Here is a 576,677-nt window from a genome sequence, read left to right on the forward strand (position 1 = left end):
AAAATTTAACTTGGATAAAGTAGTCTGACGGGTAGATGCCTTCATGTGGGTCTGGTAAAGCTACGCTTTGACGACGGTCTTCTACAAACGAACAATGATAGCTCAGTAGATATCGGATTTTTATGCAGATAAAATTCATGAAATATGCATGCAACTATGCTGTTAAATGTGTTAAAATATGCACTAATAAAGCAATAAAAGAGTATTTCCAAACATGCACCAATATTGTGACAGTTTTGTGCGTTAAATATGAGGGGGTGCTGATAAAGATTGAGCCTTACTAAGAAGAAATTGAGCTAGGAAGCTGAAACTCATACACTATTCCACATATTCCCCTAATAGGTCAATGCATTTGCGACATCTGTCCTGCAACGTTTTAAGTCCTTGTAAATAGAAGTCTTTTGTCTGCTGCTGTAACCACTCATCTGTAGCAACAGTTGCCGCTTAAACACACTGAAAACGGTGAGCTTTGAGATGTTTTTTGAGATTCGGGAGCAGATGATAATCGGATGGAGCTAGGTTAGGCGAATAAGGCGATGCAACATTTTAAAACCAAGGGTGGCTAATGTGTCCTATGTTTCAGATGCCGTGTGAGTGGAGGCATTGTCATGCGAAAGCAGAACACCTTTGGAGATCTTACCACGACGTTTGTCCTTGATAGTTTTGCGTAACTTCAAGAGACCACAGTAATACGCTGCATTACTGCATTAATTGTTGCACCCACTGGAAGATAGTACACCAGCAAAAGTTCGTCCTTATCCCAAAAGATTGTTGCCATCTGTTTCTTTGCAGACATCTCACACAGCACTTCTTTGGGTAGGGAGAAGAACTATGCCTCCATTCCTTAGACTGTTCTTTATAATGTTTACTCCATAGGATGGTGATCCAGATAGAGCAAGCATTATATTTGATAGTCGTAAATAGGACGTTTGCTCGAGCGTTGACGATGAAACAAGTTATCCGAAGAAAGCTCCTTTCAACGCCAGCCGCACATAAGCAAAAATTCTACGTACAACTTTTAGAGACACAAAAATTCAGCATCGTAATTTCGGAAAATTAACAAATTACACAAATAAATAAAAAGTAAATTTTGCACCATGTACTCAATAGACAGCCACGAGGCATGGGAGATGACATGCACAATCGCAGAAAATACTCGTCAATCGATTTGAGAATTTTAATTATATTGATACTTACATAACTTGACATGAAGAAATAACTATTAAAAAAGGTAATAGTAATGGATGTGTCCTGAAATGTGAAATATAACTCGATTTGACTAAATGTAAAAAATGATTACATAATGTCTTGTTGCAGCAGGGTAAAATGTGCTGTTAGCTGTCCATCCTGTTTGCGCCAAGTAAATGTCTCCCGCTAAATCTCTTCAGCTCTCGCTGTTCGCGTGGGTTCACGCGTTAAATGACGTAAGAGCAGACAGAGCTGTGATTGGCTGAAGAAGTGTTGATCAAGGTCACTCCGCCCACATACATCCGATGAGTGGGAACACACATACACATACACATAAAACGTCGTCTGCTAGTATATGCTAGTCCCTTTAAATTAAAAAGAGAATTAAGCTGCTTGAACTGCATACAGCCAAAATAATGAATAACTGAGTTTATCACAAATGGCACCCGAACAGTTGATAGGTAAAGTTCTGATGAGATACGTTTATCCTAAGAACCCTGGCAACACTTATAGTTTGTGTCTGCGTATGACGTGGACACACTGTAAGTTGTTGAAGCACTCTTCACTCGGGCCATAGTTCACATTAACGCTTGGTTAACACTGTACTCACTAAAATAAAATGTTTATTCAGTCCACAAATATGTAATATATCAATAAATGCATAAAAATATTTATTATAGTCTTATTAGTCCAAATGTAAGTTCACTCAATACTTAAATAAATTGGATATTTAACACATACACTAAAATATTGTAAATAATGTGAATAAAATGAGAAAACACTTCAAACAATGAATTAATTTCAACCTTTAAAACACTTTCACCTTTGCAATTAATTGAACATAAAAAAAAAATGAATATTGAAATAAATATAGATATATTTTCCAGTTCGAATAACAACACTTTACTGTTCATTTATAACACACTGTTTATACTTTTACTATCTGCACACGTCACACTGTCTATGTTGTACACTATTCACAATCTACACCATGCTCCAGAACAATGCCCAGTCCATAGGCCATCCTCTTCGTTCATTCTCTTCGACTGAATGAACACTCGGCGATTAAATCTTCTGCTCCTATCCTCTTCCCATTGGATAGGGCTAGGTCCATCGGCGGAAGTTCTAGAAGATCTCTGCATGCCATAGTCCCTTTTAGCGCAGGACTAATTTTCGAAATTCGGCGCTAATATGAAGATGCATGAAATATTGTAACTTATTGCGTATAAACTTATTAACGTATAATTTGCATCTTCCTTTCTTTCCCCCCTTTTTTTTTGACTTAAAATGTGCTGCATTTGCTACTGCTGCATTCGTATTAAGTGGAAGTGAATAGAATGTGTGTTCTTCTTATTGTTTGGACCTACGTGTGTTCTTCCTTGTGTTGTATTCTTCGTGTATGGATATCAAGTGTATGTTTTTACGTGTTACATGTAATTACTATAATAAGGTTAAAATAACATAATTATGGTTAAAAGGAAGTTGACGTGGGATGGGTTAACAAAAGAAATGTAAGTATTTCTTCTTTCATTCATTCATTTTTTTTTTCAAATCACTTCACGAGTACAAACTACGACAAGCACGCCCCAATCCTCAACGCCTTCGTGCAACTTCATCAAATAAGTACATGGTACATGATAAATTAATACTAAAATATACCTATATAGGACATGATGCTGAATAAAATATATATAGATACTATAATAAGCCTATAGATATAACCTTAATGATGACTGTTACATGAATACTATAATGAAGAGTGAAATAAACCAATATAAGCTCGAATGATGGAGAATTATATTGGGGCAATGTCAGATGTCTACAGATGCCAACCTGTATCCATCTTAGGGATGGTCTGACGACTAAAGGAAGAAGAGCCAACCCACAAAAACCATATAAACCTACCCACTGTAAGTACGACCACGAAGACACACAGAGATGTGGTTACAAAAACAAGTTATACTAAGGAAACCCCATAGAGTTTTATAGAAGACAAAAAGAAAACGATGCACATGAAATTCATGGCGAAATGTGGTCGTAGGTCTTACGGTAAAACTTCAATGTTGTTCCAATAACAACAAAAGGAATACTGTAATAAACGTGTATATTACTCTAATATCTCCTAACATATCTCTAAATTCAAACTGACTTCTTCGAAGTACTAATGGTAATATTTCTCTAATAAATTCAACAACTTTCGCTCATCTAAATAACCATGTTGTATATACCACAAAACATTTTCGTCAACGAAACTAGAATGTACTCTCACTTCTTGATCTTTATTATTGATGTTACACAATTGATCTTCTTTACTTTCCTCTTCTTCTTCGTTCATGTAATCTCCGTTGGCTTCCTTTTCGGCTCTCTCTAAGATGTCACTGAACTGCTCTTCATCCACATGCTTCTTCAGAATTTCTAGCCATTTTTTCCTAGTAGCTGGTGTTGGTCTCCACAGCTTCATTCTAGAAACATTCTGAAATCCGATATATTTACCACTTTGCGGATCCAATACTTCAAACACATTTTCATCAACTTGTTTCCACAGTAAGTAAGGTCCACGGTACACTTCACACAGTTTGGCTATACGTTTGTCTACCAAGCTACTAATATTATACTGACGTAAGAAAACTAAGTCACCTTCACACAAAGTTCTTCGAGCTCTCTGATGAACGTTCAACTTTTCGTTTCGTTGCTGAATGATTTTCTTTCGCCGTAAATCAGCCATTATTAATTTTCCATTCCAATCTATACCTTCTTGCTCATCAATTGTTTCGTTGTTTTTCACAATTCCAAAATGTGACAATGTAAATTCTTCTGGCTTGATGTTAAGATGTAATTCTGCAGGCGCTATTCCCAAACTGGCACTAATAGTATAGTTCAACAATAAACAAGCTTGCACAATATATTCTGGCCATGAAGAATGAGAATCGCGGCACAACACACGCAAAATTCTCTCTAAATCAGCATGGAATCTTTCGATGACATTTCCTTGTGCGTGATAAGGCGTAGTATAATGTATTTTGATGTTATATGCTTCCATAGCTTGTACGAATTCCTTACCAATAAACTGTGGTCCATTATCTACTAAGATGTTCATAAAAATACCAAGATGAAGCATGTATGACTCAGTAAGACATTTTGCGACACTTGCACTTGTTGCACGACGAAGTGGATATGCTACTAAATAACGTGAGTATACATCACACACTGTTAACAGGTAAGTTTCGCCATGTTTACCTCGAGGTAGAGGACCAACTAAATCTGCTGAGACCAAATAACGTATGTTTTTCGCTGGCACTGATTGCATTAAACATTTCACTGGGTGATGGTCTACCTTCGTCCTCATGCAGACCTCACAATCAAGAATGTACGATTTAATGTCACTACGCATGGTTTTCCAGTAAAACATACGGGAAATGATATTAAACACTTTCATAAATCCAAAATGACCGTAATGATCATGGTAGCCAATCAAAATATTTTTCACTAAACATGAAGGTACACACAATTTTAATCTGTCTGGGAAGTGAAAATCTCTCACCATCAAAATACCATTTTCCAAAGTGTAATTTTGTTTCCAATTTCGAGCACTACTACGAAAAGAATTCTTATTTGCACTGCTTTCACTTTCACTTATATTACCTTGTAAGTAACTAATAATAGGACGGTACTCGTCACATTCCCATTGTAATTTCGCAATTGTAGACGGATCTAAATCGAACACTTCTGATTGAACAGCCTGTATAGGGTTCACATTCACCATTAAATCTTCCTGTGTTGGTAACATACGAGATAAACAATCACTTAGTGTGTTAGTCTTGCCTTTGATGAATTCTATTTCATAATCGTAAGATTGAAGTTCAAGAGACCACCTCATCAGTCTTGCATTCCAATTACGCATACGTTTTAACTGCACTAAGCTTTTATGATCTGTTCGTATGTATATTTTCGCTCCTTTGAGCCAAACATGCCACTTACGAATACACCACACAAATGCAAGACACTCAAGCTCAATTATGGCATAGTTCTGTTCGTGTTTATTAAGAGTACGGCTTGCATATTCTAATACACACTTCTCACCGTCAATAATTTGATAACACACACAAGCCAACCCGAGTTTGCTTGCATCACTTTCGAGATAAAACGGCTTATCGAACTGTGGATGGTGTAACTTCACATCTTTCACTAATTCAGCCTTTAATAATTCAAATGCCTTTTGATGTTCTTCTTCCCACTTCCATTTCTTTTCCTTCTCTAAAAGTTCATAAAGGGGTTTAGCGATAACAGCATGACCTTTGATTGTTCGCGAATGCCACTGCACAGCACCAAGAAATGAGCGTAACATTTTTAAATTTTTGGGCACTGGTAACTTCTCGAGTGCTTCAGCTGATTTCGGATCCTTTCGTATGCCTTCTGAAGATACGTAATAGCCTAAATAGTTAATTTCACTTACACCAAAAATGCATTTCGATAAATTTAGCGTCATGTTCGCATCACTTAACAAACTAAGCACTTCATCTAACTGCTGTAAGAATTCTGGTACGCTTGTACAACCAAGAGCTACATCGTCCATATACCTGATTAATTTCTCTTGTAGCGGTAACGGGAACACTTTATTCAAGCACAATTGCAGTACAGACGATCCATTTTTCACACCAAACACCATGCGTGTGTACTCATATAACGTTCCTTCAAACAAGAAGGCTAAGTATGGCATAGAATCTTCTGTAATTCCACATTGTTGATACGAACTAGTAAAATCAAGAGTACCTAGCACACGTTTTCCACTAAATTTAGCAAAGAGGTCGGACAACTTTTCTACACGCAGAGCTGGATTCTTAATGTGCACATTCAATGCTCTACAATCTGTTACTATTCTCAACGCTCCACTCTTTTTCAATACTACGTGCAACGGTAATAGATGACATGATGAACTAGGTCTAATTACACCCCACTTTAACAATTTTCGGATCTCTTCACGCACTCCCTCCTTATATTTGTGCGGAATATCATAAGGACGAGGAGCAACAATGGGTTCATTTGTATCCACTTCTAATCGGTACTGAAATTTATTACACAGGCCAGGAAAATGGGCGAACACTCTTCTATGTTTCATTAACAACTGAAATAATTCTTCTTTCTCGTTTTCACTAAACAGCGTAGCGCGTGTAACTGCATCCCTTATTTCATCTACTGTGAAATATAGATCCGGTGGGAAGTCCTCCACTAAGTCACTAGCTTCACTTTGCTCTAAAGGCTCGGCGCACCCACTGCGGAACACATTCACCGTTCTCGCATAAAAATCATTAAGGTCCCTTATCTCGGACAACACAACAATAGGGGCTACCTTGCACTTAATTTCCCTTACATTAGCTACAATGACATTTTCACTATTTCTCTGTATTAAAGGCACTTCACCACTAATTCCTTGAAATTCAACACGCAAGTTACTTCGCTTAAAATCGATGACACTGTTTAATTTCTCGAGAAAGTTTGCACCGAGTATTACGTCTTCGTGCAGTTCTGGTAACACAAGAAACTCAACTGGCACTTCCACATTTTCAATTCGTACCGGTAGAATAACCCTTCCTTTCACGTTCTTTTTCTTTCTTCCCAGAAAATCGCACAAAACGATATGCTCTCCTTTTTGCAAATGCACGTTTGCTACACACTTTGTTACTTCTCGAAAAATATTGTACCGTAATAGGCATAGTTCTGATCCACTATCTAACAGACAGATTTTGGGTTGATCGTTTAACAAAATTTTTACTCTCATCGTATTATGACCTAATTCACATTTGATCACTTCTTCTTCATTATCATTGCTTATATCATCTTCTGCTTGTAAATCTTCCTCGTTGCACATATGTGGAAAAGTAATCCTGTTTACACTACTGAAATCCCTCCCCTTTTCAGCGACCAAGTGGGAGGGCGCTACTAGTTTAAAGGCACAGAACTCTGCGGGTAAACACCACTTTGTTGGTATGGAAATTGACGTTGCTGATTGTTACCGTTATTTACACCAGGACCTCTATTAAATGTTGGAAACCAATTATTATTTTGATTCGGACTACCTTGAGAAGTCGACGCACCACTTTGATTTTCGTTTGCCCTTGCACCTTGCGTTTTATTTCGATTTTCATTTGGACTCGTGTTTTGTCGGCCATTACCTTGCGACTGATTATCACCGTTCGAATTATTATTTCTGTTAAAATTACCTCGCCGTCCACGTCTATGAAATTTCCTTTTCCATCCCTGTTTGAAATTCGGACGCGCACTATTATCACTGCTCACTTCACTACCGTGTTCTACTTTCACATTGTTCACGCTAACACCTGTACCACCTTGCTGTTTCTGCTTATTACGCTGATTATCGTACATATTAGTAATTCCTGACAATCCTTCAATGGACTGCACACTCGCAAGGAACTGATTTATATTATCAGGCATAGAGCCCATCATAGCTAACTGGTACCGCTTGGGCAGGATGATGTGTGACAACGTAATGGTTGGATTTTCGTATTCTTCCAGAGCTTGAATTTGACTAAAACGCTCTGTCACAAAATCAACAACACTACTTTACCGTTTTGGGTCAAACGGAATAGAACGCAAGTTACGCAGACGTGTGGCTTTCACTAAAGGACTCTCAAATGCATTCTGAAACTCTATCACAAATTCTTGAAATGTTTGACACTTCTTGCCGTGTAAATCGTACCACTTAAGTGCACTATCTTTAAGAATCAATGGCATAATCGTCAAATATTCACTTTGAGGCACTCCGGCGAACGACATTTCTCTACCGAAATTTTCCAAAAATGCACTTGCACTTTCCTTCATCATATCACCTGAAAATGTGGAGAGTTGTTTAATATCTGCTAATCGCAGCGAACAACGCCTTGCATTCACTTCACTATTTCTTGCACGCTTAATACGCGGACTTTCCCTTTCGGTTTTGATTCTCGGCACGGTTCTCCTTATTACATCACTTTCCTCCTCTGTATCAGACACCGTTTGAGACTCACTGCTCGATTTCCTCTCGCACTTCACACTGTGCACGGAACCTGTGTTTCTTTGTGATATATTACTTCCAGTATCATGGCGCTCATTTGCTAATTCTATACGCTGCACACGCGCTGAATACGTTCCACATCTTGCTTGGTTTGTTCACTTAATTCACTGGCGCGGAGACACGTTTCAAAACATTGCTGGTTAAATTTACCCTGCTCGTGGCACACTTGAATACACTCTCGCACTGCTATACCGTATTCACTTTGTTTGGTCTCGCACTTCTGAATTCTACTTTCACGGTACTTGTCGAGACTTTCGACCAAACGCAACCTTTTTTCATAATCATCCACTCTATTGTGACATTCATTTAATTGACGTTGTTGGTCGTTTACTTGGCGCGTAGTTTCTTCAACTGTGCCCCGTATATCATGCACTGCATCGGCTAATTCATGTACGCTTCTACGTATATCTTCGCTCGTATTAAAACACTTTAATTCCACTGCTTCAATTCGTTCTATCAATTCATGTCGCACTGCACTAATACACTTATTCACATTGTTAATTTCACCTGACAAATCATCTTTACATTGGGATATGTTTTCACGACACTCGCTACGTAATTCATTGATATCGTCTTGCATTTTCTGTTGGTTTACATTTATCGCCTCAACGCTTTCACTCACACGCTTTTGATTATCACTCAATTCATTTTGACTTTCATTCAACTTATTCTGATTTTCTTTAATTTCGTTAATTGACGCACTCAGTTCCCTTTGCATAGCGATGATAACTGTTCTAAGATCACCCTCAGCCATGATGTTGCAAATATAACAAACTCGCTAACACAAATAATTGACTAATTTCTGCAAAAATCTAAGAATGCAAATAATAAAAATATTCTAATTTAGACAGGACTTAGGCTTCAATATAGAAGGATGAATGCACTGGACAAGGATACAATGACACGAATTTCATGTACTATTAACTCTCTGAGATGGCGGCAAAATTACGCAGCAAATTTTGAACATCAAGAATACCTAGGCCTATGCTCATAAACACAAAAACTGAACATTTATACAAAAAGAAAGGTTTCTGCTTCGACACATTTATCCCGGCACCATTTTATAATGTTTACTCCATAGGATGGTGATCCAGATAGAGCAAGCATTATATTTGATAGTCGTAAATAGGACGTTTGCTCGAGCGTTGACGATGAAACAAGTTATCCGAAGAAAGCTCCTTTCAACGCCAGCCGCACATAAGCAAAAATTCTACGTACAACTTTTAGAGACACAAAAATTCAGCATCGTAATTTCGGAAAATTAACAAATTACACAAATAAATAAAAAGTAAATTTTGCACCATGTACTCAATAGACAGCCACGAGGCATGGGAGATGACATGCACAATCGCAGAAAATACTCGTCAATCGATTTGAGAATTTTAATTATATTGATACTTACATAACTTGACATGAAGAAATAACTATTAAAAAAGGTAATAGTAATGGATGTGTCCTGAAATGTGAAATATAACTCGATTTGACTAAATGTAAAAAATGATTACATAATGTCTTGTTGCAGCAGGGTAAAATGTGCTGTTAGCTGTCCATCCTGTTTGCGCCAAGTAAGTGTCTCCCGCTAAATCTCTTCAGCTCTCGCTGTTCGCGTGGGTGTCACGCGTTAAATGACGTAAGAGCAGACAGAGCTGTGATTGGCTGAAGAAGTGTTGATCAAGGTCACTCCGCCCACATGCATCCGATGAGTGGGAACACACACACACATACACATAAAACGTCGTCTGCTAGTATATGCTAGTCCCTTTAAATTAAAAAGAGAATTAAACTGCTTGAACTGCATACAGCCAAAATAATGAATAACTGAGTTTATCACATCTTTAGTCTCGGGATCACAACAATAGATCCACGTCTCATTACCAGTTACGAGTTTCTCCAAAAACCAACCTCACTTCTTGCAAAATGATCCAAAACTGTCCGCGAAGTTCCCACTTTCCTGCTTTTGTTCTTTCGTCAGAAGTTTGCTGCAACCTTTCTCATATCCAGATCATTATGAATAATGGTACCAACTCTTTCACGTGATATGCCCAAACATGTAGCAATCTTTTGGCTGATATTCGACGATCTTCCATTATGTCCTGGATGGCTTACACATTTTCGGGAACAGACACAGAAACATGCCTGCCACTCGGTTTCGCACTTTCAACATGAACATGGCCAGTTCTGAAGTTTGACAGTTGCATATAACGGCCCACGATTCTCCAAAGTTTGTTTCATTTCATCGTAGGTCTGCGTCGCGCCTTTCCCGTGAAGGAAGAGAAACTTCATGATGATCCTATGTTCCTCTGGACTGAAGCTTGCTGGAGATGCAGCCATGTTCACTTCTGAAATGAAAAAGAAAAGAATGGTAATATCATAGAACATTGCATTTTGCAACACAGTCTATACAGATCCTGCCCTATATACCTTGCTAATTTCAGTTTCGTAGCTCAATTTTTTTCTTGGTAAGGCTAAATCTTTATCGGCACCCCCTCGTATAACATCGAAAGTGTACTTTTTTTAAGGATTTAGGCCTACTCCTTCCGGTAGTTAGGCTTACAAGGCTTACAGTATATCACAATATGCTGCTCTTTTTTTTTTTTTTTTTTTTTTGTGTGTGTGTGTGTGTGTGTGTGTGTGTGTGTGTGTGTGTGTGTGTGTGTGTAGGAGCAAGTTTAGTGTGTATTTTTCTGAAAAGTTGAAATTCAACACTTGACGGTATTTCCTCATGACATCAATAGTTTTGTAGTAGGGATGGCCAAAATATTCCAGAATCGGAAATTTCCCTTTCCGAGTTTCGGAAAAATTCCGGAATTGGCCATCCCTATTTTGTAATTAGTTTGTGGCAATGACATCCTGGTTTTTATTTATTTATTTATTTTTATACACAGAACACCCTAATTTATCAGAAACTGGCTGGAGTTCGTGCTGAACTTCATCAACTAGAGTTAAACATTTACTGAGCACATTCCTCGCGTCTGTTCGTTTCTGAATTGGTGTCGACACGATATTACAATGTCTTCATCGTTATCAATTTCTCTGAACGTCTTGCGAATTGTAAGCATCTTTACTCTGCTGATCGGCTGCTAACATTATTGGTCCTCCATAAACTAGGCATTCTTCCATCCTCCAATGCAAAAAAGCCATTTTGTTGCATAGAAATTTAAAAGCATTGAAAATACAAACTGAAATTGGATTTATTGCAAGCTCTAAGCTTCTATCTGAAATAAAAAGTTAAAGATTTTGCTGAATATATTCTTAAGTACTAATATATGCTCTAACCTTTAAAATATGCATTTATATGTACTATAAAACTTCAAATTTGAGTTGTATTATTGTTGTTAGAAATCCCTACCAAGTTTAACAGATGTATAAGCAAAGAAAATATGCATTTCCATAAAAATCCGATGTCTATAGATCAGGAACTGAAAACTAGCGGACATTCTACATCCACTAATGCATCAGTGCAAGGGGCCGCGGTGGCTCAGTGGTAGAGCGTTCACCTCTGGTGCTAGGGGTCCCGGGTTCGATCCCAACCCCCCGCCAAGTGAACTTTGTGGTGGACAAACACCGTGTGCGTGGGTTTTCTCGGGGTTCTCCCGTTTCCTCCCACTTTCTTCATTCCACCATTTCATTCATTACTCATCATCACCGTCTCCTTTAGCCTAACCGGCATAATCGTGGGACGTAAAACTCAAAGATTTCATTTCATTTTCATCAGTGCAAGTAAAAAATAACTGCTATATTATTTACTCGAGCTTCGTCCAACATTTTGTTCTCGAGCTATGACATTTTTATTTATCGTTCCGACCAGTTTTCAACGGGATATATATCTACGAATAACTACAAGTACGGGTTTACTTCACTGTTCCTTTTATTTGATTATTACTAGTGAGACTGATATGATTCATAAAGTCGGGCTCACGTATCCCAGTGGAAATCTCATGACTTCCAGTGAGTCAAAGGTATGACAGTCTAAGAATAAGATGAAAGTAATATTGACATGCCTTTCAATCACCATGGTATGGTTTAACACGAGTACACTCTAAAGTTGGATCAATCATTCAAGAGTACTATCCATTTGTTCTTAGTTTTTGCAACTTTGGAAGACAGTGTTGGCAGATCCACTACGATCGTGCTTACGCCCATGACGCTTTTTTGTGATCAAATAGGTCTCAGCGTCCTTATCTACTTAATATAACTTCACACAATTTCTGGAGTTTCTTCAAGATAACGTTTGCCACTGAAAGGTACCCCTTTTTAAAGCAGAGATCATATAATTACAAAAAGGCGACCACTACATGAAAAATACCAGAACGGTTTTGACTAGATAAATCGTTAGAACAAACCAAAAGGTTTCTTGAAAGAAAAATAGAAGTTCATAAGTAATATAAAATATATAATTTTTTACCCCGCAGAGATCTGATACTTTTTAATCAAATTTGGAAACTATATCCTTAAAAGGAAAGAAATACATGGCATTGGATCTGGCAAACAGGGTATCCAGAGAATTTTTATTGTCCGTGGGTTTTCTCGAGTTTCTCCCGTTTCCTCTCACTTTCTTCATTCCACCATTTCATACATGATCACCATCACAGTCTCCTTTAGCCTACACGGCATAACCTGGGATGTAAAAATTATATTTCATTTCATTTTCTTATTGTTCGTAGTAAGCCAATTCAGCATTGTAGAAAATTCCTTTGACGAACACCCACTCATTGCAGTAAAAATGAGGTGAACTTGGAGCTTTCAGTAACACATCACAAATTTAGTACGCTACTCTTCCTAATGTGTAAGTTACATCACAGGTCACGCTCATTTTGGCTTGACCTTCCTCATTTTGCAGTCTTTTTATTTGACACTCGTTTGCATATTCCAGACTGAAGAACAATTGTCTGGAAGTCGTATTTTACCAAAGGAATAACAAACAGATAATCTTTTTACGAATAATCTCTATGCTAACGGAATGGTTTGTTACATAAAAGTGCACTAAATAAACTAATCATTAATTCTGCTTTTAAAAAATTTATTTTAGCTTTAAATAGTGCATCATCACACAAAATATCTTTTGACAATAACAATAACAAAATATATAACTAACAATGTAACTGGCTCTTAAACGAGAAATAAAATTAACAAAAATCCCACAAATTCACTAAAAGCTCTGGTAACTATCACTTAAAAACTAATACAAAGTTCTCGCCATGATAACAGATCAACATTGTGTATAACTAAACACATGAGACTCCATTTATTTTTAAAGCATCTATAATCAGACTTTTTACGAGGCAATACAATGGAATGAAATATCAATATTTTTGATGTAATCCGTTACACAAACAACGCTTACATTAAAATTGTGTAAACATATATGTTTCCATTGGGCTGGTAGTTATGAAGTATCAAACTAAAGTGGGAGTTTTAGAACAGCGCGTCACTATCGTACAGTACTACGCGTTTCACATTTACAACAACATTCTGAAAACATTTCTCATACTTTTGTTTTTTTACAAATCAGAAATTAAGTTCGTCACGGAAAAAAGTCAATAAACCAGAATATTGCGAAACAAGAAAAGTCACTATTATGTTCTAATCTATTAACCCGTGGCATGTTTCTGTAATCACCATGAATTCTGCTATGAACTATGTCGGGTGTATAAAAAATTCGGAGGCATAGGCGAACTCTATTATGTGTAAAGGTATGAAAAAAGAGATAAGTTATTGGAGATAACATGATTTTCAATTTAAAGTTGTGGATTTTTTTTTTTTTCAATTGCACTGTTCTGTTCGTGCTCCACACTGGTAAGGTGCCCTGTGTTAATGAAAAAGCAACATTTCCAATTCAGCAAGGTATTCAAACGGAGTATAAGGGCACACACAAATGACAGGGAACGTGCACACTGTTATGTGAGGGAACCTAGAACATCTCGAATTTATTTCCCAACAATGATGCATTGTTGGTATGGTGTGGACCCAACGGATAGGCCTGCTAAATTGATAACGATGCTTTTAATTTAGCCTTACCAGTGTGAAACCCAAACAGCTAGACGATTGAATATACATATATATATATATATATATATAAATAATATAGGGTGTCATATCGGTCAAAACAACAACGATTGGGAGGTGATTCCTGACACCAAGATAAGACAAAAAGTATAGACCAACCTGGATGCACAAATGCTTCCTTTTGGAGTTATAGGCTGCCGAAAACATGAAAAATTGAAATTTAAAGGTTCATAGCTCCAATACTATTGGACTTAACGTAGTTGGGTAAAGACTTAGGAACTAATATGTGCCCTATCCAAATATCCATGCTTCAGAATCCTGCGGTAACTCCGCAACAGTTTTTATAGACGTAGTTGGTGAGTACGTAAAGTCATACGTCGGTAGCCAAACTCCCTCTGCAAAAATTGCTACGTGAGTACCTTAGCATTCCAAAACATGTATTTTTTGGATAGTGCACATATTAGTTCCTAAGTGAAGTCTTTACCCGACTTGGTCCCATAGTTTTGGAGCTATGAACCTTTAAAGTTCAATTTTTCATGTTTTCGGCAGCTTATAACTCCGAAAGAAAGCATCATTTGTGCACCCAGGTTGGTCTATACTTTTTGTCTTATCTTGGTGTTAGGAATCACGTCTCAAACATTGTCGGTGTTGTTTTGAAACATTCGGTATATATATATATATATATATATATAATTTCAGATTGAAAACCATCCATTTCCAACAACCCTCCATTTCCAGTATCTCATAATTAAGTTGCCCTAGGCTTTTGATACACATTGTATATTGCGGACAGAATGTACACAACAAATCTTCAGGTCGTCCCCGTATGTCTGAGGACGCTGAAGAGCAAGTGAGACTAAGCTTTGTGAACAGTCCTACAAAATCAACCCAGCGTGCTTCTCGACAGCTGCGCGCCCCACGCATGACAGTTTGGCGTGTGTTGAGAAAACAGTTCCATCTCAAACCATACAAATTACAAATGGTGCAAGAATTAAAAGACACTGATAGAATTGTTCGTACGGAATTATTTTGGCAAGAAATCACTTCAGATGGGATGTGTACCCTATCACCAAGGAAGCCACATTGAACCTCTTTAGCTATAAGGTTAAAAAAAAAAAAAATGACGTATTTTTCTACAAAATGACACCAAAACCATGTCTGTAAGGTAAATCAATATGAGTTTTTAAAGTTATAAAGTCCATTTTGATACACTCTGTATTTATATAAAGAAAGAGCTACAGTTTCTGGCAGAATTTAACAAGATAAAAACTAGTGTTTTCCAATGAATAATAATAATATATATATAAAAAAAATAAAAACTACACTGTCATATGTTTTTCGGTTTAGGGCTTAATGTTCCTCTTTACCTTGACAAGGTTTTGATGAACATAAATGTATTACATTCGTTTGAACATGTATAGCGGTACCACATACGTTCATGTCTGAGTTTTAATCATAATCATGTTTGAATTATTTGTCGCCGAATCAAATGATACGCGGTGTTCGTTGGCTGTACAAAAAGATTACATCGTTTGTAAATTTTGAGGAACAGCACCTGAATTGACCGATTTATTCCATAGTAGTGTACACAATGAACAATACTAGATCTAATCCAAACTGATTAATTTTGTTTTTGTTATTCCATTGGAATGTGCGAAACATCGAATGAAAAGGAAAAGAAATGTAGCCTAGTTAATAATAGTAATTTACATATATACGTACTTATACAAATTGATATGGAACATTGGACAACACAAAAAAAGTCTGACCGCTGAACTGACAGGACCTCGGATCGAGATCTCTTTCCAAGTGGATGTTCTACTAATTCATCGAAAAAATAAAGCATAAAAGCACATGAAACTGGCCAGATCGCTAGAAATTCAATTGCTAGAGCATATACTTTGCAAGCAAAAGGTCGAAGTGAACATACCTATTAGTTCTGCAATCAGAATTTTCCATGCCATTCCAACTTTATTAACATACATTTTGATTAAAGCGATACGTTCACTCGGTGAACTTACAACCAGGTAATAAGGCAAGTACAGTCATATTAGATAAAGCTATACTTTAAACAGACACTTACGTATTTTCCCCCATCTTTTGAATACATGGATTGAATATACACATGAACTCATAAAAGAGAAGAAACTAAAAATTAGGTGATTCATTTATAAAAATCAGTCACTCTTAATAAAGTTTTACAAATAACTTTTTCTTTTTTTTTTTTTTTTTTAGGCACATACAAAATGTGCTTTCAGTAACGTATAACAAGCAGCTATTCTACTACTATAAATATATGACAAGTATGTTTTACCTCTTAATTCATGTTCCCTAGGGATAATGTTTTATGATATAATGTACATAAATATCAGACAAATGCGTAAGAGCACTCTGAAACTTTCAGCAATTTACTCACATATTTAATGTTTTAGAAAAAAGAAAGCTTTTAATATATGCTCTAAGTCAATACAGGCTGGTCAGCTTCTTAACGTTCTTCAAATGATTTTTAAAATTACTTTCTTTTCACACAAAACCAGGAGTGAGAACCGAACAATATTAGTATAACACTAAAATGACTCACCGCTGAGTTGGCTGGAACTCAAACTCCAATCTTTTGCTTGTCGCGCAAATGTAGATTAGACTGAGATCTTAGAATAAGCAAGAAACAAGCTTTGCATTGCTGGTATAGAATCGAGTTCCCGTGAACCAAACGATCGGATATTTCTGATAATCAAATAGTATTTCCCGTATTAAAAAGTTATTGCGTCAGTATACTTAGAAAGCACTACTAGCAGTCTACAGTTTAACAAATCCAAATTATTTTCTATTTAAAATACACAAAAGTACTTAAATCGCCCTAAATACGAGGGAGGATCAGAAACTAAGATTACAAGGCCAACATTTCTGGAGTTTCGTCTGTTATAGAGGAATGTGGAGTGTGTGGTAATTTTAATACATGGAGTTGAAAACTGTGCAAGAGTTTCAGCCACCCGCCACTACGGCGCTAGTTGTAGGTAAACACACATGGCAACTCGTTTGGAAAACTTGTCTAGTGAAGAAGTCTGCTCAGTTATCCGATTTCTGTGGGCACACAGTGACCGCTGACCACTATTGTGAGACCTTATCATGATTGCGCGAAGCAATCAGGAGGAAACGGCTAGGACTTCTCACCGATGGTGTCGTCTTCACAACAACGCGCGCCCGCATACATCCCAGAAGACCCCCCCCCCCGTGCTGTTGAAGTACTTTCGTGAAGACATCGACCACCCTTTATACAGCCTGGACCTCGCTCCACGCGACTTCCTCCTGTTCCCGTACTTGAAGGAGCACCTAAGAGGCCATCGCTTCGCTTTAGACAAGGTGAAACACTTCATTGACGCAAGGTCAGGATTTTTACCACGAGGAAATCTTCAAACTCCGAAAAGTATCTCAACCAACATGGAGACTATGTCGAAAAATAACCTAATGGATGTTCTATCTGTTGGCTGGATTGGTTCTATGAAATAATATATACACGTTTCACTGCAGACTTTGTAACCTTATTTTCTGATTAGTTCTTATATTTGTAAAATGGTAAAATCCCTTCTAAATCGAAACTGTACAAAGTTCGGTATTAATTCCGTAAGATTGTCATTAAGTGGTTTATGTTGATGGTGTTTTTGCAGTGAAAGGGCTGGTATAATTGAACTCTCAACTTTTAAATATAAATCTTGCTGAAAAAGATTTAAACCTAAATTCTACTTTCTACCATAAGAAGAAGAAAAAATAAAACTTTCTTTCGAAGAGACAAATGGAAATTTATTGGTATGATTTTCGAAAAGTTTTAATTTGAAAGTGAAACGCCAATCATACCAGCAAAATCAAATTTCACCAATTTCCAATGATATGAACTATACAAGGACATGGGTAATTTCTCATTCTTTTCTTTGCGATTTCCTTTTAAGGTTTGGAAATTGCTTTTAAGTAGCTCACGCTCCTAATTCTACTGTGAATTCAAAAAGCACTCTTTCACAGTAAGAATGCAGCTGTTTCCCTAGAATAACTTTTTTTTTTTTTTCATTCTCTTATTTCTTCGAAACAGCAAATAAGAACTTTGCTTGAGGTGAACAATACAGATCGCAAACAGAGACTCAACGAAAGGAGCACAGTTAAGGTAGTATAGTCATCAGGAAAAGTGAATACTGACTATATAAATCCTTCCCTGAAAAACATCGAATGCGCCGATTTGAGATTGGTTTGCTGTAAAATTGAACAGATCGTCTTTAAGCTATAAATATATGAATTTAAAAATTAAATACAAGGTGCTCAAGGTGTTGCAATATGCATACACAACCTACGAACACAGCCACTCTTCTATACGGTGTACAAAGAAAGAAAATAAATAACAATAAACGCTGATGCCCCTTTCAGCGTTGTCAAAATTAAGGTAAGAATTTCAAGTTAGTGACAGTAGCATAAAAATAATATTGTGTTATCGGATATTTTTGCCCTCAATTCTTACTTATTAATACTGCTGATAGAAGCATGAACGAAACTTTATTGATGTTTATTGGATATATTTGCCCTGAATTCTTACATATTGATCTTAATACTGCTGATAGAAGCATGGACGAAACTTCATTGCTGTATTATCAGATATTTTTGCCCTAAATTCTTACCTATTAATACCAATGAAAGAAGCATTAACGAAACTTTATTGCTGTTTATTGGATATTTTTGCCCTCAGTTCTTACCTATTAATACTGCTGATAGAAGCATGAACAAAACTTTATTTTGAATTATCAGACATTTTTGCCCTCAATTCTTACCTATTAATCCTAATACTGCTGATAAAGGCATGAATGAAACTTTATTGTTGTTTATCGGATATTCATCCCTATGCCTTTAATTCTTCCCTATTAATTTTAATACTGCTGATAGAAGCATGAACGAAATCACGTATCTTGTTAAATCACGTATCTTTAGTACACAGAACAGATAAGTAGGTTTAATGGTGTTCGTTTGTGCATGTACTCAAATAGCGTCTGAAAAATTTCAGTTATGAAAGAAATTATACAGGTAAGTATTCATTTTTGCTGGTGACTAGAACTTTGGCAATATCTTTTTACTTTTTAGTTCCTGGATTCATACAGGGAAGTAATTTTCCGTTGGAAAGACTGTCAATTTAATAAATCTCCTCCACACGATTACTTAATGGCTTTTGCCTTGTGGAAGCGCATGTAGATCATATATAAATTTAAAATTTATAAGTCTTATATTCGACTTTTGGAAAGCTCTTCTCCATATAAAGCAATGAAAAAATAAATAAATAAATAATATCGCTGCTATTTAAGAAACATCTCGTCTCCTAAAAATAAGCATCTAGGTTTTTACTCTTCGTGGACATAAGCAGAGAAAAGTACCTCCTGATACTTTGTACACTTGTAGTAAAGAAAAGAAAGATACTGTTCATGCTATGAACAAAGTGCGGCAGGTTCTGAATACCAGTTCTGAAACCTTGTGATCACTTTCTCCCATGTCTCCTCATCCTTTCTGTATTCCTCTCCTTTTTCGTATTCCGGTCTAAACACTCTGCTCACTTTGCGCAGGCTGTACAGTTCATCGGTCGACCTCCATATTCCTACAACAAACAAAATAAAACTAGTACTTGACGAGAATTTAGATTTCCGTAATATATTGCTAAAAGCTCACTGATAATAAGTTTGTCAATTAACTGCCACTACTACAAACAAAAATGTGGTAACTCATTACAGACGCTAGTCGGAGCTTCCATCTGAATTGATTTTGAGTTTAACGTCCCGTTCAACAGCAAGGCTATATAGGACGTAGACCTACCTGATTAACGTGGAACCCGAACCACATGAGTTCCCGCCGGGAATCGAACCCGGGTCTCCCATGCCCCATTTGAATTTGCAGACAGTAGTCTTCCAGCTATTGTGCAGCAAAATAAATGTGTTGTAGTGGGCAAATACCGCCCCCCACAAGAAGCTTTTAAGACGAGTACGTCATGTTTATTTCCCATTCAAACTTCAGTATTTATCATACTACAACCATATGGAAAAAAATGAAATGAAATTTTTGAGTTTTACGTTCCGCGGATATGCCAGCTAGGCTAAAGGAGACGATGATGATGAGCAATGAATGAAACGGTGGAATGAAGAAAGTGGAAGGAAACGGAAGAACCCCGAGGAAACCTACGCACACTGTGTTTGTTTACCACAAAGTTCACTTGGCGGGAGCAGGGTTTGAACCCAGGACATCATGCACCAGAGGTAAACGCTCTACCACTGAGCCACTGCGGTCCCCAACCATATGGGAATAATGGCTCTGTGGTAGGTCGGCTACTGCTAGTATTACAATAAACGTTATGCACAGCAGCCTTCTGTACAAAGTAGTAGAAAAATGATCGATCTGGAACATATTCGCTCAATTCAGGAGCCCATGGGAAATCAAACACCTTGAACCATCCACCCACGACCTCCATTTTAGGGATGTATTTGTTCCCTTTTATGAGCACTTTTTAGGGGTTACTCGTTCTCTTTTATGAGTACATTTTAAGGGGTGGACTCGTTCCCTTTTATGATCACTTTTTCCACCCCTTATTTTACCATAGCAGATAATACATTAGACTACGTAACATAGCAGGGATGTATTCGTTTCCTTTTATGATCACTTTTTCAACCCCTATTTGAACATAGCAGATAATACATAAGACTACGTAACATAGCAGGGATGTATTCGTTCCAACCCTTATTTTAACATAGCAGAAATTACATAAGACTACGAACACCCCGAACCGTCCAGCCATGGTCTTTTACGACCTCCAGTTTAGGGGATGTACTCGTTTCCTTTTATGAGCATTTTTTAGGGATGTATTCGTTCTCTATTTTAACATAACAGAAATAGCAGACAATGAGCACAATATAGCAAGGACTACCAACATAGTAAGGGGGTGTACTCGTTTCCAACCCTTTAATTAACATAGCAGAAATTACATAAGACTATGTAACATAGCAGGGGTGTACTCGTTCCAACCCCTATTTTAACATAACAGAAATAGCAGACAATGAGCACATTATAGCAAAGATTACAATCGAATACCCTGAACCGTCCATCCACGGTCTACAGATAGTAATTTTAGGGGGTGTATTCATTCTCTTTGATGACCACTTTTAACTTTTGTAAAACCAGTAGATTTAGAAACATGTTGATTCTTTGTAAATAGTGGTAACGAAATCATTTTACCGAGTACAGATGTGAATGCTATAATTGAAAAACTATTTAATAAAATTTTAGTTGAACAAGAAAACAGAGCAATTAAGAAATCAAGGTGGTCTCTATGTTCTCAACTTAACCATCTCTTAGAAATTAAAATCAGTAAATACAATCCATTGGCGGCATCATCTTATATAAAATTGCCTCAATGGATTTTATCTAAAAAGAAATGTGTTTTAAATATTCAAAATTACGATAATAGATGTTTTATGTATTGCATTCTAGCTGCACTGCATCCTGCAAAAGATAATCTACTGCGTGTAAATAATTACATACAATATATTACTTTATTACAGTTATTTGAAAAAAAAACGAATATAAAATTCCCGTTGAAGTAGCAAACATAAACAAATTTGAAAATATGTATAATTCCGTATTTACTAAGGAACAAATTTCTATTAACCTATATGGCATTGATTATGATAATGAAACAATTTTTCCGTTACCTATAAGCGAAAACACATCCGCAGGTAAACATATTGATTTATTGTATTGTAAAGAAAATTTTAATAGTCATTATTGTCTTATAAAAAATCTCAATACCTTATTGAAAAGTCATAAAGAAGAAACTTATATAAAATTGCCTCAATGGATTTCATCTAAAAAATGTGTTATAAATATTCAAAATAACGATAATAGATGTTTTATGTATTGTACTCTAGCTGCATTGCATCCTGTAAACAATAATCCACATCGTGTAAATAATTACATACAATATATTAATACTTTATTACCGTTATTTGAAAAAAAACGAATATAAAATTCCCCGTTGAAGTAGCAAACAAACAAATTTGAAAATATGTATAATTCCGTATTTACTAAGGAACAAATTTTTATTAATATATATGGTATTAATTATGATAATGAAACAATTTTTCCGTTACGTATAAGCGAAAACACATCTGTAGGTAAACATATTGATTTATTGTATTTAAACTCTCATTATTGTTTAATTACAAATTTAAATGGTTTAGTTAGACATCAATTAGGTACTCATCAATCATTTTTTTGTAGACGATGTTTAGTATCTTTTTATAACAAATCAAAATTAGATGAACATGAGAAATTATGTAAAGATTACACTCCAACCAAAATTAACATGCCGAAACAAGGAGATGTTTTAAAATTTCGTAAACTAAAATTATTATTACAAAATGATGTCATAATTGTTGCAGATTTCGAAAGTTTACTGAAACCGATAAATAAACAAATTGGATCCAATACGAAACAAATTCAGGAACATATACCGTGCAGCTTTAGTTATATTGTGTGTTGGAGTAACCAATATATAAAATCAGACCTAGTTATTTATCGTGGTGAAAATGTATCGATTAATTTTATGTCTGCTATGGAGAAGGAAGTAAAAAAATAATAAATATATTAGATTAACAAAAACCAATAATACCATTAACTAACTCTCAGCTACAGGAGTATAATCTATCTACTAAATGCTCTGTTTGCGATAGTAATTATATGAGTGAAAATAGAAAAGTGAAACACCATAATATTTAACTGGAAAATATATTGCCACGGTGTGTAATAACTGAAATTTGCAAATTAAACGACAGAGTAATTTTATTCCTGTATTCTTTCATAACTTATCTGCATATGATGCACACTTATTCGTAAAAGAACTAGGTTGCACACCTGGCAATATATCTGTAATTGCTGAAAGCACTGGAAGTACATCACATTCTCCAAACATTTTAATTTTAACGGTAGACCTATTGAGTTACGTTTTGTGTACTTATATAAATTTCTTCCATACAGTCTCGAAAATTTGATGTCAGTCGTAAAATGGAGGTCGTAAAAGACCGTGGGTGGACGGTTCAAGGTGTTCGATTTCCCATGGGCTCCTGAATTGAGCGAATATGTTCCACATCGATCATTTTTCTACTACTGTACAATATAGATCATCTACGAAATCGCATTCGAAGAGAGAGTCAGTGAAACCCTAAAACACATGCTAAAGAAAATGCGGGATATCGCGGCTTGTGAGAATCCATTACTACAGTGTCAAGGACAAGTGATTACATGACATGATGATGACATTTGGTCCACTCAACACAGAATAGTGCAATCCATTAAAAATTGGGGCTCAAAACTGTTCACAACGTCAGTATGTAGCGTTAACATCACAGCATATTATGGAGGAAAAAGAGCACGGGCGTCACCTACTTTGTGACCGCCGGATATTTGTTATGACAATGGACGAGGCAAGGATCTACCAAAGTGATCGTGGATAAGTTCCATCCATCGCCTACAGATGTTTATGAAAAAAGACCGATGTAACTTCGTACATCATTGCAAAGGAAGTTTATCGAAAGGTTTTATGGCTGTTAATTGCTTCTGCTATAAACAGAAGTTCAGATTCGCAAGGTAGACAAAAACGAAAATCAATGCTGCTCATTACCAGTAAGATGTTCTACTCCCAGTTTACATAGATGAAATACAAGCATTGTATGGCGATGGTATCTGTCGTGTAGCACTTAGAGACCTGCACGGGCGGAATTTTTCGGCCCGAGCCCAATCCAGCCCGAACGTATCTAGGCCCAGCCCAGCCCGGGCCCGAAAAGTTTTGGAGATTTTCGGCCCGAGCCCGGCCCGCCCCGATACGTTTTTCAAAATTCTTGGCCCAAGCCCGGCCCGGGCCCGATAAATTTTAAAAGCTTTTGGCCCAACCCCGGCCTGATAATTTAAAAAAAAATAGCTCGAGCCCGAATCTTTCTCAAAATTTAGTACTAAATTTGACCTAACCCTCAGAAACATTTTCTAAACTTTGGTTCACAACCTGACGCTTGCCTTCCGAATGATACCATTGCCTCCTAGAACTTTGCCTGTCATCAAGAGAACAAAAACTCTATTCCTTGTAACAAAAATCTAACTTAATTGATTTTTAGCATAAAGTGAAGATGGCAATATTGTTTAGCGACAGGCAATATTCTTTTTATATTTTGAGTTCAGTGAAGGTCAAGGTCAGAGCTCAATTTACCGCATAATGCCTGCAATCCTCTATAGTGAAAGGGAGCCGCTAAGCAACACAAACTGTAAATAGCTATTGCATTCTTTGTAACATTTTTCACGGACACACTTCTTCAACGTTTGGCTTTATTCCAATTATCGTTTAACGAAAGTCAATAATTATTAAAGAATTGCAATTGATCGGCCCCAGCCCGGGCCGTCCTGAAGAGAAATCAGTGTCGGCCAGCCCAAGCCCGGTCCGGCCCAAAGAAATAACAGTGTCGGCCCGTCCAAGCCCGGCCCGGCCCAAAGAAATAACAGAGTCGGCCCGGGCCGGGCTGGCCCGGCCCGTGCAGGTCTCTAGTAGCACTACATCAGGATTTTCAATCGATACATTATAGCTGCAACTGGTATCCATGCTACTCCGCTTAATGATATTCCTCTTTAAAAGTCCTGACGCATCCGATGTATAACTGTGCTTTTAGACTCCTCAAACGACACCTTTCATCACCTTACGCATGGTAAACGGTCTCTGAAAAGTGTGTAAGCAGGAGTAGGATAATATATCCCTGATACAGTTGCAATGAGATTTGCTCCAGTGGAAACTGTAATGTGCAATGGTCTATATCCGTAGCCATCATATCAAGCATCATTGATGATGGCGAGATGGAATATTTTAGGTAAGCAACAATTTATTTTCGAATGGAAGCGGAACAAGCTCTGTAACATTTTATCTTCTTGTATGTTTATGTGCTCTATTGTTCTAACATGTTTAAAATGCTCGCTTATATGTACATGGATTCAGAAATCATTTTCCTGATATATGAATGAAAAAAAAAAAAAAAAAACGAAAAAAAAAAACCCTCGGAGCTATGAAATGACATATTTAGTTTAACATGCTCAATCATGCCCTGCAGACTAAAGGTGACGGACATTTGCAAGTAAAAGACTCTTCAAGAACTGGTCGAATCAAGAAAATAGGAAGAAAGAGCAGAACTCTTGAGACAATACACACAGATACGACATTATCCGCGGAATACGTATTATCTACTGCAAAGGGGGCACAGTAGCTCAGTGCTTACCTCTGGTGCGTGAGGTCCCTAGTTCAATCCCGGCCAAGTAAGTTTGTGGTGGTCAACATTGTGTACGTGGGTTTTCTCGGGGTATCCCGTTTCCTTCTAGTTTCTCATTCCACCAATTCTTCCATCATCATTCACCTGCGTTAATTATCGTCTCCCTTAGCCTAAAGGACACAATCGTGGGACGTTAAACTGAAATATTTCATTTTTATGCACCACAATATATGTACAGTACATAGACATAAAATACGTCGGAATCTGAACATATTAATTTTTAGGAAGCTTTTCGGTAAAATAATATTGTGTGTTACATTTCCGTCCATTCTAACCACATAACTAAACTAAAATCCTGGCAGAACAGGGACCTAGGCCTACCAGCCGGCAACTGTAACTCATGCGTGAGGGTGATTTGTGGTGAGCACATCGGTTCCCCCGCCATTAATGCCGACTTTCTCGACCTGAACTTGCTACTTCTTTCCTTCAAATAGCTCCCCAATTGTCCTCACAACTCTGAGTGGAACCGCAATGCCAACACCATCTGATAACTATGAACGATTATACGTTTTTCCTCGGACCAACGCCTCCACTGCTTGACTTTGCTGATCTCAAAGAAGCAGTGTTCGAGTGCGCATAGGGCGTTGGCGCTAACCACATAACTCTTACCTGAATACTAACAAGTCGTCGTTTTATGTATTAAACGTACGTTTGTAATACAACCATACACACCTGCACTAAGTCCCGCCAAAAATGCTGTCCCTAACGACGACATTTCGCAAGAGTTGGGTCTCTCCACCTCCCTTTCCGTAAGAGATGCTATCATCTGGACAACGAAGTTGTTTCTAGATACACCACCATCCACACTGAAAATAAATAATAAAACAATAAAAAGCAAAATTTATCGCATTAAATTCCTTGTACGCTCAAGAATTTCAGTAATTACTTTGTGAATGTAATTGAATCGGTGAGTGGAGAAAGAGAGCATTCTACGACATTTTAGTTTTGGAAAACAAAGAAACAAAACCTCTTATGCTTATACAAAAATATTTGTAGCATATGTTATGATCTTTCATTTCCCAAAATACTAAAAACGTTACGAGGTTGGACATGCAGTTGTACAAAAATTGGCTATTTCATTTTATTTCCCTTTATTTTTGTAGTAGTCTCCTTTTTCCATTCACTTCATTCAAGTGTTGTGAAAACTTTTAGTCCTCATATTATGATAGTTATTACAATGAAGACAAGTGAAATACGCCTAAGCTTTTTTTTTTTTTTTTTTTTTTGGTCTAAGACTATCAAGAATGTTAGTTGCTATTGAAACAGTATTTATTTTTTGGTGGATAGAAAAATTATCTGAAAGAAAAAGAAAAAATGTTTATCAATACGACCTTCTTCTGTTGTAATTATTCCCAATATATATATTTATAGCTTTGTGTGTAACTTAGGAACCAAATGCCTGTACATCATAATATTTCACAATTGTGTGTAACAGAGCAAGGCGTACAACCATGCCAAATTTGATCCCGATCGGAAGAGTTCGATGTATGACTTAATGTTCTCGGAAATATGACTCAAAATTTGACCACTCATAACTAAGAAACCGAATGTCTACACAACAAAATATTTCACATGCTTTTATAGCAAGACAGGGTCTACCACCACACCAAGTTTGATCTCGATCGGATGAGTTCAATGCATAACTTAATGTTTTTTTTTTCTTTTTTTTTTCGATTCCATTGAAAATCACTCAACTTTTGACCACAGTCAATAAAACGGGACAAGACAATAAAAGTTCCAGGGTAGCAAATCTTGTTCTTCCACTCGTTCGAAAAAAAAAATATCTCAATGACGGAAAACGATTTAATCAGTATGACCTCCTTTGACTTACTAATAATTTCGTCAAATTTTCGAATCTTCTCAGCATTCTTGATCTAATTAACTTTATGGACTATGGAACCCGGAGGTTCAATGCCGCGTTCACAAAAGCTCTCCATTGACTTCTGTCCTTAGCGAACTGGATCCAGTTTCTACTTTGTATTTCTTTTTCTGCGAGATCCATCTTAATATTGTCCTCTCATCTGCGCCTGGGTTTGCCAATAGTCATTTTTCGATTGGACTTCCAGTTAGAACTTTGAAAGTGTTTCTACTTTCTTCCACTCTGGCTACATGACCTGCCTGCCTGAGCTTTCTAGATTTGATGACCCTAACTATGTTTGGTAAACCATATAAATTATGTAGTTCCTTGTTATGAAGTCTCCGCCTTCACCATTTCCGTTTCTCTTGCGTCCGAATATTCATCTCAGGATTTTATTCTCCAATACTTTCAGTCTGCGTTTGTCTCTCACAGTAAGCGACGTTTCGCTACTATACAGCATAACAGGCATGATTATCGTTTTATATATTATATGCTTCAAATTCCTCGACAGAATTTGCGCCGACAAAAGATTTTCCCCTGCTTTCTGTCAACATTTAATTTTTTCGTGGATAGTTTTTTTCTGTTAATGCTGATCCTAGATATTTGAAAGTATCCTTGTCAAAAGTATTACTTGATATTTCGACACACACATAATTTGCAGTATTATGATCCTGGCGAACTTACACATATTTAGTTTTCTCTGCATTTACTTCCAAACTCATGTCCCTGCAAGCGTGTGATAAGACCTCTGCATTTCTTTCTATTGTTCTCCTATCATCCCGAATTATATTTACTCATCATCAGCATACGCCATAACTTGGTGATTACCATTCAGCTCTAGGCCCTGATTGCCATCTTTGATTTTCCTTTAGCGTACTCCAGGACAAAACTGAATAATAATGGTGATAACGCATCTCCTTGTTTCAGGCCATTCTCCACCTGAAAGCTCGCGGACAGGAATTTTCCTACTCGGACTTCACTTTGGGACTCATTTAAATACATCTTAATTAATCTAACTAGCTTTTTCGATATTCTTGATCTAAGCAACATACAATTAATTAAAATGTAAAGCAACCTTAAGAAAACAAGAACGGAACCGAGAATCGAACTCGAGCCCCTGTTTACCATGCTGATACATGAACCACTACTCTACCTAACCCTAAAGAGGAACGCCAAACTTTAAAAGACAAACGAACGTCTCAACTGCATTGTGACCTTTCAGGACATGTTCTCTGTGTTCATGCGATGTTCAAAGTCACAACGCTAGTTACTGATTAATGATACTAACATTTCTTTACTACTCAGTATTTCTAACAACACAGACATATTATTATGAAAATGAAGCAAATATATTTCATTACTAATGGAATGTAAGGAACATATTTTTAAATTATATCAAAATTACTAACCTTAAAGTATTCCTATGGTAACCAAAATTCCTCAAATGATTACTTTAAGATTTATAATTTTGATATAATTTTAAAATCTTTTAAGTTCTACGTCCCATTGTTATGCCGACTAGATTAAAGGAGACAGTGATGATGAGAAATGAATGAAATTGTGGAATAAAGAAAGTGGAAGGAAACGGGAGAACACCGAGAAAACTCACGCACACGGTGTTTGTCCATCACAAAGCTCATTTGCGCGAGCTGGGATCAAACCAAGAACCTCATGCACTAGAGGTGAAGAATCTACCACTGAGCCACCGCGGCCCCGTTTGATATAATTTAAATACACTTCAATTATAATACAGGGTTATTCAAAGAAACGAGAAATTTTGAAAGTTGTGTTGTCAACAGTGGGCGTTTGGTAACACTGAATAACGTACGCCAGCGTGTCAACGACATCCTGCCATTTAGTTATCATGAATGCTTGGAGTGGTGCGCAACGTCCTTTTAGAATCAAAGCGTTTTACAAGAACAATCAAAGTAGGGGGGGGGGGGACGTAGAGAATTCCGCGGTCATTTTAATTTGGGAAGCCACGATCGTGTTCCATCAGCACATGTAATTAAAACACGCATACTTAATTTCGAGAAAACTGGTTCGGTAATGAAAAAGAAACCTCCAGGCTGTGTGCGAACCGTTCGTACACCAGATAACATCTAAGCTGTTCGACTTGCTGTTATAAGAAGTCCACGTCGGTCAATGCGGCGTCGCTCAGCACCATTACATGTGCATAGTTCAAGTGTTCGGAGAATATTAGTACAGGACTTGCAATGCCATCCATACAAGTTGCAGATCGTCAAGGAACTGAAACCCAACGATCATGGTATGCAACGACAATTTTGTGAATTAATGCTTCAAAAGATAAACGAGGACGAGAAGTTTATTAACAAACTGCGGATGTCAGACAAAGCCCATTTCCACCTCAGTGGATTTATTAACAAACAAAATTTTAGATATTGGGCACAAGACAATCCTATGTAGCTACACCAGCGTCCATTGCACAGGAACAAAGTTACTGTGTGGCGTGCTACGTCATATACGGTGTGATGGGCTCTTATTTTTTCAAGACGAGAATGGCCATGCAAAATGTTCCTTAGTCGACCTGCTACAATGGAATAGTTGAAAGCCAATATCCTAGAAGCAATTGCCGAAATTCCAGTTGTGACGTTACCTCAAACCATGAACAATGTAACGAAGACTGCAGGAATGTTTGCGTAGAGGAACTCACCTGCAACATGTTAACATACAAAAATAAAGTGTACTGTATGTATTCTAAAATCGCATTATTTTTACTATTAAATGAGAGAAATAATTTTAAAAAAATCGTTTTCATGAAATTATTTAATTTTCAAAATTTCTCTCTTTTTTTTAAATCACTCTTTATCTTTTAATTTGCACACGATCTTTAATTTGGTATAATGTAAATACATTTTAATTATATGCTCTATAATTTCTAAACGAGCTTTTTATTTATTACGTCTAATATTTTTATACAAGGATGGTAAAACATAATCTGTACATTAGCACAGGCAAGGAAATTACAACTTTAGGAATTAAATTTAAAATACTTTCAGTTCACTGGTAAAAACTGAATATACATATACACTCTGAATACAGAATTTTGAATGAAGCCGTTATCAACATTTTTCAGCATATACAGTAGATCTTAGTGTGATCAACTATCGGAGCGACAAGTCAGAAAATGATCAAAAAATGACATAAGTTTTGTTATCCTCGTATAGATCGTAAGTGTGTAATTTTGCTTGCCTGTACAAATGTAGTCTTGTTTAAAAAATTCCGGCCATCCACCTCTTTGGAAAGCCGTTACAGGCAGTTCGAACTGAACCAAACAAATATGGACTTTCGATTTTCTTTGGTCAATTGTTTTTTTTTTTTTTTTTTTTTTAAGAGAGAGAGAGAGAGAGAGAGAGAGAGAAAGTATTAGAATTTCTTACGCACGGATGCCAGAATATAGTCTCCTAAAGCAAGATGGGTGGCCAAAATTTTTTGAACAAGACAATACATGAATATACAGTACTTGTTCTTGGGCAATTAGCCAGGTGAATTCTACGTCGTCCAACGTCTCGAGAATTAACAATATTGTTCACGTCAAGGTAAGGTAGAGACCAGAAAAGCTTTATTATATAGGTGCTGGCAGGAAGGGGCGGAATTTGATTGGTCAATGACGACGTCCAATCAGCGTCAGTCTATTTCTTCAATTGTGATTGACTGAGTTGGTTGGCTAGTCCTGATTTATTGTTTTGTATACGTTTTCTTCCAATGAGGTGAAGCCATGGTTGGCTGAGTTGAAGACGGTATCCCGTTGAGGTTGCTGCCTTCTTCTCGAAACGTTGGACGACGTAGAATCCACCTGGCTGATTGTCCGACAACAATTATATTCATCACGACTCAATTAGGAAAGCTTTAGTTCTTAAGACAATACATATCTTGTGTCATTTTTCTATAGATTTAATGCACTGTTAACGATACTGTTTCGGCGTTCCCTAATGCTCTCCTCAGTAGATCAGGATGCAGATTTGCTGAGAAGGGTGTCATGGAATACCAAAACAGTACATTTACAAATTACTATAAACGTGTGTCAAATCATAGCCTTAAACAATCTAATATTTCTAATACCTAAAATCAAACAATCATAGTTACGTAACATTTTTTCCACTACAGTTTACGTGTTACAGCATCATCCTTCAAGTATTACTTTCTTTAACATAAATTTGAAGAAGGGCTTACCGAATAAGGGAAATAGGACAATTGGTTTCCTTTTGCACGATGCGATAGAGCTGCCATACCCTGAAGGCAATGCTTTCGAGGATTGCACGAACGAGATGAGCTGGTGTAGACGATGGCTTCAACCCAAGAAATCCAGACGCCGCTTGAAAATCATTTATTGGAGCCTAATCAAAAGAATCAAGCATTAATTAGATTTGTATTTGTACATGTGCATCAAACTAAACTATAAACACCTTTGCTATGTGGAACATAAATGTACTATGTACGATTTCTTACAATAATTAAAATGAATTTGATTATATATATATATATATATATATATATATATATATATATATATATATATCGGGTGTTCCAAAAATGGGCCCATGGACCACAGAGCACTATTCTACAGGTCAAAATAAAGCAAAAATGTTAAATGACGGAATGGCCTCCGGGGCCTCCTTCAGCCGCTATGGGGAATCAAAATTTCACAATGTGGCAACATCGTGTATTAACTTGGAACCATATTAATATTACTCTACAAATGCATGAAACAGTTTAATCGATTGTTAAGGTATTAAGTGGTACTTTTGTCAACATCTGTTGACTTTGACTTTCATCTTGCAAGAATCGATGTATTTATTTGATGGATTGGTAGATCTAATCTATGGTTCTTTATCTGCGACGTTGCTACATAGTGTAATTCGCGTCTCCAGACAAGGACCCGAAAGGTAACCAAATATATATATTTTTTGGTTTATTTTGACTTGTAGAATAGTGCTCTGTGGTCCGTGGGCGTCATTTTTAGAACACCCGATATATGTATGTATTTATATGTATATATATGTATTTACTACAGGGCTAGCATAAGTGATTAATCGTTTTGAACAAACTATATTTTCAAAGTATTACAAGTAAGATAATGGATTAGTGCTGCCACACAATACAAACTTGTTGAGATACATTATCTTTCCGATCAGGTGTGGCAGTCTGGTAGTACGAGATTAATACCTGTCAAAAATGGAGGGAAAGCAAGTAAAAAGACGTTGAGTATTCGTCTGGACGTGTGTCGTACCACGAAAGGGGCACATATTGGTGAACATTGGTAGAAGGTGTATAAACTTGTGACTTTGTGGTTCTTTTCATATATCTTTCATGTGTGTACCTGTAATACTTTGAAAATCTAGCCTGTTCAAAACGAATTGATCACTTATGCGAACCTGTATTTCTGTCCTGGCCTTAAATGCTTGTATGCATGAACCCAATCCGAAATAATTAAGTGGATTTTTTTCGAATCGAATTTAACTTCATTATTATATTAAAAAAAAAAAAAAAAAGTTTTAAACTACTTGCCTTCTGGAATGAATTCGAAGGATTATACTTTATACAACTTTATACAACAAGGATTATACTTTATGATTTCTCTATACGGTGGGGAGCGCGGTGGCTCAGTGGTAGAGCGTTCACCTCCGGTATTTGGGGTCCCTGGTTCAATCCCAGCTCGCGTCGTATGGACTTTGTGGTGGACAAACACCGTGCTCGTGGGTTTTCTCGGGGTTCTCCCGTTTCCTCCCACTTTCTTTATTCCACCATTTCATCCATCTCTCATCATCACTGTCTCCTTTAGCCTAACCGGCATAACCGTGGAACGTAAAACTTAAAGATTTCATTTCATTTTCTCTATACGGTACCGAACATACCATATCTATAATAATGAGAAAGAGTTTTCTGCTATATTATTATTACCTATTTATTATTTTAGCAGGTACACTCTCATGGGAAGCAGTTCTAATCTTTTCAAAACTAAAGTTCAAACTACATGGTAGGGCACGTTGATCTTTCCAATTTCACGAAGACATTGATCGGGGTAGGGAGAAAGTAGAAAAAAATGAAATCTTTCAGTTTAACGTCCCATAATTATGCCTGTTAGGCTAAGGGAGAGGTGATTAAGGCAAATGAATGATGATGGAAGAATTGGTGGAATGAGAACATGGGAGGAAACGGGACTACACCGAGAAAATCCACAGACACGATGTTGTCCACCACAAATTTCTTCGTTTTGAATCGAAACTTGTAACTGTTTTGTTTTTCATTCTCTGTTTCAAGAAAATTATTCTAACAAGGAGAGAAACCAGTTTAGAATTTTAGTTTTGAATGATCCATCATGTGGAGGTGTAACTTCTCAAGTATTTAAATATATGACGCCTCACATATGTGCACTACGCAACCAGTAACGAGAGAAGAAACTCCGTCCTCGTTTTGTCAACGAAGCGCATTACAAAGGTGGTAGTATTTTGGATGTGTGAGAGATGCGAGCCTACAACTTTCTTATTTTTATTAAAATAGCCCTCACAGGCATTATATTACGGGTATTAGTTAAAAAATATATACAAGAAATCTGGAAATCTCTACATAAGCACCGAGCAATGGATAATAATCTACAATACTGGTATACATTTCCTCGTATCTGCAGGTAATTTTGAATTCAATTTCAACTTACTGTGTGTTTCTCTGTGAAATATGATGCCCATCCGATGTTTATGAAAATTTTGAAATGAGAAATTACCACACTCATTGTGAACCTTCAAGTTGTGTGAAAGACTTTTCGATTCACCAATTAGTTTATGCAAAGGGTGATTCCTTAAATCTGGAAACAACTCTCATATTGTAACTCGCTTACATGCCAGAATTGGTCTCTCGTCCCGAGTTCGATTCCAGGAGGGGTTAACTGGTTCGGAGCCCACGTTAAACTGTGTATATAATATTCTTATATACGTTTCCTTATATAGTCTGGATACGAAAAAAGGGCATAAAAAGTCAAATTGCGACAAAGTTTGGAGCCTTAACCATTAGACCACGACCACTTCATCATCAAGGCGTTGTCATTGATGACTTTATATGTAATTCCAGTCTTCCACTTCTAACTACTTCCAATTTTTTACGTCGATGTCATGTTTATTTTATGCTATTGTCCCTATCTTTACTATGCATAATTTGTATTCACAACTTCTGTTCCTCTTAAACGTGTGATTTATACTTTCATTGCTTCTCCCTACCAAAGTACAGATTTGACTGATTTATCATATTCTCCACACCAGCAGGCACAGGGATGTCAGACTCATAAACAGGCGTACATTTATATGCTTGACAGATAGCACCTTTGCCAGGATGGGTTCAAATAAATGTAGTTTCTGCTATGTTGATTTCATACCGGCAGAATGGAAATATGTATAGGGAGTCATTCAGTAAAGTATAAGCCATTGCTTTCGAGTATCCTTCGCCACTTGCTAGCCAAATGTTCATTGCCATACCAGCATCATTCTAGTGGTTTTGATTGGAGGAACTCGTGGATTCCAGCTTCCATTTTTTTAAACTGATTGAGCGGCCGCCTTGTAGAAAGCAGACCACTGAAAGAAACAGGAGGCAATCAGAGGGAACAAGACTTGATTCTATACTATGAAACAGGAAGAAGTTTCAATTTCTCCACTTTAGATAGTTTCTGTTGCACCTTCCTAGATCAGTGACAAGGAGAGTTATTGCTTTGGAGCAGGGTGTGCTTTCAACTCAGTAAACCCGAGTGCTTCTGCTTATACTACAGAACTCGGTACACGTGGGTTGTTCGGCAAAGAGACTAGCATCTATAGCACGCTCATCCGGAGTGGGTACCTAATACAGTGGTCTATCACAGTTCAACATTCCCTTCGTATCAAGCCTCCTGTCCTGGTTAGGGCCATTGGGTTTTGTTGTCTGTCGATTGTATTTAGATTCATTTTTCATTGTCAGTTACGACTCCTCTCCAAAACCACAGATATTGGGTATTTTCTACGGGTGTCCAACAAATGACACTTACCTGTTGGGCTCGTTGCTCAATAAACTCATGAATAACTGATTTTGATTATCTATTAACAAACCCCAACAGACGGAGATGGCGAACCATACTGGTTTGTGACGCCTGTACCTCAGCTGCTGTCACGTGGACATCCCTGGTTTCCCTTGTTACGACATCCACGACAGCCTCATCAATGGGTACATTTGAACGTCCAGTATGTGATTTTTCGTACAGATAGTCTTCCGGTTTTTCAACCGCTGGGACCACCGTTCTACTATACCTTCTGCTTCCACGGAACATATGCATGTGCGGCTGCCACGAAAGTATATCCTTTTTTCCAGTAACGTCTCAGAAGATCACGAGTTACAGTTGTTTGACCCATGATAACTCAAACTGACGGATTTCGTACTGGGCATACGGAACCTCCAGGGCTTCACGCGATACTTACGACATTAGTTTTATAAGGCAATGTCATTGCGCTCCATTGCGCCCTGTTTCGATGAGGTCGGCAAAGAACGATTAACGATATTTATTTCGATTCAACACGATAGAATCTGTCACGTTTTCATTATTTTCTGGTAATTTGTTATATACATATATGTATCTTAAATTATATTTTAAATTGCTTGGTTCATTGATTGATTAAACTTTTCAGTTTCTTTCCACCACAAGTTATATCAGACAGGATCAATCTAAAAGGATACTCTAAAAGTAAAAGGTTGTACTTGAATCTTTATGAATACAGATTGAAGGATTTCCTTCATAGTTTACACGTATAAGCTTATGCTTCTTTTTATGAATACGGGCTATTGATCCTCGTACTTCACATCGAAGTAAAAGGGTATTCATAACATCTACCTTTTACTTTAATTAAAAAGCATATCCTTCAAAAAATATGAGTGTAGTCAGCAGCAAACTCACTGTTACAGTTAAATGTTTTGGAGTGTGATGGCGGATGTTGTTCACCTAAGAGATGTTAAGCATTACAAACCCCGGTTACCTACACTTCTACACTTGTTCGTGATTTTAAACAACTATACCGTTTTGAAGAAGACAACTTACTTTGGCTTACAGATAGATTTATTGGTGAAAATCCAGAAACTCGAGGAGGTGCGCTGTCCTCCGTACATAAAATGAAAATATGTTTACGCTATCTCACTGATCTCGACTATCAAACAGGAATCGGAGAGGAGCTTAATATTAGAGTCAGGCTACGGTATCTCGGACTGTAAATGAAGTGGTTGACAACATCATTGCGAAAGCACATGAGTGGATAAAGTTCCCTTCTACCAACAGTGAAATAATGCAGGCTAAACAGTTATGGCAAAGCAAATTTAGGTTTCCCACAGCAATTGGTGTAGTGACTGTACCCACGTAGGAATACTGAAACCAAAATTCCATGGAGATGAGTACATACAGCGGAAAGGTAAATCTAGTCTGAATGTACAAGCAACCTGTGACACCAGAGAAATGTTCACGAGTGTTGATGCTAGCTGGCCTGGATTTGTGTATGATTCAAGAATATAGAAAAAAAAAAAATTCGCAGGTTAGATTACTATTAAGAAACAAAGCGAAAGATTGGTGATAATGGGTATGGGATGGAACCATGCTTCATGACTCCATTTACAAATTCTGCTCCTGGTGTTGAACTGAAATATAACAAACTTTTGAAAAAAGAGAAAGTAATAATCGAACAATGATTTGGTCAAGTGAAACGCTGATTTCCGATCTTACAATACGTTTGTCGTGCAAAGTTGGAAAATGTTCCAAAAATAATTATTGCGTGTTTTGTACTCCATAATATTGCAAAAATTTTAGGCGATCCGAATTTCGAACCAGATGAGGAAGTACCAGAAGATGATGAGCATCATCATCAACTCGATGATCATGATGAACTTGCTCTTCGTCGTCAAGGACAAGAAATAAGAAGGAACTTGAGTATTATTGTAAATAACCTGTAATGTTTACTTTGGTATAACTAATCACACGTGCACATGAAATTTAATTTTACAAGTAGTAAATTAGTTAACAGCAATTTATTTTAATCAGTTACTATACTGCAATTGATACTACTTGTCCTTTCTGACAGCTCCCTGCACGCATGTAGTGCTCAATGCTGTGTTGCCAGCTTTTGCGTCGGGTATTTAAACACGAAATTATTCACTGCAAGTAAATCTCAGTTTTAAAAAATGAAATGACACAAAAAAGAAAGCTTTCAATAATCATCAGGTCCATTACTTAAGTAGACATTCCACTAAAACAATGTGTATTTGTTTATATTCAAATTGGCAACGTGGGGAAAGGGTCGAATATTTACCATTACAGAGCGAGAGAAATAAGCCACTATAATTGGCTGAACGTGCTGTTGCAATAGAAAAAGTTCTTCTTGCCTGATTGTTATGACCATGCAGGAAGGAAAAAAAAAACAGAGGAAAGCAACTGTCAGAAGGAACAAGTTGTATCAAATAGACTGTATAGTTTGTAAGGAAGATTCCTTGCTGTATCATTTTCAGTTTTTTCGTCGTATTTTTTAATAAGTGAGCAATTTGTTTATCTAGATGTTCAATTGTTTTGACATCATTTACTTTAAACAATGAAGGATATCTTTGCAAGTATAAGGTAATCATTGTGAATATGGAAAAAAGGATATGTTTATGGCTCTACCTTATAGTCTAGTGCAAACCTTTTACCTCAACCTTATACTTGGAATGATATCCTTTAACTTTATGAATACGGCCTAATGAATGAAATGGTGAAATGAAGAAAGTGGGAGGAAACGGAAGAACCCCAAGAAAACCCACGCACACGGTGTTTGTCCACCACAAAGTTCACTTGGTGCGAGCTGGGATCGAACCTGGGACCCCAAGCACCAGAGATGAACGCTCTACCACTGAGCCACTGCGGCGCACACTAATAACCAGTGATGGCCATTTTGCACTGAGCTCATACTCACTTCTTTCAATTGGGGTCGCGTTGACTTCTCTCAACAGGGCACGCGCTCACTCGAACTCGGGCCCAGTTCCCTCAGTTGGGCTCGCGCTCACTTGCGCTAGGGCTAACTTCGCTTAATTGGGTTAGCACTCTTTTGGGCTCGCGCTGACTTATTCCATTGGGGCTTGGGCTCACTCGGGCTCGCGCTCAATTATTGAGCCCGATTCCGGTTGAGCGTGAGTGCCAAGCTCGCGAGTTTGGACACCTATGCTAACAACGGTCAAGCTCAGATGAATCATCCTCAGTGTAATCACCTCACACACCTTACATGTTATAACCACAGACATTTCCATTATTTTGATAACCATCAGTATATATTACACAATAATGATACTAAACTATGTGAAAAGTATCCTCGCAGTACACTTTTGCTAAGTGAGGTTTTGTTAGGGACTGCTGCATTTTTTTATAGTTGTCAAAACTTGTTTATTTACTTCAGCTGTGCAATGTTCCTAAGTTAGTGGGAAAAGATTATTTTTCATCCTTCACAATATGATTTGTGGACAATATAATAATAATAATAAAACCGGTAGGATTTATGATGGCTATGCAAGATCGAGTGTTACCAACTACTTTAAACATATACTGAAGCAAGAAATACCGGATGAAAAGTGCAGAAAATGCGGAGACACATACGAAACAGTTGAACACATCAGTGGCTCATGCCGTATAATGGCTCTCACAGACTATTAAAAAAACACAATGTTGCAAAAAGCATTCACCAGTTTTGGCACATAACATGGAACTAATCACCGATATCAAGCCATACTACAAATACCAGCCAGTCCAGTACTTGAAAATCATAAATAAAAACTCTATTGGGATCGAGAAATCAGAACAGATGTAACGGTATCTGCAAACAGGTCCGACATCATTATTATCAATAAAATGGACCAAGAAATAACCCTCAAAGATATAGCAGTACTATTGACTCTAACGTATGTTCAACATTCAATACGAAAATAAATAAATATAAAGATCTGGCTGACGAAATCTAAAAGTTATGGAAATGGAGGAAAGTTACAGTACGACCAATCATTATCTCAACTACAGGAATTGTCCCTAAAAGTACTTTGACACAACTTGAACAGATAAAAGCAAAACATCTAACAAATATACAGAAATCAATACTACTAGACGCTTGTTATATGGTCAGGAAGTTCCTTGGAGAAGAAGAGCTGAGTTGAGTTGATTTTAAGTTTAACGTCCCTTTTAGCAGCGAGGCTCTATATGAGATGGGACCTACTGATTAACGTGGAATCCGAATCATACGAGCTCCGGCCGGGAATCGAATCCGGGTCTTCAACGCCAAAGACGTGTACGCTAACCGCTTAGCTACGAAGGATCTCTTTGGAGAAGAAGAACTCGTCAAATAATCTGCACCAGACTACTAAGCTGAAACCGGTTTAAAGGAGGTGGTGATACTACTACTACTATTACAGCAATTATGATAGTGATAATAATAATAATAATAATAATAATAATAATAATAATAATAATAATAATAATAATAATAATAATAATAATAATAATAATAATAATACTTGAAAATAATAGTACTTACTTGAAGGCCACTGAAAGCAGGAACAAAATATAATCCCCCTGAGCTGGATACGGATTCTGCCATTGCAGAAGATTCCGAGGCTTCTGTAAAAAGTCCTGAAACATAACACATCCACGGTACTCAATAAACGTATTGAAAATGTATGAAAAATAGAAAAACTTTCAAGGTATGCACTGATAGCAAGTGAGGGAAAATAACTGAAATAATAATAATAATAACATAAAGTTATAGACATTTGAATACTTATTTAATTGACAATAGATAGGATAGAACTGCAAACCTATTCACATTTTCTACGAAGAAGATTTAAAACCAGTTGAGAATGCTCGAAGAGCATTTCCAGAGAGAACTTAAAAAGAATTATTTTTTCAATACTAATACCAGTAATTGATTCAATAATTATTTCGTCATTAGTTATTGACTCAATAATTCAATAATATTGATTCAATAACTAATGACGCAATAATTATTTAGTCAATAACTCATAGCGTATAATTATTGATTCAATAACTAATGACGCAATAATTATTTAGTCAATAAGTCCTAGCGTATAATTATTGATTCAATAACTAATGACGCAATAATTATTTAGTCAATAACTAATAGCGCATAATTTTTGATTCAATAACTAATGACGCAATAATTATTTAGTCAATAACTCATAGCGCATAATTTTTGATTTAATAACTAATGACGCAATAATTATTTAGTCAATAACTGATAGCGCATAATTATTGATTCAGTAACTAATGACGCAATAATTATTTAGTCAATAACTCATGGCGCATAATTATTGAATCAATAACTGGTAGTAAAGAGAGTGTCAAGTTAGCTAAGAGGACTTCGCTAGGAAGTCGGGCAGATTAACGGCAAGGATTTACCAGGAGTCAAGCTCGAAGCTCTGGGCCTTAAGATATTGCGGACTCCGTCTAGATTGTACGACCTTGAGGGGTCCAAGAGCAGGGAGAATGTCCAACTGGGTCAGTCGGCGATTGTGTACTCTCACCATGTGCACGACATTTAAGAATGACTCCTTGGGCACAAGATGCCGATAGAGCCCGAAACAGCAGTTTATAAAGGGCTCGGAAAGGTTTGCCCTCGAAACAAATCTAGGTGAACGGGTGCGAAAGTTGTACCAGACCCTTAACGTTAAAGGTTGGACATGCGTGGTAACCAAAAAAATTTCTGAGAAGAAACGAAATAGTTGTTACCATCCTCAAAAGAAAGTTGATTGGTCTGCACACGGCACAAGGGCCAAAGTCAAGTTGAGAAAAATTCATCCTGGTGCAACCAAAGACGCTGGGAATATCTGGGGAACGGTCGCCAGTTAGCCAGTGGCTACCAGTTACTATTTGGTACCAAAATGTTCACCTTCCTCTTAGGTATTGATCAACGCCAGTAGGATCTCTTTATGACTTACGATTCCCGAGATATGGCTCCTTAAATCTCCCGAAATATGAACTTTTTTGGCCAATATCTCGGGAACGGTAAGTGACGCGAAAAATTCCAACACTTTTTCAGATAGTTTCTGATGCTCTACCGAATGGAGGGCTTAACATTGAAAGGGCGCAAATAACAGACACACAGACATAGCGAAGTTAGTAACGAATTTTTTAAAGTTCGTTGAAAATGACCATAGCTACAGATATTTGAGGGTAAAATTTCAAGAACACTAATGATACCGTAAAAGATTAATAAAGGCAACTCTCCATTCTATTGGGAGCGGAAGAGTGTCTGTAAAATCGAGAGTCCATTAAATTCTGAATTGTATTATGAACATTGTATTCAAAAATAAAATATTACACTTGGAATTGTGCTTTATAAACTATCTATTAAAATGCTACAATAGCAATTAAAAGCGCCGGAGCTCCAACCTATAGCTTTAGCTTTCAAATCTTTCATTTACGGTTATGTGTGATTTCACGTTTAACAGAGACAAACATTTTAAGTATTTGTACCTTAAATAGTCTAAATTAGTTAACTATATGTTCTTCATAAAGTTTATGATATAAAATTATTGTTCAAAACCTTTGTATTTTAATAAGCCTTTTCCAAAATCAATGCATGTGAATTGTGATTCCATCTTCCGAGTTTTTTTAAAGTATATGTTGAGGACGTTTATAAGTTTGTGGTCAATCCTTTCGACAATGAGTTCTCGGAAACTACAGGCTCTAGAAAGATGACGTTTCCACTGATCGATTGCAAATTTTGCGTAGATTGTCCAGTTCTAATTGAGTATTTAAAAAAAAAAAAAAACATGACAATTATTTCTTTATTATATTTTTTTAGGGTACGCTGGAAGCGTTGAAATTAAAAAAAAAAAAAAAATTAAAGCATCATATCCTATGCGTTATACATTCCTACACCATATTGTTGTATATGTCTCAGGCGTTTGTTCCATGGCCAAATAATAATGAAAAAGGAAGGATAAACATTTCTCGAGTCTAAGATAAATCTATTTTTTGTGTGTTTTGCCCAATGAACACCATATATAACTGACATTATAATTAATTGTATATGTAATGTATTTGCTTATTACATACTGCATGCAAGAAGAAAGAAAACACTGGTCATACATGAATTAGAAACTCCAACCGGAAGTAGGCTCAAATATTGCAAACGATGCGAAATATTGAGAAAAAATAATCGAAAATATCTCCCGTTTATGATACCCTTTGCCTTTTATATATATATATATAAATCAAGACGTCTTTTATTTGTGTCTGTAAAGGAACATGTACAGATGTGAGGAATGAGAAGGAGATTTATGCTCATATGCGAATGATGCGCTGTGTAGAGAGCGCAGGTTCAGCTAGTGTAAATGTAAAATGTTTAATATACATACGTATTAGTAACATAAAACTGCCTTACAACTGTGTGTTAGAAGGATGGAACAAGCCATCACTTACGGAACTGTTGTTCTCTGTACCATCTACCGCAATATTATAATAGTATCCGTTGCCGCGTTTTTCAAATATCTCGTCAAAGTTACCGCATTTACTGTTGTTACATAACAAATTTGCAATGTCGTTGAACCAAGGACCGTGATGCAAAAGAATAGTAATTTAGCCTATTTAATAACTTGTCAGGAAGTGCTTACAGACGATGTTGCAGCAGACGGAGGTAGAAACTCTATTCACAGCGACATAGATTTCCGCTTTTCTGGATTCTTTCATGAGGAGAATAATACCACAGAGAAAGAAAGGAAATATTTCTCAAAATAAACTAAACAAACTAAACACACTTCCTTACAAGGCTGTCTATAATCTTTATTATAAATTAACTAGAAATGTTACAGTTTCGGAAGTATATCACTCCCTTCTTCAGACTACTACTCCAACTGAAATCATAAATAACATTACATCATTTGCTATCTCTACCAATCAGGAATCACTTTTCATTAAAATTCAATATATATGTCCATTGTTGTGACAATTTTAAATTCTTAACAGACATAATATGTTGTTAACAAATCTTTATATTTCTTTTAACACATATTAACTAACATAAATATTAATTAACTACCTAAATATTGAAATTTTCTACCTGAATATTGAATACTAATTAACTACCTGAATATTGAAAAAAAAATAAATAAATAAATTTAACCCTATATTGTCCTTATATTCCACCGTTCTTCTTTCTTCTTTTTTCAAAATGTCTTCCCACTCTTCATTAATACTCAAACCACTATTCCAGTTGATAGCTTTATCGTAAACTTCTTTTATCCTCTTCGCTTCTTTCCACTTTCTAACCAATTGTCTCCCTTCATATTCCAATATTTTCGCCCCTTCCCACTTTACTTCGTGGCGTGTTTCATCGATGTGCTTGTAAATGGCATTAGTATCTCTCTTCAATCTTACATCATCTTTATGTTGTTTTAACCTTTCTTGCATTCTCTTCTTGGTTTCCCCTACATATACCTTATCACACACCCCACACGGTACTTCATATATCACTCCTTTTTTACATAATTCCGCTGACGTTCTCATCTTCTTTTTCTTGGTGATATCGATTATCTTCATTCCTCCTTTCCTGTACGTCTTAATACCTTCTCTCTTAAGAATTCTTCTTATCTTCTCTGATATCACCCCTGCACTTTCAATACCATGCCATATTTTCTTCTTGTCCTCTTCTTTATCTTCTTCTTTCTCATTTTTCTTCCTTCTCTTCCTGCTCTTTTTCTTGTCCTTTTCACTGTAACCATTCTCTTTCAGCTATTCCCATAGTCTTTCTATATCTTTGTCCTTTTGATCTTCCTTCATATTTATAATTCTGATCCTCTCTTCCATATTCCTAATGAAATTCAGTTTTGTTCCTTCATCAACATCACTTTTTTTTTATTGCAGTAAACTCCTGCATGATCAGGCCGTATGCATGAAATTCGAACCTCTGGCATTTGGGATTAACTCCCAAGCAAGCTTGTGTGATTGTACTTTCAGGCCTCTAGGTCACAGTTAATTTTGTACTAAGCCTGATGACGGAAGAGTGTGTACTACATTCTGATCAAATTTTAGGCATCTCGGGTTAATTATTTGACCAGGACACAGTGATAAGTATTGTTCCGTTTTAAATGCTTTGATGCTTCTGTCTGATGCTTAAAGTTGCATCAAGGTCTTTTCACGAGACAAGATCTACCACGGTAATTCGCGCATCACCACCTACCTCTAACTATTGGCTCTTTAAGATGCGTGACTTCTCTAGCAAGGAGTCGAGGACTTCTCTTTTTGCGATTAGAATCCAGAAATAGATCGGAAATCAAATAGTATGACAGCCACTGCCCCTGCCCTCGCAGTGAGTGTGCTTCAAGATTCTGGACGCGCTATCAACCTTTTCCCTGTGACATAGGTACGACACTAGTATGTGGACTTAGTTGAATTTGGGCACGATGAGGCTATGTACTTGAAATTTGGAGATAGAATTTAGCTTCCATGTCATTTGGCTTGGAAGTTAAACTTCGTCTCTGGTGCGAGCAGTGAAATCTTAACTCAGAATTTTTGCCAGCGTTTTTCAACGGAATTAATTCAATTTTTCTCTTTTTTCGCGAAATAATAATTTCTGACGACCATCAGTAGAGCTTCATCTGGGCCTCTCGAGTTACCTTTCTTGGCAAAAGCCGCGTCTGTTCCTGATTATGGGCAATCAATTTTCAGCATGAAGTATTTTTCTTTATTTTACTAAAAAGTCGCTTAACTTCAAATTTATTCTGGATTTGATACAATTTCTCATACTTTGACATTTTTCACGTACCATTTGTGATTTTCTTCTAGTTTTCATAATTTTAACCGGACTTCTCAGATTATGTTCAGTTGGTACTTAGAATATTTTGATGCCCCTTCCAAGGAATTATTTCAAAACTAGATGCCCCTTTTAATGATTTTTTTAAGAAATGAGAGAAATTCTCTCGTCACTTCCCTCCAATTCATCCAACATCCAGCAGGAAGATACCGGTTACTATTATGAATTTTACCAGCTTTTATGAACACAACTGACTGAAATTTAGCATTAGTGGAGAGCTACCTTTATCAGTGGCGAACAGTGACGATAAATATAAATATGATATTTATTCTCATTGACATTTTCAACAATTTATTTATTTGTTCAATTCTCTCTCCAGGCAAATCCTAACAAAGTAATATGCTTTTTTTATTATTTTATTTTATTTTATTTTATTTTTTTTTTTAGATGGACGGTCCTTGTACCACACTCCTTCCATTATATTATTAAACCTAATTGAAACACTTTGGGACTTTGCACGTTATGTATTGACTATTAATCAACTTCGATGAGTATCGGTTAATGACATGGGAGCACATAGTTTTCTTTCGTTTTGTTAATTAATAAGTTGTTACGAAAATTAAGTCGCCTCGTATGGCTGAAATCACTGAATCTTTGGATAATATTAAGAGTAATTTCGAGTTCTAATTTCCGAACTGAGATATGCTGCAGAGTTTGAAACATGACGGAGACGAAGATCTTGTCGCTTTACATCTGACTACGTGATATTATTAAGAAAATACCGATCTCGCTCTATTATTTTAGCACTGGCGTCGTAGCTTTCTGAATCTCGGGCGGGGGGGGGGGGGGGGAGTTGGAGGTCGGAGGAATCAAAATCAAAATCCTTTTTCCGACAAAAGTTATATATACAAAGTAGTATAGTTTCTTTAAACATATTTGATTGAAATCTGAGGAGAAGCGCCCTCCCCCCCTAACGATGCCCGTGATTCCAGTGACGGATCATATCTAACAGATATCGCAGGTTCGCCCCTCTTTGACCTGGAATTTCCCATTTACATTGGTTGCCTAACGATTAGTACCTTAGATCCTGTCAGAGTAGGGACTAAGGGTTCTAGATTATCTCAAATCATCATCTATTTCAACTCTCCATTAGGGTCAATCCATACGAAGTGGTCCAGACCAGGTTGCTCGACCATCTCCGAAAATTATAAAAATTTGAGTGGAACGAACCTTGTATATGAGAAGGTCAATAACAATATTCACGTTGTCGTATGTACAAGTGTTCCTGAATGGCGTCCATCTTTGTTGTACTGGAGTGCCAATTTTTGCATTTGCAAGCGTTTACGAAAACTACAGTTGCTCAGGACGTACGAATCAGTCATTATATAGAATAGATAGATGTAACGCAGTCTCGTGAACATATTAACTTCCGTAAGTGGGATAAGATTTCAATGACACTTTGCTGATACATTGAGTGTCTTAATACCGCGGTCCAGTTAGACGATGAGTGTAAGCGGGAGCTAACCCCCCTTACCATATAGACATGGCAATGATCATGGAGCTAGAAAGACGGAACAAACGCCACTCGCAAGCTCTTGTACAACTAAACATAAACAAAAACGGGCCTCACTGCTGCACCATGCGTAGTTTTTGAGATCTAGCATGAAACATATCCAAACATTTAAATTTTTCCGGGCTACGACTATCGTCACACACGTGCTTTCTTCGCGTTTTTACCATATGTCCTCATTTTTTTCTTCATGCAATACCATTCCTAATTTGTTTGCAACAGTTTATTCACATACAGAATTACTTTGTGGCCTAAGCAGCAATTTTTAGCACTTTGCTCTCCTGAGATATTACGCCCCAAACATGACATCAAAATCACAAACTTCAAGTTTCGGACCCCCATAAATCTACGGTGCCAGTAGTATCATAGCTGTGGATATTTCTGCAGATTCTTTACATGCAACAGTATTCAGCACAAAACTTATGAACTCCCCACTTTATGCCATTCCAAATTACAGCCCCTTTAAAAGTGTAATTTTCTGTACTTTTCTGGTGATTCCATGTATTGGTTTGCAACCCTGCATATTTATTTAGAAGCAAGAGTATATATTCCCCGTGTACCTCAGTCCCTCCTGTAAACATTCGTTTTTGTTTGGTGTTCGTCTGATTCGTACGTCCTGAGCAACTGTAGTTTTCGTAAACACTTGCAAATGCAAAAATTGGTACACTACAGACAACAAAGATGGCCGCCATTTAGGAACACTTGTACATACGACAACGTGAATAGTGTTGTTGACCTTCTCATACACAAGGTACACCACACTCAAATTTCTATAATTTTTGGAGATGGTCGTGCAACCATTTTCACCATCTTTGGACCACTTCAGATGGATTGACCTATTAGGAAACTAGTGGGGTTGTGCATTTCTCTTTCTTACCCGTCCTATAAAGGCGCTAGTCTCTTTGTCTAGATTAAGGATTGGAGTGAGGCGTCGAAGCTCTTGTCTGGATGAAGACTCAGCTTCATTTATGAGAATTACTACGCTCATTTTCTAATATTCTCACACCTTGTTAGAGATCCTGGGTCATCTTAGCTCCAATGATCACGATTCCTAACAGTATATTAGTTAAATTCTGTCCATTGGTTCGAGATCCGTTAAATTAGGATTTTTGGTAAGTGTTCTCTTTGAGCGAACTTAGGGCGTAAAGCAGTAACAAGGAAATATGAAGTAAGTAATAATACAAAATTTTTGCCTGATTGATTTGTAACTTAAATTAATAAATTGAATGAACAAATATGTTCAACTTTTTCTGATGACTTACCTATTGATTTCGCCCAATCTATGACTGTTCCGGTGTCACTCGCACACCCTTCAGCCACATAAACCAAATCATCATCTCTCTTCCAAGCAATCACTGGGTACAAGCCTATAAAAGAAATAAAAAACTGAATTCTGGAAAAGCATTTCTGAAACAATAAATGCACCACACTTGGATTTGTAGGCATTAAATATTGATCACTTAAGTGGTCTTATATTGCCGTTTCTATTCTAAATATTAGAATACAATATTTTAACAACTCTATGCATAAATACGATGTTCATTGAAACATACCATACCGCAGAAGTAAAATTACAGTCCTAGGTAACAGGTTCACACATGTCGTAAATACTGAAAATATGACTCCATTAATTTACTCAATGCCCGCAAGTTATTTGTAATCTTGCTTTAATCGCATTGCTTACAAAATCTTCGAGCACAGTAATTTTTAGGAAGCTGTCAGAAATTAACCAGCAGTGATACGAGAAAATAAATTAATTTTAAAAAATGGGTTCTTATATTTCCCCATGGTCACTATATATTATATAGGTAGCCCCGCATAACGCTCTCGACTTCGGTGCGTGCGGTACTGGGTTTGATTTCCTGTGAGACCACTCGGTCGAAAAAGTGTAAAAAGCATTTTCAGGCAAGCCATCCTGAATGAGGTTTTCCTCATTCACACTAGGCAAATGCCGGGACCTGACATATAGGTCCCAGGCCGCATCCGTTTCCCCGGATAGTGTGCTCGCCGAAGGACATCATCCCTCAAACGGAACGGGCTAACATGGCCATAGATGCCGAAAGCCCAGAATTCTAAATCCGAAAACTAAATATTATACATTATATCCTAAAACTATTATATTTCCCATAATTAGAAGCTTTGCTTTGTTATAGTTAAATATAAACTAATTATTTGCTGAGCCAACTAATTAAATATAAACTAATATCGTATAATAGGTATATACGATTGTACAGTTATCCTGTATCACATAGTGTCTGATGAAGCCAAAGAGTTAGTTGGCGAAACTGTCACACGTGTTGAATTTTAATGAAAATATATAGTTTTGCTCAGCAAATAATTAGTTTATATTTAGCCTAAAACTATATATTACATCGAAATTTGATATGATGATGTGGTGAACAATTTTATTTGAGTAGGATGATTTGGTTGAGTTGAGTTGATTTTGAGGTTAACGTCCCGTTCGGCAGCGAGGCTACATGAGACGTGGACCTTATTAATGTGGAATCCGAAACACACGAGTTCCCGCCGGGAATCAAACCCGGGTTTCCCACGCCAAAGTCGTGTACGCTAACCGCTTAGCCACGAAGGAGCTCCGAGGATGATTTACTGTGGAATGACGTTGGTCAAAGTATTACTGTTATTCCTAGAATAACAAAAGGATAAACAACGTGCTGTCATTGAATTCCTGACAAACGAAGGATCCAGTCTGCCCGACACCCACACAAGGCTGCAGGATGCTTCCGGAGATAATACCACTGACGAGAGAAATGTAAATAGATGGATGAACAACTCCAAAAAAAGTTGAAAGCAAGAAACTTTAAAGAAAGGCCGCTTAACAACTGCAACCAATGACAAATGTTCAACGGGTGAATGAACTGATTGAGGACAGACAAGTGACAATCTGAGAGCTTTCTGCACAAGCAGAGAGTTCTCATAATGAAATAGAAAGAAGATAGAAGACTTAGGTTATCGAAAAGTGTATGGAAAGTAGTGCTGCGACAGCTGATATCTAATAGGGAGAAAACAGCTCTAATTTGCCCTCATCTGTTGCAAACGTTTGCAAGCAATAAAGACTTTATTTATTTATTTATTTTTGACTTCCAAACTATGCTAAGTACAGGAAGTTAAAACAGCTGTCGACTGGCCAAAACGATAAGAAATAACACGACGCGGTTCTTCGGAATCGATTCACTATCCCAAGAATAGGTCCCACCTTCCTTATTAATCCTCTATTCAAGCCAAAAGTAGTGAAGATCAATCGTTTCTGGTTTCACCGTTGACCACCATAGAATAAAAACGGCAGGAGATAGCAAGAAACGGTCTTTGGAATCGATTCAGCGTCAGAAGAATAGATCTGATCTTTACCTATATCTCTACTACAAGTAGAAGAATAGACCTTATCTTTATTCATATCTCTACTAGAACTAGAAGAATAGATCTCATCTTTATCCGTACATCTACTAGAACTAGAAGAATAGATCTCATCTTTATCCGTACATCTACTAGAACTAGAAGAATAGATTTCATCTTTACCCAATCTCTACTAGAACTGGAAGTTGTCGACGTTCACTAATACTTCGGTTTCAATATTGATATCCGTACAACAAACACAGTAAGAGAGCTAGAAATGTTTCTATGATATAGATTCACCATCTCAAGAGTAAGTTTAGTCTCAACTTTTTTTCTTTGATCCAAACCGGAAGTGGTAAAAACCTACGATGTACGGTTTCAACAGTGGTCACTATATGAAAAAATTGGTAACAGATAGCGAGAAGCACTTTTTTTTGGGGGGTATGAATTCAGTAACACAAAAAAAGTTCCACCTCCCACTTTATTTCTCTATTGCTAACGGGAGTGGCAGAAATCTAGTACCACTTCCGGATTGAATATTGACTTCTATGTCAATCGCTGTGAATTTGCAAGGCACAGCGAAAAACTGTTTTTGTTATGGATGTCCAGGGTTCGTACTAATCTGGTGAAATCTGATTTCTCCCAAATTCCCTGACTTTTATGACAAGTGTTGGATGATGTTGACACATAAATAAGGAATAAATAACGTTGAATATTTATATATGAGTACATTGTTCTATAGAGAGAAATGGTAATAAATTGCTCTTACGTACATTCCACTTATGTCCCATAAAAATTGAGCAACGCCCATACTGTGCTCATTAATACCTATCCATAAACGTCTGACAATCAATTACTTTGAAGATACGATACTTCTTACACATTCATTTAATCATGACAAGGCTTTTTTAAAATACCCATATCCAGTTTCAATAAAGATATGCTACTTATCCAACACTGCAGTTTCCGACACTGAAACATATACTACATGTGAGACATCTTATACAGCCATTAATAAAGTGATATGGCTATACTAAAATATCCACATTTTGTTTCAATTAAGATCTGTGACGTGTGCAGTATTGCTATTTTGTTTTTAATGTTATCAATTCCCTTTAATGTAATCTCCCTTTGCTTTACGTCTGTTTCTACTATCATACGCCTTTTCTCATTCTCTAATTTCTTCATTATTTGGAGAAGTTGCTGCTTCTCTATTTTTCTCTTCTCAGCAGTGTTTAATTTTTCTTTTTTCTAGATATTTTATAAAATTTCCTTCATGTTCCCTGATTTCCTGCTTTTTACCTAAGCTTCCTTGACCTGCACCATTTTCACTAAGTTTTTCATGACTTCGCTGTTTTTCCTGACCAGTAAAAACTCTGATGTGGCTTCTTGCTATGAACTTCTTTAGAATTCTTCATCCATCTGTTTACATTTCTGTCGTCAGTGGTATGATCTCCGTAAACATCTTGCAGCCCTGTGTGAGTGTCGGGCAAACTGCATCCTTCGTATGTCACGAATTCAATGATGGCCCGTTGTTTATCCTATTCTTCTTCTTCTTCTTCTTCTTCTTCTTCTTCTTATTATTATTATTATTATTATTATTATTAATTAGTATTAATAGTAATAATAATAATAATAATAATAATAATAATAATAATAATAATAATAATAATAATAATAATAATAATAATAATAATAAACTATAAATAATTCCCAAAACTTTAAAATAACAAAGAAAAAAGTGCCCGTCTGTCATGTTTATTTGAATCGTTTTCTTCAATCACAAATTAGGATAAAAGTTCCTTGAAAATACGTATTTCCACGCTATATTCCGTTTAGTATTTTTACAAGTATACTTTCCACTACACATATGGATCTATTCTCTACAACAGGGAAACAATTATATCTAAAAGGATGCACAAGCTTACTTTATGAGTATATTGGTTATATTGAGTATTAGCGTTCCTTTCAGCAGTGAGACTATGAGTCGTGGACCCACATGAGCTTCCGCCGGGAATCGAAACCAGGTTTCCCGCACTAGTATATATAAAATAGTGAACATTGTAGTGTACAATGCCTCTAGTAAATTTTGAAAATTTGACTGAAGCCAGCACTGGTCAAAATAAATATATATCGTATGAATTATAATACGAAATTTGAAACACAACAAATATTTATTAACAAGTAAAAGAATGATTTTTTTCTTTCTACACGTTAAATAACATGACAACTCTGTTCTTTCTTTTCAACAACAGGTAATACGAAGTAAATGTAGTTCAACAATAGTATTATATATATATATATATATATATATATATATATATATATATATATATATATATATATTCTTCTTTATAATTCTCTTTACCATAAATATTTTTTAATACCCAATATTATAAAACAACACTTAAACTTGAATATGATACGTCAGTACAAATGATTACTGAGCGAGGACCTCATGGAAAGTTAACGTTAGCAAAATAATTTGGAGATTAACAAGACGAAATATGAGAAAAAATGAGGCCTTTTAATGCCGAAATGGTATCGTATAACTTCCTTTCCCATTTACATATATATTTCAAAAAGAATATAGTTACTACATGGTAGATTTTGACCTAATTCGGACGAAGTAAATTTCATAACCCTACGTCTTACCTGCGAAGTCCAAAGTGATTGGAAATCGGTACGGCACGGTTAAGTTCTGGCTCTAGTACCGCAATTGCCCACCAGATGGCAGCACACTTTAGATGCAGGCTAGTATGCAACAGATTCTCTCTCTCTCTCTCTCTCTCTCTCTCTCTCTGCAGAGTTTTCTCATCATGCTCTTACAAATATTCCTTATGTATAGAAATACATAGAAATACATTTATTGGGACTATTACGTTACAACATACAGAAAGCAACGGATATATGTGTTACTATCAGCAAGAAGCCTTCCCGATTCAAATCACGTCACTACATTTATGGATACAAATAGTGATGCACGGCTGTGGAACGAGTTATGGACCGTATCATCGTTGGAAAATCTCTGTCTCTATGTTTTTTTGTGGTTTTCCTGAGCATGCTCCAAAGTAATTACACACAGCTTTTACTAAAGTCTTTTAGCTCCCTAAACACTGTACAACAGGCTATCTATACCTATATGCATTCCTCATATAACAACATATCAGCTTCACTAACATTATTTTAATCAATGGGTAAGTTTTGCTGGTGGATATAAGCAATTACCTTCACCATATCAAAACAGTATATCAACATTGTACCCAACTCCCAGGTAACATACAACGGCATCTAGCTGCAGAAACGCAATGCTCTGTCTTTTTACAATGATGTTATTACAACATATCAGTTTTATTTGAATAATCATTACACAACAGATAGAGCGTAAACAGCACGTATTGATCTGTCAAAACAAATTTTGTGTTCGTCTACTTCTAATATAGTTTCCAGTTGATATTTGTAATATATTTCTTCCGGTATTATTTTGTTTCATTCATACACGGTGTATTTCTTGATGCATGATTTTCACCACTTCGTTGTGTCCTTTTTTGTACTCAGTTTTGTCATCATTGCGCACGCACTGAGGATGATGATGATTATATTATTATTATTATTATTATTATTATTATTATTATTATTATTATTATTATTATTATTACTACTACTACTACTACTACTCCTACTCCTCCTCCTCCTCTATAGACATGTTCTCTTACGTATGAGTTTTACCTTATCGTAATCATGCTATTACCTATATCTGAAATAAACGAGAGATTTATTCATCAACTGCGCATCCGAACGATTATTATTTCAGCAGCTAGGGGGCAGCAGATTGACTGTTTGAAATAATAAGTGTTTGGAAGTACTGGGAACACAGTTGTGCGTAAGTATTCCTTTTATTAACATAAATATATACCGGTTGTGTACAGTTATGTATTACCTATATAGAGATTTCACTTCCGTCTTATTACATGCAGCGTTCGAATAGAAATAACAAAGATGTTAGTAGTAAAACAAACAAAGAAACAAAATTGTAATAAAAAGAATAAAATCTTATTGAAAACTTCATACTTGCAAGTGACACGTGCGGTTTTCTTCCAGTGTTTATGTTGACGAACGTTCCTGTTCCCAAGGTCACTTTGACATCGCCTTTCTTGAAGCAACAGGATCCAAACATAGACGCTCCTTGGTCTCCTACCTAAGGCAAACAATAAGATTACATTAGAAAAAGAATTAATAGAATTAGAAATAGGGAACCTATTGTAATTCACATACTTTCTATTTTCTTTCCTATAAATATACTTAACTCTCTCAGAAGTTGAAAGTGTTATGTACTCAGGTAAGAGCAATAACCTGCAGAGGTCAATTTTAAATGAATTCAACTTTGTATATATATATATATATATATATATATATATATATATATATATATATATATACAACCAGGATCGTCTTCTACAAACTGCTATATTGGCAACATAATATAGGGTGAGTCAAAAGTCAGATTATATAGGAACTTTTCCTTTTCTCGTTTCAGATCACTGTGTACAGCTCACAGATGACGAGAAGAACCCTAAAACAGGGGAAGCGGGGAAAGGTCAACGACACGGTCAAGTCCATTTTCGGTTTTTGAGGTGTGGTCTATACTTAGATGTCGTCTGCTACTCCGGGTAAGTTATCTATGTGCTATTCCGTGGTGTCATTTGAAACTCCCGTGCGAAAAGTGGACGAGCCCATACCTACGTCACACTACTTCTGCTAGGGTTCTTCTCGTCATCTGTGAGCTGTACAATTGTGTGAGTGAAAGAAGATGCTTACGCGATGTCAAAGAATGAGAAACGTTTTTCCTGGCTGAAACTGCCAGCCAGTACACGTGCAACAAAGGAATTTCACCGCAGCCACTAAGATAAGTGACCGATCACGCACGACACACTGGAAAAATTAGTCCAGTAATTTAAGGAGACTAGTAGCGCACACATCAAACCGCATAATGGTAGACAGAAGACTGTTACAGATGAAGAGGCATTAAGCAATGCGTTACCAGTTGTATGCAGGAGTCCAACGAAGAGCACCCTACGTCTGTCAATGGAACATAGTATAAGACAATCGAGTGTGTGCTGCATTTTGCTCAAAAGGAAGTGGCATCTAAACAGAATCCAAATGTTAAAATAACTGAATAACAATGACATCGTATTGCATTTCTACCTTTGAAGTCATTTAAAGGCGGCGATTTACTTAGTTAAAATTCTGGATATCCGGAATCTGAAGCAATGCACTGTGTAATGTACAGACATGATTATGTCGACATTCTGTCAAATAGTTTGGAAAATTGGAAACATCTCAGAGTGGGGTATTTCGACCCAAAAAGTTCGCGAAAATTCGAAATAAAAATTCTAACTGACAATAAATTAAACCATTTACCCTTATCATGTGACAGCCATCCATTTTAATTCATATCAGCAAGAGGCTATCTTAGAAGTGGTTACTCAATCTTGTATACACTGAACGGTTTGCACTTGCTGCTTGCCAAATAATGACTCTATTTTAAATCTACTAATTGTTGCGGAGAGTAGTAACATGCATACTCTGGGAGACACAAAGACCAGGGTACGTGTTACATTTTAAAGTTAGAATCAAGTATTTAAAATTAATATTTATATATTTTTCTATTAAATTGAACATGTCTAATAAACACACAATCGTGTTTACCCACAGTGTCAGTATGTGTCAAAAATAAATTATTGCTTCAAACTACACTATAGATCTTAAGCAAACTATTAGCGAAGAAGTACTTTACGCATCTGATGGCCCTATTAAAAAAAAGTAAATACAGGAATATTACTGTGGAATTTATTTTCTTTACAGAAGTCGAAAAAAAAAGTTATGAAAACTTGCAGAAGAGAACTTTATGATTATCTGTTGAGAAATGTCTTGAAAGTTCTCTTGAGAAGAAGCTAAATCATACGAAAAATTGTCTTTCGAAAATCACCCATTGTCCAGTGGGGAAATTAAATGACCTAACCGTGAATTGAAATATATATTTAAAATCGAGTTCAAACTACGAAATCTTGTAAAGAAGAACGATTTCTCAAGGAGAACAAAAATAGGCTAGCTGGTTATGTAATATTTACGATGTGGCCAAAAAATAAAGCGGGTCTATTACCTAAGGAATTTGAAGAGTGCAGTGAAAGAAGTAAAAGACGAAAAACAAAAGATCCACATGAACAGACACCTGAGACAATTGTGGCACATGCTGCACAAATGAGTTTAAGTGCTGCCGGGGAAAGCGATGCATCTGTTGTAATTAAAGAACAGTTAAAATCTCCTGCTAATTATGGTGAGTGCTAAAAGTGCGTAATGCGCGTACAGACACTTTGTTCACAATCTTAGACAGAAAGACAAGAAAACCAAGATACTTTCAAAATTAGATTATCTATCTATTTTTCTATTTTCATACAAAGATGAGCCTTTCTGAGTGAACATCAAACTTGTTCTATAAACTTCCAACATAGAAGTGTAAAACCAGATCTAATTCTGAGGAGCAGTTGTAAAAAGAGACAAGAAAAGCGTATTCAACAAAAGTTTAACAATAAGAAGGAAATGTCGCTATTAGTTGATATACAAAAAACTGGCTTTAGAGGACACAAATAACGGCAATAAATCTCATCAGTTTTGCTCCGATCCTGAGGTAGCTGCAAGAATGAGTTGATATCGATCTTATAAATCGATTTAAAATTCTATTAGAGGTGATATCAAGTAGACATAGAATAGATATAGAACTTTCCACCTTCTGCGAAGAAACTAAAGGACTATATTAAATTTTATGATTGACAGCAATGACACCTATTGTACATAAAATTTTGGATCATGGTGCAGCAATTAGTAAACATGCATTATTACCAATTGTCAACTTTCTGAGGAAGCGGTTGTAGCTTATAACAAATACTTTCAAAAGTACCGTGCGACAAAGTTCTCACGAATTTCTTGTAAAATAGATCTATTAAACAGGTTGTTGCTTAGGTCAGATCCGCTGATTTCACGTCAGCGCCAACAGTCTTTATTAAAAAGAGAAAAGAAGTCTTAAAATTCGTTTTGCTGACGGACATGAGCTACCCGCAAGAGCTAGAAAAAGCAATTTGGGCGCCTCAATAGGAGTAACTTCTAAATTCAGATGATGATTGCTATACAACTGTAAGTAATAAATCGTACATTCTAGAATAATTTGTTTCTGACTGTTTTCATTGGAGAACATGTATTCAATTTGTGTATTCTCAAACAACATTGGCATAAAAATAGAAAACAGAATCAATTTGTGTATTCTTTGTTCTGTGGTGGAAGGTTGGCAGTTCATATTGCTGTTTTCTATTTTTATGCCAATGTTGTTTGTATTTCTCAATTACCGCCTTTCATTTTCTACTCAGTCACCCTTATCTAAATTCAACTTCGGATTTCTTAAGCAAATGAACAAATTTTCAAACACAAGTTTCATTTTTGGTCCAAAATAGAATTCCTGAGCAATCAATGTTCTGTTCTGTTTCGACAGTTCCAAAAGCGGGTATTCTCTTTAGACATTTCTAAGTTCTTTATTTTACTCCCATTTTAAGTTTTATTTATTTAATTATTTTTTTGCCATACCTGTATAAACCTCCCGGCAACTCCACTTTATTGCATAAATATCTGATTTTTTGCTGGGGTCGGTGTAGTAATTCTTGAATTGAGTAATGATTTGTTCTAAAGTTTTGGAGGCTTCAATGTGGTACAAAACTCATATTGTGTAAAGATCTTATTTAGTGCAGTTGTCAATTTAAGGAATATGGACAGTGGAACAAACAATGTCAGTTGTTGCGGTTTTTGGACTCTCGAAACATATAATACTTTTAACCTGATTATACCAACTTAATAAAATGGGTTTTAAATACCCATTCATACTACCTAACTTCAACAAGTAATCAATATCCTATAACTCGGATGCCAACAAGATACGTAAGTTGTACAGCACACAGAAAATAGAGTTCTTCCAAATGGTGAATTTGTAGATCTGTAACATATTTGTTGTGTGTTTGCAGTGGACTTATGATGGGGGATACGGACAAAATCTTGCGGCCGAAACATCGCCGCCCAAAATCTCGCCGGGATAAAACCTCGCCGCCCAAAAACCTTGCAGGCCAAAATCTCGCTTGGCTAAAACCTTGCGGAATGAAACCTTTCCTTAAAATTTACCCAATGAGTTTCTGAATATGCAATTCATATTACAAATAATAATAATAATAATAATAATAATAATAATAATAATAATAATAATAATAATAATAATAATAATAATAATAATAATAATAATAATAATATACAAAATAGTGTGCGTGGCCTTTCTCGGGGTATTCCCGTTTCCTCTCACTTTCTTCATTCCATCATTTCCTTCATCCTGATCATCTACGTCTCCTTTAACCTATAAGACATAATCGAGGGACGTAAAAACTCAGATATTATTTCATACTTTTATAAATATTATTCGATTTTGTTAGAATTTCCTAAGGTCACCGTCAAAGTGAAATAGAAACCATCACAGGCTCAAACCCCACTTATGTTGAAAATTTGATCGAGACCGATTGGGTGGTTCAAGAGTTATTAAGTCACAAACGCAGCCACTTTCATTTTTATGTATTTCTATATGTCTTCCCTTACCCTCCCCCTTCTCGTCAAAGTGAAATGATAAAAACCATCCCAGGCTCTAACCTGATCTGTGTAGCAAAATAGATCGAAATTGGTCTCGTGGTTCAAGAGTTATTACGCTTCATTTATTTTATATATATATATCTCCCCCTCCACTTCATTATGTGGTCAAAGTGAAATTAACTTGGCACGACATCAGCAAAAGAAAATGGACATGAGATTTGGAACATGGAATATTAGAAGTCTTTATAGGGCAGGCGCGTTAAAATCTGTAACGAGTGAGTTAGAGAAATACAGGATGGACTTAGTAGGAGTTCAGGAAGTTAGGTGGGAAGGAAATGGATCTGAGAATTCCGGAAATTTTACGTTCTTTTACGGGGAAGGAAATAAAAATCACCAGTTAGGAACAGGGTTTTTCGTTCACAAACGAATATTACCAGCAATTAAACGGGTTGAATTTGTTACTGACAGACTTTCTTTTATTACTCTTAAGGGACGGTGGTGTGATATTATTGTTTTAAATGTACATGCTCCAACTGAAGATAAGGGTGACGATATAAAAGATAGTTTTTACGAAGAAGTGGAACGGATATTTGACCAACTCCCGCGATACCATATGAAGATTCTATTAGGGGATTTCAATGCGAAGGTAGGACGAGAGGATATTTTCAAACCGATCATAGGAAACGAAAGTTTGCATAAGGAAAGTAATGACAACGGTGTTAGACTCGTGAACTTTGCAACATCCAAAAATCTAATCGTGAAGAGTACAAAATTCCCACATCGCGACGTTCATAAATACACTTGGACATCACCAGACGGAAAAACACATAATCAAATTGATCACGTTTTAGTAGATAGAAGAAGACAATCTAGCATAATTGACGTCCGGTCGTTTAGAGGGGCTGATTTTGACACTGATCACTACCTGGTAGCAGCGATAATACGGGAGAGATTATCGTTGAATAAAGGTAATACTCAATGTCCGAAAACGGAGAGATTTAATTTAAAGAAATTAGAAGAGAGCCAGGTAAGAGAGGAATACCAGCAGTGGCGGCATAAGTCAAAGTGGGGCCCGGGGCCAGTGAAGTAGACCGGGGAGGCCCTTTTCGAACAATGGTGATTTATATACTTCTATTTTTGACATTCATTTACATAATCATTTTTTTCTGTTTACTCCTCCCTCCTTCCCGTTGGTGTGTGTGTTTAGATCATTTTAATTTGATATATTAAACAAATGGGGTGACATTCAGAATCCCTGTTTTTTTTAATACTTAGAACCGCCTTCAGGCTGGTAACTAAAAATAAAACTGGACCAGGACTATCATTGCATATTGTTTTCTTTTTTATTCATTTCTAAACAAAGGACACGGTAGAAAAAGGATTAGGGATACAAGTGTAACGGAAACTACAACCCACGAAAGAAATAACATAATCGTAAAAACAAACAAAACTTAACAATCAAGAATCCAGAATTTATCCTACACCTATACTATCCTAGTATCAATGCGTACTGTAATTAGATGGAATAGTAGAACTAATGCTCCTAATAATACATTTAGGGACAAATTTACCTACAAAATGTAACAATGAGCTGATATTGCAAAAATTGCAAATAATAATTTAACCGATGCGATTTCTAAATGTAAGTACTATGTTTTCTAGAATTCTTTGTTCAGTTCTCGCCTTTCGTGTTTCTCTTGTGAAATTTCTCATATGAGTCAGTTTATTCATAGTTTCTCTCTGTCTGAATTTATGCTAGATGGGTTTTATTTGATTAGATTTTTCTTCTACAATTAGCCCCATTCACTTTAACATTAGGTTCCTCTCCACAGTGATCACACATAATACTTAAATACTTTTCTTTTTACCGAATTATTTCAGGTAAATAATTGCTAGAATAGATTTCGCTCCTGCGTGTCTTCTTCATTTATCTTTCACTAGGGTTTTCTCCAGTGATAATGTACGATCTATTTAGTCCCACTACTTTTGCCGAAGTATCAATGAATAGTTAAGCACTAGAATATTTATCTCCTGCTTGTCTATTTTATTATTGTTTCCAGATTTCAAACTTGTTTTATGTTTATATTATTTTGTATTTAATAGTTCAGTCATGTTCATATTCTATTGTATTTAATAGTTCAGTCATGTTCATATTCTATCACTTATAACTATTTCCATTACCTCTTACTAACATAGTATTAGAATATATTATAACAAAATATCCTGAATGTATTGAATAATTGGGGATATATTATAGATTAAATATGTAAGCACAGAATTCTACTACGGGCTATACCATCCTAGTTTTCATTACCAGCTATCACCAGTCAATTGACAGATCTTAACGGCTTTTTATTACTCTTTTGGTACTTTTGTATTTTTATTGCCTTTACTTGAAACATGAAACTACTTTCGACAGTAGTTCCACTACCATATTAGCCTGTGTTTCACCAACATTCAGAATGATACCTTCCTTGCTTTGGTAGCAGCGAAAGTCTCACCTATATTATCAAAATCCAGAGTGGATGCTAGTTCATTTTCGATAGGAAGAATGTCCAGATTCGTGAATCTTTCTTGATTCATTGTAGAACGCAAGTATGATTTTTATCAATTTCATTTTGCTGAAAGACCTTTCACACGATGCGACAGATACGTGCAGTGTTATCAAAATCTGAAGAGCGGTTGGCAAACTTTAGTAAATTTCAAGCTCCATTGAAGGTACATATTTCAGGATGCCTTGCGGGGAAAAGTCAAGCTGTTCTTTAGCTTTCTGAGCACACCTTAGTGAACGGATTATATCCTTACAATCCTGAAATAATTCTAAGCCATCCAGGTCATTCGGGTAGAACAAAGCCAAATCAGAGGAACATGCTTTTTGCCTGTCCTCGCTCTCATCATCCAGCTGCTGCACAAAGTTGGCCATAAAACACAGGAATCCAAATCTGTCGTTCAGGTCATGCATCTGAGTAAAATGATCATACACTTGTTGTTTCATCTCGTCTAGAATTTCATTGATAGAGCGCTTCACTTTGGCCTGTGCAGTCAGGGGTTCATTCGTTGTCTCTCCAGGCATGCATTTCTTTCTCCTGTGTGTATCCACAGTTATGTTCCATGCCCTGCAACTTCCTTCAGCTGCAGATATGATTTCCTTACCCAGCTCAAGTCTCCAGGTATCAATGGTGTCAACCAGGCTCCATAACTGAATGAGACTTTGGTTGAAATTCAGATCCTGAAATTAAAGGAATTTTTGGATCCGATCAATATATAAGGAATCTGCAGACCAGAAATATAGTAAAGCGATGAATGAAGTTAAATGACTGGATGCTTGCAAGAAGAAGACCACCACCTCCTCTAGTATCAAGTGTTTCAGTCAAAATGTCACGCAGATCTTCCAACAGATCAAGTACTTCATCCAATTGACTAGAAAGTGCCTTTAAAGCTTCTGCTTTTGAACTCCATCTACTGTCAGTTTTACGTTTCAGACCAATCTTTACGTGATTTTGCAGCACATTCCATCGGTGAGTAGATTTAAGAAGAATACCAAAAACGTTCCATTGCTCCAAAGTGTTTGCCAGAACGTTAACGTGCAGCATGTAAGCCATAAGGTTCAATGAATTATTGTTACAAGGAACGAAAATGGCCCAAAGACTTATATCCCGTATCAAAGTTTGAACTCCAGAATATTGCCCAGTCATTGTAGGCTGATTTTATCACAAGATAGGCCTTTGCAATCTTAATATCAAGCCTATCACGTTGAAGTTTCTTTAGTATTTCAGCAGAAATACCTTCCCGAACTTGAACAGAATCACGTTGTATGTCAACAAATCGAATGATTTGTGACAACTGTTTCACATGAGAACAATCAGGAGTTGAATTAAATATAATGCTGAAGTATTTTGAATATTTGAACACTTGTTTCCTTATTGAACATTTTCTTCATTCTAAATTGTGGGCTGAAATGTAAATTCATACGCAAAAACAAAAAAATAAATAAATAAATAAATAAATAAAAATAAAAAGAATAAAATAAAATAAAAATAAAAAATAAAAATAAAAAAAATAAATTTAAAAAAATGGGGAAACCAGCTAAGCAAAAGGGTTTCGTTCGCTGAAAATTCGACTTCTAAAGGACAAAAGAAAAAGACAGAAGAAAAACAACTGAATCTGCGACTATAGTGTCTGCACCAAAGAGCTTTCAGTTAGCAACAGAATGCTAGTACCCTATTAAAGCATTACGTTCGTCCCTTCTTTCTATCCTCCTGAACTGATATGTGAATAAATAAATAAATAAATAAATAAATAGTGATGTTTTAGGAAGCAGGCTAGTAGATGGGGCCCTATTACTTGCATCATAAGACCTTAGAATGTAAACAACACAATATACTTTGACGTTTTTTAAATTATATTTTAATCTACACAGCTTTTTCGTTTATTTTTCTCTGAGGTTATTGAACAAAGTGAAACTTTTATTTTATTTATATTTTAATCCACATACATTTTTCCTTTAAATTTCTTTGGGGCCCCAAGAGATTAAAACTTTTATTATATTTATTTTTCACCTACATTTATTATTCACCACTTTTTTCTTTGATTTTCACCAATATTCAGAGCTTTTTCCTTTACATTTCTTTGGGAGCCTCCAAGATACTGAAACTTCTATTTTATTTATTTTTAATCTACGTTCAGTTTTTTTCTTTAAATTTCTTTCGGGTCTCCAAGAGAGTGAGGCCCGAAGCTTATAGTTTGTATAGCTTATACGGAAATCCGGCACTGATTAGCTTTATTAAACAGATATTTCTGTTGCTTCATCCGTCCTTTGGTGTAATATTGATTGACAATTAATTGCGTTTCCTTTTAGGGAAGGCGTGGATTATGAATCTTGACAACCCTTGTACGGCTAACAAAGTTCCTTATTAATTATTTTTTACCTATCGTCGGGGCCCCCAGAAAGCGGGGCCCGGGGCGAGTGCACCGCTCGCCCCGCCCTTACGCCGCCACTGAATACCAGATTGAAGTTTCGAATAGATTCTCGGTTTTAGAAGACTCGGAGTGCACTAGTGTTGAGGATACTTGGATTGAAATTAGAGATAGCATTAAAAGTTCAGCAATAGAAAAACTGGGACACGCGGAAATACGTAGGAACAAACCATGGTTCGACCAAGAATGCATTAAACTAGTAGAGAAGAGAAAACAGGCAAAATTACGGTGGCTACAAAATCCGAATGAAATAACTACACAAAATTTCGCAGATATCAGGCGGGAAACTTCCAAAACTTTTAGAACAAAGAAACGGGATTTTTTGAAAGCTAAAATTAAGGAACTTGAAGATAATAGTAAAAATAAAAATATTCGGGACATGTATAAGGGGATCAGCGAATTTAAGAAAGGCTATCAACCTCGTGCTTATATATTAAAGAAATCTGACGGAACAGTTCTCACTGATACGGATAGCCTCTTAAATAGATGGAAAGATTTCTTTGACGATTTGCTGAACACGCAGCCAAAAACTAATGTGCGTGGAGAAAAGGAGATACACACCGCAGAACCGTATATTCCAGAACCCAATCGAATAGAAGTGGAAGCCGCTATAAAGAAATTAAAGAAACACAAATCTCCGGGTGTAGATGAAATTCCGGCTGAGTTAATTTTAGCTGGAGGCGAAAAATTGTGGAACAAGATACACAAACTCATTCTCCTTATCTGGAACAAGGAAGAATTGCCACAAGAGTGGAAAGAGTCAATCATTGTTCCAATTCACAAGAAAGGCGACAAAACTGACTGTAATAATTATCGAGACATTTCTCTTCTGTCAACATCCTATAAAATCCTTTCAAATATTCTGTTAGCAAGATTGACCCCATACGCAGATGAAATTATTGGAGATTATCAGTGCGGATTTAGACGAAATCGATCAACTATCGACCAAATATTTACCATTCGCCAAATACTCGAAAAGAAGTGGGAATACAATACCCCGGTACATCAACTATTTATTGATTTTAGAAAGGCTTACGACTCGGTTAGGAGAGAAACATTATACAACGTTCTTACAAAGCTTGGAATACCGAGAAAGCTAATTAGATTAATTAAGATATGTTTAAGTGAATCCCAAAGTAAAGTCCGGGTAGGAAAATTTTTGTCCACGAGCTTCCACGTCGAAAATGGCCTGAAACAAGGAGATGCGTTGTCGCCATTATTATTTAACTTTGTGCTGGAATACGCCATAAGGAAAATCAAAGATAGCAACCAGGGCCTAGAGTTGAACGGCATTCACCAGGTTATGGCATATGCTGATGATGTAAATTTAATAGGGGATGATAGGAGAACAGTAGAATTAAATGCAGAGATATTATTAAACGCTTGCAGGGACATGGGTGCGTCGGGACCGTAATACGGCAAATTGTGGAGGCGTTAAAATATTAAATAATACTTTTGATAAAGTGGATACTTTCAAATATTTAGGATCAATATTAACAGACGAAAATCATATTCACGAAGAAATTAAATGTCGACTAAAAGCAGGGAATTCGTGTTACTATTCGGTTCAAAATCTCTTGTCGTCGCGAATTCTGTCGAGGAATTTGAAGCTTAAAATATATAAAACGATAATCATGCCTGTTGTTCTGTATGGTTGCGAAACATGGTCGCTTACTCTGAGGGAAGAACATAGACTGAAAGTATTTGAGAACAGGATCCTGAGAAGAATATTCGGACCCAAGAGGAACGAGAATGGGGAATGGCGGAAGCTTCATAACGAGGAACTACATAGTTTATACGGTTTACCCAACATTGTTAGGGTCGTCAAGTCTAGGAGGCTTAGGTGGGCAGGTCATGTAGCTAGAATGGAAGAAAGTAGAAACGCTTTCAAAGCCTTGACTGGTAGACCCATAGGAAAACGACCATTAGGAAGACCTAGGCGCAGATGGGAGGATAATATTAAGATGGATCTCGCAGAGATAGGAATACAAAGTAGAAACTGGATCCAATTAGCTAAGGATAGAAGTCAGTGGAGAGCTTTTGCGAACGCGGCACTGAACCTCCGGGTTCCATAGGCCATAGAGTTAGTTAGTTAGTTAGTTAGTGAAATTACAAAAGACATCCCAGGCCCGAACCTCATCTATGTTGAAACTTTCATCGAGATCGGTCGGGTGGCTCAAGAGGTATGATGTCACATAGTCATTTTCATTTTTATATAGGATAGATTTTCAAAGCACGCGTTAGAATATTTTCTTCTCATTATTTTAATACAATTATGTGTTATTAAAAATATATACATATAGCAATATATAGATCATTCTACATCGAAGAAATCGTCGTGACGACGTTTTACACTGACGACATTTCTTCCCAGGCGAGATTACGTCCCGCGTAGCTTAGACCAGGCGAGATTCTGTGTTCCGAGATCAGGATCTCCGGCGAGGTTTTGTCCAGGCGAGATTTTGGGTCGCGAGGTTTTGGCCCGGCGAAATTTTGGTCTGCGAGGTTTCGGCCCGGCTGGGCGGCGAAGTTTTGGCCAGGCGGGGTTTTGGTCCGCGAGGTTCCGGCAGCGAGATTTTGTACCCAAACCTTATGATGGATGCTGGTAACGAACGTATTGCTGTCTATTGATGTTTATGTACGTAAGTTTGCTACTTTTCTCATGTTATACGATGAATTTTAAATTACTGTAGATCCGGTTTAATTTGCTTAATAAACAATCTAATTCTAAACTTTTATTGTAGAGAAAAAGAACATCGTCAACATATCTCTAATACCACACTGCACCTAGTATCTGTTCCTTAACAATCTTACTTTCAAAGATATAGAGGATCAAGTTCGCTAAGAAAGGAGATAAAGGATTACTCATGGCTAAACGTGCTATTTGGTGCAAAATATTCTCTTGGAAGGAAAAAATGTTCCAGCTCGAGTATTTCACTTATTTCAGATGTATTAGCAAGCCATTTTAATAAGGTTAGCGTTCACTAAATTAATGATTTGCTGTTTTATTTCAAAATTGTTTTTCACGCAATTTTCACGCTGATTTTCCACGGCACGGCACTGGGCTATGACCGATATACTCCAGATTGACAACTACATTAAATAAGATCTTTATACAATATGGGTTTCATACTTCGTGAAAACCCCTAAAAATTTTGAAATAAATCACTCAATTTAATTCGAGGTACTACATCGACCCAAACGAAAAATCAGAGGTTTATGCGTCAAAATACAGTTTGCCAGGACGACTATACAGGTATGACAAAACGAAACCTCAGAACACGGTTTAAAGAACATATTAGAAACGCCAAAGCAGAATACTCGCTTTTGGGACTGTCGAAATATTTGAAAGAAACACAATACAATGATAATTCAAGAATTTTATTTGGAACCAGAAATGAAACAGAAACTTTTGTACGAAAATTTATTTATTTGCTTAAAGAATCCAAAGTTGGACTTAGAAAAGGAGTGGGTGAGTAGGGAAGGGAAAAAGTAATTCAGAAATACAAACAACATTAGCGTACCAATAAAGACCCCAATATGACTTGCTACCTTTTACCACAAAACAAAAGAATATACGAACTGAGTCCGCCATGTTACACTGCGTTACTCCACCATCTGATGAGTGAACGGCAGCTTATGCAAGATTACTTTTTCGCACTGCTCGGTTCTGGTGAGTCCGTTCCTTTTACTTTCTTGATGTTTTTATTATTCTTTCTTGTGTTTTTAATATCCGTGATCAAGGCTCCGGAGGGAGAGCCGAAACCCAGGAACGGCAAGGTATTTCAAGAAATCATAATTACCTGTACGTAAAATGATTGTAAGAATTCCTGGGCAAGCCTATATATTGTCTGAACAATTGAACAATTTATTATCCTATACTAACACTCAAATGCCAAGTTATAACAATCAAAATATTTAAAACACGTATAGTAAACTATTATAAAACATTGCCAGTGTAAATAACTAACTAACTGAGTGGACTACGGAAACCGGATGTTCAATACTGCATCAATTTCTACTTTGTACTCCTATTTCTGCGAGATTCATCTTAATATTATTCTCACATCTGCGCCTAGCCCTTCTTAATGGTGATGTTTGATTAGATTTTCAGTTGAAATTTAAAAAAGGTTTCTACTTTCTTGAATTCTGGCTACATGACCTACCCACCTGAGCTTCCTAGACTTAACGATTTTAATAATGTTAGGAAAACGATATAAATTATGCAGTTTCTCGTTATAAAGTTTCCGAAAATTCCCCATTTCCATCTTCTTGGATCCGAATATTCGCCTCAGTATTTTACTCTCAAATACTTTCGGTATGCGTTCTTTCCTCAAATTAAGCGACCACGTTTCGCAACCATACATTACAACAGACATAATTATAGTTCTATATATTTCAAGCTTCAAATTCATCGACGGAATTAGCGAAAACAAAAAGAGTCTGGATTCAACACGAATTCTCTGCTTTCAGTCGACATTTTATTTTTTCGTGGATATAATTTTGGTTTGTTAATGTTGATTCTAGATATTTGAAAATATCGACTTTGTATTATTTGATATTTAACGTATTCATAATTTGCAAACTCACGATAACTGCGAGTTTCCATGTATTTAGTTTTCTGTACATTTATTTCTAAACCTATGTCCCTATAGGCATTTAATAAAACTTCTGCATATCTTCCTATTTTTTAGTGCAAATACATAAATAAATAATTTTGACCATTCTTTAGACCGAAACACGCCCACTGTGAGTCGCTTACACACATGCATTGATGTTGACAGTATACACTTGAACATATTCTACAAATCCCTGTGTACCGTGAGTTTTGATCAGCCTGTATTTTATGTGCCTATCAGATGATGCCATAATTAATTTATTAATTCACAGTAGCCGCGGTTCGGCACTACGCGTCGCGACGCAAAAAATGTAAAAATCGATAACTTAAAACTAAAATCTTACGAACTAAATAAAAATGTATGCAAAAATAAATTTCGAAAAGTTTCTTTATAAACTACATTCTTATTTTTTTATTTTTTTTTCTCGAATCTTCTGTGAATAGTATCTTCAGGTTCTTCTTCATATGGCTTTGAAAGCGCAACATACAACAGATCGTGTCCTACCAGATAAAATAGAAACTTTTCGATCAGCGGTAATCACTCTTAAAACCCGAGTTGCTGTTTTTTCTTTCTTTCCTCAATCAGTCACAATTAAAAAAAAAAAAATAATAATAATAATAATAATAAATACATTAACGTACACCAAAGCTTAACTTGATACTTGTAATCATGCGTCAATTTAGTTCTCTAAGTAGATAACAGTACAGACGGTCGAAACCTGAACTTTTTAAAAATAAAACACTGTAATTAAATCTTGATGTTAATTATTTGAATAAACGATAGAGCAATAATTTTTATATCATTTATTTATTTACTAACATCAATTACCCGCTTCGTTGGGTTAAATTAAGAAAATATAGTAATATGTTCCGTTAGTCAGTCACTTTTACTATTACTAAAGCGCTCTCTTGATGTCGGACTTTCCGATCATTTTTATTTCTTCCTCCTCTTCCTTCCCATGCTGCGTGGCTGAATTTGGATGTAAACGGGATCGGAAGTGTCACTGTTCAACTCAGTGACCCCGAAAACTATAGATTCGACACTAATATCGGTAATTTTCGATCATTTTTAAATATCTCCCCCTCTCCCCCAACCTAAGTTGCACCGTCAGTGATATGATAAAATTCGTGCCAGGTCCGAACCTCATCTATGTTGAAAATTTGATCGAGATTGGTCGTGTAGTTAAAAAGGTTAGGAGTCACAAACATAGTTCACTTTCAATTTTGTAATATAGATTGAAGTTAACCAATGAGCAACACAAGGAATAAAAATGACAAATTAGAATTACATAGTGCAATGTACATAGCAAAGTAGTCCCTTTGAATAAAGCTTGTAGTATTTTAACCAATCTGGATGGGCGTACTGCAGCGGTTGAATTGTTAAAGAATGCAGTAGTGTTGTTAAGACAAGAATCTGTAATATTAAGGTGTCTACATATTAATACAAAAACCACAAACTGTATGAACCCCGCTGGCAGAACTTTCTTTGTCTTTCTGCGATGAACTTTTCTAAGTCAAAAATTTTCTACAGGAATTCTGCCAAAAAATTTTTGCAAAAGAAATACTTGCGACTGTTAAAAAATACGCTTTACGCGACGTAAAAAACAGTTCAAACTATATTTATGCGAGTCGTCTGTGCATTTAAGACATCTACACATAGCAGGCATGTTTTTACATTTTTCTGCTGGCTATATTTTCTTCCTCTGACAATTTTTCTGCACAGGTGCTGCAAATTTTCTGCGATCACATCGCAGATCGCGGCATGTTCTGCTATGAACTGAAGAAAAGTAATTTACGTCGTGCCTTTGCGCTTGTTACTTTAATTAAATATTTCTTTACTGTCTGGGTACATCTACAGCACCATTCTTATTACCAGTTTATACAACTTCACAGTTAAGAATAATAGCAATCTTATCAAAGAACCTAAACAGGATCTCAACAGGTGTTTTCAGAAGCTTGTTCATATTGCTTTAAAAGTTGAATCTGGGCACACTACGCTCACTTTGGATTGCAATGATAGTTTGAAAATTATTTCGAAACTCCATACCTGATACCAACAAAAAGAAGAATTTTAGCTTGTTTCAAGAAACCTCATTGAAAAACTACACAAGGCAAAATAAGTGTTCAACCACGTAATTTCTAAAATTTACAAAGTTTGCGGAGTGTTAAATCTGCCAGCGAAATTAAGTATTTACAACAACCAAATAGTAAGTTCAGGGACAATCACATAGATCAAAATATTTAAGACATATTGTGGAATCCCACACAAATATTAATTTTAATAATAGTTTTTTTCACAAGAAAAAAGGTAATTGACTGCAAATATAGGGACAATTATTCAAGAGCAATCGAAAATCGATATATATATATATATATATATATATATATATATATATATATATATATAATTGAAAGCCTTTACTTTAGGGATAACCCTCCTAAAGATGGTAAAGAAATATTCAATGGTAAAGTACCAAACACTGGAGTATAATGTGAAACATGTGCGTACATATATACGTGGATGTGATTTAAATATACAGGGTACGGCAAAAAGACCTCCTGCATTTGGAGAGGGCGCTGTGTTAGTTGTGGTGGGGATATGGAGGCGCAGGGGGTATCGATCGATAGCAGTGTACGTGCCATTTCCAGTAGTTGCCAATGGCGTTGCGCGGTGAGCATCATGCATTTATTGTGGAGGAATATATTCGTAATGTTAGTTCTGTGATCGCTACTCAGCGGACATTTCGCATTCGGTTCGCACTTGACCGACATGATTCTGTTTCAGATAGAAAAAAGTATTCAAGTTTGGGTATCAAACTTTAGAGCAACAGGTTCTGCACCGAGAAAAAATCGTCTGGCCGATCACGGACTGTAACAACGCCGGAAAATGTGGCACGTGTGAGAGCGTCGATCCAGCACTCTAAAAAGCGTTCAGCACTTAAGTGGGTCGGCTAGGCGATTTTTTTTTTCTCTAAAGTTTGATAATCAAACTTGAACAGCTTTTCTATCCGGAACAGAATCGTGGCCAAATCCGAACTGAATGCCAAATGCCAGCTGAGTAGTAATCACAGAACCACCATTACGAATATACTCCTCCACAACAAACGCACGATCCTCACCGCGCCACGCCATTCCGACTACTAAAAATGGCACGTATATCGCTATTGATCGACACCCATCTGCCGCCACACCCTGCCACAACTCATACAGCGCCCTCTCCAAACACCGGAGGTCTTTTTGTCCACTCTGTACTTAAATTAAGCTTCAGTTCATATACGTATAAGTAGATGTATGAACTAAAGCTTAATTTAAATGTATGCGACTCGGGCCTAAGTTAAACTGTAGTTCTACCGGTGTGAAAACGAAATAAATATATATAACGAAATTTGCATTAGACATACTAATTTAATCCTACTTCACTTAAAACACTTTAAAATATATATATATGTATACATATAAGGGGCAAATTCATTAATTTTCTGACTACTCACAACACAAAATATGGGAATGGCACTACCGAAGACTTCGGGCAGGCAGCTCCCAAAGTTGCTGCAAGTGTCCACAACTTTTGGTAACAACGACGATGGAATGCCAAACATGTTGAGCACCCAATATCCCCATGACAACACAAAAGGATCGAAAAATCCAGTAGCACTAGCGTTCGAATAATCTGTCGCGTGGACTTTTCCTCCGGTGAGTTTGTACACCAACCAAGTGTCTATCGTTCCAAACATAGCTTTTCCTTGCTTTGCGCGCGTCTGCAATAATGGAATATTTTTCAACGCCCATACTAACCGCAGCGTAACCTGCAACAGAAAATATTCGTCAGAACAAAGAAACAAACAAACTAACAAATAAAAGGCTTACAGTGACAATGACAGTTCCATTATATACCAATGAGTAGACAAGTTAATACACTTATTCATATTTAAAGGATACAATAGAAAATAATGATTCTTTTTATTCCTTACTGGCAACAGTGGTAACAAACTGGCAATAATGGTAAACAACTGCATCATTGTATACCTATATTAGCACACATACGTCGTATAAATGTGTTTTACATGTTATTATGTTTTTAGTATTCCAAATAATATTTTAATGTGTATTAGGTGAAAAAGACATGCAGTTTTGCTTTCGTAAGTGCTATTTTTAGCTGAAGGTCTTTGGAGAAAGTATTAAAATTTTTGTTCTGTATTCGGAGGTTTTGTGAAAGTGACAATTATGGGCAAAACCAAAGACCTGTCTTCACGTAAAATTGCATTAACTGAGTGTCTTGTGAAAGAAAAACGTTACACACAGAAAGAAATAGCTAGAAAACTGCCTATTTCTGTCCAATAAGTTGGACCTTGAAGCTCGGTGAGTCATACACGCAAAACAGCTTAGGTAAATATGGGCATAAACCGAAAATCAGCCCTCGTGTTCAGAGGAAACTACTACAGATGGCCAAATCTAATAGAAGAGCTACTATCAAGGACTAGTCAAATCAGTTAAAGGCGTACTGAAGTGAAATATCTCCATCCACAGTAAGAAGATGATTAGTGCAGCGGGCTTGCCAGCGCGAAGGCTCTGCAGAAGGCGAAGTTAACCCCAGCAATGGCAAAGAAGAGGTTGGCATGGGGAAAGGAAATGAAAAATAGATTCAAGGATGACTGGAGCAAGGTAAGGTACCAAGCATTACACATTTATCTTGAGTATTTTGTCAATTTGGGCATCTTTGGAGTGTTGTGGTACACTTAAATAATTTTTAACTCTATTGTACAAGGGTTTACGGGAGCAGTTCTATGAATATGATGTTTGGTGTATGATATTATGATAAAATTTAAAATAAATATACTGATATACATTATACTATTTCCAGGTATGTTTCTCTGATGAATCAATATTTTCCATAAGTGAGGAAAGTAGCCAATATGTTCGCAGGACGTCAGATGAAACATTTTCTCAAACCGTGTTTCCCAAACACCCAACGTCAGTCATGGTCTGGAGCTGTACGTCAGTATGTGGTCCTAGTAGACTGTATCTCGTGAAAGAAATGATGAATCAAAAACTATGTTAAAAGGTGCTAGAGACCAGACTTATCCCACAAAAGAAGGAATGTTTTTCAGATAGGAACTTTGTTTTCATGCTTGATGGGGCTCCATGCTCTCAAGCAAGGACTGTAAGGAATGTTTTTCGGATAGGAACTTTGTTCTCATGCTTGATGGGGCTCCATGCTCTCAAGCAAGGACTGTAAGAAATGTTTTTCGGATAGGAACTTTGTTTTCATGCTTGATGGGGCTCCATGCTCTCAAGCAAGGACTGTAAGGAATGTTTTTCGGATAGGAACTTTGTTTTCATGCTTGATGGGGCTCCATGCTCTCAAGCAAGGACTGTAAGGAATGTTTTTCGGATAGGAACTTTTGTTTTCATGCTTGATGGGGCTCCATGCTCTCAAGCAAGGACTGTAAGGAATGTTTTTCGGATAGGAACTTTGTTTTCATGCTTGATGGGGCTCCATGCCCTAAAGCAAGGACTGTAACTAATTTCCTGAGGGAAAATGGTATTCAGATTCTGCCATGGGCAGGACTTAAACCCTATCGAAAACTTGTAGACTATTTGTAAGAAGAAAGTGAAGAGAGAAACGATAACCTTCAAGATTGATCTCATCGCAGCACTTATCAGAATATGGCATCGCGATGAGGAAGTGAAAAGTAATTGTGTAAAGTTAATGAAAAGTATGTCAAAGCGTATAGAAATGGTAATAAAATCGAAAGGCATGCATACAAAATACTAACAAGTTGTGAAAGAACGCAACAATACAGGATTTATTTAAAATTGTATTTAAGGTTCTTCCTTTTCCAAACTTTAGTCTAATAATTTGCACAGGTTTGTAGAATCTTCATCGTATAATTTCACCTCTGTAAGTTTCCGTAATTTGTAATCTTGTGTGAGGCTGCGGTGACTCAGTGATAGAGCGTTCAACTCTGGTGCTTGGGGTCCCGGGTTCAAACCCTGCTTCCTGCCAAGTGAACTTTGTGGTGGACAAACACCGTGTGCGTGGATTTTCTCGGGGTTCTCCCGTTTCCTCCCACTTTCTTCATTCCACCATTTCATTCATCTATTATTATCACCGTCTCCTTTAGCCTAACCGGCATAATCGTGGGACGTAAAACTAAAAAAATCATTTTCATTATTTTGTAATCTTGTGTTAATATATCTATATATATATATATATATATATATATATATATATATATATATATATTAAAAACCAGTTACGCAAAGTAACCTAGCAAAATATAGTCTTATTCACATAAGCTGAGTCACCTATCTCTAAAAGATTATATTTTCGCAACTGCAAGTATTAATTTTAATATCTTGACTTGAATAAGATCTCAATTAGACAAAGATGATTTATGATTACAATGTATAGATAAAATTACAGGATTTTTTTAAAGATATACGGATGGGTAGGAGTTTTGAACAATGCTGCACATACGAATAAAAAACAAATAAATGTAACAATTAAGTATCTAATTTTAAAACTTAGTTAATATTCGTATCTTTCATATTTAATTAACCTAAAACTATACTATATTCATACCTCATCCTAGTATCTAGGCTCAAAAGAAAGTAGCAGCACGTGACGACAAAATATTTAGCCTATCATTTGGAAAGATACGATACTTATTCATATAAAATTAATTATTAGTATGAGCTTACCTGAACATTCATTAACTTAAATACACTGGCTGCCAGAAACCTCTTCTGATGACTTAGCATGTATAGGAACTTGGACGTATACCTAAAGGCCTGAAACAAAACGGAAATAATGATTCATGAGTCAACAATTTTAACAGAAGCACAATATCAGTAGGGTGGCCCGGAAATGTTTTTTTTTTTTTTCGACTATCGATAATGAATAATGCAGAGAAGGTGCCATTGGTGGCACTAAGTTCACACAAAAGAATTTGAGATTTTTATGTGAACCTGAGTTGCCGAAAATGCCTTGAACTTTCACTAAAACGTTCATTTCTGATTTTTTTCAAAACAATGCGTTATTTTATTCTATTCTTATTTTTTGGCAGTTTGTATATGTATAATCATGTTTAGTGTTGCAAATGCCTACATAAGCTCCGAATAAGTGTTACTGAGGTGGTATTTGCCTTCTAAGGTAGCTGATTTTTTATCGCTTCATCGCGCAGAAATAGGCAAAAGTTTCGATCTCCCACCGGTTTTATTTGTATGTTCCTTGCAATTACTTACCTCTTTTGTTCTACTTGATGCACAGATGTGTCATATTTTTGGGTGACGTCCTGTAGCACGCCTTATATACAAGTCCAGAAGTGGAGGAGAATGCGGCACGGAATGGAGCGGTGTTGCTGGATAAAACTCTTGAGACGGGGTGTTTTCTCTGCACTCATTCACTTTGACTGCGACATTTGCTTAGAAGGAAATTACTTGAGTGCGAGGCTGGGATAGCAAGAAATCGTCGGTGGCACATGAAACCCCAGCCCACCAAACAATTGCAAACAAAATATTAGCTGGTAATTGTTACAACAACGGGAATCAAAGAACTTATCTTGAAAACAGGCGAATTTTGGGCAATTTTAGGAGGACGTAACGGACACCGAGAACTGGAAGGAATGTGGCCTTTTGGAAATGAGTACACAAGACGAAAGTAAGTAACACATATTTCACGAAAAAAAAAATGTACATCGAGTGGGGGCGGGATCACAAGCGCCCGACGTTCGCCGCGCTGGACGAAGAGCAGGAATGGCAACGACACAGTAGAGGTTGACGGAGTACCTGGGAACCTAACCTAAACCTAGGAACACCGGTTAACAGTTATAGCAGTGCTACTTGACTCTGACTTCGGCGTATACGTGTTAGTAGGTGAGAATAGTAAATGAGTTCGCACGAGAGGCAGTCGAATAGGAGTGGAAATTACGGACACGAGGAGACGTGAACAGGCACTGACTACAATGACAAATGCAACAATCTAGTTGTGACATATTGTGTATACAATAAGATATCAATGGAAATTCTGAACAAGGCAAACATTGCATTGTAACTACAACAGTTGCCACAGTTGACATTTCGCGTTCCAGAGCGGAGAGAGTATCAGATAGGAAGAACGAAGTGACAAATCACATTCTATTATTTTTGCAGGACGATGCTGTGGATTGTGCAATAGTATATACTCTGAATTGTGATGACAGCATAGAGGCGGATGTACATGAAGACGAGAAAGTGTACATTAGTGACAGTGATATCGGGTGGTAGGAGGAATCATCATCGACAACGTCAGATACCACATCTCCTCTCCACAAAGAAAATGGCGCACAAGAGTAGCAAGACAGTGATAGCACGAGTAACGACCATCAATGATGTGACCCATTCCTACACTATAAGCTTGGATGAGATATTAGCAAGCAAATCATTTACTGTTCTGTATGAAGTTGGAGTTCTCTCCTGCCAACCATTCGGCCCCGTGTTGAAATACTCACATGTACAGTAGAGACTGTGTACGTTACAGCCGGCACGAGTGGTAAAATGTCATTACAGTAACTGCGGCTGTAAAGGGGACTACAACCTACGCCCAGATTACACAGATTAGGGCTAAGGTGCCCTGCAGTACCGGAACCAATGACTCTTGCAATCGTTCCATTTAGGAGTGAGACAAATCTCTCCTCCCCGACACATTTAACTCATTTCACTTTCACGAAAAAGAAAGATAATGCCAGCGTAGGATTAACTTCCATCCTCAATTCGTCTCACTCGTGGTTAAATGGTTAGGATACGCATCTTCGGCGCACGAGATCCGGATTCTATTCCCGGCGGGAGCTCATATGGTTCGGACTCGCGTGTCATATAGCACCGATGCTGAAAAAGACGCTCAATCCTAATCTTAAAAAAAAAAAAAAAAAAAAAAAAAACTATATCCCACGGGGCACCGAGCTAAGTTGGAGGAATCGAGGTAGTGGGCGACTTGTTGTGGGTGGTAGTCTCACCACCGGAACTCTCTAGCTGACGTACAAACAGCTACCCGAGTGACTTCACACTACAGACTGGCAACACTGGTATCCAGTCAATGAGCCTACCAACTAAAGCGCACCAGAAGCGACTCGTCCACTTGGAATTCGGCGCTGCACGAAGCAAGTAATGAGCTACCAAAGTGAAGAAAGAAGGACAAGCACGCGCTTCACTGCTTGATATAACTATAACTATCTTTGTTTTGAAAGAACAGTGGACGAATATTTAATCTATCTTTATACTGTAATATACTTAGCACTGTATAAATACATAGTCTCCGAAAAAAAATACTGTATTTTAAAATTCAATAGTTTTGAGTCATTCACTTAGTTTATTATCGCATGCCGTTAGTTGTTAGCTTTCCTTGTAGGTGATTTATCTGTGTTTCTGAGCAAGTTACGACGAAGCGCATTTTCACTTGTTGTGAGGGTTTGTTAGTTCCGGAATCAGTTAATTATGTTATTTTATGATCCTTTTAATTAAGTGAGCCAGTGCCTACACTACATATCCATAGCTGTGTATCTGCTTCGCACATAAAATTCTTTCCGAAGAAGGATAATGGATACGTCCATTAGCACGATAAACCGAGATCCATCTCGCAGTTATATAAAGGTAACCAAGAAAGTTCTGTCGCTTTTTCACCTATCACCTTCGAACATCGATATGTCACTTAAGACGTCCCTGGAAGATCAAAAATAGTCCCCATCAGCATCGACGATCTTCTTCCAACGTCCTGGAAGGCCATGGATTCCATCGCGGTACAACTTGGTGGGCCGCGAAGCGACGGTATGAAGTGAACTTTGCACCTCTACTAGGGATTTGAACTGGGTCCTCTAAGGTGATTGTCCAAGGAATGGAACAGGTGATAATCGGACAGCGCAATGTTCGAGGAGTATGGAAGATGCAATAGTTTCCCATCCAAGATGTAGAATGGTGACTCAGGTCATCCTAGCCACGTGGGACTTAGCATTGTCCTGTAACAGAAAGATCCCTTTGCGATTCAGAAGTGTTGGCTCCAGAGTTTTTAGATTTTCTTGAACACGGCTCAACTACTGACAGGGGCCGCGGTGGCTCAGTGGTAGAGCGTTCACCTATGGTGCATGGGGTCCCGAGCTCGATCCCAGCTCCCGCCAAGTAAACTTTGTGGTGGACAAACACCGTGTGCGTGGGTTTCCTGGTGTTCTCCCAGTTTCTTCATTCCACCATTTTCTTCATTTCTCATCATCACCGTCTCCTTTAGCCTAGCCGGCATAACCGTTGGACGTAAAATTTAAAGATTTCATTTCATTTTCAACTACTGACAGTACACAGTTGCATTGACGCTCTGACCAGGTAGTAGCAGTTCCCGATGCACGATACGGCGATCAGTCCACCAAACACACAGGAGGACCTTCTTCTAATGCAGTGCTGGTTTCGGCTGTTTTGGAACTGGTCCAAGGAATGCTAACCAATGATCACCGCACGGTGGAGTTTCGTATAGGACCCACTTCTCATCACATGTCAACACTCTGTCCAGAAATGGCTCCTTCCTCAGATGACACAGCAAAGAAACACAGGTGTCTGCTAGCGTTGCATTCTGGTCCAGAGTCAAATCATGTGGGAACCATCGACCCAACTTATAGTGCTTCCCAAGTTGATGGAAGTGCTGCCGAATGGTTTCTCTACTCACACTGAATTGTGTCTCAGTTCCTCATATGTCTGGCCACTGTTCGTCTCAACTGCTGCCCGGAGATCTTCGTTTTGTACATGTGTTGGACTTTTGGCATATGGTGCGTCTTCGAATGTTTCGTCACTGTCTTTAAACTTGATAAGCCACCGTATTGTCATGATGACCCTCCACAAATGACTTCAAAATCTGAATTGTCGGCAAACAAGGTTATGTTGAGTGTTTGGTGGGATTGGAAGGGAATTGTCCATTATGACCTGCTGTAACCTGACGAAACCATCAATTCGGTCCTGTACTGTGCACAACTCGACCGTTTGAGAAGCAATCCAGAAAAAGCGACCAGAATTGGCCAACAGAAAGGGAGTCGTGTTCCACCATGACAATGCGCGGCCACACACATCTTTGACGACTCGGAACAAATTGACGGAACTTGGTTGGGAAGTTTTGATACATCCACCGCATAGTTCAGACCTTGCACTGTCTACCATTTGTTTCAGTCTCTACAAAACTCTCTTGATGGTAAAAAAATTGGTCGACCGAAGCGCCGCTGAATATCACTTGGCCACGTTTTTCGACGATAAACCACAGAAGTTCTACAACGATGGAATTATGAAGCTACCCGAAAAATGGCAAAAGGTCATAGGTAATAATGGTCTATATGTACTTGATCAAAATTGATTTTCATTAAAGAATTTTTTGTTTAAAAATGTGCCATGGCTATATATATATATATATACTGAGAGAGAGAGACGTTGTTAAACTTACGGGAATTAGATTTCTGGGCTTTCAACATCTAAGGGCATATTATCCCGTCATGCATGAGGGATGACGTCTCTCGGCGATCACATTATCCGAGAAAAGGGAAGGAAGAAAGGATTGAGGAGGGAAGGAAGCGGCCTGGAACCTAAATATTAGGTACCATCCCGGCATTTACCTGGTGTGACTGAGGAAAACCCATGAAAACCTCACTCAGGATGGCTGGCCTGAAAAAGCTTTTCACACTTTTTCGACCGAGTGCCCCACTGGGAATCGGACCCGGGATCGCTCGCAAGGCTAAGCTATTAAACTTGTTAACAAAACACAACTGAAATTTTTATTCCAATAAATCATTACTATGGTTCATTAATATTTACTCTAACCAAATCATCACTTACTTGTGATTTACTCCAATCAATTATTATACGGTACTTATTGGTTCCTTCAAGTTTAACGCCCCTTTTCAGTACTGAGGCTATATAAGTCGTGGACCTATTAAGGTGAAATCCGAATCATTGTAATGCATTCACAGGGTGTCTACTCAAATTCCAAAATGAAATTTCGTGACCTTTTCTTTCTCAAACTATAAGATTTAGTAACATTCTGAAGAGGGTATTTGGGTGCGAATTGGGCCAAATTTTCATGCATGCGATAGAAATGTGCTTTGCTTGCGATTTGGTAGGGTCTAAAGCCGCAAATAGGCATTTCTGGTGGCGAATTTTGACATTTCATAGAACAAAAGTTTCCAGTCTATACCATATTTCTCTAGATTTAAAAAAAACCGTGACCTAAAAGCTAAATTTCGTTTTTTTTTTTTTTCATGACCGTTTTCTGATTTCGCGACTTTTTCATGATTTTTGTGACCGGTAGACACCCTGATTCACATTTCCTTAATGCTCTTCCACCGGGAATCGATCGATCACCACTATAACCAACGCCGAGGGCTATCGACTTATCGAAGCAAAATTTTCAACTGTTTTGTTGTTAACGAAGCTTAATAGTGGTTTTTCCTAAGAATGTACTAATGATGATGAGGTAAATTAATAATAGATGTGCTTAAGTGGGGTTCTTCAGTTCATTTAGTAAACAACAATACTCATATTTGCACTTGAAAAACTTTTTGATTGTAAGGAATAGTCATCTATGAAACAATACAAACAAACATAACTGAGTTATACGAGGTGTATTCAAAAAGACAGAAATTTTTAAATAGCAGGCGAATAGTTGTAGGTGGCGTGCTCCGGCTACCGTGCGGTACACATAGCGGTATATCTTGGTAAAAGATTGCTTTTTGCTAGGTTCCGATCTATGGGTTAGTTGTCGAGTAACAACACATTGAGTGACTACGTGGATAAGATGCTCGTTGGATTAGTGAAAAGCAACAATGAAGGATTGGACGAGCAGAGCTTCTGTGTGAAATTTTGAATAAAATTGGGAAAAGCTTTCCTCTTAATCAAGCATAGGATGACTGCATGAACCGAACGCACTGCTATGATTGATTGATTTAAGCGTTTTACGGAGGGCAGAAGTTCAGTTGCCGAAGGTGCAAGGGCTGGACGACACTCCACATCACTAGATTATCAAACATCTGAGATTGTGTGCGCTGTAATTAGTGAAAATTGTCATTTAACAGTTTGCACGGCTGCTGAAGACGTTAGTTAAGTACAGAATCTTGCCATCAAATTCCGAGTTAAAAATGTGCAAATTGTCTGAGTGAAAAACATTGCACATTCTCCGAACTTGGCCCAACAGGCCTTTTTCTACTTCCCAAACTTCAAACCACTTTCAAAGGACACCGTTCTCAGTCCACAGAGGAAATTCAGGAAAATGTGATGACAGTACTGCACGCCTGCAGATGTTCGAAAATTGAAAGAAACAACATCAACGGTATACTAACAGTAGAGGGGAGTACTTTGAAATAGACATATTGTTTGTATAATGAGCAATAAAACAAGAACAGCAAAAGTCCGGTCTTTTTTTGAACACACCTCGTATATCGAAAATACACTCATAAAAATAATTACTTACTTTCATAAAAAATGAATCATTCCAACCGTTGACGAGATCGTTCGCTCTCAAATCCTTCCACGTTATGAAGTTATGAAATGGCTTCTTTGTATCTCGGTCCCACGTAATGAAACTCGATCTTTGAGTACAAATTCCAAGACAAGTGATTTGTGCCGCAGACAGGTTTCCATCTACAAAATGAATGTCAAAAAAAGGCTTACGAATTTCGCGACTGTGAAATTGAAACGCATTATAAAAACACCAAAAGGATATACAATGTTTTAAATTACTTCATATGCAATAAGTGCCAGTAGTTCGAAAACAATGGTTCCTCAAAATAAAATGAAATTAAATTTCTAGTTTTACGTCCACGATTATGCCTTTTGCGTACAGGTTTACTTTTGGCGCACCACTAGAAAGAAATTATAATTCTTACACTAATTTCCTTTATATTGTCCCCTAAAAGGTTTCCACTGGGCGACATGAAAATATCTCACTTGGCATAGAAAAAATTCAAGGGGGCCACCAGAAGTTATTGTTGAAAAATTACAATTATTTTGCGATTTGCGTACAACTACAGCTCCCGAATGTGTAGTATAAAAACTACAGTGCAAAAACACAAAACAACCTGTGCTAGGTGTGCACTAAAAAGCACGAATGCTATCTAACCGGATCAGGGTGGGAAGAAGATGGTAAGCCCGCGCGGTAGCGCGTACGAAGGGAGCAGGTGCGTCAGCGATGATGGGTATGCGCGCAAATTAGGGTACTGGAAAGAAGTGGGTTTTGGCAATGATACATGTTTCAATAGCACTTGTCACAGTTTCATACTAGTAACACTTCACCTGTAAACAGAAGATACAGGTTCATACACTGTGTAGAAATATGACACCGGTGGAGATTAGCATCTAATACAGAAATTTTTCATATGCACTCACTTATTTTATCTGTCGTAAAGCACTTGTACTGATTCTACACTAGTAACCTTACACTTGTAAACCTAAAACACAGCTGTATTTGTATTTATTTCTCTTGCCTGCAGAAATTTGTTCCTTACAAACATGTCTTTTCATGCAAAGTATTGAATTTTAACTGAAAATCTTCCAAAATGTGGTGTGCCAAAACTACACTTGCACCCCTTTTTTGGCCAATGATGAATGATTAATGAACAGTAATGAAAAACTCATGGAGTGAGAATGTGGGAGGAAACGACGAGACTCCGAGGAGATCCACGATCATAAGGTTGTCCACAACAAATATGGTTCCTCAAAATCTTTGAAATCTTTCAGGTTTACGTCCCATAGTTGTGACGCTAAAGGAGACGATGATCAGAATAAATGAAATGGTGAAGGTTGGAAGAAAATTGAAATATCTATCCATTCATCCATCCATCAATGGATAGTGAACACAGTGATTCAAGCAAGTGAATGCTGATGAAATAATTGGTGGAATGAGAAATTGGAAGGAAATATGAGTACTCTGAGAAAACCCACAGACACGTCCACCACAAACTTACTTGACCGGGGATCGAACAAGGAGGGGCGCGGTAATTTTGGCACCAGTAGTTTTGACACGGTTTTTTTGGCACCAAGAAACGAAGCAAACGGACATTTTGGCACCATTTATAATAGAAGTACAGAAAATGTGAGAAAATATTCTGAATGTAATAGATATTTAAATTCTCATGTTATTAACTAGGACTGTTCCAGCGCGACGAATCAAACCAGTGACGAATGTACAGTCAGCGACAAAATTTCTTTCTCTTCTGTAAAATTTATTTGCCTATAACTTTGGAATTGATGGACTGATTTGAGAAGTTTTCTGTAATTTATGGAAAACTGTATCTTCTTTGAGTTGCTGAAGACTGCACTATGTTCACTGCACTGGGTTTGTATTTTACTTTCAAGTGCAAAGAGTAACAGCTGATTCGAACCATGGAAATTGAAGTACAGAGAGAAAAAAAAAAAATAGAAAATATTCTGGATATAACAGATATTTACGTTCACATGTTAATGACTAGAACTGTATCAGCACGAATAATGAAACCAGCGACGAATGTACCAGTAAAAGATAATATTGGCAGCTTCATCAGATATTCAAAATTTTGTCGCTGACTGTACATTCGTCACTGGTTTGATTCGTCGCGCTGGAGCAGAGTATTTTCTCACATTTTCTGTACTTCTATTATAAATGGTGTCAAAATTACCGTGTCAAAACTACTGGTGCCAAAATTTCCGCCTTTCGAACAAGGAACCCTCACGCACCAGAGTTGAATGGTCTACTACTGAGCCTTTTTGTAATTCAAGTGTATCATAAATAGGGCCTAAATATATACGCCTACATGGTATTAGTTCTCTATTTGCCTCCTTTGATCAGTTAAGAACTGCAATAATTCTCTACTCGCCAAAAATATCTAAACCAACCCCGGTAATCACAAACGGGTTGCACACGTATGTGCCCATATTTTTATTAGTTTATTGCTCATGCTTTGACATGGAGGTGATAAAACGTATTGCGTGAGCTCGTGATCAATAACTTTCCTGTAGGCCCTAATTCTGTGTAGAAGCTAGCCCTATTCTATAAAAATTAATGCTTTAAATTTTAAGTTTATTTTCAGATTTGAGGAAAATGGGCCTTTTTCCAATATTTATTACAGTACATTTGATGTGAATGTAGTTGTAATTATGCTACCATTCTTCAACCATGTGTGAAATCCTGAGAGTTTAGGAGGAACCAGGCCTGTAGCCAGCCCAAAAATGTAGGGAGGGGGCTCGGCTGAAATTAGGGGGGGCCCGATGCAACCATATTTTAGTTCATTTGCCAGTCTACCGTGAAAATTTTGCCCATGGTTATGCCGGTTAGGCTAAAGGAGACGGTGATGATGAGTAATGAATGAAATGGTGGAATGAAGAAAGTGGGAGGAAACGGGAGAACCCCGAGAAAACCAACGCACACGGTGTTTGCCCACCACAAATATAAATAATGACTTCACAAAACTATGAAGATAGAATATAAATAATGTATGACACAACCATACTCTTATTTGAGCAAAATGATAATAACCTCAATAGCATTACAGGAATCGTTATAGAAATCTGACGCATGTCATATACTCTTTAGTTAACAGATGTAACCTTAAGATTATGGAGAAAAATATTCCAGCAATTGAATTCTTTTCTTTGCTTACGAAGCATCATCCTCTCAAAAAAAGGGGGACACGCGGAAATACATAGGAACAAACCATGGTTCGGCCAGGAATGCATTAAACTAGCAGAGAAGAGAAAACAGACAAAATTACGCTGGCTACAAAATCCTAATGAAATAACTACACAACATTTCGTAGACATCAGGCAGGAAACTTCCAAACTTTTAGAACTAAGAAACGCGATTTTTTGAAAGCTAAAATTAAGGAACTTGAAGATAATACTTGTAGTAAGAATAAAAAACATTCAGGACATATATAAGGGATCAACGAATTTAAGAAAGACTATCAATCTCATTCTTATATATTAAAGAGAACTGACGGAACAGTTCTCACTGATACAGACAGCATTTTAAATAGATAGAAAGATTTCTTTGGCGGTTTGCTTAACACGCAGCAAAAAATTAAGGTGCGTGGAGAAAGGGAGATACACACCGCAGAACCCTATATTCCAGAACCCAACCGAATATAAGTAGAAATCGCTATAAAGAAATGAAAGAAACACAAATCTCTGGGTGTAGACTAGGGATGCACGCGAGATGAGACGAGACGAGAAATGGAAAAGTCTCGTCTCGTCTCGCAGCCTCAAATGTTGGTCTCGTCTCGCAAATGTGAAGTCTCGTCTCGCGTCTCGCATAAAATTTTGAGTCTCGTCTCGCGCGAGACTTTCTCGCATGGTCTCGCAATCTCGCATATATTCTGGTCAAAATTTTGCAATGTGTTATTCTATGGCTGTTAATGAATGATGATGTGATATTCTGTTCGAAGGCAGGTATTTGACCTAAAAGTCCCTTGGCAAGCTGAATCCTTGGTGGTTTGCCATTGCTTTCCATGGGATGAATGTTCATAACATTCTAAGGAGACGGAACCTAAAGTTCAACATGGTATCCGAACTTGTGTCCCCTCCGCTTCAAATTAAAAGAAAAGTTGTGCTGGAATTTGATTCCTGGACCATTAATTTTCGTCAAATTAACCCTTTCCGGTACCCGGCTTTTTGGGCTATTTTTTAGACTTTCAGTCAAGCAGCTACTGCATCGTCACTATTTATCCTAGGATCATGGTTCATACCTCTTTCTCTTCAGAATGAAGCTGGCTTTCAAATGGTACCACTTGCATGATCATACCATATACCAGAAGCGGGAAAAATGATGTCAAAGGAACAATTACGGATAGAATTTTTTTCTCGCACTTTGGGCCCCTCTGGAGCGGCCCTGTGTGAACGTGCCCATCTAAAAAATCTGATAAATAGTACTTGGTATACTAAATGTGTGTGCCAAACTTCAAGTTTCTATCTTGAATAGTATGGGCGGAAGAAATTTTATCAGGAATTCCCACCATGCCCCAAATTACCGTAATACACCATGATCTCAGGTAAAAAATTTCCTGAGACATCCCTAATTACCCTAGGGTCATGTTTCGCCCATCATTCTCTTCAGCTTAGAACTGCCTTTCAGGCGGTATGACTCACATGTCTCCATCATGTATCTAAGGCGGGAAAATCCCAAAAAAGGGATTTTTTGGGTCTAAATATAATTTTTTTCAACTTTTAGCCCCTCTGGAGCCCCCTGTTTTAACACAGAGATATGAAAAATCTGATAAATACTACTAGGTGGGCTGAATGTTTATGCACAATTCCAATTTTCCAGGTGCAAAAGTAAGCCCGCCAATATATATATATATATATATATATATATATATATATATATATATATATATATATATATATACCGACAATGTCCCATATTCCCGTATACAGAGGGAAATTTTTAAACATTCCCTGAGACATCCCTAATTACCCTAGGATCATTGTTTGCACATCATTCTCTTCAGAATAGAACTGCCTTTCAGGCGGTACCATTCACTTGTCTCCATCATGTATCTAAGGCGAGAAAATCCTGTAAAAAGGGATTTTTTGGTAAAAATTTCCCTTTTTCAACGTTTAGCCCCTTTGTACCCCCATGTTTTAACACAGAAGTACGAAAAGAAATCTCGTAAATACTCCTCGGTGGACTGAATGTTTGTGCACAATTTCAATCTTCTAGGTGCAAAAATAAGCCCGCAAAAAATAATACCGAAAATGTCCAAAATTCCCTTATACAGAAGTATATTTTCATAAAAATTCCCTGACACTTCCCTAATTACCCTAGGGTCATGTGTCGCACATCATTCTCTTCAGAATAGAACTGCCTTTCAGGCGGTACCATTCACTTATCTCCATCATGTATCTAAGGCGAGAAAATCCTGTGAAAGGTATTTTTTGGTAAAAATTTCCCTTTTTCAACGTTTAGCCCCTTTGTACCCCCATGTTTTAACACAGAAGTACGAAAAGAAATCTCGTAAATACTCCTCGGTGGACTGAATGTTTGTGCACAATTTCAATCTTCTAGGTGCAAAAATAAGCCCGCAAAAAATAATACCGAAAATGTCCAAAATTCCCTTATACAGAAGTATATTTTCATAAAAATTCCCTGACACTTCCCTAATTACCCTAGGGTCATGTGTCGCACATCATTCTCTTCAGAATAGAACTGCCTTTCAGGCGGTACCATTCACTTATCTCCATCATGTATCTAAGGCGAGAAAATCCTGTGAAAGGTATTTTTTGGTAAAAATTTCCCTTTTTCAACGTTTAGCCCCTTTGTACCCCCATGTTTTAACACAGAAGTACGAAAAGAAATCTCGTAAATACTCCTCGGTGGACTGAATGTTTGTGCAAAATTTCAATCTTCTACGTGTAAAAATAAGCCCGCCAAAAAATAATGAGCATAGACCGGCCCCGCAATATTAAAAGAAAATATATATTTTAGAATTATGACGTCATCACCTCCTATGTCTCGACGCAGGAAGGTGTGAAACCATACGTAAGGTCTTCTACAATGCCTCTGGACATGAAAAAAAAAAAAAAAAAACGGACGAAAAAGCTCAAATAGGAGAGTTATAACGCAATGTACCATGAAACATCCCGTATGGTACAGATTGTACCATGGGATCCCCAAAGGGTTAATAGGATAATTTACAGCAAAACCAGCATAAATTGTTGCTAGATCCAACATTGTTTTCCAGCTTAGTGGTCTCCAGCAATATTTGGCTCTTCTAAAATATCGTCGCCACTATCAGTATTTATATGTTTTGGTCGTTTCCTTGAAGGGTGATTTTCCATTATAAAGATGTTTTTATACCGCCAAAAGCGCTTGTAGACAACAAAAGAACTCCTCACAACACAATACGACCCAATTCTTTTGGTTCGTTCGCGCTTGTAGCAATGTTGCATTATCGCATTTTATCAACTTTCGCTTTCAACTTATATAGTGTTGCCAGATCTAGAAAATAAAATTACTGACAGATATAGGGCCATTCCTACCATCTCGCATCAAACCTATAGGGCCATCCTACCAAACCAGTGTTTGAATTAAACTTCCAAACTAGAGGGGGATGTTTTTGATAAATATATAGAAAGAAAATACTTATTCCATGTAAAAAATATCATGTTATTTCTGCGAGACGGACCCGGGATAAACTTTGACGAGAGGGGATTTCCCCACCATCCCCCAACATAAATCGCTAGTAGTAATGTGAAAAAGACAGAAACAACAGAAATATCACATTTTGCAGCAATAGGGAGTCTTATTCGCTTTTCAGACCAAAAAACAGAAGTTCATGTATTCGTGCGCGCCCGCGTGTATGTGTTTGTGTCGCAAAATAAAGTCCTAAATCGATGTTGTAATAAATTTCCAATTTACAAAGCTTTTCTTTTTTAATGATGTTTAGAAACTAAAGAAGGATTTAATACTGAAAATCAACCTTGAATAATAATAAATCTCATAAAATGTCTATTGCCCCAATCACTTTTTTGTTCCTGGAGGCATTAACGCTCAACTTAGAAAATTCAATAAATATAAAATCACTAAATATATAATTACATGTAATTCATAAATGTTGCGAGACTGCGAGAAGTCTCGCGAGACTTCTCGTGCGAGACTTAACTGAGTCTCGTCTCGCGTCTCGTCTCGCATGGTTTAGTCTCGTCTCGCGTCTCGCATAAAATTTTCAGTCTCGTCTTCGTCGTCAGACGAGACTTCTCGGGTCTCGCGTGTATCCCTAGTGTAGACGAAACTCCGGCTGAGTTAATTTTAGCTGGAGGCGAGAAATTGTGGAACAAGATACAAAACTCATCCTCCTTATCTGGAACAAGGAAGAATTGCCATAAGAGTGTAAAGAATCAATCATTGTTCCAATCCACAAGAAAGGCGACAAAACTGACTGTAATAATTATCGAGGTATCTCTCTTCTGTCAGCATCCTATAAAAACCTTTCAAACATTCTATTAGTAAGATTGACCCCATAGGCAGATTAAATTATTGGGGATTATCAGTGCGGATTTAGACGAAATCGATCAACCATCGATCAGATATTTACCATTAGCCAAATACTCGAAAAGAAGTGGGAATACAATACCCCGGTTCATCAACTATTTATTGATTTTAGAAAGGCTTACGACTCGGTTAGGAGAGAAACATTGTACAACGTTCTTACAGAATTTGGAATACCGGAAAAGCTAATTAGGTTAATGAAGGCATGTTTAAATGAATCCCAAAGTAAAGTCCGGACAGGAAAATTTTTGTCCACGAGCTTTCACGTCGAGAATGGCCCGAAACAAGAAGATGCGTTGTCGTCATTATTATTCAACTTTGTCCTGGAATACGCTATAAGGAAAATCAAAGATAGCAACCAGGGCCTAGAGTTGAACGCTGTTCACCAGGTTATGGCGTACGCTGATGATGTAAATTTAATAGGGGATGATAGGAGAACAATAGAAAGAAATGCAGAGGTCTTATTAGACGCTTCAGGGACATGGGTTTAGAAGTAAATGCAGAGAAAACTAAATTCATGGAAGTGCGTCGGGACTGTAATACGGCAAATTAAGAAAGCGTTAAAATATTAAATAATACTTTTGATAAAGTGGATACTTTCAAATATCTAGGATCAATATTAACAAACGAAAATCATTAGCACGAAGAAATTAAATGTTGAATAAAAACAGGAATTTGTGTTATTATTCAGTTCAAAATCTCTTGTCGTCGCGAATTTTGTCGAGGAATTTGAAGCTTAAAATATATAAAACGGTAATTATGCCTGTTGTTCTGTATGGTTTCGAAACATGGTCGCTTACTCTGAGGGAAGAACATAGACTGAAAGTATTTGAGAACAAGATCCTGAGACGAATATTCGGACACAAGAGGAACGGGAATGGGGAACATAATTTATACGGATTACCAAACATTGTTAAGGTCATCAAGTCTAGGAGGCTTAGGTGGGTAGATCATGTAGCTAGAATCAGGGGTGGACTGGTTATGTAAAAAGGGCGCGGTCACATACTCTGGGAGGGCGCCGTCCATCTGAGGCTTTCGCTTGTATAGAATGCCCTCTCCTAATAAAAGAAAGTGCCGGGGGCTTCCCTCGGAAAATTAGTACACAAGAAACAACAAAAGATTAACTAGCTATTGCAGTTAATCACGATAGAATTATACAAATTCAATATTTTCATAAACAAACAAAGAGACTTTGAGTACTAAATACGAGGCGTGTTTTTTAAGTAAGGTCCGTTTTGTTGTAGACAGTAGTAGTTCGCACGCATACCCAACTAGCGTGTGTGTCGTGTACCGGCATGCCTCGGGAACAACTGTGCTCAGTTTCAACTCTGTAGCTGACCTGTACGGTTGTGTTCTGTGCTTTCACAATGTTTAAGACTATCAAGTCGCCCGCCGCGCGTGAGGCTCGCTTAGTGATACGGTTTTCGTCAGCAAGTAACCTGTCTGCTGCAGAAATTCATCGACAGATTTGCGAAGTGTACGGTGATACTGTTATGAGTGCAAGCAAAGTGCGTAAGTGGGTACGAGAATTCAAAAATGGCCGTGACAACGTCCATGATGAGGACCGCTCCGGTCGCCCTTCTTCGATTACAGACGATTTGGTGGCTTCAGTTGAAGCGAGGGTTCGTGAGAACAGGCGGTTCACAATAACAGGTCTCTCAAACGAATTTCCTGACGTGTCGGGATCAATGCTTTACAAAATTGTTTCTGAACACCTAAAGTTTAGGAAACTGTGCTCCCGTTGGGTCCCGAAACTTCTAAAGAGGACCACAAAAACCAAAGATTTGAGAGTGCCATGAAGTTCTTGACTCGTTATCATGAAGAAGGTGACGGCTTCTTGAGTCAGATCGTAACTGGAGACGAAACATGGGTTTCGCATATCACTTCCGAATAGAAGAAAAAGAGCATGGAATGGAGACACACACACTCGCCTGTAAAGATGAAGGTCAAACAGACTGTCCCAGCGCAAAATCATGGAGTCGGTGTTTTGGAATAGGCATGGTGTTTTGTTGGTCGACTTCATGCAACGAGGAACCACTATCAATGCAGAAGCATACTGCCAAATCCTGTGAAAGCTACGCAGAGCGATTCAAAACAAACAACGCGGCATGCTGATCAAGGGCATTGTTCTTCTCCATGACAATGCAAGACCTCACACTGCAGGTCAGACCTGCGATTTGTTGGACACTTTTGGCTGGGAAGTTTTAGACCACTCACTCTATAGTCCTGATCTTGCGCCGAGCGATTACCATCTGTTTCTCCACCTCAAACAACACCTCAGTGGCAACCGTTACAATGATGACGACGATGTGAAAACGGCAGTGAACTCTTGGTTATCGGAGCAGGCGGCAAGTTTTTATGAAGAGGGTATTTTGAAATTGGTTGAGAGGTATGATAAGTGCTCGAACAAACTTGGCAACTATGTCGAAAAATAGAGTAAAGTATGTACTTTCTTAAAATACATTTACTTTTTTTAAATAACCTTTCGTTGTGTACTTATGTTCAAACGGCCTTACTTAAAAAACACGCCTCGTATATGAGGCCTATATAAATCTGCACACTTTAACTGAGACTACAAAAATCACACCAGTTGTTTAAATTCTTCGGCTACATTTGTTAACAGCCTAATTATAACTGAAGATTTGAGTTAAGTTTGGGGCTTATGCTATTTTTCATACTTCTGTCCTTTTAAAGCTATGTTCATCATAACATTAACTTATTTTTCATCTATTTTTAAAACCGTTAATAAAAAGTATACATGAAACATTTACTACAAATTAACAAAAGTAAGTTTAGAATTATATACCTACCTAGCGAAAAAAGTAATTGAAAAACAAAACTGGAAAATGAAAGTAAAGTCACTGCTTTATGCTTGAAGGAGCCTTCGCATCTCCTTGCTTTTCTCACACATTTTGTCAATAATATTGTTGTCTATTTTGGTCAAAATGTCTCTTTCTGAGTTCATCAAGAACAATGAGTCCAGATGTTCATATGTAAGTCTTGAACGGAGTCTTGTTTTTATGTAACGCCACTAGCGCCTCTAACGGCGGGAGTGGGAGGGAGAGACATGTAAAAATGATCCTAAATGACCGAGATTAGAGTCAATTCAATATATTTCGAAGTCGCTGAGATCATTAATTTTACCACCAAAGCCTAAAACAGAAAGGGCAAGGCCGTAGGCCGAGTAAAGACGGGATCTGGGGGCGGAGAAGTGGGTGTGGGAGGGTTGATATATAAAAATCATCCAAAATGACCGATATTAGAGTCAAATCTATAAATTTCAGGGTCCATAAGATCATTATAATGACATTCCCAAAGCCAAAAACAGAAAGAACGAGGCCGCAGGCCGAACAAATACTGGGATTTGGGGCGGAGCGTGGGGTTGGTAAGGGTGATATGTAAAAATCGTCCAAAATGTCCGATATTAGAGTCAAATCTATATATTTAGGGGTAAATCTAATATCATTAATAGCATTCCCACGCCGAAAACAGAAAGAGCGAGGCCGCAGGCCGAGCAAATACCGGGGTCTGGGGTGGAGCCCTAGCTGGCCAAAGGCTAGCGAATTTATAAAATAATTATGTAGCTTCGTTTTTTTTAAAAAAAAATGTGTTCAGAGAGGAAACTGTGCGCCTTCCCGAGGCTAAGACGGGTCTTAGCCCCTCCCGAGGGGGGCGCAAAAGCACTGATGCGAGGAGGGCGCAGCGGCCATCTGGCCGGTATTTGATTATGGCCAGTCCACCCCTGGCTAGAATGGAAGAAAGTAGAAACGCTTTCAAAGTCTTGACTGGAAGACCAATCGGAAAATGACCATTAGAAAGACCAAGGCGCAGATAGGACAATATTAAGAGTGATCTCGCAGAAATAGACATACAAAGTAGAAACTGGATCCACTTGGCTAAGGATAGAAGTCAGTGGAGAGCTTTTGTGAACGCGGCATTGAACATCCGGGTTCCATAAGCCATAGAATTAGTTAGTTTACGAAGCATGAGTAGATGCCTAGGCTGATAATACAAATAGATGAAATGTGCATTTACTGGAAAGATGGGTTCTACTGACATTAGATAGTGTATATACTCTTCGTATGCTAGGGCCTAGGCGAGAGGAGGAGATAAGATTTCACATCAGGTTACTTCACACACAATCGCACACCTTCATTTTCATTAAAAATGGAAAAGCCAAGAGAAACCAATTTCATCTCACTTTCCTTTGTGGCAGTCGGACACAAATCATCACACTTTTCTGCAAAAATCACTTTTCAATCCGGATTATTGAAAGAGCCTCCAGTTCCAATGTTGAGGGGACATCTCCCCGGAATTTGTGCCCGTACCTACAGCTGAGACAACTTTCCAGCATGAGGAGAAAGGCATATCCTCCTCTGGCATTTATTGCAATTTGTACCCAAGTAGCGGAAGTGGAATTAATACATATTGATGAGACTAATAAATGCACTACAGCACGAAGTTCAGTTTGAGATACTACAGAATACAACTCTTTGTAAAAAAAAAAAAAAAAAAAAAAAAAAATCATCTTAAATTCCTTTGTGGCAGTCGGGCACAAATCATCATACTTATCCTAAAAAGCACTTTTCACGTCAGATTATTGGGGGGAGACATGTCCCCCTCGTCCCCCCGGGATTTACGCCAGTGGTAGTTACCATATATTTGATATGAAATTAATAGGTGAGCTCAATGCTGTAGGCAAGTGGGTTTTAGAGGGTTGTAATAATATTGACATTGATTACCTCTGAAATTATTCAAGAACATTTTAGCAGTAATTCGTTACGCGTTTACAACATCAGATTCCCTATGGTGTAACATCCGGATTAGGGAAAGCATTTAATGGGTTTTATGAAGTTCGGAGTCGCCACTGAAATGAAAACGAAAGGAAATCTTTAAGTTTTACGTCTCACAATTATGTCCAGCGGCGCAAATCTGTCTTCAACATTGGGGGAGCGGGGATAAGAGCTGTGTTCAAAATATTTATGAAGTTGAAAAACAATGCTGTGGAATATCAAGGGAGCAGAGTTGTTTTCAACATTGTAAGACGGGCAGATTTGAGGCTTATTCTTGGGGAATATCAATTTCATTTCACTTTCCTTTGTGGCAAACGGACACAAATCATCACATTTCTCCCCCAAAAAACACATTTCAAATCGAATTATTAGGGAGGACAGTCCCTCCAGATCCAAGATTGGAGGGAACATGTCCACTTCATGCTCCCGGGATTTGCGCCAGTTGTTATGCCGGCTAGGCTAAAGGACACGGTGATGAAGTGTGCATGAAATTGTGGAATGAAATGAATGAAATTGTGGAATGAAGAAAGTGCGAGGAAACAGGAGAACCCCGAGAAAATCCACGCACACAGTGTTTGTCTACCACAAAGCTTAGGCCCTACTTGGCGCGAGCTGAGTTCAAACCAAGGACCCTATGCATCAGAGGTTGAACGCTCTACTATTGAGCCATCGAAAGTATCTTAAGTATTTTAATTTGATCTGAAACCTGCAAGGCAAAAAGAGGAATTTTTAACCAAGAAAAAATTATTATAACTGAATATTTCACGAATTTAATTTGGAATAGTATAGATTCTACTCGTACAGCACAAAGTAAAAACAAAATAATAATAATAATAATAATAATAATAATAATAATAATAATAATAATAATAATAATAATAATCAAAAGAGAATTGTACACTAATAGAGAAGAAAATATCTAACACTACAAATACACTAATTCTAATACAAATACACTACAAATACAAAAAATATAAATTAATATGATCTACTTTCTTTTATTGTTTTTTCAGTATTCATAGGGCATTTTGATAGCCTATTTGTCCAGGCCCGTATGTGAGGAGGAAATAAATGCTGAGGGGATAGAAGAAAAAGACACCAAACATGAAAAAAAATAGATCTTTGAGTTTTGCGCCGTGTGGGGTAAAGGAGACACCGATGATGAGAAATGAATAAAATGGTGGAATGAAGATAGTGGAAGAAAACGCGAGAATCCCGAGAAGACCCACGCACACGGTGTGTGTTTACCACAAAGTTCACTTGGTGCAAGCTGGGATCGAACCAGACACCCCACGCTCCAGAGGTGAACACTCTACCACTGAGCCACCGCAACCCCAAAAGGCATCAAGAAAGACCACCAAACTGTTTATGTAAGTATTTATTAATGATGCCGGTAACAGAGGAACTGAAAATGACAAATACAATTATGAAAGGAAAGCGTAGAACCACATACTCCTATTCTTGTATAAGAGTAAAACGCAAAATGTAAGATGGAATTGAAACTGACAGAATATGAACTCTATTCTGAATATTCCCTTGCGTCTTTTATCATGTTTGGCCCCCTCGCAAATTGAATATCATTTGATATTGCAACGAGCAATTCTCTTGTGACTACGCCACTGATCCCAGCAGGGCCTAAAATTCAACGAAATCACAGCTCCACACTGGTAAAAATTTTATATAGTATAGAAAAGCTAGTTTAGTCAGCATTTGTTTTGACATATAATCAGTGTTCTGTCCAGTACATCATGTTTACCTGCGACTAAAAATATTATTATTATTATTATTATTATTATTATTATTATTATTATTATTATTATTATTATTATTATTATTATTATTATTAGAGAGGAAACACCTTGGCATATTTCTTCCTCGTTGGCAGCAACACGGTCGCATTACTAGGTGAAAGTCAGATGGTGCGAGGGTGTTTCCTCTAGACGTTTCTCCCATTGTGCGCTTGTTTCAATGGAGGCACAACCAACCCCTGTTTCTATGTCAAATTTTGCAGATGACCCCCGTTGGAGATATTCACGATACGCCACTGGTGTCGCTGCTATTTTTATTGCATTCTACACACACGATTTGGCAGTTCAATTGCTTGTTTGACGGTTCTATGTGCATTATTAGCTGAGATAAAGCCCTGCTACGGGTAGTCAGATACAAGTCTGCAACAACGCTTCTAGCGGCTAAATGGGAAAGGATATGACAAAGTTTGTCCTGTAAAAGTTGCCTTACATTTAATGTCCTTTCGAACGATTCCAACAGTTATACCACTTTCCATATAATAATAAATAGACCTAATGTCCAACACCCAGCAAAATGGAAAATTGAATACCCTATGCTGCTTGTAGGCACAAAGTACCGGTAAATCAACTAGTTGAGAACCATGTGTCAGCAGGAGCGTCATTTACGTAGAGCAGGAGGGGGCAATTGCCCCCCAAGCGTTTGAGGAATACATATACTTTCATCAGTTGTTTACTAATATACTAGTACAAAACGTAAGTCTTATGTCAGTGGTGCTCTTGCCCCCCCTCACCAAACGAAGTCTGAAATGACGCCCCTGTGTGTCAGGTGTCGTGTCTGCAGGCATAAAGACGAACTAAAGGAACATTGGCTTACCTTTTGTTTCTTTATTTCCTTCCTCTGTTCCATTTTCGTTATTGTTTCTAAAGTAATGAAATTACTTTACCAAAGACAACGTCACCAAACAGCGACCACTGTTCTATAGACAAAAGAATTAACCCCGGCCGGCTAGCGAGATTTTTTCCCATGAAACTTACGAACGGATAATATTTACTGGGTTATGATTGGTTGTTGAGAGTCTACGGTACTTCGGCTAAATTTTTGGCGTTTATTGATGTGTTATCTCTGGTAGTAGACCTACATATTTCTATAACGGATTCAAAGGATCGTGTAATATTTATCCACAAAACACATTTCATTATATTGGAAAAGAGTAATGTCCTATTGAAACAACAGATAGTTGCATATTTTAAAACTATATCAATGCAACCGAAAACGTTTGAAAACTAAACATAGTTAAAAAGTTCCTTCACCTCAAAATTGGCAATGTTTTTTTCCTGCCATCTAGGAGATATCTATTCGTATTAATTCTGGCTTAATGTCATATACTGGCAGTCATATGGAATTGAGTAACCCATTGCATAATGAACGTATTGAATTAGTAAGACTTAGTTTGACACACTAAACGCATTTAAATACATAATCCGAGAAAAGTAAGGTACTCAAATTAATACCACTCCACACTTTAAGAATTACAGTTCCACAAAGTGTGGAGTACTCCACTCAATTTTAGGGCCTGGATCCCAGACAACATATTGATCTTTTTAAGTACTGAGCACTGCAATATATTCGTGCTCTCCAAAAAAAAAATAAGTAACCACCGACCACGGGGTCGGTAGTACAACTAGGGTGTTCAAAAAGTCTTGCTGTAAAAACAAAAAGTTTCCTTTTGATGCCATGATAGGAAAGCGACGAACACACTGCACGAACTTATGGTTAATACACTTACAAGACATTTGAGACCATCTATACACAACGTATTAAGTGCTAGTGCTTTAAATTTTACGGTTATTTTAATATTTAACAGAAAAGATTACATTTTCCAATATTTACAACGGATACATTTTATGTGAATGGTGACAAATTTATGCTGCCATCTATTGAGCATAACTTTTACTACAACAGTCGCAAGATAAAATATCCTTACTAAGGATGTGAAATCCTAGGACAATCGAGGAAGAATTCTTCTCCACTAAATATTACTCAAAATTTCTCCCATTAATAACTTACAGTGGGTGAATATGGTGCCATTATTGTCGGAAGTCTGCAAAGATGACATTAATTCGTGCGTTATTAACATGTATTTCATATGAAATTAAAGGTGCACTCAGTGTGGTACAGAAAGGGATTTTCGGAAATGAATTAAAATGAAATCTTTAGTTTTACGTCACACGTTTATGCCGGTTTGGCTAAAGGAGACGGTGATGATGAGAAATGAATGAAATGGTGGAATGAAGGAAGTGGGAGGAAACTGGAGAACTCCGAAAAAAATGAAATGAAATCTTTGAGTTTTACGCCCCACGGTTATGCCGGTTAGGCTAAAGGAGACGGTGATAATGAGAAATGAGTGAAATGGTGGAATGAAGAAAGTGGGAGGAAACGGGAGAACCCCGAGAAAACCCACGCACACGGTGTTTGTCCACCACAAAGTTCACTTGGCGGGGGCTGGGATCGAACCCGGGACCCCAAGCACCAGAGGTGAACGCTCTACCACTGAGCCACCGCGGCCCCCTGGAGAACTCCGAGAAAATCCACGAGCACGGTGTTTGTCTACCACAAAATCCACACGACGCGACCTGGGATCGAACCAGGGACCCCAAACACCGGAGGTGAACGCACTACCACTGAGCCACCGCGCCCCCCAACGGGTTTTCGGAGTTAACAGCTTTGAGCAAGATAAGTAAAAATGATAAACTTATATCCTCTCTCTCTCTCTCTCTCTATATATATATATATATATATATATATATATATATATATATATATAGTGGCGGATCCAGGACACGATGAAGGGGGGAGGGCTAAACCATAGTTTGCAGCTTTATCCAGTGTAAAGTAGGATTGAAGCCCATTTTATCCAATGTATACCTGGGCGTCAAGGGGAGGGTTATTCATTGTATCATGATTGAAATATTAGTGATTTCTTTTGAAGTCATCACAACAGTGTTTGGTCCAAATCATTTAAAATTATTCATAGTCTATATCTTTATACATGAAAGAAGTCCTGAGTGACTGACCAACCCGCAGAAGGTTAAAACTTGAAATTTTGACCGTACATAGGAACTGTGATGTTAAGTACCAGTAAGGAAGAATTTCTGGAAATTCGGCGAGGAAGGGAGAAATGGGAGTGCGTTTTTTCTTCTCTTCTGGCGAATATATCAAAAAATGGTGAAATACGTGTCGTTTTTTTTTTTTTATGGAAAGTTGATACACCAAATTTCATGTCTCTACCCTTCCGTGATTCGGAGACAGGGCGCAGCCACGAGGAGGCATCGGGATCCGGACCCCCCAAAACTTCCTATGGAGTCTCTGGCATGTAAAACTTGGGACGGACATCAAAGAAAGTTATTTAAAGGGTAGTACTTAGCCCAACCTGTTTATTATCTTCGATTTCATTTGTCACCTTTCTGCTAACCTTCACGGGCTCCCTATAAGGTATATCAAGAACTGTTATAATCGTTTCACAGCCTGAATATTATATTCCAAATAAATATAATTATTATTTATACGTTATTCTATCGTTAGTAAATAAATTAAATTAGAATAAAATATGGAATATTTTGTACTTCAAAATATTGGGGGACGCATCTCTCTCGTCGCCCCCCCCCCCCCGCCAGAGACGCCCATGCATTTGTACACTTTCTCAATGAAAGATATGCTACATGTTTAACAGGAAAAGCATTGACGCAGTATGAAAATTTGATCTTACACTTCATCTGTACTCTTTTTCTTACAAAAACAGCCTAGTTGTATCATCTTTTCGGTTGCAGAATAATACCCGTTCCATGCTACATAGAAGTAGTGAATTGTAGTATTGGTTCCCGTTCAACCGTGGACATCTTCCAACAAAAATTTCTGAGTGTGCGCCTGTTTGCAGTATGGCTGTTTTCTTCTTTCTGTATACAAAGGAAATCGTCTTGAGTGAGTGAATGACTGATTAAGCCTAGGCCAAACCGCTTAAGATAGAAAATAAAAATTTTGACAGTGTTAGACAAGAATGCATCCCTAAAAGACTGAGACGTTCTTTTAGGAATAGTAGTCCTTCACAAGCCACTGTCTACCGCTGGTTTGCAGAGTTCAGGAGGGGACGGTTCTCTCAAGGGGACGATTGATGAAGATCGTTCTGCTCCGCCCAAAATAGCAACTACAGATGTTAAGAGAAGATCCTAGATGCGCATATGCCCAGATCCCGCACTCTCTCAACATTGGATTGGCAGCAGTTATAGATAGGGACGTGAAGTTTTCGTTTTATTTTATTCCTGAAATCGGTGTTATTTTTCGCGATTTAATACAAACAAATAAGGGTTATTCGCTTTATTCTGTAATGGTTTTGAAAAGAAAGTATATTGTAAACATACAGAAAGTGGTCTGTGAAAGCTAATTAAAGTAAAATGTAATTTTAAAATTAAACGAATAGTTTTAAATTTTGATATCATAATTTAAAAGAATAAATTATATTTTTGGACCTACCATCTGAGAAAAAAATGCCTCGATATCCCTCCTAAACTTGGGTTTATCTAATGTATGATTTGAATACATATATCGATTAAAACCACACTGCAATATTTCTTATTTTCTTCACTTCAAAAAAAAAAAAAAAAAAAAAAAAAAATCACAATATACGTAAAACGCAATTCATAGCATAGTGTTTCTTAACATTTTCTTCACTTCAGAAAAATCACAAAATACTTATTTAAGGCGCAATTTATATCATTATCAACACACACTTTCACTTAAGGTGATTCAATCGCTGCCCCACAAATAGCATTGGTAGGAAAGCGGAAAAAAATCAGCCCGTGAACTTATTAACTACATTGTGTAGATCCTTGAAATTTTGTACAAATATTTTCCTTGCACTTTAAGTTGTAAAGTCAGGATTTTTCGAAATACGACCTTCAAAGGAGATAAAGGATTTCTTCAGCTTTTGTTAGATATCCGATGTGTTAGGTGTAGAACCTTCAAATTTTGTTTAAGTGTCCTGCTTTCACCATACACTTTATATAAGATACTCCTTTGCGAAATACGGTCCCTAAGGCGGAATAACGGGCCTTCAATTATTTTTCACCATTGGCCAGATATAAGAAAATATTAGATATAGCGTTTTGAAATTTGTATATATATCTTTACACTCTGTCTGTAGATAAGGCAACATTTTGCAAAATGCACTCCTCGGGGGATACGGAGGCTTCAATGATTGTTCGCTAGATCTCCGAAACTATTAAGTGTGAAATCTTGAAATTTTGTATACATGTTTTTCTTACATTCTAAGCTGTAAATAAGACTTTTTTTTTTTTTTTTTTTTTGTGGCCACATTGGGTAAAGGGAAACTTGATTTTTTTTTCTTTTCAGTTGTTCAGATCTCAGGAACTATTAGGTGTAGAACTCAGAAATTTGGTATATGAATATTTCCCATGCACTCTGGGAAATAAGGAAGGTTTACAGGTCAGAAGGGGGTCTTGAACATTTTCTCGACTTTTGCTAGATCTTCGAAACTCTTGGGCACAAGAACTTGAAATTTTGTACAAATGTTTTCCTTGAATCTTGGCCGAGAGTGATGTAGAGTGTAACGAAATGGCTCTCTTACAGGGAAGAGGGACTTAAATCTTTTCTTCAACTTCTATCAACTCTTTGGAACTCTTGGGCCAGTAGCGTAACGCAAGAATGTTGCCCCCCGCAGGATTATTTTTGGCCCCTCTTTCCATGCCCATAAACTTCCCACCATATTATGTCCCTGTAGAAGACAATGGTTAATAAATCCACGGAATATAATAAAATTACAATTAAAGTTAATACTCGCCGAAAAAGGCAAAAATTATTTTTCCTGAACCTTCGAGTGTTAAGATGATTTTTTAAACTGATGTTGCTAGAATGGATGAATTGTCACCCAGAGCATATTTTCCTTTTCTAAAGTAAATAATGTTCAGGGAAATGGATATTCCGTATTCAGCTCACTTTTTGTAACCTACAGTTCTTGACATTTGCTTCGCGGTGGGCCCCCAAACCCTGAAGGCCTCCCCGCACTGCAGGCCCTGCGTGCCCCTCAGTTATGCCACTCGGCGTAGAACTTGAAATGCACAAATTGGCTAATTGAATCTGCGGCTGAGAATAGGATAGAGTTTAACAAAGAGTACGCTTAAAGTGGGGATGCAGGCAGGCCCGTGCTGGCCCACCGGGACGTGTCCTGGTGCGCCCTCCGAAGCTTCACAGTATAAATAAAGCTACAAGTTTTTAGTAATAAATTCTTCCAGTTTTATTGGTAAAGAACCCGTGAAAGGCGCAGTGCGCCCTTTACATTAGACGCCCTTGCAAGACCATATCAAAGATGGACGATTTTATTCACTCTTCTGTATACTACAGTCCTATGCATACGGTTACTATTGGTAAAGAGCCCGGGAAAGATACAGTGCACCCTTTGCATAAGGCGCCCTACGAAACATCACATTATAGATAAGTGGTTTTAGTTGTTCTGTATACCAGGTTTGTATAATAAACTCAAATAGTGGCTGTTAATAAAGAACCTCTGAAGGGTACAAGGCGCCCTGCGCATTATCACATAGACATATATATATATATATATATATATATATATATATATATATATATATATATATATATATATATATATATTTTAATTTATTCTTCTGGATACCAGTTTTGTGTTATATAAATTCATACAGTTGTTACTGGTGGAGATCAGGTAAAGAGTATAATCACTTACAAAAATAACTATAAAATTATGTAACTATAAAGCGAAACAATGTGATACATCTAGAATAGTTCGGATAGTCAAACGTACGATGCATTCGTGAAATACTACATTGACACTAGTCTCTTATTTACGATTTTTACGGCATCGAGACTTTCACAGTCCATATATGCATATTGATTGTTTCTGTGTGATTGAAAGCAGTGTTTGGATAATCAGCACCTATTGTATTTCTATATTAATTTCTGTGAAATGTGGTCTTCCTGTCACCACAGCATGGCGAGTCCTTAGGTTGTGGATCGAGGAGAAGGCCTCTAGATATAGAGGTTAGCTGCGAAGATACTGAATAAGCAGTCGCGGACAGACGACAAGGAGTGATCCTCCAGCTTGGGGATTTGGTATGTTGCGAGCAACCTCATCCTGCAAAAAAAGACGTTCAGATACGGTATATTCGCAGAATTGTCGGATTAGAAATGATAACTTGGCATGAACTCAGCAAAGTAAAATCGACATGAGATTTGGAACATGGAATATAAGAAGTCTCTATAGGGCAGCGGCGTTAAATTTTGTAAGGAATGAGTTTAGAAATAGACGATGGACCTAGTGGGATATCAGGAATTTAGATGAGAAGGAAATGGATGAGTCAAGTCGGGAAATTTTACGTTCTTTTAAGGGGAACGAATTAAACATTACCAACTAGGAACAGGGTTATCCGTTCACAAACGAATAATATTAGCAATTACATGGATTGAACTTGTTAATGATAGATTTTCTTTTAGTTCTCTTAAGGGTCGGTGGTGTAATATTTTGTTTTAAATGCACATGCCCCAACATAAAATAAGGATGAAGATAAAAAAAAGGGCAGTTTTTTACGAAAGAATAGAACGCGTATTTGATCATCTCCCGCAATAACATGAAAATTCTGTTAGATGGTTTCAATTCGAAAGTAGGACGAGAGGGTATTTTCAAACCGATTATAGGGAATAAATGTCTGCATAAGAAAGGTTGTGACAGCGGCATTAGACTCGTGAACTTTGCAACATCCAGACCTTATCGTGAAAATTGCAAAATTCCCACATCGCGACATTCATAAATATACTTGGATTTCATCAGATGGAAAAGCACATAATCAAACTGATCACGTTTTAGTACACAGAAGAAAACAGTCTAGCACAACTAATGTTCGATCGTTCAGAGGAGCTGATTGTTATACTGATTACGACCTTGTAGCAGCTATACTAAGAGAGAGAAACTACCGTTGAATAAAGGAAATATTCAATATTTGAAAACGGAGCGGTTTAATTTAAAGAAATTTGAGGAGAGTCAGGCAAGAGGGGAGCCAGATTAAAGTGTCAAATAGATTCTCGATTTTAGAAGGTTCGGAGTGCAATAGTGGTCAGGTGGTTGAAATTAGAGATAACATTAAAATTTCAGCAAAAGAAAAATTGGGGCACGCAGAGATACGTAGGAACAAACCTTGATTCAACCAGGAATGCACTAACGTAGCAGAGAAGAGAAAATAAAAGAAACAGCGTTGGTTAAAAAAAAATGGAACGAAATAACTACATAAAATTTCATTGTCGTCTGGCGGAAAACTTCCAATATTTTTAGAACAAAGGAACGCAATTTTTGAAAGCTAAAACTAATTAACTTGAAGATAATAATAAAAACAAAAACAGTCGGGACATGTATAAGTGGATCAACGAATTTAAGAAAGCATATCAACCTCGTGCTTATATATTAAAGAAAGCCACGGTACAGTTCTCACTGATAAGGACAGCATAGATGGAAAGATTTCTTTGACTATTTGCTTAACATATAGCCAAAAACTTATGTTCGTGGAGAAAGGGAAATACACACAGCATAACCATATATTCCAGAACCTAACCACACTGAAACAGAAATCACTAGTAGAAAACTAAAGAAACACACCTCTCCGGGTGTAGACGAAATTCTGGCTGACTTAATTTTAGGTGGAGGGGGAAAATTGTACAGCAATATACACAAACTCATTCTCCTTATCTGGAACAAGGAGGATTTACCACAAGAGTGAAAAGAATCAATCACTGTTTCAGTTCAGAAGAAAAGCAACAAAACTGATTGTTATAATTATTGAGGCATTTCTCTTCCGTCAACATCTAATAAATCCTCTTAAACATTCTATTAGAAAGATTGCCTCCATACGCAGATGAAATTATTGGAGATTATCAGAGCGGATTTAGGTAAAATCAATCAACTATCGACCAGATATTTACCATTCGACTAATACTTGAAAAGAAATGGGAATACAATATCCTGACACATCAGTTATTGATTTTAGACTCGGGTAGGAGGGAAGCATTGAACAACATCCTTACACAATTTGGAATGCAGAAAAAGTTAGATTAATTAAGATACTTTTAAATGAATCTCAAAGTAAGCTTCGAATAGAGAAATTCTCGTTCACGAGCTTTCACGTTGAGTATGGCCTAAAACAAGGAGACGCGTTGTCGCCATTATTATTTAACTTTGTTTTGAGAACACTATAAGGAAAATCAAAGACAGCAATCAGATCCTAGAGCTGAATTGTATTTACCAGGTTGTGGCGTATGCTGATTATGTAAATTTAATAGGGGATGATAGAACAATAAATGGGAATGCAGAAATCTTAATTAACGCTTGATATGGGCTTAGAAATAAATGCAGAGAAAACTAAATACATGGAAGTTTGTCGGGATCGTAAAAGTGGATACTTTCAAATATCTAGAATCATTATTAACAGACCGAAACCATAATCACTAATAAATTTGACGTCAACTGAAAGCAGGGATTTCGTGTTATTATTAAGTTAAAAATCTTATGTTGTCGCGAATTCTGTTGAGGAATTTGCAGCTTAAAATATAAAACGATAATAATGCCTGTTGTGCTGCAAGGTTGCGAAACATGGTCACTGACTCTGGGGGAATTCGCAGCTGAAAGTATTTGAAAACAAGATTCGGACTCCAAGAGGAACAGGTTGAGTGGAGTTGATTTTGAGTTTAACTTCCCGTTCAGCAGCGAGGCTATATGAGACCTGGACCTATTGATTAACGGGGAATCCGAACCACATGATACAAGAGGAACGGGAATGAGGAATGGCGGAAACTTCATAACGAGGAAGTGCATAATTTATACGTTTACCAAACATTGTTAGGGTCATCAAGTCTTGTACCGGTAGGCTCAAATGGGCAGGTCAAGTAGCTAGAATGGAAGATATTAGAAACACTTTCAAAGTTCTAACTGGAAATGCAAATAGGAAAACGAGCATTAGGAAGACAGAGACGCAGATGGAAGGACAACACTAAAATGGTTCTCGCAGAGATTGGAATAGGCCTATACCTAGGTAAAGTAGAAACTGAGTCCAGTTGGCTGAGGACAGAAATCAATGGAAAGCTTTTGTAAACGCGCCACTCAACCTCCAGTGTCCATCTATATATATAAAAGAGAACGTACAAATCCTTTGTTAGCTCATCACGCTAATACGGCTGAACCAATTTCTTTTATTTTTGGGGGGTTATTAGGATTTGGACCCTAGATGGTTTTTATCATATCACTTTAATTTTTAATTACCAGTGTCTTGAGATAATTGACCATTCAAGTGTCCATAACGTACAAATCCTTTGTTAGCTCATCATAGCTAAAACTAACCGTATTTATATGCAACCCACATGACCGTGTCACTCGGCGGGTTAACATAAATGACAGGCGATATAATGTTAACATTTACTCCAATCTTCTATGGTTTTTATCATATCACTTGAAAGCGAAAAAGTAAAAATTATCTAAGTAACAAAGTTTATTGCGTTCCAGGGTGACCCCAGCGAAGCGGGGTGAACGCTGCTAGTAGGCAATAAAGCTACATTAAGTTGTTGATATATTTAGCTTCTTTTTATTTGACAGAGATGTTGTTACAGAAACTAAAAAGTTTTTCTCTAGTAAACGCGATTTCGATTAGAGGTTTTCACAAATTAGCTATTTGTTAATACTAAAACAAATTTGGTGGTGATTTCGATATAAAATGGCACCCATAATTTCTTTCAAAGTCTGTACATAAGATATATATATATATATATTTTCCCGTTTGTATGGGCGCCCTTTTAGTAGACTTGTCCACCGCCCTCATTAGTATCCCAGCACGGGCCTGGATGCAAGTTTGGAATGTTTTCCGCTGTTCACTAGATCTCCAAAACAATTGGGCGTGCGTAATTCAAATTTTGTAAAATAATTTAAATCAGACTCTAGAACACGGATAAGATACAACTTTCTAAAATTCGAGGGGGCCTAAAAGAGGGATAAATCTATTCTTGACGTAGGAAGTTGAAATTTTCTAAGACGGAGTTTTGAGTAATTATACTTCGAGGCGTAGCCTACATAGCTTTATTAAAAAGATTCACATTATTATTACGAATTTCTTTTGAAACGTTCAGTATACAGCAATGATATTTGTATACGATTATATGTAGGTGGCATACACAATATGAATATATCATACAAGACAATTTGGCTAATTATTATCGACAGTGAAAAAAAAAAAAAAACATAAGGGATATAAATTTTCAGTAACAATTTTCACGACACAGAGAAAGTCTTCGGATGTAAGAAAGCGATTTTACAAAGCAACTTTGACACACTAGGCGCCTTTAACTATATATTTCATGATGACGGAAATTGACTAAAAATATGCCTAACGGTTTCTGTGGATTTAGTGAATCCACTATTTCCAGATGCGAGAAAATGACTTGACTCGGGTCTTGACGCAGTGAGAAGTTATTGAGTGAGCACTAGTGAGCATAATTTCAGCAAAATTAAACTTGCATTAACCAGTATTTAAAACATGAAAAATGTTGTATATAGGTTTCAAATATTTTCCATAAATCTTATTCTTCCTTGGGAAGAACGGGCATTCTGCTGGCTATACAATAGAAATGTAACAACGTCAGTTGCGGTTCTAGAGAAAAAACTCAGAGAGGGGGGGGGATAGCTCTCAACGTTGCATGTTATATGCTGCCCTACTGTCCACAGTGGTGCTATTCTAATCTTTCAACAACCGATTCTCTCTCTCTCTGTCTCTCTCGCTATATATAATATTGGGCATGACAAGCAATCGACCGAGATATCGATGAAAAGCTACTTTATTTTGTACACATTGTTTGGAATATACATATCTTGTCCTCCAGAGTGGATTTCTTCTAGGTGATTGCACAAACTTTTTGATACCCTCTCGAAGGTACAACGCTATTCCTATAGATTATTTAACTATCCAATTCAATAATGAAATCAGGATTCGATATTTATTACTATAACATTACATTCCTTTTAAAAAAAGGAAAAATCATTATTTGTTTTGATATATTCCATTCATTCTTAATTTATAATTCATTTCACATTTAATTGTCTTTATATCGTATTACTTCATATTCCATTATCATCACGTAGCAGTAAATACCCACTTTCACCTTGAAAATATATCTAGAGCATCCTCTCTTATCGTTGTTAACAAACTTAATCCTGGGTCGATATGCGTGTGAGCGCGGCACTCATTTGCAGGGAAACTCGTTCAGTTCTCATATATTACTAACAGCAGCATTGTGAAATTATTTCTAGCTGTCATTTGTACTCTATATGATCAGGGGATGTAGCTACCGTGGTGGCGCAACCTGGTCAGTGTAAGTTCAAGTACTGTCAAAGAGTAACATGTCGTGAATATGAGCTTGGAGCTCAGAGGTATCTCAACGGCGAGTCAGTGAAGTTTAATGTGTGTCATTTTCAACGGGTTTAAGTACTGTGCTTAAACTAAGATTACTACATATAATTGCACCTTAGTGAGTAATTATTCTGTTTTATTCTTCAGTGGCGTATTTACGATTTTGTTTCGGGGGAGATTTGCTAACTTTCGACGGAGGGAGGGGCTTTGAATGGAAATGTGATAATTCTGCAAGATATTTCATTTACTTTACTATAGTAAGTAATATTTCAAGGGGGTCTTAAGCCTGGAAGTCTCCCCCTTAAATACGCTACTGCTAACAGCAAAGAATTTCTTAGCATTATTTACATATTCACTGTATTTAACTACAGAAAAGTCTAATTTTTTATACAGACAAAACCATTTGGTCAATATAACGCAAGTAATATTTTCTATATTAAAACTATTTGTGTTGGTAACATTTAAAAACTATGTTTTTAAATATGAATCAGAGTACAATTAAAGCCGAAAACAATTATTTGGCTTTACCAAACAAAAATGTTGGACTACCGTACGTTCCGGTGACTAATTTGTTTGAGGGAATATGAGCTGCTAAGTTAATATAAAAATATTTGAAAAATTTAGTGACTCTTTGAGATTTTAAGTATATGGTAACATCATTTTTCATAATTAAAACATTATAGAAAAAAGTAATATAGTTAAAATACGTTTTTCTTGCATTATTAGTGGTTTTCATATGTTTCTGTAAATACCACGGTTGACAGAAGCTAATAACAATACCAAAACCTAAAGAAAAACAGGTGTGAGCGCGGCGTATATTTATTTATTTATTTATTTATTTATTCACTAAGTTTCATAGAGAATAAGGCCAATTGGCTGAAACTGATCAATATAAAAAAGATAACATCATAGAAAGAAAAAAAACAAACAAAAAGAGAATAAAAAATAACTAACAAAACAAGTACAAAAAAGAAGGTTCACATCTTAATATACGATATTCTTTTCAGTTGAGTTTTGAAGTTTCGTTCAGAAGTAAAAATGTTAAGATCTGTAGAAACAGAGTTGTAATTGTGCGTTAGTCTGTAAAACAAGGAGCGCTTGACAATTGATAATCTGGGTGTTTCATAAGCTAGCAAATTAAGAGAGCAAGTTCGCCGCGGAGGTACCCGAAAGTTAATCTGCGATAGTAAGAACTCAGTCAATTTTACCATTAATAATTTTATATACAAGCAGATCAGCTTGTAGATAAAGCAAATCAGCAGCGCGGAGTCGTTTCTCAGGTGCACACTCATGTCCAAAATGATTGTCGCATATCTATAACTGTCTTATTGTAAGAATATAATTTGATAATGATTTTGCAAGGTGCTTTTAATACTGATACTGTGTGTATAATCGAAAAATGTATATTTGTGGTAAATTTCATAGGAAATGAATTATAAATACGAAAATTAGAGTGAGTAAAACAAAATGTTGCTAAATGGTCAAAAAAGTTTTATTTTCGTTTTATTGTTCTTATTTGTTGCTCTTTTGACATGAAATTTGCCACATACATGTCTTTGCTGATTATACACATACTAACATTATAAGAAATACCGGGCGAATTCGTAATCAAATTATATTCTTACAACAACATATTTATAGATATGCGACAATAATTTTGAACATGAGTGTACATAGTTTCATTAGAAACATTAACTCCTGTCTTGAGTGATCACGTAACTCAGGAATTCTAAATCTAACTATGGCAAGAAAGAAGTTTAGGACCGAGTCAATGCGAGATAGATTAGTAGTTACAGCCATATTCCATACAGGTGAACAATATTCAATGATCGGAAAGATGGAAGTCTTATAAAACATCGTAAGGACAGGGAGACCTTGCATTTCAGGAAATCTAAAAAGTAGACCAAGTAGTTTCATAGCATTGGATGAAGTTGATATGATGTGATTCGCAAAGGAGAGTTTTTCATCAAAGATAACGCCTAGATCTTTTTGAGAAGAAACACGTTTGATGGGTGCGTTGCTGACATTATATATGTGACGTCAACTCAGGGAATTCATTGGGCTGTTCCTGGTATTCGTTGTTCGCTTATTTTTAGGATAATGAAGCGTAAACAATAAGTAGAATAATATCAACTAAGGTTGTTGGTCATCTTTCGTTTGATATTCGAAATTGGTCAATATAAACTTACGCGATTACTGCACTGTGAACTATGATTACATTTTAAGTAGCGGAAGTAAAGAACTCTCGAGGATGTCACATTTAGTTTCACATATACAGTAGCAAACATAATTCTCACCAAAACGTAAATTGAAATTTAATTATTTGTTTTGTTTCCAAATGTACAGGATTACTTTTAAACTCAGAGAAAATATCTCTAGATATCACATATTTCATATTTAAAAGAAACACATTTTTCATGAAGCCACTGACACAAACACTTTGTAAACGATGTAACACATTACCTGATTCTGGTGCAACTACAGATAAATGTTACCTTAGTTTGTATTCTCTACTATAAAATTAACTAATTTTGTCGATTTAATTTCATCAGTCTATCTTGGTTTAAATTGATTTTATACTTGTCGTATTAATCCTTTTTTGGCCCTGTTGCTTACAAGCAATATTGCTTTCTATTGAATTATACAGGGTTCCCACTTTAATTGAAGAATGAAATTCACGGTTTTCACGGTCCAAAATTTTTAAATTTCGCGGAGAGGGAAGGGATGCCCCAAGGCCCGGCGCGGCGTAGTAATGATCGATACTATACAGTTCAATAATTGCCACCTACATATACAAACGAAAAAAAAAAACTTTTTTAAATTCTACTCTTCTTTTAATCATGAGTATTAACTTATTATATCCTGTTCTGTAAGATATCTAATCAGAAATACATTAAGAATGCGATTTCAAATTATTATTAGAGCATGCACTTAATTTGTTTAAAAAAAAATGTTGAACTGAGCGCCTCTTCATGAACTTGTAAAAGCCTTTTTAATGTAGTTCAATATAATCTTCGATGGGTTGTGTATAACAAATCTTTGTACGATAGTAAAAATACCCCCACTACTACTACTACACATCCACAATCTATTTACTTTCAATTCTTTTGTACTTTTTGCATTGTGTTGCAAAACATGTTCACTCGAGAAAAATTTGAGGTATTGTAGTTTTACAAGATCTGCCTTTATGCCTGAAATCCACTTTTTGGCAACCAGTTGTTCTGAGCATTTTGTAAAATGTTTTTCACATGCGTTGTTTCAATGACATTAGGGTCTAAGCATGATAGCTTTAGATAGTGGATACTTGATTGGTGATTTTTCGATAATTTTTTTTTTGGCAATGGTAAGCACTGCATTTCTTGCATCTGTCTTCAAGTTAAACTTCTCTAAATCTGATGTTGTTGTACATGTTCTAAGAGCACCTTTGGTAGCAAAATCCAAACCGAAGCGTTTGATCGAGTTAAGATTACTGGATGATAAATCTACTTTGTCAGTTCGATTCTTTACACTCTCCAGATAGCTCTTTATTACCTCTTTCTCGACAACAGTCAAGAGTAATGAACTAATCTCAGTTTTATAACAAAGTAGATTTATCATCCAGCAATCTTGGAAGAAAGAAGCCATTGGCGAATCGTTCTGAAATTCTTTTAGAAATGGTTCAAACAAACCACACATTGATGCAAAGAATGCAAAACTGTCTGACAAGAGCTTATCCTTCGGTTTCTCCTTTACCACTACAAACTGTTGCATGCTGGCTCTTTTTTTTTTAATTTTTTTTTCACATGCGTTGTTTCAATGACATTAGGGTCTAGGCATGATGGCTTTAGATAGTGGATACTTGATTGGTGATTTTTCGATAATTTTTTGGGCTATGGTAAGCACACCATTACCATAATTTCTGACGCAAGACAATATTGACATCGCTCTTTCAGCCACACTAGCATTCTCCAACCATCTGACGGAACAGAACTTCAATGGAAAAGTGTCAAATGTGCTATGGTGCGTAAGGTCTGCTCTGCAAGCTGGCGAATTATTAAACAGATTGTACAGTGCCCTGAGAAAACCTACTACGTCCCATTTTGTTGTGTTCATAACCGTTTCAAAGGCATCGTGTAGTGTGAGGAGAACAAAACTGTTAATGTGTAGCAAAGTAGGGCTATGAACAGTTATGACGCATCTCAAAGTTCGTGCTGAAGATCGTTTAATAATATTATCTTTACGTTAGGTCCATCCATAGAAATTTGCATGATTTTATTCATAATTTCAGGAGAAATACCGTCTTTAATGCCTTGAAGAAGATCTGAGGCTTTGAAATGTCCTTAAAAACATTGATATGTAGTACTTAGTTTTAATTTGATTCTTGACTGAATCTACCAATGTATATGTAGATACATTTCTTGCCGTGGACTCACTTTTTTTAAGAATTCGTCAAAGCAGAGGACTATATGAGAACTTTCCTTCAGTTTTCTTTCAAACTGTCTGTCAAAGTACGGCGCCAAACCGATTACTACTACATACCCTAGTTTGGTATAGTCTAATCTAAGTTTTGATGTTATATTACTACCTGCGAATTGAATTTTAAAACTTTTTGCACGACGTGCTGCAACTGCAAAACAAGTATGATTAACAACAATTTGTAAATACAAATAATTCTGATCTTGTTACAGATTCCGAAAGCTAACAGCTAGGCTCACAACAGAGTAAATATTTCGGAAAGTTATGATCCGATTTTGATTTTTTTAATGCAGCTTATGAAATACAAATCAAACATATATGAACCAGAATGCCTTTCTAAAATACCGAAATTATCAACTTTGATCACGAACAACCGTTATAAGTGTGATTTTATTTCAATGTATAATACACAAAATTAAAGTACAGTTCCTGCGGAATAAAATGGTGCCTTCTAAATTGAAATATTCTTATTGGTTTTCCAGATACAGACTAAAGTAGAAAACCAGGCGCGCATGGGATAGCCGCCATTTTTGACCGCCATTTTGAGGATGAAACTCACATGGGATATTTTGGGACTTTCAAAGTTTCATTCCATTTGACACAAAGAGCAAATTGTAAAAAAATCAGTTTTTTTAAAATATTTTTTTTCAGCTCATCGAACTATTTTTTTACTGGGCCATGGTGGAAAGACTACAAGGTGGTTGCATGCGCATGTCGCCTGGAGCGTTGTCGTGGCTGTGACGTCATCTGGTTTGCAAGACGCAACGGGAAAAGGCGCGGCTTTAAATGACAAGTGGAAATTCTTTGTTGTTTGTTCTTTTAAATGATATCGAGAATGCCTAACTGTGCAATGTACGGGTGTAGTAATTATTACAGAAAAACTAAGGGAACTAATATAAAATACTTTAGATTTCCTGAAAAAGAGGGGGAATGTCTCCAGAAATGAATTTTAGCCTGCAGGCGACAGGACAAAATAAACCTAAAATATGGTAAGTTTTACATAAAAGTAATAAATAAACGCAATGTTAAATGAAATTATAAAAAAACAATTTCATTATGTAGTTTCTTTTTAGTATTAATAGTATGTAATAATAGTATATAGGGCTACAGTAGCTTGTGTTGATTCTCCATACAAAAATCCAATAGTACGATTTAAAAAGACGAACTTTGAGGCAAGACCCGGATTCGAAATCATGAGGGAGGGGGACCGACAGAGGTGATCATTTCTATCATCATTTCCTTCTACATAAGATATTGAGACAAAATTTTTCTCCACAGAGGCAGGCATGTAACTCGAGAAGGGAGGCACGATTATCTAGGGGGCTTACCTCCTCGAGCTACGCAAATGGAGAGCATTGAACGCGTTAAAGTAGTTCAGGTCCCATTTCATTCTGGAAGTCTGCATTCTCTGTAGCCTCGGTGCTAAAACGGGACGTTGCACTTCAAATTAACTAACGAATGGAAGGTTCGTCATAACGATTAACGGTTACAAAGATATATAACAATGTATTATATCAAGAGAATAAAGTATCCACCTACCATGTCAGGGCGACATTGTCGGGACATTTTTACACTCAGATTTTGAAATTTTTGTTCATTTTAATCATAACTTTGGATAATTACATATACATATTTAGGGGCCCCCTCCAGAATTACAAAATTAAGAATGACTACAGTAAATTTAAAAATATGGTAGATTCTCAACCAATCAAGGAAGCACGGTGGCTCAGTGGCAGAAGGCTCACCTCTGGTGCAAGGGATACTGGTCCGCTTCTCGGTCAAGTGAGTTTGTGGTGCACAACATCGTGTCCGTGAGTTCCTCGGGGTACTCCCGCATTCTCATTCCACCAAATTCCACATAATCATTCACTTGCATTTACCTTTTGTCTTCTTTAGTACACGGGACAGAAAAGAGAAAACTTATCAAGAAAATTGAGAAAATTATGTAAGTTTATGGTTTATATGTTTTCTAGTCTAGCTGTAACATCCCTACACCGTCTTCATCTACTCCTAATGCTTTGTTTCTTGCTTGAAATAGTCAAGTTGCAATTTCTTTGTTTGAGGTGCTTTGTATATACATATTTATTTCTATATATTTTTGGAACACAATAGTATATGTAACGTTTTATTTCGTACAAATGTTTAACAATACAGTTTGTTATGGCGTAAGTTTGACACTAATATTCAGAGAACTGTCAGATTCACCTAACCTTTTGTTTAAATACAAATTCTATAAATAAGCGATCAGCGATTTCAAATAAGATGATTTTTTTTTATAAATCAAAAATAAAAACGATGTTTAAAATATTAAATACAAAAAGTCCCTGCTCAATAAAGTTTTTAACCTCCCCTGAGATTCTGACGAAAATTACGTGGGAGTAACTCTTTAAAAAACTCTTTAAAAAAAACTGCCCAAGCATAACGAAAATATACGTACGTGCATTTATGTTTATGGAAACCATGAATTCTCACTTGAGATATTCTCAAAATTTATATGGGGTCATCAGTAAAGAATTCTCTTTCAAGCAAAATAATAATAATAGTCAAATCAAAACCGATCAATGTGTTACGAAAATATACTTGAGCATACATAAATATATAATAATGAAACGCATTAACGACACACTGTGTTATAGATTATTCAGGCCTATACATACTCGAGTATATTACTTCAGATGTTTAAAAAAGAAAAGAGAGAAATAAAGAAAAAGCAGAAAATGTAGTGAGTAATATTGGCTTGTTCAAGCTTCAAAGTTGTTTAATATGAACCGATATTGCTGTTTCCTTTGCTATTGTAAATATCTTCCTTTGAATTCACTTAGCTTAAGCATTGATTACATTACGTTTATATAATTATTGTTTGTACTAAAATTTTTACTTCATTGAAGATCACTATAAATAGTAGAGAAGTTTGCGTGTAAGATAATAGCGAGCAAGTGCTTGCTAAAAGTCCATCTGACTCGCTGGTCACGTCTGCGACCAAGATGACGTCATGCGCCAGAGCGATAAGAATGTAGCACTGCATTGCATCCACCTTGTAGTCTTTCCACTATGTACTGGGCTATATGAAAAACAATACGAAAAAAACTTTATTTTCTTGATTTTTTTATTTAATTTACAAATTTCCCAATTTTTAAGATTTGGACACCAAATTCACGGCTTATACACGTTTTTTTCACGGTTTGAGAATTCACGGCTTATTCCCGGTTTTCACGGTTGAGTGGGGACTCTGTTATACGCACGAATGATAACTACAATGATCGTTTAACTGGTGTTATTGCTTTCATACAATATCCATATACGTGATTTCCAGATCACCTGTAGAGATAGTTCTAATCTTCATCAACAGAGGACGCTCTATTTTCCGAGTTACGAAAAAGTTTATATTACTTTGTAATTTCTTGGTCTGCTTGAAGATATTTCAACAGAACTGGTGCTAATTACTAATTCTAAAAAATAGTCCTAGTTATAATTAGCCATATTACGGGTAATGTTACTTACTAGTAGTACTAGTTAGCTATTTTCGGGCAAAGCTGCTTATAAATATCCTGTATTTTGTATCCAAAATAAAAAAAATACTTTAAAAATTACGACCTTATGGTCAGGAAGACGAGTTTCAACCATAAAAACAAACGAAACATTTTAAGATTTCTCAATGTTTGTCAATTAAAAGGTTAATGTTGATAAAATAATGTAGTGGAGAGTTATTATCTTACACAATGACTCTTCCTGTGCGAAATACTGGAGTTCTAGTCTGTGCTATGGACATCTTTCTGTATTGCTTTCTGTTGAAGAGCATGCATTAGAGGCAAAAGGAGGAGAAAATGGAATTTTGCTTGGGTAATTTTATGATCAAATATACTGTTGTGATATTTTTCCTACATTCTACACGCATATTTTTTAAGTAAAACGAAACCTAAAATGAACTAGTACATACAGTTATATGAGCTGACGGACTGCACCACGAAGTAATTACTTTTGCTCTTCCTGTGTTGGTAATCTTGTGCTCTCTACATACGTGGACCATCTATCACCCATTATGCTAGTTTTTCATTTTACCTTCTATTCTGTCATTTTTGGGTCAAAAGATCCAATATATTTCAAGAAAAAAAAAATTGAATGTCTTATATCTGGAGAACTACATACAGTGTAGCCGAACCTAAATTATTAGTTAACTCAGTATGATGTGCTTATTTCGTAGAAAATGGGAAAACTCAATTTAGGGGCTGTTTAAAAATTTTGTGGCCACTGATCCAAAAACTACAGCCAAGATCGCAATCTTTTTATCCATTTTTCCCTAAAGTTCTTGTTTATGACTGTTATCTGCACGTTCATTTTAAATTATTTGGTCTAGGAATTAATTCGTGCGGGTGGACAAGAGATGGCGCAACGAACGGAGCGTCCCACAGTTCCGTGTATCCACACATGTGTTGCAAACCCCTGTCATCGCGTATCGTTCGTAGTATAGGGCAGTGGATTAAAGCGTCAACAACACCAGTTTGTAGTTAAGTGAACATGGCGCAATTTGTGCCTGATAAAGTGTTTTTGCGGGGTGTCCTGCTGCATTACTTTAACATGCAGAAAAGTGCGACTGAAAGTCATCGTATTTTGGTGGAAGTGTATGGTGACCATGCTCTAGCTGAGCGAACGTGTCAGAAGTGGTTTGCACGGTTTAGAAGTGGTGATTTCGGCTTGGCAGACCAAGAGCGAGCTGGACAGCCAAAAAAATTTCAAGACGAAGAATTGACAGCATTGCTCGAGCAGGATTCGTGTCAAACGCAGGAATAACTTGCAGCAGCATTAGGCGTTGATCAAACAACAGTCTCCAAACGCTTGAAAGCCATGGGAATGATTCAAAAGATGTCACATTGGGTTCCACATGAATTGAAAGACAGAGACGTTGAAAGACGAAAAACCATTTGCGAATTGCTGCTTCAACGACAGAGCAGAAAGGGGTTTCTGCATCGAATTATTACGGGTGATGAGAAGTGGATCCATTACGAGAACCCTAAACGAAAAAAGGCCTGGGTGAAACCAGGTGAACCAGGTCCATCACAACCAAAACGAGATATTCACTGTGCAAAGGTTATGCTGTGCATATGGTGGGATATGAAAGGTGTGGTGTACTATGAGCTGCTGCAACCGGGTGAAACTATGAATGGAGAACGTTATCGACGACAATTAATGAGTTTGAAGCAAGCTCTGGCCAGAACACGACCAGAATGGGAGAACAGACATGATAAACTTATTGTTCAACATGATAACGCTCGCCCACATGTCGCAAAACCGGTCAAAACCTATTTAGAAAATGTCGGATGGGAAGTTTTACCCCACCCGCCGTATTCACCAGACGTTGCTCCTTCGGACTACTACTTGTTCGATTGCATGAACAACGATTTGATTGGACAGCGGTTTACTTCTTCAGAAGATATCGAAACATGGGTCTCTGACTGGATCGCTTCCAAGGATGAGGACTTCTTTCGCCACGGAATCCGTACATTGCCTGACAGATGGGCGAAAGTGGTGGCTAGCGATGGACAATATTTTTCTTAAGGTATTTATGTATTTTGTGTTTGTACTACAGCTTCAATGTGTGCGTACCAACCGCACGAATTAATTCCTAGACCAAATATTTTGGTGGTAACGTCCAAATGTCCTGCTTCTCCTATATACTCTTTATGAAAGAAGCTACAGAAAATGCATGCCCTTATGTGTAGACCTGTGGGAATTGGAAAGGAAATACGCTTAATGCTTCGACTTTAAACTCTGGAATGCCATCTAGATTTTAGTAAACAGGAGTATGTAAGATTTCACATTAATGTAAATTGTTATTGACTCGTTGCAGGGGCGCACCCACGGGTGAGGGAGAAAGGGTGCACAGAGTCCGGACGCCCCAGAACTTCCTAACATACTTTTGTACACTTTCTCAACAAAACTACACTTATTCAACAGGGAAATGATTAATGTAGCATGAAAATTTGATTTTTCACTTCATTTGTATTCTTTCTCTTATAAGAGGACACGGTAGTTCAGTGGCAGAGCGTTCGCCTCTGGTGCGTGGGGTCCCTGCTCGCGCCAAGTGAGCTTTGTGGTAAACAAACACTGTCGTGTTTTTTTTTTAGTTTCCTCCGTTTCTTCCACTTTATTCATTCTATCATTTCATTCATTTCTCTCACCACCGTCTCCTTTAGCCTAGCCAGCATAACCATGGTCGTAAAACTGAAAGATTTCATTTCATTCCATTTTTCCTTCTCTTATAAAAACAATCTTAGTTCTATATTTTTTTCCTCTGAAAATATACCTGAAAGTATTTTACAAGTACTTATCATCTTTTTGGGTACAGAATAATACCTGTCCAGTACTACACACACGTAGTGGCGCTTGTAGTATTGGACCCTCTTCCCAAAGGTTGGACTTTTCCCAACCAAAATGTATTTATTTATTTTATTTATTTGTAATAGGTTTCAGATACAGCACTAGGCCATTTTACATTGAAACATTTTAACATTTTGATAACATAAAAACTGAATAACAATTTGAGGTAAGATGGTACAGCACAACAGCAACATTACGAAAATAGCTTATTTATAGAGAATCTGGAAGTATACTCATTTGAAAAATACGTCCACAGTTTCTGGTAACTGATTATAACTGCTGACAATTCGGTTTAAAAGGAGCTCGAGTGTAAAAGACATCACTGGACTGTGTTGTTCTAGCGGGTACGCGAAAATTGATCTCATTTAACTGTTCACATGATATATGATCATTTACAATTTTATGCAAAAATATTAGGTCAGAAATTTTGTTTCTCACTAGGGGAGGTTTAATATTGAGGGATTTTAAAAAGTCATTTTTTGTAAGTATTCGGAGGTGAGGTACTCGGTAGGATGATATGGCTAAACAGAAAGTAGTTACGGAATTTATTTAAGCTACTCAAACAAGCGAAGGAATAAGCTCTGAATTTCTATACCTTTTTGTGCTATTCAAATAAACGAAGGAACGAAGAAGGATAATTTTATATCCTTTCGTACTAATCAAATAAACGAAGGAATAAATTGTGTGACCTATCCACTTTTATAGCAAGTAGAAAAAGCCCCTTTTAGTTTTGTACCAACCACGAAAAAAAAGGGAAGGCCCATTATAACAAGCTCGGTATTTTTATATCATTTTGTATTACTCTAATAAATTTAAGTGGTCTATTTCATTTTTGTAACAATCAGAAGAAAAGTAAAGATGATACATTTTAACTAGCTCAGAATTTTATACCTTTGTGAAGGATTAAAATAAACGAGTGGTTCATTTAGTTGTGGTGCTACATTTTGTATATTTTTGTGCCATCCAGAGAACAATTTAAATTGCCTCTCCCGTCACTAAGTAAGGCTCATAGTTATATGAGTATTGACGTGTGTTTAGCGAATTAGGTTGACAAAATACTAACGTGGACGCTAAAGTCCAAAGTTTTCCGGTCACTAACTAAATATTTGAACGTGAGATTTAACAAACCAGAGTTGCGCCATAATTCAATTATAACTTAATTCAGTAGAACAGACTCCATAGCAATTAGCGTACTAAAGAAAACTGATGAAGGACGACAAATCATGACAATAATAAAAAAGAAGAAACAGCATGCATGACCATTTTTGATCATAGTGCTGATAGAGGAAAAGGCAGAAGGAAAGCCAGAAGAAGAAGAGATCATATCAAAGTAAGAATTAACTCATCAAGGAAAAGGAAAGTTTTCAAAGTTCCATGTTCCATACCATCTATAAAGAGTGCTGAATTATTCATTCTGTTGCTGCAGATATTTAAGCAACGTTACGAATGCGTTACCTAACATTTGCATTGCTAGTATAGTGAGGGTCCTAAGGTAGTGCCTATTGCTCAACGATTCAATTATATTTGATTAATGGAATTATTTTTTAAACTTTCTTTCCTCGTCTAAGGTAAATTATATGAAACTTATTAAGTCCAAAAAGACAAATATATATTTTTGCATTTATGTATTTTATTATAATGGAATATAAGTTTATGGAGTCTATATGGAAAATAATAGAACATACATCATGATGTTATATTAACGAATTGTTTCTTGGAAAAGATTTATTTTGTATTGCCTTGAAACATATTATTAAACAGGGAAGTCGAATAAAATATTATTTGATTGTAATATAAGACGGAGAATGCATAGAAAGGTTTTATTGTAGGTATATAAATAGATGTATCACACTTGAAAATTTTTTTTATTTGATTTGTTTTTGCTGAAGAGCAGAAAAAAATGACTAGCATGGAGATTGTTTATGTTTCACCTAGAGAAAAAGAAATTCGGCGTGAAAACGAAAAACATATACTGTTAATTCACCAGTCTGAACCCGATTTGCCAGATGAATTACGTGATAAAGTGAGAATCATATATCCATCAAAAGAAATAGAAGAAGTGTATTATTTTAGACGCTATAATACATATAATGATGAAATACTCACGGAAAGTGATTATGACAGTGTTTCAAATATTAACTGTTTAGAAGTGGAAGCTAATGAGTGCGAGTGTACTAGTGAAAGTATTAGTGATACATGTGTTATACAATTATTTAATGAGTACACACCAAATTCAGTATTATTATTATGTGAAGCATGTTTTGAACACAATGAAAATGAAAAAGATCATAACTGTTTGCTGCAGCATGATTACGAATTATTACCAAAGGTGTGGACGATCTTAATTAAACGTGAAATGAGAGAGAAAATCTATAAACTTTATTTAAGGAAGCATTTTAAAGGTTGTAATATTAAGAACACTTATACTTTGGAGAAAAAATTTAATCTGGTATATGACTACATTACAGAGTGTGATTGTTATATCAAAGAAATAGTAGAAACGTTTTTAGAGAAAGATAACCAATTATTTAATTCTGTAAATGAACACTGAGACACTGTAGCATATCCATTTGATTGTGTATGAATAGACGAACATATTAGGGCTAAATACTTTGATGTAAGTTGAGAAATTACAAAGGGTTACAGAGAATTGAACTGTTAACTATATTATTTTATAAATGGATCAATTTGTAGTATTGTAATATTAAGAATTTAATAGATTACAAACATTGGACTAACACATGTAAATAATAGTTAGAGCTAAAATACTGAATTACTGGCAAATGAGAGTAATGTGTTGTTTTCTATAAAAGAAAATAAACTGATCTGGATGACACAAAAATATACAAAATGTAGCACCACAACTAAATGAACCACTCGTTTATTTTAATCCTTCACAAAGGTATAAAATTCTGAGCTAGTTAAAATGTATCATCTTTACTTTTCTTCTGATTGCTACAAAAATGAAATAGACCACCCAAATTTATTAGAGTAATACAAAATGGTATAAAAATACCGAGCTTGTTATAATGGGCCTTCTTCCCTTTTTTCGTGGTTGGTTCAAAACTAAAAGGGGCTTTTTCTGCTTGCTATTATTATATTCCCAAAATCATTAAACGATGAAAAGTTTAAAATTATTAAACACTCATATACTTCGTGATTTCTCCTTGTAAAAATTCTATTAAAGATCAAGATTAACAATACGATACAACCACGAAAAACAACACGTCCTACGCAAACGGATTTTTCAGTGGCATCAAAATATAAAAACCTTCAAAGTGATAATATCAAGCTTATTCAAGGTGATGGTGTCAAAACATATAAGTTAAAATCTTTCAAGGTGTCTATTTTGAAAGAAATTAAAAAAACACATTTTCCAGCATAAACAGTGCCTTGCTAAAACTAACAGTTTTTTGTGATACTATAAAACCAGGCATTTTAAAACAATTATCATCATTCGACCTACACCTGCTAAGAGTGTGGTATGGTATATTCATTCTGCATTCAGATGAACCATCCAGGACTGACAGCGGTGATGGAAGGCCTGTGTTTGTGAGTATATGCTTTGCGCTGATGAACTTTTGAATGACATAAATGTCGTGAAGGGAGGACTACGTGACATTAAAAATACACGAGAGTATCAGGGATTTCTCCTTGATAGACCCCAACCATTGTACTACTTATATTTCATATCATGATTTTGTAAATATTGTTTGTATCTATATCGTTTGCATTTATGGTGACGGTTTTAATAAATACCACAAATGTATGACACTTGTCATTTTATTAGCATTCTGATTACTTAACGTGACAATTGATTGTTGCTATATTCAGTAACATATTAGTATCATATTATGGCTCCCCCAGAGGAATCTCTCTCGTGTGGTTCTTAGTGTTTGTATTCCTCTTTTCACACATATAAGGCACTTTTGGCTTTGTTAACTCCATTGTGGTCATTTCATTTCTCACATTCTCTTGTCATGCCCACGACTCGCAGTCAGGCTTCTTTCATTCCCTTAAACACACCTTAAGTTCAAAATTCAAACAATATGGCAGGCATTTCTTCCATCATTCCCGATATATACAGTGCGTCCAAGGAACAAAGCGCGGATTTATTTTTACAAAATTTCTTGAAGATCGCACTGGTCAATAACTGGGATGACTCAAAATGCATGAAGATTTTCGAAAAGTCCCTTTCTGGACCCGCTCAACATTGGTTCTCCACCCAAAATCTCTCTACCCTTTCCTGGTCAACCGTCCAACAAAAATTCCTAAAACAATTTGGCGACGAGCAGGTTCCACGATCTCGCATTCATCAGTATAGGGCTCGAGTTCAACTCCCTAATGAACCACTTTCTCATTACGTTTTCGCAAAGAAATTTCTGGCAGATCAGGCATACACGCAATTAGATTTTCAGGAGTTTCTTTTAGAATGCGTGTCGAGTATGACACCCGAGAACATACGTTGGTTTGGCACTCGCACCATATCTGACTATCCCACATTTATTGATGAGGTTACAACCTTAGAACGCACTCAGCTCATGGCCCAAAAGCGAGAAACGGACTCTTCCTTTTCACGCCAAACTTCAGATGTCCCAACTTCTAGCGCCATTCAAGAACTGACTCATCAAGTCTCACAGTTACAGCTTCATCTCAACACCCTTTCAAATTTTGAACCTACCTCTGTTCATTTCGCTCCTACCCGTTCTCGTTCTCCTAGTCCTTACAATCACAACACCCTCTCTCCTAACCATAAATCCCTTCCCCTTCCACAGTCCCTCTCACCCCATCCGCCGTTCTCCTGCCTCCAACATTCTCATTCCACCAATCCGACCTCCTCTTCTAACTCATGTACTCATTGCTCCACACACCCGTCTCATTGTTGTCAATGTACTGCCTCCTCTCATTGTCAAACTGTCCCTCAGTCTCCCCCAACCCGTAACACTCCACGAAATGATAACAATAACGGCTCTCGTAAAGGCAAGAACAATAAGCGTTTTAATACTAAGCATTCTTCCCAACCCCAAAACGTTTATACTACACAACAGCCAACCATACCCATCCCACCATATCCATTCTATCATCCCTTTTTTCAATATCCTACCCCTACCCACCTCCCCTCCCTCCCCTCCCCTTCCCCTGTCTCCACAAACTCTCGTACCAATAAACCAAAAAACGCCCAAAATTAGCGCGAGAGCGCACCAGTCTTCTCGCGCTTAATTCTTCCTCATCCCCTTCTTCCCCTCCCTCTTCCTCAGATTACCTCCAATTACCGTTGCATTTCAAAGGCAAATTACCTTACGTAAAAGCCCGTTGCATGACCGAGGATGTTTTCTTTTGCCTCGACTCTGGTGCCGAAGTCAGCCTCTTTCCAGCCGACCAGCTGGACCCTTCGGTTCGTACTTTTAAGCTTCACACGGTTCTAAATGGTCTTTCATCATCTCCGGTACATCTCTCCCGTGCTACCATTCTCAACTTGAATTTTAATGGTCATCAATACTCCGTACTTTTTCGTTTGGTTCCTTTCAAGAACTTTCCTGCTATCCTTTCCAGTAAATTTCTTTAAGACCATCAAGCAACCCTTGATTTTGACAAAGGCATCCTATCATTACGTCATCTAGGTCGTATGCCTCCAGCCGATAATGCAATACACAGCGTTAATACAAACACATTTCACTTCTTCAAAAAACATCCCATTCCTCACATTGTTTTTCAAACACGTAGGAGACTTGTCATACCACCCCGTTCAGCTAAAGCAGTTCCTCTCAAGGTTAACGGTCACTTTCCAAATACATCCTTCCGGCTACATACTCCTATCTTACGAAACTTAAGTAACTGCTATATGACGCATGCTGTTGTTTCCATAGATAACCTTGTTTTGCCCCTTGCAAACGTTTCGTCTCGTCCCCAGATTATATAGGCCAATGCTCCCATTGTTATTGGTTCCATATTTTCACCACCGGAACAAAAAACTAACGCTTACACCATCAGACAGGTTCATTTTCCCACGGACGAGGACGCTTCACGACACAAAGCACAACGCCTTAAAGAAATCTGTCATCTCATTGACATTAACAAATTTCACTTTTCTCCTGACATGAACGAACATCAAACTGCTCAAATGAAGGCGCTACTTTCTGAATATGCTTTTCTTTTCAATGGCACGACAATGATTTTACAAAAATACCCACCTTTTCGGCCACGTTAGACTTAGAATCAGACGTTCCCTTTCAGTCCCCCCAATTCGTCATTCCACATAGACTTAGACCGCGAGCAAGAGAACTCGTCCTGCGCCTCATTAATCAAGGAGTGTTTGAACAATCAGATTCTCAGTACAGAAATAACATATTATTTGTTTTAAAACCAAATTCCAAAACTGAGCTAAGGGCCGTTTTTGATCTCAGGGGTCTCAATTCCCGTTCCAGAACAATAGCTTCTCCTTTAGAAGATATACAGGACGTTCTAGAGTCTCTTTCTGACTCAGTTTGGTTCAACTCCTTTGATTTACACTCCAGTTTCTATCAATTAGACTTAGATCCCAAGGACAGACCGGCCACTGCGTTCTCCATTAAGGGTCTTTCTCTCCCCTTCAATCACCTTCAGTTGACATCTGTTCCTCAGGGTTTCAAAAATGCCTCCATTTTACTTCAACAAGCTCTTCAAACCATTTATAGGGACATCTTCCCCAACAATACTACATCATTCGTTGACGACATGTATGTCCACGCAGATTCGTTCCATCAGATGATGACTGTGCTTCGTGCCTTCTTTCAGCAAGCCGCCAAACATAATCTGCTCTTTAACATTAAAAAATCAGTTTTCGGATCAAAAAGAATTAAATGTTTAGGCCATATTATTGACAATCACACTCTAAAACCTGACCCTGATAAGATTTCAGCTTTAGCTCAGGCACCCAGACCGGCCACTCTCAAAAGTCTCAAAAGCTGGTTAGCCAGTGCAAATTTTTTCCGACGTTTTTTCAAAAATTTTTCCATCATTCTTGCACCCCTTTATCAGGCTCTGTCAAACAATCCTAAAAAGCTCATCTGGACTCCTGACATCAAAATATAAAAACCTTCAAAGTGATAATATCAAGCTTATTCAAGGTGATGGTGTCAAAACATATAAGTTAAAATCTTTCAAGATGTCTATTTTGAAAGAAATTAAAAAAACATATTTTCCAGCATAAACAGTGCCTTGCTAAAACTAAAACAGTTTTTGTGATACTATAAAACCAGGCATTTTAAAACAATTATCATCATTCGACCTACACCTGCTAAGAGTGTAGTATGGTATATTCATTCTGCATCCAGAGGAACCACCCAGGACTGACAGCGGTGATGGAAGGCCTGTGTTTGTGAGTATATGCTTTGCGCTTATGAACTTTTGAATGACATAAATGTCGTGAAGGGAGGACTACGTGACACTAAAAACACACGAGAGTATCAGGGATTTCTCCTTGATAGACCCCAACCATTGTACTACTTATATTTCACATCATGATTTTGTAAATATTGTTTGTATCTATATCGTTTGCATTTATGGTGACGGTTTTAATAAATACCACAAATGTATGACACTTGTCATTTTATTAGCATTCTGATTACTTAACGTGACAATTGATTGTTGCTATATTCAGTAACATATTAGTATCATTACTATAAAAGTGAATAGGTCACACAAATTTATTCCTTCGTTTATTTGATTAGTACGAAAGGATATAAAATTATCCTTTTTCGTTCCTTCGTTTATTTGAATAGCACAAAAAGGTATAGAAATTCTGAGCTTATTCTTTCGTTTGGTTGAGTAGCAGAATATGGTCTTTGTTTTTCTCCGGTTGGTACAGAAAGTAGAACATCAAAATTTATTCCTTCGTTTATCTTAGTAGTACAAAATGTACATAAATACTGAACTATTTAAAAATAGATCTCCGCATTTTAATTGCTAATACAAAAGTAAAGCAGCAAATAAAATTTATTCATTCTTCAATTTTTTCTACTCGGTACAAAATTGAATAGGTCACTCAAATTTAACCCTTCGTTTATTTTAACAGCACAAAAAGGTACAAATTACTGAGCTAGTTACCATTGACCTTCTTTGCTTAAGTCACCCAAATTTATTCTTTCGTTTGTTTGAGTTAGTTATAGTGGTACTGAAATATTGAGCTAGTTAAACAATGGACATAACTAAATAGGCCACCCAAATTTGATTAGTACAAAGTGTTAGTTCATTCCTTTTTCTGCTTGCTACAAAAGTGAATAGGTCACAAATTTATTCCTTCGTCCATTTGAGTATTACAAAATGATATAGAATTTTGAGTCTGGTTAGTACAAATTTATTCCTTTGTTTGTTTAAATAGTACAACATGGTCAAGAAATTGGGTAGACCACTCAAATGTGTAGCACAAAAAAGTTATAACATACCGAGCTAGTTAAAATGGTCTTTCTTCGCTTTTTTGGTTAACACAAAAATTAGTAGTTAGTTAAATTGTATTTCCTTGCTTTTTTCGGTTTGGTACAAATTTTACAAAAAGGTATAAAATTCTAAGCCAGTTTAAAATGATCCTTCTCGGCTTTTTTCTCGTTGGTACAAAAGGAAATGGGACACCCCAATAAATTTATTATTTTTTTAAATGGCACAAAAAGTATAGAATGCTGATTCTTCTTCGCTTTTCTGGTCAGTACAAATTTATACCTGTTTCTTTTTTCTGCTTGGTACAAAACTAAATAATCCATCCAAATATATTTCTTCGTTTATTTGAGTATTACAAAATGATATAAAATTCTGAGTCCATGTTCGCTTTCTCAAATTTAGCCCTTCGTTTGTTTAAATAGTAAAACATGGCCTGGAAATGAGATTTCTCGTTGGTACAAAATTCAATAGGCCACTCAAATAGTATATCAAGCTGAGCCGGTTAAAATGGTTTTTCTTCGCTTTTTGTGGTTATTACAAATTTATTCCTTTGTTTATTTGTGTAGGTTTTTTCTGTTTGGTACAAATATAACAAAAAAGGCATAAAAATCTAAGGCTGATATAAATGGTTAGGACACCCATATTTATTTATTCCTTTCCTTATAGTCATGGCAACATTAGGTATGAAAAAGCTGAGCTACTTAAAATGGTTCTTCTTTGCTTTCCTTTGAATGAGTACAAAAACTTAAACTACTCAAGTTATCCTCAGTTTTTTAATGGTACAAAAAAGTATAAAATTGCCCTTCTTTGATTTTCTTCTGATTGGTACAAAAATAAAATAGATTATCCAAATTTATTCTTTCGTTTATTTGGGTAGTACAAAATTGTACACAAATATTGAACTAGTTAAAATGGACCTTCTTCGTTTTTTTCTCTGGTTGCTACAAAATTAAATAGCTCACTCATATTTATGCCTTCGTTTATTAGACTAGTTTAAAATGATATAAAATTCGCAGCTAGTTAAAATGGTCCTTTTTTGCTTTTTCTGGTTAATATAAATTTATTCCTTTGTTTGTTGAAATAATACAAAATGGTATAAAATACTCAGCTAGTTAAGATGATCCTGCTTCGGTTTTTCAAATTAAATAGCTCACTCAAATGCATTACTTCGTTTAATTGATTAAGTTAGTTAAAATGATCCTTTTTAGAGATGACACAAATTCACTCAAATTTATTCCTTTGTTTACTTGAATACTCCAAAATGGTGCAATATTCTTAGTTTGTTAAAAAGGTATTTCTTTGTTTTTCTCGGCTGTACAAAACTAAATACTCCATTGTTTATTTGAGTAGTAAACTTATATAAAATAGTCCTTCTTCGCCTTTTTTTTAGGTTGGTGCAAAACTAAATAGACCACTCAAATTTATCCCAGGTATAAAATTCTGAGCCAGTTAAAATGGCATTTCTCATTGGTACAAAACTAAATAGGTCACTTAAATTATTCTTTTGTATATTTAAATAGTACAAGATGATATAAAATATTCAGCTAGTTCATTTTTTCTCGTTGGTATAAAAGTAGAACATCGAAATTATTCTTTCGTTCACTTGAATAGCACGAAAAGGTACAGAAATTATGAACTTGTTAAAATGATCCTTCTTCGGTTTTTCTGATTGACCAAAAATAGAACATTTCAGTAGTTCAAAAGTTACATTGATTCTGAGCTAGTTAAAATGGTCAATTTTCGTTTGTTTAAACAGTACATTATGATATAAAATTCTAAGCTAGTTAAAGTAACTCTTCTTCTCTTTTCCAGTTGGTACAAAAGAAAATAATCTGCCTAAATTTTATTCATTCTTCACTTCTTTTTTCTGGTTGGTACAAAACTAAATACTCTATTCCTTCGTTCATTGGAGTAGTACAAAATGGTATAAAATTCTGAGCTAGATAAAATGGCATTTCTCGTTGGTACAAAATTGAATAGGTCATTCAAATTTATCCTTTCGTTTGTTTAAATAGTACAAGATGATTTAAAATTCTCAGCTAGTTAAAATGGCATATCTTTGCTTTCTTTCTCGAAGTAAGCCAGTCATATTTATTCATTCTTCACTTCTCTCTGCTTGGTACAGAACAGAATAGGACACAAGGCTTTGTTTAGTTATTAAAGCTTAAATATTTGACCTTTGACCTCGATAGTCAGTACTTTTGGAACATGTAGTAGTTGATGACGTATTACTAGATTTGAAAACAACACCTTAATACGTTGCTCTGTTTAAGAGTTATTCGCCTTTAAATTTTTGACCTTTGACCTCGATGGTCAGTATTTTTGGAACATGTAGTTGCTGGTGACCAATTACTAAATGTAGAAACACCACCTCAATATGTTGCTTCGTTTAAGACTGATTGGATTTTAAGTATCATACAAAGGGTGTATCCCACATAAACTATAAGACACAGGTAGAAATAAATATGATATTCGTAATCAGCATGTCCGGAAACCCCCATATGCCGAGTTTCATTCAAATTGGATAAAACTGTCATAGGAAGGCGCATCCCACATAAATTTTAAGACCCAGGTAGAAATAAATATGATATTCGTAATCAGCATGTCCGAAAACCCCCATATGCTGATTTTCATTCAAATTGGATAAAATTGTCATACGAAGGCCGTATCCCACATAAACTGTAAGACCCAGGTAAAAATAAGTGTGGTATTCGTGATCAGCATGTCCGAAAACCCCCATATGCCGAGTTTCATTCAAATTGGATAAAATTGCCATAGGAAGGGCGTATCCCACATAAACTATAAGACCAAGGTAAAAATAAGTGTGGTATTCGTGATCAGCGTGTGATCCCATATACCTAGTTTTATCCAAATCGGTTCAAAGGGCGTATCAAATCGGAAATGCAAATGTTTCTGCGCATGCGTGTTATTTCTACTAAATTGGATTTGGCATACGCAACCAAGTGTGTGTGTGTTTAATCAGAACCGGAAGTGGGGGTAACAAGTGTGTATACTATGTTATTTAGGGGATGAAAAATAGGTCATAGTCTTTTACGACCTACTCGTTGCACGTAGTCTGCTCCGAGGTTGGAAACAGTACCTCAATACGTGGCCCCGTTTTCGATTTTGACCTTTGACCTCGATGGTCAACACTTTTGGGTCATGTAGCTGTTGATGACCAATTACTAAATGTGGCTTCGTTTACAAGTTTGACCTTTTACCACGATGGTCAGTACTTTTGGGCCATGCAGTAATTGACGAATGCTATGTTACACAGGGGTTGATAAGAGGGAACGAGTACACGCCCTTATTACATATGAGTGCTGTTAAAATATTTTTGCTATGCGCAAACAGGGGTTGAAAAATAAGCCATAATGTTACATATTCTAATGTAATATGTGCTATGTTAAATAGGTGGTTGGAAAATGTCTTATCAATCTGCTATATTAAAATATGGGTTGAGAAAAGTGCTCATAAAAGGGAACGAGTACCCCCCTTAAACTTTATCTGCTCTACTATGTGTTCGTAGTCTCCACTGCAATGTTAAAATAGGGGGCTGATAATAAGCCATGCTCTTTTATTAGCTCTGCTATGTTGTATGTGCTATGTTAAATAGGCGGTTGGAGAATGTGTTATCGATCTGCTATGTGTTCGTAGTCTCTGTGTAATTTCTGCTATGTTAAAAGTGCTCATAAAAGGGAACGAATACATTCCTAAAATGGAGGTCGTAAAAGACCGTGGGGGCCAGTGGGCGTGGCCGGGGCCAGCCAGTCAGCGTGAAGGGGGCGGGTCACGTGACCGGCGCCAGTCAATCAGCGTGAAGGGGCGGGGCTTGTTTGCGCATGCGCAGTAGGAAAAAACAGCGCCAAGTGACCCCACCCTACTAACGTCAGCTTATTGGGGGGACAGTCCCCCCGGTCCAATATTGGGGGGTATGTCCTCCCGGGATTTGCGCTAGTGGTAGTTACCATATATTTAATATGAAATTAATAGGTTAACTCAGTGGCGTAGGCATGAGGGTTTTAGAGGGTTGTAATTATATTGACATTAATTACCTCTGAAATTATTCAAGAACATTTTAGCAGTAATTCGTTACGCGTTTACAACATCAGATTCCCTATGGTGTAACATCCGGATTAGGGAAAGCATTTGATGGGTTTTATGAAGTTCGGAGTCGCCACGGAAATGAAAATGAAAGGAAATCTTTAAGTTTTACGTCCCACAGTTATGTCCAACGGCGCAAATCTGTCTTCAACATTGGGGGGGGGGGGGAGGATAAGAGCTGTGTTCAAAATATTTATGAAGTTGAAAAACAATGCTGTGGAATATCAAGGGAGCAGAGTTGTTTTCAACATTGTAAGACGGGCAGATTTGAGGCTTATTCCTGGGGAATATCAATTTCATCTCACTTTCCTTTGTGGCAATCGGACACAAATCATTACATTTCTCCCCCAAAAAACACATTTCAAATCGAATTATTAGGGAGGACAGTCCCTCCAGATCCAAGATTGGAGGGGACATGTCCACTTCGTCCTCCCGGGATTTGCGCCAGTGGTTATGCCGTCTAGGCTAAAGGACATGATGATGATGAGAAATGAATGAAATTGTGGAATGAAGAAAGTGCGAGGAAACGGGAGATCCACGCACACAGTGTTTGGCCACCACAAAGCTTACTTGGCGTGAGTTGGGTTCAAACCAAGGACCCTATGCATCAGAGGTGAACGCTCTACCATTGAGCCACCGAAAGTATCTAAAGTATTTTAATTTGATCTGAAACATGCAAGGCAAGGCATAACCATATCATAACTGAACATTTCGCGAATTTAATTAGGACTAGTATAGATTGTACTCGTATAGCACAAAATAAAAACAAAATAATAATAATAATAATAATAATAATAATAATAATAATAATAATAATAATAATAATAATAATAATAATAATCAAAAGATAGAATTGTACACTAATAGAGGAGAAAATATCTAATTCTAATACAAATACACTACAAATACAATAAATATAAATGAATATGATCTACTTTCTTTTATTGTTTTTTGAGTATTCATAGGGCATTTTGATATTTGTCCCGGCCCAGGCACGTAGCCAGGATTTCGTGAAGGAGGGGGGGTCCGTGACATGAAATACTGTGATCATCACACCAGGGGCTCGATCATTCTAAATTATTTTACTGGAACATATATTGGTTCGTTTAGCCAGGATTTCGTAACGGGGGGGAGGGGGGGCGTGATATGAAATTCTGAAGGCTCAGGAGCTTGATCAATGTAAACTACTTTACAATCAACATATATTGGTTTGTTAGGACAATAAAATGAGGATATGTTGGTAAGTATTTTAATAACAAACTATGAAGAAATCTCGAGTAATAAAAGAATTTTAAAAAAAAGTATTGAAAAAGATTTTACAATATTTACGTTCCTTTCTTTGTTCATTCAAATATAACAATTTTCCTTTCATTATGATCTCAACTATTATGAAAAGTACATATTCACTATTATAAAAAGTACATACTCAATAATGTCTTGTAAAATATTTTACAAAATCTGCGTTCCTTTCTCTGTTGAATCAAATGTTAACAGAACTCCTTTTCCATATAAATTTTTGTTTTTATTATTCCTTCAACTACTGTCGGTTCCAAATGACAGGTTAAAGGAGCAGTAGGAAATTGTTTTTGAAATAACATGTTTGATTCTGCACGGATGCAATGACGAAAAATTATGATAAAAAATGTCCACGCTGTTACTCAACGGCACTATGCTTTCGGAAGCTTGAAATCTCTTTGACTACTAGTAGAGATTCTGAGAATTCTGTAACTTTTCTAGAAATTTCAAATTCCCTGACTCTTTCAGGATATTTCGCTCACCTCGCCACCATGTATTGGAAGTAATACAAATCTCCTCATAAGAAAGAGTAACCAAAAGATTCCTGTAATTTTTTTTTTAAATTTTTTAACGCTAATTCTTCTTTTTCTCATTTCATTTTGTTTCATCCTTTCTTAATTTTTTCATTGCTGGTCTCGAAGGAGGACGGAACAGGACGTTTCGGCGCTGCCGTTTGGGCGCCGGGCGTTTGGGCGCGAAGCCGTTTAGGCGCTAGACGTTTGGGCGCGAGGTACATAGTAAAAATCACAATTTACGAAATATGAAGTAAGCTAGGCACTGAAAACTAAGTGCGAATCAAAATATATACATTTCCTACACTTCTATGTTTATCTAACTTCATTTATCTATCTATTTTCTATCTTATTTATTCATCTAAATTAAATAGTTTAATGCGTTTGTGGCATTTGTTGCCTAACCTCGTCATGGATTGATTTTTCGCTTGTTCACGATTCTTGTACTTCTGATCTAATGTTGATCTAATTTTTGAATTATATAAGAAAGCTAGGAAATGAAGGAATCAGACGAACTGTTAATAATTTTCTTAATGTTAATTAAAACATATTGATTTAATTTTTGTATTTTTTAAAAAAAGTTAATAATTACATACTTATGAATATTAAAATTTGCTTTCTTTCGTATTACGTTTGCCAAGCTCTTCCTTAAGTCCAATAAAGAACTACCAATAAAAGATTTCCAAGCACTCGAGTTGAGAAAAGTGGCCCCGCGTAGCGTAGTCGCTAACGCTCTCGCCTGCGGTGCGAGCGGTCCCGGGTTCGATTCCCGATAGGGGCACTCGGTCGAAAAAGTGTAAAACGCTCTTTCAGGCCGGCCACCCCGAATGAGGTTTTCCTCATTCACACCAGGCAAATGGTACCTAATTTATAGGTCCAGGCCGCTTCCTTCCTTCCCCAATCCTTTCTTCCTTTTTTCCCCGGATAGTGTGCCCCCTCAAACGTGACGGGCTAAATGGCCTTACATGCCGAGAGCCCAGAAATCTAAAAATCTTAAATCCTAATCGAGTTGAGGGAAAGCTGTTAATACAGGGTGTGTAAGACATTGAGTTTAGGAACTGTAGTATGCTGTATTTCTGGTATCACTTTTTTTAAAATTAACATTCCAATATAAAAATCAAAACTTAACACACTTCTTTTGTCCCATTGTAAGCATTTAATCTGCATTAAAGGAAGTGGCGAAAGGAAAAAAAGAACGATTTCAAAGTGAAAAATAATAGTTAAGTGTACATATATTGGTCATTTAGCCACTTGAAATGTGTTTGACATTCACACTTATTGCATAGCTACAGTAGAAGTCCTGCTTTAAGTTTTTTAATGGAATAGGCTCACTATGTACGTAATGCAGTCAATCATATCTAGTCTGGTCTACTTACTTTTGGCTTCAAAAGTTATCAAATAAAAAGCATACTTAACTTTGGTTGAAACTTAAATTTACAAAATTTCTTCCACTTCCACTACAGTAGACATCTTGTGATATCTTGATTCGAACTTAGTACTCAGCGCCTAACATAATGACTTTTTAATTTAACTCGCGCCCAAACGTCTGGCGCCCAAATGGCTTCGCGCCCAAACGTCCAGTGTCCAAGCGGCGGGGCCCAAACGTCCGCGCCCAAACGTCACGTACCGAAGGAGGAGGGGTCCGGATCCCCCCTTTGGCTATGTGCCTGTCCAGGCCCGTATGTGAGGGGGAAATAAATGCTGAGAGGATAAAAGAAAAAGACATCAAACATGAAAAAAAAAATGAAATCTTTGAGTTTTATGCCGTGTTGGCTAAAGGAGACAGTGATGATGAGAAATGAATAAAATGGTAGAATGAACAGTGGGAGGAAACAGGAGATGCCTTAGAAAACCCCCACACACGGAGTGTTTACCACAAAATTCACTTCGTGCAAGCTGGAATCGAACCAGAGACCCCACGGACTAGAGGTGAACGCTCTACCACGCGACCCCAAAAGGCATCAATAAAGATTTACCAAATTGTTTATGTATTTATTTATGATACCAGTAACAGAGGAACTGAAATATGAGGATGATACAATTATGCAAGGAAAGCGTAGAACCACATACTCCTATTCTTGTATAAGAGTAAAACGCAAAATATAAGATGGAATTGAAATTGATAAAAATTGAACTCCATTCTGAATATTCACTCGGACATTATTCCCCTGCGTCTTCTATCATGTTTGGCCCCCTCGCAAATTGAATATCATTTAAAATTACAATGAGCAATTCTCTTGTGGCTGTGTCACTGATCCCGTACAACATATTGATCTTTTTAAACATTAACTCCGAAATGAGCACTGCAATATATCCGTGCTCCCCAAAAAAAGCAATAAACCACCGACCACGGGGTCGGTAATATACCAGGGTGTTCAAAAAGTTTTGCAGTGAAAACAAAAATTTTCCTTTTGGTGCCATGATAAGAAGGCGATGAACACACTGTACGAATTCATGATTAATAAACTTAAAAGAGATTTGAGACCATCTATACACAACGTATTAAATATTAGTGCTTTAAATGTTAAGATTATTTTAATATTTAACAGAAAAGATTACATTTTCCAATATTTACAACGGATACAGTTTATGTGAATGGTGACAAATTTATGCTGCCACCTATTGAGCATAACTTTTACTACAACAGTCGCAAGATAAAATATCCTTACTAAGGATGTGAAATCCTAGGACAATCGAGGGAGAATTCTTCTCCACTAAATATTACTCAAAATTTCTCCCACTAATAACTTACAGGGGGTGAATATGGCGCCATTATTGTCGGAAGTCTGCAAAGATGACATTAACTCGTACGTTATTAACATGTATTTCATATGAAATTAAAAGTGCACTCATTGTGGTACAGAAAGGGATTTTCGGAAATGAAATCTTTAGTTTTACGTCCCACGAGCATGGGCGGCGATTAGGGGGGAAGGCAAAGGGAGGCAGTTGCCCCCCCCACTTTTTTGAAGTAACCCGTTAATCTATATAGTTTCATTTGGAAATGTGAAGTTTTTGTATGTATTACTGCTTCATAGAAAAAAATGGTACCATATATTTACCGTTGCATGAGTACGTACTGGTTGTCTTCCCGTGGAGTTAAGGAAGCTACAGGAATTGCGTTTTAATTGCCACGGAAAATAGCCCAAAAATTAACCTATTGGAGCCTAACAATTCCAGCATACTTTCACTTCTTCTTACAAGGGATTGATATGTAAGTCAGCCGCTTTGAAACTAATTGAGAGAACGTTTCGAAGAAAGAAAAGAAAAAAGTATTTTACAAGTTATTCTTTAATTGCACAAAAATTTACAGTTCCTAAAATATCTTTTCTTCTATCTAGTAATAAAGAATATTGATTAAAAAGAAAGTAATAAGAAACAACTTCTACCTTTTTCATTGTTTTGCACTGTAATATACGTTGAAGTGGTGTGTTTCGAGGTGTACGAGCACGGGCGTCTCTGGTGGGGGGACGAGGGGGGCGCGTTCCCCCAAATATTTTGAAGTACAAAATATTCAATATTTTATTCTAATTTAATTTATTTATTAACGACAGAACATCACATGAATAATAATATTTATATTTATTTGGAATATTCAGGCTGTGAAACGATTGTAATCGAGTTCTTGATATACCTTAGCGGGTCCGTGAAGGTAAGCAGAAAGGTAACAAATAGAATCGAAGTTAATAAACAGGTTGAGCTAGGTAGTACCATTTAAATTACTTTCTTTGATATCCCCCTGAAATTTTACATGCCAGAGACGCCAGTGTGTGCGAATGTATATACAATTAAATTTAGTGAACTCAACATAACTCTAGGTTTTGGGATTATTCTGTATAACTGGAATGTGGAGTAATTCTAAGTATTGTTGTGTTTTGATGTGTTCCAAAAAAGAGAAAACAGCGCCTAGTGGGAACGAACGTGTTTCGGGAAGCTGCAAAAGCAAATATTGCTTTAAAGTCGTAGCATATGCTTGTCGTATTTACTGTCTTTCATTTTCTAAGAGTAATAACATACATTTAATAGCATGTATGGAATTAAAAATATGAGTTGTTCATTAATCCCTAGTTTCAATATAACTTCTACAAAACAAGCCTCATTATACATTAGTATGTTTAATAATATCCTTTCTATTTATTTGTTTTGCGAATTTGTTATTAAATAATCTGATTACACAATTTCCCAGACAGAATTTTAAGATGTTCACGAGCAAGGAATCAAATCTTTCTTACATCTTCGTTGTTTAAGAGTACAAAGTGCTTACGTTGCTCTTGCCAATTTACTTAATAGAATGTGAAATACGATATACAGTATTTTAACAGAAAAAGATGCTATCCTACTGATTATACAACGTTTCGTCAAACGAAGTGTTAGAAACAACCAGAGAAACTAAGATTGAAATACAAATACTCAAATTATATCTTGCCCCCACTTTTAACGTCCAATCGCCGCCACTGCCCACGAGTATGCCGGTTTGGCTAAAGGAGACGGTGATGATGAGAAATGGTGGAATGAAGAAAGTGGGAGAAAACGGGAGAACCCCGAGCACGGTGTTTGTCCACCACAAAGTCCACACGGCGCGAGCTGGGATCGAACCAGGGACCCCAAGCACCGGAGGTGAACTCTCTACCACTGAGCTACCGCGTCCAGATCCGGACCCCCGAAAAATTCCTAACTCAACATACATTTGTACACTTTTTCAATAAAAAAAATATACTACATATTTAACAAGAAAATCATTGACGAACTATGAAAGTTTGATCTTACACTTCGTCTGTACTCTTTTTCTTAGTGATGAGCAAATGCAAGACCAAGACCAAGACCGGGGTGGTCTTGGTCTTGGTCTTGCAAGTCTTGCATTTAAGAAATCTCAAACTTTTCATACGTAAATTTTACTCTGGATATGAGGGATAATAAACTCTACAATGCTCCAATAGTAATGGAAATACAATGTATGTTTCTAAATATAATATAGTTTAACTGCGTGTAGGTACGATGATAGTGTACAAGATACGTGATGACCTTTATTTTTTTCAATGGGCACCCACCCTTCACTACTTATAAGAAATGCCTAAATCACAACGTTTCGTAATCTTTCAATATTTTTCAACAGACCCAACACTCCACTGGCTCCCAAACTACCCCTCAGAGGCGTGAAAGAAAAACAAGACGGCACAGATTATTGAAATACCATTAATTGCAAAATTATTTTTACACTCTAAAGGCGTCAAATCTTTCTTTTCAACCACGATTAGCTAATCCTTGTATTAAACAAACTTCCAATTAAATATTGAGATTTCGTCTTACTGATTCCAATATGTACTCTATGGAGCAGAAACATTGACGCAAAAGCGATGAAAAAATGCAGGCTTTCGAAACATGGGCATGGAGAAAAAAAAAGGAGAGAATTAGCTGTGTTGAACGGGAAACGAATGAGTAGGTGTTAGAAATATTAGCAGTAGGGGAAAAAGAAGAATTTTAGATTTTGTTAAGAGGAGGAAGAGGAACTTATTAGGATATTGGCTGAGGAGGAACTATATTATGAGGGACGTGCTAGAGGATATTGTGGAAGGAAAGAGGGGGAGAGAGTGAACAAGACTAGTTGACGGAAGGTATTAAAACAGAAAATTGCTACGTCAAGACGAAGAGACTAGCACCGAAGAGGACCACCGAACGTCGAACTTTCTCAGTTGCAGCAAGTAACCTGTCAATAATGACTGAATACCTATTATGATGATGATCATATGTTTAGCAATATTGACCAAAAAAAGAGACTTCCTCCCCCAAGTTGTGGTATTGAATTTGCATCTAAACAGGATCGGAAGTATCACTATTCACCTTAGCAACACCGAAAACTATGGATTCGACACTAATATTTCGTCATTTTTTATCATTACCTAGGTATTATGTGTCATTTTCGATCATTTTATGTCTCTTCCCTTCCCTCCGCCAAGTTCCGGAGCTGAATGTGGATTTAAACATCAGAAGTGTCACTGTTTATCTCAGCGACCCCCAAAACTATAGATTCCATTTAATATCGGTCATTATCGATCATTTTTAAATATATTTTCCCTCCCCCTCCCCTAAACTGCACCGTCAAAGTGATATGATAGAAACAATCGTAGGTCTGATCCCCATCTATGTTGAAAATTTGATTAATATCGGTCGGGTGTTTCAAAAGTTAAGTTTTATTTAATTTATATATACCTCCCCCTCCCCTAGATTCTACCATCAAATTGAAACAAACTCTAAAACACTTTCCTGGACCGAACCTCATACATGTTAAGGATTTGATTGAGATCGGTTCAAGAGTTATTAAGTTACAAACTTAGTCACTTTTATTTTTATTTATATTGATTTTTGTACATCTATCCCTCCTCCTTCGCCCCTACGTTGCTTCTTCAAAGTGAACTGACAGATAACATTCCAGGCTTGAACCTTATCTATGTTACAAATTTGATCGAGTTTGGTAGTTTGGTTCAAAAGTTATTAAATTAGGTTTTATTTATTATTTTATAACTCCCCCCTTATCCCCTCCCCTACGTTTTACCGTCGAAGTGAAATGATGAAAATACTTCCAGGCCCAAACCTCATCTATGTTGAAAATTTGATCGAGATCGGTCAGGTGATTCAAATGATTAGGAGTCACAAAAATGGTAACTTTCAATTTTATAATATAGATAGTATAATGTTATATCCATGCCCGAGGCCACAGAGGTTTGTGAAGGGGAACGAATATGTTAGGGGGGCAAGACATTAAAATATTCCTCAACAATATCTTAATTGTGATTTTTGTACTAATGTCTGGAGGGTCACGAAAAGTTTAGGGGGGGGCATGGCCCCCTAGATCCCTCTGACAAAGGCGCCGATCATGGGGGCCCCAGGGAGCCCGCTCCCCCAAATCCTCTTATATGCCTTCTGAATCTGAATGGGTTCCCCCCCAAATTTACAGAGAAATCGGCGCCCTTGCCCTCTGGTTGCAGGTCTGGTTATATCGTTCAATGCTCGATGTGTCGTATACCTAAGGAAGCTAAAAGTTATATTAATAAACAATTATTCAACGTATAAGCATCCTCCCATGAAATCAAACTTGCGATCACATGCACTAAGTTTTTGCCAATGTCTTGAAAATGTTATTTTGATATTAATTTTATGAGCACACATTAAAAATTTCCAACGCATGCTTGAGTTTCGGAGCCAAGACCATACCCATGTAGTCGATACCTATGGTGTACTGCATTACCGATGTTCATTACTACATTTCTCTTTAGTTTTGGAAGAAGAACACCACTAATATGCTTTGAAATGAAATGAAGTACGGTATCTAGTTTAACGTCACACGATTATGCACCAAGGCTAAGGGAGACGGTAATGATAAGAAATGACTGAAATGGTAGAATGAAGAAAGTGGGAGGAAACGGAGAAACTCCAAGAAAATCCACGTATACAGTGTTTGTCCACCAAACAAGCTCACATGGCGCAAGATGACACCTGTGTGGCTTGAAAACGAGCAATATCTACAGAAAACGCGAAAAACCAATTCAAAAAACGACATACTGTAGCTATATGCTAGAGGGGCATATCGACTCACACGGATTGCATAACCTACTATGAACACATCCACTCCAGCAGCATTTTTACTGAAGCCACGACATTCATCTCCTAATTTTTTACATTATATAAAAAATTTCAAGTAGCGTCGGTACTTGTGCAAGAGTCTTGGTCTTGGTCTTGGTCTTCCAGGTATGGTCTTGGTCTTGCAGGTATGGTCTTGGTCTTGCACCCCTTGGTCTTGGTCTTGCATCGGGATTCCTGGTCTTGGTCTTGGTCTTGCATGCAAGATTCTTGCAAAAACTGCAAGACCAAGACTCTTGCGCTCATCACTACTTTTTCTTACAAAAACAGCCTAGTTGTATCATTTATTCTGAAAATATTGTTGGAAGTATTTGGTCTAGGAATTAATTCGTGCGGGTGGACAAGAGATGGCGCAACGAACGAAGCGTCCCACAGTTCCGTGTATCCACACATGTGTTGCAAACCCCTGTCATTGCGTATCGTTCGTAGTATAGGGCAGTGGATTAAAGCGTCAACAACACCAGTTTGTAGTTAAGTGAACATGGCGCAATTTGTGCCTGATAAAGTGTTTTTGCGGGGTGTCCTGCTGCATTACTTTAACATGCAGAAAAGTGCGACTGAAAGTCACCGTATTTTGGTGGAAGTGTATGGTGACCATGCTCTAGGTGAGCGAACGTGTCAGAAGTGGTTTGCACGGTTTAGAAGTGGTGATTTCGGCTTGGCAGACCAAGAGCGAGCTGGACAGCCAAAAAAATTTCAAGACGAAGAATTGACAGCATTGCTCGAGCAGGATTCGTGTCAAACGCAGGAACAACTTGCAGCAGCATTAGGCGTTGATCAAACAACAGTCTCCAAACGCTTGAAAGCCATGGGAATTATTCAAAAGATGTCACATTGGGTTCCACATGAATTGAAAGACAGAAACGTTGAAAGACGAAAAACCATTTGCGAATTGCTGGTTCAACGACAGAGCAGAAAGGGGTTTCTGCATCGAATTATTACGGGTGATGAGAAGTGGATCCATTACGAGAACCCTAAACGAAAAAAGGCCTGGGTGAAACCAGGTGAACCAGGTCCATCACAACCGAAACGAGATATTCACTGTGCAAAGGTTATGCTGTGCATATGGTGGGACATGAAAGGTGTGGTGTACTATGAGCTGCTGCAACCGGGTGAAACTATGAATGGAGAACGTTATCGACGACAATTAATGCGTTTGAAGCAAGCTCTGGCCAGAACACGACCAGAATGGGAGAACAGACATGATAAACTTATTGTTCAACATGATAACGCTCGCCCACATGTCGCAAAACCGGTCAAAACCTATTTAGAAAATGTCGGATGGGAAGTTTTACCCCACCCGCCGTATTCACCAGACGTTGCTCCTTCGGACTACTACTTGTTCGATTGCATGAACAGCGATTTGATTGGACAGCGGTTTACTTCTTCAGAAGATATCGAAACATGGGTCTCTGACTGGATCGCTTCCAAGGATGAGGACTTCTTTCGCCACGGAATCCGTACATTGCCTGACAGATGGGCGAAATTGGTGGCTAGCGATGGACAATATTTTTCTTAAGGTATTTATGTATTTTGTGTTTGTACTACAGCTTCAATGTGTGCGTACCAACCGCACGAATTAATTCCTAGACCAAATACTTTACAATTACTTATCGTCTTTTCGGTTGCAGAATAATACCCGTTCCGCGTTTCATGCTACATAGTAGTGAATTGTTGTATTGGACCCCGTTCAAGCGTGGACACCTTCCAACAAAAAATTCTGGGTGTGCGCCTGTTTGCAGATATGGCTGTTTTCTTCTCTCTGTATACAAAGGAAATAGTCTTGAGTGAGTAAATGACTGATTAAGCCTAGGCCAAACCGCTTAAGATAGAAAATTAAAATTTTGACAGTGTTAGACAAGAATGCATCCCTAAAAATACTAAAACGTGCCTTTAGGGATAGCTGTCCTTCACAAGTCACTGTCTACCGCTGGTTTGCAGAGTTCAGGAGGGGACGGTTCTCTCATTGATGAAGATCGTTCTGCTCCGCCCAAAATAGCAACTACAGATGTTAAGAGAAGATCCTAGATGCGCATATGCCCAGATCCCGTACTTTCTCAACATTGGATTGGCAGCAGTTATAGATACGGATGTGAAGTTTTCGCTTTATTTTATTCCTGAAATCGGTTATTTTTCGCGATTTAATACAAACAAATTGCTTTATTCTGTAATGGTTTTCAAAAGCAAGTATATTGTAAATATACAGAAAGTGGTCCGTGAAAGCTAATTAAAATAAAATATAACTTTAAAATTAAACGAATAGTTTTAAATTTTGATATCTTAAATTTAAAATAATAAATTATATTTTTGGACCTACCATCTTAGAAAAAAAAAATGCCTCGATATCTCTCCTAAACCAGGATTTATTTAACCTTTTTAAATTATGACTTTTTTGAGGTATTTTGTAGACTTTCACTCAATCATCTATTGCGTCAAGACTATTTATCGTAGGATCATGGTTCATGCCCCGTTTTGTTTCTAGTAAAGCAGTGTTTCCAACTGTGTCCGTAAAATTTCCCTACAGTGTACCAAATGCGGGAATTTTCCGCTCAAAGTGGGAAAAAGGGATTTTCTTTTAAAAAAATCCCTTTTTTATCGCGAATATCTCTCCTTTGGTATAGGATACGAACATGCGAATGCTACTAAAAAAACTTTGCTTTATGGTGAAGAGAATGAGATACAAAGAGTAGCCCTGGGATGAATAGTTTTGATGCTACAGCCGATTTACATATTTTCACTTAATAATACCTTTTTAGTGAATTTCTATACTATCGTCATCATCAAGACTGTTCATTGTGGGAACATGAATTGTACTTCGTTTTCTTTGCCATTCTTTCAAACGGTACCACTCGCATGTCTCTAGCATGTACCATAGTGGAGAAAATTCGCGAAAAAGGGATTTTTTTGTCAAAAATCCCTTTTCCCCCGATTTTAGGCCCCTCTGGCCGACCCTTGTCAACCCACAGAGCACCAAAAAATCTCAAACATACTACATACTATGTGTAATAGCTGTACGAAGTTTCAATGTTACAATGTTGAAATGTCAATGTTGAAAAATAAGAAACGAAAAAAAATATTGCCTCATGTGCAAACAGTGTCAGCTTTCCCCTATGTAAGCAATGGATAACCCATTTTTATATAAAAATTTCCTGACTCGTCCCTGATTATCGTAGAGACATGATTGATACACTGTTTTGTTTGGCCAAAACCAGTCTTTTAAACGGTACTACTCACATGTTTCTAGCATGTACCATAGTGGAGAAAATTCGAGGGGGCCCAAACTCGGGGAAAAAGGGATTTTTTTACAAAAATTTCATATTTTTGCGAATTTTCTTCACAATGGTACACGCTAAAGACATGCGAGTGGTTCCGTTTGAAAGACTGGTTCATGCCAAAGAAAACGAGGTACGTATCATGACTTTAGAATAAATAGTGATAATACTGTAGATACTTTACTAAAGTAATTGACTAAAAATGTGTAAACAATGAAAAAATAAAGAAATCGAGATTTTTTGACACACGTCTGTTGACTCTAGCAATATGAGTCATACCTCATTTTCTTTAGCGTAAGGCAGCCTTTCAAATGGTATCACTCAAATTTCGCTATCGTGTACCTGTGAAGATAAAAATGGGGAAAAGGAAATTTTTTCTCTAAAAAATCCCCTTTATTCCATTTTGGACGAGATTTCCCCGCTTCTGGTACACGATAGGGAAATTTGAGTGATACATTTCGAAAGCCTGTCTTATAACGAAACCAACGAGGTACAAACCATGATTCTAGGGTAAATAGTAATGTGTCAGGGATTTTTTTAAAAAAACTTCTCAAATATATCCTTTTTTTAAACCCATCGTCCATGTTTGCGACGTCACAGCCCCCAGAGCACGCGATGCTGCAAAATGCCCATAAAATAAGTTTTATGATGCTTCCATATTTGAATGAATGCAAAAAAAAAAAAAAAAAAGTCTAAAAAGCTTTACTAGAGACTTATAAAGCAAATTCCGAAGGTCGACGCCATGGCACAGGTGTTGTGCCATCATAATTTAAAAGGGTTAATGTATGATTTGAATACATATATCGACTAAAACCACATTGCAATATTTCTTAACATTTTCTGCCCTTCAAAAAAAAAAAAAAAAAAAAATCAATTCACAATATACGTAAAACGCAATTCATAGCATAGTGTTTCTTAACATTTTCTTCACTTAAAAAAAAAAGAAAAAAAAACTCATTTAAGGCGCAATTCATATCATTATCAACACACATTTTCACTTAATGGCGAATTCATAGTTTCTTCAACTTTTCTTATTTTTCAAAGGACAAAATTGTCAATATTTCCACATTTTCTTCTTTAAGGTTTTGCTTCCCTGCCATAACCACAAAGTTGTATTCTGAAAAATATCTTTCAGAATCAACGTTGGAAGCTGGCAAAGATATTGTTTCAAGAGCACAGGCAGTAAAATTTCGAGGGCAAACCTTCACTAACCAACCGGTTTAAAAATAACAGGATTGATGGTCTTTTGTGAATCACATTTTGTTGTAAAGGAAACTTGTGTTATTTTATTAGTTTTACCGATCAACATGGCGATTTCGCGAACTATCGCTTTATGCAGTGCATTTCAGTGTTATTTTGAAAAAAGTATCAAATTTGCGTTATTTCGCGATTTAAAAACACCAAAAACGGCCTTCTATAATATATTTAGGTATATCTATATACTTTACTTTGCCTTTTTCAAGTTTTCGATGTTATCGTTTAACGAAAGCTTCACGTCCCTAGTTATAGATATCCTGCATGAAAAACTTAATGTGAGCAAACTGTACACTCGCTGGATCCCGCACGAACACATCGATGAACAGAAAAGGACGCGAGTGGATTGGAGCTGTGAAATGTTGGATAGATTCGACGGAGAGCGGTCAAAAATTTTATCATCACGGGTGACGGAAGATAAAAAATACCAGTACGATGCAGAAACGAAGCAGCAAGTATTAGTTTGGGTCTTCTCAGGTGCAGATTTGCCCCCTCTCCAAAAATGAAGAAAAAACGAAGCGTTGCGAAGAAAATAATTTGCTCTTTCTTCTCACTCAGAGGCTCTATTGTGACAGTTTTGTTGGTAGAACAGAAAACAGTAACAACAAGATGGTACGTGACAAAATACTTTCCCAAATCATTTGAAGCGGTGAGGATGAAACGTCCAAAGTCAAGACTGCGCGGCCTCCTCTTCCACCATGACAATGCATCTGGACACACCGCTGGACAAACAACGGCGTTTCTGACTGAATCAAGAATGAAAACTTTGTCCAATCCTTTACAGTCCTGATTTCGCACCATGTGACTTTTTTTTTCACAATGAAAGAAAACATTCGCGACCATCGATCTGTCACCGGAAAGTGCTGCGGCTACTTATGAGTAACATCTGACAACCATCCTTAAAGAAATATGTCGTTCGATATTTCAAAAATGGTTTCAGAGGATGGAACTTTACATACAATGTAATGGAGAATACTTCAAGAAGATGTGAAAGTTTGGACACTGTATTTCATTTTTCTAACTTTCATTCTCAAAACATTCAAAGTGACCCTTGTATCCAATTAAATATTAGCTCAAACCAAAATCATTTTCTACAAACCGTAATTTAACTTCCGTTAGCAATGGTTGACACATTTTGTAAAGTATCACCCACTGTTGCACATATAGGTAATTTTTCTGTAATTTAATTCGCATTCTACATAAAATTTCCTTTGAATTGATGCAGTAGCGTAGCCAGGATGTGTGTTTGGGAGGGGGCCAAGTGCTGTTATAGGTACATATAGAAAAATTTCAAACAAGTTGAGTCGATTTTGAGTTTAACGTCCCGTTTAGCAGCGAGGCTATATGAGACGTGGACCTACTGATTAACGTGGAATCCGAACCACATCAGCTCCCGCCGGGAATCGAACCCGGTCTCCCACGCCAAAGGCGCGTAATCTAACCGCTTAGCCACGGAGGAGTTCAAATTACAAACAAAAAATATATAAACATAAAAATGTATAAAAAATTACAAACATCAAAGTACATTGTCGGACCTCTTTGGGGGAGCTCTTCCCCTCCTTCCCTACGCCACTGAATTGATGTATATTTCATTGTATGTTTACGCTTACTCATGTAGAAACTTCCTTGTGAGCGCAAAAATTACATGGAGTTGTTATTAATTTTTGCATTACTATATATGTCCGGATTAGAGCCACTAGAAGAAAAATAAGAAGCATAGCACAATTTTTTTAAGTGTGTTTATTCGAAATACCGGTAAGCTCAATTTGAAGCAAGACACTGCTAACCATTTATTTCCAACTTTTTCATGGATTTGAAAAAACTCTTCTACAGGAATTGTTTTCAGCTGCTCGGTCACAGCTTTCTGAATCTCCTTGATGGTATCGGAATTTTTACCCTTCAGTTGCAACTTCACCTTGGGGAAGAGAATCAGGTGGAGAGAGATCTGGAGATTAAGGGGAATGGTGCAAGGTTACGATTAATTTTTGAGCCAGAAATTGTTTAGTTGTTGTTTCCGAATGAGCAGGATGTTCGGTTAAAATTCGTAAAACCACAGTTTCCGGTACATTGAGTGTATATGCTACTACCCGAGATGTCATTTTTCGATCTTCTTTGATCATTTTGCCGTCGTCGGAGATATTGTCATCGGTTCAGGTTGTTGTGGGCGGACCACTGAGCTCGTCATCCTTCACTAATCTTCTCGAAATTGTTTGCACCATTCAAAAACGGTTGTTCGCCTTAATGCTGCATCATTATAAGCTTTGTGAATCATTTTTAGCGTGTCTGTTTCAAAGATATCGGCTTTACAGCAGAATTTAATCGCCACACATTGTTCGTTGTTTTCATCCATTTCATCTTTCACACAGCCTAACAACAGTATGAATCACGCCTTTCTTCTAAACTACTCCAATTACACTAAAGCCAATTTACACTCTTATTAAGTAAGGCTAATATTACGTAATTCAATCGCTGCCCTACAAATAGCATTGGTAGGAAAGCGGAAAAAAATCAGCCCGTGAACTTATTAACTACATTGTGTAGATCCTTGAAATTTTGTACAAATATTTTCCTTGCACTTTAAGTTGTAAAGTCAGGATTTTTCGAAATACGACCTTCAAAGGAGATAAAGGATTTCTTCAGCTTTTGTTAGATATCCGATGTGTTAGGTGTAGAACCTTCAAATTTTGTGTAAGTGTCCTGCTTTCACCATACACTTTATATAAGATACTCCTTTGCGAAATACGGTCCCTAAGGCGGAATAACGGGCCTTCAATTATTTTTCACCATTGGCCAGATATAAGCAAATATTAGATATAGCGTTTTGAAATTTGTATATATATCTTTACACTTTATGCTGTAGATAAGGCAATATTTTGCAAAATGCACCCCTATCAGGGGATACGAAGGCTTCAATGATTGTTCGCTAGATCTCCGAAACTATTAAGTGTGAAATCTTGAAATTTTGTATACATGTTTTTCTTACATTCTAAGCTGTAAATAAGACTTTTTTTTTTAATGTGGCCACATTGGAGTAAAGGGAAACTTGATTTTTTTTATTTATTTTTATTATTATTATTATTATTATTATTATTATTTTTTTTTTTTTTTTTTTTTTTTTTTTGTCGTTGTCCAGATCTCAGCAACTATTAAATCTAGAACTTAGAACTTAGAACTTTGGTATATGAATATTTCCCATGCACTCTGGGAAATAAGGAAGGTTTACAGGTCAAAAGGGGGTCTTGAACATTTTCTTGACTTTTACTAGATCTTCGGAACTCTTGGGCACAAGAATTTGAAATTTTGTACAAATGTTTTCCTTGAATCTTGGCCGAGAGTGATGTAGAGTATAACGAAATGGCACTCTTACAGGGAAGAGGGCCTTAAATCTTTTCTTCAATTTCTATCAACCCTTTGAAACCCTTGGGCGTAGACAGTAGCGTAACGAAAGAATGTCGCCCCTCGCAGGATTATTTTTGGGCCCCCCTTCCAATGCCCATTTACTTCCCACTATATTATGTCCCTGTAGAAGACAATGGTTAATAAATCCACGGAATATAATAAAATTACAATTAAAGTTAATACTCACCGAAAAAGGCAAAAATTATTTTCCCTGAACCTTCGAGTGTTAAGATGATTTTTTAAACTGATGTTGCTAGAATGGATGAATTGTCACTCAGAGCATATTTTCCTTTTCTACAGTAAATAATGTTCAGGGAAATGGATATTCCGTATTCAGCTCACTTTTTGTATCCTATAGTTCTTCACATTTGCTTCGCGGTGGGCTCCCAAACCCTCAGGGCCTTCCCGCACTGCTGACCCTGCGGGCCCCTCAGTTACGCCACTCGGCATAGAACTTGAAATGCACAAATTGGCTAATTGAATCCGCGGCTGAGAATAGGAAAGAGTTTTACAAAGAGTACGCTTAAAGTGGGGATGCAGGTTTGGAATGTTTTCCGCTGTTCACCAGATCTCCAAAACAATTGGGCGTACGTAATTCAAATTTTCTAAAATAATTTAAATCAGACTCTAGAGCACGGATAAAACAGAAATTTTTAAAATTCGAGATTTAAGAGGGTGTAAAAGAGGGATAAATTATTCTTGACGTAGGAAGTTGAAATTTTCTAAGACGGAGTTTTTAGTAATTATACTTCGAGGCGTACATAGGTTCATTTAAAAGATTCACGTTATTATTATGAATTTCTTTTGAAACGTTCAGCATATTTGTATATGATATATAAAGGTGCATACATAATATTAATATATCATACAACAAGACAATTTAGCTAATTACCGACACTGAAAAAAAAAAAAAAAACTTAAGGCTGAATTTTGAAACATATAGATTGAGGGACATAAATTTTCAGTGGGGTCTAACAATTTTCACGACACAGAGAAAATCTTCGGATGTAAGAAAGCGATTTTACAAAGCAACTTTGACACACTAGGCGCATTTAACAATATATATTTCATGATGACGGTAATTGACTAAAAATATGCCTAACGGTTTCTGTGGGTTTAGTGAATGCACTATTTCCAAATGCGAGAAAATGACTTGACTCGGTCTTGACACAGTGAAAAGTTATTGAGTGAGCACTAGTGAGCATAATTTCAGCAAAATTAAACTTGCATTAACCAGTATTTAAAACATGAAAAATGTTGTATGTAGGTTTCAAATATTTTCCATAAATCTTATTCTTCCTTGGGAAGAACGGGCATTCTGCTGGCTATACAATAGAAATATAACGTCAGTGGCGGCTTTAGAGAAAAAACTGAGGGGGGGGGGGAGTAGCTCTCAACTTTGCATGTTATATGTAGGGAACGGAACTTCATGTGCTAAAAAAAAAAAAAAAAAAACTCAGAAATATTTATTTATTTATTTATGTGCTACAACTTTTGAAAATATGTGATAAAACTAGAAAAATATGTGACAAAAATAAAAATATTTCGCAACAGAAACTTAAATATTACGTGTATTGTGAACATCTTAAATTCAGTTTTAAAATGCTTACCTTCTAGCGAGCTATTTTTTGGAAGCATTGCAGTGGACCACCATAGTTTTCTCCAAGTTCTCCATTGTAAATTTGTGACAATTATCCCTAAAAAACATCTTATATTGCGATAAAGATCGCTCCACATCACAAGAAACAATTCTCGCATATTTGAAACACGAAATTTCACTAACACTGAAATTGACATCTTTCTTCACCACTTCCCCTTCCAAAACGCGCGCAATTTTACACAATGTTTAAAAACCACAATGTTTCTTTCAAAAATGTCTGTAAATTTGGACATTAGGACTTGTCCGTTACCTCCAGGAAGTTCTTTCAGTTTCGTTTCTACTATGCGGATTTCACCCACTGAAGCTGACAGTGTGTTCGATGACGATTCAAGCTTTTCTATACAACGAAAAAGAAAGGACAGGTTTGTTGAAATGAATGCTAACTCGAGTTTTACGGAGCGATCTTTTAACAGTTCTTGGAGAATTTCTATGGACGATGCTTCGTCTTTGTCGAGATAACTTACGACAGATACGCATTGTTCAAAGTTCTGGGACTCAACGGCGTCCAACCAAGGGCTCCATCACGTAACTCTAGGAGCGGGTGGAAGAGGAATCCCAGGACATTTTTGATTAAAAATGTCTATTCGTTTAGGTGACTTGACAAAAGCTTTCTTTCCATTTGAAACCAGTTTATCGACCTTGGGATAAAGAAATCTCATTTTTTTACACATTCTGTGCAACGCAACGCATTTTGGGGTAGCTAAAGGCAAGACCTACTGCAGCTCTTTTCATGTAAGCTGCAGCATTTGTAACAAGAAGAACATTGTCAAATTTTATGCCTTCTGGCCACAAGTTGATTTGCTTCGTTGAAAAGCCTTGCTATCGTTACATGTGTGGCAGCAGATAGCTCTTTACACACTAGCAAATAATTTTTCATCAACACAGTTTCGTCACCATTACTTAGGACTCCTACAATCACGTTTCCCACTTTTTTACCACTGGAGTCTGTAGTTTCGTCCCTACATACTCAAAATTTTGATGCGCAGATTCCGAGCGAATATGTTGTAAAGTTTGCTCGTAACACCTGTGCAGACAAGTTTTTCGCAATGTTGATTCGCCAGGCGGTTCGAAGTTCGTATATTTCACGAGAAACTTTCGTAATTCAGGATTCTTTAATTTGAACAGTGGAATATCTTTGGATACAAAAGCTCTGCACAAATCCATTGAGAAAGCGGACAATTTTGACGGTTCACCAGAACTAGACGCAATTGGTTGACCATAAATGCCTGTCTTGCTCAAACGTGAAGTGGCAGCAATATGCTTCCTGCTCTCCAAATGCTGCGTAATTTGTGAACGTTGGTCAGCCGCGACAGATTTACCACACGGTTGGCAAAATAGCACTTTGCCACCAGTAGAAAATACAGGCATCTGTACATCTTTATATTCGTCCGAGAACGCTGCAAACGAGCTGAAACACTTGCCTTCATTTTAGGAATTTTGCAGTAAGAAAACACACACATTGCTGAAGCACCACTCAGAACACAATAAACGAAAAGACACGTAGTGGATTCAAAGTCCTGCAATGTTGTAACTGGCTTGTGGCTCGGTAGAGTTCCCTCAACAGGACCTTACATGTAGATTAAAGTAAGACGCCAGAAGTCTGCCATTCAACGTGCTCAAAGACAAAACAAACCTGACACACTCAATATGAAAGAGGTGTGGGAAAATGAGCAGTTTTTCTTTCGAAGATTTCGACGTAGCAGGCCTCAATGAGTGATTTTATGTTTTTAAAACGAAAATTCTTAAAATATGTATTTACATACGGAAAAAAAGGAAAATATGTTTTTTTACGTAAAATAAAATTTGCAGTGGTAACATAAAAGGATGTGATCAGCATTTTGGCAGAAGAAAGGGCCTCTATCTCACTGCAGAAAAAACATTTATTTAAATAAAGTTCCGTTCCCTAGTTATATGCTGCCCTGCTGTCCACAGTGGTGCTATTCTAATCTTTTAACAACCGGTTCTCTCCCTGTCTCCCTCGCTATATATAGTATTGGTCATGACAAGCAATCGACCGAGATATCGATGAAAAGCCACTTTATTTTGTACACACTGTTTCGAATGTACATATCTTGTTCTCCAGAGTGGATTTCTTCTAGGTGATTGCACGAACTTTTTGATACCCTCTCGAAGGTACAACTCTATTTCTATAGATTATTTAACTATCCAATTCAACAATGAAATCAGGATTCGATATTTATTACTATAACATTACATTCCTTTTAAAAAAAGGAAAAATCATTATTTGTTTTGATATATTCATTCTTAATTTATAATTCATTTCACATTTAATTGTCTTTATATCGTATTACTTCATATTCCATTATCATCACGTAGCAATAAATACCCACTTTCACCTTTTGAAAATATATCTAAAGCATTCTCTCATCGTTGTAAACAAACTTAATCCTGGATCAGTATACGTGTGAGCGCGGCACTCATTTGCGGGGAAACTCGTTCAGTTCTCATATATTACTAACACCAGCATTGTGAAATTATTTCTAGGTCATTTGTACTTTACATGGTCAGGGGATGTAGCTACTGTGGAGACACACCTGGTCAGTTGAAGTTCAAGCATTGTCAAAAAAGTAACATGTGAATGTGAGCTTGGCGCTCAGAAGTATCTCAACGGCGATAATATATTTTTTTTTCTAGACTCATACTTTGTTATTCTTTTAACACTTGTGTAATTTTGCACTTTCGTGTGATACGAGAAATCGAAAGGAAATCCTAGCTGGCTAGATAGAGTCAGTGAAGTTTAATGTGTGTGATTTTCAACAGGTTTAAGTACTGTGCTTAAACTACGATTACTACATGTAATTGCACCTTAGTGAGTAATTATTCTGTTTTCCTCTATGTAACAGCAAAGAATTTCTTAGCATTATTTACATATTCACTGTATTTAACTACAAAAAGTCTAATTTTTGATAGAGTCAAAACCATTTGGTCAATATAACGCAAGTAATATTTTCTATAACATTAAAACTACTTGCATTGGTAACATTTAAAAACTATGTTTTTAAATATGAATCAGACTATAATTAATGCCGAAAACAATTATTTGGCTTTATCAAACAAAAATGTTGGACTACCGTACGTTTCGGTGACTAATTTGTTTGAGAGAATATGAGCTGCTAAGTTAATATAAAAATATTTGAAAAATTAAGTGACTTTTTGAGATTTTACGTATATGGTAACATCATTTCTTATAATTAAAATATTGTAGAATAATATAGTTAAAATACGCTTTTCTTGCATTATTAATTTCTTGCATTCTCATATGTTTCTGTAAATACCACGGTTGACAGAAGGTAACAACAATGCCAAAGACTAAAGAAAAACAGATGTGAGCGCGGCGTTTATTTATTTATTTATTCATTCATTCATTAAGTTTCATACAGCACAAAGCCAATTGGCTGAAACTGATCAATATAAAAATATAATATCATAGAAAGAAAAAACAAGCAAGCAAAAAAGAGAATAAAAAATAACTAACAAAACAAATACCAAAAAAGAAGGTTCACCTCTCAATATACAATATTCTCTTCAGTTGAGTTCTGAAGTTCCGTTCAGAAGTAAAAATGTTAAGATCTGTTGAGACAGTATTGTAATCGTGCGCTAGTCTTTAAAACAAGGAGCGCTTAACAACTGATAACCTAGGTGTCTCGTAAGCTAGCAAATTAAGGGAGCGAGCTCGCTGCGGCGGAACCCGAAACTTAATCTGGGATAGTAAGAACTCCGAGTTAATTTTACCATTAATAATTTTATGTAAATAAAGCAAATCAGCAGCACGGCGTTGTTTGTCAGGGGTACATAGTTTCATAGACCAGATAGGAGAACAATATTCAATAGTGGGAACAACATATGACTTATAGAACAAATTTAAGGAATTACAATTTTCTATGCAACTGAAGCGATAAAGGAGTCCAGTTTTCTCATTGCAGCACAAGGTATTGTGCTTATATGATCCGCAAAAGTAAGTTTACTGTCAATGATAACACCAAGTCTCTGAAAGAGGTGACAGGATTTATGTTCTTATGACCAATTTTGTAAATGTGATTTATAGATTCCTTTTTTAGAGAAATCGTTAAGAGAAGCACATTTTTTAATGTTTAAGCTAAGTTTCCAAGAGTTACACCAGTTAAGAAGAACTGAAGCATCACATTGAAGAGCAAGAGCACCGTACCCTGATTGAACTTGTCTGTAGAGTTTGCAATTATCCGCAAATACAAGATTATTTTTAACTGCGCGCCTAACTTGTAAGGCTTTTAACTTCTAGGGATTATCTACAAAAATAGAATCAGTTCAACGCATAAAAGGGGCTTTGCAATCTAACCTCGACAGTTTGTAATAGTTAACAATCCTTGACAGTTTGTAATAGTTAACAATGTGTGATATGATCACATAAAGTAATAGTGGCTTTTCTTCTTTATCACATTTGTTACATTATTAAAAGTTGATTCGTGATATTCTCATTGAAGATACAGAATTACAATTAGATGCACGGTCCTACTTCTTTACTTGCTCTGAAAATTGAAGACAGCGCATCTTTTAAAATGATTGACGCTAAACAAAACTACTAAGAGTTTAGGGTCACATACAGATAAATGTTTTACACTGACCTTTGTATTTGTACAAACTAAATAATATTTCATGAGATGCTATCAAATAAGTCTACTTACTTCTAAGAGCTGCCTTAAATACAGACACTATTTTCCTCCAGAGATTATCTGGATTAATTTCCACCCATCCAAGTTTCGGATAAATGAGCTCAATCTGAAACAATAAACCAGCATCAAAATCACCAACACAATAATACTAAAAATAATGTTTTGTTTTACATTGTGAAACTTTGATAGACTTCCCAAATGGACAGAATACCGAAACCGGAAGTAACAAATTTACACATCCCAGTTTCAACAGATGAAATTTTCATTTTTCTTAGTTTTTGCAATATGGAAACCAGAAATGATTATAGATAATATGAACTAAGATGGAACGTACACTTGGGATCCTTTATTGAAATCAGAAATGGGAATCTCTACCACTTACTACACAGCAAAAAAAGAGGTGTTAAAACAACTCAAAATGACTACCACGATAGCGTGTTACTTGTGTTTTATTTCAGCACCAAAGACATTGCCTTGAGAGCATACCATAAATAAGTAGTAACTGGCAGGGAGAATTTGCATTCGCTTTTATTCTTTGCTATGAACAAAGCTTTAGGCGGTATATTTGGCATTTATACCAAGTAACGAATAGCCTACTATGTTTTCTGCACTCGGTCATGAAAATAGTTTTCTAAGCCTATGAATTGTTTGACAACATTCACATGAGTAGCAGTGCTGTCGTCTGTTCTTCTTATGTGCTACGAACTTAGTGCAATTATATGTTGCTCGTTACCTTTTAGTGCAAAAATACGTAGTTCGTTACTTGGTGTCATTGCAGCACTAAAAAGTAACGAATAACGCATTATTGCATTAGGTTTCTAGCATATAAGAACAACAGCTGACAACACTGATACTCGTGTAAATGATGCCAGACAATTCATAGGCTTACAAAACTATTTTCGTGGCAGATTACAGAAAACATAGAACGTTATTGACATGTTACAACATATATTTATATATGTTCTGTTGTTAGTCATGCACAAAATAGTCCTGTGGTCTGAGGCACCAGGTTCGAGTCAAAACAACTGCTAGTTAACAGATTGAATTCCTCTGAAGTTCATTTTCTCCTTCGTCTCCTTGCGTGTTTGTATGTCCCTATGTTTTTCAATTTAAATTTAATTTCTCTGGACTACTGTTTCTACATAACACTTTAGTATTTTATCACGACCGAAATCAGTATTTCGTCATTATTACAACACTGAAATCGTAAAAGTGAGCAGTTTGCTAAATACTCCTCAAGTCAAGTCTTTTTTTCCTCTTACTTAACTGTGATGTCTTAGAGTAGTGGCTTAAGCGTTAGTTTCGCAAGTTGTGGATCCTGGGTTCGATTCCGGCTGAGTTAATTAACGATTTTTTTAATCATTTGTAATATTGATACTTCGGATGGCATGCAAAATATTCAATTTCTCTCGGTCTTACAGTTGAGGTGACTTTCTTCACTGCATATGCTATAGAAAGGTGAAATACCAACAACACCTCTACAAAATTATATCAGTCGTACTAAATATGATTCGTATTGTTTGGGAACGTAACGTGTTTAGCAAACAATTGTTGAATACATAAGGCGCATCCTTAGTATGGGTCAAAAATATGACTGATCAAGAACAAACGTTATTGTTTCCTAGCAATTGTGGAATTGTTCCTAATTTTCTGCATCTTTTACTACTACTACTGCTAGAAATAATAATCTTTTTAAACAATTCGCCACTTCCAATACGTACTATATATCCGTTCAACCACAGTTTGTAAATCAGAACAATTCTTTACTATATTTGTATGTATATTTTGTTAAAATATCAATATAACCCATAAATAATCCTAATTCTTTTATTCAACAAATATCGTGATGAAGACAACAAATACTACACATTTTATTATGACGAACTCCGTCTTTAAGCGGTTAGCGTACGCGCCTTTAGCGCGGGAGACCCGGGTTCGATTCCCGAAGGCAGCTAATGTGATTCGAATTCCACGTTAATCAGTAGGTCCCGTCTCATATAGCCTCGCTGCTGAAAGGGATGTTAAACTCAAGATCAACTCAACATTTTATTATGATCATGACTATAACCTTACTATCATCATCAGTATTCTGCCACATTGCCAAGTGCTTACAGAAAAAACACTCTTTCTCCATTCATGTCTATTCTCAGCCTTAGTTTTTGCTAAGGTATCAGAATTTTCGATCTTCATATTGTCCAGGAGCTTACACATTCTTCTTCTCCTCTCTCTCTCCTTTAAAAAACTAATTCTTCCAAAGTACCTCTTATAAAGCAACTTATCGCTACACAGTGTCCCCGTCAATTTCTATCCTTTTTGTTATCAACTTCAATATTCTTCATTCTTCATAGATTCTTCTCAGAATTTCTTTATTTCTTATTTTCTCTTTACAGCTGATTTTTCCATCCTTCTCCATATCTACATCACGAACTTTACTATAATGGATATAATTATGATTGTAGTAAAAAAAAAAAAAAAAAAAAAAAAAGCACAATAATAAGAGTATGAATGTTCTGGTCTATGTTATAGCATTGGATGGAAGATTCAGAGCCCGTTCTTGTAGCCATTTTTTTCAGAGTCGGGATTTATTAAATATGACGTGATAACTGTTACCGTGAATATTTATCTTTTATTTGATTAATGGCATTTATTGCATTAATAAATGGCATTAACGGCATTCACAATAGCAAAAGGATATGTTTGGTGTGGGGCGTGTTTTACCCTTCCTGTGGGGCTTGTTTCATCCTATTAGTTCTCACCTTCCCTGAAACAAGCTATTTCAAAATCGACTCCCCTGGTTTGTATATCATACAATATTTACAACTTACAGAAAAGTAAATGTTATTGTTTCGTTTGTTAACACATGACCTCCCCAGAGAAGTAACATTTCGATTCTATAAGGTTGCTTACTACAACGGTTTAATAATATATATATGCCCCACTTAATTTTCTTGAGTTCTTCAATTTCCTCTGTCTCTCTTCAAGAAAGAGAATGTGGGACTGGCCTGGGATTTCTTTTACTGGCAGCCGTTCTTTACTGACTGAATATCGCATAATCAGTTTATGTTTTTAAAGTTTGTCTCAAATTTTTTATTCTCATGTTACGCCACAGCAGAGATTTATTGTTTCTTACTTGTGGCAAATTATCACATGTTTTAAAAAATCATATCGGATGATTATTTATGAAAAAGCGAAAAAGGATAGGGAAATTCTTCATAAAGCTGGGAGCACAACTCTTCGTTTCACAGTAAGTAATGGAAATGAAATCTGTAAGTTTAACGTCCCACGGTTATGCCGGTTAGGCCATAGGAGACGGTGGTAATGAGTGAAATGGTGGAATGAAGGAAGTGGGAGGAAACGGGAGAACCCCGAGAAAACCCACGAGCACGGTGTTTGTCCACCACAAAATCCACACGTCGCGACAATAAGTAATGGATATCTATATTCGCGATAATAAAGAAAATAAAGTTGCCTTCATTGTAGTGAGTGTACTTTATCTAAAATATATATTTTATATATATATATATATATATATATTAATTATATATATATATTTTATATATATATATAATAAAATTTATATATATATATATATATTTTAATTTGACAGTATTTTGTGATTAATTGGTTATCAAATATATTTGCAGTAGAAATGTATTTTATCAGATATAAAATTAGTTCGATGCATACATTTCTAATTACCGGTGCATGCTTATTTGCATTTATTTCAGTCTAATTTTACACCCATCGAAGTGTCACTGATTATTGTAGAGATTATCAACCAAGAAGGCTTATAAGTATTTGTTTTGGTATTAAAAGTTTAAAAAATGCAATATAGGCAATAAACACCAATTTTAACACTAGAGCAAAAAATCTGAAATTTACATGTGTAACAAATATTACATTTTTAATTATTTCATCATATTCTCATGTTTAAAAAAAAATAAACATCTGAGACCGAGTTTTGAACCCTCGATCTTCAAGTTTCAGAAGTTGTTTACGAGAACTCAGTGTCTCACTATGCTCGGCTAACCGTCTGCACAAATACTTTTTGCAGCTAGTGTCTATATAAAGAACAAAGGAAAAAGGCAATTCCGTCTGTACAGATTTGTGGGAATTGTAATGGAGCTAGGATTACATTTTTGGACTTAGTCTCTGAAAGGGATTCTAGGTTTTTGTCAACAGAAGTGTACCACAGCAAAAATAATCATATATAGGAAGATGATTCTTTCTTTACATTTTTCTTCAATCCATAATGATAACCATAGGATTTACATATATTCGAAGTTCTATTAGATCAAGGGTAGTATAGTTCTGCGACCGGAACCACCGAAACATCACCGAAGTCCGTTCACTTTTTTTTTTCTTTTTTTTTTTTCAAAATATATTTTTTTTTTAATGGGAGTGTTCAGAAGGTTACGAGTTGTCTTTAACCAGTGAAGTGTACTATCAAGAGATTATATGTGAATATTATTGGGTGGGCATTTTGCTATAGGCAATCATTTAGTTTGTTCTCAAGGAAAGGCACGAAATTTCAATAAAGAAAAAAACAATAAAGCGTACATTAGGAGCTTACCCTTCTATGTAGCCAGCGATGTTGGAATCTCGAGATTTTATCAAGAATCATTAGAAGTGCATTTTACAGGTTTCAGTCTACTTAGTGCAGCAATTTAGAGCTGCATAAAAAAAAAAAAAAATCGAAAATTTTATCTAGATTAAATTGATATACGTTCGTAATTCTTTTTTACGACCGCGTTTGTTCCAAATATAGAACCTTCAGATACACAATCATAACAGAACGAATTTCAGTTTTCTAGAACTAGATTAATTTCTTAAAATTATAAAACTAATATATGAAATAAATGCCCTCTGTTAACGTGACCCTTCCCTCATTTTCGTTTGATAAATAATATGGGCAAAATTTAGAGAAGCTACGTTCATACATACAGTATCCCGAAATCTCTGGACACTTAGTTGTAATCAAAAATATCCTACGGTTTCCTAGGTAAAATCAACTCGATCCAGAAAACTGAAAATCACAACCTTGTAGCCATTATGCATCAAATCAACAAATTATGTCTACGAAGTTTTATAAGATATACAAAATTTCAACAAGAACAGCAGATACAAATTACGCTTTGTTCTAAATTATTTTTATATCTATTACTACTATACTAGAAGTTCCTCATATGATCGTTTTACGCATCTAAGTATTTCACTGACATGTTTCAGAGCGTATTTTCTTAGATTAATCCAAATAACGAAACAATGCGAATGGAATCAACACCAAACGAATGACTTAATGCAACGTATCACTTGATGCGTACTGGAGGTTCTTATTTTACACATTCTTGTCCAAGTAATGCCAGTTTAATTGAGTATGAGACAATGTTTATGATGGAATACCCATTCCCATTGATTATTCCTATGCATATTAAACAATTTATTAATTGAAAATTCAGTATTGAACTGTTAATTACTTATTATTATTATTATTATTATTATTATTATTATTATTATTATTATTATTATTATTATTAAGTATTCTGCGTTTTGACAGGTCCTGGGACTAATGAGGATTTTTTTTTTTTTTTTTGAAAATTGCCAAAAGTAAATATTTTTAATTTTAAGGGGTCTAAAGGGAGATGAAGAAATCCCCGTGTTATTTAAATAGCGTTTTCTTGGGACACATAATCTTATCTTTTAGATAGTTGAAATAGGAAAAGAAACTTGAAATTCGGTGGACTTGTGGGTTTAAGAGATGCGAGGCTGTTGGCCGAGCAAAGGCGGGGGTGGAGCCCAAAGATGGAAAAATTCAGGAAATATCAAGAGGAAATACACGAAATTCACTGTTGATGAAAAGATTGATACGTAAGAGATGCAAGGCCGTAGGCCGAGCAAACGCAGGGTCTGGGGGCGGAGTCCCCAGCTAGTCAAAGGCTACTATACTATATAAAACGTAACCTATCTTGTAATTTTGTTATGTTTCTGTTGGTTTAGTTTTTCGTAATATTTTTGTTTAGGTATTCTTGTGAGGCTGGGTGTGACATATAGAGATCACCTTCATTAGAGATGAGAACGTTTCGCTTAGCTCGGTAAGATTTTTCTTCAGAGGCAGTCTTGACTGCCCGTTTCAGTGATGTTTGCTTTGGTTTTGCTACTAACACCAAGATAAACCAACAATTGTTCAAACTTCCAAACATATTTTAATTAAATCATTGAGTTGCTTGATGACGATTATGGAAAAATATGTCAACAATTATGAGAAAAGAATATTTAACGTTAGGAAAAAAAAAAAAAGAAAATTGTTGCAACAATATTCTTCTATAACCATAGCAACATTTCATTCATTCCTTTCTATTTTCTTAATTACTCACATAATACACTTTCTTCAAATTTCCTTATTTCTTCATCATCACTTTTTCTCTACACACACATTAGCATCCTCTATTTCACCATCTCTGTCCTTCTCTTTTTATTTTTTTAAAATACAAATTCTTTGGTAGAGGGTCACAGCAAAACCTTTGAGATTGAAAGAATACTAAGGGGTTTGTGTCGTGAAATACTAAAGAATTTGCTAGAGTTCTTTTCATCCTTCATCTCATCATCAACAACTAGCAAGTTACTTGATAAAGTATCGCAGCAAAACTTTTGGTATTAAAGGAATTCCAAAGGGTTTGCTAACTGAAATACCAACGAATTTGCTAGAATCTGGTTCTCCGGCGTAAGATTGTATGGTGCATATGATCTTACGTTCTTCTCCAGTCAAAAGTAGGCCCTCACAGACGGTGGAGACCTTGAAGAGGTTGTGGGGCTTTAAACCAACATCTGCCTGCACCAAACTTCTAAATTTGTTTCGAACAATATATAATAATTTGCTGTTTTCTTTTCAGGTGTACAAAGGTGTCCAGAGACCTTGTAACCACACCATGAGTTATGGACATTATAAGAATTAAAGGCGATAAACTTATATTGAAAACCGGAAGTATATACTAACTTGAAAGTTAGGAGATGAAATCAGAATTTCGTGAGAAGTGTGCTGAACAAGGCAAATATGCTAATATCTACTCCAGATTTTTCAAAGAAGCAGAATATTAAAAATCAACCGACATACACAAATCAGAAGAATACACTGACTTATTCAAAACATTTAAAAGCTCCTCCAACATATTTATCTACAATTCACAGTACTCTTAACTGCATAGAATGAAATGTTTTCAAGATCTCACTTTCGGAATGGAGAAAAACTTAACTTTAGACATTCTCTTTAAATATAAAAAGTGTAGTTCGAAAATATGGCAATACATAAACTTAAAATAATAATAATAAAGAAACGCAATTGAACAAATCTGACAGTATATGGGACATGCATCAAAGATTTCCCCTGACCTACTTGTACTTATTGTAGAATAATGAAATTTTACAGTTGTACTGATACAAATCTCTTTAAGTTATGAGGAATATTCCATTTTTAACTCCTAATATCTTCTGTGTCACAGGCACCAAACTGAACGAAAGTGTGAAGGAGGGTCCAATTGAATCCGGAGCGGTGATCAAGTTTCTAAAATTGAGAGGTCACACATCAAAGGAAACATTTGAGGGGTTAAAAGGACCTTATGAAAAGGAAGCCCCATCATAGGATGTGAATCACTGGCATTTTCAATTTCGTCAAGTTTCCGTAGAAACGGCTCCCATTACAGGCGACCTCAGCCCACCATTAATGAAAACACCATTGGACAAGAAGATAATACTATTGAACAAAAGGAACTTGCCATCTTGAAGGATAGCCGCTTAAACATTCGCCAACTAGCTGAAGATGACAAGATAACTGTGGGGTATGTGGAAGAAATAATCCATGCGCATTTGTGGTGGACAAACGCCGTGCTCGTGGGTTTTCTCGGGGTTCTCCCGTTTCCTCCCACTTTCTTCATTCCACCATTTCACTCATTTTTCATTATCACCGTCTCCTTTAGCCTAACCGGCATAACCGTGGGACGTTAAACTTAAAGATTTTTTCCATGCGCATTTGCAAATCTATGTCTGCCTAATGGATTCTCTGGCTACTGACACTTTTTCAAAATTACAAACGAGTCACTTTCTCCCAAGAACTTTTGACTCTGTACTACGAAACCCAGAAGGACTTTTTCTGACAGATTAATAAATCAGGATGAAACGTGGGTCTATCATTATGACCCAGAAACGAAGATTTAGTCAAAGCAATGGAACCATACTTAGTCACCAACTCCAAAGAAAGCTTGTATCTAACAATCACCGGGCAAGGTCATGCTGAAAATTGTTTGAGACCAGCATGAAGTAGTGATGATTGTTTCTTGCCAAGGGGTACCATAATTATAGAGACATACTATTCTTTATTGCTGCAGAAATTAAGGGATTCTATTAAAATCAAAAGGCGTAGAACGCTGACCAAAGGTGCCCATATCCTTCAAGACAACGCTCCAATTTAAACTCGTATGTCGCCCAGACAGACGCATGATCCTGCAGGAATGAAATCCTTCCTCATTTTCCCCACTTTCCTGACCTTGCATCATCTGACTTTCATCTTCCTTATCATGAAGTCATTTTTGAAGGGAAAGCATTTCAATTACGATGAAACGTTGATTTCTGCGGTTGAGTAAGGATTCTGGAATTATCTACGGACTTCTACAAACAAGGTTTCCACAAGTGCATAATGCAATTGGAACAGTGTGTGAACATTGGAGAGAAGGACTAATGCCTGTACCAAATTTCGTTTAGTCCAGTCAACGGTAAGTGGATCAGAGGACATCATTAATAAAGACCCCACGTATGTACAGAGTGGCGCAGGAAAACTGGAAAATTTCAATGAATGTAAACTACACGAATAAAAACAGGAAAAATGCATTTAAAGTCGGAAATACACTACCGGGTATGCCACTTAAACTGGCATTAAGTATCGTAGTTACATGTGACTTTATTTCTTGACGACAACATCGGAATGATGTGTTCCGGAAACCTCTAGACTGCTCGGCATATCATGTTTCGAGAAATGCAAGCGATTTCTTCTTCAGTCCTCCGTCTCAGTTCAGCGATGATTACAGGACATGTGCCTCCCACTTTGTCTGTCAGATACCATTACAGGAAAAGGCTGTGCTCAGTGAGCTCAGGGAATCTGGGAGCCCATGGAGTATCACCGTTCTTGTCAAATGCTTTTAAAGTGAACACACCTTGCACACAACTCCAATGTTCTGTCATTACTAAATGGCAAAGCCTTCTTAATGATGTCTCATCTGTTCCGAACAAATATTGACGCTAGTGTCTTGATAATCCTAGATTCAAAACTTCCTATTTCCCTGCACCGCCCTGTATTTGTAATAGACTCATAGACATTATAAAACAGGGCTGTAGTCTTGAAGTTCATCATCTGGAATTTAAATGAATTTTTAAATCTCACCACAGATTATGAACCTCACTTCGATAGCAAATTCTGTCATAAGTTCTATGCTATACTTCTTTTGTTTTAATATCGACTGCACGCCTTTGGTCCTAAGTTAGTTTCACTATGAGCGAACATTGAAATTTGAACGTATTTTGTTGATTGGGTTCCACCCAACTAACCAAACCGATCGTAGTGAGGTTGTAATTGCCCTTCTTTTATTGTAGGCAACGTAATTCAGGTGATACTGACACTGATAAGGAATAGAGAAATGTTAATAGCAGTACTGTGAGGAAACTGCTTGAAAATCTAAGCAAACAGTGAACGTAGCTAAAGAAACCCAAAATAGTGTACTCATGGATAAAGAGATTTCTTCAACAGTCTCTCTCGTAGCATTCGTCGTGGGAAGTGTGTGGGGATTTCTTAATTTTGGGCATCTACTAGGACAGCAATCTGGATATACGAAGATATTATGTTTCATTTGCGAATGGATAGTAGGACAAGAAGTGAGAATTGGATAAGAAGGGAATGGCCAATAAGGGTGCTCTGGAATCCGGGATCTAAAATTATTGCGTGTGAACGTTTAGTTGGTGAGGACAAAATATCATTTCCACATCTTCACATTACGTTGGGATTTATTAAACAATTTCGGAAAGCCCTTGACAAACAGGGACATGTTTCAAGTTTAAACAGGAAAAATATTTCAAGTTTATATGTAATAAATTTCCATCCTTGTCCTACGGAAAAGTGAAAGAAGGTATATTTATTGGTCCCGATATACGAAGAATTATGAAAAACAGAGATTTTGAAGCAACAATGAATAAACCTGACAGAGATAGTTGGGTTTCATTGAAAGTTTCTCGGTAACTACACAAGTCCAGATTATAAGAACATTATAGAAAGTATGGTATTGAACCTTCAAGAACTTGGGTGCAACATGAGTACAGATTGTCTTGCATTCATATCTAGATTACTTTCCAGAAAATCTTGGTCAGGTAAGTGAGGAGCAAGATGAGATTTCACCAGGATAAGAGAGATATGGAGCACAGATACCAGGGTAGATGGAGTGTTAACATGATGGCGGACTATTACTGGAGCATAAACAGACAAACACTATAAAAAACTCACCAAACCTTACTAAAAAAAGCGTGTGAAGAACAACTGAAAAGTATTTGTTTGTTTTACATATTCATCAGATGTAGGGTTGTGTGTGTGTGTGTATAGATCTATCTAAGAATGAAAATAGATTTGTAGGTGAATGTATTCATATTCGTTCACAATACATCTATAAATATTTCAGTGCAGATATCTGTATAGTTTCTTCGTATTTCTGTTCCTATATATAATATATACACATAAATTTTGTGATAGCGGGTTGGATTTTAAAGTCAATTTGCGGAAAAATCTACGGTAATGAGAGAAAATGGATTTCATATTCGGAGTCAGCGAGTTAAGAACTATTAAATTCACCTATCAAAACGAAAACAAGTTTTCTTTTGCAGCCTTGTGATATCAAAATAATATGATTACGTAATCAAATGCAGTTGAGTTCGTTCCTCTAGTCGCTGCCTTAACTTAGATTTTGGGGGAAATGTTATTCTGTCAACACTGAAAATTCTTCAGGCTCATATTTTCTGTTATAGAATAACATTATCTATGATTGTGGTAAATTGCATTTCATTACCTCCTTTCGCTTAAGAAAAAACAAGCAAAAGAAAATGGGAAATATTGTATTATTTGTAGTATGTCCGGCTCTTAAAAGGTTTGGCCTGGGAATTGATGAGTCAGTCAGTCACTCATTCAGGACTTGTTTTATATAGAAACTCCTACCACAAAAAGTGCTGAACGGGTGTCCTGCTTAATTTCGGTAGCCTAAAAATAGCTTCATTGTGAACCTTCAAGGGTTTAAATTTATTTGCATCTGTCCATTACAAACATAGACATGATAAATTGTTCCACATAAATTCCAGATAACTGTTAATAATTTTCCACAATTGAAATGAATTCGGTTTCTTGGAAAAAGTCGATTCACAGCTTAAATGTTAACTTCCCCCCCCCCCCATTTTTACTCAGAAATAAAGAATTAAAATTAGCGATAACCCTATCAAGTGTAGAGCGAACGTTTTAAAAGAAGCACAATTTTTTGTCATAGTGTTGAGATGTGAGGTTGTCTCGTTGTTCCTCAGAAGGGTACAATCTTAACGTATGTGTCTAGTTTGGCAACTTTTAAATGTCGTTGATAAAAGTTTGAGTAAAAACTGAAACTATCTGAGTGAATTACAAAAATTTGTGATGTAGGGTAAGACTATTCAAGTTTTCAATACCACTTACGTTATATTGTTAGACATGCACGATATAGACTTACCATTTCCACGGCACACCCTCTCACTTCTGCCAAGTGGTCATATATGGAACATTTTACAGTTGATGTTCCTATATCAAGGGTTGCTATATACAATCCATCACCCGCCATATTTGGATGGGCGACCTGAAAGTAATATAAAAATATAGAACATATACCTAGGTACGTCTTGTCCATAAATGTTTACCCTGATTTCAGGATTACATGACAAATATATTTATGATTCTAACGTTGTTTTTTTTTAACTTCAGGTCTACTTGGGAACCCATGAAGCTTCTGTACAGATGTGTCTCATTCAACACTTTCGCCACAAAGGACCGCTGTGTGAGCTATATCGTAAAAATGGCTTCCCCTCAGGAGAAAGCTTAATGTGTTGTGTGGCTTGCAGAAACCAAATCACCGATTACTGTGTAGCGAAAGTTTAGGTTGTAACCAGCTGGAGTTCAAGTCGCTGTTCGGGCGTCCATTTATTTGTAACCGTTCTCAAGTTCGTGGTCCATGTTCGGGCTGTCATTTTATTTGTAACCGGCTGTAGTTCTGTTCGCTGTCCTCGGCTCGTGGTATTACCAATAAGTATACTCCTGATACTTTAACTTACCTGGACAGGACGACGAAGACCTCTCCAAGAAAGGTTACAAACTGTTTCCCAAAAAGCTCGTCGGTCTCAATAATGAGTAGAGCATTAGGCGCCGAGAGGTTCGGGTGTCTCGTCTCGAAAACCTCACGGACGATCAGACGGTCATCCAGACCATAACGCACACAAACACCATTCATACATACAACGAAAACACACTGGGTTAAATGACACTATACTTATTTATTAGAACACTATTTTGAAAAAAAAATAACGAAGAGAAATGAACACAACACCGGACACTAATAAATTTTGCCGCTGAAATTACGTTTTGCCCTTTTCGGGAAATAGAGCCCTTTCTATATATATGATTATAATTCAGGTATCACTATAAATACTTTGCTCACACCATTAACACACTTGGGGGATTCGCACTGGGGAAAAGTTGTCTGGATCGTCCCACGATGAATCCAGTTGTTACGCTGAACAGTCCTGCAGCGTAAAGGTGAATCTTCAGCAAACACACGAAAGAAGATCTCCACAATGGAATACAGATATTGGAGGGCGCGTATGTAACATTTTAAACGCACAAGGTCTGAGGACCTGGGATTTCACTGATTGGGGCTAGCCGTAAGAAATCGTCCTTCACCGGCTAAATAGCTTGTGCCCCTTAACACAACTTATGTTTGAAGTTCAACGCGAGATGCGTGGTTGCATCTTCCAGACCTGGAGTCAAACTCCTCGAGCATCCAAGCTCAAGCTACGGGTTGCAATGGTCAACAGAAAAGTGTTGGCAGTTCATTTCAAAAATCACTCAGTTACTCACATGTATGCACATACAAACAGAATATAGAAAACAATTTATGTTAATTTTAGTCAACTGCCTATAATGCACTAGACACGGCGATAACACTGGCGTGAGAAAGTACAGATAACGGGCTGGAATACAACGCAGTTGGTGCCACTTCGGCTACTGGGACATCTGGTCAGCCCGTATTTCTCTAATCTATTATAATGTTTCCATAAGCGATTAAAGAAAGCACTTAATTCAGTTCCAAATAACTGCAGAATAAATACTGTGCATATAATAAGTCAGGGAGAAACATTGAAATGGTTAGTCACTAACCGAAATGTTCTCAGCAAAAGCAATATGAAAAAAACGATGAAAGACTTCTTTGTCCAATTGTGTGGGAAAGAAGCAATTCCCACCAAAGAAAGAACTTATGTGCGTTGCAGAATAAAGTATAAATCGAAAATAATAATCACTGTCTTTACGAAATATACAGAATGTCCACAAAAAATCCTTCTATAACCTGGTAGCGGTTATAAGGTCTCATTATGGAAAGAAATCACTTCTCAAGTTAATCAGAACATGCATGGAAACTTTTGTAGCAACGGGGTCAGTTCAGAAACGCAAGCAGGGGCAGACCATCTGTTTCGGAAGAGACAGTGCAGGCAGTTTAAGCCGCATTCACGAGGTCCCCCACAAAAATCGATTAGACAAACTTCGCGGGAGCTTCAAGTGATAAGGGTACGGTGCATAAAGTGGTTCGCAAACGTCTTAAATTGTATGCGTACAAGGTACAAATTTTTCACGCATTACAACCAGATGATCGCCCAAAATTTCGCAGAATATGTGGCAAGAGATTGAATACCGGCTTGATATTTTGCGTGTTACCAGGCGTGCACATGTTGAAGTGTATTAACTGTATTAAATGTTTATGTATGGTTCAAAACTTCATGAGTGGAAGCATATGTAGTATAACACATGTTCCATTGATTGTATCCAATTAAGTTACACTGTTTTGTTATCAGGATAAACATTTATGAGCAACCGGTATATAAAACTGCAGTTGGACAAGTTAGTTTAAAATTTTAATGGGTAAGAACAAAAAAATTACATGTATGAACAAAAATTGATTAGAATGAAACATTAATGTCAGAATAAAGCGATGTGATCTCGGCCAATAATTAGTTTTTGGATTAGGGGTCACAAAATTTTGGAACGGCCCCAAATCGAGTTTTCGAATTTTCTACGGAATAAGCACATCATATTGAGTTAAGTGATAGTTTGGGATCGGCTACATTATATGCAGTTCTCCAGATATAAGGCCTACAAGATTTTTTTTTTATTGAAATATATACTGTATTTCACCGATTTTATACTGTACTGTTTTTATACCATACGTCCACACTCTATACTGAGCTCCCCTGAAGTCAATCTGTAAGTAGTAATGGAGCTCCTCATTTAGTGCATGCTCTGCTACAAGAAATACAAAGCTCTAACCTAACATGAAAATGTAAGAAATATCTCAAAATTTAGTAGAACCGTCTGCTCGAGTAATGCCTTAATATCAGTTACTTAGGGGTTATGTTTAGCAGAAGGGGTTTAGAAGCACGTAAAAAACACAAATTGCACAGAAGAAATGGATAATGCAAGTACTTAGACCTAACTTAACGTAACGTAACCTAACCTAATATAAGCAGAAATAAGTGAAATTTTATCATTTTTCGGAAAATTACGCTGGACGCCTAAACTGACACAATCTCACATAAACTAACCTAGGTCAATGTTCCGTTAAGGGGGTCCAGTAATTTCTTCCACACGAAATTTGCAATTTCTCCACGTCTTTCTATTGATTTTTGTTTGATTACATAATATAACGTTATATTAGCTTATATTAGGTTAGGTTAATTTTGGACCCCTTAACGGAACATGGATCCTAACCTAACCTAATGTCAACAGAAATTACCGAAATTGTAACATTTTTTAGAAACAATTACTGGACCCCTCCTGCCTTATTTAGAAACTAAGTTATGGTATAAAGATTTATAAGCTTATTTGTGAAAATCATCAACAATTTCTATATAAATTCATTAGGAACATATTTCAACTTTAATCGTAAAAGTCATTCTTTTTGTCAACAGCTCTCAAATCTGTACATTCTTTACATCCCTAACACAAATTTGTAGTCATTTTACGGTGGCTCCTATATTCTTAATTTGTACAGATATTTCAAAATAATTTTAAAACTACCTTTAATTTTTAGCGCTTCAGCATTCAATGTAGGGTTTTGTCCAACTACTTAAACGATTCACTTTTAGTACTATAATTATTAATACGGGACTCTTCTAATGCAAGTAAACAATATCTTATTATGTATCATGCTTTTATATTTGACAATTAGTACACATCATCAAACATAAATACTCACACGAACAATTTTGAAAAAATACAAAACAAAGTAATCCATTATATGCAGGTTACTTACACGACTTATACCACTTACACTATTATTATTAAACCAACCAATGCACCTGTTATTTCATCTTCCAATAAAATTTAATATTTTCTTTACAACTTTTGATAAAGTAACCGAGAAAATAAACCCAATATTGCTAAACGTTTTGTAATAATGATTGCTTAATTGCAGTTTTATGAGTAACGCTATGCCAATGTTTTACTTTATATGACAGTTAAAGTAATTTTTCACTCTGGTTACAGAAGATATATTATGTTACAAAAACCTTTCGATGCGCAACGCGCCATGTTGTTTACACCGACGCGGTTAGTTCTCTGTTGGCAGTTTAGTTGCTAGTTGTGGAAAATGGACAAATTTAAAAAGATAAGTGCTATGTGTAATAGACAAAAATTAACAGTTTAAAGAAAGTAACTATGGAGGGTCACGCCCTACCTTCGTATTATTATGATCTTTGCAGACTATGCACAGCAAGTGACGGCCAAAAAGTGTATTTATATAGCAGTGAGGGACAAAGACGTCAGTTGTCACAAAAGATCCAAGCATGTCTGCCTGTTCAGGCAAGTATAATTTACATATTTGGTGTTACTAATTGTTCAGTAGTTGTATTTCTTTCTGTACTTTCATAATATGAACTTAAAATTTTAATGGAGAAGAGTTTTTTTTGCTTTCATGATGCTTCGAACTGAAGAGATCGAATTTAACCCATGGCAAGTTTCAGGACCACCGCAAATATTCATATCTATATCCACCGTTTGGAGCAAGTTATATCGATTATTCACATGAAATCCACAATTAGAAAGGGGTTTATAATTTAAGTATAGTTGCGCAAGAAAATACGGCTGCTAATTGAAATTGTTTATTCACCATCACCACACGAGGATTTAGCTATCTGGGTAGGCCTAAAGTTATTTGCCTTTGCCTAAAAAGATTGGTGCAAATTATAAATAGTCCGTCAAATGAAAAAAAAAAAAAAAAAAAAAATCTTCCACTTGTGCTTTAAATGATCCTCTATGGCGTTTTGGACAGTTATTACCCTTGCACATGCTCAAGTAATTTAGGACAGATAATATGCGTGCAAATGGCTATGTGCTATTCTAGTACCTGGTATCTTATTAAAATGAGTTATTTCATTGCGAAATTCACTAGCAGTCTTAGGAATTGTTTCGGGTTCACTGAAGCAGACGGTTGTACCAAATAGAAAAATGGATAGGTAAAATGTGATGTGAAGGATTTTTCGAGAAGGAATGAATGTGTAAATATAAGTAATGGGTTAACTTTACAACGCCCGCTCCAGCAGGTATACTCACTCAGAAACGAGAAATTACACTCTAATAATTTTATGAAAATGGATCAAAACTTATCTAACCTTAGGCTAACCTCTTCTTAACCCCTACCCTACTTATTTCTGTCTTACTCTACTCTACTCTACCCTACCGTACTCTACTGTACTTTTTAAGAAGACCCTACTTATCGATGCGCAGCTGGAACGTGTCTTGTAAAGTTTACCCTAAGTAATTACTGTCACTGCGTAGCATATTGAAATGAATTTTGAAAGCTCTAACCTAGCCTGAAAATGTAAGAAATCTGTCAAAATATGGTAAGGAGTAAAATTTCATCAGTATTTTCGAAGCTCAAACCTGACCTGAAAATGTAAGATATCTGTCAAAATATGTAGTCTGATCGAGTAATGTCCCTGTTTCTTTGGGTGGGAGTTGCAGTCATATAGGTAAAATCAATTTACGAAGACTTCCTCTTATAAGTACAAATTGGAACGTATGCTACAAAATCGACTGCGCAAAAAGCACAAACCAACTTGTGATAGGTGGCCACTAGAAGCGAGAATGCTGTCTAGCCGAGTCAGCGCAGCAGGGGCTTCCGTGGGCTTCACGGAGTTCAACCCGGTAAAATTGGTAAATTTTAGTCAATAGTCCACCAATCTACTTGCAGGACGCAATTATACTGCACTGCGATGTATCATGAACAACTCTGTTTACTTTTATTATACCATCACCTACGTGACAGCCCTAACAGACAAACTCGACGTAGGTGAGTTAGACTCGTTCTGCTTGGAGCTAGATAAGATGCAAATTGGTTAAAGTTCCTCAGGCATTTAGGCTAATGTTTAGTAGAAGGGGGTCCAGCAATTGTTTCCTGAAAAATGTTACAATTTCGGTACTTTCTCTTCACATTAGGTTAGTTTATGTTACATTATGTTAGTGTACGGGTTCAGCATAATTTTCCAAAAGATGATGTAATTTCGCTTATTTCTACTGATATTAGGTTAGTTTCGGTAAGGTTAGGTTTGGTTACGCTATAATAGGTCTAAGTACTTGCATCATCTATTTCTCCTGTAGATTGTATATTTTTTACGTGTTTCTGAACCCCTTCTGCTAAACATAACCCGGCATTTATTCCAAATTGGGCTTCCGCCTAGTTTTTAGGTGAAAAGCCTAATAATTGATCCCTTTCTACACCAAAGTTTAATATTTAATTCACATAGTATTGCCGGGCGAGCGTTAGCGAGTGAAGGCAGGTTAGTGCCCCACAGGGCAAGTTATTTTCTGTCTTTATTACAGCTAAATAGGAAAGGAACCTGTGTTCTAGAACCTTGCCACCATGTTGGTTATGTTACTTACCGTTACATTTAAATGTACAACTTTCTCCACTTTTCTTTACAGTTAATGATGTTTACCTTATTTTCTACAATTTATTTTTAGATTTATTGAACCGTGACTTTTACTTACTTTTAATAGATTTTCCTGATTATCGTCAGTAATGTTTACAAAACAAATGCTCATTACGTTCCCATAATCCTAGCATGAAGTAACCTTGCGCCAAGTTGTTCCCTCCGCTTGCCAAATTGCTCCATGCTTAGAACAGTTTATATAAGAAAATAAACGTAATTTTCGCTTTCCTTATACCTTTTCAAGCATACAAACAAGCAAATTATTCATTTCTTTCCGGTAAATTTTCAAAATTTTGCTAGAAATGGACGACCAACTTTCGAACTTAACCCGTTTCTTATTATGAATTTATGACTGAACCACTAGAAGCTAACATTTATATATAGTTGCCGAATTTTCGTGTTTTTAAGATAAAATGTCGCAGTGAGGTTTTGAAATGAATCTTCTGAAGTTAAGGCATTTATTCCGTTAACTCCGTCTGGTTTTAACCCTTTTAAGTTTTTTCGGTAGTTTTCGACCGATATTGTAGTGTCTTAAAGATTCGATTAAAAGAGAACCAAGAATGCTATTTAGTTTCGGTTTTTTTTAATATTCCAAGAGAGGAGGCATTCAAGAAAGCCTTTGAAGGGTCTATATGCTTCCGAGCGTCAGAACATAGGGTGTATGACGTCATCAATTTACAAATTCCCTTTTTTTAGGGAGGTCTAACTTCAACATTTCTTGGTGAGCTTCTCTTTAATCCTACAATCCTAATATTTTCCATAAACAATCAGTGGACCAATTAGTTTCTATGACATTTTTTCGGATCTGTTCGTAAACATAGAAGGGGGGTTCAGAGGGACAAAATGGTAAAAAAGGGATATTTTTGACCAAAAATCCCACTTTTGCGATTCTTGCTTCACTCGCCTACATGATAGGGACATTTGAGTGGTACTTTCTGAAAGCCTACTCGATTCTGAAGAGAACGACGTATGAATCATCATCCTACGATAATTAGGGACGTGTCAGGAAATTTTTGAAGTTTGTATAGTATCCTTGGGAAATTTCGGAAATATTCGCAGAAGAGGAAAATATTTTTTCCGCCCTTAGTATTGAAGATAGGAGATTGGTATTTGGCACACGTAATTAGTACCATAAGTAACAGTTTTTAAAGTGATTTCCAGATCTCTATGTTAACCCAGGGCCGCGCCAGAGGGCCCCAAAACGGGGGGAAAGGGATTTTTCTCCAAAAATCCCTATTTTCCTCTCTTGTAACCTCCTTAGGAACGTCCGAGGGACATGCTGGCGATACCATCTAAAAGCCTACTCTATTCTAAAGAGAACGACGTATGTATCATCATCCTACGATAATTAGGGACGTGTCAGGAAATTTTTGAAGTTTGTATAGTATCCTTGGGAAATTTCGGAAATATTCGCAGAAGAGGAAAATATCCTGAATTTTTCCCGTCCTTGGTATTGAAGATAGGAAATTGGTATTTGGCACAAGTAATTAGTACACTACGTAGTATTTTGAAAGTAATTTCCATATCTCTATGTTTAACCAGGGCCGCACCAGAGGGCCCCAAAACGGGAAAAAAGGGTTTTTTAAGCAAAAATCCCTATTTTACTCAAATTTTCCCTCCTTAGGGATGTCCGAGGGACATGAGGGTAATACAATCTGGAAGCCTACTCTATTCTGAAGAGAGTGGCGTATGAATCGTGATCCTACGATAATTAGGGACGTGTCAAGAAATTTTTGAAATTTATATAGGGTATTCTGGGAATATTCGCAGAAGAGGAAAATATTTTTCCCGTCCTTAGTGTTGAAGATAGGAGATTGGTATTTGGCACAAGCAATTAGTACACTACGTAGTATTTTTGAAAGTGATTTCTGGATCTCTATGTTTACCCAGGGCCGCGCCAAAGGGCTCCAAACCTGGGAAAAAGGAATCTTTTCAACAAAAATCCCTATTTTCCTCAATTTTTCCCTCCTTAGGGATGTCCGAGGGACATGCGGTTGATACCATCTGAAAGGCTACTCCATTCTGAACAAAACGACGTATGAACCATAATTTTACGATCATTAGGGACGTGTCAGAATTTTTTTAAATTTGTAGGGTGCATTGTAGGGAATTTTTGTGCGTTTTTTTTATGCTCTCTCAATATGGGTAAAAAATTTTCCCGACCTTACTGTTCAAGACAGGAAATTCGAATTTGTCACAAGTAATTAGTACACTACATAGTATTTTTCCAAATTTTTGGAGGTTTGTGCGCAGACCCGGTAGAGCCTCAGGGGGCCCCAAACTTTGAAGAAGTTTTTTTTGGGGCAAAAAAAAATCCGATTTTCTCTCAAATAACTCCCTTCTGGTACATCATAGGGACATGTAAGTGGTACCATTTGAAAGGCTGTTCCATTCTGAGAAAAACGAGGTATGAACCATGATCCTAGGGTAAATAGAGATGACACTGTCGCTGCTTATCTGAGACTCAAGAAAAACGCCGAAAAAGGCAAGAATTTAAAAGGGTTAATGAACAGAATTAGCTAATCAAAAATTACAAGTCGTCTAAGAAACGGGATTGTTGGAATTTTCCCAGCTTTTTTTTTTGGGGGGGGGGAATGGGGGTAAAACCCACTTCAAAAGATATACTTCAAAACTTGGATTCAAATAATAATCTTAATATGGTTATAATTACTTTCTTTAATCGTACTTCTTAGCGTATGCCTAGTTTCAGAATTGGCTTAAAATATGTATGTACCATCAGAACAGAATACCATTGCAAACAAAAGAAGATTTCGAAATAATTCATAATGAATTTTGTTTGTGCTCGATCAAATTCGCTCCATCACTGTTCAACTGTCATCTATTACATAAAAATGAAAAGAATCTTGTTTTGTGCGCACAACACGAGAAAACGGTTAAACTGTTTGGAATGAGTTTTTGGATGCAGTTATCAGGTTACTTTGATTAAGGAACGTGTTCTATGGGGAAAGTAGAGGGTCAAAATCTATGCGAAAAGCTTAGTATCTCATGATTCTGCTAAGTTAGGAAAATGGCATTTTTTATGTAAATTTCCCACTGAGTAAGTGGACCCGTGTACCAGTGTTTTTGAGAGTTTCCATTTTAAATGGGGAAGGGGAGCTATAATTTTAAAGCGATGTTGCCTGTTGTTTCTGATTACATCACATGGGAAACTGTTAAGCAGCCGGTTAACAGGGAAGTTTGAAATGAATTTTTGAACACACAATAGTTAATACTTACCCTGAGCTGGGATTTTTATAATACTTTGATTCAAGGGCGCATCCTAGGAGAAGGATTAGAGGAAGTTCAAAATTCATGTTAAAAAAAATACAGTATGTTACGAGCCCGCCAAGTTAGGAACATGAATTTCGCTACATAAACTCCTCATTAAAAATAAGTTGGCATGTGTTGCAACATTTTTGAAAATTTTCGTTTTGAGCGGAGGAGATGATTTTCCATAATTCCTTTGTTTCCATTGAAAGCAATGTTACACGATGTTTGTGATCGCATCACGAGAAAACGGTTGAACAATTTGAAATGAATTTTGGAGCACAGTTCATTATTATTTATTTATTTATTTATTGTATTACTTCGATTAAAGGACACATCGTAATGGAAGTAAAGGAAGTTCAAAATTTCAGTATCTCGTGAGCACGCTAAGTTAGGAAGATGAAATTCGGTATATAAACACCTCACTAAAAATAAAGTGACACGCCACGTCCTGTTTTCGAAAATTTCAATTTTAAGGGAAGAAAGAGGGTGTTTTTTATAATTTCTTTCTTCACATTTAAATCGACGATGTCTGTTTATGATGCGTCGCGGGAAAAATGGCTGCCTTTTTCAGTGTAAAATGGCTGCCTTGCTGTATCTGGAACTTTGGCAAATAATAATAATAATAATAAAATGGTTGAACAATTTGAAATGAGTTTTAGAACATAGTACCTACCTCAAGCTGGGATATTATCGTGTACCTTTCCTTAAAGGGCGTATCTTAAGGGAGAAAAGGGTTAAAAATTCATGCGAGAAATAGAATATCTTAGTACACTTTCATTGATATGCGTATCCGAAGGGGAAGAGGAGGCTCAAACATTTTCCTTGAACCTAATTCATCCCGTGCAAAGAACGGGCACTTCAGATAGTTTGGAATCAAAATTATTGCGTATATTTGTGTATATTAATATAAACAGACAAAATGTCTTTCTCCATATGTCAGTTAATTACAAATAAATCGAGAACGCTTCACTTAAAAAAGGAAATTACTAAAGATACACCTCTATCTTTTCAACACTAACAACAATCAGATCGTTTAACTGCCTAATTCTCCTTGTATCTCTGATGGAGTATGTGAAGCACAGTACAATTATGGTATGTGACGAAATCTTTTTAATCGTAAAATCTATTCTAAGAAACCAATTTGACAACTGAAAATGAGAAAATACACAAAAATAGGACTTTTTATTTCTTGTAGAAAAACAACATCCATTCGATTTTATTTTATTTTATTTATTTATTTTTTTTTTTTTAATCTCTGGCTTGTGAACTTGAGATACTATGCCAGTACATGTGCCTGGCATGTTTTGAGTGAAACTCTTGACGGTTGGCTCAGGGATTTGAATCATAACTGTAAGAGGGAATTTTATTCCTATTCTGTATTACGTAAACTTATCCATCTCTTTGTTAATCTAGAAAATTATGTACTTCTTTCTTTCTAGAAATCGAAATATAAGCGAGTGTCTTGTCAATGGTACAAAATTGTGCCACGAAACGCGAATGGGACTTCACGGATTCCTTGTGCGTCATTTTTTCTTTCTTTTTTGTTATTTCTAAATTTAGTTCAATGTCTCACGATTATGCACCAGGGAGACTTTGATGATATGGATAATAATGATGGCATGACGAAAGGACTGGAAAATCCATGCACATGATGTTTGTCCACCACAAAACTCACCTGGAGGAAGCTGGGATTGAACTAGGAACCTGCGACAGATGTGAACTACCGCTGTCTCACAAGGGGATTCCATAGTTTCATATGTACAGTAGAACATGTATACTTAAATGGTATTTTAAATAGAGATATGGCTTTAAATATACGTACAAAATTTAATAAAACCCAGTAAAACCCAATTTTGCTCAATAAAATCCACTTTTTTTTTTTTTTTTTTTTTTCAAACCCTGCCAACAAATCACTTTTACCTGTACTAAATTGTCATACAACGGGATTTGTATCTCGACCTCACGGGGAGAGGTACTGTGCACCAAAGGCATTGCCAGTTTTGGCTGTATAAAACTAGAGTACGTTTGTTTTATCTTCTTACACTTTCTGCTAGTGCACTTGGTTGGCCTTTAAAGTATTTTCCGCTAGCACTCACGTGAACGTTTTAATCCAATACAAGTCTTATTGCTTTTATCGTATAGGTGACGTTAGTTGCCAACCAGCCCACCAAATGAGGTCATTGCTATTTGGCGAATGTTTGAAGTGCTCAATTGCTACACGCGAATAGGCGTGTTACAGTGATTTGTGAGTGGTGTCACGTTTTGCTGTGTTTCCTAGCGTATTGTAACTGTCAACTTAACCGTGGCGTGTCAATAATACAATACAGACAGATCCATTCTTTAGGCGGGAAGCGTGCCAAGGTAAAACAAACGCACTCTAAGAACGGATAAATCACAACCTCCGCTCAAATTCTCTATTTCCTCAATATAGTCCCTTCGGAACGAAGTAAACGTTCGCCGCTGCGGAGCTTACCGGAATTTAACCAGAATATTATGCAAATGAAGACATAATTTCTCAACGCTTGTATTCATATTAAAAACAAATAATTAACCTTTTAACTATAGTTTACTGCCATACTTGGTTTCATTTTTTACCATGCTGAAAATCAGCGGGCAGGATATTCGGAATAACATCGTAACTTTTATGTCAGTTCTTGCAGTTTGCTTCTAGATTTACACGCGCACACACACAATCAAAGCTACATATAACTCGTCGGAATTGCTGATTAACTATGTACTATTTTTCCTATAATTCGTAATTTCAGTCCGCAGCATTTTATCATCTAGCATCAATTAATACACATTAAACAGCGAGTCTATTCAATGCTTTGACGTGTTTTCTAGATTCGTTGTGTCAACGCTCTCATGCACATGAAACGATCTGTATGATACCAATAAGCTTAGTTTTATAATGAAATTCGTGCAGCTTTTGCTGTGCAAAGATCATCACTACAGTTTTAAGCTAAACTGCTACGAACTTTTACATAAATGATATGACAGACTAGCCAAAGTGAGTTTGACTTTAGTTGTACAATCCGCGGCAAAAAACCTGCAACATGAAGATGTAATTTATTGTGAAACTACGCCTTATAGCACAGGGAATGAACATAACGTCGCAGTGGAACGAATCACGGCAGGATAAACCTCAGCCTCCTCCCGTGCAAACTTATATTGGAGCAAAAGACTTCGTCATTTCACAATAAACTTATATGCTCATGTTGCAGGTTTTTTGCCGCGAATTGTACATTGACATACAGGGTTTGTGTAAAAAATAATGAGATCAAATTCAAAGAATAAAATGCATTAAAGATATCGCTACAAACCATTAATATGCTTCAAAACAAGGACCCTTGGGCGTCGACACTTCTACCAACGAGTTTTCCACGCTTGGAAGGCGCCCTGGAAACTTTCCCAGAATATACTTTGAGCAATGCGTGAACATGCTTTAACCTCTGCTGCGTTCCCGTGGCGGTGTCCTTTGAGGACTGTCTTCACTCGGGAGAACAGAGAAAAGTCCGCTGGGGCAAGATCAGAACTGTAGGGGAGCTGTAGAAATGTTGCAGTGCCGTTCCGGGCCAGGTAATTGTTGACGACGAAACAGATGTGGATTGGTGGATTATGATGCAGCTACGAGTTGGCAGCAGTGTCTGCCCTCACTTGTTGACCCTTCCCTTCAGTCGTTTCAGTATTTCCACGTAGAAAGCACCCGCGACGGCCTGTCTCTCAGGTACACATTCATAATGGATTACACCCTTGGCTTTAAAGAAGACAATGAGCATGGCCTTGGCCTTCGACCTGCTCATTGAAGGTTTTTTTTTTTGTGGGGGGGGGGGGTGCTGCTGTGTGCTATTTGGTGGTTTGGCCTCTTGTCTCTGGGTCGTACTCAAACACCCATGTTTCGTCGGCGGTTACCATATCCAAAAACTCAGGATCTGTTTCATCGCGCTTTGGTCGTCTGTCAAAACTTACGGGACGAGCTTAGCACTGATTTTTCTCATCTGGATATCCAGGGAAATGATGGTCTGCGCAATCATTTTATCAATTCCTACGCGGTCTGCGATCATTCATAACAGTCATGAACTTCATCAAGTAGTCCATAATGATTATTACCGTAACATTTCGAACACTTAACCATTTGTCTGAGTTCAACACATCACGCAATCGTTGCACATCTTCCTTGGTTCTGGCGGGGTTTGTTTTTCCACACTTTTAACTCTTAACTTTGAAGCACTTGTGACATCTCAAAACAGCAGTTTTTGATAAGCTTTCACTCTCACTAGAATACTTGCTGGACCATGGCAAAAGTCTCCGTAACCGATTTTCTAAATTCCACACATAACAATGGCATAGCGCTGTTCGATAAAACGTTACATTTTAAAGCCTCGACCAAGTATATAGACAGAGGTCCACTTGAACTACGATACGACCCGCACGGAAACTCGTAGGCGACTGCCGCTAGGGGCGTTTTGAAGCTTACTTCCCCACACCATCAAACTCACCTGGAGCGAGCGCGCTGCGACACAGTCGCGTCAGAAAAAAAAAATTGTGTCATTACCTTTTATACAGATCCTGTATTAGCTTTCTCGATCATAATACAAAACTTGTCAAAACAAATAGATTACGGAATGATTTTTAGCCCTCGAAAGTAAAGGAACTGATTATATATCATGCTTTAGAGTTAATATTATATTCGACGTTGTTAACTAGAACATAACTTCGGTAGCGTTCAAACTGATCGTATAAGCTTTTTTTATATTTTACAAGTATCTTTTTTTTTTTTTTTTCGTCTTTCAGACATTAATTTCTAAGCAAGGAAGAAAAAAAGAACATTAAATTATGTAAAATTTCGTAGTTCGTGGGACTCAATGCGCTCTTCCGCTACCTTGAATATCTAACTCAATTAGTAGGTAACAGAATACAGTAAAACCTGTTAAGTTGGCTACCTGTTTATGTTGGCCTGATTCGTCTTGAACCTGCATTTTCCTATAAGACATAGGTTGCTAATTACTCTGTAAGTTTGCCTCGTGTCTATCTTGGAAGTTAGCCGCATTGAACCAATGTTTACGCTATAACGATAATGATAAATTTACCTGCGTATCTTGGCCACGCAAAATACCGCTTTGTTATTTTTCTTAACTCTTTCGTATTCCCAAAGCAGATGTTCTGTATCATGGATTTCCACGATTTGTTCTTGGAGGTCAATGGCCAGAACGCTACTCTGATAATGGGATGGTGAAGGAAGATGTGAATAAGAAAAATCACGTACAGGAATCCAGGAAATGAATGTACGTATTTGTTTACCCTGTCTCTTTTGGTAAAATCTTTTAACTATAACGGCTCCTTTCATCAGTGGGGGAGCTTTAAGCCACGTTAAATGAATCTTGTAGCTGCCATAAAAAAAAAAAAAAAAAAAATTGCAACCCGATCTTTGTATTTACTCTTTAATGTTACAACTTCTTGAAAGCAAGAATGGTTTCTCCACACATGCGGCACTGCCTCTAGTGGACAAAGAGTGAACCTCGTCATTAAAAACGTGTATTTTGACGCACTTCCCCTCCCTGTCTAAAAGAATCCGTTGTTTCGGAAGCGGCGAAACTGGTTTTTGTTTTATGTCAGCGGGAGGACGATAGGAGGTGGCAAGCAAGACGCCCCAGAAAGTTGCGCATCGTTCAGCTCCCTGCAAGATGAAAAAAAAAAAAAAATGTTTTATGACCCTTTCAAGACTGTGTGTACATGGTGAAATATGGTAGGGTTTCAAGATTTTTTTTAATGACAGCTACAAGTTCTTCTAACGTGGCAATGTGGCTTTAGTAATTCAAGGTGAAAGCTAACCATCTTAATTGTCAACAGTTGGCACCTGACAGCTTGTCAAAAGGTAGTGGCGGTTGTAAGATATGAATTCCCTTAAGATTTTCTCAAAACAGCTTTTGCTCCGAGGGAAACATTTATGGCTCATTAACAAGCGGTAGAGGTTACTATGCAAGAACTACAAAATTAGAATGTGCATATGTGCCGAAAAGAATAAAAGAAATATGTCTAGAATAAACCACGATAAGATACGTATTTTCCTATTACCGTATATTGTCATGATTACTCTCAGTGGCGTATTTAAGGGAGCTTCCGAGCTTAAGCCCCCCGAAATAATATTTACTATTTTAAAGTAAATCAAATAACAAGTAAGTAGTAAGTATATATATATTAAAATAGCTGTCGTGCCATTGTTTATTAAAATTTTACGATCAAGTAATACTAGAAATCCTATTCTAAAAATACACTAATCAGTCACACATATTTTCTGTAAGTTGACCACTTTTCAATGGAACCGATGGTGGCCAACATGTATGCAGTACGAGTGAACAGTAAACTGTTAAATAGCAATATAACATGTTTAGGTGGTAGATAAGGCTACATATAGCCTTAACCTCGACATGTAAAATAAGTCAAAATAAATAAATAAATAATTATATTAAAGGTTTCACGAATACTTTCAATTACTACAGAATAATAATAAATAGAATACAGAGTTCTTGAAATAAATAACACATTTAAAATTAAAGACCATGGGCATTTGATTCTGCGTAAACAGCATGTGCTCATACCTTAGCATAGAAATAATTCGGCACATTTTGTTAAAAAATTAACAACTATTAACTTACGGGTTCTGGGAATCCTAATCAGACGATTATTTTCCTTGAATGATTTCGGTAACTAATCCTGTGGCCATCAACTACCAGACAGTAAATAAAGAGCGGCTTCACAAAGATTTTTAATGTGTTAGTGATTCACCTGCACACACTAACTCACTACTTGGCGGCGGAACAGATATAAATAAATGAAAATAATTTAAGAAGCAACTATTGACGCACGCTTTTTTTAAAATACAATTTAAAATATTTCCCTTCATCAGGAAGAAAATATTCGGCAAAACATCCATATAACAATTCGTCATAAGGATCAATCATCATCTTCAGTTTTTCATAAACTCGTCATAAGCACAAGGAAAGAACTGGCTATCTGTCTTGTCTGTGGTTTCCTGGCTTCATGACCCTTTCCAGTTATGCTAGGTAAATGGGCTACTAGCTGCATTGCAACACATAACACTAAAAAATATCCTTCAACAAAATAATGATTTGAAAGTACTCACAGCTAGCAATAAATAGACAAAGGCAAACCATGTGTTTCCAAGCACTGGTTGCCATGTAGTTAAATATTATTTGTAGAGCGTTGACGCGACGAGTCCTTGCTTGGATTCTAGGCAATCTGAGTTTTGTAGTGACAACACGGGCGTTTTTTTTTTTTTTTTTTTAGGAAGGGGGGAAGGTTCTCGCACATTTTTATCGCACCAATTTCATACTCATTCACTTTCATTCATCAGTTTTTTTTTTTTTTTTTAAATTAACGTCCCATGATTATGGACGATAAGGGTGACAGTGATGATAATAATGAATGAAATAGCGAAGAAAATGGATGGATACGGGAAAACCCACGCTTACGTGTTTGTTCACGTGAGTTCGGCACGGACCAGGGATCCCACACACCAGAGATTAGGGTCCTGCAACTGAATCCCTCCCATCTTTAGTGCACAGAGTATATTCGGGGGAAGCAAAGCTTAAAGTATTTACTTCTCTCCACAATCAAAAGACTCATCAAATCTAAAGACTCTGTGATCAAGAAATATGTCTCATGCAGAGGAAGGGCTGCTAAATTCCATTGAATGTGGTGCGTTAGTGGAGCTATTGCCAAAGGCCCTGCCACAATAGAGACAGCTGCCGGGTTGTGGTTTACCGTGGGATCAGTAGCTTGAAATTATTACTCCCAAGGGCAAGGTGAGCTTGCCTTGTGACGCTCGAGTGCCAACACTGCATATGCCCGTATACTTTACTCGCACGGGGAGTTCTTTCGACCAGTTAGTACAGCTGTGGGAAACTGGTGTCAGTTACGCTTAATGGAAAATGAAATCTTTAAGTTTAACGTCTCACGATTTTATCCTGTAGACTAAGGCAAGTGAAGGATGATGAAACAATTGATAGAATGAGAATGTGAGAGGAAATGGGAGTACCCAGAGAAAGCCTACGAACGTGATATTGTCCACCACAATCTTAGCCAGGGATCGATCTAAAAACCGCACGCACCAAAAGTAAGCACTCTTCCACTGAGCCACCATTGGTCCTGATCCAGTTATGATGTAAATTTTAAAAAAAGTAAGATGATAAAAACTCAGTACGAAGTAGTTAACAACTATATCCAAAGATTCATTGGATCATTTCATGTCAATTCACTTGGGCCTTGAATCCACAGATTCAAGTTTTCATGAGGTTACCTATCTAAATTTTTTCTTCTCTAACTCGTATTGTTTCGGAGATACAGGTTACGGAACTTTGAGAAGATTACTCATAAACATTTTTTACTATGGCCTGCTTGTGAGTACAGCTTTGAGAGAAAACTTCATACCTCAATGACTAATAAACTTATCCACTTCAAAGGGGGTGCAGTGGCTCACTGGTAGAGCGTTCACCTCCGGTGCTTGCGGTCCCTGGTTCGATCGCAGCTCGCGCCAAGTGAGCTTTATAGTGGACAAACACCGTGTGCGTGGGTTTCCTCGGGATTCTCCCACTTTCTTCATTTCATTCATTTCTCATCATCACCATCACCTTTAGTCTAGCCTGCATAGCCGTGAGACGTAAAACTTAAAGATTTCGTTTCATTTTCATTTCTGTGTAAGCCTTGCATTTCAATTTGCGGAGGAAAAATTATTTTTTCGGGAAAAATTATTTTTTCTAATTTCATTTAAAAAGAATCATCCTCTCTTTATTACCAGCAGTGTATTTCGAATGCGATCCTCAAAAAGGTTCAAGAAATATCGCTTTCATCATTTTCGTTTCAGACACGCCCGACTGGCAAGTGCAAATATTTTTTTTTTACTTTGTGTTAGTTTTGTCACTATGCAATTCCACCATCACGAATTTCCCTGCCTGCAAATCGTCTTCACTTATTTTAGTATCTCAAGGAATGGAAGAGGATTCAACTTCAGCGCTTGACTCGTCGTTAGAATCTAAGTAGACATCTGCGAGGTCCAAAGGCGAAATATTTCTGATGGAAGAACAAGAAAATGAAATGAAATCTGTAAGTTTTACGTCGTACGGTTATGCCGGCTAGGCTAAAAAAAAAAAAAAGAAAAAAAAAGAAACGGTGATGAGAAATGAATTAAATATTGGAATGAAGAAAGTAAGAGGAAACGAAAGAACCCCGAGAAAACCCATGCACACGTGTTTGTCTACCACAAAGCTTACTTGGCGCGAGCTGGGATCGAACCCAGGACCTGCACCAGAGCTGATAGAAACATCAAGGGTTTTGGGTGGGGAACTAATAGTTTTTTCTACAGTAAAAGAGGTTTTGCTGTTGCTGTAGAACATAAGAAGCGACTTCAAACCTTCGGTTGGGTGCAGATTCTTCCAGCGTTCATTGAATATCGGCTTGCAGAGTTGAATTTCTTCGCAACCAGAATGTAGCAAACATCTCTCATTACTTCATTGGCATATGCTGTAAAAGAATTTGCGTCATCAACATTGTACTTCTTTGAACGAACAGCTTTTCAAACTGATGTTTTAACAGTCCCACCAACTCCGTCAACTGATTCTTTGCCGTTGAATGCTGCGAAGAAGGACCAAGTTGCTGTGATGTACAAGTTTGAAGAAAAACTACTCTCCGTAAGCCCACCTTACAGAACAGCCCGGTGTCTAACCTATTTTACATTAATATTGCGCTGAAACTTATCAATAATTTAATATCGGAGACCTGAAATCTTCACCCATCCATATGAAACACTTATAATAAATACCCTCAAAAATCGCGATTGGGTTTATTTCGAATGTTTATATCGTTCAGACTTCAAATTATTCTCCAATCTTATGAATAACAGAAAGAAAGCGCATAGAATAAAGATGTCACACCCGAAACTTAATATATTGGTCACATCCGGAACCCTTATTTTACAATTAACAGTATGGTCAGAGAAATAATAGACATTGACGTAGGTTTGAAACGTCATAAAACTCATTCTCACGTATTTTGCTGTTAAGGTAATTACTTGTTTTCTAGTAAACGAAACGTTTAATAAAATTTGGTTCCGGGTGTGACACGGACAGACAGATCACTTTAAAAGGCGTAAATTTTACAATAATTCAACTCAATTTTCTAACACTTCAAGGTGAAGCCACTATTAACACAACTGCTTGCCACCATACTGTTTTGAAGGAAAGAAAATGAATATCTGTTCCACCCAGCGTTCCCGAATCAATCTTAATTTTCTTTGATAACGCTGACCTTTCACTAGTGTCATACAAACATGATTAAATCTTGACAAAATCATTCACAGTTTTAAATTTTTAGATTGGTTTATCAAACTAGAGACATAAACCTTCTGTATTTTGCTGCTTAAATATTATTTCAGGGTGTCTATCGGTCTCGAAAGTCACGAAATCAGAAAACTGTCTTGAAAGTCAAGAAATTTAGCTTTTGGGTCACGATTTTTTTTTTATTTGTACAAATATAAGTACAGAATGAAAACTTTAGTTCTACAAAACATCAAAATTCTAACTAAACTAACTAACTCTATGGCCTATGGAACCCGAAGGTTCAGTGCCGCGTTCACAAAAGCTCTCCACTGACTTCTATCCTTAGCTAATTGCATCCAGTTTCTACTTTGTATTCCTATCTCTGCAAGATCCATCTTAATATTGTCCTCCCATCTGCGCCTAGGTCTTCCTAATGGTCGTTTTCCTATGGGTCTACCAGTCAAGACTTTGAAAGCGTTTCTACTTTCTTCCATTCTAGCTACATGACCTGCCCACCTAAGCCTCCTAGACTTGACTACCCTAACAATGTTGGGTAGACCGTATAAACTATGTAGTTCCTCGTTATGAAGCTTCCGCCATTCCCCATTCTCGTTCCTCTTGGGTCCGAATATTCTTCTCAGGATCCTGTTCTCAAATCATCAAAATTCACCAGCAAAAATATCTATGTTCGGTTTAGACGCTACCAAATCGCTAGCAAAGCACGCTTCTATCACATGCATGAAAATTCTGCCTAATTCGTACCCAAATTCACTCTTGAGAATGTTACGAAATTTTATGATTTGGTAAAGAAATGGTCACGAAAAAGTCACGAAATTTCATTTTGGAATTTTAGTAGACACCCTGTATTTGGACTAATTTAAATTTTTAGTGTAACAGGATTACTTTATTCTAGATTGGCCGATATATATTTACTTTGTGTGTGTGTGGGGGGGGGGGGTGCGTTCAGAATTCTGAAATATTCAAAACATCGTTTGTGTATAGTTATTGTTTAATACTACGTTCTACTGTATTCCAAATAGAGGACTTGTGACTCGTAAGTACTTAACAGTATTTACAATAAGAAAGGAAGTTTATACTGTATTTAAATAAAATGAAAGCATTGAACTGATATATTTTTTTTTAACTTAACCATAAATGATGGTGTTCGATATGTTGCGAGTTAGAGAAAATTTACTTAATCATGGAAATGCAAAGAAATCTATGTAGTTCCTCGTTATGAAGCTTCCGCCATTCCCCATTCTCGTTCCTCTTGGGTCCGAATATTCTTCTCAGGATCCTGTTCTCAAATCATCAAAATTCACCAGCAAAAATATCTATGTTCGGTTTAGACGCTACCAAATCGCTAGCAAAGCACGCTTCTATCAAAAATTTACTTAATCATGGAAATGCAAAGAAATCAACATCAGAATTTTAGTATGAACCCTGTTAACAGCAGGAACTAAAATGAAATCGAATTCCGAACTTAGAAGCGAACCATCTACATGAGTCTATAATCAATTTTGCACTGAAAATTCCAGAATCTTTTCTTTTACTATTGAAGTATAGCTGCTTTCTACAAGGGTAAATCTAACTATTTGCAGTCAATTTTTATTATTTACTAGCACAAGAATACAGTCTTATTATTTATATAATTTTCAACATAGTCACCCTGCTTTTCAATGCACCTGGTCCACCGTTTCACAAGCTTTCTGATGCCCTCTGCAAAATAGATTTTTGGTTGCAAAGCAATCCGCCGCTTCCTTCACCTGTTGATCGAAGCTAAATCGGCGGCTTCTGAGAGCATCTTCAAGTGGACCAAACATATGGTAATCCGATGAGACGAGATCGGGACTGTATACAGTGTGCTCCACCTCGAAACGCAGCGTCTGAAGAGTTTATGCGGTGTGGGCGGTGGTATGTTGGTGGGCATTGTCATGCAACATAAGAACGCCTTCTGACAATTTACCTCTACTTTTACTACGAATTACAGGTATTAACTTGCTTACCAGCATATCACTGTACACTTTACTGCTTATTTTAGAGCCCTTTTCGAGGTAGTGTTCCAGGATTGGTCCTTGTGAATCCCAAAACACTGAGCATCATTTTCTCTGCCGAAGGTTGTCTCTTGAATTTTTTCTTGACGGAAAATACGGGATGCTTCCATTCCATGCTCTGATGTTTGCTCTCTGATTTAAAGTGATGAATCCAGAAACGTTTCACCTTCGTTAGCATAACGGTCGTCCAGTAGTTGCTGATAGATTCTCACACAGTTTTGCTTGTGCTCTTTTTCGAGCTTTTTCGGAACCCACCTAACACAGACTTTGTCAAAGTTGGGCCTGTTATGTCATATACAGAACCATGACTAACCTGCATGCGGGTTGCCACTTCATCAACAGTCACTCGTTAGTTATTCATAATCAAAGCCCGAACTTGTTCAATAATGTCATCAGTTGTTGTTGTAGCTGAACGCCCTGTTTTTTTTTGTTCGTTTGTTTGTTTTTTTTTTTTTTTTTTTTTTTTTTTTTTTCCTCATCCTTCACGCTCGTTCGACCGTGTTTGGACTGTTCAATCTACCGATTGCCCCGTATTGTGCTGAAAGTCTCGTATGAATTTCCGCTCGGGTACACTTAAAAAATAAACGCTGTTCTTTGATGCACACAGAGCAGCGCGACCATCTTTAATTCGCAACAGCGCAAAGCGGTAACGTATGAGGGGAAAGCTTGTATTAGTATCAAGCTTTTCCCTCATATGTATTCCGTGTAAAACTTGTAGGCTTATACACATTTCTTATCCCCTATACTATTTATTGAGATACATTTTGATTTGTGCTTTTACCCGAAGCCTCTCCAGAGGGGTCCTAAGTTGATGGAAGGGATTTCTGGAGGGAATTTTCCCGACATTCCCCCAATTTTTCCTATTCAAGTACGTTATAGGCCCCAATATATAGCAGCTCTGGAAAGCTTGTTTCATGCTGAAGAGAATGATCTATAAACCATGACTTTCCAATAAACAGTGTTGATGCAATAGCTATTTTATTGCGAGTCTACGATTTTCTTTATACTAACAGGGTTAATGGGCTTACTCCGTTGTCCATGGCACCTAATTTTTTGTGCACGAACATATCTTTGTTTATGTCTATCGAATGGACTAGGCTTGATTCGGATGTCCGGATGACATGTTCATGTCCTTTCCTTGTCAGTAATATTGATTTCCAGATTTCCGGTAAAGCCCCATATCTGTTTACTTACATGCGTCTCTGAACACACAAAATGAATTGAACGTTAGTTGTCGCCAAATGCTTTTCTTTCTCACTAACAACATAAAATATAAAACTAGGGTTGGCCAATTCCGGAATTTTTACTTTCCGGAATCCGGAAAGTAAAATAGTAAAAATTCCGATGTCGAAAAAAATCGGAATTTAGAAAATTTCGGATTTTTCCGAATTCCGGAATTTTTCTGAAATCCAGAAAGTGGAATTTCCAATTCCAGAAAATTTTGGCCATCCCTAGTATAAACAGAGGACAAATTGTATGTGCAGCATTTTCCTTCTCTCCCTTGTGATACAATAATCAGTTAAAGTTCTCATCATTATTCCATTATGCTGCTGTGAAAGCTCAGTTACTGATATTATTTTAAGCGTGACTACTTTTGAAAGTCGTGGCCCTTTATAGTCATGGGCGAACTCTTCCATTTCAGAGGGGGGCGCGGTGGCTCAGTGGTAAGCGGTCACTTCCGGTGCTTGGGGTCCCTGGTTCGATCGCAGCTCGCGCCGTGTGGACTTTGTGGTGGACAAATATCGTGCTCGTGGGTTTTCTCGGGGTTCTCCCGTTTACTCCTACTTTCTTCATTCGACCCTTTAATTAATTTCCCATAATCACCGTCTCCTTTAGCCTAACCGGCATAACTGTGGGACGTAAAACTGAAAGCTTTCATTTAATTTCTTCCATTTGAGAGGAGTGATTTTGAATTTGGCCAACTTTTCGCTTATTCTTCAGTCTCATCAAAGTTAACGGTAATCTGACCGATATAATAGATTTCGCACCATCTTTTGTGTGTATTTAATGTCCCAGATTGTGAATTGATGCTAACGTTGCTAACGACAATAAATAAAATGGTGGGATGATGAAGGCGGAAGAAAACTGAAGAATCACTAGAAAACCCGCGCATACGATGCTTGCTCACCACAAAACCCACTTGGCGCGAGTGGGGTCAAACCAGGGATCCCATGCATCATAGGTGAACGCTTTGCCGATGAGCAAACGCGCCCTCCCCTATCCCCTTGTGTGTAGTGTAAGTACATTATCGTGACCCCGTATATTTCGTTTGAAAATTCTGGGATGTATTAGGTTATTCTATTTTAATAATTTCACTTTATCTTACAATTATTGCTGTTAACTTAAAACAACTAGGAAAGTACGATAACATACCTGTAGGGAAGGTCATACACTCACCTTTAACTACTACTGTACTGTTAATCCTGTGTATCATTATTAAGCTAATCTGTCACCGCATATAAGATGATCAGGGCTCATAGCAAGTCACTTTTTTTTAACTAAAAGTTACTTTCTTCAAGTTGGTCACTAAAAGTTCCTTTTTTACAAATTTTTCACTAAAAGTTACTTTTTGGGAGGTAAAGTGACTTTTTCGTGTGATTTATGTTTTGCATTGGCAGTTTTCTAAGAAAAATATAAACATAAATGGAAAAAGGCAGAGACTTGTAACTCATTACTCTTCTGAAAGCTTCAGTACTTGCTATCATATATGAAACAGTCAGCATTATTCTCACTTCAGCTTTTATTCTTTCTAAAGCACAGTGGATGGTTGATGGATGCTTAAGCTCTCAAGGTGCGGTTGATGAGAACCCTTCTGTGTCTATTCTTTCTTCTATCATAATAGTCTTTTAGTCTTCTCTCATAATAGTTAACGCTCCGATCAACATTGTGTGTGTGTGTGTGTTTGTGTGGTTCATCATGTTCGTCTTGTGTTATGCTTCTTCCATGTTCTTAAGAGTAGGTGATGAATTTGAATATTTTATGGCTTTGAAAACTCAATGCTAAGTTAAATATAATGTCTGGGATGAAGAAATTCGGAAATAGGCCAAAACTGGTTCTACTTACTCAGAAGCTTCTTACATCTGCTAAGTCTGCTTACCGTAAATACAAAGCATACTTAGAAAACCTAAGAAAGGAGGAAGCTCAAAAAGAAGTAAAGAAGAAAAGATGAAACAAAACAACAGCAAACAAAGAGAGAGGTGATGGAGAAATTAACAAAGGAAAAAAGGGGTATGATGAGATTTTGGTCACTTTTTCGTGTATTTTTGGTCACTTTTCAACTATTTACAAGAGACCAGACCACTATGAGCCCTGGAAGATTGGTAAGTAGGGAATCGATAGTCAAGTTGTATAGTTCATATTAATTTCTTTGTGTACATGTAGTTTTTGTAATACTTGAGTTCTTTTCCTGTCGGTGTCATTTCGTACAATCCTTATTGTCTTTGTCTTTTAATAGTATTCCTGATTTTTTTGTTGCAGATCGGTGAAAATGATGCCCTTCCCAAGATGATTTGTCATCAGTGTGCGTATCAGGTGGAGAACTTCTGCTCATTCAGGGAAAATTGTGTGAAAGCTGAATCCACGTTAATGGGATATCTGAAGAAACCTCAAACAAGTCCAACTGAAGTAACGGCAGTAAAGGTAAGCTTTTCTCTTAGGAAGTTTAAAACAGGTATTCGTAACGGTAGGATGACCAGATTTACTATATTTAAAAAACGGGACACTGGGCAAATTGTCATCATTTGGCATTCTGCCTTGTTAACGACCGTTATGTCGTTATTCAGGAAAAGAGGAATAAGTCTCTAGCTTTTCTAAATAAGTTTCTATTTATTTAATTTATTCCCGTTTTAATTTATATGTTGTCAGTTAACATTTAACAGGAAATATATTTAAGGGCATCGATTGTATCGTAAATTCTTGTACTTTTGATGGCTGAATTTCCTCTAGAATAGTTGGTCTTTCATCCAAATACTGTTAAAATTCATGTAAGAAATTTTTAATATACTATGTGACGGTAGATCTAAAAACGGGACGCCTTTTAATAAAATAACGGAACATTTTGCATCACGTTTGCATTTTTCTCGAGACACCGTACGACATTCTGAAAGAAAGGACAATCCTTTTCTGGACGTCTGATAACCCTATCTTAACCTGATACACTTGAGGTTACAACAAATGTCTCTGTACGGCTAAACTTTACAGTATCTCCAACCAAGAACAACCACCTATCATGCAGGAATCATGAATCTAGAAAGTATTTAAATATCCCCTCATATTGGAAACATACCGTATTATTATTATTATTATTATTATTATTATTATTATTATTATTATTATTATTATTATGAAAAAAGTGCTTCGGCACAACACTAACAAGCAACCGACGCATACCGTCACACCGATGAAACACGAAGAGGACCGTTCAACCCTTCCACAGACTTGTCTCCAAAGACAGGGTATATAAACTTATGCCTCGAGACAGAATACATCACTTGTTAATTGGTCATATTTTAGCTGTCTCTCCAAGCTTCAACGGGTGGGATAGACTCCTCTAACCTTACCTTTAAGCTGCAACGGGCAAGAGGTATCCTCACCCATCTCTGAGCCAGAACAGATAAAAGATACCAACCTTGCCTTTGAGCTGCAACGGGCAAGAGATATCCTCGCCCACCTCCTAGGTACAACGGGCAGGAGATACAAAACCTACCTCTGAGCTGTTACGGGCAAGAGATTCCTTTGGACCCAGCTGCAACGGGCAGGATCATTCTTTTAACTCTTTGAAGCACGGTGGTACTTACATTATATCACCTTTTACATAACGTTTGCAAAACTTCGTGCCGCAAAGAGTTAACCAGCAAACCTCAAACCTTCTATCTGCAACGAGCAGAAGGTCCAATTATAAAGGAAAGAACTTCTAGAACTTACTAGGAAGAAGCCTCTTATGTGTAATCTTGTATACAAACTGTATAAACCTCTTTTATAATAAAAATAAATGAGGGGAAAACCGTGTACCGTTACTCTGCCGAATATTACAATATACGGAGAAAATGCAGTAGAGAGGAGCAGGAATAATAAAATCCAGAAAAGTAACTAGGGAGACTACAACAGAAATTCAAGTTATGTTTTTTTCTATTTCACAATCAGAAACTAATGTATGCAAGTAATATTTTAGTGGAGTTTATTGTGCATTTGCTTTGACATATGGTGGTTGACCTTGAACCCATTTTCTGTAAAGGTTATGTAACTCATTGGCCACAGTGAAAAATTTTAATCTCAGAACTTCCCAAGCCAGACCAAAAATGAGGACAAAACCATCGGTGTAAATGCATATTGCAGTATGTAAAAAATTGTTCTTGAGAACTCGTAACTCAAACTATTTTGCTAAGTTGTTGCATTTTCAAGTACGTGTCATTGGCATTTGAGAATTTTTTTAAAGTTGTTTCAGAAAGAGGAGCCACTAATTTTTGAACTTAATGAAGTTTGCACTCTTGCCAAGAGTTTTTTAGGTCGCTTCGTAAACGTCTATGAGTTAAGCTTAAAATGTATGACATTATTCCAACAAAATTTCAAAGTTCATATCAAGTCACATAATACTGAACTGAAAGTAGGATCACAAAGAATGTTCCGGAAGAACTGAAACATAATCTGTTTTGTTGCATGGAATTAGAAGGTTTTGTGAGAAATCCTTAGAACTAGCTGTTTCAAAATTACCATTGACCAATCATGTTCTGAAAAACAGTTTAAATTGTTACAACTTACTTGAAACATCCTTTTCTACATCCATTATTTCACTGACATCAGCGGGAGATACTACAAAGTGAGCAAATCTAAGATTTTTTTCTTTTTCTTTTTTAGAAGGGTTATTAGGGAATGATGTAAAATCCTCAGATGAGGAAGCAGCCCATGAAGTTCCTCATGTGTCTCCAGAGAGTACAATAATCACAATAGATAACCTTTGGGCAGTGACAGACATAACAATTAGGAAACATTATGGAAATTACGGAATCCCCTTACATTTAGTAAAAACACAAGCATATGTAGAAAGGATGTATACTTGCAGTTGTACTGATTCTTACTTTTTGACCTTTTTTACCATTAAAAGTCGCTTGAATCTGTTGGAAACATCAAGAAATAAATATCAGCTAAATACAAAAGACAGTTCAGTTAATCGAAACAGCCAACATCACAAAAGCTATAAAAGAAGCAAACCAAATTATGAGAATAGAGAAACTTCGCGAACACTCTAAAACCACATAAACCGCTTAGGACGGAAAATCAAATTTGAAAACAGGCTTCCCACGGAACTGGGAAATGAGGAAACGTTATTTTTGTCCAGAAAATGTTCTGTAATGTCAGGAAGATAAAGTAGTGGTTCTCGATAATGAAAGCAGGTTTGAAGTAATAAGTTTACTTGGGATTTAGAGATGATGTAATACAACAATGTAGAATGGTAGATTACAAATGTATTAAAGTATATCAAGATGTATTTTCTATGATCTGTGGATAGGTTCTTAACTCTGAAATCAGCTGAGCTGCAGCATCTTGAATCCGTTGATGTAGACAGTGTGTGGCGTCTCTGATCTGAGAGACATTCTTTTTTTAACCGACTTAAGAAGAAAGGTGGAGATTCTCAATTCCACCTATTTATATATACAAGATCTGACTAAAAAATAGCGCGAGTGGTGCCAACGATACGGTTTGTGTAACAAACTTACTAATTAAATGTTGTCCTATTCCCCTCTCCAATCTATACACATTTGCATATGAAGTTTCCATTGTTGAAAGCAGTTGCGGAAATCTTCAGATGTCATCGTCTTGAGTACCGCTTTCGTTTTCAGCATTACCTCTTCCATAGTCAGAAAATGAGTTCCCTTGTGGGTGGATTTCACTTTAGGAGAAAAATAAAATCATCACACGGTGCTAAATCTAGCGAATAAAATGGGTGTTTCAACATAGGAGTCTTCTTGATTGCCAGAAACTGCTTAACGCTCAAAGCAGTATGCGAAGGACCATGTCATGATGAACAATCCATTCATTATTCTTGCACAAGTTTTTTCTTTTTTTTCACGCGTTCTCTCAGCTTCACCAAAACCTGTTATTATACTGCTTATTCACTGTTTGACCTGATGGTACTCATTCAATCAGGAGCAGGCCATTAATATCAAAGAACAGAATGAGCGGGACCTTCACTTTCGATTTGCTTTTGCGTGCCTTTTTCAATTGCGGTGATGGAGTTTTCCAGTGCATAGGATTGCCTTTCCGTTTAGGATCATACTGAAGATCCACGTCTCATCACCAGTAACGATTTTCTTAACGAGTCAGGTTCTGTTTCCAAGCGTTCCATTGTGTCACTACGCACATACTTCCGGAAGTTATTGTGCTCCTGTTCGAGGTTTTTTTGTGGTACAATTTTAGCGCAAACTTCACGCATGTTCAAATGGTAGTGCAGAATTGCGCGAACAGACTATTTATGCCCATTATGCCTGCTATCATTAGAATGCTGAGCTACAGTCACTTTTGCCACATTTTTTACTTTTGTTGCTGTGACAAGACGACCCGGTCTTTCATCATCATCAACGTTCTCGCGTCTCTTGCTGAAGCGTATGGGACATCGTGTTATCACCATACACATCCTACAACAGTTTCACACACTCAGTCAAAACATCAGTGTATTATGACCTATATTGATAGTTAAGTACAAACTTCACATATATGTAATAATTACCAGATCTGTTCTGCTTTATTTCCAATAGCTTTTAGCGTGACAATAGATTCACTCGGGAGCTCCTTCGTGACTAAGCATTTAGCGTACGCGCCTTTGGCGTGAGAGACCCGGGTTCGATTCGCGGCGGCAGCTCGTGTGGTTCGGATTCCACGTTAATCAGTAGGTCCACGTCTCATATAGTCTCGCTGCTGAACTGGACGTTAAACTTAAAATCAACTCAACTCAATAGATTCACTGACAAAAGATTTTGGCAACTGAAATCCACAAAACTCTACACAATTTAATAGGGCGAACTTCCCCAAAAGTAGCCCTTCCTGCTGGTCTGTTGGGTAGCTCGCGTGCGCTTTGGGAGCACGGGATCCTTGGTTCCGTTCGCGCTGTAAGTGTCGTGAAACTAAAACGCATTACGGTGGTTTGCTTCTACCGTAAATTATATTCTAACATCTCATATAACCTCGGTGCTGAAAGGGATGTTAAACTCCTAACCAACCAACCAGCTGGTCAGTCCTACAAGAGAAAACTATATGTTATTGATTTTTCTTGAGAAATCACCAACGTATGGTTATTCATGAATTGAGAGTTAAACCGTCTGAGTCAGATTTTCAATTCCTTGTAACTTCGTTCCTATTCATGTCAAGCACGTCATATTGTGACCATAAGGTTCGACACTTAAGGCTTTTTAGATGTGTTTTGCATCCTCAGTCTCCCTTGGCATCATTAGTGCTGAAGAGACTTCCAAAATGTGGGTGTTTGTTGTAACGTCTATAGTACTTAATAATGTCTTGTAAGTTTTCGTTTAATACGCAGATTTCAAATAGAGTTGCCAACTCTGGAAAATAAAATTTTCGGCACCCTCTCAAAATTCTCTATGATATAGGGCTAAGTGTGAAGTATCTATTCGGACCCATCCATGGGAAGAAAATGTACTATCGTAGACAAAAATGCATTAGCACCTGCATTCTGCATATCCTTAGTACATTCACTAATAAGTTTAGTACATACGTTATGCTAAAAATGAGAAACTGAAGTCAGTATTGATCATTCTATTGCATTTACCAGTAACTGCCACTTCTTTACAATTATCGAAACAGATGAACGAAAGTATTAATCCTTACGTGACAACTTTAAATTTACAAAATAAAATTTACTCTTTAAACTATTCAGCTGTAGGAAATTGCTTTAAAAAGTCTTGATGAAGGAAGTCAGAAGTATGAGGAAAGTTGTCATATGTAATTGCTACAGACATGAAACTAAACAATGCATCAAACAGTGTACTAACGAAATGCCTAAGAGTAATTTGCAACAATCAATGGCTAATTTAAATTTATCACTATATTTATGCCGCACAATTATGACAAATTGTACACTTCTGTTTATTGTTAAGAACAATGTTTCACAATAAAATCTAGTTGTTAAATGCCTTATGTTACATAAATGAAAACAAACCTGTCATAGATTAAAAATATAGTGTTTAATGTATAATACAATGGGAATTTGTATTTATAAAGGCACTGTTGAATAATTTCGATGTTTATTCTGGATTACAGGTTTAAAAGCACCAGTCATAAAGGGGCTGGTAAGAAGTTTGTACCTGTTACCGGCCTTAATCAAAATAACAGCAATATTTCCGGCCAGACCGGTGAAATACCGGCCAGTTGGCAACCCTAATTTCAAATCAAATAAATAATAATCTGACTAATGCTATTGTGTATATACAAGGCTTGAAAAATCCACTCGCCTGCTTGCCAGTGGCGAGTACTTTTTTACATTTGGCGAGTAAAGTCCGATCAATCAAAAACGAATCCAATAATAAATAGCAGATGTCGCATTTTTTATTTGTAAAAGACGTACCAATAAACAAAATAAAAAATGTATTGGCATGTTTACTGTGTCGCAAAATGATCTTTATTTGTATAAACACTGTGACTGCAAAATGGTCTGACTAGTAGATTTTTTGGCTGGCGAGCACTTGCAAGCAAGATTTTACAAGCCCTGTATATAACTGTTGGATTGACAACACTTAATCTGATGATATTGTAGAATATGTTAAGCAGTGCTCCCTCCCTCTGTAGATATTTGCATCATACAAAATTGTCAGTTTTTTTTCCTATTAGTTTGAAAATTAGAAGAGTGTTACAAAGTACATGGTCAAACCTTTGTATACACATAAAAATATGTTGTACAACGCGGTTTTCATTATTACCAGTTTTTGCGATAAGATTCATCAATTCAATTAAAAATAATAAACAGCATGTATATTATAGATGGAAATACTGTGTTAGATCGGAAACTTATCTAACCCCCCTCGTATATATATGCACGAAATGTTTACCGTTCCTGCGAATAATAGGCACTTATGCTAGTCATATATCTTTTTGAGTTGATTTTGAGTTTAACGTCCCTTTCAGCAGTGAGGTTATATGAAACAGAACCTACTGGAATCCGAACCACATGAGCTCCCGCCGGGAATCCAACCCGGGTTTCCCACGCCAAATTATAATTTTAACTTACTTGATGTTAAAACCACAAAATTACTTAGCATTCGACATAAAATAGAGCATTCTTATTTTTTGCAGGACCAGGTATCGTGGAGCAACAACTATGAAGGTGAAAACGCCATTACAAGTAGATCAGATGGTCAGAGAACGGTGGAAGAAAATGGTGCCAGTGAACAAGCGCCGCGTGTGAAAGTTGAGACAGATGATACGGAATGTCGTACACAGGATGAGTATCCATTGAAAACTGAAATGCCATCAGAGTGCCAATATAATGATCTCGTAAACGAACCTAACAGCGCCATCCATGTGAAATACATTCCCACAGACATCACACAAATGGAGTTTCAACCAAAAATTGAATATCCTGATAACAGTCCGTCAGAAAATGGTCCTAATTGTCCAGTTACCTTATCAGAGGCCACGGCAACCTCTAGTGCTAGTCCACAATCAACTGGATATACAGGACCTCAAAGTGCATTTACATTAAATAATGGTCAGGTAACGGTGTCTCTAAATAATCGTCAGCGGCTAGACTTCAGTTCTTATGAAAATTCAGCTAGTTGTTCTGAAGATTTTCCTAGTGCATTATGTGATACTTTGGAGTTTCAGAATAGAAATCAGGGTGTAGGACTGTCTCAAGAAGATGCTAGTAACAGTAGTGCAAGTGAACTAGTTGCATCGTCAGCCGATGGACAGTCCTTACAAGAAAGTGCAGTCGCGACTGTAGATGATGGTAACTATGTTACTGGAGTAATACAGCCAGACTCAACAAGGTAAGTCATATATATGTATACAAGAAACAAATCGGGTACGCGAATATAGAAAAAAAAACGGAAGTGTCTGCTTTTTGTAGAAGTAGAATACATTTACAAACACAATAAACTATTAGCACTTTCCAACGTATTTTCATCACTTCTCACGTATGGCCGGGTGGTTATTCAGCATATTTTGATCCGCGGTAGGGGACTAAACTTTTTGTATTGAACTACTATTATAAGGTAGTTGGAAAGCAATTAAAATTAAGAGGGGCGAGTTCCAGTTTGAAATACAGAAGAAATGGTAATCGGAACCAATGTGGTGATCTAGCGTGCTTCATCCATTCATGAGTGTGGCGCCATGGAATTTATTTTAAGTTAATAAACCACGATTTATAATGCCTCTTTCCTGTTTATTCTGTAGATGCTTTTCTTTGCAGACTTCTTTAACTAAGTAGGCAAGAAAGGAGTGTTATAATTAGGGAATGTTGACTGCAAAGCAGTTCGGACGGTTCGAAGGATTTTTTTTTTTTTTTTTTCCTCTTATCCTTTGTTCCTAACGAGGACAACTCAGAATTCAGTTTGCTTACCTGATTTCAGTGTTAACTGCTGAGTTTCCCACGGTCTTAACTTGCGCTCTACCTATGCACTTCAGCTTTCTCTGCGTCATGGGCTCACCTACACCGTCTCCCAAAGTGTTATAATCCTTCAGAATAACTTCAACATTGTGCTGATATGCCATTGTCTACAGCATGTCATGATATGCCATTGTCTTAGTGCCTGAATATGTCGACACATGGTGGTAACGTGCATACTTACACGTAGCCATGCAGGCCACCTTTGTGAGTTGCACTGGAGCATGCTTTCTAATACTTTGTTCTCTATAACTATTTGCTAACGGATGCGCTTCTACTGGCAAGCACGAGCTCTGTTGTGGCTAAGCGTTAGCGTATTCCACCTTGCTGTGGGAGACCCGGGTTCGATTCCCTGCGGGAGCTCATGTGCTGATCCCACGTTAAACTGTAGGTCCACGTCTCATATAGCCTCGCTGCTGAAATCAAATCCATTGGCAAAAGAATTGGAATTGGAAGGTAAGCGAAAACACATTTTGTGAAGTCTGGTGTGGGTGATTGGAAAACATTACCACACACTAATCGCAGAGATGAAGTAATTGCCACGCTTCATTTTGGATACTTATATTTAACACATGTGTAACTACCGCTATTTGCTACCCTATTTATGACCCAGCAGTGTCATTCGTTCCTCATTTATATACGAGGGCTATCCGGAAAGTGGTACCCGTTTGTGCAATAAAGACACAGTAGTACATATTAACAAATATACACATTTTTATTGGAAAGAGCATACTCTACACTACTTCTCCACATAATCACCAAGCAAATTGAGGCATTTGTCATACCGTGTGACGAGTTTTTGTATTCCAGCGTCATAGTCCTCCGCCGCCAGTGTATTAAGATACGTAGTCACGCCTCGTTTAAGTTTTTCATCGCTGTCAAATCTTTTTCCCGCCAGAAAGTCGAGACACATTAGGAAAATATTCACAGAGTTCATCAATTGTGACGCGCCGATCCTTCCTCACGCATTCGTCTACTGACCTCAGCAGTTCGTCTGTAATGACAGATGGTCTCCCTGAACGCTCCTCGTCGTGTGTACTCTCCCTTCCCAGGTTGAAGTTGCGACACCAGTGCCGAACAGAAGACTCGTCCATCACATGGTCTCCATACACCTCCTTTAATTGGCGATGAATTTCACAAGGTCGAACGTTTCGTGCATTAAGAAATTTAATCACTGCCTTCACTTCACAACTGGCGGGGTTCTCAATTCGTTTAATCATTATAAACGAGCACAGACACAACACATGCACTGCTAGCGTCACGCAACCTCGCACAGAGCAGGCAGACAAGCCACTGACGCGGTGTGACCTTGCCCAGCGGCTCCCCGAGTCGTCAGCGCTTCATGCGGCGCAAACGGGTATCACTTTCCGGATGGCCCTCGTATTTATTATTGTTATTATTACTCCTAAAAATCAAAGTGCTCAGAATGCATGTGCATTATGTAGGGATCAGATAACCAGTCGCATTTCGGCAAAAAAAAAATAGTATGATGTGTACCCGTACACTTTATCTTCTGTTGCTGCCGATGGAAGTCTACAACTACGAAAGTGCTGATAGTTTACATGAAATAATTTACTCACCCGTAATATGCCTCAAGAATGAATTGTTTGAAATGACATATTTCAAGAACTGGCCCTTTCAGTTACTGCGAAAAGATTGAAGAAATGAGCAGGACTCTTGAAACATTCCAAACAGATCAACTACTGAGTTATATTACGAATCAGTAATTGTTTCATTTTAACAAAATGAGCCACACATACTCCCTTTATTTTATACAATAAAACCCCTTCAGATTCTTATAATCTAATACTTTGCCTAGCGCCGTAGCTAATAAGGGCCTTTGGCTGTCCATATTCAACCTGGTGTTGTGTGGTCAGTTCTGCTACTTCTGATTTTGTAAATCTGAGTGTGTTATCTGTTGATCCAGGCAGGTTTCCATGTTGGATCAACACCAAAAATAAGTTGGATATAAGTGTGTGGCTGTAACAAAGTTTAATTATAACAGTTTACAAGGAAAATAAAGTGCGCGATTGTTAAATGAATAATTCAGTTTAAGATAAAATGTTAAAAAAAATGCATGGTAACGTTTTCTAAATTAGAATTAATAAAATAGTTTTCCTTGGAAGCTTTGCGTTAAATTACCTTTCGCTAAATATTATTTCCTAACCGAAAACTTCACCGAGTAATTGTACTCAGAAGTGTATCTGGACAAAGACGGCATTGATAAACAATGGAATTATATACGGAAATAGATTTCTGCCATTAACTTTAATCATTCATAATTAGATACCAGAACTCCGAAGACATCTGGTTTTTCTACCATTCAGTAATGCTAATTTCAGCTGCTACATTTGGAACACTGACTACTTACAATTTGCAAATAGTGCACTGCTTATTTTCGCTTGTTTCCTGATAAATTTTAGTTCCTTCATTAGATGTTCCTGAAGTGAATAGTGGTTGCTTTAGTTTTATGTAAAGTGACATCATAAGTTCTGTTACAAAGTCAGTAATGAAGTACTGGGACAGTTGTAAAAGCTAATTTAATGGTTAAGTATTGCCAACACAGAGCACCTATCACATATGGAATTGGCCACCTCTGGCCTTCACACGGGTCTGAGTCTCTGAGCCCAATTATCAATCACGGCACGTATGGCCCCCATCGAAAAATCTGCCACTGCCTTCAGAAAAGCACGCTTGAGATTCAATTTTGATAGGCCTTTTCCTGTAGGTCATGCCCTCAAATACGGACCTCAACTTGTAATCTAGTGAGTTGAGCTCCAGGGAGATGAAATCAGGAATATTCTCCTGAAGCTACTTCTGTGTTGTTCATGCTGTGTAGACTGATGCTGAGTCGTGCAGTATAAGCGTAACGGCTCATTATTGAAAATGGTGATGGTCAAAGGTTTCAATGGACAACAGGCTCCAACACTCTCTCTTGTTATATTTTGGCTGACGTTTTAACACCATTTTTACAGAAGTGGATCTCAGTTGTGCTGTTATACTACACTTCCCAAATCATGACTGAAGGGAATGGTTCCCTTTTAGGATTCTTTGCATTTTTTGAGGAGCGTGGTGGGATGTGGATGCATACATCCTGTCCTTTTGACGACTAAAAGACACTTCAGTCGTGACGGTTTTTTCATTAGTGAAAATAATCCTTCTGTGGTTATCCTGTGCGTAACGATGAAGGGTGGCCACAGGAGGATTTGCTGGTAATTTTTGCTCCCTCTACATCTAAATTTGTGAAGTAGGAAAGTGTCAGTAAGTCGGCGATAAGCTTTTAATCCTAGGTCTCTTCTTAATACATGAGACATCAACATTTTAGAAATGTCACGTTCGCGAGCCACCACTTTTTGTTTCTTGTAAGGATTTCTTCGAGTAGCCGCTACCATTGCAATTGCTTTCAAGTCTGGCTTCTCACGCTGCATAGTCGACCTTGCCTGGGACAGTTCTCAGTAGCCCTTGTGCCACAGTATCTGTTGATGGCCGATGGACAAAACATTCTGCTGATCTTAAACTTTTTAAGGGTACTGAAGATTTCAGGTGATAAATTTCCCACCTTATTAAGAGCTATAACTGCCACGCAGTTAGACCTGTCTTGAAATTCACATGTTCTGTATCACAGCCTAACACACAATGACACTCGCTGTCCTGTGTTGTCATTTTGAAGGGTAAGTTAAAGGATATAATTCAACGCTTCCAAAGTAAACTATTTTTTTTTTTTTTTTTTAATTCTAATACAATTTAAGTATCATATTAAGTACGGTGTATCACAGTTAAATTAACTACTTTACGCGTACAATAATTTATTACTTTCATGTTTTATATTTACCACATTTGCTTATTTATTTATAAGTTCTTTCTTATTACTTATATATTCAACACAAATCTTTAAAAAAATTACGGGATGTGCGGAATGGAACTGACGGTTTTTAAAAGTGTATTGTTTTAATATGGTCAGAGATACAGAAGAAAGAAAGAAAAAAATCATGCATTTTAAAGGAGAACGCAAAAAGTTTATTTGGTCTTACAAGTCATTTTAACTCAGTGTAACTCCACGTAAGCTCCATTTGTAACTCTTACAATATATAGCCTGAACTCAATCTCTCTCCACGTATTCTGTAACATCTGGGGTGTTATTGAAGCAATCGCATTCCTAATACGGTTCTTCAGTTCATCAAGGTTACGCACCTTTTCGCCAGAATACAGAAGGTCTTTCACATACTCCCACAGGAAGAAGTCCAGGGAGTAACATCAGGAGAGCGTGGAGGCCACATGCATTGCGCCTTTTCGACTGCCGACACCATTTCTGTTTATCGGCGATACTAGCGCCGTCACCGGTAGTTGTTTAAGTATGAAAGTTTGCAGAACAAAAGTTTTTGAGTTTTCCTTCAATATGATTTTTTTTTTTTTCTTCTGTATCTCTGACCATGTTAAAACTATACACTTTTAAAAACCATCAGTCCCATTCTGGGCACCCTGTATTTTAGAATATGTAATTTAAGTAGAGTACAGTAGCATTGGTTGGTACAGAATAATCTTTAAAATTGCAAGGATAGATTTTATATGCGTAATGGAAGATCACGAAGAATTCCTCTTAAGTTTGGGGAGTTACTAGAGAGAGAACAAAAACAGTCTGACTTTGAATAATATTTTAAAACCAAAAAACAACAAGCTAATTTAGAACATAGGATTCATATTTTGCTCCGGTTAACATATTTATTTTACACTTGCATGCATTGTAGAATACACTGAGTGCTCACTGCATTACGACCACCCCGATTGTTATTATTGTAGAGAAAGAACACACTCGAAGCTACATGTTGGCAAACAGCACACTGTTATAATAAGTGGGTACCCAAGCAATAGGTGCGTTAATAACCCAAACAGCAATACTTGTCGGATGCGCCCATTCCTGTGTAGTGAAGGTGTATAAGGAGCGGGAAGAAAATGGGGTAACAGTTTCCAAGAGACGGAACTACAGGGGCGTACGGAAGTTTAAAACGTGGGGGCGAGCATCGCGTCAAACAGCTGGTGACAGTCAAGCGAACAATCAATGTTCGGGAATTTCGTGACCAGTTCAGTGGTGGCTGCACAACACTCATATTCCACGCAGCTATACGGCGTACACTGGCACGTATGGAGTTCCACAGTAGACGACTCACTCGTCACGCAGTCCTTACGACTTGTCACCGCCGACTTCGTCGCGCTCGGACACAGGGACACGCTAATTGGACCATGGAGGATTGGAAAAGGTGTGTTGGTCCGATAAATCACGGTTTGCACTACTACTCTTGGACGGACATGTGCATGTGTTGCACCAACAGCACGAAGCTATGGACCACTTGTGCATGATGCGTACTGTACAGGCAGGTGGGAGCGGCTGTATGTTTTGAGTATGCTTGTGTTGGCATAGATTGAAACCGTTCATGAGAGAAATCCCTATGTACCAGCTGTCACGTACATCCTACAATGCAATACTTTTACCCATACGAAGACGGGCATTTTCCAGGACGACAATGCATGGTGCCACCAAGCTAGGACTCTACTTGATTGGCTTAAGGAACATTCCACGGAGCTGCATTGTATGAATTGGCTCCCTAAGCGGATCTTAATTCTATGGAACATTTATTTGGTCTAGGAATTAATTCGTGCGGGTGGACAAGAGATGGCGCAACGAACGGAGCGTCCCACAGTTCCGTGTATCCACACATGTGTTGCAAACCCCTGTCATCGCGTATCGTTCGTAGTATAGGGCAGTGGATTAAAGCGTCAACAACACCAGTTTGTAGTTAAGTGAACATGGTGCAATTTGTGCCTGATAAAGTGTTTTTGCGGGGTGTCCTGCTGCATTACTTTAACATGCAGAAAAGTGCGACTGAAAGTCATCGTATTTTGGTGGAAGTGTATGGTGTCCATGCTCTAGCTGAGCGAACGTGTCAGAAGTGGTTTGCACGGTTTAGAAGTGGTGATTTCGGCTTGGCAGACCAAGAGCGAGCTGGACAGCCAAAAAAAATTCAAGACGAAGAATTGACAGCATTGCTCGAGCAGGATTCGTGTCAAACGCAGGAACAACTTGCAGCAGCATTAGGCGTTGATCAAACAACAGTCTCCAAACGCTTGAAAGCCATGGGAATGATTCAAAAGATGTCACATTGGGTTCCACATGAATTGAAAGACAGAGACGTTGAAAGACGAAAAACCATTTGCGAATTGCTGCTTCAACGACAGAGCAGAAAGGGGTTTCTGCATCGAATTATTACGGGTGATGAGAAGTGGATCCATTACGAGAACCCTAAACGAAAAAAGGCCTGGGTGAAACCAGGTGAACCAGGTCCATCACAACCAAAACGAGATATTCACTGTGCAAAGGTTATGCTGTGCATATGGTGGGATATGAAAGGTGTGGTGTACTATGAGCTGCTGCAACCGGGTGAAACTATGAATGGAGAACGTTATCGACGACAATTAATGCGTTTGAAGCAAGCTCTGGCCAGAACACGACCAGAATGGGAGAACAGACATGATAAACTTATTGTTCAACATGATAACGCTCGCCCACATGTCGCAAAACCGGTCAAAACCTATTTAGAAAATGTCGGATGGGAAGTTTTACCCCACCCGCCGTATTCACCAGACGTTGCTCATTCGGACTACTACTTGTTCGATTGCATGAACAACGATTTGATTGGACAGCGGTTTACTTCTTCAGAAGATATTGAAACATGGGTCTCTGACTGGATCGCTTCCAAGGATGAGGACTTCTTTCGCCACGGAATCCGTACATTGCCTGACAGATGGGCGAAAGTGGTGGCTAGCGATGGACAATATTTTTCTTAAGGTATTTATGTATTTTGTGTTTGTACTACAGCTTCAATGTGTGCGTACCAACCGCACGAATTAATTCCTAGACCAAATATAAGTGTTAGGGAACGAGCTCTTCACACCATGACTCCTGCACCAACATCTGTGGGGTTATTGTGAGGTGCCATCAGAAATGTATGGTGTCAAATCCCCGTGGAAATATAACAGCAACTATCAGAATCTATGCCACGCTTACCCAGGCCGTCCTCTGAGCAAAAGATGGACCAAGAATGTATTAGGTAGGTGGTCGCAATGAACTCTCAAAATAATATAATTCTGTTGAATCGAAGTGACCTCATTTCGCGTTAACGGTTCTACATAATACACGCTTATGGGAATTAATAAAGAAAAATACGAAAATATGGGACCGTAAGCCTTTTCAGTTATTAGGTTTCCACTGAGGACAGGTTTCGGTAGGTGCTGATTTTACTTATTTACCCGATGCTACATCCTGCTAACGAGAATATGATTCATAAAGTCTGTTGTGTCTTCGTTTCCGCCTATAATAATAATAGTAAAAACAGGAAAATAATGTTAACCAGATCCCATTTAATATTATTAACAGTTACAAGTTTCTCCTTTGAACGTCATAAAACGAAGGAACGTTCTGGTAGCTTAAGTTTCCCGAGCTCGTGTATCTATCTATCTATTTATTTATTTATTTATTTATTTATTTATTTATTTATTTATTTATTTATTTATTTATTCATTCATTCATTCATTCATTTATTCTATATTGGTGAAACCCATACGCATTACCACTATTCCAATACTATCATCAATGAAATATTCATCGTAGCATCCTGAAATCCTACACCGAAACTTTTCTTTCTCAGAAGGATATGATATCACATATATTATCGATCTTGTTCTGAAACTTTGAAATTTCGATTAACTCTTCTGTTGTCTTCTCAGATTCGCTTTATTATTATTATTATTATTATTATTATTATTATTATTATTATTATTATTATTATTATTATTATTATTATTAAACAATGATTATGATTATACAGAGTAATTGCTGTGATTATTATTATTTTCATTCAGGCATTTTTATTTTCCTGTCTGTATTAATATTATAAATTTCCTCATGCAATTAATGACGAGTAACTGACCACACATACCATTCAGCTTTTTATAATACAAGTGAACTCTAGCCCAAGTGATATTACTCTTTATATCACGTAATATTCTATTCTAGTTTCTGAGTTCCTCTAATACATTTTAGTATATGTCGTATTATTTTTGTAAAGCATAGATAATGTTAGATAGTACATTGTTTTTCGTTTGTAATTTAACTGACTATTATTATAAATATTTTTACTTGCTATAGTGTAAGTGCTCGGTAGTATTACGTAGTGAAACTCGTATATTATTGTCTATTTTATGTTTCCTGTAAAATTCGAATTATGTATCTCTAGAACCGCTGTTTCTCTAGCACCAGTAATATAAAAAAAATTATAACGAATTATCTGTCGATTTCCTTGTTGCACACAAACTTTTTTTTTCATAATTCGTTTTTTAAGTAGTGTTAAAATTAAACATTTTACAGGTTTATATAATTTTCTATTCTCCCTTTGCGGCTAAATTGCTAACACGTGCGTTTCTGTGCATAGTTTCGGGTTTGATCTCGGGAAGTGTACCTGATCATGGATAAAAGTCCAAGTCATTCGTGTGTCACTCCAAGCAGTGGGTTTTCCTCTTCACATTGAAAGGGACGGATCTAGTGCTGTCACTACTAAAGAAGGATCGTTGAACTCCAATTTATGATTATCATAACTGTCTAATGTATAAAAGCCTTTAGAAAGAAGAACACTATGTTTTATGATATTTTATGATTTGATCGGAAAGTTAAGAAACACTCATCAAATGTTTTATGTAGCGCATTGTGCTGTAAGAAGCAGAAAAAATGGAAAAAATTAGGTTGGGTAAACGAAAAACCAATGAAGAAGGGTGTAAGGAATGGTTAAAAAATAAATAATATTTGTTGGGAGATAGTGTTTTAAGAGGAAAAAACTTGCAGCTGTAGGACTTCCATTTGATGCGAAGAATAGTATATGCCGAATTTTTTTAGTTTAATCAAAATTATTCTAATGTTTTGTTAAGTAATTAATAAATTCTAAATTATTGTAAAAATGTGTTATCGTTATTTGATTCCTTAACAATTTTTAAAACATTGAAATTCGGAATAAACCAATTAGATGTAACAGAAATTCAGTGATACCAAATGTTGAATTGGCTCAGTGGCACAGTGCGTATTTTAGGAACACATGTTTATGGATTCAAACCATGATTGCAGTCTATATGCTCTGTACAGAATATGTAAGAGAGATTTGTCCATATACTGTCTGCTAATGTTTTTAATTATTTTTCCATCAGTCATTTGTATTATCGTCTTGTAATGTAAGGACACTCTTGCAAGACATCTTATTTTTTCTTCAAGTCTCGACGAAGTTAAGATACATATCGGTACTAATAGATGCTTCTCGTAGAACGTGCTGATTACGAAATCCGATACTTTTCCCATTTTACTGCTATTTAAATGTACAATATCATTTGGAACTCAGGATTAATGTGTGTACTTATCACGACAAAAATTGTCGTCCTAATTTGTCAGAGAAATGGCAAAAAAGAAAAAGGAAAAAGAAAATTACTGTACGTATTTCATTACTGCCGCTCTATCTATCTATATTGTGTAATTACGTATACGTTAAAGTCTTTTTTCCCTATTGGTGTTCGTTTTTAAATATTACATTATATTTACCAGTTGAAGTGCACCGTTCTGTATGGATCTTACTTTAAAAAGTGGTAAGAAACCTCGGATTACTATTCGTAAATTTACAGATTTCCGTATTCAGTTGTGTCAGATAGTCTTACTTTTTATGTGAAATTATATGAACTTTCTTGGCGGATTTTAACGGAAATGAAGCTTCGGAGCCTGTCGTTCACTATCTATGAACACGTATACAACGTTTAAGTAACTCTGAGAGTAGATTTTTCTTGTGTTTCAAACTTCGACGTTTCAGCTTAGAAGTGCCACCATTTTGTTTCCTGAAATAGATCATGTAGATGATGTCTGATGTCTGAAAGAGAAGAATTGAAGAAGTTTATAAAATCTATTTAGGTAAGTATATTAGAATAAATTGTACATAAATTTTTAGTAAGTAAACTCGAGGAATGTAAATGAAGTAGTGGCAATACGAGTGGAAAGTTAGTATTGTCTACCTCGTTTTGGGAGACCTTGAATGTGATTGGAGGAGTTGATGATTATAAAGCACTGTAATACTCAAATAAAGAAGAAAAACTAGTGCGCATTACAAAACCTACGACTGCGAAATTACTTCAGGTCTCGGGATCAATTTAGTTTCACATGGCCAGTGAGATAGAATGTTCCGGCAACTAGATGAAACATTTTTTTAAAGCATTTTTTGCTTGTATTGCATTTGTGTAACGGCGTCTAGAGTTGGATGTATTCTTTTTGGCTTTCTATTGATGGAAATGATGAGATTCCGAGAAGTATACTATCTGTTCTCACACCACTTCAGATAAAAAAAAGTAATTGTGTCATTGCCACTTTCGTACCCGTCCAAATGAGAGTGTACCGAACTACTATAACTTTACCCAAACATTGTTTTGATGGCTATACCCAGCAATATAGGGTTAGCATAAATGATTCATTCATTTTGAAAAGACTATATTTTCAAAAGTTGAAAAGTACACATATGAAAGATATATGAAAAGAACCACAAACTCATAAAGTTTATACATCCTCTACAAATATTCAATATGTGTCCCTTTAGTGACACGACACACGTCTAGATGATACCTCAGCTCATTCCATACATTTTGTAGTATAGGCCTGTCAGTTGTCTGCACTGCAGCACTGATGCGTTCTTTGAGCTCGACTAAGGATTGGGGTAGTGGGGGTACGTAAACAAGGTCTTTAACATATCCTCACAGGAAGAAGTCGCAGGGCGTTAAATCAGGAGATATGGGAGTCCAGGGGAACAAAACTAGGTCATTCTCACCAATATACCCAATCCAGTGATGCAGGATGTGCCAATGAGAGGGTGCGCCGTCGTGTGCCCCCCCCCCCGGCTGCCACGTGGAATATACACAAACTTGCTGAGTTTGTGGTTCTTTTAATATTTATTTTATGTGTGTACGTGTAATACTTTTGAAAATATATCCTTTTCAAAACGAATGAATCATTTATGCTAACCCTGTACATAGGAACGCTACATACTATGTCATTCATGTTATCGTTACATGATTACTTGCTAGACCTACTTATGTTACCACATACACTCGTATAGTTCAACTATCGTCTCAGTTGAACGTATTCAGATTACTGTGTTGTCACTACTTTATTTTCGTCCCTCATATAATAGGTTAAATAGTTTACTAGCGTTAGTTGGAAAGGAGTTTGCCATTATAGTATAAATTTGCAAAGTGCATATACTGACTTCGCTATCTGGGTTTCGTATGCTAAAAGAAATATGGATTTTGTAGTGTAATGTTGGTTTTTTAAGTAGGAGGGAAAAAAGACAAGAAACGAATTCTAGAAACTTATACATGGTAGACCAGAAGTCACGAAGGTTATAACTATGAGTAACTTTTATTTATTTGTTTATTTATCACTAGTTTCCATTGATATTTCACAGACTTAAAGACCAAGAATGAGTGATTGTTCGCACTTATGTCTGGAACATAATCTCAGGTAGGTGTCATGTGTGGCACAATATTCAAGATACGGGGTCAACAATTTTGGCCCGAGAATGCCCGCATTTCTGCACAAATATTGTCTTTGAACTGCTGTATTGTTGGGGTTTTCTTCACATACACTTTGTCCTTCAGATAGCCTCAAAGAAAATAATCAAGTAGACTGAAGTCAGGCAAACGGGAGGGCTATTTTGTTTGTTTCTAGAGATTACGATGGGCGCGAATATGTGAAGCCCATAATGGTGGACACCTACCTGAGATTATGTTCCACACATAAATGTAAACAATGTCCCATCCTTGGTCTTTATGTCTGTGAAATATCAATGGAAAGTAATGATAAATAAAAAACTTATTCATAGTTATAATCCCTTCGTGACTTTTGGCCTACCCTGTAAATAACCTTACATTTTGACACGTTGGCTTGAGTGAAAGTGTTTGAAATATACTCATCCCTTGTTTTAATGGACAAAAAGGAGGCAATAACGGTTCAATATTTCCGATTGTCCGTAAATTTCGATACCGTACTGAGTCTGCAGTAGTAATAATCACAATTGCATTATAAAAGAGAGAAGAGTAATACAGTATTATACTTTTGAGCACACTATCCAGTGTGATAGTGAAAAATACATGTACACTGTAAATATACACATTTTTGTTGAACATTTATTATTTTTCAAATCGGCCGCTTCAAATCGTGCTTGTTGCTTTCGAAATATGTCAATTGAAGTCCGTGAAACAGAGGGATGATTGAACCGTAAAAATGCATACGTCTTTGTAACTAATGTTTTTAAACATTGCCAATGGATTCGATAATAATGAAAGAATATTGTGTTTTTGGACAGTTTTCCGAATGATAGAATTTTGACAGATAAAATTCGGTCTCTCGTTTCAATAGAGCATACATCGTAAAAGCCTCTTTGAGAATTTATACGTGATAGTTTAATCAGGATGTGAATAAGTAAACGATAGCAAAATACACGCAAGAATAATAAAAGCTAGCGTAAAAAAAAAGAAAAGCCTGATTACTAGATTGACATTAAATTTACATCTATTCCTATCCTTGCCAGTTAGATGTTTTATCAACAAGGTAATATCAGTGAAGTTAATTTTATTGAGTTCATATTTGTTTCTGTGGTATCATCGAACCAGATATTTTCTCATAACCCAAAGTTATTAATTGCTAAATTGAAAACTAACGTGAACGTGAACGAAATATTGCCCAATTAAGAACTTAAAAGTTACAATGAAATTAACATGCAGAACTCTTATCACTTATTTCCTGTTTATGATATTAAAGCCCTTGGTTTGTTTAAATGTGACATTTTTAAAGAATACTACTACCTGTTAATGATGATTTTAAATTTTAAATGAAAAATAATGAACTGAAGATTATTCTTTCCTCAACTGCTGTGTGGTTTCCACAGATAGATGTTTAAACTTCGCGTTTTCGAATATTTTCGGATCTTTTATTTATTTATTTATTTATATATTTGCATATTTTAATTTTCGTAGAAGCTGTTTCGTAGAATCGATTTATTCTAACGATTGTTCATTTTGATAAGTCAGTTTGCTCTGAGGTGGTGACCCACTACGTGCTGGTCGTTAATTGTTTATCTCGGGGGAAAAGAATCCAAACGTAGTTGATTGATTAGGCTGTTAATTTCATTTACTGCTGAAAAATTGAGCGAGGAACTAAGTGCGGTGAGTTCGTATCTTCTATTATTTTTGAATTCCGTACGTATCCTAAAATACGTATAGTTTGTTTCTTCAATCGGAGTGCAGTTAGTATATAAAGAATGCCGCCTTCTACTTGGGGTGGCTCATGCCATAAGTCATCGTCCGAGGGATCCTGGAGAAAACACCTCCGATAACTAAATGTCCAACCAGAATCCTCATTTCAAACAATTGGCAGTCGCTTGTCAAATCCACATGGAGTATTAGTTGCTACAGTCCCAAATGCTGTCCTTTAAATTAGTGCTCGATTTCCTGTCCCCAAGACCAGCTTCCTTGTTCTTACATTCCCTGACATCTGTTTCATATTAGCCATAGTATTGGGAAGAAAGAATAGACATAGTGGATGTTAAGACTTACAATCCCGCAAATGCGGTCAAAAAAGTGAGGAAGAGAGACTGTTGTAAAATTCAGCATGGGAATTTCAAAGACATGTGCCGGACTGCATTCCTATTGAGTGAATACACTATAAGTGTCCGTACGTGACTGATCGGTCACTCATCAGAATCATATTGCGAGGTACTACGACGGCATTTAATGCGTTTACTTTTATATTCAAATAGCTGGTCACTACTGATCTTTTTTCTTTTGTTTCATGCTGCACATACTTTAGACAACGAGGCTGTATAAGATTTACAATTTAACGTAAGATCCGAACCAAATGTGCTCCCACCGGCAACTGAACTCGGGTCTGCTATACAAAAGCAAAAATTCTAAATCGTCACGCTACACTGCCGTATAACATGTTTTGATGTGTGAGCTGAACATATAAATTCCCTTTCTGGAAAAGAAAAGAATTGTCGGTGCTTGATTCTCAAATGAATAATGACTTTGTATCTTCTGAAAACCTTTCGAAGTATAGTGGTTCATATACTTTATCTAGTGAGCTTGAGTTGCTTTAGTGAAATTGTCATATTGCATTGCTCCTGTGAATGGGGACGGTAACTAAACTAACTCTATGGCCAAACCCGGAGGTTCAATGCCACGTTCACTAAAGCTCCTATACTTAGCCAACTGGGTCCAGTTTCTATTTTGTATTCCTATATCTGCGAGATCCATCTTGATATTATTCCTCCCATCTGCGCCTAGGTCTTTCTAATGGTCGTTTTCCGATTGGTTTTCCAGTTAAAACTTTGAAAGCGTTCTTACTTTCTTCCATCCCGGCTACATGACCTGCCCATCTGAGCCTCCTAAATTTGATGATCCTAACATGTTTGGTAAACCATATAAATTATGTAGTTCCTCGTTATGAAGTTTCATGGGGGCGGTAACAGTTTACTTTTTTTATTTTGTATTTATTTATTTAACATTTCACTACCATACACCGAGGCTAAGGTAGACGATAAAGATGAGATAGATGATAATGCTGAAATGGGAAAGTAGGAGGAAGTGAAAGAATCCCGAAGAAACTCACTCACACGGTGTTTGTCCACCACAAAGTTTACTTGGTAGGAACTGGGATCGAACCAGGGACTCCGTGCACCAGAGGTGAGTGCTTTACTACTGACCAACTGTGACACCTGAAATGTTGTGTAAATCTATAGATTTGTGTATTTTTCTAGACATTAGAGCAATATATCTAACAGAGAAATATTCTGTAAGACAATATTTGCCCTTATTATTATAAGTTTGTAAGTCTATAATCGATTAATTACAAACCAGTCAATTAGTTATTGCTTTTAACCCGTACTTTACCTTGTCAGAATGTGAACACCTCTTACGATTATTTTGATCTGGTTGCTCATAAGACAACCCTTTCTGACAGTGTTCAGTCATGCATAGTGTTGAATTAAGATATTGGGAAATGTAATGTTTCGGTTAGATGCTGCCATAAAACACTGAAAGGCGGAGGCAAATTCTGTATTTTTATTCTTTGTCATACTTTTTTGTGGGGTCACAGTGGCTCATTAGTAGAGCGCTTACCTCTGGTGCGTGGGATACTGGTTCGATCTTGGCCAATGGACAACATCTTGCTTGTAGGTTTTCTCAAGGTACTCCCGTTTCCTCCCACTTCCTCGCCCACCAATTCTTCCATCATTCACTTGCTTTAATCATCGTCTCCTTTAACCTAACAGGCATAATCGTGGGACTTGAAACTCAAAGATTTCATTTGATTTCATTTTCACACTTTTATGTTCCTTTGTTTAATGGAATTTAGAATTTCTCTCATGCAGTGACTTCAGAGCGGGAAAGTTGTGACAAGTATAAATACGTTAATAGTATAAACTGTTAGGTATAACTATAACAAATCGTGTCAAAGATACAGCATAATAATAAATTCAGTTCAAATGTGCCCACAGATAGTGAGAGGTATAGACTAATCAGTTGAACTACTGGCTCCAAAGCTTCGTTTGCGACTAAATAACCATGAAAGTAGAGAAATAAGAAAATAAAAATATGTATATAATCCTTTTCTGTCTTTTTTCCTTCTCGTGTTGTTTCTGCAGGGTTCACACTGACCTTTAAAGTTATGGAAATTAAAATGAATCAGGGAATTTCGGGAGAAGAACACCCCAAAGAATCAAGACAGATTCGAAAAGAAGAAAAAAGGCTTCTGTTTGGATCATTCCGGCCTCTGCTGCGTAATTAATAATAATTCTAAACACAGCCTTATATTCAAATTTGTATCTACTGACAGTGAAATTCTCTAACAGAGATATTTGTAGTGGCAATTTTTGTGGATAGATGGCTCTTGAGGTCACTTTTTCTCTACCCGGAAGTTCCATGTTCTGGTTCCTTTTTCTACCCTTGTTGTTCAAAAATCACAGTTAGGCTGCTCCCAAGCATTTTTAGTTAGTGCGTGTGTGAAAGCTTTCTTGTGTATAACGCGGAACCGCGACCAGCCTAGAGGACCAATAAAAAGTGCATTTTTATCAGTTGAGTGAACTATCGACCTTTTACGTACTAGAGTCCATTGTTGCTTGTAAATCTTATTATGTATTTATTATTAAATAATTAGCAACATACATTTTTATAGTTTTTCGTATATGTATAGGCAATAGGCCATTGGTTGGACATCATATAAAACAGCTTCTTTAGAAATAAAAAATCTTAGAGGGCCGAAATATATTATAAGTTCAGCCTTTGAAAAGAAAAAAAGAACAAATTAAATAAATAAAAATAAAAATCAATTACTACAAAAAATAATAATAAGTTAGGTTTGTTGATTGTAGATAACCAAAGAGAAAGGCCAAATTACAATACATGTTTACTACTTTGTGTTTATAAGTATATAGAATGCGAATATATTAAAGTTACCGTTAGTGTACAATTACTGTTTGATATTAATGCTTTATTGTATTCCAAATACAGAAGTTTGACTTATAACAATAAGTATTTACAACAAGGAAGTAAGCTTATGCAGGGTGTCTATCGATCACGAAAAAGTCACGAAATCAGAAAACGGTCATGAAAGTTAAGAAAAAGTCACGAAATTTAGCTTTTGGGTCACGATTTTTTTTATCTGTACAAATATAAGTATAGACTGGAAAATTTTGTTCTATAAAACGGCAAAACTCAACCAGCAAAATTGCTATGGTCGGCTTTAGATGCTACCAAATTGCAAGCAAAGCACGCTTCTGTCGCATGCATGAAAATTCAGCCCAATTCGCACCCAAATTCGCTCTTGAGAATGTGACTAAATTTTATGGTTTGGGAAAGAAAAGGTCACGAAAAAGTCACAAAATTTCATTTTGAAATTTTAGTAGACACCCTGTTATATTATATTTATAAAATAAACAGGAAAGCGTTACGGATATGGAGATTGTGGAGGTCGATTAAGAAAATTATTGGATCAAAAGATTCAATATATTTGAATCAAAAATTTTCTTGTACGCCTTGTATCTGGAAAACTACATACAGTGTAGCCAAACCCAAACTATCACTTAACTCAGTATGGTGTGCTTATTCCGTAGAAAATACGAAAACTCGGTTTAGGGACTGTTCAAAAATTTTGTGGCTCCTGATTCAAAAACTAATTATTGGCCAAGATGGCAATCCTTTCTTTTTTTTCCCTAACATTCTTGTTTTTACTTCTAAACTTAACCGTTAATGATAATGTTTGTGATGTTGAGGGTGAGGAACAATTAATTTATTCAATTAAAAAAATCAGTACCAGTATTTCAGTGTGAGCCTTGTTGTGCTAGCCTGGTTTACTTAATTGGAAGCAAATCTGACTTGAACTTGGCTTAATTTCAACATCATGATTAAATATTCGACAATAATTAGTTCCGTTATGGTTGTTAATTTCATTTTGTGTTCATGATATCATCCCTCCACTATTTTATTCATCTCTATCAAAATACAATTTCGAATCTGTGTCGTATTTTTCCTGTTATTCCTAACACTTTGATAATGGGCATGGTTTCCATTCATGGTCTGCATTTCAAAGTTCTCGAATCGTTTTAATCAGCATTTCCACTTCTGCTGTATACAGTACAGAATCGTTTGCCTTTTTCGTCACTGTTCATTGATTCATAAAATACATTCTTTTTCTTTGGAAGGCTTTATAATTTTATCTTCCGTTCACATGTCATAGCTTCAGTAATAATACTCCTCTGTCGAAAAGGTGTAAAAACTTTTTTATGCCAGCCATTCTGAATGAGGTTTGTCCTGGTTTTCCTCATTCACACCACGTAAATGCAGTGTTAGTACCTAACGTACAGTATAGGTCCTAGGCCGCTTCATTCCTTCCCTTTCCCCGGATAGTGTGCTCACCGAGGGACGTCATCCCTCATACGTGAGGGACTAGCATGGCCTTAGATGCCGAAATCTTAAATTTTTCTGAGTTGCCGAAAACCAATTACCTTCCGTATTTTGACTCTTTTTATATATTATGTCGTTATAACACTTCAGATAGTTGTCCTATTAGAATTAGTTAATTTATATAAACAATAAAAACAAGACATTATTTCGCACACCGAAAATATGATGCTCTTGTAGTACATTGTAATATTGTTTTCTTAAATAATTGATATGTTTTAAATAAGTTCTAGTTAGAAATCTTCACTTCATAACATCACTTACACATAGCAACAAATAACAGGAGACTGTTTTTTGCCATACAATTGAAACAAATGATCGTTCAGTTGACAACGCGTTAGTAGCTGAAATCATAAATAGTGACGCCAGTTGTCCAGTAAAATTCAGGTGTATGACTTGTACACTATTGTTTCACGCAAGCAATGCGGGCCTTATCACTGTCGAATGTTTTTCCTCACAGGTGGGCCTTCAGATGACTCAACAGAAAGAAATTCGTAGGAGCCAAGTTTGGACAATAGGGAGGCTTATGAACGACTTCCCAACCTATTTTCGTAATTTTCTGCTGTGTCATCATGGTTGAGTGACGCTTGGGATTGTCATGATGGAGTTTGATGACCTTACCTTGCAGCTCCGGTCTCTTAGTCTGGGAAGCACGTCGTACCTTATACAGTGACAAATAATAACGTTCCTTGTTAGCTGTGGAATTATGTTCAAAGAAGTCTATGAAGATGACATCACACTGAACTCAGAAAGAAGAGGCCATAATTTTCTGGCCTGATCTGGAAAGTCTAGCTTTTTAAAACAGCTGCAACTAACGTTGGATCCAATATGTGATCCATATAAACAGCTTCTTGTGAATTGATGTGCCTGATCCATCACCGGTTTTGAGTAGAAATTTCCTTACCGACCATTGTCAGGTCCTGATGTCTACTTCAGTGTTTATTGTGGTTTACCTGCGAAAATAGGAAACACTTTGAAGCCAAGGAAACTTGCTAAAATTTCACAATCATATTACAACTAATAAACATACTATATCCAAAACTTATTGAATGCCCTTTGTACCTTTTACCAAAGTTCGTACATGACATTTCTACTTGATACCGAAATACTGTGTTCCCTAGCGAAAAACTTCTTCATTAAAAGACAGCGCTGCCGTCGAACACTTTCCAGTTTCCCCCTTTTATTTCTTATTCCATCATTTTCAATAAGGCTTCAAAAGTTCGGTGTTCATCGTAAGAAATGCTAAAAGTTTTTTTTTTTTTTTTAATTGCATAACCCAGATTCGAATTGGGAAGACAACTGAATGATTAGGTTTCGATTTTGGATTATAATGTTTCCTCTGTACTAACATAGTAAAAACGTTAATTTGACAACACTTGAATAGTAACTGGGATATTGTCAAAATGGAGAAAAAGAAAATTGTATCCCAGCTATCATTAGAAACTACGTGACTTTCTCGAACAGAAAGATATCAAAATGAAGCATCCTAATTCTAGCAACAAAATACAGGGTTATTCAAAAAGAAAGAACAGATTTCAAACATTTACTTCTCCCAAACTACAAAAGATAGAAACATGATTTGAACGTTACTGGATTAAGAAAAGTTTACAATTTATTGTTAGTAATTATGGTGTGCATTCAATATGAGCACCGTGTGTTACACGACAAATGTCAAAACGGTGGCTCATTTCTTGCCACACACGAATCAGCTGGTCTCTAGTTATCGAATTCACAGCTTCAACAATTCGATGTCGTAGACCTTCAAGAGTGTCAGGCATAGGAGGGATAAAAACACGGTCTTTTACGTAACCCCATAAATAAAAATCACACGGAGTGAGATCTGGAGACCTGGGAGGCCACCGGCGATAAAGTTGATCTGCTGCTCCTCCTCTTCCAACGTTCTGGAATGGTGTCATTCAAGTTACGTCGAACGTGGTTAGAGAAATGAGGTGGGGCACCATCTTGCATGAAGATGAAGTCATCTGAATCATCTTCAAGTTGGGGAAATAACCAGTTTTGAAGCATGTGTAGATAGGTTAATCCTGTCACAGTTTTCTCCATGAAGAAGAAAGGCCCATAAACTTTGCTTACAGATATCGCACAGAAGATGTTCATCTTTGGTGAATCTCTTTCATGTTGAATACCTGCCGCAGGATTTTCACTTGTCCAAATTCTAACGTTATGGCGATTAACTTTACCAGAATGATGAAAAGTGGCTTCATCGGAAAAAAATAATCGTTGAGCAAAATTGTCTTCTTCCATATCATCTAACATGCTAATGCAAAATTCGTACCTTTTGTTGTGGTCATCAGGATGCAATGCTTGCAATAACTGCAGTTTGTATGGCTTCATGTGCAGACGATGTTTTAGAACTCGCCATACCGTTGGTTGAGGAATGTTAAGTTCTTTGCTTGCTTGTGATGTGGATTTCCTTGGGCTCCTTTCGTAAAGTGAACGAATACGCTCGATATTCTCGTTCGATGTGCGTGGACGTCCCGTGTTTTTCCCTTTGCAGATGCAACCATCTTCTACGAATTTTCGATGCCACTCGTAAATTTGCTTATGATGCGGCGGTTGTTTATTAAACTGACGGCGAAATGCTCGCTGAACTGCAACAATGGACTCAAGTTTTGCCAATTGTAGCACACAAAAAGACTTCTTCTGTGGTGACGCTGCCATTTCACTACAGACAAACAACAAACAACAGCGCCAATGCGGCCGTGATTGGAACTTATATCCGGGCTGTTTAAAATTGTAAACTTTTCTTAATCAAGTAACGTTCGAATCATGTTTCTATCTTTTGTAGTTTGGAAGAAATAAATGTTTGAAATCTGTTCTTTCTTTTTGAATAACCCTGTATTCCAAGTATTGGGCTAGTTTGACATTTATGTAGAATGAACATCTTGTTTTCGGGTGTTGAGGTATTAAGAACATCAATACCCGCGTGGGTAAAGAGTCCTTCTTTGCATTGCCATTTCTCTGCTAAAACTTAGATCCACGATGAAAAAAAAAAAAATCAGGCTGCCGTGATGCCAAGAAATAACACCAAAATGGACCTCTATTCTGTTAAGTGAATTTCCTTGGATAAATATGGAGGATGTGGAAGAACATTATGACGCAACGGGTGACACTTGTTTACTAGTATGATATTTTTGTGCAAATGATGGACTAATTTGCCTTAGCTGAGCACAGTGACGATTTATATAAGCATAAACCAGTCGAGGAAAACGTGACCAGCAACTCCAGTTGTAGTCCACAACACTCTATTTTTGTGAGTACTGGGATAGTTCTTGAGGGTGCTTTTCTGTAGTCTTTGTATACTGCAGATAATGTTTACTGCAGTGGCAATCCGATACACAGAATCTTTTAGTTTACTCCTATGAATTGAAGCTCCAAACAACTGTGGTATGGTTTGTCGGCTATTATACAAATATTTCGATGTAAGTTAACTTCAGCACTGTCCTTGAGGAGCTTGTCTGAAACCAACTGAGCTTATCATCCAGAGTGTGTTAAGATTCACGTGCCACTAACAAATAATCTCTTCATGAGCCACACCTTCTTTATGAATGCTGGTAACCTTATTCTTTCAGCATGTTATATAGTGTGTTTCATTTTGACACTGGATCTATTGTATACGTATTGACAGCTTGGACAGCACATCATGTGTGGTGGTCCTGTGACGTTACATGCAATGCCCTTTCAAAAATCATTGTGGTTAGAAGAATTCCTTCCAGTTTTGCGAGACATTATTCATTTCAATTATTCCAATATCCTAGTATTTGTTGTAAATTCATGTATAAGAAATTACTAGTAGCTCAAAGTATCAAGAAACTGCTGGTGTAGAATCTTACATTTGTATTTATCACATGAGTAATATTTTTATATATACTTTCTGTAGCTAAGCAAACCCGAAAACCAGTTTTTAGTGTTCAATCAAATGTATTTTGGCTGAACTTTCAATGTTTCATCCACTATGGTTAACTTTCTCAAGTAAAAACTTATGTTGTAAAAGAATTTACAAAATCGGGTAAACTTTTACAGTACTTAATTTTGGTACTCCCTTATGGATCGAGGTAAACTAGCCTATTCACCATTTTCAATTAAGAATATAACTAAGAATCCCCTTTAATCTCCTCATCCTTTAAAAAATTAAGATGCTCTAACATTACTATACAAGGTGGTAAGGAACTATTTGAACAAACTTCGGGAGCTGATTCCAGACACCGAAGCCGCAAAAAAAGTCCTTTGGAACTTTGATGGATAGTTTCGGCGATATAAGGTGTCGAAAGCGTGGGAAAATGAACTTCAGAGGGCTGTAATTATAAAACAACGCAACGTAGAGAGCGCGGTTTAGAACATGACACTCGAAGCCATACCTGCTCGATTGAAAAATGTATGTTTCAAACATCTGCAAGATGTGTTTGTGGGATTCCCCAAAGGAACGTATGGATTTACTATAACCTGGCAAGTAATCCTATGTTTCGTTGGAGAATCCCTCGCACACATGTTGCGGAGGTTTGAAACATACATTTTTCAATCGAGCAGGTATGGCTTCGAGTATCATGTTCCAAACCGCACTCTCTACGTTGCGTTGTTTTTGAAATTACAGCCCTCTGAAATTCATTTTCCCACGCTTTCGGCACCTTATATCGCCGGAACTATCCCTCACTGACCAAAGTTCCTAAGTTTTTATTTATTTATTTATTGCTGATTTCGGTGTCGGGAATCAGCTCCCGAAGTTTGTTCAAATAGTATCTTGACACCCTGTAGAGAGGTCCCGATGTGATAGATAACTTTAAATATAAGCAATGATCGATCTTATTTTAAAAACTATTTCCTATGTGTCATTGTGAATCCGTTAGATACCAGAATTCTCAATTAAGGGTAATAAAATTTCTTCATAATACAGTGTAGCGTATAAAATTTTCATTTCAATTTCAGTTCTCACATGATTGCGGCCTTTCATACCTATTCCAATTGTAACATACAACTAGATGTCAACATTTGATTTTTTTTAAAAAAAAAACAGTGGATAAAAAAATCAAATTATTTGTTCTTTAAGTTCTTCAAGAATGACGTGTTCCATTTCGATTTTTTGTTTTTAATGACTGCTGTGGGATAGAAACTCAAAACTACAGCAAATTCTTTTCCCCTCCCAGAAATAGCGATTGTGTTCATGTCTCTGCCGTTAGCATTTTTGACATTTGTAAATAATGACGCAAAATATCTCAGTTCCAGATCATGTTAGACGGCTATGCAAGTGTCATTATTATTTTAACCACTTTTATTATAATAACAGGGTGGCCCAAAACTAGGTATACAGTCCCGTACTGATCAACTTATTGCTTTTTATATCGTTTCTTATTGTTATCCATCAAATAGACGTAGTTTTTTATTATTTGTTCTTAATATCTTTTTACTTATAAATTAAAGCTCGAAACAACCAAAGCAAATAAACCTACTAGCTAGAGTATTATACTTTATCAATGCAATACCTACTTTTGGGCCACCCTGTACAGTATTGACGTTAATATGGAAGCTAGCAAAAATCTGCTTCCATAATACAAAAACAAACTACTTTGTTTCTATATATTAAACATGAGCACTGACCTTGTGTCCGAAGAGATTATTTCTTGTTATATTATTTCGATCCTCTCTGGGGCCTTCCTAAGCATTTCCTTTCTTGCTAGTGATACTTTTCTTTATCATTCATCCACGTGAAGGACATTCTTGAAACATCAGAACGCTGAGTATGCCGAAACCTCAATAAATTCTTATGACTAGTAGATCTTTGTATATCTTCAGTTGTGGATATCTAATCTTAAAAATTCAATCTTAGCCATTTATATAGTATAGAGAAACTATCCCGAATATGTTTGAACAAACATGTTCTTTCAATACTACAGTACAAAGAGAGTCCTATTTATATAAAAAACTTTTTCTCGGGTTACTGAAAGAACAAAAAAGAGCTCTTCCGCAAAATTCTATCATCGTCATTCTCTGTTAATTTTGGAAATTAAAATTATTTGGAAATACACTTCTGCAAAATGCGTAACTTAATACCTGTTATTCTGCTTTTCTGATTTATGTTCCTTCAGGAAGCTGAGTGTGTATAGTGGAAAGATACTTTTATGCAAATAGGACTCATTTTGTGGTTAGTGTTGGAAGACATGTTTGTTCGAACATACTCGTATGTACGTACAAGGGGAAGTCAAAAGTAATGAAACTTGCAATTTCTCGTACTAGGGTTTGGTAACACTGCTAGTATCCAGCGCTGAATTATTTTCGCCTACAACACTTCTATGCAACGTGTCACTCTTATTCCCGCGGTAGTCGTTACGAGTGTAGCGGACGGTTGAACATGGCAGCTCCATTATGGATCTGCACCAAGGAGGAAATGAGGGCAGAGATTCGCATTTTGTTTATGGAAGGTATTAAACCTGCGGAAATTATTCGTCGAATGCAAGCACAAAATGGTGACAGTTGTTTATCGCGAAGGAAGATCTACGAATGGATAGAGAGTTTCAAACAGGAAAGAATTTCTTTATATGACGAGGAAAGATCGAGCAGGTTATCGACGTCAACGACTGAAGACAAATTGAAAGTCGTTGAGAGTATAGTGATGGAAAACAGACGAATCACAGTAGACGAAATCGCCAATAATTTACATATCAGTCATGGTTCAGTGTATTCCATCTTACACGATAGGCTAAATTTTCGGAAAGTGTTTGCAAGGTGGGTCCCGAAAGAATTGTTAGCGCAGGATAAGACAGAAAGGTTGGAGATCTCTCGTAAACATTTGGCCCGTTATCGTCGCGAGGGAGATGGATTTTTACAAGCAAATCGTTACTGTAGATGAAAACTTCACAAATCGGAAAGTAAGACTGCGAGCATGGTTTGGAAACACCCATCACCACTAGAAGTTAGGAAATTTAAACGTCAACCATCAACTGGCAAGATTATGCTAATACTATTCTGGGACATGGAAGGTGTGGTAGCCGTTCATTTCACCCCAAGAGGCAAAACCGTGAACAGTGAGAACTACTGTGATGTGTTGCGAACTAAACTGAAACCTGCAGTCAGATCCAAAGGTCGTGGAAAACTGCGAAAAGGTGTCATCCTGCAGCAAGATAACGCATGGCCACATTCTGACAAACGGACGGCCGAAACAATGAAGGAGTTGGCATTCGAACTGCCGGAACACCTGCCATACAATCTAGACCTGGCTCTAAGCGATTTTCGTATGTTTGAACCATTGAAGGAAGCGCTCAGGTGAAGATGATTTGCAACTGATGCAGAAGTCCTTGATGGGTGGAAAATTGGTTACAGGTGCAACCGAATTTTTTTTTCCGACGGAATCAAAAAACTTGTGAAACATTGGAAGAAAAAGTGCGTTGAAGTGCGGGGACATCATGTAGAAAAATAATGTATGTTTCAGTTTTCTATCATTAGAATAAATGTACCTTTTCTTGAAAGTCCCTTTAATTTGTGACTTCTTCTCATAAATAGTTTCTCTATACCTTAGTTCCTCTGAATTTCAAATTTTAAGAATAGATATCCAGAAGTGAAGATGTATGAGGATTTACAAGTCGTAAGAATTTATTGGGTTTTGGCAGACTCTGCGTTCTGATGTTTCAAGAAATGATGAATGATCAAGAAAAGTAACAGCAGCACAGTAAAGTAACAGTAAAGGACATGCTTAGGGAGGCCCCAGAGAGGATCGAAATAATATAACAAGAAGAAATATCTTTCTGGATACATAATGCGTATTTTTTATATAAGTATCGTATAGCGTCCAATTAGCATTCTCTTTCATTTTCCGCAATAAAAGAGTCTACTATCAGGCCTAAATTTTGATGAGAAGGAATCGTGATCCATTAGTTGTATTAGAAAAATAATTAGACACAGTTGTACAATGCTGTATCCAGAAAAGAAAATGTGATGGGTTATTATCTAAAATACTCCCTGTTTCAAAAAGAATATACGTATTTCGAATGCATATATGTATTAAACTTTAAGAGATACGAATATGAAATTTTACACACATATTTACGAACCTCTCAAGTTCAAAGTTCAAATTATAGATGTTCAATATGTCCTCCATCAGCGACACGAACAATATCACATCGATACTCAAATTCCTCCCATACTCGGGCAAGCATGTCCTACGTCACTGATGTTATGGCAGTACGGATCCGGTTCTTCAACTCTTCCAGGTTCTGTGGGAGTGGTGGTACATAAACGTTGTCTTTAACGAAACCCCACAGGAAGAACTCTCAGGATGTCAAATCCGGTGATCGTGGAGGCCAGCTGAAACATACTAAGTCGCCAGCTCCTTGACGATCAATCCAACGGTTCGGTAGAGTTTCATTCAGATATTCACGCACTTGGCGACTCCAGTGAAGGGGTGCGCCGTCTTGTTGAAAAATGAAGTTGTCTTCGTGCAGCCTCGGAAACAACCAGTTTTGTAACATAGCGAGATACTGCTGGCTGTTAACCGTGTTTCCATTAAAGAAGAATGGAACGTAAACAGATGATCGGGATATCGCACAGAACACATTGACTTTGAGCGAATCTCGTACATTTTCAATGACTGCATGTGGGTTCTGTAGGCCCCAAATTCGAACATTTTGTTTGTTTACCTGACCACTAACACGGAAAGTCGCTTCATCACTGAACACGATGCGTTGTGTAAAAGTGTTATCATTGTCAATAGCATCCAGAATATCGTTACAAAATGCCACACGTTTGCGTTTGTCATCAAGACGGAGAGCTTGTAACAGTTGTAACTTGTACGGCTTCATAACCAACGGACGTCTCAAAATACGCCAAATTGTTGTTGTCGGCACTTGTAACTCCCAAATGGCACGACGAGTTGATTTTGAAGGACTACGTTGGAAAGCAGTTTGAATTCGTGCAACATTTTCTTCAGGAACACGAGGGCGACCAGTTCTCTTTCCTTTACATACACATACTGTATCTACAAACTGTCGATACCATCTGCGAATGTTCCACCCATTCGGAGGATCAGTTTGGTATCTCAACCTGAAACGTCTTTGCAGTGTAATCACGGAATTGCACTCCGCAAACTCGAGTACACAAAATGATTTCTGCTGTGGAGTAGCCATTTTAAACATATGACGGTTACCAAGCAAAACAGAAGACAACTGACATCTAGCGGCTATTAATATAAACTAGACTATGTATTCATTTCTCCAATAACCGAGCCGAGGCGCAGCGATCGATAGTTTGGACAGAATAATTCTTCGTAATATGTATATTCTTTTTGAAACAGGGTGTAGATAGGTATAAAAAAAAAAAAAAGTGGAATTAATTATTTTATGCATGCAGTTTTATGATTTTTGAGAGGAAGGACGTAATCGCCAGTATCATCCCTGGGTACACCATAAACTTTATGGTTGTATCTAGACATAATGGGAATTTTATGAGTAAAATATGTTCAGAATAATAGAGGCTTTTTTAAAAAAAGTATATACCGTTGCACGTAATGCACCTCCTTATTCCGCACACCAGGCTCTGACTCTTTTTGTTCAGACTGCCAACAGCTCAGCATTCGACAAAAGTTTCCTTTTTTTTTTTCAGCTTGCTCTTTACTTAGGGCAAAATTATAACGTTATAGGGCGCTGTCGGAAAATAAATATGTAAACAATTTTCTCGTCCTATATACGAAAACTACTTGAAAATAATTTCTAGATCCGGAAACGTTATTATGGTTGAGGAACCATGTACTGGCAATTCCTGCTAGGAAAGGGTAGTTTACGTTAAGAAACCTGTAACTTACGTATACTGTATTTAAATATATCGTAATTTTAACCACCTGAAGAATCTCTATAGTAGATCAAATATAAACCACGTTTGCGTAATCATTTATAGTTTAATAATGTGTATTAATACGCGATGTTAATTTTTTAACAGTTCTTGTAACAATTTCTAACATATTAGAGTTGTTATGTTTTAATATCCCGACCCCAACATCTGATGAGCTTGATTTATGCTTTCAGGTGTCGAGCGGCCGAGGAACACCTAAATTCATATAACAACCAGTACAACCATGGATCATCCATTCCCCTTCCGCCCAAGAACAACTGGAACATTGCTACCGCACAGGACTATACGTGTAGTGTGTGTAGGGGAAAGTTTATGAGCCACAATGAGCTAATGTTCCACATCCCAGTGTGCAGCATCAGAAGTGGACATGGCTTCTACTCTGCCGGTGACACTGTGCTCCACGACGATAGTACCGTGAGCAGTAACCATGTGTGTATGACATGTGGGAGAACTTTTAAAAGAAAGCAATTGTTACTCACACATTCTGTAGTGCATTTTATGATGAAGCCCCACAAGTGTCCCATCTGCGGCCGAGCTTTCAAGAGAAAAGACCATTTAACGGGACATATGAAAATCCATAGCAAACCACATATGTGTGAATTTTGTAAAAGAACCTTCAGCTTGCGATGGTACATGGTCAAGCATCAAAGGATTGTTCATAATGTGCTGACAAACTAGGCGAGTTACTGTGCGTATGCAAGTTTGATTTACGCATTACAAAGTCTGGTTTATAAGATAATCCAGTTTTCATAATAAAACATCTTTTTCTTACAGCTATACATGCGTCTTTTGGTACATTTGCAGTTCAGAATCTTTATCCATAGTCCTAATATCACTTGATGTATTCAGCACGATTTTGAATGCACTATCATTCCCACCGTTTCCCCTAGGATTTAATGAACTTTGAAAACGGGTGAGATCTTGGGTGTAAAGCCAACTTTTTGCGGGTTTTGAATTCTGAAGTGGTAAGGAAGCTTGCCATAAAGACATCCTCTCAAGTATTTTTTTTTTTTTTTTTTTAAGTTGTATGTGGAATGAGGCGTGATTGTTCAACCGAGATTTTCAGAGTTGACCGTTGTGTAAATATCCTACTGTTTGAATGGTGCATGTTCTCCAGAAATTGACCATTATTAACCCGATAGTCTTGTGGGTACTACAGCGCGCTTTTAAGTTAATTTTTTCATGACTGGAGATTAATGCTTTACAATTGCATAGAATGTTAAGTGTGCTTACTTGAAATTATATTTTAAAAAGGAACCCACTAAAGTCGGTTATCTGTTTCAGCTGTGACTGTACTCGATCACAGAACATTATGTTGAATAATGCATAGTTTTCTTATCTTTTATATACCAAAAAACTATCAATATTATTGAAGATTTAGGTCTTATAATTGTACAAGGTGCGACTCAAAAAATCTTGATAGCTGCAATAAAACCCAGATAAATTTATGTATGGATATAATTTATTTTTATTTTTCAAGAAAAAATACAGTTCTTTTTGATACACTCACATTCATCCAACTTCGTCATGGCCTGTAGAAAAGCAGTTTTTTTTTTATGTTGCGATGTTCCTTTGTCAGAATCAATAGAAAAATTAGGAAAATGAAAAATCCGCGCGATTTGTTCCTTGCGTCTTGACCACAGAGCAGAAATATGACCGCGTTGCTTGCTGCCGTAATCTTCGTTTGATGGGACAAAATGAACATTTTTGGGAAACATCGTTACCAGTGACGAGACATGATGGTTTGCTTACCGCCCGACCACTAAACGACAAAGTAGGTTGGCAAAAACTTGCCAGAACCAAAGAAACTGCTATTTCAAAACTCGCACGTGAAAATGATGTCGATTGTATCTTTGAACGCAGATGATGTGATTCATAAAGAGTTTGCCCCGGCAAGACAGACGGTAAGGGCATATTTGTATCTGTATGTTTTGAATTGACTGCTGAAGAGAATTGGATGAGTGAGAATGGCCAGATTTGAAGCGTGAGTGGTTCCTTCACGATAACGTGTCATCTCATAACCTACTACCGTAAAGAGGTTTCTGGCGAAGAGAAACGTTCCTAGTCTTCATTACCCAAACTACTCACCAAGTCTTGCTCCTGCCGATTACTGTCTTTTCCGGAAATTGAAATTTATCTTAAAAGGACGCCATTTAGATCAGTAGATGACATTCAGAGCGCCGTGACAAAGTAGCTGCGCAATACCTCAAAAAACTGCTTTCCTGCATGCCATGAAAAAGTGGGAGGAACGTGCAAACAAGTGAATCGATCAAGCAGGAACATATTTTGAAGAATAAAAATAAATTGTGTCCATATCAGAATTTATCGGTGTTTTATTAGAGTTGACTCAAGGCTTTTAGAACGCATCTTGTATGTACCTAGATCTAAATATCTTTAACATACATGCTCGTTGCCTTTCTACAAAATTTCTGGAATTTTGTAAATAAGCTGAGCAGATATTCCTATTTTTGTGTTAACATCACACTACCATTAATTTAGGATAAATGTGCTTTTCCCATTAAATTGGGATGTGTATACACTCTAGACTATTCACACACTGTGGATGAATGTATCACTCAGCTTTTGGTGTATTGGTTGTTTGCATTATCGAAATACAGAAAATAAACCACTTATGGGTGCACACTACTACATGTTTCATCCGCTACGGTTCTTGTCTGTACAGAAAGTTGATCCGTCTATATGCGTCCGATTTTGGCGTCTCGCCTACCGTAGGAAAAATCACGGGACCACCGTCGGTTGCCCGCGATGTGAGCACCATGTATCTTGGCAATAGCCCTGCGCCGTAATTTCCATTGTAGGAGGTTCCGTTGAAGTACAGGAACAGAAATCTTGAGCCACTCCCCCTGGCAGGCTTTTCAGAGGCCACTAACATTTGCGACACAGCAAGATGCAAGTACTCTTTTTCAACAGGCCAAATCCGCAAAAATCCATGGGAGTGGCATCAGGGGACTTCATTGGCTTATTCTGTCAGAAGGAAATAGCCTGGATTCCGGTGTCTGCCGCCGTCTGTTGCAGAAATCTCTGTGTAGAACGGGACATGTGTGATGGGGCTTTATCCATAGGCATACGGACTTGATTTATTCCATTTCCATTTAATGTGCCACATAGGTTGCTTTTTACCTTTGACTGTGCCACGTCTTGCCATCACACGTTGTGTAGAAGTGTTTTCCTGCAAGGCGATTCGGTTCTATTTCCGAGCTACAAGTGGAGTTACCTCAGTACACGGTCGCTTCCTACTCCCCTTACTGGGTGAACGAAGTGCTTGAACATCGTAGTGTTTATGTCGATTAATGATGTTCTTGATGGTCGTTGCACCCCAATGCACATCCATTTTCCCTGCACTGTTTTCGGATCTGTGTCACGGAAAACTTGGCGTGGAAAAGTGCTATGACGTAGCCTTTCCAAAACAGTTCACTTTGGGAGCCCTAATGTACACGTGAACTTGGCTTTGCCCTGCTGTTTGTTTGGTTTTGACCTTTAGCTGGCTGTTTGAATCATTCGGATCGATTGATTCTGAGAACAGTAGTGAAGGTTTAAAATCGGATACATATAGACGAATACATATGTATTCTTGACCCCATTATGAGCTCACTGAGAACTGGCCTTTTCGTGATAACTCGACTACAAAGTAGCTATATTTGAGTAAAATTCCCTTTACAATTGTTTTTTGGAAGTTGGTTGGGTGGACCTTCGTTCATGGGCTGCAGCTATTCTTCTCGGGTTTCGGAATGCTTTAGCTTGACTACTCCTGAAACTCGTCAGCGGTTACTCTCGATCACGATCTCTTTACAATCATAATATCAACGGACACATTTAATAATGTATATTTTATTTAATGCAAAAGTATATTTCAAGTACTGCTATCCTGTTTCCGACCTATCAGTTCTAATGTTAGCTTATCATGCGATCAATCAAGTATATAGCCACATATTCTTGGAAATCAAAGCTTCCGGATAGTGATCTATTGCCAATATTTAGAGTTTTTCTTTCTTTAATGTCAACTGCAACGGGAAGTGCCACCTCAGCATTTCCTAGAGACCAAGAAAAAGTAATAAACTTCAGCAAAACAGGCAGTAAGAACCCATGGAAGCATGTATTTCGCGGAGAAAAGAACGTATCGAAACTAATAGACCAGTGGAGGAGGAGACCAAAAAATAGATACCGAGCGTTCAGCTAGTTAAAGACCAGGATAAGAATTGAGATCAACTTTTGATGATTATTATTTTATATTAAAGTTTTAGGGAAAACAAAACTTTTTTTCCTCTCTCTCTCTCTCTGCTACTAAGGGTCTCTGGTTTAACTTCAGGCCATCCGAGTTCGTGGTGAACAACAACATGTCGGTGAGTTTTCTTGGGGTTTTCTCATCTCCCTCATTCTCATTCCGTCAGTTTTTTTAAAAAATTAAAAGATTTAATTTCATTTCATTTAAACTTCTTTTTTTAAAAAATAAAAAGAATGTAAAAAAAAAATCGTAGACTCCTTTCGGTCCCTTGACTAAAGAAGAATAATAATAGTAGTAGTAATAATGAAAATGTGCCGATGGTTTTCCTCGTGTTATGAATAGTTTTCAGGTTTGTTTAATCGTAAAACTCTGCAAACTGATTTCATACGACAAAACTTCTAACAATCTTGAACATTGAATAACAGTTATTGCACCTTAAATGGCTCTTTCACGTAAATAGCTAACATTAGTTATTATACTTTTCAAAAAATTACAAACACTACAAGATAATAGCAAAATTTTACCTTTTTTTTTTTTTCATACAGTTATTTGGTTTATGACTAATCAGTATTGCTAAAGAATAAAAAAAGAAATATTTTCGAGTAGTTCTGCTTAATGATCTTAAACCTCTCGAGAAGTTCCCTTTAGTTGAATTTCAATGGTGAGAAGAAATTATGACGTCATTCACTATGGTGTCTTTTCCAACAATACAGCATATTTCTTAAAATATATATTTGAAACAGGATCTCAAAAGAAGCACAGAAAGTAAATTATTTACCAGAAAATAGAAAATTAAATAAGCACTAACCTTGCAACCCGAAAGAATATTTCTTTTATATCATTTCGCCCCTCTCTTTGGTTTTCCTGAGTAATTCTTATTTTGCTGCTATTCCTTTTCTTGAATATTTATTCACTGCTTCTCAAGTTTATTCATGTTTGTTCGGTTGTCTATTTTGAATTCATTTCTCGAATTCAGTGGGAGATTTTAAATCACCCTCTTTGTATACAACTCTGTATGTAGCCTTAATTATTTACCATTTCCCATAAGATGACTAAAGTCAAGCAGTGTTAGATGTGGTACTTGATATTTATTTATTTATTTATTTATACTAGGTTTCAGATACAGCACTAGGCCATTTTACACCGAAACACTTTAACATTTTGATAACATAACAATTGAATAACAATTTGAGCTCAAGATGGTACAGCACAATAGGAACATTACAAAAATAGCTTATTTATAGATGATCTGAAAGTATATTCATTTGAAAAAACGTCTACAGTTTCTGGTAACTGATTATAAGTACTGACAATTCGGTTTAGAAGGGACCTTTGGACAATATTAACTCGCCGCTTAAGTGTAAAAGAGATCACTAGACCGTGTTCTAGCGGGTACGCGAAAATTGATATGACTTAATAACTGTTCACATGATATATGGCCATTTACAATTTTTTGCAAAAATATTAGGTTAGAAATTTGGTTTCTCACTAGGTGAGGTTTGATATTGAGGGATATGCTGACCATTTCCAAATTTCTTATTGCCAAGCCTATGTTGGTTGTCTAAAATAAGTGTAATCATATGAGTGGTATTAGCTGTAGTTTATAGCATAAGGAACACAAAAGTTTATCAGACAAATTAATGTGATATTGTGTCATTTTCAGGTCGCGTGTCATTGACGGATTAAGCAACAGCTGCCATGAGGATAGTAATAATATATCTTTCTCCGGCCCTACTGAGGATTGCCAGATGCATTGTGAAGTGTGTGGTGCCATGTTTCAGAATAGTATAGACTTCATCTTGCATACGGCCGACCATTATGGGGAAGCCGAACTGTTCACATGTGCTGTTTGTCAGAAGCAGTTTCAAGGCAAAGAGTTGTTGGACCGACATATGGTGATTCATTTGTCCAATCGCCAGTATGGATGTAGCTTTTGTGGGAAATTTTTTGCTAAGAAGTATTGTTTAAAGCAACATTATTTGATACACAATTTCGAGAAACCGCACGCGTGTAACGTCTGTGGGAAAGGATTTAAACGGAAAGATCATTTAGCGAAGCACAAAGAAATACATAATACGGTGAAATGTTACACGTGTGGGTTCTGTGGGAAACCTTTTAGTGTAAAGTACTATTTACTGCGTCATCAAAAGCTACATACAAAAGTATGAACACAACAATACTTTCGATTCTAGTGAGCAAGACTGGACACGCCAGATAAATTTTGTACTCTGTTTCTGAGTAAAATTGTTCGAAGGTCGTTCCGTAACTACTCATCCTGACCTTTTTTCTGTCCACTTGTTACTACAGATTTTTTTCTTATAAGAATTCCTTTATATCTGTCAACACCAATGTGAAGTTCCCAAAATATATATTTCTGTAGCAGATCCTTATATTGAGTTAGCTGTAATGTTTTAGGAGAAAACCAATCCGGACTTTTTAAATCTCCCCCTTCCCCCTTAAAAATCATTAACTCATTATTATAGGCATACTACCTTGATCAAAAGGTTCCGCAATTACCACCGTTTTTTTTCTTTTTCTGTGGGTTGCCACAACTGTCAGCGATATTACTCCCCAATTTGAAAATCCTAATTTGGCATCTGTTTGGGTGCAAATTTCGATTTTTGCAATGAAATTAATTTTGCAACAACGAGTGCGTATTAAATTTTGTTTTAAAAACGGATTCAATGGTGCAAAGACCTTGGAAATGTCGGAAAAGTGTTTCGGCAATGATGCTCTGAACAAAACAGCGGTTTACCAGTGGCGAGCACCCAATGACCCAAGACTAAAGAAAAAAAGACATCATTTTCAGTCAAAAAAGGTGATGCTCACAGTTTTCATGGATTACAACGGTGTTTGTTGTACATCGCGAATTTCTGCCAAAAAGTCACAGTCAACAAGGAGTATTATTTGAGCATTGTGAAGAGTTTGCATGAAGCAGTCCGCCTATAAAGAAAAAAATCTCAGGAAAAACAAATCGTGAATTTTGCACAATGACTACGTAGCGTCGACCAATGCTAGCTATCATTATCTGCAAGTTTCTATCCAAAAACGTAATGAATACCATTCCGCAGCCAGCGAATTCACCCGATTTAGGTCCGTGCGACATTTTCCCGTTTGATCGACTCAAGAAACCAGTTTGAGGAACAAGTTTTAACAACCGAGAGGAGATAATACGAAAATCGAAAACGGGTCTGACGGACATACCGAAAATCGAGTACCACAAATGCTTTGAGAACTAAATCAAGTGCTGGCATAAGTCGATGGGGATTACTTCGAAGGGAATATCATCAGTTTTCAAGAATAAACTTGTATTTTTAATTTTGTGAGTGAATTCTGGGAAGGGGCCGCGGTGGCTCAGTGGTAGAGCGTTCACCTCTGGTGCTTGGGGTCCTGGGTTCGATTCCAGCCACCGCCAAGTGAACTTTGTGGTGGACAAACACCGCGTGCGTGGGTTTTCTCGGGGCTCTCCCGTTTCCTCCCACTTTCTTCATTCCACCATTTCATTCATTAGTCATCATCACCGTCTCCTTTAGCCTAACCGGCATAACCGTGGGACGTAAAACAAAGATTTGAATTCTGGGAACTTTTTGATCAAGGTTGTAGTCCGTACTTGTGACAAAGCATGGTAGCTCAGTGGTAGAGCGCTCACCTCTGCTATGAAGGATTCCTGACTTGATCCCCAACGACGCAAGTGTGTGGTGGAGAGGCATTATGTCTCTTGTTTTCTCAGGGTCTTCCTGTTTTCTTCCACATTCTCATTCCACCGTTTATTTCATAATCATTCACTTTCCGTCGTCTTCGGCCCAAAGGGCATAGCCTTTGGATGTAAAACTAGAAAGGAATTTCATTTAGTAACGCAGAAAACATATCAGCTTCGATAGCTCTTTTTGAAGCAAATGGTAGTGTTGTTTAATTTCAAGAAAATAAGGAAATGTAAACTTGCATTTTACGTATAGCTAGCTGGATAAATAGTAACAATAAGAGCAAATTTAAATTTGCTAAAAATAACTAAAAAATGTTTTAATAATTAGAAGTGCTAAAAATAGGAAGATCCAGTTTAGTCCTTACTTATAATACAGTGAGGTTACAGGTAACTAGTCAAAAATGTCATATTTGGAAATTAGTCATTTTGTGTGTAAACTTCAATAAATTGTGTAAAAATTCAATTCAGAAATGGGTCAGGATAAGAACTTACTGAATGGCTCTCATGGAATAATGTTAATGGATGTCATCAGGAGAATTGCTATGGATGCTTGTTGCTGTCTGAAATATGCTGGTGCTAAAATCTTTGGCGTAATACATATATACGTACATAAAGGTCAATAAAAAAAAAAAACATGCAACCTTTTTACTGTAAAGTTGAAGCAATGCAATTTCACAAGCAGACTTATATTTCTGTCTGTCCCTTCAATCGAGGCATACTAGTCGACCAAAATTAAATCCTAGTAATCAGCAGACGGTGATTTGGTTTCTGTAGATTAACTCAGTAGCATTGATCCGACACAAAACATTTTCCATTTTATGGTAACAACATAATATGAAAACTATGCCCACTTCAGATGACCAGTCTGTGAAAACAGTACTAACAGCCACCAACAAAACTTTGTAAAAGATCGTTACTTTCTCTTATCCAGAATCTCATCCAGCTGTTTTAGTTAGTTTGATTATAGTTTAGCGTCTCTTTTCAGCTCGGACGATATATGAGACTTGAAGACTCGCAAATGTAGTTCAAGAAAGGATCGGTCTAAGATAACCTAATAACATAGCTTAAAAGTAAACGCTTACCCTACATGTACAGAAGTTTAAGTTGGAAAAAGTTTTTAATAGTAAAAAAACTTACAGTAGTTGGTATTAAACCAGGGATGCAAATAAGCAACAAAATTTTACTCGCCCAAGAAAAAAACAGCCCACATCCCACAATAGAAATAATTTACTTATCTTCGGCATGATATTAAATACTCGCCCGCACCGATGAACCACTCGCCCCGGGAGAGTGGGCGAGCGGTTATTTGCATCCCTGTATTAAACACTGAATGTAATGCATCTTAAAGTTGTATTTTACAATATTCAGTGTGTTGTTCCTCTTGTCTAAATGTCGACTAAAAGCAGGGAATTCGTGTTACTATTCGGTTCAAAATCTCTTGTCGTCGCGAATTCTGTCGAGGAATTTGAAGCTTAAAATATATAAAACGATAATCATGCCTGTTGTTCTGTATGGTTGCGAAACATGGTCGCTTACTCTGAGGGAAGAACATAGACTGAAAGTATTTGAGAACAGGATCCTGAGAAGAATATTCGGACCCAAGAGGAACGAGAATGGGGAATGGCGGAAGCTTCATAACGAGGAACTACATAGTTTATACGGTTTACCCAACATTGTTAGGGTCGTCAAGTCTAGGAGGCTTAGGTGGGCGGGTCATGTAGCTAGAATGGAAGAAAGTAGAAACGCTTTCAAAGTCTTGACTGGTAGACCCATAGGAAAACGACCATTAGGAAGACCTAGGCGCAGATGGGAGGATAATATTAAGATGGATCTCGCAGAGATAGGAATACAAAGTAGAAACTGGATCCAATTAGCTAAGGATAGAAGTCAGTGGAGAGCTTTTGTGAACGCGGCACTGAACCTCCGGGTTCCATAGGCCATAGAGTTAGTTAGTTAGTTAGTTCCTCTTGTCTCACATGTAACCGATTTTGCCTTAAATCCTGCAAAATCATATCTGCATTGACGGTGCAGCAAGTTTTGTTTAGAGAGTCTGAGTTTTCATCTCTAACATTTTCTTTGATGTAGCCCCAGACACAGAAATTTATAGATGTTAAATCGGGCGGTTGTAGTGAGCAGGATATTCTTCCACCATCCCCAATTCAGCCATTTGTTGCACGATTGAAGTAATCTCAAAGTTTCTGACACGCATCTTCAAGTGAGACCGCCGTGAATTTGTAAATTTTGTGGTAATAACACTTCGGATACAGTGCACGTAGTGGTCATCATCATAGCTAATTTTCTGGCACGTGGCATTATGTCTTGAAATTTAGAGTGTGTAATAATTACGCATATTTTTTAAATGTGATGTATTTCAATCTTGGAAGCGAGCGTTCATATAATTGCGCTTTTTTCGTTTTGTGCGGATCTCAAGTAATAGCGTAACGAATATCACAAGCTATTTTTGCCATTCGAAGAGTCACTCATTTTAAGTAACAATTTTAATTCTTAAGAAGTGACATCATGTTGAATAAAATTAAGTATATGATGATGATTAATGAATACTTGGCACCATATTACTTGTTGCCGTTGCTATTGAATCTTTGATGCCACAGATACAGTGTTTCGGTTTATTGTGTTGTTAACATTGTCTGACAAAGTTTGTGCAAATGGATGTGACTGACCAATCCCTAGATTTGTTAAGATCGGTCACCATTCTAATAGGATTTAATTTTGATCGTCCGTTATGCTTCATGTTTAAGAATAAACAAAGTGAGGGTAATTGATTTGAAGCTAAAGAAATTAACCTTTCTCCCACCAAATTTCATTGCCATACTGTTTCATACTTTAAAAATGTTACATGGATTGTGTGTACTTTTTCTATTAGTTTTCTGTTTCGAACATTCAGGACCGCGTTTCTTTAAATCAGGGTTACAAGGTTGTTGTGAATATGCGATGAAAGTAATAGAGAGAATTAAAGGTGATAAAAAGTATTGAAGTTCAAAACATATTTTGGTATAATCATAGAAACAAAGTGATTCATAAAGGTCTATCCACTTTCATAATACTAGGCATCTGTACTGAATTGTAATAATTGTGTACTGTACCTCGATGGATATTTAATTATAAAAAATAACTTTCAAGGTTTCTTTTTATGATACACGCACCATGAGATCACCTCCTACTGTGTTTTACATATTACCATTACATAATCAACATTTCCTTCTCACACTCGGCCCTAGCAATACTCTTCTTTTTGCATAAGCATCCGGTCTCTTCACACATCTTCCACCATCGAGAATGGTCGAGTGACTCGGTAAGTGCTTTCTGAAACGTGTTTGGAATCGTATGTGCATCACAAAAGTAACTTTGTTTCCTTTAATTACTTGATTAGATGAAACACATTCTTTATTTTGTTCTTCCTGCACGGGTCCCCATATCTAGATACTATTCACGCGTTAACACGAAATAAAACTTCGACTGATATTTGATCCTGTTCAGGAACAGTACATTCCGATACGTTGCAAAGCTGTAAAGTTCGAATCATCTTGTGTACTTTATTTAGGTAACAGATTATGAAAAAATTATGATTGGTATTCCTACTTCAGAACTTTAATTGTTCCTCTATAATGTTGGTATTGATATTCATTGGATTTATTTTTGATATATCTGAAAAACAAGCAGAAAAGGAAAGAAAGGGAACACCTTTTACGTATCCCTCTCATAAGAAAAGGAAAACAGGATAAGTCAGAAATGTGGCTGTACGTTGGGCACATGGTTTACCGACCCTGTTTGATTTTCTGGAGACAGACTAGTGGAACCTGAAAGAAAATGCTGAAACTAAATGGCAGTTCTTTTCATTCGTATCGTATTGTTTCAATTTGTTCTTAGCTTATTTTCGTCAATGCAATGTTGTGTAAGGAAACAACTCAATGATACTCAATGTGAAAGATCATTAAATCACCATATCTGTTACTAGTTACTTCTAGTCAATTATTTTACTTGTAATACTTATTTAGATGATTTCTTAAAATATGTAACTTTTTTTTTTTTTTTCAAAATATCTTAAACAATATCACTGATGCATCTTAGGCTAATGTGAAAATATTGTTGTCATATTAAGAATCATCCGGTCGTAAGCAGCGTCAGTGTGAAAAGTTGCCCATTGCATTATCAAACATGGGTACAGAAATGTCGTAAATTTCTTCTTGAACTGCTTGTATTAGTGCACTAACCTCTTTTGGTTTTCGATTGAGAGCTGTGCTGTCAAATATTCGCAGGATCAACAATCGCAAACTGTTCGATTTGGATATCTTACGATTCAGGATTTCACTTGCCACGACAGCAAATTCCCGTTAAAAGTACTCTTAATGTATTTGGAACTTTTGTCTTTCAAATGCCACTAGTCTGTTCCCGGTAAAGCAAATAGTATCGATAATAATGTGGTGAAACATTATAACATACTTCTGATTCCCCCTCGTATATTTAGAAGTGTTCTTTAAGATTGGTTATTCCCTCCCAAAATAGACAGTAGCGTAATCTTTGAAATATAAGATATACAGGGTGTTATAAAAAATTGTCACAGTATTTTGGGCATAAATTCCTCATCAATATATATATATATATATATTTATAATTTAAAAAAAAACAATTTATATGGACCTGTGGTCGGAAGTGCATACTGCATAATTTCGTAGTTATAGAGTGGCGAAAACTAAAACAAACAAATAAATAAAATAAAATAAATAAATAAATAAAGGTCTATAGTTTTACTACTATAGGACTGATCGTAGTCGAGTGAGACATCATTGAGGAACTAGTATGTAAACTATCCAAATATCAATCTTTCAGAACCTCCGGTACTTGCACAATCATTTTTAGAGAGGCTGTTTGGGAGTACTTGGTCACTCTCCACCTACCTCTCTAAATATTGGTGTGCAAGTACTGGAGCATTCTTAAACATGGATATTTGAATCGTTCACGTACCAGTTCCTCAGTGATGTCTTTATCCGACTACGATAAGTCCAATAGTAGTGGAGCTATGAACTTTTAAAGGTCACTTGTTTCACGTTTTCGGCACCGTGTAGCTCCGAAATTATCCACTTTTGAGCACAAACCCATATGAACTTTTTTTTCTTTCTTATTTTGATGTGAGAAATCTGTTCTCAAAATATTGTGACACATTTTTGTAACACCCTGTATATATCAATCGTCGTGTGCAAGACTGGGTGTCAAAAGTGTCCTAATCATAAAAAGATGGATCGACAAAAAATATGTGTGGCTTTTTGTTTGAGTACGACTGTGTATGAAAAGTAAGTCTATTTGAGAATAAAGTCGTTAAACTCATGCATTTTCATTTATAAGTAGACTGAGTAGATTGACTCAGGTCTGTAAGTCATTTTGCTTCCTTTTTTTTTCTGTGAACAATGTTGTATACTAGGAATAGTCATTAAGCTGTGAATGAATCAATGCCTAAATTACTGTAACAATACGAGTTCTAATAATAAAAGATTCCTAGATGTTATAATTAGTCCGGTGGCCAAAAAGTAACGTTATATGATAACTTTTTGTAATGTAAAATTCTCTGAAATCCAAAAAACAAAAAGGATGATCTTTAAGTCACTCTGTTCCGCCAGATATACACTGTTTTACTTTTTCCAAATATATGTAAAATAAATGGAGCATAGCTTCGTTCATATTCCTTGGAAAATACTGCTAAAACGGAAAGATATCTGAGATAAATATACTAAAACGGATTTCTGACTTCGTGTTTACAATTGAGGAGTTTGATGTAACATGGGCGTAAGCGAAGTTTCGCCCCTTTTGCATCAAACGCACAAGTGGCTTTTACCATGCTTGTCTAGCCTCCTGTAAAAATTTCAACTCAATATCAGAATAAAATGTTGCATATTACATTGTTTTATGTAAGGAAAAAAGAAACTACTTAAATTTTCAACATTGTTTTTCTCCAAATGCATATTTCAGACTTGCGCCCTTATTGCATCAAACTCCTCAATTGAGAAGTATGTTATGGTGATAAGTAAATATGTTATGGCATCCTGCTGTAAATAACATGTCTTAAACTTTTATCACTCCTATAAATAAATTAGCATTGAATTCCCGAAAGTGAAATTTCCGATTCCGGAAAATTTTGCCATTCCTTACATTGGATAGATCATTATAGAAATTATAACAAGATCTTACTTCATTTTCCTATTCCTATCGATTTTCAATAATACCCAGACATCAGAACTGTTAAAACTAGTTTTTGTTTCTGAAACGTATAAAAACTAATAAAGTAACTTACTAGGAAATGGAAGACGGGTCAAGATCACATACTATCGTTTGGGATTAATGGTCTCTCTAGTTCCCTGAAATCAAGCATGTGTCCATGACAGTCAAAGAAGTGTTTCCCTGCATATGCTTATGACTGGAATTTTTTGGAGTTCTGGCATATGCTCAGAACATAACAATTGTAAATGCTAAATGTCTTCTGTACATTTCTTCCAGGCCCATTGGAGACAAGTGATGCCATAAGTGCTAAGTAGGTCATGGTTAACCCAGCTACTTCTTGTCACTCGTATTTCATTTATCCTATCGGGTTATAGGAAGTTTTACCTGACTCTTGGGTCATTTGACACAGTACTGTTTAAAGCATGAAGTCACCTGTGTTGAAAGCGTGAAATGCTTCATACAAAGTAGATTATTTTGATCGTTAAAAGATTTCTCAGATATGAAGGCTGAAGTTGTTTGTGATCGCGTAACTTTGGCATTGAGACCACTTTAACTTAAAATGCGGTAATAAATTTAGTTTTTTTTAGTAAGTAATGATCTCGTTATGATATTCCTGCTATTTGGCCAGCGGACTAAGTCTAAATACACTTGACTGTATCTGCGTGAACTGGAGGCGTGTATTGATATTGCTGCTATAGAAATACTCGTAACAAATATATTGTTAGATATTTTCATTGTACTCCTAAGTCTGTTTGTTTATGTTATAACATCTATATATTGTCCTAAGTTCAATATTTCAGAATATCTGGAACTAATTAAAACGTAGTTTACTCACTAAATGTTCGATGATAACAGTCAAGTAAAGTATATTTAAACTGCTGTATTTTCCGAAGATTTTCTGTATTTACCTTTTTATTTTTCACAAAATTGTTTCTTTATACTTGAAAATATATCCATTATTAAGGACTCCTTTACGTATTATATCAGAGCTGTCGGGATAGTTTTGGAACTGGGAAGCCAAAATTAGGTAAAACAAACATCGTGTTTACAGAAGAAATGAGTTGATGTTACGTAAGTTCTAAGTACTAACTTAACCTAACCTAGCCTAAACCATCAAAAACAGAAGATATAGGAAGAAAGTACGAATTTTAACCAAAGAATTCTGGCGCCCCAAATCCAAAAATATGCCAAACTATCTAGAAAAACATGCTTACACATGTCTGACCATAAAGAAAATTGATGCCATACGATACGGACTGTTGTTCATATCAACTTATACATATTTATAAATATTATCATTATAATATTCATTGTGATAAGAGTCCGGACTACCATGCTGCAAGAATATTGAATCCTGTATTTGAGAGAAAAAAGTACTTAATATATTCCCGTACAATAAACATAGGCTATCGACGAACAAAGAACAAAACTGTTGATTGCGTTTAATTTCCTCTTCTACTGAAAACACAAACCGTTAAGTACGTTTAGTAATAGCTTATATTCTGGTTCTTATACTCACCATTTGACTTAGTAATTACGTTGAGAACAAAACCCTTCGAAGAAACATAATACAGTAATTTATAGCACACTTCGAGACTGACCAAGTGACAATAGTGGAAAACCTATTTACTAAACAACAATAAAGGCAATAAATTTATTAAAATTACTATGGGAAACAAGATACTACCACAAATTTTATGGTTGGAAGTACATTCTATTGAATGAAAAATATTTTATATGGGAAAATTATTTCTTGAATATTGCAATTTTTAAGTATATGCAACCAAACTTTTTTCTTTTGTGGAACTTTTGCCTTCTTAAATAGAATTTACATTTTCAACAAACTGTAGTGCTGAACAGTGGATTTTAACATCTTTCTTTGATGGCTTCATTAACTTTGACATTTCGTTAATACCACAGGAGGTAATTTATTTCGAAGGTAGTTTTCTACATAATCTCAGTCACGGGTGTAATTTTTTTCCTATGAAATTTCCGAAACCAGAATTATAGACATGCACAAACTCATTTGTCCAATACTTTTTTTTTTTTTTACCTTAGTTGTTAATAAATAATAATTAATTTACGAAAGAATGTAGCGTTAACTGAGGAACAATAATGCAATTGCGCGAATAACACGAATACACGAATTAATAATGTTGACATTTCCACGAATGAGTGACGAGTGAACGTAGTTTATAATCGCATGTATTAATCGTTTTGTCAGGAGCAAACACAAGATTTTCAGTTGTATGATTCATTGTTGTTCTGCTTAAAGAGTGAAAACATAGTAATTGTTCGATATTCATCAAAACTTGGCTGAAGTTGTTAGGTAATGATATTATAAGTGCCATAATTAGTAAGCTCTCTAAATTACTTTACCCTTAATGGAAGTATTATCTGTATCTTAGATTTTATACACATTATTATAAGTGATGTTTATTTCCCGCTGTAAATATTTGCATTGTATATTTTTGTATTATTTTTGATATGCTTGGAGATACATATTGGAGAATGTTTATTGTCAAGATATAATTTTTAGCTTTATTATATTTTTGTAAGTATTATTAATGTAGTTCTTATTGTGATATGTCTTTGGCTGTTAACAGCGCTTGCGTATATGGTGTTACGTCGTTTAGAAAGGGTCTTTGAGAAAGAATCGTGGGATTTCGTAGAGCTGCCGTGCAAGAGTGATGATACGTGGATCGTTAAATGATGCACCATTTTGTTTTGCAATTCAGATAGTTTATTCAGTGTAAAAACAAATCCAGTGCGGCTAGAATCCGTTATAATGTGACAAAGAACATGTCTGTATGTTTGTGTGTGTGTGTGTGTGTGTGTGTGCACCATTCACAGCATGACATACGTTCAGCAGTAATATGCACCATTCACAGCATGACACACGTCCAGACAATAATCAATTCCACACTATGTGCACCATTTACAGCATGACACACGTCCAGGAAACGATCAGTTCTACTCCAGACCTGTCGAGCATGTTTAACCTCGTTGATTCTTACTTTCAGGTGGTTGATATTATCGCTTTTAACTCGGTACACAATATCATAGATAAAAACCAGCAAGAAAAAAAATCTAGTGGTGTGAGGTCGAAGTTTCTTGGTACCTAAAGAATGGATCCTTGACAACCAGTTCATTCATCTCTAAAACTAGCATCCAAAGGACGTGGAACAATACGAGCAAAATTCAACTACCTAAGTGCCATCACTTCTGCACATCAGCTCCACGAAACTGTATTATTCTTTCTCGAAAACCCTCTATAATTCCAAGAATTAAGGCATGGACCACGAAATTTCGATCTCAGGAGTCGTTTAAAAACAATTAATGCAGAAAAAGAAGAGTTCAGTTCAGTGATCAAAGTTACGCAAACCTTTAATTGGTTGCGTTATATTTGGTTTACTTTCAACATTTTTATTTTTTAAAAATAAACAACTGTTCTTGTGATATCAACCAGGTGAAGAGTTCGTTAACCTGGTTTATATCTCGAAAACAGTTACGTGCATCACAACACCAGGATCACTTCAGATCCTACTTGATATTTTTTTGTAGTTTTCTGTAACATTTATACTGTCTTATAACATTTAAACAAGTTATTTGATCAGTTGCTATCAGCGTCATTGCCATATGCCGCAGATCTATTGATGTCCTTGTGTACTAACGTTTACAAGAAAGAAATTCGAATTAGTTTAAAATCAGGTAAACGTTGTGGACATTCTCTCACTATAAAAAGAAAAATCCAAGAAATGTACTTCGTGATTATGGTTTGTCAAGAGAAGTAAATGTCTTTGAATACTCTAATCTTTCATTCTTTTTTTTTTTTTTTTTTTTTCGTACATTAATTTTGCCACTAATGTGTCTCCTTTGAGATGCATGATAAAATTGTGCAAATTTATCAAACACTTTAATTTTACAAGTCTGTTAAATGAGCTTGCGTTTGGGAGTTAACTTTTTTAAGTTTTTTACATGCATTTTACATCTCTTTTTATTAGTCAAATTAGGTAAATTCTAATACATTGCTTTATTGAAGATTTACTTGTAAATTTGTTTATATAAGAGGAGAAAAAACCCGAAATTTGAAACTACAATCGCTAACAAAATTGCCTACTTCTCTTTCGCTCCCTTCTTCAAAATTCTTGGAAATGTGGAATTTTAGTTTAGGAATGTAGAAAACGTAATTTCTCAAATTTAACCATAAGCTATGATTAAATTCATTAAATCGAGAGTGGGGAAGGTTCACGCTTTTGCCACCGACTGTACAAAATCTCTACTTTAGTAAAATGACTAGCACTTTGCTGCATTACATTTAACTTCATAGCTTGCTTACATTGTTAGGTGTTGCCTGTACAAGCGAAGGAGTCCCCCATGATTGAAGTTTGGCTAGCCAGTACTCATTCCTTTGTATACGGTTAGCGAGGATATCGTTACACTAAATGCACAGGCAGAATTAAGTACACAAATAAAATAATCCTAATAAGTTGGAGAATTATAAAAAAAAATGTCCAGCGTAAAACATAAGTGCTGTATTTTTTATTATTATTATTATTATTATTATTGACTGTTACAAAGTAATTCTGTCGTTCCGAGCCGGTGTGTCGCGCAGTCCTATAGGGTGTGTAGCGAAATTTTTTAATGTATTGAGTCCAATTAGTTAGAACCAATTTTGAGACACACCGGCTTTGATTGTGTCAGTCAAAGCTTCCAACGGTAGCTACAGTGCTAATACTGAATAGAATCACTGCTTTATAGAAACTTATAGGTTTACACCATTATTAGTGGCCTACGCAAGGGAGAGTTTTTTACCTCCTTGAGCAAGATACTACGGAAAAATGAACACGGATTAAGATATATATGCAAAATTCATGCGTGTTCTGAAAGGATAAGATTGATACAGAATGGTAGTATCCTGTAATGAAACTCTGCGTATACTTCTATTATAATAAGTTACTTCAATGAAAAAAAAAATCTCGTCGTAGGCATAGAGTAAAGTGTGTCTTGAGTCTACAAAGGTTGGGAACCACTGGAGTAATTAGAAACCTTATAAGCGAAGAGTTGGTTTCAAGAAACAAACAGTGAAAAGATGAACACCATAAACGCATTTTGTAACCCTGATGCAATATATTCGGTTTTAGTTAAATGTCCTATATTGTTAAGTACAAAAGAGGAAAAAGAGATTGTTTTCTATTTGTATGCTGTATGAGATTGCTTATGTACAATATATTGCTGAATGCCTCCAGTTTAACTAAGATGGAGTTATGTGTTATACTGTGATGTACTCGTCAGTATTTTAGCTTGTAATACGTGTTATTGCCATGATTGTAAGTTGATAGTTTTTTACTTTGATTTTTGATAAGTTTTTGTTAGTAATGTACATTTTGTAAAATAAATTTTGTAATATTTTGATTGTGTTAAAGTATTGTTATTTTTTTGGCCTTGTATTACGTATATGTGTAATATACGAGGGGCGTCCAATAAGTTACCTACCTAGACAGGAAGGAATGCAGATAGGCTCACCTGGTCATCACTAGTTTCCGATGTAGTTCCCATGGAGTATTTTCCATAAGTAGAAGCTTTGCTTTGTATATACTTAAACAAACTATGCTGAGCAAAACAATATATTCACATAAAAAACTACATACGTGTTACAGTTTCGCCAACTAACATTTTGGCTTCATCAGACACTATGAGATACATGAGAAACGTGCAGTCTTATATACACACAAGAGCTGAGACATCTTGCTTCTAATTGGCTCCTGGCAGCAGCCAATCCCCTTCAAGTATTCTAATTTGTATTTCCCTATACCGAGGCTTCCTACCTGTTGTAAATTACACACACACATAAACAGGACGATCTTAGCACAAATAATCTAAACTAACAAATAATTGACATAAATAATTAAATAAATATATTTGGTCTAGGAATTAATTCGTGCGGTTGGTACGCACACATTGAAGCTGTAGTACAAACACAAAATACATAAATACCTTAAGAAAAATATTGTCCATCGCTAGCCACCACTTTCGCCCATCTGTCAGGCAATGTACGGATTCCGTGGCGAAAGAAGTCCTCATCCTTGGAAGCGATCCAGTCAGAGACCCATGTTTCGATATCTTCTGAAGAAGTAAACCGCTGTCCAATCAAATCGTTGTTCATGCAATCGAACAAGTAGTAGTCCGAAGGAGCAACGTCTGGTGAATACGGCGGGTGGGGTAAAACTTCCCATCCGACATTTTCTAAATAGGTTTTGACCGGTTTTGCGACATGTGGGCGAGCGTTATCATGTTGAACAATAAGTTTATCATGTCTGTTCTCCCATTCTGGTCGTGTTCTGGCCAGAGCTTGCTTCAAACGCATTAATTGTCGTCGATAACGTTCTCCATTCATAGTTTCACCCGGTTGCAGCAGCTCATAGTACACAACACCTTTCATATCCCACCATATGCACAGCATAACCTTTGCACAGTGAATATCTCGTTTTGGTTGTGATGGACCTGGTTCACCTGGTTTCACCCAGGCCTTTTTTCGTTTAGGGTTCTCGTAATGGATCCACTTCTCATCACCCGTAATAATTCGATGCAGAAACCCCTTTCTGCTCTGTCGTTGAAGCAGCAATTCGCAAATGGTTTTTCGTCTTTCAACGTCTCTGTCTTTCAATTCATGTGGAACCCAATGTGACATCTTTTGAATCATTCCCATGGCTTTCAAGCGTTTGGAGACTGTTGTTTGATCAACGCCTAATGCTGCTGCAAGTTGTTCCTGCGTTTGACACGAATCCTGCTCGAGCAATGCTGTCAATTCTTCGTCTTGAAATTTTTTTGGCTGTCCAGCTTGCTCTTGGTCTGCCAAGCCGAAATCACCACTTCTAAACCGTGCAAACCACTTCTGACACGTTCGCTTAGCTAAAGCATGGTCACCATACACTTCCACCAAAATACGATGACTTTCAGTCGCACTTTTCTGCATGTTAAAGTAATGCAGCAGGACACCCCGCAAAAACACTTTATCAGGCACAAATTGCGCCACTTTATCAGGCACTTAACTACAAACTGGCGTTGTTGACGCTTTAATCCACTGCCCTATACTACGAACGATACGCGATGACAGGGGTTTGCAACACATGTGTGGATACACGGAACTGTGAGACGCTCCGTTCGTTGCGCCATCTCTTGTCCACCCGCACGAATTAATTCCTAGACCAAATATATAAATACACATAAATAAATAAATATATAAATAAACAGATAAACATACAATTACGCATACGCTTAAAAAGACGACACACACATACTGTATATACACATATACTATACAACCACATATATATATCTATATATAAATATATCATTATATATATACATATATACACACACGTATATAGAGATAACTAGTATGGACTAATAAATACATAAACTCGTGTGAGACAATCAATATATATACAACAACCATAATAGATATGTATTCAAATCTTATATTTTAAGCTTTTTTAACAACCTATTTCACTGTTGGTCGATGATCAGTCCTGAGTTCCAGTTCATAGCTTTATTACCCTCCATTTCTATAAACCGTGCCTCCTTCCATTTCCTAACTATGCTTCTTTCTTCCTGGCCTAGAATTTTTACTTCATTCCAATTAACTGAATCCCCATGGAGGTCTATGCACCGTCGCCACTTTGTGGGCAGCGAAGAAATCCTAGAGGAAAAAAGTTTTTGTCATGGCCTGCAAACCACTGGGAAACAGCCTGTTTGACATCGTTGTCCGACGGAAAACCTTGTCTTGTCCCCACAGGGTTTTTTTCGGGTTTCGGAAGAGAAAATAGTCACTAGTGAGAAAGTTGATGATCGAGTGGTGCTCCAACTTCTGCAAATTCATTGTTCGCTTCGTAACTCTGCTTAAACAAACACTGCTTACGACTACTGCGTTGCTCCGACTGACCTTAAATTTCGCAGCGCGGTTCCCCACAGTGGACTTTTCCGTGCGTGTCAGGAGTCATTGTGCCCCGTTTCTCCCTTCCTGTCTAGGTAGATAACTTATTGGAAGCCCTTTGAAGTTGGGTGCAGAAACTTTGTCCGGGAGAGGGAGAGAGAGAGAGAGAGAGAGAGAGAGAGATCCATTTTATATATGAAGGGTAAGGGAGAAAACGAAGGAATGTCACAAAACTACACTTTCGAGAAAACGGCTTTTTAATATTGAAAACCGTGTACAAAATGAATAGTGTTGAATTACACGAACGATCACTTAATACAGTTAAAAGGTCCGTTCGTTATTGTACGCAGTGAAATAGTACCAAGAGTCACCAACAGATAGGCCAAAGCACACACATGGATATTCCTTGTTTTTTCCCCTTACCCTTCATAAAAAAAGCAAAGTTGCAGACTAGCATAATGTGTAATTAAATTTAATTATAATTATATTTGAGGCAGCGGCGACTCGTGGATTTTTTCGTTTTAATAGGAAGCCATAGTTAACGAATAGAGGAAGTGTAATATTTCGGTAAAACTACTCTCTATAAAATGAACTTTAATAACGAAATAGGTAAATACAGCTGAACAAAAGTTTTGGTTCAAATTTATTACTTCACGTGTTCTTCGTTTTAAGTACTGAATATCGAATAATAGTATTTCTTTTTTTGTTTTAAGTGGATTGTTTTCTTTGTACAAAAAAAATGAAAAAGAATAACTATCCACGATAATGTACCGAGACTGGGATAGACGGCGATAATGAGATAAATCATAATGGTAGAATGACGAAAAAGGGAGAAAAACGGGAAAATTTAAGAGAAAAATCGACGCACACGGTGTTTGTCCACCACAAAGCCCACTTGGCGGAGCTGAGATCGAATGAGGAACCCCACACATCACACAAAACTATGTATAAAAATTTAACAAAGGCATAAACGTATTAAAAAAAAATAAATGAAACAATTGCATGATAGCACTTACATTGTTTTCTACAGCGAATCTTCAATGTATGTTCACCTTTGTAAGTAAGCCGTATTTTGTCCTTTTTGGTTTAAAAATAGTTCTCTTAAAAATCGAGCATGGATGAATTCTGTGAAGAATATTGTTAAGTTCAAAAACACACAATAATAGCCTCTTACTTTTTTTCCACCTCCAAGTGCAATGCGGCCAGTAGAAAGACTCAGAGTTGTACAGTGAAAGCAAAATTTCAAATCTTTACAAATTTTAGACAGGTGGTGATAGTGAATTTCAGATAAGTTTGTACACTTTAGTAAGTTTTTAAGTGACAACGCTTTAAATAAGGTGGCTCAGCGTAATAAATACACCAAACCGCTTTCTTTTGATGAATCCTTGTATATAAGAATTTCTCTCTGTATTATTTTTCTTATTCTTTTTAAAATAGCTTTTTTATATATACGAGGGTCATTTCAAAAATCTTGCACATAGCGCATGCCCGACCGTTATTGAGTAGTGTGATCAAGTTCAGTTTTATGTCAGTTGTGAGTCAGAATTTGGGCTTGACGGTTGTGTCTGTTTGCTGGTTCACATTGCTGTATTATAAGAAATTCAGTGTTAAAATGGAAGATGAACCCGACTCAGGTCGGATTATTCATAGTGACCAGCGTTCCTCCATTATGACAACTGAGGCTTCAGTTCTGATTCAAAATGTCGCATCTGGATTTCATGAATTGCAACATTCCTTTGTAGAAGCTGATCATCTTCTGTTCGGTAACGTTGAAGCAATTCTTCTATGATTCTTTTGCGACATGCTTTCCGCTTTTCACTTAGATCATGCGGAACCCATCTGGCAGCAATTTTTCTCATCTTTAACTTTTCAGTAGTGATTCTGCAAGCTGAAGTGACAGACGTTTTGGTCTCATATGCAATTCCCTTACGTGTTTTTCGTTGATCCTCTCTGAAAATGTCATTCACAATAATCTCAAGAGGTGTAGTCTGTTGCAGTTGATGTTCTTCCACTTCTTGGGTTGTCCGCAGTGCTTACACGGCCTTCACGGGAACGAGCTGACGACCGTAATGCAGTGCTACTATCCACTACACTATTTCCACAAACCTCTCGCAAAACATTGTAAATTTCAGTTGGATTCTTTCCATCTAGAATCAATTAAAATTGGCCATGAAAGGAACATTTTGTGACATTACACACGCCCAGTCTGCCGTGACGAGTGTCATTGAGGCGATTTCGAAAAAGGGCATTAAAAACTCTATGCTGGCATTGGTTAAACGTGCTCAGTGGTGTATTGATGCGGAAGGGATGCATTTTAAATTTAAAAAAATAACTATAGTTGGTAAAATATTTAATTCGTTTTGTTTAATTTAAAAAGTTCCGTTATTTTTCCGACATACTGTGTCCAATTCTATCGCTAAAAATTTTGAGTATGGAAACCAAAATAAATATGCTAGTTATATCATTCATTGTTTCTCCGAAATACCACATTTGTTAAGCAATATATAGTATTGGCAAAAAGTCAAGATCACTATTTGTTATTGATTGAAAACAATGTAAATCATACACCATTGGATTATTTCTATCTGTGTGTATTAGGAACATAGTATAAACGTCTTCAGTAAATGCAAATAACTATTTGATACCTCATAATGGCTGTCTTGACAGTTTACTATGTCAGTGTATTGACTGCTAACTGGAAAGGAGGAAGCAAAAATGAATGATCGTGTAGTGGTAGAAAAGTGACGTCTTAAATGGAAGATCACGGGTTCAAATCCAGCTAGAGCGTTTTATCACTCAGATACACTAGTTCTTATGATGACTGTCAGAAATAAATAAATAATAATCTATATATCAAAATTCTAGGTTTATATGTTTGTGACCAATTCTTTTGACATATCTCGGAAATCACAAGCTCTAGAAAAATGTTTAAATATTTTTTTTAAATGTCCTTTTTTTTTCTTTATTACATGTTTTAGGGATGCACTGGAAGTACTGATATTTTAAAAAGTAAAGCATCATATCCTACGAGTTATACATTCCAACACCACACATTTATATACGGGGTTAATATATATATAATATAACTTCGGCGTTTGTTTCATGATCAAATAATGAGAAACGAAGGATAACCATTTCTCCAATCTAAGATGTACCTTTCTTGTTTGGAGTGTTTTGCCCAATGAACACCATATATTACTGCCATTATAATTAATTGTGTGTGTAATGTATTTGCTTATTACATACTGCATGCAAGAAGAAAAAACAACACTGATCATACATGAACTAGAAACTCCAACCGAAACTAGGCTTAAATCTTGCAAAGGGTGCGAGATACTCAAAAAAAAAAAAAAAAATCGAAAAAAATGTCCCCTTCATGGTACCCCCTTACCGATTTTTATCAAGACGTCCTTCACTTGTGCCTGTAAAGAAACATGTACAGATGTAAGGAATGAGAAGGAGATTCATGCTTATTTGTGAATGATGCGCTGTGTAGAGAGCGCAGGTTCAGCTAGTAATAATGAAAAGAACACGTCAGTAAGGCTCCTTTATTACAGAAATTCATTTCGCGTAATACATTCGAGGGTTTTATGTGACAGACATCAATGATTTATTATATATTCAAAGTCTAGGTTGTTTAATCCTCAAGTAATAATTTTTGTGTATGTGACATGAATTTTTCAATTCAAGACGATTTCAAGACTGGGAGAAGAGTATATTGTATGCATTTAAAAGATAATAGATCAATACATTTCAGTGCCTTCTAATTTACTCCACTTGTTTGAATTTGATTCTTGTCTTCATAGCCAATTATAATACGTAGCGTGACATATTGATGGTGGGTATGGTTTTTTTTTTTTTTTTTCTTCAGAAATAAAGCACTGGTGTTAATGAACAAGTTTTTGAATGCACACTTGTGTTCTGCTGTTTTGGAATATTTTATACCAATTCTGTTTATGCAAAGACGAAACATACAAACATACATATTACACAGTGTTCAAAGTGGGAAAAAAAGCAGAGACGGTATGTTTTATTACGATTTTTACTCGACATACCGGCTATCTAAATGTTGAAATACAATGAGGGTATGTTGTCTAAAGTATTTCATTTCTGTTTACATAATGACTCTAAACCATTGAAGAGCTTCTCTGTAGTTATATATTTATATATATATATATATATATATATATATATATATATATATATATATATATATATCACATGCTAGGTTTGAATTAAATATTGGATGAAATTCGTTGAAGAAACGACAGTAGTATTCCTCTATTAAATGCATTTGGTAGCTTCATGATTTACAATCATGGGTATTTGTATTTATTTATTTTTTTCCTTGTAAACAAAAGTTGAGTACCTATGCATCATGTTAGGATCGTGCAGAGTGCATGTATTTCAACAACATGACAGAAAGAGGCAGTACTTGCTTTCTGCAAACCCTTCTTTTCTAATTTCAAATAACCAGGTGTCTTGATCTTACGTTTGGGAGTGTAAGCAAGAGTCGCGAGTTGATACAGATTTTTTTTTTTTTTTAATCAAAAGATCCAATATATTTCAATCACAAATTTTCTTGTAGGCCTTATATCTGGAGAACTACATGCAGTGTAGCCAAACCCAAACTACACTTATCTCAGTATGATGTGTTTATTCCGTAAAAAATTCGAAAATTAGATTTAGGAACCGTTCAAAAATTTTGTGGGCCCTGATCCAAAAAATCAAATATATTTAAATCAAAAAAATTCTTGTAAGCCTTATTTCTGGAGAATTGCATAGTGTAGCCAAACCCAAACTATTCCTTAACTCAGTATGATGTACTTTCCGTTCAAAAATTTTGTGGTCTCTGATCTACAAACTAATTATTGGCCAAAATCGCAGTCTTTTGATCCATTTTTGTGGATCATTCCTAAAGTTTTTTTTTTTTTTTCCACTTGTAATTTTCGTAGCCTTCCACTATTTCAGCACAAAATCTTAAAAATAATTAACAGTTACTAAACCCTTCTGCTGATGTATTTTGAAAGGATTAATTAAAGGAAAGGATTAAGTTATTATAATAACTAAATGTTATTGATAATTTTATTTTTTAGTATCTTATTTCAATGATACAAGTTTCTGAGAATTGTATGTAGTTAGAAAGATCTACTAACTTTTTCTTTTCACGCAGCCTGTCTTGCTAACTTAAGAGTTCTTTGATATGACAGCGCAGCAGAAACCACTCTTTAGCTGCTATAGCAAGAATCGTATCAGCTCATTCCCCTTCGTTCCACCTCCGCCCACAGCGTACAAACGGGCTGCTAGGTAACAGCAATTGCCTCTGAAGAAATCGGTTTCTTGGGCGTGAGCGAAGAGTAATGGGAAATTATACGAGTAATGACAAGGCATTTTGGGGGTCTCGGACACCTTGAGCCTCCAGTTTGCGTCAATGCAACGAAAATTTTGTGTTTTATAATATTTTGCGATAGTTGGCATAGCAGGGGTAAATACTTGTTTCATTATTTGCGTCACTAAGGCTCCTTGTTTGGCTAATCGCCTATTTCAGCGTTCTTTGTTACTCGGACAGCTTCCATTTGCTCTGGTGGTAGGGTTACCACCTATCCAAAGCAAAATGTAGGGACATTCATGCAGCAAATGAAGGTTGAAATGTACGATCGTTTTTCCGTAATTAAACTAATGAGATAAAATAAGTCTTTCTAGTTAAGAGCAAATCATATTTATTTACTTGATAAAAGGAAAGTGTGTAGTAAGGTTTTTTCCGTATTTAAAAAACTATATAATAACGTGGAAAGTAAACTTCAATACTACTACTACTACTAATAATAATAATAATGTACATATGTTATAAAGGTTGTAGTCCAAGCCGTTAAACAAGTATATGCCACTGTATTTGTAAACATAGTGAAGTTATGCTGAAAGATAATTAAAATGTAAGGAGGTACATATTTCGATTTTGTATGTATTTATAAGAAACCATGATATTTTAAGGAATCAGAAAGAAATAATTTTACAATGTGCAGTTCTAACAGTAAGTAAGGAACTACATTCTTCATTTCTACAGTACCATCAACAGTGCAAAATGATATTACTCTGACAGGAGATGTAGAGTAGGAATTTTTAAGCCACTGAGAAAGATAAAAAACTTTGTCGAAACTGTTTTGATATCTTTGAGACAAGATGTATTAAAAGTATGTCTTCACTAAATATTGATTACATTTAGACAGTCCTTGTGAAATGAATGTATGCTTGCGATTTTGTTTTTCGTAATTATAAGTGTCTTAAAACATTGAGGAGCAGACTCATTATTTTGGAATAATTTATTTGCAGGTTCCTCATAGTGAAAAATGATATGGAATTTGATGAAATTGACCCTCTAGAAGAAAGTAGAGCCTCAGAAGACGATGATGAAGACGTTGGTAATGATGGTCCAGATAGCAGCTCAACATTCAACACTGGCGATACTCATTTCCAGTGTTCCAAATGTGACAAGATATTTAGCAATAACACTGATTTTATTCTTCATGCGTTGTACGGTACACATGAGGAAGTTCGCTGCGAAATTTGCAACCAAGTGTTTGCCTCCAGAGAACTGTTTCAGAAACACAAACACTTGACTCACACTCAAAAGATATACAAATGTCAAAAATGTGATAAAAGCTATGAAAAGTTGTATCAGATGAAAAGGCATGTTCTAACACATGATCCAGATAGGCCGTATGTATGTGATATATGCACTAAAGCGTTCCGACGGAAAGATCAGATGTACTTGCATCGCGAGATTCATACTACTGAGAGGTTGTTTTTGTGTGCATGCGGAAAGTCGTTTACAACAAAACGATATCTGAAAAGACACGAAAAGACTCACAGTAAATAGATATCATTTCATAGAGATTATTCTGATTACAAAAGAAGGGGAGTGACAGAAATGTATATACAACAACATAACCGAAACCTTTCTATTTGAAACATTCTGTAGAAGAGTATTTCTTAGTAGAGTGATAATGTTTTCTAATGGTGTTTTGATAAGGAGTATGTTATTTTCTAAATTTCTAGTAGGAACGTTGCCCTCCGTAACTGTAAGAAACATCACATATTTGTTTTTTGAGACTTGATATGTTGTATTGTATAGATAAACAGATTATGTTCTATTTTATCTTAATGGCGTGTGACAGTTTTAATGTCTTATATTTTAATAGGTACGCCAAAAGATTTCGTTATATTGTTTCCTTATACCTAAAATATAGGGTTAGTCCGAAAAGTAGTCGGACTGATATATTAATATTCACAATTTTGGCACATCGACTTAATAGTTTTCAAAATATGTACCTTCTGGATCAACACAGCGTTTCTAGCGACTCTACCAATCACTGAAGGCTCCCTGGAACGCAGAAACTGAAATGCTCTTCAGTTCCCTCGTTACGGCGTCTTGAATGCCCTGGACCGAACCGTGGTGCAGTCCTTTCATCACCCTTTTCAGTCGGGGGAAGAGAAAGAAGTCTGCAGGAGCGACATCTGGGCTGTAGAGTGGCTGGGAAAGCTGTGTGATGTCATGTTTGGTCAGAAAGTCCATGACAACAAAGGCTGTGTAGCTCGGTACATTGTCGTGATGAGGCTTTCATGATCCAGCGATTGCTGGACGGACGCGGGCGACCTGTTTTCGGAGTCTTTCAAGTACTTCCACGTAGAATGCAGCATTCACAATCTGACCAGGCGGTACAAACTCTCTGGGAACCACTTTGCAGTCAAAAAAATGATCAATTTCATTTTCGGCTTGCTCATGCGGGCTTTGATCGACCCATGACATCATTCCCATAAGCAGTCTTGATCATGTCATGGGTCTCACTCGCAGTTTTACCCAATTTGATCAAAACTTCACCGCGTAACGCTGCTCTAACAAACAATTCATTGTGGTGATTATAAGGCACCTTGAAAGAAGTTCATCGATCTACACTCCGTGAAGGCTTGGAGACGACTGATGACTGCTGCGCTGGTAGCTAAGACTCCTCCCACCCAACCAGCGCAGTAACATCCTCATCCTTCACGTTTTCTCGGGCAAAAAATCAGTCCTGCGACTTCCCGGATAAACCCTGTAGTTTAACTTGAATATGCTGTTATTTTAATCTGTACTTCGCAAGACTGTTCCATTTAATTTTTATTTTATGTTTTCTTAATTCGTCTGTCTATTCGCTCTTTACATACAACACGCTGTTTAACTTTTTTTTTTTTTTATTTCGTCCCTTGTGGTCTAATGATCTAAAAGTTTGGTATACTCTTCTTCATTTTCAGTCGGGATATTTTTTGTAAAAACCTTATACTTTCTTCCTCATGTGTTCGTTTCTACATTTTTAGGGGCTTTGATTATCATACCTTTATACCCTTAAAAGCCTGACATTAAATATAATACAAAATTTAGCATTTTTCTTTTGCTTGTTTATTCATAAGTGAAAGGAGATAATGAAATGCAACTTACCACAGTCATAGATAATGTTATTCTACAACAGAAAATATGAGCCTGAAGAATTTTCAGTGTTGCCATCCGTAGAGATTATAGTGTTGCCAGAATAACATTTTCCCCGAAATCTAAGTTCTAAGGTAGCGACTAGAGAAACAAACTCAACTACATTTGATTACATATCATGTTGTTTCGGAATCATGTAAACTACTTTTTTTTAAATAAAATAGTTTTAACATATAGTTATTAAAATCAAATAATAATGCTATTTAAAAACTAGTTCACAGAATACCAAAACAATATGATATGTAATTAAATGCAGTTCAGTTCGTTCCTCTAGTCTCTGCCTCAACTTAGATTTTGGGAGAAATGTTATTCTGGCAACACTGTAATTTCTATGGATAGCAACACTGAAAATTCTTTAAGTTCATATTTTCTGTTGTAGAATAACATTATCTATGATTGTGGTAAGTTGCATTTCATTATCTCTTTTCACTTATGAAAAATAAGCAAAAGAAAAGTGGTAAATTTTGTATTATTTTTAGTATGTCAGACTTTTAATTTATTCTATTAGAAACACTACATCTGAAGGGAAGGGGGGAGGGAAGAAGGAATGTCACAAAAGTGCATTTTCGAGAAAACGGCGTTTTAATAATGAAAACCGCGTAAAAGGAATAGGATTAGTCAAATCTTTTGCCTTTCTTACATGAATATTTCTACATCTAGGCATGCATGGCATATACAGTCAAATAGTAGTACTAAGAGTCACCAACAAATAGGGACAAAGCACCCGATAAAGCACACACATGGACATTCCTTGTTTTTTCTCCTTACCCTTCATCTTGTGTTACAGTTTTCCACCTTTCCAAAATTTCTATTTTTGACCAACTACTTTTTATTTAGATCGTGACATTTTCAACTGCATTTTTTCTGTGAGAAAAGTTAGATTTTCATGTCTAATCTTTTTCTTTTTAATATTTCACTTTCGATATTGATTTTTTAGCATGTTGTATTCTCAATTTATGAGGAATATAGATTTGCATCGTTCTTATTATTTTAGCCTGGATTCCTGTGGCGTTTTTGTATTAAGCTTATGGCATGTAAACACCCAGGGTAACTTTATTCCATGAAAGTGCTACACAATCTAGATAGGCATCTAGCAGTAACGGAAGTTTTAGTCGGTAACAGTTTTGTGTAGAATCGCATGGGAATTGAATGTTGCGGTCAGTGACCCAATTAGGCTAGTTGTCACCCGGGGCAAGATCTTGCCTTAGTTCCCTCCTCCTGATAAACTAAACCAAAATGCTCACCGACTACACCGATGTTGTCATCACAGTAATTCTCCTTTTTCTTTCTTTTTTTTTCCAAGTGGTAAAGCTTGATTTCAAAATTGCAGGGCATAATTTAATTTTTAGTACAAGGTAAAACACCAAACTAATTACTATTTGATTGCCAAATAATCTGAGAGTAGCATGCTTGACATATTCTTATAGTTTTATCATAATAACTGCAAATCACAATGTTCTTGGAATTACATCGGGATGTGCATATGTTTAGAATGACTCAACAGTCTATTACTTCAGAATAGAATATCTAATTATGACAAACAGTCAAGTTGTTGTCTCGAGTATTATACTCGGACATTTTGCAGATCTCGTAAATCGATGTAAGTTAAATAAAGGACAAAAAGCTGGACTAAACATTAACTTTGCGGCAGGGCCGTAACTTGTGGGGGCCAGGGGGCAACTGTCCCCCAGGGAAGCTCCCTACCATTCGATGGGGGCCCATTTTAAGACAAAGTTTCTTACTCTATATACAATACGAACATGAAATTATGAATGAAGCATCAAACAGGTTTACTACATTACACAAATAAAACAGCACAAAAAAGATAAAACGAAAATGAGTCGTGGGCCCATTTCAGTAAAAATGTCTACTATTAGGGGCCTTAGAAAATATTTATTCGCATGGCTTTGAGATCTGTAATTATTGACCCTTTAATTAATTTGTCACGTATGGAACGAGCCCAGAGGCGTAACTAACGGCCCACAGACCTTGCCATGCGGGAGGGGCTACAGGCTCCTGGGTCCCCATAAAGAGTAAGAGAAAGATGGAAAAAGGGGGCCCAAGAATTAGGAAACAACTTTTTCTAGGGGGGCCAAATACTCGTATTAATGCTTGCCCCTTTCCCAGAAAAAAGTCTAAGTTACGGCGCTGCTTTGCGAGCTTTCCTGCCTGCAAAGGTTTTTACAATGTCCTCAAAAGATAGGTTTAAAGCTAACTTATGCTCTATGGATATGATCCTAAGGTTGTGAGTCCTTGTTGTTCTGTTAAGTTTCTGAGATAATTTTTTTATAATCTTTAGTTTAGTTTAGTTTAAAATTCCTTTCTTGCCTTATAGTGACATTATATATTTGCCCAGTTGTGCACCCCCCCCCAATCCGGCGCCCGGGGCATAAGCCCCGTTTAACCCTTCCCCCTGGTTACGTCACTAGTTGCGGTTGCTTATATACCAACTGAATGGTTGTGATTAATAATAAATACGACATTGCGAAAATTTTTACGTATTAGGTAAGAAATTTTAAGTTAAGTTTGTGAACATCATTGTTCTACTCTTACTTAAGGTAGGGCTGATACAGTATCATGATTTTATTGTATTATTTATTTATTTTACGTAACTCTTCCGCCTACGTAATAACAGTAATTTACCTGGCTTTACTTTTAAAAAAGTATTAGTGTATTTAGGTAAAGGTACAGAAAACAAAGTTTGTGAACGTTGCCCTTCTAACTCGAGCTTAAAGGTTAGCATAGAGGTACAAGACACCTTCGTGTTTTATTTCTTGAACGAACAAATCTCAGAATTTTGTGAGGTTGTGTCTTGCAATATCCCGGGTTGTCGTACATCTTAACAAGAATTTTACCGAGTGGTTTTTCAGCAGCAAACAAGTAAGTTCTAGAAATATGTCAGCTACTGTGTACATTAGTGTTGAACAACAGTGTGCTTATAATACAGTTGGGAGGGCTGCATTTTTTAAAAACTCCCCTGCTCTCTTCATAAAAGCTGAAAACTCATTCTTTTTGGTGATAATGATTTGATGTTTTACAATGTTTAAAAAGTGCATTCAAAAATCATATAATTAGGCATAAGTGGTATGTGTATTATTTATAGGAGTATGTGATGAGTCCTTTATCATCATCGATACATAGTAATTAACAAATTTTACGTTGAATCCGTTTCATTCGTAAAAGCGGAAAATTGTTAGGGAGGGCTGGAACTGTTAATTGTGTATTTTCAAATGCTTCGATTGAAAATTTCGGAGTAGTCGCTCAAGTTGTAACGTATTCGTGGCGTTAAATTACTTTCGGATTTCGTGAAGTATAGATAGGAAGCCACACTGTCAAGAATTTTAAATAATAGTTGTGTTTATTGTGTAATAAAGAAAATACTTTAACATGCAATCATTAAAATGAAATAATTATGGTATTTAAAAAGTAGTTCACAGGATACCAAAACAACATGATACGTAAACAGATGCAGTTAAGTTCGATCCTCTAGCCGCTGCCTTAACTTAGATTTTGGAGGAAACGTTATTCTGGCAACACTGCAATTTCTATGAATGTTCACGCTGAAAAATTTTCAGGTTCATATTTTCTGTTATAAGATAACATTATCTATGATTGTGGTAAGTTCCATTTCATTATCTTTTTTCACTTATGAGAATCAAGCAAAAGAAAAATGGTAAATTTTGTATTATGTTTAGTATGTCAAGCTCTTAAGCACATCTGAATAGAATATAATTCTCTTACGAATAGCGTTATATAAAGAATTATATTGAAGAAGTGAATTGTCCTGATGGTACCAGGAGGAAGATATTGAATTGTCATAATAATCACAGGTCACAATAACTATAATAACTGAATTGACATTCACAACAATAAACGCAACTTTACCTCACAGCGAATGAAATGTAACTGCACCACAAAGTCATATCTTTTGCATTATATAGACATGTAATATTTTTGTTGTAGAAAGCTTTTTAAGGTGTAAAATGTATGAAAAGACTCCGGAAATACAGAACACTGACAATATAGATATAAAAAGCTTGGTAGAATTTTCGGGTTATATAGACCTGAAGAGAAGAAGAGTAACATTGCAGGGGCTTTTAAAAGCTTTCGTAGCCTGCCACACTAATTATCGTAGAGCAATTAATGATTGTTCTTTCGTGTGCGTATAGAAATTGGGTTTCTGTTGTCATTTTTAGAAGATTACGAATTTTCCGAAAATGTATTGAGATTCCCTTCTCGCAAATATTAGAAATACGATCTAATTTTTAGATAATTTTTTTTTCTTTTAAGTAGTTTACATATATCTGCAACACAGAAGCAAGTTTCTATTCCAAATAGTTTGGGAGGTATGCGTTTCAAGTTCATTCATAACGTTTGCTGCTGAAATTTCAATTTTATTTAGTAAGCTCTAGCTTTAGGGCCGCGATAGTAGTCGGTAAGGCGCCTACCTATCAATTGAGCGGCCCGCATTCGATCCCCGGTGGGAACGGGAAGTGTTCCTTGTTTCAGTGCAGCTTAGAAGTTCAGCCGAACTTCTGTAAAATCAAATCTGGGGAACCGTGGTGCTGACTGCACCATCTTCATGCGTCCCGAAGTTACTAAAGTGTAACCTTTACCAGTGTACTCAGCCTTTGGGTCTGTCCTGAAAGGGGCCGACCTTTACTTTTACTCGCTTCTCACAGCAGAGCATTTTAACAGAATCAATAGATGGTGAAAACTATGAAAGAAGCTAAAACTTTCAACGTTGTAACTTGTTTCCACGATAGACAGACTTTAAGAACTAGATTTAGAGTTAAAATTTTCTATTCGTAATATCATTTTCATTTCCTTTTTTAAAGTATACGATATCATTTTTATTTCTTGATTATTTATTTAATTACCTCTGTATAAAAGTTATCTTTCAATTTTACTCATATCAGGATAAAATATCATTACAACTTTGAAGACGTATATTATGCAAAATACGATAATACGAGGGGAGTCGAAAATATGTTTCCTCAAGAGATGGGGATGCAAGATCAAAAATAGCATGTGACATTCAAGATCAGACGTCCCTTTATTTTTCCACATAAGTACCACGTACATTGAGACATTTATCATATCGGTCTATGAGCTGCGAAAACCCTTCCAGGAAAAAAATCAGGGCTCTGCATACGGAAAAAGCATCAAACAGCATACATGACTTTAGGATTGCTTCCAAAGCGCCTTCACCAAGAATTTTCTTCAAACTGATGTTTCCAGTCCATCGATGCAGCCTTCGATTCAGGCGTGAAGTGGTGAACCCACGTTTCATCCCACGGAATTGCACGAATGTTATCTCGTTGGAATCTGTGGTTTATAAGTTTTCCAACGGTGTATGAATAATGACTTCATAAATACTTGTTCTTAGGGAACATAGAAAAATGAAACGAAATCTCTGAATTTTACGTCCCAAGGTTATGTCGGCTAGGCTAAAGGATACGGTGATGATGAGAATTGAAGGAAATGGTGGAATAAGGAAGGTAGGAGGAAACGGGAGAACCCCGAGGAAACCCCCACACACGGTGTTTGTTCACCAGAAATTTCACTTGGCGCGAGCTGGGATCGAACCAGGGACCCCATACACCAGAGATGAACGCTCTACCACTGAGCCACCACGCCCCCTCTTAAGGAATATAGAGTTCAATATTAAAAATAAGGGTATTTTACGTTCCGTAAGTATTTAAATTTTGTTAGTTTTGTAATTTGTGTGATTTTGCTAATTGCTTTTAGTAAATAAGTATTGAATTGATGGTGTAGTATTTTCTGTGATTTAGTTGTAAGCTCTCTTTTTTATGTAAAGTGTCAGTAATATTATGTATGTGGTTATGGAAATGAATTTGGGAATCAAGGGTGTAGAGTCAAGGGAATAAGTCAGTGACTGTAATAATAAAGTCGTATACGTATTTAAAAAGAAAAAATCAGTTCTGGATATATTATTTATTTGTTTACTTTTTTAAGACAGTAACATCAAAGATTATTTTGTAGAGTACGTCGTTGTTATTAATGTCTTTGTGAAACCAGTCATCCTCGGCATTAGCTGATGAAATTTAAAAACAGTAACATTAAAATACTGTTAACACTTGTAGTCTCATTACAAACAGTGAAATATCAGGGAAGTTAACCCTCAACTAGTAAGGTGGATTTGTGTCACGCAGGTAGTATAGTTCAGGGCAAACAGACTCGAATATTTATATGTATTATTTATGTCTTAGAATAAGTATAAATTAAAGCTTGCAATGTTTTTGCAATTTATTAACAATACATTAGACTTCCGAGTATCCGGTCTAATGTGCGGAATTGCAGGCCGGATAACAACAAACAGACCCGCAACTAGGGTTTCTGTCACCCGGGGCAAACACACAATTCGGCGCCCCCCCCCCCCAGGTTTAGTCGAAAAGTATCACTTATGGATTGCAACTGTAAATAACATTCTTAATGAAACCAATTATATCGATTTTTAAGTACTTTAACCCTCCAATACGTGCGCGGGCTACCATTGTAGCCCAGCGTTTTTATTTTCCTTGCCGCAAAGTAATTCGAGATGATAACTCAAAGGGTGTCTGTGTACCTTTCTATCAACTATCATTCTGCGTGTTTAGTGTGTGGTCAAACGTAAAATCGAAAGGATCTCATTGTTATTTTGCTTGAAAGTTTCATGGACTACATCTGTAGCCCGCGCGACTATTGATGTCACGGGTGTTCCAAAGCGTCAAAGTTTTTCATTATAGTTTGAGTGTTGATCAGATGGTCAATGAGTTTGCAAAATGCCAATTCTGATGAGAAATGTTTTTAAAACCAATATTTACGATCCAAAATCATTGAGAACATAACAATGCAACAATGAAAAGATTATTTTTATTTCTGTAAATTTTTCGGTGTAATCCTTTGATGTGGAGAAAAGAAGAAAACTTTCCATCAACAATGAAGCACACAAGAACTCCACACTATATTGTTATGTGTACCTCTCGAACTTGAGCACTTTCTGTACCTTTTGGGCACCTTTCTGTATACTTTCTCTTTCTGTATATATGCACCTCTAAGGTGCACACAAGTGATAGAAAAAACTGATTCGAGCAAAGCATCTCTCTTTACAGTGCATTAATTAGAAAGTTCATTAAATATGAAAGAAATTGCTTCATAAAATATTAATAAATAGATCAAGATATTTAGATTATTTAATGTATAGTAAATATTATACATTATACACGATTAATGTAAAAAAATGATTGAAATTAACAATAAAGCATAATAAAGCATAAGTTGGACTGATAGATAAAAATTCAAAATGCCTCGAAAAGCTCTCAAGCAAAACTAATAGATAAAGCTTCATACAGCCTTCACTCGCAAAATCTCTTGGTAGGCATACAAGAAACAATTAAATACACCGAGGCGTGTAAATTATCTTTTCCGCCACAAAACTGCCCTCTATTTTAAAAACATTACAGCAATTGCGTAACATTACAGGGGGCGCGTCTGAGCTAAACTCTTCAACCACCAGCAAGCAACAAAAATCGGGAACTTTTCGCCCCCGCCCCTATTGATAACAGCGTTTTAAACTTCAGAGCTGTTCTCAATGGAATTATACAAACAAACAGCTCCTTGTGGTAGGAAAAGAAAAGGGGGGCGGATTCTCTGTGGTCGCCCAAGGGAACAAATGCATGCAATATTAGGTTTTTAATGTATGACATTACACCTATTTAGATGAGACTCACTCTCACTCTCTCTCTCTCTCTATATATATATATATAATCAACGAAAAGAGGTCCCATGGAAAAGGCCAAGTAAACTTTTGATTTCTTTTAACCTCTAGAATAAGTTCCTCAAGGGAAAGGGTGCGATTTTTAAAACAATTGATATATCTTCTTTCCGGCGCCCCCTCCAACCACGCGCCCGGGGCACGTGCCCCCTCTGCCCCCCCCCTAGTTGCGGCCCTGACAACAAAGCCTGATATGCCGGAGTTCTATGAACTCATTAAGCATTCCCCAAGAACAATTTACGAATACAGTACTGTACGTACTGTACAGTTATAATCAGGAACAGTGGCAAGCGTACTGTATTGAGGTCCGTTACACATTGACGAAACAATGAACAAGGAGCAGAACGCTGCTCTTTTCCTGTCACAACTTGTATTTTGCACAGAATATATACGAAGGTCGTAGCAGACGCACGCTTCCAATGTCTTGGCCAATGCAACGCCTTACCTTCCTCTTTTAATTACGATAGAAGAAAACTACGTCGCATAGTCACGAACCGGATACTCGGAAGTCTACTGTATATTCTTTACATTACAAATATTTCTGGGCAAAGGCAGCTATCGAAAAGTGGAACAGTGCGAAACAGCAATCTGATTCCAGCGATACAAATTGAGGGTTAAATTGGTGAAAATGATAATTGCTCAAAATCACTGAATTTTTAGAAACAAAAGTGTGTTCAGTAAATAAATAAAATAGTTTCTGTAAATAATTTTGTGTGGGTATTTCGCTACAAGTTCGGACGAAACAATTGTTACATGGTAATTATACGAATGATCGGACGGATCATAAAAGCGTGAAGTAATTTCCTTCAGTTCCGTTACAATAAGGACGTGAAATGTGCTGCGATTATTGTAATTGTAAATGTGTGCTTTCATCCGTCACTCTTCATGTTATCGGGATAGGTTGTTTATTGCATTAAGAACATTGAAAGTCAAAAACAGTCTTTGGCTTCTCTTCGTCAATAAATTTAGTTTCATTAACATCCGTAATGGATCTTTAAGCTCTTCGTCAATAAATTTAGTTTCATTAACATCTGTGAGGGATCATTTATCTCTTCGTCAATAAATTTAGTTCCATTAACATTTGTGAAGGATCATTTATCTCTTCGTCAATAAATTTAGTTCCATTAACATCTCTGAGAGATCATTTATCTCTTCGTCAATAAATTTAGTTTCATTAACATTTGTGAAGGATCATTTATCTCTTCGTCAATAAATTTAGTACCATTAACATCTGTGAGGGATCTTTCAGCTCTTCGTCAATTAATTTAGTTTCAGTTAACTTTTTCAGGGATCTTTCAGCTCTTCATCAATAAATTTAGTTTAACATCTTTGAGGGATCTTGCAGCTCATTGCAAAAAATTTAGTTTTATTAACGTTTGTGATGGATCTTTCAGCTCTTCGTCAGTAAAATAATTCCATTACCACCTGATGGATATTTCAGCTTTTCGTCAGTAAAATAATTTCATTAACACACATGATGGACACAGCTCTTCATAAATAAAATTAGTTTCACTAATATTTATGAGAGGTCTTTCAGAGCTTGCAATAAGACTGGTTCCAGTACATGTGTGGAAGATGTGGGTTTCTGACGATATAGGTAAGCAAGCACGGTATATGGAATGAATAGCAATTGGTTTATGCAAGTGACTGTTGTTTCTTGTGTGCGTGGTAGTGTTTATCCTAATTCTTAAGTTATTCATCCGCTCCAGCTCCTTGAAAAATAGCAATCCTTTGGAGAGAGTTACAACAAGAAAGAATCAATTTGTTAACCATTACTTTATTTAAATGTATATTTTATAATATTTATAAGTTTTTGTATTGGCCCAGAACAAATAAGAAAGTAAGGTTATAATTCAAATCCAATAGAAAGTGTTAATAAATGTTGTATTACTAATCTTGCAAATAAAATGATAATTGCTCTTAACTGTGAATGTTATTGAATAATTTATCTCGTTAATGATGGACTTTGGATTTGTTAGTGTAGTATACCCTTTATAAAAGGAACTCCAGCTCGTAACAGACCAGAGCGCTGCACGGGCCGGGCGCGCCCGTTTGGCCCGGCGGATTACCCGGCTCGGCCCTGCCCGTTTCAAGTATATCAAACTGGACCTAACAGAGCACATTTCGAGTCGGACACAAATGCTATAGGGCCGAACCGGGCATATGTATTTCCAGGCTGTGCCGGTTCAGCCTGGACACTGTAAAAGACGGATCGGAAACTAATACTGTCAGCCTATGTTAATCGTAATATAATGTGTTTGGGAAACTGACTCTTTATTCAAGGCTGTAAAGTAGTGTACTACTACGACTTCGCGTCAGAGTTGACATGTCTGGTAGTACAGAATTTACCTTTTTAAGTAAAGGAAAAATCGGAGAAATGCTAGTTATTATGGCCGGTCTGCGTAGAATGTCAACCGAACCGATGTTTGATCTACGATAGCTCAGTAAGCAAGGCTCTACATCTGGTGCTAGAGGTCGTCGGAATGATCCCTGGTCGTGCTATATGAGTTTTATGGTGGACAAACACTGTGTGCATGGGAGTTTTTGGGGTGGTCCCGTTTCCTCCCACTGTTTTCATTTCACCAATTCATCCCACTATCATCCATATTGCCTGAGCCGTAGTTACCTAAAGAAAGTATGATAAAATAAAGTTTTTGATCTACTAAGTAGAATTTGGTACGCTACCACGGAGGCCGAAACTGTGAACTGGCTTGTTCGTAATATCACCACAATTTGTAGTAATGTTCAATTAGTAAGGTAGATACCAAATGGTGTTACATGTCCCTGTATTGTTTATAATATGATGCTACAAATATGATAACGAAATATAATGGTCAAATAAATCACCAAGACGCCAGGGTCGATCAATATTGCAAACCGAAAATATTGATTTAATTGGACGCCAATGCTTTTTCGAGGCCACGCCTCGTTTACTCATTTTCAACACTTTTTCTTTCTTCTTGTTCGTTTGGCACCCTCTTGCTATCAGCGCCTGGGGCAACCGCCCCGCTCGTCCCCTCTAGCTACGGCTCTGTGAATAACTTACTGCATAGAAATGTTGGAAATTATGATTACAATAAAAAGAAAAAGAAACACATGTTTATGAAAAAATGTAGAGTGGTTAGCACAACACATTTTAGGAGAATCAACCGAAACTTGGGGCGGCGCACTAAGTAATGACGAAAAGATGTGGGTTTTCTTGCGTTACGTGAGTGACCGGGATTCCAGGTCGGAGTGTCAGAAGATTCTAGTGTGGCTCAAAGTACTGTGTCTATGACTATTACAAGCGTAATGGATGCGATTATTGCGATATCTGAAAACTGGGTTAAGTTTCCGGCCAGTGTCTTCTAGTCTGCGGAAAAGCATGTGGAAGGAGCCTAAGACCTTACGAAAATGTGGGTCATATTTAGGAAGGTTGGCAAACAGGGATTATGCATAGAAGGTTTGTCTTATCCTAATCACTTCCAATGTCTTTTGCAAATAAGTGTAGGAGTAGCTATATGCACGTTATAGATACTACCTTAATCACATGCTAATATGTATCCCGACGGGCTTGGAATACCCAACGTATATTTCTGGAGAAGTGTTTTTCTGCGTGCACAACCGGACATGGTCAAGTAGACATCACCTTTTGCGTACAAACAAAAGGCTGTCAATTATTGGAGAAGTGGTATTTAGAGACAGCTATCCCTTCGATCCGTACAATCAAAGTTCAGAAAGGTAACGTCAAGTCAGCAGCTAGAACGCTGGGAAAAGCAAGTCATTGGTGGAGGAACACGGAAGGATAAGATACGTTCTTCGGCAATTCCAAGACGGTCTGAAGCTCTATGTCCAGTACACGATGTTGGTCTACGACGATGGGCTCAGCAGGTCAGCAATAGATTTCACCTTCCATCATTTAAGGCATCACATACCTGGTTATGGAAGTTTAAAACATCACACAAAATCGTATCGCGGAGAGTGACGAAATTTATATCTACGGCGCATACTTCTGAAGATAAAGAGGACATATTGAGAACCGTAAATGCTTTTATTGACGATGTAAAGTACCATATTATCCAATTCGGCCCAGGTAATGTGTACAACTCCGTCAAAGTGGTTTGCAACTAGAAATGCATGGCGGTCGAATTTTGGCTGCTCAGGGAATAAAGAAAGTGGAAAGAGTTGTCCAATCCGTGAGTGCGACAAGACACAGTTTTACAATACAATCGATCATCTTCGCCGATGGTGCCTTGTTGACACCATTGCTTATTGTTCTGAAGGAGCCAACAAGTGAGTTCAGCTCACGTGTGTACGACATTGTTTCGCCCCCGCAACGTATATCTTACCGTCTCAAAATCAGGAAAACTTACAAAAGAACTTTTCCGTCGTTGGCTAGAGCACGTGTATTTTCCTACAACACAGCATCAACAGTTTGGACGCTCGGAGTGGACATTGTGAAAATACTCTACGCGCCATTGAACCGGAAGGAAAAAAAAAAACTGTTTTACTTACAATACCTCAAGATTTAACTTGGAAGCTGCAACCACTAGATGTGTACTTTTTTCGCTTGTGGAAGACCTTTGCGCGGTGCTTTTTGGAAAATGTTATCTTACAACAGTCTGATATGAATTTGCATCTACGGGAAAACATAATCAAACTACAATCTTTGACACACAATCAGTTCTCCCCACCAAGATACAAAGATATCATTAAATACAAGTGGTATCACATTGGCTAAACAACAGACAAGACGGCACATTTTCAGACTCCAGCAGAATTCTTTGCCAGGAATTACATCCCAACAATTGACATTTGTGGACAGGTAGTTGTGATTCGTTGTAGTTGGTGCACGAGATCACTTTGTTTATAACATTTTGTGGAATATCATTATTGTGACACATTTGTTACGTAAGATATTGTGCTTATGAAGCTGTTGGTTGGTGTTATAAAGTGGTGGATAGTACTTGCAATATGTATTTATTCATTTCATTATTCATGATTGTATTTTTGTATGACAACTCCATTGACACATGGTATTTCCAAGAAGAAAAGGTCTTCCTTGATAGACTATATCCTTACACACCGTCGGCCATGCGACCAGTGCCTCGTGGAGACGGACTGCCTGCTCCTGTCCTACCTGATTGTGATAGTGACGAGGGCAGTAGTGAAACTAGTGCTGCACCATCACCTTCAGAAACCAGTTCATCGAAAGATCTTGATTTTGTGTGTAACGATGAGTGTACAGAGAATCACAAAATAACACAGTGTGAACTTAATAACCTAGGAGAGATCTGGAATTGCTGAAAATAAAGCTGAACTATTAGCGTTAAGACTACAACAGTGGAATTGCCTTGATAAGACGGTAAATGTGACGTGTTCCGTAACTGCCATATGTCATTCCTTCCATTTTTCGAAAGTCAAAAGAACGTGGTATTTTGTAGTGATATAGAGGGACTAATGGCAGCTATGGGCATTGACTATAAAGTGATGAGTGGAGGTTATTCATCGACTCCTTCAAAATAAGTCTCAAGTGTGTCCTACTGCATAATGGCAACGTGTTACCATAGATTCCGATTGAGTATGCACCTTACATGAAAGAAACATATAACATAAAACAACTACGATTGAACTATGACAAGTTTACGGGGATCTGAAAGTCATAGGCATATTACTTGGGCTACAACAGGGTTACATAAAATTATGTTGCTTCCTGTGCCTTTGGGATAGCCGTGCCAAAAAACTTGATTATAAAAAGAAATATTGGCCTAAACGTCAATCACTTGAACCAGGACCTTATAATGTTATTCACGAATCCAGGAACATAATTCTCCCTGCTCTTCATGTAAAATTGGGCTTAATGAAACACTTCATTAAGGCTATGGACAAAACTGGGGAAGCATATCTCTATTTGCGCGAGAAATTTCCAGTCTTAGTGAGGGGAAATATAAAAGAGGGGATTTTTGTGGGTCCCCAGATATGCAAACTGGACAAAGATGAGCATTTCAACACCATTCTGACAGGTGATGGAAAGTTAGCTTGGTGTGCCTTTGTTCAAGTATCAATAAACTTTTTAGGAAATAAGAGGGCAGAAAACTATAAGGATCTTGTGGCAAATCTTCTGCGCTGCTACGATAGACTGGGGTGCAACATGTCCTTAAAGTTATATTTCTTAGATTCCCACTTGGACTTCTTTCCTGACAACTGTGGTGCTGTAAGCGACAAGCACGGGGAACGCTTCCACCAGCAAATTTTGGACATGGAAATGAGATACCAGGGAAAGTGGATTGCATCAATGTTAGCCGATTACTGCTGGACACTAATCAGGGAATCACCAGCACAAAAATACAAACGCCAGGCAAAGCAGTTGTGCCTTCAGTGACCTTCCTCCGAGGGATAAAAACAAGGTAAATACATGCATAAGTTTACATAGGCAATAACGTAAAATTATCATAAATTCATAACGAGAGCTAATCTTGCATTTTCATTAACATTTTCGTTATCAGCACACCCGGAAACAAAGATTAGCTGTTCTCATCCCAGTTACAGAAAAAAAAGTTAAATTTTGTTGGCTAGTGTTATTTGGAGATATTTGAATGGGGGCCGTTGCTCACCCTGTAACCGTTTTCTCACCCAAAAGAAAAAAACGTATTCCATAACTTTCTCTCTAGTATGTGTATACGCCTGTTTCTGTACATTATTTGTGTCCTTTTGGAGATTTCAAGCTTTTTTGAAACCCGGAAACGAAAAATATACAGGACACTTTATTTTATGTCTAATATCTACCTGCAAAATTTCGTTGCAATCGGCGTGCAACACTTTGCGAATGTTCCATGTCAGTAGAATTTTTGACAACCCAGCTCTAATAAAAACGGAGGATGACTCTTATAATTCTCTAGATACGATAACTTCAACACGCCATGACGCAATCAAATATTTCATACTGAATACATCCCATGGTTTTCACTCAATGCTGCCACCCTACTATTTACTAGTTATTAGACGCTCGTGAGTACACTACAGATATTACAAACGTACGAAAAATCCAGAGTCGTTGCGCTTACATCGTCAATTTCAGCGCACAATTCACAATTATGCTAATACATTTAAACTTTGTCATTAATAAAAGCTTGTAATAATTTGGCTGCCATTGCACGTCCATCCAGATACTGGCACCGTTTCCGTATGCTTCCGGTCGTAAAAATATGCTTCTTATCTTCTCATAGACAATGAAAAACCTCTTCAGACAGATAAAGAAAAAGTCTTCGCAAACTACCTACAGTCTATCTTCACACCATTCGAAGCTTCCTTTCCTCGGAGGTATCTTACACTTTAGCATTAACATCAGTTCACCAGAACTTCAACTGCACATGTGTCATGCTTTGCCCGATCACCTTCTCACTGTGACATAGTGAATCTGTCACGGCTCGTAAATGTAACTGCTCCCAGTCTGAATTCAATCACTTATGGTTGTTTCAAAGAAGCACTTTTCGAATTACTACGCCTTCTAGCAGGTATCTTTACATTTATTCTACGCACAGGTTATTTTCCCACTAAGTGAAGAACATCTAACACTGTTATCTTTGCTAAACATCACAAATTTCTCAATACCATGTCATCTTACCGGCCTATGAAATTAACTTTCAGCAAAATTTTGAAACGCATCCTTGTCAACCGACTTCACACTCACTAATAGCTAAGAATTTGCTTCCTTTGCATCAAGCCAGTTTTCGATTGGGCTATATATAGTATTTTCGATCAGTTACTTCACCTCGCCAACATGATCATCAATCATTATATTTTTTCAAAGCCTTTCTGTTTAGATTTACTCGATTTCGAAAAGGCATTTGATAATGTATGGTACATGGCACTTCTTTTCAAACTTCTCTCTTTCCTTCTACTTGTCACATACTTCCACTTCTCTACAATTTCACTATCAACCTTCTGGCTTATGTCGGTATCAATTTCAGTCTCTCTTATCCTATATTCCTCCACAGTGGCATCCAGGGTTGTAGTCGAGGGTACACGCCGTATACCTTCTGCTTAATCCTAGTCATTAGAGTGTACTTTTTGCTTTAAACCGTATAGCAGTGGTTCTCAAATTTGCCAGTAAGACGGACCCCCTGTTCATTCGGAACGTGTTCTGCACCTCCTTGCAATACTATCTGAAATTTCACATGGTATTAAAAAATATACTAATTAGAATTACTACTGACAAGAAAAAGATCAAGAAAAATAGTGCAATAAGTAATTCATTCTAAAGATAGATGTTTGCTTCCTAGTGAACGGAATTTCAATTGAATATACAGTAACTTTCAAGACTTTTTTTTTTTTTTTTTTTTTTTTGGAAATCCACTTGATAAACAATGTTCTTTAATGTGGGGTCACTAACGTGAGAAATGAAATTCTTTGTTTTTCCATAATTGCATTGAAATCTGGAATAAGTTTTGTCACCATCAATCTTAGGTCCGATTCCACATTAAGACGATTTCGCTTTAAGGTTTTAATAGTGCAAAGAGCACAAAAGATCTGCTCACATAAGTAAGTGGTAGGGAAAGGAATCAAATGTTGCAATGCATTTTTAGGCAACTCTTCATACTCACAACGCACTCACACCAAAAGCTACAAAGTTTATTTTCTTTGGAAACTTTTTTCCATTAGGTATCGCGAGATAATTCCAATAGCTGTTCTTGTTGTGTTAGAGAGATTCATACCTTGTATGTTATGGATTTCTACATTAGTGAAAGGATTTTCAATTCAACCATTACCAGGTTGTGGGACAGGGAAATATTCTTGAAAACTTTGCAGCTAATGCTTTCAAGTGTGCTACAAATGTTTTGTGCATTTCAGGAGAGAGTTTTTCATCTGAAGAATCAATGAAGTCCTTGAGCACTTGGAAATGATGAATAGTTATTGTTTTGTACTCGTACTGCCCACAGCTGCAGTTTCTTAATCTTAAAAGTACCGGTACTTCTTGCATAACAGATGTGAGTTCCATTTTATTACATTTCAATTTTTGGGCCTCGCGGACCCCACTTTGAGAAACGCTGTCGTATAGTATTTTCTACTTTCGTTTCATTTATATTTGTTTAATCGAACCATGACTCCAATGATAAATTGACTGACTGTATCACCTTTTCAACGAACTTAAATAGTTTAGTTCGTTCCTGAATTCTCTGTTTGTCTGTCTATTTGTTTGTATGTATGTATATGTGGTGTATGTGTGTGTGTATGTTTGTGTCTGTTATTTGCATATATATTTTTTTTTTTTTTTAATTTTGAGCTCCATTCGATGGAGCATCAAAAACTATCTGAGAAGGTGATGGAAGTTTTCGCGTCACTCTTACCGTTCCCGAAATATTGGCCAAACATTTTTCATTTCGGGAGATTTAAGGAGCCGTAAGTCATAGAAATATGATGTTGATCAACACCTAAGAAGATGGTGATCATTTTGGTACTAAATAGCAACCAGTGGCCACTGGCAAGTAGCTTCCGGAGAAGACTTGATCAAGGTTAGTATCACGTCTTATATTTTATCGAAGGTTTTCATTGTTACTGTTGTTACTAGCTACTATTATTTGAATGTTATTACACAGGAAGGAATTAAAACACAAACTTGTTTTAGGATAAGCTGGATAGATCGATGCAAAATGGCGCATTTTTGTTCTAAGAGGATATCCATGCGTTTTGAAGGTCGATGGCAGTGATATTTCAATTGCTTAAAAACCTTGTTCTCTGCTGAAGAGAATCAAACTTGTTCGATATTTTTAAACTAAGGTATGAAAGTTTTCAATATTACGCCAATGTTAATACATAACTTTGAGCAATACAGAACCTATTAACTGAAAAAATCATGTCTTAATGATTGTACAGTGTTAACTTTGGGCACAATTTTCTTACTTCTGGCACTTCGGGCATGATTATATTCTGTTCCTTCTTGGAGTGAGTGTTTTTCATACCTACTCCCATTTATGTTATTAATGGTATGATTTAAGTAAAGAGTGTCATCAAGAAAATAGCATGAAATGCTTTTAGACTGTAAAACAGTAATATATCATTTATATTTTAATTGGATTAATTAATACATGCGTTCTACATTCATTAGAAAATGCCTTTTAAAACAAAGTATACCCTGTGAAAGTTTTAGGACTACAACACTGGTGGCATCCCTCAAAGCTTTGCCTTATCTCTGCTTTTATTTCTGACATGCCGTCATTACCTTGTAATGTCTATATTTATCAGCATGCTGACGACACGGTTTTCCTAGCTTTCGGCACGACTATCTCTCAAATAAACACTGCAATGAATAAAGCTATTCACAGGTTTGGAACCTGGTGTCGAACGTGGCACTTAACGATAAACGCTACCAAAACCCAGCCCATAATTTTTATTCCACTGAAACGTCAATAAAGAGTTAACCGAAACTTGGTTCGTCTTGCCCTTGGCGTTAACGATGCTGGTATACACCGCTCGAAAACAGTGACCTACTTGGGTATTACATTTGATCATCTTATATGGCGTTTACATCTCGCTACTCGATACCTTCGTAACCAAAGCAAAAAATAGACAGAATTTACTTTAAAATCTCACTGGAGCAACCTGGGATCTCCATTTCTCCAGGACGTATAAGATATCCACCATCCCATTGTTACGTATGGTTTTGCCGCATGGATATCAGCAAGTCCACAACACTACGAAACTGTCAGTAATGGAAAGAGATGCTGTCCGCCTAGCCTATCGTATTAAATTACCGAGACCAATCCGTGAACTGTACGATCGCATCATCTTTCCACACCTTCTCGACCATCTTGAAGTTATTCTTCTCAAATATATCAACAAACGCAATGGCAATGGACATGCTCTCTTCTTCGAAATTTATAGCAATGCTCCCTACATGCAAAGTCATTGAAATTTTATTGCAAAGACATAATGAAGAGCTTAAAAACAATGTATAGCACGTAAGGTAAATATGGATAGAACATTGTCAAAAGTTGTTGTTTGTGTAAAATCAATAACTAAGTATATGCATCTTCTGTGAATTACCCAGGGTGCCCCACGCGGAGAATACGTGTTTGAAATACCTCACATCTAGATTTGGAATCTCATCTGCAGACTTGATTTAGCACGCAATCTGACTTTTGACCTGACACGTGACACAGTCTAGTCCTTATGGCAAACGGATAGACAATTTCTTAAACACATTGATGAATCTGTTATAAATTCGTTGATGCAACGAACGATTGCATTGGACTTCCTTCTTCAGCCAGAGCCAATCCGCATCGACTTTCTCTTACTTGGAGTGTCGTCGAGACGAAATCGTTGGCAATCGATTGATCAAATGCTGCCGTGACGATCGCAACCGTGTAAAGGTTATTTCCATTCAATCTTGCGCTGCGTGCTTTGCTTGAAATCTTATCTTGTCGGACACTTAAAAACAAGAATTCAAAATCTTTTAAAAACCAAAATAGCAAGATTATTAATATTGCACGCCCTAGTTGGGGTATGTAAAAAATTTAGCTACTTCCAAAGGGTGCGTGAAAATTTTAGGGGGTGTGAATAAATCACTGGAAGCATACAGGCAGAGAATCATTACTTCATCACCGATACCTACAACACATGGTCACCAATTACATCACAACATATAACTATCGGTGATGTAATACGGTACTGGAAGAGATTCAACCAACTCAGCGGCAAACTTTCGACTACGAATTATCCTCTTCTCATTCATAATCAACCACTTCAAACTGATACTGACAAGACCAATGCTGTCGCTAACTATACCAGGATATATTCACCACAACTTTATCTAACACGTCGACATTCCACTGATTGGATTGACTTCCAATTTCCACAACAACAACCTCCATTCTGTTATACCTTGACCGTCAATCAAGACCTTACTTCCCCGATCACAATTGATATTTTATTTGTAACCAAGAGAAAACGCAATCTTGAACATGGCATGGACAAGATCTCTTACTGGAATATCAAAGAAGCCTCGAATTTCTCCCTCTACTTTCTGGCCATACTTCTCACATTCATACTCCGCATAACCTACGTTTATTTCCTATTACATGGAAAATGTACAAGACTTTAATGTTACCAAAACCTTTGAAACCTATCAACCTTATATCTTCCTACCACCCCCTATTCACTTACGCTCAGTAAAATCTTCGACCAATTTTTACTTAACTGTCTCAATAATTATTGCACAGAGCTTCACCTTACACCTCTTTATCAAGGCGGCTTTCGCCCTCAGTTGAGTATTAATGATCAATTACTTCACCTTGTTAGGCATAATTATAACTCATTTACGTCCGTAAAAATTTCTTGTTTGATCTCTTCGACTTTAAAAAAAACCTTTGGCATGTTTGGCACCACTGCCTGGTTTTCAAATTCAATAAATACCATCATCTGCGCTTAGCTACATGCAATTAATGTTCAATTTATCACTGGAACCACTGGCATAACCTACATTTCCGTCAACAACGCAGTATCTCATCCCATGCAGTTTCTTCATTCAGGTGTCCCATAATGATATGCTCTGTCTCCACTCCTTTACTTCCTTTATGTAGCAGATCTTCCACCTCTTCCAGCAACCAACAGCATTTTTCAATATGCTAACGACACTGCATTTCTGGCACTTGACAAAATCATACAACAAATAAACAGAAATATTCAGGAAGCAATCGATCTATTCTCATCCTGGTGTCTCAAATGGCGGCTTAAGATCAACGCCGAGAAACACAAGCAGATGTTTTTCTGTCTCCTGGGAAACGTACAAGAGTTCACCGCAAATCCAGCCCTGCTGGATATTAAGTTTCAAGGAACATGGATTTATCCTTCCAACACAGCGAAATATGTAGTGCTTCTCTTAGATAATGCAGAGCTCATTTAAAACCCCTTTTGAGCAAAGACCTATAGGCCCTAATCACAGAGAAATGTTTTCTCTGTGCTATAATCGAATCAACATGGGGGGCGCGGTGGCTCAGTGGTAGAGCGTTCACCTCCGGTGCTTGGGGTCCCTGGTTCGATCCCAGCGCGCGCCGTGTGGACTTTGTAGTGGACAAACACCGTGCTCGTGGGTTTTCTCGGGGTTCTCCCGTTTCCTCCCACTTTCTTCATTCCACCATTTAACTAATCTATCATCATCACCGTCTCCTTTAGCCTAACCGGCATAACCGTGGGACGTAAAAGTCAAAGATTTCATTTCATTTTTCGAATCAACATACTCTGTCCGTTATAATAACACCAACTGGTAGCTTATACCGTCTACAATTCATATATGTAGATTTCCCAGCAACTAACTGCGTACAACGAGATGTTAAAATTCAGATATAGTGGAGAACCACTTGCAGCAATAATAACAATTTCCAAAACATTACTGAATAGTTATTTTAACTTTATAAGTGCTCGGTAGATGGCAGCATGTTACTGACACAAATTTTCAGTAAGAATTCTTATCCCACACAATAAATTCAGTATTCTCTTGAATTTACGTTATTAGTGTGCAATGATATGTATAGATTTGTAAGATAGTATTCAGAATACCCTCACGGTTTTGGCTTCATAACATCAAGTGTCAAATAACTGGCAGGTTGTTTATGAGAAGTTGTTTTTAAATATCGTTTCGTCAGGTTGTTGTAGTGAAATTTGCCAAAAGTTTGCTATTATATTTTTTGGATGTAGAGCAGAATATCTTTTTGAGATATTTAAGTCTCTACTTTTTCATATCAGATCTAAATGCATTCATTACTTAATTAAAAAAAAAAAAAGAAAATGGCGTCAGGTTTAGGAAATCACCAACGTTTATTTAGAAAATGTGGAAAATTGGCAGTTTCTTGTTTATGAAGGTACTGGTTCTCTTTCCCTCGAAGAAAGAAGGAAGGAACAATTTTAAAATAAATGACTCCTTCTACTTGATTGGCTCCACTTTCCCAATTAATAGAGATTACTGCCTTATAAAAACCAGAACAGCTTTAATATGTGAAAAAGGTAGAGAGAGACTTTTCATATTCCTTTCCACTATCATTGGTTATAGGTCATTTCCGTGCAGTGCTGTGCCGAGGCTGGCCGAGAGCTCCGGGCGCTGAAGTAAGGAAAAATTCAGGAGGAGAAAAGAAACGAAAAGAAGGGAAGAAATAGAGAGGAAAAATTACTTGGCATATTTTTGATTCTATAATATATTATATATAAAGTGACCCTATAATGTTACTCATGTAAGGAAAATGCATGTGCACATACGTATATAAAATGGAAGAAAAAAAGTAACAAAAAGTAGCCCTACTCAAAATCAAGGAAAAGCATTTCAAAATTTTCTTACATTTTGCGCCAACCATGGTGGCGCTTCTCGGCTGGTCTGTTGACCTTACTATGTAAGGGGTCGCCGTCGTATATTCTCACCCCTGGCGCTGATTTTCCAAGGCACGGCACTGTTTCCGTGGAGGGAAAGATATTGCTTCCTGTTTCAACGAGCGTAGGAAGGGGGGCATTTACCCCATGAATTTTGATGGGATTCATATAACGATTTTGCCGTCGATTTTTTCTTTTCTTTACAGAAAGGTCTCACTCATTCGAAGTCATTGATCGTAATTAAAGCTTTGTCGTGTCTTTGGAACTGCGTAGTAATCCTTGCAGAAGAAATATAACAGATGTATTTGGGTATTACAAGCGATTCGTTTCCTAATTTTAGCCCATACGATAGATAATATTCTTTTTTCAAAAGTCAGTTTTATTTCAACTTATAAAAAGGAGAACACGCACTTGTAAGCACATACACTTACACAACCCTAAAACTATTTGACAAAAACCCTAAAGTTTGACAAATTTAAAACGAGTTATAAGTCAATTTTGAAACAAAATAGAAAACCAGAAAAGGGGCCTCAATGGTTCAGTGGTAGAGCGTTCACCTCTGGTGCTTGGATCCCAGGTTCGTTCCTAGCTCGCGCCAAGTAAACTTTGTCGTGGACAAACACGCTGTGCGTTGGCTTTCTCAAGGTTCTCCTACTTTCTTCAGTCCACCATTCCATTCATTTTTGATCATCACCGTCTCCTTTAGCCTACACGGCATAAGCCGATAGATTTTGACAGAAAATCAGAAAGAAGCTGCTTCCGAGATTTTCCCCTTACTAAACTACATAAAATCAACGTAGGGACTAAGCATTAATTTATAGTTAAATCTACCACATTTTTCTGAAAGTTTGTAACAATGCTAGAAAGTGAAGAACACATGACAATTATTGGCAATTTGCTTTAGTGTGAAACTGTAACCATTTTAATTCGAGGTCTCTGTTTGGGCGGACATTTATTTGTAACCACTCCCTGTAATCTGGTCGCTGTTCGTGGTTCGTGGTCCTACCAATAAGTATGCTTCTAAAACTGGAACTTATCTGGACAGGACGATGAAGGACCTCTCCAAGAAGGGTTACAAATGGTTTCCAAATCGCTCGTCGGTCTCAATGATGAGATGAGCATTAGGCGCCGAGAGGTTCGGAGTAGGGATAAAGGAAAATGTAACCAAAACAAGGAGAGTAAGAAACAATAGAAACCCTTTGTAATCGTAACAGATGCTCCTTGTGTAACACTGTCACGTAATTTCATCATTCTGTCATTTAAAGAAAGAAGAAAGTGTCACTTGAAAGTGACATATAGATGTATGAGAATAGTTTAACCATGGGAGGTGAGAAAGACATGTCAAATAACTTTTAGAAACATGGGAAACACAATAGGAAAGGTTAGAATTTGAAATTGAGAAGCTTTTTGTAAATGTCACGTAATTTCATCATTCTGTCATTAAAAGAAAGAAGATACTGTCACTTAAAAGTGAGATATAGATGTGTGAGAATACTTTAACTGTTGGAAGCCAGAAAAGAGTGTTTTAAACATGTCAAATAACTTAGTTTTATGTATTTAGAAAACATGGGAAATGTGAATAAAGAACAATTGTTAAAAGCACAGCTAGATGTTAGCTAAGAGTGAAAAAAAATGGAGAAAATCCTTTGATGGGAAGTAAAGATTGTAACATAGACACCTGTTTGTATGTGTGTGTTCCAGGTTGTTGGAGGGGCGAAGTGTGATTTCCTTTGGAGTAAAAGACCTTGTTTAAATTGTGCTGAGAATTGCACCCTATGGAGAAATAGCACTTATTATTTGAAGGACAGAGATTTTAAGAATCAGATAGTTAAATGTTACATGTCACTTTGTAAAAATTATTGCATTGCCACATACTGAGGGATTACACATAGGATTGCATGTGGGGAACTGTACTCTCCTTTTGAGTAAAGGACCTTGGCACCTAGAGGGAGATGTGGAAAATTACTGCAATGGAAAGCAAAAAAGCTACAAAGAAAAGAGAATAAAACGAGAAAACGTATGTGACATTTATTGTTGACGGTTGAGAAAACGTCATGTTACTTGCGACCCCTGTATGCGTAACCCTTTTAGAAAAGAAAAAAAGTTTGTTTGACTTGTTAGACAGATAAATGTTCATTTACCATGGTACCTACCCTAATAGTATGAAAAAAGAAAGAAAAAAACCTTTTTGTGGAAAAGATTCTTGTTAACTTTAAAGAATAGTGAATGTACTGCTTTAAAAAAAAGAGAGAGGTTGAGAATAAGAATGGTATTATGTCATTGGTTTAAGAGAGGGAGAAAAGAATGAAAAAAGAAAAAAAAGTATTGTTGATGTTAGGGTTACTGCCGTGAATGGGTTTTTGTAGTTTTGAAAAGGAGTGTGAGAAACTTACGTGGAAAATATAGATATTTCGGGGTTATGGATTTGTTTGGAGTTTTAATTTATTTGAATTTTTATGGCATATAGTCGAAAAGATGAAGATGAGAAGAGATAAGATTGGGTCGATAATATAGTTGAGAAAAAATAGATTAAAATGTGAGAAAATATACATGGTGCGAGCTGAGGATTGAACCATGGATGTGTGAAACATTAAAGATAAATATTTTATTAGTGATGTGATAAATGGAATAATATTGTTGTGAAGAAACATGAGTATTTTGAGAATTGGAACGAACACAATATGAATTGAATGGATTTTGAGTTGACTTGATGTTAGTTTAACATTGTTTTGAACAGCGAAGCTATATGAGACGTGGACTTAGTGATTAATATGGGTATAATACTGATGATTACAAACTTATATTTTTTATGTAGTTAGAATATTGAAAATGAAATTTTTGAGTTTACGTTTGAAGGTTATACCGGTTAGGCTAAAGGAGACGATGATGATGAGTAATTAATGAAATGGTGGAGTGAAGTGGGAGGAAACGGGAGAATTCCGAAAAAAACCAACGCACACAGTGTTTTGGTATAGTGTAAAGGAGATAAGAAAATGCAAGATGAGAATACTTAGATGCCTTTTTACACTGACTTAGTAGCTAGGGCGCACACCTTTGCTGCGTATGCCTGTTAGGCTAAAGGAGATGGTGATAATAAGAGATTAGTGAAATGGTGGAATGAAGTGGGAGGAAACGGGAGAACCCCGAGAAAACCCACGAGTACGGTGTTTGTTTACCACAAAGTTGAATTTTTGGGGTCGGGGATTGAACCCCTGCCACCTTAGATGGAATATTGTATAGCGTGAATTGTAGATACGTAATGTATTAGTGAAAGAATATAATTATAATGGGTGTATTAGGATATGTATATGATGTAAGCTGTGATTGAAGCTGAGACTTCAAGCACGAGAGCTGAACGCCTTAGTAATGAAGGAGCATGTTGTAATTTATAGCTGAAAGAAGAAAATTCGAAGGAAACATATGTTTATGGACGCCAATGAAACTGCTTAAATTATAGTGAAAATACTAATGTACTGAAGGTAAGTGCGATATTTTGATGCACTTTGTTAACAGGAAGTAATAGAAAATGAATAAATAAAGTGAGAGAAAATGGGAAACTCATGTGAAAATTATGATTGAATATCAACTTTAAACATAAAAAAATGATCGTTTTGTTATTATCATACCAATAGGAATGAAAGTTAGATTTTTAGTTGAAAAAAAAATGGTAGTGTATGGTGCCATACTTACAGAGACACGGAAAGAGCTGTTGCACTGGCTGAATAAGATAAACTGAAAAGGGGAAACCTTTGGTTTCGTTTTCGTTTTGCAGAACCTACAAAAAGTGTATTGTATTTTTTTGGCTATTGTGAAATATCTAGACCCTACAAGCTGTATTTAAGGGGTAGAGTTTCTTTTATGTGAGAATTTATTGTTTGTAGAGATATAGCTGCGTAAATTTTGTGTTGTATGGAAGAGGGTTTGTAGGGGGCAGCCTTTTAAAAGAATTTTGCCTTTTACAGAGAAAAATTGCTTTAAGACATACAGTAATTGGACGTAAGTGTTTGCAGGGGACGCTAAGATTTGAAAAAAGACATTGTTTGAAGAAATAAAAAAGAAAGCGTAAAATGTTTGGCGTTAGTTTCACCTCTTTATTTGTGAAAAAATATAAATATGTTGTTTTGGAGAACTCGCTTATTTTCATCTTAGAGTTCAGTTGGCGTTAGTGTGTTTGTGGGTGAGATTTTAGGAAACGGGCGATTAGTTGATAGAGGATATTTATATTTGGAAGGTAAGTTGAATTGTTTTTCTTATATTTATTGTATAAAGAAATAATGAAAGAACTTAACTTTTATAGATGATTGAAGTGGGAATATAATATCATTTTTAATGTAAATTGTAACATGAGCTTATTTTTATTTGTTGACTTTTAAGAGAAAATAAAGGAGAAATATTGAAGAGCTGAGGGTGGAATTAATTTTTAAAATTATATACAAATTTATATAATAGCATAGAACTTAATTCTAAACCACCCAAGTAATTTTTATTAAGCTTTTAATATATATGCTATATAGAGAATAATATTATGTGTTTGCGGAGGAGATGTTGAATTTATATTAAAATTATTTTCTTATTTTTGTTTTAGATTTTCGTGGTTTGATTCTGACGGCATTTCTGGAAGGAGTTCATAAATTTGAGGTAAGAAATAAATTATTTTATTTATTTTTAAACTTAAGAGATGAAAAGTGTCGAGCTTATTATGTTTAATTGACTTGTTGGAAGAGATCACTTTTAGTTGGGAATATATAATTTATTAAGAGGAAAGCAGGAAACGATACAAAGATATAAGCTTATGAATGGTATACAAAATGAAATATTTCAGTTTTACGTATTACGGTTATGTGCGTTAGGTTAAAGACGGTAATGATGGGTATAGATGAAATATTGGAATAAAGAAAGTGGGAGGAAGCGGGAGAACCGCGAGAAAACCTACGCATACGGTGTTTGTGCAGCATAAAGTTGACTTGTCGCGGATTGGGATTGATTGAGGGACCCCAAGTACCGAAGGTGTACATTATAGCATTGAAGTATTGCAACTTGCCCTTAATAAATATTTGAATTAATTATTAGAAAGAGAATATGAAATATAAACTTTTAGTTAATTGTTTAATTGGAAAGACAGAAGCAATGCTTAGTTGTATTTTAAATTTAAAAGCAAGGCTATGTAAGACAAGACTTAGAAAATAACGTGGAATTGGAATTCGTTGAGTTAATGTGATGAATTGAACTGAATTGTTTTACGTTAAAGGCACCGCTACCGTAATTGCAAAACTGTAGATTGGCATGTATTTTTTGTATGTACATAGAGGCTTACGTAATAGTGCCATGGCTTTAAAGTACTGTTATTATGTAGTAGTTTCCCGATGAGAGTTTTTTAATATTGGAAAGACCCATGAACATTTATGACATGTAAATTGCCATAGGTGCAAGTGTACCATAATTATTTTGCAGAAGATATAATCGAATTATTAGTAATTTGTTGTGTCCTGAAATCAATTATATTTGTTAGCTAAAGAATTAGGCAAACCCACACCACGTGTAATATTAGTATGGATTCAAGTAATAACCTGGAAAGAATTGTTTTAATTCCTAAAATTATTTTAAATTGATACATATAAGAACTTTTATTGAGAATAACAGTATTTGAGGAAGACTGAAAAAATTTAGGGGGGAGTGTGCTCGCGACTTAAATATTATTATTATTATTTTTGGAATATATGATGCGTTATACGTCTTGTACAGCTTTATGTAATTGATTTTATGGCAGAAACAATAAAAAAATGAAAATGTAGGAAACATGAAAGCATTGGGGGATAAAGTATAATGATTTGCTTAATAATTATTAAAATAATGATTTGAATGTAGAATAGAAGATAAAATATTTAGTCAGATTGAAAGTAAATTCATGATTTATATTATAGAAATATGAGTATAGAAAAATCAAATGAGATATATTGCATGACTGTATTTAAAATGTAGGTATAAAGAAGATTTGAGTTAAGTTGATGATAGTTTAACATCCCGTTTAGCAGCGAGGTAATATGAGAAGTGAACGTATTGATTAACGTTGAATTTGAACGACATGAGCTCCCGCCGGAAATTGAACCGGGTGTTATACGCAAAACGCGCGTACGCTAACCGCTTAGCCACGGAGGAGCTTATGAACAAGATTAGTTTTTTTTAGGAAAACTGAATTTTGTTTCCCTATATTAATTTATTGAAAATACTGAATTGTTTTTATGGCACTTAGCACTTTATATTGCACGGTAATGCGAGTTAGGGTAAAAGGAGATGATAATTAAGGATGTAGAAGGAAACGGAAGAATTCCGAAAAATTTACGAACATAATATTGTTTATTATAAGATTACTTAACCAAATTTCTTGTTAGGCAATGTCCTAGAGGGTATGGTGGCGGGAAAGAGAGGGAGGGGGCGAAGAAGAGTACAATTAATGGCTGTAGCCACGGAGAGGCTTATGAACAAGATTAGTTTTTAGGAAAACTGAATTTTGTTTCCCTATATTAATTTATTGAAAATACTGAATTGTTTTTATGGCACTTAGCACTTTATATTGCACGGTAATGCGAGTTAGGGTAAAAGGAGATGATAATTAAAGATGTGGAAGGAAACGGAAAAATTCCGAAAAATTTACGAACATAATATTGTTTATTATAAGATTACTTAACCAAATTTCTTGTTAGGTAATGTTCTAGAGGGTACGGTGGCGGTAAAGAGAGGGAGGGGGTGAAGAAGACTAGAATTATTGGCTAATATTAAAATAAAAAGATCATACGCGAAGACGAAAAGGTTAGCGGAGGACCGTGGGGCATAGAAGCTTTTTAGCTGTGGCAAGTGACCTGTGAATAAAGGCAGAATACCTATGATGATGATGCTGATAACTTAACCAAAAAACAGAACTATGGACCAAATGTACTAGAGGAAATTACTTTAGGATTTGTGTAGCAAAAGTAAAATAAAAACGTAATGATAACTGAATATTGTCTTGCTAGTATTGTAAATAGGAATGTTTCCTAGGAAAAACTCTTGCTTAATTTTTGTGGAATTTCATATAAATGATGTGAAAAAGTTAAATGATAGGAATATGTTCATACAATCGTAATAAGGACGTATGTTATTTGATATTTTGGACATCTAGGGAGAGACAGACATAGAAATTTTTTGTTGGGAGGGTTACAAAGTAATTTTGTTAGAATATGTTTAAGATTGATGGTTTTTAAGGCCTTGTGGACATTTATATGTAGGTTACTTTTTAAAAGTAAGGTAAAAAATTGTAGAAAAAATTAGTTTGTTATGATTAAAGGAATGAAATATTACTTATGTTGGAAATATAGGTAAATTACGTTATAAACATGATTTAGGGAGCTTAGCTCCCCAGAGTTTTTATTGGTGGGAAATAAATAAATAAATAAATAATAACAGCTTGTTTAGAAGAGAACAAATAAAAAATAATTAGACTCATTATTTGTATTGAAGATCCAAGTTTTAAGAACTAATATGTAAATAATGAAATAACTTTGACAGATCAAATTATAGACGCTAAGCGATTAACTATAAGAGTGGTAACTAAGTAATGAATGTACAGTAGCTATTTATTTTGAGAATAGAAGCGTAAATTGTTACTGATAGTAATATAATTGATTGCCTGAATTGATGAGAGACAAAAAAATAAATAAATAAGGTGATACATATTTTGATATATTTTTAACAGCACGCTTGCTTAAATATAACCTGTGAAATTTTATAGTATTACATAATATTTATAATAGTTATTTTTGTTTTGTTGCAGGATGGCACACCACAAACAAATTGCAATTATTGATTTAAGTAACGAAGATATTGATGATATTGAATTAGATCCCGAAGAGGAGGAGGGGGATGTGATTCAATTAGATCCCGAAGAGCAGGAGGAGGATGTAATCCAATTAGATCCCGAAGAGGAGGAGGAGGATGTCATTTAATTAGATCCCGAAGAGGAGGAGGAGGATGTCATTCAATTAGATCCCGAAGAGGAGGAGGAGGATGTAATCCAATTAGATCCCGAAGAGGAGGAGGAGGATGTCATTCAATTAGATCGCGAAGAGGAGGAGGAAGATGTCATTCAATTAGATCGCGAAGAGGAGGAGGAGGATGTAATCTAATTAGATCCCGAAGAGGAGGAGGAAGATGTCATTCAATTAGATCCCGAAGAGGAGGAGGAGGATGTCATTCAATTAGATCCCGAAGAGGAGGATTAGGATGTCATTCAATTAGATCCCGAAGAGGAGGATTAGGATGTCATTCAATTAGATCCCGAAGAGGAGGAGGAGGATGTAATCCAATTAGATCCCGAAGAGGAGGAGGAGGATGTCATTCAATTAGATCCCGAAGATGAGGAGGAGGATGTCATTCAATTAGATCCCGAAGAGGAGGAGGAGGATGTCATTCAATTAGATCCCGAAGAGGAGGAGGAGGATGTAATCCAATTAGATCCCGAAGAGGAGGAGGAGGATGTCATTCAATTAGATCCCGAAGAGGAGGATTAGGATGTCATTCAATTAGATCCCGAAGAGGAGGAGGAGGATGTAATCCAATTAAATCCCGAAGAGGAGGAGGAGGATGTCATTCAATTAGATCGCGAAGAGGAGGAGGAAGATGTCATTCAATTAGATCGCGAAGAGGAGGAGGAGGATGTCATTTAATTAGATCCCGAAGAGGAGGAGGAAGATGTCATTCAATTAGATCCCGAAGAGAAGGAGGAGAATGTCATTCAATTAGATCCCGAAGAGGAGGAGGAAGATGTCATTCAATTAGATCCCGAAGAGGAGGAGGAGGATGTAATCCAATTAGATCCCGAAGAGGATGAGGAGGATGTCATTCAATTAGATCCCGAAGATGAGGAGGAGGATGTCATTCAATTAGATCCCGAAGAGGAGGAGGGGGATGTGATTCAATTAGATCCCGAAGAGGAGGAGGAGGATGTAATCCAATTAGATCCCGAAGAGGAGGAGGTGGATGTCATTTAATTAGATCCCGAAGAGGAGGAGGAGGATGTCATTCAATTAGATCCCGAAGAGGAGGATTAGGATGTCATTCAATTAGATCCCGAAGATGAGGAGGAGGATGTCATTCAATTAGATCCCGAAGAGGAGGAGGGGGATGTGATTCAATTAGATCCCGAAGAGGAGGAGGAGGATGTAATCCAATTAGATCCCGAAGAGGAGGAGGTGGATGTCATTTAATTAGATCCCGAAGAGGAGGAGGAGGATGTCATTCAATTAGATCCCGAAGAGGAGGAGGAGGATGTCATTCAATTAGATCCCGAAGAGGAGGAGGAGGATGTAATCTAATTAGATCCCGAAGAGGAGGAGGATGTCATTCAATTAGATCCCGAAGAGGAGGAGGAGGATGTCATTCAATTAGATCCCGAAGAGGAGGAGGAAGATGTCATTCAATTAGATCCCGAAGACGAGGAGGAGGATGTAATCCAATTAGATCCCGAAGAGGAGGAGGAGGATGTCATTCAATTAGATCGCGAAGAGGAGGAGGATGTCATTCAATTAGATCGCGAAGAGGAGGAGGAGGATGTAATCCAATTAGATCCCGAAGAGGAGGAGGAAAATGTCATTCAATTAGATCCCGAAGAGAATGAGGAGGATGTCATTCAATTAGATCCCGAAGAGGAGGAGGAAGATGTCATTCAATCAGATCGCGAAGAGGAGGAGGAAGATGTCATTCAATTAGATCGCGAAGAGGAGGAGGAGGATGTAATCTAATTAGATCCCGAAGAGGAGGAGGAAGATGTCATTCAATTAGATCCCGAAGAGAAGGAGGAGGATGTCATTCAATTAGATGCCGAAGAGGAGGAGGAAGATGTCATTCAATTAGATCCCGAAGAGGAGGAGGAGGATGTAATCCAATTAGATCCCGAAGAGGAGGAGGAGGATGTCATTCAATTAGATCCCGAAGAGGAGGAGGAGGATGTCATTCAATTAGATCCCGAAGAGGAGGAGGAGGATGTCATTCAATTAGATCCCGAAGAGGAGGAGGAGGATGTCATTCAATTAGATCCCGAAGAGGAGGAGGAGGTCATTTAATTAGATCCCGAAGAGGAGGAGGAGGATGTAATCCAATTAGATCCCGAAGAGGAGGAGGAGGATGTCATTCAATTAGATCCCGAAGAGGAGGAGGAGGATGTAATCCAATTAGATCCCGAAGAGGAGGAGGAGGATGTCATTCAATTAGATCCCGAAGAGGAGGAGGAGGATGTCATTCAATTAAATCCCGAAGAGGAGGAGGAGGATGTAATCCAATTAGATCCCGAAGAGGAGGAGGAGGATGTAATCCAATTAGATCGCGAAGAGGAGGAGGAGGATGTAATCTAATTAGATCCCGAAGAGGAGGAGGAAGATGTCATTCAATTAGATCCCGAAGAGAAGGAGGAGGATGTCATTCAATTAGATCCCGAAGAGGAGGAGGAAGATGTCATTCAATTAGATCCCGAAGAGGAGGAGGGGGAGGATGTAATCCAATTAGATCCCGAAGAGGAGGAGAAGGATGTCATTCAATTAGATCCCGAAGAGGAGGAGGAGGATGTCATTCAATTAGATCCCGAAGAGGAGGAGGAGGATGTCATTCAATTAGATCCCGAAGAGGAGGAGGAGGATGTAATCCAATTAGATCCCGAAGAGGAGGAGGTGGATGTCATTTAATTAGATCCCGAAGAGGAGGAGGAGGATGTCATTCAATTAGATCCCGAAGAGAAGGAGGAGGATGTAATCCAATTAGATCCCGAAGAGGAGGAGGAGGATGTCATTCAATTAGATCCCGAAGAGGAGGTGGAGAATGTCATTCAATTAGATCCCGAAGAGGAGGAGGAGGATGTAATCCAATTAGATCCCGAAGAGGAGGAGGAGGATGTCATTCAATTAGATCCCGAAGAGGAGGAGGAGGATGTAATCCAATTAGATCCCGAAGAGTAGGAGGAGGATGTCATTCAATTAGATCCCGAAGAGGAGGAGGAAGATGTCATTCAATTAGATTCCGAAGAGGAGGAGGAGGATGTCATTCAATTAGATCCCGAAGAGGAGGAGGAAGATGTCATTCAATTAGATCCCGAAGAGGAGGAGGAGGATGTAATCCAATTAGATCCCGAAGAGGAGGAGGAGGATGTCATTCAATTAGATCGCGAAGAGGAGGAGGAAGATGTCATTCAACTAGATCGCGAAGAGGAGGAGGAGGATGTACTCTAATTAGATCCCGAAGAGGAGGAGGAAGATGTCATTCAATTAGATCCCGAAGAGGAGGAGGATGTCATTCAATTAGATCCCGAAGAGGAGGAGGAGGATGTAATCCAATTAGATCCCGAAGAGGAGGAGGAGGATGTCATTCAATTAGATCCCGAAGAGGAGGAGGAGGATGTCATTCAATTAGATCCCGAAGAGGAGGAGGAGGATGTCATTCAATTAGATCCCGAAGAGGAGGAGGAGGATGTAATCCAATTAGATCCCGAAGAGGAGGAGGTGGATGTCATTTAATTAGATCCCGAAGAGGAGGAGGAGGATGTCATTCAATTAGATCCCGAAAAGGAGGAGGAGGATGTAATCCAATTAGATCCCGAAGAGGAGGAGGAGGATGTCATTCAATTAGATCGCGAAGAGGAGGAGGAGGATGTAATCTAATTAGATCCCGAAGAGAAGGAGGAAGATGTCATTCAATTAGATCCCGAAGAGAAGGAGGAGGATGTCATTCAATTAGATCCCGAAGAGGAGGAGGAGGATGTCATTCAATTAGATCCCGAAGAGGAGGAGGAGGATGTAATCCAATTAGATCCCGAAGAGGAGGAGGAGGATGTCATTCAATTAGATCCCGAAGAGGAGGAGGTGCGGGCTACGATAGATCAAAATGTTGAACAGGAGGCACAAAATATTATGGCCATATGGTTGGACGAACGCTATTTTAACAGTGTGATGAATTGGCGGGATTTTGTACACTCGAAATTTCAAATCGATCTTCCGGATGTTGCAATTGATTCCGCGTTAGTAAAAATGATTGCCGATATATCGGAAAAATATTATGAATATCCGCATGCAAATATGCAAGAATTGTAAATAGAAAGAAAAAAGAAACAAAAACTGTAAAAAAGAAAAAAACTTGTAGTTATAAAATAAAAATAAAAAGAAGAAACAACTAGATTAGTAAATATAATTTGTGTGTTTTATTAATTCCAATGTGTTTACTCTAGGTAATTTGAAGTGTGAAAAATCAAGTTTTAAGGTTAGTTGGTTGGTTGGAAAGATTTATAGCGACCACATTTTTTATGGTTTTCTCTTTCAGTTTTCCATTGGACTGTAGAAAGACTGCAACGAACAAATGCATTGGAGTAAGATATTGTATATTTTTTATGAAAGACCCAGCGAAGGATATTAGTTTCACAGGGATTTAAGAATGTTTTGGTGTTAAAATTACAGGGAAAAAAGTCTATAGAAACCTTATAAGAAGAAGACTGCTGAAAATATAATTACCAATTGTTGGTTAAAGATGCTTTTTGAACTTGGAAAAACGCTAATAAAATTAGAAAATGTAGAAATAAAAGAGAAATTTTAGGTAGTGCGAGCTGGAATTTAACCAAGCATTCAGCTATCTAAATATTTATTATTATTATTATTATTATTATTATTATTATTATTATTATTATTATTATTATTATTATTATTATACATTTGACAGACCTGGAAAAAAATTTTTTACGCTTTATGATTTTAACTCATCTGTTTTTAAAATAATGCTTATCTTATTCTTCCTATCCCTTGCTTTCCTTCTACTTTTTCCTTTTATACTAATATAAAGAAAAAAAGACATTTTTTCGTAAACTATATGCAATCAAATTGTCAAACATGATTTCTTACTCTGAGGGAAGAACATAAACTAAAAGTATTTGAGAACAGGATCCTAAGAAGAATATTCGGACTCGAAAGGAACAAGAATGGGGAATGGCGGAAGCTTCATAACGAGGAACTACATAGTTCATACGGTTTACCCAACATTGTTAGGGTCGTCAAGTCTAGGAGGCTTAGGTGGGCAGGTCATGTAGGTAAAATGGAAGAAAGTAGAAACGCTTTCAAAGTCTTGACTGGTAGACCTATAGGAAAACGATCATTAGGAAGACCTATGCGCAAATGGGAGGAAAATATTAAGATGGATCTTGTAGAAATAGGAATACAAAGTAGGATTCAGTTGACTAAGGATAGAAGTCAGTAAAGAGCTTTTGTGAACGCAGCACTGAACCTCCGGGTTCCATAGGCCATAGAGTTAGTTAGTTAGTTAGTTAGTTTATATACAATCAAAATAATATTATTAACAAAAAGAAAGATAAATAAAACTCACCTCTTTTCTGTTACCCGTTTCTTTAAAATATTTTTTTGTCATTATATACAGATTATTTGTCCCCTTAAAAACACTGTTGAAGCTTTATAACATGCGTATTGCTAAAGTATTTTGATCCTGATTAAAGGAGCACTGAAGATCGAGACCAACTTCTTTCTAAGTGCAATATTTACTTAAAATGATTATTTGTTTGGCTATAGGGTTTATTTTATTTTTATTTCATGAAAATATTTGGGAGGAAAAGTAAAAAAATGTAAGGCTGTTAGGCTTTAAAATTTTGTTAGATAACTCATGATTTCCATGGGATTTTTTGAATAGGTTTTTATGTCTCACAGTTTTAGGGATTATTTCCATATTCCCTTGAATGTTGTATTTTAATGGATTGATTTTAAAAATATCTTATAAAAAGAAACTGAAATGATGTTTTTTTTTACTCTTTGTTTTGCATACAAATTTTAATTGAATGAACGTTACCAAGTATATTATATAAGGGTACTGTATTATTAAATAAACATAGATATTTAAACCAAAAAATCATTAACTATAAAAGACTCCACTGAATATGTATGATAGTTAAAAAAGGAAATCATATGGCTTATTCCATGTGAAATGAACCAATGCCATTTGCCCTTATGTCATGGATTTTCTTCATATTTTTTCTTTGGGTAGATACCCATGAGAAATGACCACAGGAATATTTGCAGATCTTTATCTCTTAAACGGACCTCAGGAAAAATAAATGAAAATCTGGCATTTTCCGAGACTTCTGCCGCGGAAAAATCGACACGTAATTTTAAAAATTCTGTTACTCCCTTATTTTTCGGCCAATTGAAGTGTTTCTGGTGTCCAATTAAAGCTAATAGTCTCTACTATTCAGAACTACTGTTGAATCAGAAAAGGTGGTTCATAGAAGAGAGATACAAACTCTGAAACACAATTTGTATGATTTTTATGTTATTTTTGTAAAAAATCATATCTGCTAAATCACTAAAAACACAACCTCCATATTTTTACCTCAGATTCACCTAAATATGTATGTTCAATAGTGCAAAAATGAAAAGGGTGTTTTTTGTGGTTTGTCAGTAAGAAATTATAATGCAGGGACACGAGTTATGGCACGTTATTAACATTTAACATTAACATGTTATTAACTATAGAAATGTTGCATTTTGTTGGAATGTTTACTACATGGGTTACATTTGGCTTGGTTGAGATGAACGCGTAACGTGCAAAAATTAATATATTGAAACATTATTTTATGAATACGGAAGGATATCATAAATATTGAAGGAAGTCAATTGCAATGACATTCTCGCTCACTCACTCCCCATCACACATACCCACGTTACTATTACTAGTGGGTCTAATGACCAGGTGCCTCACGTGAATTTCAAAAATTGCGCCGTATAGAGTGGATGGCCGCCATTTTGAAAAAGTTTGCCGCCATTTTGAAACTGTACATTGGATCACTTGATTGTTAGATACACTAAATTTTATACGTCTTTTGCTTCTATTCTCAAAATTTCAAGTCAAAATACTGAAAATTACGACCTGGAGTGTAGATGGCCGCCATTTTGAAAGTTGACATTGCTCCACTTTAATGGTACGCACAGTAAATTGTATATGTCTCATGCTTCTATTCATAAAATTTCAAGTCGAAAACCCGAAAACCGCCCTATAGCGTGGATGGCCACCATTTTGAAAATCTGGCCGCCATTTTGAAATTTTACTTCTGTTCTATTCTATAAAGCAAATTTCGAGCGTCTCACGGTTCTTACCTCAAAATTTCGTGATATTTTGTAATATTTTCCTTGCTTTTTTTTTTTTTGCTAAATACACAGTGGTATTGAAATAAGACACTGTGTCTTGGATACTCCATGATTCAGGGACAAGGGTTAATATTTGGACTTTCTCATCAACACTGCTGGCAGAAAACTTTGCGCAAAGTCTCTCCATCAGACTTTCACAATCCTTGCATTTTTTGTCTTCATCCACCTCATTCTTACTGGACTGGGGCCCTTCAGTACCAAAAGCGTTTGCTGCTAACCCTGTGAAACTGGCAGCAAGACGACTAGCCTTATGTGTTAAGTATGTGCCTCTTCTGTCCACTTTTCTTTTGGTAGTTTTCAGTGGTGAACAGTTAAGTAATTCATACGCTTTATTAAGTTTTTCTGAGACAGATTCATCTGGTTCGTAAGCGTCATCAGAATCAAAGTTGATTTCACTGTCCGATTTGCTGCTGTTTGCTATCACTGCTTTCCTGCAAGATATACACAATTTCGTGCCAGGAATTAGTTCAATATCTGTAAATCTTCTGGAAAATGCCAGCGAAACAGATTTAAAACTTTTCACTACCCTTTTCTTATGCTTTTGAAAAGGATCAATGTATGTTCTCTGCCTGTCTTCATAAAGAGATAAATATTGCTTTAAATGGAAATCACAAATAAATTTCAAGTCAGAACATTTGGCTCTAAGTCTGATAAGTTCCACATCACTTGCTTTCATATCACACACGGAAGTTACTTTCCTGTCTGGAACTTCCTCACATTCCTCATACTGCCTGCAAACCGAACACTGGTCACCTGGTTCTATTTGTAACATTGTTAGAATAACTTCAAAATACCAAATAAGTCACTCAGTAACATTATATATATATATATATATATATATATATATATATATATATATATATATATATATATATATATATATATATATATACAGGGTGGGCCATTTTAATTAATCCACGGAAATATCTGAAAAATGATAAAACATAGAAGAAATGTTTCAATTACACGTTATATATTGCTCAGGGGGAAACCCAATTCCGCCAAAAGTACCCCTCCCCGCCCCCCCTAAATGGGGGTAACGGGGGGTAACTTTGAAATGTCAAATGGGAACATGGGTCGAGTAATACCTCGTTCGAAAGGTCTTGGAAAACTAAGTAACGCTGTACCAAAAGATGTTCCATATTGTGCACCGGTTTCAAAATGGCCGCCATAATATGGTTCGGAAACTCCAGTACCCGTAGTGTGAAAACCATGGAAGGTAAATGAATGGAACAAAATTGAAATACGTAAATATCATAGGGCATATCGAACGGTGTGGTCCCTGTGATGCCAGTGGCCTCCCTAAAGGGGTCTTGGGGGCTAATTTCAAAATTTCAAATAGTAACATGAGTCGAGTGGTACCTCGTTCGATAAATCTTGCAAAATCTAACATATTGCAGGAGAAAACGATTGATGTGAAATGGCAGTGTTCTCAAAAGGCCGCCGAAACATAGTATCCGTGTCAGAAAAAAGGTTTAGTACCCGTAGTATGAAAGCGATTGGAGATAAATCAACAAAAGAAAAACTGGAGTAGCTAACTGACGTAAGGCACATCGAGAGGTGTTGTCGGGGTGACTCCAAGGGCCAACTGAAAGGTATCCGGGGCCAACTTGAAAATTTCAAATAGCTGCTTGAAGCGAGTAGCATCACGTTACATAGACAAATTAATATCAAACAGCTTCTGTAAGAAAATTTTCGACATGAGACACCGTTTTCAAAATGATCGCAAAGACATGGTGACTGTGTCTAAGAAAACGTCTAGTGCCCATAGTATGAATACGGTTAGACATACATGAAAATAACGAAAATTAAATAGGAAAACCACGGAGGCGTTCCAAGGCTCGAGAATAATACAACAGAGATAAAAATATTAGAGTAAAATTGCCATAATGTATAGAGAGAAACCCAAATTCTGCAAAATAATCTCTCCCTGCGCTCTGTATGTGAGTGGAGTGGAAAGTAAAGTGAAAGTTCAAACGAGAACTCTACTTTAATTCGTAAATTAAGGCTAACCTCACAAATAGGTATGGTGTGGTTGAAACGTTTGTTTGTAAGGATGACGCTGTAGTGACTAGAAAAAGAGAAACTTTTATGCAATGCGTGCTGGTTATTCAGAAAGCATTTTGGGGATATACGTACACACCATTTCGTCCATCAAGCTTACAATATGACATGAATGCTAATAGTTAATCAAAATGTAACTGTGGCCATCCGCGTTAACTTAGTGCACCAATTCTCTATGCATGAAGTCTGCCTTCCAAACAGCATCGGGTAGGTCAAGCGTACGCCCGAACCGTTGTCCGGTCGGACATTGAAATTTTGAAGTTAGCCCACAAGACCCCTTCAGGGAGGCCACTGGGATCACAGGGATTACATCATTCGATATGCCCTATGATATTTACGTATTTCAATTTTGTTCCATTCATTTACCTTCCATGGTTTTCATACTACGGGTACTGGAGTTTCCGAACCATATCATGGCGGCCATTTTGAAACTGGTGCACGATATGAAACATCTTTTGGTACAGCGTTATTTAGTTTTCCAAGACCTTTCGAACGAGGTATTACTCGACCCATGTTCCCATTTGACATTTCAAAGTTACCCCCCGTTACCCCCATTTAGGGGGGGCGGGGAGGGATACTTTTGGCGGAATTGATTTTCCCCCTTAGCAATATATAACGTGTACTTCAAAAATTTCTTCTATGTTTTATCATTTTTCAGATATTTCCGTGGATTAATTAAAATGGCCCACCCTATATATATATATATATATATATATATATATATATATATATATATATATATATAAACTAATTGCCGAACGTTAGTGAGGCTCCTACTTGAACTCGATCTGCGTTTGGATTTTCCTGTGTCTGTCTGTTTGTATGTCTGTCTGTACCACGCTACAGGGCGCAATTTTCGGTATTTTGATACGAAATTTTTAGGATAGGACTACGAGATACCCTAAACTTGCTGTCTAGATTTTGGCGGTGATCAAAAGTAAAATTTTAAAATGGCAGCCATCCACTCTTTACGGCGCAATTTCCAGTCTTTTAACACGAAATTTTGAGGTAAGAACCGTGAGACGCTCGAAATTTGCTTTATAGAATAGAACAGAAGTAAAATTTCAGAATGGCGGCCAGATTTTCAAAATGGTGGCCATCCACGCTATAGGGCGGTTTTCGGGTTTTCGACTTGAAATTTTATGAATAGAAGCATGAGACATATACAATTTACTGTGCATACCATTAAAGTGGAGCAATGTCAACTTTCAAAATGGCGGCCATCTACACTCCAGGTCGTAATTTTCAGTATTTTGACTTGAAATTTTGAGAATAGAAGCAAAAGACGTATAAAATTTAGTGTATCTAACAATCAAGTGATCCAATGTACAGTTTCAAAATGGCGGCAAACTTTTTCAAAATGGCGGCCATCCACTCTATACGGCGCAATTTTTGAAATTCACGTGAGGCACCTGGTCATTAGACCCACTAGTAATAGTAACGTGGGTATGTGTGATGGGGAGTGAGTGAGCGAGAATGTCATTGCAATTGACTTCCTTCAATATTTATGATATCCTTCCGTATTCATAAAATAATGTTTCAATATATTAATTTTTGCACGTTACGCGTTCATCTCAACCAAGCCAAATGTAACCCATGTAGTAAACATTCCAACAAAATGCAACATTTCTATAGTTAATAACATGTTAATGTTAAATGTTAATAACGTGCCATAACTCGTGTCCCTGCATTATAATTTCTTACTGACAAACCACAAAAAACACCCTTTTCATTTTTGCACTATTGAACATACATATTTAGGTGAATCTGAGGTAAAAATATGGAGGTTGTGTTTTTAGTGATTTAGCAGATATGATTTTTTACAAAAATAACATAAAAATCATACAAATTGTGTTTCAGAGTTTGTATCTCTCTTCTATGAACCACTTTTTCTGATTCAACAGTAGTTCTGAATAGTAGAGACTATTAGCTTTAATTTGACACCAGAAACACTTCAATTGGCCGAAAAATAAGGGAGTAACAGAATTTTTAAAATTACGTGTCGATTTTTCCGCGGCAGAAGTCTCGGAAAATGCCAGATTTTCATTTATTTTTCCTGAGGTCCGTTTAAGAGATAAAGATCTGCAAATATTCCTGTGGTCATTTCTCATAGGTATCTACCCACAGACAAAATATGAGGAAAATCCATGATGTAAGGGCAACCATAAAATCTGATATTGGTTCATTTGACATGGAATGAGCCATATGTACATTTTTCACTAATGAAACTTATCACATAAACGAACATAAATGGGAATATTAACATGAATGTCATAGAAAGTAGAACATGGATTTAATTGGGTAAGAATAAAACTCAATAAAAAGCTCTTGTAAGCGTTATTATAAGCGAAAAAGACATTGAGATTTGTTTGTGACGATTTTAAGATTAAAATACGCGTGCCATGTATTTCCTGGATAGTTTTATGAGGGTGAAAAAAATGGTTTAGCTACAATTTCAAACGCCAAGAAGCGAATAGGGGAGAAACAGGTTACCTAGCATCGGAAACAACTATGGAACGCTTAAGAGAGCGAGAGAGAGAGGGAAGAAAAAGAAAAAAGTTTGCTTGACTGTAGGCTACAGTAGGGGTTGGTAGAAGGGAGCGGGGCGGGAGGGTATATTATTGTTGCTAGTTTGAAGGAAAGAAAGGGAGCGAGAGGCGGGGAAAGAGAATGTATTTTTGTATTGGTGTGTGTGTGTGTGAGAGAGAGAGAGAGAGAGAGAGAGAGAGAGAATGCTGGAAGCACGCATAAATGCGTTGGTGTGTGTGAGAGGTGAGGAAAAAAGCGTGTATGTGACTGGTTACTACGCGCGCTTCAGGCGGTTTTTATTGCTAGCTGAATGGAATGGAATTTACGACATTTTAAAGGAAGAAAACTTGTTTTTTCAAGAGCAAAACTGCAGAAGTTGTCGTAACCTAAGAGAAAACGAATAGCAAATGATTGAATTAAATTAACGAAAAGGAATAATTTGTTTGTTAAAAATAGTGGCGTATGCAGAATATGATTATGCGCGCGGCTTATTGAGAATAAATTGAGATTGTAAGTGAATATGTAAATGTTTTTGAGTGATTATTTTTTTAGCTATTTAGCGTTACTTTAAAGACATGTTTGTCATTTGAAAGGGATAAAAAATTAGGTTTTGAGTATGATATATGCCTATGTAAAGCTACATTATACTGTATTGGAAAGCACATGCAAATTATAGAAATGTTAAAACGTTGATACTTACCTAAGACAAAATGTCTTCTTTGATGTTTGAAGCACATACGGGAACTGTATACGAACAACTAAAATATGGCGGAAAAAAACACGGGAAGCGAGAAAAAAATTTTGTCTGTAAACGTATGAGGCATTGCTGTTTGTACAAATAACACCGGAGCAATAAGTTTTGGTTTTAACTGCACAAAAGCCTGTTTAGTACTGACATGTGTTGCCATATAGATGGCGCTGATGGAAAAAGACTAAGATTTTTCCGTATAATAAATTTAAATGATTATAAATCGTAAACTATTGATTGTAGGAGAAAATGGACTACAAAAATCGATTTGTCAGGTCAAAATTTATATAGAAAGACACCCTACATGATAAACTTGAACAATTTTTATTTTTTTCAAATTAATACAAGGGTTGTTCAAAAAGTACATTTTTTATTTTTGACTTTTTACGGCAAACTATTGGTCGTAGAAAGTAAAAAAAGGTATTTTATTGAAGCTTACGACCTAAGGAACACTACTATATAGGTTAGAACATTGTAAATTCAAAAGAAAATTTAATGAATTTGCATAAAGAATATGGCGTCGATTTTTTGAAACTTTGGAAATATGCTTATTAGAGGATATATTTTTATATCAATAGATAAAACAAATGATATTACTAAAATACCATTTTCGCGCCTTTTTTGGGTTACCGGTGTTCGCCGCGTGGTATTTGCGTTCGGAAAAAGTTTTTCGCGACGCAGGACGCGTAAAATATTGCCGCCCGGAAACTGCGCGGGGTATTGCCGGTTATAAAAACAAACAACACTCGGTAACTTGCTATGGTACATGTACACACACGCACAGTCTTATACACACTGTCAATGTTATGTGTACAAATGGCGTTGTTTTAAGAAACAAACATGGCGGTTGGATTTTAATGTGTTTTCTTTGCATTAATGATATGTAGTATATGTAATAAGGTTTATAATATAATATTGGAATGTATAACTTTGAAATATTTACAATTAATCTAGTAAACGTTATTTTTAAAATATTGTATTATCTTATTATAAAATAGTAATAATTGGAAATTTGAAGAATTTAACACGAACTTTTCCGAACTTTCCCGAAGTTTTACGAACAATGCCGAACATAAACATAAGAATGTATCAGCAATTCCCGTACATGTTTGGTAAATGTAACTTTAAACATTAGTAATAGTAATTTTATAACGGAAATAATTATAATATTAACACGGAGTATAACAGTACTACTTGTATAGAATGTAACACAGTTTGTTATGTGAAATTTAATCTCGTACCCAAACGCATTTAGTTTTCTAATCTCGTACCCAAAAGCATTTAGTTTGTACTCTTGTACGCAAGAGTTTTAACATATTTTAAATTAGTAAGAGTAATATTACACAATGTAATGTAATTTGTAATTGTAGTATTATTTTTTTATTTATTTAACCTTTCGTAATAAATTACTCGAACACTTCGTGTGAGCATACCAAAGATGATCCGAAAATATTAAAAATTGTTGTGAACTTACAAATAATTCCAATAGAAACTCAAAGTAACATACTTACAATTATTTTATTCGTTCGCTTCATTAGAAGCTCAACTTATTTTTGTTAACATTATTGAATGTCAACATATTAAAATTGTTATGAAGTTATAAATAAATTTTAACAGAACATTCATAGTGTGATCATATTTAAATTACAGTGCAAACTCATTATTTATTTAACCTTTCGCAATAATGGTATTATTTTGAATAATACTCATGCAGAAACATTATTGCGATTTTATTCCTTCACCTTATTAAACACTCAGTTTATTTTTATTAGGAAACATATAAACTATATTTCATCAAATAATATAATGTCTTTTAAACACAATTTAAAGTATAATCATATTCAAAACTTTGTGACTACTTCTTAAAAATTAACTTCTCTTTTTTTTCAATACAATAAAGGAAATGTTCACAATTAATGTTATATTATTACATTTTTTCTATAAAAAAGCTGTAAGAACACACACTGTTTATTATTATTAATTTTGTACGTGTTTCCATTTCTTATATTCTAACTTTAAAGTATTTATATTCTATTTAATATACTAAAATTGTATATGTATGTGTGTGTTAACAAATAATGTTTGCAATTTTACACTTTTTATATTGTTTTTTTTCAGTATACACTACTATATGTTTTACTAATTGCATGTGTACATATGTAAATTTTAAATATACTTTTGTCAATATTTATATTACTATATTATTTACTATAGTAAGATTTCCGAACAAAGTTGGTGAAATGATGATCTATATTACTACATATTGTTTCGTATATTTTATGCTTGTATTTTTATTTTCCTTTCTGTATTTTTATTTCTTCACTTGTAATTTTTATTTTAGTTCGGAATTTGTAATTTAACATTCTGTTTTAAAGTTGTACTTTTAATTTTCTTTTGCAGTTTGGATTGCAACATTCTGTTTTAGGTTTTGTTTCTATATGTTATTTTTTAGTTAATGTATAAACGTTAAATCGTATGCGTTGCATACTCTTAATTTTTAAGGGATCGCTTCCAAAGAAATTTTATTTGTTGGTTCGTTTGCTGTGCAAACTCCTTATTTGTTTAACCTATGGTAATAAATTACTCAAACAGTTTGTGTGAGCATACCAAATATGTTCCAAAAATATAAAAATTCCTGTGCAAACTTGTAAGAGCAGCTACGCTGTGAACTTGTAAATAATTCATTTCTTACATAAGTTTGTTGTTAATTTTTTATTTGCTTGCTTCCTGCGGAAGCTCTGTTTATTTCTTGGATCGTTTGCGGTGCAAACTCCTTGTTAAAATTAATTGTAAAAATATAAAAATTCCCGTACAAACTCGTAATTTTTAATGGTACGCTTCTGTTTTTTTCATTCTTTTGCTTCATTATAATGTCGGTGTAAAAATATGTACAAACAATATTTGCGTTTATTAAAGAAAAGCTCATTGTTAAATATGTGTAAATTAAGTTTCCCTATTTCTAATTTGTATATACATACGTATTTCTTAAATTTCTTTCCAATATTTCTATTACTCAATTATATATGTATGTATGTTTTTTCTTTGATCACTTCATTAGAAGCTCGATATTAATTTGTAAGTGTTTCTATTATAACTTTTTAAAGTAGTTATTTTGTTTGTTCGCTTTATTAACACTTTCTTGTTAATTGTGTAAGTGTTTCACTTGATGTTTTCTATTTTACACTTTTCATTATTTTTGTTGTTAATTATGTACGTGTTTCACTTAATGTTTTCTATTTTACACTTTTCATTATCTTTGTTTTTCATTATACAATATTATATTTTATTACTAAATGTATATATTTGTGTACATGTTGTATCTTTTATGTTTTCATTTTACTTTTCTTAATATTTTTATTACTATGCAATATGCGATTTCAACTTTTTAAATTATTGCATTTGTAGTACATGTTTACTAAGAAATCTTTTTTCACTACTGTTATACTTTTAAGGAAATATCAGAATAAACTGTTAACGAAAATATCAATAGCATAAACCACTAAAGTTCATAATAGTTTTCCATAAACATTTTGTAAACATTTTCTTATTTTTTTCATTAATAATTATTCTCTTGCGTAATAAAAAAGTCATTGTAGAAACATGTCTTAACAATATTTGCGTATACTAAAGAACAAACTCAATGTTAAAATTTCTTGTTATATTAAAGTATTAATATAAAATAAACATTAGTTCTTTTCTACTTTCCTTTTAAAAGTTTTTTCTATGTATGTATTTCAAACATGATTATTTTTTCGTTTACAAATGTTATTTCATTTTTTATAATTTACATAATGTATTAAAATGATATTAAAATAATTATGTAATTCAATTTTATGCGCAATTACAAAATGAAAACATGTATGTAAAACAATACAAAATAAATTCCAATGTGTGCAAAATTACAACTAAATAGGATTGCATATAACATTACAATCTATTTATGTATACAAAAACTAGAAACTATATATTAGAAACAAATAAAAATAACAAAAATACTTTTATAGAAATAATATATTTTTTTTCACATAATTTATAATGGTTACATATAAATAAAATTGTTGCAAATTATATAATATCAATAAATATTTAACGTTCTATTTTAATTTTAAATTCATGTACATGTAAACAATTTCATCATACTAAAATTTTTCTATTTTAAATTATAATAAGTATTGTTGTCAAATTTACTGTATTTACATTGTATAAATTTTACTTCGTTTACTTATTTCACTAACACATGAAACAAATTAAAAATTATAAAAATTATAAACAAAATCTTTTTCTAAGAAAAGCTCTGTAATTAAATCAACATAATTTTGGTTTAATAAAATATTATATAACACATAAATAAAGGTCCAATCATCTATTTCAATATTATGATATGATGAAAAGATTTCATACAGTTCATCAAAAGTACGCCCTCGTACCATAACACGCCATGCATTAAAGCACATCATTTCATATTCACCAGTAATACAATCATGGTGCTCTATAATACGCGAGTTTTCAAAACAACCTTCACATACAAGTTTATATTCTGGTTTCCATCTTGAAATGCAATCCAACACACATTGTTCATTCACAAAAAAAGAACTACAATTATACACACACGGTGTGTTTCCTGTAGGCATTCTTGTCTTTTTTTAAAAACAGTTCCACTAACTGAGAAATCACAAAATGTAAGTGATTCATATGATAAATTAAATCTATTTAAAAGCGTTTTATTTTGTTTCTAATTATCGTCTAAACAATGTTTCTTCAAGTACAATTCAAACACTATGTCACGAGTTGTCTTCTTAATTACAAATTCCCACACAGCACGTTTCAATCGATTATTATATGGTAATAAACATAAATGAAGGCGCTCATCTGGTATTCTTAATGAACAAGCAGAACAAAGTAGTGGTTCATTCAGTTTATAATTTTCAAAAAGTTCTTTTATGCACAACTTACTTACTTTAAATCGATTGCACTTACAGTTTACAATATCTAATTCACGAATTTCAATATGTGTATTAGGATACACTTTTTCAAATTGTATTTCATCAACATTTCGATAAAATCTTCTAAACGAATTACAATGTTCTTCATTAGTATATAATAATTTCACTTCACAAATAACTTTCTTACTATTAACAAGTTTAAGTTCTTTCTCTTGTGGCGAAATATACTCTGAATGGTATACTTGTCTACTACACATCTTCACAAATACTATACTATTTAAGTATTGTTCCTGTGTATACAGAAATAAATTTGCGCATGCGTATAAACTTTTAGCAAATGCACATGCGTGTTTCAAGTTGATATTTACTTCCCATTGGTAAATATAGCTTCCATTGGTTACCAAAGCTTCCAATTGCAACATGTGTTTTGCTTTTCATAAAAAAATTTGCGCATGCGTATAAACTTTTAACAAATGCGCATGCGTGTTACAAGTTGGTATTTACTTCCCATTGGTAAATATAGGTTCCATTAACTATCACAGCTTCCAACTGCACCATGTGTTTTCCTTTTCATTATGCAGGTATGTATACGTATATATTTTTAAAAGTATACTAACATCAAAACAGTAAAATTGTATTCTATATGCAAACACAATAAATATTAATATATGTTTTTCTAAGTCTGCACATTTTATTATTTTCAAATCATTTTTATTAATTCACATGAAATGTTCGTGTAATTTATTGCGCGAACTTAAATAAATAAATAAATAAATAGCTTTCGTAAAACGGTTCTGTTAATAATACGTAAGTTTAAAAATAAAAAAATTACTTAGTAAAACAAATTCTCCAAACATTTTTACATAATGTGTTAGTTCAAATAACGAAAAAAATTATTCGTAAAGTCATACTTTTTAACAAAGTTTTTTCCAAAACAAACGATAAAATACGAACATGAAGTTTTCTTTGCAATTTTTAACACGTCAATACAAAGTGTTCAAGTAATTTAGTATTTTCAAAACATTTCTTTTTTAATAATTCATACATAAATTATTTAAGCATTAAAGTTTCATTTTACTTTAAAGTAATATATGTTTATATACATGTATATTTTAAATTGTAATACTTTATTAGATATTTTATTATTATTATTTGTATTTATCTTTAAATATTTTCTTAAAACGTAAAATAATATTACGAAAAATTAAAAAAAATGCAAACATGTGAAACAATACTAATCACGATATAAGAAAATGCCAAACAAAATAAATATCAAACAAATGTTACTTTCAATCATTTTCAATTTTTTTTCCAATTATTTATTTCATTAACAATTTTTTAAAAAGAAAACAAAAATTATTATAATGCAAAAGTTTATTTCTTTATATTTTCATCACATTACAATACTATAAAATTACATTAACAAAAAACTTAATGTTATTATCAATCATTACACATAAGAATAATAATTATTATTATTTCTTGTTTGGATACAATACATTCAATGCTATAAAAATATTAGTTAATGCAAAAATATTTTTAATCCAGTGTTTTTTCTGCACCTTTACAATAAAAGGTTGCATCTTGTTTACAAAGTTAATATATAAGGTTACGTATGTGTGATACAGTATAACCGCATTTATCATTCCAAGTTAAACCGTGTAAGTTTAATGTTAACCATTCAATTTGTTTTTGACAACCTAACGGAAGTACATTATATTCTACTGGTGATTTTATTAAACGATGCAAATTTACTATATCATCACACACAGTTAAACAAAATTCACGTATAATAAATTCATGATTTGAAATCTTAAAACCTTGTATGTCAATAATGTATTCATTAACACATGGTGAAATTTTATGTTTACGTTCTAAGAAAAATGGTATAATTTGTCCAACAAATTCAGTGTTCTTTAAACAATCACGCGCTTTGCGTATAAAGTTTATACTTGAAATTTCACTATGATGTTCTTCAAACACTTGAAATAAATCAATGAGAGTTATATCGTTGGATAAATATTCTACAGCAAAAGTTCCAATATCATGATGAAATAAACATTGATGTTCAAGATGCAGCAAGCATTGTTCACAAAAAATATTATTATTAAAATGTAAGTATGCACTTATAGTTTTTAAAACACAAACTTCACTAATATGTTCTTCTACATGATACACAAAAATTATTTTCCAAATACGTAATATGTATACATACATAATTAAAAGTTTAAAGTATAAATTGTTCTTTTACTTTTTGTATGTCTTTACACTATTTACACAAACACAAAGGTCACTTTACATCTGTACATCAGTTCACTCATGTTTTCTGTCTTTCATTCTAATAATTTCAGTCACGTCAATTAAAAATGTCTTATCCCTTTCTTCAATCAAATCATAATATAATTCGTAAAACATTTCCTGAGTACATATGCCTATTATATGCGATTTGGCATATGTATAAAACAATTCTTCAATTTCTATTTCTATTAAAGTTGCAATGGCTCGTTCCACCAATTCTTCTTCACTCATAAATAAACACTCATCGGCCATTTGATTGTTAACACTTTCAAAACATCCACTACAAATTAAAATTTTATTTGTTTCCCAGTTTTTTATAGCATTTAAAATGCACTTCCTGTCCACTTTAAAATTTCCACACGTACAATGTGATCTACAATATCGTACTGATCGTGATAATAAGGATGGTGATCTTCGCACAAATTCTTCATCTTCTTCAATATCAATATCATCATCATCCGAAGATGATAAATAAATAGTTTTTACACTGTCTGGAGATTCTGCTCTGCCATTTACCGATAAATCGCTATTCTCGGTCTTCGGGTTATTCTCCACACACGGCGGACAAAACAACGTCTCTTCATCCGCATACACGAAATCTTCTTTCTGCATAGCAGCCATAGCTAAAATACATACATTTTCCAAAACTCCCGTATTTAAGCAATTTAAACAAGCAAGATGGCGTCCTCCAATACCATCAAGTTTATACAAGTCACCTATTCCTTTTCAAAACAATATTTAAACATGTCATTATCACAATACAAAAAAATAAAAACTTTTCTTCACACTAACAAAAAAATCCCAAAATTCTTTTCATATATACGTTCAAGGTAAATACTATTGTCTTCTTTTAAAATTCTAAATCATCCTCTCTTTTATTTCATTTTCAAGTTTATTACCATCCGACCCCACATTTCTTTTACCGTTCGCGCCCAACCATTCGCGCCCTGCCCCTTCCCGCGCCATGTTCACGTTTCCAGCATCGGCCACCCAGTTAAAAGTATTCTCATAAACATTTCATATATTGTACAATACTGTTTCCCATGACATCAACATAAACTATTATTCTTTTCTTTTTCTTTATAACAATCCGCTATTTTTCATCACCTAAATTATTATTCTTTAACGCATACAGCTGCAAGGTTTCTATTTTATTATTTTTTATAACAAATTACCCTTGTTCAACAATTTTCCCAAGGTTTCTCTTTTATTATTTTAAAACATACAGCTGCAAAGTATTCTATAGTTCTATTATTCTTTATAACAAACTATCCTTGTTCAATGATTTTCCAAGGTTTCTCTTTTATTATTTTAAAGCATACACCTGCAAAGTATTCTATAGTTCTATTATTTCTTTATAACAATTTACCCTTATTCAATGATTTTCCAAGGTTTCTTTTATTATTTTAAAACATACACCTGCAAAGTATTCTATAGTTCTATTATTCTTTATAACAAATTACCCTTGTTCAACAATTTTCCCAAGGTTTCTCTTTTATTATTTTAAAACATACACGTGCAATGTATTCTATAGCACTATTATTTCTTTATAACAAGCTAGCAATGTTCAAGAAATTTCCAATGCTTTTTTAAAATCATTTATCTTTACAACTTTGACATCTTTTATTATTCTCTTTTATGTCACTCCTATACATACAATAGTACATCAGCCATTACCTGTCATCATATGTCATTTAAACAATAGTGTATTTCTATACAACTATACTCTCTACCCATTGTCTGGGGACAACCCGCTGGTGCTTCACTATTACGAATACAAAGGGTTTCTATTGTATTTACCTCCCCTTGTTTTGGTTACATTTTCCTTTATCCCTACTGTTCGGGTGTCTCGTCTCGAAAACCTCACGGACGATCAGACGGTCATCCAGACCACAACGCACACCCTGGTTTAAATAACACTACTTATTTATTAGAATACTAATATATAAAAAAATAACGAAGAGAATCCTGAAACGTAAAGATGAGTCTTCAGCAAAATAAAATAGAGAGCCTCCAAAGTAGAATGCTGATGTTGGAGGACGCGTATATAACTGACATGTACGCTCAAGGTCTGCGGACCTGGGACTTCACTAGTTGGGGGCTAGCCGTAAGAAAATGTCCTTCGCCGGCTAACCCGACGCAACGTAACGTTTATGCTGTATTCCATACATTGTGTAAGGCTAGTTTTAGACGGAAGCATTTATCGTAGCATTTCTCGTAGCAAAAATCGTATCATCGATATCCTACTGTGTAAAGTAGCAAATGCTATAGCATTTCCCATGCCATGGCATATCCTATGGTATTTCTTGTCGATAGAACCTGCTCTATTTCGTAACATTTTCTCCAGCATTTCTGCTCCGATTGCAGCGCCGTGGTGTGTTAAAAGGAAGCGATTTGTGGGAAATTGAATTGTAGTAAAGAAAAAAATGTTAGAGTAGGGATACTATTATTATGTTGATTAAAAAAATATGAGAAACATCCTTGTTTGTACAAAGTTAAAGCGTGCAGTTTCACTATACAGTTACATACAGAAATTCATTTAAAAAAACTTTCTCGTTTCATTTATTGGTGTGCTCTTGCATTCTCCGGTGCAGGTTCACTTTAACAGGTGGTAACGTTATTTTTACTATACGGATCCATAGTGTAAGTAGTAGTAGTAGTAGTAGTAAGAGGAGGAGGAGGAGAAGTAGTAGTAGTAAGCAGTAGTAGTAGTAGTAGTAAGAATAATTGTAGTAGTAGTACTAGTAGTAGGAGGAGAAGTAAGTAGTGGGAATGGGTTAGAAGCCCCGATGGGGATGGTTGGGTTCTGTTTTCGATACAAAATGGGGAAGTTACAGACCTGCCAAAATTTTATGGCAGCTTATTGAAAATTACGTGCATTTCAGGTTCGACTTTAATTTCTATATTTCCACATAAATACGCATCTCAGATGTAAGTGCACACCATATTTTTATTACTTATACACTACTCTATTAAAACATTAGAAATTTCTTCTGTAAATTTTAAAATCTATGGATCTGTATAGTATAATTGCACCGTTAAAAGTCCTTTGTATCATAATAACCATATGCGAAAACGGGCTTTAGAAGAAATAGTGACTGAAATATCTGTTTTTAGTTTTGGAGCCATAATTGCGCTCTTCTCCAGTGATTTGTTTGCTACGTCACGACAAAATGCTTATCAAAATGCTACCATGTAAAAGCACAATATACTTTTCATGCCATAGAATATTATACGAGATTTTTGGCAGCACATCTGCTACGAGAAATGCTACGATAAATGCTTTCGTCTAAAACTGGCCTAACTGTGGTCATTTTGTATGTTAGTACGATTTCAAGTATCAATCTTTAAAAATGATTAGAAATTTTATAAGAGATGGAATAAGACTCCTAAATATGTTTTATCTTTCTTATGATAAAAAATTAGAAATTATTTTGTGTTTCTTAGACAAAACCGTATCAACAATATCAGCCATACAGCTTTTTTCTTTTTGTCGGGGGACTAAACTTACCTTACTTATATCCTTACAAGTACAGATATCTTACTGTAATACTTACTTTACAATTCTAGACTCAAATTTGTTGAACTTAATAAAACATTAAAGGCAAAAACTAAATTTGCTTTACTTTAGCTTCGTTAGAAAAGTATAATGGAAGTGTCACTTAAATAAACTACTAAAAAGAAAAGAAAAGATAAAAAGGAGTCCGAAGGATCTCAGGTCAGTATTAGTAAACCATAAGGTCACTTACAATTTAGAATCCCCCGCTTTTCTAATTTTAAAATATGACAACCCTACTATTGTATTGGTTTATTTCTGAAGAACAAAGAAAAATTTAGACGTTTATATTGGTCAGTCAGTCATATTGTTGCCAATTGGCCGTTATTTCACTGGCCTGGCCGGAAATATTGCTGTTATTTTGATTATTGCCGATGTCCTGGTACAAACTTCCTACCAGCCCCTTTGTGACCAGTACTTTAAAATCTGTAATCCAAAATAAAACATGGAACATCTTCAATACAGACACAAAATTCTATTGCATTATACATTAAGCGATATATATATATTTTCTAAAACCTATGGCAGTTTTTTTTGTTTATTTTTTCATTTAGGTCTATTTAACATAATTTGATAACAATTAGATTTTATTGTGAAACTTTGTCTTCAACAATAGAGACAGACATGTATAATTTGTCATAATTGTGTGGCACAAATATAGTGTTAAATTTAGATTGTCCATCGATTGCTGGGAAATAACTCTAATATATTTCGATACTATAATGTTGCATTCTTTTGTTTCACGTCCCTAGCCGCTGCATTTGACAACTTTCCTTTAAAAAAAGTAATTTATTCCTGAAAAGGAGCCTCATTTGTGTATCTAATAAGCTTATAAATGTACTAAGGATATGCAGAATACAGGAACTAATGCACTTTTGTCCACGAGATAATATCTTTCGTTCCCATGGAGGGTCCGTACAGAGATACTTCACACTTAGGTCTATATCATAGGGAATTTTGAGGGGGTACCGGTAATTTTATTTTCCAGAGTTGGCAACCCTAGTCAGTCAGCGCGAGAATTTCCCTGGATTTTTACGTTTTATCGAAAACTTTCCTTTTCCCCTTTTTGCTAAATTTACCTAGAAATTTCCCTACATTGCGAAAATTTTTCTCAAACTACGAACATTTACTGAAACTTTGTTTCAACAAGTCACATTCTGTCTGAACTTAATTCCTGTGCAGCATTTATCTCTTAGCAACATTTGGACACATCTTTTATTATTATTATTATTATTATTATTATTATTATTATTATTATTATTATTATTATTATTATTATTATATTTTGAGGTTATCTATCAAACCACTACTGAATAATATGTTAATTTCAAATTTCTATTGATTTGCTTTACCACTACCATAGATAGTTATCGTATTTTTGTTTAAAAAATATGAATGCTTTTCAACACAATATGCATATGGGATTATTTAAGGTTCTTTCCTACTTGCAACTAGTGTAAAGCTGGACGATCAGACGGCGAACAATTGTCCAATAACATTACATTAGAAAATAAATAACATTTCAGGCCGAAATAACTACTTCATTTACAGACGAAATAAAACTAAATTCAGAAACTCAGAACGGTATACTGCATTACTCATAAAATTTTGATTAAATAAATATTTCTGTTGTTACAAGCATTCATTGTTGAAAACGCAAGCCACAGTGGTCCTATCATAAATTAAACAATGGGTGGATCATGTAGGCGAATACTCAAGTACAATATCTAGTTCATTACCGATTCCAAATCTCGATTCCATTACCGATTATATCATTCTTTGAATTGTTGTAAGAATTCTGAATTGTTGTTGAAACAGAGAATCATAATATTCTCCCCATAAATTTAGCAGTCGCAACCTCTTCACACATGCGCATTTACCAGTACAACTTCTTGCGCGTTACCCATCTGAAATTTGATTTCCTCAGTATTTCCATCGTTGTGAGCATTTCATTGTTGTAAACGCGACCAACGAGATTTCCGTCATAAATTCATCAATGACAATGATTTTACACAGGCACATTCATTTCTAAAATATGCACTGCATTATTCATTTCAAATTTTGATTGCCTCATTAATTTAATTATTGTAAAAATTCCATTGTTGTAAACGCGAGCCAGAATATCTCAGACATAAATTCAACAATGCAACCATTTCACACATGCGCATTTACCAGTACAACTTCTAGTACGTTACCCACCTGAAATTTTGATTTCCTCAGTATTTCCATCGTAAGCATTTCATTGTTGTAAACGCGACCAACGAGATTTCCGTCATAAATTCATCAATGACAATGATTTTACACAGGCACATTCATTTCTAAAATATGCACTGCATTATTCATTTCAAATTTTGATTACCTCATTAATTTAATTATTGTAAAAATTCCATTGTTGTAAACGCGAGCCAGAATATCTCAGACATAAATTCAACAATGCAACCATTTCACACAGGCGCATTTACCAGTACAACATCAAGTGCGTTACCCACCTGAAATTTTGATTTCCTCAGTATTTCCATGTAGGCAATATCTTGGTTGGTATGCTTGCAGGAGAAACTTTAGGACCATTTGTAATAGGGCAATTATGCGATAAAAACTGCCCGGATTAAATTCTCAGCCCATTGTTGGTGTGACTGACTACACAGCAACCTTAGAGTAGAAAGAAGTTTTTATTTGGTCGTTTTGTCATTAGATTGGGCGTGATACGGTTTTGTGTGATGTAGTTTAATATTGAATCCAGCAAAATCCTTCTCGGAAATAAGATACGACGTCATCAACATGGAAGCCCGTGAATTTCAACCCAGTATATTGAAAAATGCATAAAATCTGTACCGTTCATTAGAAAAGTTTTCGGTCCATTTCTTAGAGAAAACATCAGAAAAGAACTTCTGTGAAAAATATGTGCATATATTGCTACCATTTCTTAAATATGGCATCTAAAAATAAAAGAAACCAACATTTCTAAGTGCGCTTTATATAAGGGACATTCCTCTACAACGCTACTTACTGCGGAATTTCTCATATCAGAAATTTAGTGAAAAATTTTATGCTTTTTTCTGCTGATCACCCCCTAGCACATATGTTTGTTAGCCAGCAAGATCGTATATAAATTTCAAAATGGCGGAAGTCGAAACTTTTAAAATATTCGTAATTTTCGCAATTATGAACCTATTTTGCAATTATTAACTAATCCAAACTTAGTATAAAGATGGGTATACACAATGTTTCAGTTGTGTGTTAAAATCAGCGTGATTCTGTATAATCTTTCAATATGACAACCAGTGGCGTATTTAGGGGGCGGCTTCCGGGCTTAATCCCCCCCCGAAATCTTACTTAGTAAAGTAAATGAAATATCTTGCAGAATTTTTACATTTCCAGGCAAAGCCCTCCCCCCCCCCCGAAAGTTAGCAAAGCCCCTCCCGAAACAAAATCGTAAATACGCCACTGTATATACCATATAGTTCATTTGCAAGCCTACTATAAAAATTTTAGAGGGGGATAGTAAAAATTTAGGGGGACCTGGCCCCCCTAGACCCTCCCTGAATACGAGCCTGCCTAGGTACAGACACAATAAATGGAACGATACAATTCTTTTTTTTTAAGAAAAATTGTTTTTGGTCCAAAATAATGGAATTTTTCTGATCGCGTATATAATAACAAGCAAAAGAAAAATCGTAAATTTTTGTATTATTTTTAGTTTGTCAGGCTCTTAATTTCAAGAATGGCAAATAATGTGACTGTGGTAACAAGTTTAACATTTCCGCGTAACGATACCTCAGGCGAGGGCAAAGAAAAAAGGATTGAAACTCAATTCATAGTTTTGTTGTATTATACGTAGATGGAACAAATCATAACCACACGATATCAACGTCACTCTAGAACAGTGATCGCCAAACAGTAGATCGCGAGCTACTAGTAGCTCGCGAGGACATTTTCGTGAGATCGCGTTAACGCTCCGGTTGGCTAACGTTGATCAGTGTTACCAATTTTGGGGTAAAAGTAGCTAAGTGTAGGGAATTCGATTTCCAGAAAAGAAAAAAAAAACTTGTTGATGACAAAAAAAAGAGTTCCATCCGTCTCAATAAATTTAATAATAAGTTTGATAAAATAAACGGTTATTTCATTTGTTATTTTTTACTAACTACACTTTAATTTGTTTCATATGCGCAACTCAATTTAAGTTTTTTTTACTTTTTGCTATACAGAGTTTAATTAAAATTTATTTCGTATTTACTAGAAACGTAAGTGTATAGTCAATAAACAAATACAGATTTTTTTTTAAAAAAATTGGTATTTCTTTTAGTTGGTAGCTCACCACAGGATTTAAAAACGGTATGATACCTCAGAAATCTCCAGTTTACTTAATTATGTTTTGGTTTAGTATCAGAGCTCGAGAAATAAACAGAAAGCTTAAAATTTATTTGGTGTGCTTATGTGTAAGACGTTTTCCTATGCACATAAACTATAATATTGTCAGCTTAATATCACTGAACAAAAACATTCAACTTTCTAAAAATTTCCTACACAAAGTTGATGTTTCTTGTGGATTTTAAGCCCCTGAGGTCGGATTTAGTATTTAGTTTTCGTCAGTACCCTCTGTTGGTTAGAAAATGTATACCATTCACTATGCTATGCTATTAGCTTGTTGGGGCCGCTGTGGCTCAATAGTAGAGCGTTCATCTCTGGTGTCTGGGATCCTGGGATCCTTCTTCATTCCACCATTTCATTCATTTCTCATCATCACCGTCTCCTTTAGCCTAACCGGCATAACCGTAGAATCCGTAAAACGAAAGATGTCATTTCATTTCATTTTGCTATTAGCTTGTGTTATACTTTGTAATAAGAATGTGATTTTGTCTCTGACAGCTTCTGTCACTACCATGTCAATACAAAAATGACTCAAAATGTCCTTAAAATGTTCCTATATATAATTAGACTATATTTTTGGGTATTAACTTTAAGAGACCGGACTACTAAAATTGATACAAAATCTAACCATTTTGTTTTGGCTGTTCTTCGTAAGTTAAAGGAAGAGATAATGTTATTCTACACCCGGAAATATGAGTCGGAAGAATTTTCAATATTGCCAACCATAGAAATTACAGTGTTGCCAGAATATGAAATGAAATCTTTGAGTTTTACGTCCCACGGTTATGCCGGTTAGGCTAAAGGAGACGGTGATGATGAGTAATGAATGAAATGGTGGAATGAAGAAAGTGGGAGGAAGCGGGAGAACCCCGAGAAAACCCACGCACACGGTGTTTGTCCACTACAAGGTTCACTTGGCGGGGGCTGGGATCGAGTGCCAGAATATGAATTACCCAGTAACCTAGGTTAAGACAGGGAATAGAAAAATGAACTCAACGATAATTAATGACTTATCATGTTGTCTTGGTTCCTTCTTTTTACTTTTGTAATATTAATTGTATTTATTTTGTAAGAAAAACACTAAAATATAAATAATTTTGTAATGAACAGTACAAAATAGATACAAATATTATTTCAAAAGTAGTTACCGAAGAACCAAGACAACATGATAAATCATCAGTTACCGTTCAGTTCATTTATCTAGTTCCTCCTTAACCTAGATTTTTGTGTAATTCATATTCTGGCCACACTGTAATTTCTATGGATGACAACACTGAAAATTCTTCCGACTCATATTTTCGGATGTAGAATAACATTATCTATTATTGTGGTAAGTTACATTTCATTATCTCCTTTCATTTACGAAGAACGGGCAATGTAAAAATGGTTAGCTTTTGTACCATTTTTAGTACTCTGCCCCCTTAAAGGGTGTCATTACTATTTTCTAACAGTTGCTATCATACTTGTTACACATCGCTCCTGCTAGCGATTCTCCAACATCCACATGATCTGATGAAACTTTTCACTATGTTCATATCTGAATTATCCTAGAGTCAGGGGTAAAAATTGGACGCCGTTATCCTACTTCCAAAAAATATATGGCATCCCCTACTTCTTAAAATTAGAATGGCAAAAGATAGGCACGGGGAACGGCATGACGTCATGCATACCACTACCTTTTCAAATTCATTTTTACCCCTGCCTGGAGCAATAGTAGGAAAAGAAAACAAACTGGAATGAGAAACATAAACTGTTAATGACGTGTTACAGTCAACATTTTGATAAGACTGTGTAGTACTTTGTAGAAAGACACACTAAGAAGGGAAGCTTTCTTTTTTAAAAAAAATCCGGTCCATGTTTTTTAAGGAATTTTAGCTGTCCCGTTCAACAGATATAAACTCTCTAACGAACTATATGAGCTCCCGTTGGGAATCGAAGCCAGATCTTCCATGCCAAAGGCGCATATGCTAACCGCTTAGCAACGAAGGAGCTCGCAGAGGAAGAGAGAGAGAGAGAGAGAGAGAAAGAAATACTGTGTAAAATTTGACTTCCCAACTTGAAATATTAGAAAATTTTCCGGTTCCCGAAAGCTAATTGGAAGATTATAATTTGTTGCTAACTTTCCTCTACAGAAATCCAATTTTGTAGCTCTATGTGCAGTTAAATATAATGGAAAATTTTCCACCTAACATCACTATACATAATATCCAAAATTGTCCGGCTTACGAAAAGTTTTATCCACTTGTTTTTTTTACATTGTGATAAACATTTTCTGATCTATGAAAATTCCTTTTACTTGTTTCTACAGAGCAATAAAACTTTCCGACTCACAAAAAGTTGTTTTACTTTTTGCTTCAAAATGATTAAAATTTTCCGACTCATAAAAAGTTCTTCATTTTTTTTTTATATAAGACAGAAAATATTTCGATTCATGAAAAATTGTTTAACTTGTTCCTACATAGTATTGAAAATTGTCTGAGCCATGAAAATTTTCAGATTCTTTCAACGATGTTTCACTTTTTAACATTTCTATACATGAATTCAACCAATTTTATGATTGCTGAGGAATTGTTACGTGATTACTGATATTTCTTTATAAAGGGAAAATTTTCCGTCACTAACCATACGATTTAAAAACAGTAGCTCAGAAGCTTCGTAAGATCTACGACCTGCATGTTCATTATTGCTTTTAAGTGCTTAGTATCAGCGCTCGAGAAATAATCAGAAAGCTTAAAATGTATGCGGTGTGTTCATATGTAAGACGTTCTTCCATACACATAAACTATAATATTATGAACTTCATAGCACTGAACAAAAAATATTCAAACTCACAAAAAATTCTTGCGCAAAGTTGATGTTTCTTGTGGATTTTAAGTCACTGATTTCGAATCTGGTGTTTAGTTTTTGTCAGTACCCTCTGTCGTTTAGAAAATGTATACCTTTCACTATACTATGCTATTAGAAGTGGCGGATTTGGGGTGGGCTCCCGGGCGTAAGCCCCCCCCCGAAATCTTACTATCAGTGGCGTATTTAGGGGGTGGCTTCCGGGCTTAAGCCCCCCCGAAATCTTACTTAGTATAGTAAAGTAAATGAAATATCTTGCAGAATTTTCACATTTCCAGGCAAAGCCCCCCCCCGAAAGTTAGCAAACCCCCTCCCGAAACATAATCGTAAATACGTCACTGATGACAACCGTTTGAAAGAAATATCTTTTCTATTCTTGCAGGTTTGTATCAAAGGTTTAAGGAAAATTAATGGAAATATCTACAGTAGTTCTTTACATCTACCCGACAAAATGGCACAGAATCTTTTAACAGCTAAAATCAAAGTACGTGCTATCAACAACAAAATATTGCCAGAATCCATCAAGGATAACGGAATTTTTGCTGCTCATAAATTTCTTTTTATTCAAGAAACACATTGCAGATTTTTTTTTTTTTTTAATGTGCAAACCAGTAATTACATTTGTATGTTAATCGTCACTGACAATTTCCTCACAATAAGCGCTGTTATACGTCACACATATGTACGTTGTTCAATCGTTCACACTCATTGTTTATGTTCTTTTCTTTCTTCTTTTTCTTTAAAAAATACCCATACTATTTTACTATAATGTAGTTTTAACTTAACTGTGAAGTAAAGTTTCTTCCTTATTTTTTTATTAACAAGTTTCTCACTTTGCTTACGTGCGTCACTAGATCTCAAATGCTAATTTTTCTGTTCTGCCACAAGATGTCAAACCAGGCCAGAATACATGAGGTTGACAACTGGAGCTCTGATTTTAGTAGACTATTTGCTTGACAATAGGCTACCGCATGCTTATTTAAGTGCTTTTTTACTGAAAAATGGCTGACTACTGGAAACGGCTGACTTTAGGCATACTCACCCTATTTTCTCGTCATGTATCACTATCACCCTACTCCAGTTTTCACTCTTATCCAACTTCAGTAGCAGTAGGGGAGACCGGGGATGGTTGACACACTTTTACGTTTTTCGGGTGTAACTGGTAAAGTATTTAGCCTAGAGAATAAAACAAAATATTGGGAGACTCGTTAGAGTTTCTACTTTTAATTTTAACAACAATGAATATTATCACTCGTATAGTAAGGCAGCTAGACGTGTTAAAATGATAGTGGGTAAAATGTGTCAACTAGCCTCCTGTCTGGGTTGGTTGACACACTATATGGGGTAAGTGGACACACACATATATTCATATATATTTTTAGTGGGTTCTTTCACATTTTTATTTTGAAATTATATGTTTCATGCTATAAGTTCAGAAATGATTATTAGAGTTATTATTTAAACAAAACATAATACAAAAAAATACAAAATACTGTTGTATTTATTTATTTATTTATTTATTGTGGATTAACAAAAAACTTGTGTATGGTTACGTTTTCAAATTCCATATAAACGAAACAGTCCTGTGTTTAGTTTAAAAGTACAACTGAAAATCTTATCAAAACTGCTTATTAATTGTTACAATACAAAATAGATAAGCCTAATATAAATTACTCTAGGCTGTTTGCAAGTAAAACAGAATAGTGCAAAATATTTCTTTATGGTACCTAATTCACATACATTTTAGTGTTTTCTTTTATATTTTTATTTTTAAATTACATATTTTATGCTATAACCTCAGTAATGATTGATAGAACTATTATTTGAATAAAACATAATAAAAAATACATAATAGCCTACTATTAGGCCTATTGTGGGTTAACTAAAAATGTGTGTGGGGTTACGTTTTCAAATTCTCTATAATCAGGTCTGCATTTAGTTCAAAAGTACAACTGAAAATCTTATCAAAACTGCATGCTAATTCAATACAAAATGGATAAGCCTAATATAAATTATTCTAGGCTGCTTCCAAGTAAAACAGAAGAAATAAAAGTATTTCTTATGCTACCTAGTCATATTATTTTCTCACTCAGACATATCGTCCATTGAGTCACAATTATGGGACAAATAAAACTCGCTTCCGTCTGTGTATGCCTCATGAGCCCAATTCTTGCAACGAGAACATTGGATTCACAGCTCGTTTGGTCTACTATTGGAATAAACGTCCGTGCAAACCAGTCATATATCGTCTTCATCGGATGATTCAGATATGTTGAAATTACTCTTAAGGTTTCTTCTAGTTTTCTTCCCCCGACGTGACACGTTTCTGGAGTTTGCCGTTCTCTTCTGCTCTTCTAACATTCTTTTCACTGGCGTGTCTGTTAATAATGCAGATTGACGCTTTCTTCTTTGTCGGCTTTGACACGATTTCCGTTGCCCTGCTTTTGGAAGTGGTCTTATTTCTTCGGGTGATTTAGGCACAGATTGTTGAGACGCAATTTCGTTTGTATTTCTTCATGTTCCGGCAACCGGCTGAACTTCAGTTTGCGAATTGTTGATGCTATTCTGCTCTTCAATACTTGTTTGTTCCGTTCCTGCATTCTCTACATTCACTTTCTCAGGATTAGGTCTGTCGATCACATATCCTGGCATAAAGTCCACATCCTAAAATACATCTGGATGGAATGGCATAATGCCAGTGGCTGCAAATCCAGCTTGAATATTCTTCTCCGTAGCAGCCAGCAGCAAGGAAGTTTTAACGATTTCGGGAACGTCGTAAATTGTCATAGTACGTCCTGGATTATTTGTCATCCATGCATCTGCAGCTCACATATTTTTTGAATGGGCCAAAAACACTTCGGTCTAAAGGCTGTAGCTTATGAGAACAATGAGGAGGGAAGGATAATATAGTAACTCCATTTTCTTTGCAGTGATCTAAAGCTTTTATGGAAAGGTGGGAGTCATGGTTGTCCAGTAGGAGAAGAACAGGCGTGTTTTTGGTGCATTTAACTTCTCTCACAAAATGCTTAACGAAGGCAGGGAAGTTAGATTCGTTCATCCATCCAGATATGTTTGATCCACCAACACTTCCTATGGGACCTCCGCGCACAAAATGATCCTTAAAATGAACTCTGGGAAACACAAAATAAGGAGGGATTTTGTTGCCAGTAGCAGATACCGCAATGGTAACCATATGTCCTCTCTCAGCAGAAGTTATCTTGCCTACCTGTTTCCACCTTTTCCGTGCAACTACTCTGTCAGGCTTTTGCACAGTAGTAATGCCAGTCTAATCCATATTCCACACTTCACTTGGACGTAATTTCAAACGATCCAACACAGTTTTGAGATTCGTAAAGAATTCATTCACGTTCTTCCTGTTTAAACCAGAAGCTCGGGCTAAATTTGTGGCTTCTGGTTTTCTAATGGATAGATCTTTATGATGTTTTAGAAAGGATGTAAACCAATCTGCTCCAGTCATCTCTTTCTCACTCCAGTTCGAGGGAATTTTAACACCCAAAGGTTTTGCGTACTCATAAGCTAATTTACTAACTTCTCTGGGAGTCTGTCCAAAATAGATGTCGGACGCTTTCACATATCTATTTCTGTTTTTCACATATCCTATATTGAGGGAAACAACATTCATTGTAGCCGTTTGCTCATTGCCTGTCAATATTTTGCAGTACCTGGCCAGAGACTTGAATGGAATTTGAAAATCTTTGGCTGCTCCACGAATTTTCTGCCATCATATTTCACAGCTCGCACCGCCTGTAGAATAACATCTACTGGTGTAGTTGATCTATCAGTCTTTCTTTGGTAATTTCGCACCATTTTCTAAAATAAATTGACTTGTGTAGATCTGTCCATCATAATACAAAGGCCTACACATGGACATGTCAAAAGGACGCAGAAATGTGTGTCATCACGTTTAACATATGTTAATATGTCAAAATTACTGAGGACATGGTAAGTAGATCATTTTGACATGCAAGAAGATCATTTAGACGTTCTAGGATATGTTAAAATGACACAGTAAAGCATGTTCTCAAATTTTGACATGCGTTAAGATGTCAAAATTTGATGACATGCATTTTGGGGTCGTTTCGACATATCCATGGCTTTGTATGTACGCCTAATGACAAAACAAAACAGTTAGATGTAATAGGCTTTTTAACTACAGTTAGTATAGGCTATAAGAAGCCCTCTAACTTTTTGAAGATCTCGTGAAAATTGGTATCTATTGGAAAATAGACCACTTTTTATTTATGTTATTTTCCAAGTAATAAAATAACTAGTGTTAACTTAAATTGCTAAATCTCCCTTCTTTTGAGAAAATTCAAAACTTGATTTCGAGTATGCCTACAAGAACAGCAGGTAAGCTGATTGTATAATTTTACTATTTCAAGGAGTTTTATAAGACACATGGTTGTACCTGAGATCTTTATTTGATTATTCTTTACATCAGCAGGTCAATCTAAGGTCACTTTTTCAACTTTAACAACTGCAAATTTTCACCTGTAATTTTTCTTCATAGCAAGTGTTTGATTTTCTTATGTAATTATTTACGATGCAAGTCCTTCTGTAGATTTGGCAACGCTGTGAACTACCCATATAAATGGATTATCCATACGAGCAGGTAAAAAAAAAGTTTGGCAAAAAAAAAACTAATGGAGCCTCTTTTTGAAAATAATTATTAATTAAGTTTCAAAAAATAAATAAACAGTGCCAAACTAGGAGTAAAGAAAAGAAATATTACAAACTTTTAAAAATAAAAAAAAAATCATTAAACGTTTACAGAAATACCTTCATAAAGTATTTAATTACCAAACAGTGCTGGTTGACACACGTGTCAATCTGCCCCAAACCTTTTGTGTCGACCAGCCCCAGCACGCCATTTTAGTTTATATTTTTTCTGCAAACAATGACTACTGGCCACACACTGTTTACCTCAATACCTATTGCAGAGGAAACAGTAACCTTTGAAATACGCCGCTCATTGTTTTCTTTACTAATAACTTACTACGTCAAATCACACAAAAACTAGAAGTGTAAAAATTTACTCACCTCTTCGAAAAAACGTTTTCTTCTTCAAATTTCTTGAAGATCCCTCTGACTTCAACGAAAGTACATAAGCAAATGCGCCACCCGTAGGCACTTGTGTGACAAAAGTGTCGGTGGTACCAACTGTTGCATACGAATTTTATTCACACTGTGTGAACATTCCCGGTATCCCCTATCTTACCCATTGCTATTTCTTAGTTTGCCGTACAGGCGGTGCAGGAAATTTGTGTGGAATTGTTTTCATTTCAATCATATGTTTTCTATTCGTTTCATATGTGCTCTCGATTTCGTATTGGTCCCATCAAAATTTTATTGCAACTATTTATAAACCATCTTAATAGGAAACTTCTAACACACAATTATTAGACTGTTTCGTATCCTTCAATTCGCCGTTCGAAGTGAATTTGCAAGAAATGAATGAGAAAAGGGTTGAAAATATACGACTAGCTCAGGACAGTAATGTTCCCGGAAGTAGTATAGAAAAACACAATTCTGATTGGTTGGCGTTATCCATTTCTTGCCACATTGCATGCAAATAGCAGAAATCAAACGAGTGCTTTTGTCGGTCTTCGTGGCAGAGTGGGCTAGCGCTTGTATGCTAGTAATGAAATTCTGTTTTGGCGTGAGTTCAAAGCCGGCCCAAGGTGTTTTTTTTTTTTTACATTTTTATAACACTTTTTAAATTACAATAAGATGAAAATAATACTCAAAAAAGTTATTTACTTACTATTGTGCAGATAAGTAGTAGTAGTAGTAGGAACGGCTTAGAAGCCCCGCAGGGCTCGTTTTGTTCCCCTTGTACTTCATGATATAAATTTTGTGACCAACTTAAAACAGCTGGCTAGTAAAATAAAAATTACACTAAAATAAAGTATGCGGCAAAATAAACAGTACTGAAATCGCATCGTTGACATTTATTTATATATTTGTTGCACAACATAATGAAACATAAGAAATGTTACCAAATAGATGTTAACTAAATGCTACTCAACAATTTAAGAGGAATTGCGCTTATACAGCATATGTTCAAAATGTTGAGCAAAATCTTCAGGAAGCTATCGATCTATTCTCATCCTGATGCCTCAATTTGTGGCGTAAGATAAACATCGAAAAACACAAGCAGTTGCTTTTCTGCCTCCTGACAAATTTACAATAGTTCACCGCAATCCAGCACTACTGAAAGTTAATTTTTCAAGGGACATGGATTCATCCTTCCAACACAGCAGAATGCCTGTGTGCTGTAAATTGTAGTGCTTCGTTTGAATAAACCTCTTTCAGACCAAATTAAAAAACCCATTTTGAGCAAACGCTATAATCAAATCAACTTATTCTGACCGCTATAATGGCACCAACTGGGAGCACAAACCCTCTACAGTTCAAATGTACAGATTTCCTAGCAACTAACTACGTACAACGAGATTTTAAAATTCAGATTTAGGGGAGAACCACTGGCATTAGCAATAAGAATATGCATTCCAAATGTTACTGAATAGTTAATTTAGCTTCGCAAGTGCTCAGTAGATGGCAGCACATTGTTTCTTAACAAATTTTATGAGAACAATCTTACCCCCTGCAATAAACTCAGTATTCTCTTGAATTTATTTTATTAGTGTATAAGAATAGCTACAGATTTGTGAAAGAGTATTCAGAATATCTTCACACTTTTGGCTTCATGACAAAGTATCAAGTAACAAACAAGTTCTTTACGAGACATTGGTTTTAAATATCGTTTCGTCATCCTAAGAAAGAATTGAATTTGCTGAATTAAATTTGCTATTATATGTATTTTTAGATATGGAGACAGAATATCTTTTTAAGTTATTCTAGTCTCTGTAGTTATCTAAGTAAAAAATTATGGTCATAAGTCAATTTATCTACCACTGTGTGTATTAGGGATATACGGTAATTTAGGAAACGCAACGTTTATTTAGAAAATGTGGAAAATTGGCAGAGTCTCATTTACGTGGATTTTCAAAGTTTGGCGCTTAGTTCATTTTTGCATAACACGGTACATATATAAAATTACAGGAAATATTAATAAAAAGTGCTCAAAATCAAGGAAAAGCAGAGTTTATTTTTGAAAATTTTATTACGCTTCGCGCCAACTATGATGGCACGTCTCGGCAGGTCTGTTGACCTCACTACATACAGGCGCACCGTCGTATACCCTCGCCCCGGTCGCTGATTTTCCACGGCACGGCATTGTTTCCTTGGAGGAAAAAATGCTGCTTCCTGTCTCCACCGGGGTACATATAATGATTTTCCCGTCGTTTTTTTTTAAAGGTCTCCCTCATTCAAAGTCATTGATCGTAATTACATTTATATTGGTCTTCTGGAATTGTACAGTAATTCTTAAATCAGAAGAAATATAACTTAGAATATTTGGGTGGTAAAGACTTTAATGTTACCAAAACCTTACAAACCTATCAACCTTATATCTTCCTACCACCCTTTTCACGTACGCTCAGTAAAATTTTCGAACGACTTTTACTTAACTGTCTCCATACTTATTGCACAGAGCTTCGTCTTCCACCTCTTTATAAAGGCGGCTTTCATCCTCAGTTGAGTATTAATGATAAACTATTTCTCCTTGTTAGTCATAAATCATTTACTTCCGTGAAGATTTCTTCTTTGATCTTTCCGACTTGAGAAAGCCTTTGACATTGTTTGACACCATTCCCTGGTTTTCAAATTAAATAAATACCATCATCTGCGCTTAGCTACATGTAATTAATGTTCAATTTATCACTGGAACCACTGGCATAACCTACATTTCCGTCAACAATGCAGTATCTCATCCCAGGCATGTTTCTTCATTCAGGTGTTCCACAATGATATGCTCTGTCTCCACTCCTTTACTTCCTTTATGTAGCAGATCTTCTACCTCTTGCAGCAACCAACAGTATTTTTCCATATGTGGATGACACAACATTTCTGCACTTTTCAAAATCATACAACAAATAAACAGAAATATTCAGGAAGCGATCGATCTATTCTCATCCTGGTGCCTCAAATGGCGGCTTAAGATCAACGCCGAGAAACACAAGCAGATGTTTTTCTGCCTCTTGAGAAACGTACAAGTTCACCACAATCCAGCCCTGCTGAATATTAAGTTTCAAGGAACATGGATTCATCCTTCCAAGTGAAATATTTAGTGCTTCTCTTACATAATGCAGACCTCATTTAAAACCCCTTTTGAGCAAAGACCTATAATCGAATCAATTTACTCTGTCCATTTTAATGGCCAACCGGGGCCTAAAACCCTCTATAGTACAAATGTGCAGATTTCCCAGCAACTTACTGCGTGCGTACAAGATTTAAAAATTCAGATTTAGGATAGAACTACTGGTATTAGCAATAATATATAATTTCCAAAACGTTAATGAATAGTTAATTTATCTTTATTTAATTTAGCTTTATAAGTGCTCGATAGATTACAGCATACCGTTTGTACAAATTTTATATAAACATCCTTACCACATGTAATAAATTCAGTATTCTCTTGCATTTTTCTTATTAGTGTATAATGATTTGTATAAATATGTAATAAAGTAATTCAGAATATCTTGTGCTTTTGGCTTCATAACATTAAGTACCAAATAACTAGTTGGTTGTTTAGTAGAATTTTGCTTTAAATATTGTTCCGTCAGTTTCGCAAGTGCCCCGGAGAAGGCGTTACCTTCTGTGGCCCGCCCAGTTTCGACTGGGAATGAAATTGCAGTTTAAAAAAAAAAAAATCGCAAGTGTTCATATTTAGTACAGTTAGCTAATTTATATTTTGGGTGTGGAGACGGAATATCTATTCGAGGTGTCCATGTCTCTACAGTTCTAAATGCTTGCGATTAGTTAAGTAACAAAAGTATGGCGTCACAATTCAATTTGTCTACCACTGTGTACTAGAATATACGGTAATTTAGGAAAGTGGCTACGTTTATTTAGAAAATGTGGAGATTTTGAAGACTTTCTTGTTTATGATGGTACTGGTTCTCTTTCCCACCGAACAAAGAAAGAAGAGACAATTTTATAACACATGACCCTTCCTGCTTGATTGGCGCTACTTTCCCAATTAATAGAGAATGCTTCCTTTTAAAAAAAGCTTTAATATGTGAAGCTTTCAGTAGATTGATAAGTAGAGACTTTTCATATTCCTTTCCAATATCGGTTATTAAAGGCAGGTCATTTCCGTGGAGGAAAAGATCCTGCTTCCTGTCTCCAGGAGAGTAGGAAGGGGGCAATTACTCCCCTGAATTCTGATGGGTATGTATAATAATTTCCCCGTCCACGATTTTTTACAGAAACATCTTCCTCATTCAAAGTCATTGATCGTAATTAAAGCTATATCATGTATCTTGAATTGTGTAGTAATCCTTGTAGAAGAAATAAAACTTCAGATATATTTGGGTGGTAGAAGCGATCCCGTTTTCTAATTTTAGCCTATAACATGAGTAATATTCTTTTTAAAAAGTCAGCTTTATTTCAACTTTTTTTTTAAAAAAAAAAAAAGATAGAGAGAACACGCGCTGGTAAGCACATACAGTTTGTGTTGTATGTTTTAAAATTACACAACCCTAAAACTATTTAATAAGTTCGACAAATTTAAAACGAGTTATAAATCAATTTTGGAACAAAATAGAAAACCAGAAAGAAGCTACTTTCGAGATTTTTTCCTTACTAAACCACTTAAAATCAATACCATAGTAACAAAATCGGTTGGCCCAACGTTTGGAAAATGGTGGCGAGAAGATACACCAACGGTGGCCCAACGTCAGGTTTGGCCACTTTGGCAACCATTTCTCACCCATTTTCCAACCAAAAGAGCGGTTCTCCGACATTTAGCCAACGCTAAAGCAATGTGTTCCTTGGTTTGGAAAACAGTAGATTCTAAAGTCTGTTTCAGGCAACCTGATAGTAAACTCTCCTACCTCCCACTACTTACCACTGCAGAAAGGGAAAGCAGGTTGTTAACCTTCACAGGGAGGGAAGCTTTTCCAATAAACAGAATCGTGTAAACTCTAAATTCGTACGTCAATTCGCTCGCACCTGATGTTGAGAAAGCACTGCTGTTCCTTTTGGCTATCAACCCCGAGTGGAAGGCGGAACACCAACATTCATCTGTACTTGAGCGTGGTCGGGGGGAAAAAACTTCTTTTTCCTATCAGGTTATGTGAAACAGATTATAGTATCGTTGCATAAAGGACGGGAGAATAGTTGCTTGGACAACCATATATTTAACCAACGTTGGGCCAGCGAAAGTTTTTCCTCTTTAGGCTCGCACAGACTATTACCCGTCGTTTTGATCAAATCCCATTCAATCCGCAACGGTGGGCCAACCAACCTTGTTACTAACAAGTAAACCTTACGTTTGGGTGAATCGAGTTGCTGACTGAGACACATATGAGAAAGTAGTACTAAATGTGGTCAGTATTTCAGTGAAGTTGTAGGTGCGAAGCTCCAGGGGTTTAGGAGATACAGCTACCAGAACATCAAATGGAAGTACACAATAGTCTTCATACAGTTGGAGGTAAAAGCTCTGTAAGAACTCTTGTAACGACAAAAGGTGAATAACAAATATATGGGTACATATTAGGACTAGGGGGAAGTCATATAGTAAGGGTATACCTGACGGCGGCCATCTTGAAATCCGCCATTTTGAATTAAGGTTAAGTTTTTAAAATAGGAATAGGGTCATGTGATACATGATTTAAGACGCAAATTTAATCAGAAGAACAATGGTGACGTTAATTTTGATTTATGCGCAATTGGTAAAAAGTTACAGGGAAATTAAATATTATTGTAGCATATGTATTAGTCCTTTACCCCACCTTGTAAATTTTGTGTTAATGATAATAATTAAATAAAAATCAAGCGGATAAATATTAGGTCTATGGAAAGAGTTGCCTTGATGGCGGCCATGTTCAAACCCGCCATTTTGAATCAGACAAAAGTTTTAAACAAAACGCATAACAGTGACACCTTTTAGTAGCAAATTTTACCATAAATCCAACGGTATAACCATTTTTGCTTTATCATTAACCAGCACAAAATTAAATGGGAATAGATAATGCAATAGATGACTTCGGGCTAGAAGTTAATCAAAAATACAATTCTGGCGTTACAATGTTAGTTTTCTGATGCTGTACTTGCACGCCATTTCGTTATTTTTCTTGTATCCTGTTCACATCTATTTCTCGCTCGCTATTTAAAACTTTTGTCTGATCCAAAATGGCGGATTTGAACAGGGCCGCCATCAAGGCAACTCTTACCATAGACCTAATATTTATCCACCTGATTTTTATTTAATTATTATCATTAACACAAAATTTACAAGGTGGGGTAAAGGACTAATACATTTGCTGCAACAATATTTAATTTCCCTGTAACTTTTTACCAATTGCGCGTAAATCAAAATTAACGTCACCATTGTTCTTCTGATTAAATTTGCGCCTCAAATCATATATCACATGACCCTATTCCTATTTTAAAAACTTAACCTTAATTCAAAATGGCGGATTTCAAGATGGCCGCCGTCAGGTATACCTTTACTATATGACTTCCCCCTAGTCCTAATATGTACCCATATATTTGTTATTCACCTTTTGTCGTTACAAGAGGTCTTACAGAGCTTTTACCTCCAACTGTATGAAGACTATTCTGTACTTCCATGTGATGTTCTGGTAGCTGTATCTCCTAAACCCCTGGAGCTTCGCACCTACAACTTCACTGAAATACTGACCACATTTAGTACTACTTTCTCATATGTGTCTCAGTCAGCAACTCAATTCACCCAAACGTAAGGTTTACTTGTAAGTACTTTCAGACTAAATGTTAGTTTATAGTTAAATCTACCACATTTTTCTGTAAGTTTGTAACTGAATGATAGAAAGTGAAGAACATATAACAGTTATGGACAATTTACTTTAGCGTGAAGGCTTGGGGTATAATAGGAAGGCTTCAAGTGGTCATGGACGTACTGAAACTTTCTTTGGACAAGTCATTGTCCTGTCTGAAAGTTCCTGTGCAGCATTTGTCTCTTAGCAACATTTTGACATATCGTTTAGTTTATTATTATTAATATTATGTTTTGGGGTTGTCTATCAAACCGTCACTAAACAATATGCTAATTTCAAGTTTTCATTGATTTTCTTTACCACTAACATTGATAATTATCTTATTTTTGTTTTAAAAATGTTCATGCTTTTCAGCACAATATCCATATGGGAGTTTTTAAGGTTCTTTCTTACTAGCCAGTATTCAAAGCTGGGCCATCAGATGGCGAACAATTGTCCAATAAAATTACATTAGAAAATATATAACATTTCGGGCCAAAATAATAATTATTACTACTTTAATAATTATTACTTCATTTACAGACGTAGTAAAACTAAATTCTGAACATTAGCGTGTCGCCACACGGTCTACTGCATTATTCATATAAAATTTTGATAAAATGAATATTTCCATTGTTACAAGCATTCATTTTTGAACACGCGAGCCACGATGTTCCTATCATAAATTAAACAATGGGTGGATCGCACAGATGAATACATAACTACAATATATAGTACTCTACCGATCCAAATATGGATTATATCATTATTTATTTATTTATTTGTTTATTTAACAACCACCAGATACAGCTCAGAGGCCATTTTATACTGGATATCTAACAACAACAATGACAATGGAAAGGATTTGGTAAGGTATCGGCCAGGACCTATTTGTAGGTGCCATCCCAGCATTTTCCTGGTAGGACTGAGGGAAATCCTGGAAAACCCGTCAGGATGGTCAGCAGAGGAAAATGAACCCACCACCTCCCGAATGCGAAGCCAACGCTCTACCACTTAAGCTACTTCGCTCCGTGAATTGTTCTAAGAATTCCATTGTTGGAAACGAGAATCACGATATTTCCATTATAAATTTAGCATCGCAACCATTTCACGCAGGTGCATTTACCAGTACAACTTCTAGTGCATTACCCATCTGAAATTTTGATTTCTTTAGTATTTCCATCGTTGTAAGCATTTCATTATTGTAACCGCGACCAACGAGATCTCGATCATAAATTCATCAATGGCAATGATTTTACACAGGCACATTCATTTCTAAAATATTACTACATTACCCATTTCAAATTTTGATTACCTCATTAATTTAATTATTGTAAAAATTCCATTGTTTTAAACGCGAGCCAGAATATCTCACAAGTAAAGGTCACGTTTGGGTGAATCGAATTGCTGCCAGAGACATATGTGATAGAGTAGTACCAAATGTAGTCAATATGTCAGGGAAGTTTTAGGTGCAAAGATCAAAGGGTTTAGAAGATACAATCACTAGAACGTTACATGGAAATACATAGTCTATTTCTGTAGTTACGTCATCTTATGATCACTGATGACATTCTAGCTGCCAATGTCTTTAATGCGGATCAAAGTCGCTTCGAGAGGAAATTGCATTCGTACCAGATGTTGAGGGAGAAAGGATTAGTGAAGATCAGAACAACAGTGTGATATGTGAGTGCAACATCTCATTCCTATATGATAATGCCGGTTGTATCCATGGACGGAGAAACTCTGCGTCCTCTGTATGTTCTGGTGGTTGAACCAAACGGTAGGTTCCCTGCAGTAAAACCAGCCGATGCAGCTAATACAGTATAATCTTAATCTCATTTGCTGGTAAACAGCGAACATGAACAAGCAGGACCTTAAGACTTTCTATTCGGACGTCATGTGTGGAAAAGCATTCCAGGTGATAGGAAGAAAAATCCTCCTGTTACTTGATTCATAGTCTGCAAACGAAGACGACAGTCTTTCGTCAGAGTGTGTGACAGAAGGCTTTAAATTGATCAAACAGCTGATACCTGGTCGATGTAGTGGCATGATTGAGCCTCTGGATATTCACTTCTTTCGTCCATACAAAGCCTTTGTTCGTTTCATCACTGATACAGGAATAACAGGAAGTGACCTGAATATTTAGCATCGTGACAGGTTCGTATAACTTTAGTCGTTCACAATTAACCAGTTCAGTGTTCCTCCATTTCGCAACGTAGTTCGATTCCCTTTCTGTAAGTCTCGATACTTGAATGAGGAGCCTAAAAGTTGGATCGTTCCTTACGATTACTGTTTTGACGGAATTGTGAACGACAGATGTTTCAAGTGCGATTTGATTGCGCTTGTCAGGTGTGCTTACTGTGAGCAGAGTATTTGTGCGAGGCGTACACTCTTTTATGAACTACCTATTGATTGTAGTAATTGGTAAATTTTCTATACAATAACAAAACTACTTCGGATTTGCAAAACAACAACTTTCGCTTGTGTTTCATCACTTAAACATACTGGAAACACGAACATGATCTAGTTTAGAGGAAAAAATAAGTATAAGACATCTCTATTATGTTTCAGACTATGTATTATGACTATAACATGTACATCCATGTGACCTTCTAAAGTCTTTCCAGCCTTAGAACAAAGTAAACATAAACAAAGCGAAGTGTATTGCTCCGCGACTCACACGTGCTTCAGCAGCGAGAGATGTGAACAGCAAGATCGTCTGCTAGCTTACTGTCGTCGCATAATTTCCGAAGTGTAAGGCTACGGTTGGTTGGTAAATAATTAACGCACTGACACTAACTACTGCTATGCTGAAAATATGTATTTTCTCAAATCGTTATATAAACGAGATTGCCTCTGTTCCTGGTGTCCTTTTTTGTGTTTTATAGTATGAGACGAAGACGGATTATCGTCACCATGAAACTCTGTATTCTACAATTTCAAATAAGCGGGATCGGCGCGCGAACACATACGCATGCGCAGTAAATACTATATGTCCAAGTACAGGTTTGGTTGAAATAAAGGTACGTCTGTTGTTAAATATTATGTATTTTGCATTTCTTATCACAAAATGCAGGATAAATTCAGATATCTTTATTTGACATTATTATTTTACTAAGGATTATATTGCGGTAGGATACTAGTGCAGTGAGAACAACAAGCAATTACTGGTCATCGATCGAGTGGTAGTCAGGTGAGTTTGTTTACATCTACTGTTTTCTAAGGCTGGAAAGGAAATAGACTGCAGCTAAAGAATAAGATGAGAGTAATCGGTTTCTTGGGCATGCGCGAAGGGTAAAGGGAAGTTGTACGAGTAATGACGGCACATTTTTGGGGTCGCTGGGAATTGGCCTTGGACATCGTGAGCCTCCTTTCGTAGCAATTTGCGTTAAGGCAAGACAATTTTTCTTTTACAGTATTTTGTAATAGTGGGTCTAGCTGTTATAATTACTTGTTGCTAATTTGCTTTGCATTGCGAAGGCTCTTACAAACTGAGGCTCCTTTGTTGGCTAATCACCAATTTCAGCGTTATTTATTACTTGCACAATTTCCATTTACTCTGATGAGTAGAGTTACCACCTATTCAAAGCAAAATGTACCGACACTGCACGCAGCACATGAAGGTAGAAATGTGCGATCCGTTTTCGTAATAACTAATAAGATAAAATAAGTCTTTCTAAATAGCAAATCATATTTATCTACTTGATAAAAGGAAAGTATGCTCTAAGATTATCTGTTATTTTGAAGACTGTATAATAACGTGGAAACTGAACTATAATAATAATAATAATAATAATAATAATAATAATAATAATAATAATAATAATAATAATAATAATAATAATAATAATAATAATAATAATAATATGACGCTAATGATTATGCTTATTATGCTGCTTATGCTGATGGTAGTAAAGTTGTTAATGACATCATACTGTTTATGATCAAGCCACGTTGCAAGAAAATATTGAAACGTTAGTTAAATGGTCAGAGAATAATTTTCCGCCTTTGAATATTGCTAAAACTCAAGAAATAACTTTTTCCAGAAAAATCGATCTTTTCTTTTATGAATATGCAATAGGTGACCATGGAATTGAATTTAAAACTTAGCTAAAAGATTTAGGGATATTATTCGAAAAACATTTACAGGTAATCACATCAAAAGCCAGAAAAGAGCTTATCAAGGATTTTGCCGTAATTTTTGAAGTAGTAATACTTGTAAAATTCTCTACATCCGTAACGTGCGTTCTCATTTCGCACGATAATTTGGAACAATGAAGCAAAGTAGTTTGTTAATGCCATAGAGTCTATTGAGAATAACTTCCTAGCTTGGTTACGATAGAAGTTCAAAGATTTCAATGATATGCGCTTGTCTTGTATATTCAAAGACCTGTTGTCTTTAACCGATATGCCTTATATTTTCGATCTGATTTTTTTTTTAATGTTCTTCATAGAGGTTTCTTTATTGATGTCTTATTTTCCCTAAGGCTAGTTTAAGACGGAAGTATTTATCGTAGCATTTCTCATAGCAAAAATAGTATCATCGATATCCTACCGTGTAAAGTAGCAAATGCTATAGCATTTCCCCATGCCATGGCATATCCTATGGCATTCCTTGTCGATAGAACCTGCTCTATTTCGTAGCATTTTCCCCAGCGCCGCGGTGTGTTAAAAGGGAGCGAAAGATTTTGTGCCAAATATCCATGCTCTTTGTTTTGTGTGGAAAATTGAATTGTAGTAAAGTAAAATGAGTTGGAGTAGGGATGCTATTGTCCTGATTGAAAAATAGTAATGGCACATGGTGGGTAAAAGCGTGTGTGCACAGGTGTCCATTGCCACCGTGTGCTTTTTCATTTGTTTTGTGTTTGACCGGTAGTTTATAGAAATTATTTTAACACAATATTTGATAAGGATGTACGAAAATGTCAACAAAGGAATCCAGGTACAATACAAGATGTTTTTATAAAAGGTACCCAAAAAATATGATAGTTATTTAGTACGGGTAATTGCTAATCTGATCTTCTTGCACTGCACCTCACGCTGACATGCGAAGCTGACTGAAAGAATGACAACCCATGACGTCATGTTCGAAAATCGATGGCAGCGCCAATCCACTTACGACGAAACATTGTTCTCCACCAAACTTTGATTGGCTCTTTCGCCGTGTAGACGATACAAACTAATTTCAATAGCGCATATAGGAAGTTGCTCGTCTATTCGTTCTTGTCTGTGGCTCTCACTTTCTCTAGGAATTATATAACCACTTGACCCAAGGATGTTATAAATAGAGGATCTGCCCATATGTATCTTCATCCTATTAAATCGGTGAAGCCAAAAACCAACCGAGTATCGGCACGTCTGATTGGCTACTCTCGTTTCTACCATCGTCTGATTGGCTACTTTCGTTTCCGCTATGATTGTTGGCTCAAAACATCGTGATCCTATTGGGCGGAGTGGGCAGAGTAGGGGTGGCGAAACTGTGACGTATGGCTTCAAGATTTGTTTTGCAAGGATAGATCCTCTATTTTATAAGATCCTTGACTTGACCGGTCTCCGTGCTGCCACCTGCCGGAAAAGCTGAAGCACTCTCCAAAGATATTCAAGAAGAAACGTGGCAGGTGTGGTGAGACTGCGTATCACAAACGAAAGAAAGCAAATTTCGAACACATTATTTGATTAATATTAGGTGTAAAGTCTTCTATAGTGTTTCCCATTGTCCAAGCTTTGTTTTTCTTGAAGACTTAAATTTGATTTAAACTACTCGGTGAGCAAGACAATACGTTTATTGTATATATATATATATATATATATATATATATATATATATATATATATATATATATATATATACAGGGTGGGCCATTTTAATTAATCCACCGAAATATCTGAAAAATGATAAAACATAGAAGAAATGTTTCAAGTACACGTTATATATTGCTAAGGGGGAAACCCGATTCCGCCAAAAGTACCCCTCCCCGCCCCCCTAAATAGGTGTAACGGGGGGTAACTTTGAAATGTCAAATGGGAACATGGGTCGAGTAATATCGCGTTCGAAAAGTCTTGGAAAACTAAGTAACACTGTACCAAAAGATGTTTCATATTGTGCACCAGTTTCAAAATGGCCGCCATGATATGGTTCGGAAACTCCAGTACCCGTAGTGTGAAAACCATGGAAGGTAAATGAATGGAACAAAATTGAAATACGTAAATATCATAGGGCATATCGAATGATGTAATCCCTGTGATCCCAGTGGCCTCCCTGAAGGAATCTTGTGGGCTAACTTCAAAATTTCAATGTCCGACCGGACAACGTTTCGGGCGTACGCTTGACCTACCCAATGCTGTTTGGAAGGCAGACTTCATGCATAGAGAATTGGTGCACTAAGTTAACGCGGATGGCCACAGTTACATTTTGATTAACTATTAGCATTCATGTCATATTGTGAGCTTGAGGGACGAAACGGTGTGTACGTATATCCCCGAAATGCTATCTGAATAACCAGCACGCATTGCATAAAAGTTTCTCTTTTTTTAGTCACTACAGCGTCATCCTTACAAACAAATGTTTCAACCACACCACACCTATTTGTAAGGTTAGCCTTAATTTACAAATTGAAGTAGAGTTCTCGTTTGAACTTTCACTTTACTTTCCACCCCACTCACATACAGAGCGCAGGGAGAGATTATTTTGCAGGACTTGGATTTCTCTCTATACATTATGGCAATTTTACTCTAATATTTTTATCTCTGTTGTATTATTCTCGAACCTTGGAACGCCTCCGTGGTTTTCCTATTTAATTTTCGTTATTTTCATTTATGTCTAACCGTATTCATACTATGGGCACTAGACGTTTTCTTAGACACAGTCACCATGTCTTTGCGATCATTTTGAAAACTGTGTCTCATGTCGAAAATTTTCTTACAGAAGCTGTTTGATATTAATTTGTCTATGTAACGTGATGTTACTCGCTTCAAGCTGCTATTTGAAATTTTCAAGTTGGCCCCGGATACCTTTTAGTTGGCCCTTGGAGTCACTCCGACAACACCTCTCGATGTGCCTTACGTCTGTTAGCTACTCCCGTTTTTCTTTTGTTGATTTATCTCCAATCGCTTTCATACTACGGGTACTAAACCTTTTCTCTGACACGGATACTATTTTTCGGCGGCCTTTTGAGAACACTGCCATTTCACATCAATCGTTTTCTCCTGCAATATGTTAGATTTTGCAAGATTTATCGAACGAGGTACCACTCGACTCATGTTACGATTTGAAATTTTGAAGTTAGCCCCCAAGACCCCTTTAGGGAGGCCACTGGGATCACAGGGACCACACCGTTCGATATGTCCTATGATATTTACGTATTTCAATTTTGTTCCATTCATTTACCTTCCATGGTTTTCACACTACGGGTACAAGAGTTTCCGAAAAATATTATGGCGGAAATTTTGAAACCGGTGCACAATATGGAACATCTTTTGGTACAGCGTTACTTAGTTTTCCAAGACCTTTCGAACGAGGTATTAGTCGACCCATGTTCCCATTTGACATTTCAAAGTTACTCCCTGTTACCCCCATTTAGGGGGGGCGGGGAGGGGTACTTTTGGCGTAATTGGATTTCCCCTTAGCAATATACAACGTGTACTTGAAACATTTCTTCTATGTTTTATCATTTTTCAGATATTTCCGTGGATTAATTAAAATGGCCCACCCTGTATATATATATATATATATATATATATATATATATATATATATATATATATATATATATATATATATATATATATATAGCGAGAGAGAGAGAGAGAGATAGTGACAGATTTAATATATCAGACCGAAAAATCCTTGAATCCTGAGGGAATGGAATATGAACCTAGCATATATAAAAGACTTGTTAAGAAGATGGAAAAAGAAATGATTTGGAATGAAATTATGGATAGAGAACGTTTTTTTAAGTTGAAATGAAAAAAAAACGGAAAAAATGAGAGGTGACATTAGTGATGGTTTGCAGGTGTTCGTTAGAAATACAGTTGTGGAAAGATTAGGATGTGGGAAGAGGATTTTAGTATGAAATTCAGAAATGAAATGAAATATTTCCGTTAAACGATACTTTTAACTCTAAGAGAGACGGATGATTAAGGCAAGTGAATGATGATGGAAAAAATTGTGAAATGGGAATGTGGGAAGAAACGGGAATACCCCGAGAAAACGCATGCACACGAAATACAGGCTAATGAACCAGCTATTTCCTATCATGTTTGTCTCCTTCTTTAGTGAATTAAATTTATTTCGATAATTTTTTTAGCTCTTCACGACATCTTTGTAAAGGTTTTAGGCCTACATACTTCTTTTGATAAATTCATATTTATTCTATTGAAGTGCTTTAGGCTCCAAGGGCGCCCATCAGGGGGGACAAGGTGGGGCGCTTGTCCCCTACAGAAAATTGTACTTCAGAATATCAAAAATCCAATAGAATTTTTACATTAATTACAGTAAAATTTGAAACTATTGTTGAAACATCGCTTATACTTGCCCCCCCTTGGAAACCACAACATGGGCGCCCTTGTTTGGCTCAACCTTTGTTTACTACGTACAATAGTTTGTATTGGAAAACCATCAAGTGCACAAAATTATAATTTTTCAAAATGCTGTTTTTGTGTGTGTGTGTGTGTGTGTTTCAGATTAATTTATATCGCCAGACTTCGAACTCAAGATAATGGCCGTACAGAGAGCCTTTGAATATCTTGAAAACTCAGTTTTAAGGCAAAAACTGCTTCATTACGTTATATTAATATTGTTCATAGTTATAGTTTGGGCATGTGCGCTGGACAAAAGACTGCTAACTACATTCCACCCAAGGGCGCCGATCCTGGGGAGGCCGAGGGGGCCCGGGCCCCCGCAAAGCTCGCGTCGGCTCCTATTGTATTTATGAGTGTACAATATTTGGCATAATTTGAGTGCAATTTGTCTTAAAATCTTCATATATATACCTCCTGCATCTGATCGGCCCCCCAAATTTACAGAGAAATCGGCGCCCTTGATTCCACCACTTGATATTATGCCCAGAAAACAGTGGTTGTTATTCCATTATACATAAACTGAAATCTTCCGCGTTCGTTACGTAATAACTTAAAATGTAGAACGATATGCATTATAATACTGTTAGACATGAATACCATGTGTTTACTTTCTTTAACACAAGAACGCTTTACGTGGGGCCGCGGTGATCAGTGGCAGAGCGCGTTCACCTCTAGTGCATGTGGTCAGTAGCGGCGATTGGACGTTAAAAGTGTGTGTGTAGGGGGGGCAAGACATAATCTGAATATTTTTATATTAGTGTTAGTTTTTTTCTGATTCTTTCTAACAGTTTGACAAAAGGTTGTATAACTAAGAGCATACTATCTTTTTTCAGGTAAAATACCGTATATCGCATTTCATATTTTATTAAGTAAATTGACAAGAAGAAATGCAGAGAAAACTAAATACATGGAAGTGCGTCGGGACCGGAATATAGCAAATTATGGATGCCTTAAAATATTAAATAATACTTTTGATAAAGTGGATAGTTTCAAATATCTAGGATCAATATTAACAGAGGAAAATCATATTGACGGAGAAATTAAATGTCGACTAAAAGCAGGAAATTCGTGTTACTATTCGGTTTAAAATCTCTTGTCATCGCGAATTCTGTCGAGGAATTTGAAGCTTAAAATATACAAAACGATAATCATGCCTGTTGTTTTGTATGGCTGCAAAACATGGTCACTTACTCTGAGGGAAAAACATAGACTGAAAGTATTTGAGAACATGATCCTGAGACGAATATTCGGCCCCAGAGGAACGGAAATGGGGAATGGCGGAGTAGTAATGGGGTGACCTGATCGAAGTTTGGACTTTGACCCCGACATTTATGACGTCATAGGCCAAAGGTCAATGACCTTGGCCCGGGGTCAATGACCTAGGGGTACCTAGGACCACCCCCTTAAATTTTGGAAATTGCCAAATCTAAAAATTGGGTGTGGTAGCCTAGGACCATGGTATGTACCTCTATTAGTTTTGTTGGTCTATGTCGTTCCCTTTTATGGGTAAAAAATTGCCAAAAATTCAAATTTCGGGGTTTTTGACCTAATTTATCCCCTTTGATGAGGTGTTATTACCTTATATAGTTATATGAGCGTATACAGGGGACCATTCCCTTTCATAAGATATGGGTATATTTGTGTACCCCTTTAAATTTTTGGGAGGGGTATCTTGGCCCACCCCTTCAATTTTGGAAATTGCCCAATTTAAACATTTGGTATTATAGTACTGGATCCAACATGTATCATGATAAATTTGGGTGGTCCACCTCGTTTCCTTTTAGGGGTACAAAATTGCCAAAATATAAACGTAAGCAATACGTTGTACCACGTGTTTGGTCTTTTGGCCCAATTTATCCTCTTGGATGAGGTCCTATTACCTTATATGGTTATATGGTCATGTATGTCGTCCATTTCCTATCATAAGACATAGGTACATTTGTGCACCCCTTTAAATTTTTGGGAGGGGTAACTTGGCCCATCCCTTTAATTTTGGAAATTGCCCATTTTATATATTTGGTATTATAGTATAGGACCCTAATATAGATTACTATAAATATGGGTGGTTCACCTTGTTCCCTTTCATGGGTACGAAATTGCCAAATTTTAGTACAACCACGTGTTTGATTTTGGCTCAATTTATCCCCTTGGAAGAGGTCCTATTACCTTATATGGTTATATGGACATGTATAGGGGTCTATTACCTTTCATAAGACATGGGTATATTGATGCACCCCGGGAGGGGTACTTTGGCCCACCCATCTTAAATTTTGGAAATTGCCCAATTTAAACATTTGGTATTATAGTATAGAACCCTAATATAGATCACTATAAATTTGGGTGGCCACCTCGTTTCCTTTCATGGGTACGAAATTGCCAAATTTTAGTACAACCACGTGTTTGGTTTTGGCCCAATTTATCCCCTTGGATGAGGTCCTATTACCTTATATGTTTATATGATCATGTATAGGGTTCCATTCCATATCATAAACCATAGGTACATTGATGCACCCCTTTAAATTTTTGGGAGGGGTGCCATGGCCAACCCCTTAAAGTTTAGAAATTTTCCAATTTAAGCATTCGCTATCATAGTACATGACCTCGACATGTATCATGATAAATTTGGGTGGTCCACCTTGTTCCCTTTCATGGGTAAAAAATTGCCAAAATATAAACATAAGCAATATGTTGTACCACGTGTTTGTTTTTTTGGCCCAATTTATTCCCTTTGACGCGGTCTTATTACCGTATATGGTTATATGGTCATGTATATAGGTTCATTTCCTATCATAAGACGTGGGTACATTGATGCACCCTTTAAAAATTGGTAGGAGGTATCTTGGCTCATCCACTCAATTTTAGAAATTGTTTAATATAAGCATTTGGTATCATAGTACAGGTCTTCAATATGTACCACTATAAATTTGGATGGTCCACATCGTTCCCTTTCATGGGTAAAGAACTACCAAAATTCAAATTTTGGAGGTTATTGACCCCTTTGATAAGTATTTAGCACGTTATATGGGTATGTACAGAGGTTTATTACCTTTATATGTTTATGTTCCCTTTTAAATTTGGGAATTATCAAATAACAAAATTCGGTAAACGTTTTCTAGGACCCATTGTAGATGTTGATGTTCCTCTTATGGCCTATTTTTTGATACGGCTTTATTATTGAATAACTACAGGATTTATTACTTTTCATAAGACACAGGTGTATTTGTGTATCAATCTTAAATTTTGGGAGGGGTACATTTCTTATTGTCATCTCAATAATTGGTAATTGTTCTTAAAATTGGATAGTATCTCATTCATTGGGTAAATCAGTGTCAAATATTAGTATGATCACGTGATCAGTTATGGACCTATGATGGGATTAGGAGTCCAAGACATTGGTACATTTAAACTTTGTAGGATAATTTGAGAATTGTCAAATGAAATTGCGTCATTGGTTTCGATTATTACAGCCTATGGACCAAATATAAACGTAAGCAATACGATGTACCACGTGATTGACCTTGATGAGATAGTGTACAGGGATTCATTTCCTTTGTTTACGACTTTGAGCTTTAGAAATCTGATACCTAACCTTATTGAATCTTATGACTCATAGTCTTAAGGGAATACATGCTACAACACTGAAATTTAGTCACAAGGTGATGTAATCTGACACTGGCAAAGTTATTGTTGATGCAATTTGATTGGTTGATCACTATCTTTCGTGCAATCTGATTGGCTGATCACTATCTTTCGTGCAATCTGATTGGTTGATGATTTTCAAATCTTTGCTGCATTCAGTTTTAAGTTTAGTTTAACATTTAAAAAGTTTTTGAAATTTTTGTTTGAAACTTTGGTTTGACATTTTTCGCTTGATATTTTTAGTTTGAAAATTTTTCTTTCGAACTTTTTGTTTGAATTTGTTTTTTGAAATTTTTGTTTCAAAATTTTTTGTTTGAAACTTTGGTTTCAAATTTTTTCTTTTGAAATTTTTAGTTTGAAATTTTCTTTCGAAATTTTTTTGAAAAATTTTTGTTTGAAATTTTTAGTTTGAAAATTTTTGATTCGAAATTGTTGTTTCAAAATTTTTTGTTTGAAACTGTTTTGAAATTTTTTCGTTTGAATTTTTTTTGAAAATTTTGGTTTCGAAATTTTTGTTTGAAATTTTTGTTTCAAAGTTTGGTTTGACGTTTTTAAAAGTTTGTGCACTCATTAGTAAAGAACCGGAACTGTTTAAAACAAAAACCTCTGGCAACATTGTTTACCATGGTGCAATAGTACACGTCAGAACATGGGGTTGTACTTGAAATTAAAAAACACAAATCATTAAAGTGGATCATTTTATTACACTGCACTGGTTAATCACATACATCCGTACCAGATAGAGGATCTGGTTATTGTCGATACAATGTATTTTGAACTTCTTGCACTAGTTTGTCTTTAGCGTATAATTTTAATTCCAGTTGAAGTCTTTTAAGGTCTATTGCAATATCAATTGGCGAAAACTCAATGTCCATTTGATCAAAAATAAACTGTTTATCAATACAGGTATGCACCCACGAACGATGTTGATTTGACTATGGTCACATTTAGCTCATCATGAAAATAATCATTCAATTGGTCGATTCGTGAACATAATATTTGCCATTCTTCAAAGTTCAGTTGTACACCAAATTGTTCTGCTTTACCCAATCGAATCACTGGTTCAAATGTTCTAGCACTGATACCAATCATCACATGTTTTGTTTGAAATATATTTATTGGATAATAGCTTGCGAAGATGAATTCTTTATCGTTAGAAGTACACATCTTTCCTGCTGAAACGCACTTGCTCAAATGATTTCATGGGATGACACTGTATTTGCTGATTTATAGAACAACGGCTGATGTCATTGGAAAGAAATGTGCTGACGTTTGAATTCATGATTTCATCACAGTTGCTGACGTCATGCTGACCAACCAAATTCATAGATCGCATTCAGCATACAACTAAGTCTGTTGTCAAAGGAATGTGCTGACGTTTGAATTCATGATTTCATCACAATTGTTGACGAAACCAAATTCACTGATCCGGCTGTGTACTAAATTCAAATTGATGACTTCGACCCAAGAATCCTTTGTAACATAAAGATACAGATCCAGTATTTAAGAAACGCAGCAGTTCTTCTTGTTTTGATGCTTCCATGTGTAAATATCTTGCTGGTAAAATTATATTCTTATCATTTTCAAGTTTCACTACAATTCTTATTCCAAACTTTGTAGGGATTTTTTGGCTAGCTAAGATTCTATAAGGTACATTCTGTTGTAAATCAGTAATCTTGGAAAATGATTTCATCACATCACGTGTGTTTAGAAACTGCAGACAAGTAGCCATGATGATGTTATCATGAATACTAACTCGAACGATACTTATATCTGATGCAGAACTGATGACGTTGCATTATCATGTTCTGACGTTACTATTGCACCATGGTAAACAATGTTGCCAGAGGTTTTTGTTTTAAACAGTTCCGGTTCTTTACTAATGAGTGCACAAACTTTTAAAAATGTCAAACCATACTTTGGAACAAAAATTTCAAACAAAAATTTTTCAAACAAAAATTTCGAAACCAAATTTTCAAAAAAAATTCAAACGAAAAAATTTCAAACCAGTTTCAAACAAAAAATTTTGAAACAACAATTTCAAACAAAAATTTCGAATCAGAAATTTTCAAACTAAAAATTTCAAACAAAAATTTCGAAACAAATTTTCAAACTAAAAATTTCAAAAGAAAAAATTTGAAACCAAAGTTTCAAACAAAAAATTTTGAAACAAAAATTTCAAAAAACAAATTCAAACAAAAATTTCGAAAGAAAAATTTTCAAACTAAAAATATCAAGCGAAAAATGTCAAACCAAAGTTTCAAACAAAAAATTTTCAAACAAAAATTTCAAAAACTTTTTAAATGTTAAACAAAACTTAAAACTGAATGCAGCAAAGATTTGAAAATCATCAACCAATCAGATTGCACGAAAGATAGTGATCAGGAAATCAGATTGCACGAAAGATAGTGATCAACCAATCAAATTGCATCAACAATAACTTTGCCAGTGTCAGATTACATCACCTTGTAACTAAATTTCAGTGTTGTAGCATGTATTCCCTTAAGACTATGAGTCATAAGATTCAATAAGGTTAGGTATCAGATTTCTAAAGCTCAAAGTCATAAACAAAGGAAATGAATCCCTGTACACTACCTCATCAAGGTCAATCACGTGGTACATCGTATTGCTTACGTTTATATTTGGTCCAAAGGCTGTAATAATCGAAACCAATGACGCAATTTCATTTGACAATTCTCAAATTATCCTACAAAGTTTAAATGTACCAATGTCTTGGACTCCTAATCCCATCATAGGTCCATAACTGATCACGTGATCATACTAATATTTGACACTGATTTACCCAATGAATGAGATACTATCCAATTTTAAGAACAATTACCAATTATTGATATGACAATAAGAAATGTACCCCTCCCAAAATTTAAGATTGATACACAAATACACCTGTGTCTTATGAAAAGTAATAAATCCTGTAGTTATTCAATAATAAAGCCGTATCAAAAAAATAGGTCAATAACCTTTAAATTTTGAATATTTGGCCATAAGAGGAACATCAACATCTACAATGGGTCCTAGAAAACGTTTACCGAATTTTGTTATTTGATAATTCCCAAATTTAAAAGGGAACATAAACATATAAAGATAATAAACCTCTGTACATACCCATATAACGTGCTAAATACTTATCAAAGGGGTCAATAACCTCCAAAATTTGAATTTTGGTAGTTCTTTACCCATGAAAGGGAACGATGTGGACCATCCAAATTTATAGTGGTACATATTGAAGACCTGTACTATGATACCAAATGCTTATATTAAACAATTTCTAAAACTGAGTGGATGAGCCAAGATACCTTCTACCAATTTTTAAAGGGTGCATCAATGTACCCACGTCTTATGATAGGAAATGAACCTATATACATGACCATATAACCATATACGGTAATAAGACCGCGTCAAAGGGAATAAATTGGCCCAAAAAACCAAACACGTGGTACAACATATTGCTTATGTTTATATTTTGGCAATTTTTTACCCATGAAAGGGAATAAGGTGGACCACCCAAATTTATCATGATACATGTCGAGGTCATGTACTATGATAGCGAATGCTTAAATTGGAAAATTTCTAAAATTTTTTGTGGTGGACAAACACCGTGCTCGTGGGTTTTCTCGGGGTTCTCCCGTTTCCTCTCACTTTCTTCATTCCACCATTTCACCCATCTCTCATCATCACCGTCTCCTTTAGCCTAACCGGCATAACCGTGGGACGTAAAACTTAAAGATTTCATTTTTTTCCTAAACTTTAAGGGGTTGGCCATGGCACCCCTCCCAAAAATTTAAAGGGGTGCATCAATGTACCTATGGTTTATGATATGGAATGGAACCCTATAGATGATCATATAACCGTATAAGGTAATATGACCTCATCCAAGGGGATAAATTGGGCCAAAACCAAACACGTGGTTGTACTAAAATTTGGCAATTTTGTACCCATGAAAGGAAACGAGGTGGACCATCCAAATTTATGGTGATCTATATTAGGGTTCTATACTATAATACCAAATGTTTAAATTGGGCAATTTCCAAAATTTAAGATGGGTGGGCCAAAGTACCCCACCCGGGGTGCATCAATATACCCATGTCTAGTGTTGTAAAAAAACGCTTTTTTTCTGTGAAGTTTTTTTCAATAAAAACACGTTCTTTTTCATGTTTTTTTCAAATGTGTGTTTTTTTCTGGCAGCTCTTATTTATTGATTTATGCTGAAGATTATTGAAATAATCAATAGAACTTGAGTCGAAGCCCTCGTAACTTATAAATCGTTTGTTTCTTTGTACCTATACGAGCAAAATCGTGTGATTATTCCTTTCGGATCCAGGTCAGTTTTGGCGTTTTCCTACATTTTCAGTTAGTGACTTATTGCTCAAAATACGTTTACCTGATTGATATGGTTAAGACGTTGTTTTTTTAGAAAAGGAATGTGGCTATTTTTTGGTGTAAGTTACATTGCAGTGTTGCCAGTGGGTGGGAAATTCCTGAGAGGAATGTAGTGGTGAAAATTTACAAAAAATTCCCTAACCGAATTTCAAGATTTTTTGTATCTAGCACCACTGTTGCCATATGGGTCCAAGTCACCTAAAAAATATTTGTTGTGTTGACAAGGTACAGTGAAAACCTGAAATCGCTGGCTTCCATTCAAACAGAGAAAGAAAAACTTCTCTGTTTTCATACACATGAAATTTTGACACTTTTTACGCCGCAGAAGCAAAAATCAACAGATATGCCGGGGCTACAGCTTCTCTAATTATCCTATTGAAACTTTTTATGGTGCGTTCTGTAGGCTAAAGAGAAGGCTTTCAGGTAGTGGTACATTTGTTCCAACGTAGCGAGCAACAGGAAAATGATAGAGAGGAAAAGGGAAATTGCCAAATTTTTCACCTAAAATCGGGAATTAATTGTTTTGGCTGAAAACAATGGCATCAAACAGACGTGAACTATCTGAAAGTAAACCTTGGTACCCCAAGAATATATCCTACAAGTATCATGGCGATATCTAACAAAGTAAGCATGAAATTTTAAAAAAATCCCATTCTACCGCAGAAATTCACAATTTTCTTACCATTTACAGAACATGGTTTATTATAAGCCTGAACTATAGTCCCCCTAATTATTCTACCGAACCTTTTTTATGGTGCGCCGTGTAGGCTAAGGACGAGCCTTTCAGACAGTAGTACTTTAGTTCGAATGTAGCCATTAAGAGTTAAATAATAGAGACAAGAAAGGATTTTTTCCTAAATTTTCCCATAAAATCGAAAATTAAAATTTTCTGTAGCTGGCAACAGTGCTAGCAGACACACACAAACTATCTTAAAATAAGCTTTGGTATCCCTCTAATATATCTTACAAGTATTGTGACGATATCTAATAAAGTAAGCAGGTCATTAAAAATATTTCATTCTACCTAAAAAAAAAATCACAGTTATCTTTCCACTTAGAGAACAAGGTCTACTGTAAACCTCAACTGTACTTCCCCTAACTACCCTATTGAAACTTTCTATAGTGCGTTGCGAAGAACAAAGACAAGACTTTCGGATACTGGTACGTTTGTTCCGATGTAGCTAACAAGAGGGAAATAATAGACGAAACACGTAATTTTCCCAAAATTTTCCCTTAAAATCTGGAATTAAAATTTTCTGTAGCTGGCAACCCTGCTACCAGACAGACGAAAACTATCTTAAAATAAACACCTGTACATTACTAATATATCCTATAAGTATCATGGCGATATTTAAGAAACAAAGCTTCTAATTACCAAAAATATATTTCGATAAACAGAAAAGTAGGGTAAAATCAAGAGTTAGAACCTAAATACGAATTTTTCGTGCGCACCCTAATTACCCCACTGTAACGATATGTACCCGTGTTTGTTCAGTATGAACAAATGTTCGACTGGCATAAGTTGACTTGCACTCGGACGTATAGGTACGGACTTATAAGAAACATTTCGAATTTTTTGCCCAAATTTAAGGAAATTTTAATTTTCGTAGTTGGCAACAATGCGCGCAGGCCTATTCAATTGATGTGAACAATTAGGTATCCATCCGACATATCTACCTGACAAGTCTTTTAAGGTCTCTCTGCAACGAATAAAGCTACAGATAAGAAGTAATAAAGAAAATTCGAAATTCGAAAATTCTCGAATTTTTGACTGGGGTGAAATTTGAAAAGGAAATTAAACAAAGAAGAAAAAGAAACTAATATGATAAACTATGTCCAAGCATATTTGGCAAAAAATCCCGATATTTTAATTAGTGTCCATACAGGGGTGGATTAAAAAAGTGACACACCCGTATGTGGCACTTTGGTTACCTGGATCTGAAAGGGTTATTGTAGATTTGATTAATTTTTTTTGACTAGTAACTCGTGTTGTAGTAGTTATACTATTGACTAATAATAATATCGTTGTTGTAAACAATCATTTTATAAGGAAAATTTTCTCTCCTTTTTACATCTTAGTTCCAATACTGTTGCTGAGAAATGTAGGATGTTTCAAAATGAATATCGGGGTTTTAAGTTTTCGTAGCACTTATTACATTTTATGTACAATTATAAACAATACATCAAGTAAAAGAACACCTCAAACAGTTTTTGCTACAAGTGTTCGATATGAGCTTCATTCGTCATACGGCACACATCGAGTCGATAGGTGAGAAAGGCCAGTAAACTTTCCGCCGCATGGCACGAAACATTCAACTCACACAGACGGTTGACTCTAACTACAGATTCAGTCCTTGCAAAATTAAAACACAAAAAGCTTTCTGGTCTCTAGTCTCCATCTTTGCTACTTGCTCTTTCTAACGACAGACAGAGAAAACAATGCATGTGCATGCGTGCGTACAAAATTGTTTGAGTTGCTCTTTCATTTGATAATACTTATAATTGTAGGTTAATTGTAATAGATACTACAAAGTTTCAAAACCCTAATATTCATTTTGAAACACCCTGCATTACTTCAAATTATGTCATCCTATATTCATGTTTTGTATGTACACTCATGTCCAAAATGATTGTCGCATGTCTATAAATATGTTGTTGTAGGAATATAATTTGATAACGAATCCGCCTGGTATTTCTTATAATGTTAGTATGTGTATAATCGGCAAAGACATGTATGTGGCAATTTCATGTCTAAAGAGCAGTAAATAAGAACCATAAAACGAAAATAAAACTTTCTTGTCCATTTAGCAACATTTTGTTTGCTCTTTCCCATTTTCGTATTTATAATTCTTTTCCTTTGAAATTTACCACAAATATGCATTTTCCGATTATATACATAGCATCAGTATTAGAAGTACCCTGCAAAATCATTATCAAATTATATTCTTACAAGAAGACAGTTATAAATATGCGACAATTATTTTGAACATGAGTGTACATATTATCAGGTTCGGCCCTAGGTAATTTGTCGCCCGTGCAATGACGTAATTTGCCGCCTCCCTCTTTCTCCAGAAAGAACAAATCTTAAAAGTCACGATTTTAAGTATGCTACTCCAGCATGAACATCGAAGGGGAGGGAAACTTCACTCGCACTCAGAAAGGCTTAAATAGCTACTTACTACAATCTCGTTGTGTCTGTTTTTTTCTTTAAATAATAATCTATTATGTTAATGAAAGGTAAAGCAAACACACTTTGAAAGGAAATATGGTAATCCTTTTTATAGAATTCAATATCGAGTTTCGATCTCAACATATTAGTTTGCAATTCAAGTACAACTAGCTATTTTATCTTTATTTCTTGATTTTCCATCTACATCTGTTATTTTTTAAAAGCTGTTTCCACCTTCAATGATAACAATCTTATTTGCGACAAAGACAAGAGAAGCTTTCATATCAGAACTCTGATAACTAACCAAAGGGGACAGGCGTTCCAGAATTGAGTTCTTGTATTTGACAAAAATCAAGCAATTTGTTCTGGGATTTATTTTAACATTTGCTTTAGCACTGACCATGTGACTTAAACTGATGCGACCTAAACATAATTTATGAATGTAGTATTCAAATAGAAGGTCAGCTTAGTATATTTAACTACCATGATGATGAAGTCTGTTTCCAACAAGAAATATTTATTTTAAATGAAATATTTATGACAGATATTGCAACCCCGTGCAAATACACGCGTTGCACATATGGTAGAGCCAACAATGCATACTATATATCTAGTCGACAAATAATTTATATATGATATTTAGAAAAATATTAGTAGGCAAATTGGTATTAGTTTTTACCTTCAGACAAGTTATTTGGATAGGTCTACTTTCACGAAAAAAACAAATTTTCATTTATAGTTTTATTTCTTGGTTGATATTGGTGAAACACTACATAAACCCGGATTATTAGTAGGTACGCTACTCATATAAATTGGAAAATCTTTATACCGTATCAGTATCTAGTGTTTAATTTATGTTGCATTTTATGGTAATTATACCTACATAAAAATACTTCAGACTTAAATGGCATAAGATACATTACAAATGACTATTTGAAAAAAAACGAAATTTAGCAAAAAAAGAGAGCCAATGTTTTTTTTCTAAAAAAACGTACTTTTCTGAAAAAATACGAAGGTTTTTTTTTCTATTTACAACACTACCCATGTCTTATGAAAGGTAATAGACCCCTATACATGTCCATATAACCATATAAGGTAATAGGACCTCTTCCAAGGAGATAAATTGAGCCAAAATCAAACACGTGGTTGTACTAAAATTTGGCAATTTCGTACCCATGAAAGGGAACGAGGTGAACCACCCAAATTTATAGTAATCTATATTAGGGTCCTATACTATAATACCAAATATATAAAATGGGCAATTTCCAAAATTAAAGGGATGGGCCAAGTTACCCCTCCCAAAAATTTAAAGGGGTGCACAAATGTGCCTATGTCTTATGATAGGAAATGGACCCCATACATGACCATATAACCATATAAGGTAATAGGACCTCATCCAAGGGAATAAATTAGGTCAAAAACCAAACACGTGGTTGTACTAAAATTTGGCAATTTCGTACCCATGAAAGGGAACGAGGTGGATCACCCAAATTTATAGTAATATATATTAGGGTTCTATACTATTATACCAAATGTGTAAAATGGGCAATTTCCAAAATTGAAGGGATGGGCCAAGGTACCCCTCCCAAATTTTTAAAGGGGTGCATTAATATACCCATATCTTATGAAAGGTAATAGACCCCTATACATAACCATATAACCACATAAGGTAATAGGATCTCATCCAAGAGGATAAATTGGGCCAAAAGACCAAACACGTGGTACAACGTATTGCTTACGTTTATATTTTGGCAATTTTGTACCCCTAAAAGGAAACGAGGTGGACCGCCCAAATTTATCATGATACATGTTGGATCCAGTACTATAATACCAAATGTTTAAATTGGGCAATTTCCAAAATTGAAGGGGTGGGCCAAGGTACCCCTCCCAAAAATTTAAAGGGGTACACAAATATACCCATATCTTATGAAAGGGAATGAACCTCTGTATACGCTCATATAACTATATAAGGTAATAACACCTCATCAAAGGGGATAAATTAGGTCAAAAACCCCGAAATTTGAATTTTTGGCAATTTTTTACCCATAAAAGGGAACGACATAGACCAACAAAACTAATAGAGGTACATACCATGGTCCTAGGCTACCACACCCAATTTTTAGATTTGGCAATTTCCAAAATTTAAGGGAGTGGTTCTACATACCCCGGCCAAAATTTAGGAGGTGTGTCATGGTAAACCCTACCAAAATTTAGAGAAGGAGGTCCTAGGTACCCCTAGGTCATTGACCCCGGGCCAAGGTCATTGACCTTTGACCTATGACGTCATAAACGTCGTGGTCAAAGTCCAAACTTCGATCAGGTCACCCCATTACTACTGGCGGAAACTTCATAACGAAGAACTACATAATTTATATGGTTTACCCAACATTGTTAGGGTCGTCAAGTCTAGGAGGCTAAGGTGGGCGGGTCATGTAGCTAGAATGGAAGAAAGTAGAAACGCTTTCAAAGTCTTGACTAGAAGACCAATCGGAAAGCGACCATTAGGAAGACCTAGGTGCAGATGGGAGGACAATATTAAGATGGATCTCGCAGAGATTGGAATACAAAGTAGAAACTGGATGCAGTTAGCTAAGGATAGAAGTCAGTGGAGATCTTTTGGGAACGCGGCATTGAACCTCCGGGTTCTATAGGCCATAGAGTTAGTTAGTTAGTTAGTTAAATTGACAAGAACAACGCAAGTAGGTACTATCCCTTTCTACCCTTAAACAACGAAAGTGTAAGAAAAGATCTGATTCCTTGCTCATGAATATCACAAAATTCTGTCTGGAAAATTATGTAATGACCCCCAAAACTATGAAGAAAGAATATCAATTATGTATGACGCAACAATACTCGTATTTGAGCCTTAAGATTATCGAGAAAAATATTCCAGCAATTGAATTCTTTCCTTACGAAGCATCCTCTCTCAAAAGAAAAATTGGTACACGCGGAAATACGTAGGAACAAACCATGGTTTGAACTAGCAAAGAAGAGAAAACAGGCAAAATTAAGTTTGCTACAAAATCCGAATGAAATAACTACACAAAATTTCATAGACATCAAGTGGGAAACTTCCAAATTTTTTAAGGACAAAGAAACGCGATTTTTTGAAAGCTAAAATTAAGAAACTTGAAGATAATAGTAAAACTTAAAACATTCGGGACATGTATAAAGGGATCAACGAATTTAAAAAAGGCTATCAACCTCATGCTTATATTAAAGAAAGCTGATGGAACAGTTCTCACTGATGCAGATAGCATTTTAAATAGATGGAAAGATTTTTTTTTTCACGATTTGCTTAACACGCGGCCAAAAACTAATGTGCGTGGAGAAAGGGAGATACACACCGCAGAACCGTATATTCCAGAACCCAACCGAATAGAAGTAGAAATCTCTATAAAGAAATTAAAGAAACACCGGCTAAGGCGAAAAATTGTGGAACAAGATACACAAACTCATCCTCTTTATCTACAACAAGGAAGAATTGCCGCAAGGGTGGAAAGAATCAATCATTGTTCCAATCCACAAGAAAAGCGGCAAAACTGACTATAATAATTATCGAGGCATCTCTCTACTGTCAACATCCTATAAAATCCTTTCAAATATTCTATTAGCAAGACTGACCCCATACGCAGATGAAATTATTGGAGATTATCAGTGCGGATTTAGACTAAATCGATCAACTATCGACCAAATATTTACCTTTCGGCAAATACTCGAAAAGAAGTGGGAATACAATACCCCGGTACATCAACTATTTATTGATTTTTGAAAGGCTTACGACTCGGTTAACAGAGAAATATTGTACAACGTTCCTACAGAATTTGGAATACCGAAAAAGCTAATTAGATTAATTCAGTCATGTTTAAATGAATCCCAAAGTAAAGTCCGAGTAGGAAAATTTTTGGCCACGAGCTTTCACGTCGAGAATGGCCTGAAACAAAGAGATATGTTGTCGCCAATATTATTCAACTTTGTCCTGGAATACGCTATAAGGAAAATCAAAGATAGCAACCAGGGCCTAGAGTTGAACGGTGTTCACCAGGTTATGCGTACGCTGATGATGTAAATTTAATAGGGGATGATATGAGAACAATAGAAAGAAATGCAGAGGTCTTATTAAACGCTTGCAGGGATATGGGTTTAGAAGTAAATGAAGAGAAAATTAAATACATGGAAGTGCGTCGGGACCGTAACACGGCAAATTATGAATGCGTTAAAATATTAAATAACACTTTTGATAAAGTGGATACTTTCAAAAATTTAGGATCAATATTAAAAGACAAAAATCATATTCACGAAGAAATTAAATATCGACTAAAAGCACGGAATTCGTGTTATTATTCAGTTCAAAATCTCTTGTCGCAAATTCTGTCGAGGAATTTGAAGCTTAAAATATTAACACGATAATCATGCCTGTTGTTCTGTATGGTTTCGAAACATGGTCACTTACTCTGAGGGAAGGACATAGACTGAAAGTATTTGAGAACAAAATCCTCAGAAGTATATTCGGATCCAAGAGGAACAAGAATGGGGAATGGCGAAAACTTCATAACGAGGAACTACATAAATTATACGGCTTACCAAACATTGTTAGGGTCATCAAGTCTAGGAGGCTTAGGTGGGCAGGACATATAGCCAAAATGGAAGAAAGCATGAACGCTTTCAAAGTGTTAGCGGTAAGTCCAATCAGAAAACGACCATTAGGAAGACGTAGGCGCAGATGGGAGGACAATATTAAGATGGATCTCGCAGAGATGGGAATGCAAAGTAGAAACTGGATGCAGTTGGCTAAGGATAGAAGTCAATGGAGAGCTTTTGTGAACGCGGCACTGAACCTCCGGGTTCCATAGGCCATAGAGTTGGCTTACGAAATATGAGTAGATGCCTAGGCTGATACTACAAATAGATGAAATGCGCATTCACTGAAAAGATGGGTTCTACTGACATTTGGTAGTCTATATATACTCTTCGTGTTCCAGGGCCTAGGGGAGAGAAGGAGGTAAGATTTCACATCAGGTTACGTCACACAGTCGCAAACATTCATTTTCATTAAAAATGGAAAAACCAAGATAAACCAATTTCATCTCACTTTCCTTTGTGGCAGTCGGACACAAATCATCACACTTATCTGCAAAAAGCATTTTTCAAATCGGATTATAGGGAGAGTCTCCAGTTCCAATGTTGGGGGGGGGACATGTCTCCCCATTTCCCTGGAATTTGTGCCCGTACCTACAGCTGAGACAACTTTTCAGCATGAGGAGAGGGACATATCCTCCTCTGGCATTTATTGCAATTTGTTCCCAAGTAGCGGAAGTGGAATGAAGACATATTGATGAGACTACTTAACGCACTACAGCGCGAAGTTCAGTTTGAAATATGTACTACAGAATACAATTCTCTTTAAAAGAAATGGAAAAGCCAAGAGAAATTAATTTCATCTCACATTCCTTTGTGGCATCATCACACTTATCCCAAAAAGCACTTTTTAAGTCAGATTATTGGGGGGGACAGTCCCCCCAGGTCCAAGATTGAGGGGGGCATGTCCCCCTCGTCCCCCCTGGGATTTGCGCCAGTGCAAGTAGGGATCTAAACAGTATTCTAATACAAAGTGGTGTGACGAAATTAGGTATCACTGCGAGTAATTTGGAAACGAATTATCCAAGATAAATGGTTGTCAAAAAGTATTGGAAAGACCTTAATCCACCAATTAATTGACAATTTTTTAATAATGACAACTATGCGTTCCAAATATAAATAACCCTCACCACTACACTCATGTGATCCCAGTTCTCATTCTTTATATCTGAGCATTTGAGATTAAGAAATAAACGCTTATACCTTATCCTGACATTCATATGTTTAACCTTATAGCTGTAAGAATTTCTAAAACCAAATATAGCCTAGTGAAATTAAACTTCATTGTTCCTAGGTGTAATGGTTAAGATCAGAACGAATCCAGGCGTAGGCTATCGCTGCGCTCGCCCCTCCCCCCCAGAAAAGGAAACTTTTTCTTATTTTATATATAAATAAAACCCATCCCGGAGTTTGGAGCTCTTATAAGTAAATTCCTGTAGCTTTCTGAACTCCACAAGGAGACGAATAACCAATACATTGTCATGCAAAGGCAAATGTTATATTGCACCATTTTTTTCTACGAACCAGTAATAAAACTTTACATGTCCAAATGAAACTATATACATTAAGGGGTCACTTTAAAAAAGTGGAGGGCAACTGTCCCCTCTTTTCCAAGGGCGCCGATCCTGGGGGTCCGGGGCCCGGGCCCCCTCAAAGCTCATAGTGGCCCCCTTATTATATTTATGAATATACTATATTTGGCATAATTTGAATGCAATTTGTCTTAAAATTCTCATATATATACCTTCTGTATCTGAATGCCCCCCCAAAATTTACAGAGAAATCGGCTCCTTGCTCTTTTCCCCCGAATCACCGCCCCTCCATGTGGTCCTTGATTCGATCCCAGATCGCGCTAAGTGAGCTTTGTGGTGGACAAACAACTGGGCGTGCGTTTTCTCGAGGTTCTCCCGTTTCCTCCCACTTTCTTCATTCCACCATTTCATTCCTCATCATCATCATCTTTAGTCTAGAGGGCATAATCGTGGGATGTAAAATTTAAAGGAATGCTTTCTTGAAAAGAAATCATAAGTATACAAACGTACTGGGACACTTGTGGGTCTCCTGGCCTTTTGCCACTACCCTACTTACTACCCTCGAACATAGAACATAGTTAGAACATAGTCAGAACCAGTCCCGTAACCAGGTGGGTCTACGGGGGCCGGGCACCCTAAATTTTTGCTGTCCCTCTAAAATGTTCACGGTAGACTTGCAAATGAACAATAATATTGTTCAATCGCCCCCCCCCCCCTAACTTCAGCTGGGCCCTCTACATTTTTGAGCTGGCTACCGGCCTAGTCAGAACATAGTTATTACTGAATGATTATAATGTTACCAAATATGTTTTCCAAATTATTCCAGAAAAAATAATTATGTTGTATTATTATGCTCAATAGATGGCAGCACATACAAGAATCAATATTTTTCAAAGAATGTTAAACACCATTAAACCCTAGCAACGACGTTTATGATATGTAGGCAGCAACTAAATAGGGCTGTTAAAATAAACTTTAATTCTCTAACTATATTTTGATACTAAATACCAATTTCTCATGCTACGAGATATGTTGCAGATTTTAGTATAAGAAAAGATTAAAAAGCTGTATAAGTTGTAGTGATTTTAGGGATATAGTTCTCCACCACCAGCTTGGTGGTAAATTTTTGAATGTGGAGAATGAATATTGTTCCGAAAATATTTGATTCTCTACAATAAGCTCTTTCTAGTTCAATGCAACAAAATTAAAAAGGACGAAACTCAGACATTTAAAAAAGAAGCTGAAGGTTTTTTTTTAAAAATGATTACGGTACTCTATTTAGTAACTACATCTAAACCATATCTCTGCTGTATTTACAATTTTGTCAGATTTCCTTCCATGTAAGAACTGTTCTTTTTTCTTTTTCTCGTCCATTCTACTCTTCTGTTATATCACTTACATCACTATAAATTAAGGTTAATGATGTAATTGTTACTATCGCTATCTACCTCTCAATTACTGCTACTAATCACATAAAATAGTTTAAAGGTGTAGGGTCGGTATATTGCATTTAACATAATAAAGAAAAATGGATCTGCAACTCTGTGTTAGAGGGTGAGGGAGCAGGCAGGGGCGGATCCAGAGGGCGATCACCACCCCAGAAGAGGAAACTTATTTTATATATGAGGGGCGCGGTGGCTCAGTGGTATTCGTGCACCTCCCAGCTCGCGCCGTGTGGACTTTGTGGTGGACAAACATGGTGCTCGTGGGTTCTCCCGTTTCCTCCCACTTTCTTCATTCCACCATTTCACTCATTTCTCATTATCACCGTCTCCTTTAGCCTAACCGGCATAACCATGGGACGTTAAACTTAAAACTTAAAAATTTCATTTCATTTTATTTTATATATAAATAAAACCGATCGCAGTGTTTGGAGATCTTAAAAGTAGCTCTAAGTAGCAGTATCACAACCCCCCCCCAGAACTCTGCCCCTGGTGGCAGGAAAATGAGGAAGGTAGCAAAAGAGACCACAGTTGATGAACACTATTAAAACACAAAAATCATACGTGAAGACGAAGAATTTAGGGTGCATGGAATTTTTTTTGAAATGAAATTTTTGAGTTTTACGTCCCACAATTATGCCGGTTAGGCTAAAGGAGACGGTGATGGTGAGAGATGAATGAAATGGTGGAATGAACAAAGTGGGAGGAAACGGGAGAACCCCGAGAAAACCCACGCACTCGGTGTTTGTCCACCACAAAGTTCACTTGGCGGGAGCAGGGTTTGAACTTGAGACCCCTAGCACCAGAGGTGAACGCTCTACCACTGAGCCACTGAGCCACTTACGAAATAATTGGTAGTTGTAACGATCTACAAGAAACAAAATTTAGGGGACGCGATGGCTCAGTGGTAGAGCGTTCACCTCCGGTGCTTGGGGTCCTTGGTTCGATCCCAGTTCGCACCGTGTGGATTTTGTGGTAAACAAACACCGTGCTCGTGGGTATCGGGGTTCTCCCGTTTCCTCCCACTTTCTTCATTCCACCATTTCGCTCATCTCTCATCTTCACCGTCTCCTTTAGCCTAACCGGCATAACCGTGGGACGTAAAACTTAAAGATTTCATTTATTTATTTCATAGGGAATGTGTCTTCTATATTATTATTATTATTATTATTATTATTATTATTATTATTATTATCTTTTTATTAAATTACTTAAACAGATAAAACGTCTGTACATAGATATACCAGAGATATAGAGATGATCATATTATACGATGAGGTAAAGAAGAAGTTGAGGGACCCGAAACTTATTTACTCAAACATATCTATAATGCCATTCATTTCACAATAAATACTCCAAACACTTTATAGCAATAACTTTTAACAGAAATGAACAGAATGCTTAGATTTATCCGTACTGTCATGAAAACTTAGTGTCTTTCCCAAAGATTTGATGAATACAAAAGGGTCATCCTTAGGGCCTAGTATGAGTAATAAAAGGCGGTATTATTATTATTATTATTATTATTTTATTACTACTGAATATTTGAGACCTCAATATTATGTCCTATTCCAATGCAAATAAGCATACTGAAGTTAAGAAAATGAAAAGAAAGTTTTGGATCCTCTATAAGGATGAATTGCCTTATTAAAGATACTTTGGGAGGAAAAGAGGAGAAAAAAGGTGTCAGCTACTGGACAACACGAAAATCGAAAATTCGGATGTCTTAACAGAAACTAAGTAAGATTTGTCTTCACCACAATACATAGTAACGCCGTTTCTTTGGGATTATGTGTGCGTTATATTGATATTTTAACAAAATATATATAAAAATATGAAAAGGAATAGTTCTTATTTACCAATTTTGCTTGAACAAATATAGGGAACATTTTCGAAATGGCGAACGAAAATATTATTACTATTTCGAGTAAGAGTGGAAGAACTTACAAACAATACCACAATGAAACAATAACGTTTCAGACAAATTTATTACTCATACTAGGCCCTAAAGATGACCCTTTTGTATTCATCAATTCTTTGCGAAACACACTAAGTTTTCATGACAGTACGAATACATATTGTAGACCCTGACTTCATGTTGTTAGTTTTTCCCCTGTGCAGGATGTTTGCGAAACACGCTAAGTTTTCATGACAGTACGAATAGAGATTGTAGACTGTGACGTCATGTTCTTAGTTTTTCCCCTGTGAAGGAAGTGGTTTCAACTCTAACTTGTAAGAACGAGAGAAATTGACTATTTTTCATGCTATTATTCATCAGATATATCAACATTGTAAATGATAAAATCTTTCTTAATTTCCTCACAGGGAATCGAACCACGTACCCCTAAATTACGAAACGAATGCTCAAGGCACTACATTAACACTGCTGTGTTAAGTAAGAGTCAAGAAACACTTGTGTATGTAGCAAATTGCACACGTTTACATTTCCAAAATTTTATTAACGATGGAACACTGTTTCCGGTCATGATAAAATACTAGTCCAGAGAATTCAAATTTAAATTTTAAAAAATGCATACAAACACGCAAGAATATGAAGGAGAAAATGTTCTTAAGAGTAATTCGAATCCTTAACTGGAACCTGGTGCCTCATACCACTTTTTTCTGATTCGCCGAAAGTATCTCCGTAACTTATCTCTCTTATATTCGGTTGTTCAATAGTTATTTCCAGTTTTACAGTTATTTCTAGTAACATTGAACGACAGGGACACGAACGCAGGTACATAGAGGACATTTAATATTTCAAAGGCTCTCCCACCGCTAATCGAAAACGAGACCCCGCCTACTGAACTATCTGATGGGTGGGGTATCTGGTTCGTTCCCAAGGCAAGTAAGCTTAAGATGGAGAACATCGTGCTTGTTGGTTTTCTCGGGACACCCTCGTTATGTGTCTGAAACGTGTCCCATAGTTTTGGAACTGTGGGCCTTTTAAAGTACATTTTTTCATGTTTTCGGCAGCCTATATCTCCGAAAGGAAGCATTTGTTCATTCAGGTTGTTCTATACTTTTAGTCTTACATTGGTGACAGGAAGCACCTTCTAAACGTTGTCGGTGTTGTTTGGTGGAAGTTGCGAAGTATAGAGATTTTATCTCGAAATTTGAACTACATAATGGCAGTTGATTTCACAGAATAATAGTAACATCAACTACAATCTAGGTACTAGACGGGTTCCAGTAACCGGTTAACTGGTTTAGGTTCTGTTTAAGCTTGAAACAGAATCTGTCCGTTTATCTCAGAAAACGAACCGTAATTTCGTTCACTTTTGTTTGCAAACACTATATTGGTACCATAGATGGTGTGGGTCAATGAAAACTTGACCCACGATCCACTGACCCTTCACCCACCGTGACCCACTCTGATCCATGACGTATCATGACCCACCACCCACCGTGAACCACTACTCACCATTACCCACCACTCACCATTACCCACCACTCACCATGACCCACTCCGACCCACTACCCACCATGAACCACTGACTCACCAAAACATCGTCATCAACTCTGACACATGATGCACGGACCTCTTTTCTACGGACTAGAGTTTACGTTTGTAATAAATTGTGAAATTCTAACTAATCGGAGTTTGAATTTCTACGGTCAATCGTTCAAGCACCGCTCTACTAAAATAACGATGGATCTGATCTTTACGATATAAAATGGTAATGTATTTGTCATGGGCAAAATTATGACGAATTTCAATTAAATTGTCATGGTCTAATTATTTTCTTGTTGAATTATCAATACTTTTCAGTGGAAAAACGCATGAAATTTGAAAGTCCCAAATCAAGGGAAGTAGACCAACGTACAGAAGCTTACAATACCAATTTCATGTCTATTTTTCTCACAACTTTATGGATTGATTGCCCTGTGCTCTAAGCGCTCCATATAATAAACAAGCTTCAGCAATTATAATGGTAGAAAGCGCATGTAAGCATATATGGATATATGATTCGAAGCACTGTATTTTTTGTTTCTCAATTTGTTTGTGAATTTGTTTCTCAACTAATATCGATTGTTTTCGATTGTTTTTACAAACTAACCCACTATCAATTTACCATATATAGAAAGTGCCACCCCTCCCCATAAAGGAGAATTTTAAAAAATGCTAGGGGACGTTCCAGTTCATTTTCAATGAAGAGTTAATATACTGAATTTCAACTCCGTAAATGTATCGGCTTGTGAGATACTCAATTTCTTTCGCAAAAAGTCGGATCTCCACTGTCCCTTACGATGTTATTATTATTAAAGCAATATGATAACATCCCAGTTTGGATTAAGGCCTAATTATATACCAAAAGTCATTTCATTTGACTACAATTTGGTCGTGATGATTAGGTACACATAGTTACATTCAATTTTTTATATAGTAATTTATGTATTACAGTGATTCAAGAATGCATTTTTCCAGTAGTTAGCACCTCTAAAACTCTCAGGCTGTGTGTCTCAAAAGCCAAGTAGTAGTATACGTCCTAATGAAATTATAATTTCAAATATCAATATCCAAAAATACCTCAAGTTCTTTTTTCACTTAGAGATACTCATCTCAGGTAAGTAAACAGAAACAAATTAAAAAGGAAAATGGAGGCCTTGAAAGTAAAACGTAGACAAATTGACCATTGTTCAGAAGCATATTTTTAAATCACGCGCGACCCTACTCATAGGAGCTAAATACGCGGTACTGCTTAGTTGGAGTTATCCGATTCTCGCCACGTAGCATAAATATAACAGAAATCAAGTGCCTCTTTTCGTTGCCGAGCGTACTAGCGCAAAGGGCTAGTAATTATAATTTTGGTGTGGGTTCAAACCTGGGCCATGGAAAGCTTTTATTTTTATATTTTATTTTTTAAATTTTCATAACATTTTTTCATTAAAATAAGATGAAAATAACACTTAAAAAGTGATTTACTTACGTTACGTGTGTAGTTTTGCTATACGAATCCACAGTATAAATAGTAGTAGTAGTAGTAGTAGTAGTAGTAGTAGGAACGGGTTAGAAACCCCGCAGGGCTCGTTTTGTTCCACCTTGACTGCCATGAAATAAATTTAACCTCAACTGCTTCTTCAATGTTCTTCAATTCCTACGAAATGGCAATTTTCTTCTATTACTACTATAATACACAATACATACACCAGAAGGTTTGGACAATCTCAAATAGCAAGCAATCAGAAATGTGTTTTTAGTTTCTATTGGGTGGAGGGTTAAAAAAATATGCTGTTCGGGAGAAGCTGTCTACAATGCAGTCGGCAGTGGGTCGGTGGGTGATGGGTCACGGGTCACATGCTGTTGACAAACGACACACTGACTCACTGAGAAAACTCGACCCATTTTACCCATTGACAAACTCCAACTCTGATTGGCACTTTTCAGAATATCCGTATATATTTTGGAAAAGTTCCAAACGATATGTAATTGTTTCGTTTTAGGTTAAGGTATTATGAGTCTGCTGTTTCACTTTTGAATGGAATTACGATTCCTCATGTTCTTTTCTCTACATATTTTTTTTTTGTGAAAACACGTTAATGAGCAATAGAAAATACAACTGTTTTTCGGTTCGGATTCATTTGGGTTAACAGCTTGAAAGTGAAATCTTTACGTTTAGTGCCCACGATTATGCCTGTTAAGCTTAGGAAGGCTATGATTAAAGCAAGTTAATTATGATGGACAAATTGGTGGAATGACAAAGTGAAAGTGTCCCGAGAAACCAACGAGCACGATGTTGTCCGTCCCAAGCTTACTTGCCTTGGGAACGAACCAGGTACCCCACCCATCAGATAGTTCAGTAGGCGGGATCTCGGTTTCGATTCCCGGTGGGAGAGCCTTTGAAATATTATGTCCTCGATGTATCTGTGTTCGTATCCCTGTCCTAGATCCTAGGAAATCTCTTACGATCAGTAAGTACGCCAGAAATTTTTACTTGGGGGGGTGTTCAATATAAAAGGGGGGGTGCTCTCAGAATAGTGATATAATTTTTAAACAAACTCAAACAACAAAGCAGTATATTTTGTTACGCAACTATTGCAATACTACTACTATTATTACTACTAGTACTAGTACTACTACTACTACTACAAATAATAATAATAATAATAATAATAATAATAATAATAATAATAATACAGTGAAACTTCTCAAAACGGACATCGGTGGAACACGATTATTTGTCCGTAAATGAGAGGTGTCCCTATAAGGAAGGGTTCTCTCTCATTACACCACACCACATATATTTATGGAATGGAAGAATAAGAAAGTTTGTCCTCTTATGAAGATGTCCACTATTGAGAAATGCCCATTAAGAGAAGTTTCACTGTATTAGGAATTAACCTCTACTATTTTACCCCGTAATTACACTTGAATTGATTACATACGAATTATTGTAATTATTTTGCAAAATTCTGCTATTATTTCAATTTATTCACCCCCAGCAAGTTTTAGTGGGTGATATTTTTCCAAAATATTAATTGAAAAAAAAAATCCCTCGTTCCATGCTGAAATCACATTCGTTTAGTAATTTATACTGTACATAGTTCCAATTTTGTTATTTTAATATTCTAACCCTGTTGTTAACGTTAATTGTTGTAATATTATTTGATCTCTTAATCTCCGTTCCTGCCCCTTCCTGACTACGTTATTGGCTCTGAATATCTTTCATAAGAAAATTATTCATTGATTTAGTTGTTTCCCAGAAATCCAGTTTTTCGATTTACAAACATTTTGTATCTTTCTGTTTTGTCTTCTTTAATATACCCTAATTTTAATAATACCTGAGCTCATAGTGGTCTGGTCTCTTGTAAATAGTTGTAAAGTGACCAAATAAGGGGCAGAAGCACACGAAAAAGTGACCAAAATTTCATCATGCCCCTTTCTTCCTTTGTCAATTTCTCCATCACCTTTCTCTTTGTTTGTTGTTTTGTTTCTTCTTTACTTCTTTTTGAGCTTCCTCCTTTCTTAGGTTTCAAAGTAAGCTTTGTAGTTACGGTAAGCAGACTTAGCAGATGTAAAAAACTTCTGAATAACTGGAACCAGTTCTGGCCTATTTCCGAATTTCTTTATCCCAGACATTATATTTAACTTCGCATTAAGAGTTCTCAAACACGTGAAATATTCAAATTCATCACCTACACTTAAGAAGAACATACAAGAAGCATAACACAAGACGAACATAGTGAACCACACAGACACACACACACACATCGTTCAACAGCGTTAACTATTACGAGAGAAAACTAAAAGATTATTATGATAGAAGAAAGAATAGACACAGAAGGGTTCTCAACCCCACTTTGAGAGCTTAAGCATCCACCAACCGTCCACTGTGCTTTAGAAAGAATAAAAGCTAAAGTGAGAATAAAGCTGATTGTTTCACATGTGGCAGCAAGTACTAAAGCTTACAGAAGAGTAGTGAGTAACAAGTTTCTGCCTTTTTCCATTTGTTTTTATATTTTTCTTTAAAAACTGCCAATGGAAAACATAAATCACACGAAAAAGTCACTTTACCTCTGAAAAAAGTAACTTTTAGTGACATTTTTTTTTTAAAAAAAAGTAAGTTTGTGTGACCAACTTGAAAAAAAAGTCAATTTTAGTTAAAAAAAAAAGTGACTCGCTATGAGCCCTATTCTACTCTTTGAATTTATGTGAATAAAAATATACTTTAAAAAAATTAAGCTAGCGCCAAATGCGTTCCTGCATAACACTAGACTCAGTCTATCGATCTCTTCATTTCTAAAAACGTTTTGACTACACCCTTCTAACGCCCGTCCGTTGATACACCACTTGCAGAGCAGGCTCGAAACCAGCCACAGAGCTCTGGAGGGTCATGAATATGTTAGGAGGGGCTAAGTCGTTAAAAATTATCTTACAAATATCTAAATTGTGCATTTTGTATTGAGGTCTTAAAGGGGCATGAAAAATTAAGGGAGGGCCAGGCCCTCCCTAGCCTCCCTCTGGTTGCGAGCCTGTTGCAGAGTAGCATTTACAACTGAATCTGATATAGGCTTATTACTATATTGTCACATTTTTCCTTATTGAGGAGGAGGTAGGTGAATGACCACTCAAGACGCTGCCAATTTCAGTCATCCGCATCTGTCTATCAATCTCTTTTCTCGGAAACGACTGCGGAGCCCAGGAGGGTAGGTATGAGCGGGTCTGTTTTGTCAATTGTTTCGATCGAAATACCGCCCGAAACAATGAGGTCATGTGGTTCTCGAAGCCCTACATGAGAACGAGGTTGCTTCGTATTTTGAAGTGAAATAAATAAATAAGAATATTGCCTTCTTTCCTAAACGCTAAACCTTTTTTAACTCGATGTAATAAATAACCTATATGATACTGATTGATACAGTTGGATTTGGGGGAGTATTCCTTTTCCATCCAGGGGTGTGTGCAAAGAAATTTGGAGGGGTGTTAGGGGGGTGTTGGGGGGTGTAGATTACTCCCTGCTTACGATTTATCCTAGAGTCAAAATCTCAACGTATGGCAACAAATCCCATGTCATTTCCTGTGTTCTGAACGATCCTATGAGATTTCTCTTGTTTAGAGCACGCTCTATTTCGGAAAGAAAATTCGTAAGATTTCGATTTAAGCGACATCAGGTGAGAGAAAGTGAAACAAAACAAATGAAAACACAAATGATGAGGTATCTTCTGATCGTGCAGGTTTACTTTAGATGTACCACTCGAAATAATTGTTGAAAAATTATAATTTGTCACTATTTCCTAAATGATTTGCGTTGACCGACATGAAAATATCTTACATAGCATAGATAAAATCCCTGAAGGGGACCAACAAAAGCAATTGTTGATAAACTACAATTCTTTTACGATTTGCGTACAAATACGGGGTCAAGATATATATATAGTATAAAAACTATAGTGCAAGAAACGCAAACCAAGTTGTGCTAGGTTGTTTCTAGAAAGTACGAATGCTATTTAACCGAGTCAGAGCAGGGTTAAGCGGAGTCCCGAGCGTCAGTGACGGGGTGCGAGCGAAGGAAGCAGGCGCGTCAGTTGATGTAGTGAAAACGAGTGCGTTTTGGCAATGATACGAGTTTGAATAGCACTTGTCATGGTATCGTGGTAGTAGCGCTCCACTCGTAAACATAAATTATAGCTTCTGTAAACTATGCAGAAATACACCGGTGGTGGAAAATAGTAACACCGGTCAACTTTCATATGCACTCACTTACGTAAAAGTTTCGCAGAAGGGGTCCAGAAGTAAGCAGAACATACAAAATTTACAGGAGAAATGGAAGATGCAAGTACTTAGACCTAACACAACGTAACGAAATCTAACATAATGAAGTTAACTAGCTTAAACTAACCTAATATTAATAGAAGTAAGCGAAATTCTATCACTTTTTGAAAATTGTGTTGGACCCATGTATTAATATAATCTAATGTAACATAACCGTAACTAACCTGAACCAACCTAAACTAAACTAATTTGAATATAAACTACCGAAATTGTAGCATTTCTTAGAAAAAATAGCTGGACCCTTTCTGCTAAACATTGTCTCACCTATTTTAACCGTCGTTAAAACATTTATACTGATTTTACACTAGTAACCCTACAGTTGTAAACATAAAATACAGGTGTATTACTTTGTATTTAATTATGTTGCTTCCAAAAAATTTGTTCCTTATAAATATGTATTTTCATGCAAAGTATTAAATTTTACTTGTAAATCTTCTAAAATATGGTGCGCCAAAAGTATACCAGCACCCTTCTGACTTATGCTTTTTTTTTCTTTTTAGAGGTATCCAATTTAACAATATAGCGCCTGATATTAATATCAGTGGAATGTGCAGTGTGGTTAGCATAGTAATTCTTCAACTTTATACTTTTATTAAATAGAACTATTTCACAATGTTGATATACGTCATTCGGTCAGACAGGAAAAATCTTCACGTGTATGGCACACAAAGGTAAGATTTCCTACAAGATATGTCATAACATTTTTCCGAAGATAAATCCTAAGATATTTCCTAGGATTGATCTCGTAATGTATAGCGCACCTAAGGCCCACTATACATTATAGGATATATCCTAGGAAATCTCTTACGATTTATCCTAGATTCAAAATCTCAACGTGTATGGCATCTCATAGCATGTCATTTCCTGTGTTCTGGACGATCCTCTTGTTTAGAGCACGCTACATGAATATCCACATGATTTCTCTTGTTTAGAGCACGCTTTATTTCGAAAAGAAATTCCGTAAGATTTCGATTTAAGCGACATCAGGTGACAGAATGTGAAAACAAAACAAGTGAAAACAACTGATGCGGTATGTTTTGCTAATTTATCTTGTGATCGTACAGATTTACTTTTGGCGCACTACTCGAAATAATTGTTGAAAAACTATAATTTGTCACTCGTTTCCTTATTATTATTATTTTATAAATGATTTGGGCTGAGTAACATGAAAATATCTCACATGGCATAGATAAAATTCAAGGTGAACATTAAAAGCAATTATTGAAAAACTACAATTCTTTTATTATTGGCCTACACGTACGGCGACCGGATGTATAGTATAAAAACTGTAGTGCAAAAGCACAAACCAACCTGTGCTAGGTGGCCTCTGAAAAGCATGAATGCTATTTAACCGAGTCAGAGCAGGGTGAAGCGAAGGTCCGAGAGTTAGCGAGGGGTGCGTCCGAAGGAAGCAGGCGCGTCAGCAAAAGTAATGAAAACTAGTGGTTTTTGGCAACGATAAGAGTTTCAATAGCTCTTGTCATGGTATTATGCTAGTAGTGCTCCACTTGTAAACATAAATTACAGCTTCTGTAAATTGTGCAAAAATACACCAATGGTGGAAAATAGTATCACGGGCCATTTTTATGTGCACTCTTTTAGGTAAATGTTTCTTACAAGGGGTCCAGGAGAACATAAAAAATACAATATGTACAGGATAAATGGAAGATGGGAGTACTTGGACCTAACACAACCTAACCAAATCTAACCTACTAAAACTAAACTAACCTAATATTAATAGAAAAAAGCGAAATTCTGTCATTTTTTGAAAATTAGGCTGAACCCCTATATTAATATAATATAAAATAACCTAATCTATCCGTAACTAACGTAAACTAAACTAATGTGAACAGAAACTACCGAAATTGTAACATTTCTTAGAAAAAATATCTGGACCCCTTCTGTTAAATACTGTTCCTCACTTATTTTATCCGTTGTAAAACACTTATAATGATTTTACACTAGTAAGCCTACAATTCTAAACGTAAAATATAGGTGTATTACTTTGTATTTAATTCTATTGCTTGCAAAAATTTGTTCTTTATAAATATGTCTTTTCATGCAAAGTATTGATTTTTACCTGTAAATCTTCTAAAATGTGGTGCGCCAAAAGTACACCAGCACCCTTCTGATCTTTATGCTTTTTTTTAGAAGTATCCAATTTAAGAATATAGCTCATGGTATTAATATTAGCAGAATGTGCAGTGTAGTTAGCATAGGAATTCATCAATTTTGTACTTTTATTACATGGAAATGTTTCTTAATATTGAAAAACCTGATCCGGTCAGACAGGAAATCTCTTCACGTGTATGGCACAAAAGGAGGGGATTTCCTACGAGATATCTCATAACATTTTTCCCAAGATAAATATTAAGATGTTTCCTAGGATTTATCTCGTAATGTATAGCCTGCCTAAAACGAGAATAACAGAGTATAAGAGAGATAAGTTACGGAGATACTTTCGGTGAATTAGAAAAGAAGTGGTATAAGGCACCAGGTTCCAGTTAAGGATTCGAATTACTCTTAAGACCACTTTTTCCTTCATGTTCTTGCGTGTTTGTATGTTTTTTTCAAAAGTTAAATTTGAATTCTCTGAACTATAGTATCTTGTCATGACAGAAAACACTGTTTCATCGTTAATAAAATATTGGGATTGACAATGTGTGCAATTTGCTACATACACGAGTGTTTCTTGACTCTTATTTAACACAGCAGTCTTAGTGTAGTGGCTTGAGCATTCGTTTCGTAATTTAGGGGTCCGTGGTTCGATTCCTGTGAGGAAGTTAAGAAAAAATTTATCATTTACAATGTTAATATATCTTATGTATAATAACATGAAAAATAGTCAATTTCTCTCGTTCTCACAAGTTAGAGTTGAAACCACTTTCTTACAGGGGAAAACTAACAACATAGCGTCAAGGTCTACAATGTCATGAAAATAGCGTGTTTCGCAAAGAATTCATGAATACAAAAGGGTCATTGTTAGGGCCTAGTATGGGTAATTAATTTGTCTGAAACGTTATTGTTTCATTGTGGAATTGTTTGTAAGTTCTTCCACGCTTACCAGAAATAATAATATTTTCGTTCCCCTTTCCAATACGTTCCCTATATTTGTTCAACCAAAATTGGTAAATAAGAACTATTCTTTTTTATATTTGTATTTATTTTTTGTTAAAATATCAATATAACGCACACAAAATCCAATGTTTTTACACAAAGAAACGGCGTTACTATCTACCGTGATAAAGACAAATCCTACTTCGTTTCTGTTAAAACATCCGAATTTTCGATTTTCATATTGTCCAGTAGTCGACATCTTTTTTCCCCACTTTTTCTTCCAAAGTATCTTTAATAAAGCAATTCATCCTCATAGAGGGTCCAAAAATTTCTTATCATTTTTCTTAACTTCAGTATGCTTATTTGTATTGGAATAGGACATAATATTGAGGTCTCAAATATTCAGTAATAATAATAATAATAATAATAATAATAATAATAATAATAATAATAATAATAATAATAATAATAATAATAAAAAAGGTATTAAAAGTTTTAAAGTTGCCCTAAAATTTGACAACACTTAATTAAAAGAACGGGTTTCGGGGAAGGGGTTCCGTACCTTCAAGATACACTTCTACAACTACTGGAATTTTAAACGAAAGCATTCCATTAGAGTTTCATGTAGAAAGTATTTTATTTTACGTTTTAAGGAAAATAACTATAATAAAAATAAGTGAATATCATTGAACAGTAACGCATATAATAAACTAAATTGTAGAATATGCAGGTGTAATTATAAAAGCTTTGCTAGGAAGATATATACGCAGACCATAATTCAGTGAGGTCTGAAAAAAATACAAAGTAACAAAATAGCGTATAAGGTTTAGTGTACAGAGCAATTGTTACTTAAAGAGCAGACATACACTATTTCGAGTATCGAGATAAGACAATAAATGTTTACGATACTTTTCGCTTCGTCTTGATTCTCATCTCCAAAGCGAGTCAATAATTTGAGTTAGCCTTCTCCCGTCTCGAATGTAAAATGTTAATTCTCATCCCGATTTTGTTTTGTTTTAGAATCGAGATGAGAAATTCCTCTTCTCATGAGGAACATTAAACAAAACCGAAATATTTTTTGCCAAATGTCACGTTTCTGCTTGTAATGGTATGATCTGAGCGATAATAAGTTTCTAATTTTTAATCTTCTACGAGATAATAATAATAATAATAATAATAATAATAATAATAATAATAATAATAATAATAACTTATTTTTTAGTTTGTTATTATTGCTATTATTGTTCCTGAAGATTTGATTGTTCGAGTATTGAAACATCCGAGTATTCAATTATCTGAATATAATAGAACGTATGTCATCACCGATCAATCGCCATCAAAAATCCTAAATTTCAAAAATTGTCCGACATGGATTTGATCCGAGGACCTCTAAATTACTGGTCGAGCTCCTTGATCACTGAACCACGGTCACTACGCTGTTAATGATTCGTCTTTAGTCTGGTTACGTTTGGTTTCTTTGCTTCCGCTTGCAAAGTTCTATGCTATTTTTCATCGTTTCAAAACATCTTTCGTATTTCGGTGAAGTTTATATTAATAACTTGAGTTGTTCTTAAACCTTTCATTCACAAGTTTATTCCTCCTCCACATCAAACTCACTAGCGGATCCAGAACGATCGTTTGGAGGGGGCGGTTCGCTTCCTGGAAGATGATTGTAGCCTCAATGTTACCAGAATTTTACTTTGCAAGAATGGGACACATGTGAGCCCCGACCTGGAAGAGGGGTGTAAACCTGGTTCCCAGATTCCATTTTGGGACCAGAATTTTAAAATTATTATTACTACTACTACTACTACTACTACTACTACTACTACTACTACTACTACTACTAATAATAATAATAATAATAATAATAATAATAATAATAATAATAATAATAATAATAATAATAATAATAATAATGGAAGTATATTCTTTCTGTAGATTTAAATTAAATAAACACTTCCTTTTGGAGGCGTGGCGGTGTCATGATTCACTTCAAACATAGTCACCACGATATATCAGATGCACTGTATGGCACAGTACTTGCACAAAACAAAATACCGTATTGATGATGGCATTCGTTTTAACGAAAGAGTGTACAATTTCCTCTAATCATTTATATTTTCAATAACAATTGCGGGGCAATAGTTGAGAAAAGAGGCTTGGTCTACGCATAAATAGATAACAAAAGTAACATGCATAAAGAATAATACAAAATGTCAACAAATAACAAAAACATTATGATATTTCTATGTATATTTCTTAGTAGCCTAAAAATTAATTTTAAAGCTATGTTTAATAGTATATGGCACACAGTGTTCGAAGTAAGCCAAAATATTGGGGAGCGATCTTTGCATATTCCTAAAATTTCTCTTTATATCAGGATATAATTCAGCAAATTGAAAACTAAAAAGAAAAAATAATATAATATTCACACTTAACTCAAAGGATGTTTTAATGGCTCCATGATTTTTCTCCGTGGTAGTGATTGCCCGAACATGAATTTCGTGGCTTTCCCCGAAATAAGAATGCTAAGATATTTCTCTTAAAACAACTGCCCTGCTCACTCAATGGCACAGATTAAGTACAGGAAAATGAAATGAATACACTTTCTAATACATAATATTATTCATTACTGGATGTAAATCTTGTATTGTACTACTAACAGGAATCCAGAACGATGGTTTGAAATTAAACTACAGCAGTAACTTATAAAGAAATGAACTGTGAATATAAATCCTTATAAATTTAACACATTGCAGTACTCCTTAACCATATAAAACACTACGAAGGTAAATGTACAATTTATTCAATAAAATACTGCAAATAATGTAATATCAAAGATATTAATACTAAACTCAACAGAAATTTTGTCAGATCTAGCACGAAATGTGTAAAGTTTTTTACATGAATTAAAATTATATAGAATCACAATATAATCCATTATAATGTATAAGTATTAAAAATGAAACACACTGAAAGATTAGCAAAGCCTACAATAAAATCAACGAAAGAAGATCAGAAATGCAAAACGAAAGTGATGTTTCCGTTCATTACTACATACAAACTATATTTTGTTTAACATACCGACTGGCAATATTATTTGACAATATCAGATATTTGAAAAAAATGCAAATTAAAATTGAATTTTAAAAAATTCTCACCTTTAACCTCTCCACGGATATGACATCAAATGACATCACATATTTATCGGGAAAATAATTCGATTTTTTTTTTCACGAAGAAGAGTGCGAACTAAAGGTAAGTAAAAACAAGTGCTTCAGAATATTATTTTTACTTACCTTCAGTTCTCACTCTTCTTCGTGAAAAAAATTCGGATTATTTTCCCGATAAATATGTGGCATCATTTGACGCCATATCCGTGAAGAGGTTAAACGAAATTACCAATAGAGAATAAAGTACGTATAACTTGTTTTTCTTTCATCTCAGATATACACGTAATATGGACTCCGTTTGCCTAATAACTAACACGCTTGCTTTTGGTGCGCGTGGTCTCGTGTTTGATCTCCGTTGGGGGTACAATTGAACGAAAAAAATGGTTCCGATTGCACTATAATCAGTAGGACAACGTCTCCTTTAGCCGCCCTGGAACAATCGTGGGACGTTAAACAAACAAATCAAATATCATATGTAGAATCAAATATCATATGCACAAATATCATATGATATTTGTATATATTATGTTTATTAAAAATATAATATATACAAATTTTTTACTATTGTAATTGTGCCTTGTTGTTTCAGTTCAATATTTAAAAAAAATCTAAAAATTTTTCGAGTTCGTTCATCTTTCTTCATTTTGTTTGCGATTCAGATACATCCAAGGAGTTCAACTTTAGAGTCATACTCACTCGTGGAATATCCACGAGTTGAAAATAATTACGGGTAAAAACTACGATGGGCGGAAAACACACAACGGTCTTAGTCACCTTGGAGTCCATTTCTGTGAAAGTTACAGCACAGACTCAAATCTACGTCCTTTCTTGTTCCTGCAAAATCTGCCGATGACACGATCATAATCTACGTTTATGTCTCAGTGCGTATATAGTAGTAAACTATCAAAGCACAAAAAAAAAAAAAATAAATAAATAAAAAATAAAATAAAATTTTAAAAAATAAAAATAAAAAATCCAGGTACTAAATATCAAGTAGCTAACCTTAAAGGGATTTGGAGCGATGCCATCTTATTAAAATAATTTCCATCCCATTCCCCTTTTCTTTTTCGAGTTTCCAAAAAAACCTTCCTTAGTGATATCTTACGTCACAAATCTTATCTGCTGTCCGATTTTCAAGTTAATATCTTAAGCGGTTTTACCTGTGCAAAGATCAGTTATTCACTCAGGACTTTGTCTTTTATATATGATTTTCGTACAATAACAGCTTGTAGCTTGTGTTACTCCTCAAGAAAAGATGAAATGCCATTAAAAGTCACAATAAGTTCCTTCCTAATGTTTCCGTGTTCAACCCAAAAGTCACGGCTCTATTTGTTGTCCTATGGTTTGATTCTCGGTGAGTGAGCATCGAACGCAGTACAGTGGTTCAGATCCAACTTTAAATTCTATTTCTCGTTCTGAAAGCATCGCTTTTAACAAACGAATTAAATACATATCAATCAATCAATCAACCAAAGATTCTCATATCAGATTCAGAGAGCTTTTCGGTAGGGAACGTTGAATATTCTATATTTCTCTTAATTCAAGGTAAAGGTAATTGAAATTTCGGGACCTGAATTCCATTTCGTCTACTTTTTCTAGGACACAATTTTAAAATATGCATTTTTAGTTCAAAGAGTGAGCCGTGTTAACCTCCTTCCTACAACTGTTTGTACAATGATCGTTACTCTTAGAATTTATTTCCGAATTCCATTAAGATAAACTCATAACACACATCATTCTCATTTAGTACGACCTAGACTGTCAATAGTTAAACGCTCTCTATTCTACAGGCTTCCTAAGTTACACAACGAAATATTATGCTGTAGTATACACGTGTAGATTTATTTAATTCTGAAACTCCATATAACTCTGCACTACGACGTCACTGTAATGGATAAATTTTAGTCAACTATTGTCAACCTTTCTTGTTATTACTTAGATGCTGTTATTTATTATTATTATCAATGTCTTATGTTACCATCTCTTAGATTTGTTAGATATTCCAGTATAAATTGGCGTTCAGCTGTATCTGGAATTATGTTTGTAAATAAATAAATATATAAATAAATAAATGATATTCTCGCTCCTTTGGGGCATGTACTGACCGCCTCAAGGATCTAGGGAAAGAAGTATTCACAATTCAAGCTGTTCTGGGCTTGTCACACAGATTGAATCGGTCAGGAAAAGACCATATTTGTGTTTGCCAACGATAAATGCTGGAAGTAAAAAAAAAAAATCTTTGGAGGGGGCGGTCGCCACCTCCGCCCTCCCCTTGGATCCGCCAGTGATCAAACTACAGATATGACAGATTTAATTCTCATACTCTGTATTTGTTCCAAAGAAGTCGTCATTACCTGATCAATGATTTATGTTCGCCACGATATATGCTGCATATTGTGCACGGAGATTAGGGCGGTTGTATTGTTTGGAAATGCTTCTGTTGGCATGGAGTGTGACCGTTGGTGTGCATGGACCACAGTATGACATCCCTTGTATGATATATCTACAGGTGTTAATGGATCATGTGTACCCTACAATGCGTAACTTCTACTCACAGGAAGACGGCGTTTTCCATGTCGACAATGCACGTACCACCAAGGTAGGATTGTACTTGCTTGGCTTAAGGAACATTGCACGGAGCTGCACCATGTAGATCGGTCCCCTAACGCACCGGATCTTCATCGTCTTGCGGAACGAGCTCTTTGCATCATGACTCCTGTAACGACATCTGTGGGCTCATTGCGGGATGTCATGAGAAATATACGGTGTCAGATCCCCGTGGAAATATATCAGCTGCTACAGGAATCCATGACACACCCTGTCTAGGCTGTCATCGGAGCAAAAGATGGACCAACAAAGTATTAGGTACATGGTCGCAATATAGTGAGTACTCAGTGTAATACAACGCTGAAAACGGCTCTGCATAGAACCCAATGACACCAGCATCTTTATAACAACTTTTGAGTCATACATTCGACACATAGCTTCATATCAGCTCCATCTCAAAATTTCTTTTATAAAGCAGTTCAGAAATGAAAGAATAATATTATTATTTATTCATGCAATTTTCCAGAGAATACAGATTATTACTTACAAGTAATGGACCATATGGTTGTCGCGCAAATCAGATGCAGACATACGCCATCTGATTGAGCATGAAAAGATATGGAGAACACAGAAATTTAAGGTGCTAAGGGCCATAGGGAGCGGAGCGAGGAAAGAGGAAACATTGAATGTCGGCAAATTTGGAGAAAGTCAGGAATGACGGGAAAAGTTAATTTCGTGCAAACAGGGAAAGAAAGTCAACCAAAAGAACGAAACTAAACATAACAAGGGCATCAAGGACAAAGAAAGATCATAATCAGGGTTGCCATCCGGACCGCAGTGTTGCCAGCGCTGCATAACATTGATATGGAAGATATAGCACAGTATAGCAATTCATGCACAAGGAAAAATATTAGTAACACAAAAGGCAATGGAAAAGACTCTGTACACGTGCGTAAAAAGTTTTTAGCGTAGTCGTGAGTGAATATTACACCAGCGTGAATACAAATGGAGGAAAATAGAGAACAGTACTCACCATTTGTAGTTTAATTGCAGTTGACGTGAAGATCACGAATGAATGCCTGGTCAACACACAAACATTTCTCGCAGTGAGCACAGCAAGCAGTGATGAAAGCAAGCTGGTCACACGCGTCTCTGCAGCATTCCTCTGTGAGTCCTTTTCCAAAGCAATATGCGGAAGGTGTTTCAAACTGTCCAGGATGTTCATTGGAGTAGCCACATTTGAAAAACGCAAAGCGTATCATCTTTTGGAATCGCCTAGAGGAAAACTGGTAATGAACAAATAACTGAAGGCGGAGAAAGTTCTCACGTTGCCACACATTAATACTGGAGAACACTAACGTATCTGTGATGAACTTCACCATGTTTTTGAATGGACGAAAGGAGAACACATCAGCAGGTTGTATAAGGCCTGCATATTTCGGAAGATTCAGCTTTTTGTAGAACCGAACACCGTCAGGAACTGTCATGTTGTAAAGAGTGTGGTCCTTGTTTGGAGTCCAGGAGTCAACCAAAAGCAAAACACGATCCTTACCCTGAAGATCGGGCCACAAAACTTCTTCCAGGAAAATTTGCAAATCCCGTTTGGACATATTCGCTGATCTGCCTGCATATGCTTTCACATTGGGGAATTCAGCGACCATGCGCGCTGGAAAGTTACCACTGGGTTCCGAAACAAGAACATACATGTGTGGAAGCAATGTACCATCCATCCCAATCACCGGCATAATCATATAGGAATGCGTCGTTGCGGTAACTGAATCTACGGCACCAAAGATTGGGTCGCTTCCTTTAATGGCAAGGGTTCTGCCTGAATGCAACTCTTTAGCAAATCTCGACTGATCTGTATTAAGGACCTTTAATGTCTATATTTGTCCTCCCTCATGTACATTATTCACTCACGACTATCGTTAAACCTTTTTACGCACATGTACAGAGTCTTTTCAATTGTCTTTTGTGTTACTAATATTTTTCCTTGTGCATGAATTGCTATACTGTGCTATACCTTCCATATCAAGGTTATGCAGCGCTGGCAACACTGCGGTCCGGATGGCAACCCTGATTATGATCTTTCTTTGTCCTTGATGCCCTTGTTATGTTTAGTTTCGTTCTTTTGGTTGACTTTCTTTCCCTGTTTGCACGAAATTAACTTTTCCCGTCATTCCTGACTTTCTCCAAATTTGCCGACATTCAATGTTTCCTCTTTCCTCGCTCCGCTCCCTATGGCCCTTAGCACCTTAAATTTCTGTGTTCTCCATATCTTTTCATGCTCAATCAGATGGCGTATGTCTGCATCTGATTTGCGCGACAACCATATGGTCCCTTACTTGTTAGTATACTCATCAAAGTTACTGAGGGGTCTTCGTCTTCCCTTGTTTGTTCTCTAAGCCAATTGCATCATAATCAACTTAAACACTTATTCTTTCAGAATGAAGACATACCGGCAACACAAACAATTCCACTAACTGGTATTTTCCGAATAGTACATAATTACATAGATAAATTATAGGTATAATTATTACCTTCGCTATATTTTCAGAAATGTGGAAAAGTGGGGTTGTTACTGATGACCAACAAAACATCAAAATTTCACAAAACAAAATAAATTATTAGGCAGGCTGTACACTATGAGATAAATCCTAGGAAATATCTTAGGATTTATTTGAAGAGAAATGTTACGATATATCTCGTAGGGAATCTATTCTTTTGTGCCATACATGTAACTACACTGCACATCGTACCAATGTTGATACCAGATGCTATATTATTAAATTGAACACCTCTGAAAAACATAAAAATCAGAAGATAAATTAGCAAAACATATCTCACATACGACTCGCGGAGAGAAAACAAATTTGTTTTTACTTTCTCTCACCTGATATCGCTAAAATAATACGAGAAATCTCATAGGATCGTTCACAATATAGGAAATGACATGCGATCTGATGCCATGTTGTGATTTTGACTCTAGGAAAACTCGTAAGAGATTTATTAAGATCTATCCTATAGTGTACAGCAGACATTATTGACAAATTTGGGCAGGTCAAAGATACAAAATATTGCCTCGTCAAATGTCCGTTCACCGCCCAACTTGTCCGATTATCGTTGCTTTCGCCATAACGTGTGAGATTTGTTGATCAGTGCATGTTGATCAGAATGTTGCAAATTTCCAGCATTTTAGATTTTTTTTATGTATTTTAATTTTAATATTTTCGTCTCGTCCAAAAATCTGAGACGAGACTAAAGAAAATATTGATTTATTTTCGAGTCAAGACATCATTTCTACTAGATGACGTGACAGACTCGTAAATCCCGTCTCGTGTTCTTCCGCTCTTTGCGGATCGCTACAGTTACCAATTATTCGTAATTTGCATTTAACAAATTTATTTCGACATGATTAATTATAATAGGCTAATTCCAAATTGTTTCATTCGTCATTTCATTAATAGAGCTTCTGCACTAAGATGTGTAATATCGCCGCGCTAGCAGTACTCGTATGGAAAGGATTTGTGAAGTTTTAGTTGCGAAATCTTTGAGGAAAAAGAACTTTGGTTTACCGAGAAATATGCAGAGAGTCACGTATTGTTAGATTATAAATTTCTGAACATTGAACAGGTACAAAGTATTAACTTCCCAGTTGTTAATAGCTTGTACTTGCATAGGAAGATGTTCCTGCAATCGGTCAGTGAATATTGACAGGTAAGATTCAGTGACACGAATCTTACCTGGACCCTAAAAGCCTAATTAAAACCCTACACCGTTACTTGTGGTTTGCCCTTCACAAGGAGATCGAACCTTGTGAACGTTAAAGCATGTGATATTTGATTTTTCTTATAAACTCTGCTTTGTATTGATTTCCTTCTATCTTAGTAGTTCAGGTTAGAAACTACATTTTTGTTTGCTCGTTACTGTCTTTTTGTATATTACAGATCAATATTTATGTAATGCTTTCATCTACATAAGTGTTATGTAATGTTCTAACATGGGCTGAGTGTTTTCTGAACATAATGAACAATAAATGCTAGTTTCATATGTTTGTGGCCAATCATTCCGACAGTGAGTTCTCGGAAAGGTTCTAGAAAGATGCCGTTTTCACTCATCGATTGCAAATTTGTGCAAATTGTTCAGTTCTAATTGAATATTTAAAAAAATGACGGGTAATGACCGTTATTTCTTTATTACATTTCTAGGGTAGTGTTGAAATTTTTAAAAAGTGAAATATCTTATCCTACGTGTTATACATTCCAACACCACACAATTGTATATGGGGTTAGTATATCTCTCATCGGCGTTTGTTTCATAGCCAAATGATTATAAAAAAGCGAAGGATAGCCATTTCTCCATTGACATTATAATCAATTGTGTGTCGTAGTGGCGTATTTACGATTTTGTTTCGGGGGGGCTTTGCTAACTTTCGGGAGGGGGGCTTTGCCTCAAAATGTGAACATTCTGCAAGATATTTCATATACTATACTATAGTAAGAAAGATTTCGGGAGGGCTTAAGCCCGGAAGCCCCCCCTAAATACGCCACTATGTGTGTGTAATGTATTTGTTTATTACATACTGCAATCAAGTAGAAAGCAAACACTAATCATACATGAATTAGAAACTCCAAGCGAAAGTAGGCTCAAATCTTGAAAACGGTGCGAGATATTGGAAAAATAATCGAAAAAAATCTCCCGTTTATGGTACATCTTGGCGATTTTTATCAAGACGTCCATCACTAGTGTTTGTAAAGGGACATGCACAGATGTTGTAAGGAATGACAAGAAGATTTATGCTCATATGTGAATGATGTGCTGTGTAGAGAGCACAGGTTCCGCTGTTATAAAGAAATGTTTAGCCCATGTGCCTTTGGTGCATGTGGTCCCGGGTTCGATTTCCGCTCGGAGAGCCCAAAAATTTAATATCACAAATATTAACTTCCATTAATCAACTCTTCTTATTTACCCAAAAGGGTATAATCGTGAGACGTAAAACTAAAAGTTTCTTTGACTAATTTGGAGTCATTCTCAGTTTTCAGTTAAATTATTCTGAGATGTTGCTCTCTGTTTCCTTCGTTCAAACGCAGTTTAAATTGAAAGATAAATTCTCAGTGTTTAGTTTGTGTTGTGTAATAGAAGAATTCTAAAAAAAAAAAAAAAAAAAAAAAAAAAAAAACCTGACGCCTTTGATCCTTAAAAATAATTCCACATTTCATTTCATGTCAATAGCCTGTACTCCCCTGATACTCTATCACCTCTCAGAGAAGCTGTCAGTTTAAGAACCGCTATTCTGTTAGATCTGTTAAGAAGAAATAAAAATCTTAGAATACGACACGTTCTAAATCGCGCTTGGTGAGTATTCAAGTGTGAGTGCCCGCTGAAAAAAATTGAAGTCGACATTTATAGCTAAACATAGAATTAAATATTGTATTTGTTTGACTTCGTGCCAGATATTAAACTTAATAGTAAGGAATGCAAGATTCAAGCAGTTTACCAAGCAATAAGATGTAACAGTAAAACACAACTATTTGTGTAAGACTAAAACAAGTAAATATTCCACGTGTACACCACGTGAAGGAGTTTGTCTTCTATGGTGTGATATTTTCTTAATTATTATTTAAATGAGAAGTGGTAGTATATTTCTACCATTTATTTATTTATTCACAAAGTTTCATACAGCACTAGGCCAATTAGTTGAACCTGTACAACATCAAGGCAAAAAGAAAACAACAACAACATAAAAGAATAAAACAATATAAAAGAATTAAACACAACAACAAAAGATTAAACTCTCAATATACAAAGTTCTCATCAACTGAGTTCTAAAATTTCTCTCACAAGGGAACATCTTATATTGATAATAGCATTGTGCACTCGTTGCAACTGCTGGGAGTAGACATCGGCATTGATGGTTTGGCCTGGTGTAGGAGCTCATAATGAATCACATGGCGATAATTCCACCATACGCACAGCATATTCTTCTTGGGATGCAGAGGTGGTCTTGAGGTGTGTGGAACTGCGTCACCTGGCGACAACCAATGTCGAGTACGCTTGGGTGTGTTGTAAAGCAGGGTTGATATGTTTAAAACAAAATGTTTAAAACAAGTGTTTAAAACATGTTTAAAACGAGGGCTGTTATTTTATTCAGTTTGTTTTAAACGTTTTAAACAAATTGTTTTAAACGTGTTTTTTTTCGATGCTGGTTGGACATGTTTAAAACAACTAAAATATCAGATTGAAGAAGCTAATTTAAATTTTCTAACAAACAACCCATCTTCCGCAGGATTTGTGCATGGAGTAAATTACAAGCAGAGTTATATTCTTATTATAACAGCAGTTACTGAACGAAATTCTGCACATCAGTGTGCGTATAACTAAACCAACAGAAATTCAAATGAAGTATTTCAACATTTCTTAATTTCCAAGAATAACGGAGGTTAAACACGCTATACACTATTCTAAGATTCAAATTCACAAATTCAAAACTTGGGTATTTTTTGATCACTATCATTTCCATAATAATGGCAGTTCTCACGTCATAAGCTAGAAGAAATGCTCTGACAAATATAGTACAACTCATAGAAAAGAGCAGTGACTAGCCTACAAGGAGCAAATGACATTTTAACTACACAATTTTCAAGATACATCTCTATCTGCAACATGTGTAGCTAATAATGATTAGTGTCTACGGCATAACAACACAATTAACTCTAGACACCCGCCAGTTATTTTAACAAAATGGTAGACTCTCACGTTCGGGGCCCTGGTGACCCCCTAATTATCACAGAGTCATGAGTTATACACCATTGGAAAGCTTATAGACCACAAATTCCAACGAGGCAACATTCGTGAAATTCCCGCCGTATTCGTAGAAAAAGAATAGACATAAAAAATCATTAAAAATATGAAAATATTGACTTTGCGGGGCCCTGGCAACCTTTGCAGCCACCCTACGCTAACAAAATGATGCTAATGTGTAGGCCACATACTTGTGACAATAATATAAGAAATGGTAGCCATTGCCGCCATTGCGTAATGAATTCGTTTTATGTAGGAAATATTTAAAAAAATATGCGCAGAAAAACATTCATTGAATTAGACATTCTCTCCCCTCCCCCACTATAGTACCATGTCCATATGCAAATCATTTTTGCTGCACACATCATGTATACGAACAAGAATTATGCTTCTAGACCACTTCGGTGAAATATATCTTGTGTTATATGGGACCGTCCCGAAAATAAATGTAAATTAACCAAATTTGACCCCACTCTTCCTCTATAAACAACAAGTACACATACAAGTTACTTTCATGTAGTGGCCTACTTTATTGCTTCACGTACCAATTTTTATGAATCTATCCCCCAAAAGGGAGAATGACTCCCCCCAAAAAAAACCGTTTAAAAAGAAACAAAAGAACACAATATTTACCCTCCTCTCACCGCCACGTGGTACCCCCACATAGATAAAATGCACACCAGCAAAGCTGCATCTTTCAGGAATAAATTGGTACCAAAACCATCTTCCAGCCTTAATCTGAGGTTTAAGACTGAGCCATTGAGGTTTAAAGCCCTGACACAGCAGTTGCGTCAATGGGAGTTTAAAGATTAAGTATGCAGACGACCAGTAGAACGTAACATAAAGAAACTAAACTACATATTCCGTGAACGGAGATCGGGAAAATCCCGATTTCTTTCTCCGGAATTGAACATTTGGGCGGATCGAGATTAGGGAAGTTCCCGAAATTTGATCTAGTGGTTGAATATAGATGGCAAGCAGTACCTAAGAGTGTAAAAATGTAATATATATGCCTATTTAAATTATTATTTTAAACAAAATAAACATTTTAAACGTTTTTTTGTTTAAAACAAAGTACTTTGTTTTAAACGTTTAAAACGTTTTAAACAAAAAAAAACATGTTTTAAACATAAAAAACGTTTTTTTGTTCTTTTTTAAAAAAAACATGTTTTTTTTCAACCCTGTTGTAAAGGACCCACTTTTCGTCACTAGTGATCAATCGACCAAATATCGGTGTGTTCTTGTGCTTGGAGAGCAAGGATAAACTGGCTTCAACTCGCTGTCATTTGTTGGTCGGTGACAATGTGTGTGTATGTCTTCCCTATGCGATGCAGGTGCAGTCTGACTGGTTCCATCGATATATTAAACCTTTCGGCAAGTTCCTGACATGTAAGACTACTCTCCTCCTCGATGGCTGTCTTCAGGGTCGTCATCCAACACATGTGGTCGTCCACTGCGGGGCTCATCACTCAAGACCAAATCGCCGGTCCGGAATTTTTGAAGCCACTGTCGGGCGGTGCGTTCATTCACGGCATTCTCCCCGAACTCCTGGTATATGCGGCGACGTGATGCGGCCGCTGATAGGCCTACCTTGAAGTCATACAGCAAACACTCTCTAATAAGGTGCTTCGACACTTTCATTTCGCTGTGCCAGTTGACGAGCTAGGTCTCTGTAGTGTGCCCAACGACCGTCTACTCATGTCGGTCAGTGCTCAGCCTACCTTCTTATCGCGTCGCGCGCACGTGACTAACGTCATAGCATGTCTGTGACCCTCGAACAACAAGGCCATCACAAACGGCAAGAACTTATTTGGACACCTTATATTACTGTTTTAACTAATAATGATCAACGTAAAAAACAGAAATTGTTGATTTCTATCATTTTCGGTTTGAATATCACTGCCCTTAACGCACTCTGTTCCAAACATTTCACCCTCTACATTCCGACCAAAATTGATGAAGATCCATCAAGTAATCTCTTGGGTTTCTTGATATAGGTAATTCATTTTTGAGGGGTTCAGATATAAATATTTTTTTCACCCAGGTCCTAAGTTTGTAGAGGATATTGTTAAATAAAGTACAGTTCTTGTTCACTCCTCCACTCCTTCTGATGAAATGTTTCTTCTGTGACATTGGCAATGTGAAGAATTTGTCAAATGATTATGTTTCTGACACTTCGTTCATTTGTTTGCGCTTCAGGTGAAACTACTATCTTCTTCATCATAGATGTTATTTAATTATCTCTTTCTTGATGATATCCCTTTCATTTGTTTCCGCTTCAGTGAAACTACTATCTTCTTCATCATAGATGTTATTTAACTATATCTCTTGATGATATCCCTTTCATTTGTTTGCGCTTCAGGTGAAACTACTATCTTCTTCATCATAGATGTTATTTAATCATATCTCTTTCTTGATAATATACCTTTCATTTGTTTGCATTTCAGATGAAACTACTATCTTCTTCATCATAGATGTTATTTAATTATATCTCTTTATTTCTTTCTTAAAACCATATCAGATTTTTAAAGGGAATACGCCAGCTAGTAAACCATGCACGTTATATAAGTAGAATTGTCTTGTTATAAAATTGCTTTTAATGATTTATAGTAAAGGTGGCACCGACACATGTCTGAATTGCCGTGATCCATTCATAAATTGAATCTTGTAGAATTGTCTTATGGTAGGTTGAATGAAAGTTTACAAAATGTCTAAAATCAAATTTACTATGCCATTTCCAATCTAAATTCATGTAGGCAAATTGTAAAGTTAACGTCATTGGAGGTATAAATTGTTTTAGATTTAGGTTCCTTGTACTAAGTAGAGAAATATTTCGTGCAGTCCCAGTTTAGATATACATACTTAGAATCATAGTATATTCACTTCTTTCAATTGTATTTTTACGCTTACTTTCTTACACAGTGTTTCTTAAGAGATATAGTAACTTGAATTACTCAGTGCACATTCAGTTTAGGAAGTCTTACCCGTTATGGGTACAAATATAGCGTTCTTACTTATACCATAAAAACTAAGTGCAAAAATCAACTCCTGGATATGTGATAGTGAAAGCGAGAAAGCTATCTAAACCACTCGGGCAGGTGCGCTTCTGTAGGAAGCAATGGCGAGTATACGCATAAGCGAGGAAGTGTAAGTACATTTCATATGGTATAAAAACACTCCTTGTGTGTGGTACAGCTTTTGGAATAGTTCTATAATCACTTCGTACACTGCCTTCACATAGCACATCACTTCATCATGGGATTCTTGCGAGTATGACGTAATAAAGACCATATTTTGGACTTTGCATTCCTATCTTATTGCACACGTCAGGGGGTAAGATTTCAATATATTTCGACTACTTACACATTGATCTTCCAAAATAACATAACACAATTCATCCGTAAATTGTACAAATCTATGTATACCTAAATTGGGACAGAAACAAACGTTTTCTACTAAAACTTGATGGTAATGTAGAAGGGCACCGATTTCTCTGTAAATTTGTGGGGGCATTCAGATGCAGAAGGTATATATATATATATATATATATATATATATATATATATATATATATATATATATATGATGATTTTAAGAAAAATTTCATTCAAATTATGCCAAATATTGTGTATTCATAAATACAATAGGAGCCCACATAAGCCCTTGGTAATGTATCAGTTGACAGATAAACTATAAATCACGATTGTTTTGCTTAAAACAAATTGTTTAAAACAAATGATTAAAACTTGTTTTAAACAATTGATTTTGTTTAAAACAAATTTTATATATGTTTTAAACGTTTTGTCTTAAACGCGTGTATTTTTTTAAAATCTTGTTTTAAACATATTTTTATTTTTATTTTATTTTATTTTATATAAAAATCTGCCAGGGAAAGAAAATTGTCAAAAAGTGCTCCCCATTTAGAAGGCTATTTTCTTCCCATGTGAATATTTTGATTTCTCGTGGTCACAGCAGGTCAATGTGGTGATTTACAATTTATTTTGTCTTTTTTTTCCTTGTTTTTAGCGTTTATTGTATTGTTTAGATGCTTATCAGTTAACTTGCAAGTTAGTGCTCTCAACGGGTCGGGTCGGGTCGGGTTGAAGACCGACCCGTGACTCGAATTGACTGACCCGACCCGACCCGACTGACCCGAACCGTGATCCGATCTGATTGACCTGACCCGATAACCCGAGCTGACCCGACCCGAACTGACCCTATCCGAGTCGGGTCGGGTCAACCCGACCCATTTGAGAGCACTATGGTCACGACACTGGGTGAACGCCAAAATGCACTCACATTGAGAATTAAACCCGGACCACGTGTACCGAAGTCTTACACGTTAACCACTAGCGAGATCAAGCGGGGGATTTGTATATGCATCTTACTGAATATTTGGCACTTTTGAGGTTTAGTTATTTCTTTTTATAACTGATACCAATGTCCGACGTGGGATATTTTTTTTTCTTGCTTTAGTTCTATGTGACGAAATTTTTATTCAAGGTCAGTGTTCTCACCTGCTCGGACGGCAGGGGGTCTTCTCGGAAGGCAGTAGCAAGAGTATCTTGGCGGAGACAAAAGGAAATCATTTAACTACAATGATAAGGGTTGAGGAAACGGGAGAACAACTGCGATTTTTTCCAACCCGTCAACTTTCATTCCAAAATAGGTTCCTATGATTCCGGGACCCGTGCCCCTTTGATTTTTCTTTCTCGGTAATTAAAACGTATTTTACAGTATATATAGTTGCACGTAAGAAGATACATAATATGAATTTTGTAATTTAAAATTTAAAAATACAGTATGATAATTAATTATAAAGTACTAATTTTATTTCATCACTTTCAGCCCAACAAATGAAATTCAAACAATTCGCTCCCTGGGTCTTGGTCATCAATACTGCGTCTTATCCTTTGTCTTGCAGTCAAGTCTTGGTCCTGCATTTCGTAGTCTTGGTTATCTTTCATGCTATACAAGAGCCAAGAATACTCGCCTCATCGGTACAAATGAAGACCAAGTGTGATTTTGATTATGGTCTTTCATACTATACGGAAAGCAAGAAAATACGCTCATCCCTACTTGGTGATCACCAAAACAAGGCCAAGAGCAAGATTACTATGCACTTCGTCTTGCATATCCAATCTTTATCTTGTTCTTGTATCGGTGTTCTTGGGCTTGGTGAAATAAAATGAAATATTCAGTTTAAGGTCCCTCGATTCTGCACCGAGGCTAAGGGATATGGTGACCATGAGAAATGAATGAAATGGTGGAATGAAGAAAGTGGGAGGAAACAGGAGAACCCCGAGAAAACCCACTACACGGCGTTTTTCCACCACAAAGCCCACTTAGCACAAGCTGGGATCGAACCATGGACACCATCAGTGGCGGAGCCAAGGAAGGGCCAAGGGGGGCCAGGCCCCCTTGCTTAAATTCTTGGCCCCCCTAGTGTCCCCCACACAGATGATGCTATTATAGGTCGACAAATGGTGAGTTGCCAGTGGCTACAAGTGAAACTACTTCCAAAACATCTCTCGACAACAAAGTTACGAACTGCAGAATACCGTTGCGTTCCGAATAAAATACAGAGTGTCCGAGAAGTCCTTCCCTGATTACAGAAATTGATAACTCCGGCTAGAAATAAGATAGAAATATGAAACTGGTGTTGAATTGTTTACAAACTATAAAAGTTTTTTGTCTGTGTTAGGTTTGTTCTGTTTTACCAAGTCTCAATTTTTTTGTTTTAGGTTTGTAGTACGTAAGTAAGAAGCCCAAGAAGTCATGCCAACCAACCAGGAGAAGGCACAGTGTGTCCTGTGGTACCATGAAACACGATCACCAACCACGGTGCAGAGACAGTTCCAGACAACATTTGGGAGGACTCCACCTGATGTCAAGAGCATTAAAGCCTGGTATGAGAAGTTCAAGAACACAGGGTCGGTTGCTGACCTTCCGAGGTCTGGTCGACCAAGAACCTCAGCAGACACGGTGAAGGCTTTGCGGCAGTCTTTTCTGAGAAATCCTAAGAAATCGGTGCGCAGGGTCTCACGTGAATTACAGATGCCAAAAAGCTCTATCCATAACATTTTACACAAACGTTTATTGTTTCGTGCTTACAAAGTGCAACTCGTTCAGGCCTTGTTGCCCGACGACGGTACACGTCGATATGACTTTGCGGTCGAAATGCTATCACGTATTGAGGACGATAATGGTTATCTCAGACGAATTGCCTTTTCCGACGAAGCGACATTCTTTGTCAGTGGAGTAGTGAATCGCCATAATGTACGCATTTGGGGTTCAGAACCCCCCAGGGAGGTCAGGGAGTTCACCAGAGGCAGTCCAAAGGTGAATGTTTGGTGCGCGTTATTGCACGATCGAATTATCGGTCCATTCTTCTTCGCTGAGGATACCATCACATCTGCAGTGTACCTGGATATGTTGCAGCTGTATGCTGTTCCTCAGCTGCTTCAGTATCGCCCCGATGTCGTTTTTCAGCAAGACGGTGCACCACCTCATTGAGGTTTGGACGTCCGTGCCTATCTCGATAGGACATTTCCTGGGCGATGGATTGGTCGTGATGGACCAACAGCTTGGCCTCCACGCTCTCCTGACATAACCCCATTAGACTTCTTTTTATGGGGTTATGTCAAGGATGAGGTCTACCGAACACGTGTACCAGATCTTGAAACCCTGCAGCAACGAATAACCACTGTCGTTGCATCGATCCCTCCAGTGATGTTGGCTAATGTGTGGATGGAAATTGAATATCGCCTAGATGTGCTACGTGCTACCAAGGGTGCTCATGTGGAAGTGTACTGTGACCAAAACTTTTATAGTTTGTAAACAATTCAACACCAGTTTCATATTTCTATCTTATTTCTAGCCTGAGTTATCAATTTCTGCAATCAGGGAAGGACTTCTCGGACACCCTGTAGCTCCACTTGTTTTAGTTTGTAGTACGGGAAGATCTAATTTACGGAAATCTGTGGGATGCTTGCATTGACCTCGCCACCTGGACATTCATTTCAACCTCTGTCCATTATCTAGTTATCTCCTTTGTTTTTGACAAACAACAACAAAAAAAAAAAAAAAAATAGAAAATCAGTCGGCATTCTCATTCGCTTCAATGTTGAAAGTCATACTAAAATATGATATGCATACTTACAAATAACATGCATGCACTGCAGTAAAACATTACACTTGTGTTGGACGAAAAAAGTCTTCGTACACTAAGTAATACGCTTGCGATTGAGGATTTCTCCGGTTGCCTAATTGTTTCATACGTAAAAAGGCGTCGGCTGAGCATAATATCGATACGAAGCCAGAGTAACACCCCGCGACCTTCCCTAGTTAGTATTTTTTAAAAAAAAAAAAAAAAAAAAATCATAAAACCTACAGCTTGAATTGTTTTTTTTTTTTTTTTTTTCCTTATAGAGAAAAGAAAGTATGTATAGTTTCAGTTCAGAAACGCAACGACTCCTGTAGAAATACAAATCCTTTTTCTACTCCGGAGCTGCAGTGGCTCCGTGGTAGAGCATTGACATTTTGTACGAGATGTCGCTGGTTCGATCTCAGCTTTGCCAGGTGAGCTTTATGTGTGTGTGGGTTTTCTCGGGGTTTCCCATGTACTCCTACTTTTCTCATTCTATCATTTCATTCATTTTTAATATCACAATTTCGTTTAGCCTACATAGCATAACCGAGAAAAATGCTTTTTTTTTTCCTGTAACGTTCTATCATTGTGCTTCGAAGGAAACTTAGACGGGAGAATTCATACTTGAGCTTGTTATTGTAGAAGATCATGTGTTATATGAATTACAGCAATCAAGATGCAAAAGCAAGTACTTGCAAAACATTTGGAGAAATGAAGTAGGTTAAATATACTAGTAGATTTTAATAAAATTAGCTGGAAATAGCTCGGTAGATAGATCACCTCTGGTGTACGAGATCGCACTTCTCGCCAGGAGGACTTTATGTAGGACACATAGTGTGCGTGGATTTTCTCGGTGTTTTCCCACTTCCTTCAGTCCACCATTTCGATAGTCACCATCACTGCTTCTTTTAGATTCGGGATATAATAGTGGAATATTAAACTACAGAATTTCAAATAACGCCTTCGATACCCTAACACCCGTGCTAATCGCGTAGCTTTACTCACTACGGGCCTTATACAGAGTCGTTCTGATGCGTGATTAGTGCCATACTAAAGCCTTCGATTAAAATATGTTTCCTGAAGTGATCAGGCTTTTAGTATGACGCAAACCATACGTCAAAACGACTCTGCATAAGGCCCTATAAGTCTCAGATTCCTCATTCCACCTGGATTGTGGAACAAATCTGCCTATGTAAGTAAGCAACCTCGTAAAAGTTGGTAACAGTTTTCATTTAACGCAGTTTAAGCCGTATTTTGCCCAGAAAACGCTAGTATATTAGCCATGATATTTACACCCCTAGATTAAAGCAGCTCCGAGGATTGCAACTTCGCCTATAAAATACAATTTTGAACTACTAAGAATCTGTTTTGTCCTATGTACCCAGGTAATGATTTTGTATTTGTACATATATTCTTAATCTGCACCGTAGAGACATCTAGTTATAAATAAATGTATAACGTTCCACTGCCACTTTCTGAGAAACTATTATCATAAAAATTATATAATTTTCCTCTAAATACAAATTGACTTGCGCTTTGACCTGAAAACGCTGGAATTTTAACCATGAAAATTAAGCCTCTAAAGTAGAGCTACACCAAGGATGGCAACTACGCTTATAAAATACCATTTTTGAGCGTACTGAGAGTCAGTTTTGTCCACAAGATGAAATTTATGTAATGATTTTTAGTTTACGATTTCTTAATCTGCGCCCTAAAGACATCTAGTTTGAGAGAAATATACGCATAACGTTTTATGAGTTGAAAAAATCACCTTTGATCCAAGAATATAATTAATTCACATTTTAAAGCAGGTAGTATTGAGTAAAATGGAAATAAAACTATCATTTCTCTTCGTAGTAAATCATGTATAAAATGTGATCGTGTCTAAACACTTTTCTATCGCTAACTCATGTGGCAACATTGCATGTGTCGCAATGTGCTCTGCCATCTATTGAGAAAGTTTTACCCTAATAGTGACTAGCGATCCAGCTTAAAGGCCTCGTGTTCTAACAATTTTGGGAGAACATTACGTTAAAATAAGTGATGCGTATTCCTACACAGGTGGGTCGGTAATAAATAGTCCTACCACAAAATTATCCACCATACCTCACCGCACGCTCACACTAAATCTCTGCTCCTTAACGTTCAATAGAGTGGCACGTGCATTTTTATGCCAAACACATGGCTACTGCTAGTTTCAGGGCCGTCTCTGATCATTCCCAGTATCCTGTATTCAAATTCAACTGCCCACATGGTGCGATTTCCTCCGATTTCACGTAGGAGAAATTGAAAAGACCCTATGTCTCTGGAGGTGTGAAAAACTACAGGGAAATATACTTTCCTTTGAGGGCGACGGTCACGATATAAACGCGTCGCCTATGGGCTATTTTCCCTTGTCTCTTCATAAATAAGGTGCATATTGGCAAGCTAGTGGACAGGGTAATCTGCCATTGCGCTGGCATATACATATTAACACAATCAATTTTGCTTAAACACCGATGTCTACACTTTTACACGACCGTGATCGACACAACCCTCTACCGTTGAACTCAACCCTTCTTATTCTGTTATACAGCACTTCCATACGTAGCACCAGAGCATCGGACTATGTATATCACTCACAAGTTGCGTAGATGACTAGTACAACATAGTTACGCTAATTGACGCCATTCCACAAGAAAACTGCAGGACAGCCTTTAGCGAGCCACTCGCAATTGGCACACAAAGGACGGTATTTCCGTAGTGTGCGACCAAAGCATCATGCCCTTAGTGAAAGTACTATGAGCTACGTACGTGCTGCTATGTGCGCGCAAAAGTGCCACATTCTCTTTCTTCTGTGTAGGTATTACATCCAACTCCAACGTACATTAGAGCATCGAAAAGATATTTTCCTCCATTTTTTGAACGTAATTCCTACGAGCTATATTCTAGGAAATTTCTTCAAGCAGTGACAAAATCAAAATGTAAGTGAGCTACACTAGGACGCTATTTTGGTATATTCATAATAGCAATGTAATTTTTCGTAGTTTAGTGGTAAGGGGCGGTTTGCCAACTTCAAGGGAGGGGAAAAGCTCCTCGAAAGTATTCCTGGAAGAAGATTCGCCTCACGGATAAATCAAGTGTACTCTCCCAGCGCATTTCTTTGTATCATTATGCAATGTATCAACACGTCGTGTTTTGTCCATTTTTGTTGCTTCTGTGCAGAGAAGCGCCCTACTGAACGGAATTACATATTAGGGGGAGGAAACCCTTTATTGCAGCTTACTTTTGTCCAATATGTATTCACGCAATGTTTGTGAATCCCTGTGTCATTTATGAAGAATCCCTTCTACATTCGTTCATCACATATGATTTTTGCATTTTTGGATACTGCATGTTATGTTTTTTTTACATGCCGCTTGACTTTCCTATGCACAGTCGTTTTAAACCTAATTTTGATCCGAGTTATTTTCCCATTTTCACCCACTCGTAATTTGGACAGGAAGCCATTCATTTATCATCCGTCATCATTAGAATAGAAGATTTAATTGTGATACGTTAAACACTTTGTTTCATTTAAATTCTTTCTCCAAGAGTTTATACTGCACTGAGACAAAATACATCACTCACATATGTGTATCTCTATCTTTTTTTCTTTTTTTTTCAAATTCTAAGTGTTCTTGTAACTTGAAAGATGTACCTTTGTTGAAACCTTATACTTGATTGTTGTTCATTTCCCTCATTTAACGTTTCATAAAATACTCGAAGGAATATTCCACTTTCTTTGGGAGTCATCCTTGCGCCGCCACTGCACTATATCCGATTGTGCACTAATAGAAGCTATGATTAAAAATTATGGATATTCTCTTTTACTCGACTTCGATCCGATGTTTTGTTCTCGAGTTATGGCTGTTTTTACATTTTTCCGACAATTTTTTTTCCAATATCTTGGGAACGGTGAGAGCGGGGCGACAAATTCCATCACTTTCTCAGATAGTTTTTGATGCTCTATCGAATGGGGGGGCTCAAAATTAAAAAATCGCAAATAACAGACAGACACACAGACGTCGAGGCCTCAGTAACGAACTTTTTAAGTTCGTTGAAAAAGCCGTTTGACTTGTTTTCGAAAAAAAGTATTTTTTTCTCAGTCCTTGCATATATACTGGTGGGTTAAGGTAGCTCTACCAGGAAATATGCTGAAATCAAGAAATCTGGGTATGACTCAAATTTCTATATTTTTATTTAACTGTACTGACACCTCTCACATACTCACAAAGAAAATATCAGCTACTAAAAAAAATGATAACAATGGAAAATACAAACGAAACCAGGAGCGCTGAACAATATTAAAAAAAAAAAAAAAAGATATTCATCGAAACAATTTGTAGCCATTACCAAGGGGAAAAAAACATATTGCACAAAAAATATAACTACAAAACGAGAAAAAAAAACTTTTTTTTTACTGTAACAAAAGAAATAGTCCTATTTCCTTTAACAAACCTAACATAATCCTTTTGCCATAAACAGTTATAATTTTATCAAGTACTTATCACTGTATATAATGTTTGCAGTTACGTGTTATAAAAAAAATATGAAATATATACATACTATACACATACATACATCCACACGCGCGCGCGTTTGCACTTAGGCACACAAGTTATCAGAAACATTCAGATATCAAAAAACACTGAGGTGATCCACTATAATATTGAAAAAATGTTTACTTCTGATTTATCTAAAATTTATTATAAAGTTCCATGAATTATAGTCTAAAGAGTTTCTTTTAAAATATAAAAACATATCGACGTAAATATAAGCTTACGAAAATTGATTACCACGTCCACATTTATCAAAGATTGTTATTTCTTTTTTATGAGGTAAAATTACAATCATATGAACAGCTTTATAAAGGAACTTTCTTTGTATTTTTGGAATATGTTTCCCTTTCATGTTTGCAGCTGATAATTACCCTCTACATATGAAACACATAACCACCAACACCTGTAGATTAGGCTTTACATTCCAAAAGTACGAAATAATCTCCCTAGCTTATTTACCATGATAGAACAATTATTAAGTACTTATCATTTCTTTTTTTTTTTATTTTTTAATTTCTTAAGTTTTACCACTGAATTCGACTTTATCATCAATTTTGCTACACATTTATTTTCAAAACCAGTACATTTCATTCAAAGTTTGTGTGATAAGTGCGCTCAAATATACCATCCAGTTCACATTCTCCTCTTTGTTTCTTCGAATAAATTTAAATAAATACTATAAACTCCAGTTTTACATATGTACGTATAACAAGACTGAAATATACATCTTACAATACCCCAAATCCTATGCACATTCTTCATACTACTTTTTACGCTCTATACGTGTTTTCATTTTCATGAATTTGTGGTTGAAATGTTCAATAAGATATTTCTAAAAAAATTAAGAGAATAATTCCAATTCTTTTGAATATTACTTTTCCTTTTTATAAGTAAGAAGCTCACTCTTTCCTAATATTGGTAAGCTAAAGCTTTTCAGTACGTTAATATTTTCGAATGTATATTGCCAGTAGTATTAGTACAGGCAGATCCCTTATATAAATACGCCAAAATATGCAATAGCCTGAGTTTGACCTTAAAAAGGGCAGCATCCCCAAGGATTATGGGGCTCTTTCCACTTTTTTTTATTTTTTTTATTTTTATTATTTTTTTATGGGCCGGTAAATCTTTAAGGGAATCCTCATTGGAAATGCCTGTAATACCCGAAAACTCTTGTTTACCCCCTATAATTAACTTTGCCGCGGGATTAACCTTGGTTTCTAGGTACCCAAATATAATTTACAAGCTTACAATAAATATTATCCACAGACCAGTAAAAAACTTGAATTTTGTCAAGTTTACATAGGATTATACGTGTAGAGTTATGAGAAAGTACATGTGTATTGTTATAAGAAGGAAAACTAGTATGGGATCTGTATCACAGAAGAAATGTTTATTTTAAATATAAAAACCTGCGAATAGTTATTGCTGCTACCCATTGTGTTCTTAATAAATAGGACAGTCCAGTTCATGCAAGAACAAACAATCCCTTACTTTTGAAATATTAAACTTCGCTTAAGCACCTGTCTTTATTAATTTAGACATATCTGTTTCGATTACTCCTTGTCATCATCATCTGTATATGACTGTTAATTAATTTTTATATTAGTTCGTAGATTCATATAACGGAATTTCTTTTCACTTATTAAAAAACACTATTCCACTACTATATTTCGTTAACAGCAAAAATACAACTGTGAATTTATTATTCCAATAAACCACCTGAAAGATTAACTTCTGCATCACACAATATGTGGCCTCCTCTTTATGTCTTTTGTAAAATAATTCGTAGATGATCAATCAACTATTTTAATGTTATGTCCATACCTAAATGTTTACATTGATTCAAATTACAGAAATAATAATTAATCCTTATTTTAAATTATTCAGCAGTCACGTACCAATGATAAAAACATGGGAGTAATCAAAACGTATAAAACTGCACTAATAAACACGAGTACTCAAGCTAATAAATGGGAGTTCAAGCTTAGTATTTTATTATTAAATAAGCAAACTCAGTCCATTTAGTAATCCCTCAGTTTGTAAATTATACATAAATAACGATTATTCGGTGTGTGTATGCACAGTGACAGTACGATTAATTTTCACAAACGTTACTACTATGAGAATGGATTTTTTTCTTTCTTAAATCACCAATGACAACAGAAGGAACTATGAGTTTGTTATAGTGTACAGCACTTCCCTATTATTTGAAGGAAATATGTTCAGACACCGTTTACATTTCCTTATCATAAATCTTACTACAAATTCTGTATAAACGGGACACAGCATGTGGATAGAACTGATTTCTAGTAACACCATTTTGTTTTCATATTATTGTCGCATCACATTATTTCATCCCTCGCCGAATTTTAATCTCTGTGAATCAGCAACGTTCACTCACGAATTCACTGTGGTGAATCACAAACGAAAGTGCATACCGCCCTCTAGATGTGTTGTTAGTAGTTGTGAAACAATTCGACCAAATTTGAATGTACTCGTAGTTCGTAATAAAAGTATATTCAAATTAGTCAATTTTCGGAAATTGGGGAAAAACTGTACGGACCGGAAAGCACTTTCGTTGGCAAGATTGCACCAAACATGAGGTTGGAATACAGATATCATTTTCCACCGGTCAACAGAGTGAACGCTTGTTGTTTCGTTTATTTATTTGTTTCTCTGTACATAAACATGAAACGGACAAAATGAAAAATCTAACGTGAAGAGTCGTCCTAAAATTGCTCAGAATTATAGAATATTTTGAAGCCGACGAAACATCAAGAGAAAAATGTGGAAACACTGAGAAGATTTAAGGTAGAGTACAAGGTATCATGAAGAACAAAGTATATGAGATGGAGTTAAGTTTGCATTTCTCTTACGAGCAGAATTGTTTATATCTAGCCATGATAACGAACAGAATTTATACACTTTATCATTTATTACCTTAAAGTGTATGAATGTTCAATATTTACGGTATCAACGTAATCATTTCGCATGGCAAATGAATTTGGTGATTATAATTTCAATGCTAGATATTTCACAGTATTAATATATCCCTTCGCTTAATTGTTTTTGTAGTGTTTCTTAAAAAAAAAAATCTTGAAAATAATTGCATACATAACTTACACAATCTCTCCAACTGTAACGCTTACAAGTCGAAACTGAAGCATCATACCATTTTAGTTTCACATGTAGATCTCTTAAAACGTGTTGTATAGAAAAGTGAAGATTACACGGGAGTGATGTCCCACTATTCCAATTCATTCATATGTTGGTACGTTTCTTTCAAGGATAGGATTCTGAAAACACCAGGTACGAGGCACAGCATTGATACATAATTCACGAATTTATTTTAATACTCTCGTATTACAATCAATACTTTCAACGAAAATATAGGTAAGTAAATTTCGCTATGTTAACATACGTTGATACAGATACGTTCAACATCTAGACCGTTTTGAACTCAACGTCCTGATTACTATTTTGGAAACGAATATTGAAAAAGTAAAGGAAATTTTAATTGAGATGCACATTATACACACAAAATCACTTTTAATGTTGCTTTTGCACAGTTGCTGTCCTACATGCTGTAATTTCTAGCTGTTCGACGAACTTTGCATTAATTAATTAATTAAAAAAAGGTTAATTGCCCGATATCTACCACCATCTTCCCTGCGCTCGCTCCCTTGGAATCTTTCTCCATTGCTATACTTTTTATTCATTTATACTGTTACACTATTGAAGTTTATGCAGTATTTGGAGTACCCTCGCTTCACACCCAACTCTCCTCTCCCTTTCCTTCCTTTGGAATATACAAGCTAACTGAACAATTGCATTAAAGGGAACAGTGAAAAGTAAAGAATGAACCTGTATTTGGACACATTTAAGGCTATAAAATTAAACTTCACTTTACTGAGTTGTTCTCGTAATAATAAACCCAGCCTGTTCTCTTAACATATTTAAGAGAATGTTCGTTATTAGCAAATGTTCATTTTACATTGATGCTTATCATAATGAAAAGCCTATTTTGTTCAATACACTGCCTCAAATAATATGCAATTCAGTACTTGATAATGGACGTCATAGGTTATTAAATTTAATAAATTTAATGCGAAAAGATGAAAAAAAGAAAAGTATTTTGTATATGGAGGACTTACTATGCAATATTTACTCAAACATCTGTAAATAGTTTTCTATACTCTAATAGTAGCATTTAATAATTTAATTTTCGAGAAAGTGTATCTATGAGAGAAGGTATGCGAGGATTTACAAACTATCTTACGAAATTTAAAGGATTTTTGGATGGTCCTATCTTCTAGTACAAAGTCTACTTCGAGGATAAATGTGTAAAGAAAGAAAAGCAGCAGAAGGAACGTTATTCACGAAGCCCCAGAGAGGCCCGAAATAATCATAGTAGGATACAAGGTTGATGTCTTATTTAAATACATGTATCCGTGAATAAGTGTATCCTCCATACGTTTTTACAATGTAAATGCACTTAATGGAAGAGCCAGCACACGTGCAATCACCATAAACGAAACTCTCGAGTTGAGGTACGCAACATCTTGTAGTAAGGCCATTATTATAGTTTATAGATATGCAGAGAAAAAGGATAATAAAATGTTCCACGAATGATATAGGGTATCATTCAGTACAAGCCTTTGCAAAAACTGCGACGCGTAACACAGCGCAAAATGAACAAAAATGAATTATGCCGATTACAGCAAACTAAATTGGAAATTTTAAGTTGCGTTTACGCAAACCATCATAGAATGTACCCGATAAACACCGTCTACTGAACAATATTTACAGGTATTATTGTGTTGCTTCAGAAAGTTTACAATGAACAAGTTTTTAATGACTTTACTTCTGATTTGATTTCAAAAGCTAAGATTAATAATTTAACAAAATATGATAATTAACAGTTACATGACATGACACTCAGAAAACAGTCAATATGTAAATTTTCGAATCTCCGCCACAATTTTACCGTACAAATAACACAAACATAATGTTTTAACATTACGCACTTTAGCATGAATAGTAATTCGGTATACCGTATTAACCATAACAGATTAAGTACTCCCATTTCGATTGACTAGCACAAACATAATTTACTGAGTAAAAATTCGTAACATGACCCAGATTTCTTCATTAATAGTAAGCCTATTAGCACTGTCATCACTGCCACAAAGTAGATGCGCTGTGTATATATCTACCATGCTCTCTTGAACAAATATGAGGAAATTTGGGAAGTGATTCAATTTGACAACTGATCACCTTTTCAAAGTAAACGGTGATTTTTTTTCTTTTCTTTCTTTCTTTCTCTTTTTTTTTTTTTTTTTTTTTTTAAAGCTTAAGTACACTTACTATTGATTCATGATTGTACCCACATACAGGAACTACAGAAGTAAGTAACTTCTTTAGAAACTCCTGTAGTTTGCGTATTATCTCGAACACAGGCTATCATCCGCTTAACTGTTAATTTCATTTGGTGCATTATGCAGAAGAGAAATTTACTAGCATGAAAAACTGGAAATAATTGTCGATATATCCCAATTGTTTACACTCCCTATTTTGGTTGTTACAGTAGTAAACTTTCCTTTTCCAAACTACGCCACAAAATATACAGGAGAGTACATCAAAGCTTGTGTTCGAGTTTAACATCTACACTGTGACTTAAGAATTTGTAAACAAGTATATATATATATATATATATATATAATATTTTAGCCAGTTTGTTTACAGTGCTACTGCAGGTAAACCTGTGCAAAGTTGTACAAAAATTTTAACGACGAATAAAAGATGATTTAGTCAAATACATGGTCTCAAATATGTTTATCTCCGTACCCCATTATTATTATTTACTATGCGATGAAATACATTCAATAAAATGGCAATATATATATAACAATTACGTATTGCGCCCGACCTACATTCGATATTTCTCGTAATAAGAAATAACTAAAATACTTTTAATACAAACAGATTATTCTAATATCTTCTTTTCGGTATCAGACCTTTTTTAAAATTAAAACAACATAATGTTTGACGAATTTTATTACAGTAGACTCCCAATTATCCGAGGCAGTCGAAAAAAAATTGCCACTTCACCTTCTCTACAACGTTGGCACAATATAGTAGCATCAAAGAGAGATCAAAAGATGTAACAGAAAACAATCACTGACTTTTCCACTCAGTAAGTGTACTGTGAAATCTAAATATATTGTTTTTTCTTTAAGTTTTAATCTATTGTAATGAACAAGCACCTAATACAGCTTATCTCCATATTATCCCGAGTTTTTGCGTATCCGAGGTAGGCTCAACCCCATAATACCTCGATAAATCGGAAGTCTACTCTATATTGATCATGATAACACCGGATCATCTTAACCAATATATATAATTGACATCATCATATAATTATTAATGTACTCTACCTTAGTTATTACGATCAGTGCATGAGAGAAAACTCGTAACTTAAGCAAAAATATCAACCTATAGTTTTTTTTATAACTGAATTCCTCGGATGCGTACAAGAGATCTGCTGACCGCGACGTGAGCAAACTATGCTTAATTCATTAGTTTTAATGTGGAATTAATGTTTGGTATGCACAGAAGTTTGATAACTGTACATGAACAATGTAACAACCAATGAAGGTTCTTGACGAAAGCCACATCGGTAAAACAACGATAATTTTATCACTAAAAGGTAAGAAGAAAGAAAGCTTCAGGAAGCTCTACATAAAAATTAGTGTATCAGATAAGGTTTCATTCCTTAGCTAACAGAAATAAAATTAAAATTTGTACTGATATGACTTCCCTCAGGAGTTAGCTTGGGTAACAACCTATGAATGTATAACACATTATTTAGTCAGATGGGTTTAAATGTGAACAGAAAAATTTGCTCAGTTTTACAATAAAATTCTGTGGTGGTGTAACATAAACCAATATACGGATTGTTTCAAAAGAATTAAGGTTTTGTAGTATTTATTAGAATTAATTTACAATTATAAATAATACATTAAATGAAAAAAAAAAAAAACTCAAAAGTTTTGTACGCACGCATGCGCATGCACTGTTTGCTCTGTCTGCCATTAGAAAGCGCTACTAGCAAAAATGGCGACTAATGAGCAGAAAGCTTTTTGTGTTTTTACATTTTTGCAAAACTACATCTGTAGTTACAGTGCAACATACTTTCCGTATTAAATTCAATTGCAATCCACCAAGTGATAATAACATCCGTACATGGTATCATTAGTTCGAAAACACTGGCTGTCTGTGCAAAGGGAAGAGTACGGGACGACCAAGAGTGACTGATGAATGTGTTGAATGAATGAGAGGGTCTTTCACGCATAATACCAAGAAATCAATTCGGAAGGCTAGTGTAAATTAGCAATTCCAGTGACGTCTATGTGGAGAAATTTAAGAAAGAGTTATTGCAACAATTATTCCAAACACACTGATCAAGGTTTGGGAAGAATTCGCCTACCGAATCGATGTGTACCGTGTGACGAATGGTGCTCACATTGGACACTTGCAGCAAAACTGTTTCATTTGTCGTATTATTTATAATTGTACGTTAAGGTTAGTTTAAAGGGACACGCTTTGCTGATAGATGTCACTACAGTCTTCGTATCTCTCTCTCATGTATTTTTTACCTTTCACGAAAATTCACGATTTCTCATATAAATTTCAACCTAGAGACTTCAAATTTTTTGAGAAGAAACTTCATAACCCATCGAAGACAACAATCCGTGCCGATTTTTTATTTAGAATTTTCTTCATTGTTGAAATGGCTTGTTTGTTGAAAGGGATATCCAAATATTTAACAATATAACTCTTTCAACAATGAAGAAAATTCTAAATAAGAAATCGGCATGGATTGTAGCCTTCGATATATTATGAAGTTCCTTCTCCAAAATTTGAAGTCTCTAGGTTGAAATTTGTAAGAGAAATTGTAAATTTTCGTGAAAGGTAAAAAACACATGAGAGATATACGAAGACTGTAGTGACATCTATTGACAAAAGTTGTCCCTTTACACCAACCTTAAATGTAATAAATACTACAAAGCCTTCAAATCCCGATATTCATTTTGAAACACCCTGTAATTATGGGTGATGAAATATAAGGTTAGCAAATTTCAAAAGGAGTTTCCACACGAACAAAACTAAATTTTTCATCAAAACCTAAGACTAAAACAATATTCGAGGTAACAGCCGTCTCCTAGTGACAATGAAAAGTAGCTGAACTCTGTAATAATGGAAACATTACAGTCCTCATATGGCCGATTATGCTCTTTAAAGTTTTACTATTGTTGAGAAAAGTTGGTTTAGTTCATAATTAAATATATATTTAGCTATCAACGTGTCATTTTAAGTTGTTCTACATCTTAATAATAATGTAAATGCCCGAAAAAACGTGTTCTCGAATCTCTGTAAATAATCTAACATTAGAAGCAGATTTCAGTGTTACCTTCGACAATGTTACTACACACAAACATTATTCGAGCTTTTCAAAACTTATTCTCAAGTTTCAGATACTTATTAATGAGTTAAAACAGTTTCGTATATAGAACCATGCTGAAGCGGTAGGAGAAAGAACGTAATATTTGAACAAACTACCATTTGACGAAAGTTACTGTATCTTCAACCAATATTGCAGTTAGTTCCAAACGCTACTCTGATCGCATTTATTTACTAAAGCATACAAAATTCTTAAACTCTCAGGGAATACTGAAGACATGTCTTTCGTGGGAGCACAAAACTAAAATAATAATAAAACAGAAGGCTCTTTACGGATGCTGACTGAGCTACGCTATATCAAACTCGTAACCTGTAATTTGGTTGTTTCGTTTGCTTTAACAGAAGTTACTTTGGATTAAGGAAAATTGCACAGACGCAAAGGCACTTCATATTTATTGCACAGATTGATTTGATAACAGATAGAAACTTACGAAGTGTGGAACAAATCCATTACCATATTAAATAATAACGAAACAGTATCTCCCTTGTCTATTATATATACATATTTGTCTATATATAGTTGTTCTTCTGAATTATACAAATTTAAACATTAAAATCACTTTCACAATTTACTTCTTGTAAAATATGTTTCAGTATTCACTTTCTAGGTTTTGGATTTAGGGTTCTTCTTATTCTCTGACTTTAATGGGTTCTACTGAAAATATATTTATTAATGATTTACATATAATTCCTCAGTTAACTAGTTACGTTTATGATCGATACAACTTTAGGAATGATGTTTACTATAGCAAGTATCCCATAATACGTACACGGACATGTAACTTTAGGACTGGCTTACGAAGAAATAACGCTGTATTCAATTTCAATGTTTGAAAACAAATATAGATGATATATTGAAATTTTATCGTACAGCAAGGAAAATTCTAGCTCGAAAGGGGCTGATTTCACTTCTCAATCCAGCTATCAAACGAATCATTATGGCTGGAATATTCCTATGTGGCCCATCTTATTACCATCATTCTCTAGATACAATCTCTAGAGAACTTATTTTGGATTTAGGGTTCTTCTTATTCTCTGACTTTAATGGGTTCTACTGAAAATATATTAATGATTTACATATAATTCCACAGTTAACTAGTTACGTTTATGATCGATACGAATAATACATTAATTTGTAAGTAGGAGCGTAACTACAGGAAGGTAAAATTGGTAGTTTTTGTTTTGCCTCTTATTAATTTTATACTTAAGTTTAATTATACAAAATTCTGATTTTTATATTAGCCATGGGCTCTTTTCCGGTCTTTCATTTTCGCTGTCCATTCCAAAACTATTTTCGTGGCGCTTCCACGGTTTGAAGGGATCGAAGACCAAGGATCCTACAATAAAGAGGATAAGCTTATTTAGCGGTATCATAAACCTAGCCTATATGAGACGTGGATCTACATTCTAAGGTGGATTGCTAGCGTGTTCAAATTTTAATGTTCTTTTACCGGACATGGAACCAGATGCCATATTCATCTAAGACGCACACACCAATGGGGAAAATGTCACTACACGTGTTCAAACTTGTCCGATCAGTTCAAATGAAAACTTAAAAATTATTAGCATTTGTTTTCTTTACACTAAATACAAGAGGCAGGCGAATTATTAAATTTTGCTCTTCATAGATATTTGTACTAGATGTAGTTTATGAAACCAAGAGGACACAAGGAAATGATATATGTATGAAAATTTCAGAATTTTTTTAATAAAACTAAGACCTGTACAGCAAATTGTAATAGGGAAATATCTGCCACATTATTCTTAACCAAATGATATAACTGACCTTATCGTGACTATGTATTTACCCAAGCGAGTAATGCACACACACAATAAGGTCAGTTATATCATTAACCTATACAATTTCCGGATTTTATCTCACGAAAGAGAACACTAACTGGTCTGCATTTTTTATTTGTCAACAGCAAGGATATATGGACAATCTATAGTTGGAGCAGGATTGAAACTACCACGTATCGAACTCGAGGCCCAACGTGCATGAGTTAGGCACTAAGTACGTGAGGAAGGAAAGACAAGAAGAGAATGACCAGCAGCATATTAGTAGTAATAGAATAGCATTAGTAGTATCAGAATATTAGTAGTAATAATATATTGTGAACATTCTATTGGTTTCTTTTGAACTATAACATACTGGTACGAAATTTCATATAGAGATGTGTTTGATACACAGAATGCAGAGAGATATGCACTATGGCTTAAAAAAGAAGTTTCATTTGTTTTGTTCCATTGACGAATTCTGCCAATTCACTTGTAAGGGATGGGGAAAATTTACAATTTATTACCGCTGAGACAAAAAGGCACAGCATTTGCTAAATACAGGAGCTTTTTGCTTCAGAAAATACGAGTCTAACTTTCGCTTCCACTAATTCAATATTAAGTCACACACAGGAAAAAAAAAATAAAATATATACGATCGGCTGATTGATATGTTGGTGCATCTGCTAATCCCCATATGCAATTGAAATGAGCAGATTTCAGATAGTGTTGTTCTAGATTGTAGTTATGCTAGCGAAACTAGAAGTCTGAAAATAAGAAATAATAGGACAACATGGGCAACGCAACTAAAATATCGAAATGAATATCCAATAGTTAATTTTCCTACAAATCTAAGAGCGTTATAATAATCTTTTTCACACTTTGTTTCTATAATTACGCTACGCAGCTCACTGCTATTTAGCTTAGAAAAAAGCATTTTAAATTGAGTATAAATTATAAAACTAAACATATTGCTTTAATTTAAAAAATATTGGGCTCACACACAAACTAGTGAAACCACATATGCATAAATTGATTTCCAATTTTAGTGTATTATTACGAAAAAAGCCCATCCTCCATATTTAAAGGTCCTTGGTTAAACGTGAGACTAGTGCTTTAGTTGAAAGACTAGTGCTTTAGTTGAAAACAATATTTTGAAAAACGAAGAAAAAAGGGAATCAATAATTACTGAGCGGTATACATTTATAAAGGGTGTTTCAAAACAACACTGACAACGTTTGGAAGGTGATTTCTAACACTAAGTTAAGACAAAAAGTACAGACCAACCCGGGTGCAGAAATCCATTTCGGACTTATAGGCTGCCGAAAAAATGAAAAACTGAACTTTAAAGGTCCATAGGTCTAATACTATGGGACCTTCCGCAGTCGGGTCAAGACTTCACTTAGGAACTAGTATATGCACTATCCAAATATCCATTTTTCAGAATGCTATGGTACTTCCGCAATAATTTTTATAGAGGTACTGGTAAGTACTTCAAATTATATGCCTGTAGAAAAACTCTACAAAAATTGTTGCGTGAGTACCGCAGGATTCTGACACATGTATTTTTGGATAGCACACACACACACACACATTAGTTCCTAAGTCTTGACCTGACTATGTAGTATTTTAGCCATGGACCTTCAAAGTTAATTTTTTTCACGTTTTCGGCACCCTATAATTCGAAATGACTGATTTCTGCATCCAGGTTGGTCTACACTTTTTGTCTTATCTTGGTGTCAAGAATCACCTCCCAAATGTTGTCGGTGTTGTTTTGAAATATCCTGTATATAATTTTGGAGCCGAGACCATGTAATTTTTATTACATTTATAGTTTAAAATTGATTTTTCTTCTATTATAGCATCGCATATATAGACGAATGTTGTCAATTAAATTTCCCCTTTAACACATCCATGAAATAATACAATCTTAACTCAAGAACTGGAAGTTTATCTATATCGAGAAACGTAATACAAAGGCAATAAATTATAGATTTTTTCCTTTATTTTCAACATAACTTCTGTAGTAAGAAGAATAACAGTTGGAACATATGTGCTACCATGTTTTTGGTTCAAGAAAACAAGACTTAGCAACAGGGAAATGGAAAGTACTTTTATCTTCGGTTAGAACCAAGGGCGCCGATTTCTCTGTAAATTTGGGGGCATTCAGATGCAGAAGGTATATATATATATATATGAAGATTTTAAGACAAATTGCACTCAAATTATGCCAAATATTGTATATTCATAAATACAATAGGAGGCCCACATGAGCTTGGGGGGGGGGCTTGGCTCCCCCCAGGATCGGCGCCCTTGGTTAGAACGAAGAACTTAGATATAACTTGAAGAACTCCACAATGATGAGCAATATTATTTTGTTATTTGCTTTCAAGACACGGCCACCTAAAAAGTTCCCATCAACTATAAAGCGTTTCATAGGAATATTTTGTTTCCATATCTTATCCTCTGACAGACACTTTCAATATTTGTTTCTTTTTCTATAGACATAAATATATAATGTAACTGCATCTTAACTTGAGAACAAAAGGTAAGTTTAAACAATGAATTGAAACACACCCACCCACAAAACCTTGTATGTTCCCCTTCTTTACAAATTACTGTAGTTTGTATTTCTTTTAAAATTTTCTTTGTTCCACCATTAAAGCATGCTAACCAATACACTGGTCCTATTTTGATTAACCACCGATGTGCTTTTCATCACGAATAAATACGTATGTGTACCTATTAAAAAAGAGTGAGCAAAAAAACACGACTCCTACCCCCATATGTATGTTCTTCACCATAAAATACACTATTAACATTACAAATATATACATATATATATAATAGTGTATATTATATAAAAAGAAGTTTAAAACAGTGCTTTATATATAAACATAAATAGGTGACGCATTTTTACACGCTACAGTTGTCATGTTCTGTACAAAATACGTTAGATAATTATAATATAAACAAAACTCTGAGACGTACTAATTCTTAATAAGCTTCAGATATTTCTAGTAGCATGATGTCTCGTTGTCATATTAAATAATAATAATAATAAAATTTACTGCTGAATTAACCAGATTTTATGAATGTTTGATATGAATTCCAGCTTAACCCCATTAGCGAAATAAATAACTACGTATTGCTAATATTTGGGAAAAAAATTTATCAAACAAATTTAACTTTTCGAACTACGGGCATCGTGTTCAGTTGTAGTGTGATAGGTTCCTAGTTCGATCCCCTGGACCATGAATTTGTGATGAACACAACACTGTTTCGGTGAGTTTTCTCGCCTTTCCCATATTCTCATTACTCCAAGTCTTTTATAATCATTCCTTTAGTCTAAACGGCATGTCCGTGGGACGTTAACTTACAAATTTCATTTATTGATTGTTTATTCAAATTGTCTACGTTGATGTCGATGCAGAGCTTTTACATTAAGTACTTACTCCGCCATGTCACAAAAAAAAAAAAAAAAAAAAAAAAAAGTGCTACGCAACACAAAATAAACTTTAATTTTTATAACGCTAACTTAATTTCAAATGCTTCGTGGATCCTGATCTCTTCATTTTCAGTCCTAAACCGAACACTGCTTCCGTTTCGTCATTTCAACGAAGAACAAAAGGCCACATCAAGTATATTACTTTTGGGCTAATGCTAAGTAACAATTACATGCGTTATTTATAAACCCTTTTTGAGAGTCTGAAACAGTTATGTAACGATAAAACATAAAAGGGAATGCTAGGGAAATCCCATGCTTTTGACAGTTATCTCATTTTCGAAAAATAGAAAGTAGGCTGGAGTATTTACACTTCCAAAGCTTACTACGGCGCTTTATTTCTACGAGGCACATTCGGAAAGCAATCTCTAATTGGTCACTGTGCGTGAAGTAGTGGAAGTAGCAGCGGTACCATCTTTGCACAAACGTGCGCGGTAGATCAGTCTGTAGCCAGCCGTGGTAGAGTGAAGGTTGTTCCAGTTTTGTACCGTCTCAAAATGTGCTGCTGCAATAGAAAACCCCGCCAAGTGTGAGGTGCGAACTTTCGTTCGTTTTCTCACGGCAAAACAATATTCGGCAGTAACTATTCATCGGGAACTTTGTGCTGTGTATGGACCAAGTGTGCTGAGTGAAGCAGTTGTTCGTGAATAGGTTCGTTCATTTAAAAGTGGACGAACAAACATTCATGACGAAGAGAGGAGTGGCAGGCCATCATCAGTGGTCACTAATGAAGTCGTTCAGAGAATTGATGGAAAAGTTCGTGAAAAACCACATTTCACGATCTCGGAGCTTTCCGTTGAACTTCCACAAGTTTCCAGGACTGTGTTATTTGAGGAACTGAACGATGCAATCGCAGGCTGGCTCAAGGCACAAGCAGAAGATTTTTATGCTGATAATTTTTTTAAGGTAGTGCAGAGATATGACAAGTGCTTGAGTGTTTATGGAAACTACGCTGAAAAATAGAGCAAAAAAAGTAGTTTTCTGACACACATAATAAATTCTTTTTATTTACTTTGGTGTTTCTTTTTTAACCAATCGAAGGTTACTTTTCGAATGGCCCTCGTATAAAATGTTGAAGTGCACATGGTATCTTTGTCGCGAATTCTATGGAGAGACTTCAGTAATTGCTATATAGTTAATGATGCCGTCAGACGCTACAGGAAAACGGCCAGGTTTTCGAGACAACATTAAGCACTCAACTTCAATTGTGTGATTGAATGAAAACCGTTGTCATGAAGGAGACACAAAAACAGATATTGATTTTTTGTCGCAAAACTACCTCATTACTTCGGTAAAAAATTATGCTCAAAGATTGATCGCATTTCTACGATTGTGTGTGGCAAACTGCAATATGATACAAGATTGCTTATTAAAAAAAATAAGTAAAATTTTAAAAAAACGACTATATGAACTATCACAGATATTCATTTGCGTATGTCTTTAAATACTCATCCTTTCGTAAGACTTCTTATATTGTTAAAAGCCAAATTCTTGACAGAGAGATTTGTCATTAATAATAGCAAGGATTAAAAAAAAATATATCTTACACATTTAATAGCTCGCAAGTTATTCTTCGCCTTCGTCACTACTAGTCAGAAAATAAGTCCATGAAAAATACTCAGAAAAAAAACAAGGATGCCAGATTCGTTCAAGGTCACTACTTTCTAGTTTCGGTTCTCGGACACGCACAAATTTCTCATCTCACCTCATACTATTGGTGTATCCTGCAAACCACGAAATGGAATCACGTTGATCTGATGGTAAACCATAAAATTACAACTAGAGTAATGCCATTTGCCAAACTTAGTTTTTAAGAACAGAATCACAAATATATATATATATATATATATATATATATATATATATGATACACTTCGCAATCAAATAGGTTTTCCACTTCTTTAAGAAGCTCAGTACAAAAGGCTGGAAATGATTCTGTTATTAATCCGTATGTCCCGCTTGTAGTTGCACCGCAATATTCCAATAACTCATGCCAAATTGTTGTCAATGTAAACTAAGGCCTTGTTATTACTTTGATTTCACTGATTAATTTATGTATGACTAAGAGCTTCCCATTTGAACTTCTCCCATAAAAACTATGAACTTTCTCCGGTTGAATGATTGCTATATGAAAAGAAGCTACAAAGAAATATTTTTACCAAGATTGGACGTCTTTAGCATAAGTATTAGTAGCTTTGACAGCCTCCATACACATTTAGCAGACATAATACAAATCTTTAAAGACAGGTTGATTGTCATGCATATAAATCTGTCACATGAAGTTTCTGCTTACAGTGTGAAAACCATGCTCATAAGGAACTAATGCACCATATTGACCCGCATTAAACTCTAACAGGAACTTGTAGCTGAGGAATGTTTGAAAAGCACTTACAAATTAATTGTCATAAAGAAAACAAATTTCGCTTTGGATGCGTAACAACGAGCAGTTTGTTCTATGACCATTTGAAAGTGTTAATAATAATAATTATTATTATATATCTTTGTTTTTCCATTATTGAGAGGTAACTCCTCCTGAAGTCTTTTGCTCCGATCATTAAATTCATATAATTAAGCCCTATAGTTAACTATTCTATGATTCAAGTCATTTGGCAATCTACATCCCTTTTTTTAAAAAAAAATAGGTAGTCGCTGTACTACGCGCAAGCATCAGCAATTTCAATTCGAGGTGCCAAAAGACAAACACATTGAGAGAAAACATTTTCCCTCTACGTAAAACAAGTTTTGACCGACTGATTAACACCTAGGCCAAATTACTTACGCTAAATGCTTGGAATTTGAGCATTACATAGGATTTGTGACGTATGGTATTATTAAGGAAAGATTTTTCGTAAGAGGAGGGGAATGAGGGGTTGCAATTATCAGATGTCCATATCTAAGAATCCTATTTTTTAACTTAAATAATTATGCACGTGTTTCACAGCGTTTTTGGTATTTCACCTAGAAAGGAAGAAAAGAGGTGGAAAGAAAAATGGGCTAACAATTGTATTTATTAAATTATGATATTCTTTTCCGGAACCCATTACGGTTACAGACATGGACTTCGGTATTACGACCCATGTTTCAACGCTTTTTGATGTTTGATTTGCAAAGGAAGAAAAGAAGATTGGAGTGGTTTACTAAGATGACTATGATTCGCGAGTTTTAGATAAAAATGAAATTTTGTATTTCGATTGAACATAGAACATAATTAACACGTGTTAGATTTTTTATATTTGAATTAGGAAAGAATAAAAAGACTGGGGATGGTTCACTAACATGCTCATTGAGATGTTCGAATTTCCTATGAGACTTCAAATTCAGACGAATTCTATGTGGTCTGTCCAATAAATACACGAACTGAGCTAGTAGGGTGACCTTGAGTTGAAGTTAGGTCATGCACACTTGCTGCTCTTGGCAGGGAACCCACTGGAGCGGCAGTAACCACCAGACCGTCGAGGCGGGCGTACAGCTAGAGGTGACATTGGTTTTGTGATGTCGTGTCGTTGTTGTTCGTGTCGACGATGGATATTAATGAGCAAAAGTTCCCAGGAAATTCACGAAATGTTGAGGGCTGTTTATAGAAATAACGCACTGAAGAAAACAGTATTTTTCAAGTGGATCAAGCGTTTCCGTGAGGAACGCGCCTGCACACTCATCAGTGATTGTCCGCCGAGTTTCTGACCCGTAATTCGATCACAATGCTATATCACCCTCCCTACTCACCAGACTTAGTGCCCGCCGATTTCTTTGTTGAAATGTAAAGCAGCCACGCGAGTTCAGCACTGGGACGACGTCGAGACGATAAAACGTGAAACGACAAGGCACCTGAACAGTCTGACTTCTGAAGACTTCCAAGTATGTTTTCAACAAAGGACACGGAAGTGGGACAAGTGTATTGCTACAAATGGGGAGTATTTTGAAGGAATAAGATTGATGTACCCTAATTTTAGAAAATACTGTGTTTATGACATCAATTTGCGTATTCACTGGACAGACCACGAATATGAAAAATGAAGGGGAAAAAAGGCAAAATGTTGCTCGCAATGACAATGGGTACATTTGCTAGTTAATGGATGACAATAGCTGGGTGAAACACAAGAAATATGGAAATATTAGAACAAGTAGGGTATACGCTCAAGTTTTATGTTGGAAGTGTAGTGGTTCAAGTAACAGTCGTTTTCTTCAAAACTGAATACTCACTGTACAGTGCAAATTTAATCACAGGGTCTTTCTTCAAGTCAAAGAATTCTGAATTTGGTAGTTCAGCTGAAGTTTACAAGGAATTATACATTCCATTTATACGCGTTTTCCTTTTTTTTTATTATCATTATTATTATTTTTTAATCAGTTGGTGACAACTTCGTACTGTGACAAATTCAGCAGCTTAAAAGTTTCCTTTTACATTTTTGAAAAAGAAAAAAAAAAAAAAAAAATGGTTCGTTTAAATACTATGTTATTGACATCATTCGATAGAATGCATGTAAAGACTTTTCAACTATTTAAATAAGCGTCAAACATTATCGTTAAACCGAGTTGAAAATCATTAGGGCATGGTTTGAGAATAAACTCTACTGAGTAACGTGTTAAAAGATACGGACGAATGAAGAAAATATAATTGACGAACGATATAGAACGAACTCTTCTTAAGACAAAGAGATTGGTGGGAATTCGATCTTCACTTGCAGGCAACTGACCAATCAGTAACAGAATAATTCTATGATGATAATCATTTTTGTTTGAATACTAATTAAATACAGTAGACTACCAAGTATCCGGCTCGCGACTATCCGACCTAGTTTTCTTTTATTGTAATTAAATGAGGAAGCTACAGGCGTTTGCATTGGCAACATTGCCAAGCCATTGGAAGCGGGCTTCTACTATTACGCAATCATCTATTAAGGATTCTTTTTTTTTTTTTTTAATAAAAACTTATCTTACGGCTACCTTTTCATATCTGTGTATTGTAAAATCTGTTTTGTTTTGAGTCAATTTTCTTAAGAATTACGCCTACGATTCACGTTAATGTTTTGTTTATGTTTCCTGCATTTAAATCAGGCATTACAGAACTTATGTTAAAATGTGAACAGTTTACGCATGCTGTACGTTTTATTTAACTTACTTTTTCTCTAATAAATTCTTGAAACGTGCAGCGCAGTACATAAAACATTTATAAACTACTAGCACAGAGCCAAATGAAAAGAAAATACGTACTGTAACAGTGAGTTTTGGTATAAAAACTGTGTCTTCTGGTATTGGTGGGACAAAGAAATGGGTTCATAGAACTCCGGTCTATCCGGCTTTTTTTGTTATTCGGCCTACCTTTCCACCACATTAGTCCGGATACTCTATAGTCTACTGTAGTTTAAACTTCATCTAAAGAAACAAGTCCATATTACACTTAAATAAGCATACAATAAATTCAAAGCGCTCTTCAGTACTTCCATGCTCCTTCAAACTCTCAATAAGTAAAGCATTCATACTCAAAAATATATGCTTTGCAATATTCGAATGTTACGAGGTAAAGATGACAACCGAAATACTTTTTTACCCGACGAAACGACTTAACTTCAAATCAGAAGTATATAAAGACATAATATAACTTAAAAACATTTAGGAAATAAATTGATTTTTGGCGAATTATAACCAGATATACATACAAAATAAATATTTCCCATATCTGAAGCTTATTAAGTAACAAAAGACAATAATATACAAACGGAAAAACCCAAGTTTCCCATCAAATTGTCTTATATATATTCTTTTTTTTTACCCTGCATACGATAATATAAGCTAAATCGTCACTGTACCTATAAATAGAGCTATGAAACAATATATAATAATAATAATAATAATCTCATTTTCTATTAAGAAATAAATAATATTTCATGATCACACTATATACTTCCCCAGCACTGTTCCACCTATAAATATGAATATATTTATATATAATATATATTTAAGTATCACCTTCGGTGCGCTGATGCAGAGGTCTCATTTCTTGGTCACAAATTTATCACTTCGTCATTTTACTAAAGTTATCGAACTTTCACAGCTATTGTTTTTTATACATAAAACATACTTTAATTATCACCTCAACTTCAGCTAAATAGTTTTCAACCAGTCAATATTATTTTATTTATATAAAAAAAATAAAAGGAACCATAGATTCTTAAATAGTTTTAACCTAATGTATGGGATAATACAAGGTCAATTTCATCTGTTGACCATGATCACTTGCTATGTAAGTGCCAAATAAGTTACTTTTGAATTCTTTAAAAAATAATCCAAAGACAAAACAACAAAGAAAACTAGTTCAAGCGAATTAGATACATCGCTTGAAAAACGGTATCAAATTGTGCCTTATATTATCATTCTTGGTATGTTTTTATTAACTGCAAGAAGAGATTAAGCCATTGAATTAGCATTCTTACATATACTGTAATCCTCGATTTAACAGAATTCGGATTTCATGAACAAAATTTGACCAATGTAGTGAATGTAGTTAGGAGAAAGATACTGATGAGGCTGAAACTTTGCTCACATTTATTTTAAAAGATGTGCGGCTGATTATTGAGAAACACCATTCAACAAGAAAGCAAGTGGAGCTTCATGGTTTTTTTTCACGCATCTAATACACAATTGTAAGGAGTTTCGTGTGTTACTAATGCACATTATGCAACAAAATTTCAAATGTATTATTCTGTGATACACAAAGAGTGAAAAAAAATGCACGGCTAGACCGAAGCCCGAACCCGGGATCTCCGGCGTGCTGTGCCGATGCGTTAACCACTACATTACCCAGTCTGCTTCCTGTACAGCCATACACTCTGTCATCATGAAATCTGTGTCATTCAGTCAGAATATAAGGTTTGTATACAACTCCAGTTATGCCTGCATTCAGAACACCTCTGACGGTTGTATTATATATTATATTGATAAATACAGAAAACAACCGATTTTTAACACACCAACTTCTATTTGGTACGAATTCGAACCTAGAGGAATCTTGTGTGCTTAAAAACGGCTGTTTCCTACACTTATCAATATAATGTATTATCCTATTTAAATACTATTCCTAATACAATCTGAGATTTAAAGGGCACTGTTACGCCCGAATTAAAACGTTAAATCGAGTATTTACTGTACCAACATGTATTTGGCACGCAATCACATTTACTATGAAATCAGCATATAAACATTTGACAATGTAGCAGAAAGTTCTTCTCATGATTAAAAATTAAATTAACTGAACCGTCATTAATTAATAAAATTTGTGAGTAACTATACAATGCACAGTTATCACAAGTCTAACTCTTCCATTTATTTTCAATCTTAATTCTCTAAATATTTTTGTTTATACGGTCTACAATGTCAACAAAAGTGAACCAATAAAAACAGTTAGCTAAAATTTATTTGCTTCATTGTAGACGAACATTTTCAAATTTTACAAAACACTCTTCAGAGGCAATTAAGTTCAAGCAGTACATAGAAAGCTAAATTTGAATACTCAAATGATCACGACGAAAACAGTACGATTACTGCTATATTACACTATGTGAAGAATATCAGAGGAAGTAATTTTTCGACGTAATTACCAGCAACAAATAAAACAAAGCTTTTCGTGAAAATCACCTCTTCTTATTGTATTGATAGCTTTCTTGGGCTCAGAATAAGAAACGAAATTCATTACTTTACTAAAACTACTTACCGTATTTGCGTGAATACAGGCCGCACCTAAACTTTTGACACGAGATTATAGAAAAAAGTAAATCTCGAATAAAGGCCGCACTCCTAAATTTACGAGAAAGTTGTGTGTTGCAGCTTTGGATGTGTTTATCAGTCATCCATTCAAAGCTAGTGTAAGACAATTCTATCGAAATTACATCATGAACAAAGCAACTTCGGCGCAAGGAGGCAGTTTGCAACGTGTATCTGTCAGAAATGTGCCGTTGGATTTTGGCTGCTTGGCGGTCAATATCGGAAGAACTTGTCATGAAAAGTAAAAAAATTAAAAAAAAAACTGGAATTTCCAATAACTTGACGGGACTGAAGATGACTTTTGTGATAGTGATTCTGAGCAGCATTCTGGAACGTCTAGCGAGGGTAAGAATCAGATGCTGGTGATGCTGAGATAGTAGGAAGTCATTGTGCTTGATTTGGGTGGGTACAAACAAGCTGACGCAGTTTCAGTAAACAAAGTTGCTCTTCTTTTTTCAAGAGCAGTTAATGTGCTTATATAAATATACTGTATATATTATATATACACTGTATAACAAAGATACGTATTCTTATTAATAAAAGTGTTAAGTGTACAAGTGATTTTTGTGCCAGTGTAAGGAGTTATGAAGGTACCCAATGAAGGTGGAAAGTTTTGAAACACGATAAATTTTTCTGCTAGTTTGTTTTTAAGTCTTCAATAACTTGTAATGGGATTACTTTCAATACACAAGAGACGTGTTCATGCCATTTAAATTGACGATGTATCATCTGAGGAGGAAAAACTCTATTATAGGCAGCACCATAATTTTTCAAGCCTAAATTTAGGTGGAAAAAAGTGCGGCCTATATTCGCGCAAATACGGTAATTCATCTCAGACAGATGTAATTATGATTATGGATCATAACGCTTAAAAGTTGCGACAAACAACAATTGTTCAACAAAAACTTAAGTCATGTAACAGTCATTTAAAAAGAAATCAAAAATATAATTTTCTAACAATTTCTGACGCGGTTAAGACACTAATCTATTATCATTAGTGTAGCTGCATTAACAAACAAAATTTTGGAAACAACAAAATATTTGTTACCATTATGTACTTTGATTTTATTGCCGATAGATTCGTTGAGTTTATAATTTTCAGAACTAACAGTTCCAAATCCATAATCCCTTTCTTTGCTTGCTTATGACTCATATACATACACACACATATTTATATTGATTTAACAACGCTATCACCGAATATCGGTGTTATAGAAGTAACAAAATTCGGTACAAAGTAACTTCCAAACCAAAGCGATTTTGAAAGTTTAGGTATTCTAATTTACTTGCCCACACGAGAGCATATAATTTACATTAAATAATACAAACTGTCAAAAAATTTAGCAATAAAATAGTTTCCCAGAACATACACGTTCAGAAATGGTATTATACACTATCCGATACAGACCAAAAGTCTAAAAGCTTATTCAATAGCACAAGCATCAGTGCACCAACGGTGATTTATTCTTCCTTAAAAGACTAAGATATAGCGAGTCCTCATGTGGTGTGAAGTCGACGATAATTTTCCAGAATTTCACTCACAGCCGGTGATAAATTTGAACTGACGGTGGGCGTGCAAATGTACGGTTTGTTCCGCGTGTGGCGTAGTTTGTGGGACACCAAATATTGCTTGACCGCGAAGGTCTTTCCACACGTCTCGCACTTAAAAGGCTGTTCGCCTGAGTGACTGCTTCGATGCATTAAATAGTAATGCTTTACCACAAAACTCTTGCCACAAATCTCACACATATAGGGACCCGTAATCCCGTGTGTTTTACGATGTTTTAATAAATTATCTTTACGGCTAAAGGCCTTCCCGCACATTTCGCACCCGTGCATTTTTTCACCCGTGTGAGACACTGCGTGACGGACTAGGTGTTCCTTACGCGAGAATGCTTTTCCACAGCTACTACATACATACGGCCGTTCGCCGGTGTGCAACTTTCGGTGTTGCAACAAATGTTCCTTCCGTTTGAAGATTTTGCCGCAAGTCTCACAGGGAAAACTTTTGTCGCCGATGTTGCAATTCGGGTGATGGAGTGCCAGCTCTTCCTGCGACCCAAAAGTTTTGCCACACTTGTCACAACGGTTCGCGGAAGCAGAATTGGTAGTGCTGTTGTCTTCCTCGGATGTAACACTGGGCTCTGTCACAATAGGTGCATACACAGTTTTCATTCGTAGAAATTCTCCTATTTGGGCGATCGATGACCTGCAAGTAAAATAGTAAAAATTATTATCCAAATTTCTCTATCCTAAGAAGATACTTAGATTTATACATATATATTAACGTGTGCTACAAATTTCAAATTGGAATGATTTAGTATTTAAGAAACTTTTTATGTTTGGGGCCAAAGCGTAGCTCATCTGAAATTTGTAATACCGTGTATTTAGTCAATTTAAGGATGAATATTACTATTTTTTTAGGATAAGAAATTAAATAATTAATTTTATTTAGATATTTTTGACATTGCACCACAAGCTATTAGGACTTGAAACGGTTTTAATTATAAGAATTTACTAAAATGTAATGGCATAGAAACTAACCATTATGACTACTTAACACTGGAAATAGAAGCAATATCTACTGGTAGTTTTGCTTTGATGATTTTTAATTTATGTATTATTATTATTATTATTATTATTATTATTATTATTATTATTATTATTATTATTATTATTATTATGTGAACTTAATTTTAATTTTCCAGTCCACTCTCCGATCTCTACCAGCACAACCCCCTTTTTTGGTTGTAGCGTACAGCTTAGCTAAGGTCTTTTTATGAAATGCCTTACTTTGTTATTTCCGTATAGGAAAGCTCTTTTCATAACTGTGGTGTGATGCTTGTTATTTTTTTAAACAAATAGTTTGAATATTGCTTTTTTGTTTTACAATTAATAAAATAAATTTATAAAATACATGTTAGGATTTTGGGTAGAAGATATATATATATGCATTTTAAACTTTTGTATAATATGAAACAGAATATGTTTTATAAGGATAATTATATTAACATTGATGCATGCATTTTTCACATATTTCCTACCAATTAAACTAAAATATAATGTTGTTACATCAGCAAAATTAACATTTTCGCAAACTGTATTTTAGTATTAAAAATTGTTTTTATTATAACCACTCACAGAATTTTGTTCCTAACACTTACTATTAGATGAGATCTAATTATTTGTAAATCAATTAATTGAAGGTTACAAATATTTCGGTTATGAATAAGTGCTGACCCTGTACTCATCATGTGGGGTACAAACATATTTTATACTCCATTCACTTTACTTCAGTATATTTTGGCATTACTTTACACTTTTTGATCCTGGATTTGATCGTCAGTGAGCGTCCCAACTGAAAACCACTGACAATGCCGAAGAACCATACTACAACATACTTAAATTTCAGAACAATTATCAATGCCCGTATTCTGATACAGAACGACTAAGAGTGTATACATTTTTTTCTGACGGACCCTGTGTAACAGTGTTTATGAGAATGAATATAATGATAGAATGAAGAAAGTGGGAGGAAACAGAAGAACCACGAGAAAACTCTTCCCTGCACACAGTGTTTGAAAAATCTTTGTTCAAGAATCATCTAATTACATTAGTTAGTTGAATATTCACCTAATTATCCTTTGACCTGAAGTGGGATATCTACAGTTAGTGTACTGGAAGAATGAAAACAACATACTTCGCTGAACTCGTTTTTGTTACTACAGAATCCCTGTATGTCGGTCTAATGGTTAGAGCATGCGCTTTTGGTAAATACGGTGCCGCGATCAATTTGAGGGTATTACAAATTTAAACGGATCACAGTGTTTCGGATTGCATCTTAAACTCCACGTTTCATATAGCCTGTCATAATGTCAAAAACTTTTGTGTAACAAACCGTCAACTGGGGAAAGTCATAGCATCTGTCTGTAAAAATTAATACAAATACTCCTGCGAAATTTTTCAGCACAGCATTTACAACATAAGAACCAGAACGGACTCTACGTCTACAATGTTCCGAACTTCATTCTCTTTCTGCTTTCTTTGAAATTTTATTAGGTATTTCCTTTCCTGTAACTAGTTTCATTCACTCTATAGCTATGAAAATGAGACCTTATTTTCTGACAAATGAAACGATATATATGAACAAAAGAGTTGAATTTTTCCTGGCGACGTGATTTAGTAATTCTTCTCGGGCTATTAGCCAGGTGAAGGTATTGGCATCTAACATTTCGAATACACTATGTGATCAAAAGTATCCGGACACCTGGCTGAAAATGACTTACAAGTTCGTGGCGCCCTCCATCGGTACTGCTGGAATTAAATATGGTGTTGGCCCACCCTTAGCCTTGATGACAGCTTCCACTCTCGCAGGCATACTTTCAGTCAGGTGCTGGAAGGTTTCTTGGGGAATGTCAGCCCATTCTTCACAGAGTGCTGAACTATGGAGAGGTATCGATGCAGGTCGGTAAGGCCAGGCACGAAGTCGGCGTTCCAAAACATCCCAAAGGTGTTCTATACGACCATGTCAAGACTCTGTGCAGGCCAGTCCATTACAGGGATGTTATGGTCGTGTAACCACTCCCCCACAGGCCGTAAAGTATGAACAGGTGTTCGATCGTGTTGATACATGCAATCGCCTTCCCCGAATTGCTCTTCAACAGTGGAAAGCAAGAAGGTGCTTAAAACATCAATGTAGGCCTGCGCTGTGAAAGTGCCACGCAAAACAAAAAGGGGTGAAAGCCCCCTCCAAGAAAAACACGACCACACCATAACACTACCACCTCCGAATTTTACTGTTGGCACTACACACGCTGACAGGTGACGTTCACCGGGCATTCGCCATACCTACACCCTGCCACCGGATCGCCACATTATGTACCGTGATTCATCACTCCACAGAACGTTTTTCCACTGTTCAATCGTCCAATGTTTACGCTCCTTACACCAAGCGAGGCGTCGTTTGGCATTTACCTGTGTGATGTGTGGCTTATGAGCAGCCGCTCGACCATGAAATCCAAGTTTTCTCACCTCACGCCTAACTGTTATAGTACTTGGAGTGGATCCTGATGCAGTTGGGAATTCCTGTGTGATGGTCTGGATAGATGTCTGCCTATTACACTTTACAACCCTCTTCAACTGTCGGCGGTCTCTGTCAGTCAACAGACGAGGTCGACCTGTACGCTTTTGTGCTGTACGTGTTACTTCACGTTTCCACTTCACTATCACATCAGACACAGTGGACCTAGGGAGATTTAGGAGTGTGGAAATCTCGCGTACAGACTCCTGACACAAGTGACACCCAATCACCTGACCACGTTTGAAGTCCGTGAGTTCCGCGGAGCGCCCCATTCTGTTTTCTCACGATGTGTATTGACTACTGAGGTCGCTGATTATGAGTACCTGGCAGTAGGTGGCAGCACAATGCACCTAATATGAAAAACGTATGTTTTGGGGGGTGTCCGGATACTTTTAATCACATAATGTAGATAGATAGATAAATAGATAATGACTACTTAGGGGCAGAGCTATGAATGGGTGCTTCTGATTGGCTGAGGGAAATGCTGGCTCCTCATTGGCTGTTGTGACTACGAGAAATGGCTTTGTTGAATGTCTGTTTCTGTCTGTGTCTATCAGGAACAAAAACAAACATTCAACAAAGCCATTTCTCGTAGCAACAACAGCCAATTAGGTGCCAGCATTTCCCTCAGCCACTCACAAGCACCCATTCACAACGCTGCTCCTAAGTAGTCCGGTCTAGCTTCATTACAATCCCTGAAGATGAATGCGATGTCTGCATTCGAAACGTCGGATGTCAATACCTTCCCACGGCTGACAGCCCGAGAAGAGTTCTTAAAAAAGAACTGACATTAAAGACTAAACGTCACATTCCAGATAAAACTCTATACTAATTTCATAATACATCGTCATTTTACAATAGAACACGGATATTTTACAAGACTAGTACTTAGCTGAACAAATATGGCAAAAGTTACAGTTTAGCATTACAAAATCCTTCAATAAACGTTAATAATGATATCTGTGAATAAGTTCTCCTAACACTCACCTTGCAATAGTGGATTGGTCCTCGACTCTGAGGTAAGTATCCCTGTCCTTAAATAAATTTAATTCCAACAACATCTCCTGTCCAGTGAAAGCAACTGGTTGAATATCAACAGTCGTCGTCGCCACTGTTTCCGTTCCGTTTCGTTTGGTTTCATCATATTCCGTTTCACTCTTGAAATCTCCATCACTACACTGGGTGCTTCCGTCCTCCACTTTACTTCCAATACTCGTTCCATCCGATGTGGTTTCCCCCGCACAGGCACTGTTCACACACGCCTCATACGTAAATGTATTCACCTGAGCATGCGCATCGACTCGAGGTTCGACGGGGTTGGTCGACGCTTCCATCGTGGTTGTGGGGCACTTAAATTGTTGTTGTTGTTGTTGTTGTTGCTGCTGCTGCTGCTGCTGTTGTTGAGCCACCGCTTGAACCGCTTGCTGCTGGAGTTGTCCCACCGTAGTATTAGCGATGTGAATTTCCGCTGCGTGAACCGTGGCGTTGGCGGTTACTTCGGGCTTCACACTGGGAACTTCGAGTTGCGTTTTCGTGGCAACGACGGTGCCTGATACTGGAACTACTCCAGCTTGGGGCGTACAATTAGTGGGCTTCATTTCATTCTGCGTTCTCATACAATTAGTAGTAGTATTTCGTTGCGGTTTATGTGGGCTCTCATCCTTCACGTAACACTAGAAAGAGAACACAAAAACAAAATACACAAGGTAATATTTGTTCAAAACATTTTGTCCCAATTACTGCATTCATATTACTCTTATCACTAATTCAATCCTGTAATAATGAAATATTACCAAAATATAACAGACTTTACGAACATAAAGGTATGTACAATATAGGCTTTACCAATAAGAACTTTAAAATCGTGTTCTGGCAATAGTAACTGGATCGCCGAAATTAAGTTATGTACAGCAGTCTGTGGTAAATTAGCACTGAGAGATACACAACCCTACAACGCATAGAAATTATTCGAATTTATCATATAACTCTGGAATTGCACGAAGAGTTCTCCGGACGAGTTCTATCAAGAAATGGTGATTTTAACTGGCAATCCAGCTCAAGTCTTAGATGAAAATAAGTCGCGAACAACTCACGAACTGAAAGGGGACAATGAATGCATCATTGCAAATTTACCGCACAATATATGTACTAAAGTAGTCCAGACTTAAAGGTTCAGAATTCATTTCATCCACCAAAGCAGACGAATAAGCAGAATATATGAACAACATTATCTTCAAACAATATTATCATTAATTGCTTTTCAAATAATAATAATAATAATAAAAAGGAATTACTTCATTACCGTTACTAATATAGCGTCTGAAACATATAGTAACTGAATGGCTCCGCTCAACAACGTTGCAAGTGACAACAATCCAAGTTTACAGAAATCAGAAAAAAAAAAAAAAACGATATGTTGATTATGTATCGGCTTTAAATTTACTTTTTCAGTTTCAAATTATGCCTTTATATCAAATGATGTTACATAGAATTGGAACTTCTATTACAGTGCCGTTGTTTTGTAAAAATCTTAATGTGAGAGAAATTGTCGCTTGCAACGTTGTTCGGCAGAGCTATTGAATTATCTACTAACCTGAATTCCTTCCAATTGTATTATCTCTTTTTTCAATGTTTTGAATGCACTGCCCGGGGATTTTTCTCAAAACCATGGTTTAAGTGTCATTCGTGAAGAGTCTATACATTGTTTCCTTACATCAACAGTAGTGGCATAAAAAAATATATTTTACAATATATTTTTCTATACTTGTAATTTTGACTACCTTTTCCATTAACTATGTCAACTTAAACACATGACTGGATTTTATGTTCGCAAACTTTTAAAAACCAGTGCACTAGCTGTTATTATAACCCATATTTTTGATTGTGGAATCCTTGTTACTTAAAGGTGACAACATTCATTCACTTAACCGACATTCATTCAATTTCCTGTATGTACAATGTGGCCAGGTCAACATTGCTTCTAATTTGGTGATCATATTTATAATTTTTATATTTTTGAACACTGTGTTGTATCTAAATTGTAGTGTAGCCGTTTCAATTATTTTTGAGTTAAATTTTTAAAGTTTTTATGTTGTGTTTATGTGCAAACTAACGCTTAAATAGAAAAAAAAGTGTTTTTATTACTCTCTTGCACTTCTAGTTGTTCTATGATCCTTAGTTTAATATTTATTACAATTTTTAAATCCAGTACCACATCCTTTCCTTTGAAGTAACGCTGAAGAAGAATATTTAGGAATTCTAAAATTTGCTCCTTCACAGAAGTTGTGATATGCAAAGCATACATATTTAAAACACTATAATCTCATCTATGAAGTGTTCTATATCAATGTTTCCTTGCTTGTAATTTCGATAACTTTTTTTTCTCTACATTACGTCACGAAGAAAAAATAGCAACGAAAGAATGGAACATCATGGAAATTTTAGACTTAATAGATGAAAGAAGAAAATTGAAGAATATTAACAGCAATGAGGCTAAGACATAGTACAAAAGAATAAGAAATCCGATCATTCGTAAATACAGACTTGCCAAGGAGGATGGTTAAGACAACAATGTGAAGAAATAGAAAAGGATATGAACACAGGAAGAATAGATGTGGCTTTTAAAAAGTTTAAGATGAACTTCAAACCACTGAGACCAGAGATCAATGCATTAAAAGATAAAGAAGAAAGATCCACGACAGAAGCTGGAGATAAAAAAGAAAACATGGAAGAAATATTCAGGAAAGTTCTATGGAAGTGACAAGCAATTAGAAGAATTAGAAAACGCGGAGGAAGTAGAAGAGGCAAGAAAAAACTTTATACTCAGATCCTAGTAAGACAAAGAATTACAAGACCTAAAACATGGAAAAGTTCCAGGTGTAGATGAGCTACCAGCAGAGATCTTACGAAGTGTATGACAGGAAATTAAGGTCAGATTGTATAAATTAATTAACAACATTTATGAAGAAGGGAAGGTGCCTACAGACTGCCAGAGCAGCAAGATAGTGACTACCAAAAACAGTAGGTGCTGAGAAATGAGAGCATCACAGAACGATAAATTTGCTTACGCATGCTTCAAACTTCTTGACAAAGATAATCTATACAAGATTGGAATCAAAGATAGAAAAAGTACTAGTAGACGACCAGTTTGAATTCAGAAAGAATATCAGAACTAGAGAAGCAATACTTACATTAAGAGGGTTACTAGAAGAAAGAATTCGAGTGGAAAGAGTACTTACATACGTGGCATTTGTTGACCTGTAAAAAGCATCAGATAATGCAGAATCAAACAAAATGTTCAAAATTTTGAATGAAGCAGGAATAAACTACAAGAAGAGAAGAATAATATATAACCTGTACAAAGAAAAGAAGGTAACAACTGAGGTACAACGAAAGAGAGGAGAGCCAGCAATCAGAAAGGAGTTAAAGATGCTCACTGTCAACAATTTCGTTTAATCTCTACATTGAAGAAGCAATAAAATAAATTCACGGCATGGGCAGAAAACACACACGCTTACATTTGCAGATGATATTGTAATGTTGGCAGACAATAAGAAAAAAAATTAGAGACGGGTCTAAACAGTATGCAACAGGACCTAAAAGTAACGCGTTACATTTTAAGGGAAAGTAAAGTAACTTGTAACGCGTTACCTTTTTACAAGTAACTTACCCAACACTGGAATAAATATACTTAAGTAAACTCGAAATTAAAGATTCCTTTTTCCTTTGAATTTCTAATGCGTCATTCACTTCTCGTTTCCGCATAGTATTTTGTCATATCAAAAGTGATATCAGGATGACTCCGTAGACTCCTGATTGTCTTGGTACACTTTTTTTTTTCATTGAATTTTCAAGAGAAGATAAAATAGACAGAGAGAGTAACAACCGAAGATGTTTTAAAACGCGTAACAGAGAAAGTGGTATTTATATCCAGCATCCTTTGTAGGGAGATCAACTGGATTGGACAAATCTTGCGAAGAGATTGTCTTCTTCATAAGGGGAAATGGAAAGAAAACGAGCAGTAGGGAAAAGAGCACAATCGATCGAGGATTTGAAAAGTAGAAGAGAAGAGTGAAACATTTTCAGACCCTAACCTAAACGGGAAGCGAGAATTTATTAATCTCAGGACCTGCCAACTGGCAGAATATTTAATAATAATAATAATAACAACAATAATAATAATAATAATCACAGACCTAAAACTTGGTTTGAAATTATATATCGTTTTGCAACAGCTTTCGGTAGTCTGTCCAATAACCCTGCGAGAAAAGGAATACCAATTCTCTTGTTTGAATTCATTGTTATACCTTTAAATTTTAATTCAGGCTTCAGAGCTAGTGTCCGCCATTTTCTTTATGTAGTAGCACTATACGCATTCCCCATGCCTAAGGGAAAATGTTAAGTTCACTACATTGTTAATATCTTCTTCTGACTAGTAGCTATGCACTAGTGAAGAAATTAATCCAACTTTGTTAAATACAAATAAGCACTGTATAACAACTGCTGGAAGTAAGTTTTCTATAGATCACGGTAACTAACTTTTTTTTTAAATGTATATTTGAATCTAAATATTTTAAGGTACCTTTATTTTCTAATTCAACAGTACAGTGTATCTTCGTATCTGTCTGACTTAGTTTATCTAGAGGGATTAGTAATTATCCGTCTGTTTTTCAATCAGGATCATATCCTCTATATATCGATAATATTTAAGGTACCGGTATTTTAATTCTTCCATTTATAATTCTGAGGGAGAGGGGCACTGATCTCCTCTCTGCTTCTTGTAAATTTGATCCTCAGAAGCAAAGTAATTTCTTTCCGGACATAATTCTAAAAATTTAGTCATTTGACATATTTCTGAGTTAGAAAATTTGTTGGATCCTTCTACATTATCATTTATGTCCTAACAATACTGATAAAAAGTAAGTAAGAAAAGCGATAGAACGACTAATAATACAATCAGCCAGCACAGAACTTAAAGCAATCTTCTTTTTCTTATAAATTCACAGTCTGTAGGACCTAAGTTCCCAAACCACCCTTTCATATTCTTCTGATGAAGACAACGGTTTCACAAAGTCTCCGAAATTGTAACGAAACACTGATGTAGCACATTAAGTGGCTGAATTTATACAGCTGGTTGTTGTATCATGAAAGTAGTCAGTATTAGTGTTCAATGTCGTCTGCATAATAAGTCTTATCTCATCAACCTATTTTAAAATGTTCGTCGGAGCAATCAAAACCAGTTTTAGTTAACAAACGAACAGTTACCCTTTTCAAAGCCATTAATATTTTTAGATATGAAAACAACTCCTTACAGTGTAACAAGATAAAGTTTCATTGAAAAAAAAAAAGTTATACTCATTTACCACTACACCACGTTTATTTTGCATTACTATGATTTCGATTTCCTCCTGCGGTGTCTTCTACTGGCCAGAACCGATATAATATTGGTTTTCAATTGTTCCTTACACGTTTCTTGAAACTAATAAGGATTTACTTATTTATCTATTTATTTATTTATTTATTTAACAATCTTATTTCAGCTAGTAGGTACCAATATATACTAATTCTTGTACACGAATTTGAAGACTAGGTTTAAATTAACAAATAAATGTAGAGTAATTATTTCCAAATTTTCACACACAGAGAGAGAAACTAACCTTGGTCGTTTTAAGAAATCCCTCATGTTTAAGATTCTATTTCTAAACGTCACTGGGACCGAATCCTTATTTCCGTAGTAACTGAAACTACTGTTTATTGTATTTTCAAGTACATGCAAGGGGCAACTGAAAAGTTTTGCATCAGTTCTAATAAGATCGCAGAAGATCAAAATCACAGTCACGGAAAATAAATGCAGCGCACTGGTGACTGCTGCTCCTTTTCCAATCAATATAATGCGCCAAATCTGTAATTCAACATGTTAAGGAATTTGTATCTTAATATAAAATCCTCGAGGCTCTGCCGGTTTGGAATAAATACAAATTGTTGAAAATAATAATAATCACCCAAAATAAATCAGTAATACATACTTACATAAATAAATCTATCTATATTTACTAAGTTTGAGGAGAAAAACGACTTCATACTTACGTAAGGAATGAATGAAAACTATCAAAAGCGATATGTACCATTACCTTTCCGTCCCTCTGAAAATCATCAGAATAGCGCAACGAGGTGAAGTAGCTTTCGAGCATAGCTTCTGCATTCACACATGACTCTCGGAAATCGTAGAAACTTTCCAGTTTGTCCACGCAATGATTGCAGATGATCTTTGGTAGAGAATCATCTTCACACACCTACAATGGAACACAAAATCTTAGATATAAAAGATGTAACAACGTACCAAATATATTGATATTGTCTGTTGTATCAAAATTAAACTTTTAGCTTACGAGGAAATTGTTTTTCTTAAGGCCACTATTAACTGGAATACTGACGCATCCACGGGAAAGTTAGGGGAATATGCAATATTTTTTACCACAGAGAGAATACTTTGTCTGAAATTCCTTCGCAAAGAGCACAATGCAAAAAAATCCTAAGAGCATTAATTTACACGACAGTTACGTAATGCTATGTCTATTCGCAATTCGTCAGTTGAATATGATTACATAGCAGTGTACTGTCAAAAAGAAATGAACAAGACATTACAATTAAACTGTGAGATGATACTTCTTTCTTACCTCAACCGTAGGTTGGTGAGCAAAATGGAAATTTTAAAACTTTTCTCTCCCTTGAGAGTGCTGTTTTATACTTTGGTACAGTCTCTTCTTCGTAAATGCATCTAGAATCTATCACTAGTCTTCCTCTTCCTGGTTTTCCTTCTACTTTTCCCTCTATCAACATGGTGATCAAATCGGAGTGCCGAAATGCTGTTTCTCCTTTTTCATATTATCTTCATGATCTGTCGTCCTTCCTTAGCTTCCTTTGGTACTTCATTCCTTTTCCTTTCGATCCATGATATGCGCAGCATTCTGCGTCAACACATTTTAGATACTTCCAGCTTGGATATTTCAGCTCTCTGATCCGTGAAGTGCCACGCTCCATACCAGGCTCTTAATAAATCGTTTTCGAACGTCCAGTGACACATTTCTTGATGTTAGCAGTCCACTTTTCCCATTGAATGCTTGTTTAGCCTGCGGTATTCTTGAACTTACGTCTTTTTCACTTCTTCCGTCCGCGGATATTATCTAGTAGACTTTCTAAATAGGGAAATGTCTTAGATTTTCTCTCCCTCTAGCTATACGTTTGCCCCTTCCTGTCCTGCTTTTGTGCACTTTCTCATCTTATTTATCTTCATTATGAATGTTTTTTCCAGTTGGTTGTTGAAGTTTGAAAGTGCTTCTTGCAAGTCCTCTTCGTTCTCCGCTATCAGTGCTATGTCATCAGCAAACCTTATTGTGCTGAAAACTTGGCTATTTTCGTTTTTATCAAAGAATTTTCTCATAGCCTCTTCTATATAGATGTTGATACAAAAGAAAAATAATACAGCGGCATTGCTGTTCCTAAATTGTTTTGATACACATGACACCATTTATTCGCATTTTATTTATAAATTTTTAAAGTAAACTACACGATTTTGTTTCATGACGATTAAAGCAGATGTTCTTACTTTGAGGTTGTACGGTTATTCCGATCAAGAGTCTGATTTTTTTTTTAGGTATTTCATTAAAGCCATACTTTCTTTTCTTTTCAATTTTTGGCTTGAAGATAATAATCACTTAACAGTAATTATGACTATTCCCATTTTAGCAATGACATTTTATTGTAAGATATGATCCTGAAATTTTATCCGTGATTACCCTGTACAGTTGCCAGCAATAGTATTTACCTTCCATGGTACTAACGTCGGAACAAATTTGAGGATAACATAAAATTTCCTTAATGTATAGTTTCAAAACCTTAAACGGTCAGACATTTTCTATAGTAACCACAAATAGCAATCAAATGATGCCTTCAACGAACTTTCCCGCCGACACAACCTTGTTGTCTCAGATCCGGAACTTCCAAAAGCAACCCTTGTTCACGAAGTGTACTTTATTGCGACTTAAATCATATTATTAAAGAAAAATTATATTAGCCTTGACTCCATTTATGTACCCGTATTATTAATTTATTCGTTGACGTTTCGGTGATAGCTTGCCATCATCATCAGTACGTGATACTGTATAATTATGGAATACTTACCCAGATTCGTGGATTCACATAACGCTAAATTTTCAGTCCTTGAAAAAGCCACTATTAAACTTCGTTAACAGCAAGTCACAACTAAAATTTATAATCCAATAAATCACTTGAGAGTTGGTGAAATTCCGTGTAACAATCATTTCCTCCTTTTTATGTCTTTGGTTAAATCGTAGATGAGGGACTCACTGTTTTAATTCTGCGCCCATAACCTAAAAAGCTTTTCTATGCACAAATTATTGAAATTAAAATGGGATATTATTCTCTGTTGTAAAATACGCAGTTTTCTCAACTTTATGCTTTAGAAACGAAATGAAGTTGTAAATCATATTGATAAATTTAGAATGCATTTTCTAATATCAAAGGATACTGGACACTGAAATTCACAGATTTTACGAGCCCGAGTAAGGTTCATAGATTATGGACGCAAAATTAGAATATAATTCTTCATCAACGCATTCTTTAACAATACACATATGAAGGGGACTAACGAAAATTCATCAACCCTTCAAGTGATTTACTGAAGTGAAGATTTCAGTTGTTCTTTCTTTCTTTTACTTTTTTTTTTCCCCCGGAAACTTTAGCATTGTGTATCCACCAATCAATTTAAATATTTCCTACTTATCACGTACTGAGGATGGTGACAAGCAGTTATGGAAAAGTCTAAGAATACATCAATAATACGGTAACTTAAGTGGAATTCAAAGTTAGCACTACTTTAACAAATATGCATCCTATCACAGGGTGTCTATTAAAATTCCAAAATAAAATTTCTTGACTTTTTCGTGACCTTTTCTTTACCAAATCATAAAATTTTCTAACATTTTCAAGAGTGAATTTCGGTGCGAATTAGGCCGAATTTTCATCCATGCAATACAAAGCTATTTTGTTTGCAAATTGGTAGCGTAAAAAGCCGACCATAGACATTTTTGGTGGTAAATTTTGACGTTTTATAGAACAAACTTTTTCAATCTGTACTTACATTTGCACAGTTAGAAAAAATCGTGACCCAAAAGCTAAATTTCGTGACTTTCATGACCGTTTTCTGATTTCGTGACTTTCGTGATCGATAAACACCCTGTATCAGTTCATTTAGTAAATTTTCTTCTTCTTCTTCTTCTTCTTATTCTTATTATTATTATTATTATTATTATACATATTTATACTACTACGAACACAAGCAAGTTCTCTTTTATGTTAACTTCACGGTTGTAAAGCAAAAACATTCTTCCCGTTTCTTTCCTTTAGTATTATAATGTATTAATATTTAGAGACTAAAAACAAATGAATATCTACTAACACACATTCACAAGCAGCAGAAACTGCTGTATCCTTCAAAACATATTGTAGTTATTGAAGCAACGTAATTTGTTAATGTATACGCATCGAGGAAAGCCGAATATCATCACTGAAACAACTGCGTGCAGAATTGCTACTTACGGTGATGTTACGGTGAGTAATTAACTTTTGTCATTAACTCTTATTAACCTCAAGTGACGTGTTCCTTTTCATCTTATAACACGCACATAATATCCATTAACCTTTACAAGTTCACGTAACTATCTATAGTTTCCTTTGTTTAATATTCTTTTACATTTCTCTGTGAAATTCTTTGTTATTATTCTCATTTACTAGTAAATACTTCCCCTTTGCAGTTTTTCATGACTTTCAGTTGAAAAAAAAAAAAAAAAAACATTTGTGTTAATATGAGTGGGCTGGAATGGAATGGCACCTCCTATATATACATAGTGTGTAACGAATGTCCGGGAACATTGAAGAAATTTTTTAAAAAAATAACGTACTTTCTTACTTTGTAATGCTACTCGTTTGGCTACAATAAAGTATTTCCGGACTTTTGTTACACAGTGTATATATATGTCGAATACATTTATTTTCTGAGCACTACTTGCAAGGTTCACCGAACAGGGAAGAAACGTTAGGGACTCCCTGAAGGCTAAAAATCAGAATGCAAGAATGATGGGGGGAAATATATAGTTTCAGTACCCATTACCATATACATAGTGTGTCAATTAAATTTCAAGATGGCAATACTGTAATATAACCGCAGGAGCCACCAAGCTGTTATTGTGTGGCTTTTAGTACCGATTGTGTGAGGAATTCACGAATTTTTGTTCCGAATTTTGTGAGTTACAGTGACTTCAGTGAACTGCATTTCCTCTGTTCGTCATGGATAGTAACTTGAAGCAGAGAGTAGCCATCAGGTGTTGTATAAAACTTAGCGTAACAGCCATGGAGATGGTGGACATGATTCAAATACCTTACAACAATGGTACTCTTTCTCGAGCGAACATTTCTGTGTGGCATCGTCGTTTTCGTGAGGGTCGGGAGGCGGTTACGGACGACCTTAGATCTGGCCGTACGGTAACCGTCGGAACTGGCGAAAATATTGACGTGCGAAAAAAGCTAGCTGAAAATAGTTGTCAGTCCCTAAGGATTTTTGCGGAGGACAAACTGTGAATGCTACGGTATGCAGACATTTTAGCACGCTTACTGCAGAGAATGCAACGGGTTCGTCCGGAAATGGTTCAATCGGGTGACTGGCTCTTGTTGCATGACAATGTACCATGCCACAGTAATTGAAGTACAGACATTTTTAGCAAAAAGACAGGTGACATGTTTCAACCATCACCCTACTCACCTGACCTGGCCTCGGCAGACTATTTCTTGTTTCTAAAGGTTAAAATGACGTTAAAAAGAAAACATTTTGACTCAATTTCGGACATCCAAAGGGCTGTGACGAAGGAACTCAACACTGTCGGACAAGTGAACTTCCAGAAAGGAATCCAGAAATTATACAGCCGTGCAATTGCCTGTATATTGAAGATTAGCAGCTAATCAAGATGACTATATATTTTCTAATAATGTCAGTCTTAAAATTTGGTAGACACATTGTATAAATTAATGTCTGGTATACAAATCCACACAGGTAAATTGACATACTTCAAAGTGATTTTATCGGAGAGATCATAGTTTGGAAGAGCTAGGCTACGCAGAACGTTTTGGTTTGTATCCTACAAGGAAGAGAAGGGGATTGAACAGGGAAGGGGGTTTAATTTTTTTTTTTCCCCAAGTGGTATGTCACGACTTTCTCATGTTTGGAAAATGAAGCCTGATATGTAACCCCAATTTTTAAAGTTAAGTTGACACACATATATATGACTTACAATCTGGCGCTTACATCCGAGAGAAACTGTCCTCCACTTGGTCTCGAAACCGGGACTAATTGGCCACAAATGCGATGACTCTGCCGAGTCACTCACGAAGGACTCCGGATAAAAATACGTTGTACTATCTTTTATTTGTTAATATAATTGTGAAGAGTCATTTCAGAAGGACAAAAAACAAAGAGTTGCACAAGTGAAACTATTATACAGAATTATATATAAATCGGGAAACTCCCGCCTCAGCCATCGGGAAAATCCTCTTATTACTTTAAATGCAAAGCAATAACAGGAAAGTCCCGTTACTGCTTTGCATGTAAAATTTAAAGGTCAACGTATCATAATCACCACCGGTACGCTAAAACAGATAATAAGTTACAAATTTAGTATGCAGATATCATTCAATAAAACTAAAACTGAAAGCCCAATCCAAGCTAATGCTGGAAGCTACGTAGGCAGTCGATAAATTTTGCCAATTTCTATCAATATATTTAAGCAACATTGGCCTCTTTATAAAACAACAGGCATTCAGGCAAGCAGAAATATAGAGTTTGGTTTCGTTTCATATGTTAAGCCTCAACATTCTTAAGTAATACCAAGGTTATCAAGGAGAAGACTCGTTTAAAGTGACATCCGAACCGCTACTTGATTTACACTTGAAAGAACGGTTGTGGTTCGACCGAGAATTAAACATGAGACGCCTTGATTAAAAGGTGAAAAGGAGACAAAACTAATACAAATGGTTTGATATGTGGAAACGTTATCATGAAATTCACAAGATTTAAAGCTTTTCTTTTTTTTTTTTTTTTTTGTTGTTGTTGTTGTTGTTGTTTTGTTTTGTTTGTTTAAACCAGCCAACCCTGCTATTCAGCTAAAAGTTTCAATGTTTTGATTAAATTCAGGGAATATGCCAGTAAGGAACTTTACCGGAAATCGGTAAATTTGTAATCACTATATCGTTCTTCTTGTGATAAAGGGTCGTATTTCAATCATTAAACGACAAACAGGGGTACAGGGGTATCTTGAGATACGCCTCTTTGTCGCGAGACTGTTACGTTATTCCTAATACATCCACCACTCAAGAAGCTCTATCTCAGTTAATAAACTTCAATGAGACACACAACTTATACAATCTTGTACACCTAAACGAGTTGGTTATAGTGATGGTCATCTCACTTTTGGTATTTTTTGAGATATACACTTATTACAGGACAGACGACTTGGTGGAATCCACATTCTTTATATGTAGAAGCATGGATAGTAAAAATTTATTTTTTCCATGAGAATGTAAATTTTCAACGTATGACAAGTTTATTTGTCAATGAACAGTGCACCATGTGTTATTATAAGTCTCTCCCCATTAATAGTACAAGTATGAGTAGTAAAAATGAAAAATTGCTGATGGACGTTTTCAAACCATTACGAGCAGGTTTCATGAAAAGGACAATGATATATTTATACTCAATGTAAATTAGCAACCATTTTTTAACCTACACATAACTAGCTTGTAATGACTACCTCAGACACGCTGATTCGTGAAGTAAAGGTTAATAGTGCCTCTTATTGCTTATAATTGGACATGATGTCATGTTGCACACCGTAAAACTACAATTAAAAGTATTTCTCCATATTTATAACAGAGGAGTTGGGATTTTCTCCAGCACCCCAAAAAGTTTTTTTTTTTTTTTTGGTAAAATTTACATAAACCCCTCCCAAAATCTAGCGCTTTTCGGGTAAACCTCCACCCCCATAAAGCACATTGCCCTCTCCCCCTTAAAAAAACCCACTTAAAAAACTGGAACTGAAATTTATAACCTTACTATAACCATAATTATTTCTTCAATCGTGTTTCTTAATACATGCGTAGTTTCAGAATTTGCTTTAAATATATATTTATCAAAAGGAGATCTCCACCACGCATAACACCGCTGAAAAACAAATATGTTTTGGAATTACGACTAACAAATTTAGCTCGCGGTACATCGAATTTACTCTGTGTTCAAGTGTACTTTAGGACAAAAACAAATTCAACTACATACTCGTGTATTTGTACAAACAAATAACAAAATGTCTTTCCCCACGTGTCACTAAATTACAAATCAAAAATGCTTCACTTACAAAAAAGATTTCTCAGCACTACATTTGGATAATTACACACATAAGGAAACAAAATCTTCTCTTATGATAACTACAAATACAATAATCATTTTTATTTTTCTAAATGTAATATAATTTGAATGAAAGGTACTACAAACGTTTCATTTAAGAAAGGAAACTATTAGTGATTTTCCTCTATTTTCTCAACATCCACATAGATAATTAACACATAAAAACGAGCTTTAAAAAGTAGATCAGAAACTCTCCAATTCTTGGGTTTCTGACAGGGTTTGCCCAAGTGGGCCCAGCCCGAAAAAACCCGGTGGGTTTTTTCGGGTTGGACCCACCTGAAAAAACCCACTTTAAAACCCACCTGGGTTTTTGACCTATTTGTTAATATATTATTGGTACAACTAAGGTGATCACATTGTAAGTGATTTTTATCAGATTTTAGGCTTTCCTTAGACGAATTAGAGGCTTTCACGTTAAGGTATACAACAACATTCAACATAAGACCTTTATAAAGCTCTGAATGTACTAAATGAATTTTAAAAAAAAACTTACCTTAGCTTGAGATAGTTATAGAACAAATTAATGTATGGATTATGCTCATAGCCTTTTGAAGTAAAATAAGCAATTTTGTACTTTAGAAAATATTTTCCGTGAATAGTGTGCTCGTCGACTCGGCGTCACCGAGGGACGTTATCCCGTTTGACGGGTTTAAGGTCATAGATGCCGGTACTAATAGTACATATGTAAATACATTGGTAAAACTTAGTATTATTTCTTACCTTTGATGTAAAACACAAGTTTTTTCAACTAAAATTTGGCTGAACAATAACAGTTTAGTTCAGTCATTTGCTGCTACTCTTCAAATAAACATTCTGGAGAATCAACACCAGCAATAGCGTAAAAATTCTTGTCAAATTTAAGGAGCTTAATGCTCGGGGTTCCGAAGACTATGTAACGCTTACAGTTTCAGGTACTGAGTTCAAATTTCCGTACTAGTGGAAGTTTTGATGTACACGCCGTAAAAGAAGTGCTCGGGAAATTCCCGAATTAAACGCAGAAGGATCGGAAATGAATACTTCAACAATAAAACTATTTATTTTACGCTTAAACCTGCCATACGTCCCGTAAAAATCGGAACAGTCCCGTTTTTGGGCCCGAGTGTCCCGCGTCCCCGTAAATTTAGTCGGGACAGGGAATGTCCCGTATTTTAACTCCGTTCCATTTCTGCTATCAATATCAGCTTATTCGAAAAGTGAAAGCAAAAAATTCTGACATTGGCTGGGAATCCTGTAATTAGTGAATGAACTGTACGCTGTTGCATGTAACAATTTGAGGAAGTTATTACACCACCCTGTTCGACTTGATAGCGAGCGAAATTTGCAATGCTACTTTTTCCATTGCACTTTATGGGAACTCGGATACTCTCCGGAACATTAAGAAAGAAAGAAAGAAAAAAAAAAAAAAAGATAAGATGGTCCTTGAGGGTTTCTACATTTACAAACACGGGGAAAATGGCTGACCTTTTCTCCAGCAACACATTAGATAAGTTAACAAGAATTATATTGTTTTTCAGAGGCTAGGGGTTCAGAATTGTACTTTGGTCCAGGTCTTAGAAAAATGTAAATCTGGTCCTGACCGTTTCACACGACACAGGGAGAAAAATCAGCTTTCCATCAGATTAAACTGACAAACGTAATTTTGGCAAATACAGCCATGTAAATAAATATTGCTAAACGCGCGAAGAATATTGAAGGTAGATTGTACCACTGATTTAAATAATTTGCATATTGTTTTCCTGTAAAGCATTTTTATAGCACATCTTAAGTTTTTAGGCATCTTCAGTCTGTACAATTAATTGCAGGATATGAACAGATTAATTGCAGGATACGAACAGAGAAAAGCAGCTGTTGCTCAATGAACTTTCGCCTATTATATTCTTGAAAAAAAAATTAAAATTAAATAAATGAAATATTTTACTTTTAGTCTCACGGTTATGCCTGCTATGCTCAAGGTGACGGTGATGATGAGAAATGAATGAAATAACGGAATGAAATAAGTGGGAGGAAACGTGAGAATCCCGAGAAAACCCACACACAAGATGTTTGTCCACCACAAAACTCACTTGGCGCGAGCTGGGATCGAACTAGGGACCCCATGCACCAGAGGTGAACTTTCTACCACTGAGCCACCGCGGCCAATTATACTTTTGTTCATAACCAGACTATAGTTCAATTCATTGTGTTGGAAATTTGATGGGGGGGGGGGGGTCTGAGGTGTCCCGTATTCTCATGGAGAAAATATGGCAGGTTTATTTACGCTAGATTATGTTAATTTCATATAAGACATTTTGAAACATTTATTTATTTCATACAACATGAATTGTATCTTTGTTTTAAATTAATAGATTTAATTTGGTATTCATATTTGGCGAACATCAGTCAGGCTTCTGGATGACTTTATCTACATTTGTTCGTTTGTTTGCCGAGCTCCTTCATGGCTAAGCGGTTAGTGTACGCGTCTTCGGCGTGGGTGACCCGGGTTTGCTTCCCGGAGGGAGCTCATGTGGTTCGGATTCCACTTTAATCAGTAGATCCCGTCTCATATAGCCTCGCTGCTGAAAGGGACGTTAAACACAAAATCAACTCAACTCGTTTGTCTGCCTCTACCACACACACTACAGGGTACAACTTTCGGCCTTTTAAGTTAAAATTTTCAGAGTACAAGCACGAGACACTCAAAATTTCCTGTATAGATTTTTGCGGCATACCAACGTAAAATATCAAAATGGCGGCCATTTTTTTTAAACAGTGAGTATCTACGCTACGAAGCGTAATTTTCAGTCTTTTATGTTGAAATTTTGACGGTTGAAGCACGAGATATGCTAAATCTGCTGTATAGATTTTCTCGGCGATCGAATGTAAAATTTCAAAATAGCGGCCATTTTTTCAAAACAGCAGTGAGTAGAAAATTGTTGCAAGTTGTGACAATGACAATCATGAAATATAAATCACATTTTAACACTTTTACCCCAAAGACATTGAAATATTTCGAAAAAACCCGATTAAACCCGAAAAAACCCAATTAAACCCGAAAATACCCGAAAAAACCCATATGGGCCCAGGTGGGTTGGGCTTTTTCAAAAAAGCCCGGGTTTTTTCAAACCCTGGTTTCTGATGGAATGTGACTTCTATTTTAAGTGTGTCCTTGATGGCGCTGCTGTCGACGTGTGTTTTTCCGTAGCTACCTTCCTCGAAATATGATTTGGCAGAGATCCTTCAATAGTTGCACACGAACAGGGTTGTCACATTGAAATATTCCGAATTATTTCACGAGTCTTGCTGTGCACTGTGTTTTTAGCCATTCTAAGTAGACTACGATCTTCTCTAACCAAAACCAAACGACTGACTGACAAATTGGCAACACAGCCGAGGTCACTGACTTCTTTCCGCAATGCAAGGGAAAGTTTCCTCCGTAAGAGGGCGGCAGGGGTGCAACCGAAGTATGCTTCACATATTTTCCGAGGGCACACTTGAAATAGAAAGGTTTTAGTAAGGTTATCGCATGTTACAAAGGTCTTTAACCGAAAAATATATTGTAAAAAAGCAAATTGGCAACTGAAAATGAGATTTAAAAAAATATCCAACGTTTCAGTTCTTCCAAAAAATAAACACATACATTTTATATTAATCCTTTTAGATTCTAGCATTTCATGAGGAAAAGTTGACATTCAGTTAAGCAACTAACTGCTTCAGTACCATTCATCCTTGTATTATTACTGAAACATCATTCTCTTCAGAATAAGTTTTCAAGTGATATTATACGCATATGTGCATGATGTAGAAGAGAAAGAAAATTTGGAATAAAATAGGGAAAATTCCTGATTTTGTAAATTAGAGTCTCTCTGGAGCGGTCTCAGCTACAAGTACTCTAATATAATATACCTGGAAAAACAGTAGCCACTGTCTTTACGTGATGCGAGCGCCAAGTTTCATTGCACTATCCAGAATAGTTACGAGGAGAAAATATTTCTCAATGATGTTTGACAATTTCATGCAGAAAAAGTAGTATATAGGCTAGCGGTCCCTGCTACAGGTATTCGACTATAATCTACTTTGAAAAATACTATGGCCTACAATGCGTATGTCAGGTTTGTTGCAATATCTAGAATAGTTACAAGGGAAAAAAATTCTCAATCTAACAAAAGGTTGTTCACTGTACATCCGACCATTTCGAGTCGATGATGCCACCTGGCATACCATATTGGAACTATGGGTTTGCTGGTGGGAGCAGTGCTCTCTTTGATCTTGTAAAGTCGTGAGTATTATCAAATAGCACTGAAAATCAACCGGTATTGGGAGGGTTACGTAATGGGCCTTTTCCATGCTAAGTTTTCGTACGTATGCATTGTGAAACAGTGTCGGGAGAATGGGTTAACACTTGGGGGGGGGGATGACTGCGAAAGCTATTGAGACCCGTTACACACTACAGGCTACCCCTGCGAAACATTCACCCACGAAAAGCACCAGGAGAAGGGCTGCAAGCAAAAAGACACCCGTAGTGCTACGAGGGATCCGTCGATTGGAGATACCAAGAAAATATCAACACTCAACGTGATATGGGCCACAGATTCCATTTCGCACCAACAGTGAACAAAAGAATTTGCGCGCGCCTCAGGTTGAAGCGTGTGCGGAAGACCTGTGTACACCACCTGCTAACGCGTGACATTGGCGAACGTAAGACGAACTGCAGGAAACTGTATGAAAAGTAGCTGGCGGGTTCCAAATGGAAGGAAATTGTCTCAATGGATGAATCACATGTCCATCTCACTGCCGGTGGTCACATTCGGGCGATCACATACGGTGGCATTGACGGCAAGGAACGCAGCAACTTTGTTCATCAGTGTAGGGAAAGTTCCTTTCGTGGTTTTATGGTTATTACGGGGTTCGGATATGAGGGTGGGTTGGTGATACACAAGGTGGGCAAAAACGTGAAGGTGAATGCAAGATACTTCTAAGAATCTATTCTGATGTCTATCTATTGGCGAGACATCCCACAATTCTATGGAGTGGATGCGAAACAGTTGATGATCCATATGGACACGGCTTCGAGTCATACCGCCAGAGCATCACTACGTTTTTATCAGGAAATGGCAAAGGAATTAAGATTCGTGTCATTCCTGTGAAAAGCCCAAATACCAGTCCAATGGATTTTTGCACACTTGAATTCTTGAAACGACGTCTTCAACATCGCCGCCCGTGCACCTTGGATGGTCTATGGAAAGCGCGCAGGGAGGAGTGGAACAGAATCCCCATGCCTGTCCTCCGCCGGAATTTGCTGCAGTGGAAACTGCGATGCTGTGTAAGTCCATAATGCCGGGGGTCCAATAAAATTTTATCAATGGTGGCGGTGCGGTATCTCTTAAGGTGTGTACCCGTAAAAAATGGTCGGATATGAAGTAAACAATAACCTTCTGTACTTGACAATACAAATGAGATACTGTGGAGACCCGAACCCAGTAAAGCACTCCGTCATCCTTTTAGTATACTACGCATTACACTCAAATCACAAAGTAAGGGCCTACCATTCGCTAATGAAAATGCGACAAACCCACATAACTATTAGCTAAAACAGCAATCGGGAAGGAGAAGAAAAGGCTCAGAGGTGCAAGCGCTTACCTCTGTTATGTGAGGTCCCTGGTTCGATCCCCGGCCAAGTTAGTTTGTGGTAGACAACATCGTGTCCGTGAGTTTCCTTGGGGCACTCTTGTTTCCTCCCACAACTTCATTCCACCAATTCTTCCATCATCACTCACTTGCCTTAATCATCTGTCTCCCTTAACGTAAAGGGCATAATCATGGAATGTTTAAACCAGGGTTGGCAAAAACCATGGTTTTCATTGAAAAACCCAAAAAACCAGGCTTTTTTGGTTTAAATAATTTACTCTGTGTATTTATATTAGATATGGACAGAAATTAGTTTGTTTCGCCTTGGTGTTATTATGCAACAAGAAGGTTATGCTAGAAGGGGTCACATAAGCTTAAAGTGGAATCCAAACCGTTTCTCGGCTTACATCCAAGAGAAATTGTCCATTTGGACACGAAACCGGGGCTAATTGGTCACAAATGCGATTACGGACTCACTCACGAAGGACCCCTGATAAAAATATGTTGTATTGATCTTTACAAAGGCCTACTTGTTAATATAATTGTCAAAAAGATAAACAGTTACACAAGTAAAAACATTATACAGAATTATATATAAATCGGGAAACTCTCGCCTTGGCCATTGGGAAAATCCTGTTATTTAAATGTATTTGTGTGTAAAATTTTAAGGTCAACGTATCATAATCACTACGCTAAAACTGAGGTATTAAATTACAAATTTGGTATGTAGATATCATTCAATAAAATTAAAACAAAGTCAAATCCAAGCTGATGTTGGAAGCTACGTAGGCAGTTGATAAATTTTGCCAATTTCTATCAATATGTTTAAGCATTCCTGGCTTCTTTATAACACAACAGGCATTCATTCAAGTAGAAATATATAATTTGGTTTCATTTCGTATATTTAGGCTTAACATCCTTATGAAATACCAAGGTTTTTTTTTCTTTTCTTTTTTTTTCTTTTTGAAAAAAACAGCTGGTTTAAACCAGCCAACCCTGATTTAAACTGAAAGATTTCATTTCATTTTATTTCATAAATTAGCACTGACTTTCGTTGTTTGGCTCAGAATTAAATCGTATAAAATTTTCTGGATGTAAGGATGGTTATGAGGAGAGAAGAGGGGAAAAATGCTAAATGTTCATTTCTTAACATACGTGCATCAACTGTGTACTGACGAAAGTATTGAAAAACTTTCTTTTCGTTCCACTTTTGCGAAGTAAATCCATAAATGTTTCTATGTTACTCCAAAACACGTAGCAATACCAAAATTTAAAGGACGTCATCACCCTATATCGTCGAACGCAAAGAGTGAAAAATGCATTTTGTTCTTAAATTATATCCTCTGGAAGTAAGACAGACAAAATCACTTGAAGCATGCATATAGGTTTAAGACAAAATTCAATCTTTAAGTCCTACGTCCTACGGTTATGCCGGTTAGACTAAAGGAGATGGCGATGAGAAATGAATGAAATGGTGGAATGAAGAAAGTGGGAGGAAACAGGAGAAACTGGGAAAACCACGCACACGGTATATAGGTTCAAAAGGATGATAGCTGATGATACGTAGGCTATATGCGACAGCTTTTATGCCAAACGGGTTAATAAAGTCGCTTTCTTCCATGTCTGGTTCGTGCCATTTCCCTTGCATGTTTTGAAGTTAAAGAAATTTTCAGTCAGGATAGCTGTCCCTTGACTCCTGAGTGGAATAGATTTTTATTCTTATTCTATATTAGGCCTATATAAAATTACCCATCTCCTTGTTATTCTACAAAATTGTCTACTTCGTCGTTGCTAGAGATCGAAATAGCTATAAGCGAGTGCTAAGTGCAAAGTATATCCCATGAAACGCGGATGGGTATTCACGAATTCCGTTTGTGAGATTAAATGCTGTATCGGCGGACCAATTTTAGGAAACTTACGGGTTAATTGGAGAATTTATTTTGGTCTGTGAGGAAGACTGAATGAAAATCAGGTGAGGGAATTAGTTGAAGTTAAGTGGTTGTTGTTTTTGATGTTGTAAGCGGTACTGTATGTGGAGGTGGAAGGGAATATTTGGCGAAGAGGTACACTTATCCTCATTTAGTCGAAGGAACGGCAGTGTGGAAATGACGCGTATATTTCTACACGATTTTCTACTTGAAATTGGAAAAGTTAGCCGCCTGTGTTTCGAAGGTCTAACTTAATATAAGCTCATTTATTACACTCCCCCAAATCCACACATCAGGTAAGTTAGTATGTAGTACACTGTTTTGCGCGATCCTCGTTCATGTGAATACCCACCGTCGGTGACGCGCCTGCTGCCTACAGACGGAGCCCCTCGCTATCCCTTGAGACCCCTGCTGCGTTCCCGCCATCACTCGGTTAAACAGCATGCGTATTTTTTTTTTTAGTGGCACCTAGCATAAGTTGGTTAGTGTTTTTTTACACCATAGTACCTATCGTGTACGTGAATGTACATTGAGGAATGTCCTCAACTTCATCGACGCCTCTGGTGCCAGTACTTGAGCCAGAGTCACTACGAAGTGATTTAGGGAAGGAAAAAAATATCATATTAATTCAGTACATTTCTTACCTAATTTAGTACATTCAGCCTTTCCAATGCTAATGTTAAAAATTATAAGAAATCAAGACGAAAAAATATAGGAGGTTTTGTGAAGCTGTGAAAAAGGAACATTTTAATTATCCAATAGGTAGAAACACAAATATATCACATGGAAATTACACCAATTGTTACATAAACGTACATTCTACTCTAAATATAACTCTTTGTTCTGCTCGTCTTGAATTTCCTGTAGTTCATTCATCTTCAACGATGTGGTCTAGATCATTGCATGGGCAACATTAAGGTCAGCCGTGTCATTTTTTGACAGCGCAGAAGATAATCTTGTCTGAGCATCTTTCTTCAGTCTAGTAGCTACTTCTATTCTCTTCTGTAATGTTTCGTCCATTTCAGAAACGATTCACTCTTTTAAAACACCCTTTGATACAGCTTCTTGCTTCGCATTTCTTAACGCACTTTCTTCTCTGGAAATCTTTGCAACTGTGGCCTCTTTGGATCTGCACTTTTCTAAGTAATCTTTATACTTTCTCTAGGCGTTCTAAATAGCATCTATTAATTACTTTGTAACAGGTAGGTTTTCAACTGTTCCTCCATACATTCTAATGCTGTCCTTCACAGTCCTCAGAGCCTTTATACTCTTGTGTGCAAGATGGGATCGATTACCTCCTAAAATGGGTTTGTTCTCTGAGAAATCACGTTGCACACCAGCACTACCATGAAATACTGAAAGGCAAGCTTTGACCACTTGCAACATCATTGGATATTTAACTGTAACACATGAATTTCTTATATCACATACCCTTACCCAGTATCGATCCACGGCCAAGTATCTGACATCACCACACTCAGTTTTTTTTCTCCATAAACCAAGAATCTTCAATAAGTAGCTCCACAGAATAGTTCTCACTCGTCCATGAAGACATCGATGTTCTTACAATCTGCAAATACATGCTTCATTTCTTTTGCCAAATTCCGTGCAAGGGATAAACAAGTAATCTCCTTTCTGAATAGTGGATGTAGACACTGTAGATACTTCAACAATGGTTTCGTTATTGGTAATTTCTTAAGCAGTTTTGAAACCAGACAAATGTAGAATCGCTTCACATCTTCCCTGAATTCCCTTGTTTGTAGCTCTGAGCAGTCAGCTATTACAGTTTGCGCTTTCACTCCAACTTCAGGTTGCTGCAGATGGTAATTGCAGTTATTGAAATCAAATGCAGATAATTCAGTACCCCCCTTCTCCCCCAACAAATCTGGCTTCACAAACCTCAATAGCAGCATTCTGACTAGCTCTGATAACTCTGAATAAAGTAAATGAATTCACAAATAAGTGATGTACAATCCGCGGCAAAAAATCTGCAACATGAGCATATAAGTTTATTGTGAAATGACGAAGTCTTTTGCTCCAAAATAAGTGTGCACGGGAGGAGGCCGAGGTTTATCCTGGCGTAATTCGTTCCACTTAGACGTTATGTTCATTCCCTGTGCTATTAGGCGTAGTTTCACAATAAACTTACATCCTCATGTTGCAGGTTTTTTGCCGCGGATTGTACAAATGATGAAATGCAATTTGGCTTCAAACAATTTGTCTTTCACGAATTGTTTAATCCTTCCGTAACGACTATTTTCATGACATGCCTTATGTTGTGCTGGCAGACACTCCAAAAAAGTACTTACGCAGCCCTAGAAGTTTTTCCGCGATGTGTTTGCACATAGGAGACAAAGTTAACCATCGGCTCGGAACATGACGCAGAAAGAAATCGCTTTCTAGATCCAATACTGACTGGACGAGAGAATAGTCCTCTCGTCAACTGCAGACATTATAATATTATTTTGTTTGGTGTAATTATCTTTACACAAAAAGCAGGAAAGAATGAAACAAAGAAGAGAAGAAACATTCAACCATTCTACTGTGGAGACAAAATGCCCTCCAACACCCACAGCTTATTTCCTTGTTATTTTCACAAGTAGAAGTAGAAATGCCACAAAAATATAGGAGATTTCGTTAAAATATAGGAAATATAGGAGTTCATAGGTAGAAACGCAAATATATAGGAAAAATAGAAAATACAGGAGCATTGGAAAAGCCTGTACATTTTGGTACATCCCCCCCCCCCCGAATTTTCGTGTGGTTCGGCAATACGCACTAATGCTCCTTTATGCGAGAAGCAATTTTCATGGTCTTATTCCAAATGTCTACAATAAAACATGAATGCTAAAACTGTAGGAACAAGATTTAAATGTGCGTATATAATGTAATAAAACTCAATTTTGCCCAATAAAACTCATTGTGCTTATTTTTTAACTGGTTTTTTTGCAAACCTGAATTATAGTCACTCAGCGAAAATCCATTATTACGGGCTACGAGATTAATTCCCTTAAAGTTTCAAGTGTTTCTTCTTGTTCTATGGATTTTGACTTGGACGTTCTTTTTAAGCTTGTACTAAAGGTTTGAGTAAATGAAAAAAAAAAAAAAAAAAAGTCTCGCATCTCGTAGTTTGAATATTACTCCCAAAATATCTCCTAAACGTTTTCCCTTGTAGCTGTTAATGAAATTTCAATCCAAAATTTTAATGTTGTATCATTTAAAAAACAAAAATACATTCCTACCCCTCAATAAATAAATAAATAAAACTAACGAGCAAGAATCGCAGCGCTGTTGGTATCTAAAGCTTTAATCTTGTTGTACACTATCGTAAAAGCAGCATACAATTCAACACATGATAATTTTCGCAATTCTGTTATTAATGTAAATAAAGAACAAAGCAAATTACAAAAGTTCAATCAATGACCCACTTTGGGGTCAAGTGTAGACTGGAAATGAAATTGTAGTCTTCGTATTTTACATCGATATTAAGCATAAACATGCATATATTCTTAAATAACTCAATTCGTACAGGTTCCCCAGTTACTTTTTACAGCGTATTTCATATTAATTTTGTCACCACAAAATTTTTCGCAAGGTCAACGTAAGATGTCAATTTTACATCACGGCTGATTTAATTGGAGAAGTTTCGCACGAGAATCTAGATTAAGTATTCTTTTGAAATGTATACATATATCTTTGTGTCAAAGTACAAATAGTTCTCTCAACAAAAATTGTTGAGCGTTTAAATATCCATGACCTTTTATTACAAAGTTCATGCACACTGATGTACAGTTAACGGTAAACATCACCTGCTCTACAAAATTCTTCTGTGACCTACTACGGGACCATTTCCACGAATGAAATATTCACTTCCGCAATTCAGTGTTTTTCCGCCCAGACATTTCCTGTGTCATTTAATGCAATATGTATTGATTTCTTGATACAAATTATTACAAATACTATGAAACCGAAATAAAGTAGATGTTCGGTCCATTATAATGTCACATACCTGAAGTGGGAGACAGATCTGGATTTTAGTGGGGAGTTGTCGCCTACGTCCTTCTTCCCGAAATATATGCATTTTTGTTCCTTCACTAGAAGTACAAAGACGACAGAGTTCATAATAATTTACTCTTCTATAACCTGACATTGTCCTGAAGAACCATTACACACACAAAAACTAAAACTATTTCATGACTTCACAAAAGAAAGAAAAAAATATTTATCGCAAACGACACGACGCTTTTTCTACTCTCGATTGTTCTATAATCGCACATTATTCGATGTGTCTGCCATCTCGACGCTCGAAACACTTCCGGGATCGATCACCTTCAATCATTTCACAAAAAGTGAGCGCTATCTGCCATTCTGTACCCTTCGCATATTCTCATTTATTTATTCAGAATTTAAATACGTTTTAAATCAATTATGTACAGATATTTATTATAAGTAGTGAGCCAACTTTAATCCAATATTATTATTTACAAAATTCATTAAAATATTACAGATGAAAGCTCATGTTTATATATTCACATTAAATCTTGCTCGCTAGCACCCTCATTCCATATAAAGGCACATTGCGTCAACATAACACAAAATCTGCGTTTTAACTAACTCTATTTATTTATTTCATTTTCCGCTGTAAGAACTCTGCATTCATGGCTTAGTCAAGAGATACATTCTTACAATTAATAACACAAATATAAAAAATAATATCTAATAATACAAAATAATATATATAATAATAATGCAAAATATATATACGTAACAATAAAACTAAAATGTTTATTGTGGGACTTCACATGCGCTGATACATACGCTCATTCAAGTCTCCCTCTGTCAGTAATGAATGCTGGAGCTGTTGCTAATCGCAGAGAAGCTGAAAAGCAAAAGAAAATACAACAACCTTCTCGAAAAGTTTTTTTTTTCACTCCAATCGCTATTGAAACAAGTGGTGCTTGGGGTGCAAAAAGTCTTGAATTCATTAGGGAGGTAGGAAGACGCATTTCTTGTGTTTCCGGCGAAGTTCGCTCCACATCTTATCTAATACAACGCATATCCGTTTCTATCCAACGTGGTAACGTCTCATCGGTCCTGGGCACTTTACCACCTGCCAAGGAACTGGATGAAGTGTTTATACTGTGAGGGACTATAGTTTTTCTTTTGACGTTATAATTACATAATTATTTCTGATTTAATATTTCTTGTTTCCGACCATGAATCGACATTAATATGTTCTTTAAGTTTCAAATACTATCGTAACAGTGTAATAAAGTTACACCAAAAATTGGATAAATTAAGGGAATTGTGAAATACATATTTTACAGAGAAAAAATAAAACTAAAATTTTTTTTTGAAAAATATAAATTGTACCTTTTTTCATATATTTCAACATTCTAGTAAGTTTTGATATTTATATTACAAAGAAAATTCAGACTGAAAATATTCATCTAAACCATGGAAAAGATATTTATGTAACAGCAACTTAAGGTGTCCTTTAAACGGCAAGTTTGGCATTTGATACAGTCTGGTAATTTATTACAAAGTTTTATTCCCATGTGGTGTAACGAATTTTGATTTTTATTAGACGGAAATTTTGAATATGAATATGATTGGTTGTTTTGTGTTGTATTGGTGTAGGTCCGAATTGAGTTGGAAGTTTCTTTTACTCATATGTATGAACATGGGCGGCGATTAGAGGGCAAAGGGAGGCAGTTGTCCCCTCACTTTTTTGAAATAACCCATTAATGTATATAGTTTCATTTGGAAATTTAGTTTTTGTATGTATTACTGGTTCATAGAAAAAAAGAGCCATATAACATTTGCCGTTGCGTGAGAACGTATTGGTTATTTGTCTTAGCTACAGGAATTGCGTTTCAATTGCAATTCAAAGCAATTAATATTGCAATTGCATATTTCTTTAAATGTCGTAGGGTATGCTTGTAGTATTTATTTTCTAAGAGTATAACACATGTTTAATAGCATGAGGGAACTTTCTAATATAAATAAGATAAAGAATTTGTTTGAGTATTTGTCTGTCTGTGTGCGGCCTGGGAACCAGACGAGTGGACCGAGAGTTACCAAATCTTGGTCAGGGGTATTTTGGTACAGGCAACAGACCAAGACAAAGCATTTTTTTTTTTCAAAATTCGAACCAGGGGGTCTCAGGGGAAGCGTTTACCGTAACATGTAAACGTAATAGAAAATTACATATTTTCTTTCGTTGTTCAGAATGTTTACGTAGATATTTATCTGACCCATGCGAAGAATGGATATTTCAGCTGGTTAAAAATATAAGCTATTTATTAATCCCCAGTTTCAACATAACTTTTACAAAACAAACACATTATTCATTACTATGATTAATATTATTCTTTCTCTTTATTTGTTTTGCAAACTTGTTATTAAATAATCTGATCACATAATTTTCGAGACAGGATTTTAAGACGTTCATGAGCAAGGAATCAAATTTTTTTCTTACATTTTCGTTGTTTAGGAGTACAAAGAGCTAGTGCCGATTTGCGTTGCTCTTGTCAATTTACTTAAAATATGAATACGATATACGGTACTTTAACTGAAAAAGATAGTATCCTATTAGTTATTCAAACTTTCGTCAAGCAAAGTGTTAGAAGCAACCAGGGAAACTAACACTGATATGCAAATATTCAGATCATGTGTTCCACCCACTTTCAACGTCCAATCGCCGCCACTGTGTATGAATGATGTTGTTTCGATAATGTATATACATAGCAATAGTAATATTTTAAGCTTCTGAAACAGTTGTCTACTTGGTGTATGGAACGGAACTGATAGCATTATTCGTAACACTTTCTTATGCATTGTGAATACTTTCTTCGCATGACAGGTAATACCCCAGAAAATGATTCTGTACCAGGTGCGTCATTTCAGACCGCTTGGGGGAAGGGTTAAAAGAGCACCACCGACATAAGACTTTCACGGTTTGTACTAGTATATTAGTAGACAATCGATTAAAGTAAATGTATTCCTCAAACTCTTGCGGGGGAGGGCAATTGCCTCCTCCTGTCCTCCCTAAATGACGCCCCTGTTCTGTACGATAGAAGTGACTGGATCAAGCAGAAATAAATTGTTTTCAATGTTTCCGTGGTTAGAATCTTACTAAGTTTACGTATAAGATAGACAGTCTGTTTTATGAACCGTTCAATGCCTCATCCATAAAAGCTCTCCATTTGCTTCTGTTCTTAGGGGTATATAAGAAGAATCCAATTTCTACTTTGTATTTTTATTTTTGCAAGTTCCATTTTAATATTGTGCATTCATCTTGACTAGGTCTTTATAATGATCTTTTTCGATTGGGTTTCCTACTAAACTTTTGGAAGCGTTTCTATTTTCTTCCATTCTGGTTACATGACCTGCGCATTTTTCTTTGCCTTATACTGTCACACTCTATAATGGTTTACGTCAACGCAACGCAAAATTTGAGATAATAGTTATAACACTTCTAATGACATTTAGCCAGATTCGGACTGGCCAGGTCAGGAAGGCAGAGATATCTGCGGGAGCCCCCCCCCCCTCTCTCTCTTAATGAATATTGAATAGCATGGAAAGTAACATGAAACATGTCTGTTGAGTTTAAGTATTGTTCCATTCCCAGAGTTTAGTGGACCCTAGCATTAGTCTTGGAGTCCCATTATTGGGATGAATCTAACAGTATTGTGAATTTCTGTTTGGGGTCCTTTGTTTGTAATCTAGTAAGAATATACTTCAACAATATGAAGAATGGGGCACAGCATCATATTATTTAAACATGTATTGGGGACCTATGAATGCCGAAATGAGATCGACTTTATAAAATAAAGTCCTGTGGGGCCCTCTGTTAGTCGTTTGACAAGTTATTGGAACACCATAAAGAAACAGAACAGACCTCCACCCTGGTGCCCCATTACGATTGTAAATTAAGCTGACAGCTTTATGAAGAAAAGTCACATCCTATCGCACAGGTTTTACAAGGTTCCGTTAAGTTTCTTTATGGAAAACCAGGAGTACGTATGAATAGTCAGTTAAAAAGTGAACATATAAGAAGTATGAAATTTGAAATATTTGTGATTTGAACGCTAATTAGGAGGAGCGAGTTTGTTGGGTATTATGTATTTTAGTAACTTTTGTTTGTTTGTTTTATTAGAATATAAGACCTGGTAACACTGAAAAGAAAGAAAAGTGTGTGTGTGTGTGTGTGTGTGTGTGTGTGTGTGTGTGTGTGTGTGTGTGTGTGTGTGTGTGTGTGTGTGTGTGTGTGTGTGTGTGTGTGTGTGTGTGTGTGTATGTATGTGTGTGTTCGATAACGGTGTGCAAGGTCATGAAAGCGCACTTGTGACGACACTAATTGTTTTGTGTAAAATTGAAGCAAATGTGTAACATCATTTCAAATTACTGTCCACATTTTTCTATAATGGCTTCTGTCATTTAGAACCTAAAACCAGAGCGAAACAAGTCTAGACAATATAGTTGTGATATGGAGTGAAAGTTTTGGAATACTTACCACTATTTTGTAGGATAAATCAATTTTAAAATGCAAAACAACGGAAATAGTGAATTGCAAGTAAGCATTCGAATTTTATACTACAAAAATCGAACTTATCTTTCAAAACAAAAGGAATTTAAATCAATTCATAGCAGGGTTGAAAAAAAACCTTTTTTTAAAAAAAAATGTTTAAAACATGCAAAAGATGTTTAAAATGTTTTAAACATGTTTTAAAACACACAAGAGAAAAACATGTTTTGAACATTTTGAACAGCTTTAAAACATGATTTTAAACATAAGGTAACTCGGGGGAATATGGGCACCATAGTGATAAAAGTTACTCTACACGTAAAAGGTGACACTCTATTTAAAAACAAAACTATATATCACATGAAAGTATACTCCTTGCCTAATAATGTACAGCAATATTTGGGAGACCAGTGATACAGTAAAAGAATACAATACATAGTGTTAAGACATACAATTACCCATATTACCCCGAGTGATAGGGGTAAAATGGACAATAAAACGAGAAATATGGGCAAATAGAGGGTACTCGTTATTTTAAACTTTATTGATAGAACTTATATAATCGTGCAAAATACATGTTATAAAACTGATCAATAGACCATGATAAAGTAAGTAACAATTTTGCAGCTAATACAAAACTTACGTACATGTCAATTACTTTTTCTACAGAGAAATATAATAAAAATTAGTGTAACTTGTCTTTCATCAAAACCATAGAACATTAATCATCATTTTTACAGAAGTAGCAGCGGCGGATCTGTTTAAGGGGCACCCGGTCACGTGCCCTGCCATTCATGATCTAAATAGAACTGCAATTATTAAATCAGTACTAATACATTAACAGAAGCTTTTTTTCTTTTTTCTTTTGTAATGTTTGGATTTGTTCCGCCACAGCCGTATTTGCGAGTGAAGGAGGCTGTGGTTATGCGCTCTCGTAAGACAGACGAAACTTGGCAACACAGTGACGGCTGTTTCTTGGCTGCGGACTTACAATCTTATGCTTTGACAGTAGCCCTATCATCAGAGGTGGCAGGGGATGTTATGGCAATGTCCATTGGAAATGGGCACAGTAATGTTGAGACCTGTCGCATGAGGCGCTATGCTCTGTCTTATGGAACATACAGCGGTAGAAGGTCGCGACAAGGAAACTCAACTGTGTACAGAGTGGAACGTAAGGAGGGGGAAGGGGGAAGGAGGGTCAAGCCATTTTCAGAATTTGGGGATGGGAAAGGTTTATGCTTGGCCTTTCCGAGTATAGCGAATGACATATTAAGGGTTGCCACCATGGTGCAGTTAATTTACAATACATTGACCTTCTAAAATTTACACGCATAAGTTACCAATCGGCATCTGCAATCGTATTTTCAAATAGGAGCTACACTTTACGTATATAATGTTTCCCAGAAAAGTAATAAAGAAACCACACATAATTGAAGGAAATGGACATATAGTAGTTGAAACAAATTGTTGTTGACAACAAATAAATAATTCGTTACCCAAATTGTCAATCAGGGACGTTTTTACACATGGGCCAACATGGGTCATGGCCTGGGATGGCGAGTTTTCTGAGATCATTTTTTTTAATACCAGCTTTGGAAATTTCAGTTATTTATTTATTATGCATAGTTGTGGTGATATGACACGGGATTATTGTGAATACATATATAAAAAAATCTGCTTGGCAAGAAGTAAGTAATTAACATTCTAGTTATTAATTTATATCAATTATTTCCCCTCTCGTATTGTTGACACCTTATTCTTTTATCGTAATTTTAAAACATTTCCATTGTTGATAAACTTCCAGAATTACCTACAGTTTTCAAACATATCTACCGAGCCGCCAACGCAAGAAATTTGAATGTTTCAGTGTTGTATTATTATTCTTGAACTTGGCTGATCTCATGAACTTGGTTTCATAATCAGCAACTGTCTCAGAATTTCTATACTGCAAGGGCGCCCATCAGGGGGGCAAAGTGGGGCGTTCGCCACTAGAGGAAATTGTACTTCAGAATATCGAAAATCCAATAGAATTTTTACATTAGTTACAGCAAAATTTGAAACTATTTTTGAAACGCCGCTTATACTTGCCTTCCCCTTGGACACCACAACATGGGCGCCCTTGCTATACTGGTATTTAATATATTGTTATTGACGGGGCGGCATTTTTACAATGGTTCGAAGGTGGCAAAAATGTTATATACGTCCCTGAATATCACGCTACTGATCTTCAACGATGGCAGGATTCAAAAGAATGGTCACTCCTAATGTTATCCTAGTGTGTAGATTATTTCATATTATGTGTGTGTTATCCCAGTAGATTATTTCAGATTATGTTAGGGGGCGGACGCCCTAGTATGTAGGTATTTTGGATGTGCCCCACCACTTTTAAATTCCACGAGCCGCCACTGAGAAGTAGCCTGTACTAAATCCTCTTTAGAAGCAAAACAATTCTATTCTTAGACAGATGACACAAGAAAAGTTATCTTGAAAAACATATCTGATTAGTAGCATTCTTTACAAATAAAATTTTGCATAAACTTAAAGAAGTTAAGAATGAACGCTTCGTAGGGTTAAACAACTGTAAAATATGTTAGATGTTTTAATTACAATCGTTGCAAACAAATGTTTCTTCAGCGTCGATTCCAACACAGTCTGTGTGATACCAATCACAATAAACTTGACAACATATCCAAGTCTCTCCCTGGTTATCATCCTGGAACTATCCCATGCATGAAGGACATTCACTATCCTGTTGAAGTGATCTAGGAAGTTGTTTTTCACATTGAGCTGCAGTGTTCTCAGGAACTTAATTGTTTCTTCTTTTCAGTTTTCCCTTTGTAACTGAAGATATGTGTTCTGATGAAGTTAGATCTCTCACACAGTCTCTTCGTTTTCCTCCATAAGTCAATGGCGCCTTTGGAACAGTAGGGAGGAGTGAAAGTGATTTCAGAACTTTTCTTGGTGATTTTGTGTTTTGACGTAATTTTTGTGGACTCGTCGAAGTTCCTGGAAATGAAATCAACGGGGCCAATATAGTAGCAAGGTCATGATTTTGACTAGCCGTTTCTGGAACAGAAGACTGTTTGCCATCAGACGGAGTAAGAAACCATTACATAGATGAGACTTTTAAGAAACTGCGACTTGCTGATCATTTTCATTTAAATCTGAGATACAGGAAGCACTCTTCGTGCTTTTAGTTCAGAGCGCTGCACTACGTACGATAGAATTTTCTGGAGCATCTGATTGTCTTAGAATCTTACAACTCCTAGAAGACATACAAAGAGCTATTTTCTTACTGCAATTAAAAACTCTTATTTTCCTTTCCTTCAACTTTGAGAGCCGTAGCACGCTACACTTCAGGAAATGTAATTTCTAATGACCGCCATTTCAAAAATAATATTATTTATAAAATAAAAATTGATTGCGCATAGAATTTCGTTAACTTTGCGGAACCTTTAATTCATTTATAAGTTTATCAGTTTATAAGAAAAGGCAACTTACGGCTCAAATATTGAGTCGGCAGGAAAAAAAAATAAAGAATGTCGCTATAGCCAATTTAACCCCGAATTGATTTGCCCATACTCCCAATTAGTAACTTTCATATTAGATGGAAACACTACTTTGTACAGCATAGCAACGCGCTCCGGGCGCCATTCATCACACATACCATTCTTCCCTCTACATGCGTGGGACCTAGATTTTCTTCTGTTGTCTTACATTTTTCAACAAAATCTTATTTACTGTGAACATATTATAAGTTCATTCAATATTTAAATACAAAATTTGAAATATACTTGCCTTTTTTTCTTTACAAATTCCTCTAAATGCAGTTGCGTGAAGCAGTGACCATCAGCCAAGTAATTACACTCCACAGTTGCTGTCAACTCTCATTTCGAAATTCTTCATGTTCATGGTCAGGAGCTGTGAACGTATAAACTTAATATTGCCCATATTCCCCCGACTTACCTTATATTTTATTTGTTAAGACTTTTTGCTTTTTACTTGCAACCGGTATTACAAATTCATCCTGTATATACAGTTTAGTGCAACATTGATAACAGAAATAAAATTGTTTGACTAAAAATTTGATTTTATATAGCTTTTTTAAATGAATTTTTATTGGGCATATTGGGTTCAAGATGACTATCTAAAAGAAAAATATTTTCATTGTCCACTAGTGATAATGCACCTTAATATATCAAATTTCATTTCTGTAGCACCAGCGGTTTTGGAAATGACTTTTGAGTATTCCTACCGGATTCAAAACGCTGACTTCCTATTTCCGTAAGCAGTTACTGATAACGCACTTTCTTTTTACTTAATTTTTTTTGCGTAGCACCAATGCTTTGCAAAATGATTTTCGGATAATTATTGGATTTAACAGGACATTCTTTGCGGCATTTGGTTCAAATAATTGCATTGTTATTAGTATTGTACACACACAGTGGCGTAGGGAAGGTGGGGCCCGGAGGGGCCGGGCCCCCCCAAACAGGTCCGATAATGTACTTTGGTACTTTGATGTTTGTAATTTTTTATATATTTTTATGTTTATATATTTTTTTGTTTGTAATTTTTCTATATGTACCTATAACAGTACTTGGCCCCCCCAAACAGACATCCTGGCTACGCTACTGTACACACATGTGCATACTTTTTACTGAATCGGTCAACTGGGGTGGGTGAAATTTTAGTTGCAAAAGTTTATTGCTATTCCGGAACACTGATTCTAATAAAATTATTCTAAAATAATAAATTTTCGGAAAGTAATGTTTGAAGCACACTTGATGTGTTAACTTTAGAATATTTTCTGCAAGCCTATGTATTGGTTGCTTTTTAAAGTCAATAATTGTATTGAAGAAAAGTAATATTTGGGGCATTCACATCACAGTGGATCCAAAACTATTTAGCAGTCAACGTACGAAAAAAAGGCACTTTGCCTTGAACAAAAGTAATAGAAATGAAACATGTGGCAAAATGATGCTGAGCACGTTCTGAGCAATCCTGAAAAAATCCTCAAGAATATTCAGTCTGGAAGGTCGTTAAATCTAATATGGCCGCCGTTTCTGGTCATTTACGGCAGACATAATAATAAATGGAGTAATTATGTGACTTAGTAACAAAATTACAAGGTCAGCAACCCTTATAAAAGTTGTTTATCATTATGTGTCCTTTCGAATGAGAATATACTTTGTTCATTATTTACACATAGTAGGTCGTTTATGCTTCTTGTAAGTGTAAATGTAACTTTGTTTGTGGTTATTGTTTTCAATTGGCTGAATGGTTGAATACTGAACTGTAACTGATGATTTTAAATTTACAATGCAAGTTTTTAATGTTCGTCCTCTCGTTGTATCTTACAGTAGTGGAAAACATTGACTCGTCATGGAGAGTTGTATTATATGTTAGAAGGTGCTCACAAAAGATGAAAGACTCCACAAGTTTATCTTAGAAGGGACGACAAGGAATTCAGAAAGCGAATGAATTACGTGCAGCTGCACTGACAGCCAAACCTGGAGAGAAAGTACGTCAAGAATGCCGAAGGAAGTAAGTGAATCCCAGTCACATCAAGAAGGACATGCAATAAAGAATACCGTCCGATGAAGATACATCTGCAAGTATTCTGTGTTCAAAGTCTCCTGCATTTCGTTTTGCTCTTAGCTGTTTGTTTTGTGGTGAGTCTGACAGATATGATGGTAAGTGGAAGGACCACTGTCTAATTCTAGCAAAAACTAATAGTTTTCAAGAAACAATATTGAAATTATGTGAAAAACGCAATTATAATTGAGGTATGACTGTAACAGGTTATATTGAATATGCCAGACATTTGTTTGCGAAAGACGCAGTGTACCACTCTACTTGCAGTGTAAATTTTAGAATAGGAAAGGGGATTCCAGGAAAGATGAGGGAGCGGATGTCATCAGGTGAATACGAATCGAAGATAAAAGGCAGGCTTATGCAGACTGAAAGAGAGGATGCATTCTTGCCAGTAGTTGAGTATTCGAAAATGAACATGATGAGCAGGTTATCATATGTGATTTAGGTAAGGTTATGGAGCAGGAGCTGTGCTATTCAGAAGAGCGAGCGTACTCGGTCAGACATATGAAAGCTAAATTATTGGAGTTACTTGGGGAAAGAATCATTTAGCTGAAATAAAGGGTAAAGTAGATGTTTTTACTTTCAAAGAGACATCCGTTAGAACCCTTCAAGACTTTTATGAGGAGAACATCAGAAAAGATACTGTGGAGGAGCAGCTGAGATTAGGGAAAAATGCATCAAAGTTAATAAAAAGTGCAATAAAGTCCATGGAAACATCAAAACAGTACTACCTTTTCGCTGACGAGTACAATCTTGTCATTTTTGCCTGAGGTGTTAAGAATATCGGTGAAAGAGATCACTGCAGGTGCACACATTGAAACCAAAATCGCTTCCTTGGGTCAGTGTATAATCCAGTTAGCTCGATCAAAAATGATGCAAGCTACACTACAGGTTGGTTTGCGCGTGCAGATGCATCACCATTTTGGTTCCCACTTTCTATTGGCCAACCTTCACCGCCACGGGTATTGCGTTTCGTATTCTGAGGAGCAGAAATTTGAAGCTAGTGTTGCTATTTCTCAAGCCGTTAACATTCTAGACTGTATACATGGAATATTTGTGCAATTCATGGCCGTCAACGTTGATCATAAAGTGGAAACGTTAGATGGACACAATACATTTCATGGCATGGGATTGTTAGCTGCAGTGAACCCATTTATGGAAAGTGCTGTGCACTACAAAAGACTAGAGGTGAAATCCGAAAATGTAGCACAAGTGTCCCGAATCCCAACCACTTACTACAGCTCACAGGTAGGACAACTGGAGTTAAAGTACCACGCTTGGATATGCTTAACGTGAAAGACCCTACGAAGATGATGGATTTTTCTTGGAAAACTGCCGGAGCCATGCGGACACCAAATGCAAACTGTACCTCGTGGATTACACCCTGGCAAGTCCTCCGTAGTGTTCCTACTCATAATTGACATGGGTCCGACTGGCATGTCCTGCAGCATCTTGTCACTCATTGCCACACAAGCAACAAAATATGATATCCCACCCATTAGTACATTTGACCAGCCGCTATGGTGGAAGGCAATGACCATTATAGAGAGATCATCCAGTGACAGTTTGTATAAATTAATTGTGTTGAGATTGGGTCCCTCCCACACTGAAACGAGTTTTTTGGGTGTTATTGGTCATACCATGCAGTGCTCTGGTCTGAAGGATATCTTGGATCAAATTTACGCTGGTAAAGCAAAGGTACATATGTTAAATGGGAAAGCTGCAAGTAGAGCTCTGAGACGGCATACTTTAGTTGAGTGTACATTATTCACTCTTCTGCTTCACCTGACATTTGGTAGTGGTGGACACTCACTTCCACGGTCTTCTTTCTCAGCCAATGCCCAAAATAAAGAATCAGTCACCAGGCCCGTATCCAAGCGGGGTCTAGGGAGGCCGGGACCCCCTAAATTTTTGCTAACCCCCTAAAATTTTCACGGTAGGCTTGGAAATGAACTATAATATAGTGATGAACTATAACATGGTTGGATCCGGCCCCCGTAACTTCTGCCGCCCCCCTACATTTTTGGGCTGGCTACGGGCCTGTCAGTCACTACCCAAGAAGAAGAACCAGTCAACACCCGACTTAGTTGGGGAAGTCTCTCAAGCCTTTTGATTGGGGCTAACGAGTACAGGATTGAAAGTCAATGCCGCTGTTAACTGACCTTCCATCGGCTCCTACATATTTGCTACGCACGTTAAGCTGCATGTAAGACTGGATGTGGTAAAACATGTGGCCGTAGGAAGCAATAACGTCACTGCTCTTACTCATGCAAGAACTGCTATGGCACTTCATGCACGAACAGTGCGCAAATCTTGGAAGACAACGAACAGAATTAGGAACAATTAGTAGTGGATAAAAGTTTTTATTTTCTGTTATTAATATTTTTTTTTACCTATTTCTTACTTCTTAATTTCTATTTCGTACATTACATGTATATGAAAATTTCTGGAGTATGCTTTTGGGCTATTAATCCTATTCATCTGAATTATATTACTTTGTAACACTCAAATTTATTTCTCATAATGCAGTAGTATACTGCATATGTAGGCACAGTCGAGTGTGTTATGTATACGAATAAAGATTTTCACTGTTATTCTCAATCCAAAACTTCATTCTTCTATCAGTGGTTGCAGCATTATTATTAGCACAAACAGAGTTCATTTACACGTAGCATATGAACAACTTTTATAAGGTGTGTTGAGAATGTAATTTTGTAACAAAATCACGTAATTACTCCATTTATTATTATGTCTGCCGTAAATGACCAGAAGCGGCGGCCATATTGGATTTAACGACCTTCCGGATTGAATATTCTTGAGGCCTTTTCAGGTTTGCTTAGAATGTGCTCAGCATCATTTTGGCGCATGTTTCAGTTTTATTGCAATTTGATCAATGTCAATCCTATCTTGACTGGAATAATTTTCAATAACGTTCAGTTTTGCTCAGCAAATGAATTTTATTCCAAAATATAATATCTTTGCAGTGAAAAGTCCGCAATAAATGAAACTAAAACCATGTGAAAGGGTGTGGGCTAGTTTCATATGACAGCCGTTAGACAGGGGGATCAGTGTGGGAGCGGGAGAGAAAGCACCCAGACACGTAGCCAAGGATGGGTTCGAACCTCCCCTCGAAACCAGAAATGAAAAAAAAATTAAGGAAGGATGAAATAAAAAGAAACGAGGAAAAGAAGAATCAGCCTTCAAAAGCTACAGCAAGCGTTTGGTTACTCTTTCTTATGAGGAGCTTTATGTGGAGGAAACGTGGGAGGAGGAGGGGAGGGAGTCAAGTGAAAACTGGATATTGTAATCGGAGCATTCCGCATTCCATCTAGCTCCATACTAATCCTATGGACTACGAATGGCGATCGATAAGCAGGCTCGATCAGATATACTCTCAGGTAGAACTTAGTTCGTCTGTGTATTCGTTTTGACACATCCTGCATTTATTTAACGTAATTATGCATCTCTGACTATGGCATTCCGAGCTTGACTTACTAATCTTTCGAGTTCATTCGTGGCTAAGCTGTTAGCGTACGCACCTTTGGTGTGGGACATCCGGGTTCGTTTTCCGACGGAAGCTCATGTGGTTCGGATTCCAAGTTAATCAGTAGATACCGTCTCATATAGCCTTGCTGCTGGAAGGAACGTTAAAATCAAAATCTAATCAACTCATTGTTAATCTTTCCCACGCTCCAGCGTACACAATATAATGTTAATATCTTAAATTTATGAGTAAGAAGGGGGGAATTAACCCTCTGTTCTCCCGTTCCAGAAACGCCCTTGTCTAGCGGTTGTCCTATGAAACGCTAGCCAAAACCACTCCCTTTCACGTGGTTTTCGTTTCATTTATTCCAAAGTCTTGGCTACGAAGATACTACGTTTGTTGAGCAAAGAAGAGTCTTTTTGAAAATAGACTTTGATCCATTGTGTTCTGTGAACGCTCCATATTTAAAAATATTTTTAAAAAATCAAAATAAAGAAACCAACCATTTCTTTATTCCCCCATTTTTCAACTAGCTCATATGGACGTTTTCTTATTTGATGGAGTTTGAGTTAATTTAATAAATTTGCTCCAAATGATGTCCTTTCTTCTTCCCGTAAAACTCATGTTAAACGATTCCAAGTTGTGCGGAGACTGATATCCAACGTGTACTGTATCAACGAATGCCTGCGATATTTAATTTTCGAACCGAAATTTAGCAAAGAACCCTTTGTTTTCTGTATACAACACAAGAACTTGTTTCCAAGATAATTCTTTTATTTATTGTTTAATATTATTTCTACAAGTAGTCCAACCTTCGACTACGACACTTTCTTGCAAGTAGTGCTCTCAAACGGGTCAAGTTACGGGTCGGGTCGGGTCGGGTTGTCGGGTCAGCTCGGGTCGGGTTGTCGGGTCAGGCTACTCGTGTCGGGTTGTCGGGTCGGGTCAATCGGGTCAGCTCGGGTCTGGTCAGTCGGGTCAGTTCACTTTGGTCAACTGAGTTTAGGTTGAGTTTAAACTCGGCTGAAGTCGAAAGCTGCTGTTTTTCACTAGCTGCCTAATTAAAAATAGCAATTTTCAATTGATTTTATAGAAACCATAAATCTATTTTGAACACTTGCAGCTAGATTTTTTTTAATGGTAAATGCTTATTTTTGTACTTGTGTGTACTTTAATTTTTAAATGTGGAAGATTGATTTTACCAATCGACTATAATATTAATATCTACGCCAATATGGAGTCTGGATTTAGAACAAAACTAGAAGTTGTTTAAGCAACGCCAAAAGAGATATTGGATATGGACGCCCAAGCAGGGCCGCGGTGGCTCAGTGGTAGAGAATTCATCTCTGGTGTATGGTGTCCAGTAGCGTAGCTAGAGTTTTCTCAGGGGGGCCAATGAAGGGCCGAAGAGGATTTTGAGGGGACCATCTACATATATATACATACATACATATATATATATATATATATATATATATATATATATATATATATATATATATATATATATATATATATATATATATATATATATATGTGTGTGTGTGTGTGTGTGTGTGTGTGTGTGTCTGTGAATATTTCCATCTTTGTGGTTCATGATTTTACTCTTTGGAAAACAGTGAAATTATAAGAATTTAGTACCTCAAACAACTACGATTCATTAATGCAATTGATTTCTAATATAAGTAAATAGTTATTTAATCATGGCGTTTAAAATATGTGTAGCTGGTTGACTTAAGTGGAAGCAAACACACTTTTACAGGTAAAGAAAATAACTTATAGGTTCATGCCTCTACTTGAAGAGGACCTTTCTATTCGTGTGGACAGCAAAAACATATCCACAACTTGTTAAAGATTTAACGGTTTAGCAATTTTCTTCTCAATATAAAGTAACACCAGTGCCGGTCTGGAGCAATCACGGGCCCTCGGCTAAAGTTGGTTGTGGGCCCCCTGATCGAGAAACTTTTTACAGCGTATCTTCGGTACTTACAATAATGATTAAAGGTTTCTTTATAAAAAAAGTTTCTGATGTATTTTAAATCTTACTTACAACAATGATTAAAGGTTTGTTTATGAAAAAAGTTTCTGAAGTATTTTAAATCTATCTATGTTACGATAAATGATAAGGTAAAACATACTTAAACAATAGAACGTAGATATAAATTATGATATAGGTTTCGGCGTCAGTTCAGCATTGTACTATATGATGTAGAGGCTATGAGTGAAATAAAGAGAAATGTGTTGATATGGCAAAATTATGCGAAACCCGTATAATTATAAACATTTTTTTATTCTATGAGAACTAATGACAAACATTTAACGTGTATTACAACATTTATATGACCACATAACTATAAAAAGACGAAAATATTGATATGCACTAACAAAGTGAAGCTTATTCTAGATTTATATTAATACAAACAGGCAAATTATTGATTACAACTAATAAATGATTATAATATCATAAAGCACATAATTGTAAAATTGAAAATGACTCAGACACACGCAGGAATTACAAAGTATCAGGAACATATCAATACATTAATTTTCTTTTCAAAATTTCGCTTGTCACCGCAATTTCATCAGTGACTTTATTTTTGTCCAAATTTATAAACAAGTCTCTCTCAACATTCATCAACATTAAAGGAGATAGTAAGTTCTCGCTTAAAGAATATCTGAGTCTGTTTTTTTACAATTTTCAATGTCGAAAAAACTCGTTCACAAGTCACCTGAGTGGATGGAATGGTCATTATATATTTAAACACAATATATAAATTACTAAATAATCCAGACTGTGACGATAGTTCATAGAGAATGGGAAATGCACATGAAAGTCATCTAAAACATTTCCTTTTAGTACCACATTGAGTTTCAGACTTTTTCTTTTAATCTTCAGATTCTTCTTCAGATGTCACACTTTCATCTGAATCACCATCGCCATCATTACTTGTTAATTCTCACAAATTTACACACTTCTTTCTCTTCTGGTTCTTCAGACTTGTCACTAAAATCTGCACTCAAATTACGACACTGGCTTGCAAACTGTTTCAGTTCTAACAACAACTCACTTCTATTCACGTTTGCTAATTGAGAAACAGTTTGCAAACAATCATCTGGAAAATCTTCTACCTCCATTGCAACTATATCCTCGTACCTTTTTCGATCTAACAAGGAACAATCAAGCAGTAGAGTCTTCTTGGGTACAAACCGTTCTTCTATACTTTTACTCGCATAATCGAGAATGTTAAAGTATAGTGCTTTGTATTTCTGGTCATGTGACAAATTTCTAGCCTCGTCAGAAACTTGTTCACAAGGCATTTTCTTCACCTTGAGAATTCTTTTTTCTGGAAATCATCTTCTATATCAATTTCCCCATTCCTAAAATAAGCTTTGATGTCTTTAACCAGGGATTTACATTTGTCATGCAATCTTTTAAAATTTTTGTCACCTCTTCTTCTTCTAATTTCGTCTAATAATGCATCTACCGACTGCTAGGCCTTTGCATAGTCTAAAGACTTGCTTTGGAGAAAGATGAACACAGGAGAAGTAACTGAAAACATGTCTAGAATGACTACAGCTAGAAACAAATTTTCGAATTTGCACCACTATCCTAGAAGGGAACGCACTGTAAATTTTGTTTTGCAATCGAAATTGCCTGTTGACATATCTAACAATACTGACAAAAATGTAACTAATTTAGAAGATTCAACATTATCATAATGTAAATCTATTATGGATGATAAAGCTTTGTGTTTGCCCCACCACCTAGTTTACAATTATTGTTACTTTCGTTCACCTGTACTTAAAAAACAGTCAGAACTTTTTATGTTGTTCACTCTAAGCAGAACGACGAAAATATGAATGAATTAAAGTGTTTTTTTTTTTTTTAACGTTCTTCTCTTTCTTTTCTCCTCTTCCGTTTTGCAGCACCACTTGTTGAACTCATTTTCTACAGCTTGTTACATGTACAGCGGGGGACACTTCTAAATGGTACACCTTAGCCGTAAATCTCCATATGGCTGTACCATTTAGAAGTGTCCCCCGCTGTACATTCTCAAAATCAACTCATAGTCATTACACAGAACTTTTCAACTTGCCGGACGTAGAGATTACGAAATACTAATCACTAACAGTTTCGTTTACAAAACAAGCCTGAACGTACACGAATATATTATGCTATACACCACTTCTGATTTGTGCTTCCGAAATACTATCGCGTGATCTCTGACTTCGCTTCACCTACAAAAATTCTGTTCGCTGGTTTGCATCCACATGCACCTGACTTGAGATGATTCATTGTCCACTGTTGTCAAAATAAGAAGCAAAAAAGGGTGGGGCTTAACACTGAAACGAGGGTGATAAGCTAACGCTGACCTCACCTCACTGTAAACATCCAATAATAGACTAAGCTACCGCTTTAATCTTTTTTCTAGTGATTAAATGACTGTTTTAATGAAGTTATGCATGCAGAGCACACACACAAGAAAATATCTTGGAATTAAAAAAATGTTTAGTAAACTATTTCACTCGTTTTTGTCGGGAATTAATACAATGTTAATGTTAGAGAATTTTCGGAAAACCTGTGAAAAATACGAAAAGAAAGGAACTAAATCTATGAAAATTGTCACAAAGGAAAGTGCGGCAACTATAAAGTCCGAAGGGAAATAGTATAACAGATAAATAGTTTCCGATACTGTATCTAGGTAATGTTATTAGAGAAGATACCGTATGAACTGTGAACTGAAAATTAAAGTTAGATAGGAAAAATGTCATTATATCCAACTTACTTTTTTTTTTTTTTTAATATTTTGGGGGTTTTCTCTCATATTTAATGAACTTTCTACTTAATTCATTGTAAAGAGATGTGCTTTGCTCGAATAAATTTTTTCTATCATTTGTGTGCGCCTTACAGGTACATACAGTATATACAGGAAGGGCAAATAAAAGATGCCACCAAAAAGTACAGAAAGTGCTTAAGTTCAAAAAGTCAACATAACAATATAGTATGGAGTTCTTGCACACTATTCATTGTTGGCGGAAAAATTTCTTCTTTTACTTTTTTTCTTTTCTCCACATCAAAGGATTACACCGAAAAGTTTACAGAAATGAAACTAAGCTTTCCATTGTTGCATTGTTATGTTCTCAATGATTTTGCATTGTAAATATCGGTTTTAAAAAATATTAACACAGTATGTTAAACTTTCAGTTAAAGAGAATTTTCCAAGAATTGTGCTATATATTTTAAATTATGCTTTATGCTTTATTTTCTAAAATTATGCTTTTAAAACTAGTTTCTTCTGGACCCTTAGACAATCACAATCATGTTCAAGGTACCAACCATATGTGTACATTGCTGTTATGCTTTATATGCTTTTTATGCTTTTGGGTTGCTCTATTTATTGTGTTTGGGAGGATTTTGAGTTCTCACATTAATGTTTGGAGACCACTCCATAATGCTGGGTTATAAGCTCGACAATGTTGTAATTTAAAAAAGTTTTTACTTTTTGGATGTAGAGTGGTGATTGATCTGATGATTTTGCAACATGATACAAAGCGGTTTTCCATATCAGAGATGTCTATCAATAGTAGGGAGAAAAATGTCTCTTGATAGTTATATTATCTTTAGAAAATTCGTTTTCTGCATCCAATGAAGGAAAAGATTCATCTAAAATGAATTTGTGATATTTCGATGGCGGATGTCTAGTTCGTTTCCACGAGGAACCCCTATATTCTATTTGTTTCCGGCTCTGGAATTCCAGACCATTTTCTTTGCACATCTCCAAACATTCTTGATAAATTTGTTCGAATATTGTTCGTTGAGAGTCATATTTACCAGACCTCATCTTGCACAGCGTTTGAACTAGTGTATCTACAAGGATCAAACCTTCTGACATGTCTGCATCTACTTCAGATAAGGCGAAACTCAAAGTTATAGCATGGCACCAGTAATCTTAATTTTAGCAGCCCGAAAACATTCCCTCGTGTACAAATCACACTAATTTTCCGGATGGAATAATGGAGGTAAATAAATATCAGAAGTTTGAGATTTGTTTTAATACCGCATGATAATATAGGGCAGGGCCTTATGCAGAGTCCTTTTGACGTCTGATTAAAACTATACTACGGGGTTGACTAACGGATGGTTATCAAAATTGTATTCAGAGTCTCTGATTAGGACGTAGTATTTGACGAAGTTAATCACATGTGACTAATTAATCTAGAGCACAGGCTAACCTTTTACCCACGGTTTAGCGTGCGACACAACATTTCGTATTTCGTATTTCATGTGTTTTCATTTTTACAGACTACGCATACGCTGATCTACTTTTCCGTAGTTGCCACATTTGTTTTTCTCACCCGATTCATTTGGGCTATATAAGTTAATCATACCCAAATCAACTTTTTTGTTGTACTCAAAGTAGACTCTGAATACCAAAAAGTGCACCTTCTTAGTAAAAAGTTAGTATGCTACTAACTAGCCTGTTGCTAAAACTCGATTAACCAATTCTCTCTGAATACTGCCCATAATGTGTTGAAAACAGATTTTATGGAAAAAAAGGAATAAATGGATATGATAATTTGTGAGAAAAAAGTGATCGTGCTTAAGTGAATTATAAGAAAAAGCCTTGAAAAGTAATCAAGAGGAACCATTAATATGTTTTTCCTTTGTTATAAAAACTTGTCCTAAGGGACAACGGTGATAGAAACTAATGAGACTTTATAATTGCAAAAAAAAACATAAAGCACTTAATTTGAAATTAAAGATTGATAACATTTGGTAATATAATGGGGATTCAGGCTGGCAGAGGTTGAGAGTGAAAACGGAGGCAACCGAGACTTTTTTTTTTTTAAGCCATGTGCAAAGAGATTAACCTTGGACTTCGGGTGAGAGGTTACCATATACTCATGTGAGTTTCAATTGCTACCACTTGTAAAAGTTAGCTAAGAAAAACAGTTTGAGCATAGTTTTAGTTTCCTAGCGTAATTAGTTTTTGTGACAAGTAACTCGTATATACAAATAGCATCGTTAATATCATCTTGTATGTTAGAATTGTCTTTGTGTAAATAAAATTGTAATTAAGCATTTCGAGGTAAAACAGGTTCTTTTACTTAACTTCTAAAAGAAAAGATTAGAACTTATTTCTTGTGCACAGATACGAAAGCGTGGGATACTGTCGGTCAGTAAATAATGTAATCTGAAGTCATCTACCATGCGTAACTAAATATAATTGATTAATCATTTTTATTAATCAATAAATATTTGTTTGGTAGATACACTCATAATAATAATAATAATAATAATAATAATAATAATAATAATAATAATAATAATAATAATAATAATAATAATAATAATAATAATAATAATAATAATAATAATAATAATAATAATAATACCAAATTTTTTAATGGATGCTATGCATTTGTTCTATGTAGCCATAATCAATGGAAATCAATTACTTAGTGTACGAAGACTTTTTTGTCCAACACAAGTGTAATGTTTTACTGCAGTGCATGTTATTTGTAAGTATGCATATCATATTTTAGTATGACTTTCAACATTGAAGCGAATGAGAATGCCGACTGATTTTCCATTTTTCTGGTTGTTTGTCAAAAACAAAGGAGATAACTAGATAATGGACAGAGGTTAAAATGAATGTCCAGGTGGCGAGGTCAATGCAAGCATCCCACAGATTTCCGTGAATTAGATCTTCCCGTACTACAAACTAAAACGAGTGGAGCTATTTTATTCGGAACGCAACGGTATTCTGCAGTTCGTAACTTTGTTGTCGAGAGATGTTTTGGAAGTAGTTTCACTTGTAGCCACTGGCAACTCACCGTTTGTCCACCTATAATAGCATTATTTGTGTGTGTGTGTGGGGGGGGCACTAGGGGGGCCAAGAATTTGAGCAAGGAGCCTGGCTCCCCTTGGCCCTCCCTTGGCTCCGCCACTAATGGTGTCCATGGTTCGATCCCAGCTTGTGCTAAGTGGGCTTTGTGGTGGAAAAATGCCGTGTAGTGAGTTTTCTCGAGGTTCTCCTGTTTGCTCCCACTTTCTTCATTCCACAATTTCATTCATTTCTCATAGTCACCATATCCCTTAGCCTCGGTGCAGAATCGAGGGACCTTAAACTGAATATTTCATTTTATTTCACCAAGCTCAAGGACACCGATACAATAACAAGATAAAGATTGGATATGCAAGACGAAGTGCATAGTAATCTTGCTCTTGGCCTTGTTTTGGTGATCACCAAGTAGGGATGAGCGTATTTTCTTGCTTTCCGTATAGTATGAAAGACCATAATCAAAATCACACTTGGTCTTCATTTGTACCTATGAGGCGAGCATTCTTTGCTCTTGTATAGCATGAAAGATAACCAAGACTACGAAATTCAGTACCAAGACTTGACTGCAAGACAAAGTATAAGACGCAGTATTGATGACCAAGACCCAGGGAGCGAATTGTTTGAATTTCATTTGTTGGGCTGAAAGTGATGAAATAAAATTAGTACTTTATCATACTGTATTTTTAAATTTTAAATTACAAAATTCATATTATGTATCTTCTTACGTGCAACTATATATACTGTAAAATACGTTTTAATTACCGAGAAAGGAAAATCCGGGTCCCGGAATCATAGGAACCTATTTTGGAATGAAAGTTGAAGGGTTGGAAAAATTTACAGTTGTTCTCCCGTTTCCCCAATCCTTATCATTGTAGTTAAACGATTTCCTTTGTCTCCGCCAAGATACTCTTCCTACTGTCTTCCGAGAAGACTCCCTGCCGTCCGAGATGGTGAGAACACTGACCTTGAATAAAAATTTCGTCACATAGAACTAAAGCAAGAAAAAAAATTCTCCCACGTCGGACATTGGTATCAGTTATAAAAAGAAATAACTAAATCTCAAAAGTGCCAAATATTCATTAAGATGCATATACAAATCCCCCGCTTGATCTAGCTAGTGGTTAACGTGTAAGACTTCGGTACACGTGGTCCGTGTTAATTCCCAATGTGAGTGCATTTTGGCGTTCACCCAGTGTCGTGACCATAGTGCTCTCAAACGGGTCGGGTTGACCCGACCCGACCAGACCCGTGACCCGACCCGACTCGGATCGGGTCAGTTCGGGTCGGGTTGGGTCAGTCGGGTCAGCTCGGGTCGGGTTATTCGGGTCGGGTTGTCGGGTCGGGTCAATCGAGTCAGCTCGGGTAAGGTTGTCGGGTCGGGTCAATCGGGTCAGCTCGGGTCGGGTTGTCGGGTCGGGTCAACCGGGTCAGCTCGGGTCGGGTTATCGGGTCAGGTCAATCAGATCGGATCACGGTTCGGGTCAGTCAATTCGGGTCACGGGTCGGGTCGGGTCGGTCTTCAACCCGACCCGACCCGTTGAGAGCACTACTGGTGGTTCAAGAGTTATTAAGTTCTATTTATTATTTTCTCTCTCCCCTCTCCTAACTGCTACCGTCAAAGGGAATAGCTCAAATCAGTTCCAGGCCAGAACTGCATCTACGTAAGAAAATTGATCGAGATCGGTCGGGCGGTTCAAAAGATTAAGAGTCACAAACATAGTCATTTTTCAATTTTATAATATAGACTAGCATCAATTACCTGCTTCGCTGGGTTAAATTAAGAAAAAAATACTAATATGCTCCCCTAGTCAGTCACTTTCTACTATTACTAAAGCGCTCTTTGATATTGGTCATTTTCGATGATTTTTTATATATCCCCCTTCTCTCCCAATTTGCGGGGCACGGCATCGGTAATGTCACTGGTCATCTCAGCGACCCCAAAATCTATAGATTCGACACAAATATCCGTCATTTTACAATATTTTTAAATGTCTCTCCCCCTTCCCCTCTCTTAAGTTACACCGACAAACTGATATGACAAAATCCATCTCAGGTTCGAACTTGAAAGCTTGATCGAGATTGGCCCGGAGGTTCGAGAGTTATTAAGTTTTATTTATTTTTATGTATCTCCCCCTCCCACCCGCTTCCCTAAGTTCTACCGTCAAAGTGAAATGATAGAAAACATCCAAGTTAAAAATTTGATCGAGATTGATCGTTTGGTTCAAGAGTTATTAAGTCTTATTTATTTTTTAACTCCTCCCTTCCCCACCCCGAAGTCTATCGTCAAAGTGAATAGATAAGTACCATCCCAGGCCAAAACCTCATCTATGTTGAAAATTTGATCGATATCGTTCGGATGGTTCAAGAGTGATGAAGTCCAAAAATAGTCAGTTTCATTTTTTTTACATATGTATCCCCCTCGCCCTCCCCTTCGTTGGACCGTCAAAGTTAAAAATTATCCCAGGCCCGAACGTTATCTTGAAAATTTGATAGAGATCGGTTGGATAGTTCAAGAGTTATTAAGTTTTATTCATTTTCATATATCTCTTCCCACCCTCTCCCTCCCATAAGTTTTACCTTCAAAGTGATGTGATAAAAACCACCTCAGGTCTGAACCTCATCTATGTTGAAAATTTGATTAAGATGGGTGGGATGGCTTAAGTGTGATGAAGTCACAAAGACAGTCACTTTTATTTTTTTTATTTATTTTTTTTACAAATATCTTGCCCCGCCCCTTCCCTTACGTTGCACCGTATAAGTGAAATGGTAAAACCATCCCAGGTCCTAACCTTATCTATGTTGAAAGTTTGATCGAGATCGGTCGGGTGGTTTAAGAGTTATTCCGCCTTATGCAGAGTCGTTTTGATATGTGATTAGCGTCATACTAAAAGCCTGACTACTGCAGGAAACATACGTTAGTCGAACTCTTTAGTATGCCACTAATCACGCATCAGAACGACTCTGCATACGGCCCATTAAGTTTTATTCATTTTCATATATTTCCCTTCCCCCTACCCTAAGATCTACCGTCGAAGCGAAATGATTAAAAAAAAAAAAACTTCCAAGTTCCGAACCTCATCCATGTTGAAAATTTGATTGAAGTCGGTCTGGTGGTTCAAGAGTTATTAAGTCACAAACTTAGTCACTTTTATTTTTATTTATATTGATTTTTATATGTATCTTCCCCTCATCCTTCTCCCCTACGTTGTTCCGTCAAAGTGAAATGACAAAATCCATCACAGTCCCGAACCTCATCTATGTTGAAAATTTGATCGAGATTGGTCGTTTGGTTCAAGAGTTATTAAGTTTTATTTATTTTTTCCATTTCCCCTACCTCCCCCTCAACTAAGTTCTACCGTCAAAGTGAATAGCTAAAGACACTCCCAGGCCAGAACCGCATCTACGTCAAAAATTTGATCGAGATCGGTCAGGCATTTCAAGACATTAAGAGTCACAAACATAATCATTATCAATTTTATAATATAGATTCGTGACTAAAACAATAATAATTATTTTATTAACAGCTGTATCTCACTTCCTGTTTTATTCGTTAATAAAAACGTTGTTTTTCACCAATTTTCCATCTGATAAAAGAATGTTGTTTAAAACACTAGTTATAGCAGGCGTGCCCACAAGAAGGGGGGGGGGGTATGAGGCAAACTGCGTCATTGAAATATTTGGGGGGGATTAAAATCTATATAAATATGTTTGAGGGGAGGGGTAAAAATTAATCGAAAAGATTTTTTTAATGGAAGAACACCTACGGATAGATAATTGAGGGGGGTGCGTCATGGACATGAGGAAGGGGTGGGCACCACTGGTTATAGCATACAAAAATATAATGTTCTTACTAATTAGTTTATTACGATTGTTTTATGTTAGTATTTATAGTATCTTGTTAAAACGTTTGTCTTCAAACTGTCATATATAAATCGCAGTAAATTGTGTAATCTGCTGTCACAAAAAAAAAAAAAAAAAAGTATACCGTACTATTTTCCGATCGGTTTAAGAAAGAGATTCCATACTATTTTTCGATTGGTATGATAAAATAGTATTTTTCGATACTATTTTACCGTGCATCATTAATTATGTGTAACCTTTGTTATTTTTAAATGACTTAAGCGAGGTAATCTTACGATGATGTTTTAAAAGCTGGTCATTTGAAAGGGCAGGAAATCATTTGGGGGGCCTGGCCCCGATGCCCCCCCCCCGCCCCCGTGGCTACACCCCTGCCTACAAGTTAAAATTTGCACATGATTTGATAGACGAAGACTGTGATATGGAAATTGAATTTTGTCAAGGTACTGCTTACCTATTTACAAGGTGATTGTGACTTTTTGTTTCGAATTATGTTCTCAGATGAGGCTATGTTTTGTATTCCGGGAAAATCGAAGGGATGCAACTGCCGAATTTTGGGAGTTGAAAATACATATGGGTTCGTGAAGCATATGCGAGGTAGTTCCAAAGTCAATGGCTGATGCTTGATTTCAATGAACCACATCGATGGTCCATCTTTCTTCAAATAAAGATACGGTGAATGGCAGCAACTATCTGAAAATGCTATAGATATTACTTATGACAGAGCGAGAAGTTGAACATCATCAATGAGGGCCACGTTAGCTATAATCTGTTTCACATAACCTGATAGGAAAAAGAAGAAGTTTTCCCCACCACGCTCAAGTACAGGTGAATGTTGGTGTTCCGCCTTCCACTCGGGGTTGATAGCCAAAAGGAACAACAGTGCTTTCTCAACATCAGGTGCTAGCGAATTGACGTACGAATTTAGAGTTTACACGATTCTGTTTATTAGAAAAGTTTCCCTCCGTGTGAAGGTTAACAACTTGCTTTCCCCTTCTGCAGTGGTAAGTAGTGGAAGATAGGGGAATTTACTATCAGGTTGCCTGAAACACACTTTAGATAGGGCAGAACCACATCTTGTCATTGAGGTTCGGCAATTTCTCTACGAACTATTTCGGAAGAGATTATGGATTGGCTGAAGAGGGTGTCCATCATAGCTTGAAATATTACCACCCCTGACACCTTATGATTACTGATTGTGGGGACATAATAGAAATACAGGGGTGTATGTACAGACACAATCTAATCTAGACAACCTGAAAAATGAAATGAAAGTTTTGAGTTTTACTTCCCACGGTTATGCCGGCTACGCTAAAAGAGACGGTGATGATGAGAAATGAACGAAATGGTGGAATGAAGAATGTGGGAGGAAACGGGAGAGCCCCGAGGAAACCTAGACGACCTTAAGGATAAGATAAGTGATGCGATTCTGAATATCCCGGAAAAGTACCGTCACCACAATTCTGTTTCTGTAAAATACTATTACAATGTTTGAACGTGAATTATGTACAATTGGAAATTTGGCGATGCACCTAAACAAGCAAAAAACACCTTTGAACCTTACTGTACAGATACATAACTTTGTGTTAATAAATTTAACTGTCTCGAAAATTGAGTTTTTGTTTCCTGGAGGACCTTATGTGCTTCCTGCTTATTACGATGTTTATTAGTTCTATTATTCATGCATTAGTATATATCTTTCACATCACCATATTGTAATGCAGCTTCTCTTTATTTTGTAAGGTTATGAGGGTGAGCCCATCATTACTAACTCTGTTTTCGAATGTTCCTTTTAGTTAATTATTTTGAAGGGAAATATTGGAATTAATTTCTTTTTCGTCTTCGCAAATTAGGGTTGAACTCGTACTATTTTTAAAATCAAATATTCAAAAATCACAACTTACTACAAATTATTATTAGAATTATTCCGGTTGCAAAAAATCTACAATGCTGAAAAAAAATCTTATTTGTACAAAAGTGGTTATAAAAATTTTAAAGCATTAGTTTGTTCCTTATTTTTAAAGTATGTACCCTAAAGTTTCACCATTGAGTTCCTAAAATCAATACTGTTTTTTAAAAAATGCAAGAATTTCAGTTTGCAAAGTTCTCCAATTTATTTTTTTAAAATCAACAATTACAAACCTAAAATAAATTAACGCAACAATACTTTCAATTTTTGCATTGTCATGTCAACTATAACTACCAAGATTCTTCAATCAAAAGGACAATGCATGGTGAGTGCACATTCAATATTAAATTTTCCTATCTTCTAGGTGATTTCAGATGTAAAATTTAAATTTGGTGCTACTAGATATTGTGATATATAACAACTGCACCAAAATACATTAAAAAGATGCTTATTTTTCAAAAATAGCAGACCTGGCCTGTTTTTGAGTACCTGCCAGCTCTTAATTTGGCAACCTTGCTATACTGTATTTCGCATTTTCGTTTTTTTTTTTTTTTTTTTTTTTTGTAAATTTCAATTTTCAAGCAGATCAAGTATCAAAGTACCAAGTATCAAGCGGAGGCCTGTATCAAAGGCGCCCATCAGGCGGGGCAAGGTGGGGCGAACGCCCCCCTAAGAGAAAATCGTATTTAGGAATATCGAAAGCCCAATAGAATTTTTACGTTAGTTATAGCAAAATTTGAAACTATATTTGAAATCTCGCTTATATTTGCCCCCCTTGGAAACCACAACATGGGCGCCCTTGGCCTGTATTCGATTGCCCACACAACGTGACTTGAATGCGAACAGTCTGTTGTTGGTGTGGGTATATCCAACATACTACCTGGTTGTGGCAGCTCAGTTACACTGTGAACTTGTATAAGGACAGAGTGAACATGGGACCTCCACAGAGCATCATAAGGGCGTGTATGATGTAGGAGTTCAAACTGGGGTCAAACATGGATGCAACGGTGCGAATGATATGCCAGGCCTTTGGTGAGAGTGTCGTGACTACGCGGACAGTGCGGCGTTGGTTTAACAAGTTTAAGGACGGTGACGAAAAATTCGAAGACACCACGTGCCAGAGGACCAAAGCATGTACAAATTAAGATCTTCAGGCAGCAATTGAGGCGAACAGTGGCCAGACATGCAAGGAACTGTGACTACAATTCAGTGTGAGTGGAGAAACCATTTGGCAGCACCTCCATCAACTTGGGAAACCTACAAGTTGGGGCGATGGGTCCCACATGATTTGACTCCGGATCAGAAGGCAACGCGAGCAGACACTTGTGTTTCTTTGCTGTCTCCTCTGAGGAAGAGCCATTTCTGGACAGGATATTGACATGTGATGAGAAGTAGGTCCTGTATGAAGCTCCATAGCACCGTCATCATTGGTTAGCATTCTATGAACCGGTTTCTAAACAGCCGAAACCAGCACTGCACCAGAAAAAGATTATTCTGTGTGTTTGGCGGACTACTCGCACCATCGTGCATCGGGAACTTCTACCAGCTGGTCAGAGCGTCAGTGCAACGTATACTGTCATCAGTTGAGCCGCGTTCAAGAAAAAACTCAAAATTCTGAAGCGAGCTGTTCTGAATCGCAAAGGGGTCCTCCCGTCACAGGACAACACTAAGCCTCACGTGGCTAGGATGACCCGGGACATAATTATACGCTTTAGATGGGAAAGTATTTCATCCATCATACTCCCCGGACGTTACACCGTCCGATTATTATCTGTTTCATTCCTTGGACAATCACCTTAGAGGACGCCAGTTCAAATCCCTAGTAGAGGTGCAAAATGAACTTGATACCTTCTTCCCGGCCCACTAAGTTCTACCGCAATGGAATCCATGGTCTTCCAGGAGCCATTTCTGGACAGGGTATTGACATGTGATGAGAAGTAGGTCCTGTATGAAGCTCCATAGCACCGTCATCATTGGCAGAAGCTCGTCGATGCCGATGGAGACTATTTTTGATCTTCCAGGTACGTCTTAGGTGACATATTGATGTTCGAAGGCAGTGGGTGAAAAAGCGACAGAACTTTCTTGCTTACATTTATAGCATCTATACACAATTTTTTAAAACCAAAAACTAATAAATCCAAAATCCAAATGCTTTAACGAAAAATCATTCACGGTAAACCTTGGACATTTCGTAAAGAATTTCGAACATCAATGAAAGCTTATTTTGAAAAAGTTATAATTTCAGTTTAAGTGACCTGCGACAAATGCTCCAGTGAGTGATATATTGGAACAACTGCCAGAGACAAAGGGGGGTTAGCACATGTTCTTTTATGAGATCTCTACAGAGTAAAATCAAATAATGTATTGTTTCTTTTGCCACAAAAACAGACGTAATAATCCTACTTGCGTAAAGAATTGGTATATTCTTTCGATAACAAGTGCACAACATTGCTATAAGAACAAAATTCTAACATTAGATGAGCCTGTTTGTGACTTCATTTTAAAATATCATAAAATGATTACGTTCTAGTTGAAATTGTTTTACATTGCTGTATGTAAAATGTTAATTTAATTGGGAACAATAGCTGCTCCTTCCTCCTCTCCCCTCTTTAAACAATTCGCTATTTACAAAATCTTCTTTCTATTCTGAGTATTCTGCTTCTTTCATGTCTCTAGGATACTTCGCAATAGCTAGTACTAGGCAATACTAGGCAATAGCTACAAATTTGAAAATAACTACATGAAAGATGCATTTTTCTAACGATTGGTCTGGTACCAACAGCTTTACCCCGTAGAATGGGTCTGGTAACGACAGGGTTAAAGAAAACATTTGACAGTTAGGCCAACTTTACACTATGAGATAAATCTCACGAAATATCTTACGATTTTTCTTAAAGTAAAAATCTCAACGTGTATGGCATCAGATCTCATATCATTTCCGATGTTCTGAACGATCCTATGAGATTTCTCTTGTTTAGAGCACTCTCTATTCCGGGAAGGAAATTCGTAATTTTTCGATTTAAGCGACATCAGGTGAGAGAAAGTGAAAACAAATTTGTTTTCGTCCCGCCAGTAGAGATGCTATTTGCGTACTTATTAGTGCATACGAAGAGCATACATTTTTATTTAATACGAAGTCAACGCTCTTTCACAACAGATATGCAAGGCAGAAGACACTGGAAAAGATATCTGGTCGAGTATGCGTTGTGAGACCTGGCATCTCTTTGAAGGATGTGAAACAGGAAAAATCTTCACGCGTATGACACAAAAGGGTAGGATTTCCTACGATATATGTCATAACATTTGTCTTAAGATATATTTCCTAGGATTTATCTGATAGTGTATAGCAGGGCATAAAAGTCAGGTCTCCATTTAGGTATATTATTACGATGTCGAGTCAGGGACTTACCCATGGGGGCGTTCACCGGGTTCGAACCCCATCAACACTTCCTAACTCAACATACCTTTGTACACTTTCTCTATAAAACTATAGTTAATTTTAAAGTTATTGATGTAGCATGAAAATTTGATCTTACACTCTATCTACTAGTTCTATCATTTTTTTCCCTGAAAATATAGGTGGAAGTATTTTACAATTACTTATCGTTGTTTCTGGTGCAAAATAATACCCGTTGAATACTACATACATGTAGTGCCTTGTAATATTGGACTCCCCCAAAAGCTTGGACTCCACAACAAAAATTTTTTGGTGCGCGCTTGTGTCGAGTCACACTCTTTCAGTCACGTATGAAGTAAAACAAAGGAATAAATCATCATTGTTGCACTTTTATTTGCAGATTGGTTCCCAACCGCGGGCCGTCACGTGGCTATAACTAAGTAGATAATAAGACTGGATCTATACAGAAGATAAAAAGATCGAAAGGAAAATATCATTTGATTGAATTGTAAGAAGCAAATGCCATGCTAGAGAAACGGAGCTTATAAGAAATACAGGTTTTCTGACGCTAACACGGTCATTGATAGTCAAAGCTTAAAATTCTGTGTAAAAAATCCTCCATTAGGATCAACTCCGAGTAGAGGTGATGCCGGACGAAATTCGATAAATTGTGTGAAGGGGGGGGGGGGAGTTGTAAAAGGAGATCTTCTGTTGTGATTAAAGAACTTCACTTTTTTTTTCTTACGAGAAGTAAGTTCCTGCGGAAAGACGAGGACCAACTCGCCACGTCTTCTCATTCTCGTTGAGAGGGCCAAGGGAAACCCAGGGATCCCATCAATATAAGTCTACAAAGTCAGGGATATCAAAGACACATTATAGTTGAAATAAACTCTCATTCCGTTTTTTTTTTTTTCACATTTTTATATAAATTATATTTCCAAATTCAGATTTACTGTTGCAATTTTATCGCACAAAGTACTAGAACGTACAAAATACCACGGAATGCATTAATTGGTGACTTTTGAGTTTTTAGCTTCGATGACTAACATCATCATCATAGGTATTCTGCCATTATTGACAGGTCACTTAATGGAACTAAGAATTCCATGCTACACAGTTTTTCGCTAACTTCTTCGTCTTCACCTACGGTTTTTCTGTTTCGATATCGTTCATTAATTGTGGTCTCCTTCGTCTTCTCCCTCTCTTTCCTGCCACCATACCCTCTTTCACGTCCCTAATGTTGCAGTTCCTTCCTTCCCAATGTCCGAACCAGTTTCTCTTCCTCTTCTTAATAATATCTAAAATTGCTCTTTTCTCCCCACCGCCATTTCTAACACCTGTCATTCGTTTCCCGCTTGACCCAACTAATTCTTTCCATTCTCCTCCATATCCATATGTTGAAAGCTTTCAGTCGTTTCTCATCCTTCTTGCGAAATGTCCATGTTTCTGACCCATACAGCACAATGCTCCATATGAAACATTTTATAAGTCTTTTCCTCCATTCTTTATTCAGGGCCCCACAAAATGGTATTTTCTTTCTCTTAAAGGTTTGTTTCGCTATTCCTATCATTGCTTTGATTTCACGTTCACATTTCATATCATCACTAATAATACTATCCAGGTATTGAAAACTAGTCACCTGTTTTATTTTTCTCCCGTCCTATCTCTGTATTTAACATCGACCCCTTCGTTCTAATCACCATGGTTTTTGTCTTTCTAACATTTGTTTTCATCCCATATCCTTCACAAACCTTCCTCACATTTTCTAACATCTTATTGGTTTTTCCTTCAGATTCTGCAACAAGCACCATATCGTTTGCAAACCGTATACACTTAATCATTGTACCTCTCTTTTTCACGTGAACTAAATTGAGACGTCATACACTTTGAAAAGTATTTCTTAACAATATCCAAAACGATGGAAACCAGTCTATTATCACTTATAATATACTAGAAGCATAGGTAAAATTACACAGTGAAATTAGGACAGTACTCTTCAATTTTGAAATAGGCGCGAAAAAGGTTTGAGCGAGGAGAGCTCCGTAACATTGTATTTGCTTCAAAGAGAAAATAAAAATATCTCCCAAAATAAATCAATTGGAGAAAGTGTTGCTAGAAAGAAAACTTCGTATTTCTTTTCTTTTTCTTGTTCTTCTTCTTCTTCTTCTTTTATATAAATCTAATATACTGTATAACACTGAGTTACATTTTGCAATAGTATTTAATATATTGCTAACGGTTTAATCTTGTAGTCAGAAATGTTTTATTATTATTGAGTTTTAATACTTGTTCCTTTGTCTTTCGTTGCAGATCCTCTGATACATGAAGTAATCTGACAAATAGATAGTCATCTTGCACGTTCTGGTTCCTTTTTTGTCTGCCACAACCTGTTTGGGACCATGGAGTCTCATGCGATGTCACGGCAGCATTTTTGGTGAGTTATTTCTCGTGAATTAAAACCAGAATAACTTATTTCTGTTTATCAAAGCAGATGAGAAATTTAAAGGAAAATGCGACACAGCTATTAGAATCCATCACCCAATCGCTTAACTACATCTCGCTACGGGGAAGAAGTCAGTGATAAGGCGTTCAGCTATAGTTGGAGGATTCTCTGGATCGATTTCAGACCGTGTGAGTTTCTGGTGGACAACATCGTGAGTTTTCTCAAAGTTCTCTCGTTTCATCCCACTCTCTTATTCCGCCATTTCTTTCGTAATCATTCATCATCCGTCTCCTTTAATGTAAAGTGCAAAATGGTGGGATGTTAAAGGTTTCATTTCTTTTCCACTTTCCTACGTTGCCAAGTTCTCTCAAGTAGCTGAACTAATAATTTCTTATTTCACTTATACCTCACTCATTGCAGTCCAACCCTCAAGCTCCGCGGTCAGGAAATACTAGAAGGGATGCTCCCATAACTCGTTTTTGTCTAGCAACTTTTGGTGGAAACTGATTCAAAATGCCTGCAACCAAGAAAATATGGACTAAAAGATTTATCCCTTTCAATATTTGTTGCAGTTGAGAATACATGTGGCAAACTTGCATAATCGTGACTGGTTGTTCTGCATTTTCCTCTAAATTATGTTTGTTATATAGAAATAATCACTCGAAGATCATGCACCCTGTCAAAAGAAAATAACAATGTTTTATTTTAGGGTTAGTAGAGTTTTAAATAAAAACTAGAACACTTCCTGTGTATGATTACACTAAAGGAAACAAATTAGTTGCTCCACGTTGTGATTCTACTGTAATTTCCAAACTATGCGAATTCAGCACTGAAACCGGAAATAGTACATTATAACTTCCGGCTGTAATAGAGGGTTAAGCTGAGACTGAACCTATTCTTGCGATTTATTATTACACTCGTGTGCAGAAGTTAATACTGTGATTGCAGGATATATCGCACGGAGAAAACGAAGAACCAGTTGTATATTGGTGGAAGATGGGATTCCTAATGGCAATAGACTGAAAACAGCGTGAGCAAAGCCACATAATGGACAACAGGAACGAAACTGCACAGGGGCATGAAAATCAGTAAAATATACCCAGTGTTACTAAACGAAAAAAAAAGTTACATGCAGGGACATAAATAGTGTGTGTGGTCTTCTCGCACTGCAAAACTTGCAGCATAACATAATTGCATGCTGATGACAGGGTTACCAATACGTGGCTGGGAATGATTTCCCATTGTTGGGTTAGTGCCTTCCTGGGCTTGTGAATGGATTTTAGAGCGACGTGAAATTCGCTTACCAAGCGTGTCCCACGTAGGTCCGGTGATCGACTGAATCAATCGAATCATCTAATATCGTGAGTCTCAAAATATTCATCCACTATTCCAGTTCGATGAGAATATACATTATTATCCTTTAGAACGAAATCATAGTCCACTGTACCCCGAAACAGACTAACATACTAGGTCCAGGATTCATCCCAATCACGTGGGAAGACATGCAGGGGTGTGCGAGACTCTAGGATGATCCACCTCGCACTATGGTTCCTCCACCCCTATAATAGTCAGTTCAGTAATGGTAGGTTCAAGGAACCGTGTTTCATTCTCTCTCCAGATGATTTCACATCGAGAATTATTGGTGAAACTAAACTGGGATTCATTTGTGAACAGGACATGACTCCATTATTCCTGGATTCATGATTCTATTATTACTCCATGGTGCTGGATGTTCCTACACCAATTCAAACACGCTCTTCTTTGTAGTAGGGCCAATGAAGCATACGTTGCGTGCCTTATAGGTGAACTTCAGCTAATTAGCAGTCTATATATTGTAAAACTTAAAAGAGTAATATTTTTATCAGTGGCAAGATCCCTACCGAAATCTAAGGAGCTGTTATGTCTACTTCGCCTGGTTGTTAGACATAATAAACGCTCCTCTTGAGTAGTGGTACTGCTTGGATGGCCTCTATTAAACTCCGAGAGATGTTTCACCCTGGTACAATCGTTTGCTAGATCCTTGAGATGACATTTGGTGGGACACCAAGTTCACGCAGCACTTAAAACTGGGTCTGACTTTCTTCAGTTTTCCCACGGTTGTTCCATAATTTGTATTATCAATATAATTTATTTGCGCCATTCTCTCAACACATGCATTAGCAATAAGGTCAACATTACGGATGTGTGCATGCTGTATGTGTCGGGAACCGTGTGTAGCAGTCAATAACTCATCTTGGGATAAACTCAATGAATTTACTACTTTTTTCAACAACAGTTTTATGCAATTCCACATTATTCTTAAGTTGTGCACATGACTGTATAGGAATTTATACTAAACATATAAGTTGTACTAAAGTTGACTACTTACGGGTTCAGAAGAAAAATAACAACTGACATTAAACTTATTCTTGCAACGCTGAATCAATAAAAAGCAAATGTTTGCTATTTCTTGCCGTTTTTGGTTTACGGCGATCCATATTCAAATCGGGAGTGGTAGTAATGTCTACAATTTCTGGTTGCAATGGAGCAAGCTTTCTCAATCTGTTCCATATCACGACCTCGTCTTTTGCGACATCCTCTTGCTAGCGACACTCATAAGTAGAAGGTAACCTAAAAAAAAATCTTGCCGTTTCTGACATCCCATTTGACAAAACGTTCACAAAGAGGAAACGAAGTTCGTTACGAGCCGGGAAAACGATGAGAATTTAGTATAACTATTGACCTGGCTCATCTATTAGGTAGTTGAGCGCACACAGCAATTATAGCTAATCAAGTATTAAGGAGATGTATAGGAATAGCTCCTTCACGGTTGTTTGCTGTATGGCTTTAGAGAGGTCTTGTCAATAGCTGCATCAACCCGTTGATTTCGCCAGGTAATTAGAGAGGATGCCATGAACGAACGCGCCGCCAGGCATTGATTCGAAAAGTACAGGTTGGGAGATCTGAGCCTTTGTGATGAACTCTGCGGTGGGCGACCTCAAGTGTTGGACGACAAGGTTCTAAATACAGCCATACACAAGGAAATCAGTTAAACATGTAGTGAATTTGTCGAACGTTCCTAAGTTTCCAAGGATAAAAGCCATACTTCACCTGCACCGAAAAGGAAAGCGCACAAGTTGAGCAAGTAGGTGCCCCACACATTGTCAACAGCCAACAAGGAACAAGAGTGACAGCTTCTTGTCGCTGCTGTCTCGCTACTGCAAAACATCCATACTTAGTCGAGTGCTCACGTGTCATGAAAAATGGTTGCGGTATGACGAAAAGTAGGTCCACTATGACACTTCCTAGCGTACTAGACATTGATGGTAACGACGTGACCCTGTGGTTGTCTCTTTCCATTTCTTGCTGTCTCATTAGTCTTGCTCTAGGGATGAATATTGAAACCGGAAGTAGTGTTGAATTTCTACTACTTCCGGTATTAGTAGAAGATAATGATGGAGACAGAATCTATCTTGGGATGCTGAATTTATTGCAGGAAACCTCTTCTTAATATATCTTCCTCTTTTCCCTCTACGGCAGTGTTGCCAATAACCTCTGAAAAAAAATGGCTAGATGGCTTTCAGAAATAAGCTTTTTTACGAATAAAATGGCTAGATTTTGAACTTTTAACCTATAACCCACATTGTAGATTTTAAACCCCATTTGTGTGTGTGCGTGTGTGTGTGTAGGATTATAAGTGAATTAAAGTAAAATTTGAAATGTTGAATTTTACTCGCTTAAGACTAACAAACAACACACATAACTTTAGAATAACAATAAAACCATCAACAACTCATCTAATTTGTGAAAGTCAACAGCCATATTATCAGTTGAATTGAAATAAGTCATCATCGATAACGTCGCAGCAAGCTGAGACGCTGAAACTACATGCACCATCGTTCAATTGTGGATTGCTTGTGTTTGTGTAGACTGCCATTGTCCCAATTTCCAATAGTACTTCTTTCGGCAGGTCATATTCCTTACAAACACTTCTTATTTCTCCGCATACCCACATGAATCATCATGATTGAATTGAGTGTCTTCAAGCTAATTAGATATTCTACTTGTTTCCTTTAATAAACAAAAACAGTCTCCGTGGCTTGAAGAACGGAACAGTTTACTAAATTTGTATTAGAAAACTTCCATTCTTGCAATGAAATGCGAAAATTAAAAATAATTAGAAGATAGCAAACAGGGCCGTTACGGGAGCGACATTGAATTTCTTTCTGAGTTGATAAGTATGGTTAAGTAGTTATAAATCTGTAGGTGGGAGAGAGAAGAAGAATGAAAAACAAGTGTTTGTTGCGTAATAAAACATCCTCCGTCTACAGAGAAATCAAAGAATACGATAATATACAATGACAAATAGGCTAATTTTAAAAAATTACACTTTATTTTCAAAGAAAGAGCATTTTGAGAATTAATTTAACGGCTAATAAAAATGTCAAAAATGAAAAAAAAAAAAAACAGTTTCATAAAATAAGCTATATTTAAGGCTAAATGCATTTCGTAGATCTGTATGGCTAAATGCCCTCTACAAATAGGCTAGATTTAGCCAAAACATAGGCTAAATTGGCATCACTGCTTTACGGTGATCAACATTAAAACCGCCACCTATTGTTGGGACGCTGAATGGATTCCAGAAAATAGCTTCTTGTTATACCATACAGATTCTACTTTGATACCTGTCGACAGCTAACCAAAACAGATGAACGGACACAGCCGTTCTATAAGACTTTCCAATTAGGGTTGCCAACTCTGAAAAATAAAGTTACCAGCACCCGTTTATAATCCCCAAAAGAGTTGAAGAATAATTGTATTTTAAATCTTGAAACGTATTGTTGAGTCTGACAAAAATACCGGTCTGAGATAAAAGCTAGTTGGCAACCGTACTTCCCATATTTATGCAGGCTAGATTTTCCGATACGTGCACTAAACTAGTTTAAGTATGCATTACTTGTCGGTACCGAAGCACGTTCAAACTTTTCTTCATAAAAAAATATTTTCAACTGCCTCCAATTGTAGTGGAAATATACAAAAGGTATAGAAAGTTTAACTTAGGATATTCATGGAATGGAACTTAACAGAAAGAAATTAGGAAATTTCTTGCGGGTGAAATACTTACTGGACTTTAAAAGAAAATTAAGAATTAAACACTCAAAACAAAATTTAATGGAGTGCAAACTAGAGAATTTCTGGAGTAGAATCCCATTCTGAGTAAAGCCCTAAATCTGTCCCTTGCTTAATTTCAATTTTTACTTTACTCGAAGTGGAACATGCGACTTCACAGAGTTTCTACTTATTTGTCGGGAACGAGTTCCCACACTTTTCCCGGTTTGCAAAACAAATTAATTTTTTTTTATAAACTATTCCCTACCAAATAGCGTGGTAAGTAGCAAAGACAAATGCATTTTGAGAAGTAAAAATCCGTGCTTTAAATTATCTTCAATTTCCAGGTTTCTTGAACTTTCCGTGAAATTCCCAGACTTGTCCAGGCTTTCCAGGTTGATGGGAACCCTGAAGTAACCGATGAAAGTGGTTGAACATGAGAAATACCCTATGCCACATTGTACAGCTATTAATGAAATATTAACTTAGGAAATGTTAACAAAAGCGCCTGAGTCCATTTTAAGAAAATTGTCTCTTTAATTTTGCTTGATATCGGGAATTAATATAGGGTTTTCTTTCGGGAGTAGTAGGCCTAGTAAATATTTTATTTAACAGGTGTTCGAATCTAACACTGGCAACCTCCACACCACACAGGGAACAGCTTATGATTTATACTCCTGACTGATACGTTTATGCACAAAAGTCTATAACCTACTGGAAAACTTGGAAAACTCGAATTCTGTGGACTTTCTAACCCCTTCGCCCCCCTTCCCCCAAAAACTTTTAAGTTTGTAATTTCGATCCGAACAAGTTTCAACATGCAAATGGAAAGGTACCTGATTTACGAGATAGCAAACATCTATCTATTATGCCAAAAAAGCCGATGTTCGGAATCGATGTGCTGCCTGCACATTATTAAATTGAATGTTTGATACGCCATCTGATCAAGAATAACCTTCATAACCTATAGCATGGAGGTTGATTTAATTTGTAACCTGTAATCATTCCTCTTTAATTTAATTTTATTGAGTAAATTGATATTGAAATGATATTGATATGATATTGAAAGATATTGAAATGATATCCTACTTAATGGCCCAATATAATTATCTTCCTTCGTCCCCATTGCTGACAGATATTCTTGTTTTCTTTTGGAGAAAGTTTAAACAACAGAATTTCGTAGTGTGTATATATCGAATATTTTGAAAAATAGTGATTCTTTCTGTAGTTCCATTTTGCTTTATTATTAAAGATCCTTAGAAATCTTTCTTTCTAAACAGGAAGCCAGAGGCATCCCTTATTGGAAAAATGTGTTCGTTCGAGATAAGTGTTTCTGCTTAATTGAAGACCAGCTTCAACCACCAGACAATACTTCCATTGAACTGTTCTTACCTTTCACTGAAGAAGCTTTCCTCCGTAGAGACTGAAATGTTATATTATGTGAATGGAGTCAGAAGAAAATGGCGTCAGTATCATCAAATCAAATGCACTATCTTTTATTCAGTCTAGTTGATCAAGTGTGACAAAAGAAGCAGATATGAACTATAATAACCGAACTACAGTGTCCCACATGATACAGTGACACACCTAAATATGATATGGATTATTGACCAAAGTGTTTACAAATATGATATTCAGCAAAGACAGTTAAATGTATTTTTGACACTTACATTCTGCCAGTGATTCTGTACTGTCTGTCATGTAGATTGAAACTTATGGAGCAATATTTCTGCTTTTGAGAAGTTTGTCAAAGTCATTCAAACTACGTGTCTGCAAAAGGTTACTCACTATTGAAAAGGTACAAATCGCTTTAGGTGGCTTCTTAATAAGGACTGAATCACATTGCGAAAAGCAAACCTATTATTTGCTTAACATTTGTAGTCAACTAACTTGCATTTCTAGTGTCTTACTTCCAAGAAATCACCAAAACTCAGTGAAATGTTTTGCCTTTGGAATGTAAATACGTGGAATCAAAACGATCATACATGATGCTGAACATCAACAAGAGAACAATGGATCGCCACAGTTTAAATGGCTGAAATGTGGATTCTAGATAAACGAAGATACTTGTGTGTATACATTTTCCACTAACATTTTATAGATATGCATTTCGAGTGATTTTATATTGTCATCCAGATGAAGGCACTTCAAAATAAGACGACTCTTGAAAATTCGCACAGAAAATATGCAAACAAGTACACAAACATATATCCAGGACGTTTGAAATATGGGTCTTCCTTGTGATAAGCATCAAATTACTTCTAGTAGCCGGGATGATGCCACGCATGCTGAGTACAACGTTGCTTTCATCAAATCATCTGAAACTTCACGGCTGTCTTCTCTTCTGGATTGTAGCAGAAATTAGAAAAGTCTGTCATCACGTACTCTAACAATGTATATATGTTGAAAAAAGAAAGAAAAAAAGAAAAGATAAATTAATAAAAATTGGGGGAAGCTTTGATTAAGTGGGGTGGCTGGATCAATAGATGGATGGGGTATGTCTACCACCAATCTTCCTTGGATCTCTAGGAAGATTGGTGGTGACTGGATGGGCAGGCAGGAGTAGACTGGTGGACAGGACGGGTGTTTGGGCCGCTGGGCAGACGGTCCGGAAAGAGGGAGACGGGCAGACGGATGGGTTGAGGGGGCCTTGGAAGAAGGGAGGATGGGGGTGTGGGTGTTTGGCTTGACGGGCGGATATACACAACATATACACGTACGCACATCCAAACGCTTACATTCCTCATCATCACAAACACAGATGCGGCGAGGGACCACGCGCTGCGATCCAGATGGGTAAGTATGTAGCATTTACAGACTTACACAATGACTGATCATCTTCGGATAATTCTTCTGCTTGCTTCAAATAGGTGTTGAATATGTCTTCGCTCGCATTCCTCTATATCCAACAGTTTGTACTTCTTCATAAATATAACTCTCTATGATGATTATCATTCGTTATTCAACCTACATTTGGTCTATTACTATTTCTTTCACACTAATAGCAATTACTCGCTTCTCAATTCACACCTGTTCAATATTATTTGTTTTCTTTTCCATAGTTTCCATTAGGGCATCTCTCCATCAGAATGTAGAAAAGAGTGAAGAAATGATGAAAAAAGTGTCTCTGTTAACCATATTGCATATTCTACTAGGATGTTGTGATGGGAGAACGTGCTATCAGGTCAAAGTTTGATTGGTATCGAAATATGAGAAAAGTTGAATAGAGGACATGTCCCACACAAAAAATCACTCGAAAGAACCCAATGGATACAACGACTATAATGTAAAATAGCAGAGAACAAGAAAGATGGGTGGGATGAAGGGGTGGTGAAAGGGTGGAGACAGTGTGGTGATCGAATTAATAAAAAATATAAATAAATAAATTAAATAAAGAAATGAATTACTTAAATAGATAAGTTATAGTAGGTAAGAAATGTAAATAAAAAAGTTAAATAAATAAATAATTTAATTAATTAATCACCCCCAGCATCACCATCATCACTATCATTATCATCATAACAACCCTAATCACCAACCACACTGTCTCCGGTTTCCTTCCACCCAAATCTTTTCTTTTTCTGCGGTATTTCGTATTACAGTCGTTGTATCTACCTGCGTCTATAGTGATTTTCTAAGTGCCATGTCCTAATTTTTAATGTTTTCTCTTCTCTTAATATCTGCTCAAGACTTTGGGCTCGCAAAACATCCTTCCATGGTAATCTTCTAGCGCAAGATTCAATATGGTGATAGTGACACTTGACTGGACTTTCGTGTTGTATTCTCCTTTTTCTTCGGTCTTCGATACACCCTGATGACGAGACTCTCAATCTTGAAAGCTAAATCCTTTATTCTTTCAGTCCGCTTTTGTTCATAAGCATCACGTACAATACTTTTGTTTCTACAGATCGCACACAAACATCGTTTATACACAGATGGCTCGTGAGGGAAGTCACACTGCTATAAGTTGAAGTTTTATCGCTTGAGACTAAAAGAATAAACGTTATCTAATGTAATAATTGTTGTATACAACAATCAGTACATTAAAAAGTTTTCTTCTTTTACTTTCAAGTGAAAAAGCGTTATTTTTAGCGGTGTGACTTAACTCACGAACGCCTCTGTTCGCACATCCACAAACAGTTAGTATTTCTTTTTCAGTTCTTTCGACGAAGAAGAAAGAAGAAGAAGCCTTACCACGACATATTATCTGTCTGTCTTGTTGGGTGCTTGTGCTTCTGTCTGACCTGACGCTGGGGTTCTTGATATTTGTCCTGAAGCCTGAATCCTAAATGTTGATCCCGACCTGATGCCCTCTGTGCCCTTATACCTGCCCCGAAGCCAGCCTTCTCCACTGCCTGCTTTCCCCCCATCTATCTATTCTTTCAGCCACCCCACAAAGCTGGGTAATAAAAAAAAAAAGTTTCGTTTTATTTCTTGATGCTTTTTGATAACAAATTTGAAATTTATAAAATGCCGAATGGAGTACATTTAGTGTGGAACAGGAGCCAGTGGTAATATTTATTTTCTGCAATGACTACTTGTATTTAACTAACTCCTCGTGCATCTGGTTTTCAGGGTGATAGTTTCTTAAGCTTCGTTCAGGATCTGAATGAAATAAAATGAAACGTTTATCGACCCACGATTAGACAAAACGAGGCCTTCTGATACTCGAGTATGGCACTAACCTTTATACAAATAATTGTATTGTTAATTCTAATCGGATGGAGAAAATGTGCCAGGTTTTATTTTCGTTAAACTACTTAGATATAATAGCATAATTTCTTTTCAAATAATACCTCAAGAGCCTGACATACTAAAAATAATACAAAATTCACCATTTTACTTTTGCTTGTTTTTCATAAGGGCAAGGAGATAATGAAATGCAACTTATCACAATCATACGTTACTCTACAACAGCAAATATGAACCTGAAAAAAATTCAGTGTTGCCATCCATAGAAATTACGTGTTGCCAGAATAACAATTTCCCCAAAATCTAAGTTAATGCAGTGACCAAAGGAACGAACTCAACTGCAGTTGGTTATGTATCATGTTGCCTTGGAATCTTGTGAGTTACTTCTTAAGCAATAATTGTATTTAGCTTGTAATAAACAAAATAGTTTTAACATTCAGTTACTAAAATTAAATGGTAATGTTACTTAAAAAGTAGTTCACAGGATACCAAAACAACATGGTACGTTATGAAATGCAGTTGAGTTCGTTCCTCTAGTCTCTTCCTTAACTTAGATTTTGGGGTAAACGTTATTTTTGCAACACTGTAACTTCTATGGGTGCAGGGGTGTAGCCAGCAGGTTTATATAGAAGGGGCCCGTCGTTTTTGAGGGGGGGGGGGGGCAGCTACAATGTACGAAGTCAGAAAAAATGTGTTGCTGGCTGCTAGTGTTTTTGAGGCCTGAAAAAAAGGAAAATTTTGATTTCCTTCTGGAAAACTAAAAATACTATTTTAGCTTATTATTTTTTTTATTATTATTATTATTATTATTATTATTATTATTATTATTATTATTATTATTATTATTAATATTATTATTATTATTATTATATTTTTCTCCATAAATTATATTCCAGGTAGTTTTTATTATGCTTAATCAAGAACTACTGCCCGGGACCAAACGCTATACGTTTGTGCGTAACTATAAAGGCAACCAAGAAAGTTCTGTCACTTTACGTGGAGGTCTGTGTTCAATTGGACCTCACACCGTGAGTTGAATGCGAGTGGAGATAAGGCGAAGGTCAGCTGTTGGTGTGGGTATTACCTGGTTGTGGCAATTCAGATACACCGTGAACTTGCGTAAGGACAGAGGGAACATGGGACATCCACAGAGCGTCATAAGGGCATGTATGCTGAAGGAGTTCAAATGGAGGTCAACGCCGCTGCAGCGGGACTGAAGATATGCCAGGCCTTTTTTGAGGGTGTCGTGACAACGCGGACAGGGCAGCGATGGTTTAACAAGTTTAAGGACGATGACGAAACACCCGAAAACACCACGTGCCGGAAGACCAATACATGTACAAAGAGGAACTGGGACTACAATTCAGTGTGAGTGGAGAAACCATTCGGCAGCACATCCATCAACTTGGGAAGCACTACGGGTTGGGTCGATGGGTCCCACATGTTTTGGCTCTGGGCTAGAAGGCAACGCGGCAGTCGCCTGTGTTTATTTACTGTTTCGGAACCAGTTCTGGACAGGGTGTTGACATGTGATAAAAAGTGAGTCCTATACGAAGCTCCACGGCGCCGTCATCATTGGTTAGCATCCCATGAACCGATTTCAAAACAACCGAAACCAGCACTGCACCAGAAGAAGGTCCTTCTGTGTGTTTGGTGCATTGTGCATCGGGAACTACTACCAGCTGGTCAGAGTATCAATGCAACTGTGTAGTGTCAGCAGTTAGCTGTGTTGAAGAAAAACTCAAAACTCTGGAACCATCACTTCTGAATTGCAAACGTTTCCTCGTTTACGAAACAACGCTAAGTTCCACGTGGCTAGGATGACTCAGAACACCATTTTACGCCTTGGATGGGAAACAATGTTGTAACCACTATATTCTCCGGGTATTGCACCGTCCGATTATCACCTGTTCCATTCTTTGGACAATCACCTTAGAGGACGCCAGTTCAAATCCCTGGTAAAAGTGCAATATACACCTGATACCTTCTTCGTTTCACGGCCCACCAAATTCTACCGCGATGGATTTCATGGCTTTTCAGAACGTTGGCAGAAGGTCGTCGATGCTGATGGGGACTATTTTTGATCTTCGAGGTTAGGTGACATATCGATGTTCGAAGGTGGTGGGTGAAAAAGTAACAAAACTTTTCTTGGTTACCTTTATATTTAAATTTAATACCTTGTATACAGAACCTATCTACACAAGACTGATTTTCTTTGAAATTTCACTTAATTTCTTTACGGTTTCCTGACAAAAATATTTATTTATTATTCGTGACTAAAAAACATAATTATTTTATTACACTGAGTAGAAATAAAAGAGAGAGCAAATGAAATCCAAACTGAATAAAAACATTTTTCTCACCAAATTTTCCATCCAGTTTTTAAAACACTTGTTAAAGCATATAAAAATATACTGTACTTACAAATCATGTCTTCAAATTGTCAAATATAAATCGGAGTAAATTGTGTAATCTGTTGTCACAAAAAAAGTATCAAATTTTTCAATCGGTATAAGGAAGATATACCATACTATTTTTCGATCGGTATGGAAAAACAATATTTTTCCATACCGTAAATTATTAATTGTCAGTAAACTTTGTTACTTTTAAATGAATGAAGCGAGATAATTTTACTATGATGTTTTAAAAGCTGGTCATTTGGGGGGGGGGGGCAGGAAATCATTTGGGGTGCCTGGCCCCGATGGACCCCTCCTTGGCTACACACCTGTATGGATGGCAACATTAAAAATTCTTCAGGTTCATATTTTCTGCTGTAGAATAACATTGTCTATGACTGTGGTAAGTTGAATTTCATTATCTCCTTTCACTTATGATTTTTTTTTTTTTTTTTTTAGAATGTCAGAGTCTTAACCAGTTTCTCTCTTTTTTTCACTGTCCCTTTTCCTTGACTTTCTGAAACGCTTCGTAGGTGGTTTCTCTTACGCTATTTCTTCATACTCATACTTAAATTTGAAGGTTATTCGTATCTCATTACTCCTCTTAAAGTATAGTATATCACAACAGAGGTGTATTCTGCAAGTAAGTTTTAGGAAGGATGGAATAAGGCCATTAACAAGAGATGTTGTGGAATATAGTTTGTGATTCTCTTCTATCTCACCACACCTCCGAAGATCAATTAATCAAGTAGGCTTTGAAATTCCTTAAAAAAAAAAAAAAAAAAAAAAAAAAAAAAACTGCTACTTGTCAACATTTGATCTCATGGCTTGAGGTTTTCTATACTTCTGAAAATGAACTCCTTCCCTAAAAGATTCTTTCCCTCTGTATTAAGGTAAAGTAAGAGATGGAAGGGAAGGTTTATCTCACTGCCGAAGGTCATGTTACATGTGGTACTGACGAGGTATTCATAGCGCCAGCCATAATCTGAGATAGACAGGAAAGGGACTTGAGCCCCTTTTCTAGTCTCCGGGAACTTGAGTTGATTAACACATGATATGTGGCTGGTTCCAGTGAATAACGGGCTAAGTCGTGAAAAGTAAATTTTACAGGAGAGCAGTTTAAAGGTTTAGATAGCTCCTGTAACTCGAAATACAGTTAAATCAACACCATTTTTGGACGATACATTAACCTCTTTGGGATGTATTACGGGTCAAAGTTTCGCCATGAATAGGCAACAACGAAGTGTGATTTTGCATTGTTTCTTTGAGTTACCTGATAATGTACATACCAAAATTATGAAATAGCCCCAGACGGTTATGCACTTACTTATTTTATTTATACCATGTACGAAAATATGTCAAAATACCAAAAGTAAATATTATAAAGAAGTTCGTATTACAAAATATTTCAAACTGAATAATCAATACTGAAACGTCAAGTTATCACATTACACATTTCTAAGAATACAATCAATATTTTCAATATAATAGAATTTTGAATTCAAGCACAAATTCGCAGGGAGTATTCAAGCAAAAACACTTCTGTACATTGTCTCACTTTCCACAAAACTGCGATGCAGTAGTAAAACAAAGTTAATAGAATAATATTTACGAATAACAAAGGCACGTATAATGACTATAAGAAGTTCAAGCGTCCGGATCAAATTCTTCTATAAAGATAACCAAGAAAGTTCTGTCGCTGTTTGTGGAGGTCTGTGTTTCATTCGCCCTCACACCATTAGTTGACTGCGAATGGAGATAAGGTGAAGATCACTTGTTGGTGTGAGTATATCCTGTTTGTGGCTGTTCAGTTACACCGTGAACTTGTGTAAGGACAGAGTGAACATGAGATCTCCACAGAGAGTCATAAGGGCGTGTATGCGGTACGAGTTCAAACTGGGATCAAACGCCACTACAGCGGGGCGGAAGATATGCCAAGCCTTTAGTGATGATGTCGTGACTACGCGGACAGTGCAACGGTATTTTAACAAGTTTAAGGACGTTGACGAAACACTCGAAGACGTGCCACGTGCCGGAAGACTAACACATGTACAAAATGAAGATCTTCAGGCAGGAATTGAGGCGTGCAATGGCCAGACATGTGAGGAACTGGGACTACAATTCAGTGTGAGTGGATAAACCATTCAGCAGCATCTCCGTCAACTTGGGAAACATTACAGGTTGGGTCGATGTGTCCCAAATAATTTGATTCCGGGCCAGAAGGCAATGCGAGCAGAAACATGTGTTTGTTTCCTGTCTCATCTGAGGAAGGAGACATTTCCTGACAGGGTGTAGACATGCGATGAGAAGTGGGTCCTGTACGCGCCACCGAGTGGGTCCTGTGAGTCTGCGGAAGCCGTCATCATTGGTTAGCATCCCATAAACCGGTTTCGAAACAGCCGAAATCAGCACTGCACCAGGCTGATCAGAGCACCAATGTAACTGTGTACTGTGAGCAGGTGACCCGCGTTCAAGAGAAACTTAAGACTTCTGAATCGCAAAGGAGTCCTGTTACAGGATAACGCTAAGCCCCACATTTCTAGGATGACTCGGGACACCATTCTACGTCTTGGATGAGAAACAGTACTTCATCCAACATACTCCCCCGGACATTTCACTGTCCGATTATCAACTGTTCCATTTCTTGGACATTCACCTTGAGGACGCCAGTTCAAATTTCTAGCAGAGGTGCAAAAATGCACTTGATATTTTCTTCACTTCACCGCCCACCAAGTTCTACCACGATGGAATCCATGGTTTTCCAGAAAGTTGGCAGAAGGTCGTCGATGCTGATGGGGACTATTTTTGATCCTCCAGGTACGTCTTAGGTGACATATCGATGTCCGAAGGTTGTGGGTGAAAAAAGCGACAGAACTTTTGTGGTTATCTTTATACATCATGATCAATTTGGGTAATCTCGTGAGATGTTCGCAGACTCCTGAGGATCTCGTGAAAAACGAGACCCAACAAAGGAAGTAAACCCAATAGGCCCTTCTTCTTTTTCTTAGTGATGAGTACAGGTCCTTCATGTATCAAGGGTAATGAGGAAATATCTGCAGGCTTTTGCCGTCGTCTGAAATTTAGTATCAGAAATGAGTCTTCATCTTTTAAAGAGTGTTTGTATTTCAACTCGAAGGAATGTTTTTCCAGTGTTGGGTAAGTTACATGTGAAAATGTAACGCGTTACAAGTTACTTTACTTTCACTTCAAATGTAACGCGTTACTTGTCCAAAAAAGTAACTGTTACCCTACTTCGAAAGTAACGCGCTACTAACCCGTTACTTTTAGGTCCGAAACTAAACATGTGAAAAAATATTTTATTTCACTACCACTATTATTATTATTATTATTATTATTATTATTATTATTATTATTATTATTATTATTATTATTATTATTATTATTATTATTATTATTATTATTGCACGTTCTGAATTGCTTTATGTAGTTACAAGTACAAATTCTTACTTGACAGCTATATGAACATTTTCATATAATGTAACACTGACTAAAATGCCATACTGCTTTACTCGTAGGGTCGTAGGGATGGGCATGAGCGAGTTTTCTTTGAAACTCGACTCAACTCGAGTCAAAATGGACATCTTCGAGCTCGACTCGAGAACTCGGCTCGAAAAATTTCCTACAAATCAACTCGAATTCGGGTCGAGTTTCTAGTCGAGCCAGCTAAATCAAGAGAAATCCTGTGTGCAGTTTAAAGTAATCTCTTCAAGTATCCTACATAGACAATATAATTGTATCAATGATACTCTTACTACTACAACTTATTATTTATTATTATTTTTTATAACAACACTGTGCACGAACATGAAAGATAGATAGTTTGCATCTGAATACTAAAAAAACTAGTTGATTGCCAACCTCAGTAGTCGTGAAGTCTAGGAGTCAAGGACTTTGTCACGAGCTCCTGAATTTAGGTTGAGAGTCTTGGTGGTTGAGAATTCGGGTTCGAGCTAAACATTGTTAAAAGTTATAGAGCGCTGGTCAAATATGTTCAAAACTGCTCTGCCCGGGTTTGGAATTGTCAACGACTCATTCACTATCGAGCCAACTGCACACCAACCGAGCCAGCTAGAGCTCTCGGCTCAGTTTACCCGAACCGAGCAGATGGCTCATTCCAACCAAGCCTGCTCGAGCCGATGGTTCACCTCAACTGAGCTCATTATATATATATATATATATATATATATATATATATATATATATAATTTGATAACGAATTCGCCCGGTATTTCTTATAATGTTGCTATATGTATAATCGGCAAAGACATGTATGTGGAAAATTTCATGTCAAAAGAGCAGTAAATAAGAACAATAAAACGAAAATAAAACTTTCTTGTCCACTTAGCAACATTTTGTTTTAGTCATTCTAATTTTCGTATTTATAATTCTTTTCCTATACATTTTCCGATTATACACATAGTATCAGTATTAAAAGAACCCTGCAATATCATTATCAAATTATATTCTTACAAGAAGGCTGTTATAGATATGCGACAATCATTTTGGACATGAGTGTACCTAGGTAGTGTAAGGCTATTCTGTATTTTTAATTTTATATAACAACATTGTTATTTATTATATAATTAGTTAACAGAATAATAATAAGCAGCCAGCCATTTTTCTAACGCATAGGGATGGACACGAGTCCAGCTAAAACTCGACTCGACTCGAATTCAGATCGAGTTTCGACTCAAGTCAAAGGTAATTTTCTCGAGTCGAGTTCCGAGCTGATTTACTGTTTTTGACGTCGAGTCGATTTTGATAAATAGCTTTCTCGTTCAGCTCGTTTTAACTCGTTTTGAAACCATAGCCTGATTACACTGGAAAGCGAAAACCATGAGAAATGTAAGCAGTAATATGCAATACTTTTAGTGTTGTTTACGAGAGGTGACACTGCTCATATCTCGTCTCGTCTCGATAACGAGACCACAAGATTTTATTTTTTTTTAAAAAATCGTTTATTCCCTTTCCGATAACCCATCCCTATTTATATTCAAGTTGCTTGAACGAACAATATACACAGTCATTAGGATACGAGGATTCTATTGTCTGAAATAATGATTTGACATAGACAGTACATTTTCAGAACCAAGTTTTATTTATTTTTCCTGCAAAGTATTGATACTTAAATATGTGAGTAGGAAGCTAACTGATCCCTGATCCCGTATAGTTATTGTTATGAGGTTCACCTGGAAACTATTGTTTATTTCAAATAAGAACGCAACAACGAAGTCTGAACCAAATTCTTTCTTGCATATGCCATATGTTGGTTGTTTTACAAGATATTCATCTTGAGTATCACGTCACGTGTCAGAGCTTGCAACAAGCTTTCGGGTTCTTTTATAATAAATGTCAGCTGTCAGTCTACTTAAAAATAGTTTCCGTTCTCAATAGTTTCTATGGGTTTTATTAAATATAGGAATTGATTCTCTCTTATGAATTCGACACGACTCATTATGTCTTCCATAATGTTAAGTATAATAGGGAGCTAGCTTGTTTACCAGCGGGGGCTGAGGTAAAGGGGGAAAATTTCAACAATTTTTCTGCCTGACTCTTGCAATACTCCCTTACCCTCCTTCTATATGTCAGCGTTGCCAGGGTTAAAAATGTGTCACATGAATGTCATTCTGAAGAGAGTGTGAGTTGGTTATTTGTTGTGTGCTGTTGTGGTTGCGGTTTTGTTGCTTATTATTCATTTGACAATGGCTTCACAGCGTAAGAGGGGACAAACTATACACAGCGAAGCTAGAGAAGTAATAAGGAAGGCCATAGTGCAGTGCGACGAAGAAGCGAGGGAGAAAAAAACTGAAGCATTTGTTATCACAGCCTAATTTGCGTGTGTCCACTTATACAGAGATCTTCGATAGGGACTGCATAATTGCATAAACTCTTTGAATTAAGTGAGTATTAGCTGAATTTTTTCACAACGCACTGGCAACCCTGCCCAGGACCGTCGAGTGACCGTATCTTGGCGACGGGGTGGGGAACCTGCCAATCAACTCTGAATTCCTCATCCTCGCATTAAAGCTAGCTCCCTATAATAGAATGTCCCATTCGTTCCTACTCATGACTCTCGTCTTCAACTGCAGTAAACTTTCGACAACATCGCCATACTGTTGAGTCATCAACCAGGTCGACGGGTCATATAGCTACACATTTCTTGAAATTATTTCTCGTTACACACAGAGAGATTCTAATTAAGCACAAATGTTTCAAAAGAAATGAAGCTCAAGGATTCAGAGAACAAGTTACATATTGCGCCTGCATTGGTGTGATTTGCTTCTTTGTGTGAGTGGATTGCGAGAACAAGTACAACTTTTCTGCTGACCCTCATACCGATGATAAATTTCTGAAATCATTAAAATTAGAAATGACGTAAATGACAAACAAATTGCTGTTTAAGGAGTCAATAAGGACAAGAACATTATTTTGAACATCTTTGTATTATATTTCTAAAGTTTAGAGAAAATTCTGTCTCACATTCATCAGTAACAAACTTCAGATTAGGTTAGTTATACTTAGCAATTGCTTGATGGAATTCTCTTCAACATTGACAACACTTTTCTTGTTAATTTACTCCTATATAAAACTAACATTTAAAAATGTGAAAAATTCAGCGTAGCTTAACTAATGAATTCGTTTGCATGTTAAAATAATTAGCATCTAACATTATGACTTCCGATTAATTTAAAGTAAGTGTTTTTAATATATGAGGAGAAGTCAAAAACTAAAGGGACTTCTGAAAAAAGGCACATTTATTCTAATAATAGAAAACTGAAACACGTTATTTTTCTACATAATCTCTCTGCATTCTAAGAATAGACATTTATTCTAATGATAGAAAACTGAAATACATTATTTTTCTACATAATCTCTCTGCACTCTAAGAAAAGGCACATTTATTCTAATAATAGAAAACTGAAACACATTATTTTTCTACATAATCTCTGTGCACTCTGAGAAAAGGCACATTTATTCTAATAATAGAAAACTGAAACACATTATTTTTCTACATAATCTCTCTGCACTCTGAAAAAAGGCACATTTATTCTAATAATAGAAAACTGAAAAACGTTATTTTTCTACATAATCTCTCTGCACTCTAAGAAAAGGCACATTTATTCTAATAATAGAAAACTGAAACACATTATTTTTCTACATAATCTCTCTGCACTCTAAGAAAAGGCACATTTATTCTAATAATAGAAAACTGAAAAACGTTATTTTTCTACATAATCTCTCTGCACTCTAAGAAAAGGCACATTTATTCTAATAATAGAAAACTGAAAAACGTTATTTTTCTACATAATCTCTCTGCACTCTAAAAAAAGGCACATTTATTCTAATAATAGAAAACTGAAAAACGTTATTTTTCTACATAATCTCTCTGCACTCTAAGAAAAGGCACATTTATTCTAATAATAGAAAACTGAAAAACGTTATTTTTCTACATAATCTCTCTGCACTCTAAGAAAAGGCACATTTATTCTAATAATAGAAAACTGAAAAACGTTATTTTTCTACATAATCTCTGTGCACTCTAAGAAAAGGCACATTTATTCTAATAATAGAAAACTGAAAAACGTTATTTTTCTACATAATCTCTCTGCACTCTAAGAAAAGGCACATTTATTCTAATAATAGAAAACTGAAAAACGTTATTTTTCTACATAATCTCTCTGCACTCTGAAAAAAGGCACATTTATTCTAATAATAGAAACCTGAAAAACGTTATTTTTCTACATAATCTCTCTGCACTCTAAGAAAAGGCACATTTATTCTAATAATAGAAAACTGAAAAACGTTATTTTTCTACATAATCTCTCTGCACTCTAAGAAAAGGCACATTTATTCTAATAATAGAAAACTGAAAAACGTTATTTTTCTACATAATCTCTGTGCACTCTAAGAAAAGGCACATTTATTCTAATAATAGAAAACTGAAAAACGTTATTTTTCTACATAATCTCTGTGCACTCTAAGAAAAGGCACATTTATTCTAATAATAGAAAACTGAAAAACGTTATTTTTCTACATAATCTCTCTGCACTCTAAGAAAAGGCACATTTATTCTAATAATAGAAAACTGAAAAACGTTATTTTTCTACATAATCTCTCTGCACTCTAAGAAAAGGCACATTTATTCTAATAATAGAAAACTGAAAAACGTTATTTTTCTACATAATCTCTCTGCACTCTAAGAAAAGGCACATTTATTCTAATAATAGAAAACTGAAGAACGTTATTTTTCTACATAATCTCTGTGCACTCTAAGAAAAGGCACATTTATTCTAATAATAGAAAACTGAAAAACGTTATTTTTCTACATAATCTCTCTGCACTCTAAGAAAAGGCACATTTATTCTAATAATAGAAAACTGAAAAACGTTATTTTTCTACATAATCTCTCTGCACTCTAAGAAAAGGCACATTTATTCTAATAATAGAAAACTGAAAAACGTTATTTTTCTACATAATCTCTCTGCACTCTAAGAAAAGGCACATTTATTCTAATAATAGAAAACTGAAGAACGTTATTTTTCTACATAATCTCTGTGCACTCTAAGAAAAGGCACATTTATTCTAATAATAGAAAACTGAAAAACGTTATTTTTCTACATAATCTCTCTGCACTCTGAAAAAAGGCACATTTATTCTAATAATAGAAAACTGAAAAACGTTATTTTTCTACATAATCTCTCTGCACTCTAAGAAAAGGCACATTTATTCTAATAATAGAAAACTGAAAAACGTTATTTTTCTACATAATCTCTCTGCACTCTAAGAAAAGGCACATTTATTCTAATAATAGAAAACTGAAACACATTATTTTTCTACATAATCTCTCTGCACTCTGAAAAAAGGCACATTTATTCTAATAATAGAAAACTGAAAAACGTTATTTTTCTACATAATCTCTCTGCACTCTAAGAAAAGGCACATTTATTCTAATAATAGAAAACTGAAAAACGTTATTTTTCTACATAATCTCTCTGCACTCTAAGAAAAGGCACATTTATTCTAATAATAGAAAACTGAAAAACGTTATTTTTCTACATAATCTCTCTGCACTCTAAGAAAAGGCACATTTATTCTAATAATAGAAAACTGAAAAACGTTATTTTTCTACATAATCTCTCTGCACTCTAAGAAAAGGCACATTTATTCTAATAATAGAAAACTGAAAAACGTTATTTTTCTACATAATCTCTCTGCACTCTAAGAAAAGGCACATTTATTCTAATAATAGAAAACTGAAAAACGTTATTTTTCTACATAATCTCTCTGCACTCTAAGAAAAGGCACATTTATTCTAATAATAGAAAACTGAAAAACGTTATTTTTCTACATAATCTCTCTGCACTCTGAAAAAAGGCACATTTATTCTAATAATAGAAAACTGAAAAACGTTATTTTTCTACATAATCTCTCTGCACTCTAAGAAAAGGCACATTTATTCTAATAATAGAAAACTGAAAAACGTTATTTTTCTACATAATCTCTCTGCACTCTAAGAAAAGGCACATTTATTCTAATAATAGAAAACTGAAAAACGTTATTTTTCTACATAATCTCTCTGCACTCTAAGAAAAGGCACATTTATTCTAATAATAGAAAACTGAAAAACGTTATTTTTCTACATAATCTCTTTCCACTCTAAGAAAAGGCACATTTATTCTAATAATAGAAAACTGAAAAACGTTATTTTTCTACATAATCTCTCTGCACTCTAAGAAAAGGCACATTTATTCTAATAATAGAAAACTGAAAAACGTTATTTTTCTACATAATCTCTCTGCACTCTAAGAAAAGGCACATTTATTCTAATAATAGAAAACTGAAAAACGTTATTTTTCTACATAATCTCTCTGCACTCTAAGAAAAGGCACATTTATTCTAATAATAGAAAACTGAAAAACGTTATTTTTCTACATAATCTCTCTGCACTCTAAGAAAAGGCACATTTATTCTAATAATAGAAAACTGAAAAACGTTATTTTTCTACATAATCTCTCTGCACTCTAAGAAAAGGCACATTTATTCTAATAATAGAAAACTGAAAAACGTTATTTTTCTACATAATCTCTCTGCACTCTAAGAAAAGGCACATTTATTCTAATAATAGAAAACTGAAAAACGTTATTTTTCTACATAATCTCTCTGCACTCTAAGAAAAGGCACATTTATTCTAATAATAGAAAACTGAAAAACGTTATTTTTCTACATAATCTCTCTGCACTCTAAGAAAAGGCACATTTATTCTAATAATAGAAAACTGAAAAACGTTATTTTTCTACATAATCTCTCTGCACTCTAAGAAAAGGCACATTTATTCTAATAATAGAAAACTGAAAAACGTTATTTTTCTACATAATCTCTCTGCACTCTAAGAAAAGGCACATTTATTCTAATAATAGAAAACTGAAGAACGTTATTTTTCTACATAATCTCTGTGCACTCTAAGAAAAGGCACATTTATTCTAATAATAGAAAACTGAAAAACGTTATTTTTCTACATAATCTCTGTGCACTCTGAAAAAAGGCACATTTATTCTAATAATAGAAAACTGAAAAACGTTATTTTTCTACATAATCTCTCTGCACTCTAAGAAAAGGCACATTTATTCTAATAATAGAAAACTGAAAAACGTTATTTTTCTACATAATCTCTCTGCACTCTAAGAAAAGGCACATTTATTCTAATAATAGAAAACTGAAAAACGTTATTTTTCTACATAATCTCTGTGCACTCTAAGAAAAGGCACATTTATTCTAATAATAGAAAACTGAAAAACGTTATTTTTCTACATAATCTCTCTGCACTCTAAGAAAAGGCACATTTATTCTAATAATAGAAAACTGAAAAACGTTATTTTTCTACATAATCTCTCTGCACTCTAAGAAAAGGCACATTTATTCTAATAATAGAAAACTGAAAAACGTTATTTTTCTACATAATCTCTGTGCACTCTGAGAAAATGCACATTTATTCTAATAATAGAAAACTGAAACACATTAATTTTCTACATAATCTCTCTGCACTCTGAAAAAAGGCACATTTATTCTAATAATAGAAAACTGAAAAACGTTATTTTTCTACATAATCTCTGTGCACTCTAAGAAAAGGCACATTTATTCTAATAATAGAAAACTGAAAAACGTTATTTTTCTACATAATCTCTGTGCACTCTAAGAAAAGGCACATTTATTCTAATAATAGAAAACTGAAAAACGTTATTTTTCTACATAATCTCTCTGCACTCTGAAAAAAGGCACATTTATTCTAATAATAGAAAACTGAAAAACGTTATTTTTCTACATAATCTCTCTGCACTCTAAGAAAAGGCACATTTATTCTAATAATAGAAAACTGAAAAACGTTATTTTTCTACATAATCTCTCTGCACTCTAAGAAAAGGCACATTTATTCTAATAATAGAAAACTGAAAAACGTTATTTTTCTACATAATCTCTCTGCACTCTGAAAAAAGGCACATTTATTCTAATAATAGAAAACTGAAAAACGTTATTTTTCTACATAATCTCTCTGCACTCTAAGAAAAGGCACATTTATTCTAATAATAGAAAACTGAAAAACGTTATTTTTCTACATAATCTCTGTGCACTCTAAGAAAAGGCACATTTATTCTAATAATAGAAAACTGATATACATTATTTTTCTACATAATCTCTCTGCACTCTGAGAAAATGCACATTTATTCTAATAATAGAAAACTGAAACACATTAATTTTCTACATAATCTCTGTGCACTCTGAGAAAAGGCACATTTATTCTAATAATAGAAAACTGAAACACATTATTTTTCTACATAATCTCTGTGCACTCTGAGGAAAGGTACATTTATTCTAATGATAGAAAACTGAAACGTACGTTATTTTTCTACATAATCTCCTTGCACTTCAACGCACTTTTCCCAGCGTTTCACAGATTATTTGATTCCGTTGGGAATTTTTTTTTTCGGTTGCACCAATTTTGCACCGCATCAATGACTTTTACATCTGTTGCAAATCTTCCCCTGAGCGCTTCCTTCAATCGAATATGCTGAACCATGACTGATATGTAAAGTATTGGCGATTTTGTCCACTATGATTCGTCTGTTTTCTATCACCATACCCTCACAACGACTTCCAAATCGTCTTCAGTCGTAGACGTCGATGGCCTGCCCGATCTTTTCTCGTCACATAAAGAAGTTCTTTCCTCTTTGAAACACACTATCCATTCGTAGATCTTGTTTCGAAATACTGCGCTTGCATTCGACGAATAATTTCCTCCCTGGTGCAGATCGACACGGGAGTTGCCATGTTTAACGGTCTGCTACACTCCAACCAACGACTAACGCAGGAATAAGAGTGACATGTTGCATAGAAGTGTTGCAGACGACACTAATTCAGCGCTGGATATTAGCAGTGTTACCAAACCCTAGTGCGAGAAATTGAAAGTCCCTTTACTTTTTGACTTCTCTTCGTATAACTTCTCTTTTGAACAGTTATCATTTCCTGGGTGTCAAATTGTTTTCATTTTCGATAAATTATATTGATTGGTTTGTTTTATGTTTGCATTGTTTTTCAGTTTATAGCATATGTGTATACCTTATATCTATCTATCTATCTATCTATCTATCTATCTATCTATCTATCTATCTATATATATATATATATATATATATATATATATATATATATATATATATATATATATATATATATATATATATATATATATATATATTAATTTCGCAGTGTTATTCTCTCTTTACATAAGAGAAAATGAACAAACATTTTGTATGCCCTCATTTTGAAAGGAAAAACTATGAGGCATAGCAATATTAAGATGAAGGTGTGCTGAAAAGAGGGAGAACAGATTAAGCTAGTATGGATTCTGAATGGATTCTGAGACGGGTTCTACATGCAGAAGAATAAACAACAACTTTGTGAAGAAGAAAATTGGAAGCCTGGAAGGAATAGAAAAAAGGAAGGGTGAAGTCCCAAGACGAGATGAAAGATGATCAAAGGAAGAGAGGATGGATGGAGAATAGCAGATACCCAGGATAGAGTAGATAGAGGATAACAGTATTTCATTTCTGGCGATATGAACGGTACGACATACCGGCACATTTTTAATGAGAACGAAAGAAACTTCGAAAATATCAAATAGTAAACATATAGTTTTATTGAAAAATCAGTGTTTTTATTGTTTTTCTTTTCCTTCTTTCTTTCTAGAGAAAGAGTCATGAATCTTTGTTCCTTCTTGAAGTCAGCTAATTGTGTTTAGGGACCAGAAATATTTGGGCCCTTCTGTCTTCCGTTCACTGGCACGTCCTCGCGCCTTCTTTTTTCCATTTCTTTTTCGTGCTCTAATGTAAACCATAGAAAATAAATGTTCTAAACCGACCAAATTTTTTTCTGAAAATACTGACCTCCCACAAATAATCCCAACGAATTTGTCTGTCGCCGAAATTCAATGGGTGGGATTCATGAGATAAATAAAGCAATAAAGGCAAAAGTGGGAAATGAGAAGAAGTCAATCTTTCTTTCTCTCTCCCTCTCTCTCTCTCTCTCTCACACACACACACACACACAAGTACAAACATACATACATACATGTATATATGACATAGGTACACGAAGACACAGAAGAACAAAGAAGCTCAGTACCAATACATCAGATTTCTCAGATAGAATTTCTCAATAGAAACAAAGATTCAGACAGTAAATGGAAACGTGCATTCAAAATGCAGAAGTACTTGAAAATTTCCAGAGCCTACCTAAAGACGACTCAGATGTTAACGAAACTACTGCACTATTGTAATTAAACCTTGGCAAAAACTTATTATTATTATTATTATTATTATTATTATTATTATTATTATTATTATTATTATTATTATTATTATTATTATTATTATTATTAGTAGTAGTAGTAGTAGTAGTAGTAGTAGTAATAGTAGCAGTGGCGTAGGGAGGGGGGGGGCAGAGGGGCCGGGCACCCCAAAGAGGTCCGACAATGTACTTTGGTACTTTGACACAGTGGCGGTTAATGTTAGTGTTGCAGCGTTGCGCAACGACCAAAGTATTTCAAGAAAAAAATATTATTATCAATAGTAGTAAAGAACGGAAAAAATACTTTTTAATACTTGCATATATACACTTTAAATAACACATTTTTTACTTCTGTAACTGTCCGTTTCGTTAATCCATTTTAAAAAGCGAAAAATAATCCGTCACAGAGTCTCTAATTTACATTGTGTTGCAGCGAGCATGCAACGACCAGATTCCTTCAGCGCGGGAATTGGAGCAAATGTTAAGTCTCCTTTTCCCTATCTCAGAAGTTAAAGGGACTGGTCGTTGCAGTGCTTCTGCAACACAGCACAGTTTCCAGTGAACGAGAAGGTTTTTCACGCTAAATAAGATTTCTGAATTTTCTTTTACTAGCAATTAACAAATGGAATTTGTTTTTATGCATTCATATTTTTAAATTACGGGACCATACTGAAGCAAATCAATATAATGACAATTAAAAAAAAAGTGATTGTAAAATTACAAAATAAGAAAGAAAATATCTAGTAGAGGAGAAAATAAATGAAAGTAGACCCACATTTACAAGTTAATTCTTAGCTTATATTGATAATGAAGGCTTCATCTACAGTAATTTGTGAATCAAATATTAATAAGTCAGTATGTAGAATCTCCCCCCCCCCTCCTCTGTGGATAATATTTTAGTATAAACATATTTCTTTTATAAAATAAGTATATTTTATACTCTTGGTAATTTCCACATAAAACTGTATGATGGGGAACGCAACATTGAATTTGGGACTAATTAGCAATGCTCAGGGGCGTAGACACGAGGGGGTCCACCGGGTCCGGACCTCCCAAAAATTTCGAAACTTGACTAACATTTGTAGACTTTCTTGATAAACTATACTTTTCTAACAGAAACGATTGATGTAGGCTAAATATTATATTTTACGCCTCATCATGTACTCTTCTTTTCTTATAAAAATAATCGTTCTATCATTTTTTTTTCTAAAAATATAGATGACAGTAAGTAAGAATTACTTATCGTCTTTTCGGGTGCAGTATAAGACAGGTTCCATATTATGTAGACATATTGGACCTCCCTCAAATACTTTGGACCCCTCCCAGTTAACATTTCTGGGTGTAGAACTGGCAGTGCTGTTTGTTTTTATGTTCTTTGATTTTTTTGGCTTCTGTTACATTCTGATCCTTCATCTGGCGGGTTTCGAGGTTTCCCTTCCAGAAGATATCACATTGGTAGGCATTGTTTCGCCTCATGTGGAAGTATATTGTGTTCATCGTGCATTGCGTAACAAGCAAGACGGATGATTTGGAATGTAGTTTTTTTCTTTTACGCACATGTGTGTGTGTGTTGATGTATATATATATATATATATATATATATATATATGTGACATTCGGAATTCATATACCAGTACCTATTTTGTATCAGCTGTTTTGGTTTTTAATTATTAGGTTTAATTTTATTGTGTGTGCTTTAATTCTGTAAATAACCTACAAATTCTGAATGAATTGTATACCATGACTTCTGTAAATAACTTACAAAAAACATTAACCAGCTTTCAACTGAGGAAAAATTTGCAATTAAGGCTTAGACAAAACAAGCAAAGGGGAATTCAGGAGAGTGTTCGAAAAAAAAATCCAGTTTAAATTTACAGGATATCTTATGCAGTAGTGTTGTTTGCATCAGATACATTTCCTCAATTTATTTTAAATTTTCCTGGATAAATTGTGAATAAAGTGTGTTCAATGTACATTTTTATAACACTAATCTCTGCTACGAACTCTCTTCAGTCAACGCTGAAGAGGAATTCGGATCACTGTCAAGGACTGAGTTTGCTAGAATGAATCGTTCGCAATAATCTAGAAAAAATATTGCTACAAAGCTTTGAAATTAATATTAACAGTACCTATGGCGTCAGCAAAAGACGAAAAGTTGTTTTCCACATGAGAAAGAATTGACACTTTCAAGGAATTGAATGTCCCAAGAAAGGTTTTCACCATTGGTTATGCTTTCCATCGAAAAAGACCTGACAATAAGAATACTAAAGTTCAACCAGCATGTATTAGGCAGATTTGTTCCAATCAAAGAGAAAAGAATGAACTTACTAATTAAATAAGGTGATTAATCGGATTAAATGTTCTGCATTTTTTATTTTTTAAAAGCAGAATTTTATTTAACATGTCACATAGCATTTGCATCTAAAGTTATGCTGATTATTCAATGAGTCCACTTTATATCTTCTGTCTCTTATCGCTCGTACTGCAACAGCCGAAACCACAATACGCCGACCGCCACTGCTTTGACGTTTGTAATTTTTTAATATATATTTGGTCTAGGAATTAATTCATGCGGTTGGTACGCACACATTGAAGCTGTAGTACAAACACAAAATACATAAATACCTTAAGAAAAATATTGTCTATCGCTAGCCACCACTTTCGCCCATCTGTCAGGGAATGTACGGATTTCGTGGCGAAAGAAGTCCTCATCCTTGGAAGCGATCCAGTCAGAGACCCATGTTTCGATATCTTCTGAAGAAGTAAACCGCTGTCCAATCAAATCGTTGTTCATGCAATCGAACAACTAGTAGTCCGAAGGAGCAACGTCTGGTGAATACGGCGGGTGGGGTAAAACTTCCCATCCGACATTTTCTAAATAGGTTTTGACCGGTTTTGCGACATGTGGGCGAGCGTTATCCTGTTGAACAATAAGTTTATTATGTCTGTTCTCCCATTCTGGTCGTGTTCTGGCCAGAGCTTGCTTCAAACGCATTAATTGTCGTCGATAACGTTCTCCATTCATAGTTTCACCCGGTTGCAGCAGCTCATAGTACACCACACCTTTCATATCCCACCATATGCACAGCATAACCTTTGCACAGTGAATATCTCGTTTTGGTTGTGATGGACCTGGTTCACCTGGTTTCACCCAGGCCTTTTTTCGTTTAGGGTTCTCGTAATGGATCCACTTCTCATCACCCGTAATAATTCGATGCAGAAACCCCTTTCTGCTCTGTCGTTGAAGCAGCAATTCGCAAATGGTTTTTCGTCTTTCAACGTCTCTGTCTTTCAATTCATGTGGAACCCAATGTGACATCTTTTGAATCATTCCCATGGCTTTCAAGCGTTTGGAGACTGTTGTTTGATCAACGCCTAATGCTGCTGCAAGTTGTTCCTGCGTTTGACACGAATCCTGCTCGAGCAATGCTGTCAATTCTTCGTCTTGAAATTTTTTTGGCTGTCCAGCTCGCTCTTGGTCTGCCAAGCCGAAATCACCACTTCTAAACCGTGCAAACCACTTCTGACACGTTCGCTCAGCTAGAGCATGGTCACCATACACTTCCACCAAAATACGATGACTTTCAGTCGCACTTTTCTGCATGTTAAAGTAATGCAGCAGGACACCCCGCAAAAACACTTTATCAGGGACAAATTGCGCCATGTTCACTTAACTACAAACTGGTGTTGTTGACGCTTTAATCCACTGCCCTATACTACGAACGATACGCGATGACAGGGGTTTGCAACACATGTGTGGATACACGGAACTGTGGGACGCTCCGTTCGTTGCGCCATCTCTTGTCCACCCGCACGAATTAATTCCTAGACCAAATATTTTTATAATTATATATTTTTGGTTTGTAATGTTTCTATATGTACCTATAACAGCACTCCCCCCCCCCCCCAAACACACATCCTGGCTACGCTACTGAGTAGTAGTAAAAGTAGTAACAGCACAAGGGAGCTAGATTGAAGGGATATATAAATAATAAGAATTATGTATACCATGCATACAAGAGCTGAGAATTATTGATGTACAGACATTTAGAAGTTTTAGCTTGTGTCCCTTAACAGATTTCTGGCCTTTCCTCAAACTTCTTTAGCTGGATGCGAGTTCGAACACAGTTAATTTATTCTACATATCCTAAAAAGTTGTGTTACAGCAGCAGTCAATAAACATTAAATTATGAACGGTAGATGGAAGCACGCTATCCAGACTTATTTCTTGTGCGGATCTCACTCGTAACAAACACTCAAATATCTACTTTGATTTAGCTGAATAGCATATAATGTTCTATGTTGCAATTAATAAAAATCGTAGATAGTATTTAAGACTTTGGCTTTTGCAGTATTAGATAATAAACAACTCGATTGGTATTTGAATAAAGCAGAATTATATTTTTACAGTCATTCTTCCGCGTAATTAGTGATCATTCACCATGAAACGAGAAATTGTATTTTTTGAATGTGGAGAAAATAAATATTCTTCTGAATATTTTGTTCTCTACAGTGTGTAGTGTTACTAAATTTAACATTCCTTTATTCACTTTTGTTCGATGATTTAGGATAATGGATCATGTAATTGAATTTGTTTTCTGAATTTGTTGTACAACATTAATTTGTTAGAAAACAAAATAGGAGTGTTTTGTCGGCCGATTCAGTGTTTTGGTATGTGTCACAAATCTGGCAGTGCGCATCCAAAATGTGTAGTACTTAATACAGACATATCATTTTAATGTTGTTTTGTTCTCTTTAGAATTCCTTGGTTTGGTTGTGATAAACCCTAAATCTGTCCCAGATTACAGGTTGAATAGGCTGGTGGAATATTTGCCTTTATCTCTCCCGCCTTATATATCTATATCTATAGGGTGTTCATTTATTATGTAGCCAAAATCCACTGATGAAATCCTCACACTGAACAATAAAAAAAAGTCCATATGGACATAGGACAAAAAATGCGTTGTTTCAAAGTTACGAGATGCCGAAATCTAGAAAATTGTAACTTTGAGGCTGTCAAGGTCGAAAACTATGAGAGATATCAACGGCGGTTAAAGACATATTAGAGGACAGTAAGCTGTCTATCTAAATACCTATGTTTCAGAGTTGAGACATATCGGCGCAACAGATTTTATAGCGGGATCTGCGGTATAGGTTCTGCTCTTCCTCCCCTCTCTCTAAAATCATATGTGCCAGAACACCCTAACTCTGAAATATGCAACTGCCCATTTTGAATAATCTCTTTTCTATTTTCCAGAGAGAAATTATTCAGAATGGGCAGTTGCATATTTCCAAAACAATTTCTATAGAGGTAGTTGGTGAGTGCTTCAAATTATATGCCCGTAGCCAAACAACCTCCATAAGAATTGTTACGGAAGTACCGCAGGATTCTGAAATATGGACATTTGGATAGGGCACATATTAGTTCCTAAGTAAAGTCTTTACCCGACTACGGTAGGTCCCATAGTTTTAGAGCTATGGATCTTTAAAGTTCATTTTTTCATTTTTTCGGCAGCCTATAACTCCGAGGGGAAGCACTTGTGCACCCAGGTTGGTCTATACTTTTGTCTTATCTTTGTTTCAGGAATTACGGTACTTCCAAACGTTGTTGGTGTTGTTTTGAAACACCCGATATATATATATATATATATATATATATATATATATATATATATATATATATATATATAGCCATAGATCGAGGATATAAACGGAGGGGCTAACCATAGTTTGGCTCTCCCCTTGGCCTGTATATATATATAACTCTATGGCTTGTGGAACCCGGAGGTTCAATGCCGCGTTCACAAAAACTTTCCACTGACTCCTATCGTTGATCGTTGGCCAACTGGATCTAGTTTCTACTTTGTATTCCTATTTCTGCGAGATACATCGTAATGTTGTCCTTCCATCTTGTAACCTACCCAAGTTTCATAATAAAAATATTTTTTTTGTAAAGGTAAAATTGTGAGATGAAACTCCGGCTTACTGCTAAGCTGGTTATTTCTCTCGGAGTTGGAAGCACTGCATAACCTTCGGTGGTTTGCGCGAGTTCGGGATGACGCCACGTTTCATCCGAGGTTCTCGTTCTAAGCCTAGAGCTCTTTTCAGTGTTATAAATGAGGTGAGTGGGATAGGTCCTTTGAAAAGAAGAATGGGTCTTTAAAATATTCTTTCCGTATAATTGAATATCTTGTTTAGCTTCTTTAGAGACTATAACTGACCCTGACTATGGTGCTCATTCAGAATTTATCATTATTACTTATTATATATGGAAGCATTAATTTCTAATAAAAAAAAAAAAAAAAAATGTGTAAGAAAAGGAAAGAAAAGTAAAAATAGTTAACCATACTGTTAACGTAAATGGTTTGTATAGGCAGACTTATGCCTCAGGTTAAAACATGTTGATTCTTGTTTTCCTTGCAAAATTAGAATAAAGTCGCTAGTCAGGAATTTGAATATATTGCTATTACGGAAAATTTTCAGGCTAGTGGAGACATTAAATGAATGATATATGTCTTAGATCCGTTTAAAAAGGAAAGGGGAAAAAAAAAGGAATCGATGGAATTACAGTTGAGGTGTTGCTCGTAATTCATACATATTGACTCATTTAAGAAATCTTTTCCTCCCACATTTTCATTCCTATGGAAAGCCACTTGGCAGTAACTTTGAGTTCCATACATTTTTGATGAAATTATTGTATAGGTTCCTAAGTTCTATATTTGGATTTACTATTGGATGTAATCAGTGGCGTATTTACGATTTTGTTTCGGGAGGGGCTTTGCTAACTTTCGGGGGGGCTTTGCCTGGAAATGTGAAAATTCTGCAAGAAATTTCATTTACTTTACTATACTAAGTAATATTTCGGGGGGGCTTAAGCCCGGAAGCCACCCCCCTAAATACGCCACTGGATGTAATATTTACTTCAGAAACATTCGTTACTTGGAAAAAAATTCTTTTAGAAAAATAATTTGCTTGCTAACGGAGATTTCTATTAATGCTATTGTTGATGTTAAACTAGTTAAATGTTTTCTATATTTGCATTTATATATCGCTTTTCGGATTTGTTATAATAAAATTTTCCATTTGTTAGAAAACTTTTTACATTTACAAGTAGTCGTAGAAATTCTCCTGATAATCTTAATAGTGATGTTTTGCATACAATATAAGCCTTTTCCAGTATTGAACCTCTCACTCTACGTCGTCATTATTCTCAGCCGTGGGGGAGTGGAATTCTCCTTTCTCTCTCCTTTTAAAATTATTATATTCTAAAGGGGAAAGTGAGGTGACGTCCGTTCTCGCAGGACTGTGGGTAGTGGGGACTATTTAAAGGTTATATATGTGTCGTTCACCCGTTACAATCTGCACCTAGGTCTTCCTAATGGTCGTTTTCCGATTGGTTTTCCAGTAAAGACTTTGAAAGCGTTTCTACTTTCTTTCATCCTAGCTACGTGACCTGCCCAGCTAAGCCTGATGACCCTAACAAAGTTGAGTAAACCGTATAAATTATCTAGTTCGTCGTTATGAGTGTTCTCTATTCACCATCCCCGTTTCTCTTGTGTCCGAATATTCGTCTCAGGATCTTGTTCTCAAATACTATCAGTCTATGTTCTTCTCTTCCAAGGGAACATTCCGGTTTGGTGAATTGAATTGCTGAAAATGACTGCTAGCACTGGATTCAGCATCAAAAGAAACTGAGAAAATGAGAGTGTTTAGTAGCAGACCGTATACAGGGTGGTAGATAAGTGAGGGCAAAGTGCAAAGATAGAACGTAGAAAATGTCTAGAAATGCCATGTTGAATTTAGAAACGAGTAGAGAGATTGGGATTAAATGTTGGATATGAAGAATACATGTAGGGCTCTACGGAATAGACGTAACGTGAATCATAGTGGACATCTGAAAAGCCGCCATTTATCTGCATTTCTTTCTATTGTTCTCTCACCCCTATTAAATTTACGTCATCAGCATATGCTATAACCTGGTGAATACCGTTCAACTCTAGGCCCTGGTTGCTATCTTTGATTTTCCTTATAGCGTATTCCAGAACAAAGTTGAATAATAATGGCGACAACCCATCTCCTTGTTTCAGACAATTTTCGATGTGGACAAAAATTTTCCTACCTGGGCTTACTTTGGGATTCATTTAAACATGCCTTCATTAATCTAATTAACTTTCTCGGTATTCCAAGTTCGGTAAGAACATTGTATATAATATTTCTCTCATAACCGAGTCGTAAGCCTTTCCAAAAAACAAAAAATAGTTGATGTACCGGGATATTACAGTATATTCCCACTTCTTTTCGAGTATTTGGCGAATGATAAATATTTGGTCGATAGTTGATCAATTGCATCTAAATCCTCCACACTTATAATCTCCAATAATTTCATCTGTGTATATTGTCAATCTTGCTAATAGAATATTTGAAAAGATTTTATAGGATGTTGACAGAAGAGAAATGCCTCGATAATTTTTAGTCAGTTTTGTCGCCTTTCTTGTGGATTGGAACAATGATTGATTCTTTCCACTCTTTTGATAATTCTTCCTTGTTCCAGAAAAGGAGAATGAGTTTGTGTATCTTGTTCCACAATTTTTCGCCTCCAGCTAAAATTAACTCAGCCGGAATTTCGTCTACACCCGGAGATTTGTGTTTCTCTAATTACTTTATAGCGGTTTCTACTTCTATTCGGTTGGGTTCTGGAACAGGCCCGTATACAGGGGGTCTATGGGTGGCCGCCTCTCCTAAATTTTTGCTGGGCCCCCTAAAATTTTCACAGTATGCTTGCAAATGAACTATAATATGGTTAGATCGGAATCCCGTAACTTCATCCGCCCCCCCCCCCGTACATTTTTGGGCTGGCTACCGGCCTGTTCTGGAATATACGGTTCTGTGGCGTGTATCTCCTTTTCTGCACGCACATTAGTTTTTGGCTGCGTGTTCAGCAAATCGTCAAAGAAATTCTTCCATCTATTTAAGATGCTACCCGTATCAGAGAGAACTGTTCCGTCAGCTTTCTTTAATATATAAGCACGAGGTTGATAGCCTTTCTTAAATTCATTGATACCCTTGTATTGTCTGTCTCATAAGAAATGCATGTTTTCCGCGGAATAGTACGTTTTGCCCCGTTGAAGCGATGGAAGATAGGAGAAAATCAGTTCGCTTAATGTAATTGACCTTAAAAATTTTTAAAGCTGTGGATCCTGGTAAAACAACAAAACATTACGTTTGCAAATGCAATTTACACAACAAATAACACGAATAGTGTGACAAGCAGGGAAAGCAGAGAAACTGTTATACTGTTATACGGTAAGACGACAGAAACAAAAATCATAAACTGAATGCTTAAAGTGTATAGCAAGAAAACAAGCACTTGAGTGTGTGGTGTAGTGGCTAACGTTCTCTCTTACAATCAGCTGATTCATGTTCGAATCTTCGTTGAGTGTTTTTTTTTCTTTTCGTTGAAGGAACAGCCATTACTTGTAATGTTTACTTTTTTTTACTTTTCGTCAAAGGAACAGCCATTCCAAGTAGTATTTTTTTCGTCGAAGGAACAGCCATTACTTGTAGTATTAGAGTTTTATATATGGTATCATTCTGTTAGATTTTTTCTTATTCTAGTCTAAGGTAATAATATAAGACTGCAAGTGCGATTCTACCTAGGTAGATCAAAAGTAACGATGTTCTAGATTTCTTTCCATTAATGAAATTTAAAAATAAGCTTACATCCGAAACTAAATATACAAGTAATTGAAATGGAAATAGAAGGTTGGTGCAATATAACCTGAGGGCAGAAGAGCAAAGCAATATAACCTTAGGGCAGAAGAGCAAAGCAATATAACCTTAGGGCAGAAGAGCAAAGCAATATAACCTTAGGGCAGAAGAGCAAAGCAATATAACCTTAGGGCAGAAGAGCAAAGCAATATAACCTGAGGGCAGAAGAGCAAAGCAATATAACCTTAGGGCAGAAGAGCAAAGCAATATAACCTGAGGGCAGAAGTGCAAAGCAATATAACCTGAGGGCAGAAGAGCAAAGCAATATAACTTTAGGGCAGAAGAGCAAAGCAATATAACCTTAGGGCAGAAGAGCAAAGCAATATAACCTGAGGGCAGAAGTGCAAAGCAATATAACCTGAGGGCAGAAGAGCAAAGCAATATAACCTTAGGGCAGAAGAGCAAAGCAATATAACCTTAGGGCAGAAGAGCAAAGCAATATAACCTGAGGGCAGAAGTGCAAAGCAATATAACCTGAGGGCAGAAGAGCAAAGCAATATAACCTTAGGGCAGAAGAGCAAAGCAATATAACCTTAGGGCAGAAGAGCAAAGCAATATAACCTTAGGGCAGAAGAGCAAAGCAATATAACCTGAGGGCAGAAGAGCAAAGCAATATAACCTTAGGGCAGAAGAGCAAAGCAATATAACCTTAGAGCAGAAGAGCAAAGCAATATAACCTTAGGGCAGAAGAGCAAAGCAATATAACCTTAGGGCAGAAGAGCAAAGCAATATAACCTTAGGGCAGAAGAGCAAAGCAATATAACCTTAGGGCAGAAGAGCAAAGCAATATAACCTGAGGCGCCTTCAAGTGGCTGTCTTATCTCTGTCTTAACTGTGAACTGAACACACCTTCTTTTAAAACACAATGTTATCAATGAAATACTGGTCTGTGTGAAAACAGAAAGAGAAGAGAAAAGAAACAATATTAGTATATTTTTTATTGTTAGATGTTTCAATATGTTGAAAAAAAGAAATCATGTATACTATTAAATGAGAATATGATTAATAAACTAGTGTTCATACTGAGTGGAAAGGCGTTATGTATTCTGGAAGGTCATATTCTATTTGGGAACATTCAACTGAGAATGAAAAGAATGTACTATTTATGGAATCAACCCTATCAAGAAATTGATTTCTGAAGGAAATTCATTTAGTTAGGAATCCCAAGTTAAGTTGTAGAACCATGTCTCATATAGTCTCGGTGGTCAAAGGGATGTTACACTCCCAATGAACCAACTGATCAGTCTTAGAACTATCAGTTTCAGGAAAGATGGTTGGTTTGTGAACTGTGAAAGGTCTCTATTAATCTACAAGCCAAGCTTGGAGCAATTTCCACATAACCCAAAATGGATTAAAGTCACAAATCTGCGTATAAGAATTGTTCGCTCGCTGAATTATTGTGACTCATAATTAAACTTGATTTTTAGTTTTCTAAAACTGTGCTTCTAGGTACACTGAAGAAAATCCTGGGGGAATGTGAGGGACATGTCCTCTCCAATCTTGGAACTGAGGGGGAATGCTCCCCAATAATCAGATTTGAAGTGTGTTTTTTGGGCAGAAAATGATAAATTGTGTCCGATTGCGACAAAGGAAAGTGAGATGAAGTGATGTCCCCCCAGAATAAGCCCCAAATCTGCCTGTCTCCAAATGTTGAAGACAATTCTGCTCGCTTTATCCTCCACAGCATTGTTTGTCAATTTTATAAATATTTTGAACATCGCTTTAAAAATCTGTGAACGGTCTTACCTGTTCTCTCCCCCTCTCCAATGTTAAAGACAGGTTTGCGCCGCTGTCTAGGTTCCTAATAAGGGTTCAAAAAACATGTAAATATATTTTTAAAAATCAAAAAATAGAATACACAGTTCGTTTAAAAATATAGGCTGGAGCAATTTTTAAAGGTTAGACACGAACTAGTTGAGATGCTCATTCTTCAAACGGGAATAATAAGTTTACGGAAATACTAATTGCGAAATATTCAAACCTCTTCCCCAATAGAATAGCATATCAATCGAAGTGAAAAGAAAAAGATCCAAGTGAATCCAACTGCTAAATATCTTCTAGATTTATTTTAAACAGATAAAATGCTTACTCACTTTGGTCAGTTTATGAACACAAAACGGAAAATTAAGATATTGTAGCAGTTGCCTTTGCATTCTTTGCAAGATTTGGAATTTCCGAAAACGATGCACCACATCGTCAGAGATTTGTAAGGAGGAGTTTAAATGCCGAGTATCATTTTCCTATGATAAGAGATTCGACAGAAACTCTCTTTCTTTATATTTTTAATACTCCTTTCCTCGCTTAGAACATGTATTGTATGAAAATAACGTGAGAAAAGCCCGGCGAGTTAACTGACAAGGGGAAAGCAGACTTTGGTAAATAAGTATCGGGGCCATCCAGGGCCGTGCTGGGATACTAATAAGGGCGGTGGACAAGTCTACTAAAAGGGCGCCCATACAAACGGGAATATATATATATATATATATATATATATATATATATATATATATATATATATATATATATATATATATATATATATAGAAAGAGAGAGAGAGAGAGAGAGGCTTTGAAAGAAAATATGGGTGCCATTTTATATCAAAATCACCACCAAATTTGTTTTAGTATTAACGTAAATAGCTAACCTCGAATCGAAATCCTCTTTACTACAGAAAAAACTTTTTAGTTCCTGTAATAACATTTCTGTCAAATAAAAAAAAGCTAAATGTATCAACAACTTAACATAGCACGCCTATGGACGCAGGAGGTTCATTGCCACGTTTACAAAAGCTCTCCGTTGATTTCTGTCCTTAGCCAACTGAACCCAGTTTCTACTTTATATTTCAATCTCTGCGAGAACCATTTTAATATTGTCTTCCCATCTGCGCCTCGGTCTTTCTAACGGTCATTTTCCTATTTGGATTTCCAGTTACAACTTCGAAAGTGTTTCTAATTTCTTCCATTCTGGCTACATAACCTGGCCATTTGAGCTTCCTAGACTTGATTACCCTAACAATATTTGGCAAACGGTATAAAATTATGCAGTTCCTCCCCATTCCCGTTCCTTTTTTAATTCGAATATTGGTCTAAGAATCTTGTTTTCAAATACTTTCAGTCTGCGATTTTCCCTCCGAGTCAGTGACCATGTTTTGCAACCATACAGCACAACAGACATGATTATCGTTTTATATTTTGAGCTACAAATTCCTCAACAGAATTAGGGACAACAAAAGATTTTTAACTGAATAATAGTACGAAATCCCTGCTCTCAGTTGACATCAATTTTTTTAATAATTATGGTTTCGGTCTGTTAATAATGATCCTAGATATTTGAAAGTATCCATTTTGTCGAAAGAAAATATTATTTGGTATTTTAACGCATCCATAAAATGCAGTATTACGATCCCGACAAACTTCCATTTATTTAGTTTTCTCTGCATTTACTTTTAAGCCTATATCCCTGCAAGCGTTAACTAAGATTTCTGCATTTCTTTCTATTATTCTATCATCCCTATTAAATTTACATCATCAGCATACGCCATAACCTGGCAAATACAATTCAGCTCTAGGACCTGATTGCTGTCTTTGATTTTCCAAACAGTGTTCTCCAGAACAAAGTTAAATAATAATGGCGACAACGCATCTCCTTGTTTCAAGCCATTCTCAACGTGAAAGCTCGTGAACAAGAATTTCTCTATTCGAATCTTACTTTGGGATTCATATAAACATATCTTAATTAATCTACCTTTTTCGGTATTGCAAATTCTGTAAGCATGTTGTACGTACAATGCTTCCCTCCTACCAGAGTCTAAAGTCAATAATTGATGTGCCAGGATGTTGTACTCTCTCTTTTCTTTGCAAGTATTAGTCGAATGGTAAATATCTGGTCGATAGTTGATCGATTTTACCTAAATCCGTTCTGAATCTCCAATAATTTCATCTGCGTATGGAGTCAATCTTGCTAATACAATGTTTAAGAGGATTTATTGGATGTTGACAGAAGAGAAATGCCTCGATAATTATTAAATCTGTTTTGTTGCTTTTCTTCTGAACTGGAACAATGATTGATTCTCTTCACTCTTGTGGTAATTCCTCCTTGTTCCAGATAAGGAGAATGAGTTTATGTATCTTGCTCTACAATTTTTCCCCTCCAGGTAAAATTAAGTCAACCAGAATTTCGTCTACACCCGGAGATGTGTGTTTAATTTTTTTAATAGCGATTTCTATTTCTGTCTGGTTAGGTTCTGGAATATACGGTTACGCTGCATTCATTTCACTTTCTCCACGCGCGTTAGTTTTTGGCTATATGTAAAGCAAATCGTCAAAGAAATCTGTCCATCTATTTAAGATGCTATCTGTATCAGTGAGAACTGTTCCTTTAGGTTTCTTTAATATATGTATAAGCACGAAGTTGATAGCCTTTCTTAAGTTCGTTGATGCATTTATACATGTCCCGAATGTTTTTTTCACTATTAGCTGCAAGTTAATTAATTTTAACTTTCAAAAGTCTCGTTTCTTTGTTCTAAAAGTTTTAGAAGTTTTCTGTCAGATGACAATGAAATTTTGTGTAGTTATTTCGTTCGGATTTTGTAGCCAACGCTGTTTCTTCTGTTTTTTCTTCTCTGCTACTTTAGTACATTCTTGATTGAATCATGGTTTGTTCCTACGTATTTCTGCGTGTCCCAATATTTCTTTTGCTGAAATTGTATTGTTATCTCTAATTTCAACCAAGTATCTTGAACACTAGTGCACTCCGAACCTTCTAAAACCGAGAATCTATTCGATACTTCAATCTGGCTCTCCTCTCACCTGACTCTCCTCTATTTATATATATAAATATATATATATATAAAACTCTCCGTTTTCAGATATTGAATATTTTCTTTATTCAACGATAGTCTCTCTCTTACTTTCGCAATCAACTCCTCTGAACGACCGAACATCAGTTGTGCTAGTAAAACATGATCAGTTTGAATATGTGTTTTTCCATCTGATGAAGTACAAGTATATTTATGAATTTCGCGATGTTGGAATTTTGTAATCTTCACGATAAGGTTTCTGGATATTGCACAGTTCACGAGTCTAACGCCGTTGTCACAACCTTCCTTCTGCAAACATTTATTCCCTATAATCGGTTTGAAAATACCCCCTCGTCCTACCTTCGCATTGAAACCGCCTAAAGAATTTTCATATGGTATTGCAGGAGATAATCAAATACCCGTTCTATTCTTTGGTAAAAACTGTATTTTTTTTTAATCGCCATCCTTATTTTCTGTTGGGGCATGTGCATTTAAAACAATAATATTACACCACCGACCCTTAAGAGAAGTAAAAGAAAATCTATCATTAACAAATTCAACCTATGTAATTGCTGATATTACGTATTCGTTTGTGAACGGAAAGCCCTGTTTGTAGTTGGTAATTTTTAATTTGTTCCCCGTAAAAGAACGTAAAATTTCCCGACTTGACTCCTCCATTTCCTCCATTTCCGAATTGACTTCTTGATATCCCACTAGGTCCAACCTCTATTTCTAAACTCATTTTTTACAAATTTTGACGCGCCTGCCCTATGGAGACTTCTTATATTTCATGTTCCAAATCTCATGTCGATTTTACTTTGCTGAGTTCGTGCCAAGTTATCAGTTCTGATCCGAGGATTCTGCGAATATATCTGAACAATCCTTTTTTTTTCACAGGATGAGGTTGTTAGCCTCACACCAAATTCTCAAGCTGGATTATCACCCTGTCCGCGACTGCTTACTCATGCCAGTATATCCGCAGCTAACCTCTATATCCCAAAGGCTTTCTCCTCGATCCACAAACTGAGGACGCGCCGTGCCGTAGTGACAGGGAGACTACATTTCACGGAAATTAATACAGCTATATTTCAGAAATACAACAGATACTGATTATCCGAACACTGCTTTAAAACACAGGAACAATCAATATGCTCGCATATATGGATGCGTATTAAGACTGTGAAAGCTTCGATGCCGTAAAAATCGTAAATTAAAGACTAGTGTTAGTGTAGTATTACATAAATGCATCGTACGTTTGACTATCCAAACTACTCTTGATGTATCACATTGTTTCGTTTTATAGATATACTAGCAGCGTTCACCCCGCTTCGCTGCGGTCACCCCGGAACGCAATAAACTTTGTTACTTAGATAATTTTTACTTTTTCGCTTTCAAATTGCAGTAAATGTTAACATTATAGCGCCTGTCATTTATGTTAACCCGCCGAGTGACACGGTCATGCGGGTTGCATATAAATACGTTTATTTTTATACCTATGATGAACTAACAAAGGATTTGTACGTTATGGACACTTGAATGGTCAATTATCTCAAGACACTGGTAATTAAAAATTAAAGTGATATGATAAAAACCATCTAGGGTCCAAATCCTAATAACCCCCCAAAAATAAAAGAAATTGGTTCAGCCGTATTAGCGTGATGAGGGAACAAAGGATTTGTACGTTCTCTTTTATAATATAGATAACTTTATAATGTTTTTGTAAGTGATTATAATCTTTACCTGTTCTCTGCCAATATGAACTGTATAAATTCATAATACAAAACTGAAATACAGAAGAATAAAAAATAACAATAATGTGATATTTCGCAGGGCATCTTATGTAAAGGGCGCCTCGTATTCTGCACAGGTTCTGTACTACCAGTCAGTATTTGAATTTATTATACAAAGATGGTATACAGGATAACTAAAACCACTTATCCATAATGTGATGTTTCGTAGGGCGCCTTATGTAAAGGGCGCACTGTACCTTTCACGGGTTCTTCGCCAACAGTAACTGTATGTATTTATTGTACAGAACTGTGCTATACAGAAGAGTAAATAACATCGTTCATCTTTGATGTGGTCTCGGAAGGGTGCCTAATATAAAGGGAGCACTGCACCTTTCACGGGTTCTTTACCAATAAAACTGTAAGAATTTATTACTAAAAACTTGTACCTTTATTTATACTGTGATATTTCGGAGGGCGCACCGGGACACGTCCCGGTGTCCCAGCACGGGCCTGGGGCCATCCTTTTCCAACTCGACGCATGTATGAGACGAAACGTAAAGTTATCAAGTGACGGCGTGGCAGAGTTAGAAAGATCTACAACTCACGTGCAATGGGTCCTGGGTTCGATTCCTAATTGAGTCTTTTTGTTTTTTTTCCTTTAGCTAATAAAGTAGCAATTTTTAACTACGAGTAAAATATTAATTCATCATATGCAGGGTGCGAATTACCGGGGGGGATGAGGGGGATTTTCCCCCTCAATCACATTTTGTTCCCCCCCAAAGAAGTCAGCTGAAGTATCCCCACCGGGGATGCTCGCTTTCCCCCTCAAACTATGCTTAGTATAACTCCAAATTTCACTGATTTTTGTTATTTCTTGTAAATTTAATCTTCTAGCTGTATTTCGAAATGATCGATGTAAACTGTTCAGTTTTGGTCATTTCTACTTACCACCTAATTACCCACTATTTTCAACGTTGTTTAGTAGAACTATATTATTATGACTACGGTTGTTACTTGCAACTGTACCTTCGTACCCTTCAGTTCGTCATCGTTTGTGAATTTGAGTGTACTAATTGTGTATAACAAAGTCACATATAGATTTATAAATGTTCTTAGCGGTTGGCCAAGAAGAAGTAAACAAATAGCTTCTTCTACCATACTTGGCGAAGTTCGGATATGTCATATTCATCCTCTATATTTGTATCGATTATCATCTTATTTTAATTTTTGTTATAACATGTTATTTCATTTTCCAGTGTACTCTTTGTTAGCACATGGTCTTCATTCCCTAGTAGGTTGTGTGTATGCAACTCAAAAGTTGCATTTAATTTGTGATAATTAGCATAGTAATCACTGCTTTTACAGTTTACGGAAATGAACTTTTGAAACTGTACTCAAAATCTGAGATATAGGTATTCTCTAGTAAGTATATGTTAACGTACACGCTGGGGGATACGCTCCTAGTGAGCAGACATGTTAATGAAGGTGATTTTTAGGTGAATAAGCGAATAATTCAAGATTTGTTTCAGCATTTGTTAATACGGCTGGTTCTCCGTGTCATTGTCCGTGTCTGTATAAGCATTTCAACTGGAGCGGGTTTTTTAAAAGTTAACCCTTCATTTTCCATCTTTTCGCTGTACAGTTTGCTGTCCACGCAATTAATGTTGTCTGAAAAACTTCAGTGTAATGTTTTACTTTATTTGAATAACTTAGCCCATAGTGAATCAACTCATCTTCAACCTAACAGTAAAGTAATTCTTAAGTGTTGACTTTCCGTGCCCATCACGGAATCGATATTTGGAGAGAAAAAAGTCGTGATGAGCACAGCTTTAGCGGGAAGTAGAAGCACAAGCTCGAAATTTGAATTGAGAGATTTTAAATATTTGGCCTTCGATTTGACCTTGATGTGAGAAATCGGGACCAGCAACAATCCATTTCTTATTTGATAGGCTAATATCTAGATTTTCTTTTTTTTTTTTTTTTTTTTTTAAAAAATATGTCCGGTTTAACTGATAATTTTAGTGGTTTTCACAAGACTGAAGTAGGTTTCTTTTCGCAACCTGTATGTATTAATGCAAAGTGGAAGCTTTCAATATGAGTGAAAAAATTAACATATGCTTGTGATCATGGCTATCGCTCGAGCCAAATTATTAACTAAATAAACCTCAGAGAGCTACGGGGACAAGAGTGAGTACAACATTAAAACACGTTCAGAAAGGTTTAGTGGGGTGTGTGTGTCAGACAATATATATGTGCATAGTTATTGTCGGTAGATTTATTAAATTAATAAATCTCTTATTTATTACAGATGTCACACACACACACACACACACACACACACATATATATATATATATATATATATATATATATATATATATATATATATATATATATATATATATATGGGGGGTAAGGTATTTATTGTCTCATTTTGAAATTTGAACCTTCAAACTATGTCCTTTGGCCTAATTTTATCCCCCCCAATATAGATTATCTAATTCGCACACTGATCATATGTGTGTAAAGTTTCCAGTAAACGTCAGCCAATCTTTTTTTCCAAGTATTAAATGTACTCAAATATTCATTTCAAACTGTTCATTCGATTTCCTGTGATGATCAGACAGACAATCACGATGTCACTTTTACATATTGACCGCGTGTATAGAGCTTGTCCCCTTTTCCCCTCAAAAGCGAATTTTCAGGACAACGGAAGATAGGCTCACATATTTGAAAATAAGGTGTTTATGTTAATCTCTTCCTCTTATGATATATGCATTAATGAATTATAGAAACCCGACTGGACCAAATGCTAAATACAGTATATTAAAAAGATAATTTCAAGTGCTTCATCCGTTATGCTATGATTAAAAAGATAATTTCAAGTGCTTCATCCGTTTTGCTATGATGACAAGACAAAACTTCGATGTCATCATTCTTAAATATTGAGCAAAAATGCTACAAATTACCCCTATTCTTCACTTAACACCAAAAGTTTTAAACACGGGCGGACAAGTGCGCACTCGTTTTAAATAAGGTTTTTTATATATCAAATTTCATCTCACAAACGTTAGATATTCTATTTTTGGCATAAATTTTTAACCCCTCTTCTCTGTTATGATAAGCAATTTAATAAAAATGGCGTGACAACAACCCAGCCCGAAGTAGATGTTAACTATGTTAATAAAATTCACTTCAAACGTTTCAGCCATTTTCATTATGATAGACAACGTATTTTTATTTATATACTATGTAGTTATAGATTAATAGTATTCTTACTGTCTTGTTATTTATTTATTTAAGTTATTAATTGATATAAAAATGAGGTGTTTGTTCAATGCTAAGAATACCTATCTTTTCATGTTATCAACAGTCAAGTAGCAAATTTTGTGTAATATTTATATTACATTGAATTTAATATGACACGCTAGTAGCAAATTAAGCATGAATGCTAAAACATTGTCCAGTTTTAGTTCTCAGGAGATTTTCTTTCCAGTCTTTCTATTATTTTGTCAATAGCTTACAAAACACTACAGCAGACTTTTTTCACGTGTAGTCTTTAACATTTTTTCCCATATACTTTTCTCAACGTTTAATTCCTTTAGGCTAAAGGAGACGGGTGATTAATGAAAGTAAATTCTAGTTAAAGTAAAATTTTAATTGACCCTTAACGAAAATCGAACACGAGACTACAAGAACCAAAAACGCACCCGCTAACCACTAGCCCAGTAGAAAACAGTCTGTTACGGTCATACCGGGACACGAGTGTGACTGCTTCCAGGTCACGAAATTCTTAACCAGTTTCATCACTGCTTCCCAATACTAGTATAATAATAGGGTCTGTTCCAACCCCAACTTGTAAGAACTGACTTTGGTAAGATACTTTTTTTTAAAAAAAGACGGAGTTCGAGTCTCGGCGGGGGCTCATGTATTTCGGATCCCATGTTAAGCTTTAAGTCCATGTCTCATAAAGCCTTGCCGCTGAATGGGACGCTAAAATCAAATCAACTACTACAACTAATAACAGACATTCTGAAAGAACTCTGCAGACTATTTTCTTCATAATAAACTTTTTTCCGTACCAAACAGAACAAACATATATGTATAATAACAAGCATTCTGTAAAACCTTCCGAAGTATTCAAACAGTTAAAAAAATTATGTACGAACTTCCACCAAAAATAGGTTGTAGCAAGCAAAGTAGGCTATTTTTGGCATTATTCAATTTGATCAATTGCTACATTTGCTAATGAAATGTTGACGTTACATGTTCTCCCTGAAATATATGTAAAGGAAAAAATATCTTTTGACCAAAAATCCGGCATTAGATGCGTTAATTTATATTTAAAAAACCGGAAAACAGCACTAGATTTAGTGAGCTGCTTCCTCTATTTATCGCTAGTTTGGTCAGTTTGTAACGATAATATTATAACCATGAGACGTCAAACTTGTGTTGCGTTCTTCAAGGTTTAAAGTTCGTAACATATTTCAGATTCTATCGAGAGTCAAATTCATGGTGTATATTTCAAGGTGAAGTTTCCCTATCTATTTAAGAAACTTGCATTTCAGCATATAAGGGCAAATATTTTTGCTAACTTCAAACACACTGCATTTCATTGCAGATTATTTTATTATAAACCATTACTTAATTCTATTATAGAATTGTTCATAATATTTGTCATATTACCTTCGACATTTTCAAGTATAAATGTACCATTTTTAATTTCTTTATATAACTAAATGCAATGCCATAGTGACATTTTGCTCTATGCTGTCTGTTTCGTTAAGAACTAAAGGTGAGTATTTTGTATCTAAACGAAAAATAAAATTAGTTATATTTAGTTCCAGAAATAAAGATGATAGAAGCCAATGTGCTAACCACACACAAAACAACTGAAATCCATCTCCTTGACCATAACTAATTATGGACTACAATTGAAGAGCATTCCATTTATGTTTGAGCTGTAAACTTATTCATAGTTTTTATTAATAGTCAAATTTAGAACAGTTTTACGCTTGTAAAATTCTACTTCATCTTGTTCGCTTGATAATAAATAAATAAATACTTGCAGAATATCAAATCGCTCCTTAAACTGTAACCATATGTTTCTTTTTGCTGGAGTTCTACCTGATAAATGAAATAATAAAAATAAAAGAAGTTGTAGGACGAAGAATCGAACGCGGGCCGCGGAAATGGCAACTCTGCACGGATTCAATTTTTTTAACCACTTTTCAGGACTACTAGACACGATAGGGACACGAACACAGAAACATCGAGGACAGTTAAAATTCCACCCTTGCTACTACAGAGGGACTCGAACCCCCAATGGGCTTCACCTCACAATCATCAGCCTAACGCCTCAGACCACTCGGCTACACCCACCGGCAATTCAATGAGCTACGGAACAAGACACATAAGACCTCCACTTATAAATATATGGCGACAACCGTAAGCTTCACGCTATGAAAGAACATTTTGTTTCCTTTTTGTTAAGTTTTACGATATTTCTATAGTGTCTTGTATGAACTGCAAAGAGAGAGATCATGCAGTTATCGATTTGGTTAGGGATTGAGCTTTTAAGACTTTTAAACATTTAATTAAATCGCGAGGTGGTAGCAAGGAACGAGTACCAATTTCATTTTCATGTTTTTTCATTTCTTTTGACATGCAAAAGATACTATCCCGCAGAAAACATGCATTTACTTACGAGACAGACCATACACGTCCCGAATGTTTTTATTTTTACTGTTATCTTCAAGTTCCTTAATTTTAGCTTTCAAAAAATTGCGTTTCTTTGTTCTAAAAAGTTCTGGAAGTTTCCCGCATGATGTCTACGAAATTTTGTGTAGTTATTTCATTCGGATTTTGTAGCCAACGTAATTTTGACTATTTTCTCTTCTCTGCTAGTTTAATGCATTTCTGGTCGAACCATGGTTTGTTCTTACGTATTTCCGCGTGTCACAATTTTTCTTTTGCTGAAATTTTAATGATATCTCTAATTTCAATCCAAGTATCCTCAACACTAGTGCACCACGAATCCTCTAAAGCCGAGAATCTATTCGAAACTTCAATCTGGTATTCCTCTCTTACCTGACTCTATCTAATTTCTTTAAATTAAATCTCTCCGTTTCCGAACATTGAATATTTCCTTTATTCAACAAGAATCTCTCTCTTATTATCGCTGCTACCAGGTAGTGATCAGTGTCACAATCAGCCCCTCTAAACGACCGGACATCAATTATGCTAGATTGCCTTCATCTATCTACTAAAACGTGATCAATTTGATTATGTGTTTTTACGTCTGGTGAGGTCCAAGTATATTTATGAACGTCGCGATGTGGGAATTTTGTACTCTTCACGATTAGGTTTTTGGATGTTGCAAAGTTCACAGGCCTTATGTAGAGTCGTTTTGACGTATGATTAGCGTCATACTAAAGGCCTGAATACCACAGGAAACATATGTTACTCAAACTATTTATTATGGCACTAATAACGCGTCAGAACGACTCTGCATAAGGCCTCACGATTCTAAAACAGCTGTCATCAGGGCCGGATCTTGAATCCTGCGAACTACGCGTTTGCATGAAGCGCCAAGTGAAGAGGGCACCAAACTGAAAAAATAATTTTGTTTAAAATGTGAATATTTATTAGAGAAAATGTTATGATGAAACTTTTTCAAATACTTTCAAATAAATATTGTACAGACTGAGATACGAATAAAATATATCAAAAGGACAATAAAGTCGAATCTTTTCGGGGTTGGCTGTAGAACTCCTTTACAATTAGAATGGATTCGCACATTAGTTGGCGTCAATGTCACACTCACAAGTGATACTATTTTGAGAAAAATTTTCCGCGGCGCAGGAAGATTTAGGAAAGATTTTTTAAAGGGGGAAAGGGAGATTTTACGAATATGGGATAAAATGTGGGGGAATTTAGCTTTTCAATAGGTGTGATATTAAGCACTACTGCAGTACGACTAAAGACAGCGGTATTCTTTCCATAATTCCACCATATGCAATAAATACAAATATAACAGACATTTCATTCCTTTCCAAACAACTCTTCCGCGACCTTGCAAGAAAATATCTTTGCCAAATACGTCTTTGAAATGGGAATAGATAAACAAACAAAATGAAGTCTACAGCACTTGTTGCTTATCGATTGGGTGACATTATTACAGTAGAAAGAAATGTCTTCAAGGGTGCTTCTCCTTTTCATAAACGGTGTACCCGCACAGGGTTTCGGTTTAATGACCACAGTTAAGGGTTGAGAAATTTAAGCGTAAATGAAATGCATATTATTGAAGCTCAAGCGACTACGTTTTATTGTCCATTGCTCCACGTAGGGGGCAAATATTAGGAAAAATCGGGCGGTACAAATGGAATTTTTGATCATTTCTGAGGGAAATTTTAACTTAAGTTCCTAATATTAGCGGATCACAATGGTTGTTCACTGCTTAATGTTGACTTTAGTAATGTCTATTAGTCCATTTGTCATTCATCTACGTTTTCGTTTTCATCCTCAGTCGTTTCGTCCTATTTATTTATAATGATGTGTTTTCACTTTTCAATAGCACTTTGTTTTTCATGTAATAATAATGGCCAACGATTATTTAAAAAGTAGCATTTATTAAGAAAAGAAAGCTACGAAACTTGAAAGAAGATTAGAGGCAAGTGAAGGCTCTAAAAAGGTTTCCTTCGACTTCTGAACAAAATATCGATAGTGATAATCATATGAGGGGCATTCAATAAGTAAAGAGACAAATTGCTATAGCTCAATAAAGATTTATTTCAATCTTTCAAAACTAAAGCTATTTTTCAATATAATCCCCCTTTACAGTTATGCATTTGTCCCATCTTTCTTGCAGCTTCCTAATTCCCTTGGCGAAGAAATCTTTCGATTTACCCCGAAGCCACCTTTGCACCGCTGCCTTAACTTCCTCATTGTTAGCAAATCTTTTTCCACGTAGGGCGTCTTTGAGTGGTCCAAACAGGTAAAAATCAGATGGGGCGAGGTCTGGGCTGTAGGCAGGATGAGGTAAGACCTTCCAACCCAATTCTTGAAGCTTATCTCGGGTCAGCTGGGCTGTATGAGGGCGGGCGTTATCGTGCTGAAGAATGACTCCTTTTGACAAGAGTCCACGGCGTTTGCTCCTGATAGCTGGTTTAACTTTGTGTTCTAGCATCTCAGAATAGTATAGGCTATTGATAGTTCGCTGATCTTCAAGGAAATCGCAATAGATTGGACCCTGTGAGTCCCAAAAGATGGTCAGCAGCACTTTACCAGCGGAAGGTTGAACCTTGATTTTTTTGCGAACTGGAGAGCTAGTGTGTTTCCACTCCATACTCTGCCTTTTGGTCTCAGGGTCGTAGTGATGGATCCAGGCCTCGTCGCAAGTCACTATTCTTTCAAAAAAAGCGTCTCCTTCAATCAAACTTCGTTGCGTTAAGGCTTGATAAATGGAAAGCCTTGATTCTTTATGAGCGCCAGTAAGCTGTCTGGGAACCCATCTGGCACACGTTTTTCTGTACTTTAAAATGTTCCTAATGACATTGTGAACAGTTCCAACACTTACTTGAACTTCCTCAGCTATCATTTCAACAGTAATTTTCTGTTATCACGAATAAGTCCGTCAATCCTCGATTCCAACGAAGAACCAGAAACTTCCACTGGACGTCCACATCGGGGTTCATCACCTATACTTGTTCGGCCACTTTTAAACCAATCAACCCACTTGTACACATTCGCACGGTTCATACAACTGCTACCGTACTGTCTCAACATTCGAGAAAAAATTTCACTTGGTTTTACACCTTTTGCGACTAAAAACCTAATGACTGAGCGCTGTTCTTCTAAGGTGCAATCTTCTAGACGACTTGCCATGATGAATTAATATTTTTGAAGTTATGTTGACATAAAATTACGAAACAGCAGATCAGAGCATATCCCAAGGTTGCCAGCTAACACCCCTGAAACAAAAAAAAAAAAAAAAATTGATTAGTGTTAAAAATATAGACTTTGTCTCTTTACTTATTGAATGATCCTCGTACAAATGTTGAGGTGAGGCTGTTGTCAATACCAATTAATGTTAACGAGACCTTTACAAGTCTATAAACTTTTGAAACCGTAAGTTTATTTTATTTGATTGCAGTAATTTAATTGTTAATTTAAAATTGAATGGATACGACCTCTTCGGTTAATGTATTTCAAAATTTGTTTGAATTAAATTAGTTTTCACACAGAATATAACTCGAAAGGGTACTGTAATCGAAATCAAAACTGTAGTTGAAAAGTCATTAGGATTATAAGTAACACATTTTTTAGAACTCTCATTGTCAGTCACAGCAACGTACATATATGCTTGCTATAACAGTGTAACAATCATTATCAATTCATTCTCTCGTATTAAATTTAGATTGAGCGATATTTTTAAACATTTGGTAATAATTCTAATGTAAAGTAGAGTTTTGATTACTTGTGTTCAGGGATGCATCGACGGAGTCTGGATCTCCCAGAAATTTTAATTTTGAAGAAAATACACAAATACACAAAATCATTTGCATTTTGAAAGCTACTCCGAAAATTTTTTTGACCCGAAAAGAAAACTTGTGCGCGTCATTGCTTGTGTTTACATTATCTGATTTCGAACGTTTATGCTGGAAAGAGGCATTAAAGAACATGAAAGGGGCCCTGAAAAGATTTTTTTTGCGTTGGGGGTGCCGATTTTAAAGTTCCGCCACTGTATCGAAAACAAATTAAATATCGATTAACATACACACTTTTGTTATTTGCTGTGAGATCAACTATTTCTCAAGAACGATTAAGTGGGCTAGCTTCAATGTCCATTGATCCTCAATGAAATGTATATGGATGCAATAATAAGAGATCCTGCCAAATTGAAAGCCTGAACATTGTCTTTATAACATGAACTTTTCAGTATCTAAGAAAACAAGAAATTAAGCTAATTACCATAATCGTATCACTAGAAGAATACTATGTAAATATACTTTAATGAAGCATAAGAACATACCTCTTGTCAAAATAAAATCTGTGTTAATGTTAGACTTGAAGCTCATGAGTTTTATTCTGTTTCGATTTTTATGTTTCAATTGTACTTGACAAAATACATCTTAAGTATATATCTTAGTTTTGTCTTATGCTTATTTAATATGCTATGCTATTAGTTGCTATTAATTATGCTATTAATGCTATTAATTATTAAATTTTAAATAATTAATATTTATGCTATTAATTATTAAAACTGGAACTTTGTTCAAGTATTCATTTACAGTCAATTAGTTATAACTTCGCCATTTTTCTTTAATATACACAGGGGACTATAGATATTGAAAAGAAATTTGCAATTGGAAAAATTATTTGAAGAATTTTTGTCCATTACAACTTTCCACTCTTTTATTATCATTTAGATGGGAGGCGCCTACATATTGTTTGCTTACACTTAAGAAATGTCTAGAACCGTCCGTGGCTGTCATTACTTTCCTTATGCAGACTTTCGTTCCCTATAATCGGTTTTAAAATATCCTCTCGTCCTACCTTCACATTGAAATCCCCTAATAGAGTTTTCATATGGCATCACTGGAATGGTGTCAAATATTCGTTCCACTTCGTAAAAACTCTTTTATATCGTCATCCTTACCTTCTGTTGGGGCATGTACATTTAAAACAATATCACACCACCGACTTTTAAAAGTAATAAAAGAAAGTCTGTCAGTAACAAATTCAACCTGCTTAATTGCTTTTAATATTCGTTTGTGAACGAAAAATCATGTTCCTAATTGGTGATTTTTATTTCCTTCCCCGTAAAAGAACGTAAAATTTCCGGAATTCACAGATCCATTTCCTTCTCACCTAACTTCCTGAATTCCTACTAGGTCCATCCTGTATTTCTTTAACTCACTTGTTACGGATTTAAACGCGCCTGCCCTATAAAGACTTCTAATATTCCATGTTCCAAATCTCATGTCCATTTTATTTTGCTGAGGTCGTGCCAAGTTATCAGTTCTTGTCCGAGGCTTTTGTGAATGTTTCTGAGCAAGTTCCTTTTTTTATTTTTTATTTATTTTTTTTTTTACAGGATGAGGTTGTTAGTCTTACCCAAACCTCCAAGATGGAGGACCACTCCTTGTCGTCTGTCCACGACTACTTATTCAGTCTATATTCGCAGCTAACCTCTATATCTACAGGCCTTCTCCTCGGTCCGCAACCTCTCGGACACCATGCCGTGGTGACAGAAACCCACGGACATACACGGTGTATATGACATCTATCTATCTATCTATCTATCTATCTATCTATCTATCTATCTATCTATCTATCTATCTATCTATCTATCTATCTATATATATATATATATATATGTGTGTGTGTGTGTGTTATCGCCATACTTAAAAACATTAATTAAAATTTAATAGATTAAAATTAAGTTCTGAAGAAACATTTGATTAAATTCAAAATTAACGTATAGGGTAGTCACAAAGTCTCGTCACCCCCTTAATAAATGCTAATATAAGTTTTGAAATGACCCCTTTGTAAATGCTAATCTAAGATTTTCTATTGTTTCAGATTGTGTGAGCTGATACTTCCAGTTACAGTATTGAAGAGCGTGTTATTGCAAGTCGTTGGGTGCATGAGACAAACCACACAACGTGTGATAATGCGCTATGAGGGTTCATAAAGGAGATCGTTGCACAAAACCGTTATGATACCGCTGCCGAACTGACAGAAGCTGTGAAACAAGCCTTCACTTTACTTAATTTACACCTGCAATGCTTCGCAAAATGTCGCACAGAACCTCGTGGTGTATTGTTCTTTGTCATAAGAATGACAGTCGACAGACTGATCCTTTGGACAATTAATGTTTCCTATCTTAATGAAACTTCTCGAAAGCATTGTTGTTCATGTCATTCAGTTCTTTCCGTGTAGTTATTTACGTGCGTTTAGTGATATATGTTAGTTATTTTCATTGATAACGGGACTTTGTGGCCACCGTGTAGGAAAGGTGGCCACCTGTTAAATCTTATTTCAAAATTAATTGACTAACATTAAAATTAAAATGGGCAATTTTTAACATTATGCAGTACGAATTTTCAACGGAGAAAGTTAATGTAAAAATTTAGATAAAATTACGAAAATGGGAAAATTTATCGATTATTATGAACAGTTAGTGTTTTCACACAACTGATGATTAATAAAAATTATATATAATAAAATTTACGAAAGCAATTTTATCAATGCTATAGCTCCTCATGCTGGTCTAGTGGTTAGCGCGTACCTTTGGTAAACGGAATCCCAGCTTCGATTCCCGATAGGAGAGAAATGAAATTTGAAAACAATATGGTGTTTTCTTACTTATAAAAGCTAGCCATACACAATTCATGTTTCTTTCAAAATTGGATGCCTGGATACTCTTCTCAATTAGTCGTATACGAAATGAAATGAAATTTTTGAGTTTTACATCCCACGGTTGTGCCGGATAGGCTAAAGGAGACGGTGATTATGACAAATGAATAAAGTGGTGGAATGAAGAAACTGGGAGGAAACAGGAGAACCCCGAGAAAACTCCCACACACGGTGTTTGTCCACCACAAAGTTCACTGCGCGAGCTGGGATCGAACTAGGGACTAGGGATGCGCACGAGACAAAATTTGTGGCTGTCTCGTCTCGAAAATGTACTGTAAAAGTGATGTCTCGACTCGAAAAAGATATATTTCATTATTGGAAGAGCCCTGTCTCGACTCGAATTTAGTCAGGAAAATCCTGTCTCGACTCGTCTCGTGCGCATCCCTACCAGGGACCCCATGCACCAGAGGTGAACGCTTAACCACTGAGCCACCGGGGCCCCGTTAGTCGTAAATGAATCGTGCCCATAACATGTAAAATGAAGTTTTTTACATACACACACACGTGCTTTCCCTTGCAAGTGAATTGGAGTGGGAGACCCGGCGGAAGCTTATTGGTTCGGATTCGTTAAGTTGTAGGTGCACGTTGTATTACCCTAAGTAATGCCTTAAAGACATTCAGTTCAATAGAACTGGAAGTAATACCGGGAAGTATGAGTTTGTATCGCAATCCCAGAGAAATCAAACAAATTGTTAAAAATAGCAATAACAATAATTTTATTTCAATAAGCGTCTGTGGCTGCCTGATTTTTGTTAGTAACTGAGAGGAATATATACATGGCCAACTAAGGCAAATCTGAACAGTCGAGCCCAACCGAAATTGCTCGATAATGTCTCGGATAAAGTTAGTAATTAAACAGGCGAGCCCACGGCTCAGAAATATATATATATGGTACTTAATTTCTTCCAAGCAAAAGTACGCGAAATAGAATGCTCATTAAATCAAAATTTCGCTTTTAGATTCTGTTAAATAGTGACTTACCAAGCTAAAGATTTAGATATATTCTTAGCACCAATATTCTTTCTAGTATTTTTGAAGAACTAAAATATATATGTAGTGATACGTATAATACAAGAGGTATAATATAATACTTATCGAACCCAGAACGTTACCAGTCTTGACATAATAGTCACAAAATAGCCTCAAATTAATCTCTCAATTTAAATAAAACTTTCTAATTGCGTGTAATCGCTTATTCTGGGACGAGTATTCAATAATCATTAACGGGATCGGACCTAGGACCCTTAAGATACAAACACAAGACGTACCCAGTCCCTCTTGTACTCGATATATAACTCTGAATTTTAATTTCTCTGTAATAAATTGTACTAGTTTTTAAATAAACCCTTTTAATGGAATCAACAACCAATTTAGACAAGCTAAAAGTTTTTTTTTTATTTACGTTAATCGCCTTGAATTATAGAGCAAACATTTTACGAACTAACGTTGGTGTAGACTTTCAGTTAAACTTCTCCCTTTTATATATTCTTTATTGTGTTATATTCTTTTTATTTTTAACAGCCACAAAACCAGGAGTTTTGAGTCGTGATCTAAACGTTAATAGTATAATAATGAAACTGTATTGTTACTACAAGTTACTACTAGTTACATTTCGTTTTATAATTTTTTTTTTTAAACAAAAATAGTAATGTTACGATCGTTCATTTTGACTCAAAAGCCCTGATTCCGTTGTTTCCCTAGTAATTACCTGTTTTGCACTGCAACGAAGCATTCGTTGCAGCCAAGCAGGTAAGAGGCAGCTCACGTCATCGCGCGAAGCACGCACGAGTCCTTTAAGGGGCGTGGCTAGCTACGAACACCGAGACAACTGCCACGTAACAGCTGGTGGTTCAGAATACACACACTCATAGCCTCTGCGCCCGGAGATTAAAGAATGCTTGATTTTCTCTCCCATTCTCTTTTTTTTTTATAAGGAATCAATAAATTTCGCTACATATAAAGTTAACCGGCCCCTCCAAAATTTTACCTACATAAAAAGAAATTTATTGATTACGTGGAAGAATTTAAGTTTCATATATATATTTACAATTAGAAATAACAATTTAAACTCAGATGAACAATAACAAAATAACAAATTTATAATAGTTAAATATTTATATAGCAATTATTCGTTTTGAAGATCGTAATATCCTTATAAATTTAAATAATTACTGCTAAAGTAAGGAATTCATGTAACTTACAGTGACGCAGACTCTACTCTATCCAACATAAGAATTACAAAGGTGTCAGAACTCCGGAGTTTCTTTCCTTTATGTCGGAGAACGTAGCTACTGCGAACAACCTTACAACGCTTAGGACCAGGAGAACATTTTACAGGCCCCTGCAAATATAAAAGTTTAAACACAGTATGGTTGGTATAACAATATCTCCTTAGTCTAAGCTACACAAATTAGATTAACTTACATTAGTTACAACATTTCGCGGTGGAATATATTTCTTGATAAACATAACATGTCTTTTTATACGAATACTCGGATCTTCTACTAGTTCAAGCCAGACAGTGTTTCTGGTCGGGTAACTTAATATTTTATAAGGACCTGCAAATTGGGTAGCGAATTTAGGATTAAAGTTCTTTTCTAAAGATGCTTTCATGATCTTTTTAACAAGTACGAGTTCCCCAACCTCCAACATATTTGGAACCCTCCTACTATTATATAGGGCTTCTCGCCTCTTCCAAGCCTTATCAATATTGGCAGCGACAATTTCAGCAACTTGCTCCTTCGTAGCGTTATTATCTAAGATTCCGAGGTCACAAATCCACTTTACATCTAGAGGCGTAAACAATTTCCTCCCTAAATAAATTTCACTCGGAGCTTTACCAGTCAGACTACTTTGACTCGCGTTAATGGTAAATTGTACTTGATCTAATAATTGGGCCCATTTCCTTTGACATCTATTAACGTACGATTTCAAAATAGCCTTTACCGAACGAATTCCTCTTTCCGTGATATTACTGGAAGGATTATAAGGAGAGGTTTTAATATCCTTTACGCCTATACTATAAAGAAAATGCTTGAAGTATTCGCTACAGAAATAGCTCGCCTGATCGTGCACGACCTTGTTACAGAATCCGTATGAATAGAATAATTTATTCAATTTTTCACAGATTACCTTTGAAGTTATGTTTCTTAGAGGTTCTAAAAATATAAACCTACTGGCTGCATCCATAATAACTAATATATAATTATAACCATAACTAGTAGGCCATCTACCCGCTACATCCACATACCAAACATTATTGGGTTGAGTTATAACAGGAGCATAATATTTTCCGACTAATTTTGTATTTCTATCTCTGCATCGCTGACAAACATCACACCGTTTTACATAATCCCTAATCTGCTCTATCATTCCCGGCCAGGTAAATCTGATAGCGATTTTATTAAGTGTTTTATAAAACCCTTGGTGAGAGCCACCGACAATTTGGTCGTGAAAATATTCAATAATAGTACTTTGTAATTTTTTAGGAACAACAGCTCTAAGTCCCCCATTAACCTTTCCTTTTGTTTCCTTCAACAAAACTTTATCCTTTAATAGATAACCATTAACATGTTCCCTCTTTTCTATCTTCTCTATTATCTCTCTTAACCTAGGATCATCTCGCTGCTGTTGAGCCAATGGTTTATTTAACAAAGGTAACTGCCAAAAGTTAGCATAATTTACAAAAACCTGTTTTTCATCATGTGATTGAAGTTCTACTATAGAGTCATCAACAGGCTCATAATCTAAATAGTTGTACATCCTACTGAAAAAATCAGCGACTTGGTTAGCTTTACTCCGCAAATGGATTATCTTAAACTGAAATTTACTTACGGTCTCAATTAGTGTCCCATACTTTTTTTGTCTTTTGTGATTATGTAATAACCACTTCAAGGACCTATTGTCACAATATACTGTAAAAGGAGAATGTAAAAACATTTCAAATTTATTAAGAGCCATAATTAATGCATTCATTTCCAGTTCGTATATATTCTTACTCCAGTGAGCTTCAGGAATCATTTTAGAATGGAAATACACAGGACGCAATAACCCATCTTCGGTATATTGACTGAGTATACAACTATAAGCTTTCATTGAAGAATCAATATGCAGAACAAAACTACTATTAAAATCAGGCACTTTTAATAAAATATGATTAGCGCAAGCTTCCTTTATTTTCTCCAAAATTTTGTCTTCCTCCTCCCCCCACCTGAAGGGTGTTTTTTCAGATCTTAATTTATTCAAAGGATCCACTAACTCTCCATAATTGGGTATAAACCTTTTGTAATAATTACAAAGACCTAATATTTGTGACAAGGCTCGTCTATTTTTAGGCCGTGGGATATCATTAATAGCTTGCAACCGATCCTTATCGATAAACATTTTGCCACCACCAAATTCAAATCCCAAATACTTAATATTAGTTTGGAAAAGGCTGGTCTTTTTTGGAGATACTGTGATACCCCATTGTCTTAACCTCTCTAACACTTGCTCAAGGATTTGCTTATGTTTTTCTAAGTCATCTGTATGTATTAGGAGATCATCATAATATAGATCAAAATATTCTCCTACAATGCCCTTGAACACCTTTTGCATCAAACTACTTAATATAAATCCGCTATTAATGAAACCCATTGGCAGACATCTATGTCTAAGTAATCTGCGTGGAGTAGCAAAAGTGGTATATACTTTACTATCATCCGTTAGTCGGCACTGATTAAATGCTGATTTTATATCCAGTTTAGATATAATTTTATGTTTTCCTAAATTTGCAATACAAGTATCGACCTGAGGACTCGGAAAAGCATTTATAATTACCCTAGAATTAATATCACCATAATTAATAACGAGCCGTTTAGATTTATCTTTGTTAACTACAAGGAAGCAAGGTGAAACAAAGGGAGAAGTATCAACTTCTTCAACCACACCCATTTCAATTAATTCATCCACATACTTTTCGAGTTCGGCAAGTTTATCTTTTGGCAACTGATACGGCTGTTTAACACAAGGAGATTTATCCCTTATCTGAATTTGATATCTAAAATTTTTCACTTCTCCCAACCTATCAGTTATAACATCTCCATAATTATTCATAAGATTTACAACATATTCATTTAAATTAGGAAACTGTTTATGTAATTCAGAGGAAATAATTATATTACCTTTTTCCGAATCATGCTGCTTGGTATCTAAGCATGATTGACCCTTGGCTTCATGTCCCTTCAGTTGTAGCTCAGGTTGGTTCAGCTGACAGTTTGGGAACACCCCTTGTGACTCGGTTTCAAAATTCCCATGCCGCTCCTGACACCCTGTAGACCAATGCTGTTTTTCGGAACGCCTCGGTAGATTTTGCTGTGGCTGTTCCGATGAACAATGCATGGAAGTATAATCCTGTACGCCAATTGGGCTGTTTGGACCAGATACCCTGTAGTTCCTCGAAGACCCCATCGCTGAATCCGCCACTGGTTGCCGCTGGACCGAAATACCCTTGGAAGAACCACCATAGAACTCGTCCTGGTTCTGCTTGGCTACCATAGTTCTGCTCTGAGCAAATTGCCTGGACTTCTTTGGAATGGCACCCCTCGACTGCATACATGACTGCGAACCATCAGACCCAGCGCGAAGTTGGCTGTTTTCATAACCATCCATAGGTTGACAATGCATAGGGCCTGTATCCCCTCTTCCCCCAAGTCCAAGGTGGCGTGGTGGACCGGGATCCGATAAGGAGACCCTACAAGTACAAACATTACTCGGCAGAAAACGATTATTTGGTAATGGCGTTACTAACAAATTTGCAGTTAAATTCTCACTCGGTATGGTAAGTTTCTTCGCATTATAGTCAATGATAACAGGATGTCTTAGGAAAAACTGATTTCCCAGCAACAATTCAAAATCATCCGTTGGGACAACGTAAAAGCACTCCGAAAACCGTTTATTTTGGATCAAGAAGTATAGTTCCGCAGCTTTTGTAATGTTAACATTATTTTTTCCTAGGACATTAAATTGTAATTGAACTTCCGAAACCTTTGGTGAACACTTTTTAATAAGGCTATCAAAACAACTCTGACTTATAAAGCTCACGCTAGAAGCTGTGTCTATTATTGCACGTTTTATCAAACCACATAATTTTACATACACAAAAACCATATGTGAATATTCATCACTACTTACATTACAATGGAAGGTTTTATTTTTTGTTGATTGATCGCAGTAGCGTGCCACATGAAATTCAGAATTACATTTAAAACACCTACGCACATTCTTTCCTTTATTTGAAGAACTACTTGGGAAAACTTTAGTTTGATTCTTTGGCAAAGCTTCTTTACCTAATGCAGAAGAAAACTGTTTCGGATTGTTTACTTGAATACTAGGGTAAAGCAAATTACTAGCAGGACGTACTTGTTGATTTATTTTCACAAAATCCATAGTATACCTTTTATGTGAATCATAAAGATCAGCCATTTGACGTAACTGTGCCAATGTGTTAGGTATTCCATTACTTAGGTATAGAGTATGTATTTCGGGAACAACTAAATTACAAATGAGACTGACAAAAGAAGCTTCATCAAAAGTCATTCCCAAAACATTCGCAATAGATTGTTTTTCATGTACAAATTGCATGAACGACTCCGTAGAATTCATTACGCGATATAGTTTTTGTTGTATAAACGTACAACGTGCAATCGTAGAAATAAATTTAACAAATAATCGGGAACAAATATCCTTCCACCCAGTAGTGGTTCCTAAAAGACATAATAATTCACGATATAATTCTCCCTTGGTTCGGCTTAGACTAGCCACTAATACCGCATCTGACGGAATAGCTTGTCTTTCTATCATATCATCGATACCCACTAGGAATTCAAATAGCTTGTCACTATTCATGCCATCAACGAGTGGCAATTGATTTATTTGCAATTGAATAGTACTATATAATGCCCTCGATAAATCCTTATTAAATTCAAATCTTATAGGTGGCCTATCCATAGTTACCATTGAAGATTCAGCTTGATTACGATCCGTTATATTTATTAAATCTCCTATCCGAGAACTAGTATTATGCACTCTACTGTAGGTCCCCACCTGACCCGGTGCACATGCTTGCATTACTAATGGTTTAAGGGGATCAAATTCATCCGAAACATTTACACTTGAATTAAAGGACATATTACGATCTTCATTACAATCCATTATTGATAAATATATATATAACAGTAACACAATATCGGAAACTTTTAATTTTATATAGCAACAGTTAAATCCAGTATAGTACTACAACCATTTGACCTTGTTTGATTTCACTAGTCAAATTTTCTGGGATGCGTGTATTGCAAGCCTGCCCTTTTATGCCCAAGCTAAGCAAGCAACACTGTTAAGCAGTGCAAAACAGGTAACTTTATAATGTATTACCCTAAGTAATGCCTTAAAGACATTCAGTTCAATAGAACTGGAAGTAATACCGGGAAGTATGAGTTTGTATCGCAATCCCAGAGAAATCAAACAAATTGTTAAAAATAGCAATAACAATAATTTTATTTCAATAAGCGTCTGTGGCTGCCTGATTTTTGTTAGTAACTGAGAGGAATATATACATGGCCAACTAAGGCAAATCTGAACAGTCGAGCCCAACCGAAATTGCTCGATAATGTCTCGGATAAAGTTAGTAATTAAACAGGCGAGCCCACGGCTCAGAAATATATATATATGGTACTTAATTTCTTCCAAGCAAAAGTACGCGAAATAGAATGCTCATTAAATCAAAATTTCGCTTTTAGATTCTGTTAAATAGTGACTTACCAAGCTAAAGATTTAGATATATTCTTAGCACCAATATTCTTTCTAGTATTTTTGAAGAACTAAAATATATATGTAGTGATACGTATAATACAAGAGGTATAATATAATACTTATCGAACCCAGAACGTTACCAGTCTTGACATAATAGTCACAAAATAGCCTCAAATTAATCTCTCAATTTAAATAAAACTTTCTAATTGCGTGTAATCGCTTATTCTGGGACGAGTATTCAATAATCATTAACGGGATCGGACCTAGGACCCTTAAGATACAAACACAAGACGTACCCAGTCCCTCTTGTACTCGATATATAACTCTGAATTTTAATTTCTCTGTAATAAATTGTACTAGTTTTTAAATAAACCCTTTTAATGGAATCAACAACCAATTTAGACAAGCTAAAAGTTTTTTTTTTTTTTATTTACGTTAATCGCCTTGAATTATAGAGCAAACATTTTACGAACTAACGTTGGTGTAGACTTTCAGTTAAACTTCTCCCTTTTATATATTCTTTATTGTGTTATATTCTTTTTATTTTTAACAGCCACAAAACCAGGAGTTTTGAGTCGTGATCTAAACGTTAATAGTATAATAATGAAACTGTATTGTTACTACAAGTTACTACTAGTTACATTTCGTTTTATAAATTTTTTTTTTTTAAACAAAAATAGTAATGTTACGATCGTTCATTTTGACTCAAAAGCCCTGATTCCGTTGTTTCCCTAGTAATTACCTGTTTTGCACTGCAACGAAGCATTCGTTGCAGCCAAGCAGGTAAGAGGCAGCTCACGTCATCGCGCGAAGCACGCACGAGTCCTTTAAGGGGCGTGGCTAGCTACGAACACCGAGACAACTGCCACGTAACAGCTGGTGGTTCAGAATACACACACTCATAGCCTCTGCGCCCGGAGATTAAAGAATGCTTGATTTTCTCTCCCATTCTCTTTTTTTTTTATAAGGAATCAATAAATTTCGCTACAACGTTTCATACAGCCTCGCTGCTGAAAGAGACGCTAAGTTAATCAAATTAACCTTGCAAGTGAAACGGCTCTAGTATCACTGTACGCAATCTCCTGGTGGCATAATAGTTATTTCAAAGTTGGATGAGTTACTTTTTTTCTCTCTCTCTCTTTCTGGTAAGAAAGTTGTGATTATGGTTTTCAAAGAATGGATCGAGTTTGTGTTGTATATGAGTAACAGTTACATCAAAAAAGTATTTTAAAAATGGCCAGTGAGGGGATCGAACCCACGACCTTCGCGTTATTAGCACGACGCTCTAACCAACTGAGCTAACCGGCCAGCGAAGTATTTCGATATCGAGCAGATTGAAGAAGCATTACGTAAACATCTGCGAAACTAAGTAAGTGGAATGTTCATCACAAGAAGATGCGTTATCATTCTCATCTCTTTAAGGTTTCTTTATGGCCAAGATTAGGAGTTTTTTTGTCTTTCTTTTTGATGATTGTAAATGTATTATATAAGTGCAAATAAACATAAAGCGGGACCTCTTATTTCGAAAACTTTTAGCAATTCGCTTTTAATAGAAAATTCGTGACGGTTCCAGTTTAAGACTGGGGAAGCTAACCCCTAGTTTTGTGAGTGACAAAAATAATTTTAGCTATTATTTATATATTCTTTGAAGTTTACAGTAAACTGACGATATTCCTATCATAGTCTGTGTTCTGGCTGACCCCCTCCAGTTTTTATCTTCTAGATCCGCCTCTAGCTCCAGAGTGCTACAAGGAGGAAATCACATTCGCAATGACGGTGCAAATTTTTATTTTCAAGGTATTCTTTAAATTCGAATGTGAGCAGTGGCATAAACATATATATACACAAAAATCACATTTGTCCTAGAAGTGCATGAGATTGAAAACTTGATGAAATTCTGCTTACGCCACTGGATGTAAGTTGTAAATATTACATCAAAAAAAAAAAAAAAAAAAAAAGGTTTTGTCATTCCATAATCATACGAGGGTAAGTGAACAAGTACTGCAATAGACTGGAATAGTGGTGACGTCATTTCCTCCCCGTTACCATGGTGATCGCCATTTTGTTTTCTATACAAACGTGAATGTGTAAATGAGGTGTTGAGTAAACAATGGCTGTGAAATTATTTAGAATTTTTAAATACTTTGAGAACAAAGTAAAGTTGGTGGAAAAAAGCGAAAATGCTCTTGAAGCAAATCACGTGTCTTCCGTAATGCATGATAATGAATTTAAATATTTAAAAGGCAGAGTGGAGGCAAACATGAAGAACTGAAGTAGAGGTAAGTTTGTATCCGTTATTTGTTAATATAAATGCCTCGATATATTGCACAGAAGGGGAACAAACCTTATGTAAAGATCGCACAGTGGTTCAGTTGCCACATCTAGCTGGACAAAATTCATAACCAAAGAAAACACGGCAGAGCACGTACAAAACCATGCACAGAGCGACAAGAAGTAGTAAGCAGTCACATATCCTCACTGAAAGAACTATTATTGTGTTCAGTAGTATGATCAGCTGAAATGTATGCTTGACACGTGGGAGGAACTTGTAACAATAGATGTATTTCTTCGGGAAGATGTTCACTGTGTATGAGTGTGAATTTTCTAAGGTTTGTTATGCAGGGATCCGACGTGATTAACAACATGTGCATTAAATATCTTCCATGTTGTTGTGACGAGAACTTTTCCTGGCATGATGTTTGCGGAGCCTTCGACAATCTTTATTCCGAGCTTCTTGTGCCTCTTCGGAAAGCTGTCCAATAGGAACCAGCGCAGATTCGACGATGTCCTTACCATGTATGAATAATATATGCCCAGATGCCGGCATGGAATACCAGTTATACAGGTCCACATATAATCGTGCAGTTTGCAGAGAATACATACCAAATGCCTCACAGTTAATTGCATAACCACTAGCATAAGTGAACTGCAAATCGTTTAATCAACTCTTCATTGATGACAGTAATGGACCTGATAATGATGGATTCAAGAAAAACTTGCGGGCAATATTACCTCATTGCTTGTTCCATAGCCTAGTTTCGGCACATCCACCAGGAGACCTATTTCTTCACGAAATCGCTTCTGAAGTAATTTCTTTCATTGATCAACATTTGGTTGATCCCTCTTTCTCACTTGCCAAGTTTTGATGTCCAGTCTATATGCAATGTGCAACAGACACTCAAAGCACCTTATCCAGGAATTCAGACTTGACAACCCGAATTCAAACGTTGTTGTGTCAGGTGGTAGTGCTGTAGGTTTGTATAAATCGTTCATTTGCTTTGAAGATGCACCGCAGATGTAACATCGTCGATATGATTGTTTGTGATATCACTACAGACCTTCACATCTACCATTGTCAGCATTAATCTGTGTTTCACTACTATTTGCTGATCATTGTAAGTGATAGTTGTTGGTGAGAGAGCTTGTAGTTGCTGCTGTATCTTAGTAACTTCTGAACGTGTTAATTCTGCTGTTTCTTTCATGAACAGTAGCTTGATTGGCCGACAATAGCGTATTGGCAATGGCCGTGGATTATGCCAGAGCGTTTTTAACCATATTGTAATTTTAGAGACACTAAGGAAATAACAAACAAATATGTATCGTCATGTATATCTTCTGTATCTGAACTATACCATTATTTGTATGCGCTCTGACCTGACGCGCCATCACAAACCCCATTTGAAGAACATGGCCATTTCAACTCCCTGATTGATCTCTCGCAGTATAGTACTGTTTCTGGTGATCAACCGCTCGATAGCATGATCAAGTAACGCTTGCAGCTGCACTTCCGCATATACGTCTGTGATAATATCGGCTGGGTAACACGTTTTCTTTGCCTCTAATAGTTTATAGTATGACGGATAGATATTTGCATTGTGAACTTTTGCCTGGTTACGAACTAACTGGTATTGTTTCTTTGTCAATTTCGCGTCAACATATAATGCTAATGCCTCATCGTTTGTAATCTTAATTGGTACTATTGTCTCTGGACTCTTGTACGCCTTTTTGATTCGCGATCCCCTCCTGGGTGACACATCAATCTCTTTCACAATATAAGAAGCACACGTTTTTCTTTTGCACGTGAACTCATGTGCGCTGCATACACCAACTCTTCAGTCGTCGATGTTGCACTAACGACTGCAACTGTCTTCTCTTTGTTTTCTCACTTGCTTCTTCAAACAGTTTTCTTGGACGCCCTACAGGTGTTCTCGGTGTCACACCTATACTAAATGATCCTGGTCGTCGTAATGCCGCTGCATTCCATACGTTTGCAGGAAACTCCACTGTACTGTCGAGCCACACCATATTTGATTACAAAGTTATTCATTGCACGATGACATTTTTGCCATTTCTCTGACATGTATACAAAAACTATCTGTAACCTTTCTGACGCACTCTGCTACATCCTCATCACAGTTTTGTAACCTTAATTTGTCTATTAAACAGGTGTAAACACTATTGGTTCTCTTGCAGCTATTGGGTTCACCTCTCCAGGCGTCGAAGAAGACTCGTTGTGTCAGCGTACACTCCATTTTTGAAAGTACAAGAAGCCACAATTATGCAAACATATGCACGTCATAGTTATTATGCACACACTACAATCATTACTCTACACATGTATAGTCATTAGAAGCTGGAGACTGGTGGAGAATTGTTTTTACGCGTCAGTTCATTATACCTATTCCTAAGTACAGTGTACGTTCTTATTCGCTAGTGTTTCCCATCACGCCGTAGCTCACCCATAAACCCACGGCACTCCTCATTCATGTCACATGCACATCATACCTTCATCTATAGTTGTCACACTATATTCCTGGCATTGACCAACAGCTGTCTGTGTTATATGCTGCAGACGTAAGGTCTAGCACGGAAACTGTGGATCAGCTGATTCTACATTGCACACAATTAATCTTGTTCGTCGGATCCGACATACTTCCCCATGTGTAATTTGGCACCTTAGTCGTCTTTTCCCACCACTTGGGACCTTGCCCCAGGAATTCCCATCGTTTTTTCACTATTTCTCAGAACTCAGTTTTTTACATTTTGTCCAGCTAGATGTGGCAATTGAACCACTGTGGATCGTGTTGATTTGTCTGTATCATGCAATATTACAATTGTGTGTTCTTGATCGAATCATATTTGCTCATTTATTTTGCCTTAGTAATTTTACATTTACGATTAAGAATTTTATGTTGCCTACAGAATATCGAAAATCTTTAGTAAAAAATTATAGGATTTTGCTTGTTCCATTTCTGCTCAATTACATTAATGTTTACAATCAAATACATAACACATCACCATTTATGCGTTATTTCGCAGCCTTCGCTCGTGTTTGTATAGAAAACAAAATGGCGATCACCATGGCAACGAAAAGCATGTGACGTCACACTATTTCAGTCTATATTTTTTCTAATTTTAGATTGGCTGTGCGGTATTGTGTGTTCACCAGACACTATGTATTATCGATGGCTTCGCCTGTGGTAGGTTGCAGCGTTATGACATCAGTCCGCTTTGCGCTGTTGCGAAGTTAAAGAAGGCCGCATCACTTCCGTTTTTTGTGGTCTGAAGGTGTACCTGGAGCGGAAATTCATAGAAGACTTTCAGCACGATACGGTTGGCACAGTGAAGTGTTTACCAGTGAATTGAATAGTTCAGAAGTGGCAGAACGAGTGTGAGGGATGAGGAAAGTGAAGGGCGTCCGGCTAGAGCAGCAATTGAACGAGTCAGTGCCTTGCTTCTGAATAAAAAACGAGTGACTTGATGAAGTGGCAACATTAGATTAGTCATGGTTCTCCATATGTCATCATGCATAACAGGTCCAACTTTCACAAAGTCTGTGCGAGATGGGTTCCGAAAAGCCTCGATGAAGAGCACAAGCGAAACCGCATAAGAATCTATTAGCACCTACTGGACCGTTATGCTAACGAAGGTGAAGCGTTCCTGAGGCGAATCATCACTGGAGATGAAATGTGTATTCATCACTTTGAACCAGAGAGCAAACGCCAGAACATGGTATGGAAACACCCCGGATCTCCCGTCAAGAAGTAACTCAAGAGTCAACCTTCTGCAGTGAAATGATGCTCACACAGTTTTGGGACTTACAAGGGCCAATCGTGGAACATTTCCTGTAAGAAGGGTCAACAATAAACACTAAAAATTACAGTAATATGCTAATAAACAATACTGAAGCGTACAATTCGTAATAAACGCAAAGGTTGATTGTCGGAAGGCGTTCTTGTGTTGCATGACAATATGCGTCTACATACGGTCAACCACATCTCTCAAACTCTTCAGACGCTGCGTTTCAACGTGTTGGAGCATCCTGCATACAGCCCCGATCTTGCCTCGTCGGATTACCATCGGTTTGATCTACCTAAAGATCTCTCAGAGCTGTCGATTCAGCTCCAATCAAAAGGTGAAAGAAGCGGTGCACTCTTGGCTTGCTGCGCAACCAAAACCCTTTTTTTTTTTTCAGAGGATATCGGAAAGCTTGCGCTACGGTGAACCGCGTAATTTGAACTTCCGTGAGTGTTCTTCACCTTTAATTTACCCTACACGACTTTACAATTTACTCAAATTCCGATAACTCTGACTTTTAAGCAGTGGCGGATCTAGCCCGGGGCCGGGGACTACACCCCAGTTTTTTGAGTGACAAAAATAATTTAAGCTACTTTTTAAATATATTTTGAAAGTTTATAGTAAACTTATGATATACCTATCATAGTCCGTGTTCTTGCTCCCCTACAGTTTTTACCTTCTAGACGCGTCACTGCTTTTAGGCTAATAAAACTAGAAGAGAGATTGGTGTTTACAGAGTCTATTTCTTGTAAAATTAAAATGTTATTTTTCAACATTTTACTATTCTGTATTTATTTGTATTTCATAGCTACTTATTTGAATTACAAGTGCAACTCTTGCATATTTGTCTGTAGTTTCGCAAGCATGCTTTCACAGTAACATTTCAGAAGTCAATTTAAAATGTAGTTCATGAATAGTCATTCGATCGTCAAGTGATTGGAAAAAGAACTACACGTATCTTGTCACTGTCTTGTGTCTTAAACTTCCTTTGAAGCGAAGTGTTTTGTATTTGCAGTCATTCGCACAGGTGTTCAATTTATATTGTTATAGTTTATGTAGGTAGCCAGGAATCTAGCCCTTTACCAATTTATTTATAAAAAATGCAAAATAGTCTTTGTGTTTTACAAAGTTAATATATCAGAATCTCCCTTATGACCAAGGATGAAGGATGTAACGTTTCATACTGGAACCGCTTCGCTCATGTCAGCCACCTAGAGCCTGTCTATTCAACCTGTGCCCTCGAAAACTATGACAACCATACTTCGGCCCCAACCCCGCCATCCTCTGGCGGGTGAAGACCTCCCTTTGCGTAGCGACAAGAAGTGAATCACTTCAATTGTGTTGCCAATTTGTCATTCAGTCGTTTGGTTTTGACGAGTGAAGATCGTAAGCTACTTAAAGTGGCTAACAAAGACAGACCACAGCGAAGTCCGTAAAATAATTAATTGTGGCAACGCTTCCGCATCCAACAATTGAAAGGTCTCGACCACAACAACTTGTCTCTCCCCTTTTGAGGGAAGTACGGGAAATCAGATATTGACAGCAGCGCCAGCAAGGGCACAGTTGAAATAGAAAGGCTCTAGGTGACTTGTAGCTACTCCAGGTTATGGTCCTAGGAAACTTCCTCGGCTCATGCCAGCCTCGTGAGGTATGGTTTGTGTTGAGGGATCTCCTTCGCTTCAAAGCAGCCTCCGGGGATGTTGGGATAGGTAGATCTCCTTCGTCCAGTGCGACCTCCAGAGCTGTTGTGGGTTGGCGATCAGTATTAGTACCAAAAATAACATGCGGTAGCCATTTTTCCCAGTCAGTGTGATGCTCTTGTACGAAAAAATTAAGACAATTTTGTATAGTTTTATTCATTTGTTTCACCAATCCGATCGAAGCGTGATTGTATGCTGGTGAGTATTTGTAGGTGAAGTCGTACTTTTGTGCAAAATGCTGTAGACGAGCGCTCCGTGTACTGGATGTTGGTCCAAGTATAATCTGGTAAATGCCCCAAATTTTAAAATGATTTCATGTTCTAAAATTTTTCTGTTTTTGACAGTTGAGTCCACTATCCTTGCGACTACATAACGCGTGACTAATTCTGTTGCTACTAATATATACTTATTTCATCCTTTTTCACTTAGGAATGGTCCAGGCTCCTCATAAGCCCAAGCTGTCCCAATGTCTTCTACGGGATGATGCAACAGCTGAGCCTGTTTCTTCTCCGGTAGCCTTTTTAATTTCTGACATTCTGGGCGCGTACGCATCTTATGAGCAAGATGCGTATATAGACATATAGAATTTCCTTATAGCAGTCTTATAAGATTTTGTGAAACCAAAATGAGGACCAGTAGGTCCCTTGTAAACCACAAGTTGGCTAAAGACTTCGGTATACATAAAATAGTTTGTAATTGGGATGATTTTGTTTTCTGTAAAGTATGCCGTCTTTAAGACAAAAAAATCTTGCCGATTTAACTGTTCAAATTCTTTCCGGCTCTTTTCCTTCTAAGACAGAGATAATATCTTTATAATTATGGTCTTTAAGCTGTTTCTTCGCTATATTAGGCAAAAAAAAATCGTTATTTTCCATTTGTAAAATATTGGCTGAAGGCTGTTAGATCTAGATTCACGACAATCTTAGCTCTTTTCTTCACTATTGTCTTTATTTTCTTCATTTAAGATGTCTTTTGTTTGCTCAAGTCTACTAATGATGTCGGCTAGGTGTTTAGTTCGTGGTAAATATTGTATGTTAAAGTCATAATCAGCTAAAGTAATTTACACCTGGTATATTTCCACCTTAATTGGTTGTGTATTTAGTGTAGCTAGGCGTTTTGCGTCGACATAAAGATTAAATTTTCTGTTGAGTAGAAAGTAACGATTTTTTCTTAAGGTATATAAAGAGCATATAATTCTTTTTGCCAAATACTAGCCTTCTATTCAGATTTCGTCAATCTCCTGCTGTAGTACGCTACTACTTTTTCTGTGTCAGTTTTTGGGTTATAACAAGCGAGTAGACCCCCTATACCCACTGACTGGATCTGGCTTCTGTCGGTGTATACCCTTATTTCTAAGGAATCGTCAAAATGAGAGAGGAGGGGCTTGAAGTATGTCCTCCTTCAATTCTTCGAAGAGAGTGTCATGTTGCTTTGAGTTAGGAATTGCCAATTGTTGAAATGGTTCAATTTTGTCGTAAAATCTTTAATATGTGTTCTAAGATACGAGCATAACCTAATAAAACTTTTAAGAATTCGTTTTGTAGTTGGCCTTTTAAAGTTTCTTATCTTCTTAACTATTTTAGGTGATATTTTGATGGCTTCCTAGCTGACAAGATATCCAAAAACATTCAACTCGTGATAACACAAATGCGGAAAAGAGAAGCACGAAAGTCATGTTTTCTAAGTTTCTTTTATAGAAGTTCGAAATCCTATAGTTGCTGCTGGAAGTTGTAATTCCCGCAGATGATATCATCTACAAAAGAAGTGATCCTATTGGGTAATCTGTCTAAAAAAATCATTCTCGTCGTGAGACTGATTCCTGGCTCGAGGTCCGGTGTCCCGTCACGCACCTCAAAAATTCGTACGATTTTCCCCTGTGATAGACCTCGAAAGTCATATATTTTAGGCTTTTATGATGAAGCAAAATTTGGAAGTAGCTGGCCGATAAATCTAAAGTACTTATGAAAGTTTTCCTTTGAGAGAGCTTAAAACGTCTTCTATAGACTGGAAGGAAACAGATAAATATTTGATGTAACTATTACATTTTTGCAAGTTGAACACAATCCAAAATTCCTGTGTACCTGGTTTACGAAGAAACAAAAGTGGGGAACTGAAGTTACTATTGTCTGTGGGTTTTAATGATCTTCGCACTGAGGAGTCTTTGAATTTGTTTACCTACTTGGTCTCGTATATGGAGAGAAATGGGCGTACGAAATGCAGCTGACTTTGAAATTTAGATCTTGTGAACGTACCCTCTAAAATATCCAATATCATCAGGAGCATATATAAAAACTCTCCTATAATTGAACAATAAGTTATAAACGGACTCTGTTTGAGTCTTATTTAAGTTAATATTGCTGGAAAAGAGATCTTCCATTAAAAAAACTTTTCCGTGTATTTTAGCCGTTTCTCAATCTCTTCTTTTGCTGTGAATTGCTGCGCTTTTTCTAGAGAAATTGGTGTTTCTATAGCTTTAAAAGAAATTTCGTGACCTTCCTCAAGATCCGCCACTGGTGTATTTTTTCTTTATAGTAATGCTATGTCTGTTTGGATTTGAGATTAAAATTGTCATTTTGTTGATGTCAATTCTCTGGCCGAGAGCACGTAATCTATATCTCTCAAGTATTCCAAGAAGAAATGACATATACAAAGGTTCTGGGTCATCTATTTTTTCTTTGTTACAACAGTAATGAATGGAGGTCCGTAGCCAGCCCAAAAACTAAGGGGCGGCCGGCTGAAGTTAGGGGGGCCCGATCCAATCATATGATAGTTTATCACCATATTATAGTTCTTTTGCAAGCCTACTGTAAAACTTTTAGGGGGCCAGCAAAAATTTAGGGGAAGCCGGCCCACCTAGACCCCCCTGGATACGGGTCTGAATGAATGTATGCGAACATGGAAGAAGTGTTATGTTGTTAGGTAAAAGCAATCTTGCTGAGTTTGCATTATGACTCGAGTTGTAAAAGTTGATAATGCATCTTCCGTCTTCTGGGAGGGTCCCTGTTTTTTCTTCCCTTTATTATTATGATATTGGTTGTTCCTCTTCCTAAATCCTTGAGCCTTATTCTTTGGCTGATTTCTATAACTTGATTGTGCTATTGCTAATGATAACTCAGATATTTTATTAGACAAAGTGGAAAAATCAGGTTGATTAGGATGTTGCTCCTGGTGGGGAATGTCCTTCGGTTCTTGAGTAACTTTAAGATGTGCGGCTTAGACACTAATGGCTGAGAAGATTTTAAAGATAGGCTAGACTGATAAGTTGTTGTGGAGGTATGGAATATAACTGCATTGGATGCATAGCAGGTTGCGTTTGTACAGGAAAAGTTTGATGGCAAGGTTGTTGAATGAGATGTGTCATTTTAGGTTCGTTTGCTAATATATGGTGGATTCTGAGGATTAGGTATAGGGTTTTGTTCATATAACGTGTGTAGTGTCTGCAATAATTCTGCATGATCTCGCTTTCGTAAGAGATCATTGGTGGGTTCTAAGGTATTCAACTTTGTTTGTAAAGCGTCAGCCGTCTTAAATCTTTCTAATGCAATTTTGTTGAGAAAATCTCGTTGAAGTTCTAGGGATAAGTGGTGGATCTTCTGCTCCTCCGACGCGCCTGGAATCAATTGCCTAATTGCACGAAGATTACGCAAGAAGTATAAATCTATATGCTCCTCTGGTTCCTGCTGAACTTGAAATAATTCCTGTTCTGCTTTATATGACGATACCTTGGGTCTGTTTAAAACAATTAATTTAGCTTTGAAGTTTTCATAGGTTAACAAAATTTCCTTCTCCTTGGCTGGTGACCACGACTGCATGATACCCATATGATCGTACAACATGAAAAATCTATCCGGATCTTCAAGTATGTGGCCGGAATATTTAGTAAGATGAGACATACTAAAAGACATACTAGATGCACCCTCTGTCATGTTAAAATTTGTATTGTTATTTTCTCCTGTTCTATATGTCTGCTTACCAGAAAATCGCGCTAAAAAATGAAGAAGAGAGGGAAATAGTGGAACTTAGAAAAATTTTGATAATGACCTCTTAAAAAAGAGCATCCCATACAAAACTTCTGCGCCTAGTACCATGAAATATTTTGTGTAGGTAGATACAATAATGGACCAGGAATCTAGCCCTTCACCGATTTCTTTATAAAAATACAAAATAGTTTTTGTGTTTTACAAAGTTAATATATCAGAATCTTCCTTACGACCAAGGGCTCATAACGTTTTATACGGAAACCCCTTCGCTCATGGCAGCCACCTAGGTGTCTTGTAGCGACTACAGGTTATGGTCCTAGGAAACCTCCTCGGCTCATGGCAGCCTCGTGAGGAATGGTTTGTTGAGGAATCCTCTTCACTTCAAAGCAGCATCCAGGGATGTTAGGTAGAGCTCATTAGTCCAACGACCTCCAGATCTGTTGTGGGTTGGTGATCAGTAGTCAACTGATGCCTCCTTCCTCTGTGGTTCCTCTTTTATAGGCCCTCTTTAGTTGGCTCGTCCTCTTTCGGTTCTCATCGTGTTGATCTTTGTGTCTTCATGTTCAGTGTATCGTCTGCTTGTTTATAAACGTTAGCACATATCGTCCATAAACAGTGCTCATGTTGTGATGTGGGGATCCATACAACATTAATATGAAGGAATCGGATTTCATTTCATTTATTTATCCTGCATTCTGTACAAACTTGAAAGTAATTTTCCGATAGTACATAGAATTCATCATGGGATTAGTTTGAAATATCATTATTACAGCATACCTTATACTTGAAAGAACCTACTTTGTTAATTTACAATTACTATTTACATTGTGATTATTTAATTGATTATATTCATCTATAGTATAGAAGCAATGTGATAATAGAAAGTCTTTTATTTTTCTTTTGAATGCAACATTAGACTTGATTTCATTTAGTTTGTTTGGTAACTTATTGTATAGCATAAAGCCAGCATACTTTACTCCCTTTTCGTACATTGCTGTCCTATGGTTCGGTGGATGTAAATTTGTCTTTTTTCTTGTGTTGCATCCATGTACATCACTGTTTGTTGTGTACTAATTTATAATGAATCTTACAAATTCTATTAAGAAATGTAGGCCTATATACAAAAGTGGTAAAGGGAGTATAGCTAATTCTTTTAAATATTTCCTACAGGACTTTCACCGGTCAGGATTCCTACAACTCTTTTTTGAAGAACAAATATATCACTACTTTTTACAGAATTTCAACAAAATATTAATCCATATCTTAGTATCGATTCAAATTAATAGTAATATAATGTTCTCTCTCTCTCTCTCTCTCTCTCTCTCTCTCTCTCTCTCTCTCACTCTATATATATATATATATATATATATATATATATATATATATATATATATATATATATATATATATATATATATATATATGTGTGTGTGTGTGTGTGTGTATTTCGGTTTATACTATTTTTAATAGTTTGTATGACGAAACACATTTCTCTTAACTTATTCGCAATTTTTTTCTATATGAATCCCATTTTAAATTTTCTGATATGTGAACACCTAAAAATTTTACGGAACAAACTTGTTTTATTTCGTTTTCTACTATTTTTATTCTTCCTTTATCTAGATTGTTGTTTGTTAATTATAAAGCTTAAGGAAGAAATGAAAAAAAAAACAAGTATATATGGAGTCAACTTCCAAAACAGCTGGTTATATGCAGATAGTCATATAGTCATGAGGTTGCTCAATATTTAGTAATATGTTTATTAAGTTGTAGAATTGAACTTACATAATGGAGTGAAATTTCTTTTACTAATATAATCTTACCATTAAGAAGACCTAGGCGCAGATGGGAGGACAATATTAAGATGGATCTCGCAGAGATAGGAATACAAAGTAGAAACGGGATCCAGTTGGCTAAGGATAGAAGTCAATGCAGAGCTTTTGTGAACGCGGCACTGAACCTCCGGGTTCCATAGGCCATAGAGTTAGTTAGTTAGTTAATATAATCTTCAAAATGAAAAGCTTCAGCTGGTTACATTCTATTGTTTAAAAAGAGAATGTCTCACTATATTTCACCCCGAGTTTGACTGTGGGATCATATTAGCTCCATCGTATCTAGCAGTTAACGTACGCACCTTTGGCGTGGGAGACGGGTTCGATTCCCGGTAGAAGCTCATGTAGTTTGGATTCCACGTCAATCAGTAGGACCCGTCTCATATAGCCTCGCTGCTGAAAGGGACGTTAAAATCAACTCAACTCGACTGTAGGATAGTAGAAATCCGACTAAGATTTTTTGGATAGCACGTTATGCAATAGATCCGTTCTTTCATAACCTTGGTGCTTGATGACAATACAAACTACAAAGGTATAGAAATTTTTGTCACATTAAAAAAATAATGCGTTGTCTACCAATTTGTTTCCTAATCGTTCGTGGCAGCGCCATATTAGTTCTTTAGACATGAATACAAATTAAACCGCATCATTAAAATGATCAAGACAAATGGAAAATTAAGTATTTAAAATTAGTGCTGAAAGATGTTTTGAAAATCTGGGATACTTTAGGAAAATATACCATAATTCAAGCTCATGTTTGGCACCATCGTGAGTCTCGAGTGAGGCAATACTGACAATGGTAGTACCGTCTCCTGGTCGGAACAGACTAATCCCACTCTATCCAACTTAATTCCGAACATGAAACCGTCACACCAGTGACTGCAGCCCAAATATCGAGAAGCGTGTCGTGGCATTTCTTAATGGCTGTAGACTCTTGTTCCCCCATCTCTTGTAGAAAAATTAAGTAATCGGGAAGGGACAATATTTCTATCGAACTCCCCCTCCAATTGCACTCTCCGCTGTCATTCTTTCTGATATTCTACTACTTAATTCTTGCTTCATATAAAGGTTCCTTATGAGTCTTCGATCTTTCCATTCCAATCTGATCATCCTTAGAGCTTCTATCGACAATTTCTTGTTCACCAGGTCAAAAGCGTTTTTTTAAATTTCTAAATACAATATACATCTCTTTCTCTTTTCCTATAAACCTTTCACCAATAACGCTTAATAAGCCAATTGTCTCTCTTGTCCCCTTTACTTCTTCGCTCCGACTCTTATCCTTACGTCACCTTGACGCAAACCGCTACAGAATGAGACACAACGTTATCTTTGTCTTGATGTGAGAGCGCGAGGCATATTTGCGGATCCCAAACGTTTCAGCATATCCTCTGATCTGATTGGTCGATACAAATGCGATATTACAAAGACATGATCTACATATAGCACAAAGTAAACGAGAAATGTTGTCGGCTCTGGTAGCCGAGTGATCTAGCGTAACATCCTAGTAACAAAAGTGTTTTTGGCGAGGGTTCGAATCCTGCCTACGGACAGTTTTTTTTACTACTTTTAAAAATGTTTATAACACTTCTTTCGTTAAAATAAGATTAAAAATAATATTCAAAAAGTGATTTAACGATCATTGTTTTAAAATTTTCATTAAACTTCTTTCATTAAAATAAGTTTGCCCTTGTACTATATAGATCCACAGCAAATGTAGTAGTAGTAGTAGTACGTTTGCCCTTGTACTATATAGATCCACAGCTAATGTAGTAGTAGTTGTAGTAGTAGTAGTAGTAGGAACGGGTTAGAAGCCCCGCAGGGGTTGTTTGGATTATGTTCTCGACATCAAATTGGCAAGAATGCTGAAACGTTTGGGATCGGCAAAAATGCGAGCGCAAGACACTTTGTCTGCAATACGTTGGTGTTGTATTTTGTATTGAAACAGAAATCACAAGACTTGTGAGACTTATAGAAGCGGTTTGCAAACTTGTAGTTTTGAGTAAGGTGCCATTGAGAGTTTGTATAGAAAAGAAAATATCGGTGATGATCATGGCAACAAGCATGTCGTAACTTTTTATTAAAAAATGAAATGAAATCTTTGAGTTTTACGTCCCACGTTTATGCCGGTTAGGCTAAAGGAGACGGTGATGATGAGTAATGAATGAAATGGTGGAATGAAGAAAGTGGGAGGAAACGGGAGAACCCCGAGAAAACCCACGGACACGGTGTTTGTCCACCACAAAGTTCACATGGTGGGGGCTGGGATCGAACCCGGGACCCCAAGCACCAGAGGTGAACGCTCTACCACTGAGCCACCGCGGTCCCCAACTTTTTATTAAGACCTATGTATAGAAAAAGAACATTGTTGCATATATAGTGCTGTTAAATAGATACAATATAAATATTTGATCACAACAAATACTTGGAAAGACTGGAAAATAACTATTGCCACTATAATTCACTTTTTCCACTATCATTTAAGTGTTATAAATTATCAGTAATACAAGTTTATATTGGACAATCATAGGGAACAGGCCATCTGAACCTACGTTTGGGCATAACTACACGGCATCTACATGCGCCAAATGGAATGGAATGGAATAATCTGTACTTCTTTGTAAATTTCTACGTACAGCATCGCAATGCATCAATCATTATAATTGCTATGCCGATAATCACTAACTAAATCGCAAATTTTACATCAGGGTAACCGAAACAATTACAAAATATGCCTGTTTGACTCTGAAATCTTATTCCATATCAGAATTTGCAATAGTTGTGGAGATTAACACAATGCAAAATTTGCAAAAAATATTGCCGTTATGCCTATTATTTCAATAACATTTATCTTTTGCGTTACTTTGACGCATACTTACAAAATGATGCAGTATGTAATATATTTATGACCGCGCCTCCATTGCTTCCGAATGCGATTGTGAACTGCCAACTCATGTGCCTCTACTAGATCCGAAGTCTTGCGAATGCGAATCAAGTTGCAATGTCTCTTTCAAAGCTTCAATGTGATATATTTTTGCTGGTTAATTCGTACCTTACAGTCTTGAGAGCCTAAATAATAATAATAACTATTAATTTCCTTTGTGTGCAAAATAGAATGAATGTCGCTCCCGTTATTATTATGCTTCCGTGGTAACTGCTACTATTTTCACTTTAAAATAAATTAACTAAATAAAATTAGAGATTACAGAATCAACCTATTTTCTGAGAAAATTTTCTCCATGAGTATATCACCGACCCCAGGCTCATTCATCGCATTTAAATCAAGATGAAAAAGACAGCGTTAATTTTGAACTTAATTGACCAAGCCTCATATATGAGAGAAATATCTCGAAGCTTTCTCTCACCAGTTTGGTATCATTATGTGTCTATGTTACTGCGTGTAGCTCCAGTCCTACGGCCATATATAGTCAAAAAATAGGAATAGCTGGATCATCAGTAGTAGTAGGGGCCCCGTTATGGCTCGCCGAGTCAGCAAAAATTTCTCGATTCTGATTGGCTGAGAAAGGCCACGTGACTTTAGGCCCCGCCCACGCGGGAAATTCAAATTCTCAGGTCACGTGGTATGACGTCATGAGTCTCCCCGCGGGGAAATCCCTCACCAGGATTTTTGAAATTTGTTCCCTTTTACGGGTAAGATGAGTACTTACCTCATTCTGATTGGTTGACAGCTGTCACGTGATCTTAGACCCTGGGATATTTGAAAATACGTTCCCTTTTACGGGTAAGATGACTGCTTTGGTACCACGATGCTGATTGGTTGATAAAGGTCACGTGATCTTAGGCTCTGGGATTTTTTAAACTTCGTTCCCTTTTATGGGTAAGATGAGTGCTTTGATACCTGATTCTGATTGGTTGACAGAGGTCACACGATCTTAGATCCAGAGATATTTGAAATTCATTTCCTTTTACGGGTAAGATGAATGCTTTGGTACCATGATGCTGCTTGATTGATAGAGGTCACATGATCTTAGGTCCTAGGATTTTTGAAAGTCGTTCCCTTTTACGGATATTTTCTCTGATGAGTACTTTGGTACCACAATACTGATTGGCTGATAGAGGTCACATGATTTCAGACCAGCCACACGGTGAACAGATTACATGGTATAACGTGCAGAAATCCCTCACTTATTTGTTTCCGTTTACAGGTAAGATGAGTGCTTTGGTACCTCAATTTTGATTGGTGGATAGGAGTTACATGATCTTAGCCCCCCAGCCCATGAGGAAAATTCAATTTTTGTTTAGGTTACGTGACATGAGATCGTGATGACGTCATGAGATCAGTCGATCCATCCTAGACCGTGATTTTAGAATTTTGTTCCCTTTTTATGGTTATCTTTAAAGTTCCCATGGAGGGTTCAACCCTCTCCTTAAATAAAACTTTTTGGTGTCATGATATTGTACTGAAGTTTACATTAAATATTATCGTTCTCTTTGACAGATAAGATGATTACCAGCTTTCTTATCTTGATGGAGAGACAGCCCGCCTTATATGTTTACGTATAGAGATCCTGTCCTTGAATTAGTAGCCTGTGTCTCTGGAAGTAACAATGGTGAAAGAGGGGTCCATCCTTGTCGCTTGTAGATTTCTTATAACACATTGTTGTGAGTTTAAGCGACTTTTTAAACGCTCAGTAAGCGCTTCATTAATGGAAACAGTGTTGCCAGATTTTTCTTACCTAAACTGTTCCGATTCTTTTCGAAACGGTTCCGTAGAGTGCAAGAAATTTTAAACTAAAAATTTTTCGAACTAAAAAAATTTCAAACAAATTTTCGAACTAAAAATTTTGAAACAAAAATTTCTAAAAATTTCGAACTAAAAAATTTAAACAAATTTTCGAACCCAAAAAAAATTCGAACTAAAAAAATTAAAAATTTTTCGAAAAAATATTTTAAACTAAACTTTCGAACTAAATTTTCAAATCAATTTTTCGAACTAAAAATTTTTAAAAATTTTTCGAACCAATTTTTAAAAACAAGTTTCGAACTAAAGATGTAAACCACAATTTGAAAATTTTCAAATCAATTTTTTTGAACTAAATTAACCAAATTTTGGACACTAAAAATTAATTTTTCGAACAAAATATTTTCAAACTAATCATTTAAACCAAATCTTGGATGTATTTTCCACCTTAAATTTTCAAGATTACCATTATTTGAAAACAAGTGTTCAGGGTTTCAAGAAATAATAAAACATATTTTTCAGCTTGTATTTTAACGAAAGGTATATGCTCTTCTCATACAATTTTATTATCATAATAAATACAGGATCTAGTTAATGAATATTTTGGACGTGTCATTATCTTCGAATGTTGTAGACGTATCCTGTAAAGAAAAAGAAACAACGGATTACTTTATGAATTTCTTTTTTTTTTCTAATACAATAAAAACGAGTCAATATTGATAAGACAGAAACAAAACTTACTTCTAAATGATGGATCTGTTTAGGCTCATCTTCCTCCTCGGGTACAAGATGACAGCATTTCTTCCACTGATGGTGGTTTATGAACTCTTCTGGGTACTGCATTTTTCTTGGTGTTGCTGCTTTATGGTCAAGGTTCCCCCTTGGGTACGAGATGACTACATTTCTTCCACTGATGGTGTTGGTGGTTTATGAACTCTTCTGGGTACTTCATTTTTTTTCTTGGTGTTGCTGCTTTGTGGTCAGGGAGGAAAAAAAGGAAAAGGAAAAAAGAAATGGAGGCCTTATTGGGTGTTTACAGTTTTTCTTCTTCTTCTTTTTCCATTTCCAACTTTCGTTTTTTAACGTACCCGTACGGAACCGTATCATAGGAATTGAGTTCTTTAAATCGACGTTTTGTGTACTGGATGCTGTACATTTTTTCTTCTTTGCGTGTGACGATGGTATGGTCTTTGTTCCTGCATATTTTATGGGGGATGGTAATGGTGACTTGTCCACGGCATTGATTTGTAATCATTTCTTTTAGCGTGTTGAAATTTAATTGTTGTCCTGCATTGTAGTTTAATGTTAATCCTCTAATTTTACATATGTAGCTGGTGACGTTGGTGTCCGGATTGTATATTTCTAAGCTGTAATTTTTTGGCCCACCACTGACAAATGTCTTGATGTACGCTCGTTGTCCATAAGACTCCATCTCATCCGATAAGCATCCCAAGTACGTTGAAGGTTCAATGGTTGCCTCTCCGGGCTTTTGTGTAAAAATCACAGAATCCGTGTCGAAATATAAAACACGTTCCTGCAACATTTCCAGGTACTTGTACAGTTCCAGACGTGCCTGACATGTTGTAAATGCACCTAACACGACATTGGTGTTTCGGTTTTGAACAGGCACATGTTCATTGTACTCCCAGAATGCATACAACATCGTATCATTGATGGGTACAATTTGATGGAGTTTAATGTCGGGGGAAGTGAGTTTTTCATAAAATTCTTCCGGCCGATCAATTTGAACGCTGAGAAAGTTTTCCCAATAGAGCGTTAACACAAAGCTTAGATAAACTTCTTCGTGCAGGATTATTTTCAATTTTGGTCGGATCCAATGCAATACCTTCACGCTCCAGGACGGTTTGTATAAATTTTGATTTGTCTTCTTCGGTGACACAGGAACTGGGCCAGCCAGAAGCTTCCATTTTCGATTTCAAAAATGTATTGATATATTCCGTGAACAAGCCACCTGTTTTCGTGATGGGGTCATATTGTTCAATGTCATAATCCCAAATTTCAAAGATTTCCACCGGTTGATATCCTAATTCTATTGCCTTCTGTATTTCATATGATACCCATGTTCCAGTGAGACATCGCTCCTGATCGTTGTGCGTACACGTTGCTGCAGGGTCTGGGTTCATTTCTTCGGCACAAGCAGCACACAGTGGAAACAGTAGTTTCTTGTTGCATCGGTAAGGCAGGAGACCATGATAAAGATGGCGACTTGGCAATATCGTCATTTTGATCAGACCATTGACTTTATTTATTGGTGGTATATTTTCATCACTCTGTAGATAAATTCTAGGATGTCCTACAGGGTATTTAGCACACTTATTTATGTATGGATAAAGCGAAACAATATCGAAATATTTTATTTTTTCTCCTGCTTTTTTGTCGACTTGGTGGTACAATTTCACACAATTGGTCCTTCCTCCAAAAAAGCTATCTCTTAAATTTAATGGTCTACGGTTCATGTACGGATGATTCTTGAGATACGTCGCCATTGTTGGATTTTGTTTCAAGAACTGTTTAAATTCACACTCCCACATTTCATGTACAATGTACCCCAATTCACGCAGTCTTGCATTTTTTCGTTGCGTTCGTTCATAACGGAATTCCATGGTGTCTTCTGGATTGCTGTAGATGGGCTGATTACGGCCTGTAGTAATACACACTTTACAGCCGTGATAAAAACAGCCGGCATGCTCGTAGATGTGCTCCTCTAACGTCTCAGGATCTTGGTAGTAGCCATCAACATAGAATGCCGCAATAAACACTTCCTTTTGTCGGGCCGCATGTAAGATTTGTTTTCCTTCGGTTTTTTCAATGTAGGCCAGCCATTGCATTGCAGCGATCGATTGGGTACTTCTCCATCGATAGCCATGTGCCGGTAGAATTCCAATGGTATTGGGTTTGAGGAAATTCCGGCGGAATACTAAATTGGAAGCACTTGCAATCGTGATCGTCTCCAAGAAAGGATTCACTTTGGTTTCTGCTTCAAAAGACGTCATAAACGAAACGCATGCTTGTCGCAGTGCATTGACATCTTGAATACAATAATTGATAATTTCCTTCTGGAAATCAAACGTGTCATTGCGATGATCGTTGTACCACTGCATGAACTTCTTCCTGTCTTCGACGCACATTTCATTTGCACCATAATACTTCATTTCTGGAAGTGGTCCAATATACGATTGATTTTCTTTGGTGTTGAAGAAATGCGGGAAGTATCCTTTGGTTGCGGGTAAATTGAACGCTTTTGACAATTTGCTTAATGCCATAGGCAGGAAGTTCAAAGAGTCAATGAACGTCAGATTATTCAAGGTTAAACTCAATATCTTGGTTCCATTTAATATGACGTCAAGTCTCCATTGGCATTGTTCTACCATGGTCTTTAGAATAAAATGTCCATCGTAGCCCTTCGAGTTGTGAGCGAGACAGAAAATCCTATTTATATTGGGACGACGTTCCCGCAAGTACTGAAGAAAATCATAAACTGGATCGTCTCCTTGGAAAATATGCTGGCGCTGACCACACGTACTGCAAGACTGCTGGATATTATTGTTTTCAACACATGCATAACATACTTGTTGTGCAACCAATAAAATCGGAACGTGTACATACATATTATCATCAATACTTTTGTCCTGCATAGATTCTATATCGTAGAAAATCAATAAGGCTTTCTTTGCATGCGTGAGTGATGGAACACCAGGTTTCAAGCATTGTCGATCGGGAAGCATAAAACATTGATGCGATCCTGGAACAATCTTCTTACAAACATTGCAAAAAATCTCATTACAGTCATGAATGCGTTCTCCACTTCGTACAAAAGAATATACTCTGTAGCATTTAGTACATTGCTTCACCATTTTACATACAGGTTCCCCTTGATGATATGCAATATTACGATGATTGTTAAAACATTCTTCGCCGTAAAATTGACGATTGCAGTCGTTGCACAATATCGGCGTTTGATTGTTGTCACATAGAGGTCTCTGTAAACATTTGGAGCACGTTACAGGACAATTTTTCACATGTCTGTTACGATGATCATACTTTTATGGCACGCTTCACAGTAGAACTTGATTGCAAAACAAGCAGTTAAAGATTGGATGATGTCAAAATGTCCAGCCAAACAAATCAAATTTATGGGAGTGTGATTTTCATCGTTGGGCCCCTCGTACATGATGTCATGGCCTGTGAAACTGGTATATACAGTAATTTTATATTCTTTGAGGTATGACTGGAATTGTCGAATTTCATTTACACTGGCACCATGATCCAAATTGACTCCTGCATTTGAACATAACGCATCGACTTCATCGTCCACAACACATTTTCTCTGATTTTTATACTGCTTATGTCGTTTCACATCTACATACTTGTATTTTTTCAGGCCAATAGCAATAACAAGGGCGTACGCCAGACACCTTGAATCTTGATTTTTTACTCGTACAATCCCTCGCTTGCTACGTAACAATTCTTCATTTTGAAGTATTCCTTGGGCTAAACGATCTCCATATCCGTATCCTCTTGGAATATCCACACGATGAAAATGCACGGTGAATGGCTCGTGCAGGAGAAATGAATTGTTACTTTGTAGAACTCTTTCGAACGAGGCCCACATCGTCTCCAGAGTCAGGTTTCGGGCTTGGCGAAAACTCACCCAAAATGGCTTATTGGTATTGCGTGGCGATATTACTGATAAACCAACCATCGCCTCATCGTCGACATTGGCTAGTAAATGGTCCAGCATTGCTTGGAAACTATTATGTACGTATTGGATAATATCGGTTCCTACGGGTGGTGCGTTAAATTGAATTTCGAGCATTCTGCCCTCAATGTTAAATCGTCTATAATGACGAGTGACTTCGTTACGAACAGTAAAACCCGATTCGCCCATGGTTAAAAAAGGAGAAAACAAACAACCAGGTACGATAAAATATGTAATGGGGAAAAAAGAATTGACCAGAGTGAATTTACTACAAAAGAAAAGAAGAAAGAAAAATCTTAATCACCTGACAAACAGGAAATCATAACATTCATGATAAATTCTTAACTAAGCAATTCATGTAAAGGTCCTGAGTTTGATTCCTGGCGGTGACGTTCAGAATCTCATTATAAAAGCACACGTAATAGAAATCAAAGTTTTCTTTAAAAAATAATTATGTTACTGAAATGAGTGTTTTATTGTTGTCAAACTCGAGACCATTGCATCAGCATATAACTGACCTACCATTCTGTAGTGATAAAAAGAATGCATGAAATGAATGAATGTTTCAACAGTGCTGAGATGTGAGAAAGTACGCGTAAGCATTTTTCCACTCACAACGACCTCTGAATGATGTGTTTGCAAGTTGAAGAGATTCACCAAACATTAACGTTACGCATACGTAATTGCAAAAACAAAATCTGAATAGCGAAAAACTTTTAACCAAATATTCATGCACTCTTTTTTTCATAGTGGCTAAGTGGTTAGTGTACATGCTTCTAGCGTGAAAGGCCCAAATTCAATCCTCGGTGGGTTTGCTTTCCATGTCGAGGCGCTGTCAAGCCTTTTTCTGAAATGTATTATTCTCATGCGTTATCATACATTCTTTCTAAACTAAGCTAAGTGGTTGACGTACACACCTCTGGCCCTGGTTCAATCCGGGGTGGCTGTTCGAATATCACGTTAAGCTGAAGGGACGCTAAACTAAAACAAAGCGTTTGCAAGTTGAAGAGATTCATCAAACATTAGCGTTACGCATATGTAATTGTCAAAACAAAATCTGTATAGCGTAAAACTTTTAACCAAATATTCATGCACTTTTTTATCGTGGTTATGTGGTTAGCGTACATGGTTCTAACGTGAAAGGCCCTGGTTCAATCCTCGGTTTGTTTGCTTTTCACGTCGGGGCGCTGTCAAGCCTTTTCTGAAATTTATTATTCTCATGCGTTATCATACATTCTTTTCAAAACTAAGCTAAATGGTTGACGTACACACCTCTGGCCCTGGTTCAATCCCTGGTGGTTGCTCGAATATCACGTTAAGCTGAAGGGGGACGTTAAACTAAAACAACGGTTTCAAAGGGTATCGAACAATATTATTCTCAGGCATAGTTTCTGAAATTTTGTAATGCGTTCTTTTCAAAACCAAGCGCACACATCTCTGGCCATGGTTCAATTCCCGACGGGTGCTCAGATTCAACATTAAGCTGAAGGGACGTTAAACCAAAATACACAAACTATATCATCATTTCTCGTGCTTAGTTTTAATGTGTGGGGATTCCCGATTCGATCTCGTGAGTTTATTCGGGGTATTCCCACTTTCCCATTCCACTAATTCCACATAGCCTAAATATTTCGTACTAAAAGTAAAACAGTGTATTCGTGATCCGCCCACAAATATGAAATAAAAATGATTTTCGAATCTTGTGTGAAAAATAAAATCTCACTGAACTTACCTCAAATTCAATGAACGAAAAATCGGTGCAGTAAAGTTTAAATGAAGACACTTCTAAAAAAGTAGACCTTCTCACTTGACAGTTGAGAGCGGTGTAGGATTTGAAAAATGAAATTTAGATTTTTATTTAGGTCGCTATGAAAACGTCGTCACCGTCAGCCAATCAGAAACGAGAAAATTTATAAAATGACATCACAACGATCCAATCAAAACGCTGCTTTTGTCATGAATCACGAACCAAAACGATGTGTAACAATCGATCGTGACGTCATTCAAGTTTCTCAATAGTTACAACATCTAGTATCGCAGTTCTGACCATGACATCATCCCAAATGCTTTCTACATGTCACTACCTGTCGTAACTGTGACGACATTTCATTTTCCTCATATTCCATACGAGAATGTATATGTTTGATTTTTTCATGAATCATGCTGACACGTTCGTAGTAAACCAAAAGTAATACGATACAACATTCGCTGACGTTTGCATTTAATCATATGTGCTTCTATGTCAACACACAAAAAAGTCTATCAGTATTTTATTTTAATCCACGAACGGAAGCGTTACACTGCCAGATTTATTTTCTTAAAAGTGTATTCTTTTCAAGGACCATGGTTCGAAACCCACCAAGCATGATTAAATCCGATCTCATTTAAGCGGTTAGCATACACATCTTTGGTTTGAAAGACCTGAGTTCGATTCCTGGAAAAACATTTATTTTAGGATTTTTCTTTTTAGTTTTCTAAAACTTGGTTTAAAATTTCAAAATTTGGTTTAAATTTCTAGTTCGAAAATTTTAAATGTTTAGTTCGATAAAAAGTTTGATTTGAAAATTTAGTTCGAAATTTTTAGTTTAAAATATCTTTTAGTTCTAAACTTTTGTTTTTAAAAAAGGTTTAGTTCGACAAAATTTTGTTTCATTTTGTTTGTTTCAATTTTTTTTGGTTCGAAAATTTTTTGTTTCAATTTTTTAGTTCGAAAATTTTGTTTGAATTTTTTTTAGTTCGAAAAAAATTTTTGATTTTTTTTAGTTCGAAAAATTTTGTTTAAAATTTTTTTAGTTCGAAAAATTTTTAGTTTAAAATTTCTTGCACTCTGCGGAACCGTTTTCGAAAGAATCGGAGCAGTTTAGGTAAGAAAATCTGGCAACACTGTTTCCATTAATGAACTTACTGAGCAATAAATCGCTTAAACTCACAACAATGTGTTATAAGAAATCTACAAGCGACAAGGATGGACCCCTCTTTCACCATTGTTACTTTCAGAGACATAGGCTGCTAATTCAAGGACAGGATCTCCATACGTAAACATATAAGGCGGGCTGTCTCTCCATCAAGGTAAGAAAGCTGGTAATCAACTTATATGTCAAAGAGAACGATAATATTTAATGTAAACTTCAGTACAATATCATGATACCAAAAAGTGTTATTTAAGGAGGGGGTTGAACCCTCCATGGGAACTTTAAGGATAACCATAAAAAGGGAACAAAATTCTAAAATCACGGTCTAGGATGGATCGACTGATCTCATGACGTCATCACGATCTCTCACGATCTCATGTCACGTAACCTAAACAAAAATTGAATTTTCCTCATGGGCTGGGGGGCTAAGATCATGTAACTCCTATCCACCAATCAAAATCGAGGTACCAAAGCACTCATCTTACCTGTAAACGGAAACAAATAAGTGAGGGATTTCTGCACGTTATACCATGTAATCTGTTCACCGTGTGGCTGGTCTGAAATCATATGACCTCTATCAGCCAATCAGTATCGTGGTACCAAAGTACTCATCAGAGAAAATATCCGTAAAAGGGAACGATTTTCAAAAATCCTAGGACCTAAGATCACGTGACCTCTAGCAGCCAATCAGAATCGAGGTACCAAAGCACTCATCTTACCCGTAAAAAGAGAACAAATTTCAAAAGTCTCAGGGCTTAAGATCACGTGACCTCTATCAACCAATCAGCATCGTGGTACCAAAGCAGTCATCTTACCCGTAAAAGGGAACGTATTTTCAAATATCCCAGGGTCTAAGATCACGTGACAGCTGTAAACCAATCAGAATGAGGTATCAAAGTACTCATCTTACCCGTAAAAGGGAACAAATTTCAAAAATCCTGGTGAGGGATTTCCCCGCGGGGAGACTCATGACGTCATACCACGTGACATGAAAATTTGAATTTCCTGCGTGGAAGGGGCCTAAAGTCACTTGGCCTCTCTCAGCCAATCAGAATCAAGAAATTTTTGCTGACTCGGCGAGCCATAACGGGGCCCCTACTACTTCATCGCTTGTGAGTCATGTTTTGGGATTCCTGCGAACCTTTTGGAACTCAAACTTGAATCACAATCCCGAAGAAGTTGACCGGTCGTTGTGAGTATAATGCAGTTTAAACCGTCAATCACGTCACACAGCCACTTCAAATAGTAATCCGAGAACGGCCGTAAACTTCATAAAATAAAAAGTTGGGATAAAACCGATAAAGAAAGAGAGAGAAAAGTAAATTATGTTGAAAGAGAGAGAGAGAGGGATAAAAGTGAGTGTCGTATACATTTCACAGAAAATTCTAACCACGACGAAGACCACGGTATTAAGTAAAGAAATCCGTTTTTGCTGTTTAAACATAATTGTCAATAATTACATGTGTTCGTAAAATCATTATTTGAGGAACAAAAAGGAAATATAAATTGAATAAAAAGTTGCGGTTCGTACATTAATTAAACTTCCTATTTTAAAGAGGAAATAAAGAAAATATACGTACCTTCCCCTCCAAGTTCCTTGCTTACACCTGACTGCCCATAATTTATACACGATGTGTCGTTTATGGTAATCTGGATGAGGTTGGTTCCACAATGGAACTTTATGAAAAAATAATTTATTAAAGCATCAACATCTATATTTCCATTTTTATTTTATTTTTTATTTTTTTAATCTCCGCGCCTCGCAACGTCGTCTGCTTTCACGCAAAACAAACTTTCTTCTCTCACGTAGCGCTCGTCTGTAGACAACTCTCCACTCGCATGAATTCGGACTAATAATTAGGGCTGTGCGATATGTCGATATATCGATATCGTCGATATCGATATCATCTTATATCGATAATCGATATCGCAAAAATATCGATGTCGATATATCGATATCGTCGATATTCGATATCGATATCCGATATCGTCGATATTCGATGTCGATATCCGATATTGTCGATATTCGATATCGATATCCGATATTGTCGATATTCGATATCGATATCCGATATCGTCGATATTCGATATCGATATCGTCGATATTCGATATCGATATCGTCGATATTCGATATCGATATCCGATATCGTCAATATTCGATATCGATATCCGATATCTTCGATATTCGATATCGTCAATATCGATATTCGATATTGGTGTTTCACACTTCCTCGAAAAAATTGCGGCGGGTTTTGCTTCATATATATATATATATATATATATATATATATATATATATATATATATATATAACGCTTTTTGGCTTGCGATAGTAGCTGCATTTGCATTTCTTAACCGAATGAAACCAAACTGCACGATACTCGTATGAGGCAGATAAACGCCCCGCTTCATGAGTCAAATTAATGTAGGGCTTGGGGACTATGCTTCCCAACATCCCATGTTAATATTTAATTTTCTCTTTTGACTTCATTTCTTAACAGAATGAAGCCAAATTTACAAAGGATTAGTAAGGGTTAAAAATTTGGTTCCTTTTGAAGATAGTGCAAATCGGCGGCGGTGGGGTAGGGATGTTTCTACGTTTACTTAATCCACCTAAATATTGTGTATTTAACTTATATTATCGGCTACACTTCTTCACCGAATCAAACCAAACTTTGTGCAAAAATTGTATTGGGCAGAAATGATGTTCCTTTCGAAGATAAAGTAGTGGTGCCCACCCCCCCTTATGTTCATGACGCACCCGCCCAAAATTGTCTATCCATAGGTGTTCTTCCATGAAAAAAAAATCTTTTCGATTAATTTTTACACCCCCTCAAACATTTTTATATAGATTTTTAACCCGCCAAATATTTCAATGACGCAGTTTGCGTCATAGCCCCCCCTTGTGGGCGCCCCTGGATAAAGCCAAAACCAGTGCAGAGCCGGGGAGCTATGCCCTCCAAAATATTTCTCATCATTAACATGGCTGCATTCCTTAACCGAGTCAACTTGATATCCTCACTACAATTAATGTTTGTGCTGTATTGCCATTGCGAGTGAAAAATCAAATGCCTGTGCTAAACTTTGCTTAAATCTAAACAGACAAGGAAACAAGAATTTACTAGTTTTTTGTGCAAAGTAATAATTTTCCGTTTATTTGTATGTGGTTACTAGATGTAAGTTGAGCCACATAACTCAACCCACTAAAACAAACAAAAGCTTCCATTCTGTCATTTCACTACACAGACCTACATATTGTGTTTAGGTACTATTAACACTTCCCTATTTCTTTGTATTTGCTTAAGTATTAGAATATGCATTGTTAGGTGCACTGTTATTAGGAATGACTTAGAACCTTTCTAAATTGATTTCATAAGCAAAACTGAATAATGGTATAAGACGTAAGGTTTAGCCTAAATTTAATAAAACATGAATACTTTTATATATGAATTTGCACAAAACCAATAACAAGAAACCTCTTAAGTTCATGTGGGAGATGTCACGTCTTTGCATATAGCTCTTTAATACAAAAAGATTATGAAATTAATAATAACATGAAAGAGATCTCTATTGATCGCGTGCTTTCTTTTAATTGGATATTAAAATAGAGTCCAAGTGTTAAATTTGTAAAGCCAACGGATTAACTTAGAACACACACACACCCATCACACATACAGAGAAAAATGAATAATAACTGTCTTGTTTAGAACTATGCCTATTAGCACTGAGTATTCAACTAGAAATGTATGATGCATTGAAGTTCATGACACTGCTATTTAGGAACGAGCTCTTTTGTTCATGGAAAGAAAATCAGTTGTTTCGCATGTTCTGCACTAACTGTAAGTGAAGTATGAGCATCAGTTACGATATTGCATCCACTAAATACTCTTTCCGATAGAACGCTGGTACCTACACAAATACTTACGAGCCAGAAGAGCTAATTTTGGAAATTCACTGTCATGAGATTTCCTCCAGTGAATGAGGTTTTCTTCCATATCTGTAGGCAGTGGCGCTATACTAATTTTCGGTGACTGGTTATATATATATACCGGTATATGAGAGAGAGATAGTAGATGGATACATAGAAAGATAACTCTCTCCAGTGGCGTAACTAGGGGCTTGGGGGCCACCCCGCAGACAACGTGGAATGGGGCCCCTTTTCTACGTCCTACATCACAATTTGGGGGCCCCGTGATGGCATGGGCCTCCCGCTATGCGGGGTCTGCGGGGCCCTTATTTACGCCCCTGTCTCTCTCCCTCTCTCTTAGGAAGCAAATCATACAAGATAGACAAAGGCAAATTTTTCACTGGATGCCACAAGTGACAAGTAGAAACTTACACAGCAACCCAATATAAGGTGTTTGCGAATATCTTGGAAACGAATTATCCAAAATAGATGTTTGTCAAGAAGTATTGGAAACACTTTAACCCAGCAATGGATCAACAATTATTGATAATGGTATGTATGAGTTTCAAATGTAAATAACCCTCACCACTGCACTCATGTGATCCTAGTTTTCATTCTTGATATCTAACCAGCCCATTTAAAGGAAATTTGAAATTAAGGAAAAATCGCTTATATCTTATTCTGAGAGATCATATATCTAACCCTGTAGCTGTAAGAATTTCTTAGAACAAAGCTAAACAAACTGAAACTTGCTCGTTCTTGGGTATAACTGAATAAAATTTACTGTTATGCCTGGGTATAACAAATGGTTTAGCAAACTCGAAATATATTAACAACCGGTTCGCTAGAACCGGTGTGAACCGGCTGAATAGCACCACTGTCTGTAGATGGCACTGAAAGATATGCATCGATTTCCTGTTGCAGTGAGGCATCAAATGATTAGCACAAAAGAGAAACGGGGATTCCCCGATTTTGCTTTTGTTGATCGGGTACGTTATTCGTCCATATCTAAAATGAAATGAAATTTTTGAATTTTACGTCCAACGATTATGCCGGTTAGGCTAAAGGAGACAGTGATAATGAGAAATGAATGAAAATGGTGAAATGAAGAAAGTGGGAGGAAACGGGAGAGCCCCGAGGAAACCCACGCAACGGTGTTTGTCCACCACAAAGTTCACTTGGCAAGAGCAGGGTTTGAACCCGGGACCTCATGCACCAGAAGTGAACGCACTACCACTGAGCCACCACGGCCTCTATCGTTCATATCTGGATCAAGTATTGTTTGTGCGTGAGCTTAAAATACAACACACGCACGTTTTATGATATAGAAAGAACTTCTCTCTCTCTCTCTCAAACGCATACCACCACACGCGCACATTCACAAATGCATATACATGAAATAAACACCTACACACAAATAAAACACGCATATTCTATGTCACAGTGTTTCATTGCAATGATGACCAATATGATAACTGAGAGAGACAATTCAATGAATATTTTTATTAACTTTTTCGGAGAAAAAAGTGGTGGATTAGAAGGAACACAAGTCTGTTTTCTGTGACTAACAAGTATTCTGAGATATCTCCCATTGAAACGTTTTGAGACCAGATTGTTTATATCAACATGAATGAAATGAAATGAAATCTTTGAGTTTTACGTTTCACGGTTATGCCGGTTAGGCTAAAGGAGACGGTGATTATGAGAAATGAATGAAATGGTGGAATGAAGAAAGTGGGAGGAAACAGGAAAACCTCGAGCAAACCCACACACACGGTGTTTGTCCACCACAAAGTTCACTTGGCAGGGGCTGGGATCGAACCCGGAACCCCAAGCGCCGGAGGTAAACGCTCTACCACCGAGCCAGCGCGGCCCCATCAACATGAATATTCAAGACCAATCAATATGTTGAATATCCATATTTGATGTTGTCGATATCAATATTGGATGTTGTCGATATCGATATTTGATGTCGATATCGATATTCGATATCGATATTCAATATTGTCGATATTCGATATCGATATTCGATATTGTCGATATTCGATATCGATATTCGATATTGTCGATATCCGATATTGTCGATATCGATATTCGATATTGTCGATATCGATATTCGATATCCGATATCGATATTGTCGATATCGATATCCGATATTGTCGATATCGATATCGATATTGTCGATATCGATATATCTATTCGATATCGATATCAGAAAAATATCGAATGTCGATATCGAAATTTCGATATCGCACAGCCCTACTAATAATCCCCGCAGGTTGGGATCGTTCGCATTCGCATCTTTTC

At 36.3% G+C, this 576,677-nt stretch overlaps 3 protein-coding genes and 1 non-coding gene across 11 annotated transcripts; 1 reads left to right on the plus strand and 3 right to left on the minus strand.

The window, feature by feature from the left end:
* Positions 1-15,373: 15,373 nt before the first annotated feature.
* On the minus strand, positions 15,374-171,439 carry LOC145690776 (glycerol kinase 5-like). Of its 4 annotated transcripts, none has more exons than XM_081766026.1 (12): positions 171,197-171,439; positions 167,336-167,458; positions 155,574-155,667; positions 81,946-82,115; positions 75,183-75,272; positions 71,969-72,283; positions 54,281-54,407; positions 48,121-48,225; positions 40,051-40,145; positions 31,685-31,848; positions 26,305-26,438; positions 15,374-19,883 (listed from the first exon to the last, which is right to left on the minus strand). In XM_081766026.1, exons 2-12 carry the CDS (start codon positions 167,441-167,443, stop codon positions 19,717-19,719), a joined length of 1,569 nt encoding a protein of 522 aa, XP_081622152.1. In that variant the 5' UTR covers positions 167,444-167,458; positions 171,197-171,439; the 3' UTR covers positions 15,374-19,716. The 4 variants fall into 4 exon arrangements, with proteins under 4 accessions (XP_081622152.1, XP_081622153.1, XP_081622150.1 ...); XM_081766027.1 differs by having other exon boundaries at positions 171,179-171,439; XM_081766024.1 differs by lacking the exon at positions 171,197-171,439 and adding an exon at positions 171,122-171,175.
* Positions 171,440-171,441: 2 nt separating this feature from the next.
* On the plus strand, positions 171,442-269,389 carry LOC145690777 (uncharacterized). 4 transcript variants are annotated; one of them, XR_014132276.1, is made up of 5 exons: positions 171,442-171,726; positions 192,991-193,152; positions 199,813-200,507; positions 234,961-238,371; positions 238,958-248,643. XR_014132276.1 is itself a non-coding variant. In XM_081766030.1 (5 exons), exons 1-4 carry the CDS (start codon positions 171,583-171,585, stop codon positions 229,730-229,732), a joined length of 1,506 nt encoding a protein of 501 aa, XP_081622156.1. In that variant the 5' UTR covers positions 171,442-171,582; the 3' UTR covers positions 229,733-229,742; positions 234,961-235,084. The 4 variants fall into 4 exon arrangements, 3 of the variants coding, with proteins under 3 accessions (XP_081622156.1, XP_081622154.1, XP_081622155.1); XM_081766030.1 differs by lacking the exon at positions 238,958-248,643 and adding an exon at positions 229,228-229,742 and having other exon boundaries at positions 234,961-235,084; XM_081766028.1 differs by lacking the exons at positions 234,961-238,371; positions 238,958-248,643 and adding an exon at positions 257,498-269,389.
* A 126,455-nt stretch (positions 269,390-395,844) lies between these two features.
* LOC145690778 (uncharacterized) lies at positions 395,845-449,214 on the minus strand. Of its 2 annotated transcripts, none has more exons than XM_081766033.1 (4): positions 448,940-449,214; positions 430,002-430,163; positions 423,859-424,544; positions 395,845-420,000 (listed from the first exon to the last, which is right to left on the minus strand). In XM_081766033.1, exons 1-4 carry the CDS (start codon positions 449,078-449,080, stop codon positions 419,289-419,291), a joined length of 1,701 nt encoding a protein of 566 aa, XP_081622159.1. In that variant the 5' UTR covers positions 449,081-449,214; the 3' UTR covers positions 395,845-419,288. The 2 variants fall into 2 exon arrangements, with proteins under 2 accessions (XP_081622159.1, XP_081622158.1); XM_081766032.1 differs by having other exon boundaries at positions 429,996-430,163.
* A 96,560-nt stretch (positions 449,215-545,774) lies between these two features.
* TRNAI-AAU (transfer RNA isoleucine (anticodon AAU)) lies at positions 545,775-545,848 on the minus strand. Its single transcript has one exon. It is a non-coding gene; the product is annotated as a tRNA-Ile (tRNA).
* Positions 545,849-576,677: the final 30,829 nt, after the last annotated feature.

The sequence above is a fragment of the Thermobia domestica genome, chromosome 7, assembly GCF_964235325.1.
Source record: "Thermobia domestica chromosome 7, izTheDome1.hap1.1, whole genome shotgun sequence".
Taxonomy (NCBI): domain Eukaryota; kingdom Metazoa; phylum Arthropoda; class Insecta; order Zygentoma; family Lepismatidae; genus Thermobia; species Thermobia domestica.

Bases quoted from the DNA above. Each gene is read 5' to 3' on its own strand.
- LOC145690776 (XM_081766024.1), bottom strand. From the start codon at position 171,160: ATGGATTACTTTGTTTTGTATTTTTTCAAAATTGTTCGT. The intron at 167,459-171,121 runs GTGAGTATTTAT...TATTACTTTCAG, and splicing joins ATTTTTTCAAAATTGTTCGT to GTCGCCCATCCAAATATGGC. The intron at 48,226-54,280 runs GTATGAAGTTTT...TTTCTTTTATAG, and splicing joins ACCGCACGTGTCACTTGCAA to GCTTGTACCCAGTGATTGCT.
- LOC145690778 (XM_081766032.1), bottom strand. From the start codon at position 449,080: ATGTCAGGTTATAGAAGAGTAAATTATTATGAACTCTGTCGTCTTTGT. The intron at 430,164-448,939 runs GTATGTGACATT...GTTCCATTGTAG, and splicing joins AGATCTGTCTCCCACTTCAG to GTGTGTGAAGATGATTCTCT. The intron at 424,545-429,995 runs GTACATATCGCT...TTCTCTTTCTAG, and splicing joins AGAGGGACGGAAAGGTAATG to TGTTACGTGAAGGATGAGAG.
- LOC145690777 (XM_081766028.1), top strand. From the start codon at position 171,583: ATGGAGGGTCACGCCCTACCTTCGTATTATTATGATCTTTGCAGACTA. The intron at 171,727-192,990 runs GCAAGTATAATT...TTTTTGTTGCAG, and splicing joins AAGCATGTCTGCCTGTTCAG to ATCGGTGAAAATGATGCCCT. The intron at 200,508-257,497 runs GTAAGTCATATA...ATTTATTTGCAG, and splicing joins ATACAGCCAGACTCAACAAG to GTTCCTCATAGTGAAAAATG.